Source organism: Felis catus, chromosome B2 (assembly GCF_018350175.1).
Source record: "Felis catus isolate Fca126 chromosome B2, F.catus_Fca126_mat1.0, whole genome shotgun sequence".
In the NCBI taxonomy this organism is placed as follows: domain Eukaryota; kingdom Metazoa; phylum Chordata; class Mammalia; order Carnivora; family Felidae; genus Felis; species Felis catus.
The window spans coordinates 24,014,552-24,591,267 of NC_058372.1; the positions used below are offsets into that span (position 1 = coordinate 24,014,552).

Genomic DNA, 576,716 nt, shown 5'->3' on the forward strand with positions numbered 1-576,716 from the left:
TCTGTCCTTTTACCGCCCCCCCCCCCGCCCCAGGCTATGCTGCCCCTGCACCATTTATTTGCAAGCTCCCTTCCCTTTTCTACCTCTTGGTAAAACCCTTAATTAGTGATATTTGAGGCCAACCTAAATGGCCCAATCTCTGAGCACTCTTTCCAAATCCTCATTTCTTCCTCTCTGGCCTCCAAGACAGTCATTGTTCCCTTCTAGGTACCCTCAGAGCACTCGGTTCATATGTTCTGTTGATGATTTTATGATGTTATGTTTTATTTGCTATATTACAAGTGCCTTGAGGTTGAAGAAGTCACTTTTTCTGACTGTGGTAGATGTCCCTACATGTTTCCTGAGTGGCTTTAGGCTAGAATCTACTTTACTTTGGTCCTGTTGGGCATCCCCATGGCACTGCAGGCCATGGAGAGAAGTGGAATGTACAGGAAATTACTGCAGGGGGCTCATGGGGCCCTAGACTGCTGCTCATTGAGGTGTAAGACCCAGTAGCAGCTCGGGGGACCTAACAGCACCTACGGTGACCAGAATCCTCGCTGCTTCCCCAGAAACAGATAATGTCCTTACCTCCATGACTTCACTCATTGTACAAACAAGCATCTCTCTGCTTTTCTTTTTCTGTCTGCATTTTACACATGGACCGTTGACTCTGTTAACCTTAGAGTCAAACTCTAGGAGAGACGATCTGACTTCGTTGGCTGGTCATTATCCAGTGTAAAGTATCTCTCTCAGGCAGACTTCTCACGCCAGGCTCCCTCCTCCACCACTAGCCTTTTATATATGGCCCGGCACCAATTTCTGGGTATTGTGAATCTTGGCAAAATCTGGAATTTTCCTGTTTTGTGTGTGTGTGTGTGTGTGTGTGTAGAGAAACATTTGATACAATTGCTGCTTAGTTGAATGTCTGATTTATTAATCTTCAAACCATCAACATTTATCTAAATATTCAGACACTAGCTTACACAATGATTAAATGATAAAGAACTTATAAATTTAATAAACTTGGTCTTTCCTAAATTTAAATATTGATTACAAATGTAATTTAGGAGTTCATAAATATTATCAAGTGCTCTGATCATTTTAAATGACTTGAGAAATGAGACAAAACATTCAAGCAATATTTCAAAAATTACAAAGTTAATCAGTACTTGATTTAAAAATGCCTACCAAATGTGCTAATCATATGGATTTAAATTTGCTACTCCATTGTATGTATTTTTATTCCTTTGTTTTATTCTTGTAATCGCCCTTACTATTATTGTTTTATTACTCACCAGGGCTGATAACGATTCAGTGCTTTCGTGTGAATGAGTACAGTGATCCTTCCTTGAGTAACGGAAAAAAAAGAGTATATGATTTTTCTCATTAATAGTAATTACAAGTAATATTTGCAGCAAAGTCATTTTAAGTGAATTATACACATCAAATTGTTGAACATAAATGATAGTTCAAGTTTTAAATCATAATCAGAACATTTTGAATTAAATTCTTTGTTACAAAATAGTTACATCTCGCTGTCATGGAAACCATTTTTTGAGGGACATTTTCAGTGTTTACTAGTGTCAATATTTTGCTCTCTGGAGACATGGTTGCCATATTTTATAGTCTTCCTTATGATATTGTAGACCTTAAGTCATTTTAAAATACATTTTAAGGTTGAAGAGATTTTGTTCTCCATTGATAACATAGATTAGCAAAATTAAATAGACACTAAGAGATACAAAGTTTTATAAATGTATCCAGTTGCCTATTGCTGGAAATGAATTGCAGCATTTCAGTGGGACACATCCTAGATTTCAGACAAGTTAAGGATTTTAGTTCCAATACCATGTATCCAAATTCTATCAATATCCTATTCCTCACTGTACTCCTCAATCTCAATGGTGAAGTTTTGTGTGGTTGTTGTACACATTTTCATCATTATTCTTCAAATTATGTTAGTTATTTTTAAATTTTTTTTACCATTTATTCATTTTTTGATAGAGACAGAGAGTGAGTGGGGGAAGGGCAGACAGAGAGGGAGACAGAATCTGAAGCAAGCTCCAGGCTCTGAACTGACAGCACAGAGCCCAACACAGGGCTCGAACTCACGGACCATGAGATCATGACCTGAGCTGAAGTCAGACGCCTAACCAACTGAGCCACCCAGGTGCCCCAAATTATGTTAGTTATTTAAAACATTGAAAGGGCCATGATATTCTTTCAATTTAAAAATCTTTCTTTTAGATATGATGTTTTGTTTCTAATACAGAAGAAGCTGATTTTTAAATTTTTTTATTTTGAAATTTCAAACATACAGAAAAGTCAAAGAATAATACTAAGAATATCAAATAACTTTTTACCCAGATCCATCGGTTGCCACATTTGCAACCGGTTGCCAAAATCCATATCTTGCCAGATTTGCTTCCCCCACTCCCATTATTTTGCTGAAACATTTGAAAATTGTGGGTGTCATGATGTGCCCTCCCTATACTTCCACATGTACATGCTGAGAATAGGAACATTTGCCCATGTGTCCTCACTGCCATGATCACATCTAAGAAATCCAGTAATTCAATATAGTCTAATGTACAACTCATGTTCAAATATTCCACATTGTCTCCCAATGGTCCTTTGTACATTTCTCCCCCAGAGTTCATCCAAGTTTCATGCCTTGTATTTGGTTACGATGTTTCTTCACTTTCCTTTGATCTACAACATTCTCCTCCTCTTTTGTTGTTGTTTATGATACTGACATCTTTGAGAGGAGTTCAGGCCCGTTCATTTGTAAAATGTACTACAATCTGGATTTATCTGAAGGTATCCTCATAATTAGATTCAAGTACAGCAGTTCTGGCAAAAATACCTCTGAGATGAAGTATGAACTTCCCACTGAGTCACACCAGGAAGCTTATGAAGCTCTCATGTTGGTGATGCAACATTTGACCAAGAAAACAATTTTGAAAATCAGCTTGGATTGTAACTTGACAGATCATGACATTTTCAACTGAGATGAATCTTCTTTCTAGAATTTTCTACATTGGAGAAGTTGGCATCAAAATCAAGAGACTCTGAGGCTCATTCAGTGTCTTCATAACTGGAAGTGAGAGAGAACATTATGGGATGTCTAGCAGAAGGGTGCACCAGGCAAGAGCACAGTAGGTGGAAAGACCCTACAGCAGGACTATGGCCAGCATGCTTCCGGAAGCAGCAAGGAGCCGGGGCTGAAGAGCCATTAGTAAAGAGGGCCAGGGATGAGACCCAAGAGGAGGAAGGAAGCAGATCCTGAAGGCCTGGCAGGCCCTTGGGAGAACTTGAATGTGGGGCTGGGATGGGAAACCATTAAGAAGTTCTCAGGAGAGAGTGAAGCAGTCATACTTACCTGTGTTTCTTGTCATTTAGAAATTTTTATACTTATTGAAAGTGATCCTTCAGACCAGAACAGATTTTTGTTATATATTCCTCTTGTGAATACATAAAATAGGAAAGCCTGAATGACAGAAACTGTTTAAGGCATTTCTAAGGCAATGCCACTACATCACAACTGCCACCTGGCTGACACCAATTTAAAGACCATCCTGACTTCAGGGATATTAAAATGTAAAAAGATATGAGAGGAAACACCTGTGTCCTAGCACCTTGCTTCAGAAATACAATCCCCAGCTCCGCTGAGGCCCTTGTGTGCGTCACCCTGATCACATCTCCCTCCTCCCACCCTGCAGACATCCACACTCCTGCCTTCTGTGGTTTCCATGCCCTCGTTTCTCTACTGTTGTTCCAAACATGTGCCCTCAGACATTTTCAGTCTTGGCTTTGAGCTGTTCTGCGTGTCTTCCTCCACCACTTACTTCTTTGCTCAACGGTATGTGGGGTGCAGCCTCGCTCCTGTGCGGAGTGTGCTCACGGTCACTCTGGTCTGTGTCCCGCTGTGTGTGCGTCCACACTTCCTCCTGTTTGAGGACGTTTGGTACTCCTGGTGCTTGCTGCTGCAAACACTTTCCTGCGAGTATTCCCTGCTCATCTCCTGGAACACAGGTGAGCACTTCTCCGGAGCACAGACCTCTGGAACCGCTGGGTCTGCGTGATTCTTCCCAGTTCTGTTTGCTGGCAATTCAGATGCATCTGCACCCCCTCTCTGACCATCCTGAGGGGACAGGAGGCCTTGCTTGTGGCCTGAATGTCTGTGGTCAGGTGCCCTGGGGAAGGAGGAGGAGAGGAGGAGGAGAGGAGGTGTGGACGGTACTTCCTGCCGGCAGCCCAGGGAGGCAAAGCAGGGACAGCCTAGCAGGGCGGTGCCCTGGCACTGCTCTCCGGGGACCTGGAGACCGGGGCCTCAGGCTGCAGCATGGCGACATCACAGAATCCACTGTATGGTCACTGCTGGACTGTGGGACACTAGAGGATGTTACATTCGGAGGCCCTTTGGCCTCGGTTCCTTCGTGGACCCGCAGGCAGTAAGCAAAACCGTGTGGCTCTGGGGGCGTTGTCCAAAGCCTGGCTGCTGCTGCGTGCTGCTCTGGCTCCTGCTGCAGGGTCCAAGGTCGTCGGATGTCTGTCCCCGGATGTCAGCCCCGGCCACCCTCTGCAGTCACCTCCCTGGCCTGTGTGCTCCCTGGCGGCCTTAGACACTCGCCCAGCCCTCAAGCCCACGGTTGTCCCGTGACCCCTTTGCCCAGGGCTGGCTTTGACCTTCCTGGAGGAGGAGCCTGTGCCTCTGGCTTGTCACCAGCAGGGCCCGGATGGGTGATGTCAGGGCCCCCCCAACCCCCCACCCTCCAGCTAGGGAAGGGCCAGACTGGGAGGGGGGGCGCTGTGAGCAGAAGAGCCCTGGGAGCTGCCCCTGGGCTTCTCCAGCCTCTCCCTTTGTCGTGGCTGGTGGGGCAGCCGGAGGATGGCTTCCGTGGTCGCGTGGGTGAGGGGAGCTCCCCCTCCTGGGATCCCTTTCTCCCCCATCTTCCCTCCTTGGCCTGGACTCCGCGCTGAGACCTGGCTTCCCCCTCAGCTGCTCCTGTCGCCACCCTCTGTGAAGGTGACATGAGGCTCCCATCTGGCCAACCACCTGCTGGCGTCTCTGCCCCCCTTGCAGTCCCATCGTGCAGCCCCTGTGGAGGGTCGTGCCGCCCCTGCAGCCCTTTAGGACCCCCAGGGGCCTGTGCCGCTGCTCCCGAGGCCGTTCTGCCTCCCCCCTTCCCGGGCCTGGGCGGCTGCTCCGTCCTGGGCCTGCAGATGCGGGGGCCTCTGTGCTCACGGCCTAGCTGTGGGGCCTGTGGCCGCTCCTGCTGCTCCTCACAGCGGACCCTCTGCCACAGCTGTGCACTTGGTGAGTGCAGAAGGGGTGGTCGCGCTGGGCGTCCCATGAGCAGAGTCTGTGTGGGGACATGTGGATTCTTTCACCATAGTGCTCTCAGAAAAGGTGGCCCCAGACACCTCAGGGACATGAGATGATTCCTCAAGGTGACCTGATCCTGACTCTTTACATGGAGCTCTGTGACTGCTGGTTTCTCTCTGCCCTCTGCCACAATCCAACTGGGTCAACTGTGTCCCTGGCTGGGATGGCCTGGGTACTGCTATGTTTCCACTGAGGTCTCAGGGAGTATGTGAGATCTTCCTCCGTGAATGAGGATAAAAGGCCCAGCCTGGCAAGTGTCAGGCATAATTCCTGTTTTCCCCAACCATGGGCAGATCTGGTCAGACTCCAAAAGAAGGGGCCTCTTTTCCCCAGGTGACCAGCCAGGGCCTAGTTGGGCCAACAGCAGGACCCAGGGTGGACGGTGGAGCTGGCCATGCCATGCCCACAGCCGCCATTCAGTCCACATGCATATCAGTCTCTTCTCCTCTGCTGGTCTGGAGAAAGTCAAACACCTATGTGTACCTGAATATATCAGTGTCTGTGGAGGAGCTGTCATTGTGGGGAAGTGCATGGTCATGGGGGGCTGAGGGATCCAGCAATATTCATCCACTGCTCATGCTACCTTTTTTTCCCCTAAAGATATCTCTGCCTCTGGGATTTGATCTATGTGGTGGTTTCTCAGACTACAGCTCAAGCTGAGGAGAGAGCACAACTGCTTGTGCCTCTTGGGACCTCTGCCTGGGCTCAACATCCCCCTTTGCCCTTTATCCCTCTACTGCCCCCCCCCCCGTGATCTCTCACCAACACTTGCCCCTCTGTCCTTGTGTCCTTTTCTCCTATCACCAGCTGACTCCTCAGGACAGGATCACTGTCCCCTCCTCCAAACTGCACTATTGCCTCTACAGGTGGAAGGCTCAACCTACTAGGGGAGCAGGTGGGAGACCTGCTTACATTTTAATAGCATTGCTGTGACTCCTGCCTGGGAAATAGAAGTGGGACACCAAAGTGGAAGAGCAATGATCTGGGAGGACCCAGAAAAGGAGGCTGAGAAGGGGTGGCCATCAAAGTAGGGGAGGGTCAGGAGGCTGTGGTTGCCTGGAAGCCAAGGGTAGGAACATTTCAACTCTGGGAAGTGCTGTGGATAACGCAAGTTGCCCATCACATTTGGCTGCATGGAGGTCCTGGTGACTTGATAAGAGCCGTGTAAGGAGAAGGCCTGGTTGGAGTGGGCTGGGAGAACAGAATTGAGGGTGTAAGGCTCATAACAGAATTGAGGGTGTGAGGTGGTGGGTTTGCATAACACGCTGCAGGGGTTTGGAGCTAAGAAATGAAACAGGCTGCTAGTTGGAGAGGAAAGGGAATTAGAGGGGATTTTAGATACTTGAAAAAAATGTCTTTTCAACTTAATAAAATTTTACTTTATTTTAAATACCTCTGTTGGGGTGCCTGGGTGGCTCAGTTGGTTAAGTGTCTGACTCTTGATATCGGCTCAGGTCATTATCTCATGGTTCGTGGTTTCAAGCCCCCTGTAGGGCTCTCTGCTGACAGCATGGAGCCCGCTTGGGATTCTCTCTCCCTCTCTCTCTGCCCTTCCCCCGCTTGTGCTCTCTCTTTCAAGATATTTATTCTAATTATTTATTTATTTAAATAAACATTTAATAAATAAATACCTCCATTGAAATATACTTTGCATACCATAATATTCAACCATTTTAAATGTGCAATTCAATGATTTTTAGTAAATTTCTCCAGTTATTCAACCATAACCATAAGCTAGTCTTAGAGTATTTCCATCCTTCAAATAAAATCCTTGTGCCCATTTACAGTTAATCCAGTTCCTTCTTCCAGTCTCAGGTGAACACTGATCTACTTTTTGTCTCTCTGGATTTGCCTTTCCTAGGGAATTTCATGTAAATGAAATCACAGAGCATATTATCTTTTACATTGGGCTTCTTTCACTTAGCATAATATTCGTTCAGTTGTAGCATATATCATTATTTGTCTCTTTTTATTGCTGAATAGTATTCTATCAGCAGGATATACCACATTTTGTTTTTCCATTCACCACTTCCTGTGCATTTGGATCGTGGAAGATTGTTATTAAGGATGGAGATTGTATTAGTGAGCTCAGGTTGCATAATAAAATACCACAACCTGGGTGGATTAAACAACAAAAACTTATTTTCTCACAGTTCTGAAGGCTGGAAGTCTAAGATCAAGGTGCCAGCAAGGTTGGTATGTGGCGAGACCTTTCTTCCTGGCTCGTAAATGCCACTTTCTCAACTATGTCCTTGTGTGAACTTTTCTCTGTGCACAGAGAGAAAGAGTGATCTCTGGTGTCTCTTTCTCCTCTTATAAGACATCAGTCCTATCAGATTAGGGCTCCACCCTTAATTAGGGCTCCACATTGTGGGGGTTAGGGCTTCAACATATGAACTGGGGGGTGGGTGGGGAGCATGATTTAATCCACAACAGGGATATTACATCATTATTTGTGCACTGAATCAGAGTTCCTCAACCTTGGCACTCTTAACCCCCCTATATCCCAGTAGCATCCCCTGGTCATGACAAAAAAAAAACATGTTCCCAAGGCATTGTCAAGTGTTTCTTGGAGGGTGCAAAGTCACTCTTGGTTAAGAAGCACAGATAGAGTAGGAAGAAAATTGATCATTCAGCAGACAGAAGAGATCATTGCAAGAGCCAAGTTGTTGAGTAGGCAAGAGAAGATGGGAGTCAATAGTGAGTGGCCCTGGATGGGAGCAGAGACAATTCATCCACTAGGGCAGGAGGGAGGACACAGAAGCAGGTTGGGTGGTAGATTTGCTGATGAAAAGATGTGCTAGTTTTCTTCACACACTTGTCTTTCTCAGTGAAATCAGCCAGCTGTGTGGGGGCAGGAGTGTGTAGTGCATGCATGGCTACTGGAGAAGCAATCATGTTTTATTGAGAACACTCCAAGAGAAGAGAAAATTATTTCCTTAGGAGCTAATACTTGCCACATTCTTCCTTCTCTGATTGCACAGCATGTTGTGTAACCCACCTATTATAGTTCAACACATCTTAGAGTTCTTGATGTATGCACACTATGAGTTGTAAATTACTCAAAGATGGGAAGTGTCTTGTATGTATTTCTATCTCCAACAGCAAACATCTCAGTCCATAGTGGTTAATAAATATTGAATTAAAATGAATTTTCATCATAACTATATAATCTTTACTTTCTAGAAAATTTGCCTCATAAAACTAGTAATGCTCCAAGAACTGGCTGGTGGGATTAGCATGTAGACAAGAACATAGATGCACTATTAACTATGATCTGGCAAACACTTCCAGTTTTTCCAAAAATGATCATATCAATAAAACTGTAATATAAACCAGTACTTCTCAAACTTCAATCTCCATATGAATCAGCTGATGGTGTTGTTAAAATGCAAATTCTGACTCAGTAAATCTGGGTTGGGCCTAAGAGTCTGCATTTTTCAAGATTCCAAGGAATGATGATGCTGTTCATCCATGGACCACAATCTGACTAACAAAGTTCCAGGTCCACAAAAGATTGTGTTGCATAAAGAATTGAAGAGCTTAGGCAAAGAGCTAACAAGTTAATTGCTGAAGGTGGGAGGGAGTTCTCAAGGAGGCAGTGGTAAAAGAGAGAGCATACTTCTTCACAAGTGCCACATGACTTCATGAAGCCAGGATGGGGGACTTTAAGAATCAGCATCATGTTATGGGTGTGGAATTCAAAATGGCCTTGGTAGCTTGGAGACATGGAGAGAAACCAATAAAAGTAAATTTCAGAAGAGACAAAGGGCATTGTGCTTGCAAAGGAAAAACCCAACCTGTCAAATCTGTGGTGAGCAATGAAAGGGTAGATTCATGTAGAGCTGAAAAATATCTAAAAATCATGTGGGCTTCAGGTTGATCATGAATCAGCAAAAAAAAAAAAAAAAAAAAAGCTCTGGTTTTGAAATCAAGTATAAAAGTAGACCACACAATTAGCAACCACAAAGCAGGCCCTGTTATATTTAGTGCTGTTCAGAACCTTGCCAGAATTCTGCATCCAGTGTTGAGTTGCATGAATCTAGAAAGATGCAGAGAAGTCAGAGAAGTTCAGGTGAGAGCTTCCTCAAGAATGATTAAAAGATTGAGAAATAGGATTTAATGGTTAGAGGGGAAGGTTGCATGGTGATTTAATAATAGCATTTTTTTTCCCACAAAAGGATGTGTTTTGTGGGGAGTAGTAAGTAGTACTTCCATATTTCTCTTGACTGATTAAGACAAAATGCTTTTAAAGTGCTCCAAGGGTTGGATATAAAATAGTTCCTCATAAATAGGGAGGATTGTCAGGCATTAGAATGTGCTATCAAGGGAAGCACTTGAATATTTTTCCTCCTAGAGGCCTTTTCCTGTTTGTTGAGAGTTTTTAGTAAAGCCCAACATGAAGACAGAGAGATGGCATAGCTAAAATTGTCAGCACTATTCACCAGTAACACTCAGGTCCCCTGAGGACCAAAATGGTTCATAAAGTTGAAGTTGGTTACTTTCATTCTCAGGATATCCTGGGGATTTTGGAAGGTCACAGGGATAAGGGATTAGTGACTGGTGTCACTGCTGAGAGTTGCCAAGCCTGCTGGTAACATTCAATGAGGCAAGGATTATGGGGTGTGTGTGGAAGAGTCCAGGTAGGGTTTCAGCGGCTTCACACCTGGTGTCTCAGAGCCAGCCAACACCACGCCAGTGAAGTGGAGTCATAGCTGGTGAACAGCTAGCCTGGAAGACTGAGGTCACATCAATGTCTCATGGCAAGATTCACATACAGCATATTCATATGGGTGCCCAGCAAGTAACATGCATGGATGAACTGGTCAGGTGGGTGAAAAACAGTGTATGTTAGGGGATGGAGAGCTCATTCTAAAGGAAACAGCAACTGACCAGACCCAAGTGATTGCTGCTGTTTGGGCGAGATGGCCCCACATCATATTTCCTGAGCCTTAAAGAGAAGTCAGATGTCTGGATATTTAATACAGATATCTTAATTTAAAAATGTATTAGCAAGTAATAAAAATTCCAGAAATCCCCACGTGGGCCAACACCAGGCAGACGAAGCAAGCGAACATAGCTGTATCTGGATTTGATCTACAGGTTCTGGTACATGTTCTGGGTCAGACACCCCCAGTATAAACCAAGAATTGGTCTGTGACTCATAAAAGAGAACCCAGGGGAGCTCAAAGCCAGAGGGACAATGCCAACCACAGTATCGTGGTTGTGCCCTGACCACCGAGAGCCAACATTGTAGAAGTTTCTCTGGTAAGACTTTTATTAGTTGGGTGAGGTACTTAAGACAGATGTTTGACTTTGAATTAACCTTATAGGTGCAGCTGCATTGATGTGTCTTACAGTTCACTCCTAAGATTCCAGATAACTGCCCCTTCCCACATAAAAGATGCAAAACAATGTCCAACAATCAGAGAAATCCAAGCTTCTGGACGTTAATGTCAACTTCCCTTCAGGCTTGCCCATTGTCATGGCAACACCTGTTGGGCTGTTTCCTCAAGGCCTGTGGACGTGTTTGGGATGAGAAAGCTCCACCTTGTCAAGAGCAGGCATTCTGAACAAAAGCAGGTAGAAGCTGGGAACCATGCATCATCATAAACTGAGCACCTTGCAGGAAAAACGCTGCCAAGTTCTCACTCATAGAACATATTGACTGGTGCTTGTTGACTACTTCTCTGGGTGTAGAGTGCACTGGGGAGGGAGTGGGGGAGAGAGAGGAAGTTAACCTTGCCTTCTCAGGGCTCTTGCACACAATGGTGACACAATGGTTTTTGTTGTTTTGTTTTGTTTTGTTTTATGAGTGACCACTAAATAATAAAATTTTACCAAGAATCACTTATTGAGACCTGCATGCTAGGTGCTGGGAGTCTAATGTCACAGAAACTCCATGATTTCTGCTTCCAAAGTAATGGCCTTGGGAAGAGCTGGACAAATGGGACAACAATTTCTATTCTGCTCGATTCTTTAACGCAGTTGGAGTTCACTGCAATGGAACATTTGAAGTGCTTTATTTTTGTTTGTTTTCTTTTCCATGTATTTTATGAGATCAAAACGAGACAGAGAAGCTGGTAGGATGTTTCTGAGTGTTCTTTCTGCTACCAGGAAAGAATTTTGTTTTATTTCTGTGTTCAGTAGAAATAATTGTAAATTCTGAACTGCACAGAATGCCCTCACAAATAACAGGTTCAGAAATAATTCTATCACAGTTCTGTAGTTTTCTTTGGCCTGAAAAAGAATGTAATTAGTTAAATGCTAGACTGTTGCTAAAATGAATATACTAGTGGATAATCTTTTGGGGAGAAATTGTTCCACACAATTACAGAATTATTTCTTTATTCATGAAATATATGAGTGTCTAGATATTGACCTGTATATTCTCAGGACACAAAGTCTTTGTTCTCAAAAGTTTTATAATAATAATAATAATAATAATAATAATTATAATTTTGTTAAGGGTTTATCTTGTGCCAGATCCTGTACACACAATTTTGTTTAATTGTCCCAGCAACCCTTTTTGAAATTATCAATGTTATTATTTCCATTTTATGGATGAAATCTGAGGCTGTAAGAATGTGCCTAAGGCCACATAACTAGCAAGTAGCTGGACAGGGATACTCTGCCATCAAGGCTTATAATTTAACCACTGCTCTATCCTGTCTCCTTTAGGTTTAATATGAGAGATGAAATTCACACACAAGTAAAAACAAAGCATTTCTGATCTCTCCAATCAAAAGTAACCTCTTGTTCTCAGAGACAGATTTTTCAGCTATCCTTGAAGCTGGCAGTGTTTATCCTCTGACAGGGAACTTGACTTCTGCAAACAACCCAAAGTCCTTGGCCCCAAGCCTAGTGAATGTGCTGTTTAATGCCACTTCAAGTCTAAAATGTGGTGAGACTCAAGTATTATCACTGACTTGCAAATGTTTCTAAAAGAGGTGTTTAGAAATATTTTATTCAATGATAGAAGAAAGTACTGACTCTCTGGAGGCAACTTTTGTAAAGGGAACTTGAAGATGCTCGCATGGTTCTGGCCAGTGAGGATTTCCCCATTTTACTCCAGCTTCTCTGCATCCCTGGCACTCAAGGAATGAATGACCTCCCCATGTACTGGGCACAGCATTGTGGGGCCATAAGCAGCATATTGATGGATTGATTGCACAAAGCCATGACATCATCTCCTGTGAGTCAGAGGGTGCCTGCTCACCTCCTTTTTTTTTTTTTCATTCTTTGGAGTAAGGGGCTGAGCAATGGCCTGAGGTTCAAAACTTCCAGGTTGGCATGTGGTTCTCACAGAACATTTCCTCCAGTTCCTTCTTTCTTACTTTGGCTTGGAGTCTGGGCTTCTCAGACTGCTCTAGGATCATTGCAAAAGGACAGTGCTAATTGTAGCTTTCCTTCTCTTTGCATCCCACCAGAGAGAAACAGCTACTTCAAGTGGCAAGCCAGATGTTCAGTCTTTTACTTCAAGAACCTTCCCTACAAGTATGCCTTACTTGGGATTTCAAAGCGTCTACTTTCTGTCCCACCTTTTTGTCAAGAACTCTTAATCTGTGATCCACATGGCCTGAGGCAAGTTTCTTAACCTTCTAGGACTCTTTTTCCTCATCTGTAAAATGGTGGTGGTGATGGAGATGGGGCCATAATATCTACCTCATCCAGTTGTTATTTGGAAATGTACAGATTTGGCTGTTTGACTTGGCTTGAATCCACCTGATTTGGGCAAGCAACCTCAGTTTCCTAATCTGTATGATTGAAACAACGTTTCATATGTCATAGTTTTGTTGTAAGGATGAAAGGAAAGAATATATGTACAGAATTAATTCAGATCCTGAAATTCGGGAAATGCTCAATATTGTGTTCTCCTGGAAGTCCATTGATGGCTTTAGAGGGGTGTGATCCATGAATCTTCTCAAATTATATGCAAAAATTTATGTGTGTAATACGTACACATTTTCTGGGGCAGGGTTCTATAACACTCATCTGATTCTCAAAGAATTCAAACCTCTTCCCTCCCCACCACCAAAGTTGAGAACCACCACTCTAGATGCTTAAATATGAAAAACTACCAAATACCCTAGACACAACCTCCAGAATAGGGTTGAAAATTGACCCTATCCATGCTCTAGCTCTTGTGACTCAGCTTAAAACCTTGTTAATGATTTAGTCTATGTCCAGTTCCTAAACCTACACCTTTCCTTCGTGGCCATTTATTATCTGTGTGCCTGTTGCACATTGTGGACATGTGCCTTTCTGACTAGACTGTAAGCTCCTTGAAGGCAGGGACTTAATCATTCTTGTGTCTCCAACAATGCGAAGCTAAGCACAGCTCTAAACCAGGTGGGTGCTCTGGAAATCCACATGAGATGATCGACGGTGAAGTAACCAGAGGTCTGGGTTCATCAGAGCAGGGTGTGGAGAAACCTCCAGGAGCCATCGTTCTGCAGCCCAAATTGAGAGAAGCCTTGAAACATTCAGACCCAGATTCCAGTTTTAGGCTGAACTAATTTCCATCCCCCAATGGGACAAGTTTTTCTCCAGTGTGATTGCTAGTACAGGTTGGGACAGGTTGGTAAAATGTTGAAATAACAACTTGGCTTGTAGCTACATTGGCTAGCTTTGCTGAGGCAATTTTGGTGGAAAGAGAAAAAGGCAGAACAAGTAATGCCTGTTCTGGATTGAAAAAATATAATTGTAGTTGGGCTAAAAGGAAATCTTTTGCTTGGCTTGCCCAAATGATTCAGGGGAAATTGGTGGCTTTTTTGGCTGGTAGATCTGGAATATTGCCATGATATTCTGCTCAACTCAGGAAAATGGTTTTTGGAATTTAAGATTTTAAGTAGAGGGAAAAGAGGTTTTCCAGGGAAAAGAGCTGTTCAAAGTACTAGCAATAGGTTAAAAAAAAAAAAAAAGTGAACCCTACTAACTTGGGTAAAATTCAGAACAAGCATTACCTTTTCTATTTCTATCTCTTCCTACCATCTTTCTTCTGAGTCGTAGCAGTGGAAAGACTTATTCGTTGTTATTTTGTTCCCAGAACTTATATATCACATCAGAAAATGTGAAGTCGTTCATGAAACCCTTGATTTCCCTGTACTTTTCAGATTATAAATTAATTTTCCCATTAAGAAGTCATGTAAACATATATAAAATTCTGAAAACTAAGGGAAAAAAGTCACTTAAAATCTGGCCACCTATAGTCACGTAATCCCTCACTCACTATTAACATTTTAAAAGTGTTTCTTCCTTGTGCATATAACTTAAAACTTGTAATGATAGTTCACATATAACTCTGAATTTTGCAATTTTCAGTTAACCGTTCACGTAAACATGTTTCTTGATGAGAAATGGTCTTTATAACCATCATGGCTAGTGGTTGTATAACATTTTATTGAGTATATGTACCATATTCTCCTACTGATGAATATTTAGATAGTTTCCCTAGTGGGCTGTTATATCAAATGCCACAGTGAACATCTTTAGTGCGTGAAAGTTTTTTACAGTTTGAATGATTTTCCTAGCATGGGTCCCAGAAGTAAAATCAGAGTCCTGGATCAGTGAGTGAAAAGGTTTCAATGCTCTTGATGTGACTTCTCCGCTGCTCTCCAAAAGGTTGTACCAGCTAATCCTGGCTGCAGCAGTAGGTGAAGGTTCCAGGCCTTTCAGCAGAGTTTTTATTTAAATGGTGATATAAACTCCCTGAAATGGCCTCCTGATGAGCTGCTACCCCTAGGGAGCAGATAAGAGGAGGTAGGAATATGTCATGGGTCACCAAAAAATCCGGAATCATGATCTCGTCTTTCTTCAAGAGGATTCCCTTTGCTTGTGGACCAGAACAAAGTTGGGGCATTCTAAAGCACTAAGCCAGAGTAGGAAGGGGAGACTACAGTTCAGGCTGTAATTAGACTCTTGAGGTGAACTGCTACCCATTGTTGCTTCTTGTGTGGTGTGCCAAATGAGGAAAGGAAGCCTCTGTTTGTGTCAGCTCTCAGTTTTTCTGGGGTCACTTTATTAGGCTAGTGGTCCAAGGCAACCAATATTTATTGTTCTGCCAATTATGTCCATAGATATGTAGTACTGCATTCCAGTAGCCAGAAGACTGTCTGGAGAGAGTAGGCATTTAATGTATTTGCTGAGAGCAAGAGTGAATGAATAGTAGAAGGGAAGCTAGCAGGTGCCTTATTTCTTTTGAAGCATGTGGTAGACATTGCTGTTTGCCAACCAAACATGTATTTCCCTCTTCTTCCTTATCAACTGAACTTTGATTTTGTTTGTGGCTACAGAGTAGCAGTGAAATAACTTATTTCCCCAGCCCCTTGCATCTGGGCAAAATGAGTCTATGGGCCATGGGACACAGTTTGGACCAATGGACTCTGCAGATGTAATCTTAGAGTTTCTGAGGAAGCTGCTTTTCTTCTTCCTGTTTTTCTCCTCTTTCTTTTTTGTGAGACTGGAGGTGGAAGGGCTCTCTTACCATCCACAGATGACAAAGGTGAGGATGAAGTCACAAGCCGAAGAGGACAGAGAATAAAACAATGGGGAGAAGCGTCTAGGTGGCTCAGTGGATTGAGCATCCTACTGGAGTTTTCAAGCCCAGGTCAATATCTCACAGTTCGTGAGTTCAAGCCTTGAGTTAAGCTCTGCACTGACAGCACAGAGGCTGCTTGGGATTTTCTCTCTCCCTCTCTCTCTCAGCCCCCACCCCCACTTATTCTCTTTCTCAAAAATAAAAAACATAAAAAGAAAAAGAAATGGGGAAATGAGATGCCATAGTGAGATTGCTGCATCAGCCCAGGGCATTACATTTTTGAGAAGGTTAAATCCTTTTTAGATAAGCCATTGTGTTTGGGTTTTTAGTTACATACAGCTGAATGCCATCCTTACTGATGCAAGGAACTTGAAGCCCATGGAGTTCATCTTGCCCTAGGTCACAATGATAGTGTAGGACAGAAATAAGACCTGAACCCAGGTCAACTTAATTAATCTAACCCTCTTATTTCCCCCAACACCCCTTCTGCTGGTATAAGTTTTAGATTGGAAGCATCCTCAAAAGTACATTGAGATTAAATGCATTTTCAAATATTTTTGGAAGAGATTTGATATTATCTTGATAAATACTGGTTTCTGACTGATTTGGTGGTCAGAGAGTATCTGAAGAGGTATTCTCCACTTCTGAACACAACAGTTTTACTTTTATAATATCTGCTGTAGTCTAAACATGAGCTCTTAGAGGGGTATTTACTTGGTAGAAGAGACAGTAAAAGAGTTCCATTACCTATGTTAACTCTGCCCTCATATATCACAGAAAATTGGAAATCAAATATGATGACTTTGATTTGGGATTTGATATTTCAAAACTTTGACATGGCCTTCCCTATGTTTTTTTTTTTTTATTTTTAGAGAACTCGGAAGAGGCTGAGGCTACAACTGCCAGTGTGTATTTCCTTGATGTTCTCTCACTGTGTTAAAGTAGGGACCCTTTGGCAATATTTCTCAAAGAGTTGCTTTTAAATGACATTTGAAAAGCATCTACACTGTTCACATAGTTTTGTTCCTAGATAAATAGTCCTCTACTTTATGGAAGAGGCCAGATAAAAGAGAGAATGAGGGTCTAGTTCATGTGGTGTCTCATTTGCTGAGATGACCCAGCAGGGAAGCATTTCCATAAATCAATGTTTATAAACCACAGAGAAAACTACTCCTGAGTCTTGCACTTGGTGTATTTGTCAGCAACAGGTAATTTCCCAAAGGTAGGATAAAGCAAACCAAATGTTTTAGTCTATTCTTTGGGAGTCAGACTACATTTTGGAAAACAGTGTAAGAATGTGGTTCAGACAGTCCCATCAATATCCTACTTCTTAATATATTCATCAGTCAGTTTCATTTTTTCATTTGTAGTTTTCATTTGTAGTTGCACTCACTTTCATTGTTAGTCTTCATATGTTAATACATATGTCAGATAACTTCTTCCAACTGACTTGTTTACTCAATCTGTTCTTCTTTTCGTATTCTTCATTGGCCACAAGTCCAAAGACACAGATGTTGTGGGATACTGAATAGCTCTTTACCTTTGTCCTGTTCTTCTGTTGTAACTGAGAAGCTGTGCCAATAACGAGGCCATGTTCAGGAGTGATGCTGGTGTTGCTGCTGCCATCTTGCTCACAGCCATGGCTATGGTCAACATGGAAGGTGGCAAAGTGAACAAATGGAAAACCCATGATGACACACATCACTGATCACACTGCATCTGGAACATGACTTGTCTCTGGATTCCCAGTTATGGGGGCAATAAATGGTCTTCTGGTTAAACCAGTTGAATCAGATGTCTACACATAACAGCCAAGAACACTGATACATTTAGGAGGGGCTGAATAAGCCCTTGAATCAACCCAGGCAACCATCTGTGATGTCACATTCGCTGGCAGCCTGCAAGAACAGCCTGTCCAAACCACATCCATTCCTTACAACTTGAAAAATGACAACTGCTAGTGACCCTGCAGGCTATGGCTACCACATTTAGCAAGTAAACACAGAGGATAACCAGTTAAATTTGAACTTCAGATGTACAACAAATAATTTTTATAGCATAAGCATGTCCCAAAAATTGCATGGGACAAATTAATACTGAAAAATTATTCCTTGCATATCTGAAATCCAAATTTAACTGGGCATCTTATATTTTATCTGGCAATCCAACTGTAGGCTCCTTGGGTGACTTCTGAGGTGGTTGTAGGGGCACATGGGTCCTGGCCATCCTGGGGTCCTGAAACCATATTTGTCTGTGACTCATTTTTATTGTTTTATTTATTTTATTTATTTTTTGAGATGGGGAGGAGCACAGGAAGAGGGAGAGAGAGAATCTTAAGTAGGCTCCATGCTCAGCACGGAGCCCAACAAGGGGCTTGATCCCATGAACTGCGAGATCATAACCTGAGCCCAAATCAAGAGTTTGTTGAGCAACTGAGCCAGTCGGGTGCCCCATGTCTGGGACTCATTTTTAAAGACCATTGTCTGGGTGAGCCATTTCCCAAGTTTATGAAGCATAACAGTGTTTCTCACTGGACATTGGGCCCTTCCTTGGTGGCTCCCGGTGAGTCTTCTGCTCCTTTATCCCTCCTTCTCTGCATCATTTGCCACCTCTTGTTACATGCCCATCCCCAGTTTCCAGGAACCTAGAGCTTCTCCTGATGTTATTCAGCCATCAGAAACTCTCTTGGGCCTGCACTCCAAGTGTGTTCCAGTGTTCCTTCTGCACAACCCACCCTCACCCAGGGGACTCGAGGTTGTGAAAGGCTGACTGACGGACTGGCTCCTCTGAGAACATCTGCTCTTTGGCTTATTTGCAGGAATGCTTCTCAGACTGGTGTTCTGGAAAGCAGTATGGCAAAGTGAAGCCTTTTGGGCAGCAGGTGGATGTTTATTGCCGCAGAAACTCTCTGCCTCTGGCATCTGATCCTGGATTCTGGCATCTCATTCTGCTGATGGTCTTGGCTCAGGAGCTGATCAGGACCCAGGTTCCACCTCTGGAGTCACCAAAGGGGTTTGGTCTCCTCTCCATAGCAACCTCTGCCAGCCCTTAACGGAAATGAAGGAACTTTCCTTTTCTCTGCAGTTGAGATAAAATTGCACTCTTATGAAGAAGAAACTTTTCTTATTAGAAAAGGAAGAAAAATTAAAGCAAAGCAAATAATCTAAAGCCTATATATGGTTGTTTGCAGAGATCACTTTCTAGTCCTCACCTGCCACCAGCACAGAGCAGCTTGCTTGGCACAGTCACAAGGAAGTTGGTCTTGGATCTTATGCATTTCTTCAATTCTCCTGGACTAGATGAGCACCCTGAGATAAAATCAGGTGGTGCTCTCTGAGGTGTGACTCTCCATTTTCTCTCTGTACCTGCTCCCACCTCTCCCAACAGGTCCTACTGCACCACCCAGCCCTCAGGGACACTTTGAGTGGGGGATCCACCCTCCTGAAAAAGGAAGGACTCCCCTCTCTGGGTGTGAAGGACCCCTCTCCCTGGTTACCCTGCCCTCTTGGGCTCTTTGGTGCTTTCTGGGAGTCCCCATGACTCTGTCTCCCTTTCCCTTTGTTTGGCCTGGTCCCTTTAGTGAAGGTTTGCATCCTCCCCAGAGACTCCAGAGCTGCCTAGAAGTCATACAGCCTGGCAAACAGCCTCCATCTTTCCTGGGATATGTCTCATCTCAATGGTTTCCTGTCATAGCCAGAAATAGACTTGCCTTCCTTCCCATGTCTTTCATCATCCTAGCTCTCCTCTGGCCAACCCACTAGGTTCCCCCACTTTTGGTTGGTGAGAAGTTCTGGCCCTCAGTTCATCTGCTGCAAAGATAAAGATCTCAATTACAGATGTCATGATCTTCAAAGAGCAGCACTAAAGTATTATGTTATTTGGTTACCAAACATGGATGGCTCCCCTCCCTGGGGTCATAATGGTAGTAAGAGGGTGGCAGGAAAAACCAGTTTGTCAAAAGAGAAGCTGGGAGATTCTCCAGAGTTCTAATTCCCATTCAACTGCCATATATCCAACATCTGCATAGTGACCTAATTGATGCCTTCTAACAGCTTTTTTAAAGGTGAAACACTCATGTGTCCCCTTTCCTCTGACCCAACACTGTCTTTATTATCGGGCTATTGCCCTTATGTGTGTCTTTGTTATGGGCTGAATTATGTCTCCCCAACCCCCCAAATTCATACGTTGGAGCCCTCACTCTCAGTACTTCAGCATGTGACTGTAATTGGAGATTCGGTCTTTAAAGAGTCATTAAGGCAAAATGAGGTCATATGGGTGGGCCCTAATCCAATGTGACTGGTGTCTTTATAAGAAGAGGAGAACAGGACACAGACACACACACAGAGGGAAGACCGTGTGGGCACAGGGAGAAGGTGGCACTTATAGCCAAGGAGAGAGGCCTCAGGAGAAACACACCCACTGAAACCTTGACCTCAGACTTCCAGCCTCCAGACCTGTGAGTAAATAAATTTCAGTTGTTTAAGCCACTCAGTCCATGGCACTTTGTTTTGGCAACCCGAGTGGGCTCATCTAACCTGTTATCACACATCACGGTCAGATTTCTCTGGGCTCGGATGAGGCTTCTGGTGGTAGATTGTGAGGGAAATGGACAGGGGCCAGGGATAATCCATGGCAGGATTCCAGGTGGGATTACTCTGCCCTTGCCCAAGACCACTCACCCTCCTTTCAAAGCCCCATGTCCCCACAGTCGCTACCAAGTCCCACTCATAGAAAGGATAGGTGGGAAGAAGGGGGAGGTCCATTTGAGAAGACATCCAAAGGCTGGTCTCTGAGTAGTATGTCAGTGGGATCTTGCTTCCCACATTTTATAAAGGCTATGCTTAGGATTAAAAAAAAAACCCACAAAGGGACATCTGGGTGGCTCAGTCGGTTGAGCGTTCAACTTCGGCTGGGGTCACTATCTCACAGTTCATGAGTTCGAGTCCCATGTCGGGCTCTGTGCTGACAGCTCAGAGCCTGGAACCTGCTTCGGATGCTGGGTCTTCCTCTCTCTCTGCTTCTCCCCTGCTCTCTCTCAAAAATAAATAAACATTTAAAAAAATCCATAAAGAGAATAGAAGAAACAAGGTAAAACAGAGGGAAAGAAAAAAACTCTAATTCAAGAGTAGTAATATTGCCTCCTGTTTGCAAAATACACTACAGGTACCAAGCACTTGACACTGATGGTCATTATCAATGCTGTTGGGTGAACAGCACAAGCATTCTTCTCACTCTACAGATGAGGCAAATGAGGGTAAATGTCTTGCCCAAAGGCATTCAAAGGGTAAGACGTGGAGACAGAACCCAGATTCTGCACCCGGAGCTGCACAGCATTCAGTGCACATGCACCTGCTGTCCGTGTCTCCCGTGGCCCATCCGGTGGTGAAAATCTTGCCATTTCCCCACCACTGCCCTGCTGGGGGTGGGCTGAGGGCCGGGGTTCCAACGGTTGTGCCCGCCTAGGGGAACTTACCCATTGTTCCCTGAGTTCTTTAGCTTTCCCTTCTTCTCTGTAGAGAGAAGAATGCGATTTTGCCAGGTCGACAGCAAGAACACCCACTTTTGACAGCGTTCAAGTCCTCCCAGCCAGAAGCCAAACAGAAAGTCAAAGCTGGCTGTGTTTCCACCACCTCCAGGGTGACTCTGTTTAAAATTAAAGCTCAGCATGTTTTCTTTTTTTAATTCACAATTTATTGTAAGGGGAGAAGAAAAGCTCTTGCCCTAGCGATTAAGTTTTCAGAAGGATCACCATTTAGCAGGGCCATAGCAGTGTTGCTGTTGGAAGCCAGGGGTATTTAAAGAATGTGAGCAGGAGTTCTTTCTTCTAAGCCCTTTATTTCATTTGCACAGTGCTCAAGCATTCGTCGTAAGAGGGGCATTTCCTAGCTATTAGGTCAAGTGCAATAAACTGGTAGGCAACAGACTGCCATTGAGGTGAAATAATTTTTGACACCTAATGGTTATTAATATGGAAGGCTGTCTGTCACCATCCACGCTTCTAGCTTCTCAGGGCTTTCTGTTCTTCGGCAGAGAAAATAGCTGGGTTAGGGTTTGGAAGCTGCTTCTGGGAGCAGCATTTAGGTATTATTTGGTTGCTGAAGTTGCTTCTTGGTTAAGTGCTAGTTCCAATATTCCTGGGGCCATGTTTCCTTTAGGGGAACCCCTGTCTTCCTCATGGCCATGCCCCCCACCCTCCATCAACTATGTCTTTGTAAATCAGGACTTTTTGTGATTTGGGGAGAAATCTGGGAAGGCTCGGGCTCTGGTCCAAATAAATCAAATAGGGTAAGTCCTCAGTGCTAGGAGCTCTCTCCCTCTCCATGAATCTAGATCATCTAGGCTGGAATGAGTTAGATTCAAAAAAAGGTGTGGCAGACAGTTTCTAAGGTGGTCCCCTTGATTGCCTCCCTTGGTACTTACGTCTTTGCCTAATCCATTCCCCATGAGTATGTGTGACTTGCCACTAACTAATACGCTATGCCTTAGGTGATGATTTCAAGACTATGTTACATTGTGTAAGACTCTGTTTTCCTGGCTGACTCATCTCACTCTCCTGCTGGCCTCTAAGAAGCCAATTACGTGTTGTGACTGCCTATGGAGGGGCCGGGTGGCAAGGAGCTGCAAAGGCCTTCAGCAATGGACAGCAGCCTCCAGCTGGTAGGTGGTGAGAAATCTGAAGCTTTCAGCCCTCCAACCACAAAAGAAATACATTCTTCTAACCACCCCAGTGAGCTTAGAAACAGATTCTTCCCCCATCAGGCCTCTAGATGAGAATATAGACTGACTATCGTCACCTTGGCTGCTGCCTGTGAGACCCTGAGCAGGGACTCAGTTGTGCCATTACTGTCCCCTAATGCCCAGAAATGGGAGATAATATATGTGTGTTGTTCACAGCTGCCAAGTTTGCAGTAATTTGTTACACAGCAGTGGATGACTAGTACAAAGGACTTGGGGGAAAAGAAGGAGTAAAGAAAGCAACTAAAGAAGACAAGCTATGCAAGCCCTTTTGGAAGCACCATTTGCATTTAAGGAGGAGTCAACTACGTGGGCTTCTTAGCCATCCTTTAAAGAAGATGTGACAGAAATGTTTCAGGGAAAATCTAGGGAAAGCACTGGGTTTGTCACTTCCTGGATGGGAGCTCCTGTGGAGAGAACAATCCCCGCAAAGGCGTGGTAAGTATCATGGCCATGGTCGGGAGTGTGCCGACCTGTTTATACACAGAAGGACACCACTGTTGCTGGAGCAGTGTGGGCTAGGGGGCCAGTGGTAGAAAAGTGGGTCAAAGTCAGGGAGGGTCCTGGAGTGGTGAGACAGACCCATGAAGCCACCAGAAGGACTTTGGCTTTTACTGAGCGGTATGAGGAGCTGTTCAAAGGTTTTGGGGAATGATGGGGCGAATGGCATGATCTGACACATTCTAAACCCACCTGACTCTCATCCCAATTTGTGAGGGTGCAGGAGAAGACAGAGGCCCGGTGGCAGAGATTGGATTCATTTCTGTACCCCTCACAGGACTTAGCATGACATCTGACGTGTTGGGTGTCCTATGTTCTTTGGATTGAACTGAGTGTGTAAACCATCCATTATTGCTGTTAAGATTTTTTTTTAACATTATGAAGAGTTTAAGCCCCAAATATTTGCACGGTGTTTAACTGGCTTATCAGAGCCATCGACATAACTGGTAAAATTAAAGGCAAAACTGTGTTGATGAGTAGGACATTTCTAGGTTTTTTAACCCTCCTCAAATTGCATGAACAAGAAAAAAATGAGCAGATGTTATCTCAGGTGGGCAAAAGGCACCACCGCCCTTGCCTGGTGATGATGAAGGAAATGGGATAAGACCTTTTCTCCGTGTGTGTGTGTGTGTGTGTGTGTATGCGTGTGTGTGTGTGTTGGGGTGTGTTGGTTTCTCCTACAGGGCTCTTGTGAAGATTTGCCTATAGCATCTGCTACTTAAACCACTCAAGTTTAACTTGTGACTTCCACTCTGTTGTTATTTCGAATGCTGTATTTGTTTTCTCTCCAAGAAGAGTCAGTATCCCAGAGGAACCCCTAGGACCAATAACGTGTTGAAATATATGAACAGTTGAGTAGTTGAGGTATGTGTGATGATGAATTCTATATGTGGACTAGGCTAGGCCACAGCACCCAAACATTTGGTCAAATACCAGTCTAGATGTTGCTATATGGCATATATTAGATGTGATTACATCAGTACACATGGAGTGAAACTGATCCCCCTCCATATTGTGGGTGGGCCTCACCCAATCAGTTGAAGGCCTTAAGAGAAAAGGCCTAGGTCCCTAAGAAGGGAATACTGCTCCTGCACTGCTCTCAGATCCAAACCTGCAGTATCACTTGTTGCCAGATTTTCCAGCCTGCAAGCCTGCTTTGCATATTTCTGACTTGCCAGCCCTGAGTCGTGTGAGCCATTTCCTTAAAATAACTGTATATAGACAGATATAGACATAGATAGATAGATGATAGATAGATAGATAGATAGATAGATGATAGATAAATTTCCTATTGACTCCATTTCTCTGGGAACCCTGACTCATACAGTATGAAAATTATGAGACTGGAGGTCTGTCTACTTCTCCTCTCTCCCTGAAGTTTGGTCCAGGTGTTGTTACTTTCTCATTTCAACCTGGAGTGAGGCATGGAACATGTCTCCTACATGAGGGGCATTGTCTGAGGGAGGGTAGATTGAGGCATACAAACAAGTCCCAGTGTTGCCAGCTTGTGAGCAGAACACTCAAAGGCAAGCTTCTCAGGGTGACATCCTAGCCAGCACAGGGGCCTTCAGTGGTTTGGGCCCTCCCACCTGCCCCTCACCTCCCCTGCTCCCAGGAGGTCCAGACCTTTGGTAAACCAGGAGCCTGCTCTTTCCTCAAGTGTGAGCTTCCCCTGGGACCCCTTCTCTCTGTTCTCTACCCCTCATGAATTGTGCCTCAATTCAGAGGGGATCTGATTAAGCCAAGGACACAAAGGTATGGGCACTTTGCAGCCTCAGTGTCTGTCCCAGTGAAGAATATGAAGACACAAAGGATCTCCCTCTGATGGATTTATCTGCAGACATTTTGTGAGCAGCTTTAGATGTCCTGGCTCCAGTATCCAGCAGGGATGAAAAGGCTTGGAGGCATGCTGGCTATATTCAGGGGTAGCTGCACACAGTCACCTCCCCACTTGGGGGTCTTCTCTTTCCTTGACTGCTGGCAGTGCTGGAAGCTGGGGCATCAGGTCTCTAGCCTGGGAACAGGGGTTATTTCTAGTGGGTCCTCAGTGCTAAGCTATACCGGCTGCATGCTGTACCCTAGGGAGCCTGGCCCACATCAGTAGGGATCTTGTCCTCAAACTCTCTCTGTCCTGTGACCATCCCTCATTGAGCCTTTGTGATGGCAAGAAGAGAGCTTGTTGGAGTAGGAATCTTGCTGTTTGCTCTTTTTAGAACATATGTTTCCAGTAGAATTTGTCCCCTGGAAGGGTCCTGGAGCTGGCCCATACTCTTACCCAGAAACATTTCCTCCCTGTTGGGAAATGAACTGGTCAGCTGGCAAGTATCCAGTTAGATTCCTGAAGGGTGAAGTGTCCTGTCACTTTTCTGGGCTCTGCTCATCCCTTCAGAGCCCTCATTGTCCCATCGTCATCACTGGGGAGCTGGGGGACAGCCTTTTTGATCCTTCTCCCTCTCCCCTGGGGACCATCTTGTCTGTGTTCTTGTGCTCTAAGGTTCAGTGTGCCTGAGCCTAGAGAATGGGGTCTGGCTGCATTCCTCCCCAATACCCCAACATTGTGGCTGGTGTGACTTCCATGAATCAGTGAGTCACACTGATGTCCTAGCTGCCAGTGGGGCAGCTGCCATGAAACATAACCACATTTTCCTTCTGGAAGAACAGGAGTGACTGTTCTCTTCATACTGACATAGATCAGCCTACTCGATATGCTAAAAGATGGTGCATCTTCCCCAACAGACATTGCACTATGAAGCCAACTCAGCTCTTCAGTGGTTTCAATGAGTGCTCAGCACAGCACAGAGGCTAGAGGAAGGGCAGCAGCATCCAAACAGCCAGCCAGCTAGCCAGCAGTTTGGGGAGTCTCCTGCCTCTTGAATTATACTAGCATCATTTATATGAGAAGGGGAGAGAGACAGAGACAAAGAGAGACAGACAGAGAGAAAGACAGAGACAGAGACAAAGAGACCAAGAAAGAGAGAGACAGAGAGGCAAGGAGAGACAGAGACAGAGAGAGAGAAGGAGAGACAGAGAGGGAAGGAGGGGAAAGAGGGAGAGAGAGAGAGAAGGAGGGAGAGGCTTACTCTGGAGGATGGAGAGAGATGGATGGAGTAGGGTGAGGGCCGGGGGCTCCTCTGCTCTGGTAGCTGTGGTCCAGGTAGAGCCCTTCTGTTTCTCCTTTTCACCCTCGAACCAGCCAGAAGAATCTCTGTGGCAAGTGGACAGATGATCTAAGGAAGTGATAAGTAGAAAGGAGTCTTTTCTTCCTTCCTGGGTGCTTTTTTCCTCTCAAATCATGGCTCTTTCAAGTGAGCTTTCCAGCGCATCCCTGGGACCCACTGCCAGCTTCTTCTTTGCATCAGAAACTAGGTTGTCTCCATCTTCACTGCAGCTGAGAGCCAAATGTGCTCTCCCTTGTCACAGAGGGCTGAGCAGGCAGCAGGAGCCCAGGCCCGTGTTCCACGTCCTGAGTGCTGTGGCCTCAGTGGCCGGCCTCTCTCTGGCCATCATGGGAATTGTGCCCTGTGTTCTTCTGGTGGGAGAAACCCACAGACCATGGGTCCTCTGTGCCACAGCTTGCAATGCGGCACCAAGGCCTCTCAGCTACTGCAAAGTGCCTGCCATTTTCCAGAAGTCTCTGGCTGCTTCCAGTCTGTGTGTCCAGCTACCTGAACACTTCAGTACATGTTTGCTTGCCTCTCTTTCTTTCTTTCTTTCTTTCCCTCCCCACCTTCCCCTTTATCCTCCTTCTCGTCCACCTCTTCCTTCTTTTTCTTCATCTTCCAAAGCCCAAATTTTCTCTTCTGAGGCTAATTATGGCAGAGTCCTTAATTTGGAAACCATTGTTTTGTCTTCAACAAGAATCCTATAATCAGGATTTTGGGGGGTGTAAAATGAGCTTCCACCTTTATGTGTTAAGAATAAAATGTTCTTGGGGAGTCTGGGTGGATCAGTCGGTTGAGCATCCAACTCTTGATTTCAGCTCAGGTCATCATCTCATGGTTCGTGGGTTCAAGCCCTACATTGGGCTCTGCACTGACAGCATGGAGCTTGCTGGGATTTTTTCTCTCTCTGTCCCTCACCCACTCTCCCTCTCAAAATAAATAAACTTTAAAAAACAAAGAAGAAAATGTTCTCTATCCTTTCCTCCATTTCTCACTTAATAAACACATGCTTGTTACACAAAGAAACCGTGGGTGTGCAAGTGTGGCCAATGCCACAGTAAACAGGCAGAGGGGCAGTAGGGAACAGTCCTCTGTGTCTGCAAGCACAGTAATATAAGGCTACACTTCCCTCGGATCTGGAGGGAAGACATCTGGAAATACACGGGACCACTGCAGTCCACTAAGTCATGAACATGCCTTCCTCCCTGGTTTATCCATGAATAGACAGGCCGAGTAGGGGCAGGGAGCGTGCAACCCCAAAACAATTGCAGAGATAAAGAACACGACTTGATTCCCTTACAATACTATGAGCACGTTGGTGTGAATTGTGTGTCTCCAGGACTTTCTCATTTCCTCCTGACCTGTTCACTGTATCTCCATGAAGAAGGCTGGGGCCTCTGGTTATCAGCTGCAGCTGACTGAGGAGTCCCAGAAAAAAATGCCAAGCAAATTCCAATCATTTCTCTGTGTGCTGGATGCATTGATTCCCAGGGCTGTAAGTCTAGTGGGGCAGTAGGGTGTTGGCACCCCAAGCTGAGTGAAAGGAGGGCAGGCTTGGGATAGAACACGGACTGTTAGAGGCTGTGTTGTAAGAGACAGACAGGGCATGTGCCAAGGGGGCACCTGTCCTTGCACGGTGCATGTGTTCCAGAAATCAGAGGCCTGACCCCCCACTTAGAGGGGGAAGAGTGCCCCCACTCTTCCCCATCCCATGTGCGCATCTATAAAACGGCAATATGCACTGCCTACCTCATAGGAGGGGCTTGGACCCAAGTCTCTGAGCACCCCTGAACTCAGTTCAGAGGAGGAAATTATAAAAGGCTGCATTATTTAATATCATCTTATTTTTATCCTCTCATATTTCCTTATGTCTGCCTTTATGCTGCCTTTATTTCTCTATATTACAGATCTAAAACAAAGCCCACATCTTTTCCTACCTCCCTTCTTGCCCATTGCTCCTGAGCTCATCCTCTGTCCTACTCGCCACAGGTCTCAGCTCTCTGGCTTTCAGAGTCCCCCAACTAAGCCAGTGGTGGGTCCACCCTGGAGTTCATGAGTTCTCCAGGCTGCAGAGCACTGAACCAAAGGGTCCACTCAAGAGGCTGTATCTCAGAAGTGAAATCAAATGACAAGCTAATCACATTGTTCTTGTAGAGGGAGATTCCAAGTGTGAGCCAATGATACAGCAACCATGGAAACCAGAAAGAGAGACATTTCAAAGCAGGGGCCTAGAGATGGAGCCTAAGCAAGTCCTCCCATCAAGAAAATATGAGAGTAGGTCTACCCCTCGAGGATCATGAATGTGCTAATCAGAGAAGATTGCTCCTGGCACACACCTAAGAGGTTATCCCTCTGGGGAATCTAAGCCCTGACCAGGGGGAGATGCAACTGGCCGGTTAGAGACTGCATGTTTGTGTCGCCCTCCCCTCAAATTCATATTTCGAAGCCCTAACCCTCATGATGAAGATACTTAGGAGTGGGGTCTTTAGGAAGCAATGAAGTTTAAATGAGGTCATTAGGATAGGGTCCTAATTTGACAGAGCTGGAGCCCATAGAAGCAGAGGAAAAGGCCAGAGCCCTTTCTGTCTGCACCATGTGAGCACACAGAGAGAAGAAGGCGGCGTCTGCAATCCAGGGAGAGTCTTCACCAGGAACTGAATTGGCTGGCACCTTGATCCTGGACTTTGCAGCCTCCAGAACTGTGAGCAGAAAATCTCTGTTGGTTAAACCACCCAGTCTGTGTGGTGCTTGTCTAAGACAATGCCCAAAGGCCATGAAACCTGACACCATTTCCTATGTCCCAAGGAGATTCCAAGTGCTTTGTCTAGTCTGCTCATTTCATCCTCGCCGTTTTAACCTCACAAATCAGTGAGGTCAGCCATTTTCATCCCACGCACCGATGAAAACCCCAGGCATAAAGAGGTCCGGAGACACGTGCAGATTGTCTCAGCCCTGCAGCTCCTGGGCCTCACACTCCAGCTGTCTGGTGCCGGAGCTTGGACAGCAAAGCGCTGGATGTCAGTGCCTCGTGGGGCTTTAATGGTAGAAGTATTAGTCAAGGGCACAGCACTTTCAGGCTCCCCTGACTGGCGGCCTGAGGCTGCGGCCACCCTCTGGTCCATCCGTGGGGACTTCCCTCTCAGGGCGGGTCAGGGAGCAGAGGAAAGAAAGCCTCCGAGAAGCTGCTAACCTGGGGGGTCGGGGAAGGTACAGAAAGGCTGGGCCTCCTGTTGATTCATTGTTCCCCTCTCTGTGTGCCCTTCCTGGCCTTTGTCCCCACTTCCCCCAGGAAGGCCCTAGGCATTTCTAGGATAGGAGAAGGGTGAAAGCTGAGGAAGCAGGGATTCCTGTGCCCTGGCCCGTGGTTGTTGGGAGGGCCTCTCGCTGAGGACCGCCAGCAGGTGATGAACATTCCCCGTCCATTTCTCAGAAAAGTGACTTTTCACCCCACCCTCCAGTGACCAGGGTGAGGGCGAGCACGCACCATTGGCCAGGGCTCTGTGCATGTGGAAATGACGGCTTCTGTCACAAGGGCTGTGAAGCTGCAGGTCCCCTTGAAAGGGAGAAATCACACGTCCAGAAGGAGCACGTCAACAGCGTGAGAACACCATCTGTGCCACAGGGGCTCCCTACGAGGCTTGAGATGCTTTTGCTGAAGCAAGCATGCGTTCTCAGGTATTGCCTTTCCTGTGCAGCAGAAGGAGAGAAAGCTCCAGAGTGGCCCCGTGGTCTCAGCTCTGATACAGGAATATGTGCACCAGGAAAGGCCAACTGGCGAACGAAGCAGCTTTCAACAGCAGTTTTCTTCTTTGCTCTTTTCCTAACATTTGACTTTTCATGTGGATTTAAGACTTCTCTCAGCAGCAATTTTACATTACATTTCTGAATCATTGCTAGTTAATGACATTTCTATTTTGTCAAGCGCTGAAAGTGTCTTTTCAAAGATCCAGGTAGGTGATATGTTGTGGTGCATGTGTCTATTTATTTTAATTGCTTAGTGAGCTGCAAAGCAGTCGTGGCCACAGGGGTAACAGTGTGGGTGCTGCAGTACGTGAATGATGATGTGTCAGGTACTTTGTCAGGCATTTTATATGCATTATCTCAGGGAGGCCTCCAGACAACCCACAAGTTGGATAGTTTTCCTTTTTTTAAATATTTTTAAAATTTATTTTTAATTTATTTTGAGAGAGAGAGAAAAAAACATGCAAGCAGGGGAGGAACAGAGACAGAGGGAGAGAGAGAATCCCAAGCAGGCTCTGTGCTGTCAGCACAAAGCCTGACATGGGACTCGAACCCATGAACCATGAAATGAGGACCTGAACTGAAATCAAGAGTCAGATGCTTAACCGACTGAGACACCCAGGTGTCCCTGCGTACTTTTATTGTCCCTTGCTCAAGGTAGTTGGTGGGCATTTAAGAGACCACAAAGAGAGATCATACTCAGTACCATATCTGTCGTGGCTGGACGGGAGCATATGCCCTGTTTCCTTCTGTACAACTTTCAAGACTGGGGGCACTGAACTGCCAATTAGACATTGGCCTAATTGTAATTGGTAGTTCTGTGCCTCTCCTCATTCCCTATTTTCCTTCATCCCTCTTTTCTCTCCTTTCTGATGACAACAGAAACACTTATTTATATCTACTAGGCAATCACTCCCTGTGATGGACTGAATTAGGTCCCTCAAAATTCTTATGTTGAAGTCCTAACCAGCCATACTTCAGATGTGGCTGTATTTGGAGACAGAATCTTTTAAAAGGCAATTAAGTTGGGGCACCTGGGTGGCTCAATCAGTTAAGTGTCTGGCTCTTGGTTTCAGCTCAGGTCATGATCTCGCAGTTTGTGAGTTTGAGCCCCACGTTGGACTCTGCACTTACCACATGGAGCCTGCTTGGGATTCTCTCTCTCTCCCTCCCTCTCTGCCCCATCCTGCTTGTGTTCTCTCTCTCTCTCTCAAAATAAATAAATGAACTTAAAAAAAACATTAAGTTAAAATGAGGTCATTAGGTGGGCTCTAATCCAATGAGGCTGGTGTCCTCACAAGAAAAGGAAATGCAAACACTCAGAGAGATGCCTGGGGTGTGTATTCAAGAAGAAAGACCACATAAGGACACCAGCTACCAGCCACAGAGAGAGGCCTCAGGAGAAGCCAATCCTGAGGACAACTTGATCTTGGACTTCCAGCCTCCAAAATGGAGCAAATAAATTCCTGTTGTTCATGGCCCCCAATCTGTGGCCTTTTGTTATGCCAAAATACTCCCAATACAGACTAACATACTCCCAAAGTGTCAGCAGTTGAATACAATGTGGTCCCAGGCATCATCCATGACTCCCAGTCCAGTGAGAGGGATAGGCAAGTTAGCAAATAATTGTAGGACAGTTTGATGAATGCTCTGAGAGGGGAGTGCATGAGGGTACTGTGGGGAGGAGGTGAGGAACAGTTGGTTGGAGAGATGACCTTTGAGCAGAATCAGAAAGAATTCGGGTTTACCAGGCTAACAAGAGAGAAGGAGAATGGCATTCCAGATAGAAGAGCAAAGGCAAAGGAAGGTGGAATTTTAAGAATCATGATGGTTCCTTGGCAATCTCAGATTGAACTCTCATGGTTTTGGCAGACTTGAGTGAACAGGCAGGTCCTTGGCATGTACTAATCTGTAATTTTGCAAAGGCACAAAGGTGAAGATGAGGGTGTGTGTTGCTGGTGTGGGAACAAGTCCCCTTAGCTGTTAAGTGGGCTTCTGTATTGCAATGACTCATTCAACACAAAGCATGATTTCAGGCTTATAAAGACCCATGAGAAACAAGGCTGTAGATTAGGAAATAGAGACAATTACATGTTAGAGTCATATTCAAGACTCAGAGCATTCACAAAAGTCTCTCAGTGACTCTCTTGTGGATTTTAACGGTCCTTGTAGGTCTGAGATTAATATCACCCTGTGTTGGATAAGTATGTTTTCATTTCCTGCCATTGTCCCCTCGTTAACTCAGTCACTCACTGATCACTTATTTTTTATTCAGCATTTCTACTTTGTGCCAGTCACCATGCTAGGTACCCAGTGATGACAAAACGCATGTGCCTCCGGTCTCTTGGAGGCCCCAAACTACTAGGCGGGGATAATGAGCAAGGAAGCCAACCTAGATGATTGCCAAGATTGAGAAATGCTTCTAAGGAAAAGTGTTGGTGGTGGAGGATAGAATAACGGGTAGGGACAGATGGCAGGGGGTGAGTAAAGGGCTCTTTGGGGGAGGTAAAGGATAAGGAAGGCTGCCTTCCCTGCAGGCAGAGGGAAAAGCATGTTTGAGGGCTCTGAGATGGGAGCAAGGTGTGTGCTGGAGGAATGGGGAGCAGAGAGCGGGGGTGTTGAGAGGAAAGGAGGAGCAGCAGAAGGTGAGTGGGAGGAAGTGGGTGGGGCCAGATTGAGCTTATTCCCCATGAAATCGGGAGTCCCAGAGGGCTTTTGAGCAGGGAGTGCCAGGCTCATCCCTCTGGCTCTCACTTGGAAAACGGATGGGAGGGGACACATGTGAATACCCAATCAGAATACAGGTTCCTAGATATGGCTGCAGATTAGAATCCCTCGGGAGTGCAAAATACTACTGATGTCTGAGTCTCCCCCCCATCCCAGACATTCTGATTTAATTGGTCTGGGGTGCAGCCTGGAATTTTAAAAAGTTGATTCAAATGGGCAGCAAAATGTGAGACTTTCTGAACCTTCTAGATAGGATTCAGTAGAGATTTGAGGGCGCTAGGACTGTAGCCATGAGAAACAGCGTCATGAACAAATAAATGAGATGCATTTTAGAGACAGAAACAGCAGCTTAGCAGGCACCCTGGTTATGAGTAGCAGAGGAGCAGGAGGATTTAAAGATTACTCAGAAGTGAGGTCAGAGCCACAGATAGACATTTGGGAGCCATTGATATTTGGGTTGGTATTTAAAGTTGCAGAAATAGAAGCAATCACATTGGAGAGAACATGGATAGAGGAGGAGGGCTCAATTTTAATAAGATGGGGAGGAAGAGGTTAGATTTGGGCGGCTTGGGGCATAAATGAGAGATGTGGTGCCACGGAGGTGTGCGTGAGGAAGGTCTGGCCATTGACAGGAAGAGTAATGCCCCCACCATTTTAGCAGGAGGAATGAACAAGAGGGGGGCAGTTATGGGTGGCTTTGTAAATTAGTTACGGGAAAGTGAAAGCACTTTTAGCTGATAGATTTCATTTTCTCAATTGAGTATAAGCAGATAGGAGCTGAGGGTGAGTGGCCAGGTAAGGGTTGGGGAAAGGAGGAGGGGTGGGAGGTTTGCAGAGTTTACAGAAGTTCTCAGAGTCACAGGAGTAGGGGTGGAGAACACACTCTTTGGAGAGTGTTGAGAGTTTAGGGTGGCACTGTGTGTCCATCTGAGGATGATGGTCATGCATTTGTAGTGATTGTCAAGCTATGCCTTTGTCTCCACTAACAAGGCTTAGAGGCATAGGTGCAAGCACAGAGACATGGTGGGTTTCATCCTAGATTGGAATTTGCACATCTTTGGTGATTGTAACAGCCTTAATAATGGGAGATCCTAGATTGTGGGGTGAAGGATATGCGGGAGGTGTGGGTGTCCTGGAGGATGCACTGCTCCATCTCTCTTCAAGGCAACCTGGTGATGGCACCCTCAACAGGACCCTGTTCCCCCAGGCTGCTTCCAGCCAAGGACCACAGACACCAATGTAATGTCGGGCATACTGGATTTACTTTGTATTTTCAAAACAATGTTTGTATTAGTTTCTTATTGTGAATTTCCTGTGTGAAAAATTACTACAAACATAGTAATTTTAAATATCACACATTTATTATCTCAGTTTCCACGGGTCAGGACTCCAGGCATACTTAGGGTCTCACAAAGCTTTAATCAACTGGGGCTGAGGTCCTTTCCCACGTGCAGGTGTTTGTGGCAGAATTCAGTTCCTTGCAGGTACAAAACCAATGGAAGCTTGTTTCCTCAAGGTTAGTAAATGTACAGAAAGGTTGGGCTTCCCCTTGACTTATTCTTTTCCCTCTCTGTGCCCTTCTTGACCTTTATCTTCTCTTCTTGAGCCCAGGAAGGCTCTTGTCATTTCTCAGGCCACAAGGGGAGGAATCTGTGACTCACCTGAGTTGCAGAACCAGGGATTCTAGATGAAGGAGACCATCTCTACTCCTTCTGTTCTCTTACCTCCAGACCAGCTTTTACAAGGTTCACTTCCTTAGGTCAGGTCCACCCAGGATAATCTCTCTTCTAATTAATTTAAAGCCAACTGACTAGAGACTTTATTACATCCACAACATATTTTCACTTTTGCCAGACAACATAACCTCATCAGTGGTATTCATGTGTCTGGCCAACACTCCAAGGGAGGGGATTGCACAGGGCAGGTGCACCAGGGGAGTGGGAATATTGGGGACCATCATGGAATTCTGGCTACCCCAGCATTCACAGCAGGTGAAACTTAAAAAAAAGTAGTGTTTTTATTTTTCTGAGTGTAAATGTAAATTAAGTTCATAGGGTAGAATTTGGAATCTATAGACATGTACAAAAAGGGAAATTTAAACCAATTCATAGAATATCATTTCTTCCCTAAATACAAACGTGGTTATAATTTTTATTTCTCTTTCTTTTTTAAATGTTTATTTATTTTTGAGAGAGCATGAGTGGGGAAGAGGCAGAGAAAGGGGGACAGGGGATCCCAAGTGAGCTCCATGCTGTCAACAGCAAGTCCAATGTGGGGCTTGAACTCACAAACTGTAAGATCATGACCTGAGCTGAAGTCAAATGTTCAGCCAAGAGAGCCACCCAGGTGCCCCTATTTATTTCTCTTTATATAATGGGACCACAATATGGAATTTTTTGGATTTGACATTAGATTAAGAATTCTTTGAGAATGTGAATATGGCTCATAGTATTCTGTTGCATGAATATGGATTCGATTTATTTACTGTTTTCCTTTTTACACTCTGGTTGCTTCCAATTTTCTGGCTATTATAAATAATCTTGATAAATTTACTCTAGCATATCTAAGTACTTATTGAGAGCTCCCTATTCACTTGAAATTTTGAGGCAGAGATAGTTAAAGTGGTGGGATCAGATGCCAGTAAAGAAAATAATCAGAAATGGAACACATCCACAACCTGTAATGGGTTGTTTGGAAAATAAAATCAGTTTTTATTTGGGCACATTTTTTTCCACAAGCCTTTATTGGGGAAACCAAGATTCCACTGAAGTGCTTTGACATAGGGCTTCGTGAATATGGGGATGACATTTATCTCAGGTTATAAGTTACTGTGTCACTTGCACAATAACTGACCAATACGAAGATAATTTTGTAACAGTCCCTGAAGGAAAAGATCTGAGTGTGGAGAAGGGGTAGAGAAAGAATGGGAGATGAGTTAGGATCTTGTAGGAAGGTGGAGTAGGAAGATGGTGAGTCACAGGGTCCATGACCGCAGAGTTAAAAAAGAGAACTCCCTTTGTCTTCCAAAGGAGATTTGGAAGCTGAGCAGACTGCCCTGGGCTGGCATGAAAGCTACCTGTAGTAATGAGCTCAATAAAGTGATTTAAAACATATTGATCTTTGTGTCTTTGTGGGTTTGGGCTTAACCTTGGTGGTTGTCTTACTTCGGGGCACTTTGTACTTTATGTGGAGTGGGAAGAGCCTCCATCATTCAGGGATGAGTTTGGAGCACCGTGAGGAGGTCTCAGGCTCTGTCTGAGGACGCTTAGTTCTGGAGATGAGGACAGGGCCTTGGGCCTGTGCTCCTGGGATGGAAAGGCAGTGCATTACTTTTACTTTCTAGATTTTCTGGGAGTGTATATGTGTGTGTCGGGGGAGGAGATAGGAAGGGAAAGAGCAGGAATGATTTGTTGAGTCCCTATAGTGGGCCACTGAGAAATGCAAGGGAGGCTGGTCCTTGGCATTGTCATGCCTGACAAATGACATGTGGGTTTTTTATGTTTATTTATTTATTTTGGGAGAGAGAGAGAGAGAGAGGATGGGGAGGGTCAGAGAGAGGAAATGAGAGAGAATCCCAAGCAGGTTCCACGCTGTCAGCACAGAGCCTGATGTGGGGCTCAAACTCATGAACCATGAAATCATGACCTGAGAAATCAAAGGTTGGACACTTAATGGACTGAGCCACCCAGGCTCCCTTAGATGCATTTTGTTCTACTCTGAGGAGCATGCCAGCCTTCTCTTTCCAAGTGCAATGGAAGTCATCTCTTCCATGACAATTGTGCCCAAGCTGTTTGCTATGCTTTGTCTTCTGGGAGTAAATTGTTATTTCCCTTGAAGAGACCTCTGTGTCTCCTTTGCTGAGCAGAACCATAGGCTCCCTCTCTCCTCCCCCAAGAAGCTCTCCAGTGGAGTAGCTGTGAGCTTGGTAGAACCAATTTTCATGTGAACGAATGGTGAGAGCATCAAACTCTAGTCACTTCCTCAAAGGAAGCATTGCTCTCTCTTTTCCTTTCTGTAGTCTCAATGAAGACCCTAAGCCACACGTGAGAAGTGTGTATGTTTTGGGAAGAGTGACTCACTGGTGGTCTGTCCATAGTAAATCTCCAGGAAGTGGCTTTGCTTCTAGGACTTTTAAAATCCTGCTCTTTTCTCAACTTTACAATTATGATAGTCAAAGGACCAAGCATAGGTATATATAAGTAGTTCTCAACTGGGGGTGATTTTGCCCTTCAGGGGCATTTAGCAATGTCTGGAGACATTTTGGCTAATGGTGGGGGGGTGGGGGGGTGGGTGGAGAACACAACCCATCTAGTGGATAAAGGCCAAGGATCTTGCTAAACATCCTACAATGCACAATAATTATTCTGCCCCAAATGTCAAAGGTGTCAAGGTTGAGAAATCTGGGCATAGACCAAAGTATTACTCCTGTTACCAGGAAGCCTGGGTTCTGAGTTTATAAGATAGAAACCAAAGTTTACATGGGAGCTGTCTGCCTGAACTCTATTTAGGGAAAGAACATGACCTACTTTTCAGCATTTCCCCTAAAGCAAGATTAGTCAAAACATTTCAAATATCCCTAATGTGGGAGAAAACAAACAAACAATGTCCAAGTCAATGGGTTAAAAGACTCATTTACATAACAATGAGACACTTGAAGCAAAGGAAAATCTGGGCTAGAATTGCCTCACTTTGAGTGTTCATTGAGAAAGAGAGCGAAGCTGGTAAAACGGACATTCCCCTTCCTTCACATGCCTGCATCATGCCAGCATCCAGCAATGATTTCTGTCGGAGGCAGTGCTTACTGGGCAGAAGACCTAGAGATGGCCTCCCTTTGGGCAATTTATGCTAAATTAGTTTTGTGGATGCTTCAGGTACCAATTCCTCCAGACTTTCTTCATTACAGACAGTGCCTCTGGGACCAGTGGTGAGAAACAGTGTCTTAAATTACCGGGTCATAAATTTAATATCAGAGACCATCTTCCCTTCCTATATCAGATACCTATAGCAAATAGCTTTCAGTGTTTTAAAAAATGCTCACACTTTAATGTGATATCTGGGGTTTGGAGAACCCTTAGGTCAGGGTATGGGCTTTATGAGCCCTGAAACTGTCATGCAAAATTGTGTGTGAGTTCGGTTACCTGGGGAGAGAATCCACTGATTTCATCACATTCCCTAAGGAGCCTTTATTCCGAATATTAAGAACCACTGCTATGGATTCATTCATTCATCAAATATTTATTGAGTGCCTATTCTGTGCCAGCACTGTGTTACATACTGGAAATAAAAAGAACTAGATGGTGGTGAATCATTGATTGAAACTTTGAAGAAAACAGGAAGGAGTCTAAAGAGGAAAGTATAAAATTAATCAAGACACATTGAAGAAAGCAATTGAAAAATTTAAAGAGCCCAAAGATATCTTTTATTTGATATTGATAGACATTTCTATTTATACATATACAATATTGTAACAATACTGTGGAAATGGAAACAAAGCAGAGAAAAAGTTATGGTCATGAATACTTAGATGAAGTAGATTTTTATTAATAAGCAATTCACATCTCTAAGCGGCTGATTCTGAAAATAGAACCCAATTTGTTCCTCCCCCCAAAATGTTGTTTTTAATTTAATTATTAGGTGGATTGATCATCTGTGTTTCCTACAGCTTATAATTTCAGTGTTTTGGAGATGATACTGAAATGAAAGCTTGCTTTCACAAAGGTACAGGTGAACTCTTAAGTCTGTCACACCAATGAATTATCATGAAGGCTTCTGTTTCTATTTTGTTTACTTTTCCTCTTCTTAATGCTACAGTTATAGTCTGTTTCCTAAGCCTACCCAGACCCTGAGATTGGTCACTGAGGGAGTAGAGGTGGGTGGAGGTGGGGGAAGGTCACTTCCAGTCATCAGTGGGACTGTCAAGGACACCTGGACTCTGCCGTATCCTACAGGGTAATTCTGGGCTGGACCCCATCCCATGTCCATTGGACTCATAGCTCCAAGCTAAATGGCAGAGACTTCTACTACTCTCCTTTGTGACTTGTAGTCCATGTTTCTTCATATGGATGTCACCTTATTCGTGGTGCCCCCCCTTGAATAAAAACTTGCTGTCTAAACTGTAGGCACTGTACATTTACCTAAATTTCCTTTCACTTTAAATAAGCAAAGCCATAGGAGCTCCCTGTTTCCTGTGCCTGAAGGGAATTCAGTTCATGCTGCTTGCCTTGGTGATGCTTAGAATCTCTATTTCATGGCATTTAGAAAATACCTGAAGGTTTATATAGTAAATCCCATTGTCTCATTTTATAGACGAGGAAACCTTGGTTCCTAGAACTCAAGCTTGAAACTAGCTGAAACAAACTAGAATCTCCATTCTGAGTTCCTTCTTGGAACTCCCTTCACAGTGCTAAATTTCTGGAAGACATAAACATCAAGATTACTTTTCTTCAGTCCTTTCTAAGCAGAGTTTGATGGCCTCTAAATTTAGTTCCTGTCTTCTGTGGATGATTCAGACCCAGCCCAGCTGAGAACAGCAACTTACCCCTCTCAGTCTCCTGAAAGGAAATAAACATACAAATAGGACAGTTTCTTGACAGGTCACTTGAATGTGGATCTCAGCAGAGACAAATGCTTATCAGACATAAACATACGAGCAAGAGAAAAGTAGGTCTAATGGCTCATTCTGCCCAAGAGGCCCTATTTCCTATAGTGTGAGCAGGATTCTGTTTCTTACCCAGTTAATACATTGCTCAACAATTGTTCTCCCAATGCCAGGGAAGCTATCTTCCCTGCTTCTTGGGTGCTCCCACCTTTGCAAAAAGGTCATGTCACAAAAATCTATTTGGTGGCTGAGGGAAAGACAGCAAGTTATTCCTTAAAAGTCATCTTCCCTTCTCCCATAAATATAAAATTTTCCAAAAATATCCAAGCATCCAATTGAAAAAATGGACAGAGGACCCAAATAGGCATTTTTCTAAAGAAGACATACAGATGGCCAACAAACACATGAAAAAATGCTCACCATCACTCATTATCAGGGAAACAGAAGTCAGAAACACAATGAGATATCACCTTACATCTGTCAGAATGGCTAGAATCCAAAAGACAAGAAATAACAAGTGTTGGTGAGGATGTGGAGAAGAAGGAACCCTTGTGCACTGTTGGTAGGAATGCAAATTGGTGCAGCCACTATGGGAAACAGTATGCAGGCTCCTCAAAAAATTAAAAATAGAAATGCTGGGGTGCCTGGGTGGCTCAGTCAGTTAAGTGTCTGGCTCTTGGTATCAGCTCAGGTTGTGATCTCACGGTATGTGAGGGGAAGCCCCATGTAGGACTCTGCACTGACAACGTAGAGCCTACTTGGGATTCTCTCCTTCCCTCTCTCTCTGCCCTTCCCCAGCTCACACACTCTCTCTCTCAAAATAAATAAACTTAACAAAATAAAAAAAAAATAAAAATAGAAATACCATATCATCCAGTAATTCCAGTACTGGGTATTTACTCAAAGAAAATGATAACACTAATTTGAAAATATATATGCACCCCTATGTTCATTGCAACATTATTTAAAATAGGTGAGATATGGAAGCAACTCAAGTGTCCATCTATAGATAAGTGAATAAAGAAGATGTGAGATACACACACACACACACACACACACACACACACACACACAGTGGAATATTACTCAGCTATAAAAAAGAACAAGATCTTGTCACCTGCAGCAACATGGATGGACCTCATGGGTATTATGCCAAGTGAAATAAGCCAGACAGAGAAAAACAAATACCACGTGGTTTCACTTATATGTGGAATCTACACAATAAGACAAACAAACAAAAAGCATAAATAGACCCATAAATACAGAAGGGACATTGTGGGCAATTGGCAAAATGGGTGAAGGGGAGTAGAAGATTCAGGCTTCCACTTATGGAACAAAAAAGTCATGGGCATAAAAGGCATAGCATACGGAATACCATCAAGAGTATTGTAATAGCATTCTATGGTGATAGATGGGAGCTACACCTGTGGTGAGCTCAGCATAGGGTATAGAGATATTGAATTGCTATGATGTACATCTGAAACTAATGTAACACGATGTGTCAACTATACTTGGAAAAAATGCCCAGAGAGAGAAAAAGAAAAAGTTTTTAACCTGGTCACTGTCGGCGCAGGGGAAAAAAAGATTATATTCTCTAGCTCCCTTTGCTTTGAGTATGGTCATGGGATCAACTTCCAGCCAGTGGGACACAGGGGGCGGTGTTGCGTGCAGTGTGCCTCAGTGGGACAGAGTGTGCTCTCCTGTCCCCTTCTTCTTCCCTGTTGGGTGGAATGTCAATGTTACAAGGGATCCTTTTGGAAATGCAGGTGCTATGCAATGGTAAGATAAAGGCTGACAGGGCAAGAAGATTGTCTTAGTCACTCAAGCTGTCACAACAAAATACCACAGACTGGCAGCTTCAAAAGCAGCCCTTTATTTCCCCCAGTTCCAGAGACTGGGAAGTTTAAGATTAAGGTGCCCACTAGATGGCCACCTCATTGCTCTGTACTCACATGGCAGAGAGAAAGAGCTCGTCTGGTAAGGACACTAATCTCATCTTGGGGCCCCACCCTAAGGACCACATCTAAACCTAATGACCTCCCACAGGCTTCACCTCCCAATACCATCACACTGGGGGTAGGACTTCTACACATGAATTTGAGGGGGGCATGAAATTCAGTCCATAACAAAGATAAATCTCACAAGCAAGGTCCCGTGGCAGCTTAGGCTTTTACATGAGAGTGAAGTGTTTCTAACTTGTTAAGCCACTGTGGGGACCTCTCTCACATCCAGACAAATTTATAATACAATAAATACAGTAATTTAGTTTTGTTCTTACTAATATCACATACTGTTTCCTCTTGTCATTTTTATGGTAAATGGGAGAAATACCCACTCCATGAAAGCTCATGTAGATTCTTACCACACACAGGCATTCAGGCAACAGGTGGAAGAGTTTACATACGACTCCCCACATGTGACAGACCAGAAGGCCACTGTGGTTGGACTGTGACTGGTTCACTGAGTAACTTCACTGAATCACAGATTGTGCAGACACCTGAGGGAGAGCACTGGGCACCATTCTTCCCAATGGACCATGGCAGAACACTCATTTGATGCAGAAGCCTTTCATTTCTGTCACTAGAAGGGGGGAAGGGAGAAGACACAACATGGAGTAAGGCTAAGGGGGCTATCTTTGCTGGGGCTTCCCTAACACAGTACCACAAAATGGGGGGCTTCAACAACAAAAATCTTTTACCCCACAGTTCCAGAGGCTGTAAGTCTGAAATCAAGGTGTCAGCAAGGCCAATGTCCCTTAGAAGCATGGGAGTCCTCTCTCCAAGCTTCCAGTAGTTCCTGGTTCATGGCAGTGTAACTCCTGTCCTCCCTGTGTGGACAATGTGCCCGCATTCTGTTTGTCTCTGTGTCGTATTTCATTTGATAAGGACACCAGTTGTGATAGAGCTACGGCCCACCCAGATGACCTCATCTTAACTCATAATGTCTGCAAGACCCTATTTCTAAATAAGGTCACATCCTGAAATATCCTTTCTCAATGATAAAATAATGCACCCTCATTATAGCTAACTTGGAAATGACACAGAAGTTAAAAGCCCATAGGAAAATCGCCCCTAATTCTAAGACCCAGAAAACCCCTGTTAAATTTGACTTCTATTTCATCCATTATTTTCTTCTTTTTCTATGCATATTTTAGAACCTGGACCATGATCTCTATTTCACTATATGCTTTGATTTTTCACACAACATAATAGAAAATTTTCTATGTTATTATAAATTGTATTTAAACATTCTTTCAACAGCTGAATAATGTTGAAGATGGCCAAATAATAACACAGAGAAGCTGATTTTCTGCATTCCAGACACTGTTTCAACCAACTTATACACATTTTTTTCCATTTGATTCTGACTACAGGATTCCTACAAAGTAGGAATTATTTTCATCATACAAATTGATTAAAAAATATCGAGGCTGAGTTTTAGCAATGTGTCTAAGATCATACAGTGATTAAACAGCCAAAGAGGAATCTCGAGACAAGTTTTTTGGATGCTACTTTCCACGTTTCTAATTACTGCTTAATTTCCTATTCTTGGACATAGGGTTTGCTTCCACATTTTTACTGTTATAAATACCACAATTTACTGTTACAAATACCATCTTTGGACAGAACATTTCCCCCCACCCCAAATAAATTCACAGAACTGGAATTACTAGAATTAAGATTTGAACATTTAAAAAAAAACCCCACATTTTTGTTACATTATTGCCAATTTGCTTTCCAAGTAGGTTGTGCCAACTTGAGTTCCCTTGAGTGCTGTTGGTGCCGTTCTTGTTTCTTTATACCGAGCACTGGACAGTCAGACTTGCTAAGCATATCTGCTATTTATGATCACTGAAAATAGATAGGTTTTTCTTTTATTTGCATTTTTTTGGTTATTAACAGGGTTACACATTTTTTTTTTTTCATGTTTTAAGACATTTGTGTATTCCATGAGTAATCTGGGCCCATTTATCCATTACAGCTTTAGTATTCTGTTGAGCCATGTGCAATTGATGTCTTTTGTAGGTCAAAAAGTTGATGACTATCAGCTCAAATGTTTTTTCTTTTTCAAATTCATTAAGAATATTAATCTTTAGGCATTTTGGCTATAAATATTTTTGTTGATGTTTTGATACAGCTATTTTTATTTCAAAATGAGCATCCAAGAATCTGGAAAGTATTTAGGTAATGAAAATTGCATGCTAATGATTCCATGGACTTTTTTTTTTTTTTTTTGCTTTCTCATGTTATTTGTCCCTTCTGAACTTCCTTCTCTTCCCCCACCCTCTCAGGTTTGAGTCCAGAATGATGTATCTATATGAGGTAGATCATAGCTTCGCCTCCACTTTAGAGGTAGAATAGGAAATGTCACTGAAAGAATTATAGGCACCAGTAAAACAAGTAAAAGTAATGCATCTTCACTATGGTGGATGACCTTTTAAAGTAAAAAAAAAAAAAATTAAAACTGTAGCCTGAAAGCATTTGGAGACATTGCTTTTACTGCAACAGCTTAGAGGCTCTTTAAGGAAAGAGTAATGGGGGCACCTGGGTGGCTCAGTCGGTTAAGCAGCCAAGTTCAGCTCAGGTCATGATTTCACGGTTTGTGGGTTCAAGCCCCGCATCAGGCTCTGTGCTGACAGCTAAGATCCTGGAGCCTGCTTCAGATTGTGTCTCCCTCTCTCTGCCCCTCCTCTGGCCCCTCCTCTGCTTGCATCTTGCCTCTCTCTGTCTCTTAAAAAGTGAATAAAAACGTTAAAAAAATTTTTTTTTAAAAAGGAAAGAGTGATGGTGGTTTAGGTGAAGGGATACACCCTGCATGCCTGACAGCTGAGAATTGGCTGTGTCTCATTCTTAGCCAAATGAAGAGAAAGCCAGACCATCTGGCTCTGCAATGTTTCCGTATCTTCTTCCTGCAGGTAGATGGGGAACCATTTGAAAGAAAACTGTCATGACTGCGTATCACACGCACATTTTTAAACATCTGCAAGGAAAGGGGAACTGTTCAGGTTGCTTGTTAAATCTAAGGTAGTAGTAAGAGAGACAGAAACTCTGCTTCGGCAGCCGTGAGTATTTCAAAGTTTACTGACGAGCATTTGCTTTTCAACATCTCAGGCTTCAAGATCCTCATTTGTAGAAACAGTTTCTGTTTGCTTGAGTTCATACGGTTGTACCCCAATCCTCTTCCTTGAGTCTCTGGTTGAAATGACTCACATCAACTCTCCCTTGGCCTTAAATATTTTTTTACATCAAGTACCGATTCTCTGCCACAAAGCTGGGAAGCAAATCTTGGCTCCTCCTGCGTCCAAGCCTTTGATCAGCCCAATGTATCTTGCTGCCTGCCTAACGTGTAAATAAGATTGCATTTTGTATTTACAGCGTGGCTCCTGGGAGGGCAACTGAAGCTATTACACATGGGGTGTTTGCAACAACAATAAACTGTTCTTCATGGGTGAGGATGACATTCCTGACCCACCCTCCAAGAGCATGAGCTCACAGCTGGTTTCCCCAGGGAGAACGCCACTCCCGTCACCTGGTTGCCATTTGTCGTGCGCTGGCCAGGCTGGGGCTGCAGCTAGGGAAGAGAACAAAGTTTGCCTCTGTGCAAGGCTAACTGACCCATTCACAAATCCCAGCCTTCAAGCCTGCGACGTCAGTCTTCCTGGCACGCGCCACAGACCCACACGACTAACCGTTCCAAGTCATGTAGGAACAAATCCGTCAGCACACAGGGTTCTGCCATCCGGAGCAGGCATTTCTGCAAGCCCCCCAGTGTGCCTGCTGGAGTCTGTGTGCAGAGCTCAGCCAGCGGCCACCGCCTACCCCCCAACTCCCCTGTGCACTTGGCCTGGCCTTGTGAAGATGGCTTACACACACACCCCAGATGTTCCCTGTAACCGAGAGCCCTGGAAACAGCCCCACACACATTTGCTTTCTAAGGGCCTGGCTGGAATGAGACCAAATGGTCTGGGGTTATTGTCTGATTACTGGGCAGTTGAAGACTTGACCCTGTTTCTCCATAACTTCTCTTTGCTGTTGGACCTCACTTCACTAATGGGGCAAGATTCTAACAGCCGTGGTTGTAGTCAGGGTCCCTAGTAATATAAGAATCATACAAATGTGGGGCTCCTGGGTGGCTCAGTCAGTTGGGTGTCTGACTTCAACTCAGGTCATGATCTCACAGCTCGTGAGTTCGAGCCCCGCATCAGGCTCTGTGCTGACAGCTCAGAGCCTGGATCCTGCTTCGGATTCTGTGTCTCCCTCTCTCTCTGCCCCTAACTCACTTGCATTCTGTCTCAGTCTCTCTCAAAAATAAATAAACATTAAAATTTTCTTTTTAAAAGAATCACATTAACACAAGAACTTTAACATTAAAAATTTTTTAAATGTTTATTTATTTTGAGACAGAGAGAGAGCAAGTGGGGGAGAGACAGAGAGAGGGGTGGAGAGAGAGAATCCTAAGTAGGCTCTGTGCTGCCAGTGCAGAGCCCTATGTGGGACTTGGTATCACAGACCATGAGATCATGACCTGAATAGAAATCAAGAGTCAGCTGCTTAACCAACTGAGCCAGCCAGGTGCCCCAAGAACTTTAACATTTTTAAAAAGAGAGCAAAAAGAACACAAAGGGAAGGAAGCTGATGACAGCTTGAAACAAATATTGGAAAATTGGATCATATTTTCAGAATGATAATATTATCTGTTTGCTTTCCATCAAAATTTATATATATTTCTCTTCCCCCAGTCCCTTCTTTGCCATGGGGGTGCAAAGTTCTCCCTTGGAAGGGTGTGAGTAGTGACAATGAGGTGAGTCTATGCAGCTGCGATGTAAATCTTTTCTTAAATCAACTGCATGGATGCATTTGTCTTCCCTGAGGGCCCAGCACTAAACAATACAGGCTGTGTAACGTCTCCCTAACTGCTTTCCACTCCCTCTCTGTCCAAACCTGTCCTGCACACTGCCATTATATGGGTCCTCATGGGGCCTAAATAGCAAGAAGCCATCTCCCTAGTGAAGAGCATGTAAGAGCTTCATGCTCCACAACGTGAAACGCATTAGGAATAAAGACTAGTTGCTTCTCTTTGGCTTTTGAGACCGTCCCCATGCTGCCATAATCCTACTTTCCAAATGTCCTCTCACCCCACACAGGTGCCCTGAGGTTTCCGGCTGTTCATGTTTCCCAGATCTGATAAGACCTGTTTCTCAATGATCTGAACCTCTTCTTCCCAACCTTCCTCACCATCCCTCTGTGAGGGTGACAGTTGAGCAGTCTTCCTGACTGGCTACCTGCAGTATCTGGTAAGTAGGTGCTTTGAAAATGTTTGCACATTGAAGGAGTGACCATTTTTTAGCAGCCAGGCTGGCCCTGTCTTTTAGCATTTCACAGCCATTCACTGTTCAACACAGCAGGTCAGTTCAATGCCAAGCCTGGGCTCCTGTTGTTTTCTCTACCTGGGATGCCCCTCCCTCTCTCCCACCATCCACACCCTGTTTACCCTTCTTAGCCCTCCTCAGCTTATTCTCCCATACAAGGCCACCCCTCGTCCCTAACCTATCAGATCCACTGTGGGATACACTTCCAAATTCTTGGGGTGCTCACTGCACCAGGGATGCAGGCCTTAAGGCCTTAATCACATACTTCCTTGCAGTGAGACCTGAATGTTCCCAGTGTTTGTTCCTGGATTCCCTTGTTGTGCCTGGACTCCCTTATCAAATTTGTATCCACCTACCCCAACTCCTCAGCATCCTGAGCAGAGCTGAGCATAGACCAGCTGCTCGATAAATGTCTGCCTGATTCTTCTCTCCAATTATGCACATCCTATCTATCACTCAAAGTTCCACTCAAGCCCAGCTTCCTCCACGGTGGCTTGGTGGATGATGCCCCACATTGATCTCACAGCTGGCTCATGGGCCGGATCCACACCTTCCGCATGTTGTGTACCTGTGGGATGACACGTTGGAGCACCACTCCCAGTGTGCATGCACATTCCATTACTTGTGAACTTCATGTGTGCCCTGTTGTGTCCTGGCTCTCGGAACCCTGGCACACACCCAGGGGAACACGCACCTCACCTTGGAGACTGCAGCACTTGAGTATGGCTCATCCTGTGTTGCCATTTCCTGCATGCACTTGGACACCAGAGCACACGAGGCCCCAGGTATGCGACTGGGATCCTGCCGCCCTCTCAGGACAATCTTCTGTGAGAGTTACAACTCCTCGTCCTGGAGTTTGATGCACATATTTCTCAGTGTGGAAGGCTGACAGCAGAGCTCTTTGAGACCAGATAACCCACCACCAGGAGACTGAGCATTTTCTTGGGCACAGAAAGACAGTATTTCAAAGAAGGCTCACTGTGTCTGGTACACAGCGGAAACCCAGCACACATGGAAATATAATAAAAACAGCTATGATCCTTGATGGCAAGTATCCTACTCCAGCGTCTTCAAGCATTGTCTTGAACACTTTGCAAAAGAATTTTGAAAATCTACGTGCTCTTTACACATTTTTAACTTGACATCTAAAATTTTTCACATTTTCAATTTTTTTAATGTTCATTTATTTGAGAGGGGGAGGGGCAGAGAGAGAGGGAGACACAGAATCCGAAGCAGGCTCCAGGCTCTGAGCTGTCAGCACAGAGACTGAGGTGGGGCTCAAACCCACGAGCTGTGAGATCATGATCTGAGCCAAAGTCGTACACTTAACTGACTGAGACACCCAGGCACCTCCACACATTTTAAAAATAAGTTTATTTCTTATTAATAAGAGATAGAAAATGTAACTATTTTATATATTGAAATAAAATGAGGATTGACTATAATTTGATAAATATTTTGTGTTATTGGATAAAACAAATTTTCATTACTGAGTAAAGCACGCTATATCTGAAAGATACCAGGTGAAATTTTTGTTTGTGTGTTTGATTTATCATACTTTGGAAAATCCAATTGTCCTGCAAAAATTACATTTTAAAGGATCAACATCACAAGCTTATGCTGCTTTGTATATTCTGAATTATGAGACCCCATGGGCCAACATGGCCTTCTTGCAGAAGTATGTATAAGACAGGGAAGGACAGAAAGCCTTAAGAGCCCTGGACTTGGTTTATCATTAATTTTTTTTATCCCGTTGTTTCAAGAGCCCTCCTGCAGCAAAGAACCAAAACAAGATTTGGTATGGGCAAGGGATATGTCTTTCTTTTGTAAAATGAGAAAAGTATATTCTTTTTTTTTTATTTTTTAAATGTTTATTTATTTTTGAGAGAGAGACAGAGTGTGAGTGGGGGAGGAGCAGAGAGAGAGGGAGACACAGAATCTGAAGCAGGCTCCAGGTTCTGAGCTGTCAGCACAGAGCCCGATGCAAAGTTCAAACTCACAAACCGTGAGATCATGACCCAAGCTGAAGTCGGACGCTTACTGACTGAGCCACCCAGGCACCCCATGAGAAAGGTATATTCTAAGCATAGGTTCATTTCAAGCAGATCAATATTAGCAAAGAATACCTGTGGACACTGATGCCCTTATAACTATCCTTGCCTGAGTATCATTTGGAAAGTGTTCAAATCTTACAGAAAGTGTGTACCCCAGTTGGAAGAACACTGGCCAACTCTACTGGCTTGTCTATGAGAGAGCTGGAGTAGAGTGATAAACAATTCTTGTCCAGGCTGGGGATCTCCTGCCTCCCCACTGCCTCCATGGAGAGGACAGCCCTCATTTTCACTGTCAAACAGGTTAATTTGGCTTGCCAGAGGCAGCCAGGACAAAACTGAGAAAATTGTTAGATGTTAAATTGTCAGGCCTTAGAAACAAAGACAGAAACCAGAAGATAGCTAAGCCAGAGACACACAACAGAACAGGCCAACTCTCAGAGGAGCAAAGGGCCAAGAGGGGTGGGCAGGGATAGCTGAGGCAGGGGTGTAGGAGAGAACAAAAGGCAGGGCAGGGGATCTGGGACACATTTATAGTCAGTCTAGACCAATTCAAGTGCATGGTGGTTCTCATTGGGAAAGCCAGTTCCCCAACTGATAGCTTTTTCTTACAGAAGGAAATTGTTAAACCCCTGTTGTATGAAGTGCTATAAATATAGCCTAATTTCCACATCTTTGTAGCTCTGGCACCTCCTGAGACCTTCCAGACTCATGTTCTAGTCCGCATCTTATTTCTCTTAGACAAACCAGACCCTGGCAGGCTTTTGCACCAGAGCCATCCCCTCTACCTGGAATGCCCTGCCTTTTAGCTCACAAATGATTGCCTCTGAGCCTTCTTTTTCCAGCATATTCATCTCACCTCATCCCTTAGAGCAGAATTTCACAAAGTGGGATCCACTACTGTGTCCGCGTTATCTAGGATTTTGTGGGAAGAAAGAGAGTAGATTCCTAGGCAAATCTGGAGCTCTAGATTTCAGATCTATAATATTGGAAGCCCTGTGACAATACATAGGAACTTGAACTTTTATAAGCTGCCCAGATGCTCTTATGTGTTCTAAAGCTTGGGATCCATCAGGGCTATGATCTGAATGTTAGTGTCCCCCAAATTCATATATTGAAATCCTAATTCCCAAGGTGATAATATTTGGAAGAGAGGTTTTTGGGAAGTGATTGGGTCATAAGGGTGGAGTACTTATGAAAGAGACCCCCAGAGATCCCTTGTCCTTTCTGTCATGGGAAGACACAGGGAGAAGACAGCCATCTATGAGCCAGGAAACAGGCTCTCACCAGACACCAAATCTGCTGCACCTTGATCTTGGACTTTCAGCCTTCAAAACTGAGAAATAAATTTCTGCTGTTTATAAGCCACCCAGTCTATGGTATTCCATTAATGCCACCACAGGGGACTAAGACAAATGGTGTGCAGTCAGGGACTCTCGGTGTCCCTGGGCTTCCCTCACACCTCTACTGCGGCGGTCCTGGATCAGACTGTGATTTCTTTGTGTATTTGCTTGTTTCCATGAGTCTCTGAATACTCAAGAAGAGAAATGCCATTGGTCTTTGTTAACTCCACACTAAGCACAGTGCCTGGTACATAGTGGTACTTAATCATGGGGTTTTTTTTTTCTTTCTTTCTTTTTCTTTCCCCCTCTGGAACAGCTTTTTATTAAACAGCAAAGCAAAAGTGCAACACAATTTTAAATGTTTGCAAATCAGGTCACAAAAGGGACACAAGATGTTTGCAGTATAACTATTATATTCATACAACTAAAGTCATTCATTGAATCTTATACCAATACAAACATAAGATTATTCCAGGATTAAAAGTAGCTCAAATCTAATAACCAAAACAATTTAGTGGATCTCTTGTCCTATTTAATATTTATTAAAAAGTTTATTTATTTTTGAGAGAGAGAGAGCAGGGGAGGGGCAGGGAGAGAGAGGGAGAGAGAGAATCCCAAGCAGGCTCCACCCTGTCAGCACAGAGCCCGACACAGGGCTCCATCTCAGGAACTGTGAGATCACGATCTGAGCCGAGATCAAGAGTTAGGCACTTAACCGACTGAACCACTCAGGCACCCTTTTCTTACATAACATTTTAACATGGCTTCTGATACTAAATTTCTTACCAAATGGAATCTACAAACTAAATTTTTACAAGCTGCCAAAAAGTGACTAATCTTTCAAACCAAGCAGTTAGGTTAACAGCAAATTCTGGGAGAAGTGTTGAGATAAAATACTGAGAAAGTATCAGCTAGTATGCATGCGAAACTCTTGCATTTTATTCATGATTCTGATACCAATACACTGTAGAGGGCTTTTGCAAAAGTTGATCTGCTGGGTGCTACAAATAAGCCTTGAGACTAAACTCTTTGTCACTGTTCTCTTGTAGATGTGGTTGACTTAAGGTTAGTCACATTTCATCTACTTTCATACATATATTCCCTAAAAGATCTTGTCTGTTCCAGAGATCACACAATTCTGGAGTAAAAACATTTGGAGTTGGTTACTACTCTATGCCAAGTACTTTTCCCATCCTATTTCCATTTTTCTCAAAATTTCTTATTTCAAACATATAACTAGAGCTCATCTTTTCAGATACCAAATGGGTTATTTTGTGCAAAAGGAAGTTTTTAACAACAAACCTTTCCAATGTGACAATTCAGTTGCAAAGAAGAATCTTCATATTTATAGGCTCTGTTTTCAGTTGATTAAAAAGAAACTAACAATCCTATCTTATTGCTATGGTAAGCCCTAACTGTGATTATACCTTATTTTGGCTAAGTTTCAACAATTCAAGCTCAGGTTACTCTCACAGATGATTAAATAGTAAAATTACTTTTACAAATGTGAAACCAATTTCTTCCTTAGGGGAGGGGAAATGGGAAGGAAGAAGCCAGTGGAGATGAGGCACAACGTGGTAGACAAGGTACATAAAGCTGGGTATTCAGTGCATGATTTTGGTCACTTTTCACAACACAGTGGTTATTTTCTTGTATCTCTTACTATGCCTACAATAAAAGACAGTGCTAAACCTCTAAATCAAAGCAAATTTGATAAAACATTCACTTTCAAATTTTATACATACATGCATTTCTAATTATAAAGTCTCTACAATACATTTGCATGTTTTCATAGACTAACATATATCACACAAACTCATGGAAGTCTTCTGTTATGTTCTTAATTTTGCCTAGATCTGACATTATCTTCATAAATATTCAATTAGACCACAAACAAAAGTACTATAACTTTTTGAGTCTATCCACATTTTAAAGAAAAAAACAGATCAGCGGCAATTCCATAAAACAGAAGGGATGTCAATCCTTCACATTCTTTTGCTTTTTGTGTCAGTCATTTGAAAAACACTAGAAGCTGACATGAGGTTTTCTATATATTGTCCAAGAGCTTGGTTGTCTGATTTTAGCTTCCTATTTTCTTCCTTAACTGCATCTACTCTTGTGGAGAGATCTTCAAGTGTGTGCCGAAGTTACAACAGTTGACTACTAAGTCGTTGTTTTTTTCCTCCAGTTCCACATGATGTTCAGCATCAACTGTGTTGGCATTCATTATCTCCAGTGACAAACTTGGGCACTGGGTACAAAACCCTGGATAAATGGTCAGCCGTTGGAGGTCCTGGGAGTGGGAGGGATCTAATCGTTGTTTTTCTGTGGTCAGGGTGTCCCTAATAAAGGGTACAACAGAGAGAAGAGAAACATCCTCAGTGTTCCCCTTGGGTATTGGGAGCATAATAGTCTCAAATTCTAAGACAACCACTTGCCAGGGCTAGGGTTAAGATAACTGGCTCTGCAAGATGCAAAGAGGGGACCCAGGTAGAAGTGGTAGCCAAACATCTTGCTGCTAACATAGGTTCAACCTCAGTCTATGGACTTCTGCCAACTGGTCAGGATTATCGAGGAGAATGGTGATGTCTACAATAGTGGCAGTGTGTGGTGAGGGGAGGTAATAAGTGTTCACACAGTCTAGACTGGCCTCCAAGACTTGCCTGTAGGTGTGCACAGTTTATTAAGTTCCTTGTGAGGCAGTGACAATAATGAACCACCAAACACCCATTTCCCCTTTCCTTCTCAGTATCTGAATTTTTGGAAGGCAACAAGGTCCCCAGCTGAAAAATTGCATTTCCCAATCTCCCTTGTGGATAGAAGTGGTTAATGAGATTTAAGCTGAAGTTACTGTGTCTGTCCTCTGCTCTTCCTTCTTGCAGCCAGGAACATGAACAGCAGCTGTAGCAGCCATTCTGCACCTGTGGGTAGATGCCATGAGCAGGAAGCAGTCAGGGTCACTGTTGACATCACAGAACTGGCATTTTAGCCATGGATTGTCAACCTTTGGACTACTTTTATGTGGGAGACAAAACAAACAGGCACACAAATTCCTATATTGTTTAAGCCACTGATCTATAGGTTTTCTGTATAATCCTGACATTCACACTGCTGACATCACTTGGCTTATGAACTGATTGCTCAGTATGGATTTCGTGTTTGCTGTGCTCATGACCTCTTAGAGAGGCAAGACTCACCCTTCACTCTTACTATCTCTGCTCCCAGTTCCACAGGGTCATTGAGACTGCCTGAGACTATTCAATCTTTTAAGTTACCTGAAGACAAGCAACTGGGCTCACTAGCCACCTGCAACATCAACAAGATGGGTCTTCAAACTCTTTGCTCAGCCCACTCTGCCTGGGGAACTCTGGAAGATTCTTTCATGGACTCTTTAATTTGTACCCAGAGGAACCACTCAGCTGGGAACTTGTTACTCCTGAGATTTTCTTCCTCAAAGACAGTTGCTTTTGAGATTTAACTGTATATGTGTAAATCTTCCAGTTTGCAGTTGACACAAGATTTCCTGGGTAGTCAATGCCAAGCTTATAAGGGAAAATCCCATGATGCTCTCAGAGAAGGAAGCATGTACAAGACAATGTATTATTTTAGGGGGAGGCACTTCAAGGTGTGGGACTTCAAGTCTTCCAATATGAAGGAGACTTTGCAGTCAACAGATCCAGAGATCATCACTAAGAAGATCTAGACTAAGCTCTAACCAGCATTCCAGTGCCAATGAAACAACGTACATCTGTAGGTCTTTCCAGAATATTGTGCATAAACCAAATCTAGCTGAGGCAAGACCAAATAATCCACATGCAGTGATCAAAATGGTAGAAACAGAGATCTGCAAAAGTGTGCTAACATGGCCTTTGAGAGTCAAAGAGAACTGGGTTCAAAGCCTCTTTTCCTCATTAGAAATGAGAGTATATCTTGGCAGGGTTGTTGAGGATGGAATAAGCAGCTGTGAGTAAAGGGGACTGGCCATCAAAACACAGAATAGAGGCATGGGGGAGATAAGCTCTGGGGTGATCAGAATGGGCTTTGCCATCCTAGAGGTGATGGTCTGAATCTAGCCTCCTTTACTTATTTCTCTGTGACCTTGGACAAAGCAGCTCACCTTTTTTAAAAAAAAATTTTTTTTAATATTTATTTATTTTTGAGACAGAGCATGAATGGGGGAGGGGCAGAGACAGAGGGAGACACAGAATCAGAAGCAGGCTCCAGGCTCTGAGCCATCAGCCCAGAGCCCGACGCGGGGCTCGAACTCAGGGACCGCGAGATCGTGACCTGAGCTGAAGTCGGACGCTTAACCGACTGAGCCACCCAGGTGCCCAGCAGCTCACCTTTTTAAATCTTAATTCTCTGATCTGAAATAATAGGGATAATAAACTATGTTATTGATTGGGTTCTTGCGAGAATTATCTGACATCAAGCATGTCATATAAGCACTTAGCAAAATGCCAAAAAACAGAACAATATTTCAATAAGTAATACTGCCATAGGCCAGCTTCTTCCTCCTCCCTCTCCCCTCCTTCCTCCTCCTCCTCACTCTCCTCCTCCCCCTCTTCCTTCCCTTCCTCTTCTTCTTTCTTCTACTACTTCCTCTTCTTCTCCACCACTTCTCCTCCTCCTTTCTCTCCCTTGTTCTCTTTCTTCTCCTCTTCCACAATAATAGGAAAGAGCAGATTATTTTCTCTTTTATACCAAAGAATACATTAACATGCTCCTTGGACTAGGAAAAATTGTTTCCTAAATATTTAGTCAATGTTTTCCAAGTTTTATTCATTGGAATGCTAGTTATGACAGAATCATTTACTGCTCACCAAATATCCATGTGCATCTCATATTTCCCAGTCCCTTACAGGGTCTATATGACCCCTGTCATATAGTGGGGCTATATGACCAGTTATGGCCCATGAGTAGTCAGCAGAAGTGATATGTACCATTTGAGCACAGAGCATAGAAGAGTGACCACTTCTTCATGTGCGTTCTTCCCCAGGCATGGCAAATCCTGGCATTACACGTTTGAGATGGACACAAAGTATTGGAACTGCCATTAGTTTGAGTTCCTGAGTGGTTATTTTGACCCACACTGGCTGTGTTTAGCTACTGGATTTTGATATTGATTGTTATGACAGCATAACCTAGCATATCTTGACTAATAGAAATAATTGTAGCAGCTGCTGATATGAATTACACAAAAAAGTACTTCAAGGTCAGATAAGCTTAGAGAGTTGTAGGTTACAGAACAGGTTTATTCTGGACTTTGTGGGTCCTTTAAATGTTAATGTCCCTTGTGAAGCTCCAAGTTTTTCCACAATAATTTGACAAAAGACTATTTATTTATTTATTTAAATGTTTATTTCTTTTTGACAGAGAGAGAGAGAGAGCACACGACTGGTGGAGGGGGCAGAGAGAGAAGGAGACACAGAATCTGAAGCAGGCTCCAGGCTCTGAGCTGTCAGCACAGATTCCAATGTGGGGCTTGAACTCACGAACTGTGAGACCATGACCTAAGCCCAAGTCAGACGCTTAACCGACCGAGCCACCCAGGATCCCCAAGATTATTTTTTTAATTATTTTAAAGGAAGCATGTTATACAGGTCTAGTGTTCCATAAAATACACTTCAGAAAAGTGTGCTTGGTTAATTGACTGTTTCCTACTGAGACCCATCCCTATTTTTCTATTTCCATATGAATCCAAGCAATGTATTCCTGCAGTTCCCTACTTTTTTTATTCCAACATTTCTACATTCCATGGCTTCCCATCACTCTTAATTCTTTTTCTTCCCTCTGAATCCCAAATTGCTGAGCCCTGCTGGAAAATAAAAGGTGGTAACTGACTGAACTTCCATGCTATTGCTATGCCCTGTTAAGCTCCTAGAATCTGTAACCTTTTATTTCATTTTCAGTCAATTCCCTGTAAACCCCCCACCACAGCTTTTCTTGTGTTCACTTTGCTAACACCTCAAACTTACCCTTATGCCCCCTCAGAAGAAGACCTCATTACCTACTTTATGGAAAAGATCAGAGTCATCCAATGTAAACTTTCAATGCATGTTCTCCTCTTCCTATTTTATGTAGATCATTACTGTTCTGTCTTATCTGAAAAGAAAAAAAATTGTTTTCTATTTTAGACATTCCCCAAAACCCAGCCAAGCTATTTTTTTCTATTCCTTGTGTCTGTTAAGCAGCTTTTAAGCCTTCAGCAAATGAACACAGTAACCACCAAGAAGTAACCAAGAGCTTCTTAAAGCCCCCCCTCGTTTCCTCAAATTTAGTTTTTTTTTACCCTGTGTGCTTTCCCCTTGGCCATCTCACATCCTCTTGTGACCTTGATGTAACTCTATGCAGATAAGTTGTGAATCTAGGTTTTCTTCTTTCTTGTTCTTGAAGATGCAGATTTTTGTCTGCCAGCTGGGCACCTCCATATGAATGCCTCAGGTATCTCACCATTCAAATCAAACACATCATCTTTTCTCTCTTGTGTATTCCTCTTCTTCTGCTTTTTCTGGAGTTGGCCTCCCAGGAACTTAGTGCAAAGTATCACAGATATCTTTGCCTCTTCCTTTCTCTTAACTCCATCTGCTGTGCTGATTAAAGACCTCCTCTTTCCTTTTCTGTATCTGTTTCTTTAGTCCTCATTCCTTGGATATGGACCAATGAAATAGTTCCGCAATTGGTATTTCCAACTCCAGTCCCCACTCATAAGCCCCCTCCTAATTGGTGCCAAAGAAAGACTTGATGGAATTCAACACCCATTTGTGATTCAAAAATAAACAAACAAGCAAACCAACAAGGAAACAAACTTCCTGGCAACCTAGAAATATAAAGACAAGTACAGTGGTAAAGATTGTCTCAAACTGGCAGCCAGTACTATACTTATCAATAAACATTGGAACATTCTCATTAAGGCCATGAACAAGACAGAGATGCTTGCTATTATAATTAGGCAGCATTATAAAAAAAAAAGGAGACATAACCATAACAAAGAATGAAGCAAAATTATCTTATGGTATTAATTGATTTTTTGAGCCAATGGATGAAAGAATGAATCCCATGGAAAAATATTTATATATACAAATATATAAATATATATTGTTGAGTGAAAAAGTAGTGGCTAAAAAAGGAATATAAATAACATGATCCTAATTTTGTGGTGAAAATAAATGCATATTGATTGAGTGAATGGGGAAAAATTTCATGACTGAAGAAATTTAGTTTGCAAAAATTTGTCCACTGTAATCTTAATTTTGTTATTTTTTTTCCTAAAATAGATCTTCAGATATATAAATGAAATTTTATTTTGTTTTTGTGTTTGTTTCATGTGTTCTATAAAGAAATAGATTCTTTAGGGGCGCCTGGGTGGCGCAGTCGGTTAAGCGTCCGACTTCAGCCAGGTCACGATCTCGCAGTCCGTGAGTTCGAGCCCCGCGTCGGGCTCTGGGCTGATGGCTCAGAGCCTGGAGCCTGTTTCCGATTCTGTGTCTCCCTCTCTCTCTGCCCCTCGCCCGTTCATGCTCTGTCTCTCTCTGTCCCAAAAATAAATAAACGTTGAAAAAAAAATTAAAAAAAAAAAAAAGAAATAGATTCTTTTGAAATAAGCAAAATGTTACATATATTTACATATATATATTTCTATAATACATATATATGTAACATATGTTATAATATATTATATTATATAATACTATTATATAATTATTATATTATATACTACTATATAAATATTATATAATAACATATATATGATAATATATATGTTACATATATATGTATTATATATGTATAACAACATATATATATGTGTGTGTGTGTGTGTGTATATATATATATATATATATATATATATATATATATAACCAAGCCTCTAATTTTTAGGTTCCAGTATAGATACTAGGTGAAGTTTAATATCCTTGCCATTTCCCTTGTGACTACCTAAAGATTAGCTACTCATCACCCCTTTGCACAAGTTCTAATCCTCCCTCTTAGATATAAAATGCCTTAGTTTGTCCTAAATACAAAAAAACATTACTTTCTGTCCAAGAACTTCCAGGCATAAGACACCCATAGGGAAACTTCTATTTAGAAGCTATTTGTTAATTGGTGTCTCTGTTCTCAGAAATTCAGTGAGTAAATCACAGATCTAGACCAGGAATTTACCATTTCAGTGGATAAAGAAAGGAGGACATTGTTGTCTTGTTTGAAGCAACAGAATTCACACAGAACCTGAGTCACAAAGAGTATTGTTCAGCCCTGCTTCTGTTAGAAGTTAGGAAGAACATTTTGAAGCTTATGACCAGAAACTGCCATACAAGAGCCCAACTTAATTAAAAATAATAAATCCATCTGATTCAGGAAATTTAGCTATGTTTTCCAATGACTTAATCCTCCTCTGCTTGTTACCTTATTTTTTGGATTCTCTTGTCCTCAACTTGACTTGGTCCTAGGTTTTTAAATTTCTGATCTCCTTATTGTGAATTCTGTTACCAGTTCCCAGTGTTGGCCCTCAGACCATGGACCTGTCAAGGTCTCTGGGGTTCATCTCCACCCAGCTCATGAGGTTGGGCATGATATTTCATGCCAGCTGTACATTCAGTTAATTAATCAGGTCAGGCAATAAACAATTGTAGGTGCTAACACGGCAAACCATAGGGTATGCTTTTGAGTATATTCTTGCTTGAGGTTTACTGAGTTTGTTGGAATTGTGAATTTATAATTATCATCAAATTTAGAAAATGTTCAGTCTTTTTATCTTCAAATATTTTTTCTCCCTCTCTTCTTCTGAGATCCAATTATATATGAGATAACTTGTTATTGTTCCACAGGTCTCTGAACTGTTAATTTTATTTAGTCATCTTTTTTCTTGTCTATAGTTTATTTTTGATAGTTTCTATTTCTATTTCTTCAAGTTCACTGATCTCTTCTTCTGCAGTGTCTAATCTGGTGTCAAGCACATCTAGTGATTTTTTTTTCCCCACCCGTTTCTACATGTTGTACTTTTCAGCCTTAGACTTTGATTTGGTTCTTTTTTTTAAATCTTCTATTTTTATATACCTTATGCTCATGGTTCATTTTAAACCCTGAGCATATTTATAATAGCTATATTTAAAAGTCTTTACTCATTCCACAATTGATATCATTTCTGGTTCTGATTCCATTGACTGATTTTTGCTTTCTGGGTTATAGGTCCTTGGGTCTCATTTACCATTTCGTCACATGTCTAGTAGTTTTTTATTGAACGCTGCCCATTGTGTTATGGGGTGTGTATTGCATGGGTTTTGTTGTCTTCTTTTGTTAATTAATTAATTACTTAATTAATCTTTAAATTTACATCCAAGTTAGCATATGGTACAACAATGATTTCAAGGGTAGATTCCTTAATGCCCCTTACCCATTTAGCCCATACCCCCTCCCACGACCCCTCCAGCAACCCTCTGTTTGTTCTCTATGTTTAGGAGTCTCTTATGTTTTGTCTCCCTCCCTGTTTTTATATTATTTTTGCTTCCCTTCCCTTATGTTCATCTGTTCTGTATCTTAAATTCCTCATATGAGTGAATTCATATGATATTTGTCTTTCTCTGACTAATTTTGCTTAGCATTAATACCTTCAAGTTCCACCCATGTAGTTGCAAATGGAAAGATTTCATTCTTTTTGATTGATGAGTAATACTCCATTGTATGTATATACCACATCTTCTTTATCCATTCATCTTTCAATGGACATTTGGGCTCTTTCCATACTTTGGCTATTGTTGATAATGCTGCTATAAATATTGGAGTGCATGTGCCCCTTTCTTGTCTTCTTATAAATAGTATTGAGCTTTGTTCTGTCAGGAAGTTAAGCTGTTTACAAATCAGCTTGATCCTTTCAAGGGTTGTTTTTCACTTTTGTTACAGCAGGTCTAGAGCAGACTTTAAGGCCAAATAAGCCTTCCCATTACCCCTTCTAAGGTCTCTATTGAATCCCTTGGGTATTGGAGAGCCCTCCACTCCGGATTATTGGAACTCCAGTGTTTCACATCCCTCTGTGAGCTCCAGGAATTGTTGAGCTTATAGGTTTCTAGTAATTATTTGCCTGGCCTTGTGGGGTTTCACTCTCTGTAGACTCATGGGGACCTCTATTCATATTTGTCTTTTCTGGTACATGCCAATTACAGCTACCTCAGAATCCCTTAACTCTGATCTCTCTCTCCTCAATCCAGAGGGCTTCCATGCTTTGTTTGGGTTCCTTCTTTCCATCTCTTGGTCTGGAGAATGTATCCAAGCAGAAACTTCTTGTGATTTTAAGACTTGGGTCTATGTCTCTCTTCTTTCAGGGATCATAGTTCTATGCTACCTTTTGTGCAATGTTTTTAGTTGTTATAGTGGGATGGAAGTCTAATATCAGTTACTCCAACATGGCTGGAAACAAAGCTCCCCTGTACTTGTACTTTTAATTTAAGTAAGTGGTATTGTGAGAAATAGATCTCATTCTATATTTTACCATTCTTTCTTTTTTAAATTTAGAACTATGTATGTCAGATAAATTCAGGTTGATATGTTTATATCAATTTGTTTCTTCTAACTGTTGCATGATTGGAACTTTATTTTTTTTAATTCATCTGGCAGTACTATGAGCTGAATAGAGAAGGGACTTGTCCTATTTATTCACATTTCTATAGTTTTTCTAAAGCTCCTCTCATTAACAAAAATACCTTTGTTCCTCCTGTCTGTTGAAATATGCTTGTCACTTTCTTAATAATTAAAACATTCTGAAGTATTTTTCACTATATGGAAGTATATAGATAATATAGAAAAAATGTAGCAGATATATATATGTGCCAATCATCTAGATTTAAATATACTTCTGTGCCTGCATTGTATGCAAGCTTTTTGAATGATGATAAGAAATAAGATGTTTCAAAAACAGCAAAAGTCATGTTTTCCCCCTACTCCCTACCTTAGGAAAACACTGGAAGTTGCTGTGTATTTTTCAATCCATGATTTTATATTTTTATTATATAGGTATTGCTTCATTAAGTATACAGTGGTTTTTTACATGTTTTAAAACTTTACCAAAATGGCATCATGCTGTTCATATCCCTTTGCAACTTACTTTGTGGCTTAGTATTAGGTCTGATATTTTGATTTATTGAAACTGATAGGCGTGATTAAATACGTTAATTGCTCTATGGGATTCTCTCAGTTATTTCATCCATAGTTTCTTATCTGTCCTCCTACCCATGGAAAGTTTCTCTTTATTCTTGTAGATATTTCCTTGCCCTCATGTCTCCTTGTGCTCACTTCATCTAACTGGCAAAAATTTAAAAATCCAGTAAGACTAAGTATCGTTAAGAATACAGGAAAATGTAATATCTTATATAATGTTGATGTGGGTATAATTCTACTTGGGAGATCAATTTAGAGATACTAGCACTGACAATGACTAAAGGTCCATTTTTTTATTTTGGTGAGAAAACTGTCAGAACCACTTTTTTTGGTTCTATGTAATAAACTTTTATGGCAAGTACATACCTTATTATTCTAGCCATCTCAAAAACAGAAAACTGCTGTAAAACTTTATGCTTTTTGGGAAACAGACTCCAAAGGGTGGAAAAAAAGTCTTAAAAATTTTTGAGTGAGTTTATTGTAAGTTTAGTTACACCTGGAATTATTAATAGAAAGTAAAGTTACTGATCTTTCACTGTATCCTACACTAGCGATCTTTTACCACTTTCTACAGTTACTCAAAATGTGTTTTAAGTTAGCTCCCTCTCTTAGCTGAAAATGTCCAGCGTCTTTTCTAACTCCTCTTTGGTCTGATAAGTTCATCTCTTTCTCCCTCTGCTACTTAGTATACCCCTTCTATGTTTATTAAAAAACAACAAATCCCAGTGGTTCTCAACCCTGGCTGCTGATTGGAACCACCTATTTTAAAACACCAATCCCTGGGACTCACTCCCAGAGATTCTGATTAAATTGGATTTAGAACCACTATATTATGCAGTTCAATTTACCAGTATAGACCTTTACACAAAACAATAAATTATGAAAGATACATCTGTATATAATATACTCATATATCTTCTTTATCTTTTACCTTCTTTTGGAGTCCATAATTTGGGGAAATTTTTCACATGAACCACCCCTACTCTAGTTCCTACTGACTAATTATGCGAATTTGGAGAAATTACTTAATCTCTGTGTGGCATTTTCCCCCTCATCTGTAAAACGGAAATAATAATCACAACACACTCTTCAGGGCTATTGCAAGAATCAAATTAAATTATACATGCAAGTAAAATGGAAAGCAATTTACAAATGTTAATTATTATGAGTCTCTCTGCTCAACATTAACATATGCTGTTTGAATCACATCCGCATACAATTCTGTATATGTTGAATTGTAATTTCCTGTTTATTTTTGTATGTATCCTTAAATTTGTAAAACCTAAATCTCAATTCAATTAAGATGTTTTTGGGGGAAGAAGCAAATTTATACTTCTTTAGTATGTTTTATTTTCCCCACTTCCAAACAGAGAGAGGCAAAAGCCATTGAGTTGAATGTATTAACAGAAACATGGTCCATAATTAAAAATTTTTTTCTGTTACAGTACATACTAACTTTGGCTATATTTTATAGACACAGGAAATTGTTTTCTGACATAATAACCTTTATTCCCTCTCCACATATCTCTTTTTCCTTTCTACCACTTTCAGTCAGATACTTGGCTCATTGAGAGTTGGTTAATTGTCCAATGGGAGGATTGTGTCAAGATCAAAAGCAGAAATAACATATGTGTCTTTTTTTTTTTTTTTTTTTTTTTACTTTTCCTTTCTAAAAGTCTAAACTCAGAGCAAGTTAGAGGATTTGGAGCATAGACAAAATGACCCATGAAACCATGGAGAACACAGAATTTTTTCCATCTCCAGGCAAGAAAAAGATTTACCTGAGATAAGGAGTGAGGTGAACAGAGAGAAAGGAAAACTGTGCACAGAGGTGGCAAGATCCTAGAAAAGGAGGCCGAGGGGGCATCAAGGCAGATGGACAGGCTTGAGAAGACTTCAGTGTCCCAAACATGATTCAGAAAGATTGACAGCACCTGGATTTCCAAGAACTGACATAATAGGGAAGTGGATGTTCCCCATGGCAACTCGTGTGGACAGATGACAAAGGATGGGATTTCCTATAACTCCCCAGGCCTTGCGACTGTATAGGATTTTGCAACCATGCACAACTCTGGCTACTGTGGAGGCACAAGGTCATAAAGACCAAGGTTAACATATCTTAATAGCTTAGTAGCTAAACAGGAATTAAATTGCTCAAGAAATTAAAGAAAGTTCTATTTCTTGCACATTTAAAAATATGGGCTGTGGGGCGCCTGGGTGGCGCAGTCGGTTAAGCGTCCGACTTCAGCCTGGTCACGATCTCGCGGTCCGTGAGTTCCAGCCCCGCGTCAGGCTCTGGGCTGATGGCTCAGAGCCTGGAGCCTGTTTCTGATTCTGTGTCTCCCTCTCTCTCTGCCCCTCCCCCGTTCATGCTCTGTCTCTCTCTGTCCCAAAAATAAATAAACGTTGAAAAAAAAACATTAAAAAAAAATATGGGCTGTAATATCCACATATATGCATGTAGTTGTTTATATTTTACATTTACACACACACACACACACACACACACACACACACAACCACACACACAACACAGAATTCAGGTTATCCTGCCAGAAATGACATTTGTAGTTTTCTGTCTTCTCTAGAAGGAGAAGTGCCCAGAAATCACCTTAGAATCTCTGGTAGTAGCCCCACTATTGGAAAGACCCTTTCATATTACTGTGGAGTCACTGCACAAGGAAAATGCTACCTTGAGATATATCAGAAAGGTGACAATTTTGTAGTGAAGAGAGCATATATCACATTCTCAAAGAAATTCAGAGGTCAGAGGTCAACCACATATATACTAAAGAACAAACTTACATTAATGTTAACATTTTCCCATTGCTGATATTTTTCTCCTAACAGGAGAGTTGACATACAGTTTTTGTGATAAATTAAGAATTATAAAACTAGGGTATCTGGGTGGCTCAGTTGGTTAAGTGTCCAACTCTTGATTTTGGCTCAGGTTGTGATCTCATGTTTCTTGAGTTCAGGCCCTGCATGGGGCTTTGTGCTGACAGCGCAGAGCCTGCTTTGGATTGTCTCTCTCTCCCTCTCTCTGCCCCCCCACACCACCCTGCTCATGCTTTTGCTCTCTCTCTAACTCTCTCTCAAAAATAAATAAAAATAAACTTAAAGAAAGGAATGATAAAACTAATGTTATCTCATTAGCAATGACAAATTGACATGACAGCCAGTGGCTAGTGATCTCCACAGCAAGGCAAGGCTCGGTTGTTTTAAACGACAAAATGAAGGCAATCCAGAGTTTCTCACATGTAGCCTGGAGCGTACATCCTTGGAGGTTCTGGGTTTTTTTTGTTTGTTTTTTAATTTTTTTTAATATTTATTTATTTTTGAGACAGAGAGAGACAGAGCATGAACAGGGGAGGGTCAGAGAGAGAGGGAGACACAGAATCTGAAGCAGGCTCCAGGCTCTGAGCTGTCAGCACAGAGCCCGACGCGGGGCTCGAACTCATGGACCGCGAGATCATGACCTCAGCTGAAGTCGGACGCTCAACCGACTGAGCCACCCAGGTGCCCTGGAGGTTCTGGTTTTTAATTCCTACGAGAAGGAAGGTGAAAAAAAGGGGGGGGGGAGGGAATAATTAAGAAAATTCCATGGGGAAAAAAATAGCTGATCAAAATTTGAAACTGTATCTTCCTCACCATTCTATTCTTCCCCTTTGCAATGCATCTGAGATGTCTATTAATAGAGACCTCTGTCTGTGATGCATCAGTAGTCCTGCAATCTTGAGACAAAGCTATTTGGGAAGAAAGGTAGAGCTTGAAGATAGAAGGAAACTGATTTCTTGATAACTCCCTGAAACAGATGTTGATGGTCCATGACTGCCTACCTCTAGACTTCTTGTTACAAGAGGACAGTAACCTTTAAAAAAATTTTTTTTAATGTGTATTTATTAAGAGAGAAGAGTGTGAGTAGGGGACAGGCAGAGAGAGAGGGCAACACAGAATCCGAAGCAGGGTCCAGGCTCTGAGCTGTTAGCACAGAGCCCAACTCGTGGCTCAAATTCACAAACCATAAGATCATGACCTGAGCTGATGTTGGATGTTGAAGCAACTGAGCCACCCAGGTGCCCCAGAAAATAATCTTCTGTCTTAAGTCACTATGGTTGGATTTTCTGCTCCTTGCAGCTGAATGCTTCCTTACCTCAAATCTACATGCACAACTATGATTGGCTGATATCCTAAGGAGCAAGATATGCTTAGGGCAGGGCTCATTTTTAATAATAGTAAATGGAAACCTACATTTCAGTAAGTTGCCTTGGAGATGTTTGGCCAGGACCTTGTTCAATTAGGTTGGATTATCACTACTTTTATTCGCTATGGAGGTATTTAGAGTTCAGGCCAGGACCTATTCTATCACCATCCTGCTGTTTATTTACACCTCAGTTAATACTCCAGAAGAATCTTTAGAAGTCACTATTGTATCTTATGAAAATTAACTTAATTAAAAGGTTGTGATGCATATGCAATGTAATTCTTTACATTAAAGAATGGAATATATCCATGTAATGAGTCATATAAAGTGCAAAAGGAGTTTCTAATCTGCCATCAAACAAACAAGGGAGTTCCCAGCATTCCTACCCCATCAGACATGAGGGTTTTCCCTTTAGCAGGACCTGGCAGGCCACATGCAGATGAGGAGAAAAAACACTGTTAGTCTGAATATGAGGCAGTAATAGAGTTTAACTTACTTATTTTAGGAACTGAAGTAAATATAGAGTTCGGTGAATTAGAAACTCTAAAGGGACATTCTTTGAATGTCCCTTCTTTTATAAGAAGATTTTAGCAACTAGATTTTGCATAAATTCCCTCCTTTCCAAATTATTTTTTACTCATTACTAGGCCTGCAAGAAAGTCTGGGAAATTTTCAAGGAGCCAAAGCAAATAAGTCTCACATCTTATATGTAAAACAAAACAAAACAAAACAAAAAACAAAAACAAAAGTAATCAACATGGATCATGAACTTAAATGTAAAATGTGAAATTGTGAAACTTTTTGAAAAGTTAATAAGAGAAAAACCTGCTGGGTCCAGGATTAGGCAGACTTCCGAGACTTAGAACCAAAAGCACTTTAAATAAGAGGAAGAACAATCAACTAGACTTTATCAAAATTAAAAACTTTCACTCTACAAAAGACCCTCTGATGAGGATTATAGACTAGGAGACTATGTTTGCAAACCACATGTCTGACAAAGGACTAGAATCTAGAATATATAAATAACTCAAAACACAGCAGTAAAACCAAACAATCCACTTAAAAAATGGTCAAAAGATATGATGAGACATCTCACTGAAGATACACAGATGCCAAATCAGCACATGAAATGATGGTCAGCATCACTATCCATTGGAGGAATGCAAATTTAGACCACAATTAGATATCACTACACCTATCAGAATGGCTAAAATAAAAAACAGTGGCAACTCCTAATTCTGGTGATGAAGAGAAACTGGTCTCTCATACATTGTTGGTGGGAATGTAAATATAAAGTATGGTACAGCCACTCTGTAAAATAGCTTGTAGCTTCTTAAAAACAATAACTCAACATGTAATTACCATGTGGCCCAACATTTATACTCTTGGGCACTTGACCCAGAGAAATGAAAACTATATGCACCCCTGTACATGAATGTTTATAGCAGCTTTGTTTGTAATGGCCAAAACCTGGAAACAGCTTAGATGTTCTTCAACAGGTGAATTGTTATACAAATGGAGGTACATCCACCCCATGGAATATGGTACACCAATAAAAAGGAATGCACTATTGATACACGCACCAATCTAGATGAGTCTCCTGACAACTATACTGAAAAAGCTCAATCCCCCAAATGACATACTATATGATTCCATCTTTATAACATTGTTGAAATAAGAAAATCATAGAAATGGAGAACAGATTAGGATTAGGGACTAAGGGAGGATAAGAATGAAAGGCAAGTGGGTGTGGCTATGAAAGGGCAACATAAGGATTCTTGTGCTGATGGAGAGGTTCTGTATCTCTCTGTATCAATATCAATATCCTAGTTGTGATATTGTATTATAGTGTTTTGAGATGTTACCATTAGGGGAATCTGAGTAAAGGATACAGAGGATATCTGTATTATTTCTTAGAACTGTATATGAATCTACAATTATCTTAAATAAAAAGTTTAAAAAGTTGTTGGAAGTGGGGAAGGCACCTGAGTGGCTTAGTCAGTGAGGCACCAGACTTCAGCTCAGGTCATGATCTCATGGTTCATGGGTTCAAACCCCACGTCGGGCTCTGTACTGACATTTTGAAGCCTGCAGCCTACTTCAGATTCTGTGTCTCCCTCTCTCTCTGCCCTTCCTCTGTTCACACTCTATCTCTCTCAAAAATAAATAAACATTAATAATAATAATAATAAATAAAAAGTAGTTGGGGCACGTGGGTGGCTCAGTTGGTTAAGCATCCAACTTTGGCTCACGTCATGATCTCATGGTTTGTGGGTTCAAGTCCTGTGTGGGGCTCTGCACTGATGGTGAGCCTGCTTGGGATTCTCTCTCTCCCTCTCTCTCTGTCCCTCCCCACTCGTGCACTCTCTCTCAAAATAAATAAATAAATTTAAAAAAACAAATTAAAAATTAAAAGGTAAATAAATAAAACTGTGCTTTAAAACCAGAAGGTAAATTATAAACAAACTTGAAAGTTAAGGTTGCCCAGTAAATAGAAATAGCAGCAGTTATGGCTGTCAGACTAAATGTTAAGTCCATGGAAAAAACAAAACAAAACAAAACAAACCTGAACTAAGTTAGGTTTCTTAAATATCTTGGGAGTAAGGCACCTCAGTTTAGGTCACCAGGATCCCCACAGATTAAGTTCAATTAAGTAGAAGTTCATACTAAAGTTACAAGGAAACAAGCCACCATAAAGGAGAACAATAAATTAACACAATAAATGTTAGATTTAGGTGCTGAAGGACATGAGGTATTTTTTACTTTTCTGGTATGGGGTATAAAATGGCTATAAAAGGAGGAATTAAACTCAATAAATGATGAAAATAAAAATAAGGAAAGAATAAAAATGCAAAATTACCATTATAAAAAGATTATAAGGTGAAACAGCTAGAACTTACAAAAATGAAAAAATATAATCATTAATTAAAGTTAAAAGTGAGTGGATCACTGCCTCCATTCTGCATTGTACAGAGGCCTAGCCAGTAAAAATGAAGTTTTTTTTTTTAAAAAAAAAGGAAATAGAAGATATAAAAATTGGAACAGAAGGAGCAAGTCTGTAATTATTTTCAGGTGATACAATTATACAGCAAACTCAACACACAGAAAAATCATTAGAATAAAGAGTGTTTAACAAGGTGGCTAGAATGTAAATCAATATACAAAAATAAAATCATTTCTATAAACCAACAATAAAGTAATTTTGAAAAAGATACACTGACAATACCAACAAAAACAAATTGCTTCAGAAGAAGTGTAACAAAAGGTCTGTAGACTTTTTATAGAGAAAACTTTTAAAACTTATTGGGAAGGAAAACTGAAATAAATGGAGAGATAAATAATGTTCATGAATTAGAGAGACTTAATTTCAGCAGCTTTTTACCCTCTCTTCTCCTCCAGTTGATGTGCTTGCTTTCTGATCCACTGAGAAGAATGTAGCAATCAGAGAACTTCAACTACCACATATGAATATCAAAATTGCAGCAGCAGTTTTATGGAACTATATATAAAAGTTGCTACATATGTTTTGTTGAGTGTATCTTTTGAGGCTTTTTCTGTCAGAAGCAGTGATATATACACTGGATGCAGCTTCCTCTACTTCTTCTGCCTCCCTCCCTCTCATCCAGGCCAGGTGCAGCTGACCAATCTATGGGCAAAGAGAGAGAGTTCCATGATTGCTTAAATTAGGCTCTTGCTTCCCAGACCTTGTTACTCTTGTCCACAGGTGTCAAGAGACAGCCTACTCCCTGCCTCCATCTACAGAGGGCAAGAGGAAGCCATGACACCTGTCCCTCTCTATTCTTCACCAGGCTATTTTCATAATTATGTTAACCTGTGTTTATGTCTGTTTCCGTCAGTGGTCCCAGACTCTTGGTCACCCCTAATCTCCTGTACTTGAGTCCCCACATAGCTCAGTACACCCTTTCATGCCCCATTTCCCATGCCTTCCCAAAATATGAAACCCGGCACTGTGCCCTCTGTAACTCATTTGGCAAAATCTTTTATACTTTAAACCTCTCCTCGGACATGTTTTCACTTTCTTGCTCAGAGGACACCTGGATTTCCCCTGAGCACCTGCTTCTTCTAAAGACCTCTTACATGACTGTTAATTGTTCTCCCAGAGTGCTTTGATCCCTGGGTCTGGAAATGGCCTGAATATCTTCTTTGCCACACATCATTGTCTCAAACCATTCTCTCTCTTCCCACTCAATAAAATACCCCATCTTTGAAAATCATTTTGTCTTTTCTAGCCCCCGGGGTACAGCTATCTCCTGACCTTTGTTTCATCTTATTTCTAACTTACTTTAACTCCTAGTTTTCTGTCACTGTATTCAACATTCCTTTTGTCTTCATTCTTAATGATTTCAATATGCACGTAGTCTGTTCCACACTCTAAACTCTCATTTCTTTGACTCTTCTCAATTTCCATTTTTTTCCACCCTATCTTTCCTTTTTACTACCAAGCACATAACTTAGACCTTGTTATTACCAATAGCTCCAACTCTAGTATTTCTGGCTCTTTGACTTCAGGAATATGGTAGAATTGAACTTTGTTCCTCCACTGAAGTTAGAGATGGCCATATGATTTCTCTTGGCCAGTGAAATGACCAAAAGAAGCTTTATTATGAAGAGCCTTATTTCTCTTCTCCCTGGCATGATACCCAGCTACATTTGCGATGATGACTTCCCTATCTTCTGGGACCATGGGTTCTCATTAGTGATGGACAGAGCCCTCCTGAAGGCTTAAATAAACCTTTAATATTTACATTAAATAAGGAATTTGGGTTTGTTTATTGCTGTAGCATTTTGTGCTTTCTACCCTTTCTCTATTCCTCCAATCTTTCCACATCACCCCCTTTAGTTTCCAGATCCCAACAAACCTATGTGAATGTCAGAGAGCCAAAAGTGGCATATGGTAATTCTCTTTGCAGTTCTTGGGGGTAAATCTAAAACTATTCTAAAGTAAAAAGTTTATTAAAACTAATATAAGAGAATGTCAGCAGCATGGTAGACTAGGAAACTCTAGGCCCTAATTTTCCAACAGAAACATGAAAACAAAACAAAAACTAGACACTGGATAAAATAACTTTATAAAAGATCTGGAAAAAAGAAAACAAATCTGCAGCAACAGAAAAAATAGTTCAATCCTTTAAAAGCCACATTCAAAGCAGTAGAGAATTTCATGGCATGTTTACTTGTTCTTGCCCCCACCTTCTTACCAGTATGATCAGGAATAAGCAGCTAGTCCCTGCTTCTCTCCCTTGAGATGGAAGAGGAGTAAATCTTATCTGCCGTGTTATGACCTGTCTGCAGGCTGCTCAAAGGACTGGTTTCAGTTTTGCCTTATTTGGAGCTTGATGAGGGAAGGTAGCCTAACTTAGATCCACAGCTTGAGAAAGGCCAGAAAAGGCAATGGGAGACATTGTGGCAGCAAAAGCTTCAGGGGGACTGCAGATCCTCAGATCTGTGGCAAGAGATTATAAGTAGAAGAATACAATAGAGCATCTAAGGCCTCAAGAAAAAATGAGAGGTGAGATTCTGGAAAATCAAGACATTTAAACATAGTCATGCATATGGAGGAATATTTAAAAAAAAGAAATCATCCAACCCCCCACTCCTCACACAGCCCACACAAGATGGAGTCACAGAAAAAAAAAACCTGATAAGACCTTAGGCTTTCACTCTGGGCTGATCCCAATGCTCAGATCATGCCCTGATAATTAGCAAAAGGCTTTTGTCCCTACTCCCTCATCTGCAAAGACTGAGAGGAGTGGTTATTTTTACAAATGCCCATTTTCAACAAATATTCACAAGACATACAAAAAAACAAAAATATGACCCACTCAAGGAACAACATAAATCTCCATAAATCATTCCTGAAGAAACCTAGGCACCAGACTTAAAAGACAGACTTTAAAACTGTTGTCTTAAATATGCTAAAGAGATAAAGGAAAGCATGGAGAAAGAACTTGAGGAAACCAGGAACAAAATATATGAACAAAATGAATGTATCAGCCAATATATATTAATAATTTTTAAAAAGAAACAAACAAATTCTGGAGATGAAAAATATAATCAATGAATTTAAAAATTCACTAGAGAGGTTCAACAGAAGATTTGAAGAGACAGAAGAAAGAATCAGCAAACTTAAATACAAGTAATTTGAAATGACCATGTCTGAAGAGCAAAAAAGGAAAAGAATAAGAAAAAGTGAATTCCTAAGGGAATTCTGGAACACCATAGAACAGAGCAACATATTCATTGTGGGAGTCTAAGAAGGAGAAAGTAGAGAAAGGCACAGAGTAATTATTTGAAGAAATAATGGCTGAACACTTACCAAATTTGAGGAAAATCATGGATCTACAAATCCAAGAACCTCAACAAACTTCAAGTAGGATAAACTCAAAAAGACACACACTAAAGCACATTATATTTAAATTTTTGAAAGATAAAGACAAAGAAAATCTTGAAACAACAAAAGAAAAGTGACTCATCACATAGAAGAGATTCTCAATAAGATTATTAGTGAAGTACTATTCAGCAGAAACCTTGCATGCCAGAAGTTAGTGAGATGACATATTTAAAGTGCTGAAAGAGGGTGTCTGGATGGCTCAGTAGGTAGAGTTTGCAATTCTTAATCTTGGGGTCATGACTTCAAGCCCCATAGTGGGTCTAGAGTTCACTTTTAAAAATTAAGAAAAAAAATACCAAGAGAAAAACAAATGTCAACTGAGAATTCTGTATCTGACAAAACTATCCTTTAAAAATCAGGGAGACATTAAGACATTAAGACAGATAAGGAAAAGCTAAAGGAATTAATTACCGCTAGACCTGCCTTACAAGAAATGCTAAAGGAAGTGTTTAACATTGAAGTGAAAGAATAAGAAATGAAATGTAAGACAGCTACACAAAAATATAAAGTTCTCTGGCAAAGGTAAATACATGGAAAGACATAAAAAAACCTGTTATTATAAATTTAGTTTATACCTCTATTTTTGTCTACAACAGGATTTAAAAGATACATGCATCTACATTATTATAAATCTAGGTTAATAGATGCATAATATATAAAGATATAATTTGTGATATCATTAGCATAAAGGAAGGGAGAGTGAAGCTGTAAAGGAGTAGAATTTTTGTATGCAACAAAAGTTAGGTTGGTACCAATTTAAAATAGATCATTGTAACTTTAGTATGTTATACACAGTCCCCATAGGGAATAAAAGGAAAGTATCTGTAGAGTATACACAAAAGAAAAGGAAAAGGAAATAAAAATGACACTACAAAAATCAACTAAACACAAAAGAAAGCAATAATGAAAGAAATAAAGGACAAAAAGCTGTCATATACACAGAAAACAAATAACAAAACTACAGAAATTAATCTTTCCTGATCAGTAATTACTTTAAATGTAAATGAATTAAACTCACCATCAAAAGGCATTAATTAGCAGGATGGTAAAAAAAAAACATAAACAAAAACAAAAGCAAAAGCAAAAAATATACACAACAGACAAAACAGGATCTATCTGTTTCCTACAAGAGAGTCATTTAATTTTTTAAATTTTTTTATTTAACTTTTTATTTTTAGAGAGATAGAGTGGGGGAGAGAGGAGCAGAGGGAGAGAGAGAGACAGAGAGAGAGAATCTTAAGCAGGCTCCATACTAGGCACAGAGCCTGACACTGGGCTCAATTTCACAGCCCTGGGATCATGACCTGAGCTGAAATCAAGAGTCAGCTGTTCAACTGACTGAGCTATCCAGGTGCCTCAAGAGTCATTTTAGATCTAAGGACACATATATAAGTTGAAAGTAAAAAGTTAGAAAAACATATTTGGTGCAAATAGTTACCAAAAGAGAGAAGAGGTGCCTATACTATCAGACAAAATAGACTTTAAATAAAACATTGTTATAAGAGACAAAGAAGGACATTGTATAAAGATAAAAGAGTGAATTCATCAAGAATATACAATAGTTATAAACATATATGCACCAGACATTAGAACTCTAAAATATATGAAGAAAAAATTGACAGAATTACAGTGAGAAATAAACAGCTCTACAATAATAAGAGACTTCAATACTCCTCAACAATAATGGGTAGAACAACCAAAACCAGGCAGAAAATCAGTAAGATAAGAGAGAACTTAAACAACATTATAGACAAATTGGACATCACAGACTTATCAGCCATTCTACCAACAACAGCAGAATATATGCTTTTATTCAAGGGAACATGGAATGTTCTCCAGGATAAGCCATATGTTAGGCCATAAAACAAGCCTTAATAAATTTAGTAAGATATAAATTATATAAAGTATGTTTTCTAATCACAATAGAATAAAATTAGATAGTAGCAGCAGAAGGAAAACTGGAAAATTCAGTATGTAGAAATTAAACAGCACACTCTTAACAACTAATGGGTAAAAGAAGAAATCACAAGGGAAATTAGAATATATCTTGAGACAAGTGAAAATGAAAACACAATGTATTCGAACTTATGGGATGCAGCAAAAGCAGTGCTAAAAGGGAACTTTATGACTACAAATGCATTTAAAAAGAAAGATCTCAAATCGACAACTTAATTTTATATCTTAACAAAATTGGGAAAGAAGAACTAACTAAACCAAAGCTAGCAGAAGGAAGGAAAAAAGTAAAGATTAGAGAGAAATAATATGGAGAATAGAAAAACAATTAAAAAAATCAACAAAACCAAGAGCTGGTTCTGCATAAAAATCCACTAAATTGACAAATCTCTAGCTAGATTGACTAAGGAAAAAAAAGAATGAAATAGCTAAAATCAAAAATGAAAGAAGAGAGACATCTGTGTGGCTCAGTTGGTTGAGGGTCTGACTCTTGATTTTGGCTCAAGTCATGATCCCAGGGTTGTGGGATCAAGCCCAGTGTCAGGCTCCATACTCACAATGGGACCTGCTTGGAATTCTCTCTCTCCCTCTCTCTGACCTTCACCCCTATGCATGCACACTGTCTCAAAAAAAAAAAAAAATAGAAAGAAAGAAAGAAATGAAAGAAGGAATATTACTACTAATTTTACAGAAATAAAAAGGATTATGAGAGTGTACTATGAACAATTGTACACCAACAAATTGGATAATTTAGATGAAATGGATGAATTCCTAGATACACAATCTACCAAGATTAAGTCATGAAGAAACAGAAAATATAGGTAGATTTGGAACTAGTAAGGAGATTGAATCAGTAACCAAAAACTTCCTAATAAAGAAAAGCACAGGGTCAGATGGCTTTCCTGGTAAATTCTGTCAAACATTGAAGAAAAATTAAGAATATTTCTCAAACTCTCCTAAAAATTGGAGGGAATGCTTTCTTTTCTTTTTTTTTTTTTTTTTTTGGCTTTTTTTTCTTAAAACATTGTTTTTTTTTTTTACTTTTTTTTTAATGAAATTTATTGACAAATTGGTTTCCATACAACACCCAGTGCTCATCCCAAAAGGTGCCCTCCTCAATACCCATCACCCACCCTCTCCTCCCTCCCACCCCCCATCAATCCTCAGTTTGTTCTCAGTTTTTAACAGTCTCTTATGCTTTGGCTCTCTCCCACTCTAACCTCTTTTTTTTTTTTTCCCTTCCCCTCCCCCATGGGTTCCTGTTAAGTTTCTCAGGATCCACATAAGAGTGAAACCATATGGTATCTGTCTTTCTCTGTATGGCTTATTGCACTTAGCATCACACTCTCCAGTTCCATCCACGTTGCTACAAAAGGCCATATTTCATTTTTTCTCATTGCCACGTAATATTCCATTGTGTATATAAACCACAATTTCTTTATCCATTCATCAGTTGATGGACATTTAGGCTCTTTCCATAATTTGGCTATTGTTGAGAGTGCTGCTATGAACATTGGGGTACAAGTGGCCCTATGCATCAGTACTCCTGTATCCCTTGGATAAATTCCTAGCAGTGCTATTGCTGGGTCATAGGGTAGGTCTATTTTTAATTTTCTGAGGAACCTCCACACTGCTTTCCAGAGCGGCTGCACCAATTTGCATTCCCACCAACAGTGCAAGAGGGGTCCCGTTTCTCCACATCCTCTCCAGCATCTATAGTCTCCTGATTTGTTCATTTTGGCCACTCTGACTGGCGTGAGGTGATACCTGAGTGTGGTTTTGATTTGTATTTCCCTGTGGAGGGAATGCTTTCTAACTCACTCTATGGGGCTAGCATTGATACCAAACCATATAAAAACACTACAAGAAATGAAAATTACAGACTAATATCCTGATAAATATCAATGCAAAAATCCTAGACAAAATACTAGCAAAACTGAATTCAAGATCATATGAAAATGATTATCCCCATAAGCAAGTGGGATTTACCTCTGGAATGCAAGGATTGTTCAGCATGTGAAAATCAATCAAGGTAATACCCCACATTAACATAATGAAGAAAAAATAAACACACATCATCTCAATTGATAAAGAGAAAGCATTTGACAAAATTCAACACTGTTCTATGATAAAAACACTCAACAAACTAGTGATAAAAGGAAATTACCTAAACATAAAAGTCATATACAAAGTTAGAAATAGAAGGATACTACCTCAATATAAAGACCTTACGTGAAAAACTCACTGTTAACATCATATTCAATGTTGATAAATGAAAGGCTTTTCCTTTAAAATCATGAACAAAACAAGGGTGCCTGCTTTTGCAAATTCTACCCAACATAATACTGGAAGTCTTAGTTAGAGCAATTAGGCAATAATAAAAAATAAAAGGTATCCAAACTGGAAGGGAAAAGTAAAATTATCTGTTTGTAGAAGACATGACCTCATGTGTTATCCAAAGGATACAAACATGCTGATTCGAAGGGGTACATGCACCCCAATGTTTATAGCAGCAGTATCAACAATCGTCAAATTATGGAAAGAGCCCAATGTACATCGAATAATGGATGGATAAAGAAGATATATGTACATACATACATACATATAGTGGAATATTACTCGGTGATCAAAAAGAATGAAATCTTGTCATTTGCAACAACGTGGATGGAACTAGAGTGTATTATGCTAAGCTAAATAAGTCAGTCAGAGAAAGATAAATATCATATGATTTTACTTATATGTGAAATTTAAGAAACAAAACAGATGAACATAGAGTAAGGGAGACAAATCATAAGAAATTCTTAAATGCAGAGAACAGAGGGTTGCTGGAGGGGTATTGGATGGGGAGATGGGGGATGGGCATTAGGAGGCACTTGTTGGGATGAGCACTGGATGTTGTGTGTAAATGATGAATCACTAAAACCTAGTTCTGAAATCATTATTACACTATATTTAACTAACTTGGATTTAAATTAAAAAAAATAAAATAACATAATAAATAAATAAATAAATAAACAAACAAACAAACAAATATCAATTTTTGAAGGAAAAAAAAAACCCTGAAGTGATGCTCAACATCGCTAATCATTAGGGAAATGCAAATCAAAACCACAATGAGCTAGCACCTTACACCTGTCAGATGGCTGAAATAAAAAAGACAAGAGGGATGCCTGTGTGGCCCAGTCCATTCAGAATCCGACTTTGGCTTGGGTCATGATCTCGTGGGTTGTGAGTTTGAGCCTTGCATCAGGCTTTTTGCTGTCAGCATGGAGCCTGCTTCAGATCCTCTGTTCCCCTCTATCTCTGCCCCTGCCTCGCTTGTGCTCTCTCTGTCTCTCTCTCAAAAATAAATAAAGCATTAAAAAAAAAAAGACAAATAACAAGTGTTGGCAAGGATGTGGAGAAAAAGGAAGTCTTACAGACTATTGATGGGAATGTAAATTGGTGCAGCCACTGTGGAAACCAGTATGGAGGTTCCTCAGAAAGTTAAAAAGAGATGACTATATGATCCAGAAATTCCACTACTAGGTATTTACCCAAAGAAAACAAAATACTGGTTAAAAAAGGTATATGTGCCTTTATGTTTATTGCAGCATTATTTACAATAGTCAGGATATGGAAGCAGCCCAAGTGTCAATCCATGGACGAATGGATAAGGAAGATTATATATATACATATAATTAAAATGTTACTCAACCATAGAAAATAAATTTTGACAAAGGTGTCAACACCATTCAATGGGGAGAGAATACTCTTTTCAACATATGGTGTCAGAAAACTGAATATCCCACGAGCAAAAGAATAAAGGTGGACCGTTACCCTACACCATACACAGAAATTTAACACAAAATGGGTCAAAGACTTAAACATGTGGAAGAAAACTATAAAACTATTAGAAGAAAACATAGGGAAAATCTTTATGACATTGGATTTGGCAAAGATTTCTTGGATATGACACCAAAAGCGCAGGCAGCAGGGGCGCCTGCGTGGCTCAGTCGGTTGAGCGTCCGACTTCAGCTCAGGTCACGATCTCAAGGTTCGTGAGTTCGAGCCCCGCGTCAGGCTCTGGGCTGATGGCTCAGAGCCTGGAGCCTGCTTCCGATTCTGTGTCTTCCTCTTTCTCTGCCCCTCCCCTGTTCATGCTCTGTCTCTCTCTGTCTCAAAAATAAATAAATGTTAGAAAAAAAATTTTTTTTAAGTGCAGGCAGCAAAAGAAAATATAGGTAAATTGAAATACATCAAAAATTAGAAATTTTTGTGCATCAGAAGTAAGTAATAACAGAGTAAAAAGGCAATCCACAGAATGGGAGGAAATATTTGCTAATCATATACCTGATAAGAGACTAATATACAGAATATACAGAGAATTTCTAGAACTCAACAAACAAAAGAATCCAATAAAAATGGACAAGGAACTTGAATAGACATTTCTCTATAGAAGATAAACAAATGGCCAGTAGATGCATGAAAAAGAAATGAGGGAGATGCAAATCAAAACCGCAATAAAATACTACTTCACACATTAGTGTGGTTATTATTTAAAAGAAAAAAACACAGAAAATAATGTATTGATGTGGATGTGACAAAATTGGAACCCTTGTGCAAGAGTGGTGGGAATATAAACTGGTTAAGTTGTAGTGGGAGACAGTATAGTCGTTTCTCAAAAAATTAAACATAGAATTACCATATGATTCACTAATTCCACTTCTGGGTATATACCCCAAAGAATTAAAGCAGGGACTCAAACAGATATTTGTACAACCATGTTCACGGCAGTGTTATCTATAATAACCAAAAGGTGGGACCAACCCAGTGTCCATCAACAGATGAATGGATAAACAAAACGTGGTATATAGATACAATGAAATAGTATTCAGCCTTATAAGGAAGGAAATCCTGACACATGTGACAACGTGGATGAACCTTGACGACATTACACTAAATAAAATAAACCAGCCACAGGAGGAAAAATATTGTATGATTTCACACATATGAGGTCCCTAGAGTAGTCAAATTCATAGAGACAGAAAAAAGAATGGAGGTTGCTAGAGGCTGGGAGAGAGGGGGATGTAGGAGTTAGTGTTTAATAGGGATGGAGTTTTAGTTTGGGAAGATGAAAATGTTCCAGAGCTGGATGATGATGATGGTTGCACAACAATGAGAGTTACTTAGTGACACTGAGCCATACACTTAAAAATGGTTAAAATGGTAAATTTTATGTTATGTATATTTTACCATAATAAAAATGTTAATATAAATAGAAATTCTAATATTTTCCCCCAAATCTCAATGAATTGTCTTATGCACTGTATGGGTCCATGTCTTCTACTGTGGACAATGCTAATCTAGAGGATCCCTTATCCACCAAAGACAGTGAGGTCTCAGATTCTGTTTGCTTAGCCATTCTGTTGTGAATATGCAGGACATCTACAGAACCAGATGGACAACTTCCAAGAGAGTCCAGTAGATTAATTAGACCACCTGGAAGATTCCACCCCTTCTGCCATGCAATATGTACACCCTCCCACCCCTCCCCCTGCCATTTTATCTGCGCTGCATACTTACCTTCAATCTCCTTGATACATTACCAGTATGACACCAGTGTATCATAACTTTGTCATCTAAGATGTTGGCTTCATGCCACACCTATAGCCCAATATTCCCGATACTGATCCAAAAATCCTAGACAAAATACCGGTAAAACTGAATTCAAGACCATATGAAAATGATTATTTAGATAATAAAGAGTAAAACTGCCGTTCACAGTGTTGTGAAAAACGTTTCTTTCGGTGTGCCCTGAAATAATCAGCTTTGCTACTGGATCACTTAGTTTCATCTCAACATGTCTTCATTCGTTTTTCTGTACCACAGTCAGGGATATCATTTCTGTACCTGAATGTACCTCATTTTTATAGAGGAAAATGTTCTCCAAGTTGAGTGAGTCCCAGGATACTTATTAGTATATTTTCAGATGAACTTGATCTCAATGTGTACATAACACAAGATAAGCACATTGTAATTATCTCTTGGAGAAACAAAAATACACAATTAGGTTGGCAGGTGTCCAGAATTGGCGAATTCTGAATTGACCAGTGATAGTTAATGTATCTGATGCATCTTGGGATGCTTAATTGGCATATGTAATATCATCATAGTCTCAGAGATGATTATTGGCTTTGTTTTGATGTTCTTTAATTTCACATTTGTTTCAACTTCTCTTCTAGACCACATATTTATTTATCTTTTCTGCATCTGTTCTCAGAATATTTCTGCTTAGCAGAGAAGCAATGTCAGTAAGATTTACTATGTTAAAAAGTTTATCAAACAGCAAACTGTTTTTAGCTGGTCTGTGGACCAGAAATTATTGGTGTCTTTTTTTTTTTTTTAGTTCTTTTAAAGTATATCCTGTAGGGGCTGATTTTGATTAAAAAAAAAAATCCTTTGACTTTTAGTCTGCCATGAACTTATGAACTCACATTACATAAAATCTTTATATTTGCACCAAACTTTGAAATTTCCTGAGCATTTCCATACACATTTTCTCATTTAATTCAACAATAAATACTATGTGGCCATCATTAATTCTGTTTTACGGGAAAAGCAACTAATATCCAAAGCTCCCGAGGAAGGTTTTCTCTTTCTGTAACTCTTGAAAATGTGATCAAACTTTCAAAATGTATGAAATAAATTATACTAGTATTTCTTCATTACGTATTTCAGGCCTCTGCAAGTGTGCAGATATATTCTGCATCATCCTAACGAAATTTATGAGAATATTTAAATTTCATGGTTTTATTTTTTGATGATAAACATGTTTTAGATTATCTGGATAAGTGCCTTAGAAGCAACATGTACATTCATGGTCATGGTGATATTAAGTAATGATTTAAAGTTATAACTCTTTACTTTTAATGTGGTGTTTCTTAAGCTAGGGTGGACTTTCAGGGGATCTAGAATTTTCCAAATTAACCAACCCCAAGCAAAAACTGACAAAGAGAAAATGAGCTAACACCTGAGTATTTGCAGAAAACTTTCTGGTTCTTTCTTTAAATAAAAAAAAAATTTAAGTCTATTTATTGATTTTTGAGAGAGAGACAGACAGACACAGTGAGCAAGGAAGGGTAGAGAAAGAGGGAGAGAGAGGATCCCAAGCAGGCTGTACACTTTCAGCACAGGCCCAGATGCGGGGCTTGAACTCACAAATTTTGAGATCATGACCTGAACTGAAATCAAGAATTGGATGCTTAACCAACTGAGCCATCCAGGTGCCCCTTCTGGTTGTCTTTTAAAAGAAGAATGTTTTGTTGTTGCTTTGGGGCTGTGACTTGTGTTGATCAACATGGTGATATAGAATTGAAAGGAACTTGAAATGATTTATTACTATTTCAAAGAGCAGAAAGTCTTATACAAAGGGAAAAAATATAGAACGAGAAATGGAGCAGAAACAGGTAGAAAAGAATAAGGGGATGGGGAGAAATTGAGGACAGCACAGGAAGTTAGATTTGGGGCTGCTGCTCTGTTTAGCCTGTAAGAGAAAGGAAAAGAAGTTTTTAATAAGTGTGCTCTGTGTTGTGAATAAAAATCCATTTTAGCATTTTTAAGAGACTATTTGGAAAACTTAAATAGCTTTGATATTAGACTGGTGTCCAAATGTAATACGATCCTAAGATGGCCCCTGAAGGAAGCATCTTGGATTTATCTAGCTTATTTTATTAATTAACTTAGGTTCTTCTGTGAGGGCCAGAAAATTGAAAAGATTGGTGAATTAAAGGAGATAAATATTTATCTATATTTGTATAAAGGCAGCCCAGGGTCCATGGTCATCAGGGATTTGGTCCTCTATTTTGTGGTTCTGCTATTCTCAACATGTGGCTTCTATCTCATGAGCCAAGGTGGCTGTCTCAGCTTCATCTGGGGTCTTGCTGACCCTGGAGGAACTACCCCTCCCAGAACTATCTAATTCCTATAAATAGTAAAAAATTTACCTACAGTGTGCTTATCAGATGCAAACCAACCAGTCTAGAGCCCACACCTCCAACATTTTTCTTATCAGGCTCTCATATTTAGGCCACTATCCACCTGTCTTAAGCAGGGTACCAGACAACTAGGGACAGCCTCTATGGCCTAGTGCCACATTGAAATCTTTCAACCTAGACAACCCTAAACCTCTTTAGCCTTCCTCGCCCATTTCTTACCCCAGAAACCAGTTCCCCACTTCTGCCTCCAGAATGACACTGGTGCTTTCCTGTGTGACCCCTATGGCTGGTGTGCCCCTTCCTTTAGGGATCTGTGAGTACAAAACTTTCTTTTCAAGGATTGTTGTTTCCTGATCTATAGGCCTAGATCATAATAAAACCTATATTTTATTTTATTTATCTAAAAAATTGTTTTAGCCTGGGTGGCTCAGTTGGTTGAATGTCCAACTTTGGTTCAGGTCATGATCTCTCGGTTTGTGAGTTTCAGCCCCATATTGGGCTCTGTGCCAACAGTGCAGAGCCTGAAGCCTGCTTCAGATTCTGTGTCCCCTTACTCACTGTCCATCCCCCACTTGTGCTCTGTCTCTCTCTCTCAAAAATAAATAAATCATATTTATGCTTTTTAATGATATATTTATTTTTGAGAGAGAGAGAAAGAGAGAGAGAGAGAGAGAGAGAGAGAAAGCATGAGTGAGGAAGGGGCAGAGAGAGAGGGAGACACAGAATCTGAAGCAGGCTCCAGGCTCTGAACCGTCAGCACAAAGCCTGAAGTGGGGCTTGAACTCACGGACTGCGAAATCATGACCTGAGCTGAAGTCAAACACTTAACTGACTAAACCACCCAGGTGCCCTTAATAAAACCTATATTTTAAAACATAGTTTCATAGCGGGCATCTCTGGGTGATACTAAGCCTTTTTCTTCAATCCAGATAGGTACCTTATGTTCTGGGGACCTATAAATCAGAGATAAAATATCTCCCTCAACACACCCAAAATACAATGTTGAGTAGGAACAAGGAAATCACAATTAAAATTTTAGCGAAAAATTCAATAAAGAAAGAATGAGAAGCACCAGTATCAATCCCTGGAGAGAGAGCAGGAAGATTCTCTTCTCTGTTAGGAGAGTGTGTCCCCTGGTTAGTCCATCTGGTAGCTCCTATTGGAAATAAACCAACCCAGCCAATAAAAGACACTCCATTGCACTACAAAAGAGAGAACACAATTTAATATTGAATAAGCATTAATGTAACACATGCATGGCATGTAGAATGATAGTGTCTACAAAGTCCAGATTGAACTTCACACATTTATACAGAAAAGTAGGAGAGAGAACATTAAATCTTCTCTTCTCTGCTGGGATTGTCTCCTGTAACCCCCCTGAGAGACACTTGGAAGTTTATGTTGGAAGTAAGTAGTTATAGGCCCAAATGGTCAGAAGGTTCATGACCTTTGGCTGCAAAAATCAAAAGTTTGGATCTTTTATTGGGTTTATTATATTTTCAAGGAGACACTCCACCTAGAGTAGAGAAGCATCATCTTCCCCTTCAACCCTGGTTCTGCTCTGTGGGTTATGATCACATGGTCACTATGCTCTGCAGTCTCTGGGTCTGTCCTCTGGTGCGGGGTTGGGGACAGCACTTCCTTGTGTGTTGTCTTGTACAGGAGCATCTGAAGGGGACATTGGAAAAGGTGCCCTTTTATGGGTTGCACATACTTCCAGCTGGGCCAAGTTTGGAGTTTGGATTCCGCTCAAGGATTGACAGTTCAGGCTACTTCAGGCCAGCTTTGTGATTTCTTAGTAGTTTGATGTTCTCAAAAATTTAAGCTTTCCCCCTATTTGGCTTTAATCAGTTTCTTGTGCAAATAATCACAAATGAATATCTTTCTAGACAAAATTTGAACCTGAAGACTGAATCAGCAGTCTCTGTGCTCTGCCCATCTGCTTCTCTTGCAACATGATGGTGGTTTCCTTGAGGCCATCTGATGCTATAGGCTTAAATGGGAAGACAAAAACCTTAATTTGACTTTGTTGCTGCAGAGGCTCCTGTTGTCCAGTGGAGATAACCTAAATTAGGAAGTTGCTTTAAAAAAAGACTTGTGGCCACAGGCTGTCACTTTGAAGTCACTGCTTATAATATCGTAAATTTGGGCTGCAGAAGGAGTTGACATTTTCAGTTCAGATAGTCTCAATGAGTAACTTTCAGTGAAGTTAGATCACAGAACATAGGCAAAAAGAGTCTCACTTTGCAAAGTTACTCTCTTCAACTTGGTCTATAGATAAGTTAGCTATAATCAGAGTCAATTCTCTCTTGTTGGACTTTCTTGAAAGTGTCAGAAGTTGCCAACACACATAAGCATTCTAAATCTCTCCTACTGGTACACACTTGGATGGCATGTGAAGTAACCTCATGGGCAGGGCTGGGACTGGGGTGAGGTGAGTGAAACTCTCACCTCAAGTACAAAGTTTGAAGGGGCACCCACCCCCCTCCCCTGTAATCAAGATAAAGATAAATATTTCAATGAAAAAAAATTTTTTTGAGGGGGGGGGAGAGAGAGAGAAAGCATACAAGCAGGGAAGGGGCAGAGGGAGAGAGAGATTCCTAAGCAGGCTCCATGCCCAGCATGGAGCTCAATACAGGACTTGATCTCATGACCTGAGATCATAACCTGAGCCAAAATCAGAGTCGGACATTTAACCCACTGAGCCACCAAGGTGCCCCTAGATGAGACATATTTAAAAAATAAAAATTAACACAAATAATCTGTGACAAAGTATCAAAATTTTAGATGAAGACAGGATCCATATTGCTGACTCTTCCTTCTGTCTCAGGTTCCAGTGTGGCTTAGCATGGCATTGCTCACAGATAATTTTGCCAAATATTTTGCAATTGAAATAATAGGAATTGCCAGCTTTCCAGCCTGAAACACTGAGTCCTTATTACCATCTGCCACAAAGCTTCCAATAAGTCACCTCTAGAATCCCACTCCTGGTACCTAATTGTATCTTAAGATTAGGTTCTGTTAAAAACGAGAGAAAATCCAGACTAGCAGAACTTTAAGCAAAACAAAAATTTATTTCCCTCTCAGGTAAATATAGGCAGGCCAAGGTTGGTGTTCTAGTTCCATTATCGCGAAAGACCCAGGCTCCCTCTTTCCTAATTCTCCATTATCATCGATATGCGGCTTCCACCTTACAGTTCTTAAAAGCTGCTGTAGCTCTGGCCATTACATCTACATTCCAGCCAACAAAGTGGAAAGTGTGAAAAAGGCAAAGATTATGCTCACATTGTTTCTAAGGAGTGTTTCCTTAAACTACCGCATGACACCTGTGCTCATATTTCACTGGCCAGAATCAACAAGGCTACATCTAGCTGCAAGGGAGGCTGGAAAGTATGGTCTTTGTTCTGGGTTGCCATGTGTCCAGTGGAAGAAAAGGAGCTCAGGCACTGGGGACATCAACAGTCTTGTAAGCTATGAGGACTTTGGCTGAATCTGCAGCATCAGCTTCATTTGTGTAGGAAAGACCTGCCACCATGCGGGCCAGGTAATCACTATCACTCTTAAACACTTTGTCACATTGTGCCCCTGACCATCATTTCCATTAGTTACCTCTGATTTCAGTCTACTAAGATCCAATTTTAATTACATTATTAAGTTTGTGAGGTGAGAAAGATATTTTGAAATGTTAACTGACTTTTCCTTTCCTCCCTATATATCCTCCTACTCAATCAGCTAGCTACCCATTTTTTTTTTCAGAGAAAGGATAAAATAGAATGACAATGCCAAGAATTTTATTCTTGCCTTTTGAACTTCAAAAACCTAAGACTGCTGATAGATTTAGAAGACTACATCACCAGCTGGAGCTAGTGTCTGTCTAGTGATTCCTTCCCTCCAGAGCATGCATACATTTTCCTGGACAGAGGGGGAGAATGAAGAGCAGAGATGAAGCAGGAGAGTTACATGCTGGTATGAGTCCCTGGGAAGGGGCCCAGGGTATTGGGTGGGGCTAGGGGGGTAGAATCACCTAGATAAGTTTAGGATCCAGGAACAGAGGCATTTGTGTCCCAACCCCCAGGGAAGAGCTCAGGAAGTCTAAAAAAATGATTGCCATGTAAGGTCTCTGGGATGAAGAAGTGTCCACATTGTGTGTCCAGTGTATTATTCAAGGTTTGTCAGGGAAACAAAACTAATATGAGATTTATTATAAGGAATTGGCTTGCCTGATTATGGAGGCTAAGAAGTTTGATATCTACCATCTACAAGCTGGAGACCCAGGAAAGCTGGTGGTATAGTTTCAGTCCAAGCCTGAAGGCCTGAGGAGCAAGAGAGCTGAATGAATGCTATAAGTCCCTACCTGACGGCAGGAAAAGACTGAATTCCCAAATTAAGCAGCCAAGCAGAGAGATGGTCCTCCCTACCTCTGCCTTTTCTGTTGCTGTTCAGGCCTTCAACGGATTGGATGAGACTCACCCACATTGGGAAAAGCCATCTGCTTTACTCAGTCCACTGATTCGAATGCTGATTTCTTCCAGAAACACCTTGACAGACACACACTAAAATAACATTTAACCAAATGTCTTGGCACCCCATACCCCAGTCAAGTTGACACATAAAATTAACCATCACATCCGGGTCAAACAGTCTGTTTCTACTGCTGAACATTCTATTTTATGTGCAATAAGGTGCCACTGGAGAGTTCGATCTGGGAAAGAAAGGATATGATGACCATTTAAAAGTGGTAAGCCTGGTGTTTGAGTGCTACTGGGCAAGACTGTCCACAGGGAGGGCTGAAAATCAAGACATGAGGGGTAACTGAGGCAGATGTCACAGACTAGAGAAGTATTAGGTGGAATGTTCATCATCTGGATGGCTCATGCAAATTAGATGGGCCTGGGGACAGCAGGTTTCAGAGGTGGCCATATTGTCTTTATTTGTTTGAGGCTCTAGAAATCTGATTCCAGACCCCTTTGGGGGAAGTTGCTCTAGACCTGAAGCTAGCTCAGATCTAGTGGGAGATGTGTGGTTTGACTCCTGTAGAGTAGTGGTTCTCAAACTTGAGTGTGCATGTGAATCACTTACAGGGATTGTTCCAGTACAGACAACTGGATCTCAAACCCAGAGTGGCTGGTTCGGGGTGGGGGGGCAAGAATATTCATTTCTAACAAGCTCTAAGGTGATGCAGATGCTGCTGGTCCAGGGACCACACTTTGAAAACCATAGCTGTTGGGAAAGAAATGATGGTCAGAAGATGGAGTAGATAGAGAGTGGAGTCTCTTTCAACCAAGGGGCCATCTCAGGTGGCCCTCTGCATCCCCAAATTGGCTCATTACCACCATCACTTGATAGCACATTTTTTTCACACCTACATATAATACTGGTTTCTTATTCCTCAAAGTCTCCCAAATTAAAGGGCTTCCTGGTGGTGACATTAGGAGGAACAGAAGACCAATGGGACATGGCTAGGATGTGACTTACCCCCCAGCTAACATTCACTGACCATCCCTATGGGCTGAGCATAGTTTTGGGAGCCATATATATATTATCTCTTTTATTTCTTACAGGAAGTGAGTGGGGTTTTATCCCCATTTTACAGCTGAGAAAACTGAGACACAAGTAGATTTAAGTAAATTGTCCATGGTCTCACAGGAGTTAGTGGAGGACTGGGCAGACTGGCCTCAGTGTCAAGTAACCACCACAGCCCCACCAGTGCTCATTCAGTTGCTGCCTCTGTACTGCTTTACCTTCTGTGGGGACAGAGGGAAGAATCTTCCAGGGAATTCACTGGGAGAGAGGAAGCTGTCCTCCTGAAAGAGGCAGGTGATGCAATCCAACTCTCAATGTGGGGAGGGCACACCCCACGCCAGGCAGCTCTGGGGTAAGCCCAAAGCTTAGAGTCTCCAGAGCTGCCCACTTGCCTCCTAATGGAAGGTAGAGAGTGTTTTAGATAGTAGACTTTATTATTATTCAGTATGGTGAGGTCAATAGACCCACAGATAACAGCCATTGAAGAGACAGCTGGCTATCATCACTAATCCCAGAATGCAGGGCATGCCATGACATGAGGCAACATGGCGAAGCACCAGGGTCAGTCGTGAGGCAGAGGGTGTGGGAGAAAGTGTGGCGAGAGCCTTTATTTATTTATTTATTAAATTTGTGTTTTCTGTGGGAACAAACAAGTGAGGTAAGGTGAAAAGGTTTAGGGTTGACTAGATTGAAGAATTTCAGGAGGGCTGGGGCACAGAACTATCCCTAGTGGTCAGGTACCTGACCCTGGGTGATTGGCTTAAAGAGTGAGAACCTTTAAGTGGTGGGGGTGTGGGCTCCAACTGGTTGGTTTGTATACAGAAGGCACATGCACAGGTAAGTCTTAGTATCTCTAATTGGCTAGTCTTGGGAGGGGCAGTTGCTCCAGGGTCACCAAGGTCCCATGATGTCTAAGTATCAAATACAGACAGAAACTAGAAAACACAGTTATTACAGAGACTCCACACCAAGACTCCATTAGGAGCTACCTCTCCATTCAAAATCCCCGATCTGATTTTATCACCAGGGTCATTTATTTGGAAAGAGACTTATAATCAGAAAATAATAGAACAAGGAGGGCAGGCCACAGTTAAGAATAAGCAAGGGATTTGCCTTTCTTGGTACAGACCCAAAGTGTCTAGGCTTAAGAACTCTCTTTTAATGAAGGTATTGAAGATGTCATGTCACAAGTGAAGGCAGGGCAGGGTGAGAAGAGGCTTGCAAGACTGTAAAAGGGGCTGTAAGCACAGAGAATGATCTTTCGATATCCCTGAGTCACATTATGTAGACTCATGGGACTTTGTTTGTTTCCCTGTAATTTCCACATTTTCTCAATTGACCTATGTGTCAAAAAGCACCTGGGGAGCTCCCTACAATCGCTGGGTCTTACCCCTACAGCAAACCACTACTCCCCATCAGAATCCCCTGGAGGGGTTGCTAACACAGATTTCTGGGTCCCACACCCAGAATTTCTGATTCAGGAGGTCTGGGATGGGCCTAAGAATTAGGATCTGATTCTAAAAAGTTCCCACATAATGCTGCAGCTGCTGGCCAGGAGTCCACATCTGGAGAGCCGCTGACCTCTGGATTCCCATTTAGTAGGTCTGCACAGGGTCCCAAGTGGTTTTGACACAGCTCTTCTGAAGCCCACACTTTGAGAAACGTGGCCCTGGGATTTTGGTGAATTCTGGTGTGGGCATTCTAAGAGTGCTACTGCAGTGTTGTGAAGAATTGAGAGAAAGTCCTTGACCCTGCCTGGGAGGTGGAGGGGGCTCCCAGCATGGTGGTAGCAGCAAGACATTTTAGAGGAATGGGAATCCATCTTTCACAAAATGTCCTTCCTTGTCTAGCCCACTGGTGCTCACCTGAAAGATTCTCTTACTTGTCGATTTATCAAGGAAGATGGTGTTTTCTGAAAGGGAAGGTACCCAGATGACTTGCCCAGCTCCTTCTCTCCCTCGTCCATGTTGAGTGCTAGTGGACCTTCTCTTATGGTGAGTCAGCCTTCCTCCAGTAGGACCGTGCTGAGTCCAACAGTTGCCTCCCACGTGCACTTTCATCCATGTGTGTTAAGCTACCAACCTGCCCTTTGGTCTGCTGCAGCATTTTCTCATACCCTCAGGCTCTCCACTCCCTTGTAAGGAGAGATGATGATCTTTAATATTTATATATTTTACAAGTTTGATTAGACTCTGGGTTGGAACAAGAATTCCTTTGTCAATGTAAAGATTGCCAAGACATCACATCATAAGACATTATTCTATCAATATCTCCATGGTTGTTTAACACTTCAGCAGGAACCTCTGTCAAGTGAGGGATGGGGAAGCAGACAAGACACTGCTGAAGGCAGCCAAGGAGCCCTGAGAGGGGAGGGGTGAAGGAGGAGATAGGAGGTGCCCAGCTGGGCCTCCTTTGTAGGTTTGTGTAGGGTTGGCCTGGACTTAGCCCTCCAAATCCACCTTGGTAGTTCCATTGCTACAAATGCCTCATGCTGTTAAATGGTAGCCTTCATTCTGCATTTTCTGATATAATTGTTATTTCATGTGATTTTATTGTTTTCGAAAGACACAGTCCATTCAAGATGCCTGTCCCCAACAAAGGAACATCCCACCCTAATGTGTCACTCACCTCCCTTCTCCTCTCTCCACCTCTAGCTTCATCAGGATATGTATTGACTTTTCCTCCCCTGCTCTCCTGCAGCCACCCCTTGGCCACCCTTTGGGCATAGTCATTAAAGGGGAATTTGTCCTCAGGTGGAAGTTCCCCCTCAGCTCCTGGGATGCCTGGCCCTGTAAGGAGGGACACATCCAGGAGAAGGTGAGAGTGGTCCCCCCAACGTGTGGGGCCTAGTTCAGGGGTGCCCGTCATCCAGTCTAAAAATAGTACCTTAACAAAATGTCATTTTATTCTAATATCTTTTGGGGCTTGTCATGATGTTAGTAACACAAAACTTGCCAGATCATCTGGCTTGAAAACAATATCACCATAGATATAAAGAATGTCCCCAAACTTTGAGCTCTTCTGCTGTTAAAACACCCCAGACTAGACCCAGCCTCAGGACTCAGTGTTGTGGAAACATGCATGTAGAGCCAGGACTACAAAGTTTCAACATCCAAGGTGCACGGGTGACCTCTCTGTGGGAAATTTACTCTTTCAAGAAAACTTAGTTCCTCCTGCTTCAAAAGCTGCTTGGAAAAATTCAGGCAATGATGAAAGCCAGCACCAACTTTAAACTTCAGCATGCTCCAGCTTTTTCACATTTGTCACATCAGCAAAGGCTTCCAGGAACACTTTTTAAAAAGAAGGGCATGGAGGGAAACTAACAACTTGTTTTGGTCCTGTGATCTATAAATGCAAATAATGAATTGGAGTTGATTTCTGGTGCAGAAAGAGTTGAATGACACAAACTCTACTAGCTTTCTGTAGCCTGGACAAATGCATAATTTAATCTCAGATAGCTGGACTAGCAAACTGCGGTGGGGGATGTCAGGCCAGAATGCTATTTGTGCAAGGAATCGGAATTTCAAAGGACAGCCTTGCCCGGAGAGATACCACCCAGAACAATGAGGGTTTAATTAAGGTTTAGAACCCTGATTTGTTCACTAAGGGCTGAGCGAGAGCCTCCAAGTAAGATTTTATTTGGTAATAGATTATTGACCAATGGTAGGGGAAGGGTGGTCTATTTGCATATATTACTATTCATGACCTCAGGACTAAAGGAATCAGAATGACAGCAGGCGATATCTCTGTCAGCCTGCTGTTTCTGGAGGGAAAAACAGTTTGGTGGGTGGATAAATAGACATTTTTTGTGCTGCCTTTTCCTCCTGGACCTGATGTTCTATCAAACGCAAGTGTGAGAAATACTCTGAGGAAAAGGGAACACTTTGATGAGATTAATTAACCCGAATACCAGAGATCCATTTGTGGCACCAAGATGTAGAGCCAGTGGGCAGACCTTGCTCAAAGAGAAGCAGGTTGAAGTTCCAGGAGGGCAAAATGGGACCCAGGAAGCTTGTGCGGGCTCCTCAGCATGAGCCAGGCACTCTTGCTTTACTCTCGACCAGGAAGGAAATGATTCTGGGGAATTCCCAACACATTCTAGCCAGGGATGCAACACAAGGGTTCCTAGGTTGTGGTGCTGAGCTGGGCCTCACCTGCTCACCCAGGTGAACAGGGTACCAGGGAGAGCTTTCTAGGGTGAAGCTTTCTGGAGTTAATGGATTCATGAAAGATGTCATCAAATACAGGGGTAAGGGAGAGGTGAAGCTTGGTAAGGTGGGGTGAAAGCTTTTCTTCAGGGACCTCAGCCTCCAGTTTCTGCATTTCTTTCTCATTCCAATGACACTGTCTTCCTAGATGTCCACCTCCCACCTCTACCCAAACGTAACAAAACAACTTTGTGGTGACCAGTGCTTACCCCCTCACTTCTTGCTTCCAAATTTGCTCTCAGGAAAGCCTCCAGTACCAGTAATTAAAACTTTTGGAGGAATATATATATATATATATATATACACACACACATATATACATATATATACATATATATGTATATATACATATATACATATACATATATATATATATTCATATATATATATACATATATATATATGTATATATATATATTCATATATACATATACATATATATATATACATATATACATATATACATATATGTATATATATGTATATATGTGTGTGTGTATATATATATATTCATATTGTTTGTTTGTTTGTTTGTTTGTTTGTTTGTTTGTTTTGAGAGAGAGAGAGACTGAGAGAGCATGAGTGAGGAATGGGCAGGGAGACAGGGAGATGGAGAAGCCCAAGTAGGCTCCCAGGTGTCTCTGAGATCATGGCAAGAGCTGAAACTGAGAGTCGGATGCTTAACAGACTGAGCCACCCAGTTGCCCTGGAGGATTTTGTTTAATGTTTATTTATTTTTGAGAGAGAGAGAGAGAGAGAGAGAGAGAGAGCAAGCGGAGATAGGGCAGACAGAGAGGGAGACACAGAGTCCAAAGCAGGCTTCAGGCTCTGAACCGTCAGCACAGAGCCCGACACAGGGCTCGTATTCACAGACGGAGAGATCATGACCTGAGCCAAAGTCAGATGCTTAACGGACTGAGCCACCCAGGCGCCCTCCTGGGAGGATTTTAATTTAGATATTACCTTACCTTTTTTTACATATGGATGCCCAGTTTTTCCAGCATTATTGTTAAAAAGACTGTCCTTTCTCCATTGACTTACCTTTGCTCCTTTGTCAAAGATTAGTTGATTATATTTGTGGGGGTTTATTTCTCGGCCCTCAATTCTGTTCCACTGCTCAATCTGTTCATTCTTTCACCAATATAGTGCTGTCTTGATTACAGTAGTTTTATAGAAGTTTAAAGTCAGGTAATATTAGTCCTCAGACTTTCTTTCTTTTTTTTTTTTTTTTTTTTTTCCAGTATTGTGTTGGCCACTCTGGGTCTTTCACGTCTCCATATTAACTTTGGAATCATTTTCAACATCCAAAAATAACTAGCTGGAATTTTGATAGTGACTGTACTGACTTTGTAGATCAAATTAAAAAGATCTGACATCTCAACAATTTTGAGTCTTCCTATCCATGAATGTGGATATCTTTCCATTCATTTAGATTTTTTAATTTTTTTTAAAAACTTTTTAACATTCATTTATTTTTGAGAATGAGGGAGACAGAGTGTAAGCAGGGGAGGGGCAGAGAGAGAGAGAGGGAGACATAGAATCTGAAGCAGGTTCCAGGCTCCGAGCTGTTAGCACAGAGCCCGAAATGGGGCTTGAACTCATGGACCACGAAATCATGACCTGAGCTGAAATCAGATGCTTACTCAACTGACCCACTCAGGCACCCCGTATTTAGATCTTTTTAAAATTTCTTTTACCAGAGATTTGTAGTCGTCCTCACATAGATCCTATAAATATTTTATTAGCTTTAAGCCTATTTCATTTTTAGTTGATGCTAATATAAATAGCAATATGTTCTTTTAAAAGAAAAATTTTTAATGTTTATTTATTTTTGAGAGAAAGAGACAGACAGAGCACCAGCAGGAGAGGGCAGAGAGAGGGGAGACAATCCGAAGCAGGCTCTAGGCTCTGAGATGTCAGCACATAGCTCACGGTGGGGCTTGAATCCACAAGCTGTGAGATCATTACCTGAGTTGAAGTTGGACACTTAACTGACTGAGCCACCCAGGCACCCTGCAATATGTTATTTTTATAAGACTATTTTTTTTTAGAACAGTTTTAGGTTCACAGCAAAATTGAGAGGAAGGTACAGAGATTTCCCATGTATACCTCTTACCCTTACAGATACATCACCTCCCCCAATAGCAACATTCCTTATCACAGTGATGTATTTGTTACAATTGATGAACCTACATTGACACACCGTAATTACCCAATGTCCGTAGTTTACATTATAGTTCACTCTTATTGTACATGCTATGGATTTGCACAAAGATATAATGGTATATATCCATCACTATGATATCATACAGAGTATTTCTACTGCTCTAAAAATCTTAAGTGTTCCACCTACTCACCCCTTCTCCCCACCACCCCCAGCTAACCCCTGGCAACCACTTATCTTTTCACTGCCTCCATAGTTTTGCTTTTTCCAGGATGTCATAGAGTTAGAATCATGCAGTACATACCGTTTTAGATTGGCTTCTTTCACTAAATAATATACATTTAAGGGACCTCCATGTCTTTTCATGATTTGATGGATCATAGTGCTGAATATTTCATTGGATGTACCACAATTTATTTATCCATTCACCCACTAAAGAACATGTTGGGTGCTCCCAGGTTTTGGCAACTTTGAAAAAGCTGCTCTAAATATCCTTGTGTAGTTTTTTGTGTGGACGTAAGTTTTCAACTTTTTTTTGGTAAATACCAAGGAGTGTTGTTGCTGGTCATATGGCAACATTATGTTTAATTTTGTAAGAAACTGCCAAACTCTCTTCTAAAATTACTATACTGTATTGCATTTCCACTAATAATGAATCAGAATTCCTGTTACTCCACATCCTCACTAAAATTTGGTGTCAATATTCTGGATTTTGGCCATTCTAATAGGTGTGTAGTGCTATCTCATTGCTGCTTTTAATTTTTATTTCCTTGATGACATATGATGTTTGTGTATGTTTATTTGCCATCTGTGTATCTTCTTTGATGAGGCATCTGTTAAGGTCTTTGGCCAAATTTTTGTTTGTTTACTTATTGTCGAATTTTTTTTATTAAAAATTTTTTTAATGTTTATTTTGAGAGAGACAGACAGACCGACAGAGTGCGAGCTGGGGAGGGGCAGAGAGAGAGGGAGACACAGAATCCTAAGCAGGCTCCAGGCTCTGAGCCATCAACACAGAGCCCAATGCAGGGCTCAAGCTCATGAGCTGTGAGATCGTGACCTGAGCCAAAGTCAGATGCTCAAGTGACTAAGCCACCCAGGATCCCTTACTTATTATTGAATTTTAAGAGTTCTTTGTATAGTTGGAGAATAGTACTTTATCACATGTGTCCTTTGTAAACATTTTCTCAGTCTGTGGCTTTCTTTCTCATTCTCTTGACATTTTCCCTTTAATTTTAATAAAATCTAGCTTATCACTTATTCCTTTCATGGATCATGCCTTCAGTATTGTATCTAAAAAGTCATTGCTGAGGCACCTGGGTAGTTCAGTCTGTTGAGCTCCTGATCTTGATTACAGCTTAGGTCATGATCCCAGGTTTGTAGGATTGAGCCCGATGTCAGGCTCCACACTAGTGTGGAACCTGCTTGAGATTCTCTCTCTCTCTCTCTCTCTCTCTCTCTCTCTCTCTCTCTATCTCCTCTGTGCTTCTCCCCTGCTCAAGCTTTCTCCCTCCCTCTCCCTCTCTCTAAAAAATAATAAATAAATAAATAAATACATACATACATACATACATAAATACATAAATAAATAAAATTCATTGCTATACCCAAGGTCTTCTAGGTTTTCACCCATTTTATCTTCTAGGAGTTTTATAGTTTTGAATTTCACATTTAAGAATGAGATTTTGAGTTAATATTTTGTGAAGTGTGTAGCAGTCTTGGTCTAGATTAATTTTTTTTTTGTATGTGAATATTCAGTTGTTCCAGCACTGTTTGTGGAAAAGACTATTTTCTATTCTACTGCCTTTGAACCTCCATCAAAGATCAGTTGACTCTTTATGTGGGTTTATTTATGAACTTTCTATTCTGTATTGATCTTTTTGTCTATTCTTTCACTAATACCACATTAACCTGATTACAGTAGCTTTACAGTAAATCTTAAAGAACTTTGGTCTCCCTTAAATGTTGTGTTGGCTTTTCTGGGTCTATTACCTCTCCATTTAACTTTAGGGTCAGTTTGTCAATATCCACAAAGTAGTTTGCTAGGATTTTGATTGGGACTGCACTAAATCTATAAACCAAGTTGGGAAGAGCTGATATCTTGACTTCCTATCCATGAACATGGAATATCTCTCCATTTATTTCTACTTTGAAATTGTTCATCAGAGTCTTATAGTTTCCCTCATATAGCTCTTGTACATGTTTCGTTAGATGAATACAAAAGTATTTTATCTTAGGGGGTGCTAATGTGAATGGTATTGTGTTTTAAATTTTAAATTCTACTTGTTCATTGATGGTGTAAAGGAAACCAGTTGGCTTTTGTATATTAACCTTGTATCCTGCAACCTCGCTATAATCTTTTATTAGTGTCACAACTGTTTGTCAGTTCTTTCAGATATTCTATTTAGAGAATCATGTCAATGGTGAAAAAAGTCTGAAGAGAAGTCTGATGTAATTCTTATCTTTGCTCCTCTATAGGTAAAATGTCTGCCCCTCTTGCCCCCACCCTGGCTTCTTTCAAGATTTTCTCTTTGTCTTTGTTTTTCTACAGTGTGAATATGCTATGCCTAGGTAGAGACTTTTTAGGATTTATCTCTGTTGATGTTCTCTGCCCTTTGCATCCATAGTTTGGTTTCTGTAATTAATTTTTAAAAATTCTCCACCTTTATTGCTTCAAATATTTCTTCTGTTCATTCCTCTTTTTCTTCTTTTTTGGTATTCTCATTATGTGTATGTTAACGCACAATTATAATTTGTAATTGTCCCACAGTTATTGGATATTATGTTCTTTCTCTTTTTATTTATTTTTTTTCTCTTTGCATTTCAGTTTTGGAAATTTCTATTGGCATAGCTTAAAGCTAATTCTTTTGTTGGCTGTGTCCAGTGTACAAATGAGCCCATCAAAGGCATTCTTCATTTCTGTGACAGTGTTTTTGATTTCTAGCATTTACTTTTGGGTTTATTTCTTAAAGCTTATTTCTCTTGGTTTATATTAGCCATCTGTTCTTGCATGTTGTGCACTTTTTTTTCCATTAGAGCCTTCAGCATATTATTCAGTTGTTTTAAATTCCTGATCATATCTGAATCTGATGTTTGCTTTGTCTCTTTGATTTAAAAAAAAAAATCTTTGACAAGCTTTTAATTTTATTTTGAGGGCCAGAAATGGATACCTATTGGTAATAGGAACTGAGGCAAAAGGTCTTTACGGTAAAATTTTATGCTTTTCTGACTAGGAGTTATGTTGTGTTTAATATAGCTTACCTGTAGCTTTCTGAGTCTTCAATTTCCCCTAGTGTTCTTGTTTTGCATTTCCTTCTGTTATCTTGGGGCTTTCCCAGAGACTCCTTCTTTTTTTTTTTTTTTTTTTTAATTTTTTTTTCAACGTTTATTTATTTTTGGGACAGAGAGAGACAGAGCATGAACGGGGGAGGGGCAGAGAGAGAGGGAGACACAGAATCAGAAACAGGCTCCAGGCTCCGAGCCATCAGCCCAGAGCCTGACGCGGGGCTCGAACTCACGGACCGCGAGATCGTGACCTGGCTGAAGTCGGACGCTTAACCAACTGCGCCACCCAGGCGCCCCTAGAGACTCCTTCTTAAATAGAGTCTTAGGCTTACAATTCTTCCAGCCATAATTCCCTGTCAATATACAAGAAACTGTTGGTTTGGTGGTAAGGTGTGGTGGATCCTGTGAGTAGGATTCAGTCAGTCTTTTAGTGAACCTGTTCCCCTGGACTGTGACCTTCACAAGCACTTCTCAGCTTTTTATTCTGCCTGAGGTGAGGCAGGAAGGCTATAGGGGGCTAGAATTGGGTATTTCCTTTCCCTCACATTTGTTAAGTCTCTGGTAGAGTAGCTTCCTTTGAGGGAAGGCCTTCATTAATAAGAAGAGATGTTCTTCAGGTGTATTTCAGAATGGTTAGTTTTCCTCTTCACCGAGAACCTGGTGAAGATTTTAGAGGTAAAATTCATGAAAGTGTGGACACCACCACCTTCCCCCTCAACCGCCAAAGGCCCCCAGGATTTTTTGGATCTCAAGCTAGTCCACACTCAGCCTCAAAGAATTATTCAATTACCATTGAAGCTTTCCTGTCCATTAGTTACTTGCCCCAATGGCTTCTGCTTCCAGTAAGCTATAATTCTCTTTAGTCAGGCTATGATCTGTATTTACCTGTTTTTCAAGTTTTGGGTCAACAATTTGCCCTGTGACCTCAGTTTTCTCGTGGGTCTCAGAAGAGTTGTGGATTATCAGTTTGCTCAACTTTTTTTCTTTTTGTGGGGTAAGAGTGATGAGTTCCAAGCTCTTTCCATGTTGGATTAGAAACCCAGAAGTCTAATTAACTTTTATATGAAGTATGAGATTAGGTAAGTGTTCATTTTGTGGCTTATGGATATCCAATATTTAAATTAAAAAAAAATTTTTTTTTTCAACGTTTATTTATTTTTTTGGACAGAGAGAGACAGAGCATGAACGGGGGAGGGGCAGAGAGAGAGGGAGACACAGAATCGGAAACAGGCTCCAGGCTCCGGGCCATCAGCCCAGAGCCTGACACGGGGCTCGAACTCACCGACCGCGAGATCGTGACCTGGCTGAAGTCGGACGCTTAACCGACTGCGCCACCCAGGCTCCCCTAAATTTTTTAATGTTTATTTAATTTTGAAAAAGAGAGAGAGACAGAGCATGAGTGGGGGAGGGTCAAAGAGAGAGGGAGACACAGAATCTGAAGCAGGCTCCAGGCTTGCAGCTGTCAGTACAGAGCCCAATGCAGGGCTCAAACCCACAGACCATGAGATAATGACCTGAGTCTAAGTTGGATGCTTAACCAACTGAGCCACCCAGGCATCCTGGATATCCATTTTTTAAAAATTTTTTAAAATGTTGATTTATTTTTGAAAGAGAGAAAGAGAACCTGGGAAGGGCAGAGAGAGAGGGAGACACAGAATCTAAAGCAGGCTCTAGGTTCTGAACTGTCAGTACAGTGCTGGTTGCGGGGCTCCAACCCATGAACCATGAAATCATAAGCTGAGCCAAAGTTGGACACTTAATGGACTGAGCCACCAAGGTGCTCTGGATATCCAATTTTTAAGTAACATGTGTTGAAATGCTACTGTCTCTCCAAAATTATCATTGCATCTTTTAAAAAAACTCAGATAGTCATTGGAGGATGCCTACATAACCATTTCCCAATAAAACTCTGGGGTACTGAGTCTCTAATGAACTTCTTTGGTAAGCAAAATTTCAAATCAATAAGATAATATATTGATTTGCAAATTTTGGATTCAAGTCAGAAAGTTAAAGTCAATAAGACCCCACATAAGATAAATGAAATTAAACACATGGAGTGATGGCTTTTTGCATGACTAGTGAGCTGACCATCTTTCCAAGGGAAGACAGACTGCATGCTAAATTTACGTGCAAAACAATTCAAAGTGGCTATGATGATTAATTTTATGTGCCTACTTGATTTGGCCATGGCACCCAAATTTTATCAAACATCAGTCTAAATGTTGCCATGGAGGCATTATTTTTTAGATGAGATTAACATTTAAATCAGTAGAGTTTGAGTAAAGCAGATTTACCCTCTACCCTGTGGGTGGGCCTCTCCAATCAATTAAAGGCCTGAAGAGAAAAAGACCAACTTCCCCCGAGGAAGAGGGAATTCTGCCCCCAGATGCCTTCAGCCTCTTCTTTGAGCCTACAGCTTTCTGCCTGATCTGCAAATCTCAGACTTCCCAGCCCTCACAATTGCATGAGCCAGTTCCTTAAAATAAATCTATCTATTATATAGCCTATGGTTCTGTTTCTCTGGAGAATCCTGACTAACATGGAGACAAGGGTGTAGCCTTAAGAAAACATGCCTGGAATGCAGAGACTGAAAGAGAACTGACCATGTTACTGTTCCAGTGTGTGGTCACAGCCTGAGATACTACTGTGTCATCCAAAGCAAAGGGTGGAGACTTCTGGGCACATACCCTGAAGGGAGCCAAATAATGTGTCTCTGGGTCTCTGCTGAAGGGGAAGGAGGCTGGTTCCAGTACCATCTCTCCAGGATATTTCTCTTATGATGACTGATTAGCTGTCAGGGTACCTGGTGTTAATAGAAACATCACTGAAAATCCTCCCACACTCTGCTCTGATTCTTGGTTCACCCAGTGACATTTTAACTTCAGCTTGGTTCCCTAAGAGTACTAGGGGTGAGTGCTATGCCTTGAGAGATATTACTTATAGATTCAGTTAGCAAACTGGTAATTTTATTAATTATTTTGGGTTTGTTAAGCAAAACGCCTTCTTATTTCAGGTTCTCCAGAGAAAAAATTTGGAGGATTATTTGTGTGCAACCCATTTTCAAGGAAGTTCCTGGGAGAGCAGGGAGGAGTAGGGGCAACAAAACCAGGAGGGGGAAGAAGCCAGGAAGGAGGCACTTTCAGGCAAAGTTTACCCAGTGCAGCTTCAGCCCAATCCTGCAGGGAACCCTGGAATGTAGTTTACACCTCACAGTCTCCCAACCCTACAGCAATGGAGCTGAGCCCTTATGCTTGCGTAGCCTTCATTCAATGGTTAAGAGTACCTGGCGGTTCTTGGGTGCTTCTAGCTCTCTGTGTGCTGCAGGGTGGAGCAGATGAGTCTGAGGTCAGTCCTGCCCAGAAGAGCTGCAGATGCTGGATGTTGAAGCAAAAGCACACTAAAGTGGGCAGGGGTGCCCTCCAAGATGGATCCAGTGAGATCAGACAGAGCACTGACATTATACTGTACAAAGTAGTTCTCAAGAGTTGAATTACCAGGTTCCACATGTGACCTTGCAATGACCCCTGTAGGTTCTCACTTGCAGACCTGAGGAGACAGGATCCACTGGAGTAGACCTAACATTTACCTTTCTCTCCTTTTCCATCCTTGCCACATTGTCTCGAGAAGTTATTGTCATTCTGGGCAATACCTACAGAAACAGAATCAACTTTTCACATATATGGAAATGACAGCAACCAGACTTTTGGTCACTGGAACATTAATTTACTTAACACATTATATTTGGGGTCAATGATCTGAGCATTCTGGTCACAGTGGGGAAGAAGACACAGTTCCTGACTTTTTGGAGCTAACAGTCTAGAGCTCTGTAGTCCAATGTTCTGTCACTAGCCACATATGGCTGCTTAAATCTAAACCATTTAAAAATAGGTAAAATGTGGGGTGCCTGTGTGGCTCACTCGGTTAAGTTTCCAACTCTTGGTTTCGGCTCAGGTCACGATCTCATGGTTTGTGATTTGGAGTCCCGTGTCAGGCTCCACACTGGCAATATGAAACCTGCTTGGGATTCTCTCTCTCTCCCTCTCTCGCTCCATCTGTGTCTGCCCTGCCCCCCACCCCCGCCCAAGTTACACACATGGTCTCTCTCCGTCAAAAATAAATAAATAAACATTTTTAAAAAATAAATAAAAATAAAACTCAATGCCTCAGTTATACCAGCCACATTGTAAATGCTCAATAGTCACATAAAGCTGGTACCTACTATATTAGACAGTGCAGACATAGACCAGCATTGACCAATGGCCATGACCATCGGGATGCCCTTTATTCTCACATGTCCTTTAAAGTCGCACAGAAGATGTTCATACCCATAATTATATCCAGCCTGATGATATCCCTGGGAGGTGGTTAGGAAGGGTTTACTATTTCCAGCTAATAGGTTCGCTCAGCGGAGAACAGAACTAAAGTCATGGGCACTAAACTCACAGTGAGTAAGTAGCAGTGGTAGAGGCAGACCTTACCCACAGGTGTGCTGATTCTTGGGCAGAGAACTTCCTGGTTGAAGCAGCATGTTGTGGAAATAACAAATTCTCCATGAAATGGGATTCCCATAGGCACATCAGCCTTGTGGGCTGGCAACACAACATCAGGTACTCCTATAAGGGATTATCTCTAGGGGACATGTGAGACCTAAAAATATTATCTTGTCTCCAACAAAGCGCATTATATCTTTTTATTTCTGTCCTCATATTTTCTGCATCTTCCTTTCACCATAAAGTCCAGAAGCCAATATGTTAATGTCAAATAATAATAACAATAATAACAGCAAACACGTGGAGTATTTACTAGTCCACAGACACTGCTTCAAGCATTTTACATATACAAATTCAGTTCATCTTTGTAACACCCCTGTGATCCAGGTACTATAATTATCCCCAATTTACAGAATCAAAAAATAAAGCCCAGGGAGGGTAGGTGACTTGTTTAACATCCCATAATTGGCAAGCAGGAGACACACTCTTTGAACCCAGGTCAACTGCTCTAGTCCACCAAACCACTGGGAATGCTGCCTCTCAGCCATGAGAGCACATTTATATTTGTACTGATTTCACATTGTTAAATACAAATACAATGTGTATTTTGAGCCCTAAGATACAATCGTTTTCAGAGGTGAAGGGTCCTAATGACTCACTAGACCAATGCATTTTCCAAAGCCTTTTGAAAAATACCCTTTACATAATAGGCTTATACAATTGGTATACTCTCTTTATTTCTCAGTATAAGTGTCCATAAGTACTCCAGGGTGTCTAAATGAATAGAAATCAGTTTTTATGTTTCTAGAGCTTCTGTCATCAACATTGACCCCTCCTAGAGCATCAGCTAGCTAGCTTAAGCAGAAAAGGATCTGATACCAGGACTTAGATGTTAGCTGTCTATGTGGAAGTCTCAACAATTCTTGGTCCTCAAACTCATATTTGTAGCTTCTGCTATGACTGGAAGCTTTGCCACTGGAACAGAAGGCAAAGGATCAGAACGCTGGCCCCTGCAGCACTCAGAAGAACTGAAGGGAGCTGCCAGAACAGGTTGTTGGTAACAGCCTTGCCAAGATCCATATCCCAAATGATCTTTCACACCTGCCTCTCTTTCTACTCCTCTCAGTTTCCAGTTCAAGTCTGGCCCAAGTGCATCAAGTTGACAAATCTGAGTGACAATGCAACATGGGAAATGCAACTTTTACCTCTCTGGCCTTTGCAGGGGCGGGGTGGGTGGGTGGGTGGGGGTTGGCATACCACTGAGAAACTGGAATGGATGCTGAGAGCTGGTCCACGGGATCTTTTATAGTCCTACTGTCGGGCAACTCAGCATCCACATACACCATTCCTCTGTGGTGAACTTCTCACCAGCAAGAGTAGTAACATGCTTCCCTCACATAATGCAACTATTCATGTACAAACATGTTCATCTTTTCCTGAAGAGAAGAGACCCCAACTCGTCTCCTAATAGCCTTTGGTATCTGGCAGTGTTCTCTCCTCCAGTTCAGTTCCAATTTTACTTTAGTTTCTCAAACCCAAACATCAAAATACAACAGTTAACAAGTGATGATATACTCTATGTAAAGTAGCAGAGGAAAGAGTGAGGAGAAAAGGAAAATTGGTTAGTATTCATACTAGTTGGTTAGTTCATACCTAACAGAGAAACAAAACACAAAAGGAGTTATTACAGTATTATTGGCCAGAAGGCCATAGTTTCTATGTATAAATTCCTCTCCTACCCATTCTATTTTTCTTTTTCTTTTTTTTTTTTTTTTTGCCTTCAGAGCTTCAGTTTATTGGGATTCTTTCCCTATACATTGATGGAAATCTTTATGTATGAGGGATCTGAGATCTGGTGGATTTGTATGATTGTTGCAAATGATCTTTAAGATTAACAGTGAGGTTTGTTGTCCCACTTACTGTATTCTGGATCTATTAATCACTGGTTCAAGACATATCCAACCTCCTTTGGGGTAGCAATGAAGACTCACACAGTGTTGTCTCTCACCTGGTGCTGTGACTCTTCCATAGACCATTCTACATTCTTTAGGACTGGCTGCTTCTTGGGGCTGAGCAACATAGTAAAACCAGTTTGCTCCTTGGGCAAAGCCATGGGCTCTCTCCTTTTGGTGTAAAATGAAATTTCTTGGTCAGAAGCAAAGTTGAGTGGAATACCAGATGAAACATAGTTCAGTAAGCCCATTGATGATGTCTTTAGAAGAAGTAAAGAAAGGTTGAAAAAGAAGTTCATATTTTGAAAGCATCTACTCTCATGAGGAAGAAACACTGCCTTCTCCATCATGAAAGGAGTCTAATACTATCAGCTTTCACCAGGTGAATGACTGCTCCTCCCAGGTGTGGGTGACTGGAGAAAGAAACTGAATGGCATCCACAGACTGGGCCATGCTACCTACTTCTGCTGAGGGGTCTTTTGGTGAATATCATGAGGCAAGAGTCTCCATGCTCTGGGACTTTTCTGAAAGTTCCAGCCACAAGTATTTATCCCAAACCTCCTTGTCAGTAATTCTCTTATTTTGAGCTTTCCATGTCCTGACCATCTGGCTAAGCATCCAGACGCTGCCTACAAATTAGTGAAGATACGGATATCCAGCCACCTTTCCTTCCAGGTAAAATGCAAATCAGATGCACCACTCAAAATTCTGCCCTTGAGACAATTTCTCTTCCCCATCGTGCTTCAGGGTCATCTCTAATTGGGGATGTAATGCTGTAGTGGTCCTCCTCTGACCAGAATCCACACATCATGCGGAACTATCTGTAGACTAATGTCAAGTTTTCTTCCTCAGTCATCTGGTCCTGTTATATCACATGAGGCCATACGTGTAGGTTGAAAGACAGCTGATGATACTGCAGGACTGGATGCCATGGGACAAGATGCCACTTGTGAATGCAAATTATACTTTCAGGACTGGCTCAGGTCCACTTTGGATATTTCACAGCTACTGATGATGAAGTACTTTTGGATATGACTAACTGGTGGATTCATAGGTCAAAACAAGTTCATGATGCACAACTCAAGTTTCATGTGCATTCAGTTCTAAAAGGTACTAGCAGCAAGCCAAAAGCTTCTTCTCAAAGGGACAGACATGGATTTATTCCAAACTCAGAGGACCTGTGATATTTCCTCCACCAGGTCTTGCTATAAGCTCTATACAGCAGGGTTCTATTGCAGACATTTTGAGGTACTATATCATAAATCCCAAGTGACACAGCTTTTTGTACTGTAGCATTAACCAGCTGGGAAAACAAACAAACAAACAAACAAACAAAAAAACAAAAAAAACTTCTCTTGCTTTGGGACCCATGCAAAACTGGCAACCTTGTGGTTACCCAGTACATGGGTTGGAGTAGTACAACTATATTTGGAATCAGTTATCTTCATAATAGAAAGATACTCACCAAGCTTTGCACTTCTTAATTCAAGGTTGGGGTGCAAAGCACAACACTTGTATTTCATTTCAGAGAGGATATCCTATCATGCCCAGAATGCTACACCATATATTGGAAACTTGATTAAACCACTGTACTCTAACATATTTATGGAACTTATCTCCCACTTTCCAATGCACATATATTACATCAAGGTATCTAGGTGCCTGCTATTTCCTGCTGTCCTATTAGCACTATATTATCAATGTAGCAGATTAGCGGCAAGATGTTCTACAGATTAAACATGACACAGAGGTATAGAAGGGGTGTCATCTTGAGAAAAGCAGTGAAAGTGTATTGCTATCTCTTCCAGGTGACATAAAAATGGTTTTGGTATTCTCTACTTATGGTAAAAGGAAGAAGTGTTTTCTGGATCCATATTTGCAATATACCAGGTTCTAGCACTTATACTGATTTGCTCCAATAAATAGTCTCTATCTGGAATATCATCTGCAATTAGAGTTCTCATTTGATTGATTTTACAGTGGCCCACTATGGTTCTCTATAGGCTTCCCCTTGGGTGTTTCTGCTGTAATAACCCTCAATCCTCAGGTCAGAGAGACAATGTGGGGATTCCCACAAATATCTATTTCAAAAATACAGTTCAAACACTAGGACAATAACCAGAGGTATCTTCAAGGGTGCATTGAGTCCTCAGTGGGACACACTTGATCTGAAACTTTTTTTAATCAGGCAAACTTCCTAAGGAACCCTCTATCTGGTAAACCACAGGGGCATTTCTGGCCTCCAGAGCTTAGAGCCAGAATCCAATGGCAAGATAGTTAACTTCATAATGGCCAGAGGCCTCTTTTCAAGGTGGACAAAGGGAAGATTAATATTATGCACTTGTGGCATTGTTACAGCCTCTTTCTTCTAGGGTAACACATCTTTCATTTTGTGTCTCTGAACTGCCCCTGGAAATGGGTGGGAGGCCATGAATCCCCAGTAGTGATGTGAGTCCTCAGTACCAGTCAAATGGCCTCTTGCCATCAGATGAAAAAGCTGTTGGCTTATTTCTTTGTTTGGTTAGTTGGGTTTTGTTTGTTTGTCTGGTTAGTTATATGAATCAAGTAGGACCTTGGTGGATTGCCTAAAACTATTTTAGCTTTAGGGGCCTCAGGATCATGGTTCCTCTGCAATGATTTTGTGGTGAAATTTATCAATATGAGTACACTTATTTGAGATTTCATTTCATTTCATTTCATTTCAGAGAGAGAGCCAGAGGGGGAGGGGCAAAGGGGGAGGGGGGAGAGAGAATCTTAAGCAGACTCCATGCTCAAGGCAAAGCCTGTCACAGGGTTCCATCTCATGATCCTGGGATCATGACCCAAGCCAAAGTCAAGATTTGGATGCTCAACTGACTGAGCCACCCAGGCACTCATTATTTGAGATTTTAGATTCTTGAATAGCTAGGGAGGACTCTGCTTGCTATTTAATTGACAGAAATGTAGGTAGAAAATAAGTGAAGATGCCAGAAATTCTTAGATATATTTAAAAGAAGCCTACAAACACAAAGAGATAGGACTATTGTAGTGGATTTATTAACCTGTTCACCTGCCTCATAATTATGTCCCCAGGATGGCCCAGAGAAATACATCAGTGACAGGGATGCCAGTGCCTTTCAAGGTACTATTGTGGTTGTCCGCTGTGGGCTGGAGGGAAAGGGGTAGACTGATGCTTCTGAAACAGGCTCTGAAACAGGGACCCATGCAAAACTGGCAACCTTGTGGTTACCCAGTACATGGGTTGGAGTAGTACAACTATATTTGGAATCAGTTATCTTCATAATAGAAAGATACTCACCAAGCTTTGCACTTCTTAATTCAAGGTTGGGGTGCAAAGCACAAAACTTGTATTTCATTTCAGAGGGGATATCCTATCACGCCCAGAATGCTACACCATATATGTGTATGATTTCAGTGATTTCAGTGGGGAGGATGGGACCCCAAGGAAAATTCCCAGAAGTGGAACTTAAGCACCAAAGACAAAGTACCATGATTCCTGCCAAGTCTGCCGGGCCTGAGGGTACTCAGAGGGACTTGACCTGCCTCTATCTTTGGCAGAAGATGATCTATCATGGGGTACCTCCCTCCTTCCTAAATTTCCAGGGAGTAATACCACCTATAATTTATTTCCATCTCAAAATGAAAATAACCTCAACCTCCAGTCCATCTTTTTCATTGATAAACATTGTACAACACAAGGCGGAAGTTTCCTTAGAGCAGAGCTTAACAAACTTTTATGTGCATTTGAATCACATGGGATCTTACCAAAATGCAGATTCTGACTCAGTAGATCTGGGGTGAAGCCCAAAATGCTGCATTTCTCACCAGCCCCTAGGTGAGGCTTGTGCTGCTGTCCATGGCTCACATGTTGGAGGAGGGCTGAGTAGTGGGCCCTACTTCCCCTTCCCACTCCTGCTGAGCTATTCTGCTGTAACCAGAGTAGCTTCCTCTTTTTACAGGAGTCTTATATAAGATTTTTTTTGAAACAGAAACAGTTCTAATTTAAAACAGATCTAATTTTTTAAAACACCTGTTCTAGATATTCATAACAGAATTTTGATAAAAACAAAAACAAAAACAGATGACCAAGCAACTCCAGTTCCCATTGTTAAGGAAAGGGTAAGGAGTTTAACTTTGGGAATTCTTTGTAGATAGAATTTTCACTTACTCAAGAAATAATTTTTTTGCAAGGCTATTCTGTGTGAAGCACTATAAAGGCTGAGATTGCCTAGGACACACTTTTGCAAAGTGAAATTCTTCATCTTTAGCCCTCCTGACATAGGAGTCATGTCCCTCTGTAACTTCATTTACTTTGGCTACATCACAACCTTCTCTTCCTGGGCCAAGTCAGGATTTGGAAGTAGATACATGTGCCCTCATGTTGCCCCGACCTTCCATTTCAATCTCCTGATATAGGCAGAGGCCATCACTGCCCAAGGTCTGGACAGCCAACAAAACATTTCAGATGGAGTTTGCAAAGACCCCTTTTGAGAAGGGAATGCATTTCTGTAGATAAAATTATGAGAATACGAGTGAAGGCAGGAGAAGACAGCTTTCAAACAGACCTATCACCTATTCATTTGATGTGCTTCTAAATTTTGATAAATGCCAATGACTTTCAATTCCAGAGAGGTAGAATATTTATTGCTTGTTCACCTTCCATTGGTCACAATTCCTAACACATTAATGTTGTGTCTTCTCACCTATTAAAATTCTTTTCAAGTCACACTCAGGGCTCCATTTAAATGTCACCTTCTCTGTGATGTCATTTTTGACAACCCTGTTCTTGTCAGAAATAATTGATCTTTACTCTGCCCTCTTATGCAGCTAAGCAGAAGTTCCCAATAGATTTTGGGTATTAACAACACATATATATTTTTGAAGTAAGTTTTATAAGGATATTAGAGTACAGTCTTGGAGACAACACAAACAGATCTGGTCAATACCTGTCCATCCTATGTGATAAAATATATGTTATTTGATTATGTAAACATTTTTATTGATGCACTGTATATCTTTTATTATAACCCTTAATACAGTCAGTTTTATATGGTACAGTCTTTCTTTTTTTAAGCTTATTTATTTATTTTGAGAAAGAGAGCATGAGCAGGGGACGGGCAGAAAGAAAGGGAGAGAGAGGATCCCAAGCAGGCTTCATGCTGTCAGCACAGAGCTGGATGCAGAGCTTGAACTCATTTACTGTGAGATCATGACCTGAGCCGAAATTAAGAGTCAGACACTTCACCAACTGAGCCACCCAGGCGCCCTGGTACAGTCTTCTTTCTTATAGGTTGTAAGCTTAGAAGGAAGTGAGTATGTCTATTTATTCTTCACATTAAGCTCAATAGATTGCATTGTATGTACAAGCTGCTTAGCAGTTCTGTGAAAACCCCAGCACTCTAAGTGAAATTTTGTGCATATATGTGTGAATACAATTTTATGGGGAAAGGGTGCATAGATTTCTTTAATTTCTCAGAAAAGTCTGAGAACCTATAGAAGTTAATAACCATGGGCTTAAGAAGCTCATGGTGAGTCTGTTTATGAAGCAAACATCTGTTAGTGATACACATATGTTTGTAGTCCTCATGCACGTATTTGTAGGTTTTAAGATTTGGAGTTTTTGGTGTTAGTTGTACTTGAAATGGGACACATGTACATAGCAACTCAATTATTCTATGCTGTGGGATATTGCAACTACTTCCTTCACCGGCTATCTGCCCATGGGCCTTTTCAATCCTTAGCTCTTCCACTGGGAGATGGACTGAGGCAAGGATAAGAGATAGGGCACAAACCAGCCAAAATAGTGACATTATTAGCAGCTCCAGTAAAAGCTTATTTGGAGGGGGAGTTGAAATCACTGATCCAACTGAGGTTTGGGGATTATCAGTGGATATCAATTATCCATGACCTCACAGTCTCCCATGGTTACCAATGACTTAATGTTCCTTGTAAGCTTAAATGATTTCTTTTAATTAAATGAAAAGGCTCAAATTCATAAAGACTGGTGAGCCCGGGGGTTAGAGCTAAGGCTGTATCACTGATTGGTGGGACGTGGCAGAGTATCACTTTTCTGTGCTGTAATGCATGAATAGGATGAAAGTATCATGGGTTATCTTTGGGAGAATGTCCCAGAAAAGCACAACGCTTCTCAAATAGGAGGGCACCAATATTTGTGCAAAAGGGTGGGGAAAACAAGGACGACTGGTGTGTGAGGTTTGAGAATCTCGCAGGGGACTGTCATGTGCTCCCCTCTGCATCCCCACCATCAACTAAGAACACACTGATCTGTGAAGAATGAAATAACATCTGTAAGACACGAGCTTCTTGGCAAGATACGTATTTACCATACGCTGCCCTGCACGCAGGCATTCAGTCATAAATTTCACTTAGTACAGGGTATATGATCTGCATTTTCTAATGTTTGAGCCTCCTCCATTTGTCCTTCTCCTGCTTACACTTGCCTTGACTCTTTCGTATTCATGGTACATAAATTAAGATGGAAAGTAGATAGTCGAAAGGCAAGTTTCACATAATGTCTCTTCCTGGAAAATGGGAGTTATTTTTTTTGGAAGACTCTCTCATTTGCCTCATTTTTGTTGATTGCTGAGTAACAAAATCCAGCTACCTCTTCTCTCCTCATGCTGGGAACAGAGAGAAAAACAACTCTGGGAGCTTTCCCAAAGGGTGCCGGTGTCTCAAAGGGCAAAGCCAGGGACTCAATGCCTTCTGCTGGGCGTGTGCCTGGAGAATTTGCCTCACTGGAAAAGGAGAAGGTTCACCTAACAATAGAACTCTGTGTTTCCTGTTAACTGTCTGGAAAAACAGAAAATATTAGCAACCTTGGCTCCTTGAATGTGATCTCACAATACTACCCACAGCATGGTGTGACAGGATTATTGAGCACCTTTAAGGCTCTTTACATTGTTAGTGTAAGCAGGCTCAGAAAACTATATATTAATCACGGGACACATACACACACACACACACACACACACACACACACACAAAGCTATTTCTTACTGTTGGATCTCATGAGCAGCATAAGGCCCAGAGAAGTTAAATAACCTGCTTACAGTCACACAGCCATCCCAGAGATGGCTGTTCATACTTCTGTGTTTGTTTGTTTTTTTCAGGCCTACAATTTAGCCCTGGGTGTTGCTGCTTTTGGCTTTCTCTCCTCTCAATTTTGTTTTGCTCCCAAAAAAGAATCCGAGGAAAAGAATGCTTACGCTAAGAGAAACAGAAGAACAGAATGATGTGTTTTCTCATTTTGCTCCCAGATCTTCAAACCCAGGAGAGAATTCCGAGTGAGGGAGCAGCAGGGGTGAGAGCCAAGCCGGAAGGCCACATACCAGCCGCTCCTGCTTCTGTCCAGAAGTCCTGGTAACCTGCTAGCCTCCCACCTGGGTGGGGTCCCAGGGCCAGGCACACACTCTCAGTCCTGCCCTGAGCCATGTCAGGAGAGGAAAAAGACTGACTTTCAGAGGCAACCGTGCTCCAGCCGCAGACCCCGAGCAGCTCTTCTGAAGCTAAGCCACCTTCCCCCTCGGAGCCTTCTGCTTCCTGCCTCGTTCCAGCCGGCTTCTGTGAAATCAATCAGGTCAAGGTCAAATGGCCAAAGCGGGAAGCCAAACTCAGGGAAGTAGATTTAGAGAACTGAACAGACACCCTCACTGCACGCTCACAGTGGTGACTCAGCGGAAATTCTGGAACGAAGAGCCAGACCTAAATGTTTGTGGAAAAGAAGGGAATCGATGCTCGTGGAATTGGCAGTGAATGAATCAACGCTGTGGCTAATGAATGAATGAATGAATGAACAAATGAATGAACAAAGGAAGGGAAGGCTGGGCCCTTCTTCACCCTGCTGAGTGGCTCTGAGGAAATAGGAGGAAAGAGCTGTGAGCAATGCACTGGTTGGAGGAAGCTTAAGAGTATGTGCTTGGAGTCTTCAGGGAAACCTGCTGGTGGCATTTCCTCCCTCTGCACCCTGTGTGGTTGGGCAAAACCCATCGATTGGTTACTAACTTTGACTGAGGAGGAAATCCTAAGCAGACTGACTTGGGGAGGGCTCCTGGCCTCCAGCCGGCAGGTGACATACAGAAGCAGGATGGGCAGGAAGACATAGCTGGCAGGTGTCCCATGCTGAAGTCACAGCTACTAAAGATAGGTGGTGACCTTTGGTAACCAGCTTGCTCTCAGGAAGGAGAAGCACTCCAGGAAGAGGCTGCAGGTGTGGCCGCACTGAGGCCATGGGGCAGGAGCCCGTCACTGTCACACCGTCACTGCCCAGCTCTGACAGTTCGCACAGGATGGAAAATTCAGGTGTGCGGTGAGATTCGCGTCTTACATTCGGCCCAAATGAGAACAGGGGACATATTCTGCTGAGAACAGCTGAGAAGAGAAAGAGCCTAGGAAACCTCTCACTGGGCTCCCTCTGGGGTCCTGTGAGGGCACAGGAGAAATATCACTCCGTCCCAGTCCCATCATGGGCCACCGGGTCAGGGAAGGAGGGCAGGGAGCGGGGAGGGGCTCCTGGCAACAACTCCACTTTCTACCCAGCAGAGATTCCCCTCCCCCACTTTTGAAAGTTACTTCTTTTGGGGCACCTGGGTGGCTCAGTTGGTTGAGCGACCGACTTTGGCTCAGGTTGTGATCTCACAGTTTGTGAGTTTGATCCCCACGTCGGGCTCTGTGCTGATGGCTCAGAACCTGGAGCCTGCTTCGGATTCTGTGTCTCCCTCTCTCTCTGCCCCTCCCCCACTCATGCTCTGTCTCTCTCTGTCTCAGAAATAAATAAACATTAAAAAAAAATAAAGTTACCTCTTTTAGTCCCCTCCCCCCTACTTTTTAAAATGTAAATATACTCTTCAGAAAGTTCTACCAAAGTCTAAATTAATTCAGACGACCAGTTTGCTTTCCTTCAACACCCTCAGATCTCCCATTCCACTCCATCGACATTTATCGGGGATCGTTTGTGCGCAAGGCCCTGAGCCAGGTGATAAGGGCAAACAAAGATTTATAGACAATGAATAACAAAGTCACTGCAGGAGTCGGACTTGAGTGGAAGTCCTAATTACAGCTCTCTGCTTTCATTTGGCAAGTCTCCTCTATACAGTGGGTTCGACAATGCCTGCCTCATGAAGTAGACATGAGATGTGAGGACAGTGTTCACCCCCGTGGGGAAAGGCTGAGTATAGAGGTGACCTGGGTGAGGGCTGAAGGCCAGCAGCCTCCTTCTTGTCTACATTAATTATCACCAAGATAGAAGGGGTTTTCTTCCCTCTTCTTGAAGACTGGAGGAAAGGGAACATGAAGCTACCCACGGCGTCTCCCACTGCAAAACTTGTGCAAATCCACAGGGCTATCCCTAAGACCTTGTCACACCAGCACGAAGCACAAATGCTTGACAGGGACATTAAGGTAGAAATAACCCTGAATCGACTCTAATGAATACGTGAAAGGCTGATGCATTTGCAAGCTTCCAATGAGTTCTGTCTTCATACTTAGGCAGCTCACCCCTTGGAGCACAACGCCGCTGCTTGCGAAACACTAGTCTGTGGTAGCTGAGACGTGTGGTTTGTACCACTGACTCTGAGCATTCCCGAAGGGCCAGATCCTTCAGGGAAGAACAGGACAGGACAAGACCCCAGTTCAGGAGACAGCGCCCTGTGCCTGGAGGCTGGGAGAGAGAGGTTCTCAGGAAGGGAAGGAAAAAGGGGAAACCCAGGCCAAGTGAAACTTCCATCATTCTTCCCCAGACTCTGGCTGTCAATACATTCCTACAAGCGGAAGAGTGGAGGAGTGTGGTGGGGGCCAGAGGAAACTTGAAGACATCGTCCTGTGTCTGGTGCATAGTTAAGTGCTCAGTAAATGTGTATTGGAGGAAGAATTGCCTGGAGGTTGGTGTTTGCCAATTTCCTTGCACTCCTTTTTTTTTTTTTTCCTTCTCTTCATCTTTCCTATGAAGGAGGGAAGAGGATGGTGGGCTAGTGTCTAAGCAGGAGAGTCCCTTTCCCTCACTTTAATTGTTAGGAACTGCTTGGGGGAGCAGGGTTCAGAAACCACTTAGGGCTGCTTTAGCAGCAGTACCAAACAGAAGGTGTGCAGGAAGGTAGAAAGGCCAGCTGCATGGATTTATTACTGAAGGCCTGGACCCCCCTTTCTCAGAGGCCAGATGCTGGCACAGCCTGTGTCCTGTGGGTGAGGGGTTGGAGCCCTGGTCCTGAAGAGCCTACAGAATCAAGGACAACAGTAAACAGAACCGATGAGGCCAAGTGTGAATGTGGACTTTTCATTCAGTATTTCTTCCTCAGGACAGTCAGTGGAGGAACCAAGTATTGTTAGCCCTATTTTACATATGAAAAAATAGATTCAGTTAGACAGGGTCAGGCAGCTAGGAATCACAGAGCCCTGACTTCAAACGCTTCCCTTTTCCTTTACCCTAGGCTACTTCCAGAGAATCAGCAGACTTGGTCCGGGGGCGTGTTAGATCAGTAAGTCCCTGGATCACCTATTTCAGGATCACCTGAGGAGGTTGTTAAAAATAGGGCCTCTGGGCTCCCAGCCTTGTTTAAGGATGGGCTGAGGAAGATTCCCTAATAGCCATTCCTCTGGCTGCAGTTGGGGAAATTGCTAAATGCTTCCCCAAGATGCCCTGTGGCTCGGGTCCAAGCTCTGACAGCTGTTGAGATTCATTTCAATTTCCTTTCAAAAAGGCTTTAAAGGAGGGAGAGAGAGCTAGTTGGGAAAGTTGCTTCCAGAGCAGAAAAAGATTCATGAACAGGAAGTGACTCAAACAATGACCAATCAAATCCTGGTCCTTTAAGTATATGTATTGTGTGGCCCACTTCTAAACAGAGGTGTGGTGGTGCCTCTCTGTTGACTTCAAATGCCAACAGATAAATTAGTGGGTCAATGGCCCAAAGCAGATTTTGTGGAGCTTCAATTTCACTTCTGTCCTGATTTCATTTCACTAAATAATTATACAAGGAGATTTCTAACCATGATCGTGGAGTATCTGCATCAATCAGGATTCCTTAGTCCTATAACTAGTGGAAAAGTCTTGTCTCAAATAGGCTTAAGTAAAATGGAAATGTATTCCTTCCCATCACAAGGGGCTCAGAGTAGGTCTTCAGAGCTGGTTAATTCAATGGCTGCACCATGTCAAAGTGGACCACATTCTTTCTGCGCATCCACCCCCAATGTTGGCTTCCTCCCCAGGCTGGTGGCAAGATGGGCCACAGCAGCCCAGGCCTCACAGATCCACAAATAATCTCTGTATAAGAGAGCAAAGTTCCCCAGAAGCCCCCAGCAGAGTCCCCTCAGGTCTCATACTAACCACCTAACGAACCCAGCCTTAAGCAGCCACCAAGAGAAAGGGGATTGGAGAAAGCTGCTTTTGGTTAGACCTCTCAGGATCTCCCCTCTGGACAAGGGCCCAAGTTGTACCTGGGGGCTCCCCTGAAACATGCATGGACAAGGATAGATATCGGGATTCTGCTCTGAAGGAGGACATGTGAGTGAAGGCAACAGATACTGAACAAACAACTAACTGTGACAGCTACAGTTTCTTTCCCAGGAGAGAGCTGGTTTGGAGAAGTGACTTACATGTAGCTAATCCGAAGGCAGTCTATTACCCTAAATAAGAGGACAGTTCCAATAATCTAAATGAAGGCTGAAATTAAGCCTCCTCTGCTCTCTGCTCCTCTTGCTTACTTCTCATCCTGGATGGAACCTTCTGGAAGCAGACATGAGGCAGCAGTTAGGGAGGGAAATAGAACACCAGTGGGAAAGATGCAGAAATCTACTTTTTGTCCCTGTCTCACCAGTTCCTTCCAGAGGATATCCATATCCTATATCCTCCCTACAAGGTAAACTTGGAGGTCCTTAGAAAATAAGATGATCTCCATGGAGCCCAGAGCTTCTTTCTACTGTAGACAACCAAGCAGAATGCCTTGAACATATAGATACTCAACAAATATTTGGTGAATGAATAAATGAGTGGATGAGTGAATGCATGAGATGTTTGACTAGCATAGCGATGCATTCTTTCTCTTTAAACTCCCAGCAAACAATGATGAGTGCTCTGAAAAATGCTGCTGGTGAGGTCAGCGGCAGAGCGGGGACTGTGACCTCACGGATCTGTGATCTGGTCCAATCCTTCAGTGCATTCTGGACGCAGTCCTTAGGGACCACAGCTGAGGTCAGCCCCTGGCATCAGTTCAGCCCTACGCCATGCATATGAGGAAAACAATGGCTGTAAGTGCTCTGCCTCAACAGACACCATCTATGTGTGGGCCCCGTGTGCTTTGTCCAAGCGAAGCTGTCCTCCAGGGGCCTCCAGGCACTGATGCAGGGGGTTTGCTGCCAGTTTCTAAGTCTATCTGCTTAACCTTGGAATTCCATCTTATTCTTTTAGCTCTAGTATATGGAGTAAGATTCCCTTATTCAAATTTAGATAAATTTTCTATTAGAAAATATTTATTTTTGGTTACAGGTATTACAAATATAAGAAAGTAAGTTGAGCCTCAGACAATATTGATATGAGAACTGAGTGAAACTAAATATGAAGCATTATTACATTGGTGGAATTTTCATCATTACATTGTGTTGGCTACATTTTATTGATTTATTTGACCTAAAATGAAACGAATTTATTCTTTCACAATTCTGGAGATATAGGTAGACACACACATTCATGCTGTTGTCCAGAAAACTTTAGGTAATTTTTTTTAAGTTTATTTATTTATTTTGAGACAGAGAGAGAGAGAAAGAGGGAGAGAGAGAGCCCAAGTGGGGTAGGGGCAGAGAGAGGGAGAGAGAGAGAGAGAAAGAGAGAGAGGAAGAGATAATCCCAAGCAGGCTTCTGCATTTTCAGCACAGAGCTGGTCGCAGGGCTTGAACCCATAAACCGTCAGATCATGACCTGAGCCGAAGTTGGATGCTTAACCCAAAGAGCCACCCAGGCACCCCCAATTTTGGATACATTTTTGACTGAGGTGTAACTACTACAGAAGAGTGCACAAATCCTAAACTTGCAGCTCAATGAATTTTCACAAAATGAACATTCCTATGTGATCCAATTCAGATCTTAAAATAGAGTATTATCAATACCCAAGAAGCTGTCACTTGCTCCTCCCAGTCACTACCCATCTCCAAAATGTAATCATGATCTTATATCTACTGCCATAAAAGTAAATTTGCCTGTTTTTGAACTTTATGTGAATAAACTTATCTTGTATGTACTCTTTTGCTTTTGGTTTCTTTTGTTCAAAGTCATGTTTGAGAGATTCTTGCATGTCATGATAATGGTAGCTTTTTCCTCTTCCTTCCTGTGTCGTATTCCATTGTATGATATTAAACAATGTATCCATTCTGTTGTTGGTGCATATTTGGTTCATTTTGGTTTCATTTGGTTCAGTTTGGTTTATTACTAACTCAATGAACGCTTCTATGAGCATTTCTGTACATGTTTTTTGGTGCACATTGGCTTTTTTAAAAGTTTATTTTGAGAGAGACAGAGACCACATGAGTGGGGGAGGGGCAGAGAGAGAGGAAGACAGAGAACCCCAAGCAGGCTCTGTACTGTCAGTGTGGAGCCTGATGGGGCTCAAACCTGTGAATCTGTGACATCATGGCCTGAGAAAAAACCTAGAGTCCAAGGCTAAACAGACGGAGCCACCCAGGCTCCCCTGGTGAACATTTGTAATGCAAACCCAAATAGAGTTGCTGAATCATAAAGTTTGCACGTGTTCAAATTCAGTAGATACTGCCAGAGAAGTTTCCAAAGTGGTTGTACTAGTTTACATTCTTGACAGCAGTGTTCAGATTATTTTACATTTGTACCAACTGTTGATATAGTTTGTCTTTTTAGTGTTACCTATGTTGGTGGATGTATCCTGGGATCTCATTGAAGTTGTAATCTGCATTTTTATGATGAGCAATAAGGTTGACTACCTTTTCATATGTTTATTGGCCATTTGTGTGTCCTTTTTAAAAAAAAATTTTTAATGTTTATTTATTTTTGACAGAGAGAGAGAGAGAGAGAGACAGAGCATGAGTGGGGTGGGTGGGGGGAGCAGAGAGAGAGGAAGACACAGAATCTGAAGCAGGCTCAAGGCTCAGCACTGTCAGCACAGAGCCTGATGGGGAGCTCAAACTCACAGACTGTGAGATCATGACCTGAGCTGAAGTCAGATGCTCAACCGACTGAGCCACCCAGGTGCCCCAATTTGTGTGTCCTTTTTGATGAAGCATCTGTTCAAGACCTTTACCTCTTTTTTAAAAGTAGGCTTATCTGTCTTCTTCTTATTGATTTGTGGGAATTCTTTATATATTCTGGACACAAGTCTTCTGTTGAATATATGTATCACAAATATCTTTTCTCATTCTGTGGCTTGCCTCTTTAATCTTTCCCCTAATAGTGCCTCTTGTTGATCAGAAGTTCTTAATTGTAATGCAGCCCAGATTATCAGTCTTTCCTTTAAGATCAGTGCTTTTTGTGTGTCCTGTTTGAGCAATATTTGTCTATCTCAAGAGTCATCAAGACAGTTTCCTACATTATGTTCTAGAGCTTTATTGTTTTACCTCTCACATTTAATTCCACAATCCACCCTGGGATTGATTTTGCATATGGCATGAAGTCGAATCATTCCTTTTTTTTTTTTTTTAACTCGGCCTTGTTTCTTTCAAAAACCATTCATTTTAATGTTTCAAGTTAAATAATTCATACATGCCAGAGAAGCCTGGTATCCAGGGAACAACCTTTATATTTGCTATGTTGTCCCTAGTTTGAGAGAAGACTTTTTTTTTAACCCCAACTTGAATAAGAAGACATCAAGGTATGCTAAACCTAGTTTTTAAAAAAAAATTTTAACGTTTATTTATTATTGAGAGACAGAGAGACACAGAGTGATACACAGTGTGAGCAGGGGAGGGATAGAGAGGGGGGAGACAAGAATCTGAAGTAGGCTTCAGGCTCTGAGCTGTCAGCACAGAGCCTGACATGGGGCTCCAACTCACGAACTGTGAGTTCATGACCTGAGCCAAAGTCAGTCACCTAACCAAATGAGCCACCCAGGCCCCCTGCTAAGCCTCATTTTATCAACAACTATGAAAGTGTTAGGAAACTGTTAAGTGTACCCATTGTTTCTGGAACTTCCTAGAACTTCATTCTTATGAGCAGGATGTACTGCTCTATTTTGAGGTTTTCTTGTGTGTGTGTGTGTGTGTGTGTGTGTGTGTGTGTGGTTTTGTTTAAGTGAACCTAAGTATTTTCCTTTCACTTGAGGGGCAATGCCTGGATCTATGAACCCCTGTCTTGCTTGACTAAATGTAAAGAACCTACCTGCCAATGCATCTTTTGTGAGGCATTATTACCTGGCTCAAGATGATGCATGCATGGTCTCTGTTTAGATGACCGTCTGGCTGCACTGCCTTTGATTGGGGGTATTTCTCCTCAGGTTGGATTATTTGCTCACTAGGTCATCAAGCTGTCTTCTGCATTAAATAGGAAACTCCTCGTCATACTGTGCTTTAACCCAACATATATCTCAGTTGAAATTGCTTGTGAAATCCTGTGAGGTGCAGAGTTGTTCTAAACATGTTTCATTCTGTCCTTTAATCCTGCCCCACGTGCCTTTGGCTTCCTCCCTTTCATTTTGTCCACCTTCTTTGTTACCTGATGGATTTTGCCATTATATCGCTTGTTGAAAGTCACATCTCCTTTGGTATGCGGTGCCACGTTTTCTCTCTTTCCCCCTCTTTTCGCTTTTTTATGCCCGTTATATATAATCTTCAATAGCTTTATGGGGCTGCCATTTTGTTTTGAAAGTGACCTTGCTCTTTTTAAAGAGCAAGTTTATCTTGTAGCAAAAACTAATCTTTTTAGAATTTCAGGGACTTTGTTGTTTGTTTGATTTCATGACTTCATGACGCTCTCCTCCCCCACCCCACAAAATAAGGGTAAACATTTAACAAGTCATGCTTCTAAAAAAGCAACTTTTAATTAATTTGGTTTTGAGAAAAGTCCAAGACACTTGCCAGTATTACAGCCTAATTCAAGGGAAATATCACTTGGGTGGAAGTGACTGGGTTGGTTCTAGACCCAGCTCTGCTATCAGTTAATTATATGATCTGATCTTACTTTTCTGAACCTCAGTTTCCTCCTCAGGTAAGTGAATGAATTGATTCTGAGGGCACTTTCAGCTCTAATGTTGTAAGTTTCTCTGCAAATGGATGCAGTCAAGATTAAAAAGTCAGGACTATGAATCAGCCACATAGACTGAGTTCATCTTTCTTAAGGTTTTGCATTTTTAAAATTTGTATGTGAAGACATTCTTACATAAGGAATTAGTCTGACTAAATCTCATCATAAACATACCCACAAAAAGTGAAAAATAATGCAAAGTCTGAATAATGGCTTATTTAGACTTAGTAATACTGAACATAGCAATAAAAGTAGAGTACAAAAAGAAAAAGATGCTGGACAGTTTTTTTGGTATGAATTCCAAATCTGATCTATTAATTTATTTTGTATGGGCTCATTTAAATGTTGGTGAACATTTCAATATTAAAAAAATATTTCACTTCAGTTTATTGAAAATACATTTCAAAATTAGATGTCTATTATCCACTATTCTTTCTCTTTGTGATAGGCGGTTTCAAAATATTTTTGTAGAAGCTCTGGTGATGTAAATTTCTGAGAAGTGGTTACTAAATCCATATGCACAAACGGGGGATTTTCTATAGGCCAGGCAGGCATTGTGGAGATGTCAAAGACGTAATATAAAACATGACTATTGTCCTTAGGAAGTGGACAACCTACTTGGACAAAGAAGACTTACATAAGTGAAAATGTAAATCGCAATAATAACATAAAAAATGATTAAAGTCCATGATTCCCAGGCCTCTTTTTTTTTTATAAGCTGATGAACTGATTGTAAAGGTCACTGGAGACCTGTGGCTCCCCCTCTCTGACTCGTGGGGCTGCTCCCAGTGGAGGCTTCCTGGGGGCAGGCAGGCTGGAGGCACAGGTACATGTGAAGGTTTCTTGGCAGCTGAGTGTGGAAACCATTGATCACCTGACCTCATTTCTACCTGTTCAGTGTCAGCAGGAGAGAATACCCACATGAGCAAGATAGCACAGCAGAACAGTACTCTGGGAATACATGTTATTCACACTCAGGCCCATGCCAGCTCACAGTGGGTTCCTCCGCTGGTGCCTGCTGGCCCTAGGGGTGCAGGCAAAGCCATGCCTCCAAGCAAGCAGAGCAACAAGGGCTCACCCCTGCATCGAAACAGCAATGAGTATGGTCAACGCACAGAGAGGAACAACATGGCTGTGAGAAAGGGCCGGTTGAAAAGCAAGCCAAAAGCACAGAGTGAATCAGCTCAATGAAGAGAATGAACAGTTGGAAGCAAAAATTCAATTGCTGACTAAAGAATTGAGCGTACAGAAAGATGTGCTTCTTGAACTCTCACACAACTTTGCAGAAACTGTGCAACCCGGTAGCACTGGAAAGATCACAACTCCTGATAACACAGTACAGTAGACCTCACCTCTACCCAACTTCACAACTTGCGGCTTGAACGTTAAGGCCGTGACTACCTTTCACCACTGGTGTCAATGGCCCAACGCAATCTTGTTCCCTTAATCAAAGATTCATTGAAGGTTGTCTTCTAGGATCAGCACTTAAGAGTTGATTAGCCATGTAATTTGACTATCTAGTTTTAAATGAGATGGATTGCTTTTGTGAGGAAAAAAACACATTTTCAAGGTATATGGTAAAAACAACAATGAAACACACACACACACACACACACACACACACACACACACAACCAAAAAAACCCCAAACCCTTGGACTTTGATGTTCTTAATAAATCCTTACTTCCCAAGGGGAAAAAAATCAAGTTCATTGGGAAGAAAAAAATGGATAAAAAATTAAAAGACTAATCAGCAGTTATTGGGAAGAGGGAGTGCCTTATACTACCAGTTATCCAGGAAAGCTATAAAACCATTGCAATTATAAAAACCCTGCAATAATCTAAGATCAAAAAAGATAATAGAGGGGCGCCTGAGTGACTCAGTCAGTTAAGCATCCAACTTCTGCTCAGCTAATGGTCTCATGGTTCATGAGTTTGAACCCCACATCGGGCTCTACACTCACAGCACACAGAGCCTACTTGGGATCCTCTGTCCCCCTCTCTCTCTGCCCCTTCCCCACTCACTCTCTCTCCCAAAAAGAAATAAATATTTAAAAAAATAATAACAGAAACAGATCCAGGAATATATGTATGTGTGTATTCAATATATGAAAAATTTGGCATTTTAAATTAGTAGAAAAAGATAATGTATATTAATAAGATCTTTGGAAATAATGATAGATGCTTCATCATATACATTAAAATAAATCTCAGATGAACTAGAGGTTAACTGTAAAAACAAATAGAAGAAAATACAGACCAATATTTATGTAATCTTTGGTTTGGGAAAGGTCTTTCAAAAGAGCACATTTAGGGGCACTTGGGTGGCTCAGTTGGTTGAGCACCCAACTCTTGATTCCAGTTCAGGTCATGATCTCATGGTCTTGAGATTGAGTCCCATGTCAGACTCCACATGGAGCCTGCTTGGGATTCTCTCTCACCTTCTCTCTGCCCCTCCCCTGTTCTCTCTCTCTCTCTCTCTCTCTCTGTCTCATCTGTCTTTCTAAAATAATATTTTAAAAAAAAAGCACACTTAAAGGAAACATCACATTATATGTGACTAATAAAAAGCTCATGATATATTTTACATATCAAAAAGCCTGGACTATTTTAACCTAAAATGATAGAAAAAGTAGATCAGTGGTTACCTGGGCCGGACTGTCTGGAAAGGTGGCAATTACAAGGTTCAGCCATCCCCAGTGAGCAAGTACACCTCAAGTCAGCTGTATACACGTCCTCACGTCCCATTGGCTAAATCAAGTCAAATGACCTAAACAGATTGGAGGATTGGAGAATTAGGCTCCAAATCTTTACTAGTGGCAAACACTATGAGGGCAGATTTTGCAATCTGCCACATACTATTTAATAATAAACTTTAGAAACCATGTAAATGTTCAACAATAGGGCCACGGTCAAATACAATATAATTCAACCATATGATGGACAATGTGTGATACTACAGAAAAAATTTGATATGGAAAGGTACTTTATGAGAACGCAAAACAAAATGTGCTGCATAAAACCACTTCAGTGAAAAAAAAAAAAGACATGGGAGAAGAATGGCTGGATAGACAAAATTTTAAATGTTGTCACCCCTATGTCTGAATAGAAGGGATATGAGAGATATGTTTCCTTATACTTTCCAGCTTTCTAAATTTTCTTTTTTTTTTTTTAATTTTTTAATGTTTATTTATTTTTGAGAGTTGGGGGCGAAGGGCGAGAGAGAGAAAGGAAGACACAGAATTTAAAGCAGACTCCAGGCTCTGAGCTGTCAGCACAGAGCCCAAACGCAGGGCTTGAACTCATGAGTGTGAGATTGTGACCTGAGCCTAAATCAGATGCTTAAGTGACTGAGCCACCCAGGTGGTCCTCTAAATTTTCCAATAGAGGACATGAAGTGGTAATTAATGTGGTAATTAAAATATAGGTTGGTCTGGTCTCAAGGTTCTGTTCTGCCTCTCCTTACCTGTGGGACCATCAGTAAGTTACTGGAACTCTTCAAACCTCAGTTTATTTATCTATAAAATGGGGATTACAATAATGCCTCCCTTGCACGTCATCAGGAAGGTTAAATGGGATACTTCATGGCTAGAGCTTCACACATGGCCAGACACCTAATAATTGCTCAATAAATGGTAAATAAGAATGTATTGTTTTTACAATTAAAGTAATTAAATATTATTTTTAAACTGTATTTTGAAAGACACAAATTTATAATAGTATTTGTATTTACTCAGTATTCATTGATTAAGGAAATGCACGACAAGAAGGGTCAATAAGTTTTAGCAATGCTTTCTTTTAGTGTTGTATTTTATCAGTCCCATTAATACCAACCTGACAAATAGCAGTACATGTCATATGCGAGAAATATTTACCAAATCCACCGATGAGTGTGCTCTGCAAAGGGATTTGAAGCCCCAGTGATTTTTGTCTTGTGAGTTGGGAGCCAATTACTTGAGACAACAAAAGAAAAGATGTAACAAAGCAGAGCCTGGTCAATTGCCAATTAAAACGTCCAGGCAGTAAATGGATAATGTTGGTCATCTAATATTTTTTAAACTACATAAGACTTTTTCTCCATTGCAAATGGCACTAGAAATTCTTGTGACCCCCTAAATATGACAAGCCCCAGTTTGGTCCTCCCTGCTGTCCTTCCTTGGTTCTGACTCACCATCCCCAGGGGCTCCTAGGAAGCACAGACTTCAGAAAGTCAGCGCTTCCTGGGTACTGTTTACTATTTTATTTTTCAATCTCCCATGGGACTTTGAGGGTTTGATTAGTGTGGAGTCCACAGCAAACGTCGTACTTTATTTTGTCCCCAGCATTCTTCCCAATGCCCTTTACTCTCCAAATCACATTAAAGCAAAACAAAACACTGTGGTGTACAAGATGCATGTCCCTCTCAACAATCCGTTCAAAGAATGGGCATTGACAGCAGTGTCACCATGGAAGTTTCTGAGAAAGTATGACTGTCCTTAATGGTAGGGACACTAACCTGTGAAATTGGAGCCCCAGCCCTTCCTAACTATCAGGGAACCACCTCTTATAGTCATTCCAGAAGTCTTCTTGCTGCACTAAAACAGTACTTCCCTCTCTTTTCTTTGGATGAATCTAATAAAATTTTATTTTCCCTCTCAGCCTTGTCATTCTGAACAGAAGAGGCCACATTTTTGTTTCCTCTCATAGAAGACTGTCCATCACTTTGGTTAATTTAGATGCTTCTACTTGGACCTTCTGGAGAACCCTGGAAAGCATCAACACACTTAGTGCCAGTAACTATCATGTCAGCTGAGCTGGGTAGGTTTTATTCTCTTCCTGATTTTGGCCACAGTCATGGAGGAAGTGGCTCCAGGAAAGACTCCACAAGACCCTAAGGTCCTCTTCTTAGCAGCAAACCCAACCCTGTGTCAAGATACTCCAAGAAAAAAGACCTAGAGTACTACCTCCCAGTTCACCTGATGTCTGCTTGCTTCATTCCTGCTGGCTCCCTGACCCCATAATTCCCCCCCCCCCCGCCCCCCACGGGAAGCACATGCTTCTTTATTCTTTGTGCCTTGGTCTATTCTTTGAACACTTGGTCTGTGCTATCAGGAATCCTAGGAATGCAAGATGAAGGGTTTCATGGTAGTCTCCCAGTTTCTGCCATGAGATGCATGTATCTGCATAGCCAGTGTGCCTTAAGCTTTGACAGACTTTGGGTATCAGTGAGGTCCTGCTGCATAGATTCCTATACCTCAGCTCTGCAGTCTCTTATCTGTCTTCCACAGATTCTCCCCACCCCAAATGTGCTCAAGGATTGCTTCCAGAGACTCTTGAAATAGTTCTGATCGGCACTCGTGGGTGGCCAGGTGGGAACTCTGTTGGGCCCCTGTAACACAAACAACCATGGTCACTAGCTCCCTGATGGTCCTTGGGGGTGTGACTCCCCTGGAACTGGAATTCAGTGAGCACTGCCACCGCTAGGGCAGAGCCAGGGATCCAGCTCTGCCCCCACCTTGCAGCTGTTGGAACTGTCAGAACTGGAGGCTATGGCCGATGCCACCATGGCCACCAGCGAAACCTGCTGACCACACTAGTGCTGCTGTCAGTTGAACCAGGGCTGGATGGCCAAGCTCCCACCATCCCATAGAGCAGTGGCTTGTGTCTAGCTGTCTGCTCCTACTGGCTTCAGGGTAAATCCTTATTAATTTATACTGACTCTGGATAACCAAGGGAGACAATGGTATATTGAATACTAAAATTCCCCGTGTCCTAAATTATCAAGTGCTTGGTGCTACAACTCTGTATGCTCAAATAAACCTGATGCCACCTTCCTCCAGATACATCAGGGCATCAGGGTGGTTGGTCAGGGTGGACTCCAGGATAAGCAATATGCAGTGACTAGAATGAAACCTCTTCTCTGATCTTTCTGTTTTGGAACTGTATAAGGTTCTAGACTCCCAGGGTCATCATATACAACTTGTATGTTATGCATTGCACAAATCCAAAAAGAGATTAAAAAGTAAATGGTGCCCTCCACTGAGAGTTGTTCAGTGCACAACCTGCACAGCTGTTCACAGTGGTCCTGAGCACTTTCCTAATGATAAACTGTGCTCCCCTGGGCTCTGCTGTCCTCACTACAATATGGCTCAGTGTGCAGACCTACTTTCCAATCCTTGACCCTCAAGAGGGTCGGAGATCCACTTTCTTCCCACCCCTCCTCCACTTTTAGGGTACTAATTTGCTTTTATAAAAATATGTAACAACAAAGAGATGCTGCCAGAACTCCACTTATAAAGCATCTGAACCCCAACCAGCATCCTTGCAAAATAACCTCTTCCACTTGTAAGAACCTCCCATCTTTTCAAATGCTCAAATAATGGTGAAGAGAGGAGTCCAGTAAATCTTGACAATGAGTAAGTGTTCCTCCTACCAGAATCCCTGCCAAGTCGCCTGGAACAGGAAATAGAGTCATCACTAGGGTCACAGCCCCCGTTTTTTCTTGACGTCAGCATCTCTTCTGCTACTCCCTGGATAGAGACCATCTGTCGCAACTCCCCCGTCTGTGTCTCCTTTTGTCGCTGCTATAAGGACCTGCCAGTGCGAATCTGAGAATAGCCTGCATGTCTCTTTCATTCTCCGCAGCTCTCTTGGGCTTTGTGCCTCGGTGGCACAGGTCATCTCTGGTCACCACTTGCACTGTATGCTCGCAATTCAGGTGGCTTCCATTAGAGCATCGTACCTTGATTTGTTTCAATAGAGTCACAGCTGGGCTACCTTCAGACAATGAGATATTCAACAGGGTTAACGATTCAGCATCCATAGCTATTCCCAGCACAGTGCATGGCGCCCGTGGAGAAACAGGACTTGAAAGAATTTACAAGGCTTCTCAGACAAACTAGTTGAAAATGCTGGTGAACAATTACATCTATATATAGAACTGACCCGGATCCACCCCTGGCTGCAGGCTTTGATACCATTCTTTTGGGCATTTTGAAGTCCCAGGCTTCTTTCATCACTTAGTGCTGCTAAATGTTAGAGCTGCTTTCAAAGGACTAACTGGGTACCTCATTACGATCTTGTTTGATTTCAGGGCAGCAACAATTAGATAATAACACAGCCCCAGATTCTTATGGTGGAGTGGGTCAGATTCCAGGCTCAGCTCTTCCCGTAACCTGCTGTGTGATTCCACAAGTCACTTAACCCCTCTGGTCTTTGTTTTCTCATAACTCACATAAAAGGACTAGATTAGCAGACAGGAGAGAAAACTGGCTTTGGAGGCGGGCAGAACGGGTTTTAACCCCAACTCCTACCACTTTCTAGCCAAATTGTTTAATGCTGAGCTTGCTTCCTTTTCAGTAAAACAGGTAAGGTCATACTGGGCAGGACTGGGAGAGGATTTCATAGGAAAAATGAGGTGTCAGACACAAAAGTAGGTATTCTGTCAGTGCTAGTTCTCTTTGCTCCCTGAATATTGTATCCAGCTCTGTTAAAAACTGGATTTGGAAAAAAAAAAAAAAAAGGTGGAGTTAAGTCTCCATAGTTTCAGTGTATGCAAATCATATGGTGTCTCTGAGCCTCAGTTTCCATATCTGTGTAATGGTACTATCACCGCTAGCATTTACAAATCAGAATATGGCGATAACTTCTCCAGTTTACACCTGGGTGCAATCGTCTTTTGTCACTGCACCCCCTCCACTGGACCCTCTTGCATACATTTAAAACTCCCCAAGCAGCAGCTATGGGTAGGATGTGCCTCCTCAAACCGTTCACACTTATGGTTCCATTTCTCAGCCTGCCTTCTCAGCAAGGCATTCTAGAAACACTAGGCCAATTACCACCCCTCCCAGGAGACTCCCAGAAACTAGTTGTCAGGTGAATAAGCTTCTATGGTTGTTCCCTCACCTCAGGCACTGAAGTGATGAGGGTGGCAGCCAGCACGGCTCCAAGATAAACAGATGATCCTCCTGTTGGAGTTCCAGCCAGTGGGGTACTCAGGCTTCTGCGTAATGAGTAACTTGGTATAAAAACAGAACAATCTGCTCGCTGACTTTCAGAGAAGGGTGGGGGGAGGAGGGCATCATTTCCCAGATTTCCTTCCTGGGCCTCTTGGAACCTCATTATTCCCTACCACATGTGCCCATCCTCTAAGATGAGACATACACACCTTGCACTTGTGCTCACTTCTCCCCCCTCTGTCTCCCTGCCCCCCAGGTAAATCTCATGGATTTTCCTCAAGAATTTCCCATGACAGCCAACACCCTCTTTAAGTCCTTTGGCTCAGCAGCCAAGAGCTTGACACCCAACACTTTAGGTACCTGGATACACATTCTTATAAATGGCTCATTTTAGGATAATAAACACAGCAGACAGATGACCAGGAAGGCATTTAATTAGATTGAGTAGACTTTAAAAATGGTTTTTCCCTGCTGGGGAAAAATGGAATATTGGGTGTTTACACTAAAGCAATAACATTTTATAGTTGTAACAACCCTTGATGAAAGTGTGCTATGAGTTTTCTTAGAAGCCAAATAATAATAATAATAATAATAATAATAATAAGGATATACAAAATGAAAATGTTTTCTGGAGGTTTATGAAAGACTATATTAATTATTCCATCTAGTCTTCAGAGAAATTGTTTCTTGCCTCCAATAAAGAATTGCTCACGCTCTCAGCTAATGTGCCTCATTATTTTGGCTTTACTGACAATCAAAGAGAACGTCTGATGTACAGGTGACACAGTGACATGGGACATGGTGGACACCCTCCCACTGGGAGTTCCAGTTTGGCTGCCTCAGCAATGGCTCATCTTCAAAGGCTAAAGGCATTTCCCCCACTGAGAGGCGATACCAAGAGAGGCCACTGCTTCAGGACCAGCTTAGGCACCTCAGTTTAAAGGGCTTTCCCAAACTGGAGCATGGATTGGGGATGGGGTAGACAGTCTGGATTCTGCCTCAGTGGTGGGGATTGGGACTGTCCACTCAAAGAAAAGAAGTGCTGGGTCACCCAGCAGTCACTCAGAAATGGAGGCCTTGTTTGGGTTTACTCTAAGTGAATGGTGGCCAGTGGGTGTCATCCATACTGAAGCACATTGGGGATAAAGAATCTCCAAAGGGGGAAGCAAATTTGGCAGATCTGGGCTTGTGCTTCCTGATCTGTCCTGCCTCAGAGGAACTCTCCACTGGGTTGATTCAGTGCCCCTCATTCTAGCAACAGGTCGGGAGAACTTTAGTCTTCACTCTGCCCTGCCTCCTTCCCTTGGGCTTGTGGGACTCCTGGTAAGCTGGACAAGCTTGGTGCCCAACCCCTCAAGGTACCCTCCTATTGGACACTCTGTGGGCATGTCCAGCTCCCCTCACAGGACACCTTCCTACACCCTTGCAGGCTGCTGTGCTGGCTTGAGCCCTGGGAATGGCAGACTGTGAACGTCATGACAGAGTGAAAGGTGGGCAATGACTCATCCCACAGCTCAGCCCTTGACCCTTTGCTAATGAGGATAAGTGATACTCACCAAGGAAGAGCTTTTATTCTTTTTTTTAAGTGTATTTATTATTTTGAGAGAGAGAGAGAGAGAGAGAGAGCAAGTGGGGGAGGGGCAGGGAGGGGGAGAGAGAATCCCAAGCAGGCTCTGCATTATCCCAATGTGGGGCTGGAACTCACGAACCGTGAGATCATGACCTGAGCGGAAATCAAGAGCCAGATGCTTAACCAACTGAGCCACCCTGGCGCCCCAAGCTTTTATTCTTACATCCTGGCTCTGAGGACATTTGTTTCCCTCCATGGATTCTTGACCTTTTGCAGACCACAGCCCTGGGAACTCAGGCCTGGGAACTATAATATAAAGCTAAGCCAAACTTTAGCCTATTGACCAGTGTTTTCAAATAGGCCCCCACAGAGTTCTGGGGTTCCAAGAAGGAGCCTTAGGGCCATGAAAGGGAAGAGAGACTAACTGGGTGTGGCTTCAGAGCCTGTGTCCCGTCCCCATTGAGTTGTGAGGGCTTCCCTGGTGTTGGTTGTCTACATGGCTGTCGGATTCCACATGAAGTTTTGAGAGTAAAAATGTCCCCTCTGCTAAAGGAAATAACAAAAGCTTGAGAGGCCGTGTAGCCCAAGGATTAAGAACACGAACAACAGTTCGAATTCTGGCTCCCCTACTTATTAGCTGAGTGACTGCTCTGTGCCTCAGTTGATTTATCTCTAAAATGGGGGTGATAACAGTCTTTCCTCACAGGTTGTAGTGAATGTTAGATGAATTACTGCACACAAGCTGAAGGCACCCAGCAAGCACTGCCTGAGGGCTGATTGTTATTCTCGCCATTGTTCCAGGGGGATGGGCTATTGTGCGGTTCTGAGTGGGGCAATCTCATGGTCAAATCTGTGTTTAAAAAAATCTTTCTCTGGGGGTGCCTGGGTGGCTCAGTTGGTTGAGCGACCAACTTCGGCTCAGGTCATGATCTCACAGTCTGTGAGTTCGAGCCCCGTGTCGGGCTCTGTGCTGACAGCTCAGAGCCTGGAGCCTGCTTCCGATTCTGTGTCTCCCTCTCTCTCTGACCCTCCCCCGTTCATGCTCTGTCTCAAAAATAAATAAACGTTTAAAAAAAATTTTTTTTTAAATCTTTCTCTGGGGATGTGTGGGTGGCTCAGACGTTAAGGATCCCCCGGCTCAGCTGGATCAGAGGATCTGTCGGCTATTGGGGAACCTCAGAGGAGAAGGAATTGAGGGGGACACTCATCCCATCTCAGGTACTCAAGCTCTGGATGTTTAGGAAGAGAGGAGGGTTTACGGGACCATCGTGAACATGAGGTGCTGCAATCACTGAGTGTAGGTGACCATCTGGGGTGCTGGGCCCCCAGATATAGAACAGGCCAGGGATTGCACAGGAATTTACAGGTTGTAGTAATTTATGTTGTGAGTGTGAATGAGGTAAGCAAGAGAAAAGGTGGAGGATGACCAGAGATGACCAGGAATGAATCCAGCAGAATGTGGGGGACAGGCAGGGAAGAGCTGCTGGTGAGTTAGAAGCAGGACAGTACCTGTGGGGCCCTCAGCTTGTCCCTGTCATTGTCTGAGCACCTGCACCTGTGGGTCAGTGCTGGTGCCCTCACTGAGTCAGGCAGGCCTGAGGACGAGCACACAGGTGACTTTGACAGACTCTCACCAGGGCATCACCTCAGGCGGCCTAGAGAGGACAGGAGCCTGGTCAGGGCGCACGGAAGCAGGGTCTGGTTCAGCCTCCACAGCAGCTGGTGTGAAACAGAATCACTCACCGAGAGCCATCTGCAGTGTATTCCCCAAACGCAGCCAAAATAAAATCTGCAGGCAAGTTGGGAGGATGTTAAATTAAGTAGGTGGCAGACACTATTTGATGACGCTCCATCTGAGTGACAGCTTAGCATGCAGTAGAGGTGGGGTGAGCAGGGAGAACTCAGGGTGGGGGCTGGGGTTCTGCATCCAAGGGAACAGGAGCACACCCAAATCAGAGCCTGTGGCTGTGAACTCCCATTTTCTGTGAGCCCACGGCCCCGAATCCAGTGCTGGGACTCAGCGGGTGTGGAGCACATGTTCACAGAACTGGACCGAACAGACACTGCAGGCAAAATTCAAGTTCCTCTTGCTTCAATTCCCCTGGACCTGTCATGTGGAAGGGACTTTTTTTGCCTGAGGTGTATGAGTGAACAGTGCCTCAATTCTCTGAATGATTCCCCTAGTTAGTGCCATACTTTGGATTTGCTTTTTAACCTAGAGAAAAGTTCATTGAAGGAAAATCTCTGAAAGAGTGGTGATGGCGTTCATCAAAGGCATTGTCAAGATCCATTTCCCTGAAGAGGGCGAGGAAGAAAGGCCAGATAAATGTTCATTTCTCAAGCTCAAGTGTTTGGGGAGGAGCGGCTGGCTCCGGGGTTCGTGGAAGCATACGTGGGGCCTGAGTGTATTCACAGGCCACGTTGCTATCCATGTTGTCCCTTGGAAGCAGACTCTCAATGGAGAAATAGCCCATAGTTGACTGTTCACGTGGGCCCTCATCCTGGAAAGTGGATTTCTCAATAATACTTCAACGCCACTATTAATGACTCATCTATAGAGGAAAATTGTGTTTTAGAAAGTCTAACAATGCATGTTGGAGGCAAACAATAGTGTAAATCCATGGGTTCATCCATTCATTCCAACATTTCTTTGTTTATTCATTAATCCAAAATGCTATTGAACCCTTTGTATACTACAGGCATCAGAAAGAGAAATAAACGAGGTAAAGCATCTAGAAGAATGAGGAAGCAGCAGGGTAAAACATACATGTACATATATTTGTAGTATAATGTAGTTAAGTACAGGACCAAGGTACAGCTGGGATGGATACTCCCTGAGGACAGGATCTCAGTGTCTTTCCTGTTCACTTGTATGTTGTCAAAGGATCCTTCTATTGAATCATTCTGTTACTAAGATACTCATCTGTTTGATTTTAAGCTATTAGTATTTTGCAATAATTGAAATATAAATTGACCCAATAACCCACTTGAAATAACTTTAGGGCTTTTTATGGCAGGGGAGTGAGGGTGGGGAACATCAGTAAGGAAAAGAGTATTGCTATAATAATTCTGAAAATTTCAGAATGAGTAGAGACTTTTTACTACTTAGACCTGGAAAGAAAAAGGAGGATTACATTAAAAAGCACTCATTAGTAGAGTGCCTGGATGGCTCAATCAGTTAAGCATCCAACTCTTGATTTCGGCTCAGGTCATAATCATGATTCGAGCATGGTTTGATTCATGGGTGTAAGTCCCGTATTAGGCTCTGCACTGACAGCACAGAGCCTACTTGGGATTCTCTTTTCTCTCTCTCCCTCTCAAAAATAAATAAATAAACATTAAAAAAATTCATTAACAATTAAAATATAATAAATTACCAGACTCTATCATCATTCTATCTACACATATGTATTCTTTACAAATGACTCCATAGTGTAACTGTATCTACATAATACAATTAAATAATGTTGAATAGTAACTTCTGATGTTGCTTTTAAAAAGAAATGCCCTCTACTATGTTAGCAAAATCACAGTTGTGTCAAACTAGAATTTTCATCACAATAGTAATGATTTTTGAGTACTTACTGGGCACCAAACACTACTCTTAATACATTCATTTAATTTTTCCAACAACTCTTTGAGGTTGTGCTATTATGATCCCCACTTTACTGTTGAGGACACTGCTCTCAGAAGCTAAATGACTTGTCACAAGTTGCAGCGATCATAAGTGCAGGATCCAAGGAATTGAACACAGTTTAGTGCCTGAGCCAAACTCATTACAGATGTGCTCTACTATTCCCTACAGAATATATTTAAAGTATTCCACTTGTGGAAGAAATACCTTACATGGGTTAGGATAGTATTTTCAAATATTTTAAAGGTTTTAGAAGACATCGCTCTCCGACCACCTGACTTTTTGGTTAAAGTTTTTGTTTTTGTTTCTTGAGATCTACTTCATTCTTACTGGGTGCAGTCCTGGTGGGACTGTTAATCTAGATGCTCTCTGTTCCCCAGACCAAAGGGTGACATTTGAGCTGAGTCAGCCACCTAGGCCTTCTCTGGGCAACTCCCAATGTTGAACAGAATGAGTCACCCAGAGAGGGAACACGGTTGTACCTGAACCATAGGGTCTAAGGAGGTATCCAGTAGTTTTGAATACTCAAATCCTCAGAAAGCCAGCTTTCAGCCATTCAACTCTGTGAGCTAATACAGCTTGCATTTAGAGCTGGTTCACCGAGTTGGTCGCTGCTGTTGGTAATCCAGGAATGTCAATTTATTTCTCCTTAGGAAGAAAGGGAATGAAACTTTTCCATGTGGTTCCAGCAGGACCAACTAGAAGCAATGAACAGTGCATTCTGGAGGTTGCTTTTGATTCAGAATGGAGGCAAGACTAACAATGGAAGAAGTAGCCTTGAGAAGAAACTCCTATCACTTGACATGTTCCAGAAAAATTGCTATAGCAGAAGAGATCGGGTGGGAGCATGGAATAAAAGTCCTTAACATCCTTTTTCAGAAATGAGGGTCTATCATTCTCTATGTGTTTTCCTGATCCTCACTATACCTGAGAATGATCTAAGTGCAACTTACCCTTACCTTCCCCATGTGTTCATAGGAGCACCTTTCATCCATCAACACACAGTGATGATAGACATTTATTGGGGGCCTCATTTTAAGTGCTTTGTATCTTCTAAATACTTTAACAGACATAACAACCTATGAGATCTGTATTATTATTATTCTTATTAGTTTGATGGAGAAAGTAAGGCACAGAGAAATTATGTAAATGCCTAAGGTTACAGACTAGTAAGTAACAAAGCAAGGATTTGTTTTGTTACCCCCGACAATGCCATGCCTCCGACCTTTAAGCTGTGGAGCAGATGTTGTAATGGTAAGAATGTGTTTATTTCCAGGCATAACTTAACAAATACTCATGCCCACTTCATTTACCACAGCATCAGAATCCTTACTTGATTTGGGATGGGCACCACACACGATTAGGTCTGGACAGAAAATTCACCATTAGTACAAACTGCCTAGAGATGGAGAGTGGGCGATGAGATAGGGACAGTGGTGGGCTGGAGCTGATTGTGCACATGTTTTCTTAATTCTGTGTCCAGTGACTTCATGGAGATAATATTTACACCAAGAAAATTGGCAAATGCTATAAATAGTTGTGCAATTGAAAGAGGTTTTTCTCAACAGTATAGATGGAATCACTGTGTTCTGTCTTGATCTGAACTCCAGCCATCCAAGGTGAAAGGTTTCCTTTTACACCTCCTCCATCAGGCATTCTCCCCTTTCCTCTCCTCTGGATAGTCATTCCTCCTGTCAGGCGGCTGGTGGCTCACTGCCCAGTTAAGGCACATGCACAGAGCCCTGCACCCAGCTTATCTCAGCAAACCTTGGAAGAGGCTCTCTCCAGAGATGGATCTTTTTATAGACACAAAGAGCCACGTGGTGAAATGGGGCTTGTCACTGGGCCATGACTCAGGAGCTTTGGGTTCAATTCTGGAGTTCCTGCTAATGTGTTGGGTGACCTTAGGCAAGCCAGCCACCCACTGCAGGTCGGTTTCCTCCTCAGCAAGAGTAGACACATCAACACTCACTAAATATTCCAGAGTGCTTGGAGAAGAAAATGTGTTCCATAAAGCAGTCTACTTGTGTAAAAGTCAACTATCAAGTCCAGTTGGGAGGCTTCACTAGATGGGGTCTGGAGGTTGCTTGTTGGTTTATGCCTGAAACGGGGAGATGTGAGGCTGAGACACATAAGAAGGGATAGAAATCATGAGTGACTTATAAGGAAGAGGGTGCTTTAACAGACTGATGACACAGATGCCTAGAATATGGGCTGACAGAACTAATTCTGACTCCTCAATCATATTATGATTAATTAGTTTCCCTGGACTCCCTGACCAGAGAAAAATGAACTGCCTGCTCCAGAGAGCTAATGCACAGATGCACCCAAGGATTACAATGAGTCTTAATGGGCCTGTTTGTGCTCATATCTGTTCCCACCTTCCCCTTTTCAGCCGTGTGCAGAGAGAACAGCCAATGAGAACAAGCAAGAGATTAGAGGGTGAGAGGAGGCAGGGCAGTTCTCCCTATTCCTCTGCTTCCTGTAGCACCTCTGTCAATGGCTGCATCCTCTCCAGGCTCTAGCCCCTGCTGAACTTCCGGACTCTGAGAACTGGCTTCTCTCATCCCATCCCAGCTCTAGGGGTGGGACAAGCTTCCTCTGTGGCTAGCCCATCCCCAGTTTGGTTCCCAGCTCTTCCAACCTTATATAACCAATTTCCTAAATTAAATATCCTCTGTTTGAAAGACCTAGAGCAGTCCCTATTTCCTGGCAGACCTGAGTGAAGAAGGACAGGTGGTAAAGGAAATATGGCTGATGAGTCCATGCAAACTCATTGCCACTGTGGGAAATAACTCCTTTCAGCTGTCATGCGGTGCCCTGCATGTGGTAGGAACCCAGAAAATGTTCATTAGATGAATCAGATCAAATGGCTTACATTTAAGTTTCTGTCTCCCAGGGCACCTGGGTGGCTCAGTCAGTTGAGCATATAACTCTTGATGTCGGCTAAGGTCACAATGTGGGATCAAGCCCTGGATTGGGCTCCATGCTAAGTGTGGTGCCTGCTTGGGATTCTCTCTCTTTCTCCATCTCCTCCCTGTCCCCCCTCTCTCTCATTTGCTCTCTCTTTAAAAGAAACAAAACAAAACAAAAACAAACAAAAAACAAAAAACACCCCCCCCCAAAACAAAACAGTTTCTGTCTCCCAAGGGATGCAATAAATTCCAGGTTCTGGGCTCTCCACAACTGACTAACTTTGCTTATTCTCTTCTTCACATGATGGAATAAAGAAAAAGATCAAGAGACTCAAGCCTTTGGGTGGGATATCCTCTTACTTTTCAAATTTCAGCCCATGCCAGATTTATCTTGTTCTTACAGGTAGCACACAGGCATTTCAGGGCACAATCAGGAAAAGGTTCAGAGTGTGGGGGTTATCAGAGCCTGAGAGACCTGGAGGAAAAGGCCAAACCACTTGTCCTGGGGCACCTTTGTGAAGCTCTTCTCCTCTTCTTGCTGCTATCCCATCCTGGCTGACTGACAGGCTGTCCATATGGACTACCTCCTTGAGTCTCCTTCCCCTCTGGCTTCCAGCTGGATGTGGTCAATGGAAATATCTGGCAGGAGATTAAGGCGAAGGAAGAACAGTGAGGTGGGGGCAGTGGTGGGCTGGAGCCTGCTCATACCAGCTCACTAGAGCTGATTGTACACATCTCTTTAATTCTGCATCCAGTGACCTCATTGTGGTCACTTGACATAGGCCATGGAAAGAGTATTTACACCAGAAAAATGGGCAAATACTACAAATTAAAAAAAAAAATTTTCCTGGAGCACCAACTTTTAAACGTTGACCAGTGTATCACTGGGTTGGGATATTTATTCTTTTTTAAAAAGTGCTTTTATTTATTTATTTATGAGAGAGAGAGAGAGAGAGAGAGAGAGAGAGAGAGAGAGCACGAGTGGGGAGGGGCAGAAAGGGAGACAGAATCTGAAGCAGGCTTCAGGCTCTGAGCTGTCAGCACAGAGCCTGATTCGGAGCTAGAACTCACAAACCATGAGATCATGACCTGAGCCAAAGTCGGACTCTTTACCGACTGAGCCACCCAGGATCCCCCTGGGGTATTTATTCTGCTGGCTCCTTTCTTGTGGAGTAGCCACAGGCCGACCTTGACCAGAGGCCTCTATTCTTGCCAAAGTAGTCGTATCTACACACCTCTCTTCTTCTGTGACTGCACTATCTCTTGTAATTTCCCAACTTTCCCCCAGCTTTGTAAATGGCCCCCTACTGATCAATTCTCATATTATCTTAATTTGAGTGGGCTGTTTGTTTCCTGCAGAGCTTATGGTTGATATAGTGGGTGGATAGATGACTCATAACTTTGCCTGGGTGTGAGGTGTCATGGCTAGTCATACCCTCAAGTGTAATAGTTCTAAAATTTAAGGCAACGACCTCAAGAGAGCTTGACGAAATCAGAATCCTGGAATGACAGCCAAATTCTCCATTTCAAAAACAACTTTCCTCAATATCTTTGCCTATAATGTCCCCTTCCCCCAGAAATTCGTCTAATCCTAGAACATGGAAAAAGAAAATCCTTTTCAAAAGATGACTCTGGAAGCCCTCACATTTCACTGCAGATCCTGGGGAAGGATCCCCACAACGTGGAGTCAGTGGTCTCTTAATTTGGCAGCTAGATTAGAGTGGAAGTCCCAAATCACTGGCTCCCAATGTTTGCTACACATTACAATCACCTGGGAGATATAGACAATTTGATACTTGGCTCTCCGCCCAATTCAATTAAATCAGATTCTGATAGACACTGCTGTGTGAACTTGAGAAATAATCTCTCTAGCCACTTTCCTCATCAGAAAGCATACCTAACTTACAGGATTGCTGGGAGGGTTGCACGAATAGCAAAGAGCACTTGGCATTAGCATCCTAATTCAGCGTTGTCCCACATACCAGTGCCACCCTAGGACACAAAGTACAAAGCAGGTTAGTGGGAGGTCTAGACCACAGGCTCCTAGAGAGCTGTCCCTGGATCCTAGCATCACTTGCGGACTTACTAAAAACCCAAATCCTACAGCCTCATTCCAGGTTCACTGATTCGGAAACTCTAGGGATAGGGTCCAGCAGTTGATGTTTTCACAAATCTTCCAGAAGATTCTGATTCATGCTAAGTCTGAGACATCATCTACCTGCTGGTGACTTCTGGAATTGCCAGCTGCACTCTTCTCCCCATTTTTGCCCAGCTTTGTCCTTTTGGCTGACTGGACTCTCCCACTCCATAGATACCCCAGGTTTTATATTTTCACAATGTGGTTCAAGACACATGTTGTGTGCTGCTACCAGCACCTTCCACCAAGTCAGCAAGGGTTGTTTGGTTTGTCTTGGTTGGTTTCCAGGGTTCACCACCCATGCAACTAGGGATAGGGAAAACACAGAGATGGACTCTCCTCCTTCAGCAGATACAGAGCCATCATTTGGGGAAGAAATTACTTCCCTGTTTTGCTTTCAAAATAGCTACTGTGTTTATGAATAATGACTCTGTTCATTCTCTTTCCTCATCACATGAGGTCCCTTGGGATAAACATATCTGACCTGAGAGATAGAAACATGGAAAGAGTTTCTCCTTTAAGATCCATCAGTATATAGGTGCCTGTGGGCACCTGGGTGCATGCTTGTACGTCTGGGCTTGGTGGGGTAGAAAGCAGGATTTGAAGACAGAGAAGAGGCAAGACCATTTCTTTGTAATAAGCACATCGTTGCATCTCATGGTTGTGCTGAAAAGCCTGGTTTGGAAGTTTTGGACCAAGAAGGGTTAGAGCAGGAATGTGTTGCTATGGAGATTTCCCAGCCCTGGATTTCCTCCACCTGTTCATTTCTCAAGCACCAGAAGGAAGAGCCTTTCCCTGCCATTACCCAGGGCCCACAAAGAGGATTCCAACCAGAGGAAAGCTCTCCTTTCCTCAGCTGCCAGACAGGGCATGTTGTTGAGCTTTCATGACCCCAACAGGAGAATCACCCTCCTGTTCAGTTAGATGCAAGTATCAGGCAAGTGTGAATGTTGGCTTTGGAGAGAAACTGAATAGAGTTCCAACAGGAATCCAGTGTCCTTGGCTGGCAGGCTCTTGACCTTATAAAATGCCTCTTGCTTTTCCCTAAACTACATTCACTGTCCATCTGTACAAATTTTATTGATGATCTCCACATGCATATGAAAAGGATTCCAGGATTTAAAGGGCCATCCCTCATGTAGTGGATGCACATCGGCTCATACCCTTGTTTACTAACCATGAAATCAACCGCTTGGGCGCTCTTCATTTCACGGCGTCTTCCAGGGGCAAACTTGGCAGTGGTAACTACAGGTGGTGCAAATGAATGAAGTGCTCCACAAAAGGAGCATCTGAGAACATAGAAGTGTCCTTCTGCTGGGCAGCCTGGTCCATCTCTGCCACTGCCAGTTCAGCCATAAGTTCTCTCTCACTGGTGCATTTCAAGCTACAATGTGATAGATGGCAATGGTGTCCAAGCGGCATTTACAGATGGCCCTACAGGAGAACAGCTGATGGAGACTCACTACTTGACAAAAACGTGCCCTATCATTTTTATTTGTAGATAAAAAATATTGCAGTGGCATTTTCCCACAGTAGCACAAGTGGGAAATACGCAAGCCCATTACAAACTTATCATTCAGGTCTTGATACACCAATTCACTCTTCCAATCTTTATCCGTGAAGATTCTTCATGTGGTATCATTTTCTCTAAACGTTTTTACATCTTAAATATATAAATCTTCACACCGACCTCTGTGTCATTCATCATATCATTTGGATGATGATGATGATTATAGGGTAAATTAAGGACCATAATCATAAACCACATCTAGATATTTACGAATCACCGAGGTGAAACTGCTTTATAGCTGTGTATAAAATCCTTGTCAAATTCTATTTAAGCGTGTTTTAAAAAGTAATGTTCTGGTACAAACTGAGATTTTTGTAACAGTGGTTAACTGAAAGCACCAGTGTCAGGAAAGGAACTGTTGCTATGGGGACTGTCCAAGGTAAATTTTGGCTCTTATCAGGGCCTTACTAGTTTGGTTGGAGGCAAGAGGCCAAGAAGGGGATTTTCTCCACTCATTTAGAATATGAAAGGTAGAGATGAAGAGATGGTTGGGTGTGGGGGAAACTGCCTCTGATTGATGAGGCGGGTTGGGGGAATCTCACTGCTGGCTATGGAAGCCTGGTGGGACTAAGCTCTTTCTTTTACTGTATTTGTCAGAAAAACTGGAGCAGAGGGCTAAGGAAGAGGTGCTGTTCCCTACACTGGCAGTGTCTTCTCTGTGCCCAGAAAACAGGAGTCTGGGTTGAGTGGCAAGGGTCCTGAACACCACTGGGTGGAAGGAGCCAGACCAGGCCCACCTAGTTCCTCTGGCAAAGGAAGCTCAAATCAGCAGTGAGGCCTCCAGATACCTGAAGCCCTGGTCTCATACATGAATGTTGAGTTTCACATTGAGATAAGCTACAGAAGTATATTCTCATTTAGATTTATGAACAGGAATAAAATAAAAGCAAGAATTGTAACAGTGAAAGGTTAGTGAGAAAGCTATCTAAGTCTACTTGCCTATATGTTTTATTTAATTCTTGCTTTATATATTAATCTTTTATAACACAATGTTCTTTAGAAAATCTTGAGCTTAGAGAGAAAAAATAATTTCCGTAGATGTTCTTGGAACTCTCACATTTACCCTCTTCCTTAGTTCAGTGCACTAACTGTCCCTGACTCCCATTTTCCCACCCCTCCCCTGGGTCCTGGGAGTTTGCTCCTGGTTCCTAGGTGGCCCCTACCTGGGGAGGTCATATCCCCATCTGTAGGGAGTAGTCAGCCTATACCAATGACTGGCTATCAGGGGAAAGTGTAAAAAGCTGGCTCCCTTGCCCAAGTGGGAGATAAGGCTGGGGTGGGCTTTATGCTCCAGAGCTCTCCACTGTGGATGAGCTCAACCCCCTTCCTTCCCTAGTGTGCTTGCCTTACTTGCTTACAGTTCTTCCTGGAGAACACTCCCAAGATAAATAGCTTCCACTCAATCCCTGCCTCAGGCTCTGCTCCAGGGTACCCTGACCCAAGATAATAACCACAGAGCAAAAGGAATATCTGCATGCTCACTAGGCTCAAAGGAAGGCACATTGCCTAGTCCCATACCCTGTCACAGCAAACACGTGACCTGTTAGCCCTAACTTTATGAACAGAGTCCCACAAAATGACAGCGCTGTGTGGTTTACATTTCAAAAACATGAAATATTGGGTGGCTCAGTCAGTTAAGCATCAGACTTCAGCTCAGGTCATGATCTCCTGGTTCACAGGTTCAGGTCCTGCATCAGGCTCTGTGCTGACAGCTCAGAGCCTGGAGCCTGCTTCAGATTCTGTGTCTCCCTCTCTCTTCCCCTCCCCTGCTGGCTCTCTCTCTCTCTTTCTCAAAAATAAATAAACATTAACAAGAAAAATTAAAAAAAGACAAACCATTGTTGGAGCACCTGGGTGGCTCGGTCGATTGAGTGTCCAACTCTTGATTTCAGCTCAGGTTATGATCCCAGGGTCGTGGGATCCAGCCCTGAGTCAGGCTCTATGCTAAGCATGGAACCTGCTTGGGACTCTCTCTCTAAAACAGACAAACAAAACATGCAAACCGTTATATTTATCACATGATAGCTAAAATCTAAAGGGTCATGACCGCAGAAGAAGAGATAATGCCAACTATTTGTGTGGCTGCCAAACTGCAAACAAGATAGTCAGCTAGTGAGGCATGTTGGGAACACTGTATTACCTCTTGATCAAACTGGCCGCAGTGTTAGACCACCAAACCCCACAGGTAGTGTGGCATATTCCACAAACCCTGAAACAGGCACAGGGCAGTTGGTGAACATCCCAGCCCCACGTTGGCTGCTTTGTGACTGTGGCCAATGACATAATTGCCAGATTTCAGGTTTCTCATTTGGAAACCAGGCACAATAGTGCCTGCCTTACTGGGTTATTTAGGGTTTAATACAATAATGTCTACAACTTGCCCAGCATCGTGCTTAGGACAATATAAGAGCCCAATGAACGTCAGCTGTTCATCTGAAAGAAGTACTACACTCCAGGTTTTTCAAATTCCAAGTGTATATTGACTAACTTCTTAAAAGTAAAAATGTTACAAAGATCACACATGAACTCTGTATTATTTACAAACATTCCTGATATTTTTCTATGTACATTAATATATATTTGAACCTAGTGTACTAGCATAGACATGGCATTTTATGTCCTGCTTTTTTTCCCATTCAGCATTATTTTGCACAGTCATGTCTCTGTTTAGGCATAGTCTATATACGTCATTTTTATATTTCATCCCTGAAAGCAACACATGCAGAATATCACAAGAAGTTCTTACCCATTTTGTTACTATTTGCCTCCCCAAAACCCCAAGGCTCCAGGACTCACCCACCCTGTTAGTAAGTCAGTTGGGGCTGGCTGGAGCCTTTGGCCATTGGTCAGCCTGGCGTGGCCCCTCAAAAGTGTGCATCTGGTTCTCTTTGAGAGACCCCACGGTCCCCTCTGTATGTTTCCCTCTTGCTGAGACAACTTAGTTCCCGATGACTCCTTTTGGGACAGGGTTTTTTGATCTATGCGTTAGTGACATCTGAGCCAGATAATTCTTTGTTGGGCTGGGAGATGGCCTGTACATTGTGGGAAGTTAGCAGCATCCCTAGCCTCTACCGACTAAATGCCAGTAGCACCTGCCCCACAGTTACGGCAATCAAAAATGTTCTAGACATTGCCAAATGTTCCCCAGGGAACAAAAGACCGATGGTTGAGAACCATCGGTCTAGGATCTCGCACCACAACGGACTCCAGGTTTTGACTGTTGCTCATTTGCAGGCCCAGAATGTCACTGGCTTTGCCTCTCGCTCATCTAAAAGCTGCACCATCTCTCTCCCTGGTGGTTTAGCCACCATCATAGAAATGAAACGCCATGATTGATGTCTAAAATACAGCATGATGTCCAGACAAAGCAGGATGATTTCTACTCAGTATAATTACCAATAAGATAAGAAAGGCAATCAAGTATAATGGAAAGTCCCTTTACCTTTCCAAGCCTGGGTTATTCATATATAAAATGGAAGTAGTAACAGAGGAACCTGCCTAACTTGGAGAATGTTGTGATGATTGGTATATTCATTGACTGACTCATTCATTCATTCATTCATTCATTCATCCAACAATTATTGAGACAACCACTGTGTTTGGTACGTGGATGCAGAGATGTATCAGGCAAAATTTCCAACCTCAGTGGAGAGACAAACACAGATCCCTATAAAACACAATAGTTTCATGAATGATGATGAATGAATAAACAAAATACAGTTACATACATACAATGGAATATTATTTGACCTTAAAAAGGAAGGGGCACCCGGGTGGCTCAGTCAGTTGAGCATCCGACTTCGACTCAGGTCACGATCTCTCAGTTCGTGGGTTCGAGCCCCGCATCAGGCTTGCTGCTTTCAGCCTGTCAGAGCAGAGCCCACTTCAGATCCTCTGTCCCCTTCTCTCTGCCTTTCTCCCCTTGCTCTGTCCCAAAAATAAATAAATATTTTTTAAAAAGGAAGTAAATTCTAACACATGCTATAACATGGGTGAAACTTGAGGACATTATACTCGTTGAAATAAGCCAGTCACAAAAAGACAGATACTGTGTGATTCTTCTTATATGCAAGTAGTCACATTGATAGTGACAGAAAGCAGAATGCTGGGGACAGGAGCTGGGGGAGAGGGAAACAGGGAATTATTCTTTAATGGTGTCATGGACTGAATTGTATATCCCCCTAAATTCTTATACTGAAGTCCTTACCCCAGTGGGATTGTATTTGGAGATGGAGCCTTTAGGGGGATAATTAAGGTTAAATGGGGTTATAAAGGTGGCAAGACTGGTGTCCTTGTAAGAAGAGGAAGAGACAGGGGTGCCTGGGTGGCTCAGTTGATTAAGCATCAGACTTCGGCTCAGGTCATGATCTCACAGTTCGTGAGTTCAAGACCCACATCAGGCTCTCTGCTGTTAGTGCAGAGTCTGCTTCAGATCCTCTGTACCCCTCTCTCTCTGTCTCTACCCCACTTGCTCTTTGTTTCTGTCTCTCTCAAAAATAAATAATCAGTTGAAAAAAAATATTTTTTAAAAAAGAGGAAGAGACAAAAAAATAAAGAGGAAAAGAAGCCAGAGTTTGCCCTTCCCCACCTCCCTCTGCTTGCTCTCCCCTTCTGTCTCCCTCTCCCCTCCCAACCCCTCACCACATTAACACAGAAAAGGCCATGTGAGGACACAGTGAGAAGGTAGTCATCTACAGACCAGGAGAGTCCTCACCAGACACCAACTCTGACAACACCTAGATCTTAGACTTCAGCCTCCAGACCTGTGAGGGAATAAATATCTGTTGTTTAATCCCCTAGAACACTAATACACATGGGCATAGTGTCAGTGTGAGTTGACGAAAAAGTTCTGGAAATGGGTGGTAGTGCTGGTTGTCCAGCAGTGACAGCAATATAAAGTCCTTAATACGTCTGAGTCATGCACTGAAAAGTGACCGGAATGGCACCTTTTTTTGTACACGTTTTACCGCAATGAAGAAACCCACACTCTTGGTGGTGCCTGTTGTCATATATGCACAGGATATGCTGAGCTCAGAGAAGGGGCTCTAGCTCAGGGGCATGGCAGAGGCTGGGGTGGAAAGGAAAGAGCCAGGCAAAGGGGGGAAGATTGTTAGGCCAAAGGGCCAGAAAAAGCCAAGATAGGAAGGAGGAGAGAAAGGGTGATACGTGGTTGTGAGCTGCCAGCAGTTGGACGTCCTGGAGCACGAAGTGGTTAGTGAGATGGGGAGGCAGTAAAGGGGGCTAGCGAGAGCACTTGTGGCTACAACCATGAGAGCCTTGAATGCCATGGTAAGAATCCTGGACTTCATCCCGCACGCAGCAAGAACCACTTATCGGCTTATAGACAGGGAAATAATATGGTCACATTTGTGGCTGAGTGAGAGGATGCAGGTAAAAGCCCTTTGTAGGTTGTAAAACTCCTGCAGAAATGTAAAGTTTAATTACTGCCGTTGTTACAATGGCAGCTGTAGGTGACATACGGCATCTGGTGAAACAACAGAATGTAGGATTGCAGAAAGTTCTCTAGGTTGCCATGGATCATAAGCACAAGTGGAGTAAGCTCACATTGCTCACCGAGAGCTGGCTGACCTCAGGTGGAGATCACGGACAAAGGGCCTTAAATGCAGAACGAGAATGTGATAGCAAGAAGCCACTCCTTAGCAGACTCCTGGCATCGAGCCATGAATCCAGGCCCACATATTCTGCCCACTGGCTACTGGGTTATTCCGTAAAGCTGGAGATGTAGTGTGGCTACTGGAGCTCCTTCACAGAGAGAAGCTGGACATTTGTAAGTATTAGCGATGTACTATCGTCCAGCATTTTTTCATAAATAGTGGGTCAAAGACTTCTTATAGTCATTACACAACCGGTTCTACCCTCATGCAGCATAAACCGCCACTGGGACAAGGCTGGGGAAGCAGGAGGTAACTCGACTTTAGGTGACACGTTTGTGCCTTACATTTTGCCTGTAACTCACATTTTTGTAAACTGAATGTTATTTCCCCTTTGGCAGTCAATTAGTTTCTGAGGGATTTTTCACTTTGAAAGGCTTGGAGTCCTCTCTGCAGCCCATGCTTCTCTTGTAGCACCCAGGGGACACACACACACACACACACACACACACACGGAGCCATATGAGGCTGATGGTTTTACAGGAAGCCCGGGGTAAATCCTTGCAGGCTATGAGCAATCATCTTCCAGCATTTCTGCTTGGAAGGTCCAAGTTTTCCTATTCGGTCACACCTGGAATATATTAAGCTTGGAAATAAAATAATAAGAATATCAGGAAGGCAATTCACACTTTTCATCTAAAACTTCAAAGCTAAGGACTCAACAAATATTTATTTGGCACCTGTTAGCATATTACTAGGTGGAGAAATATTTTATTTTTACTCTGCCTGTCTCTAAAAACTCTTTATGGTAACTTTACAAATAAATAGAGGTTGGAGACCAGGTTTCCCAGTAGGAACAGTACTTTTTCTCTTTGAATCCCTAGTGCCTAGCATAACACATGGAGAATAATAGACCCTTCATTAAAAATTCTTACGAAGAAGGGCACCTGGTGGCTCAGTCTGTTACGTGTCTGACTCTTGATTTTTGCTCAGGTCATGATCTCACAGTTTGTGGGATTGAGCCCCAAGTCAGCCTGCTGGGATTCTCTCTCTCTCTCTCTTTCTGCCCCTCCCCTGTTCATGCTCTCTCTCTCTCCCTCATAATAAAAAAATAAGCTTAAAAAAATCTAACAAAGAATGAATGAAAAATATACAATCAATTCAGTTGGAGGAGTCAGGACACAAGCATAATAAAATAATAAATATTATAGTTATATTAATATATTATCATTATATAGATATAATGGGTTCCAAAGGAGTGATAGAATAAGAGGGGGTGTGGACAGAAGAGGGTGGAGTCAACATTGATGAGTCCCTGCTATGTGCCTGGCACTCAAGACATCATCCTCTTTCTCCAGTGAGCCTAAGACCATCGTCACGGGAAGAGAAACAGAAGGCCAAAGAGGTGTGTGCCTTGTACGAGGTCACAGCTAGTCGTAGAAGGATGGAAGGATGATGACTAGTCATAGGAAGATGACTCTGGGATTTAAGTTCAGAGTTGTAAGTCTCAAAGTCCCTATTCTTTGCTCTCTGCTTTCACAGGCTGAAGAAAGAGCATGGTGGGCTGGCGTCTGGGAAGGCTGAGAGACTCAGCAGGTGGTAGGAAGGAGAGGAGGGCACCCAGTGTGAGCCCACTGGAGGAGACTGGTCCCAGGAAGAGTAGTGGAGAATCGCCTGGGGAATGAACCACATTGTTCGACCAGGGCTGTCCCGGGGCATGTCCCAGTACGTGCCCCAACGGGTTGGTCCCAATGGCGTAGGACACTAAATACCAGGTCAAGGCTGAAACTTTACCCTGCAGCTACAAGAGCCCATTAAGATTCAAGCAAAACCATGTTAAGGGGATGACAGAGATATTAAGGAATAAATAGAAAGGGCACAGAAGAGCAGAGGATGAGAGTGAAACAGGAGCCTGTTCCTTCCCAGCCCGGATCTCCAGCCTATCTTGAGCAAGGAGAGGCAGGCCACCTGGCCGGCCCTTGGGACACCTCCAGGGTATGAGCTGGTGACCCTTGTGGCTAAGGCACAGGATATGGAGGATGCAGCCACTACCCACCGCTGCTGTCAGTGGAGACAGGCAGGCTCACCCTCTCCTGGCAGCAGCACGCCCTCAGGATGGCCTCTCACTGCATCCAGGGTGACTCAGCAGTCCCAGAGCCACCGACTTCTCTTCCCCAGGGCCTGTCCTGGACTTTGGATGCTGCCCTGGGGTAACCAGGGCCAGTCCCCAGGGGCTGGCCTTCCCCAGGGTCCTGCCAATCCCAAGAGGGAGGCCCGGGGAAGCCAGACCAGCCAGCTTCCCTGCGGCTCCTCCAACTGGCCTGCGCCAGAGCTGGGAGCCCATCCAGAGGGAGCCCTGCTTTGGGCATCAGCAAGAGGCTTTGCTTTTCAGTAACAGCATTGCAGAGAAGATTCTGGTTTGGCCATATGGATTCCAAACAGACTTCTAGATGGTTTCAGATGAGCAGCGGTTCAGCCTTGGCCCTTAGAGGCTGGCTCTAAGTTTTTAGAACACACTTCAAAGAGCAAACATGTCTCAGGGGATTAAAAAGGGTGTATTGACCTGCTGGCTCTTCATCCAAGAACCTCATTACTTCATCTGTGGAACTCTCTCGAATCTAGAGCATCTAAACAGGACACAGAGGAGCTCTGACCCCGTGCCCCTCCCCCACACCCCCCCCCCCTTCTCACCGAACCAGTTCTGTAACTCCAGGCTCTCCTACCCCCCCCCACCCCTTCGGGGGCTGTCATCCTCACTCTGCCCTCAGGCTTCCCTTTTCTTCTCTCACACCTGGGGCGATTGAGGAGCCCTCCTTACCCTGTACTGCAAGCCTCTCCTCCCGGTCCAGCTGCCCCCGCCCCCCTTCGCCGCCTTATTCTGGAACAGTCCGCTTTCCCCTGCGTTGGCTCACACAGGGCCTTGATGTATGTAGTGCCCCCACTGCCAGCAACCTTTTTCCTGTCCCTGGCCAGATGGCTTTCTAGGACTGGTGGCCCGATCACAGATCACCACTCAGAAGCACCCTAAGGTCGCAGTGGCGCACAGCGAGCCAGGCAGTAGCAGAGCTGGGCGTTCTGAAGCAGGGGCATCTCACGCAGTGATTGGGGCAGGCTCCAAACCCACGGGCAGATGAGGACTGGGCTCCGAGAACACGGAGATCCCCCTCCGGGGGCTTCAAGCCCTTTGGGGATGATCTGAGGGTCCCCGGGTTCCACCCCACACCAGGTAGATCGAAACAGAAGAAAGGAAATAGTGTTTTATTCCTATTCTTGCTAAATGTTTCTTATTCCCTAGATGTGAGACCTGGGAAACTCAGAAAACACACACAATTTAAATAACAGGCTTTTCATAAACTTGAAAAAGGAAAAATGACCTTTATTCTCAGAAAGGAAAATTCAGGAAAAAAAAATGTCCTGTTCCACGTAACATATTTTTTGAGAGTAACAAACTGGTGATTTCATCTCAAAGTCAAAAGTCAGAGGGTGATTGGCCATCTCTATAAACTGGAGTCTTTGAGTGAATATGGATAAGGTAGGAAAAAAGCCAACTATTGGTATTTCTGTATTTAAAAAGACAGTAGTGCTTTTATACTCAAAATACAAAATATGACAAAACCTTAGAGAGTTCCCCATTGCCTCCAAGAGTCAAGATTCCTCAATGTTCAAGGGCCTTAAAAATTTACAGCTGAGCTGCTTTGTTACCTATGAGTGGCCACCTTCCCCCCAAGCCTCTGTGCTCTAGCACATTCTGGGAAAGACTGTGATTTCCCTGTCTCACTGCCTTTGTAGAATCTTTCTTTCCTTTTCTTGGATATCCTCCTCTCACACCCTGTTGTCAGCTAGTGTTATGGGATGACTGTTTGTGTCTACGCCCCCAAAAAAAGCTTGTATGGTGAAGCCCTCATCCCCAATGTTATGGTTTTTGAAGGTGGGGCCTCTGGGAGGTAATTAGGGTTAGATGAGGTCATGAGGGTCCAGTGGCTTTATAAGAAGAAGAGAAATCTTGCTCCCCTCTACCTGCATCATGGAGGAAGGGCCATGGGAGCACACAGCAAGAAGGCAGCTGCACGCCAGGAAGAGAGGCCTTACCAAAGAAGTGAATCAGCTGGCACCTTCATCTGGGACTTCCCAGCCTCCCGAAATAAATGTCTGCTGTTTAAGCCACCCAGTTTGCGGTATTTTATTATAGCAGCCCGAATGGACTGGGACAGCTGGCAAACACCTACTCAGCTTTTAAGACCCAGTTCAATTACTGCTTTTCTCCAAAGCCTTCCTGAGCTCTTCAAGATAAATTAGTCATTCCTCTCCTGTGCCATCAGAGTACTTTGGTCCCAGTACTTCTGTAGCTCTTCTCTGATTTTATCAGACCTATTGATTTGTGTCTCTGTTCCCATCAGGCTCTGAGCTCATGGCAGGGATCAGTTCTTACTCACCTGTATTGGTGTTCCTACACCCAGCCTATGCCTATTGCCATCACTGTGTCCAATGTCTAATTGTGACTTGATAAATTAGTCCTTTGAAGAAACAGTTTCTTTCTATATCTCCAAATGTTTTGATCATTATCATCACAACCATAAGCCTTCACTGTTAGGAAGAATAGCAATTGGAAATATAACCATCATTAAACAGTATTTCTACAATGCCCATGGGCAAGGGGCCATATGCGTTCAATGGAATATAGAATTGGAATGAAATGCACACATAATTCCTGATATCAAGGACTTTGCAGTCAGGTCAGGGTGGCGAGACCTATACTGAATAAAACCATAAGATTTTGAAGTTGGAGGGGCTAAGTTAGAGAAATAAAACAATAAACAAACAAGATTTCAATTGCTTTGTACCTCCTGTGGCCTTGCTGTCTCCCCAGGATGGCTGCTGCAGGTCTGGGGATGGATCTCCATTGGAAACATCTGGAGATCTTAGGGATCTAAGCTGGGCTGATGGTCAATGTTGGGGAGAATTGCTCCTCTGTCCCACTGGGTTGTACTCTGGGAGAGGCCCCCCAGGGTGTCACAAGTTTAATCAAGGTTTTTGTGTCATGTTCTCCAACCTCAGAACCCAGACAGGGATCCAGGGAACCTGGCCAGGGATGGATTCAAATAAGGGAGACATGCTACACTGAGAATCCCTACTTCTCTCTAGTGAGGTCTTGTTCCTGGGTCCAAATAATCACATCATCTCTTATTTCCTCGCACAGCAATTTCCAGAGGATTTCTTCCTTCTCCTTCACATCAGTTCAGGACCTCTGAGAAGCAGATGCCAAGACCAGAGTAGTCATGCAAAAGACTGGAGGAAACTCTTGTGATAGAGAGAAGGGAGCAGGAATAGGCAAGGAGGGCCTTTGTCCTGCAACACAGGTGTGACACCTGAAAGAGGAGAGAGGGAAGGAGGGCTGGACAGGCCTCAGGCCTCAGAGCAATCCTGTGAGTCCCAGCGGGGCCCGTAGGGAGTTGATTCAGGGCTGCCTGGATGCAGTTTTCCTAGAGGGAAGAAATGTCCTGGCTCTAGTACCCCTGTGGGCAGACCGGAGAAGTGTGGCCTGCCATGACTGCCACCGTGGACCCAGGGTGCAGCACCTGGAGGCTATCAGTTAGCTGTGCTCTCTGCAGAAGGTTCTGGAGAGACATTTGAGCAGGGCATCTCCCTGACAGCCACACCCTTGCAAATAGAACTTTGTGGGGTTGCTTACTGAGCTATGTCAGATTCCCAGCAGTGAATATGACTTGACTTCCACCCCAGGAGGAAGCAGGTCCCCCTGCAAGCAGTCCTCTGCCAGCCTTGGCCTGTGGTTTAGCAAGCCTGGCACACTTGTACCCTAGCAATGAGAAGCAGTTAAGGCATTATCCAAACTGCAAACAACATGTAGCAGGTAAAAGTTCGTAGTCATAAGTGTGCAAAAATAAATCAGTGATTTCTTGGCTGATTACAAGGTTTCTCTGCCAATTTGGAGTCCTCTTAGTTAATTCAGGGTGTTCCTGCTCCTGATCCCCCCCGCCCCTGCCGAGGCCACACACATGTTCCAGGTCTCACCTGTCATTGTGGCAACTAGGGGAAAACGGCGTGCCTGGTCCACTGCCCTGCCCTGGCTTCACTGGGGCAGTTCTCAGACCGGGAATCATCAGCCTTTGTCTTAGTGGCCTCTCCTGCTGCTGCCCATGCTCCACTCCCATCCTCACCCTGAAATGTCTGTGGCTCACACCACCCACCTCTCAGCCACTATCAGAGTTGCCAGTCAGCAACCAAAGCCGTTTCTGATCTGTCTTCCCTCCCTCTGCCTCTCGCAAGTTTTCTCCTGTATTGTGTTGGGTCTGTAGCCAGTCTTGGAAAGGGGCCGTGACCTTGGGTGAAGCAGCTCTCTTCAGCTATGTTATTTCCAGAAGACAGCTGTCTGCTGGTGACACTTCAGCAGCTGGGGGATGGATCCTTCATTCCTGAAAGGGAATCTGGGAGGGATATCCTTAGTATGAGGGTACTTGTGTGCAAGTATCGTGAGCGTGTAGGCCATTACGATCTTCCTCACATCCTGAAGATGTGAGAGTAATGAAATATGAAATTAACATTAATTATTAATCAAAATTAACATTATTATTAATTATTAATTAATTGGTTTTGATTTTGATTTTCAGTCCCATTCCTCTCCCTCAAGGGACTTCATGTCAAAGTGACCACTCACTCATTCAAAGACTGTTTGCTCCCTTGGGAGATTTCCTAAGCCTTTCCTGGCTCTCCCTCCCCTTTCCCCATACTTGTTTGCATTTCTACCACAGGCCATCAGGGGAAATCAAAAGCAGTGAAATGCAAACCAGTCCATTGTCAGCTCTGGCCATAGGCTCAAAATCGATGGGAAGTGGCAGCTACAGTATTGGCTACATTGATTTGGAAGTGTTTCCAACAGCTCCTTGCTCCTGTTTCCTTGGATAAAACCTAGAGATGCCTGCATACATAGTTAAAGTATCTTCTCAGGGTGCTCTCCCTGCGTGGCTGCTACCGAATCACCAAGAGGCTCTGCTGATCCATGACAGCTCCTTTGTCACATACTTCCCACTCTGCCCATAAACACCCCCAAAGGAGAATCCATAGATTCAGAAAATGTAAAACCCAACATAAAATCCACAGTGGGATTCCTCACTAATTCTCCACAGAATCCATGTAACAGGGCTAAGTACTTCTCTGTTATGGTAACATATGGATGAGTCAAAGCCAGGATAACCTTCTAGAACCTCTCAGAGCTGCAGACGCTGGGAAACAAGTCCAGGGAGGGCTCAGCCTCTCCTAATATAATGCTTCTCTTGTGCAGACCCACCAGGGGCTGTGCCTCTGACATTTCAACTCTAGAAATATTCCCCTCTCCATTTCCAGTCTCCATCCCAGATATGTGAACTCCTGACATTCCCATCTTTAGTGACTCATTCCCTTGGCTAATACCATGCGTCCTTGTCTCACTTCATCTTTAACATGGCGATTCCCCTGGGAGGGTGTTGTTTTACATCATTCATAGAAATGTGAGAGCTAGAAGGGGTCTTAAAGATAACCTAGTTCTGTGTGCTCATCAAACCTGATGCTGCAGTCATGGCGAGCCTGGGAAAGCCACAGGAAAAACCGGGCACGCCTTACAACAGGGACTTTCCTGTGCTCTGCAGAGTGAAATTTTCCTTAAATTGGGGTGCAATTTAGAACATCATATTTATATCAAAGCAAACAAGGATACAATGTGGTGCAGAATGCCAAACTTTGTGTGAATTTTTAAAAGATTGTGATATGCGGCCAATTCTGGACAACTACTAGTGGACAAATTTATTTGTAATGGCTGTTGTGGGTACTCTGTTGGAAAGTTTGGGAAGACACTGCTTTACAATGTGCTTCAGCAATTCTACTTCTGGGTATTAGAATTTTGACTCCAATTATGATTTGTGGGTTTTTTTTCTACACCACCAAGCAACTAACTCACTTTTGACAGTCTACCTGGAGATAGTATCAGATCTCACAGGTTAAGGTCTCAGTCCTTCAAGACTGACCTCTGCCCCTACTTTAGACACCAATCAAAAGTCCAGGTAGTTAACTGTGCTTCTGACTACCGGCTATAGATTAGAGATTCCCATGATCCCTTTCTTCGGGTTCAATTAATTAACTGGAGCAGCTCACAAAACTCAGAGGAACATTTTACTTACTAGATTACTGGTTTATTACAAAAGGCTTTAACCCAGGAACAGCCGGACGGAAAAGATGCACAGGGCGGGTATGGTTAAAGGTCTCAGAGCTTCCATGCTCTTCCAAAGGTGGCACTTTCCCCAAATCTCCAAGTGATCACTAATCCAGAAGCTCTCTAAACTCTCTCCTTTTGGGGTTTTATAAAAGCTTCATTACATTGGAAATTAATTATTAAATTGTTGGCTATTGGTGACTGAACTCAACCTCCAGCCCCGCTCCCCACTCCTGAAGTGGGGGGGGGGGGGAGGAGTGAGGAGACTGAGAGTTCCAGCCCTCTAATGCAGTTGGTTCCCCTGGCAACCAGCTCTCCACTTTTGGTTACCTAGAGGCCTTCCAAAAGTCACCTCGTTAACATAACAAAAGACACCTTTTTCTCTCTTGTCACTTAGGAAATTCCAATGTCTTTAGGAGCTCTGTGCCTAGAACTAGGATGGATACCAAATATGTATTTCTTATTATAAATCACAATATGACCGTATACACCAAAAAGAATTGAGAGCAGAGACTTAAACAGATATTTGCACATCTATGTTCATAGCAACATTACTCATAATAGCCAAAAGGTGGAAGCAATCCAAGGTCCATTAATGGACAAATAGATAAACAAAATGTGGTATAGATTTACAGTGGAACATTATTCAGCCTCTAAAAGAAAGGAAATTCTGACTCATGCTACGAAATGGATGAATCTTGAAAACATCATTCTAAGTGAAATACGCCAGACACAAAAAGGACAAATACTGTATGATTCTACTCATATGAGATATCTAGAGTAGTGAAATTCATAGAGATGGAAAGTGAGGTGGTGGTTTCCAGGGTCTAGGGGTGGGGGTGGGGTGGTTAGTGTTTTATGGGGCCAGAGTTTCAGTTTCCAAGAAAAGAACCGTCTGGAGATGGATGGTGGTGATGATGGCACACAGTGTAAGTGCATTTCACACTACTGAAGTGTACATTTAGAAATGGTTGAGGTGGTAAACATCATGCTCTATGTACTTTTTACCACAAGGTTAAAGAGGTAAGAGAGCGTGTGAGACAGGAGTGGAGTTTCAAGATCAGGTCGTCCCACCCACAATGTCCATTCACAGGTGACGTAAGCTGAGGTCATAGTGGCTTTCATTTCCTGGGTGCCTCGTTAGTTAGTGCTGGAGCTGAGCCCAGGCTTCCTGAATTCTACGTCAGTGTTCTTTCCACTAAATGCCACTATTTATCATTTTTCTCTACACTGGTGGGAGAGACACAAGTGACAGAGCAGTCAGTTCAAGTGAATGTGGCAGTGTCACCTGTATCCCCCTCCCAATTCCCGCTATACTGCCCTAGTCCAGGTCTCTATCACCTGAACTACTGCCACAGCTCCCTAAGTGACTTCCTGACTCTAGTAGAATGCATTTTGCATACACTGCTCTAACCAGGTCATTCCCCTGTCTCCAAATTGTCAATGGATTCCCACTTTCAAGAGCAGAAATGGCAAAAAAGTTTTTGATTTAAATGCAACTCAGTCAGTTGGGAATGGTCATGTGTCAGTTCAAGTCCTCCCAGAAGCAGACACCAAGTTGAGATTAAAGGTGTAAGAATTTGAGGGAGAAATACCTAAGAAAGATGGGAAGAGGGAGCAGGACTAGGCAGGCAGTCCTTCACACAATGCAGGTCTAACACCTGTGCAGGGAAGGGAGAAAGGGTTGGGTGGGAAGAGCCTCAGACCTCAGAGCAGTGCTCAGAGTCTTGGCCAGACTGATGGGAAGTCAGAGCTTCCACAAGAGGCATCTCCAAGGGCAAGAATGACCCTGTTCCAGTAGCCCTGCCATGCCTAGTCATTGGCCAGGAGCAGCTGGAAGAAGTGTGACCAGGTGTGGACACCATGACAGACCTGAAGGCATGACTGCTGGAAGGTGTCAATCAGCTGTGCTCCCTGCGAGAGTGTCCCTTGAAGGCAGATCCAAAAGGGCACCTCCATGGCTGCCACAAGACATTTAGTATTTTTGTGTTTATATGCTGAGAAGCCCATGGATCCTGAGGCCATACTCAGGCCAGGAAGAAGTGCCATGATCAATTACTGGTATTTTTGTGTGGCAGGCATAGGTATGGGAGTGAGATGGGTGGTGGCAGATGGGCAGTGTATTTGTCACCCCTTCTCTTAACCTAGTAGATAGAAACAGATTCCTTAGTCTGCCAGTCCAGATCATCCATAACCTGCTCCCTGTGCCCGCTGATATGCTATGTACCCCTCAAGGCAAAAACCATCTTCTCCTTAAAACTTTCCTTTTGTCATCTGCCTTTCACTGAAGTCCGATAGCCTCTGAGCTTTTCTTCTGGAACCCACTATATTGTGCCTTGTATCTTAAACGTGTGTGAGCTTTGTCTCTGCTAGACAGTTCCTGAGAGTTGGTGTGATGCCTCATTCACCTGCACTGCGGGGTTTGGGTTGTATTTTTTTTTTGAGAGAGAGAGAGAGAGAGAAAGAGGGTGCAAGTGAGTGAGGGGCAGAGAGAGAGAGAGAGAATCTCAGGAGGGGCAGAGGGAGAGAGAGAGAGAGAGAGACAAGCTGGGCTCACCCGAAGCAGGGCTCATGCTCACCCGGTATGGGACTCATGACCTGAGCCGAAGTCAGATGCTTAATGACTGAGCCACCCAGGTGCCCTGCACTGCTGTTCTGTAATGGCATATTCTATGACCACCTTGATGCCATTGATGTAGAGTCTAGTCAGATTAAATTAACTTTCGCACATCAATGGATTCATCAGATAGGACCATCGATTTCAATGCCAATGTCTGGGCTGATGCATGAGTCTCCTCCATCCAAGAATACAGAGCCCTTCTCCCATGTCTGTGCCACCCAGCAGTGAAGAGAGCTCTGTGTTCCTCTGCCTCTGTTCTGTCATTTTGACTAACGTGTGGGATGGCTACAGCAAAGAACAGACCTTAGGAGAGATGCTTCATCAGTCCACATAACACAAAGACCAGTTAAATAGCATTAGAAATAACTTTTTAAAAAGCACTAGCAACACGTAAACAGATATTCAATATCCCTTCAGCAATAAATAAAACAAGCAATGTCAACATGAGGGACTATGGAGAGAGAGAGGTGCCAAGATTCTGAAGACAAAATTTGCAGGTCCAAGATTTCACCCTGGGCCAGTGTTGGCCCCAAGATGGACCCCAGGTCAGTCAATTTGAAAGCAATGTTCTGTCAATTCCATTTCCTCTTCTACAGATCACATGCTGTCCTGCTGAGGTTTCTTATGGCTCCCCGCCTCCCTCCAACCAGCTTCAGCCATTGCCATGAAATACATCACTCTAAAAACAGAAATGCAATGGACCCTTCCTAACTGTGCAGAAATGGTTATAATGGACTAGCTAGTCATCTTCCTTAAAAAGAGAGAGAGAGAAAGAGAGAGAAGAAAAGAAAGAGAGGAACTAAAAAGAGCCAGAGCCACTTCAGGAAGAAATGAGCTATCTTCATGGAAGCATGAGACAGATTCTAGAAATAACCTCCAGAGTGGAAATTTGATGACTGCCTTATTCAAAATATTTACTGTGACTGAGAATACACTGTCAGGGTATTATAGAGCAGGCAGTTGCACTTTGGGGAAAAATAAAGCTTCATGAATAGGAAAGATATGTTAAAATGATATATTTTTAATAAAAATTAGATGCTTCGGGGCTCCTGGGTGGCTCAGTCAGTTAAGCATCTGACTTCGGCTCAGGTCATGATCTCACAGTTCATGAGTTCAAGATCTATGTCAGGCTCTTTGGTGACAAATTTGGAGCCTGGAGCCTGCTTCAGATTCTGTGTCTCCCTCTCTCTCTCTGCCCCTCCCCTGCTTATGCTCTGTTTCTCTCTCTCTCAAAACTAAATAAACATTAAAAAAAATTTTTTTTAATTAGATGCTCCTGATTTGTTGTTGAGACATAGGTATATGATCTAACTGCTTTTATTTGCTCCTGGGATATACTTGGTATTTTCAAAGGACTCTTAAGGAGATGCCCCTCTCACTGCCTGTCACTGTCCCTCTGCAGGCACTCAAGCACACAAATGCACTTCTAGCACCCCACCTGCTGCAGAGCCCCACATGGGGGCCAGGGATGCCTGAGATACACCCATAGGTTCCTTCGCCCATTTCTCAATGTAATCAACAGAGAGCAGTCTTGGGTTGCCACCTGCAAATGACGATGGCCATCCACGATGCTCTGCAGTGATGTCAACAATGCCCTGTCCCATTGCATAGAGCAGCTAAGTCTTCTGAAAAAGCAAAGCCTGCTCTTGTGGTTTCTGCAAAACAGTAGCCCTAGCAGGTTTGTTCCTCCAGCCTGTCAGCCTCATACTACAGTCCCCTCTCTCTGCCCCACATGACCTTTGTCCCCAGGGGTCAGCAAAGCAATGGTGCACAGGATGTCGGTGAGGCAGGTGTGGCTCTTTAAGGAGCACACTGTGCAGTCTGCTGTCACCTCTGTGAGTTTCTCCTTCCTCAGTACTGCCTGCTGATGGTCCCTGATGCCAGGCCATGCCTTGGGGACCCAGTTAGTCCCTGACCTCAAAGGGAAATGTAGATGGAGGCACAGAGACACAAGAGAAACAGAGAAAGAAACAGACAGACACCGAAAAGGAAAGTCGAGAGACAGAGGGAGAAAGGGATAAAGAAGGTGAAGAGAGGAAGACAGAGTGGGACTAGAGGGTGGGGCAAGGAGACTGGAAATTATTTTTTCCTTTTTGTTCCTCTCTGGGGGCTTGAAAGTTCCTTTACAGTGATTCACTCTCTTTTCTGCAGACAGCAGCTGCTGTGGTTAATCAGCCATGCCTTTTGCCATGTCAGAAGAGAAAGCCACGACTGGGCTCTGCTGCCCTGGTGGGAACCCTCTGGAACAGGTGGGAGGAATGTGCTGCTTGTGGCTCACCCCTAAGGTCCCCAGCACACTTTGTAACCACCTGTGGTTAGAAGGCGGCCAGCCTGGGGACATGCAGTCACAGTGCACACAGCCAGAAGGGTAGGAGGGAAGAAGTCTCCCTGCAGAGGCACTCCCCCCAACCCAACCTGGAGTTCTCATTGTGTGTTACACTGCCTGTCCCTGGAGTCTCCAAGGCCAGAATCCCAGGACTGGAATGCAAAATGGTGATGGAAGGCATCGAGGGAGGCAATGCTCCCACTTACAGTCAGAAATAGAGGGGGGGAGTGGTGCCTGGGTGGCTCAGGGGGTTAAGTGTCTGTCTTCGGCTCAGGTCATGATCTCGTCGCTCATGAGTTTGAGCCCTATGTCGGCCTCTGGGCTGACACCTCAGAGCCTGGAGTTTGCTTCCGATTCTGTGTCTTCCTCTCTCTCTGTTCCTCCCCCACTCGCTCTCGCTCTCTCTCTCTCCCTCTCAAAAATAAATAAACATTTAAAAAATTAAAAAAAAAAGAAATGGAGGGAATGTCCAGTGGTCTTGAATATTCTCTCATCCACTTTTTGTGCAACCTTGTGTGACAGGTCACCCAGCCTCTGTGCCATGTGTGTGAAGGATGGTAATGCCCATGTAACAGGGGAACTGTGAACATAAGCTACTTTGATACTCTCAGTGGAGCACTTGAGTACACTGCTTTATCTGATGGCTTAGCAAAGAGTCTGAAGTTGGCTTGCAGTGTATCTGAGGGAAGAGGGGCAAGGGCCCTTTGTCAGAGGGTCAAGAGCTAAAGCCCCTGACTCCAAAGGTGGTGTCTTCCACATGAAAAAATGCTCAACATCACTCATCATCAGGAAATACAAATCAAAACCACAATGAGATACCACCTCACACCTGTCAGAATGGCTCACATTAACAACTTGAGCAACAACAGATGTTGGCGAGGATGCAGAAAGAGAAGATCACTTTTGCCCTGCTGGTGGGAATGCAAACTGGTGTAGCAACTCTGGAAAACAGTATGGAGGTTCCTCAGAAAATTAAAAATAGAACTACCCTACAACCCAGCAATTGCACTTCTAAGTATTTATCCAAGGAATACAGGTATGCTGTTTCGAAGGGGCACATGCACCCCAATGTTTATAGCAGCACTATCAATAATAGCCAAAGTATGGAAACAGCCCAAATGTCCATCAATGGATGAATGGATAAAGAAGAGGTGGTGTGTGTGTGTGTGCATATATATATATACACACATAATACTCCATTGTATATTGTGTATACACACACACACACACACACACACACACATATAATGGAGTATTACTTGGCCATCAAAAAATGAAATCTTGCCATTTGCAACTACGTGGATAGAACTAGAGGGTATTATGCTAAGCAAAATTAGTCAGAGAAAGACAAATATCATATGACTTCACTCATATGTGGACTTTAAGACACAGAATAGATGAACACAAGGGAAGAGAAGCAAAAATAATATAAAAACAGGGATGGGGACAAAACTCTTAAATATGGAGAACAAACAGAGGGTTTCTGGAGGGGTTGTGAGGGGGGTATGGGCTAAATGGGTAAGGGGCACTAAGGACTCTATCCTTGAAATCATTGTTGCACTATATGCTAACTTGGATGTAAATTTAAAAAAAAAGTGGAAAAAAGAAAGAAAGAAGAAAGAAAGAAAGAAAGAAGAAAGAAAGAAGAAAGAAAGAAAGAAGAAAGAAAGAAAGAAAGAAAGAAAGAAAGAAAGAAAGAAAGAAAGAAAGGTGGTGTCTTCCAGATGCTAAACCAGAAGGACACCTGGAAGCTGACAGATTTCACATCAAAAGGGGAGGACTCTGAAGGGGCCAGTTGTCTGAAAGCCAACTCCTAAAAGGATAGATCCCTGGGAACACCATTACCCCATGTATCTATTCACAACAATCTTGTTTTAAAAAACAGTCTCTCGGGGCGCCTGGGTGGCTCGGTTGGTTAAGCGTCTGACTTCGGCTCAGGTCATGATCTCACGGTCTGTGAGTTCAAGCCCCGCGTCGGGTTCTGTGCTGACAGCTCAGAGCCTGGAGCCTGTTTCAGATTCTGTGTCTCTCTCTCTCTGACCCTCCCCCGTTCATGCTCTGTCTCTCTCTGTCTCAAAAATAAATAAACGTTAAAAAAAATTAAAAAAAAAACAAACAGTCTCTCTGAAGATAATCAGTGAGTGTTAACATCATCCTTTTACACCTTATGACCAGTTTCAGCGCTTTGAATGGGAAACGTCTTTACTCGTTTATTCATCCTTTCAGAGTTTACTCATTTCTTTCTAATCCTTTGAAAAGCCATTTTCTGTTTTTCCAATATTTTAGCATTTTAAGGACCCTTTCCCCCAATATATTGAATTTACTTATTTACCAAAAAAAAAAAAAAAAAAAAAAAAAGCTTGAGCTTTTTATAAAATTTCTAACAATAATAGATTTGGGACGTCTTCAGGAGATTTGGTAATTTCTACCAGGTTTTAGTTGACTAGTTCCTATTTCAAGGAATGTCACTTTGCTGCCACAGCTCCCTGTTGCTGTGGAGTGGGGAGGGGCCTTGAGTCTGGGGGAAGGGGGCAGGGAGTTGTAGAGAATGAATGAGTGCTAGACACTGCCAGGCTGCTGGTCCCAGAGAAATGGGAGGCTAGAGGAGAGATAAAGGGAGAGTCTGAGAAGCAGTGGGAGGGGGTGAGGATGGGGACCTCAGGGAGGGGGAGTGTGGGAGCCGGCCTCCAGTGAGTCCCATGTCCAGGTACCACCCTCTAGAGTCCTCTCCACATTGGGTGGGGGTGAGCTGTGTACAAACAGCATCCTCCAGAGATGACCCTGCAGTTTCCCCCTTGTTCTCTCCTGATCACTAGTTCTAGAAAAACCTGATGCCATGTTGCAGGACACTGAGCTGTCCTGAGACGTGCACATGGTGAGGGAGGAACTGGGGCCACCCACACCCACGAGCCATGAATGCGGGTTTGGATGGATCCCAGCCTATACATAGTTATGCTCTGGGCTAGAAATGCCGGGGCACTCACCTGTAAGAGCCCCCGTAGTTACTCCCCTGACCCAGGTCAGTGTTGTGGCTGGGCCAGTCCTGTGGTTCTTATTACAACTATCACAGGCAGCTCAGTGACAGCTGCCATGGTCAGGGAGCTTTCAAAAAACAAGGTCTATTACTCACAGGTCCTGGAGGGTACATGATCCTCCCGGGGACCACACAGCAGGGTCATGGGTAGAGAGCTAGTGAGCACAGACCTGGGGTTCTGCCTTTATTGGTGTTGAGAGAGGGGTGCCTCTGGTCTCCAGGGTTCACTTTTTATGGGTGAGTTGAAAACATAAGAGCAGGAATTAAAGCACCAGAAGGGAAAAGCAGGGTCACTCAAGCTTCAGTTATCTTAGTTACTCAGGGCCTTCTGAAAAAAGGAAACTTCATGGGTGGGGTAGTGGCTCTTTATCTAGTTGTGTGACTGGCAGTGTGTTTCTTGGAGATGGTTGTCTTTGAAGGGGACTCCCCAGCAAGCAAAAGCTTAGTGTCATGCACTTACGTTACAGTGAAAGAAAGCTAATCATCAGGCGCTTAACACTCCAGTTAGCCCCCTGGGGAGTGCATGGTCCAGTTCCAGTCCTCAAGTGTCCGGATATCTCCACTGCTATCTTGCAGGAGACCCCAGGCCTGAATCACCCAGCCAATCCGCCCTGAATTCCTGCTCCACAAGAACCCATGGAGTAAGACGTGGTTATTGTTATTTTAAGCTATCACATTCGGGATTAATTGGTTATGCAGACAGACAGGAGGAGAGAGAAGCACAGAGCAGGAAGAACTGAGGTAGAAGAAGAATGTCTGGGCCCAGAACCCAGGAGGCCTGACTCTCAGGGCTCTCTTGGGCCCTGCCAGTGTATCTGTAATGAATTGGGGTGAGCTGAGTAGTTGAAAGGGACATGTAGTTTATAAAGTTGGGAAATTTGAAAAATTGGTCATTATGGAAACTATCCTTAGATAAACTGACTTTCAGTGAATTGATTTTGTATGACTAACTAAGAGCTGGAATGCCCGCAGTGTTTTCATCCTTTGTAATCATAGAACCAGGGTGTGAAAAGTATTTCAACTGAGATTTGTTAAGGTAGGGTTGATATGAGTAATAAGTGGCTGATATAGAAGTTTGGGAGACATATCTCTCTCTGTCTCTGTCTCTCCCTCTCTTTCCCCCTCTTCCCCGCTCCTCCCCTTCTTCCTTCCCCTCCCTATCCTTCCTCATCTCCTCCTTCTCCTCCTCCTTCTTCTACTTCTTCTTCACTCTCGCTCATGCTCTCTTGCATTGTATCTGGGTGACTGTAAAACAGATGTAACAAAGACCCTATCTACAGGTGACAACACTTATACTTTTGATTTCCAGTAATCTCTGATTATGTCTGGCAGTAAATTTTTCTCTACAGGATGATGATAAGAGCATAATTTACAGATAGAATGAAAAGAGAATTTGGATTCATAAATAATGTCTCCACTGTTGCCTAAAAGAGGCCAATACCACTTTCACAGAGATGTGGAAGCCTACTTCCCCTTGCAAGTACCCTCTGATTGCCAGTGAGCAAGCCAGGTGTAATTGTTACTGAAGTTTCTGCAAAACCCAGTTTGAAAAGTCGTTTCACCCATCAAGAGGAGGAAAAATGGAATCTAGTGTTGATTACACACCATAAGTTATCCTCAGGGCAATGAGTGGTAAAAACATGACAGCCTTGTATACTTAACATGATGAGTACTGAATAATGTATAGAATTGTTGAATCACTATATTGTACCCCAGAAACTAATATAACATGTATGTCAACTATATTGGAATTAAATAATAATAATAAAGTCAACTGATTGTAAATGTTTAAAAGAAAATGGCCTCCTAGGGGTACCTGGGTAGCTCAGTTAGTTAAGCATCTACTCTTGATTTCAGCTCAGGTCATGATCTCACCTTTGGGGGTTCGAGCCCTACATCAGGCTCTGAGCTGACACTGAAGAGCCTGCTTGGGATTCTCTCTCTCTCCTTCTCTCTCGCCCTCCTTGCCTCTCTCTTTATCTCAGAATAAATTAAACTTTAAAAGAAAAGAAAAGAAAATGACCCCCTAATCCCGAAGACCATCTTCTGAGGATGGTGTTACTGACCCGGTTTTAGAGATTGGGAAATTGATGCTGAGGGCCGCAAAGTAAATTGCCACTAGTCACCAAGCTAGTAAGAGGTAAGACTTGAACCCTGGTCTCCTGGCTCTTGCCAGTCATGATAGCTCACATGAAGTCGGCTTGATGTGAGGGCTACAGTGTCTTGGAGATAATGCTTGAGCCCAACATGAAAGTCCATGATGAACGTGCCATGTGGACAGCCAGGAGCAGAGCCTGCCAGAAGCACAGCTGACCCTTGCGGGCCTGGGAACACCTAGGGAGGAAGCCGGAGAGCTCAGCACTGCTCTACAGGAGAGAAGTCTGTGAGCTTCAGGATTCAGCTCAACGTTTATTTATTTTTGGGACAGAGAGAGACAGAGCATGAACGGGGGAGGGGCAGAGAGAGAGGGAGACACAGAATCCGAAACAGGCTCCAGGCTCCGAGCCATCAGCCCAGAGCCCGACGCGGGGCTCGAACTCCCGGACCGCGAGATCGTGACCTGGCTGAAGTCGGACGCTTAACCGACTGCACCACCCAGGCGCCCCCAAGATTCGGCTCAGATAGCAGCTCTGAGAAGACTTCCCTAGAACCACAGGTGGGCCCAGTGCTTGGTTCCAGGCTCCAGTGGCCATCTTAGCATTTGCTGCCTCATTCTGGAATTCTCCTTCCATCTTTCACTTGAGACCCCAAGCTCCTTGAAGGCAAAGTATGCCTCAGTCACCCTAGACCCCCACTTTGCATCTAGCTCAGGGCTGACATGAGGAAGGAGCTCACCAAATTACCACTGAGCTGAACTGAACCAAAGTGGGTCCAGAGTGAGGGCACGGAGTTGCCAGTAATGAGGGACAACTGATTGCCCAGTTCAGGGAGCGACAGCCCCGAGTGAGAGCAGGGGAGGTGAGGGCCTGGTGGTGGCTCTGTGTGCAGAGTCCTGCGGAAGCAGTGTGCACCTGTGTAGTACCCATTGCCCGGTAGTAAGACTGAGGCCTCCTGGAAGCCCCTCCTGATAATGAAGGGTCATATGGGGGCCTGTGGGAACCCTGGTTCATGAAATCACAGAGGCCCCTGGCTTCTCAGTGTTTCCAAAAAAAAAAAAAATGCTACCAGTGTTTTCTTCTTTTGAATCCCAATAAAATGGTTGTCTGTGCTATACAATGCACACCTGGTGATACATGGTTGCTATATGACCCCTTGCTGCCTGTTAACCAGAGAGCCAGTCAACGTGTCCAGCCACTGCCAGGTGTAAGGACTTATAGGAATCTCTCCTTCCCAAGGCTTAGGATTGCTTCATGGGAGAGGACAAGTAGAGAGAAATAGGCAATACAAGGAGACTACTCAGTTCATCCTTCCCTTCTCTTTCTCTTACCTCTAAATTATCATACCTCCCTACCCATCTTTTCCATTTTCCTTTCCTTTCCTCTCTGCTTCTCTTTTTCCTTTCTGCCTTCCTTCCTTCCCGTCTCATCTCAGGTGCACAGTTGATGTATAGTCATGCTCCTCATTTGGTAGCATACTTCACCAAGCCCTGAGTTTTCATTTTATTTTATTCTTTTTGTAATATGTTTTATATGCCAGCCTCATATCCTCCCCCTACCCCTGACAAAGGACCCATTCTAAGGTGCTTAATATATATTAGTTAAGTAACAATCCCTGAAAAACATATAGGATTATTCAGAATTAATCTATATGTAGGCATTTTTGTAGGTATAATTTTCTTTCATTAAATACACAGATCTTAACTCTACAATTTGACATATTCTCGACAAATGTATCTCTCAGTATAACCACCACCCAAGCAAGATAGAGAATATTCTCATCTCCCCAGTAATTTCCTTTATGCCTCTTTCTAGTCAATCCCCACCCTCTAGAGGCAACCTCTGTAGAGATTTCTATACTGTACATTGGTTTTGCCTGTTCTGGAGGCTGTGTGTACAGTCTTTCATGTCTGGCTTCCTTCATGCACTGTAATGTTTTTAAGAGACATCCATCTAGTTTACTCCTTTGTATTGCTGAGAGGGATTCCGTTTTATGGGGACGTATACTTTATCCATCCATCAATTGTTGCACATTTGGGTTGGTTCCATGTTTTGACTACTATGAATAAAACTGTTATGAACGTTTGTGTACAAGTCTTTGTGTGCACATGCGTTTTCATTTCCCTTGGGTAAATACCCAAGAGTGGAATTGCTCTGTCATTGGGAAAGTATATGTTTAACTTTATGAGAAACTAGGAAACAGCTTTCCCAATTGTTTGTGCCATTCGACATTGCCACCAGTGATTTATGAGCATTCTATTCTAGTGGGTGTGTAAGTATGTCACTATAGTTTTGACTGTCATTTCCCTGAAGACTGATGGTATTGGGTATCTTTTCATGTGCTTATTGGCCATCTGTATGTCTTTTTTCATAAAAAACCTAGATCCTTTGCCCATTCTTAAATTCAGGTTGTTCATATTTTTTTTTGTTGAATTTTAGAAGTTCTGTACATATTTTAGATATAAGTACTGTAAATATTTTCTACTAGTAGTACATAGCTTAACTTTTCACTTTCTTAATGATGTCTTTTGATAAGCATACTTTTTTCATTTGAATGAAATCAAATGTATTAGGATTTTTGTTTTGTTTATGGTTGGTGCTTTTTTTGTGTGCTACTGAAGAAATGTTGCCTGTATTTACTTAAATTCATGAAGATATTCTCCTGTATTTTCTTCTAGAATGTTTATATTTTAAGCTTTTGTGTTTAAATCTATGACCTATCTCTGGTTAATTTTTATGTGTAGTATGAGGTGAGGGTTAAAATTCATTTTTCTTTCTGTACAATTGTTCCAGCACCATTGGTTGTAAAGACCTTCCTTTCCCCCACACTAACTTTCATGAATTGTGTTTATAATTTACATAAATATTATTGGGTTACAGTTGTCATTATATTTCTTACTTTTTCACTTAACATAATGTTTATAAGATCTACCCACATTGCCGTATTCAGTCATTTATTTATCTACCCATTCGTTCATTTAATTATTTAACAAATAGTGCAGTGGTAAATGAAACTTGTGGGGTTTATATTGACCAAAACACATATATGTATATAAATGTGTATATATTTTTACATATTTATATTTATATTTATATATATATATATATATATATATATATAATACATACACATATATACAAATGCATATAGTCAGTGATAGGAGCTGTAAGGAAAATAAAGCAAGATAAACAGAAAGAAATTTAACAGGGGATACTATTTAAATAGGGTGATGTGTCAGGAAATGTGTCCCAAGACTTAACATTTGAGCAGATTGCTGAATGAAGTGACCCATGACTTTATCTGGCCCTAAGTTGAGCAAAATGCTCCTGGAAAAGCTAAAAGGCTAGAGTGATTAGAAAACAGAGAATGAAGGGGTGAAGGATAGGAAATTAGGTCAAGGACCACATCAGATAGGACACAAAAGACCAACATAAGGATATTGGGTTTGATTTTAAGAATGTTAGAAATCCATTGGAGAGTTTGTTCCTTATAGACTTTATTTTTTAGAGTAGTTTAAGATTTGCAGCAAATTAAACAGGAGATCCGGTGTTGCCATAGTCCCCCCGCCTTCACACATGCACAGCGTCTTACCAACATCCTCCACCAAAGTGGTACATTTGTTACAATAAATGAACCTCCCTGATGCATCTTTATCATTTAGAGTCCATAGTTTACATTAGAGTTCATTCCTAGTGTTGTACATTCACTGGGTTTGGACAAAGGTATAATGATGTATATTTGCCATCCCAGTATCATACAGAATAGTTTTATTGCCCTAAAACTCCTCTGTGCTCTGCCTATTCATTCCTCCCTCCTCTCCAACTCCTGACAATCACTGTTCTTTTTACTGTCTCTAGTTTTGCCTTTTCCAGAACGCCATAGAATTTGAATCACACAGTATATAGCCTTTTCTAAATGTACTAAGTTTATTTATCCATTCACCTACTGAAAGACATCTTGATTGCTTCCTAGTGTGGGCAATTATGAATAAAGCTGCTATAAACATACTTATGCAGGCTTTTGTGTGGACATAAGTTTTCAACTCATTTGGGTAAATACCAAGGAGCATGATTGCTGGATCATATGGTAAGAGTATGTTTAGTGTTGTAAGAAACCACCAGACTGTCTTCCAAAATGACTGAACCATTTTGTATTCCCATCAGCAATGAATGAGAGTTCTGGTTGCTCCACATTCACCAGCATTTGGTATTGTCAGCATTTGGATTTTAGCCATTCTAGTAAGAGTGTAGTGGTATCTCGTTTTAATTTGCACTTCCCTGAAGATACATCATTTAGAGCATCTTTTCATATGCTTATTTGCCACCTGTATATCTTCTTTTGTGAGTTATCTGTTAAAACTCTTGGCCCATTTTTTAAAAATCATGTTGTTTGTATTCTTATTGTTGAGGTTTAAGGGTTGTTCGTGTATTTTGGATAACACTCCTTTATCAGATGTGTCTTTTGCAAATATTTTCTCTCAGTCTTTGACATGTCTTCTCATTCTTTTGACATTGTCTTTTAAAGAGCAGATGTTTTTGTTTTGATGAAGTTCAGCTGATCAATTATTTCTCTCATGGATCATGTCTTTGGTGTTGTATCTAAAAGTCATCATCATATCCAAGGTTTTATCCTATCTTATCTTTTGGAGCTATTTAGTTTTTCATTTTACACTTAGATCGTATGATCCATTTTGAGTTAATTTTTGTGGGCTGTAAGTTAATTTTGTAAGGACTGTAATCTGTGTCTAGGTTTACTTTTTTGTATGTGGGTATCCAGTTGTTCCAGTACCATCTGTGGAAAAGACTATCTTTGCTCCATTGTGCTGCCTTTGCTCCTTTGTCCAAGATCAGTTTACTATACTTACATGGGTCTATTACTGGGCTCTTCATTTTGTTCTATTTACCTATTTGTCTATTCTTGCACCAATACCACACAATCTTGATTGCTATAGCTTCATAGTAAGTCTTAAAGTTGGGTAGTGTGCATCCTCAGATTTTATGTTAGAGAGTCTTGAGCAGGAGGGTGATATGATCTAGCTTATGTATGTAAACTATTTGGATATGTGCAGAGAATGGGTGGTGGCTGCAAGAATGGAATCTGGGAAGGAAAGGAAAGTAACAATTCAGGTGAGCAGAGAGAGAGAATGATGGTTTAGTTCCTGATGGTAGTAATGGATATATTTAAGAAGTGGTCAGATCCCAATACACTTGGCAAATATTGCTGATAAAATTTGCTAGTGGATTAAATATTGGGTGGGTAAAGAGAAGATGAGGTGTTAAGGATACCTCTGAATTATGAAAGAAATGGAAGGTCTATAATGAATTATCCATGTTCTCATTAATGTCCTCCCCTTCATTTAAACCCTCAATTCCAGCTCCTTCATCTAATGAATAGCTGCTTCTCTCTCCATCATCAGTTTAAAAAAACAGTTTTATTATTTTTGAGAGACATAGAGAGAAAAAGAGAGAGAGACAGCATGAGCAGGGGAGGGACAGAGAGAGAGGGAGACACAGAATCCAAAGACAAGCTCCAGGCTCTGAGCTAGCTGTCAGCACAGAGCCCTATGCAGGGCTCAAACTCACGAATGGTGAGATCATGACCTGAGCCAAAGTCAGATACTTAACAGACTGAGCCACCCAGATGCCCCTCCATCATCAGTTTTTCCCTCTCTGCTAGATCTAACTTATTACACTACAAATGTATCATTAGTTCTCTATTGAATCTACTTCCTATCTTGACTTTCCTTCTCCTTTCTAATACCTCATTTTTCTTCTTTTATAGCAAATCTCCTCCAAAGTGCTGTCTATACTTACTGTCTCCAATTTCTCTCCTTTCATTCTCCCTGAAGCCCTTTCCATTCATGATTTTGCTCCAACCAAATACGCTTCGAAAATAGATTTTTCTATTTTCTAATTTACTAATAGAATTTACTAATGTAAATTGCTCCTTATCAAGTCACCAATGATTCTCATATTCCTAAATCCAACAACCAACTTTCAGTTCTTCTTTTACCCTACCTTTCATTTAAAATGATTGATTTCACCCTCCTTCAGAAAATATTTTCACCTAATGTTTCTCTCTCCCTGTTTTCCTCCCTGCTCTCTGCCCATCTTGGAGGCTCAATCCTTAGACCACCTTTCTGTCTGTATTCACTCCCACTGTGAACTCCACCAGTCTCCTAGCTAATATCATTTATTCATTGATGACTTCCTTGATCAGTTATCTCCAGTTTGTACCTTTTCCCCAAACTCCAGGCTCATATACTCATTTGGGTCTTTAATATCTCCACTGTCCAAAAGACATCTTAAATTTAACATGTTCATGAACAAACTTCCAATCTTTCCTTCCATATGCATTCCACATAGGTTTCTCCCTAAAGGACAATTACATTCATTCTGCTGTTCAGATAAAAAATCTTAGATCTTTAACTCTTTTTTTCTCTCTCAAACTTCATATCCAATTCATTAGGAAATTTTGTTGGTTCAATCATCACAATATATCCAGAATTGAACCACTTCTTACCACCACTACCTCATACATCAAAACCATCATAATCTGTGGCCCATATTTGCTGTAACTCTCCATGTATTCAGGTCTTCTGTCATGTCCTTTAATATAGCTTAAAATATTTTTTCATGAATTTTTTTTACCCTTTTAACTAGGTTAATTCCTAGATAGTTTCTCACTCTTGCTGCTGTTGTAAAATGTATCTCATTTTCTAGTAAATTTTATAGATGGTTATTTCTGGTACAAGTGTACGTGCAAATTGATCTTGTATTCAACTTTCTTGCCAAAATTTCTAAATATGCTAATAGTTTGTTGAATCTGGTAAATTTTATATAAAGATCATTAGAAAATAGTGATAGTTTTATCTCTTCCCTTTTAAACCTTTAAACCTACATCTCCTTTTGTTCTTGCCCTATTGCATTTTCTAGTAGCCACATTAAAAAGTAAAACAAATAAACAAAAACCTCAGTGAAACTCATTTTAATAATACATTTTATTTAGCCAAAAATATACAAAACAGTAAGATTTCTCTAAGTTATTTACAAATCTTTTCTTCCTATATCTCATTGTTTTCTCCTGGATTTATTTCTTTTCTTTGCTGTTGTACTTCTTTACAGAATATTTTTATTGTCTGTTAAAAATTATGAAGACTTGTATGTTTAAGAATATTTTTGTTTCATCTTTTATTTAAAGAATTATTTAGCTGCATATAAAATACTAAATTTGAAGTTCTTTCCCTTCATATTTAGAAACTCTATTTGCTTCTATCTAAAATCTGACTATATTTAATAGTCTATTTTTTCCTGCTCATTTTTTGATCCAATCTTTTATTTTTAAAGATATTATTCATAGTTGTTTTATACTTTGCTTCAGATAATCCCAGTGTCTGAAAGCTTTGGTGTCTAAATCTATTTTGGGTTGTTCCCTCTGACATTCATTTAGGGAAGCTTGAGACTTTATGATTTTGGTATATCTATACATTTTATTTATTTACTTACTGACTTATTTTTATTTTAGAGAGATAGCACACAAGTGGAGGAGAGGAGCAGGGGCAAGGAAGAAGAGGTAGACAGAGGCAGAGAGACAGAGAGAGAGAGAGTGAGAGAGAGACAGAAATTCAAGCAGACTCCATTCTCAATGTGGAGCCCAACATGGGGCCTGATCCCACAACCCTGGGATCATGACCTGAGCTGAAATCAAGAGTCAAATCTTTAACCGATTGAGCCACCTAGGCACCCCAATATCTATGTACTTTTAAATTGCAAGCTCTTATTTGGCTGAACTTAATCTGTAGGACACCCGAAGGGCTTAAATCTGAGATCTTGCCACCAAAAAATTTGTGTGTGATTCTGATGGGTACCTAATATTGCTACACTTAGAAATATTTTAATTATAAATTTATCTACTAAAGAAGTATAAATTCAACACCAGATTCAAGTAAGGAAAAGCCAGGGGCTGCAAATTCTCAAGGGACTATTACTGTGTTGTTGTTGTTGTTGTTGTTGTTGTTGTTGTTGCAAATTCTCAGGGATTATTACTGTGTTGTTGTTGTTGTTGTTGTTTTTCCTCCTAGTATCATGCTGGAGACAAATGAGTTTCCTGATCTCAGGCAATTCCTTCATCTTATGCAAATAACTTTTTTTTTTCAAAAGCCAATACTTTCATTAAAAATATGGCCACTTTGAGAGATCTAACTTCACAGGAAGAGGTTCAATGTCCTCCAATATTTCCAGTAACCCAGGTCTATTCCCCTACTTTTGGCATGATAAGCTAATAATCAAAGTTCTAGGTTCTTGGGATCATCATTTGCCCTAGAATATTCATTCACTCACTCCAGTCGTTCAACATATATTTACTCAGCACTTACACTGTTCCAGGCTTTGTTTCAAGGCCTGTGCTCCATCAGAAATAAAACAATCAGAAATCCCTGCTTCATGGAGCCTAACATCCTAATGAGGGTAGCCTTCATTTCCACCTTCATTGACTATACTTGTTTCAACTCATTTGTTGCAGGAGGAGAGAATATGAGGTAGACTTACTTGCTTCTGGATCCAATATTGTATTTAAAACACTTAAAAGTTTATGAAGATATTTTCATTGGAGGGAGAAAGGTTTCTAGAATATCTAGTCTGCAATACTTACAAAAGCAGTAAAATATTTTATTTTTCATATCCAGTAATTTCAGTTGGTTCTCATTATCCACTTCATGGTTTGAATAGAATTTCTTAGCTACCTGAAGATATGTATAAGCTTATTTAAATTTTTTTTACTCTGTTTGGTCTATTAATTCTTACTTGTCTGGTGTAATTTGTTCAATTTTTGTTACTTTATAGTATGTGTGTTCTTTAAATGTCTCATTATTTTTTCCTCTGAACTCCTATTTCCATGATTCTGTCAAAGCTAGTAACTGCCCTCCTACCATACAAATTTTAAAAAGCTGGAACCAAAATATATTAAATGAGTGTTTTCAGACATTGGACAACAAGCAGCACAATAGTCTGACCATAGGGAGAAGGGAAATAAATTAAGTGAGCCCTACAATTGTACCAGCTTATGGCCTAGAGGCAGTTTCTAGGCTAGAATGCAGGGAGGGAGAACCCAAAAGCCCAGTAGTCTTGCTGAGTAGGGACAGAGATAAGAGTTTGGAGAGGCAGGGGCAGTTAGGCTTGTCTGGATAGATGACTTTAGAAAAGACAGCTACATGGAGCAAGAGCTTAGAGCATAGAGGAGTCCCTAGGAGTCTTTCACTTAATAGTGATCTGAGTGTATATGAGTGGAAACTCCACAGCACTAAGGAAGGAACCAGTAAGAAGCAATAGGCTGAATAATTTCTGGAGTTCTTATGGGGTTTAGAAGACTTTACAACCCCACCAAGTATGAAAGATCTCAATATGGGATTGAGATCAATGTGGGGGCATTGGATAGAGTTTTTAGGAGGGCCACATCTCAATAATGAGGGTAAGTTATACCTAGAGTAAAATATGCTCTGTACCCTAATAAACCTGAAAGCAAGACTCTAAAGGATCAGTCTGATCTGCAAATAACTCAACTGCAAGCCAGAACACAAATCAACACTCTTTAAAGGAATATAACAAAATCTAGCATTTGCTAACATAAAATTCTTGCTGTTTAACATTTTAAATTTGTTTACACTTTATATCAATTAACCTTGCTTGAAATCATATAGTACTGAATTATAAGTCAATAAGACTAATTTCCCATGCTAGAATCTGATCAATACATAAGAAATTTAGAGAGTTTAGATGCCAAAATACTCAGCATAATACTTGTATATTTTTAGTATCATACATCCCAGGAACTATGAACAATATTCTAAAGCAGTGTTTCTCAACCACTTTTTTCATTATTGACCCCTAAGGACCTTTTCAAAATATTCTTTTTCATAATTTATCCATCCCCATGAAGTTTTAATACCATAACTATACTGATACCTTTTTATATACTGGTGTATGTATATGTATATCTATGTTTTAAGCATTAAAAGAGTAAGATCCTTCTTCCCCTATCCCCATCCTTTGGAAGCAATAATCATCCCTATTGAGAATGCATGTTTCAGACCTTATGTGGTTCATTACTTCAGTCACTTCAAACATTGAAAGTAGGGTCTTGGGACACCTGGATGGCTCAGTTGGTTGAGCACTCAACTCTTGATTTTGGCTCGGGTCATGATCCCAGAGTTGTGAGATTAAGCCCTGTGTTGGGCTCCATGCTGCACGTGGAGCCTGTTTAAGATTCTCTCTCTCTTTCTCTGCCCCTCTCTCCCACTCATGCATGCTCTCTCTTTCTAGGAAGAAAGAAAGAAAGAACGAAAGAAAGAAAGAAAGAAATAAAGAAAGAAAGAAAGAAAGGTTTTATGGCTATTTGTCTGCATTTCTATCTTCTAGCAATAATAAATTAGAAATTTAAATTTTATAAAAACATTTTATTAGCATCCAAATACATGAAGTATTTAGGGATAAATCTGGCAAAGGATGTTAAAAACTGGGACACTGAAAACTATAAAACATTGCTGAAAGAAATTAAAGATATAATTAAAATGGAAAGATACACCATGTTTACCCATAAGACCACTTCAAAGTCATTATATCAGTTCTCCTTAAATGTATATTACTTTAATACAATTCCAATCAAAAGCCCAGCAAATTTTGGGACGCCTGGGTGGTTCAGTCAGTTGAGTGTCCAACTCTTGATTTTGGCTCAGGTCATATCTCACAGTTCATAAGTTCAAGCCCCACATTGGGCTCTGCACTGATGGTGTGAAGCCTACTTGGAATTCTCTCTCTCTTCCTCTTTCTCTCTGTCCTTCCTGTGCATTCCTTCTGTGTGTGTGTGTGTGTGTGTGTGTGTCTCAAAATAAATAAACTTAAAACAAAATCTAGCATTTTTGGAGTAGAAATTAGCAATCTGTTTCTAAAATATATGTGAAAAATAAAAACCTAGAATAGACAGAACAATTTTGAGAAAGAATAAAGTTAAGGGACTTACACTGTCTAATTTTAAGACTATAAGACTACAGCAAAGACTACTACAAAGCTACAATAATCAAGACAGTGTGGCAATTGTGTAAGGATTAAATGTTTGGATCACTGGAACAGAAGAGTCCACAAATAGACTATGCACATTTCAATATTTCAGTATTTCAATAGGAATTTCAATAGGGAGATGGTAGTCTTTTCAACAAATTGTTTTGGAATAACAGGATATCTGTATGAAAACATATGGACCTCAACACTTACCTTACCATGTAAAAAGTAACTTTTACCATGTAAAAGCTAAAACTATAAAATTTCTAGAAAAAAAATCTTTGCAATCTTGAATTAAGCAGAGAATCCTTAGATATGACCCCCTCCAATAAAAGGCACAAACATTAAAGAAAAAAAATGGATTTCATCAAAGTCAAAAGCTTTGAATCTTTGAAAGACACTGTTAAGAAAATAAAAAGCCTATGAGAACATATACATAATAAAGTACTAGATTCAGAGTCCATAAAGAATTCTTGGAACTCAATAGTAAGAAGACAACACAATGAAAAAATAGGAAAAGTATTTGAACAGTTACTTCACCAAACAAAATATACAAAGACACAAAAAAGGTGCTCAAGAGTACACCATTAGTCATTAGAGAGAGGCAAATTAAAACCACAGAGATACTAATACTATTAGAATGTCTAAAGTTTTAAGAAGAACCTGACCACACCAAGTATTGACTAGACTATAGAATGACTAAGACTCTCAAACAAATTCTGTTGCTGAGACTGAAAAATGGTACAGTTACCTTCGAAAGCAGTTTGGTAGTTGTTTTCATAAGGCTAAACCTTTATTTTCCATATGATCTGGTGCTCTGGCTCCTATATATTTACTCAAGAAAAAGGAAAACATTATGTCTAAGTCCTTACAGCAGCTTTGTAATAGCCCCAAATTGTAAACAACTCCAAAGCCTGTGCTGGTGAACAGCTAAGCTAATTTTGTTGTATTCATACAATGTTGGTACCTGCACAATAAAAAGCAACGAACTACGGATACACTCAATGACATGGAGGGATCCCAAAAGCATTACACTTGTGGGTGAACAGGCTCAAAAGACTACATACAGTATGGTTCTACTTATATATAATTGTAGAATTTTAGAAAAGACAAAAAGAAAATGATAAAGAGCAGATCTAACTTTGGGGCTGGGATGATGGGGTGGAGAAGCAAGAGAGGTGCATTCTGTCAAGGGTCACTAATGAGCTTTTTGAGCTAATGAAATTGTTCTATTTCTTGATTGCGTTGGTGGTTACACAAATGTACCCATCTGCCAAAACTTCGTGTAAATTTTACCTTAAGAAAGCTGATTAAAAAAAAAAACAGATCCTTAGTTTTTGGGGCTTTTCCTAAACTTATGGATGAGTGGTAGGGGTAGGGGTTTGGAAGGATCTCTAGGTTTTACAATGGGGGTTCAACAATCCCTTCTTATTTGCCACAGGTAAACCTGTACCTAGCACACTCTGTCTTCCAAGATCTATGACATACAATGCAATGATGCGCCCAGGGATTGCAACCAGTAGGGAAGACAAAAGAATGTTCAGAAGCCTCCTTGTCCTTCTACCTGTTGTTACTCATTCATCCCTTACCCCAACCAGGCTCTGGGACTTCCCTAATTTTTTCCTCTCACCTTTGACTGGCTCTAAGCTGATGCTGCTGTTTTTCTTATCCCCATCTTCCCATGAAAGCATGAACAAGGTTGGATTTTTAAAAAAGGACCAGGGGATGTAATTCCTGCAACCCATTCTCCAATACCAAGTGCTCTCCCACTCTAGGGTTCCCACGGCACCTGAGACCACTCTATTTCTGTCTTCCCAAAGTTTGCTCACAATTTTTGCACTAGACTCTGAACCATGAACTATCTTCTGGTTTATTGCATAGAATTCTAATTCCAGGGAGAAAGCCAGCAGCCTATGCTCATCCATGATCATTGTAGTCAGTGAATTTCAAACTAATTTTTGGCCTTTTTAAATAATACCTGCATTTGAGTTATAAATATATGAAGCAGCCAACAGCAGCCCTGCTGGAAACTGAGATGGGACTGGGTCCCCAAGTGCTGCCCCAATGGCAGAGTTCAGAAAAATCAAGAAAGGAAGAGAAAGCCACTTAGGGCTCAGAAAGTAGGAGAAATACAGGTGCAGGGACAGAGGAATGTGTAATGTGCTCAGAGCAACATGAGCAGGCCAGTTTGGCAGAGCAGGGGATACACATAACTCTGGAAAGCTGAGTGGGGGGTAGTTGATGAGGACTTTAGATGATAATGTAGGAATGCTGGAAGCTCAGAGCAAGAACGAAACTCACTCCTTGTCTCATCCAGCCTCCTTACTCTATAGTTAAGAAAACAAGGACAAGGACAATCAGGGGGTTGTGCAGGATCACAGTGAGTTAGTGGCAGACTAGAATCCTGTTCTCCTGACTCCCAGACCAGTACTCTGTGACGAAAGCAAAGACTTGTTATGGTTGTGCAGACAGGAAGTAGCATTTTCTGAAATTTTCTATATGTAGAGAAAGAACTATGGTGGTCAGATGGTGGGAAAGTGACAACCAAGGTGGGTCTTTGTAACCCACTGTGTAGGGAACACTTCTCAGATAGAGTGGACTCACTCATTGGCTTTCCATTAAGTTCTCAAACAGGCTTGGAGAATGAACAATCAGCTTGGTCACTTCCCCAAGCAGCAGCCAACACTTCAGCCCTGAAATATGCAAACATTGGCTGAACCTCTGGCTCTGTTTCTCGGTGTCAGGGTTTAGTTGATTGTGTGCAAAGCATACACACCTCCCACCCTTTGGCAATCAATAGATCGCTCTGGTGGAAGACTTACTCAAGTAACTTACCTTTTAATTGTTCTGGAACATTTCATCCTGCCCTTTCTCCTCCAACACAATAACCTCTTCTCACAAATCATTCATTGTGGCCTGCAGAAATTATACACCAAATTCCCAGCTTGGCCATTTGTATCAAATAATAGACCTTTAATAGACTTCTATTAATTGAACATTTATAGGATAGGCCAAGAATACCAACTCAATCTTTGCAGGCCCTGCTGTAGAAATGATTCTGGAGACAGAGAAGTCTGTGTCTTGATGCTGAGCCGGATATCTGATGAATGACTGTAGGGGACCATCAGCTCCTCAGGTTCATTAGCAAATGCATCTCCATTATCTACTCATTGATTTGATATTGACGTTTAAAACAAAAACCTCTCCCAAACTCAAAGTTTTAATGTTGAGTTTTTCAAATCTTTAGACTGATTAGAGAAATCAAAATGAAATTTATTTTGAAAGCGGTAAGTGTAATGAGTTCTCTGTGTGCATGCTCTTGGTTTATTAGGTTAAAAAAAGAAAAAAAAACACCACATCTGAACATACTTTGTTAAGATATGCTAACCCATGCCCCCACTTCCCACAACACGCTTTTCCCCAATGTGAAACATGAAAATAGGGGCACCTGCGTGGCGCAGTCGGTTAAGCGTCCGACTTCAGCCAGGTCACGATCTCGCAGTCCGTGAGTTCGAGCCCCGCGTCGGGCTCTGGGCTGATGGCTCAGAGCCTGGAGCCTGTTTCCGATTCTGTGTCTCCCTCTCTCTCTGCCCCTCCCCTGTTCATGCTCTGTCTCTCTCTGTCCCAAAAATAAATGAACGTTGAAACATGAAAATAAATCACCCTGGAAATTTGTAGTGGAAAGAAAACGTACACTCTGGTTGAGATCATCAACACGTACTGATTACTAGTTTTCTAAATGCTTATGAGTCTTTTGCATTTCTTCCACATAATTCAGTATCAGAGTTAATGACGTAGCCTAATTCCCTCCGGGACAGAAGCACTGCAATTCCTAAAAGGTTTTGCTCCCTTCAAGACTGCTTATCTCCTGCAATAATTACCAATAAATCTCTCAGCATGAGAAATAACAGGGCTGAACAAGTCTGTGATGAATGCAGAGGGTAGCTGGTTCCTCTCCATTTATCTTGGTAATCTTTATTGCTATGTAAACACTAAGACACATTATCATGATTCGTGTTTAAGTCAGTTCTCAGCTCAACACCGATTCCAGAGAAATTCTACCTAATCAACTGTTTCATTAGGGGTTGAATGGTAACAGCAAGAAAATGGCAAAAGACTGTGATGCTCTGAACTTGTAAGTGAACGTGTGTCTCAGTGAGAGAGAGGAAGAGAGAGGAAGAGGAATGAATCATTGTGTGATCAGAGATATTGAGCAGTGTGCCTAATCAGCAAACACTCTTCTGAGAATGGTTAGCCACATCACTTTCAGTTATTCTCATCAGAATCCATGCTAACTTGACTTAGCAGACACCAGGTATGAAGAGTAGATTCCAGATCTATTTCACATATTTTCTATTTTAACATCCTAAAACTTACAGGTATTAAATCAACACAATCACTACAAAGCTGGCATTAGGTAGATAATCTAAAAATATCTGAGAACTATCAGGATCATATTCCCAAACAAGTCTATGCCCAGTTGGAAGAAAATCCTCACTGTAAGAAAATAATTCTCAGGCAAGCACCTGGAAAAATCTATGATTGCCACAACATTTCCAGTGAACCACACCCACCTGTGATAATGTTTTAATTCCAGAGAACCAACCAGAGCCGATGAGATCCGCCTGTCTGTTCCAAGCCCAGAGGAAACCAGACACTCCCTAAGGTTTCTTTCCCCTTAGGAGTTCATCAGTTCTCACTGTATGGGGTTATTTTTAAACATTGGTTTAAAATGTACTATAGCCCAGCTGTTCAACATCACAACATAAGGTCAATTTTATATAGTTGTTCTTCCTTGAAGAGCTAAAGTTAAGTGACCCAAAAGACCGATTTTCCTCACTAAAGAAAGTACTTGTTCTTGGAAAGTTGCCATTCTGCAGTCAAATTTATGTTGCCTTGTTTTACGAGTGCAAATTTTGAACTTTGAAAATATTAATGTATTTAATTTTTATAGTTTTGGGGCTTCCATTACAAGGTATAGGCATGTCTCAATTATGTCCATTAGCAATGAACAAAGAGCCTGGGTAAGTCAAATCCGCTGATAATTCCCAAACTGCACAAAGCCTAGATATAGCCAACCAAACTTCTTTCAAGTGTGGATTGAAATCTTAAAAATTGTGAGAAATAGCATCTTTCCTGTGAAATAGTCAAAAGAGGAGTCATTGCAAAGTAGGATGGTAAAGGAGGGAAGGGACCCAACACAGATCAGGAAGCCAGATTCCCATGGGTTCAAATTCAAGCTCTGCCACTTATTGGCTTAGCTGAATGACCTTGCCTCAATCTTCTCCTCCTTTAAATGAGCATGGAACTGACTTCACAGGATTGTTGTGAAAACTAGACAAGCTGACATATGTCAGCCTTCTTAGACAAGAACTGTGTGGTCTTGGCAGTTAGTGTCACTACAAAATAACATAAAGCTCTTCATTGTTGGTAGATCCTCACCCAGTTCCTGTGAAGAAGGAAGGCTCATTTTATAGAGAGGAAACTGAGGCTCAGAAGAGTAAAATAAGTCACCCTTTGTGTTTAGAAAGGAAGAGCCAAGAAGTGTTTGCTGGTTTACTCCATTACACAGTTGCTATTTACAGTAGGCATTATATTTCACTTTTCTTTGAGCTGAGCAAAATTTTTATTTTGAGTGCTTTGAGTTCTCTCCTTTTCTCTCCTTCTTTTCATCCCTTCCTTCTTTTCTCCTTCTCTCTTTTCTTCCCACAAGTATATTTTTAGCATCTCCCATGGGCAAAACTGCCCTCTCAATACTCATGAAATAGTTACATATCATTAAAGTGCTAAAGGAGGCCTTCCGGTGCCCATGTCTCCCACAGAGGGAGAAGGCGCTTCCAGACCAGCCACATGCCCTCCCCGCTTCCTTCGGGTGAGCTCAAAGCTTTCAGCTTCACTTTTCCTCGGGGCTCATTCAGTGCTGCCTAGCAAGGTGACATCTGTGCACATTCACCTGCCTGCAAACGGCTCTAAAATGAAGCTTTGCCCAACACCCCGCCCCCCCCCATCTAAAAGTGGGCTCCTGTGCTCCAAGTCATCGTCCCCTGGTTTGTCTGCCCCCAACGCATCAATCATCCCAGGGACACATGACAAATCCCTGCAGTGTGGTCAGTGGGCCTGAAGACGCTGTGTGTTCCAGACTTCCCCAGACAAGGCTGACTTCCATGATACTGTATTCTTCTCAAGAAAGGCAATTCATCAAATGTAATTTTTTTAAAATGTGAATAACTGGTGACTTTTTTATAGAAAAGAATATGAAAATATTTCCTTACTAGAAAATAGGATCAGGATCAGGATAGCTTCTCTGTCCTAACCAACATGCCACCTCCAGCTCCGGTGATGGCCCAGGAATCTAACCATTTTATATTTGCAAGACCTTGACTTCAGTCTAGCCAAAATGAATTAAGTTCACCTGGTTTACCATGGTGCACATGTGTGTGTGTATGCACATGTTATCATGGGAGTTCTCCTTTCAAGGAGGTGAGCTGCAGACACTGGTCTTTATGATACAAAAAATCTGGGTTCTTGGGGTGTCTGGGTGACTGTTATGTGTTGACTATTGATTTCGGCTCAGGTCATGATCTCACAGTACATGAGCTCTAGCACTGGTCAGGCTTCCCCTTAACAGCATGGAACCTGCTTGGGATTCTCTCCCTCTCCCTCTCTCTGCCTTTCCCCGGCTTGCTCTCTCTTTCTCTCTCTCTCTCTCTCTCTCTCTCTCAAAATGAATAAATAAACTTAAAAAAAAATCTGGGTTCTCATGGGCAGCCAGGCTGCCTGGACATGCTGTATTCACAGATGTGCCTTTGAACCTCGGTTGGATAGGTTTCCGAGCTAATGTGATTAATGTGCTTCTTGTAGGTGATGTTTCCTGCCATCCCATGTCCTCAGATGCAGGTGGATCCTGGCAGAATCGGAGGCCCGTCACACTCTGCCTTACAGCCTCCAATACTGCTGGTAGCGCCACAATAGGGAGGAAGCTGGTCACAGCCACCACCTCCCACACCGACCCCTGTTCCTCAACTACTGTGTAGACACACAGCCTCTGGCTCTTTAAGGAATGCCACCCTTAGATTGTTTGGAGCTGCTGGTCATCCTGATTTTTTACCCTTCAGTCTCCTCTGAACCCAGCAGATGTGTGGCAGGAACTAGGGGCACTGAGGCAAGTGTGCCTAGAGATAAACCCAACACAAGTGACCAGGGAGAGATCAGAACAGCCATAGGAACCCTCAGAGATAGGTTTGTAAAGGACTAGAGATGAAGGGACCTTGAAGCTGGGCTAATCTGACCCTTCTGCTCCTCTGAATAAGAACCCAGGCCTGGGAGCTTGCCGCCTCTCCCTCCTCATCCAGTTGGCCAACAACAGCAAGCTAAACTTGTTTTAGAATATCTTATGCAGGACTAGGTGATTTTTTAAAAATGTAATTGGTGTCAAAGAGAAAACGGATGAAAATACTGTTGCTGAATTGGGAGAGGCTTTACAAAAAATAATCACCAAAAGCTCAAGGAGAAATGTGTATGGAGAGTGGTCTGTCAATTCCACCAGTAGGGTAAAGAGGTCTGTACCCCCAGACTCCATCTAGAAACTTTCCTGGCAACCCCCAATCTGCTAAAACACTGGCTGTCAAAGTTGCTGTATAATGCCATCAGCTGGGAGGTTGGAAAGAATGCAGGTGCCCCATCAACCTCAGAGATTTTGATTTAATGTTATTAGGTGGCCTGGGCCCTGAGGATTTCTCAAAGACCCCCAGGAGATTCTGATGTGCACTGAAGTTTGTGAACCACTGTTAAAGCATGAGCTTTCCTCCGTCCTTCTCTTGTCATGTGCCAGAATGCCCAGACCTTACCTTCATCCACACTCCAGTTATGTTTACCACCCATGGTGCTCCTGGGCACATTCATAGGTGTGGCCATACACCACTGTGGCTTGCTTTCCTGGGCCTGAGCCCTGCTTCTGATTGGATCAATAGATCTGTCACAGGGAAAGTGATCCTTGGAGGGACACATAATGACTCCCTGAAAATGGTCCTTCTCTTTGAAACACAGCCCAAGCAACCTCACATTTCTCCAAAGGGAGGAATAAAAAAGTATGCTCACTTATCAGTGTGTGAGACTGTGCTCTCTCTCTGACCCTCTCCGCCTGGCTGTGCTGCTGCAGGTTGATTGACCACCACCACATTCCCCATAGCCACAGAAAATAAAGGGAGGGACATCATAAAGAATGGTTTTCAAGCAAAAGGGGACATGATCTGGTTTGCTTTCAGGAAAATGGCTTCCACACATTGGCATAGACAATGGAGGATACTAAGGAGACTGGAGTCAGGGAAAGCAGTTTGGAGGCTGATAGCAGGGGGGAAGTAAGAGGAGAGCAGCCTCAGCTAAGACCAGGAGCAGGAAGAGAAGACAGATATGAAAGGCTTGTCCAAAATAGAATCAGTGGGTGGATGACAGGTTTGGTGATGGAAGAATTTAGAGAAATCTGAATGTCTGAGCCAGATAACTGGGAATTTTATGATGCAGGAAAGGTTAAGAACCACTGATCTAGGGAAACCAACATGGGAAAGATCCATTAACTAAGAGAGAGAGTAGCCTTAGAAACTGTAAGGTGTTTTGAAGCTTCTTCCTAATTGCTGTTGACCTGGGAATTTCCTGTATAACTCTGACAACTGTCCTCAAGCTCTGACCCATGCAAGGAAATGGGAAGAAAGAGTGAAATACTTATTTTTAATGGTTTCCAGTTTGATGCTTCCCAGTGGGGTTTATGTCTTCAGCTAAAATGAAGAGTTGCATTGTGGCGACGGGGACAAACATGAAATCAGCCTTGAGTTCTCATTGTAATTCCTTAAAATCTTTACAGTAATGAAATAAATATTAAATAAATATTACTATCCATAAAGAGCCATTGTTAATATTATTAAATTAAATTAAAATCTATTAAAAGTAGCTTTGTAAAAGCTTTATAATTATGGCTGTAATAATCATTTATGTAACTTACCAAATAGCAGAAACTACTACAGAATTCTTCTTTTTTAAATTTTTTAATGTTTATTTATTTTTGAGAGAGAGAGAGAGAGAGAGAGAGAGAGCATGATGGGGGAGAGGTAGAGAGAGAGAGGGAGACACAGAATCTGAAGCATCTCCAGGCTCTGAACTTTCAGCACAGAGCCCAACGCAGGGATTGAACTCATAGACCACGAGATCATGACCTGAACTGAAGTTGGACACTTAACAGACTGAGCCATATAGGGGCCTCAGAAGCCACTACAGAATTCTTGATTCCTTAAAAGACATAGGAAATTAGTAGAATATGCCAATACCCTGTAATGATTTTTATTACAACCCAAGGGGTATTCTTGTCAGACATTCAAATGAGGTAAATGATGTAGGTAAATAATTCTTCTTTAACAAAATAATCTTTCTTCTAAGTGCAAAAATAACACAAGGTCATTGAAAAACTAGTAAAAATGTTAAAAAAAAAGGTAAAGGAATAAAATAAAAGCCAATCATAATCCCAATAACCATAGATAATTATTACTAACATTTTGATGTATTTTTCCTCAATAAACATACTTTTTAACATATGGGATCATTTGCATATAATGTTTTGCATCTTTTTTCACATACTATTATAATTAAGGTCTCTTCTAGTACTATTAAATATTCTTCAAAAACATAATGATAACTTTTTTCCTTTTACATGTTCCTTCAGTGGAAATATTGTGGTAAGCATAAAATATATTGCTCATGTTCTCAAGATATATGATCAGATATATATCTCAAGATATATTTGAGTGCAATGACAGAAATTTCGCCTTCTTTTCTCCTTCTAGTCTCTTTTATGTCGATCTTTCAGTAGAAGCTCTACTAAATGACCTTTGGTTAACTAACACTATGATTAATCAATGCTCCATTTATTCTTCCATGGGCAGGGTGAATTCTTGCAGCTGGTAAATTGCTATAATACATGGATACACTTCTGCTGTCACCATTTGTTGTGTATGCTTACCAAAAGTTGGTTGAATTTGTTCCCAAATGTATTTATGGCACTTGGACATACTATAATGATTACACAATTTTCTTATATACTACACAAACCAGAAAGAGTCTCAGTGTGAAAAGAGTGGTCGTTTCCATTAGTATAAAGGGGAGCGTTTTGGAAATACTCCATAAAGGTAAGACACAAAATATTTTTGTTTAAAAATAGGTGTGGGTGGGGGTGCCTGTGTGGCTCAATCGGTTGGGGTCGAACTTCGGCTCAGGTCATGAACTCACAATTTGTGAGTTCGAGCCCCACATCGGGCTCTTTGCTGACAGCTCAGAGCCTGGAGCCTGCTTCAGATTCTGTGTCACCCTCTCTCTCTGTCCCTCCTGCTCTCTCGCTCTCAAAAACAAATACACATTAAAATTTTTTTAAAATAGTTGTAGGCAAAAATCAATAATTTTTTAAACATTTATTTTATTTTATTATCTTTTTAATGTTTATTTATTTTTGAGAGAGACAGAGATGGAGCATGAACAGGGGAGGGGTAGAAAGAGGGAGACACAGAATCTGAAAAAGGCTCCAGGCTCCAAGCTGTCAGCACAGAGCCTGACGCGGGGCCCAAACCCACAAACCATGAGATCATCACCTGAGCTGAAGTCAGATGCTTAACTGACTGAGAAACCCAGGCATCCCCCAAAATCAATCATTTTGATACATTACCAATTTATAACTCCAGACTGAAATTTGTAATGACATTTATAATAGCTCACAAAAAATGATATATTTAAGTATAAATCCAACAAAACCTGTTCAGCATCTGTAAGTTGAAAACTACATAACACTAAAGAAAGAAAGAAAAGAAACTGTAAATAAAAAGAGAGACATATCATATCCATTGATTGGAAGACTCAACATAGTAAAAATGTCAATTTCTCCCAAATGGACTTATATATTTGGTGCAATCCCAATAAAAATTCCAGTTGTATCATACATAGATGAGCTGATTCTAAACTCGAGATGGGAAAACAAATCAAGATAGCTCAAACAATTTTGAAAAAGGATAAAGTTGGATGAATCACATTACTACAGTAATCAAGACTGTAATTTTGATGAAGGGACAGATTAATAGAATACAACATAGTCTAGAAAGAGACCCACACAGGCATGGCCAACTGATTTCTGACAAAGGTACAAAAGCAATTCAGTGGAGGAAGAATAACCTTTTAACAAATATATTGGAACAATTGGACATCCATATACAAAAATATGAATTTTGACCTGTACACCACATCTCATGCAAAAGTCAACTCAAAATGTATCAGAGATCTAAATGTGCAATGTAAGACTATAAAACTTCTAGAAGAAAACATAGAAGAAAATCTTTGTGACCTGAAGTTAGGTAAAGGAACATGACACCAAAAGTATGATCCATAGAAGAAAATATTGCCAAATTGAACTTTTGCAAAATTAAAAACACTCACTTTGCACAAAACATTGTTAGGAGAATGAAAAGATAATCTACAAACAGGGAGAAAATTCTTCCAAATCACATATCAGCAATACTTTATTCAGAATATATAAAGAACTCTTATGAAAATTCTACAATAAGAAAGTAAATGTGATTAAAAATAGGTAAAAGACATGAACAGACACTTCACCAGAGAGGTTATAAGGTAATAAATGAACACAAGAAAATATGTGTAATGACATTAAACTTAAGTGATAAGATATCACTGTGCCCCATCTAAGAATAGCTAAAGTTAAAAATACTGAAAATATCAAGTACTGATTTAAATCAGAGCAACTAGAACTCTATTATATTACTGGTGGAAATGCACTCAGGAAATTGATTTGGCGGTTTCTGATGAAGTTAGATGAAGTTTGATAAATGTAAAGTTTTTGATAGTTGATAAAATTAGATAAAGTTAGTTTGATAAAGTTTTGATAAACTTTAGACAAAGTTTTAGATAAAGATAAAGTCAATCTTTGATGAAGACATACTTACTATCTGACCCAGCAACCCCACTCCCAGATATCTACCTTAGAGAAATGAAAACTTAAGTTCGCACAAAAACCTAAACACAAGTGTTTGTAACAGCTCTATTCGCAATAGCTGAAACTGGAAACAAGCCACATGCCCTTCAGTAAGTGAATGGATAAACACATTGTGGTACATCCATACACTGGAATTTTACCTGGAAACAAAAACGAATGAACTACTGATCTAAGCAACAGCTTGGATGAATCTCAAAAGCAGTATGCTGAGTGAAAGAACCCAGGCTCAAAAGTTGGTACATTCTATCATGCCATTGTGTAACATTCTTGAAAAGACAAAACTATAGTGATGGAGACCAGATTATCAGTTTCCAGGGGTTATGGGTTAGGGGAAGGAGTCACTATAAAGGAATACCATGCAGGAATTTTCTTGGGTGGTGGACCTGTTCTGTATCCTGATTATAGTGTTGGTTACCTGAATCTCTACATGTTTTAAAACTTATAGCACTGTACACCAAAAACAAAAGGTCAACTTTAGCATATGATAATTTAAAAAATAAATTTTAGGGGAGCCTGGGTGGCTCAGTAGGTTAAGCTTCCGACTTTTGATTTTGGCTCACGTCGTGATCTCATGGTTTGTGGGATCAAACCCAACATCAGGCTCCTCACTGTCAGTGCAGAACCTACTTGGGATTCTCTCCCTCTCTCTCTGCCCCTCCCCTGTGTGTGTCTCTCTCTCTCTTTCAAAATAAATAGATAAGCATTAAAAAAATAAATTTTAAAAATTAAGTGTGATCAGGACAACTAAAGAAAAACAGAGGAAATCTAATTTTCTAAATCTAGAAGGTTTCTGCACTCAGATTGTTTTGAAACTATTTTAAGTTCTAGCTGCACTTGAAAGATGCTGAAATAATCATGGAAGACACATTATGGACAGGATTTATTCAAGAAAGATAATGAGGAACTCCAATCAGGAGACCATTCAGAAAGAAAAGATCTTGGCCTTACATCAAAAGATTACTGAATGCATGCTTACATATTTTAAATTAAAATAGAGCATTATTGATTTTTATGACTCCCTAAAAATTTTTATTAACCACCTAACTCATGATCTCATTGGATAAAAATTGTATTAGAGATATCTTATTATAGTTACTTACTTTTTAAAAGTATCTGATAGTCTATGCAAGTGAAAGACTCTATTTTGAAATAAATTTTCTTAATGGTATTTTGTTACATCTTACTCTTCATCTAGGACAAATAAATTTGCATGTTATGTGTATACAATCTGCCCTTGATATGGGTGAAAACCACACAATGTTTATTCCCAGCTTAGTGACTTTGTTGCTATGCAACAAGGTCAAGATAATGACATTAAGATTAGTTATTGATTTAAGCTCCCAATAGTCAACCTTTGTTCATAGAATGGTTCTTTCTGCACTCTTCAGATAAAATAATCACTGAGTGCTCAAGCATTTACATTAGCACAAAAGTAGTGTACTTTTGATATAGAATCGCTAAGCTGAACTGAAAGGAAAATCTTTAATTATGTCAAAGATGGAGAAGATGAAATCACTTGTAGTCTTCAAAGCTTGTCCACTCCACACAGTCACCCAAGGGTACCAGATCATCTGTGTTGTAGCCATTATAATAGCAAAACGTAGAGGTTAGGGTTGGTGTTTCCATGCAGAAATTTCTTCCTGGAATTTCTTAGGAAATTTAAATGTTTTAGTGAATCCCAAGAAAAATCAATCAAGAAATTGGGGAAACTAGAAAAAATATAATTCTCCTGCAATAATTAAAGCTTAACAATCTACGTAGAGATGTTTCTTGTTCTAAGTAATGTATTGACATCAACAAGAGCTGACGTGGGGAGGCAAAGGTTGAGGTTGACATTTCCAGGAACTGGGACAGGAACACAGATTAGTCATGATCTCATCAATCAGAGCTGCTGTAGCTGTTGCCTTGTGGGTGTGTTCATGGCTTGTCTGCTGCTAGTGGTGAGTCACTCTTATAAATAAAATAAATGTTGATAAGTTTGTGTGCATTGTATACTTTACAAATCCTCTATGTGGTATTCTCAAAATAATAAGTTTTAGAAGCAAAATTAGCTCTTTAACTGGCCATTTCAAATGTAACATTACTGTATAACATTCTATATAACATTACTTTCTGTAGAACATTACTAACTATGCTAGGAGACCAAGTGTTATGTTATTCAAATACTATTCCAATATTTGCTGGCATTTTCCAATGTTTGAATATTCCCTATAGCTGCGCTTATATAGTATCTACTGGCCATTCATGTCCATTAAGCCCTCAAAATGTGCCTCATTCCAAATTGGTATATTCCAGATTTCATAGAATTAGCATGAATAAAAAGAAACAAATTATCTCATTAATAGAATTTATATTGATTATATATTGATATGATAACATTTTGGTTATATTAGTTTAAATAAAGTATATCAGTGAAATTAATCTCACCTGTTTCTTTTTTACTTTTTTAACATGGCTTCAAGAACATTTAAAATACACACATGTCTCATGTTATACTAGACAGCACTGATCTGAGCTCTTTATAGACACAACAAAACCTAACCTTTTAAATTTACAAAGCGATTTTTTAGTTATTCTTAGTTATGAGTAAAGAGTATGAAGAGTATGGAATTAAGCATAACATGATTTCTGGAATTCCAAAATCCTGAAGATTATGGTCAGGAACTTGGAAACACTAGCCTAGGGCACCAGCTTTAGAGTACAGACAACATTCATTGTCTGCCTCAACTCTGATGCTGGACTTCCTTGTATGTAATGAGATGATAATAAACACCACCACAGTGTCACAAATACTGTTAAAAAAAATATGGGGCAGGGGATCCTGGCTCAGTTGGTTGAGCATCTGACTTCAGCTCAGATCATGATCTCACCATTTGTGAGTTCAGGCCCTGCATTGGGCATTGCACGGACAGCACAGAGCCTACTTTGGGTCCTCTGTCTCCCTCTCTGCCCCTCCTCTGCTCCTGCATGCTCTCTCTCTGTCTCTCTCTCTCTCTCTCTCTGTCTGTCTCTCTCAAGAATAAATAAACATTAAAAAATATTAGTTAAAAAAAAAATAAAAAATAATATAGAGCACCATTCCTCCTCTGAAGATTTTTTAGGGTTCCTGGGAGCTCTCCCACTTTCCTGTCCCTGGTTGGCACCTACAGTTTACAGTGTCCTGCCCATTCTCCTACCAGCCAAATGAGCATCCTTATTCCAGTCCTGTAAGATGAACAGCCAACTGTTATGGAGTGCCAATTTAGGTCACAACACTGCTCTGTGAGCTTTGTGTAGCCAATTAATAGATCCTATTATTGCAAACCTTTACAAACAGGCATATTGAGACACAGAGACGTTAATTAACTTATTCTAGGTGATCCAACTTGTGAGCAGCAGAGCCTGGATTCAAACCAGGTAACTAGGTTCTAGAATCTGCAGACTTTTTCTTCCCTTCCTCTGTCACCTCCTGCCTCCCTTCCATCCTTCCCCTCTCTTTCCCTTTTTTGAGGCTTCAAGCTGAGCTAAGTATTCCGTAACTCAGGGCCAGTTGCTCTCTGTGGTCCACACCAGGGCCCTATTTCCCTCATTCTCTGCCCTCCCCATCTCCATCCCATTTCTTTCTCACCCCAGTGGTAGCCACCTTTATGTTCTTAATGCGTTTCTTTTTATTTGATTATGTTCTTGCAGAATGTACATGAGCCCCAGTGTGCCTGCCTGTAAGATAGAGTAATAATAGTACCCACTCTGCAGTTGTGTTTGGAGGAAGAATTGGCCACCTGTGCTATAAATACATCGACCATGCCACCAGCACTGGATGAGTGTTCCTTGACCTCAAGACTGTCATCCCACATGGAATTTTGTTAATCCCAATCTTGCAAATTTGCCCCTCATTGTAGACTTACCTGCATTTCACTGATTAGTAAAGGTTTTAAACATATTATACACTTGGTAGCTTTGTGGAATTCTTCTGTAAATGGCTTTTGCCCATTTTTTCCCATTGCAATTGCGGTCCTTTACTTGCTGACTCAAGACCCTACCTATTCTAGACACATATCCCTCACTTTATATCTTGCAATTATCTTCTCTCCTTCAGTCTCTTGTCTGTGGCCATAGTCAGCATACTCTGTCACTAAATGAAGTGGTCTCTTTAGGCCCTGTTCCCATCAAACACCAGTTTGAGTCCTTTGACCTGAGAAGACCTCCTTTTGGAGAACACTTCATAGTTACTTATAATGCTTATTCATTTGAACTTTTTCCTATGTTCTGACTCTCCTTTGTCAATTCTTTGTTTGATGAAATATTTATTGAGCACCTATCATGTGCAGTCAGAGTTCTAGGCATTGGGATATAAGAGTGAACAAATAGGCACAGTCTCTGCCCTTAGAACACTGGAAGGGATGGAGGAAGACAGACAAAAAAACAAAATAAATAGCAAAATATATGTCCCAAAACTTGGAGACAACGCAGATGTCCTTCAATAGGTGAAGGGATAAGTCAAAGTGGTACCTCCAGACAAAGGAATATTATCACTAAAAAGAAATGAGCTATCAAGCTATGAAAAGACATGAAAGGAACTGAAACACACATCACTGAGTGAAAGAAGTCAGTCTAAAAAGGGTCTATACTGTGTGATTCCAACTCTATGACATTCTGGAAAAGGCAAAACCATGGAGGCAATGAAAAGATCAGTGTTGCCAGGAGGTGGAGGAGGGAAGGAGGAATAGGTGAGAACATGGAGGAGTCTTGGGGCAGTGAAAGTACACTGTGTGATACCACAGTCATGGGTATGCATCATCATGCATTTACCTAAACCCACAGAATGTACAACACCAAGAGTGAACCCTAATGTAAACTATGGGCTTTGGGTGATACTCATGTGTCAGTGCGGATTCATGGATTCTAACAAATGTCCCACTCTGGTGGAAGATGTTGATGGTGGGGGAGGGTGTTCATGTGTGAGGGCAAGGGGTAGGTATATGGGAAATCTCTGCACTTTCCACTCAATTTTGCTGTGAACCCTATCTATGTATATACACACACACGTGTGTGTGTGTGTGTGTGTGTGTGTGTGTGTGTGTGTAAACTGTGTTAGCTGGTGGTAAGTATTATAGAAAAAAATAGAGGAGAAAATGAAAACTGATAAATGCTTTCAGAGTTTGGTCAAAGAGGACCTCTTTGAGGAAACACATTTGAGCAGAGACCTGAAGGGAGTAGGGAGTGAGCCATGAGAATATCAGGATAGAATGGTAACTGCAAAGATCCTGAGGCAAGAATCAGCTTTGTGTGTGTTCCAGGAACAGCTGGCAGGGCAGCATGATGTGTGGGTGAGAGAAAGAGTTGCAGAAAGTCAGTCTGGAGGACTGGGCAGGAGCTAGAACATTCCAGAGCCAGCCTATAGACAACAGCAGGAACTGTTCCATTCTCCTGATTGACATAAGACATTCTTTCTTGAGTTAACACCTGAAGCTCAGTCTTTCCTTTCCAGGTGACTGGCAGTTCAGCTCTGATTCGTTTACATACGATTTTATGGTTTAAAATGAAGAGTTGGTCTTTAAATATTTTATCATTCTTGGAGATCATCTCCCTACCACCCACCAGTTATAGAATGTTGAGCAGTTTGAGTAAGTTGGAAATCACGGAAGTGGTAAATTAACCCCTGTGTATAAAGAAAGTATAATCATTATTGGAATTATGTGCATCGACACAAAGAAGATTTTTATTTTTAATTAGCAGAGATAAGTCATTTGTAGCCAACTGAGAGTTTAATAACTCTTTTCAGTAAGATGTAAGAGTTTAGAGAAATTAGTCCTTTGAAAGCTGGGATTTAAAAAAAAAAGAAAGAAAGAAAAGAAAAAAAGGTTTCCTTAGTGCTAGCCTAGCCATTTCCTGCATAATTTAGTGCAGTATTCTATTGGTTCAAAATGTTTTCCATTAAGAAAGACAAAACTTCCTATCCCAGATTAATCAAAATTCACTTTAAGTGACTTCAATTAGCAACAGGAAAGGAAGTTTCATCAACTTGAAAATTAAACTAAGCAACATTTGGTTTATTATTTGGAAGTGAAAATCAAAGGAAAATTTAATAAAATTTAATAGAATTTCTAAATAAAACAGCATATGCTTTAAATTTTCTATTGCAAAATTCAATAACAAATATCATGTTAAACCATGTATCAGGCAGCATGGTTAGAAGACATCTTTGAGAACATTCCTTGATCCTCATGTGGTGCAGACAGGTTATGAGTTTTCTCTCTTTCTTTGTCCAACGTGGATGTGACTTACTATTTCCCAATGAAAGCTATTTTTCAGTAGCTCATACCACGTCCTCCCTGCCTTGTGGCTTTGTGCATGCTGTTCCCTCCACCAGTGACACCCTTCCATTCTCTCTTCATTTAGTTCTCTCCTAATGGTCTTCAAATCTTAGCTCATTATCACTTCCTTAGGAAGACTTCCCTTGGCCTCTCGGACCAGAATGCCATTACCCCTCTGTAGTGCTTGTCAAAACGGCATTTGTGGGGCAGGGTCCATGTTTTTAGTCCATACCATGTTTTTAGGGTGCCTCAATGAACATTTGTTGAAAGACTGATAGGAGGATTTGTACAATCACTAGGAGGGCAATTGCTATTGAAGTACTTGAACCAGCAGATGCAGAAATCCAAAAATGTCTTAGCTGGGAATGCTGGCTTTATTGTGATTAAACTGGATCCTTAATTTTTTCCTAATGAGCAGATGATTTTGTTTTTCTCAAGTTTTTTGATCCAAGATTCGGTATTATCAGTGCAAGATAAAAACTGCTGATGGCTCCCCCGTTCTAATAACAATCCCCAAAAAGCCAAAGAAAGGGGCTTTAGAGTGGTGTTGGATGTATACATCAACCAGGTCAAATTTGAGATCACCTCTTAGCTTTTACATTTGGTAGCAGTATTTTCCTTATCTCCTTCACCATACATAATCAAGGGAACCTACAAATAAAGCATGGGATCTGCTGAGGAAGACAGGAGAGAAAGAAAATGGGGAAGAAAAAATATGCAGAAAGGAGAATTATAACTATATGTAATTCTTTTCTAGAACATTTTCTGTAGAGTAGTTGATAAATAGCTAATTCCTCATCTGTTTCTTCAGTGTCCTAAGAAGCTCATCTTAGAACTATTTCTCTTTAAATGTTTCCAAATATAATTGTGACAAATAGACTGAAAACTTCCCAGTAATTAAACAATAGTTTGTGTATATGAAAATAAATGAAACACCTAAGCCAACCAGAGAGAATCCAACTTAGTACCACAGTGAAGGCCCACCACAAATTCTGGGGGCCAGAAGGCTTCTATCTGGTCAAACATTTTCCCAACCGTGGTCCATAGACCATCAGCATCAACATCAATGGGGAGTTTTTAAAATCAGAATTTCTGGGACTTGCCCTGGAGACTCTTGTTTTTAACATGTTTCCCAGATGATTCTTAGAAACCCTCTGGTTTGAGAACCACTGATCTAGACTGGCCCTCTTGTTTCATAAATGAGGAAGATTAGGCATGTTCCTGGGATTATCCAGCTGGTGAACAGTAGGAACTGGACTCTCTGGCCAGGGCCTTCCTCTGTGATCACCAAAAGACCCAGAACTTTCTGTGAGGCCTGCTAGCGATAATAATAAGAGAACACTTCCTGCAGAACTGCCATATTGCAACTTCTTGTTCACACCATTCTTAAATCCCTGGGGCCATGAATGTCTTGATCATTGGAACTCACTATAACACCAAAGGCTAGGATTCCAGCTAGAGGTTGACTGGGGAACTTGAAAATATACTCCCCAAGTGCTCCTGCTCAGCCCTTCATGACCTGGATACACAGTGGCAGGGGGAAACATACTTAGAAAGAGCTTGCAATGCCAAGGAGTACAGTCAGGCCATGGACAAATAGGCTTTGGGTAACAGTTTCCCTCTGTTCAAAATAGCATCCACTTCGTCATTTAGTTGAGAATACTTTCTCAGACTTACTGCAAAATTTCACAGCCTGCCTGGAATGTCACTAATGTTTTAAAAGTTCAGACCCTGTAATATCTTTGGGGGTGTGCAATCCTCACAGAGGTCAACAAAAACCACCCGGGACTGAAAGGCTGCCTGATCAATTCAGGCAGCAAAAATCCCATTGCCCTTTAGAAAGCAATTTATTATTTTTTTTTTCCAGAACTGAGAGTTATGTTTACTGAACATGAAGTCCTAAGTAGGAAGTATCACTTTTTCATTCTGGGGGGTCAGGGGGAAGGAAATAGTTATTACTCAGAGTAACTTTCCCATGTTAACCAAGGTTTAACTATAAAGGATGAACTTGAGAAATCTCCCCTCTGGGAACTGAGCTATTCATGACTCTAGAAAGACAGCAGGCACCCTGCAAAGGTCACTGTTGTTCTCCCTCCTGACCTTTATCACCAGTGCAGTGGGTACAGCAAACCAGCGCCTGCATGGGGGCGGAGGAACGCAGCAAGACATGCTGATTTATTTTAGTTGAGATGAGATTACAAGTGGTTGAAAGTCCTCCTGGAAACCAGACAGTCAGCCCATATGTGGGAATCTGAGCAGGGGCTACTCTGTAAGGGCAAAGTCTGAACAGTTCTGTGCAGCCTCCAAGCCAAGCATCGCCCAACTTTCTTTCTGAGAATGAATGATGCCCAGGCCGGATCAAGGTTGCGAGAGCCTGCCCACGTCCTTCCCAGCTAGGCCTGGACCTGGAAGCCGGTGACATGTTGGGGCACTTGAGCCAAGGTTGTGGAATTGGTAGGAAGCCATCGTGGGTATTCTTACCTCAGTCAATGCCTTCCTTTCCCTGGCACCCCATTTTCTCTCCAGTCCTACCCACACAAAATACCCAAGGTACCCACATGTCATCTTTTTGCCCCATGTTTCCAGTTATAGGACTTCAAGTTTTTAATATTTTACTTTAGTGTTAAAAGCATTTATTATGACCCTGAAACAAAAGTTGATGACACATTGGTGACTTTCAATGGTACCGTGACACCCACTTGAACAAGCTTGTCTCCCACCTTATTCCAAAGCACAAGTTCTGAACAAGGCTTAAACAAGAAAAAAAACAAACTCTCCCACTTCGCATTGCCTGCCAGTTTTCAACCCCCTCCCGATGTCATAATGGCCCACATGGTGAATCCACTGGGGCGCATTTCTATGAGGAGATGTGAGAGAAGTCATTCAGTCCTCCTGGATCTCCTCCTATACCTTCTCCTTACAGGTGGTTGCCTGGTGATGCCCTCCAGCCACAAGCTCTGATGGAACCCAAACCTTCTTAGACACTGGGTACCAGTGATATCACATGAGCCCGACAAGTGGTATTAAAAATGAATGGATCAGGTGACGAATGCAATTAAGGCAAAACAATCTTTTTTTAATTTTTTTTTTTGAGAGAAAGAGAGAGAGAGAGAGAGAGCAAGTGGAGGAGGGCAGAGAGAGAGGGAGACACAGAATCAGAAGCAGGCTCCAGGTTCTGAGCTGTCAGCACAGAGCCTAATGCAGGGCTCGAACTCATAAACTATGAGATCATGACCTGAGTCAAAGTTGGGTGCTTAACCAACTGAGCCACCCAGACATCCCAAGGCAAAATATTATAAGACAAAGGAGAATGCAGTGAATCAGCACGCAGCTGTCTGTAAGGAAATGCAGAAGAAAAACAATACAGAAGAAGTATTCACTTTTCAGTTTCCCTACCACTGAGACATAGAGCAGAGAAATCCCCTCACTTCCATTGAGCAATTAACAACTATTCTTCCTGGCAGCTTGCTCCTAACAGTTATAACTCCCAAAGGGTCTTTGGATGCTCCAAAGCTTCAAAAATGCTGTGGTGGGAAGACAGGCAGTGATAGGTGCATCCACTTGGACCTGTAATTGTAATGACCGCTGGGCCAGGCATGGCCTGGGCTTCTGGGGGTAATACAGTGACCAGCTGGGGTCACACATGATTTCTCTCCCTATGTCTTCCACTGACTATTTCAACGAGTATTTATTTGGTCCTATTTAAGGAGGTCCTTTATGATGTGTCGGGGACATCTTCTCTTCCCCAGGCTGTTTTCTGTGCAGTATCCTTCATATATCCTTCAGATATCCTTCTGATATCTGTACAAACATGGTGACCTGCTCTACTTTGCCAAAATCCCAGGACAAGAGAGTAAAGATGCATCGCTCCAGTGCCACGCCAACTAGACCAGGATGTGCTCTGGCAGGACATCACAATTGCCACAGCGGAGCTGAGAGTCACTATTTTTGCGGTTCCTTCTCAACCACTCCAGGGCCCATCCTTTCCCCAGAACCCTGTCTATACTCTTCCAAAGGGGGTTAAGGTAGATCCCATGAAGACCATGAGTGTTGTCCTTTGTGACATTCAAGGTTCTGTGCCAATCACCTCCAGGGCCCAAGCTCCCTGCCCTAGCCAACGTTTCATCTTTGTGAAGTCAACTTGAGGTTGACATCTAGAGTTTAGGAAGAATAGAAAATTGTTGCTTCTTTCATCTTTACCCGAATGGCCTTGAATGTAAGCTTCAAATATAAAAAGAAAGGATTTTCTTGTTCTTTCTATTACATGATATAATAATATACATATAAAAGGGATTTTGTGTCTTCAAGCGTAGCATCATTTAAATACTGTGGTATCATTTAAATACTGTGACTTGGCCTACAATTCAGAGTGAGTGGCACAACCAGGGCTCAAACCTGGATCTTCTTATCTCAAGACCCTTGCTGACAGACTGACTTCTTAGAATATCCATTTTTTTTAATGTTTATTTATTTTTGAGAGAGAGACAGAGCATGAGCAGGGGAGGGGCAGAGAAAGAGGGACATGCTGAATCCGAAGCAGGCTCCAGGCTCTGAGCTGTCAGCACAGATCCCAATGTGAGGCTTGAACCCATGAACTATGAGATCATGACATGAGCTGAAGTTAGATGCTTAACCAGCTGAGCCACCCAGGTACTCCAAGACTGAGTTCTTGAAATAAAATAAATACGAATGTCATGGCCAAACCTCACACTTCAAAGAAAAGGAAAGGGTGCCTTTCCTGGGAGGGCACAATGGGACCAAAGACTGTGTTATCTTTGTGAATTTCTATTGTCGTGTAGGCCCAAGGATTTCAGGATTTCTAGGGCAATGCAGTTTTGAATGTCGGGGGAAGATTGCCTCATTGGTCAAGGGCTCAAATCTGAGATACATTCAAGACCTCAGAAATAATTGCCAAGCCAATGTGGGGGAAACAATCCTCAAAGAGGACTAGTTTCCCTGACAAACACCTTTATTTTCACAGAGAAATTGAAAATGGATGGACTGTATTTTGAAATAAGCCTTATTTCAGGGAATTCTCCATCTATTTATGATAATCCTATCACCAATGAAACACTGCTCGAAAGAAATGCATTTACCCTGGGGCCATTCGGTGAAATCGTCTTATGGAGCCAGCTGTAGCTGTGGAGGGATAGCCCTTCAATAGTGCATTCTTTACGCTAAATGAATTTGGATGGACTTATTAAACTCTTGACAGTTTTTTTTTTTTTAATTGAGGGTGGTGATGGTTAAATGGAGTTTTGAAGTGATCTGAGAATTATGATGCAGAAAAAATATAACAGAACACACAGAGATGTCCTCTTGTTCCTGGAGCGGTTAGAATCTGACCATAAATAGGAATGTTAAGAGGAGACTAATTATTTTTCCCCCGTGGAGGAAGACATGACAGCTATAATCCAAAGAGTGACACCTGAATCAAGACATTCAATCTTTTGTTTAATGTTCGCATCCTGTGGTCAAGTTCAAAAAACTATTTTCTGAGAGGAGATTAGAAGGCACAAAAGCGGTGACAGGAAGTGAGGTTCCTGCCTCAAATGCCACTGGGGGCTGTGCTCTCAGAGCTGTTTAAGCCTTACAGATATTCTCCAGGTGTGAACTAGTGGTCTGTCTCCATTTCACCCTCTCTTTCCACCCCATGTGGTACATTTGCTTCTGAATGCAGCTGCTGATTCTATATCCTAATTTACCAGGCTGAGCACACAATTAGTGACCCCCCCAGTCAGTGCCCAATCAATATCGATGAATGAAAGAATGAATGATGGGAGTCCCCGGAGAGGGGCCGTACCACCCATGCAGGGATCTGAATAGCTGCTCTGCTATTTCTCCGTTCAACTTCTGTTTCTCGACTAGTCTGAACTTACCCCTGTTGCATTGTTTGGGTTCCAGAAAGATATACTTTTTCCGTTTGTTTTTTGTTTGTTTTTGTTTGTTTGTTTTTTATCACATATTCCTTTTCTTCCCTGGGCTCGTGAGCACTTTAGGGGAAGTTGGTCATGGTGAAGTAAGCACAGCTTCCCACCGTCCCACTACTCACACCTCCTGCTAAATCCCACTTGCAGACCAAGTTCAGATTTCCATCTTGGGGATTCCTGATCCCAGGAAAATCACAGGGTGTGCTTAGATCACTCTCCCAAGTATCCCCTGATGCATCTTCTTAGACTCTAGTGGCATCAGAGTCATCTAGAAGGTTTGTGTTAAAACAGTGGTTGCTTGGTCCCATCCCCAGAGTTTCCAGGGTAGGTCTGGGGTGATGCCCTCAAGTGTGCATTTCTAACAAGTTCCCAGGTGATGCTGTGCTGATGCTGCTAATCTGGAGACTCAACTGGAGAACGTCTGTTCTAACTTGACCCCAGGGACCCGTTAGAAGCTTCAGTTGTCTTCAAGTTCACCACACTACATTTACAAACCACTTCCATACTTCAGGACATTTAAATGGCCTAGTCTACAGCAAACCAGATCCCTCTACTCTTGAAGTGTTTCTTGGCCATCAGCTAAGTAGCTTAGGGAGCTGAGGTGGCTCCTTCAGGCTCTGCAGGATCTGATTCATCACCTGACTACGCTGGTTATTTTGTACATTTCAGAGTCTGACACTGGTCCCAGCTCACATTCAATGTGTAGACTTGGGGGTTGAATGTGACTTCCCAAGGAGACTTGTAGCACAGAGTCATTACTGGTGGCATTTGGCACCATGCCCAGGCAGCCTAGTTTCTAGAAAAATCCCTCCTGCTCAGTTAAGGAGCCCATCACCCATGAAACACAAACTTCCAGACAAGCCTAGATGTTAGCTTGGGCCTGCCTCCCATAAGTGCTGCTGCCTTATTGAGAAAAATCTGAGAATGTGGCCAGGATCCCTCAGGACCACTGAGAAGCCATCTGTGATATAGGTGACCCAGGAGATGAGACCATCAGGATGCTCAAATGATCCTTTTCTCTGTACTTTGGCTGAGGGCCCCAACACCACATCTTCCCACAGCCTGAATGATAGGAGTCTGGCTGTGCAGCACCCACCAGCACTGGTGGTCCTCCATGAAAGGGACCAAGGGGAGGGCAGCAAAGAGCAAGGGATTCATCTGGGAAGAAGGGATGGAGTCTTGCAGATCCCTTCACCCCTCATCCCTCTTTACTTGCTGCACAGAGTGCTCCTCACACAAAGCCAAGTGGCGAGGCTTCAGGGGCTCCCCTGAGGTTAGGGTGCAGAGGAACAGCTGTGTGCTAGTGTCCACACTGCCCTGAGGCCCTGAGCAGAGGATGTGATTCACCTGTCATAGAAAGTGGGGCCACTGGGGCACAAAAACAGACACTCAGATCAATGGAATAGAATAGAGAACCCAGAAATGGACCCGCAAAAGTATGGCCAACTAATCTTTGACAAAGCAGGAAAGATCATCCAATGGGATAAATACAGTCTCTTCAGCAAGTGGTGCTGGGAAACTGGATAGTGACATACAGAACAATGAACCTAGACCACTTTCTTACACCATACACAAAAATAAACTCAAAATGGATGAAAGACCTAAACGTAAGACAGGAAGCCATCAAAATCCTTGAGGGGAAAGCAGACAAAAACATCTTTGACCTTGGCCACAGCAACTGCTTACTCAAAATGTCTCCAGACGCAAGGAAAACAGAAGCAAAAATGAACTATTGGGACCTCATCAAGATAAAAATCTTCTGCACAGAGAAGGAAACAATCAGTAAAACTAAAAGGCAACCAATGGAATGGGAGAAGATATTTGCAAGTGACAAATCAGATAAAGGGTTAGTATCCAAAATCTATAAAGAACTTATCAAACTCAACACCCAAAAACCAAATAATCCAGTGAAGAAATGGGCAAAAGACATGAATAGACACTTCTCCAAAGAAGACATCCAGATAGCCAGCTGACACATGAAAAAATGCTCAACATCACTCATCATCAGGGAAATACAAATCAAAACCACAATGAGATACTACCTCACACCTGTCGGAATGGCTAACATTAACAACTCAGGCAACAGCAGATGTTGGTGAGGATGCAAAGAGGATCTCTTTTGCATTGCTGGTGGGAATGCAAGCTGGTGCAGCCACTCTGGAAAACAGTATGGAGTTTCCTCAAAAAATTAAGAATAGAACTACCCTCAATTTGACAATAAATTTCATATTAAAAAAAACAATTTGAGGGGCGCCTGGGTGGCTCAGTCGGTTAAGCGTACGACTTCAGCTCAAGTCATGATCTCGCGGTCCATGAGTTCGAGCCCTGCGTCGGGCTCTGGGCTGATGGCTCAGAGCCTGGAGCCTACTTCCGATTCTGTGTCTCCCTCTCTATCTGCCCCTCCCCTTTCATGCTCTGTCTCTGTCTCAAAAATAAATAAACGTTAAAAAAAATAAAAAAAAAAACAATTTGACCATAAATTTCATATTAAGAAAAAAAGAATAGAACTGCCCTACGACCCAGCAATTGCACTGCTAGGTATTTATCCAAGGGATGCAGGTATGCTGTTTCAAAGGGACATATGCACCCCAATGTTTATAGAAGCACTATCAACAATAGCCAAAGTATGGTAAGAGCCCCAATGTCCATCGATGGATGAATGGATAAAGAAGATGTGGTATATATATACAATGGAGTATTACTCGGCAATCAAAAAGAATGAAATCTTGCCATTTACAACTATGTGGATGGAACTAGAGGGTATTATGCTAAGTGAAATTAGTCAGAGAAAGACAAGTATCATATGACTTCACTCATATGAAGACTTTAAGATACAAGACAGATGAACATAAGGGAAGGGAAGCAAAAATAATATAAAAATAAGGAGAGGGAGAAAACATAAGAGACTTCAATATGGAGAACAAACAGAGGGTTACTGGAGGAGTTGTGGGGGGTATGGGCTAAATGGGTAAGGGGAATTAAGGGATCTACTTCTGAAATCATTGTTGCACTATATGCTAGCTAATTTGCACGTAAATTTAAAAAATAAATTTAAAAAAATGGGGCCGCCGGTCCTCCTTCTTGGGGATCAGATGTGAGCTGATGGGTGGGGCAACCCCCAGAGGGTGGACACCCTCTGGCTGAAGGAGATTCTGTGGCAGCCAGTGAGAGGAAGGGAAGTTACCTGCGTGCTGAAATCTGCAGCAGGATTGGCATGGGGCAGTCCCTGAGAAACTGACCAAAACAACCCCCTCCAGAAAGCAAGGCTTTGAGCATCTGCCAAGCCCAGGGGACTTCAGAGCAGAGTACACAGTGCCAGCCATGGAAGACTCTGTCCCTCCACTCATTAGCAGGACCTGGAGGGGGCAAAGGTGCAGCCTTTTGGGGGACAGGTGAATAAGGCATCAGAAAAGACTTGGGACATGCTCAGACTTTATCCAGGTCCCAGGAAAGAGCCAGCCCAGAGATGGACTTCCAGGACCCAGTGGGGAGAGTCCAGTTTCTTGAGGAATTGGAATCTCCACAGATTCCTCCTCACCAGCTCCTTCCTTATACCCGGGGCACTTCTCTATTTACAGTAAAACTTCGGACTGGGAATAACCTGTTCTGCAAGTGTTCCGCAAGACAAAGCAAACATTTCTAATAAATTTTAGCTTGTTAAATGAACAATGTCTTGCAATACAAGTAGTATGTGATGCTGAATGTCACATGATCACAACTGAGCCAATGGTTCTTGAAATTCGCTTTGACACATGAGTGCTTTGGATTACAAGCATGTTTCCAGAATAACCTATGCTCACAAACCAAGGTTTTACTGTATAATGTTTCCCCCCATAACTAGAAGAATACCTTTTCTTTTCATAATCAAAGCTCATATTTTTGTGCACTTACTATATTCCAGGAACTGTGAATCATTGAAACGTACATTTTCTCATTTAATTCTCAAGTGACCCTATGATATACCATCATCTATTTCACAGACTAGGAATCTGAGGCAGACTTATCCAGTGACTTGCATAGATTACAAATAATGTGGCTGGGTTAGAACCAAGGCTCACATTCCTCTTCAGCAGTGGTTCTCAATGGGAGGCGACAGGTGGCATATCTGGAAATGTTCTTGTTCACATCTGGGGATAGGGGTGGCATGTGCTCTGAGCGGCTAGCAGGTCAAGGCCAAGGATGCTGCTGAACATCCCACAGCGTGCAGGACAGCAAAGAATTATCAGCGCAAGATACCAACAGCGCTGAAGTTGAGAAACCCACCTTCTCTTTTAATTTGTTTGCCAAATAGAAATAGTTTTATTTTCCTGATTATAAAAGTAATATATCATTATAAAAAATCCATCCATTCAGAAAAAGACATGAAAATTACCTGTAATCTCATCACCAGAGACAATTACAGTTAATATGTTTGTTTATATACACTCAGGTTTGTTCCTCTGTGGAAGTGCACATGTTCACATATGCACATTTTTCTTTCATCAGCCTTTCTTTATTTATGTTTTTCCTTTTTCAAAAATAGAGTCATGTTGTAGATGCTGATCCCTATGCCAACATTTTTACTTAATTGTACATTTTAACATATTGTAGACTTTTTTCCTTGTCAATGAATACAGATCAGTGGTAACTGATTCTCAAAGCGAGCATTCTCCCCCATAGCAGGGATGTGTTGGAAATTTGTAGGAAGTTTGTTTGGTGGGGTTCTTGGAATTTAGTGGGTGGTGGTCCAGCAATGCTAAGCATTCTATTATATGCAAGTCAATCCATCACATGAAGAAGTAGCCCTCTAATTTTGAAATATCACCCCACACATTTGTGTGGTTGAAAAGCCTGTTTAGAATAATTTGAGTTAAGATCTAAACTTCATTTTAATTTAGACACAAATAATTTTTGCATGGTTTTAGTACACACTGCGTATTCCAGGAATGTAGAGGGATATTGAGGGAGGATTGCACCTTGCTTTGTCCATTTTGGATAATCAATAGCAAAGCAGCTATAACAATAGCATCAGCAATAGCAAAGCAGTAATGAGATCTGAACTCACAGTGCACACAGCTGAAGTGTCCATATTTGTGCCTGGGACGTTCATAGCGATTCCACACATAAGCGCCAGCTTTGACGTCCATATGTCTCCTAGTGTATGCCTGTCTGTAAGTTTACATATGGATATATTTCATTGTCACTTCCCCTCTTCATTTATTTCTCTTTTATGTTAATGTGAAGGTAATATATTGATCTTTTCAACTTACATGTGTGATTCATTGTGCCATTATATTGATTTCTTAAGATCATGTGTGTAGGTTATATTATCCAGGAATTTTATTTCAGGGTAGTAAATGGAGTATTATAAGCATTTATTATAAAAAGGGGGCATGGGTATGACTGAGTTCAGAACCACTGATTTATATCATTACACTTAATGTAGCCTCATTCCTGGGCATACTTTTATCATGGTTTATTTAACCATCTACCACTGATGGATACTGAGGTGTTTTGCTTTATGTAAGCAATACTCTATATATATCTATAAATATATCTCTGAGCACTAACTGAATTATTTCCTTAGGAAAAAGAAATTCATAGGAGTGGAATTGCTGAGTCAAAGGTTATGTACATTTTCCATTTCAAGGTAGTTTTGCCAAAGGATCCCACTAAGAGAGTATAAGCCACACTTGTGTGAGATTCTGCTAGAAGGAAGCCATGTAAGGCAGCAGGCATGGCATGGTGCTCATTGCTGGCCTATGCTGGGTGACAGTGGCCCAGATCCTGTACCCAGCAATAAGTCATGCTCTGGGAGCTGTGTGTCTATACCCAGCAGTAGGCACTACAACAGGACTGCAGTCCAATGTGGGTGTCCTTCCTGACCCAGCAGCTCCTTTGGGATTAGCAAGCATCTTTTAATAAATTTCTTCCCAGCATAAATTGGCACGATTGGATTCTATTGTTTGCAACAAATATTCCTGACTGATGTAGAAACCTAATATCAAGTGGCTGGTTTATTTCAGTGGTGTTTTTCACTCAGACTTTGTTGTGTTTCAAATTGGAACCTCTAAAAAATTCACATGGTGAATTTCTAACCCCCAGCAGCTCAGAATGTGACTTAATTTGGAAATAGAGTCATTGCAGATATAATTAGTGAAGATGAGGTCTGACTGGACTAGGGTGAGTCCTACTTCAATATGACTGGAACCCTGACGAAAAGGGGAAAATTGGACACAGACACACAGGAAGAGCATCATATAAAGATGGGGGCAGCCCATCTACAGTTGAGAAGCAAACCACCAGAAGCCAGGAGAGAACAGATTCTACTGGAACAGATTCTCCCTCACAGCCCCAGAAGGAACCAGCCCTCTGACACCCAGATTTGGCACTTCCAACCTCTGCAACTATGGGTGACAGTAAATTTCTGTTGTTCAAGCCACTCAGTCTAGGATACATTTTGTTACAGGAGCCCTAGGAAACTAATACAGATTTCTAAGTTTCAATTACTGAATTTGTCGTATCATAACAGCATGGATTCTGTCATTGCTCAGCAAAACTGTGGAATGATGAAGCCTGAGGTAATATCAGGAGTCATCTGATCTACCCTCAACTCTGACATACAAAGAATTAAAACCCAAAAGGCCATGTGAGTTGTCCAAAATCAGACTGCTGTTTGGCAGCAGGACAAGGTACATAGAAGACCTGACTTGTAAGTTGTGTCAAACGTCCTTCCCACTATGATGGGAACTGAAAGGGCAGCAAGGCTCTGGAGGCAGGTTTGGACAGCAGTCACCCTGCAAGTGTCATAGCCACTGTGTATCGCTTCCCATCAGAATCACCCGGGAAAAGTCTCTACAAGTACAAAGCCAAATTGGCCTCTCCCTGAGACCCACTGAATCACATTTCTGGGAGTGGAGTCAGAGAATCCGTGTATTTTAAGAGCTCAGCCAGGTTTGGAGACTCTTGCACACTACCTTCCTCCCTGGCTGCCAGTGAGAGAGGATGGGGACTGGGCTGAGGAGCAAGCAGAGCTGGGGTGACAGCTGCCATCTGCGTGACCTCGGACACCTTACTGAAATTCTCCAAGTCTCAACTTCCTGGCCCATAAATGGCCTCCATAGACTGTACAGAATTGAATGAAAATTCACCCCCAGCACAGAGCAGTGTGTCTGGCCCATAGTAAACACTCAGTAGATTTTGGCTGTTATTGTATTGTTATTCATAAAGCAGTGAGCGTGACATTTGCAAAGCCTCATCGTTAGGCCACACCACTCCTTCCCCTCCCTGATGTCAGAGGCTGGGCCTACTCCTGTTATTTTTGCCTCTAATAAGGTCAGAGACTCATGCTGGTCTCTTTGCTTGGAGATCTTTCTGCACCTGTCAAAATCCTACTCACTCTGCAAGGTCAAGCATCACTTCCTCTTGGCACCTGCCTTAATCCTCTTCCTGTGTCTCCAGCCCCTAGTCCCTGTCTCTGTAGACCTGGTCACAGGTGTTTAGTTGCTGTGTCCAATGTCCATCCCTAGTGTTGAGCACGATGTCTGACACAGAGGAGGCGTTCAGAAAACTTTCTCTCAATTGGATGGAATGTGAATGCTCATTCCAATCCCAGCAAAGCCCTATTGGATTTTTCTGAGCCATGAGTCAGGATTCCAGGTGGCAGGGATTTGTCAACACCTTATAGAGGAAGTCAAAGGTGACCAAAGGAAGTGTTTGTGTCAACCTCAAGTGTGATTATTAGGGAATGGACAAAGGATTCCGGGTCATGGGTTTCTGGAAGATTCCTTCTGAGTCTGCAACAGGCAGCATTGTGCATCTTGCTGTCTCCAGGGACTCACACGGCTGATCCTGACTCTGACAGAGAGAAGCACATCGATTCCCCAGAGGAACGAGAGGCAGTTAAGGAATAAAAACGTCACCTGTGTGTGGGGCTATATTAATCATGGCTGTGCTCTGTGAGAATCCTGTTCCATAGAAAGCTATCTGTGCCTACATTTCTTATCATGGATGTTTCAGGGTATTAGGTCAGGCAAGATGAAAGAGGGAGAGAGAGAGAGAGAAATTGATGAATGGTGTACTGCTGGGTTATTTTTCTCTTAAATATCTTCTCTTTTTTATGTTATAACATCCTGACCTGAAAGGAAATTTCTATCACTCTCTCCTCTTACTGAAATGGGGCTGCACAGGTTTGAGGTAGACAATGTCACTCATGTGGACCATTGTGAACAAAAATAGAGGCAGCTCTCCAGGGTCGAGGTAATAGATGACACATGATTAAAACCCACTAGAAATCTCCAAGCTTCTATTTACTACAACTCGTGTCTTCTCTCCCCACTTTCCCAGGTTTACCAGCATTGCCAATGATCTGGCAAATGCCTAGGAACCTGGTGCCTTGAGATCTTTCTGACATTGTGCAGTAAACTATTGATCACTAGAGAGAAAGAAGTTTTCCATTTCTTTCTACAGATCCTCTTCCTCCCAAAAGCGAGTCTCTAAACTTTGCTTCCTCTTGCCCTTCTTTTCACTCGATATCTGTTGTTAATTCTCTGTTCCTCCTCTGCAGTGACTCCTAAATGTACCCCTTTCTACCTATTCCCTACCCCAGCTGTCCAACTAGAATTTCATTGCTTCATGTCTGGATCACTGCAACCCTCCTTCTTGCTCCCAGACTTCACACATACAACCTGAGCCATGACTCAACACTCAGACACCTATACACTGTGTATCCTGACTTTCGAAGTCCTGCCCATGCTGACCCCTCTGGGCTCTGTCTAATATTCCTCTCTCTGTCCATCTACCAACCATCCATTCATCCATCCATCCATCTCTCTCATTCATATCTATCATCTATCTATCTATCTATCTATCTATAATCTATCTATCATCACCCTCTGTTCTCATACATAGGACTTTACCTGAATCAGGGCCATGTTCCCTCTGCCCCCAGAACACTTCTGTTCATTCCTGAAGCCATGGTTGTTTTATCTAAGTCTTATATAATGCTTTTCAAATAAATAATAGCTCCGTGTCAGCAAGCCTGGGGAATGCTGCATACCTCAGCCCCTCTTGGGGTTCACAATGCACATTTATGCTTTAAAAGCCTTTATAAGTCCTATAGCCAAATATGTGCTATTCTTTCTACCTCAAATATTCCCCCCAGCTCCTGACTTTACTCATCTTTTAGGCTCTGTTTAAATGTCACTTTCTCGGGGAAGCTAGGACATCTCAATCTCAGTGAGGGTCTGTTACAGCTTCTAGAGCATCTTCCATTCCTTCTTCAGTCTAACCATTGTAATGTCTGTATTTCCAGCTGTAATGCAACTCCCACAAAGGCAGGGACCACCACTCTCTTCCTTGATGTCTTATCCCCAACACATAGCACAGTGCCTGACATGCTGGGGGCTTCTGCACATCTGTTGACTAACTAAAGGGAAAAAAACCCAAAACTTTGGGAAACATTGCAGCAAATGAATGTGTCTGATTTGAAAACTTTTCTCCCTTTTTATACAGCAGGCATTGCCCCCATGATACTCACTGAGAAGATGTGTCCCCTTCCTTTTGCCTGAAATGTTTCACTTCCTTGACAGGTAACAAATCCTATCCCTTGAAGCTTGATCTTTGCTGCAAGCCACAGAAAATCCAAGTAAAACTAGTTTGCATAATAAAGGACTCTGAAAGGTCTAGACCTAGGACTAGTTTCCAGCAAGCATTTATGTAGCAAGTCAAATGATGTCACCAGTGACCCGGTTTCTCTGTGGCTCCCCTCAGCCTTCTATTTGCATTCCACAGTGACTCTTGCAGCCAGTGCCCACATCCTGCCCTTGGGTTCCCCCTTTGAAGTACAGGAAAGGTTGCCCCACTGCTTCACATCATACTGAGTGTCTTCTGATATCCTCCAAGCAAGAGATGTGAAGCTTTTCTTTCTAGGAGAGTTCAAAGGCTGGGAATGACTCAATGGTTGGAGGCAGGAGTCACCTGGAGGTGTCTTCACTCATATATCTGTCAGTTGATATTAGCCAGCAGCTAGTAACTACAACTAGAACCACAAACGGCACTATGGGCCAGCACTACCAAATGTGGTCTCTTCCTATGACCTCACAGCATGGTGGCCTGAGACCTTCTACATGGGGGCTCAGGGTTCCAAAGGCAAATATCCCTAGAAAACCAAGATGGGGCTTACCTTTTATGAACTAGCCTCAAAAGTTACATAGCCACCCAAACTCAGGAGGAAGAAACAGAGGGCCCACCAGTTGGAGGAATACCAAGTCATATTGTAAAGAGTGTGAGTTAGGAGGTATCATTGTAACCATCTTTGGGAAATACAATATGGCATACTCCATTACATATTTTGAGTCTCTTAAGGGCAGGGGCTCTTTATAAATACTGCTTGAACCAGCCATTGAATCTAAGAATAGGAATAATTTGCCAATTATATGTTAATTTAATCTGTAACAAGATCAAACAAACCTTTGTTAGGTTTTCTATTTAAAGTGTTAAAAAGATTCTGTCCTGTTAGAATATGCATAAGAGAAATGGTTGCATGCAAGATTAAAATAGAAAGGAAGATTCTAGGGACAACCACTTGAGGACTTGAAATAGTCATTGGAAGTAGATTTGGTCTTAGGAAGACACTGCCTCTAGGAACTGTCCAAACAGTTTCCCAAGTTCTGCATTTTCTGCTCCTCCTCCAGAATCTTCACCTTGAACTCTGTCTTCCAGAGGTACCAAATTTCTTGTAGTTTCGCAAAAAGCTTGCCACCAACTCAGTCTCCTCAGGACCTTTGCACATGCTGCTTCTCCCAACTGACAGTATTTCTAGTCCTAAAGGAGGTCTAGCTTAGATGTCACCTTCTCCAGGAGGCCTTCCCTGACACACTTCTCTTTTCTACCATCACAAAATGTCCCATCTTTTAGGAACTGCCTGGTTACTTGTTTGTCTTCTCCACTAAGCTGTAAACTCTGAAGACAAGAGACAAAATCCATCTTGGTAGCCATTTATATGATTGTGCTTGGCACACAAGAAGTCTTCAAAGCATATGTATCAGGTACTGTCATTGCTCCACCCATACCCTCTTGTCCTTATCATTTTAGTCCAGGATCATCCCAAATCCAACTGCCAGTACTTGCCCTCCTTTGGCTGAGAACTTTCTCCAACCACCAAAGCATGCTTTGCCTACCCTAGTTACAGGGCAGAAGTTTCAGGGAATTCATGCTCCCTGGGAGCAGTCCTTGATCAATGATTAATGGGAGTTGGTATACAAATATCCCAGTTCTCTCAACCCTTGGGTGGGATAACTCTGAGGCACGTGTTCTACACTGGATCCCAAAGTTTCTCAGCTGACCCAACGACTATGCACCCTTTCTTGGCTGCGTTCCTTTCTCTGTCTTACTTCCTCACCTCACAGCTAGTATTTTCTTCAGTTCTCCGGGAAAAGACTTGCTCTCAAATCCTTGACTCTGGATCTGCTTCCCTGAAAACCCACACTAGGACAGAATGCTTGTGGAATGAACGAGGGAGTCTCTGTTTCCCTGTCCCCAACTTACCACACCACAGCTGGTGCATGAAAACTGAGAGCCAGCAGCCATGCATGACCTGAGCCAGGAAGAGCAAACACCTAGCAGGAAATTTTAAACCTCCATTTCTATCTCCACTGACATTTGTAATCAATACACACACCCAGGAACATTATTTTACTTAAAAGTGCAGTGTTGAGAAGTGGCACTGAAAGAGGTGGTTAAATCAGTAAATAACATGGCACCTATGAATGCAATTAGCTCTAGCAGTAGAGACAAATGCTGGCTAGATCAATTTCCAGACAAATACTACTACTTGCTTTTCATTTGCTTGGCACTTGACTGACGTTACACAATTTTTCTCCCATCCTGCTTCAGAAATGGAGACCAAGAGTCAACACTCAACAATGGAGGGTCACCCAACAATGGAGAGGAAGCAGATGTTGGAGGTAGGAATGGAATTTAGGGTTTCTCTCCTTTCTCTCCTCTACAACCCATTATTATAATTTAGAAAGGGATTTGCAGTGGATTACATACTTCTCTGGGGTCAGTGAAGATACCTACTCTCTTATTGCCCCACCATACTTCCCCTACAATTCTCTATTTTTTTCCTTCCAGTCAATTAATAGATGTTTGCTGGGTGTGGGAAGAATAGGGCACAGTTCTATGGGGCATGAACACTGGAGAAGCTTGAAAAGTTTGAGGCAGACTTAATCCTGCAAGGGGACCTCTAAGGTCGAAAAATAGATGATGCAGGATTTGATGTTCTCTTAAGGCCACAACCCAGCTCCATATCTGAGGGGAAAATGTGGGGACAGAGAGGAGAAGTTAGCTCTGGGAGGGGAAAAAAAATGTGTACTTCCTTCCTCTGTTAAAATAAATCATCTTTAAATTGAACATAAATAAATCTAAAGAGAGAAAAGAAATCTTAAGAAATCTGAGAACTCAAAGAACTGAGGAAGAAGGAGCTATTTTGCCACATTTAGGTGGGTGTGCACCTGCACCTCTGGGCATGAAGGATGTGTTTCTGATGTGATTTGAATCTGCCCCCCCCTCCCCAACACTGGCTGACAAGTGTTCCTGCTTCCACTGCCCTCCTCTTAAATCCAATCACCCACCAATCTTATCAATCCAAATCCTACCAAAGAACTCTCCTACCTAAAACCAGTGGCTCTCCGGTGCCTCCAGTTGCCATGTTGAAATGCCCACAGAGCCCAGGAGGGTTCTCTGCAAGCCTAAGGGAATAAATGGCAGGGACTGGGGCAGAGATCCCTTCCTTGGTTTTAGAGGTGTAAGCTATAACCTGGTGCCAACTCATTACAGGCACTTGAATCCAGTGATGTCAGATCAGATTCTTCCAAGGGATGCCAAAAGGTACTGACTTTTTAAAAAAAATATTTATTTGCTTATTTTGAGACAGAGAGAAGGACAGAGAGCAGGGGAGGGGCAGAGAGAGAGAGAGAGAGAGAGAGAATCCCAAGCAGGCTCCCCAATGTCAGCATAGTGCCTGACACAGGGCTCAATCCCATGAAACTTGAGATCATGACTGAGCCACGATCAAAAGTCGGATGCTTAACTGACTGAGCCACCCAATCACCCCGGTACTGACTTCTAAAACTTTATAAGAGTCAAATGAAAGAAGCCCCTAAGATTTAAAAAAAAAAAAAAAAAAAAAAAAAAAGATTATCTCATGGCCACTAGCTTGCAAGCTCCACCCCTCAAAATGAAATGTAAGTCCTTTCACATGGTATCTAATGCCCTCTATGGTCTTATCTATTGTTTCTGTCCCAGTTGTCTGGAACTACTTGTCACTCACTCTCTTTGTCCCCAAAACCCCACATCCCCTAGGGGCAACTCAAGTTAAAATTTTCTTTTTAGCATTTATTCAGTTTTGAGAGAGAGAGAGAGAGAGAGAGAGAGAGACAGAGTGCAAGCAGGGGAGGGGCAGAAAAAGAGGGAAACACAGAATCAGAAGCAGGCTCTGGGCCCTGAGCTGTCAGCACAGAGCCTGATGCAGGGCTCAAACTCACAAACCGTGATCCTGACTTGAGCCGAAGTTGGCCACTTAACCAACTGAGACACGCGGGTGCCCCAGGGTAACTTGAGATAATACATAGGATTGAAAGGGAAGGGTATAGACTTGTCTTGAAGCGGAGTCCACGGAACAAACTCAGTATTTTTGCCCAGATTGCTTATTTGAGATGGCCTTGAAGGACACTGAAAGAGATCATGGTGGGGTGGCACCTGGGTGGCTCAGTTGGTGAAGTGTCCAGCTTCGGCTCAGGTCATGATCTCATGGTTTGTGGGTTTGAGTCCCCCCCGTCAGACTCTGTGCTGATAGCTCAGAGCCTGGAGCCTGCTTGGGATTCTGTGTCTCTGTCTCTCTGCCCCTCCACCACTTGCTCTCTGTCTCTCAAAAATAAATAAACATTAAAAAAATAGTTTGAAAGCGATCATGGGGGGCATCAAGCCCTCCTCATGTTCCTTCCTGATGCACATTCCCCTCTAGGTCACCTTCTGGAAGTTCAAAGACCCTGTTTCTTCTAACAGGATGTTCTTTTATACGCTTATCCACCCGGCAAACTTGAATTCATTTTTCAAAACCTTGAACATCACCTCTTCCTCCCGGAAGAAAGAATTACTCCCTTTTCCTTCTGTACCTTTGCACTATCGCTATCATAGGTCACAACGTACTGTATGTATTGCTTCCTGTGTCTGACTCCCCCATGGATTGGGGACTCTCTGAGTTGGAGCCTGTGTCTTGTGGTATTTGTGTCCTCAGGGCCTGGTTCACAGAGCCCGTCTTCTACTTCTGTATTCCAACATCTAGAATCATCTCTCACACTTCCGTGAACACACCAGACATTCAGTAACTGCTTGTTGAAATGAAACCAATCTGAGAACTGAGAATTCACGTTGCCAGGCTCCTGACTCACAACTTCCTTATAGAAAGCACCTCACCCGCCACCTGCCTAACCCACTTATGTAACCCAGTTTGGCATTTCTGATTCCTCCCTCGGCCTGGGAGGTTTTGCAATGGGCCGCACCTGCTGTGGGGTCGGGGACAGCCACGGGGGAGCAGGTGGACACAGAGCACAATTATGCAGAGCCGCGTCTGGCCAGATTGGAGAAGGGACAGCTTTGTCCGGGTGCCTGGTTGGCAGCACCTGTACTGAAATGGAAGTGAAAGGAAAGGGGATGCAGCGGCTGGCCAGTGCCTGTATCAGAAGCAGGGCTGAAAAGCGGCTAGGGGCAGAGCCCGTGGGGTAGAGAAGTTCAGCTAGCTTCCTAACAGCCAGTGGGAATTTCTGGAGAGGAGGAGTCATGGGAAGGCCTGGTGCAGGGCGGATGAAACAAGCTTCTATTTTTGTCAACGCCCAGGGCAGTGACTGTACTGAAATGCCCTGGCCTTGTGGGCAGGAGGGTGGGCTGGGACACCTCCGTCCTTTCCTGCCCTGGGCAAAAAGCTCAGAAGAGGCACTGTGCCCCGATGTTCTGGCACCAGCTGGCCAAACCCACAAACAGACAGTCCACCACCCCCAAGTGCCTGGCAGGAAAGCAGAGAAGGAAGAAATTCTGACTTTCAGTTTGATCGGTGCTCTGGACTGGACGGAAGCATGTAAATCCATAGGAAGGAGGGGGCTTACCCCAGGAATCTTTCCTGGAGTCACAGGCCCTGGGGACATTACCCCAGGGGCAGTGAGAAATATTTGGAAAAGGTGCTTTTAACTAGAAAAGGAATCCTGTCACTTTTGATATTTTAAAACCCAGAAGAAAATATCGTTTTTGTTTGCATTATTTTTACTTTGCATTATTTTCATGTATTTTTTAAATTTTTTTTTTTAATTTTATTTTTGAGACAGAGACAGAGCAGGGCAGGGTCAGAGAGAGAAGGCGACACAGAATCCAAAGCAGGCTCCAGGCTCTGAGCTGTAAGCACAGGGCTCAAATTCATGAGCTGAGATCATGACCTGAACTGAAGTTGGATGCTTAACCGACTGAGCCACCCAGGCACCCTTATTTTCACATATTTTTATTTGTATTACTTCAGTTAATCCTCATAACGCTTCTTGGGGGTAGGTACCATTTTCAACCAACAGAAACTCGTGTCTGCCCCAGAAAGCAGACGCCCCACTGTGTTAGTAAGGTGGCCCCCCACTCTCACCCCTCTTTTTCTTACATTCATTCACCTTCTCTTTGGCCACCAGGAAGGAGGAGAAGTTTTGGATGTCCTGGAGATAAGAAAAGTAGAGAATGATGCAATTGAGATGCTGTTTCTCCCCAGTAGGTGGTTCAATCCAGTGGGAGAATGGTTAGGAATAAAGGGGCCTGAGCTATTTGGATTTTTCAAGAATGACTCAGACTCAGGACTGAGTGGAGTTGCTTGCTACATTTAGGGTAGAGGAGGCCATTCTCTTTGTGTATCCAGAAATGGCATTTCTCTGGTGCCCCCAGAATGGGGAGGTTTAAATGAATCCCAAAATAGCACTCTTGCATGGTTTCAGCAATCGGTGATGAGCATCTCTGGGAGGCCTAGCAGAACTGAGGTGGGGTGGGAGTGGGGCCAAGTGCAGAAGAGGCAACTGGGGGCACATATGATGAGCAGACTCTGGGCATGTGAGGCACCCTCTAAGGATTCATAGAGACAAGTGCCAGACACTGTGAAGGGGTTAGTTTCTGGCAGCCAGACCGGGGGGAGGGGGGAGGGGGAGGGGACACAGGCAACTATAATTTGTCATTAAAATGAAGTGTGATTTAGGGGTGCCTGGCTGGCTTAGTCTGTGGAGCCTGTGACTCTTGGTCTTGAGGTTGTGGGTTCGAGCCCCACGTTGGGTGTAGAGATTATTAAAAAATAAAATCTCAAAAAAAATAGTGTAACATATTACAGACACCTGAATACCTGGATGACATCACTATTATAAAGAAAAGAAACATATTCACAGAAATTAAGTACTTTTTTTAAAAACTGCACATCAAAGAATGGTATGCAATGGAGAGGAACAGAGTGGTCAGGGTTCAAAATCAGCTCTTGCTAATCCTCTAGGAGACCATCGTAGTATGAGAAACAGGAACCTTTCCTCTTCATCACAGACCCACCTGTTTGCTGGCATATTGGTCAATCATTGGCATGTTTGTTTTTTTGCCTTGGTATTTCCATCTTTTAGTGAAATACATACAGTATTTACTCCCAATAACCCACTAGAATCATTATAGTCTAATACGAAAATATATACAGGGTTGAGTTTGTCTGGTAAAAAATAATTCATTTAGAAGGCAAAGCATTCCATTTTAAAAGGGAGCCAGAGGAAATAGGAGCTATCCACACTGCAGAAAAACAATAATTGTGGTTATGTGAGTTAAGTAACTGTTGAGGTTTGTGGTTTGTTTTATTTTTTAAGAATACCGCTGGGGAAGACTAAGTAATGTTAAGATGGCAATATTCCCCAAATTGGTCTACTTTTTTGCTGCTTTTTTTGCATAAATTGACAAATTAATCCTAAATTCATATAGAAATGCAAAGGACCTGGGGTGCCTGGGTGGCTCAGTCGGTTGAGTGTCCAACTTAGGCTCAGGTCATGATCTCACGGTCTGTGGGTTCGAGCCCCACGTTGGGCTCTGTGCTAACAGCTCAGAGCCTGGAGCCTGCTTTGGATTCTGTGTCTCCCTCTCTCTCTGCCCTTCCCCTGCTTAAGCTCTGTCTCTCTATCTCTCTCAAAAGTAAATAAACATCAAAAACAATTAAAAAAAAAAAAGAAAGAAATGCAAGGGACCCAAAGTAGCCAAAAACAATCTTGAAAAAGATACAAGGTAGAAGACACAGACTTTCCAATTTCAAAACCTATGACAAACCTACACTAATCAAGACAATGTGGTACTGGCATGAAGATAGACATATATTGAAAGTCCACAAATAAACTCATATATTTATAAATCATTGATTTTCAACAAGGGTGCCAAGACAATCTAGTGGGAAAGAATGATCTTTTCAACAAATGGTGTCAGGATAACTGCCTGTCCACATAGGCAGTGAAAGAAAGAAAGAAAGAAAGAAAGAAAGAAAGAAAGAAAGAAAGAAAGAAAGAAAGAAAGAAAGAAGGAGAAAATGAAAAAAAGAGAGAAAGAAATTAGATCCAAACCTTACATCATATACAAAAGTAACTAAAAAATGAATCAGAAACTTAAATGAAAGTGCTAAAGCTATGAAACTCTTAGAAGAAAACAGGAATAAATCTCTGTGACCTTGGGTTAGACATGACACCAGAAGCCCAACAAAAGAAAAAATAGATAAATCAAACTTCGTTGAAAGTAAAAATGTTTGTGTTTCAAAGAACACCACCAAGAAAGTGAAAAAGACAGCCCATACAATAAGAAAAACAATTTGCAAATATGATATATTATATATAAATATCTATATCCAGAATATAATAAAAGGATAAATAACTGAATATTAAAACGGCAAAGGACTTGAATACACACTTCTCTAAAGAAGATGTACTAATAGCCAATAAGCAGATAAAGGAATGTTTATCATCACTAATCATTAAAAAAATGCAAACCAAGCCACAGTGAGATACCACTTCACACCTACTAGGATGGTTAGAATGAAAAAGATGGACAAATAATAAGTGTTGGTGAGGACATGGAGACATTGGAACTCTTTTTTTTTTATTTTTATTTAATTTTTTTTTTTTTAATTTACATCCAAGTTAGTTAGCATATGGTGCAACAATGATTTCAGGAGTAGATTCCTTAATGCCCCCTTACCCATTTAGCCCATCCCCCTCCCACAACCCCTCCAGCAACCCTCAGTTTGTTCTCCATATTTATGAGTCTCTTCTGTTTTGTCCCCCTCCCTGTTTTTATATTATTTTTGCTTCCCTTCCCTTATGTTCATCTGTTTTGTATCTTAAAGTCTTCATATGAGTGAAGTCATATGATATTTGTCTTTCTCTAACTTCGCTTAGCATATTGCCCTCTAGTTCCATCCACATAGTTGCAAATGGCAAGATTTCATTCTTTTTGATTGCCCAGTAATACTCCACTGTGTATCTTCTTTATTTCTTCTATATCCATTCATCCATCGATGGACATTTGGGCTCTTCCTGTACTTTGGCTATTGTTGACAGTGTTGCTATAAACATTGGGGTGCATGTGCCTGTATAAACAGCATAGCTGTATCCCTTGGATAAATACCTAGTAGTACAAATGCTAGGTCATAGGGTAGTTCTACTTTTAATTTTTTGCAGAACCTCCATACTGTTTTCCAGAGGGGCTATACCAGCTTACATTCCTACTAGCAGTGCAAAAAAGATCCTCTTTCTCCACATCCTTGTGGACATCTGTTGTTGCCTGAGTTGTTAATGTTAGCCATTCTGACAGGTGTGAGGTGGTATCTCATTGTGGTTTTGACTTTTATTTACCGGATGATGAATGATGTTGAGCATTTTTTCATGTGTCAGCTGGCCATCTGGATGTCTTCTTTGGAGAAGTGTCTATTCATGTCTTTTGCCCATTTCTTCACTGGATTATTTGTTCTTTGGGTGTTGAGTTTGATAAATTCTTTATAGATTTTGGAAACTAACCCTTTATCTGATTTGTCACTTGCAAATATCTTCTCCCATTCCATTGGTTGCCTTTTAGTTTTACTGATTGTTTCCTTCTCTGTGCGGAAGCTTTTTATCTTGATGAGGTCCCAATAGTTCATTTTTGCTTCTGTTTTCCTTGCGTCTGGAGACGTGTTGAGTAAGCAGTTGCTGTGGCCAAGGTCAAAGAGGCTTTTGCCTGCTTTCTCCTCAAGGATTTTGATGGCTTCCTGTCTTACGTTTAGGTCTTTCATCTATTTTGAGTTTATTTTTGTGTATGGTGTAAGAAAGTGGTCCAGGTTCATTTTTCTTCAGAGACATTGGAACTCTTATACATTGTGGAGGGCATAAGAAATGTGCATTCCTTTTCAGAAATAGTTTGGCAGTTCTGCAATAAGTTAAAAAGGGAGTTAAACAGGAATTCCAGTCCTAGGTATATGAGAATTGAAACTATGTATCCACATAATAACATAATAACTTGTACACAAGTTAAGTTAGAATTAAATGTTCATAGCAGCCTTATTCATAATAGCCCAAACAAGGAAACAACCCACATGTCCATGAACTGTTGAGTGGATAAACAAATCTGGTGTATCTATAAAATGGAATATTGTTTAGCCTTAAAAATTCAAGTATGGATACATGTTACAACATGGATGATCCTTGAAAACACTGTGCTAAGTGAAAGAAGCCAGACACAAAAGGCCACCTATTATAGACTCCATGTCTATGAAGTTTAGAATAAGCAAATCCATAGAGACAGGAAAGTCAATTAGTTGTTGTGAGGAGTTAAGGGTTTGGACAGTAAGAGAAGAGCTGCTGATTGGTATGCATTTCTTTTTGGGGTGATGAGAATGTTCTGGAGTTAGATAATGGTGATTGTTGCACAACCTTGTGATTATATTAAAACCATTGAATTATATACTTTAAAAGAGTGAATGTTAGGGCATGTTAATTATAGCTCAATTAAAAAAAACGCAGGTGTGGGTCAAAAAAAACACAGGTGTGGGTCAAAAAAAAAAATAAACGAGTGAAAAGGGATAAACCTCAAGAAGTATGGTGAGGCAGAATTGCCACCAGCTCATGAAACATGAGGCTAGACTCTACCAAGAAAGGGCTTGCCTGACCCTCAAAGAATACTGGAGGGAGGACCCTCCATTGTCTCTCATGCTCAGACAGCTGTGCCCCTCTCCCTAGAGCTGGTGCAGGAAAGAATTTCCTTCAGTCTTTTTCAAGAATCTCAACCACCTTCTCCAAGGCCTCTACAGCCCAGTTCCCACAGTTGACCTCCTAATGCTGTTACATTTCAGAAATCATGTTGTTTCTGATACAGTAATGGTTTTCCACATATTACCCAAGTCTAAAACCTGAATCCCCTTGAAGAATTCAGACTGCAAAGGAAGCAATCCAAAATTTACAGAACAGCCATTGCAGCATGTTGTACAACTGAAAAACTGGAAACGATCTAACTATCAAACAATAAGGAATTGGTTAGAGAAATTATGGTACATCTTTATAATGGAATATTATGGAACTCCTGAAATAAGGCCTAATAAATAATTTTTAGTGACGTAAAGAAATGCTTATGATCATGGCAAGCAGAAAAATATAATGGATAGAGAATCGTATGGGCATTGTGTTCTCAACTATGGTAAGAATACGCTTACCTTAAGAAATATGCCATGATATTAATAGTGATCATTTTAGGCGGTGGATATTTTCATTCTAAATTTTCTTTTCAAATTTTCCACAGTAAGTATGTCATAGTTTTTGTGTTAGAAAAACATAATTATTTGGGGGTGGGGGAGAATTCCAGGTGGCAAAACGAAGAATTTTAACACAGCCTTGCATGTACCATGTACATCCCATTGGCCAGAATCAGTCCCAGGACCACTGCTGACTTCTGTTTGCCCAGAGAAAATGAAATGGTTTGAGAAACACAATCTCTGCCACAGGGTCGCAAGAGTGTATGGGCATTGGTTGAAGATTGCACAGCTAATGCGAACTAGAGCAAAGATTTGGAATCAGTCTTGGTCCTGTTCATCTTGTAGTTCTGCCCTCTTCCAGGTCCCCTCTGGAATGTTCTCTAGTCCCTGGATGCTAGAATGATCGTTAGGGAGGGTAAGAAAGTCTGATGAAAACATTTATGTTAAACACAGTTTTAAGCCTTTCTAGACCCATCAACAATTCCTGTACAATATTTTCTTCCCTTAATTAACTTCTGTAACTCCCCATTAAACATTCACATGAAGCTGATGTGTGGCATTGTGGAATAGCTATATTGTACACCTGAAACTAATGTAACATTGTATGTTAACTAACTGGAATTAAAATAAAACTTAAAAAACAAAAAGAAAACAAGAAAAAGACAGGCACTGATATCTTTAAAAAAAAAAAAAGCAAAACACTAAAGCAAAGCAGACACCAGTTTCAAGGCAATTCATTACTGTGCTTTTGATATACGCCACCTTTTATAGGTTTGTTTTGCAAAAGCAGAACTTCAAAGGCTCTTCTCTGCTTCCTAGGGCCTTTCTCAGCCACTACTCCGCTGTGGCTGGTGGGGGCGGTGCTTGGCTCTGCCTCAGGTTCTGATGATGAGCTTTCCCCCCATCCCATGAAAAAAAAAAAAAAAAGCTGAGTATAAACATAAGCTTGATTGACTAATCATTATCATTAAACAAAGGGCTTATAATTCAAACATGATTTAAAGAAATACAGATACCTGGAGATATTCACAACCATTTATTTTAAAACATGAGAAGGGATCTAATTAATATCATCTTGACACTTCAAACACATTTTCTTATCTAACCTTCACATGAACCCTGCTGGGATGGGTCTCCCTTGGATCCCAGGTTCTATAGATGGAAGCGGGCACATGGGTTAGTGAATACGTGTACTGTGGTTCATCTTCTTGCTTCGGCATTTCCTTATCTATAGAATGAGAAAGGAGTAAAAACAATAGTAACAAACAAACAAACAGTAAGTAAAATACCTACTTTCAGCATGTGGGGAGAACTGAATGGGATGATGGATTCATAGCGCTGAGACATGATTATGATGACTGTTTCATTTACAGACAAGGAGAGGTAGGTTCAGACAGCCATTTTGTCAAAGCCAGCCAGTCAGAAGTGGTAAGGCTGGGGCTTGAGCCCAGGCTTCTGTAGGTCTGATGCTGAACACTTTCTCTTACCACTTGCTACTTTTTATATTCTAGGAAACACAGGGAGTCCAGCACAAAGATACCTATGCTTGACCAGCTTTTAGTTCACAGGTAAGCATCTTTTCCGCTTAACTTATAAAATGTCTCAATCACATTCTACTCAAACTCTAACACTTTTTTAAACTGTTCTTTATTCCAGCATCTGGAATTGAAAGCTTAACTCATTTACCTTCTTTCTTGCCCAAGATGAATGCCTATCCAGAAATACTGGAGTTTCAGGGGCCATCTGTCTAAAATGCAGTAAGAATTTATCAAAGTCTCCACCCACCTCATGACGAGGGCTGGAGGACAGCAGTGGACAAGGGTGAGAAATCACAAGACCTGAGTTCTAGCCCCACCACCTACTGGTTCTTGCACCTCATGTAATTTCTCCTGCCAGAGTCTCCAGTTCCTTAGCTATGAACCGGAACACCTATAATACACCAACTCACCTCACAAGCTTGTGGGATCAAATGAAGCAGAGCCTGTTGCAAACTGTAAAGTTCTATGTGATTGTTTTTACTATCCCAACCACAATCTATGGCCAGGCAGCTCTTCATATAGGAGACAGATTTCTTCCCCTTGGCAATAATTGTAAGTAATATATTCCAGGATGTTTTGCATTTTCCTGTGCTTAAAATAAAACTGAACCCAAACAAGAATGCAGACATGGTCCCGCGTTCTGTGACGCTTGTAGAGTAGCTCCTATGTGGGAGGCTCTGTGCTTAGTGCACTAGAGATAAGATGTAGTCCTATCCCTGACTACTTCATGGTCTAGTGGAGAAGGCCAGGCATTTATATAAAGTGCTGCATACTTTAAAAGAGGAACAAATACAGTGTTAGAAAAGTTGAAAGGAGCAAGGTCACTTTCAGGTTAGTGAAATCTGGGAGAGCTCCTTGGAGGAGCTTGAGTTCGGTCTTAAATTTGGCTAATATTTGGGCAAGTAAACAGAACAACCTGAGCCGAGACTCAGAGGCAGGAAGATCCAGGCTGTGTATGGAAACAGAGTAGTATTTTGACTTAACTGAGTCAAAGGGTACAAAAATAAAAAATTGGGAAACAGAGCAGATTTGGGGGGTACATGAAAGTCAGACTGATGGCTTAATTTTTCAAATAGGAAATCAAAAATTGATCCAGCACAGGGTTTACAGAGTGAGCTAGAGTGGATGGAGAGAGCAAAGGCAGGCAGAACCCTTCAGAGGTCATCGCAGTGGTCCAGACATAAGGAAATTCTGAATTTAGGGCAGCAGCAGCAGCAGCAGAAACAGGGAGATATCTTACAGGTATAGAACCCAAAAGACTTGTCAGAATATGTAATACAAAAGGACTGGGACTCTAAGAACTGGTAAGCAAATCAGGGTTTCTTTCAAGGTTCCAAAAGCTTCACAAATTCATCTATTTGACAAATATGGGTCAGCTGTGTGCTAGAGAGCAAGACAGACAAGATCCTTTATGAGAGGAAGGCAGATCCTAAACAGGTAATGGGAGTTAGTAATATGACACAGCATCCAGGTGGCAGGACGGGGGTGGGGAAGGTAGGGAGCTACCCAGGTAGGAGGTGACATTGGGGCTGAACTTTAAATGATGAACATCAGACAACCAGGGGAAAGTTGAAGGAAGAGTAATCTTTACAACTTTGAATCCAAATGACTTTTTAGGGAGTTACCTTTTGGCATAAAGACACGAAGTTCCCACTGTGGCCCCGAGAGAAGGGACACTGTCTTATTTACTATCTTGTAGCGTAGATGATCTCACTTGTCTCTTCCATGTGGTAGTCGACTCTCAACCTCTAATGTGACTTTTCTCACAAAGTGGCTATGGACCAATTTTCCATCGCTTCTTCCAAAGAGCTGACCTTTGGACGTCCAAATGGGTTTTTATTGTTTCTCTTAAAGACCAGCTTTATTGATAACATTTAGCACCAAACTGAAGCATCCCAGAAATTCATATACATTGAATAATCAAGACTCACCCATTGATATATGATATAACAAATGTCTCTGCTCCAACTAATAGACCAACAGGCAGTTCGCACAAAAAGACAGGTGAATTTTTCAGTCCAAAGGGTGAGTCAACCCATCTGGTATGACAAATGCTGTTTCTGGCTTGATTCCTTGTCTGAGACCATTTGCCAAAACCTTTTTCATGAATCAATAGTTAAGATAATCTAAGCTGTTCCCAATAGATTCAATAGTTCACTGGTTCCAGGCATAAGACATCAATTTGGTTTGGTTATAAAATTTAATATTCTATAACTCACAGAAAATCTAATTCATGTACCATCTGGTTTTGGAAGGAAGACCTCTGGAAAAATTCAGGGGCTTTCAGGATTAACATTTCTTATCTTCTTCCTGATCTCACTCAAGACCTTTGCATTCACACTAAAAAGTGATAATCTACTTGGCATATTACCCCTTATTTCAAAAATGGTAAGTTCATTCCACCTGGTTTACTTTATATGTCCATGAATGTTCTCATTCTTTTGCCCCGACTAATAGTCTGAAGCCACACTACATGTTTCCTGATCCCTCATTGAGGACTATGAAGGCATATACCCATCAGGTCACAACCAGGTTAATCTTCCTGAACCTCCATTTGATACTTTGTAAACTAAAAGGTTTACAAAACACTTTCACTATATTATCTCGCTTTGTTTTCATGCTGACCCTGAGAACATTCCCATTTTACCCATGAGGCCATTAAAGCCAAGAAGTTGACTGGTCTACCACCTGGGATCCCTGATTTTTGGTGTGCATCCTGTCCAAAATATTTAACATGCCCACCCCAGAATGCAGTTATGTTTCCTGAATCTTGCCATTTGAGCAAGATTCCCTACCTAGTTTTCCAACCTCTTCTCTTCTCCCATGTTAACTATCACTTCCAGTGGAGCTGGTGTTTCTGTTACTCTTAGAGCCTATTATGCTCCAGATGGCCTTAACTGGGCCCCAGGGATCCATCCCTAGAGCCCCGTGGTTGGGCTTTCAGCAACTGAGTACTGCATGTGGGATTTTGTATGTATATGCTTATGTGAGTCTGTCTAGGGAAAGAATCCATAGTTTCCAACAGATCCTCAAAGAAGTCAATGACACCCTCCCCCCAAAAAGTTAAAAATTAATTTTATACACTGCTTTTCTTTCACCAAATCTCCTCTCCACTCTCTTGACCTACCTACGTTTCATAATTTCTCTTCAGAACTTAAAGCCAACTGTAGGCTTTCCAGATCACTCTTTCTAGATGGATTTAATTGTTCCCTCCCTCCAAATATTAATTCAAAAAGGGAGAAGCCGGAGTATTCCTAGGGTGGCCTTTATATATGCAGATAATATGTGATAACTTATCCCGACTGAGAGCACAATGATCTGTAAACCTTAATCATTCCCTTCAGGGTTGATTTGAAACCTTTCATTAGTACAATGCTTCCCATGGGATAAAGAGTGGGAAGAACTACATTGATACGGATATGGTATCTATTATGAAAAGAAAACCATTATCTTACTGTAAGGATTGCATAGTGATATTCCAGATGAAAACATAAAATTGGTAGAAGTTCAACCACTCACTCTCTACACACCAAAGCAAGCCAACCCCACTGCCTATGGTGACTCAAAGGCATACAGAGCTTTTGTTTGTAGAGCTCAGGGTGAGGGGTCTGAGTGGTGGGGTAAATGGAAAGTGGGAGGGGGGTCTGCTAAGGATGATGGGGGATGAGTATCAGCAGTTGGTTCACCAGCTTTGGCCTTGATGTCCTTCTAGCCTGTCAGCCTTAATACTCATTCCCTGGCATTTTCTCATTCCATCTTCCTGAGTCTCATCTGCTCCCCTGCACTAGTCCATCTTCTAGACATGGCATACACTGTGTTCCATCAGGAATCTGCTATATTTGAGGGTTACTACTTCGGTTACATACCCCTCCTTCTGACCCTGGTGAAGCCTAATGTTTTCCATGAGCGGTGCCTCCCATGAAGCCCTATGCCTGAAGATGTAGACTATCTATCTATACCCTGTATATCTGGGAAGGGGAGAATTGCCACTCTCTGCCTTTTCTTGCCAGCTAGTGCTGCCAACACTTTCATTAGAGACAAGGGCACTGTCATGTGCTGCATAATGTCCCCCCAAAAAGGTATGTCTGTATCCTAATCCTTGGAACCTGTGGATATGAACTTCTTTGGGAAAAGGGTTTTTTTCTCAGATGTAATGAAGTTAAGGATCTTGAGAGGAGGAGAGCATCCTGGATTATCCAGGTGGGCCTGAAATCTAATAACAAGGGTCATCATCAGAAGCACACAGAGAGACGGAAAGATGGAAGAGGAGGAGGGAATGTGACAAAGGAGGCAGAGGCTAGAGAGAAGAGCCCCAAGTAAAGGAAGGAATTCTGCAGCCACCAGAGGGAGGAAGAAGCAAGGAGTGGAATCTCCCCTCAAGCATGTGGAGGAAGCACAGCCCTGACGACAACTTAACTGTGGACCTCCAGCCTCCAGAACTGTGAAAGAACACATTTCTGTTGTTTCAAGCCACCCAGTTTGTGCTAATTTTTTGCAACAACCACAGGAGACTAATACAGGTTACCTAACTCCCATCATCTTGCAAAATAACAAACAGCTAACATTTCCTGAGTGCCTACAAAGTGCTAGGTATTGTGCTGAAGACTTTTCATGGATTATGTGTGAAATTCATAGAATTACACTGTAGCACAGGACAGATAAGGAAAGGAAAGCCCTCAGGAGATAAGTGAATGCCTGCTGTTACACAGGTAAGTGCAAAGGGAGGGACTAGCAGATGCAGGCTGCCTGTCTGACTACAAGCCCATTGTGCATCACCACTCAGTGACACTGCCGCTAATGGGTGACATAGAGTCCACTGGGATCCACAGCACACTGGCTCCACAGCATCTCTGCACCCTACCTCCTCAGGTCATGGCCCCCGTCCTCCAGCAAGGCCATCCCCCGACTTGCTCTTCCCCTGACCTCACCAGCTGCAGAATCCCACTTGCTGACCACAACCCTCTTCCTTTTTAGCTGTCTCACACACTCTCTCACACTCCACCCAACCTTTGATCTCTGGGCCAAAGACCTCAAATTGGACAACCTGTATCTTTACGAGCACACGGAGACTTCCCAAGGGGCAAATAGGCATGGGTGGTTTTAGTGAAACTAAATTTTAGAACCTGAATTTCCATGAGAACTTGTGCCATTCAGCCATTGCCACAATGATGCTGCAGAACAAACCACCCCAACACAATGTGACTCAAAACAACAATCGTCCATCCTTAGGGCAGCTGTGGGTCAGGTGGGATGCCCCTATTCAGGCTGCAGGTCTGCAGTTTGTTGGGCTAGGGCTGGCTCCAGGTTGTGTGATCAATGCAATTTTACAGAGCCCTACACTTAATAGGACCTTGCACTTGTGCTTTAATACTCTGGGATGGACCCAAGACATTCATGTTTTGTGAGTGAAGTCTGAAGGTATTCAGTACAATACTTGCTGCATGCTCCAGGGGCTTTAAGCCTCAATTCACACATGGTGCTGCCTTCTCCTATCTCTCTGCCCTCCTGGATAGGTACTCGGCCATCAGCTCTCCATGCATGCCCAGTGACCACTGCTGCCCTCTGTCCCCATGGGGTTCTGAACATGACCACAGGGAGGACCATTCAGGCACACGTTCTGCAGTGTCTTAAGGTGGGACAAGGTGGTGGCTATTCACACTGGCAGTGTCATGGCACATTTGGCAGGCAATGGGCAGGGATTTCTTGTTCACTCCCAATCCAGGTACCAAGTGCACCCCTGCATGGAGATTTCTACCCATTGGGTGTTGCCATCCACCATGGATGGAGGTGGTAAGCCAGGAGAAAGAGGGATTGAATCCTGATGCCCCACATTTTCATTTTGCAGTGGGCCCTACCATTAAGTGATGGGCCCTGGCTGCATCAGCTTAATTCCATACCTTATTTGGGGCCCAGTGGAGGGCAGCAGCTACTCGGAGCATTGTCTTCTCACTGCAACTGCAGAAGCACTAGAACCCAAACCAAACTGCACAAGCACTTTTCAAGCTTTTGCTCACATTTATCCACTGAAGCAAGTCAGTAAACCATGCTGGAGGCCATGAGTGGGAAGCATACTCCAGCCACCAGGAGGCCAGGGTGAAGGTATGGTTGCACGATGTTATAGAAAAGTAGGACTGATCCACCTACCATAGTACTCCTTTCTAAATATGTCTCCTTCAGAATGAATGGCCCTGATCACACCAGCTCTTATTTCCACCTCATTGCTGACAGGTGTCCTTCCCTGCACGTTACCCAGGAAAGGCATGGGGGTGCATGTGGTTCAACCAATGGTGCACTAGTGTAATCCAGGAAAAAGGGTGACTTTTCCCAGCTTCACATTCACAGGAAATATTTTAACATCTTATTTCAGTTTGTGTAAATACTTTGTTATGGGTAACTATGATAGGGTCAGCAATAAAAGACTTTCAAGCACAAGAATCTACAATGGAATAAAATTCTTTAAGGAGAGTGGGATAAAAATATGAAAAGGAATAAAAGGAATGTTGAAAAAACCCTTTGTTAGAGAACAGCTATGCTGGTGGCAGTGTGGCATTTAGATGGGACACATTTAAGTCAGACATGTAACCATTTTATTTGAAAATATAAATATTTATAATATACTAGAAATTACGTTCTTTGCTACTACCTGAATTGAAGGAAAATTTTTAAGTGTTAACTTAGAATGTTAGAGCAGGTACCTGGTTTCTCAACCCCCCACCCTGGGGGCAAGCAATCAAAAGAATTTTAAGTCCACTCATCTAGGGAAAGAAAACCTTACATTTTTATTCAACCTATTACTCCCTTGAGACTGTATTTTCTTCCTTACCCCTGTAAGTAAAATAAGCCAGACACAGAAAGACAAATGCTATACGGCATCACTGACATTTGTGGAATCAAAAAGAAAAAAGCTGAACTCATAAAAACAGAGTAGAATAGTGGTTGGCAAGGGCTGGGACGGTGGGGGAAATGAGAGACGTAGGTCAAAAAGTATGAACTTTTTGTTACAAGATGAATAACTTCTGTGGATCTAATGTACCACAGGGTGACTACAGTTAACAATACTGTACATTATACTTGAAATTTGCTAAGAGAGTAGATCATAAGTGTTCTCACTACCCAAAAAAGGTGACTATGTGAAGTGATGGATGTGTTAATTAACTTGATTGAGGTAATTGTTTCACAACATATACATACAAATCATCACGTTGTACACCTTACAAAAAGAAAAAGAAAACAGTTAACCATTATCAATTGTGGCTTAATTTATCTCTTGTTGATGTGAGGAGGATGCAACTATTTAAATCATCTCAAATTTTTCTTCATTTTGGACCTGTTTGGGACTTTCCGTGGCAAAAACCCTTGTAAACAGCTTTCTGTCAGTCTTGGAACTTTTTTTAACAAGCAAGGTCTCCCGAGTTTTTCTAAGTAAAGGGCATTGGGTTGCCTTCTCAGGATTTTCCATCATCTCTTTGACAACCAAGTGCTTTTGAAATTCTTTTTTTTCTATATGCAGATAAAAAGGGGAAACACAAATTCACTATCTATTTGGATATGTGTTATCAGGAAATACAGTGATTTCTGTGTTAGGATTATTTTTCCTGTCAGAAGGGAGTTATTTCCTTTTCTTTTAATCTGGGCAATTTGTCCTGCGAGATTGTGGTTTAGACTGGTTCTAATATCTGTCCCTAAAAAATCATCAGTAATTTCTGACTCAACTTGGTTCAGCAAGAAAGCTTTCAATAACAGTATGAGATTATCAATCCATAATCCATTATAGCAAACATAATCCCTTAAAACAAACGTAACAGCTTAAAATATGGAAGAGGTTTAGCACAGTCCAAGTTCAAGCTTGCAACCTAGAGAGAAGAGGGCTGCCTTTTAGACACTACTTGAGGAATCATGGCTGGTGTGCTAATGCAAGTTAGTGCACTGACATCATTGTGAGGTGTGTCCCAAGACCTTCATTATAGCCACCTGTGCCTGTGTTACCTCTGCCATCATTAAATGTGCATCTGTCCAACCTCTGAATAACTTGGGGTTTTACATAAAGGGTCATGTTTCTGACTTGGCGAAGTTGCTTAAAATGAGCCCTAATGCAATTAAAATGAGATACTGGGATTGTCACTGTGATGGTTAATTTTATGTATCAACTTGACTGAGCTAAGGGATGCCCAGATAGCTGATAAGGTAGTATTTCTAGGTGTCTCTGGAAGGGTGTTTCTGGAAGCATTTAAATCAAGGACTAAGAGATCCATCCTTACCAATGTGGGTAGGCATGTTCCAATCCACTGGGGGCCCCAATGGAACAAAAAGGCAAAGGAAGGGTAAATTCACTCCTTATTCTTGGGATGGGATGTTCATCTTCTATCCATGGACATTGGAGCTTCTGGGCCTTTGGACATAGGAACTTACACCAACAGGCCCGTGGTTCTCAGGACTTTGCCCCAGGACTGGGAGTTATACCATCAGTTCTCAGTACTTTGGACTTGGACTAATACCATGGGTTTTCCTGGCAGTCCACCTTGCAAACAGCAGACTGTGGGACTTCTCAGCCCCCATAGTCATGTGAGCTGATTCTTACCATAAATCTTCTCTCTTTGTTCTGTTTTTCTGGGGAATCCTGACTAATACAGTCATTATGAGGAATGGTTCCAAAAGGAGCGTTTGATGATGAGAATCTTAGTTATGTCACAAGAAGAGGTTACTTCTGACTGTGGCCTATCCCCACTGTTCTCAGCCCAAAGCCTCTACTTTGGAGAGGAGACAAAGGAAGAGCAGCTGGGATGAGAATCAATCACTGCAGTCCTATGCAAATGAAGCTGTCATTTTTTTTTTTTTTTGGCTGACAAAATATAACCAGCTAACCATTCTACCAAATAGATATGCTTCTCAAAGGTGCTAACCACTCTATTATCTCTATTCCCGCCTCTGATTTAAGAGCCTCAGATGCTAGTTTATAGTTTACATTTCAATGAGATCTCAGATCAATTCCAACATGTCAGAAAATCCAATAAGAAGAGACACTGAAATTTATGTGTTTATTTAAAGCTTGCTGATAAACAATTACATACATCTTACTTATAATCAGCTACTATAGTTTAGAAGTTACTAGCCACAGGAGGTTGTGGGTGATTTTATTTTGAAATAGAAAAATAAATTAAGGTCCCTGCAACTTGTAGTATGTCTGACAGTCCAAGATGAGAAGCCATGAAACAGGGGCAGGCAAGGTTTGCTGTTGTCGTGCATGTGTGTTTTCTTCGCTTCAGCAAATGAAGAGCAGAGCTAAGAAATGGTCAGTCAACCAGTAGCTATTTCCTGATATCTATATTGTATAAAGCTATACTCACGGGCTATGCAGAAGTTCAAGGCAGCACCCTTTCAGGAAGCTGAATACCCATCTGAAAATCAGGTGAACACCACTAGACAGAATGTGCTAATTTTCAAAGGAACATCAGATAGCAGGTGTTGTTGGAGCTCGGGGGACAAAGATATGTGCCTGGACTGGGTAACCAGGGAAGGATCCCCAGAAAGGGTGGCATTTAATATGAGTCTTGAGAATGGGTAACATTGGGGACAGAGGGGATAAGAAGATAGGGCTTGATGGGAGGTAAAGGCCAGAATGTGAGGAATTGGAATACCTCTCTTTCTCTGGATCTGAAGTAATGTTCTAATAGGCACTGACCTAGAGTACTTTATAGCATGACTCCACCCTGGAAGGTACTCTGGGGGGAACTTCAGAAGCCTCCTTCACTCCTTCAGCTTCTGAGACACCCTTGGGTACCACATAGTCTTTGTATACTAAATGGCTCCCTGGTGCCTTCAGTGAGGGAATAGGAAAGTAAGTAAGATACCAACCATCCCTAACATAGGTAGACATCAACTAGGAATTCCACATTCCCCTCTCTCTTCATCAGTTCTCGGGATGAAAACAATGAGAAGCCAAGAGAAGAAACAATTTCACAAAGTGTTTCCTCAAGCACAAGAAACAAACTAAGCAAAACACCAAGAGTTTGGTGCCAGCACTGCAAGGAGAAATGTCATGCACTCCATTGAGCAGCTGTTCTTTACCAGATGCTCAGCTAGGCCCTGAGGACACAGCAGTGAACGAACCAGACAGGGTCCTATTGAGGAAGGCAGATATTAAACAAGGAGAGATATAGAGGAAAAGTTTAGGGAGCTATAAGAGCCTACAACAGTGGAGTCAGGGGACTGTCTGTCTAAGGGAGGGGCTCTAGGTTGAGATTTAAAGGACCAGAGAGTATTAGCCAACTGACAAGAGGGTGCCATGGAGAAGACCCTTGCCCTTCATCCATTCTCCACCCTCGCTGCTGGAAACACTCCTTTAAATGACAGCTTTTTCTCACAATGACTATGGTCTCTAACTAATTTCTTGAAGACTGATACAGTCTATGCAGATAAGGTGAGTCTGCAAATATTTTTCTCTTCACAATGCATAAGCATCTTCCAGATCCCGAGATGTAGGTCAGTTGGCAGGTTCTGAGTGTTTGCAGATGCCATGAAGAGGCTTTTCATATGGTTTGGTTTGCAGTTAACCTTGGACAGTGTTTACTTAAAACTACCAGTGACCTTTAAGCTGTCAAATATAGTGTCTTTGTCCTCAGGCCTCATCCTTTTCCACACTGTGGGTCACTGTTCTGAAATTCTGCCTTCCTTGGTTTCCATGACACTAAATTACTCTTGTTCAAACTCTCTGGCTAGTTCTTTCCTATTTGCTGTTCCTTGCACTGTGTCAGTTGGAATTAGGTTTGGCTGCAAGCAACAGAGACACATAACGACAGTGGCTTAAATAAGATAGAAATTCAACTCTTCTTCATGTCAAAGCCTGGGGATCAGCAGTTCAGGGCTGGTATGGTGGATTCACAAAGTCATTTAGAGACCTGGTCCCATGCTAGTCTCTACTGTTTCATCCTTAGAGTGTGGCATCCATACTCGTGGTCCAAGGAGGCTACTTTAACTCCAGCCTTTCACATCAGACTTCCAGAAAGCAGGATGGAACATGGGACAAAAAAATAAGACAATAGAGACATGCCAAATGTCTATTAGGAAAGGCTTCTGGAAGCAATTACATGACTACTATTCTCAAATCTCTTAGACAAAACGTAGTCATGTGGCAATACCTAGTGACAAGGGAAGCTGGGATATACAGTCTTTATAATAGTAAACAATAAATAATATAATAATAAATAATCCTGCACCCAACTAAAAATGTGGGTTCTGTTCTTCTTCTTGGGAAGAAGGTGAGAATAGATAATAGTGGACAACCCCTGGTCTCTGTGCATACCATAGATGTCCTCACCACGAGAGATTCTGATTTGGTCCTCTCTCTTTATAGCCCCACACTTGCCAGTTCAAAAAAAATTTTTTTTTAATTCTACATATAAGTGATACCACACAGTATTTTTCTCTCTGTGTCTGGTTTATTTCATTATTGAGCAAATGTCCTCAAGGCTTATCTGTGTTGTTGCAAATGGTAGGATTTCTTTCCTTTTTTATGGCTAAATAATATTCTAGTGTGTGTGTGTGTGTGTGTGTGTGTGTGTGTGTCTCACATTTTCTTTATCCATTCATCCATTGATGGACAGTTAAGTTGTTTGTATTATCTTGGCTACTGTGAATAATGCTGCAATGAACATGGAAGGCAAATAGCTTTCCAAGATACCGGTTTTATTTCCTTTAGATACATATCCAGAAGTGGGATTGCTGGATCATAGGGTAGTTCTATCCTTAATTTTTGGAGGAAATTCCATACTATTTTCTAGAGTGGCTATACCAATTTGTATTCTCCCCAACAGTGTACAAGGACTTCCTGTCTTCCACATCCTCATCAACATTTATTTCTTATCTTTTTGATAATAGCCATTCTAACAGATGCAAGCTAATATCTCTTGGTAGCTTTGATTTGCATGTTGTTGATGATTAGTGATAAGGAGCACGTTTTTATATTCCTCTTGCCCATTTGTATGTCACCTTTGGAGAAATGTCTATTCAGATCCTCTACCTATTTTCTCATTGGGTTTTTGGGTTTGGGTTTTTGTCAGTGAGCTATATATAAGTTCCTTTTATATTTTGGATATTACCTCTCGTTAAACATATGGCTTGCAAATATTTTCTTTTATCCCATAGGTTGTCTTTTCATTTTGTTGATAGTTTCCTTTGCTGTTCAGTAGCTTTTTACTTTAATATAGTCCCACTTATTTTTGCTTTTGTTGCCTATGCTTTTGGTATCATGCCCCAAAAAATCATTGCCAAGACCAATGTCAAGGAGTTTTACCTATATTTTTTTTCTAGAGATTTTATGGGTTCAGGTCTTACATTTAAGTATTTAACCCATTTCAAGTGAGTGTTTATAAGTGGTGTAAGATAGGGGTTCAGTGTCATTTTTTTTGCACATAGATATCCAGTTGCCCCAACACCATTTATTGAGGAGACGACCCTTACCCTATTGTGTGTTCTTGGTACCCTTGTCAAAGATTAGTTGACCATATATGTGTGGATTTTATTCTGGGTTCTCTATTCTGTACCATTAGTATATATGCCTGTTTTTATGTCAGCACTATATACTGTTTTGATTACTGTGACTTTGTAATATCGTTTGAAATCAGCTTTGCTGTTCTTTCTCAAAATTGCTTTGATTATTCAGAGTCCTTTGTTGTTCCACGTGAATTTTAGGATTTTTTTTTCTATTTCTGTGAAAATGCCTTTGGAATTTTGATGCCTTTGGAAATGTGTGTTGAATGTATAGATTGCTTTGGGTAACATGGATATTTTAACAATATTAACTCTTCCAAATCAAGAACACAAATTATCTTTTCATTTATTTGTGCTTTCTTCAGCTTTTTTCCCTCAATATCTCATGGGTTTTGATTAAATTTATTTCTAAGTCTCATTGTTTTTGATGCTACTGTAAATGAGATTTTTTTTCTTAATTTTTTTCAGGTAGTTTGTATAGAAATGCAAATTATTTTTGTATCCTAACTTTGTATCCTGCAACTTTAGTTTGAGTTTGTTTACTAGTTCTACCAGGATTGGGGGGGGGGGGTGGAGTCATTAGGATTTTTTATAAGATCATGTCATCTGCAGAGACAATTTTACTTCTCTCTTTCTTATTTGGGTGCCTTTTACAGGCAGACCTTATTTTATTGCACTTCACTTTATTGCATTTCATAGAAAATGCATTTTTTTACAAATTAAAGGTTTGTAGTAACCTTGGATCCAGCAGGTCTATTGGCACCATTTTCCACTTCACCACCATTTTCCACCATTTACTCACTTCATATCTCGATGTCATATTTTGGTAATTCTCACAATATTTTAAATTTTTTCATGATTATTATATTTTTTATGATGATATATGATCAGTGATCTTTGATACTATGACCATAATTGTTTTGGGGTGCCATGTAAGATAGCAAACTTAATCAATAAATGTTGTATGTGTTCTGATGCTCCACCAACCTGCTGTTCCCCCAACTTGCTCCTCCTTCTCAGGTCTTCCTATTCCCTGAAACACAACAATATTGAAATTAGGCCAATTAATGACTCTTCCTCTAAGTGTTTAAGTGAAAGGAAGGGTCACACATCTGTTACTGTAAATCAAAAGCTAGAAGTGATTAAGCTTAGTGAGGAATGAGTGTTGAAAACTAAAAGAGGCCAAAAGCTGGGCCTCTTGTGCTAAGCAGTTAGCCAAGCTGTGAATGCAAAGAAAGAGTTCTTGAAGGAAATTAAAAGTTCTAATCCAGTGAATATGTGAATAATAAAAGAGAGATTGCGGATATAGGGAAAGTTTTAGTGGTCTGGATAAAAGATCAAATAGGCCACAACATCCCTTTAAGCCAAAGCCTAATCCAGACCAAGGTCCTGACTCTCGTCAATTCTGTGAAGGCTGAGAGAGGTGAGGAAGCTGCAGAAGAAAAGTCTGAAGATAGCAGAGTTTGGTTCATGAAGTGTAAGGAAAGAAGCCGTCTCCGTAACACCAAAGTTCAGGGTGAAGCAGCAAGGGCTGATGTAGAAGCTGTAGCAAATTATCCAGAAGATTTAGCTATGATAATTAATAAAGGTGGCTACATCAAACAATAGATTTTGAATGTAGATGAGATAGCCTTCTGTTGGAAGAAGATGCCACTAGGATTTTCATAGCTAGAGAAGAGAAGTCGATGCCTGCCTTCAAAGCTTCAAAGGATGGGCTGATTCTCTCATTAGTGTCTAATGCAGTTTGGTGACTTGAAGCTGAAGCCAATGCTCATTTATTATTCTAAAAATTCTAGGGCCCTTAAGAATTATGCTAAGTCTACTCTACCTGTGCTCTATAAATGGAAGAAAGCTTGGATGAGAGCACATCCATTTACAACATGGTTTACTGAATACTTTAAGGCTACTGTTGAAATCTACAGCACAGGCAAAAGAAAAAAAAATTCTTTCAAAGTATTCCTGCTCATTAATCATGCACGTATGTGGTCATGCAAGAACTCTGATGGAAATGGACAATGAGATTAATGTTTTTTCAATGCCTGCTAACACAACATCCATTCTGCAGCCCAGAGATCAAGAGTAGTTTTGACTTTTAAGTCTTATTACTTAAGTAATACATTTTGTAAGGCTACAGCTCCCATAGATAGTGATTCCTTTGACAGATCTGGAGAAAATAAATTGAAAACCTTCTGGAAAGGATTTTGCCATTCTTGATGCCATTAAGAACATTTGTGATTCAGGGGAAGAAGTCAAAATATCAATGTTAATGGGAGTTTGGAAGAAGTTGATTCCAACCCTCATGGATGATTCTGAGGGGTTCAGGACTTCGGTGGAGGAAGTAACTGCAGATGTAGTGGAAATAGCAAGAGAACTAGAATTAGAACTGGACCCTAAAGATGTGACTGAATTATTGAAATCTCATGATAAAATTTCAGTGAAAGAAAAATTGCTCTTGTGGATGGGCAAAGAAAGAGGTTTCTTGAGATAAAATCTGCTCCTGGTGATGATGCTGTGAAGACTGTTGAAATGACAACAAAGGATTTAGAATATTACACAAACTCAGTTGATAAAGCAGTGACAAGGTTTGATAGGCTTGACTCCGATTCTGAAAGATGTACTGTGGGTAAAAGGCTATCAAACAACATTACATGCTATAGTGAAATCATTCATGAAATGAAGAGTCTTGGATGTAGCAAACTTCATTGTTGTCTTATTTTAAGAAATTGCCACAGCCGCCCCATTTCCAGCAACCACCACACTGATCAGTCATTAGCCATCAGCATAGACCCTCCACCAGCAAAAAGATTATAACTTACTGAAAGCTCAGAGGAAAGTCAGCATTTTTTTTACCAATAAAGTATTTTTAATTAAGGCATGTACATGGATTTTTTAGGCTCATTGATGTTGTACACTTAATAGACTACAATAAAAATAACTTTTATTTGCACTGGAAAAATTGATTTGACTTGCTTTATTGCAATATTCACTTTATTGTGATGGTCTGGAAACAAACCCACAGTACCTCTGAGGTATGCCTGTATTTGTTTTTCTTGCCTAGTTGCTCTGACCAGGATGCCAGTACTATGTTGAATATAAATACAAAAGTAGACATTCTTGTCATGTTCTTCATCATAGAGGAAAAGCTTTCAGCTTTACACAATAGAACAGGATTTTGGCTGTGGGCTTGTCATATATGGAGTTTATTATGTATATTCCTTCTATACCTCATTGTTGAGAATTTTTATGATGAAAAATTGTTGAATTTTTGTCAAATGCTTTTTTTGCATCTATTGAGATGATCACATGATTTTTTAATCCTCCATTCTGTTTATGTGATGTATCTTTTTTATGTATTTATTTATTTATTTATTTATTTATTTATTTATTTATTATTTTTAAGTAGATTCCATGCCAACATGGAGCTCAATGGGACTTAAACTCACAACCCTGAGACTAACACCTGAGCTGATATCAAGAGTCAGATACTCAACCAACTGAGCCATCCAGTACCCCTCTATCACAATTATTAATTTACATATATTGAACCATCCTTGCATCCCTGAATAAGTCCTAATTGATTGTGGTGTATGATACTCTTAACGTGCTGTTGAATTTTGCTGATACTTTGTTGAAGATTTTTGCATGTATGCACATGAAGAATATTGGCTTGTAGTTTTCTTATAGTGGCCTTGTCTGGCTTTAGTATCAGGATAATTCTGCCCTCATAAAATGATTTTGGAAGTATTCCCTTCTCTTCAACTTTTGGGAAGAGTTTGAGAAGGATTAGTGTGGATTCTTTTTTAAAGGCAAAATGTAAATAATTAAATTATTTCCCACATTCCCTCTTTGTTTTCCTGTGTGTATTTCCTACTTTTTTTTATTATTTACTTTTTAATTTACATCCAAGTTAGTCAGCATATAGTGCAATAATGATTTCAGGAGTAGAATCCAGTGATTTATCCCCTACATATGACACCCAGTGCTCACCCAACAAGTGTCTTCCTTAATGTCCCTTGCCTTTTTAGTCCATCAACCCCACCCAACTCCCTCCAGCAACCCTCAGTTTGTTTTCTATAGTTACAAGTCTCTTTTGTTTTGTCCTCCTCCCAGTTTTTAAATTATTTTTGTTTCCCTTATCTTATGCTCATCTGTTTTGTACCATAAATTCCACATATGAGTGAAGTCATATGAATTTGTCTTTCTCTAATTTTGCTTAGTATAATATACTCTAGTTCCAACCATGTTATTGCAAACAGCAAGATTTCATTCTTTTTGATCACTGAGTAATACTCCATTGTATGTGTGTATATATATATATATATATATATATATATATATATATATATATACCACATCTTCTTTATTCATTCATCTGTCGATGGACATTTGGGCTCTTTCCATACTTTGGCTATCATCGATAGCATTGCTATAAACATTGGGGTGCATGTGCCCTTTCAAAACAATACACCTGTATCCTTCAGATAAATACCTAGTAGTGCAATTGCTGGGTTGTAGGGTAATTCTATGTTTAATTTTTTGAGAAACCTCCATACTGTTTTCCAGAGTGGCTGCATCAGTTTGCATTCCCACCAGCAGTGCAAAAGTTTCCTCTTTCTCTGCATCCTCACCAAGATCTGTCGTTGCATCAATTGTTAACTTTAGCCATTCTGACAGGCAGGTGTGAGGTGGTATCTCAGTTTGTTTTTGATTTGTATTTCCCTGATGATGAGTGATGTTGAGCATTGTTTCATGTGTCAGCTGGCCATCTGGATGTCTTCTTTGGAGAAGTGTCTATTCATGTCTTTTGCCTATTTCTTCACTGGATTATTTGTTTTTGGGGTGTTGAGTTTGATAAGTTCTTTGTAGATTTTGGATACTAACCCTTTATCTGATATGTCATTTGCAAATAACTTCTCCCATTCTGTCGGTTGCCTTTTATTTTTCCTGATGGTTTCCTTCACTGTGCAGAAGCTTTTTATTTTGATGAGGTCCCAGTAGTTCATTTTTGCTTTTGTTTCCCTTGCCTCCAGAGACGTGTTGAGTAAGAAGTTGCTGCAGCCAAGGTCAAAGATGTTTTTGCCTGTTTTCTCCTCGAGGATTTTGATGGCCTCCTGTCTTACGTCTAGGTCTTTCATCCACTTTGAGTTTTTTTTGTGTGTGTGTATGGTGTAAGAAAGTGGTCCTGGTTCATTCTTCTGCATGTCGCTATCCAGTTTTCCCAACACCATTTGCTGAAGAGATGGTCTTTATTCCACTGGATATTCTTTCTTGCTTTGTCAAATATTAGTTTCCCATACATCTGTGGGTCCACTTCTGGGTTCTCTATTCTGTTCCATTGATCTGAGTGTCTGTTTCTGTGCCAGAACCATACCATCTTAATGATTACAGCTTTGTAATACAGCTTGAAGTCCAGAATTGTGATGCCTCCTGCTTTGGCTTTCTTTTTCAAGATTGCTTTGGCTATTCAGAGTCTTTTCTGGTTCCATACAAATTCTAGGATTGTTTTTTTCTAGCTGTGTGAGGAATGCTGGTGTTATTTTGATAGGGATTGCATTGAATATGTAGATTGCTTTGGGTAGTATCGACCTGTGTTTCCTACTTTTACACGTTGCCATTATTTCTCCACCCCATTCCCATCATCCAATCTTTGCTGTCATGTATTGTTTCTCTTCATCTCCCTCCACATGCTATCTGTGGACAAACTCCTATTATCTCTTGTCTGGACTCCTGCAACAGTCTTTTGGTTATCTCTTTATCCCCAGGGTCAGCCTATTCTCTAATCTTCCTGACATATGGATGTCTGATTCTCAATGTCTAGAATGGGTCACCTCTATCTTTTATTCCAAAACATTCAAATGTCTCCATGTTACTTACAGAATAAAACCAATACCCCAACCCAGTGCTCAACCCTGTATAAAGTGACCCTACACTCTCTTCTACTCTACAAACACTATTGAGTTTCAAGTATGTCCCAGACTCTATTCTAGGTGTTTGAGGTCCATTATGAAACAAAACAGACACACACACACACACACACACACACACACACACACACCCCAAACACCCACTCTTTGGAGTTTACATTCTGTTTTCCACTGTTTTGAGAATTCTCTTCACATATCCTTCATTCCAGGCAAACGGATTCACCTGCTGTCTGTGCAGGGCTTGTCCTTTGCTCTTTTTTTTTCTCTTTCTGGAATATTCTTTTGCTTATTCCTTTATAACTGTGGTTCTCAACCAGGTGATTTTTTTTCTTGTAGAGGACTTTTGGCAATATCTGCAGATATTTTGTTTGTCACAACAGATTGGGGTCCTACTGGTACATCACTGGTAGAAGCCTGGGATGCTGTTAAACAATCTTACAATGTACAGGAAAGCCTCCATAGTAGAAAATTATCTGGTCCAAAATGTCAATAGTGTTGAGAATGAGAAACACTGCTATAGATAGGGTCAATTTATACCCACCCTTCAATGACGGCTCAAATTTCTCCTTCATGAAATACCCACAATTCCTTCTTCCATTCCTGTTTGCTCAAAGCTATCTGCTGTCCTGCTGAATTCCCACTTCCCCTGTGGGTAGCTGTGTAGCGTCACTCATCATTTGTCATAGGCTATAAAAGTCTACAAGGGTGGATTTACACCTGACTCTTCTGAGTTCTCAGAGGCCAACCTCGTGCTTAGCTCACAGAAGATGGTACCCACATATTTGTTATAGGCATGAATAGGGAATACCCAATGTCTGTCTCTTCTCCCAGACTTCAGTTCCTAGGAATTAAGCAGCCTGAAAGTTGCTGCTTCAGAGGAGAATCTGCCAGGCCCCTCCCAGCCATAGTTGGAAGAGACTCAACTGGCATCAAGCCACAGGAAAGACTGCCTCTACCAGTCTGAAGGAAAGAGGTTAACAGAAAAAGAAACTAAACAAATATGGCAAGAAACATGACTCTGTGTGCAAACAGAGGTTCCCTACAAAAATAATTGAAAGCAGGAAGGACATTTGTTTGGATGGGAACTTGACCAGATTTATAAATGGGTTAGGGTAACTAGTGACCTCAGCTGCCCTTGAAGTCATAGTCTTAACAGTGCAGAAACCAGGAGCCACATGAAGCTACAGCCAGGGGTGGCTCCCAGCCAAGGACTTCTGTGCTGTCCCTGGGCCATTGCCTGATGAAGGCCTGAGCACACACACATTGCTGCTGCAGGATTCAGAATTGTGTGTCAACCATCACTCATTAACTCAACTTTTCCTGTCTAAGTCCTTGAGCTGTCTGAGATGCTGAAGTGTCTTGGCAGGCCTAGAAAACTATTAGATCTCAAGAAACAGGCTCAGTTATCTCAGGCTTCTCCTGAATCCAAATGTTCCAGTTTCAGCTTCCTCCTCACGAGCTGCTTAGAGCAGGGATCTCTGATATACACCATTTTTTATCTGCCTGGCAGCTGAAATGGCAAAAAAGTATGTGAAGTTCCAGCTCTGACTCTCTAAAAGTAGGCACAAGGGAGCTTTAGTGCTTTTGCAAAAGGAGTGATTGAAGTCAGGTAGAGAAGAACAAAATGACTCAAAGCTACAGCCAAAGCCCAGAGACACAGAGCATTTGGTGAGCACTTTACAGCTAGATCTATTCCACATGGGAGTATCTGTCACTCATCCAACTTAATGCAATATGGTCCTTAAAGTTAATAAAATAGCATAACAAACCAACCAAGTTAGTTCTCTTATCCACTACCTAACCCTCTGTTTCTACAAGCTTCATGGTGGGGTTGGATGTTGGGAGAAAGGGAGTGAAGAAGAACTCTGCTGACATTTTTCCCCCTTACCCAAGATTCTGGAAGCTTGAGCAGAGAGCAGGGGGATGAGGTGCTTTCCCAAGAGGGAACATTAGTATGGTGTCCCAGGCTCTGACTCTTGGCTCTAACTTGGTCTCTCAAAAAGAAATACAATACTAGCCACAAACACAAGCCACATATGTAGTTTTAAATTTTCCTGTGGCCACATTAAAGATGCATAACAAGGATTAAATTAATTTTAATAAAATATTTCATTAAATTCAACGTATCCAAAATATTATCATTTAACCTGTAATCAATACAAATAGTACCATCCATAAAATAATACGTGTTCCTTTTTATCTTGCTAAGCATTCAAAATTCATTGTTTATTTTACACTTACCAGATATCTTAGTTTTAACTAGCCACATTTCAAGCACTCATTCACAGGGGGAGCCTAGGATAATTCAAGACTTTCACAGGTCATCAGTTGGTGCCCAGGCACTAATGTATCACGTTATACAACAGGGAGCTAAAATAGCATTTGAAATATAATGAGATGGGGAATTTTTTTACATTTATGAAACTCCCCCCAAGGGGAACACATACCACATGTGGTTGAGAGAAATACTTTGAAAAGTCTGCTGTGGCCAGCATGAGGGTAGGGGATAGAAGTGGGAAACCCCCATGGAGGATGTTAGGGCAACACATAGATTGACAGCTGAACTTGAACCTCTGAGAGAGGTTCACTGACACTTGAAACTGAGAGCAACCTTTAACTATTCTTCTAGGACCAAGGCAGAGGACACAGGGAGATATAACAACAGTGACTCATTTTACTACTGGAGAAATTGTAACAACTTTAATGTCTAATGGGAAGAAACTGTGAATCTATGTGAAAGAATATTTTACTATGATGAAAACATGGGGATGTACCTAATATAAAATTGTTATTAGGGAAAGAAAAGCAGATTCAAGTGTAGTTGCTTATACAAGCTCACCTATAGTTAATAAATGCAAAGAAAAGAAATGCACAAACATATTGCCATTGTTTTTACTAAGAAATAGCAATATAGCAGGGTGCCTGGGTGGCTCAGTCTATTAAGCATCAGACTTCAGCTCAGGTCATGATCTTGAAGTTCATGAGTTCAAGCTCCATGTAAGGCTCTGTGTTGACAGCTCAGAGCCTGGATCCTGCTTGGGGTTCTATGTCTTCCTCTCTCTGCACCTCTCCTGCTTATGCTCTGTCTCTCTCTCAAAAAAAATATACATTAAAAAAAATTTTTTTAAAGAAATAGCATTCTGCACTGCAAACATTCAACAAAAGTAAAAGGCAACTGACAGAATGGGAAAAGATATTTGCAAATGACATATCAGACAAAGGGCTAGTATCCAAAATCTATAAAGAACTCACCAAACTCCACATCGGAAAAACAAATAATCCAGTGAAGAAATGGGCAGAAGACATGAATAGATACTTCTCTAAAGAAGACATCCAGAGGAGGAGCCAAGATGGCGGAACAGCATGGAAGCTTTTCGTGTGTCTCACATGCATGAAATACAGCCAGACCAACACTAAACCATCCTACACACTTAGAAAACTGATTGGAAGATTAACACAACAATCTGCACAACCTGAACCACAGAATTCAGCAGGTACGTGACACAAAGAACTGAACTTGGGGAGCAAGAAGCCACAAAAGGTAGGGAACCCCTTTTGTGGGCAGAGGACGGAGACTGGGGAGTGGGGGTAGCATATAGGAAAAGCACCCCTCCCCAAAAGCAGCTGGAGAGAAAGTGGAAAATTGGAAACAGCTACAGGGACTAAACTAAAAAGGGAGAAAGGAGAAAGGAGAAGGTTTAAATTCCATTAAGACTGTAAACAAGGGGAGCTCAAAATCTGCAACTCTACAGCTCAATACCTGGCAGTGCTCTGGTGGGTAAGGTGAATCCCCAGGAACAGAGTGGGGTCTGGGAGGTTCTCGGGCCACACGGCGAAAAGCGGTTCCACTGCTGGAAGGACATTTGGTAAAGACTGTTGAAGCCACCTGGTCCCAGCAGACCCCAGAAGGCAGCCACATTCACTGGTGCTGGGGCAAGGTCGTTGAGGGTGAAGCCTGGTGCCAGATGTGTGTTGCGATTTTCCATAATCCCTGAAATGCTGATGCTACACTCTCACAATATTTTTTTGGGGTGGCCTGGCACCTGGCCACAGTCTTGGTTGGGGCACCAGCAAGGTCCAACGGGTGTTCCTGGGCACAGCCAACATTCAGCCATTGCTCATTCGGCTGTTGCTCGGTGAGACCCTCATGCAGAAGGGCGGAACGGGTCAAAGCCTCAGTCCTTCAGAAGTAAGGGGCCGGGAAAACAGCCATATCTGAGACAAAACTTGGGAGACAGGTACTGCCTAGGGCCTGGTCACAGGGAGTGGAAAAGTGGGAAGTGGACGAGAGCTGAAGATGGAGGACGGTGCACAATTGCTGATCCAGGAGAACAGACTGGGTAGCTGGGTGGCGCCATTTTTCACCGCTCCCGCGCATGCGCATGTGCAGCTGCAACAATCCACCCCAGTAGGCTAGCAGCGCCATCTAGTGGAGAGCGGAACTGTTACACCAAGCCCCGCCCAACTGGGCCAACATCGCTCTTCAAGAACGCAAACCGGTTTAATTTATGGACTATAAAGATCTACATGAACTGACCTCTAGGGGAAAACGAGGCAATTTCAGTCCTACTTCAATCTGTTAGCAGGTTCATCTATTCAGTTGTTTTTTCTCTTTTCCCTTTTACTCTTTTACAATTCTTTTCTTTTTCTCAAATACAGAAAGAGAAAAAACTCATTTTTATTTTCAGTTTTTATTAAAAATACCTGTCTCTAATGTTTATTACTATATTTTTTACTTTTGTGTTAATTTTTTCAAATTCTACTTTACTTCCACATTTTATTTTAGTCTACTTCATTGTACTCACCTTTTCAAATTTTCAATTTCCTTTTTTTCTTTCTTTTTCCTTTTTTCTTCTTGAATGCAGAAAAAGAAAAACTTCATTTTTACTTTCAATTTCTATTTAAAATATTTTTATTTAATTTTTATTACTATATTTTTCCTTTTATGTAATTTTTTTTCAAATTCTACCTTACTCCCATCATTTTATTTCAGTCTACTACAATGTATTCACTTTTTCAAATATTCAAACGATTTCTTTGTTTTCTTTTCTTTTTTCTTTTTTTATCTTTTGTTCTCTTTTTCATTTATTTTCTTTTTTCTTAAATACAGAAAATGAAAAAATTCATATTTTTTCCATTTTTATTAAAAATATTTTTCTTTAATTTTTTCTACTATATTTATTTTTGTCTATATTTTTTCATATTCTATTTTACCCACATTTTCTCATTTTAGTCTACTTCAGTGTATTCACTTTTTAAAATTCTCAAATGATTTCCTCCCTCCCCCTTTTTTTTTCGTTTCTCTAATCTCTCAACACTTTCAACACCCAGACCAAAACACACCTATGATCTAGCATCATCTATTCGATTTGTGTGTGTGTGTGTTTAATTTTTAATTTTAATATTTTAAAAATTTTAATATTTTTTTAATTTCAATTTTTCTACCTCATTAATTCCTTTCCTCCCTTCAAAATGACAAAATGAAGGAATTCACCCCAAAAGAAAGAGCATGAAGAAACGACAGCCAGGGATTTAACCAACACAGATACAAGCAAAATGGCTGAACCAGAATTTACAATCACGATAATAAGAATACTAGCTGGAGTCAAAAATAGATTAGAATCTTTTTCTGCAGAGATAAAAGAAGTAAAAAATAGCCAGAATGAAATTAAAAATGCTATAACTGATCTGCAATCATGGATGGATGCAATGGCGGCAAGGATGGATGAGGCAGAACAGAGAATCAGTGATATAGAGGACAAACTTATAGAGAATAACGAAGCAGAAAAAAAGAGGGAGATTAAGGCAAAAGAGCATGATTTAAGCATTATAGAAATCAGTGACTCATTAAAAAGGAACAACATCAGAATCATAGGGGTCTCAGAGGAGGAAGAGAGAGAAATAGGGGTAGAAGGGTTATGTGAGCAAATCATAGTGGAAAATTTTCCTAACCTAGGGAAAGACACAGACATCAAAATCCAGGAAGCACAGAGGAACCCCATTAGATTCAACAAAAGCCGATCATCAACAAGGCATATCATAGTCAAATTCACAAAATACTCAGGCAAGGAGAGAATCATGAAAGCAGCAAGGGGAAAAAAGTCCCTAACCTACAAGGGAAAACAGATCAGGTTTGCAGCAGACCTATCCACAGAAACCTGGCAGGCCAGAAAGGAGTGGTGGGATATATTCAGTGTGCTGAATCAGAAAAATATGCAGCCAAAAATTCTTTATCCAGCAAGGCTGTCATTCAAAATAGAAGGAGAGATAAAAAGTTTCCCAGACAAACAAAAATTAAAGGAGTTTGTGACCGCTAAACCAGCCCTGCAAGAAATTTTAAGGGGTACTCTCTGAGGGGAGAAAAGATGAAAGTATATATATATATATATATATATATATATATATATATATATATACCTGAAAGTATATATATATATATATATATATATATATATATATGCCAAAAGCAACAAAATATTAGAAAGGACCAGAGAATACCTGAAACTCCAACTCTACAGGCATCATAATGGCAATAAATTCATATCTTTCAGCACTCACTCTAAACGTCAATGGACTTAATGCTCCAATCAAAAGACATAGGGTAACAGAATGGATAAGAAAACAAGATCCATCTATATGCTGTTTACAAGACAACCACTTTAGACCTAAAGACACCTACAGATTGAAAATAAGGGGATGGAGAACCATCTATCATGCTAATGGTCAACAAAAGGAAGCCAGAGTAGCCATACTTATATCAGACAATCTAGACTTTAAAATAAAGACTGTATCAAGAGATAAAGAAGGGGGGGCGCCTGGGTGGCGCAGTCGGTTAAGCGTCCGACTTCAGCCAGGTCACGATCTCGCAGTCCGTGAGTTCGAGCCCCGTGTCGGGCTCTGGGCTGATGGCTCAGAGCCTGGAGCCTGTTTCCGATTCTGTGTCTCCCTCTCTCTCTGCCCCTCCCCCGTTCATGCTGTGTCTCTCTCTGTCCCAAAAATAAATAAACTTTGAAAAAAAAAATTAAAAGAGATAAAGAAGGGCATTATATCATAATCAAGGCATCTATAGACCAAGAAGACCTAACAATTGTAAACATTTATGCACCAAATGTGGGAGAACCCAAATATACAAATCAATTAATCACAAACATAAACTCATCAATAATAATACCATAATAGTAGGAGACTTCAACACCCCACTCACAGCAATGGACAGATCATCTGATCAAAAAATCAACAAGGAAACAAAGGCTTTGAATGACACATTGGACCAGATGGACTTAACAGATATATTCAGAACATTTCATTCTAAAGCAGCAGAATATACATTCTTCTCCAGTGCACATGGAATGTTCTCCAGAATAGACCATATACTGGGAAAGAAATCAGCCCTAAGTAAGTACAAAAAGATCAAGATCATATCGTGCATATTTTCAGACCACAACACTATGAAAGTTGAAATCAACCACAAGAAAAAATCTGGAAAGATAACAAATACTTGGAGACTGAGGAACATCCTAATAAAGAATGAATGGGATAACGAAGCAGTTAAAGAGGAAATTAAAAAGTATATGGAAGTCAATGAAATTGATAGCACCACAACCCCAAACCTCTGGGATGCAGCAAAGGCAGTCATAAGAGGAAAGTATATAGCAATCTGGGCCTTCCTAAGAAGGAAGAAAGATCTCAGATACAGAACCTAACCTTACATCTTAAGGATCTGGAAAAAGAACAGCAAATTAAACCCAAAACCAGCAGAAGACAGGAAATAATAAAGATTAGAGCAGAAATTAATGCTGTCAAAACCAAAAAAACAACAACAGTAGAACAGATCAATGAAACCAGGAGCTGGTTCTTTGAAAGAATTGATGAAATTGATAAACCACCAGCCAGTCTGATCAAGAAGAAAAAGGAAAGGACCCAAATAAGTAAAATCAAGAATGAAAGAGGAAACATCACAACCAACACAACAGAAATAAAAACAATAATAAGAGAATATTATGAGCAATTATATGCCAATAAAGTGGGCAACCTGGAAAAAAATGAACAAATTCCTAGAAACATATATACTACCAAAACTGAAACAGGAAGAAATAGAAAATTTGAACAGACCCACAATCAGTAAGGTAATCGAATTAGTAATCAAAAATCTGCCAAAAAATAAGAGTCCAGGGCCAGATGGCTTTCCAGGAGAATTCTACCAAACATTTAAGGAAGACTTAACACCTATTCTCTTGAAACTGTTCCAAAAAATAGAAATGGAAAGAAAACTTCCAAACTCTTTCTATGAAACCAGCATTACCTTGATTGCAAACCCAGACAGAGACCCCACTAAAAAGGAGAACTATAGACCAATTTCCCTGATGAACATGGATGCAAAAATCCTCAACAAGATATTAGCCAATTGGATCCAACAATACTTGAAAAAAATTATTCCCCACGAACAAGTGGAATTTATACCTGGGATGCAGGGCTGGTTCAATATCCACAAAACAATTAACAGGATTCATCACATCAATAAAAGAAAGGGAAAGAACCATATTATCCTCTCAATAGATGCAGAGAAAGCATTTGACAAAATACAGAAAAAAAACCCTCAAGAAAGTAGGGATAAAAGGATCATACCTTGAGATCATAAAAGCCATATATGAACGACCCAATGCCAATATCATCCTCAATGGGGAAAAACTGAGAGCTTTCCCCCTAAGGTCAGGAAGAAGACAGGGATGTCCACTCTCGCCCTGTTATTCAACATAGTATTGGAAGTCTTAGCCTCTGCAATCAGACAACACAAAGAAATAAAAGGCATCCAAATTGGCCAGGAGGAGGTCAAACTTTCACTCTTCGAAAATGACATGACGCTCTATGTGAAAAACCCAAAAGATTCCACCAAAAAACTGCTAGAACTGATTCATGAATTCAGCAAAGTTGCAGGATATAAAATCAATGCACAGAAATCAGTTGCATTCCTATACACCAAAAATGAAGCAACAGAAAGAGAAATCAAAGAATCAATTCCATTTACAGTTGCACAAAAAACTATAAAGTACCTAGGAATAAATCTAACCAAAGAGGTGAAAAATCTATATACTGAAAACTATAGAAAGCTTATGAAAGAAATTGAAGAAGACACAAAGAAATGGAAAAAGATTCCATGCTCCTGGATAGGAAGAAGAAATATTGTTAAAATGTTGATACTGCCCAAAGCAATCTACATATTCAACGCAATCCCTATCAAAGTAATACCAGCATTCTTCACAAAGCTAGAACAAATAATCCTAAAATTTTTATGGGACCAGAAAAGACCCTGCATAGCCAAAGCAATCTTGAAAAAGAAAACCAAAGCAGGAGGCACCACAGTCCCAGACTTCAAGCTATACTATAAAGCTGTAATTAGCAAGACAGTATGGTACTGGCACAAGAACACTCAGATCAATAGAACAGAATAGAGAACCCAGAAATGGGCCCACAAACGTATGGCCAACTAGTCTTTGACAAAGCAGGAAAGAATATTCAATGGAATAAAGCAGTTTCTTCAGCAAGTGGTGCTGGGAAAACTGGACAGTGACATGCAGAATGAACCTGGACCACTTTCTTACACCATACACAAAAATAAACTCAAAATGGATGAAAGACCTCAATGTAAGACAGGAAGCCATAAAAATCTTCGAGGAGAAAGCAAGCAAAAACATCTTTGATCTTGGCTGCAGCAACTTCTTACTCAACACGTCTCTGGAGGCAAGGGAAACAAAAGCAAAAATGAACTACTGGGACCTCATCAAAATAAAAAGCTTCTGCACAGTGAAGGAAACCATCAGGAAAAATAAAAGGCAACCGACAGAATGGGAGAAGTTATTTGCAAATGACATATCAGATAAAGGGTTAGTATCCAAAATCTACAAAGAACTTATCAAACTCAACACCCCAAAAACAAATAATCCAGTGAAGAAATAGGCAAAAGACATGAATAGACACTTCTCCAAAGAAGACATCCAGATGGCCAGCTGACACATGAAACAATGCTCAACATCACTCATCATCAGGGAAATACAAATCAAAAACAAACTGAGATACCACCTCACACCTGCCTGTCAGAATGGCTAAAGTTAACAATTGATGCAACGACAGATCTTGGTGAGGATGCAGAGAAAGAGGAAACTTTTGCACTGCTGGTGGGAATGCAAACTGATGCAGCCACTCTGGAAAACAGTATGGAGGTTTCTCAAAAAATTAAACATAGAATTACCCTACAACCCAGCAATTGCACTACTAGGTATTTATCTGAAGGATACAGGTGTATTGTTTTGAAAGGGCACATGCACCCCAATGTTTATAGCAATGCTATCGATGATAGCCAAAGTATGGAAAGAGCCCAAATGTCCATCGACAGATGAATGAATAAAGAAGATGTGGTATATATATACAATGGAGTATTACTCGGCAATCAAAAAGAATGAAATCTTGCCATTTGCAACTATGTGGATGGAACTTGAGGGTATTTTGCTAAGCAAAATTAGTCAGTCAGAGAAAGACAAAAATAATATGACTTCACTCATATGAGGACTTTAAGACACAAAACAGATGAACATAAGGAAAAGGAAACAAAAATAATAAAAAAACTGGGAGGAGGACAAAACAGAAGAGACTCATAAATATGGAGAACAAACTGAGGGTTGCTGGAGGGGTTGTGGGAAGGGGGGGATGGGCTAAATGGGTAAAGGGCATTAAGGAATCTACTCCTGAAATAATTGCTTCACTATATGCTAACTAATTTGGATGTAAATTTTTAAAAATAAAGTTAAAAAAAAAAGAAGACATCCAGATGGCCAATAGGCACATGAAAAGATGTTCAATGTCACTCCTCATCAGGAAAATACAAATCAAAACCACACTCAGATATCACCTCACGCCAGTCAGAGTGGCTAAAATGAACAAATCAGGAGACTATAGATGCTGGAGAGGATGTGGAGGAATGGAAACCCTCTTGCACTGTTGGTGGGAATGCAAACAGGTGCAGCCACTCTGGGAAACAGTGTGGAGGTTCCTCAAAAAATTAAAAATAGATCTACCCTATGACCCAGTAATAGCACTGCTATTTACCCAAGGGATACAGGAGTGCTAATGCATAGGGGCACTTGTACCCCAATGTGTATAGCAGCACTTTCAACAATAGCCAAATTATGGAAAGAGACTAAATTTCCATCAACTGATGAATGGATAAAGAAGTTATGGTTTATATATACAATGGAATACTACTTGGCAATGAGAAAGAAAGAAATGTGGCCTTTTGTAGCAACGTGCATGGAACTGGTGAGTGTTATGCTAAGTGAAATAAGTCATACAGAGAAAGACAGATACCATATGTTTTCACTCCTATGTGAATCTTGAGAAACTTGACAGAAGACCATGGGGGAGGAGAAGGGGAAAAAACTTAGAGAGGGAGGGAAGCAAACCATAAGAGACTCTTAAAGACTGAGAATAAACTGAGGGTTGATGGGGGGTGGGAGGGAGGGGAAAGTGGGAGGGGAAAGAAAGATGGGCATTGAGGAGGGCACCTGTTGAGATGAGCACTGGGTGTTGTATGGAAACCAATTTGACAATAAATTTCATATCAAAAAAAAAAAAGCAGTAGCATTATGGGTTATTTTTCTGGACCTTCCAATACTTTCCTTACAAACACATACTACTTTGAGAATTAGGGCAAAAGGATAAAATAAAAAACAAAATCCAATGATTCACTTTCCAGAATCCTCCCACTTATATAACTACTTAATTACATGTGTGTGTTTCTAGTGTGTATGCCTGTGTAGGCATGCGGGTGTGTGTATGTGCATGTGTGCCCATGAATATGTGTGTGTCTTCCTGAGCCATCACCTGAGACTGATCCCAGAATAATGCTCACTAGATCTGGAGAAAGGCAACCTTCTTCCGCTTGAACATACTTTCTTGGATTCTATTAAACTGGCTGAAATAACCTGTCTGTAGCCATTCCAGACTCATTTCTAATTCCCACATACCTAGTTGATTTTTGACAGACTATATCTCTCACAAACATTCCCAGCAAAGTATAGAATGGTTTTCTCCTTCACTTTATAGTGTAAATAAGAAAATAAATCACCTCTGACCTCCAAGTTCTCAATTCAGAGGCAAAGAACTCAAGATGATTATGCAGCAAAAAAATTAAGCCACATCACTGTCCTGACATCTAATCATACCAGGCTGACTGCACAGTTTTTTAGAGAGTCATTTTTCAATTGCCTGTTTTATATTATAGGGTTAAGAGGGAGAAAGAAAGCTGACAGTAAATTAAAAGTAGAAATTTTAAAGTATTCAGAAAAAAATCCCCCAGTAATGATAAAGTTTAATGATTAAATATTTATGACTGCAACGTATTCAGCAAAGAGATATATGCTAAAAAGATAAGAGTTTGTAACAGAAAATCATATATTGTGAGAAATCTCTTTTTCCAGCAGTATGGCAGACTGGATACCCTGAATAACTCACCCAAATAAAATAACTCATATAGTGGGTAAGAAATCTTTTAAAAATCCTTTTTGAACAGGAAGCATGTGTAAAGTACATGCCAGTCTCCAAAGTCAAGTGAAACCAGGAACTCGGAGTGCCAAAACCTGGAAAGTTTTGGCAAAACCTGGAATCTTTGAGCTCGTGGTTTAAGGACTACACCAGATACAGGGGGCAGAAGGTAAAGTCTAGAGCACACCCCAGATAGAGACTGAAATGGAGATTCTCATAAAAAGCTGAGACTCACAGTGAAAGCCCCCCTGTGCAGAAAGGCACAGCAGGGAAACTGACTCTCAATCCTAGGGTTAGAAGGAGCAAAATTAAAGTAATCCCCTGGGAATTCATAACCACAAATGGGACTTCATGTGGATTTGGGTTTCTCTGACTCTCCCCTGCTCACACTCTGTCTGTCTCCCTCAAAAATAAATAAACATTAAAATTTTTTTTAAAAAGGAGATCTTAAAAGGAAGTCAAAGATGTCAACAAATAAATAATAATTTGACTGACTGCTCACCAATCATAGCCACAATGGAAATTAGAAGATAATAGAATAAATATTTTCAATAAGCTGAAAGAAAATAATTACCAATAAAGAATTCTATAACCAGAAAGACTAACTTTCAAAGAAGAGGGAAAACAAATTATTGCAACAAACAAAAATTAAAGGTTTGTCACAAAAACATTCTCAGTAAATTAAATTCTAAAGGATGTACTTCAGATAGAATAAATGTGATCACAGATAGAAGGTCTAAAATCCAGGGAGGAGTGGTGAGTAAAGATTCTTGTTAACATGTAGGTAAATTCAAACAAACATTGACTGTCACACAATAATTATAAAAAGTTGGAAAATAGGCTAAAAGTAAAATACTGGAAAACTGTAGTATAAGATTTGGTATGGAGGTGATTAGGATTAAAGCATTTCAAGGTCACTATATTATTGAAAAGAAGGGTAAATAATGTACAAATACAAATACTTGAAAGTCAAGTATGGAAAACAATAAATCAAATAAACACAAACAAAAAATCTGAGTGATTATATCAATATAACAAAATATACACTTTCAGGCAAAAGACATTACAGGACATTTCAGGCAAATGACACAGAATGTCATTTGAAAATGACAATTAACCATAATTCTAAATTTGTATGCTGTTAATATGCTGTTAATAACACAACCAGCCTCAAACTATATGAAGTAGAAAATGATAGATCTACAAAGAGAAACTGACAAGTCCACATTTATAGTTGGAAATTTTACTTTTAGTACTTGGTAAATTAAGGAAACAAACAATACAGTCAGAAAAGATATACAATACTGGAACAGCACAATAAATAATGTCCATTGTTCAAATGGACAACACATAATATTCAAATACACATGAACCATGTATGAAAGTTTATCACATGTTGGACTTCAATGCATTTTAAAGAATTGGTATCAGGGGCATCTGAGTAGCTCAGTGGGTTAAACGTCCAACTCTTGATTTTAGCTCAGGTCATGATCTCACTATTTGTGAGCTCAAAACCCACATTAGGGTCTGCCCTGACAGTGCAGAGCCTTCTTGGGATTCTCTCCCTCTGGCCCTTCTCTCTCTCTCTCTCTCTCTCTGTCTCTCTCTCTCTCTCTCTCTCTCCCCCTCTCCCCCAAAATAAATAAATAAACTAAAAAAAGTTAAATAAAAAAGGATTGTATCATACAGCCCAAATTTGATGACCATAATGTACTTAAATTATAAATGAATGATATAAACTAGACACAATTACATGCTAGTTACAAAACTGGAAACAAAAGGATAAAAAATATATACCATGAAAACACTAACCAAAGGGAAGCTGGAGAGGTTACATTGATATTAGAAAAAGCAATACTTAGGGCAAGAAGAATTACTAGATAAAGAGGGACATTTCATAATGATAAAAAGATAAATTCAATGGGACAACACAGAAATCATAAAGTAATATACATCTAACATTTAGCTTCAAAATATAAAAAGCAAAGACAGAGATAAAAAGAAAAATAGATTTTCTTTTCCAATCATAATTGAGACTTGTTTTCATGAGTATACAGTTTAATGGATTTACACATAGAACACACCCACTTGAAAAAAAAGAACATTATACCACAGAAGCTCCCATAAAATCCCCTCCCAGCCAATGCTCCCTCCCTTGACTTTTTTTAATAGACATTATTTCTCAGAGAAGTTTTAGATTCACAGCAAAATTGAAGGGAAGGTACAGAGATTTCCAACAGACCCCCTTGCCCCACACATTCATAACACATTCATTATCAAAATCCTCCTCCCCTCCACAGAGTGATACATTTGTCACAGTCAATAAACCTTAATTAATGCATCATTATCACCTAAAGCCCATAATTAACTTAACTAAGAATTCACTCTTGGTTCACATTCTGCATGTTTGGACAAATGTATAATCGCATGCAGCCACCATTATAGTATCATACAGGAGAGTTTCACTGTCCCCAAAATCCTCTTTGCTGCACCCATTTATCCCTCCCACCCCTCTAACTCCTAGAAACCACTGCTCCATTGTTTTTGTTTGTTTTTACTGTCTCCATTGTTTTGCCTTTCCCAGAAAGTCATATATTTGAGATCATATAGTATACAGCCTTTTCAGATTGGTTTCTTTCACTTAGTAATACACATTTAAGTTTCCTTCATGTTTTCTCATGGCTCAATAGCTCATTTCTTTTTAGCACTGAATAATATTCCGTTGTCTAGATGTACTACAATTTATTCATTCACATACTAAAGGACATCTTTATTGCTTCAAAGTTTTGTAAATTTTAAATAAAGGTGCTATAGGGGCGCCTGGGTGGCTCAGTCGGTTAAACGTCCGACTTCGGCTCAGGTCATGATCTCACGGTGCGTGAGTTTGAGCCCCGCATCGGGCTCTGTGCTGACAGCTCAGAGCCTGGAGCCCATTTCAGATTCTGTGTCTCCCTCTCTCTCTGACCCTCCCCTGTTCATGCTCTGTCTCTCTCTGTCTCAAAAATAAATAAACGTTAAAAAAAATTAAAAAATTAAAAAATAAATAAATAAATAAACGTGCTATAAACATCAATGTGCAGGTATTTGGGTAGAATAATTAGGAATTTTAATACTATCAGTGTCTGATAGACCAAATGAGTAAAAATGTCAGCAAGAATATAGTAAATTTAAACAATACAATTAACCAAGTTGATCAAATTGACTCATGTGGTACACAAAATTCAACAACTATAGACTATGGATTCTTTTCAAGAGCACATGAGGCATTGATCAAGATGGACTGCATGCCAGGCCATAAAGCAAGTCTCAACAAATTTCAAAGGATTAAAACCACACAAAATATGAAATTTAACTAGAAATGAAGTTTTTTTAAAAGTCATTAGAAGATACCCAGAAATGACAAGAGATCATAATACATATATCTTTGTTGGGTACCAGCTATTTTGTTTCTAATAGTTCCATGTTTTGTTAGCATCTCCATAACTTCCTGCAGGTCAGGAGGTGATCCTGCATCAGACCACGGTGGCAGTTCAACCCCAAGTCTCTGCACTCCAAATGAAGCACCAGAGGAAAAAAAAATGTCAGTTAGAAGAGCTCTGTATTAGGTATAAATGGTTAGGGCCTTATCCCACCATCTATTTTAATCACTGGCTGAGAACTACCCTAAGAATAGCATGCACTCAGTTACCACTGCTTTGCTCAGACATTAGCCAGGAGGTTTCTCCAAGAAGACCATGACCTTGGCTTAAAAACCAAAGTAGACCCTGAGGGAGATAACAGCTGGCAGCAATCTGAGGACCATACTCAGAGCAACTGGGCATGTTCTTTGTTGAAGGGTTATCCAAGTCACAATCTCCATGTGTGCCACAGCTTATGGAAAAGAAGAAAGATTGAAAATCAATCATGCAAATGTCCATAAAAGATGCTAGAAGAATATTGGAAAGTAAACACAAATAAAACAAAGGGAAGAAATAATAAAGATAAGAGCAAGAAGCAATGAAATAGAAAGCAGATGAGCAAGGGAGAAAATTCACAAAGTCAAAAGTAAGTTCTTTGGAAAAATTTAATAAAATTGATGGCTCCTAGCAAGACTTATCGAGAAAAAGAGAAAAAGATAAAGAGAATATAAACTGTGAGTATCAAAATTCAATATATACTAAAAATGTAATAAAAGGATATTATGAAAAATTTTATGCCAATACATTTGACCACTTACATGAAATGGACAGATTCCCTGAAAAGCACAACTTACTGAAACAGCCACACACACATACACAAAAGAAAATTTAAGTGGTCCTATATATGCCAAAGTAATTGAATCTATAGTTTAAAACCTACCCACAAAGAAAAGTCTAGTCTCAGATGGTATCACTGGTAAATTCTTCCACATGTTTAAGGAAGAAATCATACCTCTCTTATACACACTCTACAGAGAACAGGGGATGAAGCACCACTTTCCAACTTGTTTCATGAGGCCCTTGGAACATGATCTGTCAAAGATATTACAAGAAAGAAAATTATAGGCTGATTTCTGTCAACTAAGGTGTAAAAATTCAAAACAAAACAACAAATCAAATCCAGCAAGTGTGGTTTATCCCAGGAACATAAGATTGATTTATAGCATTCAAAATCAACCCATACGATTCACCACATTAACAGAATAAAGGATAGATATATAATAAACTTTGTAGATTCAATAAAAGTATTTGATAAAGTTCCATACTCATTCATAATTTTTAAAAAACCCTCAGTGGACTAGAACTAGAAGGGCACTTCCTTAATATGATAAAGGGATGACCCAAAAATCTTCTGCAAACGATATACATGAAGTCAATATATCAAACACTTGCCCCTGACTTTCAGACTGAACCAGACAAGGATGTTCACAATTGTCACTTCTGTCAACTTTGTGCTCGTGGTTAGTCTCTGTAATGTGGCTAGAAAAATAAATTATAGATAGAAAGTTTCCCGAGAAAAATGTAAAACTCTCATTTGAAAATCTTGTTTGTCTACATAAAATATTCAAAATAATCTACACACTCACAATAATGGGTGAATTAGGCACCCATTATTAGACACATGATTAATATACAAAAATCAAATAATTTAGGAAGTACTGTCGTATATTCTAAAAGTTGGCTTAAAGTCTTCCTACCCTTGGCAATGTATTTTCTCTATTCAGGTGATCTTCTTAGCATAAATGGCAGAAAAAATGGCTACAGCAACTTCCATATTCCTTGGAGGAGGGGGAGGAGTGCTCCCAAAAGTGGGAGCAGTCTTTTGGTTAGGGGAACAAATCTTCAGAGGGCTGTTGGGTATTAAAGGTAAGACTCAAGGTATTGGTTAAAATGGGGAGGTCCAGTAAAATGAACTAAAGTTTTCTTTATGGTAATATAAAAGGCTAGTTCCGGTGAGGTGGAGTAAGATCTAATTTTAATTGGTTTTCAGCTCTCTTTGGAAAAGGGGGAAGAAAACATAATAGAAATGACCCTGGCTGGGAAAAGTAGACTCCACATATATGGTGAGACACAGGGCCTGAGGGGAGAGTATTCTGAGTTATTTCCAATTCTGTAGCTTATTTATGCTCCATTCTCATCCAATGGTTTCAGCCAACCTTTACTAACTACTAAATTAGTCAGATTTATTTTAGCATTTTCTTGGGAAATAAAGGAAGGTGTGATCATGCAGGCAGTTCAGCTGGGCCACAGAAAGACAGAAGGCAATAAAGAGGTATAGGGAGGAAACCAGGGAGAAAGCCAATTCAACAGCCAGAAGTGGTCTAGAACAAGCTAATAACTGGGGTTGGCAGTTGATCCACACTCTCTGGGAATACTCAGAAATGTTTAGGAGGAGGGTAGATTTACTAGAGCCAAATATGGGCTATAGATTTAAGTTATTTTGTTTGGATACCAAAAAATGGTGACTCGCTCAGTTATTTGTAAAATTGAGGACCTTCAGGTTATGCTTAATGACAGTATCGATATAATAAATAACAGATGTGTGAAAATATAACACGACATGGCTTGTAAAGCATTTTCACATTTTACTATATTATCTGCCAGGTAATTCATTACTGTTTCACTTTCCAAACCTATCCCTATATTTAGAAGAGACAATATATTTTTTCTTAAATAATACATTTAATGATATTTAAACAGAACCTAACACCATTTTCAAATACAGCTACATGGTGATTTACTTACAATTATTAAATAATTCATTCTGTCTACAATAAAGCAAACATCTCAGGTCATTTGAAATAAGCTTTTTGTTAAATTGAATTTATACCCAATCTTTCAGGAACATCTTTATTAGAGAGCCTTGGGAATACCCTCTAGTGGCATAGGCCAGATGGTCTTTTGAGTTTCCTCCTCTTAGGGTCTATGGTTTGTGGAAATGGAATAGAGTAAAGAGAAGCTCAGAAAGACCTCTGTGCCAAAAGAGAGATACAGCAAACATCCCGCTCACCAGGGCAGACATGGTCACCATGACAGCAATGGAGGTCATGTTTGTGATGAGCAGATGCATCATTAAATGGCATTTGCTTTATCAGTGAATAACTCCGTTTGGTTTTTCTTCCCCTAAACTGAAGCTAATTGCTCAGTTATCTCTCCCTCAATAAAGTGTTAATCTTCTACATTAACTGCAAAAGCACTTCCAAAGTTTTGCCTGATGCAGCCAGCCCACAGCCCACGGCAGCAGTGAAGGAAAGAAGCTAGAAGCTCCATATGTGAACAGGAGGTTGGGGCCATCTAAAAATTTTTCTAGGATGAGGCTAGAGTCAAAGTATAATTTTTTTAAGTTAAAAACATGGCTCTCATATAAGTATTGAATGAACACGCTTCAAAAATTTGCTTTACTGATTTATGAAGGAACTAGCAGAATTGTAAAGCTGGTAGAAAGTGAATCCGAGACATTGAACAAATGAATACAGGCATTGAAGGAAATAATGCTGTAATCAGATTGTTAAGTTAGATATAAAACAGGTTACTAGGGCAATAAAACCATAATGTTTGTCACTATCTTTTCTAAACGAGAAAAATCATGTGCATCTCTACTGGACAAAAATCACTTCCACCTTATAAATCTACAGGTTAACATCTGATTTCACAGAATCTGAGCCCTCAGCGATTGTAAATAGTAAGTGAAACAAAGGTCCCACTCCCCTTGAGTATGACGACAAAGGGACATGGTCATCCTTTTATTTTCTATCCAAGTTTGGGGTTTTTTTTCCTCAACACTTAGAATTCGTAACTGAATAAAATAAACGTTAAGCACATGGTTGTAAGAATGTAGCCTTTTCAACCTATAAATGGCAACAAGTTTCACTGGGATTTATGTTTTTATTGGTGTGTTTATTTCTTTGATCGCGTATTTATTTTTGCAGCAAGCGGAGACTCCGAGGCTGTCCTGCTCTCCCCGGAGGAAACACTCTATTTCATGAAAATATCTGATCTTCTTTCCATTGCCATTTAGGGAGGACAGGGCTTGCCAGGAGTACAAAGTTCAGAACATTCAGACCTCTCCCTAAACTGGACAGCCAAATTAAAAGAACTTGATTATTATGTCCTTTAAAAAAAAAAAAATACAGAAACAAACCTTCAGGAAAAGAGATCAGGCCAACTCAGAAGAAAGAAAGAAAGAAAGAAAGAAAGAAAGAAAGAAAGAAAGAAAGAAAGAAAGAAAGAAAGAAAGAAAGAAAGAAAGAAAGAAAGAAAGAAAGAAAGAAAGAAAGAAAGAAAGAAAGAAAGAAAGAAAGAAAGAAAGAAAAAGAAAGAGGAAAGAAAAGAAAGAAAGAAAGAAAGAAAGAAAGAAAGAAAGAAAGAAAGAAAGAAAGAAAGAAAAAAAGAAAAAGGAAGGAAGGAAGAAAAAGAAAAGAAAAAAACACAAAGCTTATTCTTGAAAGGAATAAGTTCATTGGACTTTCTGTAGGAATTCACCTATCTAAATGTGCTAGGAAAAGCAGTTAAGAAAATGCAAAAGAGATGCTGGGGTAGCCCTGGGGGTGTGAGCATGCTTCAGTCTTTGTTGCTACAAGAGGGAGGGGGCAGTGACGCGGGAAGTTTCAGGATGTGGCACACGAGGGATGGATCCCCTGCTCAGACTCCAACAGGAAGGGACCACAGACGGATGGAAGGAGATCACAAGCAGGAGAGAACACACCAGGGCAGAAGGCAGCACTTAAATGAATCAGAGAGATAAGGAGTCGCAGCACCGTACAGCCAGTCCCATTAACTAATGAAACAGGGAGCCATAACATCTTGTAGAGCTATTTAGAGGGAAGCAGAGGCTACCTAAAATGTTCAGTAACTGCTTGGTGTCCAAGGTTGGTTTGGAATTTTAAATCAGAAGCCACAAATGCTAACATGTCGGTATTGGCAGTCACAATGTCTACGTAAGTGTCCATGAGCCCTGTTGGGGCTGGGGAATGACACTCCTTATTCCACTGAAGGTGGGCAGGGGCGTCCCAGGGCCACTCATTGCTGCCATGTGAGAACAATGGCCTTAAGTTGCCAAGTCTTCAGATGGTTTTAAAGCTAGACTCTCAATTCATATGGGCAACCTCCTAGCTTTGACTTTGACGCCATTTTTTTTTAAATGTCAGTGAAAGTCAAACAAAGCACATCTGTGAGCTACCACTCTGTGACCTCTGAGTTGGTGGCTGCCTTTCTTCTCATATCCAATATTACCAGTGCTCTATAAAAATCCCTCTTTCAAAGCATCTGATCTCCTTCCCTGGATGCCTCATCCCCAGATTATCTCATTCTGACTTGCTTCTTTGGATGGAAAACTCTCTGCCAAACTTTTGATTCAGCCTCTCCTAGGATTTCCCTTTCAAATAATTTTTCCTGGCTTCATCCATTGCAGTGTTTTGTCAAGTGATGTTCTACCTTTGTTTGACCTTAATGTCTAGAGAGTATACTCCAATTTGGGTCTGGCATCCCTAATACCATTTGTATGAACACAGATTCTGAGCTAGAGCATGTGTGTGCCTGTGTGTTTGTATGTGTGTGTGTCTGTGTGTGTGTATGTGGAAAGGGGGGGGTAGTAATAAGAACACTGAATTGAGTTGAGAGAAAGGGATTTGTTCCAACATACAGTTGGGATATGAAGCATGGAACATTGAGAATTAGAACTTGACAAATTAAGACTATTCCCTTAGCTACACTGGTTAATAATTACTAGCAGTGGCTCTCAACCCTGGCTTCACATTACAATTACTTAGGAAGCCTTTATAACATACAAATGATTGGGCACCACCCCCAGAGATTCTGATGCAATTTGTTTGTATTATGTGATGTGGCACCAGTACTTTCTAAAAGTTCTCCAGTGATCTTAATGTGCAGCAGGGTTACAAACCACTGAGTGAGGAAAAGTCCCAGTGCCTAATGGTTCAGAAGGTGGACTTTAAAACCAGCTTTGAAGTGAGCTGCAGTTCCAATTTTATCACCCAATAGCTATGTGACTTTGGCCAATGTGCCTGGGATGTCTAAGGCTCACTTAGTCATGTACAACACAGAAACAAATGCCTACTTTATGAAGCTGTGTTAAATGAGGCACTGTTTGTAAAGTGCTTAGCAAGTGTAGAATAAGCAATGGTTATTACTATTATCAGCAGGTGTGAGGGAGACCTGGTATTCTCTATTGGTGGTCATTGGTTATTTAACAATATTTTAAATAATCTTGTTATTTAAAAGGAACATGTTAAACACCCATATTAAAATCCTACTGGAGATTTTATATATATATATATATATATATATATATATATATATATATATATATATGTATAAATAATTAGCAAAATGTATTCTCATTCATAATAGTGTTTCAATAAATCATTTTGATGGTGACATAGGGATTGCAGATGAAGAAGTCCTTCAAGGATTATAATATGTGGACGCTTAGAATAGGCTCTTCCCACCCATTATAATCATGTGCAGAGAGGTAATACCAAAAGAAATACATATGGCTATTATGGATATGACAAGATATTGAACCATCCTAGTAATCTAGCAAATTCAAATTAAAATAACAATGAAATCCTTTTGTGGTCTATTAGATTGGCAAAGACTTTTTAATAGCAACATCAAGAAATTTTTAATTTTATGCACTGATAGTAGGATACTAAATTGGTGTTCAATTCTTAGAGAAAAATGTAGTAGTATGTATTTTGGTTCAACAGTTTCACTTCTAGAAATTAATCCTCAAGGACAATAATCAGAGATACATGAAATTTAATATGCAATCATGTTTATCACAGTGCTATTTATTATAATAGCAAAATGGCTGAAAAACAGCTTAAATGCCAATTACAATATAAATAAATGGTAGTGCATCCATATAAAGGAATACTAACACTATCATTAAAAATTTATGCTTTCCGGGGCGCCTGGGTGGCGCAGTCGGTTAAGCGTCCGACTTCAGCCAGGTCACGATCTCGCGGTCCGTGAGTTCGAGCCCCGCGTCAGGCTCTGGGCTGATGGCTCAGAGCCTGGAGCCTGTTTCCAATTCTGTGTCTCCCTCTCTCTCTGCCCCTCCCCCCGTTCATGCTCTGTCTCTCTCTGTCCCAAAAATAAATAAAAACGTTGAAAAAAAAATTTAAAAAAAAATTTATGCTTTCAAAGATTACTAAATGACATAGAAAAACACTCGCCAAAAACTGTAAGTAATGAATACATATCCAACAGAAAAATAAGGGAAAAATCCAGAATGTTAATAGTGATTATATTTGGGTGGTGGGATTGTGAGACTTCTCTATTTTTTTTCAAATTTTCTATAATAAACCTGTATTATTTTGATAATAAAAAATATATAAATATATAAAGCCCACAAAATAAAAAGTGTCATAAAACTTTTAAATATTACATTGACAAAAGAAAGGAAGGCAAATTAAGCAACTTCTTTGAAAGCATCCTACTTTAATGATGCTTATTTGTGTTCTCCAGACCAATATCACAAGTAATTTCTGTTCCAGAGATCTGGGGACAATGAGAGAATCTCTTGCCAACAACATTGAATTGGTCAGAAAGTAAATCCTTTCCACAAAATATTTTTCCCAAGAAAAGAAAAACAGGTATGAGAATATGGAGGAAATACAATAAAAAGGATGAATGTTTAAGGTGTCATGGGACATTCAAGTAAGGGTGCCAAGTGGCAGCAGAAAATAAAGGACTGAAGCACAAGGGAAAGATTGAGACCAGAGATGTGGGTCTAGAAGTTGAGGGCATAAAGGTAAAAGCAAAGGCTGTAATGAGTTTACTTAAAAATATGTATATAAAAGGAATAGATGATCAAAGACTGAGGTCTGAGGGAAGTTACCATTTAGGAGATGGGGATGCAAAAGATGGCAGTGGTGGTAGCATATTTTTAACTTCCTCAGACTCCTCCATAAAAGTAATAAGAGAAAGTAGGATGGCAAAACAAAGGCCCATTGCCAATATCTACAATATAAGTTGGTTGACAAGATGTTCCAGAGATTTCTAAATCCAAAAGGTGCGCACAAATGCTGGCAGCTACAAGATCTGCATGGCATTAGCATCTATACCAGAGGAAGTTGAGGGAAGCAATAGGACATCTGATGGCCCCAGGAACTCCAAAATAACCATCAGTGGCCACTTAGAAAAGTTCAGCAAGCCAAAGTGGAGAACAGCAGGTGAAACTGTAAGGGGTTTGCACATCCCAATAACATATGAGTTGGAAGGGTCCTGAGGAAGGTGGGCAAGGGCTGAAATGGACTATGAACTCTCGTCAAAACAAAATAGCCAAAACTCCCTTCCAAGTGTCCCACACTGAGGAGGAACTGTTGAAAACAGACTCCAAATTGAGCAGGGCAACTGACACAAAGGAAGAAGAAAATGCATATGGGACCAGGAAATATAAGGAAGCAAATTGCCATATTTTTTAACACAATGTAAATCAATAAGAAAGGGAGGTCTGTGAATTCAGGAAATCTCTCTTGAACCCAGCTTATTCTAAAAGTTCAGGAAAACTAATTTCACGTTAACATATTCAATAGAAAAGATTGAGATCAAAGAGATAAATAAGCAGAATAACATCCCACAAGAAGCAGAAAGAATCCCACAAAGACAGAAGAAAAATATAATATTTCAAAATCAAGCAAAAAAGTCATCAAAAACAGTAAATTATATGGAAGGATAATACATATATGAACTAGAAATCTCAGAAAGTGATGGAACTTTCAAAGAATTAGAGATATAGAATAATTATTTCAGGGACACCTGGGTGGCTCAGTTGGTTAAGCATCTGACTCCTGACTTCAGCTCAGGTGATGGTCTCATGGTTCATGGGATTGAGCCCTGGACTGGGATCTGTGCTGACAGCATAGAACCTACTTGGAACTCTCTCTCTCCCTCTCTCTCTCTGCCTCCTCCCACCCCCATTCTCTCTCTCTCTCTCTCTCTCTCTCTCTCTCTCTCTCTCAAAATAAATAAATAAACATTTTTTTAAAAAAAGGAAAATCATTTCAGAAGTGAAAACTAAATTAGAAAGAATACAAGAGCACACAAAACAGATATGGAAATAGAACATTAAAAATAACGAAGGTAAAGATAAATTGGATTAGGTGGGAAGTGACAATACAGAAGACAGGCAAAGAAAATGCAATAAATGAATAATAGGAGCCTCAGCAAAAGAAAAGTAAAGCAAGAAAACAACAAATACTAAAAACTATTATTAAACTTTAAAGAAAAAGAAAAATTTTTTTGTTATCTAGGTAAAAATAAGTTACATAAAAGGGAATGAAAATGTGATTACCATCAGACTTTTTGATAGAAATACTTTTTTCTAGAAGAAAATGAAGTAACATATTTAAAGTACCCGAAGGAAGAAAATGTGAGCCATGGACTTTACATCCAGGTAAAGCTTATTTTCAGGTAAAAAGGCAGCAAATTGTCACCAGCATGCAGGAACTAAGAGAATATTGTTCTCAGGAGTCCTTCTTTAGAATTTACTAGAGAAAGAACTTTAATCAACCAAAATGCCTTGGAGAGACATCAGCTTAAATGCTGGCAGTGAGCATTAAATATATACTTAAATATACATTGAGTACTAAATATATATTTAAATGTACAATAAACATATTTAAATGTATAGTTTAAATGTACAATATATTTAGGGGCACCTGACTGGCTCACTCAGTGAAGTGTGTGACTCTTGGTCTCAGAGTTGTGGGTTTAAACCCCACATTGAGTGTAGAGATTACCTAAAATAAATATTTTTTAAAAGCTTTAAATGTGCAATATATTTAAATGAAAGATAAGAGAACTAAAGTATAAAAGATCTCTGTGCTCTGATAGTGCAGATTGTAATACGACTGTGAAAAAGGAGGAAGGCATATGTCAAAAAATGTTTAATTTTGCTTGCTTTCTTGGTAAGCCTTTACCACCTTGGTAAAGTGTTGGGATTGTTATTCTGAAAATGTTTTGGAAAAAGCAAATTAATGACTTTGTGATATCTAATTCTATCATCAGTGTGTCCCTGAGAACCAGGATTCTTGGTTTGGGAATGAATGGATATAAATGTTAAATGGAAGAGGTTAATCATCCTGTACTCCTGAATTTGAAAAGGAAGTAATGTCATAAATTCATGAGGTATTTTTTTAATCTTCAAATACCCTAGTTCTGTCCATTGAAAAGCCCTGAAATGATGACGTAACTGGTAGCAATGAGCATCATCTTGTTTCCACCTTGTGGTCTTGGAGAAATGGCTGCTTCCGAGCATAGTGCAGCAAATGCACAAGATGAGCCTGCAAAATCACGACATATAGCAAGAAAGCTACTGAAGACCCTTAGGGTTGGGTAAAGAATGCAGGAACCGACTTAAAAAGACTCCCACTGACCAAAGATAGAAAAATTTGACCATCAATAAAGATAATTGTTGTCAGTTAAAACACACCAAAAGACACCAAATATCATTTGATACCTGAGTTTATAAATTGTAACCCCCCCCCCAAATTACCCTAACCCTAATCAGTTTCCTCTGGAGGAGGCTATAGAACTGACAATTTTAAAAATCAGTAAATAAAGGGAAGATTTCAAGCTATCATTTTGCCCCTCCAATTTTTTTGAAAATTCTACCACTGGGTAATCAACTAGCAAATGGGGGAAAATTTCTCTTTTTACAAGCATTCCAGCTAATAAATAAAGAAGAAATGATGGATTGAACTATCACTATTTTGCAATATCGAAAGAAGCAAAGAATCTGGGCATTGATTATTGGTGGCTGTTAACAACACAGAGAGACATTAGACACTATATGCCCCTCAATGAAGACCCAAACCAACTATGGGGGCATCCAGGAATTAAAATAGACTTAGGAGACACATTCTGAAATAAAGTAAACAGGCAGACCTAAACTATAGTGTAGAGTGATAGTACACGGGTGACAAAATTATAAAGAAAAGTAAGTGGTAATGTAAAGATCAGAGAGTGGTTACTTATAGTGAGAGTTTTGAGGCTTATCAGGAAAATGTGGCTGCCAAGGTCCCATTCCTTGACCTGGATGGTGGTTACAGTGGTTACTGTCATAGAGAAGAGTGTGTGGCTTAAGAAAGAAGAGGGCTGGCAATGGAGCCGTGGCAAGAGAATCAATACTTAGGGCAAGAGTGCAAGAAGGAAAGGAAACCAGGGGATGGAAAAGGAGTGGACAAAGATCTAGAAGAAAACCAGAGAAAAGTGGTCTAAAACCTAAAGGAAAAGAAGATGAGAGAAGATGAGAGATGTAGAGAGCAAGAGAAATAAGGGTTGTTATCCTGAAAGCCATTGCTATCCTACTTCACCTCACTGTGGCATCTCTCAGGATTGACCATGAACATCTTGAGAAGCTCTCCTTCCCTGACTTGGGCCATGTTCTGGTTTCCATTCTCATCCTGTGCCTGGATCTTCAATGGGGCATTTTCCTGTTCAGATACCATAAATAATAGAATTCTTCCAACATTCTGGCATTATTTCCTTTTTAACCATTCTGTTCCACTTTCTAACACTCCCGTGACTTTACCAGCACATCTAAGGCAGTAAATCTGCGTCTCTAGTTCTCAACTTTCTCTTTTAGCTCCAACTGCTTGTTGAACATTCCCATGAGGACTCCCACCAGCACTCAAAGTCCAGTATCTATGAAACCAAATCAGTCAGCTCCCAACCACAGTCTCCTCCTGCCTCCCCAGAATCTATAAACAAGGTTGCCATTCTTTCTTCCACATGAATTTGAAATCCTTGATCATCCAGGCTTTTCCCTCACCTTCTTTTCTAAAAGTGCCCTATCCCATAAAGTCTGCCCTCAGAATGTCTCATGAACCAACAACCAAAGTCTGTCTATTTCTTCTGCTACTTCTCCAGCGTAGGATCTTTTAATCAATGCCCTCCCCTCGCCCACCCCACCCCTATCCTCTATCCCTGCTGCAGTCTTATTGCAACAACTTTCTGGTCCATTCCATTCTGCCTACCACCAGGCTGCTCTTCCAGAATAGTTAACTTTGATTTGTAAGGGGAAAGAAGGATTTTCTTAACATTTCTAAAATTATACCAAATAAGGAATTCCTCACCACCTACAACAAACTATCATTCAAATAAAGGAAACCTAGTAGTGTGTTATGTGTGGTGGCAGATGTTTTACCACTGGAAAATGTGAAATAAGTACAATACTCCTATGTAGGCAATAGTTCACTGTTACCAGAAAATAAAACCACTTCTTGTTCTGTTACACTCTTGATTTTTCTTTTTAACAGAGATTTGGAAGGAAAAGCCTAAGTATAAACAGCATGCACAGAGAAGACAGCCACAGGGACACTGACAGAGAAAGGGGGTGTCGGGGGCATGTACTGTGTTATAACTGACACTGAAAAACACGGTATATTGTTACAACCCTAGGCATAGATACATCACTCGCTAATACTGGCATGGGGTCAGGATCACACCTGGCTGAAGGAAAGTATGTCAAGGGTCAGAGGGACATATTAGAGCAATCACTTGCCGTAAGCCCTTCTCCTGATCCATTGCATCCAGACCCCAGACCACATCCCACCTCATTAGCACAGTAAGCAGGTAATCATGTGCCTGCTGAATTTGGGTATTCTGAAGTCTCTATCCCATTGCATTTAATATTGAATTCATTTTCTGCAAAGCTGAAAATTATAAGAGCAGGAGTAAGCATGGGCACGTGCCCGTGTGTGCTCCTAAGCATTTGTGTAGAAGTATCTGGAGGACACAAGTACTAAGAATAGGATCTTCCAGTGCTTCTAAAACTTGGCTGCACCTTAGAATCATTTGAGAAAAATGTTTAAAATCCCAGTGCATAGGCTCTTCTCTCCTTCCCAAACCAAGTTCATCAGAATCTCCCAGGTGAGGCAGGCATCAGTATTTTTTAAAACTCCCCAGGTGATTCGCATGGGTAGCCAACATTGTAAATTGCTGTACTCTCCCACAAGTCATCGAACTGTGTCTTTCTCTTGGACACTCACCAGTACTGTAAACTCATGCCCTATGTTTGAAAACCCCTCCTTTGACCATTGTTGAGAACCAGGACTGCAGATTGAGTTGCCTGACATTCACCCTTGTATGGCTTTGTTCCTCTCACTGTTTATTATTAATTTTTATTGATGTTTTTATTTTAGAGAAGGAGAGCACATACATGTGGGGAAGAGGGGCAGAGAGAGGGGTAGTGGGGGGGGGGGAGAATCTTAAGTAGGCTCCATTCTCAGCACAAAACCCGACGCGAGGCTTGATCCCACAACCCTGGGATCAATGATCTGAGCTGATATCAAAAGTCAGATGCTCAACCGACTGAGTCACCCAGGTGCCCCTTCTCACTGCTTATTTTAAGAGACTGACCTTGAAAAGTAATCAGGATTGGCCTAGAGTAAGAGTCATTCCTGCCTCTTGCCCACTTCTGTGGGTCCCATTCATCTGGCTATTGAATGGTGCTATTGTTTGGTGTGATTATCTGTGTGCACTGAGGCTGCAAATTCCCTAAGGGCGGACACCTGATCCTTCCCACCACTCTGCATCATACCTTGCATACAATAGGTGTTCTACGTATGGGCTTCTGATTTTTCTAGGGTCTTCAGCTCCCTTTAAATAGAAACATTTTAAAATATTTTAAAACTTTACATGCTTTCAGCTGCCTCTGACTATATTTTTACACATATTTCTAATGTAATCCTGACATAAATGCCTTCTCCTCTCACCCCTCTTGTGGTTTTTGCCACACCCTGCCTCTCCAGAATGTTCTCTCTGGGTTTGGTTTCCATGGAAATCTATCTCTAGGGGAGAAAAGTGTATTTGCTGTAGAAGAACCATAACCGCCAGTTGCCTCCTGGTGTAGTGTCACCACAGGAGTGGAGAGAGGCTCACAAGGAGTTGGCACCAACACCAGTGGGAAGCCAATCCTCTTCATGCCATTTCCATCTGGGTCCACAGGGTGGAGATTTTTTTTTTAAGCTCAACTCAAGACAGAAGCAAATTGGGGTGCCTGGGTGGCTCAGTCTGTTAAGCAGCAAACCTCTGCTCAGGTCATGATATCGTGATTTGTGGGTTCAAGCCCTGTGTTGGGCTCTGTGCTGATGGCTCGGAGTCTGGAGCTTGCTTCGGAGTCTGTCTGTCTCTCTCTGCCCCTCTCCTGCTCACTCACTCTCTGTCCCTCAAAAAAATGAATAAAGGTTAAAAAAATTTTTTAAAAAGCAAAAGTAAGTTGATAGTTGCTTGTCACACAGAATCAAGAATACTATTTAAAAAACAAAATTCAACTGAATAAACTCTAAAGATCTTACTGACTTTATTCAGTGATTCACAAATGGAGCAGTGTCCTATCCAACAGATAGAAAGGAGCTCCAAGGAGCCGTACAAAATGAAAAACTTTTGTAGGCATAAAGGAGCAAGACAAGAAAATCATTCCAGCAAGCGCGGGTTTATCAGGCAAATTAACTTCACTAGTGCTGACCAGGTAGCTCCTGATTGACTGATTCAAGATTTCATTCTGGGGAGAAAACGAAACTGTAATTAAGTATTGGGTCTGGCTTTGGCGACATATAGCTTAATATAACTTAATTTGGGGCCCGTTGTCTTGTTTTTAACAATACCAGTTTCAGATACTTCTATCCTAGAATGTTTGCTCTTCAGGGAATGACATTGAGAGAAAGTGGAAGGGGACAGTGACAGGAAGGGTCCAGGGCTATCATTTAGAACAAATGAAGGCTGGGATGCAATCCCCAGCCATGCCCACAAGGTGTCACAGTGATTCTGCATAAGGTTATTCTTCATCTTGAGAAAAAAAGGTAACTGTCTAGTAACTAGCTAGTAGTCTTCGAAGAAGCAAGAAGAATCTCAGAAAATCCAGGAATGTTGGTACATTGAAAAGGAAGCCACAGCAGCAGGGACAGAGGTCATGCAAACAGAGCCCCTCCCAGTCCACCTAGAATACACTTACCATTCAGGACCCACAGTTTAAGATATGGCACCAAAGATGTGTTTCAAATTCATTACTAATAGGAACATTGACTGTTAGAGATATTGCAATAGCTGCCTTAATTTTCAAATGCTTTCATCTGGGTTTTTAAATACCCCAACCTTAAAACAACTCTTGAACCTAATAACTTTTTTTTTTTTCCAACCAACCAGTCAGGAACATTTGGAAATAAACTGTTGGACGAGGTGGGGGTAAAAGTATGTGCCCAACTACATTTCAGAATTCTCAGAAATCACCCCAGACTCCAGGTAGAAATGTCATCTCTGAGGCCTCCCGGTTGCTTCAGACAAAATGGCAAACTTTACAATAAACCAATTCAACCACAAAGAGATATTCTCCCTGTCTCCTCTGATTTAATCGTTTAATAAATACTTACAAACTTCTACCTAACTATACATATGCAATGTGCAATTGCTCAGGAATCAAAAATAAATAATATTGGGGACCTCCTTTCCAGGAACTCGGGATCTAGGTGTGTAGATAGTTTTATAACCAAAGATGTTGATAGTTGTGAGACTACTTAGCTATTGAATATTGGGTATTTTGAGCATTAGATAGGATTTATTCTCAAATTAGGGGCAAGAAGAGATGCCCTTGCTTGGGGTAAGTAATCCTAGGAGGAAAACACACTTGCCTTTAAGTGAAGTGAGGATTTGTAGGCTTCACTCAGACACGAGGGTTTATGTTGACTCCCCCCACCTCCCCCCAGTTGTTATTGTTCTTTCAATAGTATTCCGGCAGTCAGACCAGTGAATTCAGACTTAGGGCCAGCAGAAACCCAATCAGTTAAGCCTCACTGTTTGAGCCCCAGGTACTAGTTGACATCTTAACACTGCAGCAAGTCAAGAGGCTAAAATTTAGAAATCAGAACTCAGTTTAGGAGGCATCATAGTAATTGACTGGATAAGCATCAACTAGGTTGAAAATGTGTAACACTCAAACTCTAGGTCCTGATACTAGACTTTAATATGAGTGACTCTGCCTCTTTTTGACCCCTCTTCTTGCTGTCTCCTTCCTCTGCCTCTTCTGCCCTTCTATTCCAGTAGACACTCTGACCGTTTTATTCTATCCTATCTTTAATTACCATCTTGTTATTTGACTGTTGAGATGTTTCCATGGTGATGCTAAAGCACACCTGCATGGAGATTCGAATACAATAAACTCTCAGGCTCTTAGCAGGCCATCTAGGGCCAGTTCATCCATCTCTAGGATGCAATAAGTCCAAAGAGTGGTTGGGTATCCCTCTTCTACTTCTGCATCTGTGTGTTTTATGGGTGAAGAAAGTTGAATCTATTAGAGATGAGAACTTAATGATGTTGGGGGTGAGGGAAGCCCTCATGGTCATGAACCTGTCTATATAACATATTCACAAGGGCTTCGAGTCAAAAACCTTGAGATTGGCATGAAGGGATAGTCCCACAAGTGTCCTTCGGTGATGTGACTGAACTGTCCTCCCCAAACTCATCCTGTAGGAATTCACTATAGGCTGCATAAATGAAAGACTAGACTACTTGGGGGGAACTCTTCTTGACCAATGTTGTGATTAGCTAAGATTATCTAAAAGAGTTGCACTGATTAATTTGGGGTGAAAATCTGCCCTCCACCCAATCACCCCAGTGGTCATAACTGGAGCAAAAAAGGAGGGAAAAGTAGCAAAGACAATACCAGAACTCTTTCACTTAATCAATCCTATTTGTTGCAGGTCTCTTAAACTCCTGGCACCACATAGGTACTGAGGGTAGTAGAACTGTCACCTGGGGCTGGTGGGGATGGAAGGAAGCAGAAAGCCAATGACAGTACAGCAAGAACATTTTGAAGCCTGTAGAGGTAGAGCCTAATCAGAACTGAGAGTCAAAGGAAGGATGAAAAAGGGTTTAGAGAAGGAGTATCTCCACTGAGCTGGTGCCGCTTTTATTCTGGATGGTGCCAGAGTGACTGAGGGAAATTGGAGACTTCTAGGTAATTATAATACAATGCAGTGAGTGCTATTAATAGAGGCAGGAACAAGGTCCTGTGGGAGCACAGAGAAGAGAAGTTTCTTTCTTGTCCTCAGGGAAAAGATAGCAAGAAAGAAACAAACTTTGCAATTGATAGCAATTGCTCCCGGTGGCTGGGTGTAGCCCCAGATGCCCAGGGGACACCGTAGGATTGATCAAGAGGATGCAGAGACCCTTGGGTGGGTCCAAACCAGTTGCTTCAAACACTTAGTGAAATTGCCTTTGGTCATCCAGAAAAGATGTGTTCACAGGCAAGGAACATAAATTTAAAGAGGAAAATGTGTAGGTAAATGTTGTCTAAAAAGTATTTAACTCCTGGGTCTCTGCCACCACCTTTCAATTATCTGCAAAGGAATCTTTTGCTCCTTAATTACAGTTTTTTGTAATCTATGGGGATTTCAGAAATAAGTATATCATGTAGTTGGAAGCAGGGACCCGTCCTTGGGATAAAAGTGAAACTTTAAAGAGGAGGACTAGGAAAGGGAGCTAGGACAAACTCTTGCATCCGGGCTGGGCCATGGCTGCGCCCCTCTGAAGCTGACCACTGTGCACTCAGGCCCAGAAGTCTAGTCCAGATGCCACCAACTCCACACACAGGAAACTAGGAGTCAATTGGCAAAGAGGAGGATGCTGAACAGTTTGCTGTTTCTCTGTAAATAACACTTCAAACACTGTACTAAGAGCCTCAAAGCAGAAGTTAATGAAAATCATTTATCTGAAAATCTGGAAATAACTGTGGGAAGATCGACTAAAGGGAACAGTAACTCAGCAAAATTTACAAAAAAGGAAAGAAGACACTGTCTGAAGCTAACTTTGGAAACATATATGTAAAATCAGTAAAACTCTCCTGACAGTGTCATAAGAATAATGTTTATTATAGATCAACAACGTGGTCACAGTTAGCAGAAGAGCCTGAAACTAATTGTGTAAGATTTACCACACAATCTGGATTCATAGCTTATACTTCTGGTACTTTCTGTAGCTTAACTAAGCTGTACTCAGGGTTGAAAAGGATCACATGCTAGTTTGGGGGGGGGGGTAGCTGAAAAGGGAAATTAAGTATAGAGTTGCAGTTCTTAAAGGAATAGCACTTTCCAGCACTCTCAAAACCTGACTAAGAAATATATTAGGTGGCTCTACTTAACCTTTAATTTTTCTCACTTCACTGTACTAAGCCCTTTCCCTGATATTAGTACTGCTTCCTATCATTGTATGGCCACTTCCTTTTTTTAGATTTTTCACCTATTTGCAGTGATGTGCAGCTTCCCCTGACAGAAATAAAAAGAACTCTATGTGGGGGATGGCTTCCTGATTTTGCTCACCTTGGACCTTAGATTTTTTTATACATATATTTATTTTGAGAGAGAAAGAGAACAGGAGCCAGGGAGGAGCAGGGAGAGAGGGAGAGAGAAAATCCCATGCAGACTCCGCGCTGTCGGCACAGAGCCTGACACGGGACTCGATTTCATGAACCATGAGATCATGACCTGAGCCTAAACCAAGTCAGATCCTCACTGCCTGAGCCACCTAGGCACCCTACTTTAGATTTTTAAATATTATTGTTGGGGTAGGGTCTGTAGGATCTAGATATTCACATATAATAATTATAGCAGTGCTGCTTTAAAAAAAAACTCAAGACTAAGCAGACAACTAAAGCATTAGTTGCGAATGACTACACTCACTGCATGCTAAGAATTATGTTCCAATCATGACATATGATTATAAAGGATACACAGTGCCTTCTGAAATCAATCTCTTTTTTTTTTTTTTTTCAACGTTTATTTATTTTTGGGACAGAGAGAGACAGAGCATGAATGGGGGAGGGGCAGGGAGAGAGGGAGACACAGAATCAGAAACAGGCTCCATCCAGGCTCTGAGCCATCAGCCCAGAGCCCGACGCGGGGCTCGAACTCACGGACCGCGAGATCGTGACCTGGTTGAAGTCGGACGCCTAACCGACCGCGCCACCCAGGCGCCCCTGAAATCAATCTCTTAATTCCTCAAGGAAACTGGAGGTAATTAGACTGAGCCTTCTTCTCCGTACACCACATTGCTCCTAAGTGCTCTAATTTGAAGCATGTTGACAATGATGAGAAATTCTAGGCCACACTGCTTCAGTGAGGTATAGGAGTGGAAGGGGAAAAGTACAAATAATCTTTCAAAGCCTGATAGAAAAACTAAAAATGCATAAGATTAACAAAGTAAATTGTGAACTCAGCACATGATTCTACTCATTCTTGTGCAGTGAAATTGTAACTTTTTTCTTCCATATAGAATATAAAGACCCAAGAAGAACCCCAAGGGGCAACATATTTCTAAGTACCAATTATCTGCACCCTTCTCTTTCTCTAGCTTTGTTTTATTTTTTCATGAAAGGCCATGGAATATCTACCTAAGTCAAAGACCATCGCCTGAAGGAAAATCTAAATTATTTTCAGTGAAGCAAGTCTAAAGTCACAGCAGAGAAATAGCACTGTGCTGAGTTAACAGGGTAAGGAGCCAGGTAGGGTAAGTCACAGAGCAACAGCCAGGAGAAACAAAATCAATGCAGACTGCCAAGGCCAACAGGAGGATTTTGGAGACCTATTCTTAGTTCCACATGCTGTGTGACCTAGGGGTGTGTTTAACAGTCTTAAGAAGTTTTGGGGCAATGACAGATAAACAGAAAGTGGGACAAAACAGAGAGCCTGAAAGTATGTCCACGTGCCACGTGTGTCAGGTTAGCTCCTCTAGAAGCAAGCTCTGAGACAAGAATTTGAGTGCACGATGTTTATTTGGGAGGCATGGAACAGTGAGATAGGGAGAGAGGCAGTCTCTACAGGGGGAGCTAAGCCAGATACAACAGTGGGTTATGGAACTATTTCCCTGGAAAAACTCTGGGAAAAGGTCTAAAACATGTCTCAGGATTATTCCACCTTAAGAGTGAGGGAGGGAACTGAGATAAGTCCTTTCAGACTCTGGTTGTGAACCGCTTCCACAGGATGTTAATTCCCCAGCACTTTCAGGCCTCTGTGGTTTTGTAAAAGTGCAAACATAGGTGATACATTTGGTACATCAAAGAAGTAACTATACATGTGAGTGAGGGGAAAAAAAATGGACTGTTCGATAAATGACGTTGGGACTAATGACTATCCATATGGCACAGATAAAGTTAGTTCCCTATCTCAGGCTATACACAGAAATAAAGTCCAGATGGATTAAAGACCTAGATGTTAAAAAAAGAAAAAAATATGTAAAAAAAATCATGGGCAAATATCTTTATGACATCCAGGAATGGAAAGATTTGTTAAGATGTGAAAATCATGAATTATTAAGTATATATATATACTTTCTTATATATATATATATATATATGTATATATATATATATATATATATATATATATATATATATATATTACTTTCTTAAAACTAAAACATCTGTATCACAAAAGAACCACAGCGGCACCTGGGTGGCTCAGTTAGTTAAGTGCCAGACTTCGGCTCAGGTCATGATCTCATGGTTTGTGGGTTCGAGCCCCACGTCAGGCTCTGTGCTGACAGCTCCGAGCCTGGAGCCTGCTTCAGATTCTGTGTCTCCCTCTCTCTCTGCCCCTCCCCTGCTTGCACTCTGTCTCTCTCTCTCTCAAAAATAAACAAACATTAACAAAATTAAAAAAAACAAAAGAACCACAAACAACACAAAAAAGGAATTTAAAGATTTAAAGAACTTATTGTCAGACAACAAACATGATAAACAATTAATATCTACAATATACAAAGTTATCCTTTCCACTGATAAGGAAAAGGCAGCCCTAGTTGATAAATGAACAAAAGTTATAAACAGGATTCACAGAGAAGGAAACTAGTGTCTAATAATCACATGAAAAAAATTTTCAATCTCGATAAAACTCAGGGAAATGCAAATGAAAACAATAAGATAATGTGTCATACACATCAGAAATTCCTGTCTGGTAATACTACATATTAGCAAGGATGTGGAGAAGCAGGAACTTCCATATATCGCTGGCGGGAGAGAGACAGCAATTTGCAATAGTGAGGGAAGGATGCGTAAGTTCCACAGATGAATAATTCCACCTCTAAGGATGCACCCTAGAAAAACTCTCCCACACACAACCCAGGACACATCCAAAAGGGTGTGTGCTGCTATTTGTAACAAAAAATAGAAAAAGGAAAGAAGAAAGAAAGGGAAGAAGGAGGGCAGAAGGAAGGATCTAAATGTTCCTGAGTAGGAGGAATGTATATATATGAACTATGTTAAGTTGTGTATGAAATACTGTTCAGCAGTTAAAATGACTGAGGTAAGTATATGCATTTGAACACGGTTAAGTCTCAAAAAGCATACTGTTAGTAGGTGGCGGGAGGAAATTTGAAAAGAATACTTAAATTATACCATGATACCACCTATGTAAAGTTTTCAAACAAACAAAAAGTGGTGTAATTGTTTCTGGATACAAAAGAGCCAAACCATGTGATGGAATGTCAGTGACCTCTGGAAAGGGGTTGGTGGGGGGGAGGTTCCAAGGAGGAAGGCATGTTTTCATGCTTCTTAAAACGATCTAAGCAGATATGGCAAAATCTTAGCTTACATTAACATCAGTGGAGGGTATAGAAGTCCTTGTTATGACTTTTGTACTTTGGGGGAGGTTGGAAATATTTCCTAATTTAAAATGTTAAAATATTACTAAATCAGAAGAAGCTGCAGTCACACTAGAGCACCCCACCTCCCAGGATCTTCCCACACTCAGTTAGTCATTACTCTCCAGAACATCACCATCATCTGCAAGAGTCCCCGATCTGCATCTCCCACCCTTCACCACAGAGCATTCTTTTTCCTCAAAAGTCATCAGTTGGAATCAGATTGATTTGCTAAACTCAGGTTTATAATCTTATTTCATTAATAAATAACCAAATGAGGGGCGCTTGGGTGGCTCAGTCAGCTGAGCGTCCAACTTTGGCTGAGGTCATGATCTCACAGTCTGTGAGTTAGGTTCTCATGAGTACTTGGGAGCAGAGCTGGACTGTAGACTGAAGCCTGTCTTTCTGTGAAGCCAGAGTTCCATTTTCTCTATAGGAAAGAGCATTTGCAGAGAAGCTCAAAGTTCCAACCTAAGACCCCAAGTTTTTATCAATTTATGTGTTTTATTTGGGCATTGTATATTGGAGAGGAAATAAAAGAATCCTTGAAAGAAAGATGAAGAAATCACAGAGGGGTGTCCCAGTCTCAGTCGGGAGTATCATGTGTAATCGGTGTCTTTCCAGTAGGCAGCATCCTCTATAAAGCAGATGGCAATCAAACAGGGCTGCTCTTGCCTAGGAGTTAGAGTTGTCCCAACTCTCAAGATGAGGAAAGTCACATTGTGCCCTAATATTCCCTCCTTTCCCTATGTTGCCCCATTTTTGTTCCCCTAACAGCTCAGGACTCCTCCACACTCTGAGACAATCCTCACCCCCAACTGGCCAAACACCACGGTATCAACATCAAGTCCACGTTGATGTTTCCATGACCCTACCTTCATACTCCAAACCTAAAATCTGTCTTTTTTGTGCTGGAACACCTTCCTGGTACCTGAGGCCACCCTCCTGCAGTCGGGGGTCCCCAAGTCATAGGTCCCACTGGATGTTGCTCACAGACCCAGGCTTGGGAGAGAAACCCTCTAGGTTTTATTTACTCTCAGCTCCTCTTCCTACATATGAGCTCTGTGGCTTCTAACAGGTTATTTCACTTTTGCGGGCCTGTTTCCTCATTCAGGGATAGAGATGACAACAATAGTTATTTCATAGAGCTATTGTGAGAAGCAAATAGATAAGACATGAAAAGTGCATATTAGCACATTGCCTGCTGCTGAAGGGCACACTCAGTGTTACCATTGCTAGACTCGAGCTGTGGGGAGTGCCAGGTTTCCCTCCATGATGCCCTCAGACTTCTGCTTAGCACCTTCTCCCAGATTCTCAAATGCCCTGTCCTATCCAACTCGAAGGCCCTTCTACCACCTGGGAGGCCTTCAGGATACTTATCTGTCTCTACACCCTTTAATTCTGTCTTGTTTCTACAGTTGGATTATCTTCCAGGGCCACTTATGTCCCCTCAGTGCCTGCAATACCCCAGAGGGCAAAGACAGAACCAAATCCTGGATTCCAGACACTCCTGGTCATTGTACCCCTGCAGTTAGACAGATATCCAAGCTGGACCTTGCTTTAACATATGATGGAAATGACAGCAGGCTGTTGGTGTTCTGTGAATAATGTCTGCCTCAGGGATTTCAAAGTTAGTGAGATAAGATGCCGCAGAAACCAAGCCCCCAAGTTTTAGAGATGTCATGTCTAACACGGCACTTAACTGCAAAGGCTGGGGAGTGATCAGGGTTGCTCAACCTTGATGCTATCAACATTTGGCAGATGTCTGTTCTTATCACTGTTGTTCAACATTGTTCTAGAGGTCTTAGCTTGCAAGAAGGTCTTGCAATAGGCAAGAAGGTGGGGGTGGAGGGTGTAAGGTTGAAATGGAAGAGGTAAAGCTATTATTATTTGCAAACAAATTTGGATACATATAAAAGCCAAAAAGAAAAAAAAATTACAATTTTTATTTACTATTGATATTACTAAGTGACTATTTTAAAATTTATTATTAAAAAGAAGTAAATGCTGCAGACTATAAGGTCAATATGCAAAAATTAACTTAATTTCTACATACTACTAGTCAAATAGTGGAAAATGACATTTTAATCTGAATAGATTTTTTTTTTCAAAGAAGACATCCACATAGCCAATAGGTACATGAAAAGATGCTCAACATCATTCATCATCGGGGAAATGCAAATCAAAGTGAGATATCAACTCGCATCTGTCAGAATGGCTATCATCAAAACGACAAGTAACAACAAGTGTTAGTGATGATTTGGAGAGAAAGGGACCCTTGTGCATTGTTGGTAAGAATGTAAATTGGTGCAGCCACTGTGGAACACAGCATGGAGTTTCCTCAAAAAGTAAAAATAGAAATGCCACATGACCCAGTATTTCCACTTCTGGGTATCTGTCTGAAGAAAACAAAAACACTAACTTGAAAAGATATCTGCACCTCCATGTTCATCGTGGCATTATTTACAATAGCCAAGATATGGCAGCAATTTACATGTCCATAGATGGATGAATAAAGACAATAATATCTATCAATTCACAGGGGGATCAATAGATAGCAACAGATAGATAGATCATGGAACATTATTCAGTCATAAAAAAGAAAGAAATCTTTCCATTTGAGACAACATGGATGGATCTTGAGAGCATTTTGCTAAGTGAAATAAGTCAGAGAGAAAAAGACAAATACCATATCATCTCACTTATATGTGTGATCTAAAAACAAAAATAAAACAAAAAACAATGAGCCCATAGATACAGAGAACAGACTGGTGGTTTCCAGAGACAGAAGGGTATGGAAGTAGGAGAAATGGCTGAAGAGGGTCAAAAAGTACAAACTTCCAGTTATAAAATAATTAAGTCATGGGGATGTAATGTACAGCATAGTGACTATAGTTAATAATACTGTATTGCATATTTGAAAGTTGCTAAGAAAACAGATCTTCAAAGTTCTTATCACATTTTTTGTAACTATGTATAAGGACATATGTTAAGCACATTTATTGTGGTGATCTTTTCACAATATATACAAATATCAAATTGTTAGGTTGTACACCTGAAACTAGTATAATGTTATATACCCATTATACCTCAATAAAAAATGACATTTTAGAAATACCATATAAATAGCATTAGAAAAAAATTAATATGTAAGTAAATCTAACAAGATTTATAAGATCAAATAAAAACTATAGAGATAAAATTGTAAAAGCCTGAAGAAATAGAATTTCCATGTTCACAGACTAAAAGAAAAATATTGCAAATATGTCATTCTCACCAAATTGAACTATAGATTCAATGAGATCCAAATCAATATCCCAGCAGAATGTTGTTTTGTTTTGTGTGGGGTTTGGTTTGGTTTAGTATGTAAAGATTTAAACTGATTCTAAATATATATGGAAATGTCAGCACCTATAATTGCCAAGACAATCTTAAAAACAGAAGACATGTACCAACATATATCAAGGCCTATTACAATAATTAAAATCACATGCTATTGAGGGAAGGCTAAACAAATAGGCCAATGGGATAGTATAGAGAGTTCAGGAATAGACCCACACATATATTGCAACAGACAAAGAATGGTCTTTTCAATAAATGGTTCTGGGACATTTGGCTATTTTTATGGAAAAAATAAATCCTGACCCCTACTTCACACTATATACAAAAATCTGGTCCAGGAGGATTTCTTAGAAATCTCAATAAATGTGAAAGGTAACATAATAAAACTTCTTAAAAACAAAATAGGAAAGTAACTTCATAACTCTTGAGTAGGCAAAGATTTCTTAAATAGTACATTTTAGGGGCACCTGGGTGGCACAGTTGTTTAAGCATCTGACTCTTAATTTGGGGTCACGTCATGATCCCAGGGTCATGGGATTGAGCCCCACAAGATTTTCTCTCTCTCCCTCTGCTCCTCTCCCCTGATCACTCTCTCTCTCTGTCTCTCTCTCTCAAAATCAACCCTAAAAGGAGAGTATTGATGAATTAGAAAAGTTAAAGTAAGTCATAAAAAAACAGAAAATATTTGCAACCATATATCTGATACAAGATTCACATCTGGAATAAAATGAACTATTACAAATCAATGAGAAAAAGGCAGATAACCCCACAGAAAAATGGGCAAAAACTCAAATAGGCATTCAGTGAAAGAAAATATGTAAATGACCCAAAGATATTGAACATCATTATGTTAGTCATGAAGCATATGCAGGTTAAAATCACAATGAAATATCAAAATTGCTCCAATCTTAAAACTGACCACATCCAGTACTGGTATGTGGAACTGAAATTGTTAGTGAGGGTGTAAGTTGGTGCGTTTATTGTGGAGAACTGGCAGTATCCAGGAAAGCTGAAAAAACAAAAAAAAATTCTCTAATCCCATTCTTACATATCTTCCTAAAGGAAGAGCAAACACATTAGTGCAAACACATTAGTGTGCACAACAGCATTACTTGTACAATGAGAAGGAGAAAGGCATGACATGAAGGAAAGCAGGAGTATGGTGCAGGAAAAAGATAAAGGGAATCCCAAGAGTGATGCAAAGAAAAATTCCAGGGTAACATCGCACAATAGGCCCAGGAGGCAACCAGCACAGGGAGAAGAAAAAGGGAGGTCTCCAGAGCGGGGAGTCTTTGGGAGGAAAAATGGAACCTATGGATTATTTGATGTTAATCACCCTGAGAAAAAATGTACGGGGGAGGCTGTGAGATGATGAGATGTGTGCAAAGAATTAGCAATGAAGACAAAGAACACTGAGCAAATAAGACACAAGTCACTGTTACTTTCAGGGGGAAAAAAAAAGGAAATGATGGTGGCACATGACAATTTTCAGCTGTGAACATTATCTGAACACATATGTTAATATTCTGAATATTGTTTTCACAAAATTGGAGTGACCGTATGGGCATGAGAAAGAGGAATTCAGAGATAATGGCATGGTAAGAAAGATAAACCCTTAGTTGCCACAGAAGGTACTAAAGAGATCAGGTCTAAATCTGGAAGTAATTAAGATGTGCAAGGAGCAGAAGACACAGATGAAGAAATCCAAAGTGATCATCTCTGGAGCAAGGATCTGGGAGGAGACAGGCACTCAGTGAATTTTTATAAACCTTTTAGAACTATTTGATTCTTTCAGACTTCTGTGCTCATATACCTTTGATAAAATAGAAATTGAGTAATTAAACAAAGATAAAGTGAAATAATAAAAAAAAGTCCAAAAGAACATAAACCCAAATATTAAGAGTGTGAATCTTGGGGCGCCTGGGTGGCGCAGTCGGTTAAGCGTCCGACTTCAGCCAGGTCACGATCTCGCGGTCCGTGAGTTCGAGCCCCGCGTCAGGCTCTGGGCTGATGGCTCGGAGCCTGGAGCCCGTTTCCGATTCTGTGTCTCCCTCTCTCTCTGCCCCTCCCCGTTCATATTCTGTCTCTCTCTGTCCCAAAAATAAATAAAAACGTTGAAAAAAAATTAAAAAAAAAAAAAGAGTGTGAATCTTTAAGTCTTGTGCTTCTAGGTTATTTTTTCTTTTTGTTCCTTTCATTTTTTGACAACGGACATTTTTAACCATAAAAAGATACAATGAATTCTCAGGCAGAATATTTGATTTATCTGAGGTCATAATTGTCCTACCTCCATAAACTCCCAAGGGAGCCAATAGAATCAGAGCTCAGGAGGCCAGTTGAGGCCTGGCAGAGGTGATACCACTAGCCAGGAGAGAGCAACCAAGTGCCCTATGGGCTCAGTTCTAATCCTAAATCTGTCAGTGTACAAGTCTGATGGTGGAGCAGGGGGCAAGGGAGCAGACGGTGGCACATTATATCCAGAGAAAGGTTGAACACTCAAGACCCTGGTGGCTGGCTGACATTGTTCCAAAAGATCTATCATTCAAGAGGCCCTGTCTTCTGAACTTCAGATCCCCAAGTAGGATCTGTGTTTTAGGGGGAGTCAGCTAAGCTAGGAACAGGTGAGGCCTCAATCTTAAAAGGGAAACCTAGAGAATTAGGCAAGCAAGCATTCTATACTCAATGAGTTCAGAAAAAGCCAACACGGAGAGCTGAGGGCTTTCCCCAGTCTCCAAACCCTGACTCCCTGACAGTGGGAGACACTTGGGGGCAGCTCAGGGTACCGAATCATTGTGACTGAGCCTCTAAGAGGGAGTAATTTATTTACATCCTGTGTTAGTGTCCTCAGGCTACCATAACAATGTGCCACAAATTGCGTAGTTTAGGCCACAGAAATTTTTTGTCTCACAGTTCTGGAGGCCAGAAGTCCAACAACATGGTATCAGCAGGGTCAAGTTCCTACTGAAGGTGCTGCAGAAGGACCTGTTCCAGGCCTCTCTCCTGGCTCTGGTGGTCCTTGGTGTTGAAAGCATAATTTCAATCTTCACATGGCATTTGGTCTTTTTATACAGACACCAGTCATATTGGTTTTGGGACCCACTCTACTCCAGTATAATCTCATCATAACTAATTACATTTTCAAGGAGTCAGCTTCTAAATAAGGCCACATTCTGAGGTCATGGAACTTAGGACTCCAACATATGAATTTGGGACAGGGAAGACACCATGTGACCCACTACACAGCCCCAGGTTGACATGGATGGTACGGTCTGGATTCAGCCTCAACCAGCAGCAGAGCACGTGAGTGGATCCAATGTCAAGGATCTGAGGCAAGATCAAAGAGCAGAGCCACACCTCTCTTTGATGCACATATGAGGATGGATGAGGGAATGACCTTACCCATTTGATTTCAGATGTGACATGAGAAATATGGCCCAGCAGGATGATAGAAAGAAGTCATCATTACCATCACTATTGTGGTCATATCATGAAAAATCACAGCCAACAAGCGCTGAGCTCTTACAGAAGTGTGCTGTTTTACAGGACTTCACACAGTTAATCCTCAACTCGGACCAATGCGGTAGATGTGACTGTTCTCCCCATTTTACAAATAAGGAAACCAAGGCTCAGAAAGATTAACTCATATTGTTTAAGCTCTCAGCAATTAATGAAATGACCCAGGATTCATTCTTGGTCTGCCCGACTCTAAAGTTTGTGCTTGCCTTTATCACCCCCTGCCTGGGTCTCGGGTCCAAGAAGATGGTGAGGTTCAGTGGGGATCATACTGGCAATTGACTGTCAATGTCTGCCATGGGCTTGGGAGTGGGGAGTTAGGGCACATGTGCTGTGTATGTGCTGTGTTGTATTCCACCCAGTGGAAAGAGCACTAAACAGGGAGTCCAGAGAGCTGGGTTCTAGGCTTGGTTCTGCTCCGTGGGCTGCAGGTGTCCCTCAGCTTTCTGTGTATCAATGGCCTCACCCATAAAACAAAAACAATGAGATGATTTAAAACATCCTTACGTATCCTAAAATTCTATGGTTTCTATAAAGAAAATGATTCATTCACTCTTCCTGTAAATTTACATATATGTGCATATTTGTACATAAAATGTAAAGATTTTATAGAAAAAAGAATACCTATTTCTATCTGAATAAGGATTGCCTAGCAAGATTACGGGGTTTCTTACTCAAAAGATGAGTAAGTTCGTCAGAGAAACCATCTGTCTGGTTTTTAGCAAGGGCCTCTTGGGTAAGTAGCGTTCAGGATAATGTAAATAGTGGATGTTCCTTAGGTAGAAGCTCTGGGGGCCCCCATCAACACCCCACTGGTACATAAGAAGGGGTTCCTCCATTGGTCATCGTTCAGTTTGGGGATGGGTGACCACAGGTGGGAGGTCATTGGCATTCATCTCAACTATTCAACTGTATTCTTCACTTCTCGGGAGTGCTAGAAGGATTAATGACTGTCTGGCAATTTAATGTCTGTAAGGCATTTTTGTAATCCTTGGAGAAAAGGCACCACATACATGTAAGGTCATTGGCAGCCCGAAACAACAACCTCATCTCTCTCTCTCCTTCAGAACTTGCCAAAAAACTCTCTCTCTCTGTACAAATCCTGTCAGCCTGCTGTGAAAGAATTTAAAAGAAAAGCCATGGGAACTTCTCCCACCCTTTCTCCCTGTGATTCACCATAATTCTCAAAACAAATGTGTCTTTATGTCTGAACTATTCAGACCTTGAGAACTCTAGGCAGAATCTGACCGTATCTGTCCATTTGGAAGTGGACTCCTCCACTCCACAGCAGCCACCCTTTGGTCAAAAACTCCCCATGAGCAAAGGGCAGGCTGCTTTTGTCCTCCCCTCTACCACAGGCTCTACTCTATACTAAAGGCTGCTCTGCTAAGATCCTCCTAGGGGGCAGGAGAATTTGTGAGCAGGGAGACAGAGGTGGGGGCAGGGGATCTGCCCCTAAGGCTCTGCATCTGATTCTGAGTGGTTAAAAACACACCCTTAGAAGGAACTAGCCCAGATAAACATCAGGACATATCACGCCCCCTCAGTAATTCAAACAGTGCATATCGGCCAAAGGAATATGATACAGAATGGCCAAAACAACAACCCTAAAAAGGAAGAACAAAGTTCGAGGACTAACTCTACCTGATTTCAAGACTTATTATAAATCTGCAATAAACAAAGTCCTGCAGCTTTAGTGTGAAGGTAGACAAACTGATGAATGGAACAGAAGAGCTCCAAAATGGAGCCACATTTATATGGTCAGTTGATTTTTGACAACAGTACCAAGGCAACTCAATGGGGAAAACATGATCTTTTCAACAAATGATCCTCGAACAACAAGGTATCTGTATGCAAAAGAATCAACCTGAACCCTTACTTGACACCGTATACAAAAATAACTGAAATGGATACAGACCTAAATGTAAGAGTTGAAACTATAACATTTCCAGGAAAAAAAAAAAAAAAAAAAAAAAAAAAAACAGAAAAGAAAATCTTACTGACTTTTATTTTGGAAAGGTTTCTTAAATACAAATTGAAAAAGCACATGCTTTAAAAGAAAAAAATATATAAATAAATTTAACATTTTCAAAATCTAAATTTTGCCTTTCAAAAGGAAATGAATATAAAAATAAAAGGTAAGACATGGATTGTGAGAAAATATATAAAACTTACATGCAACCAAAGACTCATATAGACATTATATAAAGAACCCTTACCACTCAACAATAAGAATTCAATGAAACCAATTATAACAATACCCATGAGACCTGAACACACACTTTACAAGAGAAGATACACTGACAGCCAAATAAGCATAGGCAAAGATGCTTGCCATCAAAAGTCATTGGACAAACGCATATCAGAACCACAATAAGATACTACCACACTCCCCCTACAATGAATAAATGTAAAACACTGACCATACCACCTGCTGGCATACCATGTGGTGTTACCAGAACTGTTGTTGGTTTTTTTTTAATTTATTTTTTTATTTTGTGAGAGAGAGAGCATGTGCATGTACACCCGTGCATGTGCATGAGTCAGGAAGGGGCAAAGAGAGAAGGAGAAAGAAAATCCCAGGCAGGCTTCACACGGTCAGTGCAGAGCCCGATACAGGGCTCAATCTCATGAACCATGATACCATGACCTGAGCTGAAGCCAAGAGTCGGGCGTGTAACCAACTGAGCCACCCAGGCACCCTGCAGCTGGAGATCTTGTACCCTGTTGGAGAGAGTGTAAAATGGTACAGCCACTTTGGAAAACAGCTTTATCTTAAAAGACCAAGTATACATGTACCATACAACCCAGCCATTCAACTCCTAGGTACTTAGGAGAAATGAAACTATATATACATTACAAATGTATGTGCGCAAACATAGCAGCTTTACTTGTAATAATAGCCCAAACCGAAAATAACCCAAATGTTCACTAACAGATGAATGGTACATTCATACAACAAATACCACCCACCAATAAAAGGAATAAACTATTGACACATGCAAAAATATGGCTGAATCTCAAAATGATAATGCTGAGTGAAAAAATCAGACTAGAGGGTACATACTGTATGATTCCATTTATGTAATATTCTAGAAAATGCAAATTCATCTATAGACAGAAAGATCAATGGTTGCTTGGGGAGAGAAGATTCCCAAAGGTCAGAGGGAAACCTATGGGGGGCGGGATGGATACATTCACTACCTTGATTGTGGTGATGGTTTCACTGATGTTTACAGATATCCAAAATCATCCAACTGTATACTTTAAGTATGTGCAATTTATTTTATGTCAACATAATATATATTTACTTAAATGCTGTCTTGACCCAGTAGAGATCCTGACTAGAGGCTGGTGGGTTCCTTAGTGAGCAGCTGATTGAGCCCATGACAACCACCTCCTCCCTTATCAGTCTGTCACACTCCAAGCCACATCTGTGTGCCTTATCAGCCCAGTGCCAGGTACCAGACAACTAGGGGCGGCCCCTGTACCCCAGAGACCACTGAATTATCCAGACTGGCCACTCCTAAGCCTGCTTACCCTGCCTCACCTGTTCCTTCCTGCAGAAGCCACAATAAAGACTTACCCATCCACACTTGGCATGAAGCCTGCTTAAGATTCCCTCTCTCTCTTTTTCCTTCTCTCTCTCTCTCTCACACACTCTCTCTCTCTGACCCTCTCCCCTGCTCTCTCTCTCTAAAATTTAAAAAAAAGACTCTTGCTCATGGTTTCCCCTCCCCCTCTTCTCCTGAGTGACCCCAGTGCTTCCTGTGTGGACCTGCATGGTGTGGTGTGTTCTCCCCAGGGAGCTGTGATGCAACAAAACAGTAAAGCTTTCTGATTTCTTTCTCTTGATCTGCATCTGGTCTCCCCATATTACTCAAGGTTAATATGGTTAACAGTCCAATTTACCTCAATAAAGGTGTTTAAAAACAAAAAGAGGGAGAATATTAAGATATTTAGGGGCACCTGGGTGGCTCAGTCAGTTAAGCATTTGACTCTTGATTTCAGTTCAGGTCAGGATTTTGTGGTTCGTGAGATCAAGCCCCACATTGGGCTCCATGCTGACAGTGTGGAGCCTGCTTGGGATTCTCTCTCTGCCTCTCTCTGGCCCTCTCCCTCTCTCTAGCATGTGCTCACTCTCTCTTCCTCTCTCTCCCTCTCAAATAAATAAATTTTGAAAAAAAATAAAGATATTTAAATCCATCCCCATCATTTTACAGAAGAGAAGTTCAAGAAAAGGAGAAAGCCATCTTCTCCCTCCCTGCCACACACCCCCAGGTGTGGTGGGACAGGTTGGGGTGTGGAGGCAAGCCTCTGAGCCCACTCAACAGCTGTGTAAATGCAAGAATTTTAACTGGAAGTCTCTGAACTTCATTTAATGGCAAAAGGGGTGAGTAGAAAAGTGTAGGCATCTCAAGAGTGGAGAGGCGTCCCTTTGGGAAGAAATAACAGCACAAACCCAGAGCAAATAGAATGGAACTGGCAGGGCAGAGCAGAGATGTCTGGGAAGGGGGAATGAAGAAGTAGCAGCCTGACAGGCTGTGAGCAGACTCCATACGGAGGCCAACCAGAGGCGGCTGATGGGCGTAGGCAGCCGTGGGAGTCGGGGACACCTGACAGGCCCGCCTGACCAAAGGAGCCTTAGCTTTCGGGGGGAGGTTTGGGCAGCCACACCATCTCTGATAATGATGTTCTTGATAAGCAAAAGACAGCAGGTGCATGGAAATGAGCAAGCTACACCCACATACCTACCACCACAGCCAAGACACAGAACGTTCTGTCTGATCCCTGCCACCCACAACAGTGGCTCAAAGCCGTCCTTTCCTTTCTTTTTGTTCCCCAAACCCTCATTTCATGTCATTTCCCAGAGGTAATTCTCCCCTGCATGTTTTACCTGCCAATTCTGCAGCACCTAGTGCCATAGAAGCCCAGATCTGGAGGACTGGAGGCACAGAGACTCCTGGATAATTCTGCCCCACCTGCAACAAACATATCCCTTTTAAGTTCTAACTCAACCTAGAAGCTGAGCTGAACTCTTCTATTTAAACTTCCTAACCTAACTGTGTCTCTACCAGACTGTGAGACAGGCCCTGGAGGGTTCTCGTTCATTTCTCCAAAAATCAATTCTTCAAAAAACTAATTCACCAAATGACCAAATTTGCTAAAGGGCTGATTCACCAAAAGCCAATCTGCTGAGTTATTGATTGAGGCTCACAAATTACCGATTGGGGCCCAACGATCCAGGCCGGGGGTTTCTCCCCTGGGCCAGGAGCCAGAGCTGTGGAGTAACAGATTTTGCTTGATGTCCCTTCATCTGCCTTTCACAGCTGTCCCCAAAGCCTGCAGGCACCGTTGGCTGTGAGTCCAATGATTTGGGGATCCTAGGTTCCCGCTATCGTTCTCTCAGACTCTAGCCCTGGAGATGTGCCCCCTGATTAGGGTTCCCCTTGGCTGGATATCTCATCCCCATGTTGCTACTATCCTCCACTTTCCTCTCCTTTACCTAATCTGAACATTGCAAGAGATAAGCCTGTAGATAACTCAAATATTTTTGAAATATGCTTTTAGTTTCATGGGAAATAGATTCTGCAGATTTTCTCATGGCCTGCTTAGAACGCTGTCCTTTCCTTCAGAACTTAGAAGGGGTTTGTCGCTGGGAGCCACCCTAGCTGGATTTAACAAATGCAAAGCTAAGGCTTCCTGCCATCTGAGCTGTGCGGAGGCGGATTCCATGTGACCTGGTGCAGGTGTCAGCCTGTTGGTGAGGGCAGCTCACACTGCCTGTGCCAGCCTCGCCGAGCTTCTGTGGAGACTTTTAGCACCTGTTTTATAGACTTCTTTCATGGCGGGTCATTCATTATTCAGCATTTCCCCAGACATTTTACAACTTACCTTATACCAATGCTTTATTATTCTATTCAGTTTGCGAACTTCCCAGGGTGCTCTGCTTCCCTCCTGTTCCTCATGGCGGCTGTCTCCCTCCACCCAGTGCCCCTGAAGGCTGTCACCTGCATTGAGGCCATGCAGCTGTCCCTGTTACCACCGCCCTCCCCTCGCTTCAGAGAAAGAAGAGCTGACTCTATATTTAAAAGCTGTTTCATCAAACTATCTCGTATCTGATCTGTCCTCCAAATATCCCATGTATGGCAGGAAGTCAATGACCATGCTGGTGTCCTAGAATCAGGTAAGAGTGCCCATGATGGAGGGCATGTTGTTGGATCAGTCTGTCATTCCTCACTTTCTCCACTAAGGTACCTTTCCGGAGCAGTAAGAAAACTCTTTATATCTTAGGATGAGGGCCTAAAAAAGCTCGTCCATGGTGGCAGTACTTCTGTCTAGGTGAATTTGACCATGGAAAACCTATTTAACTTGCTGCTTTGAGATGTAAGTATCTCCAAAGACCTGCTGTTTTCTGACCTTCTTAGAGTCTCAGAGGGATGTGGAGTGGCAGAGCAAAATTCAAGGACAAACAGAATCAATATTGGTATTGAAAATTAGGCTGAACTTCATTCCCACCACAAGGAGTGAAGTCAATGCCTTTGTGGAACTTCTATGTCAACAGCTGAGACTCGGGGCTGAGCTCCTGAATTTGGGAATAAATTCTCCTCCAGAGATGCCTGGGAAAATCTCAAAATAAGGACTAATATAAGTTCAATTTTCCCCAGACCACACAGGTCTTGGGATAATCAAGGACTTGGATGACAGTCCCACTAGGGTTTGGCCCCAGTAGCTACCCTAACTCCCCTAGTTATCCTCCCCACCCTCTCCCTGTAGACCCGAGATGTTTCTCCTTTTAACTATTTTTGCTTTTCTCTTCTCAGAGGTTTCTTTATAATCCCTTGTGCTGTTCTCTTCCTAAATTTCAAGAAGGATTGCCTTAAATTATTATGGATCTTTTTTAGCCAATTAACATCTGGCTGGCCTTTGAGCAGACACTGCATAGGTTGGGCCCCTTGCTGGTTCAAGTTTTCAGCTTGGACATAAAAAGCCAAAACCAAGAACAGACTCAGAGAGTGGTCATAAGCTAAAACAAACAAACAAACAAACAAAAAAAATAAGTACAACATCAAAGGCTATGCTCTAAAGAGATGGATTGCCATGAAAGACTGAGTTAATAGCAGACAGCTCTAATCTGCAGATGTGATCATTAAGGCCAAGAGCAAGTAACAGGCTCAAGAAGAGGCAGAGAAGGAAAGGGGGGTTTGCACCTGTACAAAAGGCACAGGCCTCTGAACCAAGCATCTGCAGTCCCTCCTGGTCTCTGAGTAACCTAGCCTGTATGTGACTGAAGCCTCCAACATGGTTCCAATAAGTCAGATTTATAAAGCCATCTGCTTAGAAACATCAGGCACTGTTGAGGGACAATACCCACTCTGCACATGAATCCATTCCTCCATAATGCAGACCAGTTTTCTAAACAAGAGAGTTTGTGTTATAGTTCTTACTGACACATGGATGCTGAAGGCCCCAAAGATTGGGACACTGCATTTTTCAGAACTTTAAAAAAAAAATTTTTATCCCAGAACTTTTTTCAGTAAAGCTTTTCCTTGGCAATTTAGTTATTTATCATAAATTATTTATTAAATAATTAAGAACTTATTGGAAAGTACTAGAATACATCATGGGATCTAGGGAAGTGTCAATCAGCAAGCCACAAGTAAAGTGGGGATGTATTTGGGCCTCCGGAATAATCGGAGTCAGAGTCTGGATTTCCCAGGACTCTTTATTTGTTTCTGTGCCTCCTTTCAGTTGCCTCCACCCTTCAATAGCTCTCTCCACGGGGTGAGAAACAAAAGGCCAATTCCCGAGTCCCATATCTTGCTGCTCTTATCTCCACAAAGACTCTGTGTTTCACTGACAATTCAAAGCATTCCGGGGGAGGACTCTCAAAGACTCAGTGAGGCAGTGCCCAACTGAGCAATCACTTCTGGTCAAAGGGATGTGAGGGGTCCACTTAGCTCACCCATAATACCAATTAACTGAGGGGAGGGGGAGGTAGGGTAGAGTACTCCATGAATAATGGCAGCTCTCAGGAGAACCACAGAGATGGAGTAGAGTAGCAGCTACTCATCCCCATAGCAGTCTGAGGTTCTTATGAGGCTTCCCAGGGTCTTAAAACCACAAATCTATCCAAGTATAAATAAACAAAAGCCAGAATGGCAACAATATTCCTTCATTACTTCATCAAACACTTACTGACCACTTGCAATGTGCAGGTGTTTGGAATATGGCACTTAACCCCTATCTTTAAGGACTCACCATCTATTAGAGATGAGCAACAAAGGAATACAACATAGTGAGATAATGTGTTATTATTTAAGTAGAGTAAGAGAACTATAGTAAATTCCCTCATTTACTATTACAATTTGGCCTAAAGCCAGACCTAAATGGAAGAAAGATTAGAGATGATTTGTGATATATTCCTGATGTCATTTCCTTGTGATCCCCAAAGTTTATATTTTCAACTCTCCAAAGGTCTTCCATTTTCACACTAAAACATGAAATTACCAAAAAATAAAAATTCCTCCATAATATATTCTAGCTTGTTTCAATTAAAGAGGTATATTTATTTTCACACATGGTGATATATCACATTGCTGAACACCCAGTAACTGAAGGGAGTTTGCAAACGGCTACAATAAACAACAAATTGATGAAAACATAACTTGGTAGAAAGCCAAGCTGTGAAATGAACCCCAGTCACTCCCAGAACCACCGTATGCCCTGACACCAGAGCAGCCCTGGGAGTATGTTTCTAAACAGGAAATCTAGAAACTCTTGCCCCTTGCTATGTCCAATCCTGGACCCAGAGGATAATTTATTGCCTCTTCATAGACACACAGATCTCCTCAGTCACCCATTTTCAAAAAATGCCAAACTCATCCTAGAAATTGTACTCTGAAAGTGTCTTTTAAAATAGGAGGTGTGTCGTGAAGACTGGAAAGCAGAGGTGAGGCAAAAACCTTTCTAGGTGCCCTGGATTCAGGAACTGTAAATGCTTTTGGTTGGCAGCTTGCTGCTCTCTAACAGGAGGCACACAACTGTCTAACTGGCATCCAACCGGTGGCCACTAAACACAACTATTAAATGTTTCCCAGGTGCCTTACTATGATGGCTAATTTTAGGTAAACTTGTCTGGGCCATGGTGCCCAGATGTTTGGTCAAACATTATTCTGGATGTTTCTGTGAAGGGGTTTTTCAAATGAGATTAACATGTAAATCGTAGATTCTGAGGTAAAACAGATGATTCTCCATAATGTGGGTGGGCCTCATCCAATCAATTGAGGGCCTTAATAGAACAAAGATTAATCTCTCCCAAAGGAATTCTTCCCACAGAACACCTTTGGATTTGGACTGCAACTCTTCCCTAGGCCACCTACTTCTGGTTCTCCCTATAGATATTAGATTTAACCAAGCCTCTATAATCACATGAGCCAATTCCTCAAAATCTCTCTCTCTCTCTCTTAGACACACACACACACACACACACACACACACACACACACACACACACCCTGTTGGTTCTATTTCTCTAGAGAACCCTGACTAATACACTTGGCTTCTCTTCAGCAGTGTTGTCTGGACACTTGGCCCCCAGAACTGACAGTCAGTGCCTACTGCCCTAAATCCCACATGGTTTCTGGAACCTGCCATTTTGTGGAGCAGAAGGAAAGGTGGGAAGCAGTCAGGTGGCAATAGCAAGCCCCTCTCTCAGGCATTCTGTGACTTTTTCTAGCCTCAGTGCCCATCTCAACGCACCTCTGAGAATCGAGGGCTTCCAGACATGCTGAATTTCATATGACAGTGGCAGGAAGGGACCCTACCAAAAAGTTTCAGTCCATCCCAGGCCATTTCTAAGGGGCCAATGAATATATCATCCCCTTGGCCCCTTCCACATTTACGACATTTATTGAGCCCTACTGTTACCCAGATGGTGTTGGAACAAGGGACACAAACAGTAATAAAACACAGCCTGTCCCCCAGGGGACCAGATCTCATATCCTGTTCCTTTTATTTACAGAATTACAACTATCTTTTTAATCCTTTCAGAAACCACTTAAAGGAGAAGCTATAGAAGGAAAAGCCATAGATCACCAACTGGGGACCACATTTTGATATCCCATGGACTTTAGGTGACTATACTCAGGACATAAAGGAATTTAAGTGTTGAAGAACCAGAGGCACTTATTTTTAGATAAATATAGAAGTGTATTTTTTTAAAAAAAAATAAAGTTTATTTTCGAGAGAGAGAGAGAGTAGGTCAGACAGAGAGGGAGACAGAGAATCTGAAGCAGGCTCCACACTGTCAATGTAAAGTCCCATGTTGGGCTAGAACCCACAAGCTGTGAGATCATGACCTGAGCAGAAGTTGGGTTCTCAAATAACTGAGTCACCCAGGTGCCCCTAGCAGTGTATTTGGAGACTGCTATTAAATGCATCTTTGTCTATTCCCTGAATTGCTGACAAAAATTTTAGGTTTTTGAAAGTGAGGATTAATCCCTTATGGTGCAGATTTTTTTAAACATGTATAAGACTTTTTGAACTTAAAAAAATTATTTTTAATTTTAGTCAAAATATAACATTAGGAGGGAATGCAGGCTTCATTTTGGAGAGGTAACTGGTTGAAAACTTTTTGTTCCCAGAGGACACTGTACAAATATGTAGTTGTACTCACTGTTGTCAGTAGGTGGCAGCAGAGAGGCTTCTATCCATTCCCTTAGAAGAGGAAGGAAGTGAGAGGAATCAGACCTTTGTATTGGTGTAGGTGATTGTGGTGCTTTTCCTGTTGGCATCAAAAATGCCAAACCACCATAGTGTCTATTTATATCAGAAACAAGTACCCCCACGGTGTAGAACTGATTTGAATCCAGCATTATCAATTTAATACGTGGGCTGGGGTTGGGGTGGGAAGCAGGGCAATCAATCCCACATGCACTTTGTCTCACTCATGTGGCATTTCCTTGGCATTGTTGAATAGTAGTGACATCCCAGTTGTAGAGCTGTTGGTTTTCTGAAGGTGGCTTTTTCATAGCTCATTGTCCCTGGTGCCCCAGACTGCCTTTGTATGGCCAAGTATATTGTCCCCAATTTCCTGACCTGTGTCCCAAGAAGTCTTACTAAAAGAACAGCAACACAGCATTCTGTTCCCTAGACCTTCAGGTGACTGGATAACCCCCCAGTAGGGATGCTGTAGAGATAAGTCCAGGGTGGAGGAGGCTAAGTCTAGCAGTCCATAATTCATACAAACACTTGGCAATGGTAAGAACCAGTGCCCCTCTAGTGCCTCACCACAGTGTTTCCTGGGGATACACGCCCTTAGGGAAGGCTCAGGCCAAGCAGTAACTACAGTTTATACCACTCGCCTTAGACTAGAGTTGCTGCTTCAGCCGGCCCATTTCTCCCTGTACCCACCCTTCCTCCAATGCCTTTATCACTGCCATAATTTTATGTTTATTTGTGTATTTCATAATATCTGCCTCCTTCCCTTTCCTGAAAGCTACAAAGGGCTGAGACCAGGTCTGGCTGTGCTCAGCATTATATCCCCAGGATTTTGCATACAGTAAGAGCTCAATGGTTCAATGAATGACCACATGAATGTCCATCTTGGCCTCATCACTTTTCATGGGTGAAAGCCATCTGCAGGTGAAAGTCATTTGTTTGTGCCCATTTCTCAGTTCAGTGAGCTGGGGTCCCAGCTTTCTGGGATCTCTGCAGTGGCCATAATCTCCTTGAGCAAACTTCCTTCGATCAAGTTCAGACTTTTTGACCCGTCAAAACAAAAGACTTCCCTTGGGCCTGCTCCACCACACTGTGACTGCAGTGCCCCAGACTGCCACCTGCATTCAGGAGGGGAATCTTTATGTCTGCAATAGACATAAACCTCTCCGTCTTTTATCAAAATCCACCACAGCACTGCCATTCAACTAATACTCCCAAATTCCTGAAGTGGGTACTTTTCCCTGAGGAACTGCATTTACCCTTAGAGCTCCAGGGGACAACAAGATGGAAAACATTTACTAGAACACTGGACAAGTGCAGAGGGGAGGGTACCAGCTCAGAGTTAGGACATGACCTAACATGAGCTTCAACTGGTTCCTTCTTCATTTGTTGCCTTTAGTTTCCTCTACAGTAAACAGAGAAGGTTTGGACAGATAGTATATCTACTACACCTGTAAATCTCCAATTATGCCAAGGACATATGCTCTGAGGACATCCCCATTCCAGATGAGGTTACTTGCTGAGCTCATTTTTAGAAATACCAGTTAGAGACCTACTTTAGTAGATATATCTCAATCTCCAAATCATAAGGGCTTTTGCCTGGATTCTTAAAGTTCTCCTTAAAATGCCATGGCTGAGGAGGCCCCAGGGTGGCTTAGTCAGTTAAATGTCCGACTTTGTCTCAGGTCATGATCTTGCGGTTTGTGGATTCAAGCCCCACGTCTGGCTCTGTGCTGACAGCTCAGAGCTTGGCATCTGCTTCAGATTCTGTGTCTCCCTCTTTCTCTGCCCCTCCTCACTCATGCTCTGTCTCTTGCTCTCTCTCTCCTTCAAAAATAAATAAACTTAAAAAAAATAAAATTAAAAAATAATAATAAATAAATAAAATGCCATGACTGAGTCTCATGGACATATGTTGACCATGAGTTGAATTACTTCTCCAAATGATAACAGTCAAGTGGACCCTTGTCATTTTTTAATTTCCCATTTGCATTTTGAATTTTCTCAAGCACTCCCAAAGGTCTACACAACATGGAACCATGGGTAGTTTTTCTGGGCCCCATTTGAGTAGCAGCTGCTACAAAGCAAGCCAGTTGGCCAGTGAATGGGCCAGCCTGCCTCTGCCTCCATAGGAAGAGGTGGTTTGGTTTCCCTGCTTCCCTTAACATACTCAGCAACCATCACAAAGTGATAAAAAGTTTGCTTCCTTGATCCAAACAGCCTCAAAAGAGGGCCAGGTGCTTACACTGGTGATGGAAGTTGAAAAAAAGAGGGTATAGGTGTGAGAAAATAGTGATTCTTCCAGAAAGTGGAAGTTTTAGTTACTTATGGAATGGTCGTGGCTGTGGTTTCTGAAGGGAATGGACCCACGAAAAGTCCTGCTTGGAAGTGTGACCCTCCTGAAATGAGAGCTCCAGCCAGGGTGAAAGCTGCTCATAGAGAGAGGAGTAAAACTTTGGTGGTTCCATTTTGGAGTTGTATTTTGTTCTATCTTATAGGAGAAACTACAGTATATAACAGAGGTCAACAAGATTTTTTCTATAAAGAACAAGATAGTCTATATTTTAGGCTTTGTGGCCATTTGGTTTATTATGAGTTGAATTCCACCTCTCCCCCACCCCTACCACTACCAAATTCACATGTAGAAGTCCTGAACCTCTGAGAGTGTGACTGTATTTGGTGATAGGGTCTTAAAAGAGGCGATTCAGTTAAAATAAGGTCATTCAGATGGACCTTAATCCAATCTGAGTGGTGTCCTTATAAGAAGAGATTAGGACACAGGCACACATAGACCAAGGGGAAGCCACATGAAGACACAAGCAGAAGAAGACCACTATCTGCAAGCCAAGGAAAGAGGTCTCAGTGGAAACCAGCCCTGCTGACATCTTGATCTTGGACTTCCAGCCTCCAAAACTGTGAGAAAATACATTTCTACTGTTAATCCACCAAGTCTGTGGTCTTTGTTATGGCAGCCCTGCTTGGTCTACTAGACTAATACACAGTCTCACTGCAACTACTCAATTCTGCCATTGCAGAGTGAAAGCCACGACACAAACAAATGGATGTTACCGTGCTCCAATAAAACTGCCTTTACAAAAATGGCAGAAGCCAGATTTGACCCAGGCACCATAGTTTGCCAACCTCTGATCTAGCTTATTTCATGGCATCACTTGTGAGCATCATTAATTATGGGCATGTAAAACTAGAAATGAGAATGAAAGGCCCAGCAAGTGGACTAAAACACAAATCAGAACAAGTTCAAGGCTTTGGGTATCATAACACCTGATACCTCACTCTATTCTGTATAATTTCCTTCTAGGTAAAACAAATTTTTTCTCCTAATTTTACTTGAGGAGACATTGTATGGTTTGCATGGAAAATAATAATTCTAAGCTTTTTCATTTTCTAATTAGTAATGAGAACCGTTTGTGCATAGAAAAGCAGACCCAGTAAAACTAAAAGGCAACCGACAGAATGGGAGAAGATATTTGCAAATGACATATCAGATAAAGGGTTAGTATCCAAAATCTATAAAGAACTTATCAAACTCAACACCCAAAAACCAAATAATCCATTGAAGAAATGGGCAAAAGACATGAATAGACACTTCTCCAAAGAAGACATCCAGATGGCCAACCGACACACGAAAAAATGCTCAACATCACTCATCATCAGGGAAATACAAATCAAAAATAAACTGAGATACCACCTCACACCTGTCAGAATGGCTAACATTAACAACTCAGGCAACAACAAATGTTGGCGAGGATGTGGAGAAAGAGGATTTCTTTTGCGTTGCTGGTGGGAATGCAAGCTGGTGCAGCCAATCTGGAAAACAGTATGGAGGTTCATCAAAAAATTAAGAATAGAACTACCCTATGAGCCAACAATTGCACTACTAGGTATTTATCCAAGGGATATAGGTGTGCTGTTTCAAAGGGACATATGCACCCCAATGTTTATAACAGCACTATCAACAATAGCCAAAGTATGGAAAGAGCCCAAATGTCCATCGATGGATGAATGGATAAAGAAGATGTGGTATATATATTCAATGGAGTATTACTCAGCAATCAAAAAGAATGAAATCTTGCCATTTGCAACTACGTGGATGGAACTGGAGGGTATTATGCTAAGCGAAATTAGTTAGTCAGAGAAAACCAAATATCATATGACTTCACTCAGATGAGGACTTTTAAGAGACAAAACAAATGAACATAAGGGAAGGGAAACAAAAATAATTTAGAAACAGGGAGGGGGATAAAACATAAGAGACTCTTAAATATGGAGAACAAACAGAGGGTTACTGGAGGACTTGTGGGAGGGGGGATGGGCTAAGTGGGTAAGGGGCATTAAGGAATCTATTCCTGAAATCATTGTTGCACTATATGCTAACCAATATGGATGTAAATTAAAAAATAATAATAAAATTTAAAAAAGAAGGAAAGGAAGAAAAGCAGACCAAGTACCATAGCCTACCATCACAAAATCACTGCCTGCTAGGCCTTCTGCTGTGGAATTTCCCTTGGGTAAAGTTCAAGATCCTTGACTCAGCAATCTTTGTCTGTACAATAGGCTGACTGGGGCAAATGCTCTCCTAGATAAATACTCTAACATTTTATGATTGTTTTTACTGAGCTCCTAATCAAAATATAGCACAACAAAAGTCTCCAAGAAAAATATGAAAGAAACACAAACTTGGCTACTCATAACTTAGATAAAACAATCTGTGAATAATTAAAAACAGTACATCATTAAGCACTATGTTCTATACCCTAGTTCCTTACATCTTTGTAGATACAATGAGAATTCAGAGAGAGGATAGATCAAAATATTAGAGACCACATCAGAGAAAATATGAGGGTTTAGTTAGTGAAAGATGGCTGGGGCTTTGGCAGCATATGGAGAAAGACATTTTAGATGTGAGAAATGATGTGAGTACAAGGATGAAGGCTTGTAGAGATAGGAAACAGGTTGAGTGGCAGAAGCTGTACCCAGAAAGACACGGAAGCTAAAACAGTATTTCTCAGTTGCAAGTGGGAGAAGAGGAGTGTGAGTAAAATGAGCTGGGAAGTTTTCTAAACTACAGACGCTATCTCCTCCAACCAGGGCACAACATAAGGAGATGGGTATGATTTGATAGGACTTCCCAGGTGATTCTGATGCCCCATTCTTGTGGGTGAGAGGTCTGTGATTTTCAAAGAGTGGCCCCAATGCACCAGCATCACCTGGTAACTTACTGGAAGCACAAATGTGCATGCCTCACCGCCAACAAACTGAGACAGAAACTCAGGAATCTGTGTTTTAACAAGATGTCTGAGTGCATCTGATGCATGGTAAAATCTGAGAACCTGGGCAGGAAGCCAGTGCTTTTCCACTCTGGCTGAACAGTATGTCACTTGGGGAGCTTTAAACAATTTAATTGCTCTGGGGAGGGATCTCAGCATGTATTTTTATTTATCCCATTTTATTTATTTGTTTTTATATTTTCCTTTTTTAAAATTTTTATTTAAATTCTAGCTAGTTAACATAGTGTAATATTGGTTTCAGGGGTAGAATTTAGTGATTCATCACTTACATACAACACCCAGTACTGGCTCATCATAACAAGTGCCCCTCCTTAATACCCATCACTCATTCAGCCCATCCCCCACTCACCTCCCTCTGTCAACCCTCAGATTGTTCTCTATCATTAAGAGTCTCTTATGGTTTGTTTCCCTCTCTCTTTTTCTCCTTCTTCCCATATGTTCATCTGTTTGTTTCATAAATTCCACAGATGAGTGAAATCATATGATATTTGTCTTTCTCTTACTGACTTATTTCACTTAGCAAAATACACTCTAGCTCCATCCATGTTGTTGCAAATGGCAAGATTTCATTCTTTTTGATGGTTGAGTAGCATTCCATTGCACACAGGCACGTGCGTCCGTGTGTGTGTGTGTGTGTGTGTGTGTGTGTGTGTACATATATATATATATGGACATTTGGGTTTTTTCCATAGTTTGGGTATTGTTGATAATCAGCATGTATTTTTAAAAAGATCCCCATATGATGTGCATACAGGATTGAGAACCTCTGAGCAAAATAGTTGAGCCAAATCTACAGTGTAGGAAATAATCAAGGCAAATATAATGTCCCTAGTTGAGTTAAAAAGAGACTAATTCTCAAACAAATACTTACACATGAATGTACAAAGAAGCACTATTCACAATAACCAAAAGGTAGAAACAACTCAAATGCCTATCATCAAATGAATGGATAAACAAATTGTGGTATATACATAAATGGAATATTATTCAGCCATAAAAGGAAGCAAATATTGATATCTGCTACAATGTGGATAAACCTTGAAAACATATGCTAAGTGAAGGAAGCCACTATGTTCACAGTTACATGAAATACTCAGAATATGTAAATCCATAGAGATCAAAAGCAAATTGGTAGTTGCCTAATGGGGTTTTCTTTCAAAGTAATCAGATGTTTTAGAACTAGATAGTGGTGATGGTTGCACAGCATTGTGAACACACCAAATGCCACTGAACTGTATACTTTAAAATGGCTAGTTTTATATTTTGCAAATTTCACCTCAATAAAAAAATAAGAATTAAAAAATATATAGAAGCCCTTCTTAGTAAGAGTACATGATGAGAACGAGCTTAGATATATGGTTTGACTGCCAACATTGCACTATGGTCCTGAGCTGTTGGTTTTCTCCATATGTTTTTGTTTCCACTCTCCCATATCAAACAGGGAGATTGGCTTTGTCTCTCTTACCTCATATTTAAGTTTGTGGCTTAAAGTTAAAGTCCTCTGTAAAAGTCCAAGAAATTTGCAATGGCCATTTTTTTTTTAATTTTTTTTTCAACTTTTTTATTTATTTTTGGGACACAGAGAGAGAAAGCACGAACGGGGGAGGGGCAGAGAGAGAGAGAGACACAGAATCGGAAGCAGGCTCCAGGCTCTGAGCCATCAGCCCAGAGCCTGACGCGGGGCTCGAACTCACAGACCGCGAGATCGTGACCTGGCTGAAGTCGGACGCTTAATCGACTGTGTCACCCAGGCGCCCCTTGCAATGGCCATTTCAAGTGTTGATGAGTAAGAGGAAGAATTGAAGACAAAGTTTGAGGGTGGCTGGAAACATGCAAAAGATATCTTCCCCTAGGCTAAGTGGAAACAGGAGACTTTGGATCCAAGGATAGCCAGACTATATTCCCTGGTGGTATCTCTGGGAAGATGGCAGATCTCCGAGGCACTGAGAGATGGTCCCACCCCTGCAATAACAACTAAGGACCTTGGACATCATGTAGGCTCAATTAATACAGCTGCCAGCAGAAATCGTGTTATCTTGTGGATCAGGGGATCCACTATCATCTTCTCACTATCACAGAAGCTTGTCACCCTAGAGAGGGAGATAGTGTTAAAACTTTGCACTAGGCAGGTTGGGAGCTTTGAATGGAATTTTAGTTGAATTTAAGTTGATATTTAAAGATTATGAAATGTGAGTCTTCTTAGTACACACCCATGTAGACTGCATTAATAGAAGCACCCTGCACAGAACAAGATAATGGAACTAATAGTTCGTCTTTATTTCTAGCTGTAGGGTCACATCTGGAGTGACAAAGACAAGTAAAAATAACCCTTGTAATGATTATAGTAGTAGCTACCATTTACCATGTGCTAGGCACTCTCTTAAGCACTTATGCCATTATCTTCTATTGCCTTACCTTACATTACATTATCTTAATGCCATCTTACAAATTTAGAAACCAATTTAACCAATATGGTTGGTTACAAATTTAACCAATATGGTTAACAGCTCTAAGGGCTTAAGAGCTCTGTCTGACCACAGAGGCAAAACCTGAGAGCATCCAAGATTCTGATGATATTCAAAAACTGCTAATTGAGGAAATGGCTAGAAAAGCAAGTTTTAGACAAATGAAGCTATCATTCAATACTGGGAGGACTACCTGCCACATGGGTCAAACTCAGACCGATGACTGGAATTGATTAGGAGACAGATTTTGACCCTGAAAAATTTCTTCAAGGAAAATTGAATTCTCCACAATCTTTGCTAGATGAAAGTAACATTACTGGTGATGAGCAGTAGTACTTGGTACTGCCTAGAAAGGCAGTCTGCTGTTTTTGTCACTAGTTTAGTATTGAGTCCTGCAATACTGGCTCTAAATTTCTCATGTTTAAAAGAATTAAGTGCTCACTTAGATTTCTTCTATCACCATGATGATTTAATGTTCTTCAACATGTGCAATGAGCAAAGAACTTATTCAAGGCAAAGGAAATAAGCATTTTAGAAAGAATGACTTATAACAACATTGGACATTAGAGCTATCATTAATTGTTCTGAACAGGCTAACCAGTTCATATGGAAATACAATGTCAAAAGTCAAAAGGCCTGTGATAGGGCTCTGACTCTACCACATCTGACTCCTGATGCTTTTGGACTTCCTACCTGATTATTTATACTGTGTGTGTGCCTCTAGAGATAAACTTATGAGTGAAAAATAAAAAATGAAACTTCCTAAAACAATTTTCACTGTTCTGAAAATTTTATATCAAATCTGGAGTCTCCATAGCTAAAAGCACATAAATAAAAAGTCCTTCTGCCTCATTAATTGTGACCCTTTATGCTAGACTTATGTGTATAGATAACACTGAATACAAGGGGTTTCCTCTTAGGAAAGATTATGCTGTATGTGTAGTCATGAGTCCCAGCTTGGCTTATTTCTACTGAAAAGGAATCCCTAGTACTGGTGAAACAGGTCCATACAGGCTGAGGAGACTGAGAGAAATAACTCATCCTAAAGGAAGAGGAGAGTTCTAAAATCTTATTCCAATAACAATGCCTCATTAATCAAGTATACTGTTTTGTCTATTGCTAGATCTTTCTCTGGGCCTACCCATGGTAGAACTGAGCTAAAGGTGATTTCTGAGTGCTATGATTACTATATGTAAGATTAATACAAATCTTTGTGGGTTTCAGTAGAAAAATTAATATTTTTGGTGTGAGAAAATGAGTGCATATAAACCAAATTAATTGAAGGAGAAGAATGTTATTACGTTAAATAGTATGAGGAATGTTTTTAAAGCTGGAAGAAGACAACATTAATCAAGACTAGATTGGCCCACAGAATGGCCTAAATATTAATCTTTTCAGAGTGTCAGATGTGCTGGTAAATTCTGGAACTTGGAATGACAGAGCTTCTCATCAAAATTAGGCAATATATACCAAAGAAGATGACATAATTGAGTCAAGAGAATAGCTGATTTTGAGGAAGATTCAACATCCAAAAAGTTACACGTAGGCAACATGTCAGTTGGCTCCATCTCTCTGGAGCACAACTTGGCAATACATAATGACTAATATTAGGTCATAATGACTAATATAAGGTCACCACATCCAGGCAGACTCTAAGCCAAGGGTGGGTGATGACTTTGTGAGACCCAAGAAACAACCCAGAGCCAGCAATCATAGAGCCAGCCTATGTCTTATTGGGGGAACTGATGCACAGAGATTCCAGGAGCAGCATACTGGACAAAGTACCCACTGCTGGGATCTACATGCAACAAGTTTTTGTAGTGTAGCAACTAGCCTCACAGTTCTCCATAGCTTTGCCCTTTGTTGGGTGGCCAATGTTCCAAGGAGATCAGAGCCTGGACATCCTGAATTACCAAGGAGATGGCCTGAGTTGGCACCCTGGAACCTCTGACTTGGAATGCTGAACAACATTTCCACATATCTTGCTTGTGGGAAGTGACAGAAGAAAGACAGGAGCTATACACTCTCAAGATAATGATTAATAGGGGCATTCAGGGTATGCTTGTACAAACCAGCCATCTGGCCCTTACCGTGCAGCCAGTCATCCATATCTAGAAATATATTGTAGTGAAATAAAGATGCAAGTCACAAATATGCAGCTGTTTATAAAAAGAAAAGCTAAATCTCAGCCCAAGTGTCAAATAATAGGTTGCTTATTGGTGATAGCACATCAATATAATAAAATATTATTTAGCAATTACAAATAAGCAACAAAGCCTTCTTAAATAAATTACAGTTCAGCCATCCAAATAAAAAATGATTTGTGGGAAGAATAAGAAGTCTTCTACTTTCAGACAAGATGACATAAAGGAGACCAGATTTACTCTCTCATCTGAAACAAGTGGAAAAAACAGACAACATACATGAAACAATGGTTTTCAGACAGTGGATAACAGCACAAGCTAGTCATTTCAGAGAGAAGGAAAACAAATAAAGTGATGCCTACAGTCACCTCCAACTTACTCCCTTGAGAAATATTCCAGGCCATGGCACAGAAAGGAGGAGCTCCGTCAGAGCTCATTGATCTCTCTGAGTTGAGGAGACAGAGGTGGGAGTCCAGGGAGGTCAAGGCAGCTAACATTCACAGGGCTGAATATTAGAAGAGAGAGCTGAACACTGGGACAATTGCAGAAACTCGCAGATGGTCCTGCCAAGGTAACTGATCATAAGAAGATTGCCCAAGGGCAAGGAGACAACTACCCAAAAGAATTAGAAGAAACCATCATCAGTGATCACACTGGGTCAGGATTAGTGCCTGATGTCACTAGTCAGAGTGAAGAACATTATAATTCACAGGAAATAAGTATAGTACTCAGAACAGTTTTGCCTTAATAGTGGGGAAAATCAACACTAGACTAAGCCCTATTCTGGTCATCTCCAACAAAGCCTGGAAACAAGATCCAAAAGAAGCAAACTGTTTATTTGATAACTTAACCACATTCCAGAATAAAGCTCAAGAAAATTTATGGAATATAAAGATATATCTAGCACCCATCAAGATAAAATTCATAAGGTCTAGCATCCCACTAATAATTACTAGGCATGCAAAGAGGCAAGAAAATACAACTCATTATGAAGAGAGAAAGCAATCCATCCAAAGTGACCCAGAAAAAAAATAATACAATAAACTTGTAGACAAAGATATTAAAACAGTAATTATTATTGTATGCCATATGTCATGGGACTAGAGAAAAAACTGAACATGGTAAGACACAAATCAAACTTCTAGAGATAACAATACAGTGTCCAAGATGAAAAATTCACTGGATGGAACTAACAACAATTTAGACACTGCAGAAGAAAAGATAAGTAAAATTGAAGGCAAAATTATATAAACTACCAAAAATAAAACACATAGAGAGGAAAAAGGTTGAAAAAAATGTACAGAGTACCAGTAGGTTGTGGGACAACTTCAAGAGATTAATGTTTATGAAATTTCAGTCTGCTATGGGGAAAAGAGGGACTGACAGGGAAAAAGTTTTTCAAAAAAATACTGAAAATTTTAAAAATGTGTTGAACACTATAAATGTATACATCCAAGCAGCTCAATAAACTTCAAGCATGAGAAAATTATACCATAGGACATCATAATCAGATTGTCTAATACTAGAGATAAGGTCAATATATTAAAAGTGGCTAGAGGGAAAAAAGACACAATACATACAGAAGAACAAAGATGAGGTAATGGCAAATTTCTCACCTGAAACAATGTAGGCTAGAAGACAGTGAAATTATACCTTTGAGGTGGTGAAAGAAAACAATTGTCAATCTACCATTCTTTGCCCAGGAAAAATATTTTTCAAAAATAGTGACCCAAAGTATAAAATAAGTATGCATGAATCCATACTAATTGTATCAGTTTACTATTGCTTTTGTAACAATTACCATACATTTAGTGGTTAAAATGACAAAAAGTTATTATTATATAGTTCTGGATGTCGGGAGTCTAAAATCAGTTTTACTGGCCTAAAATCAAGGTGTTGGTAGGCCTGTGTTCCCTCTGGACGACAGGGGAAAATCTTTGGCTTTTTCAGTTTCTAGAAGCTGCCTATGTCACTCCAGTCTCAGCTTCCTTTGTCTCTTGCTCTGACTCTGACCCTCCTGCCTCTCTCTTAAAGAGACTCTTATGATCACATTGGGCCTACCCAGATAATCTGGGGATAATCTTTCATTTCAAGGTCCCCAAGCCATATTTGCAAAATCGCTTTTGCCATATAAGGTAACATAGTTATAGGCTTTAGGGGTTAGGACATGGACATCTTTGGGAGGCTGCTTTCAGCCTACACACTGATATAAATAAATAATAGCATAAATTTTTAAATTGAGGAGAAGAGACAAATCTTTATAGTAGAATTTTAAGTAATCTAAGTAGATGCTCTTTCTCCAGGATGTGGAGCATAACCTCCTACTTTCTTGAGTAAGGGCTGAACTTAGTGACTTGCTTCAAAGGGTACAGTATGAAAAGGAAAAAAAACAGTAACTTCATAGTCCAGAAACCTGGCAACAAACACTACTTTAACAAAGCGATGAGGGTTAATATCACTAGTGAGAATGTATGATGGTAGAATGCACCCAGTATCATGTCAAGAAGGGTACTTCCTCTGTGTGGTATTCTTCCCAGAAACTCATAACTCCAGTCTAATTGTGAAGAAAAAAAAATCAGACAATCTCAAACTGAGCGACCTTCTATGAAATACCTAACCAGTACTCCTCAAAACTATTAAGGTCATAAAAAAACAAAGACAGACTGAGAAATTGTCTCAGACCAGAGGAGACTAAGGATACATAAGGACTAACTGCTATATGGTATCCTGGATGGGATCCTGGAATAGGAAAAAACTGTCAGTGGAAAACAAGTGAAGTCTGGATAAAATCTAGAGTCTAGTTATTAGTAATGCATCAATGTTAGTCCATTAATTTGACAAGTGTACCCTGATGATGTAAGATATGAACATCAGGGGAAACTGTCAAGTGGCATAAAGGAGCTCTCTCTACTATTTTTATCACTTTTCTGCAAATGTAAAAGTATTCTAAAATTTAAAAATTCAAGTGAAATGAAGACTTTTCAAACATACAGGAGCTGAAAGAATACATCCCCAGCAGACCTGCACTACAAGATGTTTTCAAGGAAGACCTTCAGCCAGAAGGCAAATGATGCCACATGGACACCTGGGGCTCAACAAAGGAGCTAAATGCACCACAAATGGTAACTATATGAGTAAATATAACGACTCTTTTCCTATTATTTATATCTTTTTAAGGGATAATTAACAATACATATTGTGGAATTTATAACACATGTAGAAGTAGAAGATAGGACAATAGCACAAAAGTCAAAGGGGTGAAGAGAAATCGAAGGTTATGGTTGTGAGGTTCTGATGGTTTATGTGAAGTGGTACAATATCATTTGAATGCAGACAGTGATAGAAGGTAAAGAGGCATATGATCAACTCTAAGGCAACCACTAAAATAATGCAACAAAAAGTTATAGCTAATAAAAGCCAATAATCCAATTAAAGGGATAAAATGTAGCAAAAGATGAGATAAAATACAGTCATAACCCAAAAATGAAGAAAAAAAGAGTAAGAAGGTAACAAATGGACAATAACAGATTTTTAAAAGAGGCAAAAAATATCTAGGTGGTAGATTTATACCCACATATTTCAATAATCACATTAAATGGCAGAGGTTGGATTAAAGATAAATAATACCCAACTATATGCTGCCTTCAAGAAACTCACTGTAAGTAAAAAGATACAAGTAAGTTAAAAGGATGGAAAGAAGATATAGCATGCTAATACTAATCAAAAGAAAGCTGGAGTGCCTAGATTTACATCAGAGAAGGTAGATTTCAGAACAATATTATTGGAGATAAAGAGCATTACTTTATAATGATAAAGGGGTCAAGATAATGATTAAGAGAATATAAGAATCTTGAATATTTATGCATGTAATACTGGAGCTTCCAAGTACAGAAGCAACAGCTGACAGAACTACAAATAGAAGTAGAAAAATTGCCAGCAATAGTGAGAGATTTCAGTATCCTTCTCTCCATAAGTGATAGAACAAATAAACATAAAATCAGTAAGGCTATGGAAGAGCTGAACAATACTATCAGCCAAATCGACCTAACTGAATTCATTTGTAGAAAACTTCATGCAACAATGGTAAAATACACATTTTTTTTAAGTGTACGTACCAAACATACCATATCCTGGGCACATAAAACAGGTCTCAACACATTTTAAAGGATTTAAGTCATGCAAAGTACACTCTCTGACCACAATTAAAAATCAACAGTGGAAAGATATTTGAAAAAAAATCCTCAAATATTTGGAAACTAAATGATATACTTCTACTCCCATTTTAAAAGTGTAACAGTAATTGATAACTTGTACCTTCTTTAAATCAGTATATTTCCCCAAAGTACCTGGGAAAGTAGTTGTCATCAATATTCAATATCTTATTAATCACTGAGAAGCAGCTAATCTGGGTAAAAGTACAGAGGCCCACTCGGCCCTCACACTCCATTTGTGTTCACCCCCAAGGAAGTGTGTGCTTTTTGAAGGAAGGAGAGAAGTTTCCTGTCAAGGGTGGCCTCCTGCTGGAGACATCACATTCAGAAAGGTAGTCTGTGTTTCTCATTTTATCTCTTTTCAACAGAGCTCTTACTACCAATTATTAACCTAAAATAAAACTGACTAGTGGTCCTGACCACAAGTAGCTTTATCAGGAATAAGAGCAAAGGTGTTTTTATCACTTTATTCTTCATAGGGCCACGGCCATAAGCAGAAATCGGTGTTCATGTCCAGGGCTAAAAACACTGGTGTCTTGTGTGAGAGCAAAACCAAAAATCCCATTGTTCAGGGGATCTGTCTTTGTGTTATTTATTTAACAAAAACGTACTGAGCATTTCCCATGTGCTGAGTGAGCCCTGTAGTAGGCACTGAGAATTCAAACTGAACAGGCCCACAGCCTCTGACCTCTGGCTGCTTATGAGGTAATGGGTGTAATCAGGTAATTAAGAAAATTTACAACGATGCAATTAGTGTTATGGCAACACAAGTATGCTATAGGATACTACAGGAACACTAGGTACTTAGGACTGAAAGAAATTACAGCAATAATACCATCAGGAACAGAAATTAAGCTTGAGATTTCTATCTTTAGTGCCCAGTACAGTGATGAGCACAAATTATGTAAATGTTTAAATGACTCAACATGATATTACTCACTATAGGCTCTGTTCTTCTGTTTTGCTGGTGGTCGTGGTGGGGTGATACTTCAATTCCTGAACTAAATCAGAACTTGTTTAGCTGAGTCAAAAATTGGCACAGGTGAAGATTTTTAGACCCCAATGAAAACTTTTCAGATCCCACTTTAATTACAATTTAAAGATGGTTTTCCCCTAAAGTAATGTTAAAACAAAACTTCAGGAAGAGTATGCCTTAAAAGGAGGTTAAGGAACTTAAAGTCTTTTTCATCACAAGAGATTTTTTTCTCACTCATACCTGCATTTGAATCAATCACAAAAGGCATCCTTGTTTGCAGTGGTGGGAAGTCAGGGCCTTTCTTTCCCTACCTAATTGCTCACATAATGAAAAGACACAGAAATATCATCATAGTACATAGGGTCGTTCAGCTTTGAATAATTTTTACATAATTACAACTGTGGCTGAATATTACTTAACTAAAAATGTGACAGAATTCCATTGGGAGGATGGAAAAAAGGGAAAAGAAAATGAAGGGAAAGGAGAGAAAAGGGTTCTGCCAGAACAAAATAAATCACTAACCACTAAAATGCAGATATCAAGAAATTTAAAAATAAAGGTATTATTTAGAAATAAATGAGTTAACAGCTAAAGTTGCTAAAAGCAGGACCTTTGGGAAACTAGCCTTAGGTATGATGAGAGATCTATCAGGGGACAGCTAGTTTTCCTTATAATTTTTTTAGTATTTACTATTGACTTTCTAAACTGTGCCTAAGTATTAGTTTAATAAAAAATATAAATATTTTAGGTAAAGGAAATAAAAATTAAAAAAAAAAAAACTACCCAGTCTTGGCTGATCACACCACTTTGTACAATGAAACTTGGTAAGAATTCTTTTTCAATAATGCTTCCCTAACTGAAAAGTTTTCTCAGTGTCACAGCAATCAACAATAGCTCTGCTCCCAGAAATCCTCTGGCCCTTGTCTCTACTGTGAACTATGCAAGGTGGCGGGGAGAGCACCAGTTTTGTCCATCATATATTACAGTTGGTAGGTGTCTGAGAACTACTGAAGTCACTGATAGTTTCTGAGGCTTTAGAAGTATTTTGCTAGGTGTCAACAAAATATCACAGAAAGCCATTATTTGCAGAATCATTACCTAATAGATATCTGCAGAAACACAAAATTTCATGTCAAAAAAGCTAATTAAAAGTGATGTTTGGTCTAGCAGTGAAGCTCACTTTCATTACATCACTTGTTGTACTTCAAGTATGATCTTTTGCATTCTTCTGAAGCACTTACCTTTAATTACCCTCCCTCAACTCTACCTTGAGTTAGCTATGTTTGCCCCTACAACTATATGGACCATACTCCAGGATTCCCAGTTAGCCATTCTCTTTATAGGCTTCCAAACTTTGCTATACATTAGAGTTTTAAATGATCCCAATGCCCAGATTTCACACTACACCAATTAAATAAGGATGTTGGGGGATGGGAGCTACGCATTGGTACTTTTTTTTTTTTTGAAGAACTATTTTTTTTATAAATAAGAAATTTATTGTCAACTTGGTTTCCATACAACACCCAGTGCTCATCCCAAAAGGTTAGGCATTGGTACATTTTAAAGATACCCAGGGGAAGAGGGACCACCATGGTGGAGAAGCAGGGGGATTTGCACTTCCCGTGTCTCTCAGACAAAGAAGGGTTGAAGCCAGCAGACTTTGAACCACAAGAGTCTGGGAGGACAAGAGACTGAGTCTACCAGGGAGATACTGGGACAACCTGATAGACCATAGGTGGGAGATTATGAACTGAGGGAGATAAAATGGGCTGTGTAGGCACAGAGGGGAGGGATCCCCTTCTGAGGAGAGACAAAGGGAAGAGAAGGAGCAGCTGGGGAAGCATAGGACTATATCTGGACAAGAATAAAACCTCGGACTGGGACAGAGAGGGATCCCATCTCTAACTGAGGGGCTTTCTCTGTACTGGGGCTGGCTGCCCTGTTCGTGCACCTGGGGAGGAGGGGAGCCACTCCTGGGTTCGGTGGTAGGTCAGGGGCGGAGTCCACAGTAGGAGAAAGCGGTCCCCTCCCTCCCTGGAGTGCTTCTGCACAGAACAAAACCAGCCGGGACCACATATCAGGCCGCATAGAGAGATGCCTCCCAAGTGCCGGGGCACACAGAGTGGGAGTTTGAATCCCAGCCAAACGCCTGGGCACAGGAATCAGCAGAGTGAGACAGACTGCCTTGTCTGCGTGCCCGACACAGTGAGGATAGCTCGAACAGAGTGACTTGGGACACCTGGTCGTGGAGAAGAGACAGGGGTCGCCATCCGCCCCCCCCCACCCCAACACACACACACCAAGACGGGGTCCACAGTGGAAGAGGGACCAGCCTACGCCAAACCACGCCCCTCTGTGCCTAGTAACTGCGTATCTACTAGAGCAAGATAAACACTGAGGAACCAGACAGTGCCCTCTTCCAGACAAGCACGGCTGCATTACCTGGATTAATTCTAGGACAATTCTTGTTATTTAATGTATTCTTTCTTACTTTTCTCCTTCTTATCTCTTCCTTCCTCTATGCTGGTTACTCTGGTTGTTGGTTTGTTTAAGCAGACATATTTAATCCATTCTCTTGATACATGTTCTACATCTCCTTCTTTCCTTTCCTTTCTCTCTCTCTGGAATAATCAAGCCATATAGTTTGTCTGGGTAGCTTTATCTTCATTTCTTTTTCCCTGCCTCCTTCTCTCTCTCTGGATTAGGGTGTTTAGTCTCCCGGCCTGGTCAATGTTTATTTTTTTCTTTTTCCACCCCTGTCCCTGTCATTTCTGTCTTTGTATGTGCTCTTCCATCAGCACCGCCTGCACCCTGTTCTTTACTTGTAGCTGGTGTTTCTGGTTTTTTGCCTTTGGATTGTTTTTTTGTTCATTTGTGTGTTTGTTTGTTTTGTTTGTGTGTTTGCGTGTTTTTGTTTCCTGTTTGTCTGTTTGTTTTCCTTTCCAAGGCTACTTCAAGGAACAAATCAAAGTACACCTGGTAGAGGGTGCAGAACATCACTACAAGTAGGGAAATAAAATAACCAAAGTCACAACAATAGAGAGCAAGTAACACTCTCCAAAAAACACCTCCTGAAGGGCCAGGCACTGGACAGTGTATGACCCCCCCCCCCCCTTAATATAGCAGTGCTCACAGGTGCAGAGCACATAACAAGCTTTTAACTCATAAGGGACAGAAAACTAGCCAAAATGATGAAACAGAAGAATTCTTCTCAAAAGAAATTACAGGAAGAAGTGAGAGCTAAAGAATTGATCAAAACAGATATAAGCAATATAACTGAACCACAATTTAGAATAATAGTCATAAGATTAATCGCTGGGCTGGAGAAAAGCATAAAAGACAGCAGAGAATCTATTGCTGCAGAGATCAAGGAAGTAAAAAATAGTCCTGATGAATTAAAAAATGCTATAAATGAGGTGCAAAAGAAAATGGAGGCAGCTATAGCATGGATTGAAGAGGCAGAGGGGAGAATGGGTGAATTAGAAGATAAAATTATGGAAAAAGAGGAAGCTGAAAAAAGAAAGATATAAAATCCAGGATCACAGGGGAGAATTAGAGAATTAAGTGATGCAATCAAATGGAACAATAGCCATATCATAGGAATTCCAGAAGAGAGAGAGAAAGGGGCTGAAGGTGTACTTGAACAAATTATAGCTGAGAACTTCCCCAATGTGGGGAAGGAAACAGATTCTGAAATCCAAGAAGCACAGAGAATTCCCTTCAGGTGTAACTTGAATTGATGTGCATGACATATCATAGTGAAACTGGCAAAATACAAGGATAAAGAGAGAATTCTGAAAGCAGCTAGGGATAAATGAGTCTTAACATAAAGGTAGACACATAAGGGTAGTAGCAGACCTATCTACTGAAACTTGGCAGGCCAGAGAGGAATGGCAGGAAATCTTCAATGTGATGAACAGGAAAAATGTGCAGCCAAGAATCCTTTATCTAGCAAGCCTGTCATTCAGAATAGAAGGAGAGATAAAGGTTTTCCCAAACAAACAAAAACTGAAGGCATTAATCACCACTAAACCAGTCCTACAAGAGATCCTAAGGGGGACTCTGTGAGTGAAATGTTGCAAGGACCACAAAGTACCAGAGACATCACTACAACCATGAAACCTACAGATAACACAATGACTCTAAACCCATATTTTTCAATAATAACATTGAATGTAAATGGACTAAATGCTCCAATCAAAAGACATAGGGTATCAGAATAGATAAAAAAAAAAAAAGATCCATCTATTTGCTGTCTATGAGAGACCCATTTTAGACCTGAGGACACCTTCAGATTGAAAGTGAGGGGATAGAGAACTATGTATCATGCTACTGTAAGTCAAAAGAAAGCCAGAACAACCATACTTATATCAGACAAACTAGACTTTAAATTAAAGGTTGTAACAAGAGATGAAGAAGGGCATTATATACTAATTACAGGGTCTATCCATCAGGAAGAGTTAACAATTATAAAGGTCAATGCACCAAATTCGGAGGCACCCAAATATATAAAACAATTAATCACAAACATAAGTAATCTTATTGGTAAGAATGTGGTAATTGCAGGGGACTTTAATACTCCACGTACAACAATGGACAGATCATCTAGACAGAAAATCAGTAAAGAAACAATGGCCCTGAATGATACATTGGACCAGATGGACTTGACAGATACATTTAGAACTCTACATCCTAAAGCAGCAGAATATACTTTCTTCTTGAGTGCCCATGGAACATTCTCCAAGATAGATCACATACTGGGTCAAAAAACAGCCCTCAATAAATATAAAAGAATTGAAATCATACCATGCACACTTTCAGATCACAATGCTATGAAACTTGAAATTAACCACAGGAAAAAGTCTGTAAAACCTCCAAAAGCCTGGAAGTTAAAGAACATCCTAATAAAGAACAAATGGGTCAACCAGATAATTAGAGAAGAAATTTAAAAGAAAAAAGGAAACAAATGAAAACAAAAACACAACAATCCAAACCCTTGGGGATGCAGCAAAGGCAGTCCGAAGAGTAAAATACAATGAAATCCAGGCCTATCTCAAGAAACAAGAAAAATCCCAAATACAAAATCTAAAAGCACACCTAAAGGAACCAGAAGCAGAACAACAAAGACACCCCAAAACCAGCAGAAGAAGAGAAATAATAAAGATCAGAGCAGATATAAGTAATATAGAATCAAAACAAAAAACAGTGAACAGATCAATGAAATTAAGAGTTGGTTTTTTGAAAAAATAAACAAAATTGATAAACCTCTAGCCAGGCTTCTCAAAAAGAAAAGGGAGATGACCCAAATAGATAAAATCATGAATGAAAATGGAATTATTATAACCAATCCCTCAGAAATACAAGCAATCATCAGGGAATACTATGAAAAATTATATGCCAACAAACTGGACAACCTGGAAGAAATGGACAAATTCCTAAACACCCACATACTACCAAAACTCAAATGGGAAGAAATAGAAAATTTGAACAGACCCATAACTAGTGAAGAAATTAATCAGTTATCAAAAATCTCCCAACAAATAAGAGTCCTGGACCAGATGGGTTCCCTGGGGAATTCTACCAGACATTTAAAGCAGAGTTAATACCTGTCCTTCTCAAGCTGTTCCAAAAAATAGAAAAGGAAGGAAAACTTCCAGACTTATTCTATGAAGCCAGCATTACTTTGATTCCCAAACCAGACAGAGATCCAATAAAAAAAGAGAACTACAGGCCAATATTGATGATGAATATGGATGTAAAAATTCTCAACAAGATAGTAGCAAATCAAATTCAACAGCATATAAAAAGAATTATTCACCATGATCAAGTGGGATTCATTCCTGGGCTGCAGGACTGGTTCAATATTTGCAAATCAATCAATGTAATACATCACATTAATAAAAGAAAGGATAAGAACCATATGATCCTGTCAATCTATGAAGAAAGAGCATTTGACAAAATACAGCATCCTTTCTTAATAAAAACCCTTAAGAAAGTTGGGATAGAAGGAACGTAATTAAACATCATAAAAGCCATTTATGAAAAGCCCATAGCTAATATCATCCTCAATGGGGAAAAACTGAGAGCTTTCTCCCTGAGATCAGGAGCATGACAGGGATGTCCACTCTCACCACTATTGTTTATCATAGTGTTGGAAGTCCTAGCATCAGCAATCAGACAACAAAATGAAATCAAAGGCATCAAAATTAGCAAAGAAGAAGTCAAACTTGCACTTTTTGCAGACAACATGATACTCTACGTGGAAAACCCGACAGACTCCACCAAAAGTCTGCTAGAACTGATACATGAATTCAGCAAAGTCGCAGGGTACAAAATCAATGTACAGAAATTGGTTGCATTTTTATACACCAATAATGAAGCAACAGAAAGAGAAATAAAGAAACTGATCCCATTTACAATTGCACAAAGAACCATAAAACACCTAGGAATAAACCTAACCAAAAATGTAAAAGAAAACTAGAGAAAGTTTATGAAGGAAATTGATGAAGACACAAAGAAATGGAAAAACATTCCATGCTCAGGGATTGGAACAATAAATATTGTTAAAATGTCAATGCTATCCAAAGCAATCTATACATTCAATGCAATCCCAATCAAAATTGCACCAGCATTCTTCTTAAAGCTAGAGCAAACAATCCTAAAATTTGTATGGAACCACAAAAGACCCCAAATAGCCAAAGTAACATTGAAGAAAAAGACCAAAGCAGGAGGCATCACAATCCTAGACTTTAGCCTCTACTACAAAGCTGTAATCATCAAGACAGTATGGTATTGGCACAAAAACAGACACATAGACCAATGGAATAGAATAGAGAACCCAGAATTGGATCCACAAATGTGTGGCCAACTAATCTTTGACAAGTAGGAAAGAGTATCCAATGGAAAAAAAAACAGTCTCGGGGCACCTGGGTGGCTCAGTCGGTTAAGCGGCCGACTTCAGCTCAGGTCATGATCTCATGGTCCGTGAGTTCAAGCCCCGTGTCGGGCTCTGTGCTTACAGCTCAGAGCCTGGAGCCTGTTTCAGATTCTGTGTCTCCCTCTCTCTGACCCTCCCCCGTTCATGCTCTGTCTGTCTCTGTCTCAAAAATAAATAAACGTTAAAAAAAATTTTTTTAAAGAAAAAAACAGTCTCTTTAACAAATGGTGCTGGGAGAACTGGACAGCAACATACAGAAGAATGAAATTAGACCACTTTATTGCACCATATACAAAAATAAACTCAAAATGGATAAAAGACCTGAATGTGAGACAGGAAACAATCAAAACCCTAGAGGAGAAAGCAGGCAAAAACCTCTTTGACCTCAGCAACAGCAATTTCCTACTCAACACATCTCCAAAGGCAAGGGAATTAAAAGCAAAAATGAACTATTAGGACCTCATAAAGATAAAAAGCTTCTGCACTGCAAAGGAAACAATCAACAAAACTAAAAGACAACGGATGGAAAAGATATTTGCAAATGACATTGGATAAAGGGCTAGTATCCAAAATCTATAAAGAACTCACCAAACTCCACACCCAAAAAACAAATAATCCAGTAAAGAAATGGGCAGAAGGCATGAATAGACACTTTTCCAAAGAAGACATCCAGATGGCCAACACACACATGAAACGCTGCTCAACGTCACTCATCATCAAGGAAATACAAATCAAAGCCACATTGAGATACCACCTCATGCCAGTCAGAGTGGCTAAAATGAACAAATCAGGAGACTATAGACATTGGCAAGGATGTGGAGAAACACAACCCTCTTGCACTGTTGGTGAGCATGAAAACTGGTGGAGCCTCTCTGGAAAACAATATTGAGGTTCCTCAAAAAATTAAAAATAGAGCTATCCTATGACCCAGCAATAGCACTGCTAGGAATTTACCCAAGGGATACAGGAGTGCTGATACATTGGGGCACATGTACGCCAATGTTTATAGCAGCACTTTTGACAATAGCCAAATTATAGAAAGAGCCTAAATGTCCATCAACTGATTACTAGATAAAGAAGATGTGGTTTATATATACAATGGAATACTACTTGGTAATGAGAAAGAATTAAATCTGGCCATTTGTAGCAACGTGGATGAAACTGGAGGATATTATGCTAAGTGAAATAAGTTAGAGAAAGATACCATATGTTTTCACTCATATGTGGATCTTGAGAAACTTAACAGAAGATCATGGGGGAGGGGAAGGGGAAGAAAAAGTTACAAACAGAGAGGGAGGGAGGCAAACCATAAGAGACTCCTCAATACAGAGAACAAACTGAGGGTTGATGTCGGGTGGGGGAAAGGGGAAAGTGGGTGATGAGCATTGAGGAGGGCACCTGTTGGGATGAGCACTGGGTCTTGTATGGAAGCCAATTTGACAATAAATTATATTAAATAAATAATAAATAAATATATAGATAGATAAATAAATATCCCCAGGTGATTCCAATGCATAGCAAAATTTGAGAATTGGGACTCAATTTTGCAAATATTCAATTGTGCCACTATACACACAAGCTGCTGTTCTCATTTTCCTTTGAGTGCCTGAGTTTAGAGAAACTTCCCTTTATACATAGCTGGTAGCAGACATTCATGACTAAAGTTTTGGCATAGGTTGCATTATGCATGTTCTATTATGCATGAAATTGATCTTCAGGGCCTCATGTTAGATGGGCCCAGAACTGTTTTCTAAGGAAAATCTGGACTGGGGAAAGTGTTCAGTTGGTCCACCACGGGTGTCCTTTATTGAGGCCCAACATAATAGTGAAGATTTACCCAGCATAATGGTGATGATTCATTGTTAAGTTTCAGAACACTGGACACAGAGGGAAGATCTTACAAGCTTTCAGAGAGAAAAACAAGACAAAGCAAACAGGTTCCATTTGAAAAGGTCAGTTATCAGAATATTCTTGCTTTCTTAATAGTAACACTGGTAACCAGAAATAACTGAGATGCACACCATCTGAAAAACTTACTATTTATACACAATGTTTAGAAATCCACTGGAAGATACATCCTACTAAAACAAAGTAAGTAAATCAAGAAAGAGAATGACATATAACACAGGAAACAAGATTCCCAGTACTGGAGAGAGGCACAGGGAATACCTACCTTAAGGGTGAAGGGAGAATTTGGATGTCAAGTGGCACCAACAGAAGGAACAATTCAAGACTAAAACAGGTAAAAGATTAAAGGAGAGACTGCTTTTGGGTAAACTACCTCATGCAAACAAGTATATTGAGAGGAGATTTAGACAAATGGTGAAGACTTTAGAGTTGAGTTAGTAATAAGTACGTGGAAACCTTATCAAGTGAAAAAGGACTTCATAATCTCCAGGAAAAACAGAAACTGTACAGGAAAGAAAAGTAATCACAATTACTTAATAGCAAAAAGAGTTAGAATAATTAAACTCTGAATATTAATCTAATTAGAATTATAACATGACTATATTAGGATAAAGGGACAGGAAAAGTTGGATGGAGGGGAAGGCAGTGGGGGAGGAAGTGAGATAAATCCTCATCTTCAAGAGTGGGAAGTCACCAGGCAAATACCTAAAACTCAAAAATTAAAAAAAAAAAATAAAGTATACTACTTAGAAATATGGAAACAGTCCCGAAGGCAGTCCTGAAATCAGCTAAGAGAGTTCACATGGTGGGGGAGATATGTTAAAGACTGTTCTTTGCCTTGACAAATCTCATAATATTAGTTGGTGCCTGAAATCCTACGCATGTAAAACTTTAACGAAAACTTAAAATTTAAAAAGTTCTGAGGATTTTTGTTTGCCTGCTTTATAATGTTAAGGTAAAGCTCATCTACCACTCCAAAAAAAAAAAAAAAAAAAAAAAAAAAGATCAGTATGATATACATTTCTCGTGAATATTTTGTGAAGTAGATTCCCTTTGTGGAATTCTTGCTACAAGGGTGGCACTAGCAAGCTAGCAACTTTCAATGAGAGCCCACCCACATATGGTTTGCTTTCATATATATCTTTTATGAGGGTTCACCTTGAATACAGTTTTTATATGTATTAAAATTCCAGCACAGACCTTCAATAACTTAGCTAATCAATGATTTTGAGGGTCCACGCTGATTAGCTAACTTTTTAAATTGCCACATATTGACCAATAGCCTATGTTATTAAGTCATACATAATGTAACTACAGCAATGTAAAATATCTTAATCTCACAACATTATCAGCTCTTTTATTAGATTTACTAGATGTTTCCTACCATATGTCGTCATTTAAAAACCCTGTTAGGGAACCTGGGTAGCTCAATTGGTTAAGTGCCAGACTTTTGATCTTGGCTCAGGTCGTGATCTCAGAGTTCATGAGACTGAGCCCTGCATCGGGCTCTGCACTGACAGCATGGAGCCTGCTGGGGATTCTCTCTCTCCCTCTCTCTCTCTGCTCCTCCCCCACTTGCATTCATGCTCTCGGCTCACTCTCAAAATAAATAAACATAAAAAAGAAAAGAGGGGCGGCGCCTGGATGGCTCAGTAGGTTGAGCATCTGACTGGCTCTGGTCACCATCTTCCGCTTGTGAGTTCAAGCCCCATGTCAGGCCTGTGTTGACAGCTCACAGCCTGGAGTCTGCTTCAGATTTTCTGTCCCTCTCTCTCTCTGCCCCTCCCTTGCTCATGCTCTCTCTGTCTCTGTCTCTGTCTCTGTCTCTCTCTCTCTCTCTCAAGAATAAATAAAATATTTTTAAAAATTTAAGAAAAAAAAACCTTTAAAAACAAGCCGTTACCACCTGTTGGGGAATACTCTGGTAACCAAATTTAAGGATGCACTAACAGGGAAGGGAAGGTAGAGGGGAGGGGTAGCAGGAGGCTGAAGGTAAGGAGGAGGGCTGGACCACTTTGCCAAGTCAGCCTGTGCAACTGATGCATGAAAATGATCAATTTCACACGAATTACCAGTCTTTGTTCTCCTTATAATTTACAGCTACTTATCCCCATTCTTGTCACATTTATAAATCATCTCTCCATATTCAACCTTTGTGTTTTCCCCATGTTCTGTTCTATCATAACATGAAAGTCAATCATATTTCAGTTAAAAATTTACCTCATTCAGCCTCATTCTTCAGAATATTAAATTTTTTCTCCCTAAATTAATCTCCCTACTATAATTTGTGCATACACCTTTTTAAGAGAAAAAATATATAATAGCTTACTTTTCATTGCCTGCATTGTGTACCTTTCTCTCTTACTATCTTTCTGCCTCCTGAGCATCTCTCTCTAAATGTATAGGCTCCTTTCTTGCCAATTAAAATCAGCAGGAGTATCAATGATCTGTCCTAGCCTATGCTGCAAAGTTATTTACTGGAAGTACACTGGTAACTAGAATTCATCTAACAAGAATGATCTCACAAACGAAGTCATATATTTATTTACATACACACATACACACACGCACACACACACACACACAAATAAGAAATAAAGCATTCAAATTTTTCTCCCTAATCCAAGCAAAAGAGGGAAAAAAAAGTGAACAAAAGTCCCAGCCAAATCATCAAGCTTTTTTTTTCTGGACTAACTTTGTGCTAATACACAAGGATCCAAGACCTTGGATTTCACCATGAATGTAGCTTTACATGGCTTAAGTTGTATTCCAACAGACTGCAAGATAAATTAAAAAAATAAGAATGAAATAAACAAAAGATACCAAAGTCCCTATTTCCTACCTCTGCTGAATGGTATGCTTAAATCCCATGAAAAGTGTATGCAAACCGTGTACATGTGAATGCATGCATTGTATTTGGAAGATGTATCATAGCCTTTATGATCTTTTTAGGTTCTCATTCTATTACTCCACATAGATTGAAAATCACTGGCTTAATATAAATATAATTACATTGAGCATTAAAACTAATTTAAACGTAACATTAAGTTAAAATAGTCATCATAGAGATGATACTAAAGTGACCACAAAAGACAAAACTGTTCTTAAAAAAATTTTTAATAACAAAAAAATCTGGTAATAATTATTTAACAGGTTGTACATATATTTTATGTACTTTTCTATAATTATGGTATATTTCACCCCCTCAAAAATGCTTTTTTAAAAAAACATACATCCAGACAGAAAGAGAAAACAGTGTTTGTAGTTCCTGAATAATAAGACTAGAAATTGAAAACAAAAGGATTAGACAAATAAAAGCATGATAGATGTGTTCCTATACATAGGAATGAGTTTAAAGGGTGATTTTATTGTTGAGTTTATAAATCAAGAAATGCATGTTTAAGTATATATTTAACAAACAAAAATAAATGTCTATTATTGAAATCACCACACAAGATGAAAAAAAAACCCCACAAAATATAGTGTGCATTCAAAAGAGAAGGAGGAAAGCAGGGGGAGACCAGAAAAAAAGAGAACAAAGGAAATAAGACAGGCTGAGTTTACACACACACACGCCAAAACAACCACATGAAGATTAAAAGAACTCTCCTCTTGAGACAAAAGGGAATTTAAAATTACTATTTACAAACTACATTAAAAACATATGGAACCTGATCAAAACTGTACTCAAAAGGGAACTCTTACACTTAAACACTTTCATTAATTTAAAAGAAAGTAAATAAATAATAACTCAAAAAGGCAAGAAACGCAAAAGAAAACAAAACAAAGAGGATCTTCTAGAAAACCACAAGAAAAAAAAAAGGCCAAAATTGAAGTTAATGAATTAGAAAACAGAGTGTTTGTAGAATTAACAACATATATCCAAATATGTCCTAGTGATTCGTGTTGTAAGAGGAAAATAAACAAAAAGCTAAAATGAGGGGGAAATGTGAAGAAGGATGTAAGTTTCTGTTGTATATTTTTCTTCTTTCTTTTTTTTTAAATTTTTTAAACATTTATTTATTTTTGAGAGACAGAGCATGAGCAGGGGAGGAGCAGAGATAGAGAGAGACACAGAATCTGAAGCAGGCTCCAGACTCTGAGCTGTCAGCACAGAGCCTGATGTGAGGCTCGAACTCACAAATCGCAAGATCATGACCTAGGCCAAAGTTGGAAGCCCAACCAACTGAGCCACAGGTGGCCCCATCTTTCTTTCTTTTTTAAACAACCTTTTAAAAATGTGTAAAACCATTATTAGCTAAAGGGCAGTACAAAAACAGGCCCACTGGATTGGCCCAGGACCTACAGTTTGCCAATCCCTATTTGACCTATGAATTCAAGAATGGTTGAATATTAAGAAATATGTTCGTTTTATGCAAGGCATCAGCAAAAAAGAGAATTCTTTAAGACCATGAATGTATCCAATGAAATCCATCATCCATTCCTGTTGAAAATTCTTCAGAAACTAGAACCAGAATGATAATTCATTAATATGAGAAAGATTTCCTCCCCTAAATCAAAAGCCAACATCATACATAAAATGCTAGAGGATGTCCTCTACAACCATTACCATTTTATAATATTTGAAAATTGTAACAAATACAAAAAGAAAGATGAAACAGAAATAAGAATTATATTAATAGTAGGGAAAAGAAAACATGTCATTATATTATATTTATGGACACATAAATATTATGCCCACATTATATTTGTGGACAATATAGTGATATCCCTAGTTATCTAACAGTTTATTTTAGAGTCTATAGAGTTCCCTTCATTTTTGGAAACTTCTCCCTTTTTTCTGGAAAATGACCCTGTGCTCTACCATTTTGTCCCAGTGGTCATTAAAAGAGTGTTCAGGTTAGTACAATAGGACTCTACCCTCTGGCAACAGCTGACTGATGGAGGCAAACTCTTAGCCTGAGCTGGGCTAAGCAAAGCCCCTTCCCTAGCTATTTGGGCTTGACCTTGCCTTCATCTTTCTCTGAATACCTAAACTGTGTTAGTGAACCCTTGGAGTAGTTGGTAGCCATGCTTTACTGAGAAGCAGGAAAGAATGGTATGCAGAGAGGACAAAGAGGATATACAGAGAGAAGTGCAGACAAGACATGGAAAACAGTATCCTGATCACATTCAGCTCCTGGTTCCAGTGCATACCTGAGACTCTTACATGTTCTTAGACTCTATGAAGCATTTTTTAAACCTTATAATAAATTTCCCTTTTGTTTATGTTAATTCAAGTTCTATTTGTTATTTGCATCAGAAAATGTTTTAATTTGTGCACCTAGAAAGTTTAATTGCTGAAAACCATTTTTTAAATTTTGAAATAATATCAAACTTGCAAAAAGGTTGAGACCATAGTACAAAAAAAAGCTTTTTGTTAAGTTTTTTTTTGTAAGTTTCTTTTGTAAGTTAAAGCCATTTGAGAACAGTTGTTATTATGATAATCCCACCCCTGAATACTCTGGCAAATATTTCTTCTAAGCAAGGACATTTTCTAACATAAAAAAAATATAACTGTGAAAGCCTCCACCACCCCTCTATACAGACACTGACCTTGCTATATCTGCCTAGTGGCTTTAGGATAGAATTTTTCAGCAACAGAAGAGAAAGAACTATTAGATATTTTTTAAATATTAAAAATGTATCTGGATACAAGATAAATGAGACTTTTGTGTTTGAGTTTTTAATGGCATGTGATTTACCATTAGGGAATACAATTTGCAAGTACAACTTTCATAGAGATGGCTACCAGAAAAAAAAAAAATGCTATTGCATGTCAAAAATTTTCTGCTCTGATATTTTTCTTACTGAAATATTGTTTTATAACACAATTTATGATATTTGTAATGTTCTTAGAAATACATAAACAATATTAAAATGGGAGTTATTATGTGTAAATATTGGTGCCTTTCCTAAATATCAGCAAAAATCAGAAAACAATTCTAATTCATGTCTGACTTTTGAACTCCAAACCCATTTTACCAACTGCCTACTTAATATAGCAATCTGGGGGCGCCTGGGTGGCGCAGTCGGTTAAGCGTCCGACTTCAACCAGGTCACGATCTCGCGGTCCGTGAGTTCGAGCCCCGCGTCAGGCTCTGGGCTGATGGCTCAGAGCCTGGAGCCTGTTTCCGATTCTGTGTCTCCCTCTCTCTCTGCCCCTCCCCCGTTCATGCTCTGTCTCTCTCTGTCCCAAAAATAAATAAACGTTGAAAAAAAAAATTTTTTTTTAAATATAGCAATCTGTATTTCTTGCAATCACTTCACACTTAATACATGCAAAACTAAACTTTTGATTTATAATGCAACATATATGTTTTCTATTCTCTCAGAATGCTCCCCACCTCGGCCCAGAAACTCTCAAAGCCATCCTTAATTCTTCCCCTTTCTTAAATTTCCCCAATAGCCCATCAGGAAAATTATACTCCCAAATACACTGCAAATCTGCCCACTTCTCTCCCCCCGCCAACTATTCTACTACCTAGGCTCCACCATCTCCATGAACACCAAAATGGTGGCCACACTGGCTCTCCACCTCTACTCTTTTTTTTAAGTTTTTTATTTATTTATTTTTGAGAAAAAGAGAGAGAGCACAAGCAGGAAAGGGGCAGAGAGGGAGGCATGGAATCCAAGGCAGGCTCCAGGCTCTGAGCTGTCAGTACAGAGCTGGACACAGGGTTTGAACCCATGAACCAGGAGACAGATCATGACCTGAGCCGAAGTGGGCCACTTAACCAACTGAGCCACCCAGGTGCCCCTACTCTTTCTATCTCTCCAATCCATCCTTTACAACAAAGTGATCTTTGTAACACACGAAGTGAATCGGGTTGTTTTCATTTATTAATAATAATAAATGAAGAAACAGGAAGTTGTACCATTTTTAAAAAGTAGGTCAAAAGCTATCCTTTTTTTTTTTTTTCAGAGAAAATATGTTCAATCTTATTTTGGTGCTTTCTAGAATACCTGAAAGATTGAGACTATTCTTGCCACCACACTACCCCTCACTAGACAAACATGCATTGGATTCCAGTCTCCTGCAACTCTAGGGAACTTACATGTGCCAAGGAAAAATTTAGAGACGTAGTTATCTGCATGCAATTCATTCATACGAGGGAAACACCATCCATAGTCTGTGGTCATCAGACAAAGGCAAAGACAAGATTTATAGGAGAGGGGAGAGACAGGACAGAAGGTAACTGCAGTGGACAAGATGAATCATACTTTACACTTTCCAAATAAATTGATAAGTTAGAAAATAACAAATAGTTTAAGTAATCCGTCCTTGAGCAAGTTGACTAGGGTATTTGAAAACAAACAACTGCAGTTGTTTCTGGGCTTTCCAAAACCATAGGCCTTGAACTCTGCAGTGTAAGTGACAGACGGCCAATGCCCTTCCTGAAGACCTTCATCTTGATTATGTCCGGTCTCACCAATTCTCTCCTTACAACTTCTCTGATACAAGGATAATTTTAAAAGTCACTTTAATATTTTGCAAAGAGCTGAATCAAACAAGGGTTTTTTAAGTCTAACAGTTTTGCCCTAGGATTATATTTGTAGTAATGTTTTCTTCTAATTTGACAAAGACTATACCATCACCGCAATACATCCTACTCTCCTTCAGCTGGAGTTTGGTTGAGCATTTACCTCCACCACGATGGTGCCTGACCATCTCAACCTGTGAAAATCTGCTCAACTCTGCTCTGCTCTCCGAGCTTCTCAGAACTTGTTTGTCAGTTTCAAGGGCATTCTCTCTTTCCCGCTTCTCCTTGATTGCACCACAGGGATAACACAAATAACTTCCTGGACCTTAGATAGAAATCCATCTGAGCTCAGTGGAAACCTTAAAACCAGAAACACTGCCAAGATACAGATGAGATCTGAAGCAGGTGGCTCCTTGGCAAAGCCAACATGAGGGACTCCCTACTGCAGCTCAGGCCTGCAGTCCTGGGACCCAAAGTCAGCCATAGCTATAAAGCAGCCCTGGAAAGGAAATGTTTCCTCTCTGGTCCATTCCTATAAGACATGAGGATTTCAGGGCTGCTTACCAGTAGTTAAATCCATGAATATACCATGTTAACTTCCCAAGTCAACTTACCTAGTTATCTGAATCTCACAGTAGACAGGAAGCTGCTGAGGGCAGAGGTACTGTGTTGTTCTCTTTGGTCTCTCTTAGTACAATGCACGAATGGGTGCTCAAGAACTGTGGCTGACTTAATTGTCTTAACTGCAACTTAACACCTCCATTTAGAAGTCTAATATGCATTTTTTTATGACAGTGGCATCACATTATATTTTTATATAATTACTACACTATCCATGACAAAACAGGCTCTTAATTTCCATTGCATTAGACTGCTTCTGTCCTAGGATTTAGTTTTATCTAAACAGTACCACCATATCAAGCCAAATGCCTAGAATTTATCCATAATGCTTATCTTTCCTTCATATCCTACATCCATCCATTCATCCTAAGCCCTTGTAGACTTCTCCCTCCAAAATACATACCAAATCAAACTATTTCTCTTCATCTTCACTACTCCATCTTGGTTCCTGTTTATCTCTTATCTGAACTACTACACTGACCCCCTAACTACTCTTTCCCTCTTCAACCCATTTTCCAACACTGTAGCCAGATTGGTCTTTATGAGACCTCTTCCTACTTAAAATCTTCCAGTGACTTCTCTTTAATTTTAGGATAAATTCCAAACTCTGAACATAAGCTACAAGGTCCTAAGTGATCTGGTCATTTCCTACTCTTCCTCCTTGACTTTGTCCATTCTCCAACCACTTGATGGATTCATGCCACATTAGTCTTTCTTCTATTCCTTGAATTTACCAAGTTTCTTCCTGCCCCAGGGCCTTGGCACTTGTTTCCTCTGCTTGGGACATTCGTCTCTCAGATATTCACATGTGCAGCTTCTTCTTGTCAGGGTTTCAACTCAAACCTGCCCTCCTCTGAAAAGTCTTTTTTGGCAACCTCCCTCCTAGCACTTTTTAAAATCAGTACCCTGTTTGAGGCACCTGGCTGGCTCAGTCAATAGAACATGTAACTCTCTATCTCACCCACATTGAGTGAGATTTAAGTAGAGATTTAAGTGGAGATTACTTAAAAAAATAATAGTACCCTGTTTTATTTCCTATACAATGTTTAATACCTGAAATTGTTTTGTCTTCCTGTTGTCTTTTGCTTCCCTCCATTAGAATATGAGCTCTATTGGGGTGCCTGGGTGACTCAGTCGGTTCATGGGTTCCAGCCCCATGTTCATGGGTTCCAGCCCCATGTCGGGCTCTGTGCTGACAGCTCAGAGCCTGGAGCCTGCTTCGGATTCTGTCTCCCTCTCTCTCTTTGCACCTCCCCCATTTGTTCTCTCTCTCTCAAAAGTAAATAAAAACATTTAAAAAATTAAAAAAAAAAAAAAAGAATATGAGCTCCATGAAAGCAAGACCCTTTCTGGCTGGTTTACCACCATCTCCCTGGATCCTAGGATAGGCCTGGTACATGATAACTCTTTAATAAGCATCTCTTGAAGACATAAAGGAATGAACTCCAATTTTCAATATCTGTAATTTATCAAAAAAAGTTCACATATTTCTGTGGAAATTTTCAATGAAAAGGAACAAAGTTATCCAGGATATCAGAATATATCCAGAATATATGTTTTTAAATGGGCTTGAGATCAGCAATTAGAACTTAATATGAATTCAAAAAAGCACAGTAGCAAGAGACAAGTTGATCCTGGCTTCCGAAAATCAATAAAGGTGAGTATGAAGTTTAAGAATCATTGCCTCGAAAGCCACAATTAAGCAAATTAACCCCAGGTACAATTAAAAAGATTTGTGGCTTTTGGTCTATCTGCCATTACGACATTAGAGTTAAGAAGGAATTTATTGCCATTAAACACACAGCATTAGCAACAGAAAAGGTGAAACAGCCCAGGGATCATCTCGTATCTTATCTTCTATTTCTCTTTAAAAATATATACCCTTTTACTGAATCCTTGTTCCCTTTATATATGTTATATAGTAGAATTCCCTGAAAGATGCATAACTTTAGAACTCTCTACCTTGTATGGAGTTCTTAAAGAAGATCAACAGTACATACCATAATGTATATCCTACAACAGTGTATATTACTGATCTAAAAGCCTATTTGCCATGTAGTATGGGCTTTGGCTCCTAAATGAAAGTTGATAAAAATCTTCTGGCCATAGAGCATCTTTTCCCAGTTTCCATGTATCCACATTCTTTCCACATTCCGAAGGCCTCCCCTGACCACACCCATCCACAGTGGCAGCTCCCACCTCCAACTCTCCTGACTCAGCTGGTTCAAAATTGTTTCTTACCACTTGCTGAGCCAAATATAACAAGCACTTTGGGCAAACAAACATTTATTCAGTCTTGCAATGGTGTCATCAGAAAAAGCTTGGAACAAGCACAGTTATGCAAGAATGTTTATTATCTGTATTGCCTAGGCAAAGGGACAAATAGGGGCTGAAGTTCATCCAGCTCAATTTGCCAATTAGGTGCTTCCTAAACTATGTGTTCATGGGGCTGCATATGTACAAGTGAGTTACTTTCTAATTCAAGTAAAAACGTACCATGTGGGGTGTATGGGTGTCTCAGTCAGTTAAGTGTCCTACTCTTGATTTCAGCTCAGGTCTTCATCTTGGGGTTGTGAGTTTAAGCCCTGCATTGGGCTCTAACCCAGGCATGAAGCCTACTTAAAAAAAAAAAAAAAAAAAAAAGTGCCATGTGGATTAATGCTGACCTTGATCATCTTCTTAAGAACAAAATTCTTCAACTCTCCTAAGACCTGTAGAACAAGGACGTGGTCTCTCCTCTCAGACGAAAGGTTTTTTTTTGTTTGTTTGTTTGTTTGTTTGTTTGTTTTTCATTTAAAAGAGATGGATATCACAGGATATCAGTGGTCAGAGACTGGTCCAAAGGGCTTTTATGGTCCCTTCATTCCCAAATATATTCCCACCATTGCATAACTTCTCTTCAACAAATTTGTCACTCCACAGGGACCCAGGGTTCTACACGAAAGCCTCAACCTCGCTCCAACAGAGTTGTCTGCTACTGCCTCACACATAATAAATTATCAATAAATATCTGCTGAGGAATGATTGAAGAATGAAAGAATGAATGAATGAATCAATCAATCAATCAATCAATTTTCCAGCCTTGCTAAATGCTGCCAATATCTTTATGAAGCAGGTGAGCAAGGCAGATGAATGGCAGATCATTCATTTTATATCAATCATGCTAATAAATGCTTTGTCTCAACTTCCTGTGATTGACAATAACACTCTAAGACATGAATTCCATCTAGCCTGGGTACCTATGAAGTCTCTGTAAAATAGAGAATTTGATTTATGAGGGTTGCCTGCAATTATAATCAGGCTGAAAATGTTGAGAAGTATGAAATATGCACTACATTTCTGGTCCATGAAATTCCACAGAAGCTTGGAATGAAGAGTATTATTCAAAGATAACAGTCACCTTGTAATGATGTATTACATTGGCTGGACTGGACCTGTGAATTTTCTATCAATGAATCCACTTAGCTCAACTTAATTCAAATTGTCCAGCAAATTGAATACGCTGTTGAAGGAGGGGAGAGAAAAGGAATTAATGGTCCTAATCAAATCTTCAAAGACCTAAAATAGCCTCACTGAGGGCCCAAGACATACCTTTGACACTGGAACTGTCAAATGCAGGACTGCCCAACATAGGACTGGATAATGAGAGTGGGGTTGCCCATCAGACAAGTTGGAGGGCCAAAGCATCAGAGACAGAAAATCCAAGTGGTCAAATGCAAAAGAACAAACCCATGAGGCAGTGTGAAACAAAACCAACAGGAACCAATAACTTAAAGCCTTCATTATAATCTTCCTTCAGGTAAAAGTGAATACATCTGGAATGAAAATAAAGATAAGTGTTGTCAGCAGACAAAGAGAAGCTCATAAAACAAGTCGAATAGAAATTTGAGAAAAAAAAAAAAAACAGAATGCCTAAAAGAAAAAAATCTACTAGGTAGCCTCAATAACCATGTAGATGACAGAGAGAAGAATCAGTTAATTTGAAAATAGATTAATAGAAATGATCCAATCTGAAGAATAAACAGAAAAAGGATTAAAACATAAACAGTCACAGAGACCCATGGGACAATATCAATCTCATTGGAGTCCCTAAAGAAGAGGAGGAAGATATTGTGACAGACAAAATATTTGAAGAAATAAGGACTAAAAATAAAGACATATATTTATAAATTTAAAAAGTCTGGCTAGCCCCAAACAAAATAAACTCAAAGAACACCATGCTTATACACATCAAAACCAAACTGCTAAAGAACAAAGATAAAGAAGAACAAAGATAAAGAAAAGTCTTGAAAGCAGCCACAACAAAATGATACATTACATAAAGGGGAACAACAATTCAAATACTACAGTTACTAGAGAATACTAAAGTTCCTCATCAGAAATTATAAAGGCCGTGGAGCAAAATCTTTAAAGTGCTAAAAGAAATGTCAACTAAAAATTCTATAATCAGGGATAATACCCTCCAGGAATTAAAGTAACATAAGGTTATTCTTGATGAAGAAAAACAGAGAATTCATTGCCAATGATATCCACTGTAAGAGAAATTGCTAAAGGAATTAAGGCTGAAGGAAAATGTTCCCAAAGGGAAACCTGGAATGAAAAAAACAAAAACAATAGAAATGATAAACGTCTGATTAAATGATATTTTTCTATTTTAAGTCTCTAAAATATGTATAAGTGTTGAAAGCAAAAATTCAAGATTGTCTGGGAAGGTGTAAATGTGATACATAAGACAACTATAAGATAAAGGGGGCAGTAAAGTGATCTATATGGTTACAAGCCCTGCATTTTATCTCAAGCTACAAAACATCATCTCTAAGTAGACTGAAAACTTAGTCATGTATAGCATAATCCCTATAGCAACTGCTGAAAAATAATACAAGCAGATACAGCCAAAAGCTAGCAGGTAATTTAAAATGGAACATCAAAAAATATGCAAAGGAACGCAGGAAGAGGTAACAGAAGAACAAAAAAAACAGGAGACAAATAGAAAAATAACAAAATGGTAGGCCTAATTCAACCATATTGGTTATTACGTTAACTGTAAATGATTTAAATACACCATTAAAAAAAACAAAGATTGTCAGATTGGATTTAAATTTAAAAACTGACTATATTCTACCTACAAGAAACCTTTATTTTTTTATGTAAAAAATATTTTTTTAATGTTTATTTATTTTTGAGAGAGACAGAGACAGAATGTGAGTGAGCTAGGGGCAGAGAGACAGAGGGAGACACAGAATCCAAAGTAGGCTCCAGGATCCGAGCTGTCAGCACAGAGCCCAACGCAGGGATTGAACTCATGAGCTGTGAAATCATGACCTGAGCTGAAGTCGGATGCTCAACCGACTGAGCCACCCAGGCACCCCAAGATTCCTACTTTAACTATGATGATATACATACATTAAAAGGATGAAAATAAATCACATAAACCCCAATCAAAATAAAGCTGTATTGTCTATATTAGTATCAAATAAATTAGATTTCAGATCAAGGAAAATTATTTATCAGGGATAAAAAGAGACAATACATGATGATAAAAAGTTCTGTTCATCAAGGAAACATAAAATCACCAATTTGTATGCATCTAACAACAGAGGATGAAGTAGAAACTGATAAGACAAAGTGGAGAAAGAGACAAGTTCACAAATATACTTTGTTACATCAACATTCTTCTCTAATCTACAGAACAAGTAGACACTAAATCAGTAAGTGTCATTTAAAGAATATCTACCTGATGGGGTGCCTGGGTGGCTCAGTTGGTTGAATGTCTGACTTCAGTTCAGGTCACAATCTCAAAGTTCATGAGTTCCAGCCCCTCATCAGACTCACTGGTGCCAGCACCAAGGTAGCTTCAAATCCTCTATCCCCCCCTCTCTTCCCCTCCCCGACTCATGTTCTCGCTCTCTCAAAAATGAATAAATGTTAAAAAATAATAATAATAAAGAGAGAGAGAGATCTACCTGACAATGCCTTTTCTAAGACATGTGGAACATTCACCAAGATAGACCATATGCTGGGCCACAAAACAAACTTCTTTAAAACAAATTTAACAGCATTGAATTAGTACAAAGTACACTCTTGGACCATAATTAAATGAAACTCCATGGTACATGTTATTTTTTTTTTTTTTTTAGTTTAGTTTTTTATTCTGAGAGAGAGAGCACACAGGAGGGACAGACAGAGGGAGAGAAAGAATCTCAAGCAGGCTCTGCACTCTCAGTGCCAAGCCCCATTGCAGAGCTCAAATTCATGAACTGTGAGATCATGACCTGAGATAATGTCAAGGGTCAGACGCTTAACCAACTGAGCCACCCACATCACCCATTACATGTTCTTCGCTGGCTCTCAGAGTTGTCTGAGTTGATTAATTTGCTTAATTAACTCACCTTTTATTGGCAGCTTTTGCTTTCCTGTCTTCACTCCTCCTGGGATGTTTCCTGGGATGATTTCCAAATAAACTCCTTTCTGGAGGTCTGTTTCATGAAGCCCAAGCTAACACAGCTGTATGCACAATTAATTCTCATTATTTGTTCAAGTGAGATTTTCTAAAGTCACTGCAAACACTGAATTAGCGAATACTGAACCCTGTTAGCTCCAAGGGAAAATACAGTTAGGATCCTGTGAGCCTCTGGTCACATTTTCATCAACGAATCAATACATAACCTTGCTTTATGTGTATTTCTGTTTAAAGACAACTTATTTAATACACATTGAAATTTCATTAAGATTAAACTCATGCCAGAGTGCCTAGATAGCTCAGTCGATAAAGCATCCCTTGGTTTCAACTCATGTCATGATCTCACGGTTCGTGGGATGGAGCCTTGAGTTGGGCTCTGTGCTGACAGCATGAAGCCTGCTTAGGATTCTCTCTCTCCCTCTCTCTCTCTCTCTCTCTGCCCCTCCCCTCTGTCTCTCTCTCTCTCTCTCTCTCTCTCTCTCTCTCAAAATAAATAAATAAATAAAGTTTTAAAAAAGATTTAACTCATGTAAATAGCACTATAACTCATGTCTAAGTGAAGCTTATTTAGGACACATTTTCTCTGTAAGACACATCACAGCTTTCTTGCACTTAGGTACACTAGACAGCACGTCATCACTATACTTGGAGGCATTTTAAACAGCAAATTTCCACCACCACCACCAATAAAGAAAACCACATGCCCACACACAAATGTGGAAAACATGATACAAAATAGACCATGAAAAGGACACTTGTTTGCAGTATGAGAGCTGGAACAAGACAGCAGATCATCGCCTGGTTTACCCCTCAGCTGGGAACATGCATGTACTGAAACTCAAATGTTTTGATGCTCTCTCTACACGTGTCTATGAAATAGACATATAACTATGAAAGCCCCAGGAGTACTGATTTGGAGGTTTCAAATAAATTTTGTAGCGAGTGAGTGAGTTCTCAAGTATAGAATTTGAGAGTAATGAGGATTGACTGTGTCTTTTTAAAGTTTTCATTCAGTGACTTATGGATAGAAATCTTAATTCACTTTTTTTATACAGAAAGGAGAGGCCATATCACCTTTGCTAGTCAACAAGGATGTCATCTGCTTCCCCAACCATGGATGTCATTCTCTGACCTCTTTCTAAGCCCTGGAATCAATGTAAATTATTTAATGTTGTACTGAATACATAGCTTATGATTCTTTTTGTGACTCTCCTGGCTCATTTTTTATCGTGGCCATTGTTCTTGTTCTTTTTTATGCATTTGGACAGGTTGTAAGTTAAGCTTTGGTGTGAACAAGAAAAATTGGAATTATTCTGGAAACAACAGCCACTTCTTACGTAGTAATATGTATCAGTTCCAATCATTCTCAGAGCAGGATACCTGAGGGAGATTTCTTTGCTAGAGAAAAAGTGTTGAAAGGTAATCCTCAAACAAAAGGTTGGGTTTATGTTTGTGCAATACACACACCCAGACCCACACCCACCCACCCACCCACCCACACACAATGTGGATAAAATAGCCATGGATGGATGAATGAATGAATCATTCAAGTATAAGGAACTCAGGCACAGGTGATACAGTGAGTCAAATGTTTACTTCTGAAATGTCTTTCTTCTCTAAATTATAATAATTGAAATAGAAATGAAAATAGAAATAGAAATAACATGCAAAAACATGTAAGTTTCCAGAATATTATTTTTAATATATTTTAATATATTTATATTTTAATCATGTATAAGACAGTTTAGAAAGATGATACAAAGCCTACATAGAAAAAAAGATTTAGTAAAGAAAACATAATAGCAGCATAGGTTTAACTGGCCTCAAGCAATGTTATAGAACTCAAGCCAAGAAATAGCTTTGATATGGAGTACAGAACATGGACTAATAATCTTTAATGACTAATTGAAGATAATATATTACCATATCCCAGAAATTTATAGATTTAAATACCATAGTTTCCTTAATCCCACTTTTTCTAGTTCTGTTTATTTTGATTTATTTTAGAGAGAGAGAGAGAATGAGGAGGGGAGAGGAGCAAGGGGGGGGCGGAGAATCTTAAGCAGGCTCCATGCTTAGCTCAGAGCACCCATGTGGGGCTTGATCCAGCAACCCTGTAATCATAACCTGAGCTGAAATCAAGAGTCAAGAGTCGGACGCTCAAATGACTGAGCCACCCAGGTGCCCCTAGTTTGTTTTAACACAGGAAACTGGCAACAGTTAACTTCCCTCTCCTTAAACTACCACTAGCTGAAAAAGAAATAGTTCAAAGCACAAAAACATTGATGTTAATTCCTTCTGAAACTTCATAAAAACGTAGCAATTTACTCATAGCTTATTATCAAACATGGAAAAATATGGCCTAGATAGACATTTTCAATAGCCCATCATTCAATACACATTTACAGTCTATTTTGTGTCAAGCAGTGTGTTAGGAGGTGGGGCCTGGGGTTTACTGTAAGTGTGGAATTCTCAGTGTGTGCCTGTGGGTGAGTGAGGAGACAGATCACTAACCAGACATATACAGTGACACAGGTGCTATGAGAAAGAGAAGACGGGGGGATTATAGGAGCTCAGAAGGAAGAAATATACCTGATGGCGGGGGAGGTCAGAGGAGACTTTCTGGATAAGATGAGAATATGAAGACTCAGAGAAACAGAGCATCCCAAGTTCATCTGCAATGGAAGATTCAAGTATAGGGTCGGTAAGAGATAAACTAAACTGGTAGGCAAGGGCCAAATCTTGAGGGCCTTTAGGTTAGACTAAGAAGTTTGAATTTTTTCAGAAGACAATGGGGACCCACCAGAAGATTTTCAATTATGGGGAGAGATTGGGGAGAATTATGAGTGTAGAGTCAGGTTTACAATTTAGGGAAACCAGTTAGGAAGCAGATAGACAATGGGCTGCAGATGTGGGGCTGAAGTCAGCAAAACTGGTAAGTGGCTATTATGGTAACGTAACTAATGATAATCCAAAAACCAGTAGTCACACACCATGAGGGTCTATGTTAAGACAGTGGTAGAGGGGAAAAGGAAAGAAGTGAAGAAATATTTAGAAGTCAGAGTCACTAGGACGTAGCAACTGATAAAAGTGAGGTGTCAGTGAGACAGAGAGATTCCAACATGCTTCCAGGCTCCTAGCATGCACTGTTAATTGGACAATAGTTCCCAAATAGCTCATCATGACTGAATGGGACAGACTTCTTGTATGTCATAACAGTATCTGATGTTTTGAAAATCAGAAATAAAAATAATCATTATGACTGACAGAAGACACACAATTGGTAGATGTTACTCTGCGATTCTAAAAAAGTAAATATTAAAAAAAAAAGTAAATATTTTTAAGATAAAAATTTCCTACCACTGAGCACAACAGTGTGAAGTGGGCATCCTGGCTCCTAAGCGTCATTATAGCAGAAGACAGTAGGCACCTGTGACCTCCAGGGGAGTCTGGGATTCTCCGTACACAGAACAGCATCAAATTCCCTTCCAGGCAGACCCTTCCCCTCTGCAATCAATACTCTAAAATGGGATCCAATCAGATAGGACATTCCCCTTCCAAGGCCTTCAGAAGCACCAGGGGAACCTGATCATATACTAGAGATTAGAACTTTGTGCATTGCTTACTCTTATCTAGACTCATTACACCCTGAGGATATAGAGGAAGTGTATTATTGCACTAAGAACTGATAACCAGACATACCAGTGATATCTTCAGTGGCTCTCCAAAGCTCTTAACACAAAATCCAAACAGCTTAGCGTGTATACAATGGTCCTCACCCTCAGGTGGAGCTTCTAACCAACTCACAGTGGTTCCCTTTAGCTGAGAACTGGTCTTTTTACCCACAAGGCCATCATAACCATGTTTAAATGGCATGGCCTGAACTTCTGGTAACAATTTGATAGACCAAAGGTGGACCCAAGATGTCAGGAATGTCTATCTTCTCAATTATCTCCCCTCACTCATTCACTGGCATATAGTGGTCTTTAGTAAATACAACCAGTGGAGATGCAAACTATTTGAATAACAGTAAAAAAAAAAAAATACACTCCAGAGTTTATGGTTTTATTGCTCTGTAAGACATTAACCAACTTTGTATTGTCTACTCTAGCATTCTTTTTTATAGTAATGATATAAACCAGCCTTTCAAATTCTCTCTTACCATCCTGTTAGTTCCCTAATTAATGAGTTAAGTAAGCCTCTCACCAATGCTCCCTCTATATTTTTAAAATTATACTTTGGCAAGGATAATTTCCCACATCCCACTTTTCTGTTGAAATACAGGAGGCATAATCCAAATATGTTCACCACTAAAGGACTTTTTCAAAATACTAATATTTCGGAGAAGTGTTTCATCTTCTGGAGTCCAGAGAATCTCCCAGTATTTTTGCAATTTCCAACTAGTGTATTTTCACTGCCTAAGAGGGTCACTTAACTCAGTCCATGACAGGACCAATGCCTTTGAGAAACAGCTCAGCCTACCAACCATAACTTTGTACTGTCTGAAGTTTTAGGAGAAGTCCAAATTGTTCTACCTGGCCTTCAGTCTTGCTCCCAGCTGAACTACTACCCATATCTGCCTGATAAGGCACAAATACTAAAGGACCATCAGCGTGGAATAATAAAATTACTTGGGACTTCAACTCTGGGCTTTGAGTTGAAACATTCTAATCACTTCCAAGTCACAGGTCTTTGGGCAAGCCACCTAATTACTCTTTCTTGACCTCAATTTCCACAACAGCAAAATGGGGAAACACCATTTTTCTTGTGTGATTACAGAAAGAATTACAACTACCCTGTCTCACTATATATAGGTAATCCAGGCCTACTTGGATGTTACACCTTGAGCACTATAAATAAAAATTTAAACAGTAAATTTGAAGAGCTAACTGGCTTTATGAAACGATTCATGAATCAGGCATGCTGTTGAGCTGTAGAAAAGGCAGAGAGGGAGCAGAAAGAAGGCAATGATTAGCAAACAATGCATCATTTTAGGCAAGGTCAACCTCCTAATAGGAACAGAAGACGTCATCAGTAAATTTCCTACTGTTGATCAGGAAATTCCCTATTGACAGTTACAAAGTAGGAGGGGCAGTGTATGAAACTGCAATTAGGTTAATTTATTAAGTCTTAGTTTGCTGACTCCGGGCCCTTAACATAAGTGACTCCATTCTGGACCTGTGGTTTTCTTTTTAACCCCATTTAAAATAGTGAGTTTTGTTGTCCTCCTGTGACTGGAGGAGCTGACTGCCAAAGGTCCTTTCAATTCTTAAGAATTCTTTCCCAAAGCCGCACCTGGGTGGCACAGTCAGTTAATCGCCTCTTGATTTCGGCTCAGGTCATGATCTCATGATTAGTGGGTTCAAGCCCTGAATAGGGCTCTCTGCTGACAGTGACTGCCTGCTTGGGATTCTCATTCTCTCTCTCTCTCTCTCCCTCTCTCTCTCTCTCTCTCTCTCTCTCTCTCTCTCTCTCTCTCTCTCTCTCTCTCTGCCCCTCCTTGCTTGTGTGCTCTCTCTCAAAATAAATAAACATTAAAAAAAAAATTCTTTCCCAAAGAAAATACTTTGTTAAACGCTTCGGCAAAACAACTATCCAGTTACTGATGTGAAAAGATGGGTTTAAAATAGCAACTTCTGATGCCCAGGTGCTCTACCAGGTCTGTAAACCTTTCATCTTTTGCAGTAAATAAGGCGTGTTGTTTTTTTTTTTTTAAACGCACCTTCATTATTTTCCTTCCTTAACGCACGGCCCATCCTAGGTAGCTGGGCGGTAGAGGGAAGCGACCACCCCTCCTCGGGCCCTCTAGTAGGTAGCCCAAACTTTGGCAGAGTTCCAGTGTACCCATTACACCTTCGCACCTCCTAACGCACCTCCTGGAGCTCGGACAGCCTGAGTCTCCCGCTCCATTTGTCGGCTTCCCGCCAGCCGTTGCCCCAGCGCCCCAACTCCCCTCTCCCTCCTCCGCCTCCGCCCGCCTCCCGGCATCTCCCCAACCCTCCACAGAACCTTCTGGCGCTGTACCTCCCCCACTCACTTCCAGCCCCGCCCCGCCTCCCCGCGCGTTGGCCCCGCCCCACACGCCGTCTCGCCCGCTTTGACCTATCGGGTCCCCGCCTCTTCCCCGCCCCGGGCCCGCCCCCGCGCATCGTTCCCCAAGCCCCCCGCGCGGGCCCCGCCCCCGTCCCTGATTGGTCCTGGCATTCCGTTCACGCCCATACCCTGCCATGGCTGGCGCAGCGGGTAGAGTCGTCCGGCGCTGGTACCCTAATGTGCTGAGGAGGTAAGTGTTGAGCCAGGGGTCCAGGGTCGCCCTTGCGACGCCGCCGTCCCGGGGGAGTCGCCGCCTGTGGGAGATGCCCTCTCTCTTAACTTGTCCCGAGAGCAACAGGGCTATGCTTTTATGGTTTTTCAGGAACACAGTGCCAGCAAGTATCCTGAAACGCGCGCCCTCTTCCTCAGCTGGGCGCGAAAGAGTCGGGGTGGAAGCCGCGGGGCCTAAGCTGCGACTCTTCTCCCCGCGCGCGTCCGCGCTCAGCGCGCGCCTCGGGCCACACTCCCTGCAGGAGTGCGTAGCACTCAAATCCCCGACCTGTACGCTGCCACCCTGGCTGCTTCTGGGTTACAAACGTAGTTTGCTAAAATGAGGTCGAACATCTAAGCACGCTTGGCTTTTCTGCTGAACGCTGTAGAAACGCAAACCCTTATCAACTATTCTCTTCTTGGAGAACACTTGGAGAATAATGTTAAATGGCGGGGTACACAAACTATGTAAAAACTAAAAAAGGAGGGGGGTGCGCCCGCTATGCAGGCGGTAAAGCACGTGACTCTTGACCACGGGTTGTGGATTTGAGCCCCATCTTGGGGGGAGAGTTTACTTAAAAAAAAAAAATCTTAAATGGCACACACAAAAAGGACGCTATGCGTAAGAAACCAGAAACGCCGGTAATGTGGTGGTGGTTGCCTTAATGTGATAGAGTTAACGATTTTCCTGATTCTGTATATTAAATGGTAGTGTTTTGTAATTTTTTTTAACTTTAGCTTAAAATAAATGTGTACTATATTTTGTGAACACTTGCACATTTATTTAGGCCTTCTAATGGACATTTTGTTTTCCTTTCATTTTGTTTGGAACTTGACGGGTGCCAGATTCACGTAGGATGCAGTTTTTTCCCCATGTTGGAAAGAAACTAATTCAATTATTTAATATAAAAATTGTTGAAGACTTATTGAATTACTAATATTTAAGGGTTTGAACATAGTGTTCATTATATTCTTTGAAAGTTGTGTTATTGCAGAAGAAGTGATACTAGGTTTGGGCTCCATTAATAATTGTATGTTTTAATCTTTGATCCCATTAACTTGAACTTTATATGCCAGAGTCATCATTGTGAACACCCTTTTTGTTTGTTTGTTTTTTTGCTTGTTGCCTTAATACTGTGCACTGAAATTTTCTCCTCCCCTCTGCCTGCTAAAAACTTACCTGTTTGTGCTTGCTGTTTCTGCTCTGCTTCTAGCTGGCTCCTTAAACTTCCTGGGGTGAGTATTTAGTTATACCTGTTCAGCCCAGTTTCACAGACTAGCATCCACATCAGTTAGATTTCCCCTAGGTGGGTCCCTTACTTCACTAAGAAGTGGCTGGCTCTTTGGATGCCAGCAACAGCTCATTTGTCTTTTTGAACATTTCTTGTATTTTAGCTCATTCTCCCCTCCTTTCATCTGAGACACACATTTTGCTGAATAGGAAGAATTGACCTTGTAGTAGTTTATACTTTGTTAATCAGTAAGGGCAGACAGGGTTTCTGGCGCACAGGGTGCAAAAGACCAGGTTCTGTTCACTTGACCTGTTCTGACTCAGTCTCCTGATTACTTTCATTTTGCATGCCTTTCATTTACTTCTTGCCAGTGGCAAAATTTTGTGGCAGTTCAGGTTCTAGCTGTTCTTACCAGTATTTAATTTGAATTGCTACAAATGCATTGCTGTATTGTAGCTTCCTTTTCGTTTACTTGAAGATGACTACAGTTAGTCTCTGTATTGATTTTTAGAAATCACTGTTGGGGAAGAAGAAATTTATTTTGCCCTTCAAGATCTTTCTAGCTGGACCAAGAATCAAATGGACATACGACAGATTCACAGAAAACCAAATTTAGTTTCATACATATGGGGAATACATGACGTGAATTTCCAAAAATAGGCAGCATGAGGCTTGTATGACTTGTATCTTGAAGCTTCCATTCTGAGCTAAGGAGAAGGGGTATGGGTTTGAGGATGCAAAGAGGAAGAAGACCAGTAGCAGGAAGGTGAGAGAATGTTGGCAAAACAAAGGTGGTCCTGTTAGGTAAAGTTTGTTAGATAAAGAGGAATCTCTGTTAGTGGCTTTCTTCCTCCAACCGCTCTTCTTTCCAATGTAAACTCAGGCAGTTGGTGGGGAGGCAGAGAGATTTTCCTACATCTGCTGGCTTTTGCTTGCTTTTTACTCAAAATATTGTTCATGCGAAAGTGGCCCATCTCGGGGCTGCCTGCCCTTGGCCCCTACACCACTAACCATTTGCAGCCAACTTGTATAGGGCAGGTATAGGGAACATGTTTAAGGAGAAATATAGCATTTTGGTATGTAACAGTTGGGAACAATTAGAAATCAGTGTGCCTGTTTGTAGTTCCCTGCAGGTCCCAGCACTTCAGCTGCACGTGAGTAAAACAGCAATGAGAGCCAGTCAGAAGGACTTTGAAAGTGCACTGAGTCAGGTGAAACTCTTGAAGGATCCAGGAAATGAAGTGAAGCTAAAACTCTATGCGCTGTATAAGCAGGTAACTGCCTGAGGTCTCATATCATTTAGAGACGTTTTGAGCAGATGGCTGTCAAATAGATATGCTGTGTGTTTTACTAAAATCTGTTTCTCATGTTTTTGAGGTTGCTGCCTTGCCTCTCAAACCTGTATACATGAGAGTTTTTGTATATTACTGGTCTTTGCAGTACTGTTAAGGCAAAGAGTAACCCCTCAGGATCACTCCAGAGTAAGAGAGACTTAAAAAAGATGACAACCAAAGGTGTTGACCTCATCTGGCTGAGAAAATATCCACGGCGGGGGGTGGGGGGGGGGAGTTTTTTTGAGACTACTGGGGAAATTTGAATATGGATAGAATATTGGGTGATACCTGGGAGTTATTACTAAGGGCATCATGGCTATATAATAAAATGTTGATGTGTTTTAGGAATGCACGCTAAGTATGTAGGAGTGAAGTAGTATGTGTTTGGGAATCACTAAAATGGGCAAAAAAAAAAAAAAAAAGGAAAGAAAAGGATGGACAAAGCAAGTATGACCAAAAAATGCTAGTTATTGAGTTAGGTTGAGTATTGGGAATTCATTAGAATATTGTACTTTAGTGTATGTTTTATTTTTTTTTTTTAATGTTTATTTAGAGAGTGCGTGCATGTGCGCAGGGTGGGGGTGGGGGGCAGACAGAGGGAGACCAAAGATTTGAAGCAGGCTCCACACTGTTGAGTGCAGAGCCTGATGTACAGCTCAAACTCATGACCCTAAGATCATGACCTGAGCCGAAACCAAGAGTCCACTGCCTAACCGGCTGAGCCACCTAGGCGCCCCTGTTTGAAATTTTTTATAACAAAAATTTTAAACTTCAGTTTTTAAGTTGTGATGTCTAAAGACTACCCTGAGAAGTCAGCTCATCTGAGCTCCTGGGTGTGATCTATTTTCCTCTTCCTGTGATTGGTATGAGCCTCCCTTACTTTCATATGGGTGTGTATAGTGAAGAATTTGACTTAGCTCAGAAAGAGGTGTAGCCTTTGCCCTTGATTTCTGGGAGGTAATCCCTCAGCCCTTGAGATACCATGCCTGGTACAGAGTATCTTTGCCTGCCTGGAGAGTCTAACAATGTGATTTAGAGTGGGGGCTTCTGGTTACTTAGTCAACCATACCCATGTGATGGAGCCCCAAATGAAAATTTTGAACACTGAGTTTTGAGTGAGCCTCCCTGGTGAGCAGTACTCCACGTGTGTAGTCAGACACGTGTTGTGGGAGAAGTGTTGCTATCCTAACTCCATGGTGGGTATGGGGAAGGAGGCTTGTGAAGTGTGTTGCCTCCAGCTTCTCAGGTATCCACCCCTTGCAGGGTGACTCTAGTCTCTCTGTCTTGGGAAAGTCTCAGACTCTTTTACTGCCTTTGTTTTTCAAAGCCTCTTCTTTCCTCTTTTGGCTAATTATGGAATTTAAAGTTTTTAAATGTGGCTAATTAAGTGGAAAGCAGTTGCTTGGGATATTTTATTCATCTTAAAACACTCCACCTGTTCTCAAGTAAAATTTAGTTGTTTTTATGCTTCCTACTTGCATGCCCTTCAGTTCAGCTTCCAAAGGGCGAGTGGCTCTGACAGCCCCCCATCCCTGCTACCCTAGGCACAACTCTAGTTAGCAAAAATCCACCACTGAATGAGTGGTATGTTTTTGTACCTCTGAGTGGGGTTTCAGAATATGCTGTAGGTTTGGCTAGTCACGTTTGAAGATAATTTGCTTGAATGTTTTGAGTGTGTGTGAAAAATGTGATCATCAGTATAAAACTAATGGACTACTGGAATTTTTAAAAAAGTACTTTCCCAGAACCCTTACCTTGCATTATTTTCACATGCAGGCATTTATAACCTATTTTAGGGGTTAATACCTCATGGCATATTTTCTCTCTCCAGTATTTTTTCTGTTGTGTATTTTTAGTAATAGCGTCAAAGGGAGGGCAAGGAGAAAATTCAGATGAATTTATATACCTTCCGAAAGTATTTGGGAGTGGAAGGCACATTCATGCTGGTTGTGCATTCTATGGATCTTAAATATTTAACACTCCAGTTTGCATGGACATTTGATAATTGCCTCTCTGCTTTTCACAGGCCACTGAAGGACCTTGTAATACACCCAAACCAGGGGTGTTCGACTTGATCAATAAGGCCAAATGGGATGCATGGAATGCCCTTGGCAGTCTGCCCAAGGTAAATTTACTTGCTACTTTGCAATTATTTTATTTGCTATACTCCTGAAGAAAGTTGGGTACTTCTCATTATTAAGCCATTGCAGATGGAACCTGTGAGATCTTGATGTGTTCTGTTGAGTCAGAACCTCTATTCTTTCTTCATTGGAAGGTGCTGTTTCTTAGCATTATAAGTTTCTCAAAATGCTTACTCATTGACCATGGGCCGAAGTTATTTGTCGTCTTCTCTTCAGGAAACTGCGAGGCAGAACTATGTGGATCTGGTGTCTGGTTTGAGTTCTTCTTCTGACTCCTCCAGCCAAGTGAAGCCTGAAGCAGACAGGAAACAACCAGGATATGAAACCCTGGTGGTAACCTATGAAGACAGCATCACAAAGATCATGATGAACCGGCCAGCCAAAAAGAATGCAGTTACAACTCAGGTAACGCGGCCTGCCGTGAGAGTTTGTTCTCCTTTTCTGTTCTTCCCCTATTTCACTCAAAAGCTATAGTGTTTCAGCATCATTCCTATTTTTGTGATCTCTCGTTTGATTTTGTGTAGTAAGATGAGTAATGGTGGCTGCTACTTCACACAACCAAGTTGGGCATTCATTATTTAGAACTTGTTGGCTTCGGGTAGGTTCTGCATGTCCAAAAAGCACTGCAACTTTCCTAACGATGGAAGCACAAATAAATTAACATAAATGAAGTATATATTGATATAAGTGAATGTGCATAGAGATTCTCTCTAAGGTCAGGATAGACCATCCCCAGACTTTGTTCCTGTCACTTAGACTTGAGAGGGAGTACTATTCTAGTTGCATGGGGCTTTATTTTGTACAAGTAGAGGGAGAAAGGAAATAAGGCCTTCCTCTTAAATATAGCATAACCCGGCTCTGCTTAAAATGAGCTGCTTTATAAGAGCAACTTTGATCTTTGAATCTTTCATTGAACTAGAATGATAATAAAAATAACCATTTCCACCCCTTCCACTTGAAAAAATTATAGGGAATTAATTAGATGCTTCGTGCTGAACTGCAATTAAAATTTGAGAGGACTATCTATAACCTTCTTTATTGGGTTTATCATATGCTTTATAGCAGAAAGAGCACACTAACTTTAAAATAGTCTTAAATAAAAATTCAATGAGGTTGGGTATGTGCCATCCAATTAGTAAAACATTTGATTCTCAAAACTTTATTTCCCTTGCCCTTCACTCAATTCTGTATAATTCTGGTGATGATTATAGCGAATAGCAGGTACTCTTCACAGTGCAGCACTTTCCACACAGAGGTTTCTTTAGTTCCCATACAGAGCCTACTGCTATTATTACCTAACAATAAAATAATTGTTATAATAATTATAATATATAATAATTACAATATATAATATAATATATAATATTATAATATATGATAATAATATAATAATAACATATAATATATAATTATATATATTATATAGTATATATTATATATAATATATAATAATTACAATACTATATTATAATATATATAATATATATGATATATATTATATATAATAATATAATATTATAATATAATATATATTATATTATATATTATATATTAAATATAATATATATATAATTATATAATAATTATAATAATAATTGCTATTATTACCTAACAATAAAATAATTAGGTTAAGTAGTAACTTGCTCAAATAAGCTGGAAAACCTAAATTGAAACCCTAATAGATCCATCTCATAATCCCAGCTCTTGCCAGTTACCCCATCATGCTATGTCATCATAACTGTAATAATATTGGCATTACTTCTTCATTTCCTCCCTCAATGAATATGATTTCACTTTTACTCATAAATTATGTAAAGTCTATCTTTTTTTTCAGTGTCTGCGTGTGCATAAATATCAGCCCTCTTCATCATTCTCTCCCACCCACAGTGATGTCCCATCTGAGGTAGAAATGGCACCAGTGCATTAAAAGCTATAACAACTACACATCTGAGGTTTTCAGAGATGTTGCTGATTTGAAATACTGTCCTGTTGTCTTTGGTTACCATTACAGTGTCCTGAAATCCCAGCCTTTAACACTCATTAACGCTTTTCAGACTGCCTGGGACACTTGGGCTCTTTTTTGAGGTCCTAGCTGAAAAACCGCTTCATGAAACTCTATGGCCACCTCCCCTCCCACCCATGCCAGATGCATCAGTGCTTCCTCTGAGCTTCCAGCTGCATTGTACCCTCCACCCATTGTAGAGCTTCCTGGACCCCTCCCTCCCTCCCCCCCCCCCCCCCCCCCCCCGCCAGCATTCCAAAAGCTCAAGAAATGTGTCTTGCTTACTTTGGGAAAAAGTGGACAAATCCCCCAGTGTCCACCATAGCACATGGTACCATTATACACACGGAGTAGTTGTAAAAAGAATGAGAATCCTTTCAAGTGTATCCAACTGCCTTTTTGATTATGTAAATACAACCAACATAAACAGAAGGCACTTTGCAGAGAGCAGGCTTGCAGACTGACTTTAGTCAATCCACCAGGTGGCAGTTATTATTTTCAAACTTCTTTTCTTTTCCTCGTCTCCCCCTTTCACATAGATGTATAATGAAATCATGCTTGCACTTAAAGCTGCCAGCAAGGATGACTCTGCCATAACTGTTCTAACAGGTAAGACATTCTCTTGGATTTCTTAATAATTAAATTTCTAGGGGCGCCTGGGTGGCGCAGTCGGTTAAGCGTCCGACTTCAGCCAGGTCACGATCTCGTGGTCCGTGAGTTCGAGCCCCGCGTCAGGCTCTGGGCTGATGGCTCGGAGCCTGGAGCCTGTTTCCGATTCTGTGTCTCCCTCTCTCTCTGCCCCTCCCCCGTTCATGCTCTGTCTCTCTCTGTCCCAAAAATAAATAAACGTTGAAAAAAAATTTAAAAAAAAAAAAAAAAAAAAAAAAAAAAAAAAAAATAATTAAATTTCTATTGGGGGGGGGGGGTGGATTTTCTACCAGATAGGAAACTGAGTAAATAGCTCTAAGGTCTTTTCCAGTACTGAGATACTCTAATTCTTTAATATATAAAAAACACAATAGGCACAAGATTGGTATCTTTATCATGTAAAAAGGAGATACAGACTGGTAAGAGAAGTACTAAGATCTCCTAGAAAAATCGGTGAATAGAATGAATAAACAGTTTATATGATAAAGACCAGGTATTAGATACCAAGGAAAAATGCAGCCTCATTAATAATCACAAATACAGATCAAAATGATGAGATACCATTTTGTACTTCCTTAATTAGCAAAATTTTTAGTTATACCCTACTTTGACAAGGTTATGGTAGAATAAATGACTTTAATGTCTTGCTGGCAGCAGTGAAAACGGCTGTAAAAAGTGTAAATAGCAAAGGGAAAGGGCATTTTGGCAATATATAAATTGTTTAGCATGGGAATCCCACTTTGTAGAAGTTTATTTTAAGGAAATTATCCAAGAAAAGGTTAAAGGCTTGAGGCAAGAAAGGTATTTTGCAGCATTTCTTGCAATTGCAAAAATGTTAAAACATTCTAAATATGTTGCCATAATAGAATAATAAAGCAAATTCTAGAATATCCACTGGACTGTTTATTGCATAAGCACTAACAATTATAATTGTAAAGACCAACAATATAGAAAATATTTAAGATATAATTAAAAAAACAGTAAAAATTTTTAAACAGTGAAAATTATATCAGTTCTATGATAATCACTGAAAAATATCAGGGATGCCCATGAACCTGGACTGATGAGAACATAGAAAATAGAAGTTGGATTTGGAAGGGACACCACGTGTGTGTAGGGGGCTAAGGCTCAGGACTCAGGTCAACTTACATTTAAATCCTGGCTTCATTCCTCACCTACCTGTGGCTGACCTTTGCTTCTGGAATGGAGAAGACAGTGTTTTACTGACCCCATTGAAGGGTCGTGATGGTGACATGAGATCATGCAGGTAAGGGCATTGCACACAGCAGGAATGTGGTAGATGGTAGCTGTTACTGTTTGTTGGCATTAGCAGAAACAGAAGTGATTCTGCTTTCTTTTATTTTTTGTTAAAGTTTGTAAAATAAATAATATAGAGATATCACACAGCTCTTTGTAAGAAAAGAGGTCAGGAGAGAGAAATCTCATAGCTGATTAGAGGGTCAGAGGAAGGGAAGAGCTGAAGATCGTCCTGGCAGTTCACGCATCTACCTAGGTGATTTTGGAGAATGGAGGGAACAAAAACAGTCTAGAAGTGACATTGGTTTGATACAGGAGAAGGATGTTTTATGTATATTTTTTATAATAGTTTAACATAAGCACATGGTTTTTGTTTTGTTTTTAATCTAAAGAATATGAAAAGGCAACATAACAAAACTAAATCTCAATTCTTGGAACCCCAGTCCTGCTCCCTAGAAAAATTTGATTTTTCTTCATGCCTTTTAGAAACTGTATGTATATACGTGTGTGTGTGTGTGTGTGTGTGTGTGTGTGTGTGTGTGTGTGTGTCTCTTCATGTTTTTAAAAACAACCAGAAACACAGTATACACACATACTCTATCCACCTACCTACCTTAACACATCCTGAAAAACTGTTCTGTTAGCAACCTACACATCTCAGTGTTTCCTTTCAGGGCCACAGAATATTACATTTTTTGGATTCCATAACTTACTTCATTATTTTTCTGTTGATGAATATGTAGATTGTACTTAGTCTTTGGCTATTAAAGTGCTTCAGTAAATGTCTTTAGATGTATGATTTTCGGCTAACGTGCAATCATATCTACAGGCTCTATTCCAAATTGCTAATTTAATAATGATAGGTGATGTATACACACGCACACACACACACACACACACACACACACACACACACTTTCTGTTCTCTTCGCCAGGTGCTCTTCTAAACACTTGGATTCTTTCTAAAGCTTTTTTTTATTTTAACTTTTTCTAAGCTTTCTTGGAACAAACCCAGTGAAGTTAGGTCCTGTAATTATTCTTCTTTTATAGCTGGGAAAACTCAAAGGTTAAGTTTTGATAAATAGTGCTTTTGCTATAGTTATCTTTTAATATGTTCTTCACATTGGGTTTCTGTTTCCTCTTTGATCCAATCATTACATAATAATGATAGTTCCTTAAATTTCCAGAAAGTTTTTTCTTTTGTTTGTTTCATTGGTTGGTTACCTCCTTTCTTACCCTAGGCTTCAGTGGCACATCCTGCCCCAAGTTGCTGGCTCTGGTCTCCTTTGTAAGTTCATGCTCTGTATGGTCATCAAATGGGAGAGTTCCTGAAGGTTTAGCCATAGGCAGTCTTTTCTTGCTTCTAGCTCTCTCTGGACCCTGCATCCATGCCCACTCTCCAACAAAAATTTACATGCTGGTGATTCCCCCATTGGTATCTTTACTGAGGACGTTCCACGGGGTTCCCAACTGGTGTACCCACCTGGCACTTCTTCAGAGGTGTCACCTCCCACATCTCTCTGGAGCTCTTTTAGTGTTCCAAATCACAGTAGGTGGCTTCACATCTACCCTTTGTGTAGACCAGAATCCTAACATTCATTATTGATCTTGTCCCTGTCTTACCTCCTAATGTCTAGTCCAATCCAATTTTACTTCATCAGTATTTCTGGACTTGTACTTTTTTTTTTTTTTATGTCTCCTCTGACCTAGTCCAAGCTACCGTGGACTCTTGTCTGAACTGAAATCAACCCCATCTAATCTCTCTGATACCCTTTTGTCCACCTCTCTCCCATGCTTTGTCCAATTTTACCACATCCAGTAAAATTCTTTTTCCAAATAAAAATCTTATTCCTCCCCCATTTGAAACTTCTTCAGTGGCACCCAGATAAATCAGTGGAGAAAGACAAATCTTCTGAAAAATGGTGCCAGAGCAACTAGATATCCATATATGGAAGAGTAACTAGATCCATATGTGGAGAAATGAACTTCAACCCCATCTTACACCCTATACAAAAATTTAAAAGTTACTTAAGCATAAAACCCACAAACATAAAGCTTCTAGAAGAAAACTATCTTTGTAACCTTGGGGTAAGCAGAGATTTCTCAGAACACAAAAAGTATTAACCATTAAAGAAACTATTTACAACTTAGACTTCATGAAAATTTAAAATATCTGTTTATCAAAGTCAGTAGTAAGAAAATGAATATACAAGTACCACAAGCTGGAGGGGGAGCATATTTGCATATACAAAGTTATGTATACATAAATCTGATTAGTGATTAATATTCAGAATATAGAAAGAACTCGTAGAAATTAACAACAGCCAGATTTATAAACTAGATAGAGGTGCTGGGGTGGCTAAGTCCATTAAGCGTCCAACACTTGATTTCCACTCAGATCATGATCTCACGGTTTGTGAGATCGAGCCCATTATCAGGCTCTGCACTGAGCGGGGAGTCTACTTAAGATTTCTCTGTCTCACTCTTTCTCTGCCCCTCCCCCACTCACACATGAGCTCTTGCTAAATAAATAAATAAGCTTAAAAGAATAAAAGAATAAAAACTAGATAAAAGACTTGAATACTTCATAAAAGAACATATACAGATTGTCAGTAAACACATGAAAAGGTGCTCAATATCATTAGCCATCAAACAAATGCAAATTAAAATCACAGTGAGATATTTCATGCGCTAGAATGGCTAAAATCCAAAGAACAGACAATATGAAAGACTGGTGATGATGTGGAGCAACTGGAACTCTTACACATCTAATATGAGAACTCTGCAGAAAACTGGCAACTTTTATGGAGTTAAAAACATACCAACTCAGTGGCACACCAATCTACTCCTAGACAATTACTCAAGATAAGTAAAGCATATATCCACAGAACAGTTTATAATCCAATTTACAGTAGTCCAAAACAACTCAAATATCCATTCAGCAGATGAATAAACAAATTGTTGACTAGTCACACAATGGAGTACTACTCAGCAATGTGAAGGAATGAAGAACTGATACGAGAATACAGGTGAATCTTTAAGACAGTTCAGCAAAGAGAACACAGACACAAAATAGTACACATTATGTGATTCATTTATGAAAGTTGTAAAATAGGCAGAAGCGTTCTGTGGTGATTGAAGTCAGAAAGTGATTGCATTGGGGCAGGGTGGGGTGGAGTGAGATGGCTGGAAAGGAGCTTAATGGAACTTTCTAGGATGGTAGAAATGTTCTATATCTGTTTCAAATGGCGATCACAATTATTTACAGTTATCGAAAATCATTTAACCGAGCATTTAAAACTTAAAAAAGCATTTAGCATTAAAAAAAAGCATTGAAACACACAAGCATTTCTTGTGTGTAAATTATACTTTAAAGCAAACACCTTCAATGGCTCTTAGAATAAAAGGCAGAACTTCTTAATGGTTCAGCAAAGCCCTGCATGGTCTTTCCTTCCTGCCCACATCCTACATACACCAACTCCCCCTCTGGATTTTACTGCTCTGGCACAGTGGTGCTTCTTTCAGCTCGTCATGTACACCAGGGTTACCCCCTTCACAGAGCCTTTGTACATGGTGTTTGCTCTGCATGAATTCTGCCTTACCCCTCTTTTTCTAGCTAACCTTGCTCCTTCAGATCTCAGTTCAGCTATTCCTTCTTTAGGACTGTCCTCCTGAAACGGGATTAGAACAAATTCTGTTGAATACTCTCATGTCATCGTCAAGTACTTCTCTGTATCAGAATTAGGTTACCTACATTTGCTTATGCGTTTTGAAATCAATGTCCAGCTTATTCAACAGTCTGTAAATTAGGACAGGAGCCATAGCTGGTTCACCAGTGCATTTCTACTGCTTGCTAATAGAGCCTTACCTAGTAGATGCTCAGTAATTACGGAATGAATGGTGAATCTGCTGATTTTATTTACAGGAAATGGTGACTATTACTCTAGTGGGAATGATCTGACTAATTTCACTGATATTCCCCCTGAGGGAATAGAGGAGAAAGCTAAAAGTGGTGCCATTTTACTGAGGTAAGAGTGACATTTGTTGATCCCAAAGGGCACATTCTTATTCATTAAAGTGGTATTTAGTGGAGCAGAAGATAAATACTTCTTTGTGTCAATGTAATAAACTACAGTTGTAAAAAAAAAAAAAAATTCTCTTGTATTGAAGCAGAGAGATCTAGCAAATTCTCTTTTTGGCCAGAGGATTGCATGGTTTCTATGATTGCGGGTAATGAGATATGTGAAGTAATCTCAGCCTAGAGGACTGGAAGGCTTCTGTCTTCCTAACTCATTTATCCCTCCTGGGTTTCTCATTCCCACTGAGCTATAAAATTGCAGCATACGCTCAGTCAGCCACCCTAATCTCTAAGTCTGTGGCTGACATACAGCCCTGACCTGGCTGCCTAGAATACATGGTTGAACCAAGGTCAAGCTTATGGGACTCATTTTATGAGCTTCCATCAAGTGCCATTCAGATGGATGTCCAGCCTGGCCAGAGAGTTTATTGCAGGCTCATGCTGTCTTTCCTATACTTCAGTAATGCTGCGTTGGAACATTTAAATGTACTTTTGTATTTCCATTTCTGTAGGGATTTTGTAGACTGTTTTATAGATTTTCCTAAGCCTCTGATTGCAGCAGTAAATGGTCCAGCTGTGGGAATCTCCGTCACCATTCTTGGGCTATTTGATACTGTGTATGCATCCAGCAGGGTAAGTTAGTCCCCAGAAACTTACAAAGTCTTGAGGGAAAAATGAGGTCCTCTGAACTTTCCTTTATTGTTGCTAGTAGTAAGTAGATTACATGGTTTATGGTAGAATGGACTAAATTAAAATTTTTCCTAACGAATTACCCTAATGGAATTCGACTTGTTTTATTTGTCCTTCATTATTAACTTAGGTTTTCCTAAACACCAGTATTGCTGTGAACATTTGTCCCCACTCTTTCAGTTCTTTAGTCAGATTACGTAACAGTTACTCAACCTCTAATTTTCCAATTAATCTAAGATAGGAGTGGCATTTTTGCATGTTACACAAGTGGATCACTTAATACTTTTTTTTCCAAATAAATTCTAGAGTTTAGAATTTTAGAATAGAAGTTTTGAATAAGAAGGAACTTTCAAGCACTCTCTGCCCTCACTCCCTTTTTTGCAGGTAAGTAAACTGAAGCTCAGTGAAGTTACTTGCCAAAACAGTTCAGCCTGTTGTTTATCATTGAATTGTACTGATTTTACTTTCTGTTCTTACTACAGTAGTGGTGTATGTCATAGTAGAAAATAAAATTTTGAAAAATCTGGAAAAGCACAAAGAAAGGGTTCAATTAAAAAACACTCCTAGGGGCGCCTGGGTGGCTCAGTCGGTTGGGCGGCCGACTTCGGCTCAGGTCATGATCTTGCGGTCCGTGAGTTCGAGCCCCGCGTCGGGCTCTGTGCTGACAGCTCGGAGCCTGGAGCCTGTTTCAGATTCTGTGTCTCCCTCTCTCTGACCCTCCCCCATTCATGCTCTGTCTCTCTCTGTCTCAAAAAAAAAAATAAATAAATAAACGTTAAAAAAAATAATAATAAAAAATTAAAAATTAAAAAAATTAAAAAAAAAACACTCCTTGTCTTATCTCTCAGAGGTAACCAGTCCCTGGTGCTGGAACTCCAGGTCTTTCATTTTGAACAAAGATGTGATGACCATTTAGCTTAGAACTTTTACCCTAGAACTTGTACTGTAGAACTAATAATCCCTTGTACGGTTACCAGATTCTTATTTTTGCTTTTGCAGTAGTAGGATTTCCTGATCTACACCTCATGGGAAACATTTGGTTTTTATCACTGAAGAGATTTCTAGTTTTGTTTGGAGGTGTTTTCCCTACTGATAGACAAGACCATATTTTAAGATCCTAATCTTTTGGGTTCATTTTTTACCAGATTCAGTTTGATCGGATTGGGCATATTGTCAGACCTAATTGTTACTAATAATTTTTCCATGAAAATAGTAAATGAGATTCTAGGTGCTAGGATGTCTAACCTTTACAGGTGGAAATTTCTGCCCAAAGGCAGAAATCAGTAGCCTTTGGTCACATTGTGTGTTAGAGGACTCATTAATCAGCCAGTCCAGAAGGGGGTGGGTTCAGGAATTCCTGACATGAACTTGGGGGTCTCCTCCTTCAGTACTCAGAGGGAAAATATATCATCCTCTTTGAATATTTTCCTGATTCTCTCTCAGAATTCAAAATGACTGTCCTATCCATCATCCTTTTATAGGTTTCTAGGACTTCCATCTTAAATGATACCAATTATAATTGAAATCAAAGAAAACACATGTATGTAATTAAAAATGCTAAAAGATTTGGCTCAAAGTAAAATATTTAAACAAATAGAGACCACTGCTAAGAGTTCACCCAACTGAATCAAACCAAGGTTCAATTTCAAATCAGAGAAAGACACAGAAGAAAGAACCTGTGGAGAGGAATTCGTTTTATAGGATTTATCATTATTGGCTTCATAAACAAATCGTGGGTTAACATTTACTCATATAATCAAATGATTGTTTATTATGGGCAGTAGTTAACATTGTCTGTTAGCTTCTTTGTCAACAAATAGTGCATTTCCCCATGAAGTAATAAAAAGGTAGAAATCCTAAAAATCATATTTGAGTACACCACATACTGGGTTTTCTGTTGATGCACAGTGTACATACATAACACAACAGCCTTGTGAGACAGGTACTCTTGTCTCCATTTTACAGATGGGGAAACTGTGGCACAAAGAGGTTAAGAAGCTCCCAGCATCACCAAGCAGTCTGATGCCAGAGCCTGACCCTTAGTTACATCTACTGCTCTATTTATGAAAATGGGCTAAATGCTTATAATAATGATTGTAAATAAGTTAAATGGTGCTTTATTGTTGGCTCCACACATACCTGTTCGTGTCCCCTTAGCTATGATTAGCCTTTTCTTTCAATTTCCTGCTTGTAATCCTTAGGCTGTGACTTTGCAGTAGATCTTCTTGAATATGTTTTCTTTTGGAGGGAGGGGGATGATGGGTGACATTAGTATTTTATATTTTTATTTTGGTTTATGTGCTGCATACATTATATATTTATGTCCTCTAACAATATACATTATGAAATAGCACCATATCTGATTAGGGGAAACGAAGTCTAAATGTTCTGTGTACATATTGTCAATTATAAATTAATTTCCTTTCATAAGGACTTCTCATTCATCAAGAAATACACAAAAATATTTCTTAAATAAATTAAAAAAATTAAAGATGGCTCTGTAGTCTAGATAACCAGTATTAGTCATAGATTCTGATATTTAAAGCCAATTTAAAAACCTCTCTGAGGTAAAATCAAGACAGATGACAGACTGAGGAAACAATTTTTAAACTGACACAATAAAGGCTAATCTTCCTAACATTTTTTAAATACATTTATAAAATGATAGATCAACAACTTAATGTAAAAATGGGCAACAGAGGAACACATAATCTGCAGAAAATAAAGTATAAATGCCTCTTTAAAAACATAGGAGAAAGACACTATTAAGAAAATTACTTGCAACCAGAATACATAAAGAACTATAATTTGATAATAAAAAGACAACCAATCTAACTTAAAAATCATGGGCAAAGTATTAGAATGATTACTTCATCAAAAAAGATATAAAATGAGCTAATAAGTACATGAAAAGATGCTAAACATCATTAGTCATTAGGTAAATGGAAATTAAAACCACAAGACACTACTACACACCTACCAGGATGGTTCAAGATAAAACGACTGATAATAACAAGGTTTAGCGAGGATGTGGAGCAATTGGAACTCCACGTGCTGCTAGTGGGACTGTTAAATGGTACACCATGGTGGAAAATCTTTTGGCAGCTTCTTACAAAGTTTTAAACCACCATTTACCCTACAACCCGGCAATTCCACCCCTAGGTATTTACCCAAGAGAACTGAAAACACGTTCATGCAGAGACCTGCATAAAATTATCATTAACAGTCGTAATCATAATAGCCAAAATGCTGGAAATAACACCAATGGCTTCCGCTGGTAAATGGATACACGAATTACAACATCCATACAATGGAATTCTTCAGTAACGAGAAGGAACAAGCTACTAATACATACTACAGCATGGTGACTCTCAGAAATCTTAGGCTAAGGACCAAAGGCTACAGAACATGCAATTCCATTATATTACATTCTAGAGAAGGCAAACAGAGGGACAGAAAACAGATCGGTGGTTGTTTGGGGGTGACAAGAATGGAGGGCACAAAGGAACCCTTTGGGATGATGGAGATAGTCTACACCTTGACATGGTGGTGACTGCAGAACTGTATACATGGGTTAAAACTTACCAGCTACATACCTAGTGGTGAACTTTCTGTGTATATAATTCCACCAAAATCCTAATTGTAAAGCAAGTTACACTCAAGTATTGTGAGGATGTAGACAATAGTGGGGTTTTTTTTTATCACGTACAAAAAATAATTTTATTTTCTTTTTTCTCCAAATAGGCAACATTTCATACTCCTTTTAGTCACCTAGGCCAGAGTCCAGAAGGATGTTCTTCTTACACTTTTCCGAAGATAATGGGCCCAGCCAAGGTAACTTTTGGAAACCTTAAGAATAAATTGTAATAGTGACTTCCGTTCCAAAGGCAACTCTGTACTCTCTCTTTTTATAATATAGACAAGAGAAAAATGAAACATTTGCTGATAATGTTTGAACTCTAAAAGTTTCAAATATAGAGGAGCTGGGCTATGGGAAATGGTCCTTCTGGTATGAGGGAGAATCAGAAACCCTCCATAACTCCCCAAACTAGGATCTATTCTTGCAGCTAGGTGCCTAGCTCATTCTCTGCTGCTGTGTGGTGTTAAAAGACCAGGGCTTTAAAAGCATTAAAAGACCAGGGCTGTGCCCAGCTCAGGACGCCACCTGGTTTCTGTACAGATGAGTGGCATCCTCTGGAAGCCCTAAGATGACACCTTTACTTGGAGAGTCACAGGAGATACTCTTCCACAACCACTTCCAGTCACAGCAGCCTCTTCGTGGGTGGTTTTAGTTGTGTGTTCAGGTTCCCTGAGTGGTTCAGTGGCTGCTCAGGTCTGTCACTGTGTCTCTGGAAACTTGGTTGCGCAGGCTTAGTGTGCATGACTGCAAGGTGATCACAAGACTGGAACATGGAGAGCAGGGGCTAGGGGATGGCTCGGCCCACACTCTTTGAGGTATGAAAGGGCTGGCGTTGGAGTTGAGCCTGTTTTCACTGACTGCTAGGTTTTTGTTGTAAATACGTATTTTTTTAAATCTCATTATTCTGTCACAGACCCTGAGTCACTCTACAGATTTTAACTTTGAAAAGCTGGGCAGAACCAACTCTAAGGCTTAGGGCATTTGACTATGAAAATACTATTTTTCCAGAAGAAAAATTGGAAATACAGAGAAGGATATCTGCTTAGGGATCTCAGTTTGTTAGAAACAATCTTAGTCCTCACTTTCCTTTAGTCAGGTAGAGCTAAGTACTAGTCTCTGTGCAGGTAAAGAAACCTGTCAGAGCTAGACCACTGGGTAAAATCTCCAGGGAAAGGAAATTAGAGAGTTAGGGTGTCTAAAGTTTGGTTGGCATTCACTGTGACCATGATTTTCCTTTTTTTTTTTTAATTCTTTTTTTCTTATATAGTTGTTTATGGTATATTAAATAAAAAATTATAGCTGTGTGGGTTATCAAGTCAGCATCTGCTTCAAGTCATTTCTGCCCTGGGCTCCCTGCTCTTGCCTCTTCAACATAGATACATCCAGAAGCAAAACCACCTGCAAACCTTCTAGAGAGCCTAAGATGGCTTCAGCACATTTTGCAACAGCATTGCCTATTGAGGTCTTCAGTTTCTCCCTGAACAAGAAATCCTGGCAACCTCAAAAGACCACAAGGGAATCTCCCTATGTCTGCTGTTCTGAGGTTAACTGACCTTTGTTTTATTAAGTTAATGTCTCAATACTACTTTTCATTTCAGGCAGCCGAGATGCTTATTTTCGGAAAGAAGATAACCGCTGCAGAGGCATGCGCTCAAGGACTTGTTACTGAAGTGTTTCCTGATAGCACTTTTCAGAAAGAAGTTTGGACCAGGCTGAAAGCATATTCAAAGTTGCCCCCAAATGTTTGTGTTCTTTTTTTTTCTTTTTTAATAGTAGGAACCATGGAAATAATGTATTTGCCTTAAGAGAATAAGGAATTTAAAAAACAAGACCTATCTTGGTTAGCTTTGAGCATATCTAAATTTGAGATTAAAAATAACCATAATAATGTTAGAAGCACTGATTTTTATAAAACTTTTCAAATAGACATTTCATTTCTCTGATATGTAGGAAGGCAGAGGGGCAGTTCTTTCTGGGGATGACTTTGAGGAGGATGATAGGCATTACTTGCTGAGCACTTTTATTCTTGAATCCAGGTGAGAAACCAGATAGGTTGACCTTGAGATTCTTATCATGCAGCACTTTTGTGGGGGTGGGGGGTTGGTTTTTGTTTTTATTTTAAGTTTATTTATTTATTTTGAGAGAGGGAGCACAAGCAGGGAAGGGACAGAGAGAGGGAGAGTGAGAGAATCCCAAGAAAGCTCTGTGACGACAGCACAGAGCCAGACATGGGTCTCAAACCCACCAACCTATGAGATCATGACCAAGAGTTACACACTTAACCAAAGAGCCATCCAGGCACCCTGCACTTTCATTTTTATATGCAGCTAACTGGTGACTGATCGCTCTTACAGTCTTTCTGCCCAAAATGTGGTCCTGGAACCAAAAGCTTTAGTATCTATCTGGGGCTTTTTACAAATGTGGAATCCCAGGCCCTCTCCCACACCCATCAAAGTAATTTGTATGTGCATTATAGTTTGAGAAACACTGTCCTATGTTACCCCTGTATCTGAACGTGTGACAGGATTAAGTGAACAATGGAGAAACAAAAATCAGAACTATGGGGTACCCTGTTACAATGCCTCTTAACCTTATTGTTGCTTTTGTGTTTTCAGGCCATGAGAATTTCAAAACAGGTCATCAGGAATAGGGAGAAAGAAAAGCTACATGCTATTAATGCCGAAGAAATCAGAGTCCTCCAGGAAAGATGGCTGTCAGATGAATGCACAAATGCAGTCATGAACTTCTTAACCCGAAAAGCCAAACTGTGATGCCTATCACCGAAACATTAAACATTTCGAAGGAAGGGATGTGCTATCATTTGTGATTTCCAATACTTGAACTGAATAAACCGTGCTGAATTATCACTTACGATTATCCTACTTCACTAAAGCCCTGGTGAAAAACAAATGACATGTAAAACAAGAATCTACAGAGGTTTTTGGTCATAGCGAGTCTTACATCTTTTGACATGAAACGCTGTTGCCAGGAACACTGAAACATTGTGCCTGTGGTCCTGCTTTCAAAAGCATTGACAGCATTACAAGCTGAAGTCAGGTCTTCGAACACCACGATAGCACTTTGCCGTCCACAGAAGGTGACTGACTTAATTGGCCCAAACACTGACAGCCTCTGGACTACTGACTGGAGGTCTTCGGCAGGTTGCATGTTATTTTTCAACCATCTAGCAAGGGAGCAAATGAAGCAGTAGTACTATTAGAAAATAAGTAAGAATCTTATTTCCATTTTTTCCCCCATAATTTAATAAAAAAGGCATGAAGGGAAAATTGGGGTATTTGATTGGAAATAAAAGCATTCTGGATCTGTAATTACATACTTAACTATTACATAGTCTTCATTCTTGTTTAACGTGTTAGGTTATAAAAGGCATACCTACAAGCTACCTTACCTGTCCTTGCAACTTTCTGCTTTGATTGGCACCATATCTATTAGTTGACAAGGATGAGGGTGTCATTCCAGTGGTTACAAAACCATCATGGAATATTTTGCTCTTCTAAATACCTCTTTCCTTTTCAGTCTTTCCTTCAAGCCTCAGTATCCAGGTAGCCAGCCCACTGAACCTGTAACTTTTGAGGTCTTCATTTTTTTATTCCAGTATTATAATCCAAAATGTTCAGTCTTACTGAAAATATATGAATAGTAATAGCCATTGTTTAGAGCACTTACTGTTTCTTACAAGTGTTAGATGGCCCATAACCACATTTTATCCTCAAAAAGCAGTGCCACAAGTTGAAAATGATGTGGGTACTGTTGCTTCTACCATTTTACAAGTAGGGATGTAGAGTAAGGAGCTTTTCCAGAGTCAAACTCACAGGAAGTGTTGCAGAGAATTACAGTTCCACTGTGTTACCATGAGCCTACTACTGCCTACCCTCCCACTAATTTCATCTAAAATCTCTGGGCAGAAGATGTGAAACAATTCCTTGCAGATGCTGAAATTGAAAGCAGATGGATTGTGTTAGGGCATCAAAATACAAAGAAGCAACTGCACAGGGATGAGTTTCTCTGATGGGAAATGAAACAGTTGCTGGGCCCTCCTGAGCATGGGACTTCCACCCAAAGGCAGGCCCCCATTAAACCTTGCAGTGGTGGCCAACAGTACACCTGGCCAAATAAAATCTGAGATAAAGGAAAACCTTTTTCTAATCAGAGAAAGGATTCCCTGGGGGGTAGAGAGTAAGCATGAGGACAATCCCCGAGCAGAGAGAGAGACATGATCCCCTAACTGTATGAACACAGACAAGTCTCAGGTTCATGAGTGGACAAAACACACAGAAGGCTTTGAAGACTGCACTGGGATTTTTGATCATTACCCACACAAGATCAAGGTAGAGTATATAGTCTCTAAGCAGGTTGATTACTCGCTAAAACAAAAACAGCAACATTCTCCAAACGATTGTAGCAGGACCCACAAAAACAACATTCTCCAGACAATGTCAACAGGACCCAGGATCCATGCAATGTGTAATATTTAGTGTCCATGGTACAACGCAAAATGATTTGACATGCAGAAGACCATGAAAATGCAAACAGGTGAAGAAAAAGCACACGTCAATCCTGAGATGACCTAGATGCCATTGTCCTACAAAGTTTTTAAACTAGTTTTTGTGACTGTTCTACAAGGTAAAGCACACTTGATGAAAACAATGTGGCTTCTCAGCGCAGGAACAAACTACCAAAGGAGATGCAAATACAAACTTTAGAACTGAAAATCTGAAATTTAAGAAAGATGATCTGAAGGGCTTCGCTAGCAGACTCGGTGACAAAGGAGTCAATAAACTTGGAAGGTGGATCTACAGAAATTAAGCAGTGCAAAACACAGAAGAAAATACTGGGAAAAGATGAATAAACAGTGACATCAGCAAGATGGCAAGCTAGGAAGATTTAGGCCTCATTTTCCCATAGAAACATCAAATAACTACAGAAACTGAACACCTAAACAAGTGAATGTCCAACACAAAATCACTTTGAATTTTGAAAGAAATTGTGTGGCATTTTTACTTGCCCCTGCCCCACCACTTCCCTGCATGGTGCGGTTGGAAGGAATTCACCTGATTCTTGGCTCCCTCCCTTGGGATGAAAGGAGCAGAGTGGAACTTGTTTGCAACATTCTGACCTATCTGTGGACTGTTTGAGGAACTGTTTGCTGTCTTGCTGGAGTCAAAGTTCAGAAGGGAAACACTGCCATAATTTGGATGTGAGACAAGAAACCACAAGAGGCAGTGGCAGTCAATGGAACACATGAAAAGTACAAGCTGACTGCAGATGAGAAAGATTACAAAATAGAATAGAATACAATACAATACAATAGAATACAATAGAATACAATAGAATACTTAAGGCCCCAAGAAGAAGGTGGAGATTCTTCAGGATATTAAGACATTTAAAAGCTGAGGGAAATTTTTAAAACATACAGACCTGGACAGGAAGCATGCCCAGAAAAGACCTGAGAAGGCCCAGGCTGCTCTGAAGACTCATGGTCCCACTAATGAGAGAAGGTCTTACCCATCAGCGTATGAGGGGCCTGTTTTTGCAAATGCCCACTTTTCAACAAAAGGTCATAGGCATGCAAAGAAATAGAAAAACATGGAAGCAAAAATTTCAGAAACAAGCAAAAAGGCACCTAGTTATTAGACAAGGATTTTAAAACAAATGTCAGATACCTCAAAAGAGCTAAAGGCTAATATGGACAAAGAACAAAAGGACATCAGGAAAACAGCATGTGAAGATAAAAGTGTATTGACAAAGAGGTGGACTTTTTTTTTAAACTGAACAAATTCTGGGACTGAAAATTACAATAATTGGAAACATTCACTAGGGCAGTTCAGCAGCAGACATGAACAAATAGAAGAAAAATCAGCAAACTTAAAAAGAGGTCATTTGAAGTGATCAAGCTTGAGGAGCAAAAACAAGAATGTTAAGTGAATATAGCCTAAAAGACTTAGGGGACAGACTCCATCAGGCTGACTGCTATACACACAATGGGATCCCCAGGTGGAAGAGGAGGAGAGAGGGCAGAGTGATCATTTGAAAACAAGAATGACTAAATTTGAGGAAAGATGTGGATATACAAATCCAAGAAGCTCAGTGAACTAGAAGTAGGATAAACATAAAGACACCTACACTGAGCCACACTATAGTGACACTGGTCAAAGACAAGGAGTGAATCTTAAAAGCAAGAGAAAAGCAACTCATTATAAATTTATTTTTAATGTTTTTATTTATTTTTGAGACAGAGACAGAGCATGAGCAGGGGAGGGACAGAGGGAGAGGGAGACACAGAATCCGAAGCAGGCTCCAGGCTCTGAGCTGTCAGCACAGAGCCCAACACGGGGCTCGAACTCACAAACCGTGAGATCATGACCTGAGCTGAAGTCAGATGCTCAACCTACTGAGCCACCCAGGCACCCTGAAAAGCAAATCATTTTAGAAAGTGATCACCATTAAGATAATGAGCAGATTTCTCAGCAGAAACCTTGCAGTCCAGAAGGCAGTAGGATACATTTAAAGCACTGAAAGGAAAAGAAAAAAAAAATGTCAACTAATAACTCTACATTTGGCAAAACTGCCCTTCAAAAATGAGGGAGAAATTTAAGACCTTCCAATGCAAAACCTGGGCATTCATTACTTCTAGATCTGCCCTACAAGAAATACTAAACAGCATCCAAGTTGAAATGAAAGGGAGCTAGATAGTAATTCAAAGCCACGTAAAAATATAAAGTTCTCCAGTAAAGGTAAATATATGCACAAATATAAAAATAGTACTCTGATATTTGGGTTTGCAACTCCACTTTTTATTTTCATAGGATTTATTTGCTTGTTTATTCATTTGTTTTTATCTATTTTAGCATGAGCAGGGGAGAGAGGCAGAGAGAGAGAGAGAGAGAGAATCTCAAGTATGCTCCACGCTCAGTGCAGAGCCTGATGTGGGGCTAGATCTCACAACCCTGGAATCATGACCTGAGCCAAAATCAAGAGTCAGATGCTTAACTGACTGAGCCACCCAGGAGCCCATATTTTCTATAGGATTTAAAAGACAAATGCATAAGATGTAATTATAAATCTATGTTCATGGGTATGCAATATGTAAAGATTTAGTTTGTGACATCAGTAACAAGGGCAGAGCTCTAAAGGAGTTTTCTTATGCAATTGAAGTTGAGTTGGTAACAATTTAAGATAGATTGTCACAACTTTAGGATGTTATATATAATCCCCATGGTAACCACAAAGAAAATATCCATAGAAGATACACAAAAAGAAATGAAGAGAATCAAAATGTGTTGGTACAAGAAATCAACCAAACACAAAAGAAAGCAGTTATGGAGAAAATGAGGGAAAATATATAAAACATACAGAAAACATGGCAAAAGTAAGTGCTTCCCTATTAGTAATTACTTCAAATGCAAATGGGTTAAATGCTCCAAAAAACATGGACTGATAGAATAGATAATAAAACCAGTCAGGATTCAATTCAATTATATACTGCCTACAAGAGTCTCACTTTAGATCTAGGGACATGCTTGGGTTAGAAATGAAAGGATGAAAAAAATACTCCATGCAAATAGTAAGCAAAAGAGAACAGGGATGGCTATATGCATTTAAAAAAAAAAAAAAAGACTAGAAAACTCTTACAACAGATAAAGACATAATGTAATAGTAAAGGGGTCAATGAGGCAAGAAGGTATAACAATTATAAACATGCATTAACATTTTATAAACACACCAAATATTAGAGCTCCAATATATAATCTTATGATTCCATTATAAACCAATGGAATAGAATAGAAAACTCAGAATAAACTTTTGCATGACTTTATTTTTAATGACTTTAATTTTAATGGCACCTTTTTGACAAAGGTGCCAACACCATTCAATAGGGAAAAGATGATCTTTTCAATAAATGCTGGGTGTTTTGTTTGGATAAAACAAAATGTAGCATATACATACAATGGAATATTATTCGGCCTTCAGAAGCAAGGAACTTCTGACACACAACATGAACTTTGAGGACATCATGCTCAGTGAAATAAGCCAGACACAAAAGGACAAATATTGTATGGTTTTACTGAGTTGAGGTATCTAGATTAGGCAAATCCATAGAGACAAAAGTAAAAATAGTGTTTGTCAGGAATTGGAGAGATGAGGAAATAGGAGTTAGTGTTTAATGGGTGCAGAGTTTCAGTCTAGGAAGATGAAAATGTTCTGGAAATATGGATGGTGTGATGGCTGCACAGCAGTGTAGAGGTGCTTAAAGCCACTGAACTGTACACTTTAAAAATGGGGGAAATAGAACATTTTACATACATTCTACCATGATAAAAATATTTTTAAAACAATATAATTCACCATATTAATAGAAAAGATAAATATGATCAAGTCGGTGGGTATAGTGAAAGCATTTGACAAAATTCAATATCCATTATGACAAAAACTAAGCAAACCAACAACAGTAGTGAACTTCTTCCAACTGATAAAAGTAACCTGCAAAAACCAATAGCCAACAAAATACTGAATTATTTTTTCCTGACATTAAGAACAATGAAAAGATGCCTGCTTTTACCAGTCCTAGTTTTTAAGAAAAGCAAATAAATGTTTGTAGAAGAAAATATGAATAAATATGTCATTTCTTATGTTCTAACAATCTGGCTATATTTTTCAGAAACCAAACAAACTAGGATGTAAAGTAAAATATATTAGTTCACATCAAGACATTATGGCCTGAAATTGAGGTGTATAAACTGTTGTTTTCTTTCTTTATAGGCCTCCAAAGTATGGTCAAATAATCTTAACTTGAGTAATCAGGAATCATCACTTAAAATAGCTTCTATCCTTAATCTGAACACAAGTTTAGTGCCTTGTATTGTTCAAGAAGAAAATACCATCATTCTAATTCTTTTATAACATATCTTTGCCTTCATTGAAAATGGATTTTTAAATCCAATTGTCAAGTTATGCCACTGAGGACATTGGGGGGAAAAATGTAGACAAGGAAATTCTTTCCAAGTGGGAGCTTCCAGTACAGGTAAAATTCATGAGCTGGAAATCTCTCCCTGTCTGTTACCTTCAAAGCAGAGAGAACTCTGTCTTTATAGAAAATCATATATTCTCCTGTCAGCCTGGCAACAACATTTTTTGAATACCTACTAAGTGCTACATGTAGAAATCACTTATTAGGTATTGTATAGCAATACATGCAGCAATACTGAAGAAACAAATCTGGAAACATCCTCTGTCTGGCATTATCAGGGAAGGAAGTGTACCAACAAAGATAATTTTCCAAGGAAACCAAAGCTTATAACTTTAAGTGCCAGAATCCAAGCAATTCTACATCCCCACTGTTACTACCAGTCTGAGACCTACCATCCCTCTCCACTTCCCCCCTGGTCCCCCTAGGGGCCAGGGAGGTTTCAGATGAGATTGTATCGCCCTTATTTTTAAGACCCTGAAACGGCTCCCATTTCTGTCAGTGTAAACCTGCACACTATACAGATAACGCTAAGGTTCCACTATTTATACTATTGTATCCTAGGCCACTAGTCATGCTAGGGGTGGGCTGGTGCTTCCTGACTCATGCAGCATAAAAGCCCCATAGCTCTGTAGTCAAGTCCCTCACCCAAGAATGCCAGCCCAGCCTACTAACATGAAATGCAATAGCCCATGGGAGACCCACACACCTCCTATCTCTGTGAGTTCTCTCTCTCTCAGAATTTTGTCTCCATGAGTTTTGTCTCTGAGAAAATGGGGCTTATATGCTTTTATACATAGCAATGCTTGTTTTCATGCTCATCATACATCTCAAAGAGCACATTAAGACATTTTTTGGCTAAGGCATGAAGAGTTTGTGATCACACTAAAAGTAGATGCCTACCTGACAACTATGGTTGACATCGGAGGTTCCTCAAGGCTTTTATTCCACAATTGACATTTCTTCCACCCACGATTTGCATTGTTGATGCATTTTCTTCTCCACAGGGGCATGCTACTTGGATTGGGAGTCAGATTAATCTCTTTTGGAAACTGATGTCTTGCTAAGATCCTTTCTAAGCCAGAGAATTCAGAATTCTGACCTAGTAATAGAATAAACATTCATACGATTCAGTGTTCCTTTCCATCTTTGCATAGCAAGAGTAACATGGCATTAGTTTGAGAAAGAATATTTATACCATTTAATAATTGCTATTGAGCTCTGCCATTCCTTCACTGCAAAAGTATTACTTGAGCGACATTCAGACCTTAGTCTGGTCCTAGACGTCTAATAGATGCACAACAAATAAATAAATGAATGAACAAACCAATGTGCTGGTACCACCACAAATATTGAAGTTTGTTTAAGTAATTTGTGCGTGATTCTCAAATTAATGGCAATTTACTGTTCCATTATTTCAATCTTCAGAGAGATTAACCATACCCTGTATTTACATCACATCCACCACTTCACATTGCCCTTGTTTGGCCCCTAACCAAATCTCTCGTCTGCGGTGGGACAAAGAGCTTGTGCCAGAATATAATTCAGTATACTGCTTCCATCATCAAAACAGTCCTGCTACCAAAAGAAAGGAAGAGAGGAAAGGAGGGAGGGAGGAGGCAAGGAGGGAGAGAAGAAGGGAGAGAGGGAGGGAAAGAAAGGAAGTCAGTAGAACTGCATGGTGGATTTGGTGACATACCACCATACATACACTGTAGTGTAAGCTTCTCTCTTTGCCAACTGGTAACAAGTTGAGAATCAAAACCAGTTTGCCGGCTACACTGTGAGTGGCTCTGCAATGCAGCTGGGTGTATTAGAAAATAAGAGTGCCGTGATCAACCTAATGCAAGAAGAGAAACTGAGCCCCAGTGATTCAGGGTGACCCTGCATAGAAATTAGTTCCCAACTCAGCCAGCCTCTGTTGTTTCTCGGACTGAACCACTGATGGTCCGTCCCAGACAGGGTAATTGGCACAGACTCCAAAGAACCAAGAATTGACTCAAGAGGCCATCTCTTGGCAATCTAAATGATGTAATGATTAATAGATCAATCTTTAGAGGCCTGCAAATCATTCCAAGTGAGTAAAAAACAGGAATCTGGGGCTCCTGCCCAGTGTTCTCAGGCCTGGCCCAGACAGCATTCACATACTGCTCCTAGAAGCAGTTTTAGCTCAGGATCCCATGGCGGGCGGGGTCAGGGATGCCGCACTCAGAAGCCCTTACACTCTAATGATAGGAATAGCATGGTTTGCTTTGGTTGTCAGAATTTGGAAGCTAATTTATTTGTTTATATTTTTTTATTGTTTATTTATGTTAAAGAGAGACAGAGAGTGAGCAGGGGAGGGGCAGAGAAAGAAGGAGACACAGAATCCAAAGCAGGCTCTAGACTCTGAGAGCTGTTAGCACAAAGCCTGATGCAGGGCTTGAACCCATGAACTGTGAGATCATGACCTGAGCCGAAGTCAGAGGCTCAACCAACTGAGCCACCCAGGCACTCCTGGAAGCAAAATGTAGTATTTGACTGAAATAATAAACCCAATTCAGGTATTTGATGACATCCAGCTAAAAATAATTTTTGCCTTAAATGAATTGTTTCTTATTGTCTTGTGTACACATACTTTGGTATTCTAAACTGCCTCAAAAGTAAGTAATCAAGGATGAATTAGAAAGGATAACATTTAACAAATATAACAAATTCTCATATTCTCCAGCATAAAATTTATATTTAGCACTGCACACCAAAATAAGATAAAAACTCAGAACTCACTTTGAATATTTAAGTCTTACTGCCAGCCTTATCTGAAATTATAAGCAAGTTCCCTGGTTTTGAAAGAAAGTACAGAAAGTATAGTTATGCCTCCAGAAATTATTGGAAATAAAATGATATTGATTATAAATTTATAGATGAAAATTAGATATATTGGACTGTGAGCTGCTTTGAATGGTTTTTTATTATTTTTTTTGAGAGAGAGAGAGAGAGAGAGAGAGAGGCGGGTGGGGCAGAGGGAGAGGGAGAGAATCTCAAACAGGCTCCATGCCCAACACAGAGCCCAATGCAGGGCTCAATCCCACAGCTGTAAGATCATGACCTGAGCTGAAATCAAGAGTCAGATGCTTAACTGACTGAGCCACCCAGATGCCCCAATTTCTTATTTTAATGTGTGGAATGCAGTACATGTTAGATGGGTGGATGGTTTGAAGAATGGATGGATGAGTTTGTAATCACAATACAAATCAACATAGATAATGTATATAAACCAGTACACAAGCCAATGTGTGTGTGTACCAGACGCAGTAGAAAATAGGTAACTTAAAACTGGAGGCTTTAAAATGACTTGTTGCTTTTACACCTCAGAATTGTCTTTAAGGCACACACAAAAGTCTCCAGCTGGCACATGAATAGGACATACACACACACACACACACACACACACACACACACACGTGCGCCTCTTCTAGAGCTGCCCCGCTCATCTCCTCCCGGAGCCCGCTCCTTCTGTGGAATCCACTCTTCCTGCTTTCCCTGCCCCTCACTGCATCCAACTAAGCAACCTCCCAAAGTATCTGTGGGGAAAAGCCATGAATTAACCAAGAGAGGTAGCTTCTTAAGCATTAAAAACAATATACAAAAGCTTCAAACTTCCTCCCATTTCCTACTTTTTGGTTTGGTACCAGTCATTGAGAAAACTGGTCTGGAGAATGTATTAAACAGAATATGACCAGGAAACCTATGAGATCTGCTTGTAATTTTACCCAAACATGATGACTGAAGAGCAACAGAATGGTCACAGGGGAAACCATGACAAAAAAGAAAATTATTTTCTACTTATTCTCTGCCAAGTTCAACTCATTTAATAAGGCAGTAACATACATTTTAAATTTCGGCAAAGACTTTCAAATTATCTTCAAAAAAGCCTGAATCAATAACATTCTAATAATGATTATGAGGGCATTAATTTCCCACATGTTCACCAGTATTGATCTTTTAAAACTTGACCAGTCTGATGGCCTAAAAAAATATTGCCTTGATTTATCTTTTACTTCCTTGACTACCAGAGTGTGTGAACAGCATTCATGCTTATTGATAATTTGTATTTCATCTTGTGAATTGTCTGTCTATATTTATCTACTCTAGGAGGTTGCTTTTATTTTCCTTGATTATTTTTTTTTTCAACGTTTATTTATTTTTGAGACAGAGAGAGACAGAGCATGAACGGGGGAGGGGCAGAGAGAGAGGGAGACACAGAATCAGAAACAGGCTCCAGGCTCTGAGCCATCAGCCCAGAGCCCGACGCGGGGCTCGAACTCACGGACCGCGAGATCGTGACCTGGCTGAAGTCGGACGCTTAACCGACTGCGCCACCCAGGCGCCCCTTTCCTTGATTATTTTTATGTAATCTTTAGTGTAATCTGGAAATTGGGATCGATTCACAATACTGTGCATTCAGGGACTTGGGACTAACCAGAATATAAATGGACAAATTTGCCATTAAACCTTCCTCCCCAGGACTGTGTCTTAAGCACTGTGGCAGCTGCTATTTTCCTTTCTAAATTCATGGGCACAAGTGGCTACCAGCTACCTTCGTCTTTCACTGAAGCAGGAACAAACACTTCAGGAGGCAGGCCCCACCCAATTCTGCAAATCAGTCCAGTTATAAACAGCTCTGAGAGAATTCCAGGACTGGGGGCTGCTCCAAACTCCAGAAAGGGAGGGGCATTTATAATCCTTGGTGGCAGGGTTGGGGGGGAGGGAAAGGGAATATCCGGTTTCTCTGTGGGGTGGAACAGTAGGAGGAAGGCACACCAGGAAATAGAGCAAAGGAATAAGCTTCGAAGCCTGACCTTCAACTTGGACATTCCCTTACTCATCTTCAAATCAAATCTGAACCTGTAAATTTAGAGATTATTTCCCACTTAATCCACTTTCCATCATCCCAGAGGTAGACTTTGCCTGAAGAACAGTGACAGACCTCACTTGGTTCATAAAAGACCAGTCCAATAAACGAAAGGGAAGAAGGGAGCTCAGAGAGCATGGACCCCCAGAGCATAATCAGCATGCCAAGGACTGACCACACCTGCCACAGAAAGAGTCAGTTCTTAGTCATGGTAAAAGCAGAGGCAGGGGGGTGGCTGGGTGGCTCAGTCAGTTATGAGACCAACTCAATTTCGGTTCAGGTCATCATTTCATAGTTTGTGAGTTTGAGCCCCTCATCAGGCTCTGTGCTGATGTGTAGAGCCAATTTGGGATTCCCTCTTTCCCTCTCTCTCTGTGCTCCTCCCCTGCTTGCTCTCTCTCTCAAAATAAATAAAAATATTTAATAAATAAATAAAAGTAGAGGCAGTTTTACACCAAGACGAAGTGTATGCTTACTAAACAGAGTTCATGCCCATCCTCTGCCCACATACAATTTTGTTTGTCCTCTTCCCTCTTGTAGAAGTAGAGTGTCTCCATCATATGATTTGGCAGCAGTTTGTGAAGGTTAGACAGGGTCTCAAAGGTGTGACACAGAACCTCAGGTTGGGCATAGTTTTTCTGTGTCTTGGGTTTGTCAAGGAGGGGAAGTTTTAGTACAGTGTGGTTGTTCTTGGCTGTCCCCATGATGACCCACTGAGTTACAGAGAAAAACAAATAAGGAATCAGAAGGGTAGAGTGCCCCACAGTTGTTCTTTCTCCCCGCTTTCCTCCATCTCGGAGAAGGTATCACAGAATCTATTTTCTGGTCTCAGATCACTTAGCATTCTGAGAGTCACAATGGCCCAGATCTTAGCCTGGAACCCTGAATGCTCATCCTATCTTCAAACCAGAGGAAATCAGCCTGTCAAAAAGATCTTGCCAACTCTTATGGGGATTTCAGGCAGAAACTCATTTCCTGTCTGAACGTGGACAACAGCTGAGGCAAACAGAGTACTTTCCTAAAGGCAAGAGGGGAAGCCGCTGTGCACACATCCAGTGTTGATTTTCCATCTGGCACTTCATGGAGGCCTGTGTGTACATAATTGAGACTCCGCAGACCTACTAGGCCCCGAGGGAAAGCGATTACCTCCATACAGTCCTCAAGCTGAACTGAGCGAAGAGCTTCATTGTCCACAACTGAGGAAATGTCCAGATTAACACAGGTAGGAGGCCAACCTGCTTCTTATTCTCTTATCCGAACAGAGTCAACCAAATGCTCCATTCTAGCTTTACTGGCAGAAGCCAGTCCTCACTGTGGACCCAGAGCAGAAGTACTAAATGATCTTGACCCACCATAGCTGATAGCATAGCCCTGAGCAAGGTAGAAGGTGTCAAGAACTCCTCCCAGATTTGAGGCCAAAATGCAAACAGTTAGGGTTGTTCTAGCTACTCCTTAACCTCAGCATGCTTTGCCACCTGAGCTAGGGTCACCACTTCGCTGTATCCCATGAACTGGCTGGTAACCGCACTGCAAAGTGATCAGAAATGAGGAGATCCATGTGAGCCAAGCACGCTACGAGCCAGCTGGTAGTGCTTGCCAGCTTCTTACCAAACTTCAAAGCCCTTGGTCAGGACCACAGTAGCATCATGGTTATATCATGTCATACATTAGTGCCCAGAGCAGAAGATACAAAATTTTATTTCTGAACTTTCAAATTAATTTTTAATTTGCAAACTTAAAGAGTAAGGCTTTTAAAAAAACACAAAAGGGTTTACTTTGAATATATTTAAAATATGTTAGAGAATCAGAATCACTTGAATATAATGTGATTTTCATGATTTCATGGGTGTTTTTGGAGACAGAAGGGAGCTTGTGGAAGTGAGGGGGGTAGGATATTTTGATAGGTGGAGACCTCTTTCTTCCAAGCAAACTTGAATATGTTACACTAAATATTATTTATATAAATAGAAAAGAACGAACCATGTTTTAAGCTATTCTACAGGCCAAGGAAGTGATATATTGCATGTAAGTTGATATAGATATAGATATAGATATAGATATAGATATAGATATAGATATAGATATAGATATATTAGTGTTACAATACCATTGACTATATGTCATATATATATGTGTGTATATATATATATATATATGTATATATATATATTAGTGTTACAATACCATTGACTATATTCCCTGTACTATACCTTTCATCCCCACCATATATTCTTAATCATTGCTCTAAATAGCAACTGATGGAATGTTTCCAGTTATTTGGCATATTTACCTTGGCTGAAATCAGAAGTAGGCCACGGGATTATATTTTATTTTTAGATAAACTCTCTGATGGATAAATGTCTTCTGCAATGGATAAGACTGCTTCAAGGAATCCATCTCATTCACTCTATGTGTGGTGCAGTGGAAAGAATACCATTCAGGACCAGGGTCAGCAGTCGGAGGCTGGTGCCCCACTGCTGTTGACTAGCTGTGTGATCTTGATCTCAGCCAGCCAGGTCTCACCCTACAGAACTAATGTCCTCTGATGAAACATCCTTCTAGTTTGTATCTTGTTTTGAATTTGGCTTATTTCCAATTCTGTTCTTCCATGGCCAAAAAATCTACATTTCCAAAACCACATTTGTAATATATGATTATTTTCTCAAAAGAAAGATGAGAGAGAATGTTCCTAAGCCAGTGCTCTCTTTCTTTCTTATTGTGACAATGAGTTGCTATGAAGGGCCAGCCGTGCCTCTCAGGTAGTAGCACTGTATTATTAACTAAATTGATCCCACAGCACAGCACCTGCAGGACGCTGCGTTGTTTTTCTAGTTAGGCTGATCTCTTCTTCATGACTTTTAGGTAAACGGCAATTCCTTTTTTTGTTCCAAAGAGGGCTGTTGTGTCTCCCGAACACCTTCCCCTTCCCCTCTGCCATGGTGGATGTGACAAGATCAGCTGGCTTCCAGAAGGCAAAATATTCAGTAATGTTCAAAGGGAAAAGATCATCTCCAAGTTTCTTAAAGAAAGCGTTCTAAAGAGAGTGTTCCGTTCAAAGCAAATGAGGTGGGAGGGCTCCGGCTACCAGAATGAGGACCTAAGCGACAACTTTCCTGGCACCAGAAAGTAAGTCCTGCTCCGGAAACTTAAACATTCAAAGTACATTTGGGATACAAGGCTAAGAGCATAGGCATTTGAAGGACAGGAAGCCATAAAGCTATGCAAACTGCAGAAATCTAGTCTTGCAGGAAAATCTAAATATAGGTAGACATATATGACTGAGAATTCATTCAACAGTATGGGCTGCAACATATACAGGTGTAGAATTTGCGAAGGTACGTGCTTAGCTTTTGGAAATATATCCCTATGGATCACTATCACATTTGTTCTAAGAATAAATAGGTCCTAAACAAGATTTTTTATGTTTTTGCAACAAAATGGTGGTCTCCCACATAAGGGAGCAAAGTGTTCAAGGTTAATTTTTAAAAGAGAAATGCAACTTCTAACCAAAAAAATATTTTTATACATTATTTCCTAAAAAGGAATTAGACAAATCCAAGAAAGTTAGGACATTTAAGGTACATGCTCACAGAAATGGAGTCCTAAGTTGGGGTGAATATAATTCGCTATGGCTGAAACAGAAAGCAGGAGCTGGGAAAGCAGGAGAAAAGGAGAAGCAAAGGTCTAGTTATCTAAATCATACACTAAATACAAATTGCCCAGAATTGAATTGAAATGTTTCCCACTGAATAGCCTCTTATGTACTTGGGAACAAAAATGCATATTACTAATTAGAAAATATGGCCTCGACTTTCTGAAAATATTTACATAATTACACTGAATAAGATTCCACTGCAGTAAATAACCAGCTGTGACATTGACCATACAGCAGGGAAGAATAAAGGGAAGTGGAGGCAAATACATGAGTAATGTAAAAATACGAAAGGTCTTGAAAGAGGTGAATGGAAATAGAAGGGTTTCCCTGAAGAATCATTAGAAGCTAAGCAGTGTTGTCACTGACATCTCTTTACATAACTCTGGACGACAAAAAGGAATGTATGTTAAAGGGCTTTCCGAAATAGTTTTCTGTTGGTCAAAATTGTCACTTTTGTCATAGTAGGAGAAACTGACTTGACCAGCAAGCCATGCTTACCTGCCAAGTGATTGGCCCAAGGCGTTCCTTCTTTCCACCAATTCAGACCACCTCCATTGCAATGAATGTAGTAGCTTGTTAAATGCCATGAGACATAGAACATCTCCCTTACCTTCCTTCACTGGATTAGCTAAAGAAGTGTTAAAGTAAGGCAAGTCTGATGATGCCACTAAAATCTGAATTCCCGGAGTGGCCTTGGGATGGCCTATAAGGAAAGTGCACTCTGTTGGGCTAAGGAGTGATGTTAGAGCTGCGTCAGAGCTACTATGGAAAACAATCCCCTGTCCAACAAATCCCCTTGCTCTCAAGGCAGGACTAGAGCCAAACCAGACTGAAGGGTTTGGAGAGGGTGTGATTCTCTTAGCTGTTTCCCTTAGATTTCACACTGGCACATCATTTCACACTTTTTCTCTTGTCTCCTCGCCACCTAGACTGGGGCTCCCACATAGATAGTGTCCAGGGACTTTGCTGTCACTATAGTTATAAACCTGTAGTACTAAAAACTATCAATTCAACAAGTGATTGGGGGGGGGGGCATGATTTTTATGCTAATGTCAAAGCATTAAAAAAATCTCCAGAGAAAGGGGGGAAGAGTCAAATTGATAAGAAGGTTTTTAGGAATATGTCCTGTCAAGAAAAAAAAAAAAAAAGAATCTTAGAGGATGTATTTAAGGATGACAAATCTGAGGGAGCTTAAGGGATCGGGAAGCAATTCATGTTCTGAAACAAAAGGAAAACACATAAACAAACATAACCCAAGGAAGACAGGAGATGTGTGAGCTAGAAAAGTGACGTGCATGCCCACGTGCACATATACACACATCATTTTTGTCTTCTATCCCGACAGCAGAAAAAAAAATTTCCCAGCTAAATATATTTGTAGAAAGTATCATCTGGGAGTATCTGGACTTAAATATTTACCCAATTCACTATTTTTAAAATAATTGTAAGTTGGGAAAACAATATATTTAAGGCTCAGGTTACCAATTTATAAAATAGGAATAACTATTCCCATCGTGTTATTAAAAGTATTAAATTGGTTAATCTATATAATCAATATAAAATGTTCAGCCTTATGCCTGCCACATGGGAACCCTATCCTAGCAAGTGTTATTTCTAGCAAATGTTATTTGTGGAGTAATTAAATTGATTCAAATATTTATTGCATGCCTACTATATGCCAGGGACCAGGCCAGATAGAATAAGTCCAGGCCTTGTCTTTAAGGCATTGAAAAGATAGTGACTGAGATATGAATGAAATGAAGAATTAGAATGTAACAGTGAGTAGGGAATTGTAAGCAAATCAGAATAACCCAAATGAAGAATCTTGGAAGAGGTAGCAATTTATTCTTCCTGAGGGGCTAAGGAAGATAATTTGTGAACTAGATTTATATGGGTAGGACTTAACTAGGCAGGTAAAAGGGGGAGGAGAAAAAAAAGGAGGAACTATTAAAGAAAAAGAAAAATGATGTATGTCCTGGCAGAAAGAGAGTGTTTAAGAAAACTGCAAAATGTCTGAGGTGTTGGACATGCAGGCACCAGGAGTGATAAGCAGATACTTAAAGCCTGGCTACAGAATTTGGACCTCATTCTTTGGGATTAGGAAGGCATTAGAGCAGGTCTATGTTTTATATCAGCAGTATGGAAAACAGTCTGGAGGACATAGCCTAAGAGGGAGACTTCCAAGGAGGCCAATGTGAAATTCATTCTCTTATATTTATTGTCCTTCTACTATGTGCTAGGCACAGTTTTAAAGTGATAGGGTAGATCAGTGAACTAGACAGTCAAGGTCTCCACCCTCACAGAGCTTTATACTCCAATGGGAAGAGACAGGCAATAGAAAAGCACACAAGATTAACAAGACTGTGAGGCATACAGTGAAAGAATAAAAATAGGGTCTTATGAAAGAGTAAAGTGGGTGGGAAGGCTTCTTGAAAGCCAAGCCAGGAAAGGCCTTTCTGAGAGGAAAATGGACATGCAGAAGAAGGAGACAGACACCTCTGGGCAGGGGGTGGAGGTGGGAGTTCCAAAAGCTGACAAACCCTTGAAATTCTGTTGGACATCTGGTTTATATGTGCATTTTCTGGGAAGACTCTCAAAGGAGCATGACATCTCTTCCCCCCAAATGTTAAGAACCAGTGCATTTAGATGCTTAATGAAACATTTTGGGGTTCGAATCTATAGTTGGATGTTCAACCCAACAGAATGCAATAGTATCATCAGCAAATGATTGCAAAAATGTCTTTCTCAAATGTCAATGCTTTCTTATAAAGAATATTGCTGATTTCTTTAAACATTCTTTACTTATACACATATATCTTTATATATTATTATATGTTACTTATACATATATATCTTTAAATATTCATTTACTCATACACATATATCAGCCATAAATATGTAAATATTCACTTACATATTTGTTATACATGTATATACACAATACTGCACATATAATAATATATCCATATCATATATATGCATACACGCTCCTTCCTCTCCCACCCCACACATTGATTTCATGGAACTGAAGTAAGAGATATACATTTGGAGGGCCAAACTGGTCTCCTATCATCTAAATTTATCCTAGATAGAAAAAAATATCAGCTTCTGTTCTTCTGTTGTAAGACCAATGACTGATCTGGAACCACCAGAGGTGGGCTTGCTCTCACCGGGGATACCTTCCTTCTTCCATTTTAATTAAATTTACATATTGTAAGCATGGATAGAACTGTACATATATCCGTGCACATACGTACATTTAGCCAGCCCGACCCCCTGGCTTCATTCAAACAGGTGCCAGGGACCTGCGGAGATCTCTTAGCTCGCGGTCAGGGTCAGGGCCAGGGCCCAGGAAGGCCCGAGAAGTCCCTGCGGCCGTGACCTCCGCCCTTGCGGAGCCTCGGGGCGGCCCCTCCACCTGCGATGGCTGAGTGCGCCTGTCCGTCCGCGAGGAGGAGCGGAGGGGCGCAGGGGCCCGGACTCAAGGCACTGCCCTGGCGGCGCGGCTCGCCCCGAGGGGCTGGAGGCCTGGCGACCCCCAGAAGGCTCCGGGTCCAGGCGGCCCCCGACCGGCCCGCGGCCCCGGAATACCGGTGGCCCCGGTGGAACGCGGGGCCGTCGCGAGCGCCCCCGCTCCATGGTAGTTGCCGGGCGACCGGGCCGCTGGGGAGGCCCGCGGAGCCGCAGCCCCAGCCCAGGCTGGCCTCGCTGGGCCCGGCCTGGGCCCCTGCGTCCCGCAGGCCGTCCAGCGCCGAGGGGGGCGCGCTCGCGGCCAGCCGCCGTCCGCTGCCCCCCCTGTCCTCCCGCTGCAGGAAGGCCGAGTCCGAGGGGGCGCCCGTCAAGCTGTTCGCCCCGCACGCGGAGGGACCCGGGCCTCGGGGCAACAGCGCCTTCGGGGACGACGCCGACGACGACACGTGGGCATGCGGCGCCATGGGGTAAGAGGCCGCGGCCCGGGGCGCCCCCGCGAGCCCCACCTGCTGTCACCTGCTCCGTGCCCCGGACCGAGCCACCCCCGGCCCGGGAAGGAAGGGTCAGGAGGGGTAGCTCACTAGCGGGCTTTGCGCCTCCCACCTGAACCTCTCTCCCTGCTTTCCTGTCCTGAGGCTCCTTTCGCCGACGCTTTGTCACAAAGGCCTCCTTGTCTCTTGGCCCCTCCTCCAGGTGCGGTAGCCTTTTCCAGGCACCCCAGGCCCTACTCCGTGGCACACACTTGGGGGGTCCCCAGGCTGTGCCACCTATTCAGCAAATTCCTTCCTCCTCCTTCATTGTTCCATCCCAGGGCCTGGCATAGAGCGGGTGGATCGATACCTGAATTGTACTCTTCTATTTCTTCAGGATCTGCCTCTCCTTCTAGGAGACAATAAATTGTAAATGATTAAGAAATATACTGATTACTGCGGTGGCTTTAATTTGTGATTCCACATAGTCATACATTAACCCAGTGATTGTCTTGTCTATTATCTTCTCAGATACTTCTACCTTATACAGTAGTGGGCTTAGAAACCATGATAGTTGGGCATGGAAAATAGTGTTTTGGTCCTTTGGGCCTTCTAGTGTCCCCAAAACATGCATGGGGGGCTATAAGGTTCATCCGGCTTTCAAATGGAGCACCTGTTTTGCCTAATGAAAAGCCAAAGAGTTCCTGGCCCTGTTTTATGAGTTCCAGATAATTGATGTATTTTTTCTAATTTGTTTTTTTTTTATTTTTTTAATGTTAATTTATTTTTGAAAGAGAGTGACAGAGTAGGAGTGGGGGAGGGGCAGAGAGAGGGAGACCCAGAATCTGAAACAGGCTCTAGGTTCTGAGCTGTCAGCACAGAGCCCAACAGGGCTCACAAACTCACGAACTGTGAGATCACGACCTGAGTCAAAATTGGACACTCAACGGACTGAGCCACCAAAGTGCCCCTCAAATTTGTATTTTTTAAGTGTATTTATTTATTTTGAGAGAGAGTGAGAGAGAGAGTGCAAGTGAGAGAGGGGCAGAGAGGAGGCGAGAGAGAATCTCAAGCCGACTCTGAGCTGTCAGCACTGAGCCTGACACTGGGCTCAATCCCACTAACTGTGGGATCACGACCTGAGCTGAAATCAAGAGTCAGATGCTTAACCAACTGAGCCACGCAATTGCGCCTCTAATTTGTATTTTATCTTTCTATCTGATATGTTTCCTTTCTCACTTAAGACCTTAATTTCCTAATCTTCTGTCAGTTAGATTTTAGAATTTGCTTTGTCTGTGTTTTTTGTTTGTTTGTTTGTTTGTTTGTTTTTTGTTTTTTGTTTTTTTTTTGTCTGGCTTGCACCTTATTTCTGGTTGATTTCCTATTGTTACCTCTTCCCTGTCCTCATAGTTTCTTTGTCCTCCATTCTAAACATTTTTGTAACCTCCTTTAGATGAGGAGCCAAAGCACAAGCTTTGAAAAAAAAAAAAATCACTGTTATACCTTACCCATCTATTGTGCCTGTCCCACAACCTGTGTAGGATTTTAAGGAAACAGAGATGCAAAATGGGAAGAAGAAATGGAGAGAACAATGGCACCACCCCGCGTGCATCCAGCATCTCGAAGGAGGTACAGCCTGTGGCAGTGACCTGAGCATTAGGCAGCTGCTTTGCTAAGACAGAGCTCCTGCTGAGTCTTCCTGCTGAGACCCCTGCTGCTTTGTCATTGTGAGCGGTTTGTGTGGGATGTTCCTCTTGGGAACTTGCACTAATAGCAAAGGGAAAATTGTTATTTCTCTTAATGAAGGAGAAATTCACCAGCTTCCCTCCAAACCTCAAAACGCTTCCTGTTGCAATTGGACTTCGTGAAAGATGCCACATTGATCCATCAGGCCGTGCTCACCTTGTAAAATCTTCTCACACATAACTTTGTGAAAAGTGTTGATAAGGCAGGTGGGATATCAAAGAGCCTAATCGTTCCCAACCTGTAAGGAGTTTGCAATCCCGCTGATGTCGTGCGGAGTTAATAGCTTTCCTTACCAGTTGACAAATTGGGTTATATTAATCTCTTATTTAATAAATTTATTTATTTTTGAGAGAGAGAGAGAGAGAGAGAGAGTGCAAGCATGAGCATGGGAGGGACAGAGAAAGAGGGAGACAGAGGATCCAAAGCAGGCTTCACATTGTCAGCCCAGAGCACATCCCAGGGCTCTAACTCACCAGCCCTGAGATCATGACCTGAGCCAAAATCAAGAGTCCCATGCTTAAGCCACTGAGCCACGCAGGTGCTCCCATATTAATAGTATTGGATGACCTCAGCCACAGTTAACAGCTTCCCTTTAAGGTGTCACTGTAAGGATGTTTCTCTCACATGTTCTCTTGTGCATTAGTGGACCAGGATCACAGAGCTGAAAGAAGCCTGATAATCTGTCAGGGAGGTTTTAAAAATACAAATAACTGAGCCTTACCTTCATCCTATTGAGTCAGAACTTGTGGTAATTTTTTTTTCAAGTATTAGTTTTAAAAAGGTCCCCAGATGATTCTCAGGAGACTAGACCTAATTACATGTTATCTCAGGGAGCAGGGAATTAACCTCCAGAGAAAGATAATCTGCAGGCTACCTTCCCAATGTTCAACTACCTTTCCTGTCAGGAGATAATTTTCTTGTGGGCCAGTTAAATCCTCAGACTGTATTTAAGCTTATTCTCCCTGTTCCTCTTTTAGTTTTGTGATGACACCTAATGTTTTATTTGTGTATTGCTTAGAGTTTAATTTACAAAGGGTTTTCTTATTTTGAGATAGGAAATAACTGAGTTTGCTCCTAAAAAGTTACTAAAAAAATAAAAAAATCCACCTCCTCATTTTGCCTATTCCAAGATAAATTGTTACAATCCTCTCCTACACACACCCCACATTTCCCCCCTCCCCCTGGCATAGCACAATGTCTGGAACATAAAATATTCAGTACATATTAATATCTTCCCCTATTCATTTCTTGACTTGCTTTTGAATACTTCCTGAGTGTTTTTTCAATATCTGGAGTCTAGAATGATTGGTGGGTTGGTCAGTGTTGAGTACGATGTGAGGATTAGAGAATTTTTTTTGGTCGATGGAAAGATTTTATAGGATATCAGATCCCATGTTCGGATACAGAAAATTTGGCCAATGTGCCATGGTGTACCAGGGACACACAGAACTGGATATTTTATTGTATTTTTAAAATCAGTTTTGAAAACCTATGTGTCATTATTTTTAACAAAATAGAGGCGCGCCTGGGTGGCTCAGTCGGTTGAGCGTCCGACTTCAGCTCAGGTCACAATCTCGCGGTCCGTGAGTTCGAGCCCCGCTTCGGGCTCTGGGCTGATGGCTCGGAGCCTGGAGCCTGCTTCTGATTCTGTGTCTCCCTCTCTCTCTGCCCCTCCCCCGTTCATGCTCTGACTCTCTGTCTCAACAATAAATAAACGTAAAAAATTTTAAAACAAACAAACAAAAAAACAAAAAAAAAAACCAAAATAGGAATGAAGCCATAAATCATTATAAAAGCCTTTCTATTTCCTAATGGGTGTCATCAAGTTGTTAACAGTTTGTTAACACTACCTGCTTCTCAAAAATGCTGGTAGTGTCCTTATAGGAGGGACAACGGGTCAAGAAACTTTGTGTTTCTTGTCAGACTTTATCTACAGACATGAAAAATTACGTACTTGAGCTTTTATTAAAGTGTTCTTAACATTGTTTTTATCCTAAAACAAATATTGTTTTAGAACTTGTGTCACTGGAATTTGGATTCAGAAATACCTGATCCTGAAAATAAAAATCTCCCACCTGGAAAGGATAGTGCAACAGGTGGTAAGAAATCCTAGATGTGTGTATTTATAGTTATAAACATTAAAAATTTATATTCATACTTGTAATACAAATAGCCACTTATATTAAAGGGGGTTTGTTTTTAATGCAACCAGTTTTATCTAACTATTAATTGTCATTTTTTCCATACACATTCTTTCAGGTTCAATTAACAAGGTAAGGATAAATGTTTGGTTTTAAATAATTCACAAAACATTATTTTAAAATTACATGTATGCTCATTAAAAAATTTCTTTCTTTAAAAATATCAATTTCATTTCTGTAGAGTTCTTCAAACAAGTCAAAGCCTTTTCTGTTCTATAGGGCTGCAAACTGGTCATTAAATTAATATTTTATTATGTATTTTTCAATATAATAATACCATAAATGGAAATTAACATTGCCAAAAGAGAAGTAGTTTCAGCCCTTGAGATTTATTGAAGCAATTGAAATGGTTCATTTCAACTAAGTAGTTGAAGTAGTGAAGAAATTAATCTTTCATTTACTTTTTTTGATCAGGATATAAAATACTTAACTATCAGTAAATCTTAATGTTATTCAAGGCTTATTAGTTAACACTGTTTAGCTGGTACTTGCAACAGATTATACCAGTTCCTGCTGAAGTCAGTAAAAACAAATGATTCTTGGTTAGAACAAGAATTATACAGTCTTAGAACAAGAGCAGGGAACAGAGATGTCTTGCGTTTAAAAGTCTTCTGCTGCTGTATAGAACCATTTGGAAATTTCAATAGAGCAACTGATGCTAGAACTTAATTTGTCAGAGCATGCTCACAAAAGAACACAGGTGGGATTTTATTCATCATACTCCTCAAGTATTTTTTTTAATGCATTCAGTTACTAAAATGTTGTCCATGGTTTTTCTGTTATCAGAATAGTAAGCAAGGGATGTTTCAGTTATGGAGTTATCCTCTTAACGAAGGAAGTAACATGGAGAACAGGTGAGAGAATATTTATTTTTATAAACCCATAAATTAGTGAAATATATTTAAATACAATGAGTTAACTATTCATCTTAGATACTAGGAAGAAAAACAACCTGAAGAAAAAGTATTGCCTATAAATACGGGGGAATTATGGAAACCCTAAACTAGGAAGTGGCTGGCTTACACTACAGAGATCATCAGTGTATGGGCAATTAAGAATTTCTGTGCCCTTAAATGAGAGTTTATATGGATAGAGTTTGGGCTTCTCATCGAAGGGAAAATAAACTGTAATAGGAAAATAATAGTCCATGGGGCAAGAATGATTTCCATCCCTTATGTATAAGGTACTGGTGTCAGCATTCTTACTTTACAGATGAGAACACTGAGTCAGGGCGACAAGATATGTAACTTGCCCAAAGTCATACAATGAATGGAATGGTAGAAACAGGATGTAAGAAGAGCTTGGTTCATGCTCATTAGCACTACAGTGTATCACTTCTCAGACTTTACTTATTTTTTGGTTCTTAAACTTAAGCATGCATCAGAACCAGCTAGAATGCTTCTTACAAACACAGGGTACTACTATGTGGAAATTACATTTATTGAACCCTGGGTCACTTTTACACACAGTGTGCTGTTTCATGGAGATCCTGAGTTCTGTTCCTCAGTTTTGTGCCCAGTTTTGACAGTGGGTGTGGCTCACTTGATAGCAGTCTCCCAGAGGACTTTACCTCTGTGAGACTCAGGATGAAACTCCCCTAAGCTGAAATTCAAGGTGTGAATCCAAGAAATGCTAAAGAGACCCTAGTGACTAATGCCCTAAGGGAATGTCGGTGCTGAGGGGGATAGAAAGGCTACTTTTACTAGAAGGAACTCAGCTGGGAACAAGGATTTCAAGGTAAGAGGTCAAATGAAATGAATTGAATTATATCACACTAACACAGAGCAAACATAAACTGAGTCAGTAGAGGGCAGTGGGTAGGATTACAAACATCCGGTCCCACCACTCTGGCTCTACCACTTACCACATGTATGACCTTAACCACTCTGCCTCGGCTTCCTTACCCATAAAAGGTAAACAGTAAAAGTGCTTGTCTCCTGGGGACTAAGCAGAACAATGTGTTTGATAGGTATTTGCTATTTATACTGGGAAAGCCTAAGATGTTGCAGAGTTGGAAGCCCAGGATCAATGAAATAGTTTATTACTGAGATTTTTCTCTTCAATATGCCATCAAGAAGAGAATAAAAGTAATATTTTTTATTTAGGGTTTAACATTTTGCAAAGTATGTTCATGTAATTGGCTTCTCAGACCACCTCAAGGTCGGTATTGTCCTTACCATTCTGATCACTGGTGGCAAAGGGATTCAAACCTAGGTCCCCACTCCCAGATTCCATGCTCTTTTCACTAAACAACGTGGATTGTGTCTGTCATCAATTGTAGATTTCAGGAGACTTTCCTGTGGTTTTATAAAGGCAAGTTGGTATAACTAATATTTAGCTAAAGAAATAAATTTTTACTCTTTTCTGTAGAAATAGAAGTATTTTTCAAAATCCTTCAAGAATACTTTGCTGTCTTTAATATAAACTGGCATTAAAAGAAGCAAGAAGATAATGAGACTTTACATGTCAATTAATGCTTCAACTCTTTCAATGTCAGTACTTCTAGTAAGCTTTAAAAAAATGAACTATTTTAAACTCAGTGTTCCATGGCCTGGCTCTTATGCAGTTTTCATTCTAATATAATACCTAGAAGCATTAGTCATAAAATAAAAGAGCACTTCCAGGTGAAAATTACAATGGGATAATTTTTTTTTTTTTTTTACCTGTATGGTTCCTTTCTTTCTTTCTTTCTTTTTTTTTTTTTTTTAAACTATGGGATAGTTTTTGATGAACATTGTTTTGTTTCCTTTTATATGGGCATAATTTTTTTTAGACCACAATGGCTAATGTAGAAGGCTTTATTGAGTAACCTAATTACATTCTTTGAGCTTCCTTTTATCTAATCCTGGGTCATAAACATGTCAATGCAATTTCAGTTTGAGTTGGATAGCCCCCTTCTCAGACATCATCAGTGCAGATACAATCTATTCATAGGTAAATAGATTAATTAGCCACTTTCAACCCAGTGGCCATTCATAGCCACAGCCATTTGTGGGTATAACAATCTAGTTTCCTGTGAATGCACACAGGGATATCCAGTTAATATTCTAATCTATACGTTTAAAAATGTATATTGTTTTATGTACTTGAGCATATTTGGAAGTTAACATCTGTCAGTTACAGATAGATACACATAGGCCATTGGAAACTAAACATTAACCAGTCTTTGATAATTTTACTTTTTGATTATTTTAATAGCATTTTAATTCCAGTCAACAAACCATTCATTAACTAAATCATTTTTTAAAGGGATTTCAGAAAATCATCCGTGGAAACTGGCTTTAATGTAACCAATAATCCCATAAGGCTCTTTACTCTGAACCACTCACTTGTAACAAGTGCTTCAGTTGAGAAGCAAGTTGGTTCTTACCCTGGACTGCAGATACCATCGGTTCTCTGCTGGCCCTATGCTGATGGAGACTTTTTGAAGGACAGAAATGAGCCTTATATTAACTTATGTTCGACTATAGAAAACAATAGTGGTGAAACTTTACCTGCTTTAAATTGGAACTTGAAATATGGAAACAGCAGTGTGGAAGAAAACTTAACAGATGAAAGTGATTTATCAGAAAATGAAAAAGCAAATGATAGTTTGCTCCCCTACTTTAAAAAGATGGACCTGAACTTAAAGCCAGAAACAATAGTAAACGTTGAGGAATCTTTCACAGAGGAACCAAGTGAAGTATTTCCATATCCTGATTTTCTCCCTTCTCCTTTCAATACCCTGGACTTGCACAAATTAGCCCTTTCAAAATCTGAAAATTGGAAAGTGACAGTAGATCCTCCAGAAAGCTCTGTTGAACGTCTGATAACTCGTTTACTAGAAATGGAAAGATTGCAACACATGACTATCCAAAAAGAGAGGCCCAGACTACAAACTACCTTCTGTACTCTGGCAGCTACTGAACGACCCTCTTCCTCCAAAGCTATACCCAAAGTGAGACAGCCCAAACTTTCAGACCCTTTGAGTCTTCAGACGACTTGTGTAGATAAAAGTCGTGAAAAAAGAAAAAGCAATTCTGGATCTTGCAAGCTTGAACAAAATGCTTCAAAATGGAATTGGAGCAATGCCGGCAAATATAAATGGAATTCTAGACCAACATCTCTAAAAAGTTCATCCACCACCAAACAATTGGTTGCAACTTGTGATGACTTTAGGAATCTCAAAGGCTCCATTTTAAATCCATGCCAAGAACTCGCAACCAAGCCTACTCCTTCTCAAACAACTCAATCATTGGTTAAAATGGTCTCAACAAGATGTCTGCCACCGAAGTCTCCAATACCAGTCTCATCTATACCTCTGTCTTTCCCCGAAAATCAGAGAGAAGAAATTAAGGTACCAAGGACCAAAAAGAAACTTTATCAAAAAAACATAGCACTGAACAGACCATTCTATATTCAGAAGCTAAACTGTTTATCACCTTCCTTTACAGCTAAGGGTAAGTGTTCACCTATTGACCAAAAATAACTTTTCTTTCATACATCTCAATGTGAGCAAATCTGTTTCCAAGAAGCTTGGCTAAAACGTGGTTCATCATTCCGAGATACAAGTATTACACACATGCATGAGTAACTTGATGTGATGTGGAGTGGAATTTGTAAAAATCATTGCTGAGATGTGTAAATATAAATTCAAGGGCTTCCATACTGACATATTTGGCAATCTTTTGCATGTTATGTTTCAAAGGAATGTTTCACTTAGTAAACTGTTCTTTTCAAAAGAATATTCTCTTTTGTTGTGATGGTTTCCTAGTGTAATTCCATCATCAATGAATGCTATAATCAACTTATTGCTGGTATATTTTGTGTTCTATTATAGTTTGAAGAGTGTAGTTACCTCTTTTTAGTTCTTCCCACTCTGGTTCCTTTTTCCTTTCCTTTACTGCCTCTACAAATCTCCTTTGTCTATCATTTTGACCAATCTTTTGAGTATTTGCTTGGCCATTAAAAGCTAAAATACTTGCTATTTTGTTAAGTTAATATGTGAGAGCCCCTGGGTCCTCCTGTGAATCTTAAAAAATGTTCCTTTCCCAGGTCCTTGGTCATATACATGAAAGCAAGATCAGTTCCCTTGGAGACTAACTATAGTTGTAGATATGAAACAACCCTCTTCCACTCAGACTAAGTAGTTTTAAAATGTCAAAGGTAAAATGAGAAAAGGTTGCTGTCCACAAGAGCAGCCAAAATCTGTTAGTGGAACTTTTCCTCAAAGTTCTTTGTTGCTGGAAGTCTTAACCCTGGTTAGTTGAAACTCAAACAGCTGAAGTTTCTTATTTAAAAAAGTGTGTGGGGATTGGAGGCAGGGGGAACTATGTGATGGACACAGCTTACTGCACCTAAGAATCAGGGAAACAAAAAAGCTGAGTCCTGGGTTCTATCGCAGGTGCACAGACACAGAATCTTTTGAGAGTGGGGCCAGGGAACCTGCCTGGTAAACTTCCCAGGTGATTTTAATGCAGGTGGTTCTTGGATCCCAGTTTGAAAAACCTGAAGGAAAAACTTGATGCAAAATGCTCAGGGTTGGTTGGTGGGGATCATGTGCTTTGGTTTTCAGTTGATGGTTGGTGAATTCAAATGAGTTTTTCTTAAACATTAAAAAAGTAACACAGGATTAAAACTTTTAGGTTACCCAAAGGAAAATGAGAAATAAAAGGCCTGTTCCCACTCCCAGCCCCCCACCAAGGCAATTGATATTACATTTTTGTGTAGCATCCCCCCGCCCCCTGTCCCCCCCCCCCCATAAGATGAAATAACATGGGATCCAGACGGCGAGGTGAATTTTCAGACGATTCAAATACACGCTGAAGACAGCAACTGCAGCTCAGTTTCCTTTGTGCTATTTGTAGTCAAAGAATAAGGCTCAAGGAGTTTGCCTAGAAGCAGAGGTTAAAGAGAGCATGCTTAGTTTTTAGATTAGTTTCCAAGAATTTTCTGGAACTGCATCAACACAGCAATAGAAAATTAACTGTCCAGGATCCCTTGTCATAGAACAGAATTTTGCCTAAATCCCACACAGTTGGTGTCATTATCCAAAGTACTAGAACATGCCTTTGATAGAATACAAAAATGGACTCCAGCTTTCACTCTGTTCCAGCTTGCAACGAATGATCTTTGTGGTTTCCCCTCTCAATCACCCTTACTCTCATTGTTTAAAAAAATTTTTTTTTAATCTTTATTTTTGAGAGAGAGACAGAGTGTGAGAAGGGGAGCGGCAGAGAGGGAGACACAGAATCTGAAGCAGGCTCCAGGCTCCAAGCTGTCAGCACAGAACCTGATGCAGGGCTCGAACCCACAAACTGTGAGATCATGACCTGAGCTGAAGTCAGATGCTCAACGGACTGAACCGCCCAGGTGCCCCATCCTTACTCTCATTCTTACAGCTCTGAGTATTGAGACTTATTTGCCAACCCTTGTACCCATTCTCATTTCTACCTTCTTTACTTGCTTGCATTTTATCCCTTCACCTTTAGGGTTGTAATGATGTAATTTTTATCTGTGAAAGCTTCAGGAAAGGGACATGCCTGTTCTGTTCACCACTGTATCCCAAACAATCATTGGTTGGCATGTAGATACCCTTCACAGTACATAAGGAAAGGACTTTACCCAGCTTTGAGGACTGTTAGGTGACACAGCAGTTACAGGCACTGGCTCCAAGGCCAGACTGAGTCTGAACCCAGGCTCTGCCACTTAACAGCTATACACCTCAGTCAGGTTCCTTAACCTTGGTTCTTCACTTTCCTAATTGGTAAGGTGGATAGAGTTATCTTTTATCTCATATAATCATGTGAGGATTGAGTAAAGTGCCTGGCAAATTACAAAATAGATCAGGGAAAATAGGAATGACACAGGAGAGCACACTGAATGGAATGAGCTGCCTCAGCACTGAATTCACTGTCACTGGAGTAACAACTCAAGATTATTAATGTCCTACATCTTACAAGGCATGTGCCAGGCATCAGGGACACGGTATGAAGTGATGCAGACACTGTCCCTGGTTGTCAAGATCAGGAGTGGGAGTGGGACATGGGCAATGGGGGGGGGGGATATTTTAGAGGGAGAGGTAGTAAAAGATCACGGTCAGCAGTTCCATGAAATAGATTCCCATGAATAGGATTGCTTTGGGAAGTGGGAGGAGACAGATTCTCAGCTTTAATGTCTTAGAGGTAGGGCAAATTTCTTACTGCAAACATAACCAGGCCACTTTATTTAGGACGTCATTAGACCTGAAAACAAACAAACAAACAAACAACCAAAATAGCTACTGAAACACCAGTTTTCAATTAGTCCCAAATTGCTTTATTTTTTTAAGTTTATTTTGAGAGAGAGAACCGACAGGGGAGGGGCAGAGAGGGGACAGAGGCTCCAAAACAGGCTGTGCTGACAGCAGTGAGCCTAATGCTGGGCTAGAACTCACAAACTGGGAGATCATGACCTGAGCCGAAGTCAGCTGTTTAACTGAGCCACCCAGATGCCCCAGTCCCTAATTGTGTTCAATGTAACTATGTAAAAAACACATTTGCAGCAGTGCAGATTTCAATTATGAGGCAAAGGTACTAATTTTAACACGTCATGATCATTTGTAAAAATAGTTGCCAAAATATTTTGTGTTTAAATGGAGTCCCTAAAATGAGGTTGGAAGAGGCATAATGTACATAGGAAGATGTAGCCATCTTGAGTTCATCTTGTAAAAGGATAGCCAAACATTGCCTATTTTACCCCTACAAGGAAAACTCACCACTGAGGGTGGGGGCACAGTAGTTACCAACAAAGTCAAAAGACTTGACTTCCAACGGCCTTGAAAAATAGCCAACTTCTACTAATTTTTTTTTTTTCAACGTTTATTTATTTTTGGGACAGAGAGAGACAGAGCATGAACGGGGGAGGGGCAAAGAGAGAGGGAGACACAGAATCGGAAACAGGCTCCAGGCTCTGAGCCATCAGCCCAGAGCCCGACGCGGGGCTCGAACTCACGGACCGCGAGATCATGACCTGGCTGAAGTCGGACGCTTAACCGACTGCGCCACCCAGGCGCCCCAACTTCTACTAATTTTGAAGAAACATCTGGCAGTTTGTAACAGACATGTTTAAATTGGAAGTTAATTCTTTCCAGTAAACTTTAGTTGAATTTGGCTTAATGGCTTGCTCATAAATTCCCCATGTTTAGCTCTCTAGTATTGAAGCCTTGTCTTACTTAGCTTTTGGATCTTTCGATTTCCTCAATGAGAGAAAGCACATCTTTCTCTTTAAAGTTTGCAGCAACCTCCTCCCAAGCCCAATACACTCTGATAAAAAACAGGATCTCAAGACTCTCATGTCACTTTAGAGGAATAGCATATGGTCATTAATCGTCTGCTAGCCCAAGCAGAAAACAACTGGGGCCTTTGGGGGGGGGAGGGTATCCAGAACCACTGCCATTTGGCTCATTTCTTCCCAAAACCAGGAATCGACCACTAATGAGAGAAGGGAGCATCAGCTAGGTCAGGTGTATTCACACAGCCACACATTCTGGCTGTCTTCCATTCTCAGTCCTGCTTTGTGTGTTAAAGAGCCACTCAGCCTCACTGCCACTCTTAAGCATTTTACACGTTGTTTTGTTAAGGACATTTCCTTAAACGAAAATGGACAGACTAGAGTCCAGTATTTGTCAGCCTTCCCCATCTGCAATGAACCAACTGAATGAAATCATTACAGAAGAGAAAGTTCTCTCCTTACTATGTTTCTATTATTAGGAAAACCAAATCAGAACTATATGTACCAAGAATAGGAATCCAACACCCTTCGTTTGGTGTGTGTTGTGCACTTAGTCGCTAGGAAGTATTTTGATGTTTGTAAGGAAGATACTAGGCTGTTTCCAAACAGCAGGTTCTGTGAAAGGGCATATTCTGCCAAGTGGTTTGGTAAACTTCTCTCTATACCTTTGCCCTCACTGGGATGCACATCAGATGTCTTCTGAGAACCTGTAAATACCACTCTAACTTAATCCGGCAGTTGCCAATCAGATTTGAGTACGGAATACCTTTCGAGGCAGATCTATGAACACCAGTAAAATAGCATCTAAGAAACTTTAGGTAGGAAATGGTGTTTTAATTTAAAACTAAACACAAAATACCAAACTGGAGCAAAGGAAAAAATCAGGAGACAATCTGGTAACAAGAGGCATATTTTATTAAGGTTTCCCAATAATTGGAAACATTGTTTCTATTTAAAATGCAAGTTACAATTCAAATGATACCATGAGTAATTGGGATACACATTGAGTATTTTCAGAGACCAGCTTCCATATCTTGATCACTAAATGGAAAGATTCTTCAGAAGAACAGTCCCTTACCCTACATACAGAAGGAGAAAAAAACAATTAAAGATGCCATGATGATATCTATCAAATAACTGGAAAACATTTTAAGTCAATTTAGTGTACATTATTGACATGTAAAAAAACACAAATGAATCTGTAGTGAACACTTCCAAAAGGAAGACATTCCATCTAGGAGAATAAAACTTGTGTTGCATAATATATGCTTGAACTAGTATACTACAAGGAAAGAAACACTTTATGAAGCCCAATTTCTAATGATATCATCATAACTCATGAAAGGAAATTACTTATTTGAATGTCTACTTCTTTCCTATCTCCACCATTTAAAAAGGGCATTCCTTAACTGCCTGGCCTAAGTTTGAAGATATGTGATTCCTGTGTCATTTCAGAGATTTTATTTCTACCTAGCCAGCTCCAGTAACCAAATGATGATCAAGTACAGGTAAAGCAAAGCAGGATGGATGCAAATATGAAACAAATGTGAGAACATTACATTTCTCTGCTCTACCACATACCATAAAACATATGTTTTTCATATTGTAGAAATGCCCTGAGTATTTGTTTTAGAGAAAAGAGGTGGTTATTATAATGGGGAAAAAAAAGTTACAGTATTTTACAAATACAAAACTATTTTGAAGTAGTAGAGTGGAATGAGTTATACACTGGGTTTGAATAAACAGGATGCTATTAATAAGGACTTAAGGGTGAAAGTGAATACTGGGAAGGTCTTCAAAGTTTATGACCAGATGCTCCCTTCCTTCAAAACTTGGATATTCCAACCTGAATTCTGAGACCTGTGAGAATAAGGTCCACCTAGAATGGGCTCTCCAATGTATGTGCTCTCTGGATCTCACCTACCCTCTCACTACAGAAAGTAGGACCTTTTTGAGGGTTGTGTCCTAAGACTTAGGAACCCTGAAGTCTGACACATTCACGGTATATTTTGCTGTGAAGTGTAATAAAACAAAAAGTTTTACCAGAGATTAACTTATTTGAAAACTATACAGCTACTGTGAAATATGAATGTAGGTTAAAGGTAATTCAACTAAATAACCATAATCAAACACACAGGTCTTACCAAGCTCTGAATTTCTGCCTCTGCAAAATTACAAATTCTAATCAAATCCTGTGTATGTATATAAAGAATGTTTACAGAGTTCCTTTCAAATAGACAAATCTAGGAATGCTAAATTTGGGAAGATTGACTTCTCTCATTTCCCTTAAGAAGAAAAACTGACAGTGACTCTAAATACTGTGTCTATTTTAAGACCATGATTGGCGCACTTGTGAAAACAAAGGGACTAAAGGAAAGCTGGATTAAAAGGAAAGAGGATTAAGGGAGTTGAATAATAGTGTTCTTCAAATTCCACGACTTGCTATTCTTTTGCATTTGCCAAGGAGATTAGACACCTAAAGCTAAAGACTGCTTTTTTGATGTACCAAGTTTTGGTGGTTTCCAGTTTCCTAATAACCCCTAGGGACCAATTCTGAAGGCCACGTGTTTAATGTGGAATCTCGCCATTGAGGAGTCTTTCCTACCAACCACTCAATGACCACTGTTTTTACTGTAGGGGAGGGAAGAGAGGGGAGAGGCAGGAAGCACAATAAAACAAGCATGTACAGATGAACACAACAGCACTACTACTCTAAGTGCCAAACATTAACGAAACCCAAATGATAAGGCTGAAAACTAAAAAATTAGACAAAAATTAAATGGAGGATTCTTTTTTGTTTGTTTGTTTTAATCTTTTATAGGACAGAAACCTTAGCTCATGTCTTCTGGCTGTCATCATCTTCCACTGAACTGCACCTAAAACACAAAGAACAAGTAACAAGCAACTTTGTTTTTTAAAGAATAGGTAATAGTTTTGAAGGCATAAGATGAACTGTCTCTAGTGGAAGTTAACTTACTTAAATAATAATATAAAACGAAGCCATGAAAAATCACCAGAAGCATCATCAAAATGTTAACTATTTTGAGTGAAAATAACTACAAAAGACTCGAATATGCAGCATATGATCACCAAAATAAAGTAAATCATGGTGGGAAAATCACTACCCATTTTGTTAAGGTAGAAAAGCTGCACCTGTGAAGCCTTTTGTAAAAGGCTTCCTTCTACCTGAAGATGGAAACCAGCTTGTATTTACTTTAGTAAAGTCTAAACCATGAAGAGACGGGGTGTAGATTCAAAGTTGGCTTATTATATCATCTATCACCTTCCTGGCTGTAGTTCATTTCATGTCTTTAAATGGAGCAAAACCCACCAGAAGAATGCTGCTATTCTGATTTTTCCATTCTTGAATGCACCAAAACGTGCATCTTGTTGTAATTAGGTGCCTGGGTGAATAAAAAAATCCCATTTACAATTTAAAAATATTATTTAAACCCCAAAAATCTGATTATTTTCCACATTGCTCAGGAAGACAAGCATTAATTTTACCACCCAAACAGAAAAGATTCATATGCATTTCTGAAAAAGCTCCCCTACCATGTTTAAAAATACGAATTCCTTTGTGTTGCAAAACCAAGCTGATTTACATGATTTTGTCTTAAATTGTGGCTAAATGTTTATCTACACATGCTGTCAGAAATAACCTTGTTAAGAAGGTGAAGCTGGTGTCTCAGCAAATCAGACCCCTTGGAGAAGGCGTTGAATGGCCTGTGCCCCGTTTTCCTTTTTTCTCTTTCCGCACCATCAGAAGGAAAAGTGAGAAAATAGCAGAAACATTAGTTAAATCCTGAATTATACCCCATAACCTACAGGAATTATCTCACTACACTGAAAGCTGACAATATTTGCAGGATTCTTTTGATGAAATAATTAGGATCCTGATTATTAATAAAATGATAAACTTGTGGCTAGGCTTTACATCTTTAACAAATAATTCTTTTAAAGACTTAAAGGAAGAAATGAAAGGTTGCTTTTAACTAGTTATGGTTTACCTGACTTACCAGCACTGAAGACAAAAACTTTTAAAAATGGCTACAAATGCCTTGTTCACAAAAGACTTTATTATCTAGTGATGCATACTGAGAACATACAGAAATCTGCATGGTCCACTTCACATGCAGTAGAACAATCTTCACTTTACAATAAGTGAGTGTCAACTGTTTTATGCAATAGACAACACTTTAAAGTCACATTCTTAAAGAAAAGCTTCATTTACAAAAGAAATAAAAGGTAAAGAAGCAATTACCGCTTTTAAAAAGCAGCTGCTTTGTTCAAGAGTGGAAGGTTTATGCCTGTATTGAAAGACAACATGATCACAAATAATGAAAACAATGAACAAATGAAAAAACACTTTTACCATAAAGCAGTACACTTTCAAAATGACATACAAATAGTTAAAAATTTCATTATGTTGTCTAACTTTTAAATATGAGGACTCTCAGAATTAGGCCTCAACATTTGTAATTAGTAAATGAAAACTACGCATTGTTTCTATGTCACTACGAACTGTATTTAACAAAATGTATATAAAGTCTATAGCAAGTTGATTTAAAAAAATTAAAGTTAATAAGAAACAGTACACTGAAGGCGCTCTATCCATCAAGCGCACTCTTCCAATTTTAAATGTGATGAACAGAACAGAAATTGTAACTATGCCACAGTCGCGATGCCAAAAAAGAAAACGAGATCAGTTAGCACACATGCAGGGAATTCCGCCACAAAGCTAATATCCCTCATTTGTCAACTGTTCCAATAAAATAACGTCTTAAAACGCCAGTGATGTTGATGGTTTAGCTTACCTTCAGTGTACTGAATGTTGTACACAACCTGCTTTAAAAGAGGAGGCCGTCCCTGCAGGCAGGCTCAAGAAGGAACAGACCCCCTTCGGCACTGACTACGCCAAGGGCATGCCGCTGTGGCCTGCACACACACACCTAGGAAAATGTGAATATAAACAGCATTTATGCTGGCCATTTTATCTGAAGACCAATATGAAGCCAAGTTTGCTAAAAATAAATCAACCACCCAACATTACTACTCCTCTTATAACAGATGCTTTTGTCTTTTATGTGAACTGCAACCATATACATTTGCACTGTAATTCTGTGCAGTCTTGGCAATTAAAACAGTTCTACAGTGAAATTTCACATAAGACACAAAACAGATTAACTAACATTTCTAAAAGAAATATCACCCTTGGTGTTAATTCAAATATATCATGCTTCCTCAAATTTGCTGGAGAAATATTTATAAGTTTATATACATTAATAAACTGCTGTGAAATTTCTTCAGTCTTTGTATTTAATTACTCAAACCCTTGGAGCTTCTTCATCTCGTTTAAATTTTTTCCTGGATGAAGGCATGCTGTAGGGCCTGATTGATGCTAATTCGTTTAGCTGGGTCCAACATCAGGATCTGGTCCAACAAGTCCTTTAGCTGGTGTACTTTTTTACGTTGGTCTTCAGGAAGTCGCTGGCACCCAATCAAGTCAGCCAACAGGTCCTTGGTTGGATTAATGGTGCTCATGACAGTAACCTTCTCCTAAAAATAATTTTTAAAATGTGTATGTCTAAATGAGTTACTAAGTATATGTAACTTAGACTGCTTCGTCTATCAAGACTTCTAACATAGATTATCATCTACTCATTGAAAACTTTGACACAGCTTCCTCTAGTCTACATCTTTTTAAGAAGCAACCAAAAAACTTCGATGGGGAAAAAAAAAAATCAACCCCAAGTTAGCAATGACAATTTTTAAAAAACACTGTAATTTGATTTTGTAAAAAGAGAGAAAATGTCAAAAGAAAGAAGTCTGTGAAAACCCTAAAACAGTTTAATAATAATTAACAGTAAACACTTGAGTTTGAACTGTACTTTCCCTATCCTGAAGTGGTAACAAACAGACACGGAAGCAAGTCCATACCAAAAAGTGTTTGTGGTTAAGTGCTCCGATAAAGTTAGGAACAGCCGATATAATGGGGCAAAAATAAAGAAGTCCTTACTTTAACCTGGAGGTTTTAGAAAGGCTCGTGTAGAATGTGTATTTCCCTTGAGGCTTGAAGTTGGACAAATTATTTTTAGGGGATGAGGAAGTACAGGAGGCAGATAAGGTCAGGACAGTCTGTGAACAAAGGCACAGAGGTGTGACACAGCAGGCCCTTTGGCTAACTGCCAAGTGTGGCATGGTGGGGTTTACAGAATACTGCGAGGGGGTGGGAACTGCTGAAGATGGCAGAGTTCATCAGAGAGGAACCCAAAGAAGGGTTTTTAAGCAGGCAGAATAACATGATCAGATTTGTTTTCAAAAAGATCACTCTGGCAAGCAGCACAAAAGCTGGATGGGAGGCCAGAATCCAAAGAACAGAGGAAGAGGGCCATTTAAATATGACCTATAATAAAAATAGACTCATTATACTAAACATTTTTAAATCCCTTCATCTTTTTCATAACCTGATTGTGTTTTATTCAGGAATTGGCCAACAGCAAAAGGAATTATTTTTAGTGTTTTAAATATTCATTGCTCCTAGTACCACCCAGCATTGTTTGTTCACAGTAAGAAAATCATTTAATGTAGCACAGCTAAAAGAGACTTACCCTCTCTGTTACTTTATCAACTTCTATATACATGAAGTTGAGATTTTGATCAAAATGTTGGTCTTTGAATACACCTTTCCGAATCATCTGGCAATAAAGCAAAACAAAACTTGGGTTTTGAACTATTATGAAACAGTCTGGCCTACTAACAATTTAATACGAAACAAGTCACAAATAATATTAATTTAGTCTCTCTAGGTTTGTCTCCTTGTTTAGGAATCTTAGAGTCCTTGCTCTGGAGAGTTTAACCCCTTTGAAAGAGCAAATAGAAATGCTGTGCCTGAAACTACTTAATATCATGAAATTCAGTTTTCCCAGGCAGTGACTTAAACCAATTATAATATCACATTGTGCTTTCATTATTCAAAATTGAGGATCAAACAAAGAAAATAATTTATACTTAGAAAGTAAAAGTATCACACATTTGGACCCTTTTCTCTTGGCAGTTTAAGAAACCCAATGACATTTCACAAATTATGTTCCAATGGTCCAAAGAGGATATAGGTGAGACCTCATTAAGACAAATACCAACATGGTTAATTTTTGTGTAACTTCTTCTAACCAAGCCCAACATAACAGAATTTGGACAGTACCTGAAAAATACAATGGCTTCTGACCCATACGTGGAAAAATCTGTAATCTCTCAGAAATTTAGCAAATAAGCTGAAATCATCAAAGTCTAACATATGGCCCTCAGGTTTATAAATGCCTCAAGTTTCTGCTTCATTTCTGAAATAACTGTTGTAGTTGAAGCATTAAGGGTGAATTTTAGGTTATAAAGATGTCAAGTTCAAGGGAGTTTTCTTGGTAACTTCCTTTCCCAAAGAACTTCCAATCTGAATAAACTGAAGGCCATCAAGTTCCTTTTCCAGTAGTCCCCCATCATTCTCTGACAACTGAGCCCTTCTTCACATCTGAACTAACCTGACCTGCATCTTTTTTCATTCCACCTCTCAAGCATGTTTGGTGCTGTTATCAATATACGGTGTGCTCCCAAGGCTGCTTCTCTGCCCATCATTAAAGGACAATAAACAAACAAGGGAAGAACAAAGATATGAAACAGTCATATATATACACATGTATGGTGCTGAACAAATTTATGCTCATCAATCTCTCTTCCTAAATTCCAATTCTACTCCAAACTCTAGGCCCCTACCCTCCTGCTTAAAAGAATAAGGAAAAGCAAAGAGACCCATTAGAGGGAAGAGGAAAATGGACTTATCTTGACAGCTCTTGGTTGATTAGAACCACTAACTTAAACAGCAGAAATGAAAACGAACTAAAGAATCACAGTAGCCATATACCTGCCTTTCTGAAATTGTTTTATAGACACTACTGAGGACTAAGTGCCAGCAATCCACTGGTCTACAATAAACTACTGCTAAGACCTCAAAAAACAAAAAGCAGCTCACACTAATGTCCTACCTTATTAGGCATCTTTCCTTTAAGATCCATGGCGAGCTTCAACATATGGTTATTGGTTTTGCCAGGAAACAAAATTTTTCCGGTGTAGAGTTCATATAAGGTACAACCCACAGACCACATGTCTATACCATAGTCATAGCTTTTCCCTATAACTGAAAACAAAATGGGAGTGTTAATACATGATGGTAAAAACAATCAACTACAATTTATTTTCATTAATGAGGGATTAATTTAGCTCGGCCTCCATAACTGCAATCTTAATACCTCACTTTGGCATTAGCTTTATGTTTTTTCCCCCACTAATTCTTAGTAGACTCTTAAACTTAAAAACCTTAAAAAATGAGAAAATGCAGAAGGGACTGAAGGGGGGTGTGGAAGAAAGTGTGTATTTCTTTTTTCATTTCACCTTTGGTGGAGGTGCTAACCAGCCTCAACCAAGGCAACAGGAAGAGAAAAAACAAAGGTCCCATATAATCCATAAATTTGATAATCAGACCTTGAGTAATCAAGAGCAGTCTTCTAAAGCCGAGGATTTTCCAGAACTGTTTTGCTACTCTTGCCAGACATGATCAAGACTCCTGTCACAACTACCACCATTCCACCTGAGGAGGATGAACTTGCTACGGTTCCCTTCCTCATGAATGACCTCGAGCAGCTGCTGAAGTGCGATGGAAAACAGTACTTAGACATTAAATATGCTGTTTCCACTGCATATGATGGCCCAGGTCAAAGAACAGCTGAAGAGACTTACTGATTTCAGGAGCACGATAAAATCTACTGACAAGATAAGGTGTTATGTCATTATCCGCAACATGTGAAGCCGACCCAAAATCGCAGAGCTTTAAAATAGTTTTTGATTCATTAACCTGCAAAACATTTTATCATGGAAGTTTAATTCATGCCAGAAAGAATTAAGACAAATAATCAGATAAAAAACAATGGGTTTTGAGAAGTTATTTCCAATACTGAAAACAAAGTTACCCATTTAAAAATTCCTTTTCTAATTATCTTAGAACTCAATTTCCTAATTATAAAAAATTAAGAGCTATCAAGTATTTGATTATAATTAGTTAAAAGAACTTTTTTCAGTGAGGAAATATGGAATAATACCAAGTACAATTTTAACCTATGCTACTTTGAAAAGGGAGGGGTAATAGAAAAATCTCATTGAAGCAAAGCATCTTCTAAAAATCCCCAGAATACCTGAATAAAGTCAAGTTACTAATTTAAAGGAACATGAACACGTTTATTAAGAAGGGATCACATTTAGATTCTAACTTTCAATTGACTGAGGTTAACTTTCAGTTGCCAGAAAATTATGATAGCAATGAAAGCAGAGGACGATTCAGATTAAATCTGGACAAAATCAGAGCAAAAACATTCTTCACCGGAAGCTGCTAGACCATCCCAAATTTAGCAATCACTTCAAGTCTAAAAAATACTAAATCCCTTAAATATAAAAAAGGTATTAGTCAAGAAAATGTTAAATATATTTGGCACAATATTTGATAAATATGAACTCTATATTAGTCATTTGTTTCTTTTTTCCTTTGTAAATACTTCAACATACACAGTAACAGTGACATCTGCTGAGAAAGGCTGGAGCTGCTCCCATGGCTGCTGCCACTCATGAGTCAGAAGCATGTTCAGGATTAACAAGTGAAGATAATTCATATTCCAGAGTCCCTTCCCCCCTTCAAAAGAGACACACACAAATTCCGAGTTGGGACTTGAACTTGGCCTATAGTTCCCACCCCAAAGAAACATAACACTTTAACATAAACACTTTCTACTGGGATATCCAAGTCTGGTCAGTGTTACAGATTGGTCCATTACAGTTGATATCCACAGAATTAAGCTAATAATGGAAATGATTATTTTTAACTGCCATATCCGTAACCATTCTCTTCATCTGGGGTCTCAGGAAGATAGGGATATTCCAATGGAAAAGTACTTGTGAAGCTTTTTAAAAAGTATAAACTGCATTCAGCTACTTAATTAGCGAAGCAGTTTAAAACCCAGAGAAACCTCAGGACAATTTTAAAATTAGAATCTACCAGTTCCACTGACAGGAGTTCCACTCTTGGGCTGGCTAACATGCCTTAAATGATAGCAGGGGAGCCACACTTATGTGCATTTCAGTTTGGCTACATAATTTCTATCCTCTCACAAGGAATGTGGTACTCCTACCACACTGATGGTTGAAATCCTGGGCTAGAAGTTTTGGATTTTCATTCACAAACAGCTCCCTGTGATCTCTGAGGTTTATTTCCTCCTTTCTTGGGAAGGAGAGACAACATTCAGTGTCTGAAGTCCATGTGAAAACCTTATGAGAGTAGCATTAACGCAAAGAAAATGAAGTTTTAAAAATAAGAGCTCCTGAATACTGGCAAAGGTCTTATTCTTTAACTTCTATGGTGGTTAAACAGATTTTCAATGCACAGTTACCTTTAGGTTTTATAGATCTTACACATTCTTTGATATGAATGGTATATTTCACAATTTAAAGAAAATTGAGGTAAAAACTAACTATGAAGTTGACTAGGCAAGTCTACAATTCATTGATTTCACTGTAATTACTCCGCTCTTCTAACCCCAAATTATACTGGATATGCAATACATTGTAAAGTCAGACAAAACATGCTAAGATGGAATGTCTCATTATTTATGTGCTAGTCTGGAAGAAAATATTTTAAGATATTAAAAAAGCAAAAGAAGAATCTGAACTAACAGGTAAGTTACTGACAAGGGATCCTTAAACTTTGATGGGATCGTAATCTTTTAAAAGTGTAGAACATGTTACTAGCAGACAAGTTAGGAATTCCTCAAGTTGTGAACATACCGCAACTCTGAACATCTGAGAACAGGAGTGAAGAAATGGGGCCAGGGAGGGAAGAGGTATGTGTGCATTCATCATTCCCCTATAAGGATATATTACTTTTAAATTTCAAAAACATGTACTCTGTGAAAGCTGCATCTTATACCAGAAGTCCTTAGGAGATAAAGACTGAAAGGGACACCTTTCAGTGTAATCACAACTGAGTTACTGTGTTTGGACCCCCTCCTGGGCACCTACAGACAAACTGTAGATTTAAGAGATAATTCTCCTTAAGTGTCTCTAACCCTGTCAGACCACAGAGAACAAAGAGTTGTGAACATTCCTAATTTCAAACAACACATATGCATCTTTTATTTCTTTTTCTTTTTAGATACCAGAAGAAACCCACCATTACTCCACTAAAGCACTCCTGAGATTTATGTGTACTCTAAATCCATCAATCAAAAGGAAAAAATTGGGGACAATAGCCTATTTCCTTTCTTTACACTTTACTATGAAATTTCACGGACCACCTTCCATAAAAGTAAACCCTGGTTAAGTCCTTTGTAATGGGTAATTAATATACTGAGTTGTTCTTCTAAGACATCGTTTCTAGAATAATACAGTGGTAATCACATCATTGGCAAGAAACTTTACGGATGTACAAGGCAACCTGACTGATGGACTTACCAGGATATTGTCTGGCTTGATATCTGCATGTAGGATATTGCATCTTTTAAGGAGTTTTAATGCCAAGAACAGCTGCTGACTATAGGATCTCACGGCTTTAATATGAAGACCAACATCTTTACCATATTTTTTTAACACCTCTCGTAAATTCATACTTTTAGGAGAGAAAAGCAACAACACAAAATTAGGGGTTACAATGCAAAATGGAAATAAAAAAGGCAAAATCATGTCCAAGCATAAAGTAAAATCAAATCTGCAATCTGTATTATAATGAAAGTACCTGTTCAAGAACCTCCTCAGATGTTTAATAAATTATTCTACATTGAAATGAGAGCACATGAATCTGTGTGTATATAACACAACTTTCCAGTAAAACTCAATTTTCAAAAATAGAAGGGAAGACATACAATGGTAAAATTCCTATTGATTTCAGAATGGTTTACATCTGAAAGCCCAAAACTAAAGCCATACTTTTGACAATCAAAATTGTATTTTCCTACTCCACTATTTCCATTTCTTTTTATCATGGTGTAAAAGTATTGAACTTTCGGAGAACCTCTGTTGCGCTGATGGCTACAGGAGATTAGAGTTTGGCACACGGTATGCAGTCAATTAGTGTTTATACATTAACTATTGTCAAGAAACTAGTTCTTAACCAAAAGTAAAAGATAAACCCAGAGCTAACTGGAAAAATAAAACACACAGAAAATTTGTCATCGCACTTATGTAAGTGTTTAGTAATGTACAGATTTGACAGCTTACCTCAGAGGCTCAAATACGAGACAGAGATGCTGCTTGTGATAAAAGTGTCTGAAGAGTCGCAAACAATGAAATTTGTCATCAGGATCAGCATCATTAAGTTTTTTCAAGAATTCTAGTTCTTTTAAGCCAGTTTTTTGCCTGAAAAGTAAAAGAAAATCAAAACTGAACACAATACAGATTAAAAAAAAAATCAAACAATATTTAACTAGTTCCAGTCTGATGTATTACAGGTGATAAACAGTTTGGAATTTTTTTTAAATACTAATAAATCTACTGAGGACTGACAAGTCTGTATATCATTAATGCAATAATTTATACGGAGCCAAATATTGTTCTCATGCAGTTAATTTCCACAATTAACAGAAACACTAAGAAACAAACCCACATTGCTTGAAGGGAATTCAATCTTGCACATATTTTATCTCAAAAACATCTTGATGTAAATGTTATTTTAACAAAAACAGAACCACCCTGTACAAGTTCTGGTGTAAGAGTCTAATAATGGATGTCTTACCAAGTATTAAATATTTGGTTTTCCTCTAAAATTCTAGTTACAATTTAATGGACTATTACTCGACAGTCAAAAAGAATGAAATCTTGCCATCTGCAACAACATGGATGGAACGAGAGTGCATTATGCTAAGCAAAATTAGCCAGAGAAAGACAAATATCATGATTTCACTCATATGTAGAATTTAAAATACACAACAGATAAAACATAAGGAAAGGGAAGCAAAAATAATGGGGGTGCCTGGGTGGCTCAGTCGGTTAAGCAGCTGAATTCGGCTCAGGTCATGATCTCGCGGTCCGTGAGTTCGAGCCCCGCGTCGGGCTCTGTGCTGACAGCTCAGAGCCTGGAGCCTGTTTCAGATTCTGTGTCTCCCTCTCTCTGACCCTCCCCCGTTCATGCTCTGTCTCTCTGTCTCAAAAATAAATAAATGTTAAAAAAAATGTAAAAATAGGGAGGGGGACAAAACTTAGAAGATCTAAATGTAGAGAACAAACTGAGGGTTGCTGGAAGGGTTGTGGGTGGGGGGAGGGGCTAAATGGGTGATGGGCATTAAGGAGGACAGACACCTGTTGGGATAGCCACTGGGTGTTGTATGTAGGGGATGAAATCACTAGATTTTACTCCTGAAATCATTATTGCACTATATGCTAACTAACTTGGATGTAAATTAAAAAATAAAAATAATGGCAAGTTGACTTTAACATCAACTCAGTGTGTGGTTATGGATTGTACTTATTAGAACATATGGGGGCACCTGGGTGGCGCAGTCGGTTAAGCGTCCGACTTCAGCCAGGTCACGATCTCGCGGTCCGTGAGTTCGAGCCCCGCGTCGGGCTCTGGGCTGATGGCTCAGAGCCTGGAGCCTGTTTCCGATTCTGTGTCTCCCTCTCTCTCTGCCCCTCCCCCGTTCATGCTCTCTCTCTGTCCCAAAAATAAATAAACGTTGAAAAAAAAATTAAAAAAAAAAAGAACATATGGATATGGCAATTACCTCTACTGTATAAAAGAAAAAGGGCATCAGATTCAATACCATCATTCTGTCATTTTAGAACTGCAATACTTTTATAGACTGTTACACTTTTTAAAAATCTTCATGTGTGAATACCTGTGTTTTTAGGTTTCATTACATATGTCTTCTGAACTTACATGAGCTCATTGTTTCTGATGATTTTTACAGCCACTTCTTGGTTTGCTCTTGCATTATCTCTGGCTCGTACAACGTTACTGAATACACCCTGGCCAGTGTAGCCATACACATTGTAACGCTTATCTAGGACTTCACCTATGTTCACGCCTAGAAAAGTAAATTAAGAAATGGGAATTTTGAAAACAATAAATACTTAAGAAAACTCTGAGATACACATAATAAAAAGAAACACAGTGCAGTCACTTAAAAAAATGTGTCAAATCTCTACTGTGTGTTTGGTGTCCTAGGCACCAGGGAGAATCAAAGCCAAGCCTCCATCATTCATCACTCTTTCATAATGTGGTTCAAGCTGCATGCCCACTTCCTATCCACTGCTGAGGATTTCAACACTGAGTAGGGAAGAAATGTGCTCACTGAAGTGTTTCCAACTGTAGTCCTGCAGGACAAATACTGCATGACTGGCATCCCAAGCTCCTTGTATGTCGTTTGTCTTGGTTTTCAGATCAAGACGAGCAAGTGACGTTCCCCCTTCCTCCTGGAGGCTTATCTCATGGCTGAAAACAACTTTGAATAGATTTAAGTTGCACATCAAGTTTTTACCTCACTTCTATTCATGAAGCTCGTGGGCTGCTTACTAGATTACAACATGGGTTCATGCAGCTATCCGATGTGCCATACTTTGTAAGTGCTGGCACTGTGATGGGACTCTCAAGAGTTCTCCAACGTGTGACTGAATCAAGCAACAGAATTCTATAAAATATTTTAGAAGACTAAAATTAATCAGAACCGTGAACTTACGGTAATAGCCTTCTGCATCTGTCCAGTTATCCCTGAGGTTGGGATTCTCTTTGAAATCTTTCCCAATACCAGCAGCCCGAAGACGAGCACTCTGAAATGAAATGAAGGAGGCAACAAGAGAGCCATTTACCTACTAATCAGGCAGACATTTAAAACACTTCCTTTAAAACAAAAATGGGCAAAACAAGCTATAATTCAATAAAAACATCTTATGCCAAATTAAGTAAACTCTTACCATCACCTGGAAACATGAGTAACAAAGTCTCTTGTATCACAATAACGCTCGGGAAAAAAGTTAAAGTATCTTCAAGAAATCTTAGGAATATGACTAGGGCATTATAAATGAAAAAGACTCAAAACCAGGTCTGGTTTTTGATAGCTATTAATAGACAAAGGGGGACAAAAATTACAGATGGGCACTCAGTTAACAATAGGTATCCAACACTCTCTTCTACCAATTCCACATTTCTTATACTGCCTTGTCCACTTGCCACCCCTTGGCTCCTCTTCCCCCATATGCATGAAAGGTCACTGGCTGTACTAACAGTTTGTGTGGGAAATTAAGAATATTACAAACCACTGTCCATGATACCCAGAAGGCCCCTGTCACCCAAGCAAATGATGGGCACTGATACTTTCACTGGCTCAATCATCATTTCATCATTCCTTAACCTAGCATTATTTAGTATTTCTGTTTAAAATACAGACATAGACACATGGGCCCATGATCAAGGTCTTCCAGGTCCTAGAAACAGACTGCTTAATCCTACTCCATTTTTAATTTCCCCTTTTTATGTTTATCCCCCTACTTCCTCTTCTTGCCAAAGCCTCCTTATTTCTCATATTCTCTTGAATTTATAATGAAAAAATCCCATACTTTTGAGTATGTTTTTAAGACTTTTTCAAGAAAAGAAACTGGAAACATGGCTAAAAAGCCAAAATTTCTTAATCCCCTGCCTTAGAATAACACTCAGAACTCTTTAATGACTTTATTAGGACCCAAATCCTAACTTTTCAATCACCAATAATATCAAAGCCCAAAGTGGACTCTGCTCTAATACCAGCTTGGAAATTATTGGTATCATTTTGTCTCAGCTAACTATGCGCCACACACACACACACACACACACACACACACACTTTTAAATCCAAGAAAATGTTGCTTGAGAAAAATAACTACACATTTAAGTCATTTGGTGTTTAACTTTTCTGAACCTCCCAAACTGTTCTGCTATGCTTGTTTTTAAAATATTGACCTAATTTCAGACTTCGAGAAATGTTGCAACATTAGTACAGAGTTTCCAGATAACCTTCACTCAGACTGTCCAAATGTTAGCATATATTTATCTATTATTCTCTCTATATACATATACAACGCTTATATATTTCATTTAAAGTTACGTAAGTAAAATTACTTACATCAAAATAGGCAGCAAACATATCATCAGATTCGGTAAACATATCAGGTGCCAACAGCTTCTTCTGAGATGAACCTAAATGGAAATGAACAGTAATATTTGAAAAATGAAGGGATACAAATTAAAACACAAATCAGTCATCAATGTAAAATCACTAACAATTCAAACTTTCTTTCATCTTGCACGAGTTTTTCATTAATACCTGTCCAAAAGTTACTTTAACACTTAACATATATAAGGCCATCCATTCTTTACTAAAAAGATTCATTTCAGAAAGTTGAAACATCTAATTATCAGTACTTTCTCCAATGTTAGTTAAATTAATATGCTAATAGGTAAATAATGATTATGTGTTAAAATCAAAGTTCCTCTTCAAAAAATTCTATTTCTAGGAGTGCCTGGGTGGCACAGTCACTTAAGCTTCCAAACTTCAGTTCAGGTTATGACCTCGTGGTTTGTGAGTTCTCGCTCTGTATTGGTATCTGTCAGCTGGCTTCAGATCCTTGGTCTCACTCTCTCTCTGCCCCTCCCCTGCTTGTACTTTCCCCTCTCCCAAAAATAAACTTTAAAAAAAATAAATAAATTCTAGGGGCGGCTGGGTAGCTCAGTCAGTTGAGCAACCGACTCTTGATTTCAGCTGAGGTCACGATCTCACAGTTTCAAGTGTTTGAGTCCTGTGTCTTGCTCTGCGCTGCTGGTGTGGAGCCTGCTTGGAATTATCTGTCTCGCCAATGTTACCCTCCCACCCCCACTCATGCACATGTTCTCTCTCTCTCTCAAAAAAACCAAAAAACAAAAAACAAAAAACCCAACAAGAACCCCCACAAAAACAAGCCCTGATAAACAAGAACTCAGACATTACTTGGGAGAGGCAAAACTGTGTAAGCCTTACAGCATAAAATTTGGAAACACAGCACAACCGTACTCTTTAGACCCAGCAACTCCACTTCTACAAAATCATCTCAAAGACAGAGTGGTACACATTAAAAAAATGACAATGCACAATCGCATTATAATGGTCCAATAAATACTCAACAACTGGAGATAACCCAAACATCTACCATTAGAAGACAATGAATAAACTTTTGCACATTCATTACAATGGAATAGTACACAGCTATAAAAAGGAATGAAGATTTTTTTCACATCAAGGAGTGTATATATCTTTGTGTGTACTTGTATACATAGGATACAGATACACATATGAAGGACCATTTTAATAATAAAACAAAATTCCTAAAAATCACAAGCAAAAGAAAAAAAATAAACCTAAATCTATTAAATGAGTGGTATACCCACACAAAGAAGTATTTCAAATGATTTTACACTTTGGAATGTATCCCAAGGATAAAAAGAATATTGATCATACTGATAACTATGTAAATAAAAGCTTCAAAATAACCCAAATAATGTTATTAGGAGTCAAGTTTTTCACTAAAATACAAATATAAAATTAAAGAACTTAATAAAAACCTTATAGAAGTACGAATTTGAATTGGCACTTTTTTAGTATGAACCTCCCCCTTCCAAAAAGGTATGTATGTCCTAGCTTTGTCCACTGAAAAGTCCCATGAATAACGGGGCACCCCTACATGCCCTGTGGCCTCTGAATGGAATTTCCTATTAAATGGCACCAGTGTTCCTTAGATCAACAGCTGTTTCTGTTCTGGGACAAGATACCCATAAGGTGAGCCCGTGAAATCTCACACTGTGGTAAAACTAATTTTGCAAACTACAGTGAAGCAAATTTGGCCCCTTATTTTCATATGGTCCATTTTTATGTTTTCAAAGATTTTGGGGAAAAACATGAGAATACTTTGTGACGTTTGAAAATTATTGAAAATTTAAATTTTGGTGTCCACACAGGTTTTTTTGGGGGGAACACAGCTGCTTCTGCTCTACAACAGAGAGTCCAGTAGTTGGAACAGAGAAAAAAAGTCTAAATTATGAAAACCTAAAATATTCTCTACCTGACCGTTTACAGTTTGCCAACCCCTGTCCTAGAAAGAATAATATTAATAAGTATATATTACCAATCAATCCTGTAGGGTGTGGGTCAAAAAGACATTAGAAACCAACTTAAAAAGGCTCCTCCCCACCTCAGTTGGAAAGAGAATTTAAGTATATGATACGAAATCATGAAAACATGACAAAAACTACCAAAATTTCACTGGTTATCTCTGGAGGTTGCTAATGTACCAAACTCTATCTATGCTAAAAATTCGTCAATAAAAGAAAATAATGAAGAATTTATCCCAACTCTCCTGTACAAACTATGTTTCACGGTAACCAAAGAATGGAAACCTTTTCTTTTATGGAATTACAGGTAGTAATTCAAAAGGAATTATAATTTAAGAATCACCACTTTGGAGTGTGTCCACACCCCCCCACCCCTGCCCCTCATGAAAGAATGGATCTGAGTAATGATCACCAATGGCTACTAAAACTGCTAGGTGAACAGCTGAAGGTAAGCTTCATATTGGACAGCTATGGATCTTCCTATCTGAACACACAATCTCAAGGTCAATAAAAACAGGACAAGCACACACTACACACCACCTGATGTGATGCAAGTGCACACCACTACTTATGAAGTATTCTTGCCAAAGAAGTTAACTTAAATCTATTCAAGTCTCCAACATGTAGTGTTCAAGAAACACTGAAGATAGAGGAAATATGATAAATTGGCACAAGAATGTGGTAAAATCAGAGTGCAAAGAAAAGTTTATAGGACACATGGCCCCAGTATCTTCACAAGTAAATGGAAAAGGGGGAGGAGGAAAGGATGAGAATATTAAAGACTCTGAGACATTGAGAGAGATATAGGCATCTTATGTGGATTCTGATTCAAACCAGCCAACTGTAATTAGATATTAGATATTTAAAAGCGATCAATTTTTTAAGTAATATTTTTTTAAAAAAAGTTCTTATGAGGGCGCCTGGGTGGCTTGGTCGGTTAAGTGTCCGACTTCGGCTCGGGTCATGATCTCACGGTCCGCGAGTTCGAGCCCCACGTCAGGCTCTGTGCTGACAGCTCAGAGCCTGGAGCCTGTTTCGGATTCTGTGTCTCCCTCTCTCTCTGCCCCTCCCCTGTTCATGCTCTGTCTCTGTCTCAAAAATAAATAAACGTTAAAAAAAAAAAAAAGTTCTTATCTAGCAGAGATACAAAATGAAGTATTTATAGACAAAATGAAATCATGGCTGGGATCTGCTTTAGAATACTCTAGCAAGCAAAACAGAAGCTAATGACATTTTTTAAATATATGTATGTATTTATCTTAAGTAAGCTCTGTGCCCAACATGGGGCTTGAACACATGACCTCGAGATCAAGGGTTGCATGCTCTACTGACTAAGCCAGCCAGGCGCCCCAAACAGAAGGTAACAAACAATGTGGGATTCCGTATACTGTTTTAGGTTATGTGAACTAATAAAAAATATTTATAAAGAACATTCACTGGGACACATTTAATATTATATTCCCATAAGATTTAACAGGGGTTAACAGGGGCAACATTTCTAATCCCTTTCACTTTTCCCCATTCCAAAACAATCTCTTTCATTATTTACAGAGCTAAAAATTGAGAGAAAAGCATGATCAAAACAAAAATCTAACTTACCATTATTCTGTTCAACTGTCATTAGATTATGCTTGGCTTTTACTGAAGCCTCAAATGTATCAACATTTTCCCGTTCGTACTCTTTAACATCAGCAGCTACCCTTTCTAGAATGTCATCTGGAGAAGGTGACCGCGTACAGGTACTGCTCTGGGGGCTGCTGGGTTCAGATGGCACAGACATATTGCTATCTTCAGCAAGATATTTATATTTCTGTAACAACAATACAACATATTATTTTCATAAAATCCGATGCATATTTGCTAAAGAGGTATTGCACTGAAAAGAGTGTTAAATAATGTTAAAAATTTTTTAAAGAGTATTGATGCCTTCACTGAATCAGATCCACAATCCCTTACATATAATTCCAAAATCCACACAACTCTGAAAGAGATTTTCTATGTTCGGTGCACATTCATTAGGTGACAAAACCTGACATGAACAGATGTGATGCTATTTGTAGTCTTATTTTTATCTCCCCCAGTGTGAACAGAATATGCCTCACTGCAGAAATACTACTGTGTTTGATAACGGGGTGCTGCTCCTAGAGCCCACTGATGGGGCTAAATAATATATATAGATGCACCATATTACCTTTCTAAAATTCAAATAGTTCTGAGTTCTGAAGCACATCTGGCCCCAAGGGCTGGAGATAAGGGATTGTGGACCTGGGCAAGAACAAAAAAAGATTCAACCAAGTCTTTAGGGATATCAGTTTAATAACAACAATTTCATCAGTGCCCCAGAAAAGGTTCTCTGGAATTCCAGTTTTGCCCTACATCTTCTGATGATTCAAGTTCTTTCCTTTGCTCTGACATAACAGTACATGGTTTATGATTTGCTACGTATGTGTAAGTGAGCTGGTATGACTGTCCTTTGCTTTTGTCTGATGTCCTTATAGCACCTCAACATTTTTTACTTCTTCCAGAATGCATTCTCAACTTCATTGCTCACCTTCCATTAGGGGAAAACTTTACACTTTACAGGGACTGCCATCCACAAAGCATCTAGTAGCCATGGTTTTAAGTCAGGATGGCCGAGGCATAACTGACAATCTTCCAAGGCAGGTAACCAAATCATTAAATGAGCATATAAAGACCTATGTATAATACCCTTTCCCCACCCCACTGTCTTAATCACCTAGCTCTAAACAACTCAAACTTATTTTTGAGATGTTCCATGTAAACAATCACATTTGCATTAGAAATTTACCATTTTTTTTAGACCTTAAAATAGTTCTCCGCCCCCACATAGAGAAATTCTTCCAATTTATTCTATACTCACTTATGAGGGTTTTCTTAAAAACAAACAAAAAAGAAGGGCGCCTGGGTGGCTCAGGTGGTTAAGCGTCTGACTCTTGATTTTGGCTCAGGTCATGATCTCAGTTTTTGAGTTTGAGCCCTATGTTGTGATTCTCTCTCTGCCCCCTGCTCCCCCCCCCCCCCCATGCTCTCTCTCAAAACAAGTATGTAAACTTTAAATTTTTTTTTAAAAAAGCAAATTTCAAATTTTATGTCTTATAAAACGTTTTTGTCAGAATCCTCTCTATAACAAAACAAGGCAACCATTTCAATTTTATTAAGAAATTATCTTTTCAAATCTCACAAAGATAATTTTACACATACACTTCTTAAAGATTTACTCAATTGCTGTTACTATCACTTCTTTATAAATAAAAACTGTTTTTACTAAAAGAGTAATTATTTCAGAAGGGGTGCTCAAAATTTCACTAATATCACACACCTGAACAATTGCCTGCCTCTGTATTCTTCTCTGTTCTATTAGGGCTTCTTCATCTTCTTCCTCTACATCAAAGTCTTCAAGGCTTAAAAAAAAAATGTACACATATATACACATAATTAACTTCAAAAATCCTTAGAGACTCACAAATAGTAACTGCTATATAAATTAAAAGTAAGAGCTGGAAAACGTAAGTGATTAGCTAATTGCACCAAAGTCTTAACCCATTCTACTCTATTCTGTTTCTAAACTCTCTTAGTTGCCTGGTTTGGAAACCTAGCAAGTAATTTAACCTTCTGTGTCTCATTTTTCTCCTCACTTGTTTCATGGCACCAAACTAGGGAACAAATGAAAGATCCCTAAGTTCAAAAAAGTCACTCCCGGCTCTTCCATGACCTTGGTATTACTAAAGTCATTTCACTTACCTAGCCTGTTTTAACCTTTATAGAACAAGAGGGTGAGACACATAAGCAAACTAATACCTTTTCTGGGTCACAGAAAGCTGCAGATCCTTGGAAAGCTATGGATCTTTTCCCTATCAAAAATGCACATGTAAATATCCACATACAGTCTGAAGGGGAATGTGGCTCTACCCCCAGACACTGCCCTGACTGTTCCCAATTTCCTCCCAAAAAACTCCACAATCTTTGCAATCTCTCCTAGTATAGGTGTTTCTATGATCTGCTGAATGTTCACTGCAGACAAGTAAGCAAAATGCATTCTCAAGGTTATCAGGATGTTCACTTAACCTTCATTTAACTTTCATATCACCTAAGCTCTTTCTTGACCTCAGCACTACTGACATTTTAACAATTCTTCATTATGGAAGAGGGCATTGTCCTATGCACTGGCAGATATTGAACAGTATCTCTGGTCTCTAGCCACAAGATGACAATCAAAATACCTTTAGATACTGCCAAAATGTCCCTGGAGAAGCAGATTATCCCCAGCTAAGAACTATTGCTCTAGATTAGTCTCATTTTTTGAGATGTTCCATCTATACAACTAAATTCGCATTAAAAAAAAAATTCTGTTAGACAATGAAATGTTTTTGCATTTTCCACATAGTAACAGGCTTATCTACCACCAAATAGCCTCAACTGCAAAGTAGGTATCATTTTACACAAAGTGAAAAGTTTAAATATTAGTATACACCCGCACACCCACACCACTGCAAAACTGGTAATTAAGATTGGTAGAACTATCTAATATATCTGTTGTCTCTAATAAAAATGAAGGGAAGGCTCACGATAAATTGATAGCCCAATGTTCATTCCCGCAAAAACTGAAGCCTCTAAATTCAGAAAACCATGACCTCTGCCACATAACTTATAAAATATGCACAAAAGATTAACTTTTCAATCCAGGACCTAATGAATGGATTCGCTTGCTATATCCAGGTGGAAAAGTAAAGATTTCCAGGTCAAATAGTACTTGTCTAAATTGAAAAAAGGAAATTATGGGAAATTCCATTCTTACTTATCATCAGATGAAGATTCTTGTTCAACTTTCATTCCTTCAGAAAGACTTCCTTTAAATTTATCTTCTTTTACTTTGCTTCTGCTCCTACGTCTACGACCACCCCGTGATCGAGACCGCCTTCTCAAGCGTGACCTGCTCCTTCGACCTCTGTCCCTATTTGGTTGGGTTAGGGGGAAAATAAATAAATAAATAAATAAATACACACACACACACACACACACACACACACACACACACACGCGCGCACGCGCACTTTAGAGGTCAATTAAAGGTGGGAAAGCTGTGGGTGTGTTGGGCAGGAGTATACAGGAACTTTCTGTACTTTTCAAAAGCTCAATTTTGCTGTGAACCTAAAACTGTTCTAAAAATAAAATCTTTTAAAAAGGGGTTAATTAAAAATTAAAGTGAAATAACACACCAGAAAGATTGGGGTAATCAGCTTAATTGAAAACAACTAAAACACAGTTACTGTTCTTATTGGACTGCAAAAGGACACAAAAAGAACTTTGGGGGCGATGGAAATATTCTTGATTATGGTGATTATGTGACTATGTGTTTGTCAAAACTCACATAACTTTACACCAACAAGGGTGAATTTATTTACTTTATGTAAATATGTTTCAATAAATGAGATTAAAAAAAATATCACCGTTAATAAGGCACAGAAAATACAAACATGACAAAAATTCTAAGTCTAATTAATAGGGCCCTCAGACAGCTTTATAAGTGCCTGAAGGTCTTGCCTCATGTTAAACAAAAACCAGTTCAAGCATTAAAGGTAAAGTTTATGTTAGAAAGATGCTGTAGAATTCCAAACAGAAAAGGCTGCTAAGTCTACAGAGAATTGGCAAACTGCCTGTTAATGTCACATCTGACTACCAGGCTTATGTCATATTTCTTAAGAAATCTTACTAAAAATGACATGAAGGGAACTAAAGAATGTGAAGAGCTATTAGGACAACAGAGATGTCAACAAAATCTTGATGTGCACACTGGACAAAAAGAGTAGTAACAGATCAAATCTAAACGTAAGTCTAACAGGAACAGACAAGATATATAAGAAACAAGTAAATCCATGCCACAAAACTCCAGAAAGCCTCAAGCATTGGAGACACCATATCCTGTAGGTAAAAGCTAAATAAAAATTGGTTGAAAGCCTTTAGGAATAGCTGGCTTCTGTATATTCTGCCTCCTTCCTGACTCAGCAGAAAATGCCAACCATTCCCCTTCACATTCTGGCAAAATACTTAAATTTATAGAGGTGTTGGTTGTTATGAAAACTGACCCAAGGTAGCGGGGAGGCACAGTACTGAAAATGGAAGGATTAGGGGAAGTCTACATTATGAAGAATCAGAACTCTACTGGCAGCCATGTCTACATTCTCCAGCAGATGAGAGGATTCTGGAAAACTGCTAACCCAAAAGAACTATAGTCAAGGATATGCTAAAGAGATCACAATGAAGCCACAAATTCTACATTCTCAGAATGGAAGAAAGCTTCCATTCAGCTTTCTCAGTGGCTAAGTTTTAAATGAGAATAGGATCCAGCTGTTTGAATAAAGTCCTCAAATGATAAAGGTAAATGAGCAGCAAAAGGATTCTGGGAAGAAAGAAAGTATAAGAAAAGAAAAGAAAATCATTAAGAACAAAACTCCACAAAGCAAACTCATTATAATCTATGATGTAGGAGATGCTATTTCTATAAAACAAGTTAAAATGGCAGAAAAAAATTAAACAGCCAACAAATCTTGGAAATAAAATATATATGAGCACAGGAAAAAATATAGAAAGGTAAGAAGGCAGAACAAGAAAATTTACACTAAAAGCAGAACAAAAGGACAAACATAAAAGATGAGTGTGCATAGAGGGGGAATGAGTGGAACAATACAGAAGATCCAATGCAGGGATGAAGAAAACAATGGGCAAAAAAGCAAACAAAATTTCCCAGAATAGGTAGCCATAATCTTCCTGCTTTAAAGCCTATTTAGGGAGCACCTGGGTGGCTCAGTGGTGGGTTAAGCGTCAGACTTCAGCTCAAGTCATGATCTGTTTGGTCAGAGCCCCCAGTCAGGTTCCATACAGCGTAGAACCTTTCTTTGCCCTTGCACGTTCTCTCAAAAAGTAAACTTAAGTAAGTAAACTTAAATAAAGGGCCTATTTAATGACCAGAAAACTACTGGAAACTAAAAGTTAGTGGAATAACAATTTCAAAATTCTTAAGGGAAAAAAGGATTTCAACTTGGAATTCTATTCCTTAACAAATCAGCAGTGAAGGCAAAAGCCTTTTCTTTTTTTAAAGAGACAAAGGTCCCCCAAAATGTCCTTTTCATGTACTTTTTGCAGGAAACTATTGTAAAGGCATTAACAAAGCAAGGAAATAAAATATGAAGATGCTGGATACAGGAAAGAGAATCACAAAATAAGAGAGACTGCCAAGACGACAGAAAAGGGAAAACAATTCCTACAGTAACTGTTTAAGCAGGCCTATTTGTCAGTTTGGAGCTCAAAGGCTAGAAGCATTAGAAGGAAGGTCTTTTCTTGCCCCTTCTCCCGTCTGCTCAGCAATGAGCAATATGCACATGATCATAATGATTATAACTGGAAGCACGGGGAAATATGGTACAATTAGGTAGAAAAGTGTGTGTGGGGGGGGGGGAGGGGGGATTAAAAAACAGTAATTGTCCAGAATAAGAAATCAATAGATAATATGGTAATAACTTCTAAAAATTTTAACATACACAACCTTGGACAAAGCACTTCAAGGAATCTAGTATACAAAAATACTCAGATAATATAAAGATCTATCCACTGGTTGCAATATAAGCCTTTGGTATGCTATCTTTTAAAAACATTAGAAATTGGCAAATGGAAGTCTACTTATGTTTGAGTTAAAATATTTAATGCATATATTTTAAAAATGATTTGTGCTTTATAAACCAACATTTTGTTTAACCAGCTCACTACATGTGCATCACATAAAATGGTTTCTACTACAGTGAATTAAACAAGTGTTTGCCGAGACTGTCTTTCACATCTACTGAGGTTATCATCTTGAAGTCACGATCTAAGGGGACCAAATACAAATTAATAGAAAAACAGAGAAATGAAATTATATGACCAGAAACTCGGCTACTTTTTTATTACCTTATGATTTATCCTGTTCAAAAAAACAAAACAAAACAAAAAAGCAGTAAGCACAGCTCATGTAGTATTTAAGTAGGGGAAAAAATTTTTCCCTTTTAAAAGAGTTTTTAATGAACACTGATTTACTTAAATTTGAAAAAAAGCTATATTAAAGAAAAATCAGTGTATGTGAAATATCACATGTTGGGAAAAAGGAAACTATATGGGATCACAGCTACAATTTTTCAGAGAAAAACAGTCTCTAAGAAAACCTACCAACTGAGCTGAATATGAGGCTTCAGAAGCATACAGTTTAATGAATCAAAAGGACAACATATGTAACATTATTTTACCTTCTCCGAGGAGACCTGCTTCTTCTCCTGGGTGACCTACTCCGTCTGAGTGGGGAACGAGACCGCCTTCTAATGGGAGATCTACTTGCTCTTCTTCGGGATGGGGACCACCTATTGATGGGGCTGGCATCTTTTGATCTTTCACGTCTACTGAGGATATCATCTCGAGGTCGTGTTCTTAAGGGGACCAAATCCAAGTTATAGAAAAACACATCAAATTAATGAATTTGTTTTGCACATAAAGAACATCTTAAGAAAGGGTGCACTAAACATGAAGACAGTAAACAAATATTAACAGGTTTTTTAACAAAACTTAAATTCAGAAAATCACAATGACATTTTGGTGGTGTTGTGGTACGCACACAGTAAAAATGGTATACTTCCTGTCATCTCACAATCTGAAGAATTATGATGGCTATTCACATTATTAAAGTCACTGATTCGAATTCCAGATACACAACTCAAATAAAACTTGCCTAAGTGAGTAATAGTATTCCACTTCCTTAGTTTGAAGACTGTTTCTAAATTTTGACATTTTCCCAATATAGAGTCTTCTTTTTAATATATTACATATAATAGCATCTTACAATCAATGTTAACCTTTAAACAGAGGGAATATAAGTAAGAATTTAGAGAAAAGGACAGCCTATCTAGTCATGGAAATACATATTGGTGTAACTTTCCCGGAAAGACATTTGGCAGTAACTTTCTAAAATGTAAATGTACATTCCCTTAGACTTTGCAATTCCATTTCTATGAATCTATTCTACAAAGAACCTTCACATGTAAACAACGGACATAGTAGCATACAATCATGAAAAACTGACACCAACTAAAATTTTCATCTGAAAAAGGGGGATGATTAGAGGTGACCCTTGAACATGGGTTTGAACTGCACAGGCCCACTTACACGTAGATTTTTTATAGTACTGTAAATATATTTACTCATCCTTATGATTTTACCTCTAACTTAAAGAATACAATATACAATACATACAACATACAAAATATGCCAATTGACTAAGTTTTATTGATAAGGCTTCCAGTTAGCAGTAGGCTACTAGTAATAAATTTTGGGAGAGTCAAGTGTTATATGCACATTTCTGACTATGTGGGGGACTGGCCCCCTAACCTCTGTGTTGTTCCAGGGTCAACTGCATTATGATATATCTATACTGTGAAATATGGTGCTGTAATATAAACACTTAAAAGATCTTTATTGTCACAAAAATGTTTCATGAAAAAAATCACTGTTCACGTGAATAGGAAGACTCCATTTTTGTAAGACAGAACATTCATAGAATTCGATGTGCATAAAAAAAAAGGGCTAGAAGGACATTCTTGTGACTGGTACTGCAGAAGGGATGGAAAGGGAGAGAATTTACAGGCTTCTGCCTTATCTGAATTTCTCTTTGAGTTAGTATCTTTTCTGTAATTAAAACAAAATTTTGTTTCAAATATTCAACTCTAGTCCTTAATAAACTGCTCAGAATTTCCTTTTCAAATGGAAAGAAAATTGAAAGAGACAAGAATCATTTGGAAACACTTTAGAAGACATAATCAGCAACACTAACAACTATCTCAATTTAGAAAGCTAAAGAAAGAAGGGGGCCATTTAATTACAATGTCATTTAGAAAAATCAAGAGTATTTCCTAATATATAGCATTTTGAAAACAGCATTCTTAAAATTTTTCAGAGAACCATTTACACTTCAAGGTCAGCTTGTATGTATACTCACACAGAGTAAATGGCTAGGAATTTATATCTTCACATTGTATAAGCCAACATTCTTTTAAGCTAAACTCTGCTGATAATTTCACCTGCTTATTAAATATAAAGATACTAAAAATGTTTCTGAAGTAGTTTAGACTAAACAACCCCCACCCCCTCTTCCAAAATCTTTCATGTGCCTAAATTACCTATTAGGTCTATGATCCTAGGTAAGTTAGATAATCTTGCAATCTTTTTTCTCATTTACAAATGGAGTATAAGAGTTACTCCACTTTATAAGGAGAGAGAATCATGAGTATTTATGAGAAAAAATATGATGGGCCAAGAGTATTACGCAAAAATGAATTACTTTCATTATTATTAAGAAAATAAAATCACTTCTTACACTATTCTTGAAATTAAAAGGTACTATTATTTAAACATTGAGATTATAAGTATATGAATTAGTAACAAAAAAAAATGTCCACTTTGAATTTAATTTTGGGGGCCAAAAAATTTGGTAGTTCCAATTTATATTGTCAGAACTCAAAATTATGCCAACTCAAGAGAATGGATACATCACAAGCCTTAAATTGATACCTCTTTTTTTAAAGTTAAAATCTTAAGCCTATACTGTCCAATAAAGTCATAATCCTTGCTCTAGAAATTCCCATAAATGGGTACACATAGATTTATCAGCCAAATTATTTGGATTTAAAGGAGTGATTCTGCAAATTAGGTACTAAATTAAGAACCTGAAAAAAACCTGTCAACATTTCAATTCAATATTTTTAATATATAACTCAATTCAACAGTTCAGTATTTCAATTCAATATTTTTAATATATAATTCAATTCAACAGTTCGATATTTTTAAATCCTATAGTCAAGATATTTGCTGACAAAAGTACAAATGTTAATATAGTTAGTGGGCAGGATCTATGTTAAAAGTATATTAACACCACCACTTTTTTTTATTGTTCACAAATTCTAGTTTCTCCTTTTTAAAACCTGATGTATTGGCAGAAAGCATTAATATTTTGAAAACAAAAGTTACCTTGGAGAAGAAAGTCGTCTCCTTTCTGGTTCTCTTCGTTTTCTTTCCAAGGATCGGCTCTTGGCTCTTCTACCAGGAGACAGAGTTCGAGAAGGTGATTTGCTCTGCTTAGACCTCCTATCATTTACTAGTGGAGATCTACTTCTCCTTGATTTATCACGCTGTTTTGGAGACAAACTTCTTCTTTTAGGACTTCGACCAGGTCTTCTACTGGGTGACCTGTTTTCTTTCCCAGAAGAAGCATCTTTAGAGGGAGATTTAATTGGCTTCTTTTCTTTATCTGTTTCAGACCGTTTTGATTTTCTCTCTTTGGATCGTGATCTTCTGTCTTTGGATTTACCTCTTAAATCAACTGGGGATCTGGATTTTTTGCCTCGATCACGACTTCTACTTTCATTTATAATTGGGGATTTTTTCCTATCTTTTGACCTACTTTTATCTTCGGTTTTAACCTTGTCATCAGTAGGAGATCTGGCCTTTCCAATTTTCTCTTGAGATCGCCTTCTAAGGGTAGGGGATTTTGATTTCCTTGCTTGATCTTGAGACTTACTTCTTTTGGATGGACTTTTGGACTTTTTCCTCTCCTTTGATTTGCTCCTAGTTGTCTTTTCTTTAACTATTTCAACACCTCCCTTACTTTTCTTTTTATCAGACCTATGTCTAGTCCGTTCTTTGGATCTGCTTTTACTTCGCTTTTTTGTACTATTTTTATTGTCCATAAGTTCGAGTTTCCCCTTTGTACTTGAAGATCTGGTACTAGACCTATTTCCATTTCTTGCCTTTTCATGAATCTCCCCCTCTTCTTCAGAGCCAGACTCATAACCTTGCAATATGAGCCCCATCCCAGATTGGACCTTTCCTTCCATTAACTCATTATCAAGTTCAGCTTTAATCAAGGCTCTCTGTTTTTCCAAGTCTTCCAGCAAAGCTAAATCATCAAGTTTAGTTCTTTTTGCTGGAGACATACCTTCTTTGTCAGAGGCATCAATGACCTCTTTTCTTTTGTGTTTCTTATGTTTATGCTTATGTTTATGTTTTTTATCCTTATCTTCTTCTGAGGAATGTTTATGTTTCTTATGTTTACTTCTGTGTTTATGCTTCTTTTTTTTGTGACGACTGTGCTTATTTTGAGATTGGTCTTCTGATACTTCACCATTTTCTTCATTTACACTCTTCTCGGAATTATCAGCATCTTCTATCCTATAAATGTATCAAACACATTTCAAAATCCTATCATTTATCAAGATTTTACCACAAAATAATGTTAAATACATCTCAATGTAATACATGAAGTTAGTCACTGAAATATTTTCAGAACAGCTTCAGACATTTCAAAATACATGGCAAAACTGACTTAAATAGTGGTTTAGCTTTATTTCTAATGGTTGCACTAAAATACATAGAAGAAATACACAATGACGGAAGATAAATAATTACACTGAATAGAAAAAGAAAATCCAAAACAGGTACAGTAAAACGTTAATATTGATTTAAACACTCAGTAACTTGTTTTTAAACCAGAATTTTTCACACAGATTTAACACCAAAGGCATCCCCCTCCCAATTTTTTTTTCCATAAAACACTGACATACATTGGGAGACTAATCTCTTTCCCCACTTTAAATTGAGAACTATATTTTCAGTCTGTGGTACCCAATGAGCAACCATGTGGTATTAGACTGAAAGACATCAAAGGGTCTTCTGCAGGTGAACAACAGTCCAATATCAGCAATAGCCTATGGTTCAACCAATATCAGTTCACTGGGCTATTTAATCTCTTTAAATTTCAAATGAAAGATTAGTTTCCCAAAATATGCTCATATTGATAGGTACCATGCAAAAAAACATTTAAATACATCAAGGGGGTAGCTTTTGTGTTTAAATGCCTGGGCTATGCTTAGTTTATGATGCTAAATTATTTTGCTAAATCCCTGCTATTGTTAATCCCAGGTTAAACACAGGCTACAATGGCATTAATTACCTTTCCCCTTTAAAATCACTCCATAGTAAAACATCACGCCCCAGAATATGAGAGAAACATCAAAACACTAAGTCATCTGGATTCAGAACAAAACACTATATTTGTAGGAAGATACGGATTATTTTGTCCAAATCCTTCAAATTATGTACTGCTGTACTTTCAGAAAAATTATCATGCCAAAAAACGAAGGAATTCAATTTTTTAAAAAATCACTACACAATGTAGGCATTAGAAAAGGTAGCAGGAAAACAAAGATGTACAAGACCATATCTCCCACTCTCAAGGAAATAACAGTCCAATGGAAAAGAAAGTCACATGAAACACTGCAAGAAGGCAATGATAAAAACATAAATAAGGGCATTATGGGAACACCGAGGGATCACCTAAACCACTTTGAAAATGGTCAAGGAGATCAAAGAAAAACCCAAGCTGTGTTAAGCAAGGACTTTGAAAGGAGAAGGAATGTTTACTGAGAAGGTACATGGATTATAAAATAAAAGTTGAGTAACATAGTCCTAAATAATAATAAATTAACAACAACGGAAAAGAGTATTTTCGATAGAAAAAAAGGTGACAAAAGGCACAGTTATAAATAGCAAACCAGAAGCAGATCAGTGTTGCCAGGGCATCAAAACTCATGAAGTAACTGGTCTAGTGGTTAAGATCTCCATGGACCAATTCCAGGAGATAAAGAGATACTGCACAAGATTCTGGGAATGAGTGGCTGAGATAGTTAGAGGCTAATTGGGGTCAGAGGCCCAGGAACTGCAAGATTAGGTTACTGGATAGGTGGTCTGTAAGGACACTGCTATTACAGAGGAGCTGGGAGGCAAGTCTGGTCCTCCAGCTAGGTCTCAGTCTTCAGTAAACTTGAAAAGGCTAGAGGAGGGAGGGCACACACCGGAGTAGGCTTGGAAAGCTACTAGTTGACAACAATGAAGGGACGTGGAGAACATGAAGAACATATAACTACCGCATGGCAAGAACTTTAAATTTTTGTCAGATTGCCAATCTCCATTTTGGTACTGTGGAATGTGAGAAAGGAGAAAGTGCTGAAGAGAGCTGCAGAAAAAGCTGTACCTTCCACTTGAGAGGTTTTAGTTTGGTCTGACTTCTCTCTAATGGGGTATGAGAAAAAAGAATAAATATAGCAGCGTTCTCTGGATCATCAAATTTTCTCAAAGACTTGGAAAAAGAAAGTGTAACATCTTTATGTTAAAAACAACATGGTTCTATTATGGGTAGGGGGAAATCACGAACTTAAGTAGAAGATACAAAGAATTTCAACTTTGTTTGTTATACAGACTATACCCTCATACAGGTAACCACATCCCTTCCCTTGAAATCTCCCATCGCACAACCTAGGAAGTGGGAGCATAGGTCTTTTTTCCGGAAACTTGACTTCTAGGGGGCAAATATGAGGAAAACTGAATTAGGCTAATTCATGGTATGGAGACAGGTATGGAGAACCTGTTTAAAGGTTGCGAATGATTTTTAGGTATATAAAATCTCAGTGCCCAAAGTACAAAATTCTAGTCAACAAGCTAAAACTCAAAACTATCTAAAGATCCTCTAATGTGTCTTAGGAAGCCAGTCTCCAAAGCCAGACTGAGTTCAAATCTTGGTCCGAATGCTTACTAGTTGTGCATTAGGCAAATTTTAAGTTCTCTCTGGTCTGCAGGCACCTCATCTACAAAACAGAGAAAATACTCCCTACCTCAAAGTAAGCTGAGGATTGCATGGATTAACAGATGTTATCAAGGCTCATAATAGTGCCTAGAACAAACCTAGGGCCCCCAAAGTAAGAGATTATTATTCTTTAGAGACTGGATAAATCTACTTACTCACTAGGACACTGTGGAGCTGTCAGAGCTGATGCTAAGAATGTTGAGTTTGTATGTAAAAGGCTACCACACAAAGCACTGAAGAAATACTGTCTCAGTCTCCACGACAGAGATTTTAAGTTTCAAGGAAGTTCAATGGTCTTGCCTTCAGTCACACATACATCAAGCTAGTGAGAAGGCTAGTATTACATTCCAAGAGAGTCAAGAGCTCTTCCAATTGACTGAAGATGGATTTTAAAATGTCAGAACCTATCCCTACTCTGTGTGAAACTTGATTATTGCTTCATATTTTACTCAGAGTAAAAACCAAAATTGTTTACAAAGCCCTACACTATCCGCCCAACCTTCCCAACACTTTGATCCTACTTTTGTCCCACACTCACCATGCTTCAGTCATTCAGCCACACCGCTCACCTTGAACAACAGGTACACCCCTACCTCAGGGCCCTGGTACTTGTACTTGCTGTTTCTCCACCTGGAATGCTTTCCCCGGATGCATACATTGCTGGTTCCTTTGCCTAACTCAGGCCTTTGCTCAAAGTACTTTCTCAGTCAAGTTTTCCTCACCAATTCATTTAAATCACAACCCTCACTATACCACACACATACTCCCTTCCTATTTTTTTCTCTAAAGTAACTGCAACCAAGTTTTTGTCTTTGCCTATCGTAACACAAGTCTTATGAGAGCAGATTTTTAATCTGTGTAGTTCACTGCACTAAGACCTAGTAAATTGTCTAACCTATAGTAAGCAGGTATTCAGTAAGTAATTTGTTGTGTCAATGAAATAATTTGTATAGAATAACACATAAAAACTGTATTCATGAGATTACAGTTGGGTTTATAGTTGCTATACTATACTCTTACCTCTTAACAGGAAACAATTTGGTTTTGCTCAGTCAGATCTCCAGTGCCTCACACAGTGCACACACCTATCTGGCGAATGCAATAACTCAAAATAATTTAAAATTTAATCAGCTCCCTACCCAGGAAAAATATACCCTTTGAACACTTTTCTAATGCTTTCTTCTACAAGTTACAAGTCTCCAAGGAGTTTCAAATCAAAATTCTTAAGAGTTTACCCACAAAGGAAGTAATTTCCTTCAAAAGAAAACCTAGTTCCTAAAGCTTCTGAGAATCAGAAGCTACACTGTGATGCCCAATGTCACTTAAGAGTTACTCCCATGAGTGATCCTTGTTTCTAATGTATCTTAGTGACTGTTAACCTCAAGAAATAATGACTACCTTACTGATAAAAATGCTACAAGCACCTTAGGGCCTACTAAGTCAATTCAACCTTAATTCTAGAGTTCTCCTACATTAGGGTTAGCAGACATTTACGCCCTCCTCAGTTGGCTCTCTCAATGCAAATTCCATAGAATATACCAATTGAAGTCTGATTAGGTACATCAGGAAAACCTGAACTCAATGAAGCAAAGGCATATTGCATATAACAAGCTTGTGCTAAGGCAGCTAATTTAGGTTCATTATCAACAACTTTTTTCTAAAACTTTAGGGAAAGGTACCTTGATAAATCTCATAGTCTTTTTGCATAGTTTATATTTATAATAAATACAGGCATATAACTCCCACAAATGTAAATTTACATTTTGCAACTTAACGCTACACATTTAGCAGGTGTATGTTTAAACCAACACGATCTACAATTATTTGTCATACTCATTGAGAACTGAGAAACCCTTCAAATTACATTATTTGGAAACAAAGCTGAATTTGAAGTGAAGACTATAGGGGTGTTTAACAGTTATTTATTCATTTATTTTGTTAAATGCAATGTACAAGTTTCATCCTTCAAACAAGGGTCTCTAGGCATCTGACACAAAGAAAACAGCAATGAAACAACTTTAAAATAAAGTTTAAAATAAAGACTAATTACAAACCACCAGTGTTATTTTAATTTCTTCTTTCAAATTTTTTCATAAGAATGCTCCTAATGACATCTTATTTGGGAGGCATTCAATTAATGTTTTGGAAACAGAGAATGGAGAACAAAGTGAATGCCATTACTTCTTTACAAAGAAAGTAATTTAAGCCTGCTTCTCTGATAAGTTAAACTACTTTAACACAGTATTCACATAGACATAAAAAATAAGAATGATTCAAAAGACCAAGTAGTCTTGAACTCCTCCGCCCCTCCTTTTCCAAATCGGGTGTGAAAAATTAAGCTTCAAAGAATTAGAACTGTCACATAAAAAAAATGGACCTTTTGGGGACAATGGAAGTAAATAAAAATGATTTCAAACCCTAAAGGATATTTTAAAAAGGAACCACAATGTATAGTGGGTGACCAGATAGTAGAACAGTTAGGAGCAGGTCTCTAGAATCAGACTTCCTGAGTTTAAATCTTGGGTCTATCATTTAGTGTGACCCTGGTTGGCTAAGTACACTTAATTTCTCTGTGCTTTAGTTTCATCATCTGTAAAATATAGGAAACAACTGTGTCCACTTCCAAAGGGTCATTATAACAATAAGATAGCCGTTCAGTGCTTTGAATAGTACCTAGTACTTGGTAAGTGCAAATAAGTGAATGCAGATAAAAACTTAAATGTTTAAAACCACCAAAGAGGCAGAGCTAAAGAGATGGACAAACGTAAAAGTCATTAAAAAGACTCCAGGGAACTTAAAAGCTGTTTTTCATATTTATTTCTTCTCAAACATTCCATTTTGAATAGAGTCCATACAACTGTAAACTACTCCGTGTCCTCTAAAGAACTGTGTAGATATTACATCCCAGCATTCACTATGAGCAGCACACACAGTGCTTGCTTTCATACTAAATTTATTTTCTTTGTCAAACATTTTAAAATAAGTGGGACACTTACAGAACAAATACTCCAGTTATACCAAGAGTTCTGTGCGAAGGGGATGTGGAATCAAGGTTTATTTCAGTGGCATTCATATTGCAGGGGCCTAAATAAATATTAAGACGAGTATTTGAATATGCATAGAAAATATGGCTCAAGCACTCGTCAAAATGAATCTAAATGGTCCCTCAAATCAAACAAATGGACATAATACTAAAGAACGTTAAAGAGATTGCTAGAAAAAACAGCTGTATAACATTTTTACTATGACATAAATACTGTAACTGTGCCACACTGTGAACTCAATGAGAAACAAAGAGGCAAAGTCTAGGTAAAACTTACAACCCAATTGCTCTAAGTCAAAATTGTAAAGATAATAAAGCTTTCAAAAGCCCTTAATGAAAAACTCAGTGTAATTCTGAGTAAAGCAAATGACTGAGGAGTCCAAAACTGGATGCACAGCAATGACGTGTTGGGCTGCCTGGTAGTAAAAATTTCTCCTCTCAGTCTCTAGTTGCTGGGAGACTAGATCTACCTCTCTCCTAAGATGGGTTAAAAAAAAAAAAAAAAAAAAAAAGGCAAGCTAATGCTGATGCACAAAACGGTCGCTATATGAACACTCTTTTAAAATCCATTTTCTTTTAGGTTCTTGTTTGAGTTTTCCAAACACGAAGAGGGGAACAAAATGCTGCTTTTAAGCAAAGATCAGACTTTGCAGCACATACAAGTTATATTTTCACTCGGCCGCATCGATTCTTACATTACCTTAATTACAGACATAAAGCACTTGGGTTTGGAAGGAGCTACTATTTCTTCCACTCATACTCCCAAGAAGCCCCATAAACTCAGGCCAAAAACGTCAGGCCTCAAAACCAAGGACTTGGTCTTACTTTGCCTCAAGTTTGCAAGTTGGCAAATAAGCTGCCACTAGGCAGAGGAGGAAAAATATATCGAGTGATGCTGGATTAAGAGCACCGGGGTGAGGAAACGAAGCACCCCGCTATTATATAGGTCTGGGATACTCAAAGAGGTGGTCCTAGCATCCCCTCCTGTCTACTTTCAGGTCCTAAAACTGACACCAGCAGCAGGACAACGGCAGGTTACTGCATGCAGAAGAAAAGTATTATCGCTTGCCTCCCTGCCGCCACTGCTCCTCGGGTGCCAACACCGATGCCGCTCAGTGCTGCAGCCAAGGAGCTCCGCTCGGTCCCTGCGGGAGGAATACGAAGGCGCGACCGCACGGTCGCGGCAGCCGCCTTGCGCACGGGACCTGTAGAGGCCGCTCGCGCGTACGCCTCCCAGGGCAACGACGCGCGGCAGGCCGCGGCCGCCTCCGACCCAACAGCCGTGGCCTCCGGGAAAGCGAAGCTCGAAGGCCGCCCGCCCGCCCCCCCAAGCCTCCCGCCCAACAACGTATCGCGCGGGGAAAGGCAAAGTTTGGCTCTCGCCGTTAGGCCTGAACTTTCCCGCCAGCCCGTGCAGGTCTCCGCCGTTTCCCACTCGGCAGTCTCCTGGGTTCCGGCCTTCCGCACAGCTCACAGAGACTACTCACTCGGGCTGTTCCCGCAGCGACAGAGTCTCGGCGGCGGCCATCTTGAACTTCCTGACTCCTCGGCGGCGGTGGCGGCGGCTTCCCGGACGGTGGAAGCTAGTGGAAGTGGTGGAAGAGGGAGCAGAGGCGTCGCGCATGTGCTAACCGCGTAGGGAACCGTGGAGCTCTGAGTCCGCTCTAAGAATCCGGATATAAAAGTGCATCCGGGGACAGAGCGCACGAGCGCCATGACGCAAGTTCCGGGACGGGGGTTGGGCGTGTGGAAGTATAGGCGGCACCTGCCAAGGGTTTAGTGACCAGTGACTGGGGCTTGCCCGGTAGTTAGTATTAGCACCGAACGTTTGGCTCTGGAAACTTGCTAGAGAAGGGACCAGAGTGAGTGGGATATCGGTATTTTGTGTGCGGTTCCGAGAACTGGTTTCACGGTGGGGCCCACAAGTTGAGTTAATTTTCCAACTAGGGCAAACAATATGATTTGGCTGCGGGGCTGCGTTGGAGGCATAATACCTCGTTACTGGTTAGATAACCCAATCTCAAGTGGCATTGAAGGAGAGTTGGTGAAAGACATTTTGAGAATACTGGGAAGTTAGGGCTGTTTTAGAGTGTAAATGTCTTTTAATATGGAATTATTAATTGTTAGATTTATTTGAAACGTTTGAATTTCTTTCAGCTTTTACTGTTCGAGAGTAACGATTCAGGAGCCTTTAGGTTTGCTGGTTCAGTAACATTTTTGGTCCAAATCACTTAATGCGATTTTGTTTTTCTGTAATAATGAATTCTACAGTAATGGGATTAAATGAAATGTTTTATGAGAAAATATGTACTGGCTCTTGGAGAGCTTTTAACACCATGTAGGTTTTTACGTTCTCTCAAAAATATCTTTATACTATGATACCTGATATCAGGTGACCATCACTTTCATTCTTACTGAGTTTGGTTTAACCGTAGAAATTGGAGCTCATACACCTGGCTTGTTATATATCTTGGTTTTCGGAGGGGAAGATTTACAAACATTCGTACAAAATGAGTCTTTCGTTGGTTGACTCCTTAACCTGTTTAAAATGTTCAGCGTTTTACCTTTGTGGACTCTCTTAATATGGAACACTAATCCTTGCATAATTACTGATTTTTGTGGATTCCCTTTCCTCCCCAACTCCATTGTAGCATTTCTTTATGTGGTCCTTAATTACATCGTTTTCTTTGTGAAGGATTTTTCTTGTTCTTAACAATGAGATTCAGGTTTAATAACTTGGAAGACTTTTTTTCAGAGGAAAAAGGTTCCAGAAATATGTTAAGGATGGTTTCTATCTTAAACCATATATTTATCTATCTGTGGGATTTCAGAGCTCTAATTGCTTCCTGCCTCTAGATTCAAATCCCTGTATACCTTTTCAAATAGTATGAATTCAGCCTTATATTTATGGTTTATTCTCTGTCCCACTCCACGTGAAGGCAAGGCCACGTGTCCTTGTAGCCAGATTGGCTCAAATGTATTAAAATAACAAAAAAAAAATTTAAAAATAAAATTTTAAGTTAAAAGAGATGAACATAGTGTATGTATGTGTAAACCTATTAGATTTCTTCTTGGAAATAAGTGCAAACCTGTAAGATCTCATCTTGGATATAAAGTAGAATACACTTTAAGGCAAAAGAAGCCTAGCACACTGGCACTTGGAGGTCAGGGAACTTGCTTATGATGACTCAGTTCCTAAGTGCCAAGCCAGGGTATGAAATGAAATCTAACACGCAAGTCTGTGCTCTTTCCCTCTTACTCTGCTGCTTCCCACAGAAATGTCATTTGTTTAGCATCTATCGATTGAGTACCCACCAACACAGCTCTTTGATATTCAAATGTGTTTTGAGTTAAAGGTAATGGCGAAAAAAATAAGGGGGAGGTCCCTTTAAAAAATAAAAAAATAAAGGTAATGGAAAGAACACTGTATTACCATCCAGATACACCTTATTTTCTCTGGGTCCAGAGGCTGTAGTCTCTTCCTTGTTGCTGAGTAGCAGAGAGCTCACAGGTCAATTCCAATTTCCTCAATCATATTATTATCTCCCTGGTCCCCTCTGCTTTATGATTCTAAAAAATTTCTTAATTGAATTATAGTTGACATGCAATGTTACATTAGTTTCTAATGTAAAACATAGTAATTTGACAATATGCGTTACCTGTGCTAGCCATGCTATATGAGTTGTGGGTAAAAATGGGCAGAACAGACGCCAAATTATTCAGGTTTGAAGCCACATTATGACTGGCTCAAGTTTAGATTTGGACAAACCCTTCACGTTTTTTTGTTTGTTTTATTTTTTAAAGCATAGAAAAAGAAGGAACTCTTCACAAAATGATACTGGCAAATTTCCATTAAGATTTTCTTACCAATTCGCTTGCACGGTTACTACCAGTTCAGACCGCACTAGGAGGGATTTGTCAAGGATTCCCCCAAAGTTGTGTTGCAGTTTTGGAAGAATAGGATTTAGGGAAGGCAGAGTTAAAATTAAAGCAAACATCAGTTATTAGTTTAATAATTCCACAAACGTTTAGTAAGAGAAACTTAAACCCAACTTTTCACTCTTGCTGCTTTTCCTCCCAGAATTCGAGAACCTCTGCACCTTAGAGCCGCAGGCATTCCTACACCTAGCAGGCGCGGAAGGGACAGCATAGCCGCAGAACCCGCCCGCCGGAAGTCCCTGACGCGACGGCGCCTCCGCGAGCACGCGCTTCCCTGTCTGTGGGCGCTCCGCCCGCGCGCCCAGGGTAGCGCGTGCGTGCGTGCGTGCATGTGTGCGTGCGTCAGGGGCAAGGGGTGGGCGTGCCTGAGGCGGCCGCGGCCCGCCTTACCAGGCAGAGCCCGCCCTGGAGCGGCTGATGCAGGATAAGAGCTGATTATTTCTAGTCGGTACCTTCGCGCCGCGCCTGGCCGACCCGCCCAGTTACTGTGTCTCCTCCTTCCGGCCTTGAGCCTGCGCTCTTTGGTCCCTGTCAGGCGCGCCGCTCTTGCCGGTTCTACCGACAAGGCGGTTTCCCGGAGTCGCCCGGCCGGTCCGACTGGTACTGAGTAGGTCCTACCTAGAAGCCGCGGCCTGGGGGCCTGGGGGCCCCGGGGACCTGGCGTCGCGGGCTCCCGCGTCCCTGAGACACCTTGACCCCCGTGAAGATCGAATTCAAAAATGCAGAGGTCGACTTTGTTTTGCCAACAGAGAGCGTAAAACCCACTACGCTTGGCGCCCTACTGCCAAAAAAGTTTACTGACCCAGAGACAAGGTTTTGAGAACAAGCCTGCGGTTTTGACTTTTTTTTTTTAACCACCTTTCCTTCCTTTTAAGTATTAACTACTTTCGTGCAAGATACACACTCCAGAGGTAGTTTGGAAATGCTTTTGAATTACGTTCTTTCTGTGGAAAGAGATAATTAGGTTTGGACCATCTAAGCTACACGGGCATCAATCCCGATAAGCTCTTAATAGGCCCATTTTAACGTAGGCTACAAAGAAAATAGAGTATCATAAGATCCTTTGAAGAAAACTGGTCCATGGAAAGTCCCCAGATATCAATTATAAGACTGTAGATCACCTTTTAAATAAGTTTTACCTAGTTTAGATCCAGACTTGAAATCTATAGCTGGGAAGACACTGGAGGCTGAGTTTTTCTTTTACAAACAAAACTTTTTGTTCCATGTAATTTAGGGTTTTCTTTTTGTTGTTGTTTTAAAAGCAGTTCTGACGCATTCACGAAAATCTGGAAAATACAAATACAAAAGAAAACAAAACCGCCCAAGTTCTATTGCCCAAACTGGACCAACATTAATGTATTGGCTTATTTTGACCTATTTCCATATGAAATATTACATTTTTTGTACTCCTGAGTAGAATGTGATAGTTGGCTTTTTCATGTAACATACCCATATAGTCTACATAATTCTAGTTTCAGTAAGCATTTTTACATGATGTCCTTTTTTTTCACTGTTACTATGTCATTTTAGTTTTGCACTATTGTATATGCCTATGATGAAGCCGAATTTACCATAGTATTTAGCACACGACCATTCAAGGCAATGGGCTTCACCACTCTGCCACTTCCAGCAACTTATTTAACCTTTCTGAGCCTCATTTTACACATCAGTAACATGAGGATAACAGTTCTCATCACAAAGTGTTATTATGAGAATTAATTGAAATAATGCACGAAAGTGCCTGGATCATATATATTGGTAAATACTACCATTTCTACATGTAAATTTTTTTGAATTTTTGATTTTTAAAATTTCTCTTGTTCTATTTTTTTTTTTAATTAGTGACATGCATGGTTTATTTCCAGATTTTGTATATAGTTAAATACTATCACCACATTGGGTCTAAGAGGTTTTATACGCAGCTTTTTATATATTTTACTACATAAGTTATTCATCAAAACATAAGTTAGAAATACTTCTTTGCAATAAAAAACTATATTTGGCTATAATTTACCCATATATAATTATTATTCACATTTTATAGTAGGTCCTATTCTTTCTCACTTTTTATACATACACACGTTATTTTTAGGAATTACATTATAAACAAGGGGTTCAGTGCAAAGAGAGTGCAGTAAGTAGGGAAAAAGCTGAAAAAAAAAGGTAGTAGAATTTAGATTTCATTTCAGATTTACAGAGTAAGTTCAGGGTTGAGGAACAATCTGATTTAATTAATTTTAGGAGGTTCACTTGGCTGCTGTATGAGGCTACACAGCAGAGCACCAGAGAACAAAAGGTGGAATCCAGTTAGGAGTGTAATTCAGTATTCCTGGTGAGTGATGATGGTGTTTCAACCAGGGTGGAAATGGAAAAAGTGGCTGGATTCTGGATACAATTTGAAAGGACAAGCTATAGAATTCATTGATTCATTGGATGTGGGGTGCAAGGGACAGTGAGTTAACAGTTTGTGGCTCAAGCAATTGGATGGCAGTTGCTGCTTACAGAGATAGAGACTGAAGGAAGAGCAAATTTTAAGTGGGGGAAATGAAGGTTCTGTTTTAGTCATATCATGCTTCAGACTGTCTTAGATGTCTAATTGAAAGTGGGGTCTTAATGACTTCAATTATTATTCAGTTTTGTTTGTTTTTCCTTTCATTTCTGTTATTTGGTGCATTAATGTTTATAAACATTTTCTGTTTGGGTTGACACTTTTATCATTCCAAATGTCCCTCTTTTGAAAAATTTTTATTTTGTCTTGTATTAGTACAGCAATTCAGCTTTCCACTGGTTGTTGCTTACATGATATACCATTGTTGTGTGTCTCCTATAAACAACACATAGTTGGATCTTATTTTTTTTAGTCTTGTCTAAAGATCTCAGCCTTTTGATTAGAATGTTTCATTCATTTGCATTCAATGTATTGGTACAGTTGGATTTATGTCTGCCATTTTACTTTGTTTCCTATGTGTCTAATGTGGTTTTCGTTCCTCTGTCTCTTTTTCACTACTTTATTTTGCATCAGGTGAATATTTCCTAATGGAGCAGTTTACTTTCTTTAGTAATTTTCTTTCACTTTTTTCCTACTTTTTAAAAAATTGATACATAATTAACACACAGTGTTACATTTGTTTCAAGTGTACAATATAATGAATCAGCAACTCTGTACATTACTCTGGCTCATCACAATCAGTGTACTCTTAATCCCCTTGATCTATCTCACCCATCCACCCACCTCCCTTCTGGCAATCACTAATTTGTTCTCTAAGAGTCTGTTTTTGTTGTTGTTGTTTCGTTTCTTAAATTTTCATCTGTGAATGAAATCATATGGTATTCGTGTTTGTATGTCTGACTTATTTCACTTAGCATTGTACCCTTTAGGTCCATTCATGTGGTTGCAAATGACAACATCTTATCCTTTTATATGGCTGAATAATATTTCATTGTATATATGTACCACATCATCTTTATCCATTCATCTATGGATGGACACTAGGATTGCTTCCAAATCTTGGCTATTGTAATAATGGTGCAATAAACATAGGGTTGCATATATCTTTTTCAATTAGTGTTTTAAGTTTCTTTGGGTAAATATTCAGTAGTGGAATTACTGGATCATTCTATTTGTAATTTTTAATCTTTAATTTTTAATTCTATTTGTAATTTTTAATCTCCATAATGTTTTCTACAGTGGCTGGACTGACTTATATTATTCACTAGCAGTGTACAAGGATTACTTTTTTTCCACATCTTTGCAACACTTGTTATTTCTTGTCTTTTTGATTCTAGCCATTCTAACAGGTGTAAAATGATATCTCATGTGGTTTTGATTTGCATTTTCCTGTTGATTTGTGATGTTGAGTATCTTTTCATGTGCTTATTGGCCATCTGTATGTCTTTTTTGGAAAAATGTGTATTCAGGTGCTCTGCCCATTTTTAATCAGGTTATTCTTGTTTTTGTTTGTTTTTGTTTTTTGGTGTTAGGTTGTATGGTTTCTTTATATACTTTGGATATTAACTCCTTATCAGACATATAATTTGCAAATATATTCTCCCATTCATTAGGTTGCCTTGTCATTTTGTTAATGGTTTCCTTTGCTGTGCAAAAGCTGTTTCTTTTGTGTCTCAGTAGTCTAATTTTGCTTTACTTCGTGTTGCCTGAAGAGACATACCTAGAAAAATTGTGTGATGGCTGATGTCAAAGAAATTACTGCCTATGTTTTCTTCTGGGAATTATATGGTTTTAGGTCTCACATTTAGGTCTTTAATTTATTTTGAGTCTATTTTTGTGCATCATGTAATATAGAGTTCCAGTTTCATTCTTTTGCATATAGCTGACCAGTTTTCCCAACACTATTTGTTAAACAGACTGTCTTTTCCCCACTGTGTTTTCTTACCTCTTTTGTCATAGATTAATTTACCATATAAGTGTGGGTTTTTTTCTGGGCTATTTTGTTCTATTGATCTATGTGTCTACTTTTGATTACTGCAGCTTTGTAGTATAACTTGAAATCTGGAGTTATGATGCCCTCAGCCTTGTTCTTTCTCAAGGTTGCTCTGGCTATTTGAGATTGTGTGTCCACACAGTTTTAGTATTATTTGTTCTAGTTCTGTGAAAAATGCTGTTGGTTTTTTGACAGGGATTGCATTATATCTGTAGATTGCTTTGGGTATATGGACATTTTAACAGTATTCATTCTTCTAATCCATGAGCATGGAATACCTTTCTATTTGTGTTGTCTTTAATTTCTTTCATCAATGTTTCATAGTTTTCAGAGTACAAGTCTTTCACCTCCTTGGTTAACTTTATTCCTAGGTATTTTTTCCCCACTTTTTTTGAGTTTGTTGTTTTTTGTTTCTTGTTTTTTTTTTTTTTTTAGTGGTTCCCTTCCACATTGACAATAGATTATTTTTAAAATTTTATGCCTTGTAGGAAAGATTGAACATTAGTCCTTTTGTATGTCAAGTGTATCTCAATAAAACTGGGAGAACAAAAAGGATTTAACAGCAGTCTTTTAAAATGCCTTTTCATACATTCTTTTCTGTTTTTTTTTCCTATTTGTAGATCTGCATTGTTAAATTAATGAATTAAAATTTAAATTCTAGTACATTTCATGTAATCCTGACATTTATCAGAGGAAAGCATAATGCCCAATCCTTCTTATTTCCTAGGGGAAGGCTTGGAAGCTCAAACAGCAACTGTTAGAAATACTTTATTTAGACCCATAGGTGTGAGCTTTACCAGATTTCCATTTTCTTAGGTCTTTAAAAATTTTTCTGACCAGTATTTTCTAATTTCCAGTATACAAGTGTTACACACACTTTGTTAAATTTATCCTTACATGTTTCACATTTACTGGTGCCATAGTATTTGTTAAATATTATTTGTAATTGTTTACTGCTTCATGTAGAATATAAATGATATTTGCGTGTTGACTGTATATTTTGCAACTTTGTTAAACTCATTATTTCTAGTAGTGTTACTTTAGAACTCTTAGGATTTTCTATATATAATCATCTTGTTTTCCAAATAAAAACTTTTACTTCTTCCGTTCCAAGTCATACGATTTTTAAAGTAATAGATGTTATTGCTTATGAAAGTTTTAAAAATACAGGAAAATTAAGCAGACAGTACAAAGTGTTCCTATATTCTTTCCCCACCTGTACAATTTCTGCTATTAACATCTTGCATCTATGTGGTACACCTGTTACAATTAATGAATCAATATTAATACATTATTATTAACTGAAGTACATAGTTTACATTAAGGTCAACTCTTTGTAGTTACAGTTCTATGCATTTTGACCCATGTTTAATGTATCCACTATTGTTTAAGGTATCCACTATTGTAATATCATACAGAGTAGTTTGCCCTAAAAATCTCTTGTGTTCCTCCCATTGATCCCTTCTTTTCTTCCACTGAACCCTTGGCAACCATTGATCTCCATAGTTTTATATTTTCTAGAATATCATATACTTAGAATCATAAAATATATAGTCTTTGCAGATTTGCTTTTATTCAGCAATAAAAGTTTTAAGTTTTCTTACATGTCTTTTTGTATGTGTGTGGGAGGCTTGATAGTTCATTCTTTTTATTGCTAAATAATATTTCTTTGGGTGTACCACAATTTATCCATTCATCTATTGAGTTTTCCATTTTTAGCAGTTCTGAATAAAGGTGCTATAAAATATCAATGCGCAGGTTTTTGTATGGTCACAACTTTTCAACTCAATTGGGTAAACATGTAGAAAACAATTACTGGATCATGCAGTGTCTTAATATACTCAGCAGCTACAGCAAAATATTACAGACTGAGTGACTTAAAAAGCAGATTTCTTTATACATGTATATATGTGTGTGTGTGTGTGTGTGTATATATATATATATATATATATATATATATATATATATATAATTTATTGTCAAATTGGCTTCCACACATACACCCAGTGCTCATCCCAAAGGTGCCTCCTCAATGCCCATCACTCACTTTCCCCTCTCCCCCACCCCCCCCTCAACCTTCAGTTTGTTCTCAGTATTTAAGTCTCTTATGGTTTGCCTCCTTCCCTTTCTGTAACTTCTTTTTTTCCCCCTTCCCCTCCCCCCTGGTCTTCTGTTGAGTTTCTCAGGATCCACATAAAAGTGAAAACATATGGTATCTGTCTTTCTCTGTATGACTTATTTCACTTAGCATAACACTCTCCAGTCCCATCCACGTTACTACAAAAGGCCATATTTCATTCTTTCTCATTGCCAAGTAGTATTCCATTGTGTATATAAACCACAACTTCTCGGGGTGCCTGGGTGGCGCAGTCGGTTAAGCGTCCGACTTCAGCCAGGTCACGATCTTGCGGTCCGTGAGTTCGAGCCCCGCGTCGGGCTCTGGGCTGATGGCTCAGAGCCTGGAGCCTGTTTCCGATTCTGTGTCTCCCTCTCTCTCTGCCCCTCGCCCGTTCATGCTCTGTCTCTCTCTGTCCCAAAAATAAATAAACGTTGAAAAAAAAATTTAAACCACAACTTCTTTATCCATTCATCAGTTGATAGACATTTAGGTTTTCTCCACAATTTGGCTATTGTTGAAAGTGCTGCTATAAACATTGGGGTACAAGTGCCCCATGCATCAGCACTCCTGTATCCCTTGGGTAAGTTCCCAGCAGTGCTATTACTGGGTCATGGGGTAGATCTATTTTTAATTTTTTGAGGAACCTTCACGCTGTTTTCCAGAGTGGCTGCACCAGTTTGCATTCCCACCAACATTGCAAGAGCGTTCCCATTTCTCCACATCCTCTCCAGCATCTATAGTCTCCTGATTTGTTCATTTTAGCCACTCTGACTGGCATGAGGTGGTATCTCAGTGTGGTTTTGATTTGTATTTCCCTGATGAGGAGTGATGTTGAGCATCTTTTCATGTGCCTGTTGGCCATCTGGATGTCTTCTTGAGAGAAGTGTCTGGTCATGTCTTCTGCCCATTTCTTCACTGCATTATTTGCTTTTCGGGTGTGGGGTTTGGTGAGTTCTTTATAGATTTTGGATACTAGCCCTTTATCTGATACGTCATTTGCAAATATCTTTTCCCATTCCATTCGTTACCTTTTAGTTTTGTTGATTGTTTCCTTTGCTATGCAGAAGCTTTTTATCTTCATGAGGTCCCAATAGTTCATTTTTGCTTTTAATTCCCTTGCCTTTGGAGATGTGTCGAGTAAGAAATTGCTGCAGCTGAGGTCAGAGAGGTTTTTTCCTGCTTTCTCCTCTAGGGTTTTGATGATTTCGTGTCTCACATTCATGTCCTTCATCCTTTTGAGTTTGTTTTTGTGAATGATGTGAGAAAGTGGTCTAGTTTCAATCTTCTGCATGTTGCTGTCCAATTCTCCCAGCACCATTTGTTAAAGAGACTGTCTTTTTTTCCATTGGATATTCTTTCCTGCTTTGTCAAAGATTAGTTGGCCATACATTTTGTGGGTCCAATTCTGGAGTCTCTATTCTACTCCATTGGCCTATGTGTCTGTTTTTGTACCAATACCATGCTGTCTTGATGATAACAGCTTTGTAGTAGAGGCTAAAGTCTGGGATTGTGATGCCTCCCACTTTGATCTTCTTCAAAATTACTTTGGCTATTCAGGGTCTCTTGTGGTTCTATACAAATTTTAGGATTGCTTGTTCTAGCTTTGGGAAGAATGCTGGTGCAATTTTGATTGGGATTGCATTGAATGTGTAGATTGCTTTGGGTAGTATTGACATGTTAACAATATTTATTCTTCCAATTCATGAGCATGGAATGTTTTTCCATTTCTTTTTATCTTCTTCAATTTCCTTCATAAGCTTTCTATGGTTTTCTGCATACAGATCTTTTACATCTTTGGTTAGGTTTATTTCTAAGTATTTTATGGTTCTTGGTGCAATTGTGAATGGGATCAGTTTCTTTATTGGTCTTTCTGTTGCTTTATTATTGGTGTAAAAAAATGCAACTGATTTCTGTACATTAATTTTGTATACTGCGACTTTGCTGAATTCATGTATTAGTTCTAACAGACTTTTCATGGAGTCTGTCAGGTTTTCCATGTATAGTATCATGTCATCTGCAAAAAACAGCAGAAATTTTTTGTCTTCTCAGATTTTGGGGAGGCCATAAGTCCAAGATCAAGGTGTGGGAAAATTTCATTTTTGGTGAGGCCTTTCCTTCTGGTTTGATTTGCTTTTCTGATGTGTCCTCACTTGTTTCCGAGAGACAGACATCTCTGGTGTCTCTTCCTTTGCTTATAAAGACAATCCTATCAGAATAAGGCCATACCTTTCTGACCTCAATTAAACTTTACCCCTTAAGGCCTTATTTCCAAATGCAGTCATACTGGGGATAAGGCTTCAACATAAGAATTTTTGGAGGACACATTTCAGTCTATAACATACCACAAGATTTTGTTGGGGTGGGGGGTAGGAGGTGGGGAAAATGGGTGAAGGTGGTCAATGTGTACAGACTTTCAGTTACAAGAGGAATAAGTTTGGGAGACATAATGTACAGCATGGTGAGTAAAGTTAACAATACTGTATTGTACATTTGAAGTTGCTAATAGAGTAGATTTTAAAACTTCTCACTACGCACACACAAAATTATAACTATGTGAGGTAATGGCTGCATTGACTAACTTTATTGTGGCAGTCATTTTTGAATATACATCAAATCATTACGTTGTACTCCTTTAACTTACATATTAATGCTATATGTCATTTATATATCAATAAAGCTGGGGGGAAAATAACAACTATGTTTAGCTTTGTAAGAAACTGCCAAATTTTCAAAGAGCCTGTTCCATTTTGCATTTCCACTAGCAATGAATGAGAGTGCCTGTTGCTCCATATCATCACCAGATTTAGGTATTGTTAGTTTTTGGATATTAGCCATTTTAATAGATGTGTAGTAGTATCTCATTGTTGTTTCAATTTGCAATTATGACATGATAGTTAGCATCTTTTTGTGTGATTAATTGCCACCTGTGTGTCTTCTTTCATGAGGTGCCTGTTCAGATCTTTTGATCAGTTTTTGATATGATTTTTTTTTTAGCTTGTTGATGTGATGGATTATATTAACTTATTTCATTAAATTTGAACCAGCTTTGTAGTCCTGGCATAAATTCTACGTGGTCATGGTTTGCAATTCTTTCTGTACATTATTAGGTTAGATTTCCTAATATTTTGTTTTGGAATTTTATATCTATGTTCATAAGTAATATTGGTCTGTAATTTTACCTTCTTTGTAATGTGTATAACCACTTTTGGTATAAAAGTATTGTATAACTGAATGAGTTAGGGATTATTTCCCTCTGATACTGTTTTCTAGAAGAGATGATGAAGAATTGGTATCATTTCTTCCTTAAATATCTGGTAGAATTCAACAGTGAATCCTTTTGAAACTAGAGCTTTATTTTTGGAAGGTTATTAATTACCAATTCAATTTTTTAAAAATGTTAATTTATTTTTGAGAGAGAAAGAGAGAGAGAGAGCAGAGGAGGGGCAGCGAGAGAGGGAGACACAGAATCTGAAGCAAGCTCCAGGCTCTAAGCTGTCAGCACAGAGCCCGATGTGGGGCTCAAATTCATGAACTGTGAGATCATGACCTGAGCCTAAGTCAGATGCTTAACCAACTGAGCCATCCAGGTGCACCTGATTCAATTTCTTTATTCGACAAGAAATTTATTCAATTTCTTTATTCATATATTCATCCTTGTGTGAAATGTAGTTTGTGTCTTTTAAGAAATTGGCCCATTTCATCTAAGTTATCATATTTGTGGGCATGGAGTTATTCACAATATTCCTTTATTATTTGTTTAATGTCCATGGGATCAATGGAAATGGCCCTTTTTTCATTTCTGATGTTGGTGTTTATGGCTTCCCCTTTTTTTCTTAGTCTGACCAGAGGTATATCAATTTATTGATTTATTGATCTTCTCAAAAAACCAGACTTTGATTTCTTTGATATTTCTCTCTTGATGTCCTGTTTTTAATTTCATTAATTCTACTCCAATTTTTATTGTTCATTGTAATTTGGCTGCCTTATATTTCTCTTTTCTCTCTAGTTTCATAATGTGGAACTAGATTATTAACTTTAGATTCTTTTTTTCTAATTTATGCATTCAATGCTGTACATTTACCTTTAAGCACTGCTTTTGCTGTATCCCACAATATTCATAAATTGTATTTTCATTTTCATTTAAAGTATTTTAAAATTTCTCTTGAGACTTATTTGACCCATAAATAGTTTAATCTCCAAATGTGTTCAGATTTCCTACCTATCTTTCTGTTAATGATTTCTAGTTTTATTTTATTGTGGTCTAAGAGCATATTTTCTGTGATTTCTACTTTCTTACATTTTTCAAGGTGTGTTTTGTGGTTCAAAATGTGGTCTCTCTTGGTGAATGGTGTATATGACCTTGAGAAAAATATGTATTTTTTGTTGTTGTTGAATAAATATTATATAAATACTAGAGTATAAACTGTAGTTTCTCAGTTTGATCCTGTTGATTAATGATGCTGTTTAATTCAACTATATCCTTACTGATGTTCTGCCTGCTGGATTTGCCAATTACTGATAGAAGTTTGTTGAAGTCTCCAACTGAAATAGTGGGTTCATCTATTTCTCTTTGCAATTCTATCAGTTTTTGCCTTATGTATCATAACGCTCTGTTGTTAGGTGCATACACATTAAGGATTATTATGCTGTGTTGGAGAATTTTATTTATCATGATGTAATGACACTCTACCTTTTATAAGTTTCCTTGTTCTTAAGTCAGCTTTGTCTGAAATTAATATATATGTTCCAGCTTTCTTTTGATTAACGTTAACATCCCTTTCCTTTTAGTCTGGGTCATTATATTTCATGTGGGTTTCTTTAGACAACGTCTAGTTGGATCTTGTTTTTGATTCCCTCTGTGTTTTAATGGAAGTATTTGGACCATGCATATTTAAATGATTGATATGATTGGATTGATATATATAATGTTTTTAATTATATTCTATTTATTGTACTTTCTGTTTTTTCCCCCTGTTTTCTGCTTTGTCTGCTTTTAGTTAAGTAATTTATGATTCTGTTTTCTATTCAAAATCTTCAATTATACTTAAAAATTTTGAATGGTTTCTTTACATTTGCAATATACATTTACAACTAATCTAAGTCCACTTTTAAGGAACACTATAGGACATGGATTAAAATGGAGTCTTCCCAATTTCTTGCTCTTGTCTCCATTGCTGTCATTCATTTCACTTAGTTTTCATATCCTATAATCACCCAATACATTTTTGCCATTGTTACTTTTAACAGACATTTATTTTATGTTAAGAATAATAAAAGTGAAAGGTTTTGTTTTACTTTCATTTATTCTTCCTCTCCAGGACTCTGCCTGGCAACTTCCAGCTGCTTCAGACTCTCAGAACACCAACTGCTGATAATTTAATTTAGCAGGACCACTACATTGTATGGGAGATCCCCTCCTTTTCTGCAATATGCAGGCCAAAAGCTGTGGCAGCTTTAGGGCTTCCTTCATTTGGTTTTCTTTTCTTAATGCCTATAGTTCTGTGCTTCCTCTTGTCCAATATATGAAAACAGTTGGTTTTTTATTTTGTCAAGTTTTTTGTTAAGGCAGGAGGATAAATCTAGTTCTCATTCAATATATAAGGAACTAAAAGTTCTGTAATGAATTTTAAACATAGTTAATAGCATAAGCTTGGATTCTAAAAATTTATTGCATAGATCCTGAAATGTATCCATTTTTTTGTATGAATTCTGTGTAGTTGCAGACTATGTCTTTGTTTTACTTTCTTATGTATATCACAAGTAAATTATCAACTTCATATGCCAGATAGTTGAATGCAATATTAAACATCATTTATTAACTTTAACATCATTGTCTTTTTAGGAATCTAACATTTATTAATCACTGATTCCTTAGCATCTATGTTAGTTAGTCAAGTCTTCTTAAAGTTTACTGTATGTAAAAATAATCTGGAAAATCTTATTAAAATATAGATTCTTATTTAGTAGGTATGGGCTGAGGCTTGACTTTCTGCAATGCTAAAAAGCATCTATGGGATCCATAGACCCCAGTTAGAGAAGCAAGGAGTTCATTTTCCCAGTATTATAGAGGAAACATATGTTTAGAGTATGTCAAAACAAGGGTACCAGTTTATAGGGTGAACAGAAGATTTTCTTATTTGATATTTTTAAAAGATCATTGTAATAGGGTGCCTGGGTGGCTCAGTTGGTTAAGCATCCGACTTCGGCTCAGGTCATGATCTTGCAGTCCGTGAGTTTGAGCCCCATGTCGGGCTCTGTACTGACAGCTCAGAGCCTGGAGCCTGTTTCAGATTCTGTGTCTCCATCTTTCTCTCTCCTCCCCCACTCATGCTCTGTCTCTCTTTTCTCAAAAATAAATAAACATTAAAAAAAATTAAAAAGATAATTTTAATAATGGGTGAGACTATCTTTTCAACATTCTGTATTCTTGGAGTCTTTCTCAAAGATTAGTTGACTGTTATGCATGTTTTATTTCTGGGATATGGATGTCTTTCTGAATGGCTTTTATTTATTTTTCTTGCCTAATTGCTTTGGCTAAGACTTCCAGTACTATGTGGAATACAGGTGGTAAGAGTGGGAACCCCTGTTTTGTTCCTTATCTTAGAGGAAAAGGTTTCAGCTTTCACCATCAACAGATGAATGGATAAGGAAAACCTGGTGTGTGTGTGGGGGGGGGTTGCATATTATTTAGCCATAAAAAGAAGGAAGTCTTGTCATTTGTGATGACATGGATGAGCCTAGAAGATATTATGCTAAGTGAAAATAAACCAAACACAGAAAGACAAATACTATACGAGATCACTTACATGTGGAATCTAAAAGAGTCACATTCATAGAACCAGGGAGTACAGTAGTGTTTGCCAGGGGCTAAGGTCCAAGGATGCAAACTTTCAGTTAAGGGATGAATAAGTTCTGGGGACCTAGTGTGTAGTGTGGTGATTATTGTTAATTAACTGTATTGTATACTCAACATTTGTTTGCTAAGACAGTAGATCTTAATTTTTTTTTTACCATCAAAAAAAAGCTAACTGTGTAAGGTGATGGATGTGTTAATTAACATGATTATAATAATTATCTCACAGTGTCTGCATATATTAACTCGTTATGTTGTATATTTTTTTAAAAGTCACATGTATAACTGAAATATATAACATTTTATTTACCAATCATACCTCAATAAATCTGAGGAAAAAAAGAAATATAAGAAAACCTCAGAAATTTGTTCTACTGCCTTACATTCATTCTATGTATTAATATTATTTTATTTTGAATATATGGTAGGGGAATGACCATTAGCCTTTAGGATTTTAGGGCTGCTAATGTTCCTAATCCGTATTATCCCAGATTTGATCCTTTCTCTGTATAGTCATACTAAATCAGGCATTTATACTCATAAAACAATTCTTCTAATCTTTCCTGTTTTTAGTTTCTTCCTGAACCTATGACAGTGGATCTCAAACATTTTGTTCTTTGGAACCCTTTATATCCTTAAAAATTAATGGGAAACTTTTAATTATGTGGGTTATACCTATCGATATTTGCTGTAATAGATATTAAAATAGAGAAATTTAAAAATGCTTATTGATCAAGTAATTTAAAATATCAATAATAAGCCCATTGTACATTAATATAATTTGTAGTTTTTAATGAAAATGACTATTTCTCACTGTGCACTTTAGCATTCTGAAAATACATGGTTGACTGATGTATTTAGGAAATGTTTTCTGAATAAAAGCATACGAATTTTTAAAAATTAGAAATATAAAGTTTATGTGGTTTTTACTAACAATATTTATATACTTACTAACTTCACATTTAGTAAAATTTGCCTTGGAAACATGTTTATCTCTAATTAAGTGATATCTTAGTAAATCAACTATCACAGAATTTGTTTGATAAAAATTAGCCCTCAGTTATCCCTTGGCATAGGAAAGATTGGAAAGAATCTAGGACTCCTTGGCACAGTACTGGCTGTAATTGTGGATGAAGAGGCAGTGACTTAGTTTCATGTTTAGAGGTCATACACAGGCTAGACATGGGCCCCAGGAAATGCTAGATGTACTCATCAGGAGAAGAAGTGAGCTGTCGAGTGTGATCTCAGGGAAGCAAGAAAGAGGAGTGCAGTATGAAGGTGTGTTTAGTGGAGTCCTCATGACCAGACGAAAGATGAAGACTCCAATAACGGATTCAGAATTCTAGAATACTGTTTTTTATCTAATGCAGTCTGTCATTAGTATTACATTTTCTGAACCATGAATAACAGTAATCTCCTATTCTTACCAGAAAATTATTATATATTTTATTTACTTCACACATTTTTGGAGTGCCTACTGTGTCTTAAGTATTGTTTAGGCATTGGGAAAACGATGGTGAACTTAAGATACATAAGATCCTTGCTCTCATGTAGCTTATATTCTAGTTGGTAGGAAACATACAATAGTAAGTGCTGTGAAAAGATGAAGCAGAATGATGTGGTAGGAGAGAGCTATTTGAGAGGATGCCTCTCAGACGCTTCTCTGAGGAAATGACATTTGAACTGAGCCTTGAATAATACAAAGTGAGGAACCATTAGGGAGAAGAATGTTCCAAACATGAGCAAGTATAAAACACCTGAGAAGGGGGTACATTTGATGTGTTCAAAAGACAGGAAGAAGACTTGTGTTCCCACTAAATACAGTTGATTCCATTTTGTGAGATCACTAAAACATTCCAGTTTTGTGCATTTAATTCTTGTACAGGATCTCTATAAGAAATTGGTCAAATGGACTAACCTGCTATTCATGTGTTCATTTAACAGCTCTAATTACTGAATACAAATTTATGTGGCATAATACTCTCCTGACTTTCCTCCTGTATGGGTCTCTGGGGCTCCTACTCCTTAAGTTACCTTTCTAGCTTAGCCTTGAGTCTCACATATTCTCTGTGATCTCTAAGTGATCTCATCCATTGCCATTGTTTGTCATTTATGTACTAGCTAATTGACACATTTACTTGGATACATGACAGAAATCTGAACATGAACATGCTTCAAACTGAATTATCATTCCCCCTTCCCAATTTAGACTCCTTTTGTCTCAGTATATGAGATATCTCTGTTCTTGAGTTGCTCAAACCAGTTAATATCTAGTCCATCATCATGTTCTATTAATTTTACCTTTATTTAAGAAATGTTTATTTATTTACTTTGAGAAAGACAAAGAGAGAGAGTGAGCATGAGCAGGGGAGGGACAGAGAGAGAGGAAGAGAGAGAATCCCAAGCAGGCTCCACACTGTCAGCTCAGAGCCTGATTCGGGGCTCTATCTCACGAACCATGAGATCATGACCTGAGCTGAAATCAAGAGTTGGACGCTTAACTAACTGAGCCACGCAGGCACCACTAACTTTAAAATGTATATTAAATTCAGTGATTTCTTTTCTATTCCCTTGTTACTACCTTAACCCAGGCCTCTGTCTTGTTGGAATGCCTGCAGTTGCCTCTTTTATGATTTCTCTACTTCCGCCTTTGCTTTGCTTCAAACCATTCTCTACCCAGAAACTGAAGTAAGCTTTTAAAAGTATGAATTAGATCATGTCACTTTACTGCTTAAACCCATGTAATGGCACCCTGGAATTTTGAAATCAAACTTCATAACATGGCATGCAAAACCCTGATGATTTAGGCTCTTGTTTAGTCTCCTCTTTCAGCCATGCTGGCCTTATTTTCATCCTGAAACATGCCATACTTTTTCTTATCTGAAGGCCTGAGGTTTTTGCTGTTTATTCTGCCTGGATTTCTCTTTTCTCTCTCTTTACCTTGATTACTACAACCTATTCTTCAGATGTTGTACACAAAGGGGCCTTTCTTTGAATGATAGCCTTCCTCCTGGTCTGAATATCAATATAATATCAATATAATATCAATATAACAGGAACTATCTTTCTTTTGACTCTTGAAACTTCCTGTTATTTTCCCTAATCAAACTGTCAGCATATTTATTTTATTAAAAAATTTTTTTAATGTTTATTTTGAGAGAGATAGAGAGAGAGAGAGAGAGAGAGAGAGCACAAGATGGGGAGGGACAGAGAGAGAGAGAGGGAGATGCAGAATCTATGGCAGGCTCCAGTCTCTGAGCTGTCAGTACAGAGCCTGATGCAGGGCCTGAACTCGTGAACCATGAGATCATGACCTGAGTGGAAGTTGGACACTCAGCTGACGGAGTCAACCAGAAGCCCCATCAAGCTGTCAGTATATTTATTTGTATGTTTATTTGCTTGGTGTCTGTTTTTTCTTTCTAGGTTATAAGTTACATGACAGCAGACCATGTATCTTTTGTTTGTCTTTCATTGTGTACCTAGCTCCTAACACAATACTTGTACATCGTACTCAAGAAGTATAGTATTTGATGAATGGATACAAGAAGATAAGAGCCTGTACTAGAATGATACCATTGACAACGGGAAGGAAAGTGTGAGTAATAAAGCTCTTGATGAACTCATAGTGGGTAGTTATGATACAGCTACCAGATGGATTCAAGAAATATTTTTGGTGAGTACACTAAGCAGTTGTTGTTGTTGTTGTTGTTGGTGGTGGTGGTGGTGGTGGTGGTGGTGTGTGTGTGTGGTAGCTACCTAACACAGAGGAATGATATTTATGGTGTCTGCCCAATATGTAGGAATGATCTATACATCACACATCTCAGTGATGTGTGTAACCTTTCCCAGTACTTGTGATGACTAAAGTCAGGTGAGTTTCAATTCTAAGGATTGAAACATTCCATTCCAATGGAAAGCCTGGAGAAGTTCCATTGTAGGAGATAATCCATGACTTTGGAAGTCCACTCATCTATGAATTAGTGAAACAATTACAAAAATCCCTCACTGTTTTGAAGTCATATGATTATGGGCTTTCATGTTTAGTGTCATCATTAAGAGTTTGAGGAAGTAGCTAGGGAGATAACTGTTTACCTACATTAAGACTTCAAGCAATGCTGTTCTTCACAGATTTTGTTGAGGATTGATCAGCCCTGCCTATTGCAGTGTTCAAAGCTCTTGGTTTCTTCTGAGATAGATTGTGGTCACAACCAACAGAGACTAAACAAAGAGCAGTAAATGAAAAAAAAAACTTGTTCAACTACTCACTTTGACTATTTGAGCTTTAAAAAGATGTAGAAGTACTTGAAACAAGTGACTGAACTGAAAATTTTTGATTATGATCTTTATTTTGTAAATATTAGGATTTTATTATTGTGCATAAACTTGGTACATGATGCAATTCTATAATTTTAAATAAGCATGATATATGCCAATCCATGTACCCCAAAGATTAAATTGGAAGGTATTTAGTCATTTAACTAAGTAATTTATTATAGGATTCCTGTGAAATCAAGGTCCTACATATCAGAGACTCAGTGGATGAAGTTTCAGTTCAATTCTACAAACATTCATTGAGTACCTTTTATGTACTAGTTGCTTTGTTCTAGAAGCTGAATGATATCACTTAAACTAGGTATATGTGAACTAGTTATGACAAAGTGAGACTAGTTATTGGCAAGGATTTGTGTATCTCTGTACATCTCCCATAAGAGGGCAGCAAAGGACCAGCATAATTTTGTTATCATGCAATCTTGCACCAGAGATTGGTTCACTTAGAAAACCTAAATAACGGAAATCTTGCAAGAGAAAGGGAAAACAGAGGGCATAGTTACAGTTTTGCTTAGTTTTCAGGTTATCTTTTGTCTGGTATAATATGGTTTTTGTACCACATAGCAGATTATCTCACAAGGATTGTGGTATCAGTGATAGTTTAATGATTGAATGTTGGCCATGGGGTCAGTTGTTGGGGTTTGAACGCCTGCAGCATGACTTACCAGCTGCATAACCTGGAAAGACTACTTAACCTTTCTAAACCTCAGTTTCTTCATCTACTAAAAAAGGAGGGGGCAGTGTTAAAGACTGGCAGTGCCTACTTTACATGGTTTTAATAAACACAAATTTCTGTATCCTGGAAATGCTAAGAGCAATTAAAAGTTGGAACTAGAAAAAAACTAGCCCAATAGCCTACCAGACTTGGATGTATACTATTTGCTTAAAATCCTGGTTAGGGTCTGATGAAAGAAAGTATAGGCCATTGCTGAGTTAGCTACTTCTATATATATGTATAGAAGAATATATATATATATATACATATATATATATACACACATATATATACACATATATATATACACATATATATATATATGTATATATATATATTTTTTTTTTTTTGAGGGAGAGGTGAAAATGAGCAAGGGGCAGACAGAGAGAGGGAGAGAGAGAGAAGTAGGGCTCACCAGCAGTGGGGCTCGAGTTCACCCCATGCAGGACTCGAACTCACAAACCATGAGATCATGACCTGAGCTGAAGTCAGATGCTTAACCAACTGAGCCACTCAGGCACCCCTACTTCTATATTTTTAAATTAACATATATTTGTATACCAATGATTATTTATTCATATAATTTCTGAAGCCAATTAAATACATTTAATCTTTTACAAACTACCAGTTATAAAAGAAATCATGACAATGAAAGGTACAGAGGAAACATAGTAATATTGTTATAACTTTGGTGACAGATAGTGACTATACTTATGGTGGTGAACACTGCATAATGCATGTGATTGTTGAAATGCTATGTTGTACACCTGAAATAAATACAATATTGTATGTCAACCATACCTCAATTAAAAATAAAATAATAAGTTAAAAAAACTTGGACTATCTCAAATAGCATATCTTTATTTGGTTACTCCAATTGTTTTCTAAGCAAAAAAATAAGTGAGCTTGTTTCATCCTGATTTAATTCTCACAAATTTATTGTGATAACTTTGTTTCTTCTTATTTATGACATTTTTCATGTTGTTCTTTTTTAAAACATTCTTGGGGCGCCTGGGTAGTGCAGTCGGTTAAGCGTCCGACTTCAGCCAGGTCACGATCTCGCGGTCCCGGAGTTCGAGCCCCGCGTCGGGCTCTGGGCTGATGGCTCAGAGCCTGGAGCCTGTTTCCGATTCTGTGTCTCCCTCTCTCTCTGCCCCTCCCCCGTTCATGCTCTGTCTCTCTCTGTCCCAAAAATAAATAAACGTTGAAAAAAAAAATTAAAAAAAAAACCAAAAAAAAAAAACCATTCTTGATTATTTTTTCCCCTTTGCCTGTGAAACTTCATTAAGTATGGTTCTCTTTTGATCTCTTGTACTTAAATTTTTACTAGCCATATTTGACACATATCTTTTTATCAATGGTGGGAATTATTGAGTATCTTAACTTCTGACTCTCAAATAAGACAGTTAGATTGACTTTTCTTTTTTTGTAAGTGGGTTCCATGCCTAGCACAGAGTCCAATGCAGGGCTGAAGCTCACAACCATGGGATCAAGACCTGAGCAGAGATCAAGAGTCAGAGGCTCAACTGACAGAGCTACTCAGGTGCCCCTGATTTCTTTTTTTAGATCTCCCTTTGTGACATGCTTATTATATTTTGATAAATAATTTAAAATTTTAGTCTGAGATTATTGTTACTTTTTGTTTGTTTGTTTGTGTGTGTCTTTTTAAGATGCACCTCAAGTGGTGCACAGAAATAGATCACTAATATCTGGTTCTTGACATTTTCACTGTTGGTCCATGCAAAGCCTGCATTTGTTTTTTACTTTGTTTAACACTGATTAAGCATCCATGAAGTTGCTATCCAATTCAACCCCAGAATCTTGATATTGTGTCTGTCTCTTCTCATTCCTTGCCTACCTGAATTTGGGACCTCGGTCATTCCTTTATTTTCTGCCCATTTCCCCTTTGCTTTACATGGCTTTATTTTATCTCTATGCTTCTTAAAATTTTATTTTAAATACTTACTTCTAATTTTACTTTAAAAAAGAATTATGGGCCACCTGCATCATAGTTTTAACCCATAGATATTGTATATCTTTTATTAGATTATTTGTAGGTACTTGGTATTCTCTGATACTATTGAAAATGATATCTTCCTTTTTCAAAAATATTTTCCAGGTATTTGTTATTAGTGTAAAGAAATACAGTTGACTTTTGTACAACAACCTTATATCCACTCACTTTATTAAACTCTCGTTATTTCTAGTAAATCATCTGCAGATTTTTTTCTACAGAAATGATCATATCATCTGCCAATAGATAGTTTTATGTACTTCTTTGCAAACATTTTAGCGTCAGTTTATTTTTATTATTTTATGTCCTATTAAGGGCTTCAACTTAGTGTTATTTTTTGATTTGTTAAAGGAATGCTTTTAAGGGCTTTTACTGCAGATTATTTAGAGATATTCTCTGTGGAAATTCATTGTATCTTTTCCTTCTAAGGTCTTTTGTTATGAATTTAATGTTAAATTTTATCGAATGCTTTTCTGCATCGATTGGAATAATCATGATTTTTCTCTTTTCATCTATTACGATGAATCGAATTTGTAGATTTTTCTAATATTCAACCATTTTTGTATTCATTGGATAAATCCAACTTAGTCATTTTTTTTAATTCCTCTTAGCAGAATTAATCTGTTAAGTAGATAGCTTTCAAAGTGAAGTTTGACAGTGATGAAAAGTAGTGATACTGTTGTAGAAACTAGGCTTCATTTTATAAAAAGAATATAACTTGTAAAAGTAAGAAAACTGGAATTTTAACCACTGCCTTCATGTCTATTACTTGTTCTTTTCTAGCCAAATAAAGTTATGTCACAGATCAGAAACAGTGTTCACATTTTTATGGGAAGATTTTTTTGATAACAGCTTTATAGGGATATAACTCATATATTCTATCTATAATCCACTCATTTAAACTGTACAATTCAGTGGATTTTAGCCTATTCAGAGTTGTGTAACCACCATCACAACCAATTTTAGCACATTTTTTATCACTCCAAAAAGAAATTTTGGACTCCTTAGCCCTCTATTTGTCCCCCATTTCTCATCCCTACCATGCAGTCAGTAATCTACTTTCTGCCTATATATTTGTCTTTTCTAGGCATTTCATATAAATGGAATCATTAAATATATGATCCTTTGTGACTGGCTTCTTTCAATTAGCATGATATTTTCTTTTTTTTTAAATTTTTTTCTTTTTCTTTTTTTACTTTTTTTTATATGTGATTTATTGTCAAATTGGTTTCCATACAACACCCAGTGCTCATCCCAACAGGTGCCACCCTCAGTGCTCATCACCCACTTTCCCCTCTTCCCTATCCCCAATCAATGCTCAGTTCCCAGTATTTAAGAGTCTCTTATGGTTTGCTGCCTTCTCTCTCTGTAACTTTTTTCCCCACTTCCTCTCCCCCCCTGGTCTTCTGTTAAGTTTCTAAGGATCCACATAAGAGTGAAAACATATGGCATCTGTCTTTCTCTTCCTGACTTATTTCACTTAGCATAACACTCTCCAATTCCATCCACGTTGCTACAAATGGCCAGATTTCATTCTTTCTCATTGTCAAGTAGTATTCCATTATATATATAAACCACATCTTCTTTATCCATTCGTCAGTTGATGGACATTTAGGCTCTTTCCATAATTTGGCTATTGTTGAAAGTGCTGCTGTAAACATTGGCATGATATTTTCTTTCTTTTTTTTTCAGTAATATTTTTTCTTTTTTGTGCTTTGGTTTAACTTTATTTTTTATTTTTTTAAAATTTACATCCAAATTAGTATATAGTGAAGCAATGATTTTAGTAGATTCCTTAATGCCCCTTACCCATTTAGCCCATCCCCCTGCCCACAACCCCTCCAGCAGTCCTCAGTTTGTTCTCCATAGTTATGAGTCTCTTCTGTTTTGTCCCCCTCCCTGTTTTCATATTATTTTTGTTTCCCTTCCCTTATGTTCATCTGTTTTGTCTCTTAAAGTCCTCATATGAGTGAAGTCATATGATTTTTGTCTTTCTCTGACTAATTTCACTTAGCATAATGCCCTCCAGTTCCATCCACATAGTTGCAAATGGTAAGATTTCATTCTTTTTGATTGCTGAATAATACCCCATTGTATATATATACCACATCTTCTTTATCCATTCATCCATCGATGGACATTTGGGCTCTTTCCATACTTGGGCTATTGTTGATAGTGCTGCTATAAACATGGGGGTGCATGTGTCCCTTCGAAACAGCACACCTGTATCCCTTGGATAAATACCTAGTAGTGCAATTGCTGGGTAGTTATATTTTTCGTTTTTTGAGAAACCTCCATACTGTTTTCCAGAGTGGCTGCACCAGCTTGCATTCCCACCAACAATGCAAAAGAGATCCTCTTTCTCCACATCATCGCCGACATCTGTTGTCGCCTGAGTTGTTAATGTTAGCCATACTGACAGGTGTGAGGTGGTATCTCATTGTGGTTTTGATTTGTATTTCCCTGATGATGAGTGATGAGCATTTTCTCATGTGTCGGTTGGCCATCTGGATGTCTTCTTTGGAGAAGTGTCTATTCCTGTCTTTTGCCCATTTCTTCATTGGATTATTTGTTTTTTGGCTGTTGAGTTTGATAAGTTCTTTGTAGATTTTGGATACTAACCCCTTATCTGATATGTCATTTGCAAATATCTTCTCCCATTCTGTCGGTTGCCTTTTAGTTTTGCTGATTGTTTCCTTCACTGTGCAGAAACTTTTCATTTTGATGAGGTCCCAGTAGTTCATTTTTGCTTTTGTTTCCCTTGCCTCTGGAGATGTGTTGAGTAAGAAATTGCTGTGGGCAAGATCAAAGAGGTTTTTGCCTGCTGTCTCCTCAAGGATTTTGATGGCTTCTTGTCTTACATTGAGGTCTTTCATCCATTTTGAGTTTATTTTTGTGTATGGTGTAAGAAAGTGGTCCAGGTTCATTCTTCTGCATGTCGCTGTCCAGTTTTTCCAGCACCACTTGCTGAAGACACTGTCTTTATTCCATTGGATATTCTTTCCTGCTTTGTCAAAGATTAGTTGGCTATACGTTTGTGGGTCCATTTCTGGGTTCTCTATTCTATTCCATTGATCTGAGTGTCTGTTCTTGTGCCAGTACCATACTGTCTTGATGATTACAGCTTTGTAGTATAGCTTGAAGTCTGGGATTGTGATGCCTCCTGCTTTGGCTTACCTTTTCAAAATTGCTTTGGCTATTTGGCTTTTCTGGTTCCATACAAACTTTAGGATTATTTGTTCTAGCTCTGTGAAGAATGCTGGTATTACTTTGATAGGGATTGAGTTGAATATGTAGATTGCTTCGGGTAGTATCAACATTTTAACAATATTTGTTCTTCCTATCCAGGAACATGGAATCTTTTTCCATTTCTTTGCATCTGCTTCAATTTCTTTCATAAGCTTTCTATAGTTTCCAGTGTATAGATTTTTCTCCTCTTTGGTTAGATTTATTCCTAGGTATTTTATGGTTTCTGGTGCAACTGTAAATGGGATCAATTCTTTGATTACTCTTTCTGTCGCTTCATTGTTGGTGTATAGGAATGCAACCGATTTCTGTGCATTGATTTTATATTCTGCAACTTTGCTGAATTCATGAATCAATTCTGGAAGTTTTTTGGTGGAATATTTCGGGTTTTCCATATAGAGTGTCATGTCATCTTCGAAGAGTGAAAGTTTGACCTCCTCCTGGCCAATTTGGATGCCTTTTATTTCTTTGTGTTGTCTGATTGCAGAGGCTAAGACTTCCAATACTATGTTGAATAACAGGGCGAGAGTGGGTATCCCTGTCTTGTTCCTGACCTTAGGGGGAAAGCTCTCAGTTTTTCCCCATTCAGCATGATATTAGCGTTGGGTAATAAAAGATGGCTTTTATCATCTTGAGGTATGATCCTTCTATCCCTACTTTCTTGAGGGTTTTTATCAAGAAAGGATGCTGTATTTTGTCAAATGCTTTCTCTGCATCTATTGAGAGGATCATATGGTTCTTGTCCTTTCTTTTATTGATGTGATGAATCACCTTAATTGTTTTGTGGATATTGAGCCAGCCCTGCATCCCAGGTATAAATCCCACATGGTTGTGGTTAATAATTTTTCTAATGTATTGTTAGATCTGGTTGGCTAATATCTTTTTTTATATGAAATTTATTGACAAATTGGTTTCCATACAACATCCAGTGCTCATCCCAAAAGGTGCCCTCCTCAATACCCATCACCCACCCTCTCCTCCCTCCCACCCCCCATCAACCCTCAGTTTGTTCTCAGTTTTTAACAGTCTCTTATGCTTTGGCTCTCTCGCACTCTAACCTCTTTTTTTTTTTCCTTCCCCTCCCCCATGGGTTCCTATTAAGTTTCTCAGGATCCACATAAGAGTGAAACCATATGGTATCTGTCTTTCTCTGTATGGCTTATTTCACTTAGCATCACACTCTCCAGTTCCATCCACGTTGCTACAAAAGGCCATATTTCATTTTTTCTCATTGCCACGTAGAATTCCATTGTGTGTATAAACCACAATTTCTTTATCCATTCATCAGTTGATGGACATTTAGGCTCTTTCCATAATTTGGCTATTGTTGAGAGTGCTGCTATGAACATTGGGGTACAAGTGGCCCTATGCTTCAGTACTCCTGTATCCCTTGGATAAATTCCTAGCAGTGCTATTGCTGGGTCATAGGGTAGGTCTATTTTTAATTTTCTGAGGAACCTCCACACTGCTTTCCAGAGCGGCTGCACCAATTTGCATTCCCACCAACAGTGCAAGAGGGTTCCCGTTTCTCCACATCCTCTCCAGCATCTATAGTCTCCTGATTTGTTCATTTTGGCCACTCTGACTGGCGTGAGGTGATACCTGAGTGTGGTTTTGATTTGTATTTCCCTGATAAGGAGCGACGTTGAGCATCTTTTCATGTGCCTGTTGGCCATCCGGATGTCTTCTTTAGAGAAGTGTCTATTCATGTTTTCTGCCCATTTCTTCACTGGGTTATTTGTTTTTCGGGTGTGGAGTTTGGTGAGCTCTTTATAGATTTTGGATACTAGCCCTTTGTCCGATATGTCATTTGCGAATATCTTTTCCCATTCCATTGGTTGCCTTTTAGTTTTGTTGGTTGTTTCCTTTGTTGTGCAGAAGCTTTTTATCTTCATAAGGTCCCAGTAATTGACTTTTGCTTTTAATTCCCTTGCCTTTGGGGATGTGTCGAGTAAGAGATTGCTACGGCTGAGGTCAGAGAGGTCTTTTCCTGCTTTCTCCTCTAAGGTTTTGATGGTTTCCTGTCTCACATTTAGGTCCTTTATCCATTTTGAGTTTATTTTTGTGAATGGTGTGAGAAAGTGGTCTAGTTTCAACCCTCTGCATGTTGCTGTCCAGTTCTCCCAGCACCATTTGTTAAAGAGGCTGTCTTTTTTCCATTGGATGTTCTTTCCTGCTTTGTCAAAGATGAGTTGGCCATACGTTTGTGGGTCTAGTTCTGGAGTTTCTATTCTATTCCATTGGTCTATGTGTCTGTTTTTGTGCCATGGTTGGCTAATATCTTGTTGAGGATTTTTGTATCCATGTTCATCAGGGAAATTGGTCTATAGTTCTCCTTTTTAGTGGGGTCTCTTTCTGGTTTGGAATCAGGGTGATGCTGGCTTCATAGAAAGTTTGGAAGTTTTCCTTCCATTTCTGTTTTTTGGAACAGTTTCAAGAGAATAGGTGTTAACTCTTCCTTAAATGTTTGGTAGAATTCCCCTGGAAATCCATCTGGCCCTGGACTCTTATTTTTTGGCAGATTTTTGATTACTAATTTGATTTCCTTACTGGTTATGGGTCTGTTCAAATTTTCTATTTCTTCCTGTTTCAGTTTTGGTAGTGTATATGTTTCTAGGAATTTGTCCATTTCTTCCAGATTGCCCACTTTATTGTCATATAATTGCTCATAATATTCTCTTATTATTGTTTGTATTTCTGCTGTGTTGGTTGTGATCTCTCCTCTCTCATTCTTGATTTTATTTTTTGGGTCCTTTCCTTTTTCTTCTTGATCAAACTGGCTAGTGGTTTATCATTTTTTTAAAATTCTTTCAAAGAACCAGCTTCTGATTTCATTGATCTGTTCTGTTTTTTTGGTTTTGATAGCATTAATTTCTGCTTTAATCTTTATTATTTCCTGTCTTCTGCTGGTTTTGGATTTTATTTGCTGTTCTTTTTCCAGCTCCTTAAGGCGTAAGGTTAGGTTGTGTATCTGAGATCTTTCTTCCTTCTTTAGGAAGGCCTGGATTGCTATATACTTTCTTCTTATGACCGCCTTTGCTGCATCCCAGAGGTTTTGGGTTGTGGTGCTATCAATTTCATTGAGTTCCATATACTTTTTAATTTCCTCTTTAACTGCTTGGTTATCCCATTCATTCTTTATTAGGATGTTCCTCAGTCTCCAAGTATTTGTTATCTTTCCAGATTTTTTCTTGTGGTTGATTTCAACTTTCATAGTGTTGTGGTCTGAAAATATGCATGGTATGCTCTCCATCTTTTCATACTTACTTAGGGCTGATTTGTGTCCCAGTATATGGTCTATTCTGGAGAATGTTCCATGTGCACTGGAGAAGAATGTATATTCTGTTGCTTTAGGATGAAATGTTCTGAATATATCTGTTAAGTCCATCTGGTCCAATGTGTCATTCAAAGTCTTTGTTTCCTTGTTGATTTTTTGATTAGATGATCTGTCCATTGTTGTGAGCGGGGTGTTGAAGTCCCCTACTATTATGGTATTATTATTGATGAGTTTCTTTATGTTTGTGATTAATTGATTTATATATTTGGGTTCACCTACATTTGGCGCTTAAATGTCTACAATTGTTAGGTCTTCTTGGTCTATAGACCCCTTGATTATGATATAATGCCCTTCTTTATCTCTTGATACAGTGTTTATTTTAAAGTCTATGTTGTCTGATGTAAGTATGGCTACTCTGACTTTCTTTTGTTGACCATTAGCATGATAGGTGTCTTTAGGTCTAAAGTGGGTCTCTTGTAAACAGCATATAGATGGGTCTTGTTTTCTCATCCATTCTGTTACCCTATGTCTTTTGATTGGAGCATTGAGTCCATTGACGTTTAGAGTAAGTACTGAAAGATATGAATTTATTGCCATTATGATGCTTGTAGAGTTGGAGTTTCTGGTGGTGTTCTCTGGTCCCTTCTAATCTTTGTTGCTTTTGATATATATATATATATATACATATATATATATATATATTTTTTTTTTCTTTTGTTCCCTTAGAGTGTCCCCCTTAATATTTCTTGCAGGGCTGGTTTAGTGGTCACAAACTCCTTTAATTTTTGTTTGTCTGGGAAACTTTTTATCTCTCCTTCTATTTTGAATGACAGCCTTGCTGGATAAAGAATTCTTGGCTGTATATTTTTCTGATTCAGCACACTGAATATATCCTGCCACTCCTTTCTGGCCTGCCAGGTTTCTGTGGGTAGGTCTGCTGCAAACCTGATCTGTCTTCCCTTGTAGGTTAGGGACTTTTTTTCCCTTGCTGCTTTCATGATTCTCTCCTTGCCTGAGTATTTTGTGAATTTGACTATGTTATGCCTTGTTGATGGTCGGCTTTTGCTGAGTCTAATGGGAGTCCTCTGTGCTTCCTGGATTTTGATGTCTGTGTCTTTCCCTAGGTTAGGAAAGTTTTCCACTATGATTTGCTCACATAACCCTTCTACCCCTATTTCTCTCTCTTCCTCCTCTGGCACCCCTATGATTCTGATATTGTTCCTTCTTAATGAGTCACTGATTTCTCTAATTCTTAAATGATGCTCTTTTGCCTTGATCTCCCTCTTTTTCTCTGCTTCATTATTCTCTATAAGTTTGTCCTTTATATCACTGATTCTCTGTTCTGCCTCATCCATCCTTGCTGCCAGTGCATCCATCCGTGATTGCAGCTCAGTTATAGTATTTTTAATTTCATTCCAGGTAGTTTTGACTTCTTTTATCTCTGCAGAAAGGAATTCTAATCTATTTTTGACTCCAGCTAGTATTCTTATTATCGTGATTCTAAATTCTGGTTCAGACATCTTGCTTGTATCTGTGTTGGTTAAATCCCTGGCTGTCGTTTCTTTGTGCTCTTTCTTTTGGGGTGAATTCCTTCATTTTGTCATTTTGAAGGGAGAAAAGGAATTAATGAAGTAGAAAAATGGAAATTAAAAAAATTAAAATTAAAAAAAATATTAAAATTAAAAATTAAAAACACACCCACACAAAAATCGAATAGATGATGCTAGATCTTAGGTGTGTTTTGGTCTGGGTGTAGAAAGTGGTTTGACAGATTATAGAAACAAACAGAAAAAGAAGGGGGGTAGAGAAAAAAAAGGAAATCGTTTTAGAATTTGAAAAAATTAAGATACTAAAGTAGACTAAAATACACAAAAATAGAGACTATAGTAAAGTTATAGAAAAATATTTTTAATAAAAATTAAAAGGAAATATGAATTTTTTTGTTTTCTGTATTTAAGAAAAAAGAAAAGAAATGAAAAAGAAAAAAGATAAAAAAAAGGAAAAGAAAAAAGATCGTTTGAAAATTTGAAAAAGTGAATACACTGTATTAGACTGAAATAAAATGATGGGAGTAAGATAGAATTTGAAAAAAATTTACAGGGGCACCTGGGTGGCGCAGTCGGTTAAGTGTCCGACTTGAGCCAGGTCACGATCTCGCGGTCCGGGAATTCGAGCCCCGCGTCGCGTCGGGCTCTGGGCTGATGGCTCAGAGCCTGGAGCCTGTTTCCGATTCTGTGTCTCCCTCTCTGTCTGCCCCTCCCCCATTCATGCTCTGTCTCTCTCTGTCCCAAAAATAAATAAACGTTGAAAAAAAAAAGAAAAAAATTTACGTAAAATCAAAAAATATAGTGATAAAAATTAAATAAAAATATTTTAAAAAAAATTGAAAGTAAAAATGAAGTTTTTCTCTTTCTGCATTCAAGAAAAAGAAAAGAAATGAAAAAGAGAAAGAAAAAGAAAAAGAAAGGAAAAGAAAGGAAATTGTTTGGAAATTTGAAAAGGTGAGTACACTGAAGTAGACTAAAATAAAATGATGGAAGTAAAGTAGAATTTGAAAAAAATTTACACAAAAGTAAAAAATATAGTAATAAAAATTAAAGACAGATATTTTTAATAAAAATTGAAAATAAAAATTAGTTTTTCCTCTTTCTGTATTCAAGAAAAGAGAATTGTAAAAGAGAAAAAGGAGAAAGAGAGAAAAAATAGATGAACCTGCTAACAGATTGAAGTAGGACTGAAATTGCTTTGTTTTCCCCTAGAGGTCAGTCCATGTAGCTCTTTACAGTCCCTAGCTTAAGCCGGTGGTGAGGTTTGTGTTCTTGAAGAGCGAAGTTGGCCCAGTTGGGCAGGGCTCGGTGTAACAGCTCCACTCTCCCCTAGATGGCGCTGCTAGCCTACTGGGGTGGATCGTTGAGGTGCTCATAGGTGCGCATGCGCATGCGCGGGAGCAGTGAAAAATGGCACCACCCAGTCACCCAGTCTGTTCTCCCTGATCAGCAGTCGCGCACCAGTCCTCTGTCTTCAGCTCTTGTCCACTCCCTGCTTTTCCACTCTCCATGACCAGGCCCCAGGCAGTACCTCTCTCCCAAGTTTTTTCTCAGATGTGGCTGTTTTCCCCGGCCCCTTACTTCCAAAGGACTGGGGTTTTGACCTGCTCCACCCCTCTGCGGGAGGGTCTCACTGAGCAATGGCCGAATGTAGCTGCACCCAGGAACGCCCGCTGGATCCTGCTGTTGCCGGCGCCCCCCCCCAAAAAATCGCAAGACAATGTAGTCTCAGCATTTCAGGGACCATGGAAAATCGCAACATACATCTGACACCAGGCTTCACCCTCAACAACCTTGCTCCAGCACTGGTGAATGTGTCTGCCTTCCGGGGTCTGCTGGGACTAGGTGGCTTCAACAGTCTCTACCAAATGTCCTTCCAGAAGTGGAACCGCTTTTCCCCATGTGGCCTGAGAACCTCCTGGACCCCACTCTGTTCCTGGGGATTCACCTTTCCCACCACAGCACCGCCAGGTATCAAGCTGCGGAGTTGCAGCCTTTGTGCTCCCTTTGTTTACAGTCTTAATGGAATTTAAACCCTGTCCTTTCTCCGTTCTCCCTTTTTAGTTTAGTCCCTGTGGCTGTTTCCAATTTTCTACTTTCTCTCCAGCTGCTTTTGGGGAGGGGTGTTTTTCCCGTATGCTCCCCCCCTCCCCAGTCTCCATCCTCTCTCTGCCTGCAAAAGCGGTTTCCTGCCTTTCGGGGCTTCTTGCTCCTCAAGTTCAGCTCTTCGTGTCCCGTTCCTGCTGAATTCTGTGGTTCAGGTTGTGCAGATTGTTGTGTTAATCTTCCAGTCGGTTTTCTAGGTGTGTAGGATGGTTTAGTGTTGGTCTGGCTGTATTTCACGGATGCAAGACACACAAAGAGCTTCCATGCTGTTCCGCCATCTTGTGGCATGATATTTTCAAGGTCCATCTATGTTGTAGCACGTGTTCTATCTAAAACTTGTGTGACTTGTTATGCATTTCTGCCCAGAGCCGCACATACACAGTCATGGGGGGCTTAGTTGGCTTGTACTCTGTATTGGCCTTGGTATCAGAACTGGCCCTTCTGTTCCTGATGCCAAAAGGAATTTTAACTTGCTTCACCTCCTTGCACCAGACCAGGCTGGCTCCCTGGAATAGATTCGGGAGGGAAGAAAAATATACAGATGTCCAGGCTCCTGATATTCTCAGATATGATAAGAAAAACAGAGAGGGCGCCTGTGTGGCTCAGTTGGCTAAACGTCTGACATTGGCTCAGGTCATGATCTCAGTTTGTGAGTTTGAGCCCTGCGTTGAGCTCTGTGCTGACAGCTCAGAGTTTGGAACCTGCATCGGATTCTGTGTCTCCCTCCCTCTCTGCCCCTCCCCCGCTTGCATTCTGTCACTGTCTCTCTCTCTCAAAAATAAGGAAACGTTAAACAAAAATTAAAAAAAAGAAAACAGAGAAAAAAAAAACCCAGCTTACTCAGGACTGCACTTAGGCAAACTTAATGACAAGCCATAGATGAATCACACAGCTAGTACATATATTGCCCCGGTGGGAATAGTTAGTTGGAAGTCTCACCCCAGGGGAAGACACTCCACTGTAGGGCCCTCAATTAGGACTCCAACTGGGCTGTTCACTGTGGGGCTTTCCCTGCCAGAAGGTTTGATGTTGTGAGTACCTGATTTGATGTATTAACCCTTCTTTGTTCTTCTCTATACTTCTCTGCCTCCTTATGTTTACTCTAATTGTTTAATTCCGTATATTCCTTTCCCTTATAATTAATAAAGGTTTCCTCTATGAAATAGCATCTATCGTGAATTACTATTTTTCAGAACAGTACTTCTTTCCTTTTATTGCAAAATAATATTTCATTATATAGACATCCTACATTTTGTTCATCAGCTAATGAATATTTAAGTTGTTTATACTTTTACACTTTATGGCTATTATGAATAATGCTGCCACGAACATCGATGTGAAAGTTTTTTTGTGGACTTACGTTTTCATGTCTCTTGGGTACCTCGGGGTGGAATTTCTAGATCATATAGCAATTCTGTGTTTAATATTTTGAGGAACTGACAGACTGTTTTCCAAAGTGGCTGTGTTATTTTAGATTCCCGCCAGCAGTGTATGAGGGTTCCACTTTTTTCATATCCTTTAAAATTGGTAAAATACACATAACATAAAATTTACCATTTCAGCCATTTTTAGTGTGCAATTCGGTGTCATTTTGTACATTTATGATGTTGTACAACCATCACCACTACTCATTTCTAGAACTTTTTTTTTACCCCACACAGAAACTACATATCCACAATAATTCCACATTTCACCTTCCCCCTAGCTCTTGGTAACCTCTATTCTACTTTCTATCTTTGTGAATTTGCCTATTTTAGTTATTTCATGTGAGTGAAATCCTTAGCATATGCCTTCAGGGTTCCTCCTTCCGTTCTTGCCCAGCTTATGTCAGGCGCCTCCTGGATCCTGCTTTAGTACCGTGGCCAGCCTGCCTTCTGAGTGGTCAGTGCCCATGTGGTGGTTTTGGAGAGCATCCCTGAATTGATCATAATTTACCATGTTTTTGATGAAATTTCATCTGTATATTGGAAGTACTTTTCTGTTAAACATTTATGTTTAAAGATCTCTTCTGACTTCCTTGAAATTTTTTGATATCTCGAGGAATCCATGTGTTTTCATGGGAAATTGGTCTCTGAAATATCACCACCGTTAGTGTAATAATATAGAACTTTTTGGAGCAGTGGTTTGGACATATAAGATCCAACTTATACCAGAACAGAAATTTTTCCTTCTTTGGAGAGCAGAAACCATGGCATTTGGGTGGGATTCATTATTTTTATGTCACTTTAAATTCAAACATTCAATGCATTTCTCTTTAAATATAATTTTTTTCTGTAATAGTATATTACACATCACCATCTTCCAGTATGGCTTTATCTTATACTTCTTTATTTTCTTTCCTCACTTATCTTTTCCTAATATACCCATATGTATTTTTTCTGATATGTCTTTCATGTTTTCGCAGTCTCAACTAGAATTTCATATCACATTATATGGTTAATTTTGTGTAATCTAACCTTGTACATTTCCCCTCATTCTAGTTACTTACCAGCCTTCATCTGTTTTACATAAGCAGCTTTATTCTAAGTCTTAACAAAGAAAGAAAGAAAGAAAGAAAGAAAGAAAGAAAGAAAGAAAGCTGCACATTTTTATTTACCCAGATCTTCAGAATGTTTTCTTGTTTGTTTGTTTGCTTTTAGAGTATTTATGAAATGACTGTGAACTTTTTATTGCAAATTTCCAAGTTTTCTCTTTTTAGCCCAGGAGAATAATTTTTCTTTAATTCTTACACAGTGATATCTGTTGCCACCACAGCTTAAAATAACCATAAGGTCTAGGCCAGCCACTCCTGCTCCTACAATGATGTTCTTTCCCTCTGTTAATTAATTTAGGTGAGAGTGATGAGGGAGCTTGGGGTAAGCTGAGGGCAAAGTATAGGCTAACAGCATGCACCCCCCACCCCACCCCAGGTGGGATATGTGTGCTATTTCTCAGATACTCCTGGCTGCCCAAGGACAGAGGAAAGGAAAAAAAAAAAAAAGCAAATGATTGACTGATAGAAATCACAGTCATGCAGGATAGGAGTCTCCTTCAGTTTATGGATAACTGAATAAACTGCAAGAAAAAGGCAATTTTATCATAGCCTAATCTCCAGAAACCTATAGACTCTGTTCCCTGGAGCCCTAACATCACACTCATCAAGATGTAAGGAGGTTTAGTGCTTGCCATGGTGATGTGGGAAATAAAGCCAAATTAAAAATTAAATTCCCTTATTGCCTACAGCCCACTGACAAGTCCTTGAAACAGACAGAGTGACCTCCCTCTAGAAGCTCTGCTGCCTCGATGATGACACTTTGCTAGAGGCAAAGGGGAATCTTGGGTTAACATTATCTGACCCCCCAGGATCCTTTAAATCTATTCAAACATATAAAAATTCCTTTGGAAACCTCCTTTATCTCAACTTCCCCAAGATATATGCTGGCAATCATACTCCAAACGTATGGCCCCCTGATACACATCTGAAGGGGTCTCATGACTGAGATTTTATTAATTGGTAATAAATGGCATTTTCCTAACAACATCTAGCCCCTCAAGGTCCTGGAAACCTTGCTTCCAAAATACCTTAGAGACTTACTCTTTCCCAACCCCCTCCCAATATGAATGTATATAATCAGTCACCTGTTACAACCCCAGTGCAGCTCTTTCTGTCCCTGGGTCCTGTCCCTGTGCTTTAATAAAATTAACCTCTTTGCACCAAAGACCTCTTCAAGAATTTTTTCTTGGCCATCAGCTCCAAACCTCACCATCACCCCAAAACCCCATCAAGAGGAAGGCAAGTGCCTGCCTATTGATTTTACCATAAAATATGTTTATATTGCGGGGCGCCTGGGTGGCCCAGTTGGTTGAGTGTCTGACTTCGGCTCAGGTCATGATCTCACGGTCTGTGAGTTCGAGCCCCTTATCGGGCTCTGTGCTGATGGCTCAGAGCCTGGAGCCTGCTTCCGATTCTGTGTCTCCCTCTCTCTCTGCCCCTTCCCTGCTCATGCTCTGTCTCTCTCTGTCTCAAAAATAAATAAAAACATTAAGAAAAAATTTTTAAAAAATATGTTTATATTGCATGATTTCATCTTATCTTTATATCTCCGTTTCTACCATTCTAGTCTAAGCCATTAAAATGTCTTACCTAGTCTCTCCACTTCAATTCCTTTTCCCTCAAAGCAGCAGAATGATGTTTTAGAACATTCACGAGACAAAAATCCACCAGTGTTTTCTCACCATACATCAAATAAAATCCACCTGTGGTCTGACCTATGGTCTATAAGACTCTACATGACTTGGCCCTCCCTAAATTCTCTTTTGTACTCTTTAACCTTCAGGCACACCCTCTTTTCTTTTATTATAATTCTTCAAGCTTATTCCTGTCTCACAATCATTATGTGTGCTGTTCCTCTACTTACAGCTCTCATTTCTACATCTGTGCATGGTCAGTCTTCCAGACTTTTGAGTCTCAGCTCAAAGGCCACATCTTCTAAAACTTGTTAATATCATGCCATGTTCTATCCCTAACCCAGGAGTCCTTTTGATGGGGCACCTGGGTGGCTCAGTCAGTTAAGCGTTTGACTTCAGCTTAGGTCATGATCTCATGGTTGGCAGGTTAGAACCCTGCATCAAGGCTCTGTGCTGACAGCTGGGAGCCTGGACCCTGCTTTGGATTCTGTGTTTCTCTCTCTCAAAAATAAATAAACATGAAAAAAAGAAGAAGAAGAAGCCCTCTTCATCACACTGCCTTGCTTGAATTTCTTCTCACTACTTAAGACTATATACAATTGCCCCTTTATTAATAATTGTTCACTGACTTAGATGTAAGCTTTATAAAATTAGAAATATTGTCTACTCTTGTTGGCAACAGTTTATCTAGCACTTGACTGTGTTTACTGTACAATAAGTGTATGATAAATGATGAGGTTTTGGACTGGTGGTGGGGGTTCAGAGCTGACGGCCAAGAAAGAATTCTTGAAGACATCTTTGGTGCAAAAAGGTGATTTTATTGAAGCACAGGGATAGGACCTGTGAGCAGAAAGAGCTGCCCCGGGACCATGAGGAGAAACTGCTTATGTACTTCGGAGTTGGGGGAGGTAGTCTAGGGGAAGTTTCCAAAGAGAGTTTCATATGCCAAAGAAGACTCACAGGTTACTGGAGGCCTAGCTATTGTCAAGCTTCCCCTCTAGCAAAGCATTAAGACAGGAGGGAGTTCCTGGAGAAACTCCTGGTTTTACTCTGCCAGCCTCAAGTATTTGTCAATGGGCTGCATGTTATAAGGAAATTTAATTTTATCTGCCATTTCCTTCTGCCTTTGTTTCCCACATGAATGAATATTTGTTGAATGAATTAATTTAAGCGCTGTTAGTTTATACTCCAGCCTCTTTGGCAAGTGAGTATTTTATTGCCTTTATATGAATTTGTACAGATTTTAGTTGTTTTTAATTAAGTTTAGATCAAGAGGGACCCATGTCTCCCAAAAGAGTACCCCCATTTCAACCAGGATATGAGGAATATGCTGCTTTATTTTGGGATTAAGATGCTGCACCACAATTATCTAAGGAAAGTGGCTGAACCTAGCTACTGAAGAATAGTTCTTAGAATATTTTAGACACGTATTTTATTTCTGTAGTTGCTGACAAGTGTTTTGTTTTACAGAATAAAAGGCATCTTGCCTGGAGTAAAAGCAAAGGGCCTTGTCTTTGTAGCGCTTTTCGTTCTGTTTTGGAAAGCATTTCTTTTCAGCTACTCTGTGTCATGGTAATGTTGAATTCTCTGTTGAAAGTCTAGGGCCCTTGGTTTCCTTGATGTTCCTAGGCTTTGGGTTTTGTTTAAGATCTGTGTTTTTGGAAGGAACATTTCCATGGTTACACCCGTTCCTTCTACCATTCTTGAAAGAAAAAAATGATGACAAGTAGAGTAATCTGATTCCTGGATTACTGCACAGATGTCTTTTGTATCTGCCTGCATATGAAACTCTTGGGCAAGTTCCATTTCCGTGCATTTATTCCCTTGAATGCGTTTATAAAATGAAGCATGTTTTAAGATTAGGAATAAATGACTTGGATTGGCAAATTAAACAGGGTATAGCCTATGTTATGTTAATGGTCTGAACTCAATGGCAGATGAATTTGGAGGTACAGTAGATGAAGGGACAGACTATGTCAGAGGCAAGATGAAATAGCAGGTTTGGGCAGTAATCACATGCATATGTGAAGCATCAATGCCACATTTGGAAAGACTGTTGTGTTCAAATATAGTGTGCAGTTTTTAAAATGTAAAGCTTCATGTCAAAGTATTTTAATAAACATATGCACTTCAACTGCTATGGAGCAGTAAAACTCCCTTTTCCTGGAACAATTTGTATGCTTATTGCCACTCCACTCAAGCCTAGTCTAATAGCTGTACAATCTAGCACTTTTCAAAGCATTTGCAAAGCATTTTCACAGACATGTTGATGCTGTGTGTGCATATATATATATATATATATATATATATATATTTTTTTTTTTTTAATGTTTATCTATTTTTGAGAGAGAGAGAGCGAGAGAGAGAGAGAGAGAGAGAGAGAGAGAGAGAGAGAGAGCGCGCATGAGTAGGGGAAGGACAGAGAGAGAGGGAGACAGAATCCAAAGCAGGCTCCAGACTCTGAGTTGTCAGCACAGAGTCAGAGGCGGGGCTTGAACCTGTGAACCTGGAGATCATGACCTGAGCAGAATTTGGATGCTTAACTGACTGAGCCACCCAGGAGCTCCACTGAATGATACATTTTTAAGTAAGATGAGGGTGGAAGACAAGGACCTCCTCCTCCAAATTAAAGCAAATTTAAATTGTGAAAAAGTTGTGCATCTTTTTTTTTTTTTACAGTTAAAGTAGTGACTAATTTGCACTACATTTTTCAATGAGTATATGAAATATTTAATTTGAATATTAACTATTGGTATGCAGAGAGCTTGGCTGGAGGTTTATTTTCAAGTATTTAAAATGACTTCTATAACCTCCGTTTTGCTTGAGCTTTAGAGCCTGTCTCTTTTCCTCCTCTTATACTTTGGTATCTCCTCTCTTCTTCCATCTGAAATTCAATTATAAATTGTCACTAGTATGTAATTATTATTAATTTATAAATGATTGTAGTTTAAAAATAACACTAAAAGGGGGAAAACTCTATAATCTTAACCTTTAGAGACATTTTTTTATGAGTATATTAGCATATAGGTTATAATTCTTTTTTATTTGACCAAAAGGAGATTGATGAAGGAGCGTGGGGCAAGCTGAGGGCAAAATACAGGCTGGCACCCCCCCCCCCCCCGGGCACTCTCAGCTACCCAAGAACAAAGACAAGGGTTTTAAGTGCTTGCCATGGTAATATGGGAAACTAAGGCAAATGAAAAATTAAATTCCCTTTCTCCCTATAGCCCATTGATAAGTCCTTGAAACTGGCAGAGTGACCTCCCTTTAGGAACTTACCTGTCTAGATGATAACACTTTGCTAGGGGCAAAAGAGGATCTTAGCTTAACATTATCCTAACCTTGAGGATCCTGTAAATCTACTTCTTTTATCTCAGCTGCCCCAAGATATATGTTGGCAATCATACTCCAAGTTTATGGCCCCCCGATATATATCTGAAGGGTCTCATGGCTGGTTTTATTAAACTATGTGAACATTTAAGCTGAATAAACACCAAAGGGTTGTCTGGGTGGTTCAGTCTGTTAGGTGGCCAACTTCTGCTCAGGTCGTGATCTCATGGTTCATGAGTTTGAGCCCCACATTGGGCTCTGGGCTGACAGCTCAGAGCTGGAATCTGCTTTGGATTCTGTGTCTCCCTTTCTCTCTGCCCTCCTCTCTCTCTCTCTCTCTCTCTCTCTCTCTCTCTCTCAAAAATAAGTTAAAATATTAAAGAAAAAAAAGTTTAAAAAATGTAGATTTGAATAAGCACCAAAAACTACCTTGAAAAGTATACCAGTTTATACTCCCAAAACAATGTAAGAGACTGATTGATTTGATTATTATATTCTTACTAACTCAGAAAATTATCAATTTTTTTTCAATCTTGGCCAGTCTGCTAGGTACTTATGGGGTTCAAGGCATACCACCTTGGTTTATTGAATAGATTAAGCTGAAGGAGTCTAAGAAAATGGCAGCAGCAGGAAGGTGACTCTGGCTTTCCCCTGCCCCTTTCTCTGGAAGCAATCATAAAACCCTTATGTGAGAAGTGCCCTTTCTATACCTGGAGGAAAGAAGCATCTTCATCTCTGAAGATAAGGGGATGTTGAGAAACAATGGGCCTGGCTAAATGTCCCCCAGTTTGCTATACTTATAATCTTTACCCTATCACATCTTTCCATGACTTTCCACTCTTCATCAAACCTAGCATAAAAACACATGGGTTTAACCATTTCTTTGGGTCTTCGTTTCCTTTTGAGGCTCCCATGTCACATAGAATTCAGATTAAATAAATGTGCATGTTTTTTTTTCTCCTGTTAATCAGTCTTTGCTGATTTAATTTTCAGACACAGCAAGGGATGATGAAAGGTCAAAGAAAAGTTTATTTTCCTCCATGAACAGTATAATCATGTGTCTTATTGTTGTCTTACTTTGCATTTCTATTAGTAGCTTATATATATTTTTTCATGTGATTATTAACTGATGTTATTCTGCTTATTCGAGCTTACTGGTTACATACTTTGTCCTTTTTAAAACATGAACTGTTTTTTCTTATTAATTTGTAATTATTGCTTTTGTCAAATATTGCAGATCTTCTCCCCTGAATTTATTGAATGCTTATTATGTGCTATGCCCAGTGCTAAATACTTTACGTACATGATCCCATTTAAGCCTTATAAGAGTCTTGTAGAATATTGGTATTATTCTCACTTTTCATATGAGGAAGTCTGGAGTTCAGAGAGATTAAGGAATTTACCCAAATTCACACAGTTTTAGAGCTGGCCTTCAAACAGGTCTCACTGACAACCAAAGGCACACCACAAGCTGTGATAGGACGTTATCTTCCAGATTGTCTTTTATCTTTTAACTTCAAGGAGGGTTTGTGTTTGTTGTGCTATAAAGAAGCTTCAAATTGTTTAAGTAGTCAGATTCCCTTGTGACTCCTGGATTTCCTGATGTGTTTATGAAAATTTCCTTGCTCCAACATTATAAAAATATTTATTTTTTGTAATACTTTTATATATTTTAGAAGTCTTTGGTATGGGTACCCAATAGGCCTCGATAAATCATAGGGGGTATGAGCTGGACTATCATCAATAGTGCCCCATATGAAAAAGCCAGAAAAAAGAGGAGCCAGTGTTTGTGTAGTGGTCTGTCTTGTCCTATGGAAAACCCCAGCTTCAGGTTCTCATCTCTCTGCCAGACTTTATAGTATTAAGCTGGAACTCTATAGATAAGGTACTGGGAAAATATCTGATGTGCCAGGAGGAAAAAGGATAAATCTCTAAGGGAGAATTTGGGCTCTTGACTTGATTAAAGCAGAAAAGAACAGGGGAAGGAAGGCAAAGCTAAGCATCAAGTGTAGCGTTTCCTACACACATTGTCCAGAGTGAAGACCAGGTGGGAAAGCTGGCAGAAGGGAAGGAGGTGAGGTGCAGTCCCAGGAGAGAATGATGACTAGTATGAAGTTTAATCAAAGTCGAATTCAAGGACAAACCACTAATAAAATAAGTCAATTGGGGGCAGCAAGGCTCCACCTTCCTCCCAGTTAAACACCAAAACTTATGGCCTTATTTCTGCATGGATTTAAAGGGACCAGAAGATAGAATGGACCTGAAAGAGGTCAGCCTACCCACCTTTGGGCAGGATTCACGTCTCTCTTCCTCCTCCTCCTCCTCCTCCCTCATGGAAGCTCTCCATAGAAGTAAAAATCCCCTCAATATTCTTCACAAAGCAAACTTGCTGCCACTCCAGTTATGTGCCTCACACTTGCACCAGCTTAAATAGCATTAATTCCTTAAAAATATAGAAACTCATTGTTATAGCGATTTGTTCTCAAGGACAAAGGCCATAGCAGGCTAACATTATCCCAACTTTTTGCCACGGCCCTTTCATCAAAATAATGGTAATATTTCAAATTGATTATAGTGTGCTCCATGAGATATTCACAATGCAGATTATCAAAAGTGGAGAGGCCTAGATTTTAAACTAGTTGACTGCCAGGATTAACTTGATGGACTTTGACCCAACTTTTAAAAGAAAAAGACCTCTGGAAATTTCAAAGAAAAAGGCATCACTTATTTGCATCATAATGGCACTTTTTAATTTAGAACACTGAAATCAGCCACACACACACAGGACCCAGACAATCATTGGGAAGAAAAAGAGATAGGCTGGATTTATATTTATAAATGCCCATGGTAGCAGTAAATGGATAAAGTCCACATGGGTAAAGGAAGAGTTCTAAGTATGCTACATTTGTGAAGTTTTCATCTGAATAAGGAATCAAAGTACATTTTTGTAATACTGAATCAACTATTTATGGAACTGAAGTGCTAGCTTTTGCTTCCATGGCTCAGTCAACAGAAGTTAAGGCAAGAAATGATTAATTACTGTGAGAAATAAGCTCACTGCCCCAATCAAAGAGGGACATGGAGACTTGGAGCACAGTGAAGGGATGCTTTAATCAATGTTCTTGCAAGAACAGGTGTCTGATGGACAGGCACGTGTGGGCAGTTACAGCAGGCAATGTATCTCCTAGCATGAAGTCCCTCCCCTGATTCCTCATTGGCTAAGTATTACAGAGGTTATGGCCTTACTGGGAAGTCACTTATGCCCATATAAGGCCAAAAAGTAGTCTGATTGGAACAAATGTACTTTCCTTGAAGTGATGCAGAGACTTCAGTTCTTTGGTCAATGCTCATTGCAAAGCCTATGAAAAATAAGCCTGCTAAATGGTGAGGGGAAGAAGAACCAGGAAGTGAAGCAGCTAAGGGTTTGGGACTCCATGGGGGTGGGGCAGTGTTCATACATATTTCCAATAGGTTGCAAACCTATGGTTAACTAAACAACAGCTTTTATTTGGTATCTGAAAATGAATCATCTCACTTCTCACAATTATATTCAACAAAAGAAGAGGGAAAATATATCAGATATGGCAATATTGCTTTGTTAAAGTAACATCTCCTGGCTTGCTCTGTAGTTTCATGGCATGATTTTGAAAGTCTGTGAAAATAGGCCAGGAAAGTAAGATTCTGTGAAGAGTTGCGGAAGAGAGTGATGATACAGGAAGGGTGGATATGGATCTAGAGCTCACACTGTTCCATTCCTAAATCTCCTCCAATGGCCAGTCTTCAAGTAAACGCATTGCAGTTCTTTAGATATGAATCTATGCCTTCCATTAACATTCCCTCTCCTTTCTAGCTTTCCAATATGTGCAATAATGACCCAAACAAGAAAGAATTTATGAGGAATCATACTCAATTGACTGAAATTGAGTGTTGTGCACTTTTGGAATCCTGTTACTTCTTGAGGCTAACCTACATAGTGGTAACATTTTACAAGAGATGAGTTGCAAATACTGAATCAAAACTTTTCAGGGATTGGCAGCAGTAAAATGGCAATGTGTTAAATGCTCTCTTAGGAGACTAACGAGGAACTTTTGTATAAGTATGATGCAATCATGGTAAAGTAATGGATTAAATGACCTCCTTTAAAAAAAAATCTTTGTATATGTTAACAGATTACATTAAATTCAGATTTATATGTTTTTTCTCCCTGAACAATTAACCATTGTCTTAACACCTTTATGGAATATTACTTCTCCCATAGTATAAGATACAACTTTTGTCACATTCACATGCCCTGTATATCTGAGTCTACATCTAGACTGCCTTTTGGTATAAAGAAGTACAGATAACTGTTGTATAACAATCTTTATACCTACCCACCTTGTTAAATTCTCTTATTATTTCTCGTATCCTGTCTGTAGATTCTTTGTGATTTTCTGTTAAAATGGTAATATCCTCTAATTAAAGTCATCTTCAATCCTTTCTAATCCTTTTGATTTGATTTATTTTTATTTTATGTGCTGTGGTCTTTCAATGTTATTTTTTGATTTCTAAAAACACAAAAACACAAAAGTCCTTTTATATGCTGGAAACCTAATGATGAAGTAGCTGAACACTAAACTCAAAATTTGAAATTTAGGGTTGTCAAATTACTCCATTAGTTAAAGCCACCACATCATGTAAGTAAAAGTTAGAACATAGAGTTAGGAAAAATCAAGACTGTGAATTGAAATGAGTGCACCTGAAATGACTCAGGGAACTCCATGGAGTATTCTGAACTCTAACACCACCAACCTCCCTTACTTGTCACAGAAGCCCTTTCTTCCATCTAATCCTCCTGACACCAAATTTGTGGTCTCTTTTTCAACACCAGACAATTCTCCATTCTCTGGACACCAACTGGCTGTCCAACAATTCAGTTCACTTCTGACATTACCGACCTGGAATAAGCTTCGGATTCTACAAGTTGAAGAAGATTGGGCAATCAGTCCCACAAGATTGCCCCACTTCAGAAGCCAGCCATATATGGAGTGTCTAGGCAACCCACATCTCTGTCCCACTGACCACAAACCCACTCCCTCAGGTTCAACGATTCACTGGAATGACTCACAGCAACTCAGGAAAAGGTTTTACTGTTACTAGTTTATTATGAAGGAATAGTCAATTGGAAGAGATGCATTGTAGATATTGTAGCTCCATATTATCGATTGAGTTTTGTCCCTTCCATCCCCCCCCATTTATATGTTAAAATCCTAACCCCACTTCATTGTGGCCTTATTTTGAGATAAGGACTTTATGGAGGTAGTCGAGTTAAAATGAGGTCATTAGGATGAGTAGTAATCCAATATAACTGGTGTTCATACAGATAGGGAAAATTTGGACACACAGACATGTATAAATGTGAAGAGACATAGGGAGAAAATGGTTATCTACAAACCAAGGAAAGAGGTCTGGAACAAATCTTTCCCTCACAGACCTCTGGAGGAACCAACCCTGATGACACCTTAATTTTTTACTCCTAGCCTCCAGAACTGTGAGACAATAAATTTCTGTTTTTTAATCTACCTGGTCTATGGTCCTTTGTTATGGAAGCTGTAGGAAACTAGTATATTTCTTTATCTGAGGAAGTTACTTTGCAAGATAAAATAAATTTTCCTCAGTACTGTCACAAACACTTGTCATCAACATGCTAGAAACTTGAGCATAATTAAGAATCTATGTGTGTCTTGTGCTGTGTACATGGGTAGCAACTACCCCATGAGCACATACTTGTTGAAAGCCCTAAAGGATGTCACAAGTGAGCTCTTTAAAGTCTGAAATTATGTCCTTGGACTAGTAAATAGGACAGATATTTATTCAGAAATTATATGTAGGCATTTGGGCTTCAAAAAGATGTGTTTATAAACTGAGTTGGGCATATTTATAATTCTATAATGTTAATAATGTCAACATGGTACTTTTTTGGGTCACATTTTTGCTTTCATGAATATAAAATCTTTAATTCTTTCTTTCTTTGAAAGGCACAATAGCACCATTTTAGTTAAGGAGAACAAATCTTGCTTCTTCTGAATTAATTAGTGAAGGAAAGTGTGGTTTCTTTTTTTATAAAAACACAAGAGATAAATTTATTGGCTAATGGAATGCATCATTCAGCTTCTTGAAGTCTCACGGTTAGATTATTGGTACATTAGGAATAATTACAAGTATATAACACATTCTAATTATTATTAACTAGAGTTCAATAATTTTCTGATGAAGTTATTAAATAATGTAGGTTTCTAAGCCATATGCAATGAGGGGCGCCTGGGTGGCGCAGTCGGTTAAGCGTCCGACTTCAGCCAGGTCACGATCTCGCGGTCCGGGAGTTCGAGCCCCGCGTCAGGCTCTGGGCTGATGGCTCAGAGCCTGGAGCCTGTTTCCGATTCTGTGTCTCCCTCTCTCTCTGCCCCTCCCCCGTTCATGCTCTGTCTCTCTCTGTCCCAAAAATAAATAAAAACGTTGAAAAAAAAAATTAAGCCATATGCAATGAAAACATTTTTGTTTCATGACTAACATCTACATACACCAATGTTATCCAGTGAGTGAAATACAAGTCAGCTGCATAAAAAGTTCTTCTTTTGTATTCCTGTTTCCTCTTTTCCAGTGCTTCTATCCTGTTATTTTGTTCTCATATAGTATGTTTCTTTTACTCTCGGGAAAGAACCTCTATGCAGGAGACTTAACCCAACAAAGCATAGCAACAGCAGGGCTGGTACAAAATAAAGAGGAAGTTTGAAGAAAGAGAAGTTCCTGGATTGAATAAGTGTTTAATGCTTTACTCATAGATGACCTTGGATTGTACAGAATGATTCTACCCTGCTCACCTATATGCTTTGTCCACTTCTGGCCAATGTCATTGTATAAGCTGAATTATGCATCTATACTCACTTTAGCTTCACTTTAGAACCAAAAGATGAATAACTTATGCCCTTTAAATTTACTTTAGTCACATTTCATAAAATTATGGGTGTGTTTTTTAAATGAATAAAATTACATTTCTATATCTGGAATGAGCCATTTGCCTCAGCAAGACATTGGCCAACATATTAATACTCAACAAATGCCAGCTGAAGGCTATTTTTTCTAACAATCTGAAGTCTTTTGAAACATTTAATACTTTTTTTTTAAAAAAGAAATTGCCTTCAGAAACTTAAGTGTATTTTTAAAAATATTGTCAATGGTGATAAATCTTCATCTGCCAACATTGGATTTGATTTTTGCAGATAGTCAAAAAGTCAGAGTTAATTCTTTTTATAACACAAGTGATTAAGCTGGATAATGCCAAATTTATTATTTTAAGAAAGAGGTATGACTATAACATAAGTGACAGGTTTTTATATATGATGAATAAATTTACTTGTAATCTGCTCCAACAGAGGAATTAGAAAATGATATGTTACATAGAAAGATTGGCATTATTCTAAGGATTATTGAATCATTATAAGGTGTTCTATGGTTATATGTGTTCATAATTTTTTCAAAAAGTTTCTTAACCTTGCTGACTGCTCTCATAGATAATATGTAGTAGATAATATTTTATTGTCAGTAGTAGAATTTTCTTAGGAACATTGTCTTTTTCCCAGTAATGCTGAATCTAAGCTACATTGTGTAAATTTAAGTAACACATAGTGAACATTAGAATGGTGGAGTGCTAAAGACATAAATAAAAACATACATTTAAGATTCTTATATTTTAAATAAAAGGCATCCAAATCAGCAATAAAGTAAACCTTTCACTATATTTGTAGATGACATGATACTATATATGGAAAACTCCAAAGATTCCATAAAAAAAATGCTAGAACTGAAAGACAAACTTGATAAATCACAGAATACAAGCCAACATACAGAAATCTTTTGATTTCTATACACCAATAATGAAGCAGCAGAAACAGAAATTAAGGAATCAATCCCATTTACAATTGCATCAAAAACCATAAGATTTCTAGAAATGAATTGAACTAAAGAGGCTAAAGACATATACTCTGAAAACTATGGAGCAGTTATGAAAAGAATTGAAGATGACACAAAGAAATGGAAAGATATTCCATGCTCATGGATTAGAAGAACAAATATTGTTAACATGTCTATACTACCAAAGCAATGTACACATTGCAAGCAATCCTTATCAATTTTTTTTCACAGAACTAGAACAAACAATCCTAAATTTTGTACAGAATCACAGAAAACCCCAAATAACCCCCAAAATGCTGGAGGCATCGTAATTCTAGAGTTCAAGTTATATTACAAAGCTGTATCTATCAAAACACTAAGTATACTGGCACAAAAATAGGCAGAGAGATCAATAGAACAGAATAGAAAACCCAGAAGTGGACCTGCAACTACATGGTCAATTAATCTTCAACAAAGCAGGAAAGAATATAATGGGAAAAAAGACATCCTCTTCAACAGATGGTGTTGGGAAAAGTCAACAGCTACATGCAAAAGAATGAAACTGGACCACTTTCTTACAACATACACAAAAATATATCAAACTGATTTAAAGACCTAAATGTCAGACAGAAAACCATCTAAATCCTAGAGGAGAACACAGACAGAGTTCAATATCAACCTCTTTGATATTGGCCATAGCAACTTCTTTCTAGATAGGTCTCCTGAGGCGAGAGAAACAAAAGCAAAAATAAGCTATTGGTATTACATCAAAATTAAAAGCTTCTGCACCTCAAAGGAAACAACAAAACTAAAAGGCAACATATAAAATGGAAGAAGATATTTGCAAGTGACATATCTGATAAAGAGTTAGTGTCCAAAATCTATAAAGAACTTATAGATGTCAACATCCCAAAAATGAATAATCCAATTAAAAAATGGGCAGAAGACATAGACATTTCTCCAAAGAAGACATACAAGTGGCCAACAGAAAAGACACTTAACATTACTGTTCATCAAAGAAATGCAAACAAAACTACAATGAGATATTACCTCACAGCTGTCAGGACAGCTAAAATCAATAACACAAGAAACAAAAGATGTTGGCAAAGAAATGGAGGAAGAGGAACCATTTGGACTACTAGTGGGAATGCAAACCAGTGCAGCCACTCTGGAAAATAGTATGGAGGTTCCACAAAATGTTAAAAGTAGAACTACCCTACGATCCAACAATTGCACTACTAGGTATTTACCCAAAGAATACAAAAATACTAATTCAAAGGGATAGTTGCACCCTGATCTTAAAAGCAGCATTACATACAATAGCCAAATTATGGAAAGAGCCCAGGAGTCCATCCATTGATGAATGGATAAAGAAGAGGTTCTATATATATATATATATATATATACACACACACACACACAATGGAATATTACTCAGCCATAAAAAAGTATGAAATTTTGCCATTTGCGATTACATGGATGGAGCTAGGGGCTATTATGGTAAGTGAAATAAGTCAGCCTGAGAAAGACAAATACCATATGATTTCACTCATATGTGGAATTTAAGAAAGAAAACAAATGAGCAAATGGAAAAAAATGTATAAGAGGTAAACCAAGAAACATACTCTTAAGTATAGAGAACAAACTTATGGTTACTAGAAGGGAGAGGTGTGGGGGGGATTAGTTAAATAGGTATTGGGGATTAAGGAGTATACTTGTGTTGAGCACCAGGCATTGTATAGAAGTGTTAAATCACTTTATTGTACACCTGAAACTAATGATATATTGTATGTTAACTAACTGAAATTTAAATAAAAACTTTAAAATAACCTATACTAGATACACAAAAGATAAAGAGAAATTAATCTAAGCATATCACTAAGGCAAACCATCAATTCACAAAGGAAGAGTGCAAAAGAAGAATAAAGGAACAAAGGAACTACAAAACAGTCACAAAAAAATGAACAAAGTGACTATAAATACATACCTATCAATGATTACTTTAAATGTAAATGGACTATGGGGCACCTGGGTGTCTCAGTAGGTTGAGTGTCTGACTTCAGTTGAGGTCATGATATCACAGTTTGTGAGTTCGAGCCTCTTGTCAGGCTCTGTGCTGACAGCTCAGAGCCTGGAGCCTGCTTCAGATTCTGTGTCTACTTCTGTCTCTGCCCCTCCCTAACTTGTGCTCTGTCTCTTAAAAATAAATAAATGTAAAAAAAAATGTAAATGGACTAAATTGTTCGATCAAAAGAAGTAGAGTGGCTGAATGAATTAACAAATAAGACCCATGTAAGCTGCTTACAAGATACTCACTTCAGATGTAAGAGCACACATACTGAATATTGAAGTATTGGAAAACGATATTCCATGCAAATAGAACCCAAAGAAAACTAGGGTATCTATTCTTAAATCAGAGAAATCGATTTTAAATCAAAAACTATAGTAAGGGACAAAGAAGGGCATTACACAATAATAAATGGGGCCAATCCAGTAAGAGGATATAACATCTATAAGTATTTATGCAACCAACAGAGCACCTAAATATATAAAGGAAATACTAACAGATCTAAATGTAGAAATAGACAGCAATATAATAACAGTAGATTTTAATACCTCATTTACATGAATGTTTAGATAGAAAATCAATAAGAAAACATAAGTCTTAGATGACATATTAGACCAGATGGACTTAACATAAATAGAACATTCAATCCAAAGGCAAAAGAATACACATCTTGTGAAATGCAAATGGAACATTTATTCTCCAGGATAAATCATATGTTAGGCCACAAACAAGCCTTAATAAATTTAAGAAGATGGATATCATATCAAGCTTCTGTTCTGCCCACAATGAAATGAAATTAGAAATCAATTACAAGAAGAAAACTGAAAAATTCACAAATATTTGGAAGTTAAACAAAATGCTACTGGACAACCAATGAGTCAAAGAAGAAATCTAAGTATAAATAAAAAAAATACCGTGTGATTAATGAAAATGGAAATATGATATATCAAAATGTATGGGATGTAGCAAAAGCAATTCTAAGCGAGAAGTTTGTAATGGTAAATGTCTACTTTATGTGAGAAAAATCTCAAATAAACAACCTAACTTTATACCTCAAAGAACTATAAAAAGAAAACAAGAGAAAGCCCAAAGTTAGTAGAGGGAAATGATTGATACCACAGAAAACAAAAGATTATAAGAGATTACTATGAATATGTATACACCAACAAATTGGAAAAACTAGAGAAAAAGTGTATAAATTCCTAGAAATATACAACTTACCAAGACTGAATCAGGAAGAAATAGAAATCCTGAATAGACCAATTACTAGTAAGGAGATTGAATCAGTTATCAAAATCCTCCCAAAAAGAAAAAATTCAAGAGCAGATGGTTTTACTGTTGAATTTTATGAACGTTTAAAGAATTAATACCAATTCTTCTCAAACTCTTTCAAAAGATAGAAGAGGGAACATTTCTAAAGTCATTCACTAGGACAGCATTATCCTGATATAAAAGCCAGACAAGGATGCCACAAGAAAAGAACATTATAGACCAATATCTCTAATAAACTTAGATACAAAAAATCCTCAACAAAATATTAGGAAACTGAATTCAACAGTATCCTAAAAGAATCATACATCATGATCAAGTAGGATTTATTTCAAGGATGCAAGGATGGTTTGATATTGGTACATCAATCAATGTGATATACCACATTAGCAAAATGAAAGATAAAAATCATATGATCATTTCATAGATGCAAAGTATACATTGTACAAAATTTAACCTTCATTTATGATAACTGTCAACAAAGTGGATACAGAGGGAACGTATCTTGACATGATAAAAGCCATATACGGAAAGCTTTCAGTTAACAGTGTTCTCAATAGTAAAAAGCTGAAAACTTTTCCTATAAGATTAAGAACAAGATACAGGGGCGCCTGGGTGGCTGTCAGTTAAGCGTCCAACTTCAGCTCAGGTCATGATCTCACAATCTGTGAGTTCGAGCCCCACATCAGGCTTTGGGCTGATAGTTTGGAGCCTGAAGCCTGCTTCAGATTCTGTGTCTCCCTCTCTCTCTGCCTCTCCCCTGCTCATGCTCTGTCTCTCTCTGTCTCAAAAATAAAAACATTTAAAACAATTAAAAAAAAGAACAAGATACATATGCCCATTCTTACCACTTTTATTCAACATAGTATTGGAAGTCTTAACCACAGAAATTAGGCAAGAAAAATAAATAAAAGAACCCAAATTGGAAAGGAAAAATTAAATTGTCCCTATTTGCAGATGACATGATATTATATATAGAAAACCCTAAACCTGGGGTGCCTGGGTGGCTCAGTCAGTTGAGGGGCTGACTTCAGCTCAGGTCATGATCTCACAGTTCATGGGTTTGGGCCCGCATCAGGCTCTGGGCTGACAGCTTGGAGCCTGGAGTCTGTTCTGGATTCTGTGTCTCTCTCTCTGTACCCCTCTTCCCACCCCCTTGTTCATGCTGTCTCTCTCTCTCAAAAATAAATAAACGTTAAAAAAAAATAAAAAAAGGAAACCCTGAACTTGACCAGAAAACTGTTAGAACAAATTTAAAAAATCAGCAAAGTATCAGAGTACACACTTAGCATACAAAAATCTGTTGCATTTCTATACATCAGTGACAAACCAGCAGAAATAGAAATTAAGAAAATGATCCTATTACAATTACATCAAAAAGAATAAAATATTTAGAAACAAATTTAACCAAGGGGCTTAAAGACTTGTACATTGAAAAATATAAGCCATTGATGAAAGTAATTGAAGATGACACAAATAAGTGGAAAGAATACAGCATTGTGTTCACGGATTGGAAGAATTCATATTGTTAAAATGTCCCAAGCAATCTGTAGATTAAATACAATGGCTATCAAAATTCCAATTTGTTTTTTACAGAAATAGAGCAAATAGTTCTAAAGTTTGTATGGAAACACAAAAGACCCCAAATAGCCAAAGCACTCTGGAGAAAGAAAAACAAAGCTTGAGGCATTATCCTCCCTGATTTCAAAGGATATTACAAAGCTATAGTAATAAAAACAGTATGATACTGGCATAAAAACAGACATATAGGTCAATGAAATAGAATAGAGAACCCAGAAATAAACACACATATATATGATCAATTATTTATAACAAAGGAGCCAAGACTATACAATGGGGGGAGGATAATCTTTTCAATAAATGATGTTGGGAAAACTGGACAGCCACGTGCAAAAGAATGAAACTAGACCACTATCTTTCACTGTACAAAAATTAGCTCAAAATGGATAAAGACTTCATTGTAAGACCTGAAACCATAAAACTCTTTGAAGAAAACATAGGTAGTAAACTCCTTGATATTGGTCTTGTCAATGATATTTTGGAATTGACACCGATAGCAAAGGCAACAAAAACAAAAATAAACAAGTAGGACTACATCAAATTAAAAAGCCTCTGCACAGCAAAGGAAACCACGAAAACTGCTAAGAGAGTAGACTTAAAAGTTCTCATCACAGGAAAAAATTGTAACTATATTTGGTGATGGATGAAAACTGGACTTACTGTGGTGATAATTTTGTAATATATACAAATATCAAACATGTACATCCAAAACTAACATAATATACCATTTATACCTCAATAAATAAATTGAAAACAAAAAGCTCAAACTGAGAAATGTAATAATGTTATTCATTAACTCACTTAGAATCAGAACTCATTACATGTCAAAAATAATACTTTTTTATTGTATTTTTTAAAACAAAAAAATGAGAATTTTATCTTGACATATTATTGCAAATAACTTTAATGTCTGTTTTAATAAAAGAGATCTGTCTTCTTACATGTGCTTCTTCATTAAATTTAGTGCCCTATGCTTTTAGGTTGAAATATATGAAAAAATATGGCTTCCCACAGATATATAGTTGAAAAAAGAAGGAGGGTATTCTTTTCTGATACTACACCACAACTTGACAAATGATAGTTTCTTAAAAGTTAATTGCAATGTGGAACTTGAACCATTAGTGAACTTGCCATACTTTGTTATTGTAAAATGTCTTTTCCCCCCGGAATTTAAGGTAGATATTTTACCTTAAAATGATGCTCGTTGCTTTGCAGGCGAGTTGGTTTTTCCTCTCTGGAAGGTGCTCTGATTTTTCTTTATCCATGGGTTTTAAATTTTAAAGTTATGTGCCTAATTGCACGTCTTTTTCATTTGTTGTGCTAACACTCCTTGGAATCATTAAACCTGGAGATTTAATTATTTCAGTTGTAGGAAATTGTATTTTTTATCATGTGTTTAAAAATTTCTTTCTTTCAAGCATAGCATTCATATCATAGGAGTCCCACAATAAGAAGGGAGGAGAAAAAAGGGAAGAGGCTTTATTTGAGCAATATAGCTGAAAATTTCCCTAATCTGGAGAAGGAAACAAACATACAAATCCAGGAGACACAGAGAACTCCCAACAAAATCAATAAAACACACCAACACCAAGACATATTATAGTAAAATTTACAATATACATAGAAAGGAAAACATCCTGAGAGCAGCAAGGAAAAAGAAATCTCTAACTTACAAGGGAAGACAAATCAGGTTAGCAGCAGAATTATCAACAGAAATTTGGTAGGCCAGATGAGAGTGGCATGAGATAGTCAACATGCTCAATGGGAAAAATATGCAGCCAAGAATACTTTATCCAGAAAAGCTGTCATTAAGAACAGAAGGAGAGATAAAGAGTTTCTCAAAGAAAAACTGAAGATATTCGTGAGCACTAAACCAGCCCTGCAAGAAATATTAAAGGGGACTCTTTGAGTGGGAAAGTAAGACCAAAAGCAACAAAGACTAGAAAGGAACAGAGGAAATCTCCAGAAAAAATGACTTTGCAGGTAATACAATGACACTAAATTCATATCTTTCAATAATCATTCTGAATGTAAATGAACTAAATGCTCCAATCAAAAGACAGAGTTATAGAATGGATAAAAACACAAGACCCATCTATATGCTGCCTACAAGAGACTCACTTTGGACCTAAAGACACTTACTAGACCTAAAAACACCTACAGACTAAAAGTGGAAGGATGGAGAACCATTTATCATGCTAATAGATGTCAAAAGAAGGCTGGACTAGCCATACTTATATAAGACAAAGTAGATTTAAAACCAAAGACTGTAACAAGAGATGAAGAAGGGACTATATCATAATAAAGGGGTTTATCCAACAAAAAGATATAACAATTCTAAATATTTATTCCCCCAACTTGAAAGCAATGGGTGCTTTCATATATAAATCAATTAATTACAAACATAAAGAAGCTCATTGATAACAATACAATTATAGTAGGGGACTTTAACACCACTCTTACAACAATGGACTGATCATCTAAGCAGAAAACAAGGAAACAATGGCTTTGAATGCCACACTGGACCAGATCAACCGTACAGGTATATCCGTTTCATCCTAAAACAGCAGAATACACATTCTTTTTGAGTGCACATGAAACATTGTCCAGAATAGATCACATACTAGGTCACAAATCAGTCCTCAACAATTACAAAAAGATTGAGATTATACCATGCATATTTTCCAATCATAATGCTATAAAACTTGAAGTCAACCACAAGAAAAAATTTGGAAAGACCACAAAATACATAGAGATTAAGGAACATCCTACTAAAGAGTGAATGTGTTACCAGGAAATTAAAGAAGAAATAAATAAATACATGGAAACAGATGAAAATGAAAACACAGAAGTCCAAAACTTTTGGGATACAGCAAAGCAGTTATAAGAGGGAAGTATACAGCAATACAGGGTTACCTCAAGAAGCAAGAAAAGTCTCAAATACACAACCTAACCTTATACCTAAAAGATGTAGAAAAGGAACAGTAAATAGCCATCAGAAGAGGGGAAATAATTAAGATTAGAGAAGAAATAAATTATAAAGAAACAAACAAACAAAAAAGCAGTAGAATATATCAGTGAAACTAGAAACTGGTTTTTGAAAGAATTAATAAAAATTGATAACCCCCTATCCAGACTTATCAAAAAGAAAAGAGAATGGACCCAAATAAATAAAATCACAAATGAAAAAGGAACGATCACAACCAACACTACAGAAATACAAACAATTATAAGAGAATATTATGAACAAACTGTATGGCAACAAATTGGGAAATCTGGAAATAATAGTTAAATTTCTAGAAATATATAAACTAGCAAAGCTGAAACAGGAAAAAATAGATAATTTGAACAGACTCATAACCAGCAAATAAATTGAGTCATTAATCAAAAATCTTCTAAGAAACAAAAGTCCAGGGCCAGATGGCTTCCCAGGGGAATTATTCCAAACATTTAAAGAAAAGTTAATACCTATTCTTTTCAAACTGATCCAAAAAATAGAAAAGGAAGGAAAACACCCAAACACATTGTGCAAGGCCAGCATTAACTTGATTTCAAAATCAAAGACCCCAGTATAAAGGAAAAATATGGGCCAATATTTCTGATGATCATGAAGCAAAAATTCTTAACAAGATACTAGTCAATTGAGTCCAACAGTATATTAAAATATTTTTTTCACCATGATCAAGTGGGATTTATTCCTGGGGTGCAAGTGTGGTTCAATATTCACAAGTCAATCAAAATGATACACCACATCAATAAAAGAAAGGATATGAATGATATGATCTTGTCAATAGATGCAGAAAATGTATTTGACAAAATACAGCATTGCTTCTTAATTAAAACCATCAACAAAGTAGAGATAGAGGGAATATACCTCAACAACATAAAAGCCATATACAAAATACCCACAGCTAATATATCCTCAATGGGAAAAACCAAGAGCTTTTCCTCTACAGTCAGGAATAAGACAGGGATGTCCACTCTCAGCATTGTTATTTAATATAGTACTGGAAGTCCTAGCCTCAGAATTCAGACCAAAAAAGGGGGGGCACCTGGGTGGCTCAATCAATTAAGTGTCCAACTCTGAATTTTGGCTCAGCTCATGATCTCACAGTTTGTGAGATCTAGCTCTGCATTGGATTCTGCTCCAACAGCACGAGCTTGCTTGGGATTCTCTGTCTCCCTTTCTTTCCATCACCACCCTGCTCTTGCTATCTCTCTCAAAATAAATAAATAAATAAACATTAAAAAAAAAAGAAATAAAGGGCATCCAAATTGGCAAGGAAGAAGTCAAACTTTCACTATTTGCAGACAACATGATACTCAAAGTACAAAACCCAAAAGATTCCACCAAAAATTGCTAGAAGTGATGCATGAATTCAGTAAAGTCACAGGATACAAAATCAATGAACAGAAATCTGTTACATTTCTATATACCAATAATGAAGCAGCAGAAAGAGAAATCAAGGAATTGATCCCATTTACAATTGAACCAAATATCATGAGATAACTGGGAATAAGCCTAATCTAAGAGGTAAAAGATCTGTACTCTGAAAATTATAGAACATTTATGAAAGAAATTGAAAAGGACACAAAGAAATGGAGAAATATTCCATGTTCATGGATAGGAAGAACAAATATAGTTAAAATGTCTATATTATTCAAATCAATGTACACATTTAATGCAATTTCTATCAAAATACCACCCACATTTTTTCAGAGCCAGAACACACAATCCTAAAATAAAATCACAAAAGTCCTTAAATAGCCAAAGCAATCTTGAAAAAGAAAAGCAAGCTGAGGACATCACAATTCTGGACTTCAAACTATATTACAAAACTGTAGTAATCAAAGCAGTATGTTACTGGCACAAAAGTAGACACACAGTCAATGGAACAGAATAGAAAACCCAGAAATGGACCCACAACTAATATGGTCAACTATTCTTTGACAGAGCAAGAAAGACTATGTAATGGAAAAAAGACAAATCTCTTCAACAAATGGTGTTGGGAAAACTGGACAGTGACAACAAAAGAATGAAACTGGACCACTTTCTTACACCACACACAAAAAGAAATTCAAAATTGATGAAAGACCTAAATGTGAGACAAGAAACCATCAAAATCCTAGAGGAGAATACAGGCAGCAACCTCTTAGACTTTGGCCTTAGCAACTTCTTTCTAGATATGTTTTCTGAGGCAAGGAAAGCAAAACCAAAAATGAGCTATTGGGACTTCATCAAGATAAAAACCTTCTGTACAACAAAGGAAACAATCAATAGGGCACCTAGGCACCTAGGTGGCTCAGTTGGTTAAGCGTTCAACTTTGGCTCAGGTCATGATCTCGCAATTTGTGAGCTTGAGCCCTGCATTGGGCTCTGTGCTGACAGCTCAGAGCCTGGAGCCTGCTTTGGATTCTGTGTATCCCTTTCTCTCTCTGCCATTCCCCTGCTCTCTCTGTCTCTTTCTCTCTCTCTCAAAAGTAAATAAACATTAAATTTTTTTTAAGAAAGTAAACAATCAATAAAACTAAAAGGCAATCTATGGGATGGGAGAAGATATTTGCAAACGACATATCAAAGGGTTAGTATCCCAAATCTATAAATAACTTATCAAACTCATTACCAAAAAACCAAATAATCCAGTGAAGAAATGGGCAGAAAACATGAATAGACATTTTTCCAAAGGAAACATCCAGATGGCTAACAGACACATGAAAAGACACGCAACATCGCGCATCATCAGGGAAATACAAATCAAAACCACTATGAGATAAACCACCACGCACCTGTAGGAATGGCTAAAATTAACAACAGGTGACAACAGATGTTGGTGAGGATGCAGAGAAAGGGGAACTCTCTTGCACCATTGGTGGGAACGCAAATTGGTGCAGCCACTCTGAAAAGAAGTTTGAAGCTTCCTGAAAAAGTGAAAAATAGAACTATCCTATGGGTCAGCAATTGCACTCCTAAGTATTTACTCAAAGGATACAAAAATACAGAGTCAAAGGGATACATGCACCCCAAATGTTTATAGAAGCATTACCAACAATAGCCAAATTATGGAAAAAGCTCAAATGTCCATTGGCTGATGAATGGACAAAGAAGATGTGAGATATATATATATATATATATATATATATATATATATATATATATATATATATATATCCATATCCACAATGGAATATTATTAAGCCATCAAAAAAGAATGATATCTTGCCATTTGCAATGATGTTTGTGGAGCTTAAGTGTGTTATGCTAAGCAAAATAAGAGAAAGAGAAATACCATATGACTTTACTCATATGTGGAATATAAGAAACAAAACAGACAAATATAGGGGAAGGAAGAAAGAAAAAGAGAGAGGGTGGCAAACCATAAGAGACTATTAACTATAGATTACAAACTGAGGGTTGCTGGAGGGGAGGTGGATGTGGAGATGGGCTAAATGGGTGATCGTATTAAAGAGGGGACTTGATGGGACAAACACTGGGTATTGTATGTAAGTGATGAATCGCTAAATTCTACTCCTGAATTCAATATCTCCTTTCTTTATCTCCTTTATTTGTACATTTGTTTTTCTTCCTTGGGTATTTACCCAACATTTTCTTCCAATTTTCCTGCTTCAAATGATATTTTCTTAACTTATAAAAGCTGTTTTTAGCTTCTGACTGTAGTTTTACTTAGCACTCCATTGGTGATGTCTATAATCTTCACCAGTTTCTTGATATTACAGTTTTGTATTTTCAACATTCGCCAATTTCCTCTAGGATAATTTCCTCTACTTATTTGCCAATAGTATCTCTTTCATGTTTTAGCTTTTTAATCTTCTAGTCAGAATTTGTCTTTATTATTATTATTCTTTTTTTCTTTCAAGTTTTTATTTAAATTCCAGTTAGTTAACATATAGTGTAATATTAGTTGCAGGAGTAGAATTTAGTGTTTCCCCACTTACATACAACACCCCCTGCTCATCACAACAAGTGGCCTCCTTAATCCCCATCACCCATTTAACCCACCCCCCACCCACCTCCCCTCCAGCAACTCTCAGTTTGCTCTCTATACTTAAAAGTTTGTTTTATGGTTTGCCTCTCTCTTTTTGTTTTTTTCCCCCATGTTCTTCCATTTTGTTTCTTCAATTCCACATCTGAGTGAAATCATATGATATTTGTCTTTCTCTGACTGACATATTATTTAGCATAATATACTCTAGCTCTCCCTCTACATCTCTTTTTCGTGTTGAAGACATCCTTCAAATGCCTGGTGATTTCCTTTGTATGTTTTCACATGTAAGGATGAGTTAATAAGTAGATGAATTGGAGCCAGAACCAGGCTACTCAAAACTGTTCTTGCTCAAATTCATGAAAATGATGCCTACTTGCTGTAAAACTACAAAGTGCATTCTGAAGTATCTGAGGCCACGGCATAGAAACTTTCTGTCTTCTAGGAATCTTCAACATCTTTACGGAAAGAGTATTGGCATAATCCCAATTGCTAATCCTGAAAACATCATTGCAGTTAGCCCCAACAGCCTTACTTCCACTTTAGTTTTAGTTTTGAACCCTGGGAGCTCTGTGGGGGTTTCACAATGACAAAAACTCTTTCTCAGACTTTACACAATTTCTGTGTTCTTTCTTCTAGTTCTGTGGAAGCCACATTGGACTGTGACACTAGTGAGAAGTAAACCTTTACTGTGCTAAGCTACTGAGATCTGGGGGTTGTTAGGACAACATATCTTAATTTATTCTAACTAGTAAACTGACCAATTCCTCACCAGTGAAGCTAACTAGCCAAGAAGTCCTTCCAATAAATTTTGTAGTACCTTACTTTTAAATATAAATGTTTAATCAAGACTGAACATACATTTGAGGAAAATGTTCACATGAAAAATGATCTTACACAAAGAAACAGAGGAACTCTGTAATAATGCAAAGAATAGAAGAAAACTTTTGTTTTAAATTATAATTAATATTGGCAAATGTAAGAGAAGATCTTATACCCATAAGGCAAAAAGATGGTGCTATAAAATGAAGCAATCAAACAATAAGAAATAACTTTTGGAAATTAATAATGTAGCAAAAACTAAGATAAATAGATATACAAATATCCATAGCAACCTTATTTGTTTATTTATTTGCTCTAAACTAAAAAAATATTCAAATATCCTTCAAAGGATGAATAGTTAAAAAAATTGTCATGAATCTCTACCATGGGAATAGTACTCAACAATAGGAAGGAATAACCCATTAATACATATAACAGTTTGGATGAAATTATGCTGAATGAAGAAAAGCCAATTTCAAAAGGATTCATGTTGTATGATTCCATTTATGTAACCTTTATGAAATAACAGGGTTATGTCCCCTGTGGAGTGCCCAATCTGTCAGTAGCAAAGATCAACATTGAGCCCATGATGTGACACTATTATTTGGGACAACCAACCAGCTACCTTGTGGTAGTTTAAGTGTATTGGATCATTTCTATCATTTCAGGAACAATTTTTTTTTTCTCTCACTGGATACAGATTTTGCGTTCCCTTCCCATAATGCTTCTGCCATAATGATTATTCCTGGACTTACAGAGTGTGTTATTTGTGATCATGGTATTCTTGGCATTACTTCTGACAAGGAACTCATTTAAAAGCAAATGAAGTGCAGTGATTTTCTCCTAAAAGTATGACGTTGTTAATACTGTTATTTAGAACTCACTATCTTACTATGTTTCCCATCATCCTGCTGCTTGGCCTAATAGAATAGACTCTGAAAATTCAGTTATGATACCAGCTGGGTGAAATCTGGCATAATGCCTGAGATGAAGGGCATGCTCTGAACCAACGATTAATTTATAATGCAGTTTCTCCACAGCAGATATGCAGTTTCAGGAATCAAGAGGTATAAACGGGTACTTTTTAAATTGACACACCTAATGATATAGTAGCAAAGTTTTAGCTTCCCATCTCCACAGTACTGAGCTCTGCTGGTCTTGGAGATCTCGGTTCCCAGGGCAGGGAATGCTTCTACCAGGAGGACAACAATGGTTTCATTAAACATGAAGCTAAGACTGCCATCTGGTCACATTGTCAGGCAAATAAAGTGGTTACTGTACTGGATGTGATAATTGATCTTAATTATCAATAGTAAATTAGTTTGCTACTGTGCAATGGGAGCAAGGAGGAAAACCTAGGACTCAGGAGATTCTCTTGGTAATCTCTTAGCACTCAAGTACTCAAGTTCTATAGCAGAAGTAATAGAAAACTATAGCAACCAGAAGAGGCAGAGCCTTTATGGTGCAAAGAGTTCAAGACTAAGATTTAGATCACCTTACCAGACCTAAATAAATAAATAAATACATAAATACATAAATAAATAACTGGCTGCGACGCTTGCTGGTGGAAAGTGGAAAAGGGAAGGATGGTAAGAGAAGGGAATTATAAATAACACTTATGGACATATTACCAGTTAGAAAAATAAAATCACTATGGTAGTTAAATATATTTCTTGTCTTGCTGCTATATTTGGACATTTGTGTATATACTCATATATTTTTTTCCTTCTCCTCTCCCATTCCCATGCCACCTAAGAGTATTAATATATAAATCATGATTACTTCTATATCTCAGTTTTAGGGTATAGCATAGCAAAAGGGGATTGTGAATCAGAGGATAAAGAAACATTTACTCAAAGAGGGACAAGTGGAACTCTGGATTTCTTCTTCTGGGTTTGGTGGTATGATGAATAGTTAAATTATATAATGGGAAAGTATAATGTTGCTAATATCTTCATTTGGAAGTTAAATGTTGACAACGAGGGTCTTTGGATGCTGAGCTGACAAGGGTGTAGACTCTGCATGCACAGTTTGTAGTTAACTCAGCACTACTATCACTCATCTTTAAGGCTGAGCTACATTTTCCAGAATTCCCCTTTCCTATATAGTTTTTGGTTAGAGTATGCTGGTGAGAGAAACTTGCCAAATATGTGAGTAAAGAAGAGATTCACAGTGGCTTTCTGGTACTCTTGAGAACTACCCTTTTCATTACTGAATTCTGACATGATTGGTGGACACTTCCCAGAGATTTTTGAGAATTTCAGTAAGGTTTTGAGAACCATTTGCCTCATGCTTAAGCTAAGATGTTTAGCACGAGTTCCTCTGAGTTTTGGTGATGGCTCCCATGACCTCTTCTCCTTCAGCTCTTCCAACAGTCAAGAAAATGCCTGATTCTTATTAAATATTTTATATACAGGAGTGCCTGGGTGGCTCAGTCAGTTAAGCCACTGACTCTTAGTTTTGGCTCAGCTCGTGATGTCATGGTCATGAGATTGAGCCCCTCTTTGAGCTCCGTGCTGATCACGGAGCCTGTTTGAGATTCTCTTTCTCCTTCTCCCAATGCCCCTACCTTGCTCTCTGTCTCTAAACATGCATACATACATACCTACATAAATTTGTTATATACAGAATATATAAAATGACTTCTTTTTTCTAGATGGTACCCCAACTGGTATAAGATTCTAAAAGCTTTCAGACAGAAAAGAACAGATTGCATGCAAAGAATAAGAAGTCAGTATGGCATTGAACATATCAACAGCAACACTGTAAGTTAGAATAAAATTGAATGAAGCATTCATTATTCTGAGGGAAATTGATTTCCAAGCCAAAATTCTATATCCAGCTAAACTATTAATCAATAGTGAGGGTAAAATAAAGACATTTTTAGACATACAAAGTTTCCAAATTTTTCCTTTTGTCAACTTTTCTCAAGATGCTACTGAAGGATAAACAACATTAAAATTAAGAAAATGAGGGTGAAAACCTAAGAAACAGATATGGGATCTGAGAAACAAGGAAGTCAACATAGGAGAGAGGTGATGAAAGTTTAGAGGATAATAGCATAGTGAATTCCTAGTGGGATGGGTGTGCAATAGGCCTGCAGAGCAGATAGGTCAGATTGGGCAGGAGGATAGAAAGCTAGAGGAAAAATGTGGCCAAGGGGAAAATAAATGAAATCGATAGGTTTCTGGATGATTTTGGCCACATGGAGAGAAATTTTTCAGCTTTACCAGAGCATTTAGAAGAATTAGTAATAGTGCATAGAAAATGGAGCAAATGAACAAATAGGACAATTATCAACTTTTGGAAGAACAAAATGTGGTGCAAGAAAGGAAATATATGTATAAACTTACAATGACTTGACTTAAAATTTTCAACTTTATCATGGTGTGAAAGTGCTGCAGATTCAGTAAAAACCATACTTTGAAATCTGAATTTGGATCTTTTCCTGGGCTATGGAATGTGTTATGGTGCTTTTTTGTGATACTGGGTAGCAGCAGTGAGTCAGCCACAGCTCCCAGTCAGCCACACGATCACAAGGGTTGACAACCAATATAATTACAACCACTCTGTACCCACACAACCACTGAAAGTTTTTCACTTTCATTACAGTATTCAATAAATTACATGAGATATTCAATACTTATTATAAAACAGACTTTGTGTTAGAGGACTTTGTCTAACTGTAGGCTAAGGTAGTGTTCTGAATACATTTAAAGTAAACTAGGCTAAGCTATGATGTTCAGTAAGTTAGGTGTGTTATATACATTTTTGACTTATGATATTCTCACCTTAAAATGGGTTTATTGGGATGTAATCCCATTGTAAGTTAAAGAATGTATATATACTATACTATAAATGCCACCTGTAAACAGTATTTATACAATCACAATATAAATATTAATTTCAATTTATCAAGAATTATGATACAACTGTACTGGGAAAAGGGTTCATGGTGGGTGAGTGGTATTTTTTGTGTGTGTGGATATTCTTTATTAAGTTGAATATGTTTGCTTTTATTTCACAAACAGAAAATCTATTAGGGCTTATAAGTGAATTTAGCAGTGTTGTAGGATACAATATCAAAAATACAAAAGAAATTGCATTTCTATGCATTATCATAGAACAATCTGAAAATTAAATTAGGAAGACAATTTCAATTACAGTAGTATCAAAGAGAATAAAACCTTCTGAATAAATTTAACTGGGAAAATGCAAAACATATTCTGAAAGCTACAAAGCATTTGAAAGAAATCAGTGAAGACCTACTTAAAGGGAAAGACATCTGTGGTGCCTGGGTGGTTCAGTTGGTTTAATGCCCCACTCTTGATTTAGGCTCTGGTCATGATCTTGCAGTCATAAGTTCCAGCCCTGCACTGTCAGCCCAGAGCCTGTTTCAGATCCTCTGTCTCTCTCTCTCTGCCCCTCCCCCCACTCTTTCAAAAATAAAGAAATATTTTAAAGAAAGGAAATAAAGATATCTGTGTTCTTGAATTGGAGTACTTAATATTGTTAAGATAGCAATATTATTCAAATGTATATACAGATTCAGCAGAATCCTTATTAAAATCCAAACTACTTTTTTACATAAATTAAAAGCTGATTTTTTTAAATATATAATTTATTGTCAAGTTAACTAACATACAGAGTATACTGTGTGCTCTTGGCTTTGGGAGTAGATTCCCACGATTCATCACTTACATACAACACCCAGTGCTCATTCCAACAAGTGCCCTCCTCAATGCTCAATACCCCTTTTGCCTCCCAACCCATCAACCCTGTTCTCTGTATTTAAGAGTCTCTTATTGTTTGGCTCACTCTGACTGATGTGAGGTGGTATCTCAGTGTGGTTTTGATTTGTATTCCCTGATGATGAGAGATGTTGAGCATCTTTTCATGTGTCTGTTAGCCATCCAGATGTTTTCTTTGGAAAAGTGTCTATTCATGTCTTCTGCCCATTTCTTCACGGGATTATTTGTTTTTCATGTGTTGAGCTTGGTAGGTTCTTTATAGATTTTGGATACTAAACCTTTATCTGATATGTCATTTGCCAATATCTTCTCCCATTCCATCGGTTGCCTTTTAGTTTTGTTGATTGTTTCCTTTGCTGTGCAGAAGATTTTTATCTTGATTAGGTCCCAACAGTTCATTTTTGCTTTTATTTCTCTTGCCTTTGGAGATGTGTTGAGCAAGAAGTTACTGTGCCTGAGGTTAAAGAGGTTGTTGTTTGTTTTCTCCTCTAGGATTTTGATGGTTTCTTGACTCACATTTAGGTATTTCCTCTATTTTGAGTTTATTTTTGTATATGGTGTAAAAAAGTGGTCCAGGTTCATTCTTCTGTATGTGGCTCTCCAGTTCTTCCAGTATCGTTTGCTAAAGAGACTTTTTTTTCCATTCAATACTTTTTCCTGCTTTGTCAAAGATTAGTTGTCAATACATTTGTGGGTCCATTTCTGGGTTCTCTATTCTGTTCCATTTGTCTATGTGTCTGTTTTTGTGCTAATACCATACTGTATTGATGACTACAGCTTTGTAGTACAGGCTAAAGTCTAGGAATGTGATGCCTCCCACTTTATTTTTCTTTTTCAACATAACCTTGGCTATTTATCTTTTGTGGTTCCACATAAATTTTAGGATTGTTTATACTAACTCTGAGAAAAATGCTGGTGCTATTTTGATTGGGATTGCACTGAATGTGTAGATTGCTTTGGGTAGTATCGACATTTTGATAATCCATGAGCATGGAATGTTTTTCCATTTCTTTGTGTCTTCAGTTTCTTTCATGAGTTTTCTATAGCTTTTAGCATACAGATCTTTTACTTATTTGGTAAGATTTATTCCTAGGTATTTTATGGTTCTTGGTGCAATTGTAAATGGAATTAACTTCTCGATTTCTCTTTCTGTTGCTTCATTATTGGTGTACAGAAATGCAACCAATTTTTGTACATTGATTTTATATTCTGTGAATTTGCTGAATTAATGTATCAGTTCTAGCAGTTTTTTTGTGGAGAATTTCAGGTTTTCCATGTAGAGTATTATGTTATCTGCCAAAAGTGAAACTTTGACTTATTTGCCAATTTGGATGCCTTTTATTTCATTTTGTTTTCTGATTGCTGAGGTTAAGACTTCCAACACTGTTAAACAACAGTGGTGAGAGTGGACATCCCTGTCATGTTCCAATCTCAGGGGAAAAGCTCTCTGTTTTTCCCATTGAGGATGACATTAACTGTGAGCTTTCCATATATGACTTTTATGATGTTATGTTCCTTCTATCCCGACTTTCTTGAGGGTTTTGTTAAGAAAGGATGCTGTATTTTGTCAAATGCTTTTTCTGCATCTATGACAAGATCATATGGTTCTTATCCTTTCTTCTATTAATGTGATGTATCACATTGATTGATTTATGGATATTGAACCAGTCCTGTGGCCCAGCAATGAATCCCACTTGATCATGGTGAATAATTGTTTTAATATACTGTTGAATTCTATTTGCTAGTATCTTATTGAGAATTTTTGCATCCATGTTCATTAGGGATATTGGCCTGTGATTCTCCTTTTTGTGGGGTCTCCAACTGGTTTGGGAATCAAGATAATGCTGGCTTTATAGAATGAGTCCAGAAGGTTTCCTTCCATTTCTATTTTTTGGAACAGCTTGAGAAGAATAGGTATTAACTGTGTTTTAAATACCTGGTAGAATTCCCCAGGAAAGCCATCTGGCTTTGGACTCTTATTTGTTGGGAGATTTTTGATAACTGATTCAATTTCTTTGCTGGTTATGGGTCAGTTAAAATTTTCTATTTCTTCCCACTTGAATTTTGGTAGTGTTTGGGTGTCTAGAAATTTGTGCATTTCTTCCAGATTGTGCAGTTTGTTGGAATGTAATTTTTAATAGTATTCTCTAATAATTGTTTGTATTTCTGTGATGTTGGTTGTGATCTCTCTTCTTTCATTCATGATTTTATCTATTTGGGTTATCTCTATTTTCTTTTTGAGAGGTCTGCGAGGGGTTTATCAGTTTTGTTTATTCTTTCAAAAAACCAGCTCTTAGATTTATTGATCTGTTCTACTGTTTTTTTTTTTAATTCTATATTGTTTATTTCTGCTCTAATCTTTATTATTTTTCTTCTGCTGGTTTGGGATTTCTTTGCTGCTCTGCTTCTAGTTTCTTTAGGTGTGAGGTTATGTTCTGTATTTGGGATTTTCCTTGCTTCTTCAGTAGGCCTGAATTGCAATGTATTTTCCTCTTAGGACTGCCTTTGCTGCATCCCAAAGGGTTTGGGCTGTCATGTTTTCAATTTCATTTGCTTTCATATGTTTTTAAATTTTTTCTTTAACTTCCTGATTGACCCATTCATTCCTTAGTAGGGTGTTCTTTAACCTACATGCATTCAGAGGCTTTCCAAATTTTCTCTTGTGGTTGATTTCAAGTTACATAGCATTGTGATATAAAAATATGCATGGTATCATCTCAATCCTTTTATATTTGTTGAGGGCTGTTCTGTGACATGACATGTGATCTATTTTGGAGAATGTTCATGTCCACTTGAGAAGAATGTGTATGCTGCTGCTTTTGGATGAAAAGTTCTGAATATATCTGTCAAGTCCTTTTGGTCCAGTGTATCATTCAAGGCCATTGTTTCTTTATGGATTTTCTGCCTAGATGATCTGTCCATTGTTGTAAGTGGAATACTAAAGTCACCTACAGTTATCATATTATTATCAATAAGTCTGCTTATATTTGTGATGAATTGATTTATATATTTGGGTGTTTTCAATTTGGGGGCATAAGCATTTACAATTGTTAGCTCTTCTTGATGGACAGACCCCTTATTTATGATATAATGCCTTCATCTCTTGTTAAAGTCTTTAGTTTAAAGTCTAGTTTGTCAGATGTAAGTATGATTACTTCAGCTTTCTTTTGACTTCCAGTAGCATGATAGATGGTGTCTATCCCCTCCATCCCCTCCCTTCAATCTGCAGGTGTCTTCAGGTCTAATATGTGTCTCCTGTAGACATCATATAGATAAATCGTTTTTTTAAATCCATTATTATACTCTATATATTTTTATTGGGGCATTTATTCCATTTACATTCAGAGTGATTATTGAAAGATATGGATTTAGTGTCATTGTGTTATCTGTGGGTTTTGTGTTTGTGGTGATGTCTCTGGTTCTTTGTAGTCTTCGTTGCTTTCCACTCTTAGAGTCCCCCTCAGGATCTCCTGCAGGGCTGGTTTAGTGGTCATGAATTTCTTTAGTTTTTGTTTGTCTGGGAAACCCTTTATATGTCCTTCTATTCTGAATGACAGCCTTGCTGGATAAAGGATTCTTGGCCGCATATTTTTCCTATTCAGTACATTGAATATACCCTGCTACTCCCTTCTGGTCTGCCAAATTTCTGTGGAGAGGTCTGCTACTACTCTTATGTGTCTATCCTTGTAGATTAAGGCCCATTTGACCCTAGCTGCTTTCAGAATTCTCTTTGTATTTTGCCAGTTTCACCATGATATGCCTTGGTATTGACCTGTTCTTGTGGATTCTGAAGGGAGTTCTCTGTGCTTCCTGGATTTAGATGTCTGCTTCCTTCCCAAGACTAGGGAAGTTCTCAGCTATAATACTTTCAAATAAACCTTCTGCCCTTTTGTCTCTCTTTGTCTTCTGAAACTCCTATGATATGAATATTGTTGTTTCATTGAATCACTTAGGTCTCCCTTTTTTTAATATGAAATTTATTGTCATATTGGTTTCCATAAAACACCCAGTGCTCATCCCTACAGGTGCCCCCCTCAATGCCCAACACCCACTTTCCCCTCCCTCCCACCACCCCCCCCATCAACCCCCAGGTTATTCTCAGTTTTTAAGAGTCTTTTATGTTTTGGCTCCCTCCCTCTCTAACTTTTTTTTTCCTTCCCCTCCCCCATGCTCTTCTGTTAAGTTTCTCAGGATCCCCATAAGAGTGAAAATATATGGTATCTGTCTTTGTCTGTATGACTTATTTCACTTAGCATAACACTCTCCAGTCCCATCCACGTTGCTACAAAAGGCCATATTTCATTCTTTCTCATTGCCAAGTAGTATTCCATTGTGTATATAAACCACAACTTCTTTATCCATTCATCAGTTGATGGACATTTAGGTTTTCTCCACAATTTGGCTATTGTTGAAAGTGCTGCTATAAACATTGGGGTACAAGTGCCCCTATGCATCAGCACTCTGGTATCCCTTGGGTAAGTTCCCAGCAGTGCAATTACTGGGTCATAGGGTAGATCTATTTTTAATTTTTTGAGGAAGCTCCACACTGTTTTCCAGAGTGGCTGCAGCAGTTTGCATTCCCACCAACAGTGCAAGAGGGTTCCTGTTTCTCCACATCCTCGCCAGCATCTATAGTCTCCTGATTTGTTCATTTTCACCACTCTGACTGGCGTGAGGTAGTATCTGAGTGTGGTTTTGATTTGTATTTCCCTGATGAGGAGCGATGTTGAGCATCTTTTCATGTGCCTGTTGGCCATCTGGATGTCTTCTTTAGAGAAGTGTCTGGTCATGTTTTCTGCCCATTTCTTCACTGGATTATTTGCTTTTTGGGTGTGGAGTTTGGTGAGTTCTTTATAGATTTTGGATACTAGCCCTTTATCCGATATGTCATTTGCAAACATCTTTTCCCATTCCGTCGGTTGCCTTTTAGTTTTGTTGTTTCCTTTACAGTGCAGAAGCTTTTTATCTTCATGAGGTCCCAATAGTTCATTTTTGATTTTAATTCCCTTGCCTTTGGAGATGTGTCAAGTAAGAAATTTCTGCGGCTGAGGTCAGAGAGGTTTTTTTCCTGCCTTTTCCTCTAGGGTTTTGATGGTTTCCTGTCTCACATTCAAGTCCTTCATCCATTTTGATTTTATTTTTGTGAATGGTGTAGGAAAGTGGTCTAATTTCATTCTTCTGCATGTTGCTGCCCAATTCTCCCCACACCATTTGTTAAAGAGACTGTCTTTTTTCCATTGGATATTCTTTCCTGCTTTATCAAAGATTAGTTGACCATACTTTTGTGGGTCTAATTCTGGAGTCTCTATTCTATTCCATTGGTCTATGTGTCTGTTTTTGTGCCAATACCATGCTGTCTTGATGATTACAGCTTTGTAGTAGAGGCTAAAGTCTGAGATTGTGATGCCTCCCGCTTTGGTCTTCTTCTTAAAAATTACTTTGGCTATTCGGGGTCTTTTGTGGTTCCATACAAGTTTTAGGATTGCTTGTTCTAGCTTCGAGAAGAATGCTGGTGCAATTTTGATTGGGATTGCATTGAATGTGTAGATAGTTTTGGGTAGTATTGACATTTTGACAATATTTATTCTTCCAATCCATGAGCATGGGATGTTTTTATATTTCTTTATATCTTTTCAATTTCCTTCATAAGCTTTCTATAGTTTTCAGCATACAGATCTTTTACATCTTTGGTTAGGTTTATTCCTAGGTATTTTATGCTTCTTGGTGCAATTGTGAATGGGATCAGTTGCTTCATTTGTCTTTCTGTTGCTTCATTATTAGCGTATAAGAATGCAACTGAATTCTGTATATTGATTTTGTATCCTGTGACTTTGCTGAATTCATCTGTCAGATCTAGCAGTCTTGTGATAGAGTCTATCGGATTTTCCATGTATAATATCATGTCATCTGCAAAAAGTGAAAGCTTGATTTCATCTTTGCCAATTTTGATGCCTTTGATGTCCTCTTGTAGTTGATTGCTGATGCTAGAACTTCCAACACTATGTTAAACAACAGCGGTGAGAGTGGACATCCCTGTTGTGTTCCTGATCTCAGTGGGAAAGTTCTCAGTTTTTCCCCATTGAGGATGATATTACCTGTGAGCCTTTCATAAATGATTTTTATGATGTTTAAGTATGTTCCCTGTATCCCGACTTTCTTGAGGGTTGATTTTTAAGAAAGGATGCTGAATTTTGTCAAAGGCCTTTTCTGCATCGATTGACAGGATCATATGGCTCTTATCTTTTCTTTTATTAATGTGATGTATCACTTGATTGATTTGTGAATGTTGAACCATCCCTGCAGCCCAGAAATGAATCCCACTTGATCATGGTGAATAATTCTTTTTATATGCTGTTGAATTCGATTTGCTAGTATCTTATTGAGAATTTTTACATCCATATTCATTCATATTGGCCTGGAGTTCTCTTTTTGTGCTGGGTCTCTGTCTGGTTTAGGAATCAAAGTAATGCTGGGTTCATAGAATGAGTCTGGAAGTTTCCTTCCCTTTCAATTTTTTGGAACAGCTTGAGAAGGATAGGTATTAACTCTGCTTTAAATTTCTGGTAGAATTCCCCAGGGAAGCCATCTGGTCCTGGATTCTTATTTGTTGGGAGCGTTTTGGTAACTGATTCAATTTTTTTGCTGGTTATGGGTCTGTTCAAGGTTTCTATTTCTTCCTGTTTGAGTTTTGGAAGTGTGTGGGTACTTAGGACTTTGTCCATTTCTTCCAGGTTGTCCATTCTGTTGGCATATAATTTTTTATCATATTCCCCTGATAATTGCTTGTATTTCTGAGGGATTGGTTGTAATAATTCCATTTTCATTCATGATTTTATCTATTTGGATCATCTCCCTTTTCTTTTTGAGAAGCCTGGCTAGAGGTTTATCAATTTCGTTTATTTTTTCAAAAAACCAACTCTTGGTTTCATTTATCTGCTCTATAGTTTTTTTTATATTCTATATTGTTTATTTCTGCTCTGATCTTTATTATTTCTTTTCTTCTTCTGGGTTTGGGGTGTCTTTGCTGTTCTGCTTCTATTTCTTTTAGGTGTGCTGTTAGATTTTGTATTTGGGATTTTTCTTGTATCTTTAGATAGGCCTGGATTACACTGTATTTTCCTCTCAGGACTGCCTTCGCTGCATCTGAAAGCATTTGGTTTGTTGTATTTACATTTTCATTTGTTTCCATATATTTTTTAATTTCTTCTTTAATTGCCTGGTTGACCCATTCATTATTTAGTAGGGTTTTCTTTAAACTCCATGCTTTTGGAGGTTTTCCAGACTTTTCCTGTGGTTGATTTCAAGCTTCATAGCATTGTGGTCTGAAAGTGTGCATGGTATGATCTCAATTCTTGTATACTTAAGAAGGGCTGTTTTGTGACCCAGGATGTGATCTATCTTGGAGAATGTTCCGTGTGCACTTGAGAAGAAAGTATATTCTGTTGCTTTGGGATGCAGAGTTCTAAATATATCTGTCAAGTCCATCTGGTCCAATGTATCACTAAGGGCCCTTGTTTCTATAAAGAAACTACATTGTGGAGTATTAAAGTCTCCTGCAATTACCACATTCTTATCAATAAGGTTGCTTATGTTTGTTATTAATTGTTTTATATATTTGGCGGCTCCAATATTCAGCACATAGACATTTATAATTATTAGCTCTTCCTGATAGATAGACCCTGTAATTATTATATAATGCTCTTCTTCATCTCTTCTTACAACCTTTAATTTAAAGTCTAGTGTGTCTGATATAAGTATGGCTACTCCAGCTTTCTTTTGACTTCCAGTAGCATGATAGATAGTTCTCCATCCCCTCACTTTCAATCTGAAGGTGTCCTCAGGTCTAAAATGAGTCTCTTGTGGGCAGAAAATAGGTGGGTCTTGTTTTTTTATCCATTCTGATACCCTATGTCTTTTGGTTGGAGCATTTAGTCCATTTACATTCAGTGTTATTATAGAAAGATACGAGTTTAGAGTCATTGTGATGTCTGTAGGTTTCATGCTTGTAGTGATGTCTCTGGTACTTTGTGGTCCTTGCAACATTTCACTCACAGAATCCCCCTTAGGATCTCTTGTAGGGCTGGTTTAGTGGTGATGAATTCCTTCAGTTTTTGTTTGTTTGGGAAGACCTTTATCTCTTCTTCTATTCTGATTGACAGATTTGCTGGATAAAGGATTCTTGGCTGCATATTTTTTCCGTTCATCACATTGAAGATTTCCTGCCATTCCTTTCTGGCCTGCAAGTTTCAGTAGATAGGTCTGCCACTAGTCTTATGGGTCTCCTTTGTAAGTAAGAGCATGTTTATCCCTAGCTGCTTTCAGAATTTTCTCTTTATCCTTGTATTTTGCCAGTTTCACTATGATAGGTCATGCAGAAGATCGATTCAATTTACATCTGAAGGGTGTTCTCTGCCTCTTGGATTTCAATGCCTTTTTCCTTCTGCAGGTCAGGGAAGTTGTCAGCTATGATTTGTTCCAGTACACCTTCAGCCCCTGTCTCTCTCTCTTCCTCTTCTAGAATTCCTATTATATGGATATTATTCCATTTGTTTGCATCACTTAGTTCTCTAATTCTCCCCTTATACTCCTGGATTTTTTTATCTCTCTTTTTCTCAGCTTCCTCTTTTCCATAATTTTATTTTCTAATTCACCTATTCTCTCCTCTGACTCTTCAATCCATGCTATGGCCACCTCCATTTTCTTTTGCACCTCATTTATAGCATTTTTTTTTAGCTCCTCATGACTATTTCTTAGTCCTTTGATCTCTGTAGCAATAGATTCTCTGCTGTCTTGAAGCCCAGGACATTCTTTCTTACTTTCTTGAGGCCCAGCGATTAATTTTATGACTATTATTCTAAATTCTTGTTCTGTTATATTGCTTAAATCATTTTTGATCAATTCGTTAGCTGTCGCTACTTCCTGGAGTTTCTTTTGAGGAGAATTCTTCCGTTTCATCATTTTGGGTAGTCCCTGCAATGGCTCCCAACTGCAGGGCACTTCCCCTGTGCTGTCCAGAGTAACTTGTGTTGGTGGTTGGGGCCGCAGTCAGACTGGTGGGTACCTTATCTTCCCCTCTCCCAGAGGCAGGACTCACTGGTGTGGTGTGGCCCCTATCTTGGCTACTGGCACACTGCCAGGCTTGTGGTGTTGGTTCAATGGGACCTGGCCAAGGGCATATTAGATTAGTTGGGGTGGGTCCGCAAGGTGCACAGGGGTGGGAGGTACAGGCTTAGCTTGTTTGCCATCGGTGGTCCCCTTTGAGAGTGGCCCTGAAGCACTGGGAGGGAGGCAGAGCTGTCCGAAGGATGGGTCCACAGAAGCACAGCATTGGGTGTTTGCACCGTGTAAGCAAGTTTGGTGACGGGAACTAGTTCCCTTTGGGATTTCTGCTGGGTGATGGGAGAGGGAAATGGTGCTTGCCAGTGCCTTTGTTCCTCATTGAGCTGAGCTCTGTCTTCTGGGGCTTAACAACTCTCCCTCCCGGTATCCTCTCACCCTCCCCACTCTCCGAGAGCAGAGATGTTGACTTTTAACATTCCAGATGTTAAGTCCCACTGGCTGTCAGAACTCACACAGTCCTGCTCCTCCACTTTTTGCAAGCCAGACTTTGGAGGCTCTGCCTTGCCTGGTGGGCTGCCTCTCTACCACCCCAGCTCCCTTCTGGCAGTCATGTAGCATGCCCTGCCTCTCCCTCCTCCTACCCTCTTCCGTGGGCCTCTTGTCTACACTTGGCTCTGGAGAGTCCGATCTGCTAGTCATCTGGCAGTTTTCTGGGTTATTTAGGCAAATGTGGATGGAATCTAAGCAATCAGTAGGACAAGGTGATCCCAGTGTCCTCCTATGCTGCCATCTTCCCCTAAGACCCTCAAATCACGTAGGTCACTAATTCTCCCCTTTGGTCTAGTATTTTCTAATCTCTCTTTTTCTTGGCTTCATGATTTTCCATAATTTTATTTTTTATTTCACTTATTCTCCCCTCTGCTTGTCCATCCTTGCTATCATTGAATCTAGTTTATTTTGCATCTTATTTGCAGCATTTCTTAATTTGTTGTGACTATTTCTTAGGTCCTTGATCTCTGAAGCAATAGATTCTCTGGTGTCTTCTATGTGTTTTTTTTTTTAAATCCCACTATTAGTCTTGTGACTATTATTCTAAATTCTTGTCCTGATATATTTTTTATATCTGTTTTAAGCAATTCTCTGGCTGTCCTTTCTTCCTCAAATTTCTTTTGAGAATTCTTCCATTTCATCATATTGTCTAATTTTCTGTCTTTTACATATTTTACTAGCTTACTATGTGTGCTGCACCTGCAAGTACCACTATATTAAAAAGAGGTCATACACTCTCCAGGATCTGGCATGTCAGGCAGTGTTTTTTGAGTGAATTGCATGCTCTTTGTTGATGTGTCTCTGGTTGCTTTATCTTTATACTTGTAGTGGTGGTTTGGACCTTCCACCAGGTGTGCTCTGATTTGTTCACTGAAGTAAACTGGGAAAAATTTAAAAAGGGTGTTGTGGTAGAAGAATCCTTATCATGTACAAAGAGAAAAATAGCAGGGGCAGAGAAAAAAATGAGCAGGTAGAGAAGCAAAGAAACTCTAAGGCTTAATCTAGAGAGAGAGAGAGGAAAAAGAAGGAGATACAGAAGAGGTGTAAAAAGAATAGAGTGGAAATGCCTGATTAAACAAATGAACAGCCAGAACAGAGAAAGAAAGATGAAAAAAAAAATATATATATATATATATATAATAAGTAGGGGCTAAAAATCAAGTCAGAACATGCAAAACAGCCAGACAGTTGTCTGTTAGTGCATTGGAACTGGTGGCTGTGCTGTTCTGGAGGAGGGACAGTCTGGTTAGGTCAGTGTCAATCTCACTCTGGTAGATAAACAGTTACCAGAGGTGGGTGTGGGTCCTGCCTCCACTAGAGGCCCATCGTCCTGTTCCCTGAAGTCCCAATGTGTTGGTGTTGGGTAGAGAAATGGCGACACTCCATTCATTGTCTTCTCCCTGGACTGCGTGTCCCAAACCACACTCTTCAGGCAGTCCTCTCAGAGCCATGTGGGTGTGAATTGGCCAGTTTGTCCCTCTCCACAGTCTCCCATGCCTCCTAGGCATTTGGCTTGGATTCAAAACCCCATGTCTTAAAGGATTCCTCTCTGCAGCCCTGGTTCTGGGGGTAGTGACACTCCACCTAGTTGATAAAGGGCCTCTGACTTGTGCCTGAAGGGTCTTTCGTTTTTGGAGTGGCTATATACCCTCTTCCCACAGCACTCAAAGGAGGGGACTTCTTTCTCCCAGTATGCCTCTGAGCTCCTACTGAGCTTGTGGCTGGCTCCATGTGCACCAGGTGCATACACAGCGTGGCTGGCCCCAGTCCAGAGAAAGTCCTGCAACCCTGGATTGTCATTCCTAAACTGTTTTCGAGGTACAAACTGGCTCTCTTTTCTTTTCTTCTGTTCCCCAGTCCAGAAAAACAAGAGAGGTTTTTCTCTTGTCCAAATACAATCCCACACTTCCACAGTCTCTCTTTCTCTTCCTTTTATCTCTCTACAGAAGGGGATGACTCCTATCCATGCCTATGTTCCTATGCCACCCATTTTATCTGTCCCTATTTGCAATCACGTATCTATGGCCCACCTAGCTGCCTCCATGGTCCCCTGGAGATGTTTCTGTCCCTCTGTAGCCTGGATTCCTGGAATCCCAAGTGTTCTGTCCTCAATACTGTTGAGTTTGAGGGGTGAGGGAAATTCAGGCTCCTGTATTTCTCCCCTATCTTGACTCCTTCACAAAGGTATTTTTTTTTAATGTTTATTTATTTTGAGAGACAAAGAGTGTGAGCAGGGGGAAGGCAGAGAGAGAGAGGGAGAGAGAGAGAATCCCAAGGAATCTCCATGGTGTCAGAGCAGAGCCCCACACAAAACTCAATCCCATGAACTGTGAGATCATGACTTGAGCCGAAATCAAGAGTCAGATGTTTAACCGACTGAGACACCCAGGCATCTGAGGTGGGTGAATGTTTTATAAGAGTACTAAATCCTTATACTCAATCAGAAGAAATTAGTATATAATATTTAAAATAGTCAAGGAATATGTAGAAACTAAAGAATGTTATTTACAAATATGGAGAGAAATAAGAGGAAATAGCTAAAAGAGTTGAAAGATTTGTGTCTAGGAAGGAGAAATGAAGTTGGAACAAGAGTAAAGCAAGAGACTGCTTTCCATCCCCCCCGCCCCATGCCTAGAATATAATTTGATTAAAAAATAGTTACATTTATTCCTCTAATTAAAAAAAGGTAATTAAATAGAGAAAATTGTAAGGGAAGTTAGCACTCTAATAGAAAAAATTAGGCTAGGATATTAGCAGGCAATTCACAAAACAAAAAGAATCAGTTGACATGAAAAAAAAATTACTCTCACTAAAAATTCAACAAAATGAAAATACACACAATAATATGTTTTCTGATGTAGTCTCGATAGTTTATTATTGCTTTTGTTTCTCTTGCCTCAGAAAGACATATCTAGAACAACTTATGTAACTCAACATAAAAAAAAAATCCAATTTAAAAATGGGCAGAAGACTTGAACAGACATTTTTCCAAAGAAGACATCGAGATGGCCAACAGACTCATGAAAAGATATTCGACATCACTCATCATCAGGGAACTGCAAATGAAAACCAAAGTGAGATATCACCTCACACCTGTCACAATGGCTAAAATAAAAAACTTAAGAAACAACAAGTGTTGATGAGGATGTGGAGAAAAAGATGCATTGATGCACTTATGCGCTGTTGGTTAGAATGCAAACTGGTGCAGCCACTGTGGAAAACAGTATGGAGGTTCCTCAAACATTTTAAAACAGAATTACCGTATGATCCAGTAATTCCACTACTGGGTATTTACTCAAAGAATATGAAAACAACAGGGGCTCCTGGGTGGCTCAGTGGGTTGGGCAGCTGACTTCAGCTCAGGTCATGATCTCACAGCTCCTGAGTTTGAGCCCCACATTGGGCTCTGTGCTGACAACTCAGAGCCTGAAGCCTGCTTTGGATTCTGTGTCTCCCTCTCTCACTGCCCCTCCCCTGCTTGCACTCTGTCTTTCTCTGTCTCAAAGGTAAGTAAACATTAAATAAAAAAGAATATAAAAATGCCAATTCAAAAGGATATATGCAACCCTATGTTTGTTGAAGCATTATTTACAATAGTTAAATTATGAAAGCAGCCCAAGTGCCCATTGACAGATGAATGAATAAAGAAGATAAGGTATATATCTATACAATGGAATACTATTTAGTCATAAAAAGAATGAGATCTTGCCATTTTCAATGACATGGGTGGAGCTAGAGAGTATAATGCTAAGTGAAATAAAGCAGTGAGAAAAAGACAAATACCAAATGATTTCATTCATATGTGGAATTTAAAAAACAAAACAGATGAACAAAAGAAAAAAAGGGACAAACTAAAAAACAGACTCTTTACTATAGAGAACCAACAGATGGTTACTAGAAGGGAGGTGAGTGGAAGGATGGGTGAATCAGGGAAAGTGGATTAAGAGTACACTTACATTTAAAATTTTTTTATTTTAATTTTTGTTAGCTAAGATATAGTATTATATTAGTTTCAAGTATATAATGCAATGATTTCACAATTCCTTGCATCGTCTGCTGCTTATCACAAGTGCAAGAGTACACTTATCATGATGAGCACTGACTACTATGTAGAATTATTGAATCACTGTATTGTTCACCTGAAACCAATTTAACACTGTATGTTAACTATACTGGTATTAAATAAATAATGCTATATGTATTCCTATTAGATTATAAAAACAACCTTTCTTCTCTGCACGTTGTCTTCCTTTTTTAGAAAATTGGATATGTAACAACACTTGCCTTGATCAATTTATTTCAAGGATGAAACAAGGTCATGCACAGGAACTCTTAAATTGTTATATGACTATAAAGGAATAAAAGTTAAGAAAGCTGCCTCCATGTTATAACTCTCAGATAATGCTAAAAAAGATAATACCAGTTTTCCCATTTGACATTTTTTTAAGTAGGCTTCACACCCAGCACAGAGCCAAACATGGGGCTTGAACTCATGACCCTGAGATCAAGACCTGAGCTGAGGTCAAGAGCTGGAGGTTTAACCAACTGAGCCACTTGGCACACTTAACAGACATTCTTTTATTTAAATAAGTAGATAATTCAAAGTGTAAAAATATTCTCCATGTGATTCAGTAGGAGTATAAGTGGAAGGAAATATTCATGTTTCCTGATTTGCTGTCCATTAATCTACATAATTACACTAGTGGAAAAGGGATTTGGAAGAATGAATATGTAAATACAGATTAGACTCTTATTAGATGTTTGAAAAGGCCGCTGGGTTATGTTTAGGATCACCATACATCCGGTTTGTCTGAAACAGTCTCAGTTTGTGCCTGTTCCTGGGTCTAATTAGGAATAACACCTACTTTTATTCCCAAAGTGTTCCTATTTAGATGAAAATTATATGGTTACCCTGGGACTCATAGTTCCTTTGAGTGCAGGTATTAATTTATGCTAAAAATACAAGTAAAATGCTTTTGGGATGCCTTGGCAGCTTAGTTATTTAAGCGCCCAACTCTTGGTTTTGGCTCAGGTCATGATCTGACAGTTCTTGAGTATGAGCCCCGCCTCCGACTCTGCACTGACAATGCAGCCTGTTTGGGATTCTCTCTCTGCACCTTCCCTGTTTTTTCTCTCTCTCTCAAAATAAAAAAAATAAACTTTAAAATATTTATTAAAAAATACAAGTAAAATGCTTTTGATACCATGGGGGAGAGACTACGTTTGTTATATCATATATTTTTATGTTGTAAGAGATTGAATGCAATTAGAATGAAGTTTCTTTTTTCTCTCAAAACTGAACTTACACCTGCTCTAACAGGCGTACAAGTTCTTTTTTAGAAAAAAATTTTTTAGTGTTTATTTATTTTTGAGACAATGCGAGAGACAGAGTGCAAGCAGCGGTGGGGCAGACAGAGGGAGACACAGAATCTGCAGCAGGTTCCAGGCTCTGAGCTGTCAGCCCAGAGCCAGACACGGGACTTGAACTCATGAACCGTGAGATCATGACCTGAGCCGAAGTTGGACACTTAACCGACTGAGCGACTCAGGCACCCCTAGGTGTACAAGTTCTTTATTGTGAGCCTATATTCTGCAGCATATTGACTTGTGATAAACAGTTCTATCCTGAAAATTATTAAAGTCAAATGTAAAGAAACTTTGACTATAAAAGAATATCAGTATAGTTCCTGTGGAACTTGTTATTTTTAACAGAACGTTTTCTGGATGGTGCCATTTGATTTATGGTTGAGCACACCACTCTCTGTAACTGATCTTCACAATGTGATCCTGAGTATCCATAACATTTTAAACTTGTTTTTGCATTGTTAAGGGAAACAAACTGTATTTATTAGGGTATCGACATTCCCCACCAATCAAAATTTTTTGGCTTGACTTGAAAAACGAGTGTACTTGAATAACTTAGTGCATTGGAAAGCTTGAAAGAGTGCCATCAGTAAGCTGAAACTATGAGAAATTCCTGAAAAAGGGAAAACAGACAGAGTCACATTTATAGAGAAACAAGTCTACAGGACATTTTAGCCAAAATGGAGGCAAAAGAGAACTTCTTTAAAAGTCTAGGGCATGTCCTCGGGAGATAAAATTACAAGGAGGGGCCCCAGGGACAATTAGGATGATTCATTAGGGAATTGCGCTTGAAGCAGCTTGGCCAGCTTTAGCTCAGAATGAATAACACACAACAGCGACATTTGCTGTCAGTATAAAGCAGACACTGTGGGTTCTGGGGATGGAGAGGCACGGAAGATCCATGGTAATTAACTGCTTAAATGTAAAATAACAACACAATTTCCCTAATAACATTGGAATAATATTTCCTTCTCCTCCATACTCATTGTCAGAAGCTAAATCCACAAACAGGTAAGGATCCTCAAAAACATAGCCAGAAAAATCACTACATTTGAGGAAATATATCACGAGAGAAGAAAGAAATGTTATAAAAAGAACTAACATGTGGGGCATCTGGGTGGCTCAGTCGGCTAAGCCTCTGACTCTTGATTTCAGCTCAGGTCATGATGTCACGGTTTGTGAGTTTGAGCCCATGCTAACAGCACAGAGTCTGCTTGGGATTCTCGGTCTCCCTCTCTCTGCCTCTCCCCCTCTCACATGCACGTTCATGCTCTCTCTCTCAAAAAATAAATAAATAAACAAAAAAATACATATAAAAAGAATTGACACCTAATTACCAGAGAAAACAGGAAAAGCCCTAAAAACAAGTATATTATCTTCAAAAGTATTTCTAAGGCCATTTGTGTTCATACCAAAGAAATAACAAAAATTCTTGGAAATTAAAAGCAATTTACTTTCCTCCACCACAACCTTTCACTGCTGCCTCTGGTGCTGCTTCAGGGCTCATTTGCTGCATATCATAAACTTATTGTAATGGAGCAGCTGGCATGCTGGCTGGCATACACCTTGGCCAACAGAAAGGCCCCAGGCAGGAGTTAAAAGGCAGAGTGACCTTTTCAAAGTGACATCTGAATGTATTAACCCTTTTTGTGTAAAAACTATTTAAATGACTTCCTGAAACTCTGAAGATAAGCACAAAATTGTTAACAGGGCTTTAAAGTGTTGCATAAACCAGCTTCTCTCTTCCTCTTAGCTTGCTCCATGCTTCCTCTCATTTTCTCTGTCCCTCTTGGAACTTCTTGTGTTGTGTCTTCTACTTGAAACAATTTTCACCCCTCTCTTCAGTGAAAGGAGTTTCTCTTTCTTCAGACGTCAGATCAGTCATACTTAAGAAAAAAACGGTTCCCTGACTTCCATGGTTGGGTTGTATCTTCCTGCTATTTACTCCCGTGTACCTATTTTTGGAACATTTATTAAACATGCCAGGACCTCTAAGTGATGTACAGTCTGATGGAATTTCTTTTGGTTTAAAGACTTAGGAATTGTTCCCCATCCTCCAACCCTGCACACACCCAATGTGTAGGATAGCTACAGTGAAGGTTAGAAAACAGAGGCAGTCCCTGGTCCATAACATCTATGGACCTGCTGGGTCCCTAGCTTTGGCAATGGAACTGGTTACTTCATGTGAACCTGTATCTTCTCTCTTGGAGGAACTACCCATGGTCTTCCACAGCCCATACTCTGGATGTTTTAACTCTGAGAATGTTCAGATTATTTTATTGTATAGGATTTTGGAATGTTATTTCTTACTTCATTCACCAAATATCTGGATGTCATAGGGAATGCTAGGATATAACAGTAAACAAAACCAGACACAATATTTGGCCTCCAGAGTTTATAGTCAGACCAATAAATAACTCATACTGTAGCATGTATCAGTACTTTATTACTCATTGTGATCAGATAATATTCCACTGTATAGATAATACATTGATAGTCATTTCAGTTGTTTCCACTTTGTAGCCATGAACATTTGTGTATAAATTTTTGTACAGCACACATTTCCAATTCTCTTACAAATATACCTAGGAGAAGAATTGCTGGGTGATATGGTAACTCTATTTTTAACTTTTTGAGGAATCGCCAAAAACTACTGAGCCATTTTACATTCCCACCAGCAATGTGTGAGGATTCTAATGCTTTTACGTGTTACCAACACTGGTCATTGTATATCTTTTTGATTCTAACTATCCTAGTGGTTCTGGAGTGGTGTCTTGTGGTTTTGATTTGTATTTCCCTAATGATTAGTGATGTTGAGCATGTTTTCATGTGTTTATTGGCAATTTGTATATCTTCTTTGAAGAGGATACTCAAGATATTCACATCCTTTGACATTTTAAAATTGAATTGATGTTTTATTATTGAGTTGTATGAATTCTTTATATATTCTAGATATAAGTGTCTTATTGGATATATGTTGCAAACATTTTCTTCCATTCTGTAGGTTGTCTTTTCACTTTCTTGATGATATCTGCAGTATAATTTTTTTTTTAATTTCAATGAAGTGCAATTTATCCCACTTTGTACTTTTTGTGTCATAGCTAAGAAACTATTGCCTAATGCACAGTCTCAAAGGATTACTCATGTGTTTTTATTCTAACAGTTTTATAGTTTTGGCTTTTACCCTTCAGTCTATGATCTATGTTGAGTTATTTTTTGAGAATGGTGTGAAACAGGGGTCCAACTGCATTCTTTGGATGTTGCCCCACCTGGCACCATTTTGAAAAGACTATTCTTCCCAGTGGAATTGCCTTGGCCCCTTTGTCAAAAAGCAATTGACCATAAATGTATGGGTTTATTTCTGAACTCTGAATTTTATTCCACCAATATATATGTCCCTATGTTGATACCATAATTTTTTTATATGAAATTTATTGTCAAATTGGTTTCCATACAACAGCCAGTGTTCATCCCAACAGGTCCCCTCCTCAATGCCCATCACCCACTTTCTCCTCTGACCCCCCATCAACCCTAAGTTTATTCTCATTTTTTAAGAGTCTCTTATGGTTTGGCTCCCTCCCTCTCTAACTTTTTTTTCCTTCCCTCCCCACCCCCCAATGGTCTTCTGTTAAGTTTCTCAGGATCCACATAGGAGTGAAAACATATGGTATCTGTCTTTGTCTGTATGACTTATTTCACTTAGCATAACACTCTCCAGTTCAATCTATGTTGCTACAAAAGGCCATATTTCATTTCATTTTTTCTCATTGCCAAGTAGTATTCCATTGTGTATATACCATCATTTTTATTTATACTTAATTTCATTTAATATATTTCTAGTGAGATTGTCATATGTTTGAAATTGTTGACTTTTTTTGAAAATAAAATGCAGGTCATTTAAAAACATAACTGCAACCTGAATTTTGCATACTGTTATTGATGATTTTTTCTATTCACATGAATTTTAAAGATGAAATAAATTCATTTGGCAACTAATTCATTCCACAGGGACATTACACAATTTCAAAACCATATATAATAAATGTTTGACAAATGAGATCCTTCCTAGTAAAGTGATATTGCAAAATAATTTCTCCTCAATTATAAACTTGGATGGGAAACCCTTGTTTATTTAAACAAGGAGGCCGTTAGATTGAGATGACTTTGGGGTGCCTGGGTGGCTCAGTCAGTTAAGTGTCCAACTCTTGATTTTGGCTCAGGTCATGATCTGACAGTTGGTGAGATCAAGCCTTGCATCAGGCTCTACGGTGACAGTGCAGAGCCTGCTTGCTCTTTCTCTCCGTCTCTCTGTCTCTCACCTGCATGTGCTCTCTTTCTCTCTCTCTCTCAAAATAAGTAAACTTAAAAACATTTTTTTTAATATTGAGATGGCTTTAATGCTGTAGTAGCCTACATAAGCAAGCCCAAACCCAAGGCTCAAGGCTAAGAAATTGGATCCTAATGACAGCCAATCAAAACGGTCAAGTGGGCTTTCTGAGATAATGCAACTACTTAAGCTACAGGCAATTTCCTTGTTTTGCTTCTGTCACTTCTCTGAAAAAGTTTTCCCTTAGCTCCTGTTGGTGGAGTACTTCTAACCCCTTGCAGTTTGGTGCTGCCTGATTTGAATCAATTTTTGCTCAATAAGCTCTTAAAAATTGTAATACCCCTCTGTTTATCTTTTAATACCCTCATTGGTCTAACAGCAATATGAAATGACTATGCTGAGTGTATTAGTTGCCTAGGGCTACCATAACAAGTACCACAAACTAGGTGGCTAAAAACAACTGAAATTTATTGTTTCACAGTTCTAGAAGCTAGAAGTCTAAAATCAGTGTTGGCAAGGCCATATTCCCTCTGAAAACTGTAAGAGAAGAATACTTTCTTGACTCTTCCAACTTTGGTAGTTCTACATGTTCTTTGGCTTGTGGTAGTGTAACTCCCACTGACACACGGTATTTTTCCTGGGTCTCTCTACATACTCTTCCTTCTGTGCATGCCTATCTCTGTAGCCAAATTTCCCCTTTTTATAAGGACATCAGTCAGTTTGGATTACGTCCTGCCCAAATGACCTCATTTTAACTTAACTACTTCTGTAAAGACTCTATTTCCAAATAAGGTCACATTCTGGGTACTAAGTGTTATGGCTTCCAGTGCATCTTTCAGAGACACGAGTCAACCCATAACATTGGGCTTCTGAGACTGGTGTTTTACTGTTTTCATTTTTAAACTTTGAGTTATTTTATTTATTATTATTTTTTGTTTGTTTCTGCTGATCTCAGAAATTATGGACAGTTATTGATTATTATTTCCCTGGTATAGACATGTTCTTAAAAGTGATTATGGTTATATGGCATCAAGTAAAGTCATCACTATTGCTGTGTACATCAGTAATCTCTATTCTAATTTGTATTTTATCCCATATTCACTTATTCATTCATTTGTTTATTTGTTAAAAAGTAGTTACTATCTAACTATTATATGCCAGATATTGCTCTGGGAATTGGATTCTTTTAGCCTTATTTTCATCTGACTTAGGGAAAATTGTTGATAGAATATATACTAACTTTGGAACATTAGAACACTGTTCAAAAAATTTTGTCACGCAGCTTGCTAAATTGTATTCCTAATATAATGAAATATTTTTATTTTAGCCATATGAACTTTCTGAAGTCTCTAGAAGTATGGAAATATGCTGTTAGATGGGTCCTTTCCAATGCAGAGACCATATTTTCTCAAATGATTTTTATTCAACATTTATCATTTATATGGATTCTTTAACTCCTCAAAAAGTCAAAGAAAGAAAATACAGAACAACTGTGCAGAAGATGATGTATGAGTCCATATGAAAAACTCATACAGGAATATGAAATGTTTTACATTTTATAATCAACACTAAGATTGAACAATAAACAAAAACTAAATTTAATAACAATTCTTAGGGCTTAATGAATGGAGTAGGCACTCCAGAACTTCTGTTCAAAAATATTTTAAACAGTGTTTCAGCTCCTAGACCACAGCTGGGTGCTCAAGCTCCAGTTTAGTTTTCTTTCTGCAAGCCACAAAAAGGTCATTACTTTTGAAAGGTAGCAAATTAACCACCAAGAGCCAGAGAAAGAGTCAGCAAGGAATTGCAACACCAAGAAATGAAATAAAGAGAGTCAATAGAAAGCTATTACTTGTAGGAAAGGCTTCCTTATTCTTCAGTTAATATTGATTTCTATTTGTAAAAGCTAAGGGGAAAGTTTCAAATATTGAATTTCTTTTGAAAAGTTGAAAATATATTTGTTAGCAGTGGTGAGTGATCATTTCCTTTGTAAGACATCTGTGAGTGGCCTCTGATGTATCACATATGTGTGCAACATCACCGTGCTCACTCTGATGATTCCTTCCAGCACCTTCTTCCACCTCATTTGTCTGTGTGTTTCCAGAATATGACTTCCTGGCCGATAGAGTCAAATCTACTGCCATAGCATGTCACTGCCTTGCCCTTTTCTTCTATCTTCCCTCTCTATTTTAATAAAATGATACTTTGGAGACAATGAAAGAAAACAGAAAATAAAGGATCAATATGATAAATACCACACTTACATCATTTAGAACTAACAACTGCTAACATTTAGTCATTTTATTTACAGTCTTTTTTATAATTATTTAAGAAATAAAGTTTACATTAATAATCTGTTAATTATTACCATGGGTCTCAATTAGTCCTCTCTCCAAAGACAATCTATTAAGAGTTTAGTGAATGCCCTTCTATTGATGTTTTAATGCATACATATATCCACATATAGTATTGCTTTCTGTGCAGTTTTTTAAATATACAAAACACCTTCATATACATAACATTCAACTTCTGCTTTTTTTCATCTCCTGTTTATATTTACTGTGACCACTGAAGTTTAGACCTGCTTTTGCTATCTCATTTTGTTCTTGTGATTTACATTACTTTCTTTGTTTTCTTTTTTTTCTGATTTCTTGGTTTTTATTAGATAGATTTAATTTTCTTTGCTCAATTTTTCTACCTCCATTGGTTTAAAACTTATACATTCTATTCCTAAGAGTTATTTTATTTTATTTTTTTGGGGGGGGGGAGAGAGACAGAGCGAGAGAAAGCACAAGAGAAGCAGGGGAGGGGCAGAGAGAGAATCCTAAGCAGGCTTCACACCTAGTGTGGAGCCCAACTCAGGGCTCAGTCTCAGGACTATGAGATCATGATCAGAGGCAAAATCAAGAGTTGGACACTCAACCTATTGAGCCAGCAAGGCACCCCACCTACGAGTTATTTTTAAAGAAGTCATGCTTATGCTTAAAGTTACATTTTTCTAACTTCTAGAGTTAGCAAAACAGGATGATCCCCAAAACACTTTTGTTTTACTCCATTCTCCATGGAATTCCCCCCAAACCCTTCTCCATGTTGATATCTTTTGGAATATTAATTCTAATTTTAAAACTGTATTTATTTAGACAATACATTTTACTGAGTTTTAAACTCACCACTGATTGTTAAATTATACCTTTTAGAGAAAGCAAGTAGGTGGTAAACTTCCTGAGTCCTTAGATGCTTAAAAATACCTTGATTTTGCCTTTACATTTGGCCAATGTTTTCCCTGAATATAGAATTTTGGATTCTATTGTTTTTCCTTCAGTTCTTGAAGATGGTGCTCCATTATCGTCTTGCTTCCAGTGGTACTGAGGAAATGTCAAGTGTTGATTTGATTCTGGTGCTTTTCAGGTAATCTGTTTTTCCACTACTTTTGGAACTTTTATCCTTGGTATTCTAAAATTTCGATACTACATGCCTGAGTATTTGTTTTTCTTCTTACTTACCCTCTCATATTCAGCGGGTCCTTTCTTTTTATTTTATTTGTTTATTTATTTTATTGCAGTGGGTCCTTTCAATCAGAGGATTTATGCCTCTTTGCTCCTGGGCAATTCTCAGCCATCATTCTTTTACATGTTGCTGGCTTCCACTCAACCTATTTGGTTCTTTTGGAAAAACTATGAGACGATATACCTTCTATGTCTCTTGACTTTTAAATTTTCAATGCATGAACTCTGGAATAATTCCTTCCTGGGCCTTCTTGCCCTCTAATTCACCCTTCATCTATGTCCATTTTGCTTTTCAAACCATCCATTAAACTATTTTTAAATTTGAGCAATTATAATTTTCACATTCAAAACCTCTACTCTGTTGTTTTTCATAATGAACTATACTTGCACCACGGATATGACATTCCTTATCTCTCCCATATGGGGCCATCTAAGTCTTGTAGGTCCTGAAGCTTCTACAATTTGGAATACGTTCTCCAAGGAACATAATACAAAATTGTTTATGAAAACAGACAGTTACTTAGAAAGCAAAAATAAATCATAACAGATTTCAGAAGTCTTGAAGCTTCAGGTTTCTTTCTTCAGAGATCCTTTAAAGATTACCAGAAATACTTAACTAAGAATGGGCTTCTCCTTCTTACCTAGAATTCTCTATAACATCTGTGAATTCCCAGCCTTCACATGAGGCCCTTTAGGTCAAGCTTAAGATCATCCACACACACACACACACATATAGTCTTTTCTGTCATTTCTAGTGTTTGATGTGAAGGAGAGAGCTGGAACATAAGCTCAACCTTACCTTGAAACCAGATTTCTGGGTTTTGCCAAGGTGTATGGAAATAATTGTCACCTCTTGCTTTCGTTCATTACTTTATTTTCATTTCTTGTTGAAGGTTAATAGTTTATGATTCTGCTAGGTTATATTTTTATTGTAATGGATATTAAACTCCTTTTGAAGTTTTAGAATAGAGGGGCGCCTGGGTGGCTCAGTCGGCTAAGCGTCCGACTTCGGCTCAGGTCATGATCTCACGGTCCATGGGTTCGAGCCCCGCGTCAGGCTCTGTGCTGACAGCTCAGAGCCTGGAGCCCATTTCAGATTCTGTGTCTCTCTCTCTCTCTGCCCCTCCCCTGTTCATGCTCTGTCTCTCTCTGTCTCAAAAATAAATAAACGTTAAAAAAAAAGAAATTTGAGAATAGATATATTGCAAGGGAGTAAAGAGTTTTTCTTGACCCCACTTGGGTCCCTGGCTGGGTCTGAGAATTAAGCTGACAAAGACAGATTAACAGGAGAAAAGCATACAAAGTTATTTCATATAAGCTTTATTTGACATGGGAGTCTTCAGGAGGAAATAAAGACCCAAAGAAACAGAACTGTGTGTTTTTATGCTAGGTTTCATGAAGAATGGACAATTATGAAGGAGTATGATAGGTTAAGGAATATGAGGTATTTGTAATATTGGGGAAAACTTAGCAAGGTTTGTTTGTTAGGATTCTTCTTGGTGTTGTCTTTGGACATAAAAATGTTCCTCTGGGTATAGGAAGGTAACCTCTCACATGAGCATTTTATGATCTTTTTCATGGAAAAAGGTGAGGAGGGTGAGATTGGGGTGACCTTCCTGCTTAAAATTCAATATGCTAAGGTACCATATTTTGGGGTAGTGTACCCTCAACCTATCAATATATGTACATACACATAGATACAGTGTGAGAAAAAACATTGATCCTGTTTCTAATTAAATTTCTTATCAAGGAACACATTAAAATTCAGAAACATTTTAAGATATCATTTATGTTAGGCAACTCATCCACCTTTGGGAAATAAAAATATAATCTAATATGCTAGAAGTTAAAAAAATACAACTTTTCTGTTGTTTCTAATCCCCTGAGTTTACTAATGCTGTTCTTTGAAAAATTTGCATCCTCTAGAGGGGTAAAATATAAGTAAATTAAAATATGTTGTTCAACTGAACAAAAAACAGAAACAGACTCATAAATACAGAGAACAAACTAGTGGTTGCCAGAGGGGAGGTGGTGGGGGAAAGGACAAAATAGTCAAAGAGGATTAAGAGGTTAAAATTTGCAGTTATAAACAAATCACAGAGATGAAAAGTACAGTATAGGGAATGTTAGTCAATAGCAATTTAATAATGTTCTATGGTGACAGATGGTAACTATACTTAAGTCTGAGCATTGTGGAATGTATAGAATTGCTCAAACACTATGTTGTGCACCTGAAACTAATAAAACATGGTACATTAACTACACCTCAGTAATAAAAATTTTTTAAAAATAATCACACAAATGCTTAGTCAAAAAGTTCAAAATTGTTCAAAGAATCTTGTTAAGATTTAAATTAATAAAAATAACTTGATTCCCAAAATGGCCATTTTTTTCTTTTCAAAGATGATAAATTTTGACTTCTCTTTAAAGTTAAATGGCTAAAATTGACACACTTAGCCCATGCAAAGCTCATGCCTTTGTGCAAATGAGAGAAAGCTGTCCCTTCCTTGGGAAGATATAACCCTGACTTGGAGGGTTCTCCTTCCTGGCAGACACAACCTTGCCCTGGAGTACTAGTTTGATGAGAACGGCTCAGCTGACTTTGGAGCTGGCTTGTTCCCTTGCCCAGAATCCTTGCTTGAGGCATAACCACCACATTTGTATGTGGCACCACTGAATACATATATTAATCACTTGCAAAATAATCCCTTAAAAGATTTTTTTAATTTATTTATTTTGAGAAAGAGGGTGTGCATGCATGCACAAATGGGAGAGAGGCAGAGAGAGACAGGGAGAGAGAGAATCCCAAGCAGACTCCATACTGTCAGTGTGGAGCCCAACATGGGGCTCGAGCCCACAATCCTGGAGATCATGACCTGTGCTGAAATCAAGAATCAGAGACTTAACTGACTGAGCCACTCAGGTGTTCTGCAAAATAATCCCTTTTTATAAAATAACTTCCTACTTTTTAGAATTTTAGTACACCTTCTCTATGAGCACAATAAAAGTTTTTTTGTTTTTTTTTCTCTTAGTAAGTATATACTCTACAGACTTGGTACTCAACTTGTAGTGTGCATGGCAGTAGCATCCACATCACCTCAGAGCTTATTAGAAACACAGATCAGACCTATTGATCAGAATCAGAAAAGATCATCCCCAGGTGATTATATGCACATGAAATTTGACATGTGCTGCTCTCTGTTACTTTTAGACATAAAGAGTGGACACAGGGGAGAAGATAGCAAAATCGAATATGAGAAGTTCAAAATTCCAGAAGGATAGGGATTCTTAATTATTAATAGCACCTGTTGTGGAATATTCCCATTCAGCAGATGAAGGTTTTGGGTTTACAGCTATTAATTCATGTTTAACTCACCATTGCAGATTCAAAAAATCAGGATAGAAAAGCGAAAACTAAGCCACATAGTCTAGAAAGAGATTTTACTTAAGGCATGGCAGAAGTGGCCACTGTATATGCACAGTGCTGTGTCAGTAATTTCACTCCTTTATCTTTGATCGCTACTTCTTCACAGACAGGTGCTGACAACAGACAGCTCATTACCTGCATGTCCCCATGGGCTGCCAGGGTGCTTTTACCTCCCTCTGCCTCCTTAAATGCTTGGCAGTGACTGAAGCCAAAGGGAGAATAGGGCTAGCTATTTAGGTCTATTTGTGTTCTAGTTTCTTGTGTTATCCACACTAACTGTGCCTTGTTCATTCTGACGAGCGTTATCCATTTTCTGCTAGTTTAGTACTGTTTTGCACTTTCTCAGAACAGCTGCTATGACTCTTGTAGACAATTAAACCTGCCTGTTGGTTAGTCTTCGAAGTGCCATCAGCACGGTGCACTGCTCATTGCTGTAGGAGTTCCTGGGGGAGATCTCTTAGTTGCTCATACTTGTGTCTGCTTTCCTGCATTCAGGGTTTATTAGTTTTGTGATTTTTTTAAAAGGAGACATTGTGAAGCAATTTATTTACTTTTCCAGAGAAGGCTGAGTCATGCTTAGCCAACAGTTCCTTGGAATTAACATAGTATTGCCAATAATGTGTTACTTAGGTGACCACAATTATTCTATTAGTCTCTTTTAGAAGCTTAATTCTGAAACCCTGTGTAAATATAACACCTAGCAAGGTTTGACATTTATATCAAAATGTTTTCTAGCAATGTTCTCCCAGTCTGTTCTTGTAAAGTTATGGAAACAAAAGAAAATAGTATTGACACCAAATATCAACAAGTAGGCAAAAAGAACAGAACTCTAGTTGCTACGAGGTTCCACTGATAAGTAGAAGCCCAGAGTCCCATATCTTGAATTCTGAACACTGTCTACCCTTGGAGCGGGGTGGGGACCATCGGAAATGACGCAGAGAAACTAATCTCACTTTCTGGGTTGATTTGCAGTGTCTCACCACCCCCACATTATGGAGCCATCCTCCCTCCCCTCCCTGTTGGCACATCACCCTGAACGGTGTCTTAAAATGGCTAGAAGCATCTGTTGTCCAGGAATGGCTTTGGAATGGCTTATAATACCCCTATAATCTTCCAGCAGACTGAAGCTGAATTTATTGGCAGTCTGCACTCAGAACAAATTTGCAGTCTAGCTTTCCTACCTGAGAGTACAGGCACTAAGTTCTGTCTTGGCTTTTTATGTTAATGGTCTTTCTTTTATCTGTCTGATATGGCCCTGATCTATTTTAATACATTATATTTTCTCAGAGGTTAAGTTTTGTCTGTTAAAAAATAACTAGACAATGTTCTTCTTGTTTGAGATAGTAAGTAGTCCTCTGAGACTACTTTACTAGTCAATTTTACATGTACATTACTTGAGTGGAGCCTCATTCATTGCCAGAGCTCGTTTTCCCCTCAATTAACTCAAAATGTCCAAAATGGAATTCATCATCTTTGCTTCTAGCGGGTGCCCCCTCCAGATTTCCATTTCTAGGAGTGGTGGCTCTCTGCTTTCTGCCAGGCTACAGGATCTTTGAATCTTCCAACTTTCTGAATTCACCAAGAAGTATCATTTTGTTTTTCAAATTTCTTCTTTTTTTTTTAAATTTTTTTTTCAACGTTTATTTAATTTTGGGACAGAGAGAGACAGAGCATGAACGGGCGAGACACAGAATCGGAAGCAGGCTCCAGGCTCTGAGCCATCAGCCCAGAGCCCGACGTGGGGCTCGAACTCACGACCGCGAGATTGTGACCTGGCTGAAGTCCGATGCTTAACCGACTGCGCCACCCAGGCGCCCCATTGTTTTTCAAATTTCTTCTCGGATTTTTCCACTCCCGGCTACCTATATGGCTGCCATTCAGTCCAGATCTTCATCCCTTCACACATGTATTTATTCTTATTATACCTCCTAATTATATCCATGGGCTTAACAGTTCTCTCCTCAGTCAGCAGACGCTAATTGTCCACAGGGTGCTAAGCCTTTTTCCTTCAAATCCATCCTACATACCTTAGCAGAAGAATCTTCCTCATGTGTGCTTTCATCATTGAAGCAGAGATTGTCAGTTGTTCCCAGTATGAATTCTTCTCTTCAAACTTAGAAACGGAATTTTTAGTTGAGCACATGGTCACCCAGTTAAAGATTTCCTCCCATCCATTTTTTTTCCTGTGCCCCCTTCTGGAACTCTACAATTGAAGACTGACCTCTACACTGGGCTATTCGTTTCTTTTATCTTGTATTTCCTATCTCTGTCTTTTTGCTCTATTTTCTGGGAAGTTTGTTCAAATTTATCTTGTAACCCTAATACTCAGTTTAAAATTTTTCTATCATATTTTGGGTTTCTAGGAGCTCTTTTATGTTCTGTGTTTAATTTTTATAACATGCTATTTTTGGGAGGTGTGCTCAATATCCTCTTGTTTATAAGAAGATATAAATGACAGCATATTCAGATTTTCTCCTCCTTGCATTATCTTTTTTCCTGTGTGTGTGTGTGTGTGTGTGTGTGTGTGTGTGCATGATGCACACACACACACACACGTGCATCTTTAATTTTAGATTCATGTTAGATTTATTCAGACATTTGGTGCTTCTTGGCTATAAGTTCATATTTAAGAATGGAGCCTGCAATGCTGAGTGAGAGTTCTGTGTGCGTGGGGCGTGGAGAGGTTTGTCAACTATGGTCTTCACTGCAGTGTGGCCTGACAGGATAATTTCACTGGAGAAATTCCAAAGTCAGTATTTTTAGATCCTTTGCCTTGAGCTGATCATCTTTCCCAGAGAAGAATCTTCCAGCTCCCACCTGGGGATGATACGCCTGATTATAAATGCTCTGGGAAGACAGTGGGGGGATAGATGTCAGTTACATAAACTTTCAGTCAATCCTCTTGTTTTTTATACAGTGTCTCCACCCTACTGTGCTTGTGTGATACTCTGTTTTACTCTTTCCAGAGAATTACCCTCCAGTCTTCTGCCGAAGTGGGAGAGGGTATCTGAGTTGGGTTGAAAGACTTGGCAAATAGAGATATGGGATGCCCCGTTAAACTTAAATTTCAGATACACAGCAGGTAAATTTTCATGTAAATATGTCTAATGTAATACCTGGGATATATTTATACTAAAGATCACTCAATCTTTATCTGGAATTCAAATCTGACTGGGCATCCTATATTATCTGGTAATCCTTCACCTGGGCTTCAACAGCTTCTTAAATAGACTTTGAATCAAATTTGTTGTTGCAGCCCCATTTCCACCACTATTAGCAGAGGTACCTGGTGTCTGACCTTTGGGCAATGTGAATCGAGCTGTTCCCTGACTTTCCCTGGAACTGACTTGGGAAATGGCTTTCTTTGATCTGCTATCAGCTACCACTTGCCTATCTGCTCTCCAGCTTCCAAAATTGTGTGACTGTTCATTTGTCTCCTGTATACCAGTAAATTTTATAGGCTTAAACCTTTTTGTTTTTGTTTTGTCCTATTTGGTTTGCTTTAGTTCTGGTTTTGGTTTCTTTGGTTCAGGATAATATTTTTATTTGGTTTTAAAATCAGCTTGAGATATTATTTACATTTTTAGCTGTATAATGTATCATATTTAATAAACATATATGGTGGGGTAGCTACCACCATAGTATATAAAAAATTTCTGCCACCGTGATAAGCTATCTTCTGCTGCTCTGCACTCAGTCTCCTCCTCCAAGCTCTGGGTTTTGGCAACCACTGATCTGTCATTTGAGTTGTGATATTTTATAACATTTCGTAATATGGTATTACGCAGTATTTAGTCTTTTGGATCTGGCCTGCTGTCATTTAGCATAATGCCCTTGAAATTTATCATGCTTCATGAAGCATTGTTGCATGTATCAGTAGTTTGCTCTGTTTTGTTGCTGAGTAGTACTGTATTGCACAGGTATATACAATTTTTTAAAATCCATTCACCAGTTCAAGAACATTTGAGTTGTTGATGAATGGATTGAAGAAAAAAAGAAAAGAAAAGAAAGGAAAAAAAGAACATTTGAGATGTTTACAGTTTTTGACTATTTGAATAAAGTTGCTATGAACTTTGGTATACAAGTCATTCGGTGGTCACATGTCTTCCTTTCTCTTGAGTAAACACTTAGGAGTGAGATTTCGGAGTCACATGGTAAGTGTATTTTTAACCATATAAGAAACTGATAAACTATTTTCCAGAGATTAATCATTTTACATTCTTACCAGCAGTATGTGCAGGTTCTGGTAGTTTGATATCCTTGCCAATACTTGGCTCTGTCAGTCTAATTAATTTACCTATTTTATGAGTGTTGTGCTAATTGTGGATTTAATTTGCATCCCTGTAATGACTTTAAGTATCTTATTTGCCATCCCTATGTTATCTTTGGTAAAGAGTTTCCTCAAATCTTTTGCACAATTTTTAAAAATTGGTTTATTTGTCTTTTTATTGAGCTTGTTAGAGTTCTTTATATATTCTGGATGCAGTCCCTTTTCAGATAAATTATTTGCAAATACAGTTGATCCCCATTATTTGTGAATTTCATATTTGTGAAATTGCACACTCAATGAAATTTTTTTGTAACCTCAAAATCAACACCTGCACTGTTCATGGTCATTCAAAGGCATACCCAAAGTTGTGATACATTTGAGTTGCTCAATGTGCACATTCCCAGCTGTGGTTTAACCTCTGCCTTCTTGTTTCAGTTCATACTGTAAACAAGTGTCCTTTATAAGGTCTATTAAGTGCCATGTTTTTATTTAAAAAAAAATTTTTTTTCAACGTTTATTTATTTTTGGGACAGAGAGAGACAGAGCATGAACGGGGGAGGGGCAGAGAGAGAGGGAGACACAGAATCGGAAACAGGCTCCAGGCTCTGAGCCATCAGCCCAGAGCCTGACGCGGGGCTTGAACTCCCCGACCGCGAGATCGTGACCTGGCTGAAGTCGGACGCTTAACCGACTGCGCCACCCAGGCGCCCCTGGTGCCATGTTTTTAAAAGTTTTGTGCTTTTGTTGGTGATTTCACTATTTTAAAAAGGCCCCCAAGCAATAGCATGGAAGCGATATCTGGTGTTCCTATGTGCAAGAAGGCTGTGATGTGGCTTATGGAGAAAATTTGTGTGTTAGATGAGCTTTATTTAAGAGTGAGTTATAGCACTTTTAGTCCTGTGTTCAAATGTTGAATCAACAATATGGTACGTCCAGAAAAAGGAAGAGATTTGCCATTCTGTACAAGAGGCTACTCTGGACAGCACTATAGTAACAACTATGGTGCATGATGCAGCTATGGAAAAGATGGAAGAGTGGCTAAATCTGTGGATTTATGAGATGATGACTGATTTAAAAAAAATCATGGAAGGCATTGTTGTGAGGAAAGCCAAAGAAATTTATGGCTAGGAAAATGTCAAACTCTTCTAAGCTAATATAGGTTGACTTGCATATTTCAAAAGATGATGGGTTGTGAGAACATTAAACTTGTGGGAGGCTCTGGAAGAATTTCAAAAACACCTGCAAGCATTATACAGGAGAGGTGTTATGTGGAAGGGCAGGTTTTCAGTGCTGATGAAGCAGGCTTCTTTTGCAGGGACATTGGCAAATGAACCTGTATAAGATAAATGGGGTTTTGATTGACAGAACTGTGACTGGAGGCTTCCAGGAACCTAACTCTGTGTTTCCCTAGGAGCAGTGTTCTGTATTCCCTAGTTTGGTATCTGCGCTAAGTTCACAGAAACTGATTACCGTGAGTAATGAGAACTGACCACTTCCCACTATTCCTGTCGTGTGGGCTCCGCTATTTGTAGTTGGCTGGGTGCCCTCTTTTTTCTCTCCATCTGGACACAGAGATTCATCCTTAAATCTCTTTGCCAGTTTCCCCAGGAAGTGTCTCTGGACCCCAGCCCAGGGTCACTGAGATACTCCTCTTTTAAGCTTGTTAACATACTGTACATACACTTCTATCTCAGCAATGGAGTCTTTCATACATGTGTCTCCCCAACCAGTCTCTACACTGCTTGAGGGCAAGGTTCTCCCTTCCTTCCTTCCTTCCTTCCTTCCTTCCTTCCTTCCTTCCTTCCTTCCTTCCTTCCTTCTTTCCTTCCTTCCTTCCTTCCTTCCTTCCTTCCTTCCTTCCTTCCACCATCCCTCCTTCCTTCCTATTCCTTCATCCATCCATCCATCCATCCATCCATCCATCTATCCATCCACACTCCCCTCCACATAAATGTATGTTTGTATATTTGTATATGTGTATACATATAAATATATATTTTTTGGGTGGCAAAGCCCAACACTCAAAGGTATTTCTTAGGTTGCACTTAAATTTTATATTTATTTATTTAAAATATTTAATTTTGGGACAGAGAGAGAGAGCATGCAAGTACGGGAGGAGCGGGGTGGGGCGCAGAGGATCAAAAGCAGGCTCTGCACTGAGCCCAATGTGGGGCTCGAACTCATGAGCAATGAGATCATGACCTGAGCCAAAGTCAGACACTCAACCAACTGAGCCACCCAGACGCCCCTTATTTTTTAAACTAGCATACAGTATACACCATAGTTGATTGATTCTGTGTTTCTGTGTTCTGGTACTTAGGACAGGGCCTGGGCTATAGATAGAAGCAGTAAATATTTGCTAAAGAAAAAGCATAAATGTTAACAATATTCATTCTACCAAATTGAAGTTTTTTGAGCCATAAATTTTTAATAAATAGATAAAATAGTTTGAAATTAACATATTAAATTAACAGCTTGTTCCCTTCAATATTCTAAACAATTGCTCTGCCTGCTCTCTTTTTAATTTGAGCTATCTATAATAAAATTTTGCTGAGCAAAATAAACTTTAGCTTAGTCCAAAAGGAATAATTAGAAACTTGGAACAAGTGGTTTGCATTAATGAGCTTTTACTGTGCTCAGTATAATTCTAGAATTTTAGAACCAGAGAGATCTTATTCATACATGTGTTAATTAGCTCTTCCAGGGTGCCTGGGTTAAGCGTCTGACTTCGACTCAGTTCATGGTCTCATAATTCATGAGTTTGAGTCCCACATCAGGTGAGCTCATGCCCCACTTTGGGTAAAACATGAGCCCCTGGTGAGCTCCACTTCTCTCTCTCTCTCACTGCCCCTCACTCACTTGTGCGCTCTCTCTCTCTCTCTCTCTTAAAAAGTCTCTTCCGGGTTAGCTACAGAGACAGGAGGGGAAAGAACATTGACAGCCCTCCATATGGGGCTGGGGGGCCTGGAAGGAAGGTCATTTGTGGTCAGCTCTGCTCCGGCCATCTGACAGCAGCTGTGTGAGTCCACAACCAGCTGTCTTTTGGAGATTGGACATTTGCTCCTTCTGGAGCAGGGGCTGCTGTTACAAAGACTGGGCTACTCCAGACAATGCTTGGTCATGGTTTGTCCTGACTCATTACTTCTGCTGTTATTTTCTTTGCTTGCCGTATGCTTCTGCCTAGAAATGCAAGCGCTGATGGTGTCTGCAGATCTTTGTAGGGGAAGAAACACTTTTTCCTCTACCTTCTTAGGCTTGGTGACTGGCCCTGCAACCGACAAAAGATGAGGTTTAACCAGAGAAAAGGCATACAAGTCTTAGTTGATGTTGATTATTATGGGTACACATAGTCTCACAAAAAAGGCAATGAAAGCCCATAGAAGCAATTAGGCCTGAGATCTTGCATACCATTTTAACAAAGAGCAGTAAATCTGTGGAGGGGTCACAAGAGAAGTAGAAGAGTTTGGGCTTCTGAGAGTGGCAAACTGTAAGAAGGTAAATGTGTGTGTGGGGGGACTAATAAAAGATAAGGATGATATCAGTAAGGTTTGTTTATGCAGATTCAAGTTGACAGTCACCTCCTTTTCCTGGTGTGGGGGAGGGAAGAGAGACACCATCAGAAAAATAAATTTATTCCCTGCTTTTAGGGAGGGTAGGGAGCTTGTCTTGCATCTCCTTTTTCTCAATTGCCTTCAGCTCAAAACCATCCTTTGTCAAAGTTGTATATTTTGGAATAGCATACTCTTATCCCCCTATCCCAAATTCAAAGCCCCACGAAGAAAGGATTCAAACCTGTGCCAGCTAGTTACTCTCCTTTCTGCTGGGAAGAAATCTCATCTCAAGCTACCTCCTAAGACCATTCCATAAATTAGCTGCCCTTGGGACCAACCCCTCTTCGTTGAATCAGGGTGATGAGAAGGCCTGTGTGTGGGGGATATGCTCAAGTCATACCACTGGGAGCTCTGCTCTGAGTCAACAGAGGCAGACTCTGAAGCCTGGAAAGTTAGGTGCATTATCCCATGGAGGGTCTTTTCAAAGTTCACTGTGATCTAGGTCTCTGAAGGACATCATCTCCTTGATTTTTGAGAAGACTTGCTTATTTGGCTAATTTCTTTGGATCTGCTCTAAGTGTTTGTGTTAAGCCTGCAAGCATTAACAGGCACCTGTCATTTTATTTCCTCCAGTTTATCAGTATATAACATTGTATAAATATAAGGTATACACATAATAGTCAATATATATATGTATTGCTAAATGATTGCCACACTGCATTTAGTTAACATCCATCACCACATGTAGTTAGAAATGTTTTTTTCTTGTGATGAGAACTTCTAAGATCTGCTCTTAGAAACTTTCAAATATACAGTATAGTATTGTTAACTATAGTCACTATGCTGTGCATTATATCCCCAGAAATTATTTATAACAGGAAGTTTGTACTTTTTGACCAATGTCACCCATTTCTCCCACTCCTCACCATCCCCTCCACTCTTAGCCACCAATCTGCTCTCTCTTTCTAGGAGTTTGGTTTTTTATATTCCACAAATAAGTGAGATCATACACTATTTGATTTCTATATGACTTATTTGTCTGACATACAGTAAAACCTTGGAGTGTAAGCAACTTGTTCTGTGACTGTTGCACAAGATGAACAAACATTTCTAATAAATTTTAACTTGATAAACGAGCAATGTCTTGCAATACGAATAGTACATGACGCCAAAGATCACATGATCACAACTGAGCCAATGGTTTCTCTCTCTCTCTCTTTCACTACAGGATTGTGGGTGATTGTCCCCCATGCTCTGATGTTTGGTTTCAGGCCATGGTGTTTGGTAGAAATCAGTGATTTTTCAGAACACTGGAAGGTGCCCACAACTGGCACTAGTGTATTTTTTGTCATTTCAGAGCATCTATGGACAGCCCCTTGTTTTTCCATTCAAGAGTAAGCTTAGGAATGCTTTGCTTTATTCTTCGTCAGGCTGCCTGCGGATATAGAACCTTTCCTCTGCTGCCTTATTGCCAGTTACATTAAACACAGTATATGACAAGAATTTATTAATGCTGTACTGTAGTCAACTTCCATGTGAGCATATACAATGGCCCCATGCAGAAAAGATTCCATTGAACCAATAGATAGCAGTGATTCCAATAGCGATAGTCACACAATAACCCTCTTCTCTCTTTTCTCCCTCACACCAGCCGCAAAGGTTTTCAAAGGTAAGTGCAGGTTAACTTGTTTATTTTTCTTTACAGTTTGTATTTACTTTATTATTTTGTATTATGCTATAGGATTGTAATCATTTTTAAATGAATATTTTTGGGTTCTGGTACAGATCGTCTGAGTTTCCATTATTTCTTGTGGGGAAATTCACTTTGATATATAAATGCTTCAGATTATAAGCATGTTTTCAGAATGAATTATGCTCACAAACCAAGGTTTTACTGATTTCACTTAGAATAATGTCCTCAAGTTTCATCCATGTTGTTGCACATGGCAGGATTTCCTTCTTTTTTATGGCTGAATAATATAAATATAAATATAAATGAATAAATACATAAATATAATATTTATATACATTTTTTCTCATTCATTCTTTTTTAAAAAATGTTTATTTTTGAGAGATAGAGGGAGCAGGGGAGCAGCCGAGAAAAAGAGGGAGGGGCAGAGAGAGAGGGGGACAGAAGATCCTAAGCAGGCTCTGTGCCAATAGCAGAGAGCCCAATGCACTGTTCAAACTCGAACTGTGACATCATGACCTGAGCTGAAGTCAGATGCCCCACTTGCTCCCATTCTTTTTTTTTTTTTTATGTTTATTTATTTTGAGAGAGAGAGCAAGTGGGGAAGGGGCAGAGAGAGAATCCCAAGCAGACTCTGCACTGTCAAAGCAGAGCCCAACATGGGGCTCACACCCACCAATTGTGATACCATGACCTGAGCTGAAATCAAGAGTAGGACGCTTAGCTGATTGAGCCACCCAGTTGTCCCCTCATTTATTCTCTGATGACCAGTTAGGTTGCTCTCATGTCTTGCTATGTAAATAATGCTGCAATGAACATGGAAGTGCATATATATTTTTGACACAGTGATTTCATTTCCTTTGCATAGATACCCCAAAGTGGAATTGCTGGATCGTATGGTAGTTCTATTTTTAATTCTATGAGGAACCTCCATACTATTTTCCATAGTGACTGCACCAATTTACATTCCCACCAACAGTGCACATGGGTTCCCTTTTCTCCACATCCTCGCCAGCATTTGTTGTCTCTTGTCTTTTTTGTAATAGCCATCCTAACAGGTGTGAGGTGATATCTCATTGCAGTTTTGATTTGCATTTACTGATGATGAGTGATGTTGAGCATCTTTTACTTGTTGGCCATTTGAATATCTTTTTTTTTTTTTTTTTTTGGAAAATGTCTATTCATTTCCTTTGCTCATTTTTAGTTGGATGGTTATATTGCTATTGCATTGTATATGTTCTTTATATATTTTGGATATTAACCTCTTACTAGATATGTGATTTGCAAATATTCTCTTTCATTCTGGAGGTTACCTTTTCATTGTATTGATCAGGCACATATTATTTATGGATTGTCTAAACATACTGCCAGTGGATCTTTTATAAGAATTACTTCTGGTTAAAAATGAAGGATCTCTAATATGACTGGAACACTGAGTAAGTGGGCCTACAGCATATTGCTTCTCTTCATTTGTTTCCATTAATCTAAACAAAGGAGTTACTGCCTTAAAAATAAATATGTAACACTGCAAGGGAAACTGGTATGAAACTTACCAGAAGTTGCTGTTACTTAGAAGATACTAGCATAGTTTTAGAAGTTTGAAACAAAGCAGTATGGGAACTAGTATTTAGTTAATTGGTATTTATTGAGAACCAATTGCGGGCCAAGTGTTGTACTAAGCCCTGGGAATACAACATTGAACACGACAGACGTATTCCCTGCTCTCATGGAACTTAAATAGTATATATTCTGTTTTTCACTTTTATTTTTAGAACAATGAAGAGTAGTGCAAGGGGTTGAGTGAAGGTCAAAAGTAAGTCCTGAAGTCCTGCAATACAGTTGTCTAATTAAAGCATTTATGAAAGAATTTAAGCAACCAAATTAGCAATTTGAACATTGAAAACATCAATTTAACTCCAACCTGAAGCAAGCCGTGAGCCAGAATAATGCCACAATGATATTATTAATCATCAGAGGGCTTGTCGCCCATTGAGCTTTATTCCTTTTCCTCTTTCTCCACTCTCAGTTCCCCTGACTAAAAGGAAAAAAAAAACCCTCAAGAAGTAATTAGTTGTAGACATGTTAATTATTGGATTGGTTATTTCCATAAACCCAGTGATGTTTGATGAGACTCAGGCCCTAAGGCCCTGAGCAGTCACCAGTTTCCATCACAAAAGACTCATTACTGGCTCCTCAGGTGTCCATCTGAGTTAATCAGCCCCAGGCCAGTGTGGAAGACCCTGTCCTACTTCCAGTGCTGATTTACTTTTTTCTGCAGTAGATTCATCATTACTCACAAAGCAGTTCCCTTAAAGAGTTACATTAGAACCCCAAAGCTCAGGCCCTTGAATGGGACACTTCCCTGTTGTTGCTCTCAGCAGCAGGGCACACTACTGGCTGTAGAGGCTCAGCAGCAGACTTCTTGGAAGCATGTCAAATATCACTTGTCATCTACTGCTCATCCCCTAGAAATGATAAAGGCCTACATTCCTCTGGGGGGACCCTGTTACTCAGAGCATCAAACCCCGCATGAAGACCAACAGATGATGACTTCATTCCCCAAGACAAAGGATACTGAGCCCAAAGTCAAACCTCAGTGTGTGCCTGAACATTTTCTACTCACTTTTCACATCACTTTATTTAAAATGGAACATGGATTTACACCTTTGAGCTAAAGAAGGACCCAACTGTGCTTCCGTGTTTGACCTAGTTTGTATAGTCTTCTTCCTCAACCAAAGCCTCTCTCTGCCCTTGACCCCTGGATCATTTATGTACATAATTAGTAGAACCCTTTAATTTAGTATATTAGTCCTACCCTAGCTGCTCCCAATTTGGACAATACTGTGATTCCCAACAGCAAAGGTAAGCACCCCAGGATATTGAGCCACAGGGCAGTTTCACTGGGAGAAAGATGTGTCTGATCCTTTTGCCTCTGGAAATGAGCCAGCAGTCAGATTCATCTGGAAGTCACTCTTAAGTTCAATTGCCTTATGGATAGTTCAACATTATGGATAGTTCAAGCAGATTGAATTGTCTGGGCAGCTTCATGCCTGCTTGGGTAGGTGGGTTGTTAGAGGAAGTCTCAGTACAACACATTTATCATGAATGAGATTAAAATATTTGTCACACTAGTAAATTTGTAACATTGGAATAGATTTTCCTGAAGTCATATTCACTATTATTGTGAAAATCTATCTTTATATTAAAAAAAATATCATGTCAATTACTATGAAAATCTGGTGAGTTACTCTACATGTTTAAACCACTGGGCAACTAAAACCCTCCCTTATCCAGTAGTTATTTCATGTCAACCATGTGAAGTAAGGCTTATAGGTTTTTGATGAATCTGTGACACATATGGAAACAAAAATTTACAAATAGTTTCTGGCTTTCCTTGTTGTAATTTTGGGCATTGAAATTATATGAGTTGGTTATAAAAATATTAGTCATCCAGAAGATCAAGAATATGCTATTTCAATTTTTAAAGACTATTAGTTAAAATAAAACATTTAAAAATATTTTTGAGAAATCTGAGCTCATTGAAAATATGTTCCTAGCTTCCTGGGAGTTTGAGAACCCTGCCATAGTTTGTTTTTGTGGAAATGATTAAGAGTTCCATTTGTCCCTCACAGGATTTGGAGATTCCCACAAAATGCCAGATTGACCTACTAATCTTGATTGGATGGTTATGCTAACAAATCTGTTCTAATAACTGTTATGCCCAGAATTCGTGATCCCCAAAGACCACTAGGGAGCCGAGTCCGATGCAAAAGCAAAGAGCCTTTATTCGAGCTAGCTCGAGCTCAATCCCCTACCTGCACGAGGCAGCGGTGAGATACCAGGGAGAGAGAGTGAGTTTCAAAAGGACAAAGGTTTTATTGGGGCCTGGGGGCAGTTGGTGAGGTAATGGCTATGGCCTCAGCCGATCGGCTGGGAAAGGGTCCTGGGGAAGGGTCCGAGTCCTGTTAGGCAGGTGAGGGGGGGTTTACTCAAGGGGAGGAGGTGTGGTCAAGGTGAAGGACACAGAACAAGATGGAGTCGGCCGGCGTAGGCCCGCCCTTTCAATAACCAGTTATAAATCTATCTGACAGAGCTTTCTTCTTGCAGTGTATATTTAACATTTAAAGATTAGGTAAATCTTTACACGGCTTTTGGATAGTTAGTAATCCTGTTCTCCTTACCTGTTGAATATCATCATCATCATCATCAACATCATCATCATCATCATCATCATCAACATCATCATCATCATCGTTAGAAACAGAAAAATACTATTCTGAAAAAAATATAAAATCTACTGAAAAATTAACACTAAGTAAAGAAAGAATTCTAGCAAGGTTTTAAAAACGGCAATCAAATCCTAAAATTTATGTAAGATACAAAGAGCCAAGAAAAGCCAAGACATTCTTTAAAAAGAATAACTAAACAAAAGAAACTACAGATATAAGACTTAGAACAAATTTACAGGAATTAAGACAGTATTATTGAAACAGGAATAGAAATTAGACCAATAGAAAAGTCATGTGGACATGTAATCTATGACAAAGGAAGTGCTGTGGATTATTGATAAAAATACATTAAAAATTTACTCATGCTAGGTCATTTGGATAGCCATATGTAAAAAACCAAATCTTCCAAACTATCTTCTACCATCTGTAATAATAATTACAGAAGCTACGTTAAATATGAATGTTGAAAAGAATTCTTTTATCAGGAAAAATAGCCAATAGAATAAAGACAGTCTCTTCAGCAAATGGTGCTGGGAAAACTGGATAGCGACATGCAGAAGAATGAACCTGGACCACTTTCTTACACCATACACAAAAATAAACTCAAAATGTATGAAAGACCTAAATGTAAGACAGGAAGCCATCAAAATCCCGGAGGAGAAAGCAAGCAAAAACCTCTTTGACTTTGTCTGAAGCAACTTCTTACTCAAAACATCTCCAGAGGCAAGGGAAAAAAAAGCAAAATGAACTATTAGGACCTCATCAAGATAAAAAGCTTCTGCATTGTGAAGGAAACAACAAAACTTAAAGGCAAACAATGGAATGGGAGAAGATATTTGCAAATGACATATAAGATAAAGAACTAGTATTCAAAATCTATAAAGAACTTATCAAATTTAACACCCAGAAAACAAATAATCCATTGAAGAAATGGGCAAAAGATATGCATAGACACTTTTCTAAAGAAGACACCCAGATGCCTAACAGACACATGAAAAAATGCTCAACATCATTTATCATTACAGAAATACAAATCAAAACTATGGTGGGATAATACCTCACACCAGTCAGAATGGCTAAAATTAACAATTCAGGCAAGGACAGATACTTTCTTTTTTTTTCAACGGTTTTTTTTTTATTTTTTTTTATTTTTTTTATTTTTGGGACAGAGAGAGACAGAGCATGAACGGGGGAGGGGCAGAAAGAGAGGGAGACACAGAATCAGAAACAGGCTCCAGGCTCTGAGCCATCAGCCCAGAGCCTGATGCGGGGCTCGAACTCACGGACCGCGAGATCATGACCTGGCTGAAGTTGGACGCTTAACCAACTGCGCCACCCAGGCGCCCCGTGGACAGATACTTTCAAATATGTGAAGAAAGAGGATTTCTTTTGCATTGCTGGTGGGAATGCAAACTGGTGCAGCCACTGTGGAAAACAGTATGGAGGTTCCTCAGAAAATTAAAAATAGAATTACCCTACAATCCAGCAATTGCACTACTAGGAATTTATCCAAAGGATACAGGTGTGCTGTTTCAAAGGGGCACATGCACCCCAGTGTTTGTAGCCGCGCTATGGGCAATAGCCAAAGTATGGTAAGAGCCCAAATCTCCATTGACAGATGAATAGATAGAGATGTGGTATATATATACAATGGAGTATTACTCAGCAATCAAAAAAATGAAATTTGCCATTTGCAACAACGTGGATGGAACTAGAGTATATTATGCTGAGTGAAATTAGTCAGAGAAAGACAAATATCATATGACTTCACTCATATGTTGAATTTAAGACAAAGCAAATAAACAGAAGGGAAGGAAAGCAAAAATATAAAAACAAGGAGGGGGACAAAACATAAGAAACTCAAATATAGAGAACAAACTGAGGGTTGCTGGAGACGTTGTGGGTAGAGGGATGGGCTAAATGAGCAAGGGAATTAAGGAGGAAACTTGTTGGGATAAGCACTGGGTGTTATATGTAGGGGATGAATCATTGGATTCTACCCCTGAAATCATTATTGCACAATATGCTAACTTGTATGTAAATTTGAAAAAAATTTAAAAAAAGAATGCTTTTGTAAGATAATTTATTTCTATAACCTTGAATTAAGGAAAGATTTCTCAAACAGATTACAAAAAGCACTAGCTCTAAAGGAAGAGATTGGTAAATTGGCAACATTCAAATTAAGGATTTCTGTTTATTAAAAGACATATTAAGAGAGTGAAGAGTAAAATACAGAGTGGGAACAGATGTATGCTACACATAAAACTGACAAAGGACTCACATCCAGAATATATAAAGAATTCCAACATATCAGTAAGAGAAAAGAATTCTAATAGAAAAATGGATAAAGACCTGAACAGGTAATTTATGAAAGAAGATACTCAAATGGTGTTCAGCTTCATTAATAATCATGTAAAAGCAAATTAAAATCACAATGAGATAGTACCACATACCCTCCAGAATAGCTTAAATTCAAGACTGGCAATACCAAATGTTGATGAGGAAGGAGAGCAATGGGACATTTATGGCTGGAAGGAGTATATTGTATTCAGCATTATACGCTATATGTAAAAATTAGCATATCCTGGGACCCAGATATTTCACTCCTAGGGTAACAGAAATGCATGTACCTTAAGAGATATGTACAAGAATGTGCATAGCATTATTATGTATAATAGGAAAAAAATTAAACAAATCTGAATGAGACTTATGGTTTCCAACATAGAAGTTGTCACTCCCAACCTCACAAGAAGAAGAAAGCTAAAAAAGTAAACAGCTTCTTTGTGAGATATAATTGACATATAACATTGTGTAGGTTTAAGGTGTATAATGTATTGTTTATAAATTTATTTATTGCAATACTATTACCACTATAGCATTAGCTGACACATCTATCACACCATATAGTTATCATTTCTTTTTTGGGGTGAGAACATTTACAATCTTGTCTTTTAGCAACTTTGAAGTATATAATTTAGTATAGTATACACTAGTATATAATAGTATACTAGTAAGATTAGGCTAGTACTATACTAGTATAGTATAATAGTATAAAATTCTTGACTACAGTCAGCATATTGTGCACTAGATCTCCAGACTTATTCATCTTCCAGTTGCAAGTTTGTACCCTTAAATGATATCTCCCCAATTCTCCCACCCCTGAGCACCTAGTAACCACATTTCTACTCTGTTTTTATGAGCTCAGCTTTTTAGATTCCACATATAAGTGATATCATAAAGTATTTGTCTTTCTCTGTTTGACTTATCTCACTTAGCCTAATGTCCTCAAGGTCCATCCATGTTGCTGCAAATGGCAGGACTTCCTTATTTCTCACCGTTGAATAATATTTCACTGTATACATATGCCACATCTTCTTTATCCATTCATCTCTTGATGAATATTTAGGTTATTTCCATATCTTGGCAATTGTGAATAATGGTGCAATAAACATAGGAAGGCAGATATCTTTTTCATATTCTGTTTTCATTTCCTTTGTGCATATTGCCAGAAATGAGATTGCTGTATCATATGGCAGGTTTATTTTTAATTTTATGAGGAAATTCCAAACTGTTTTACACAGTGGCTGCACCATTTTACATTCCCACCAAGTGGACAAAGTTTCCCTTTTCTCACATCCTCACCAATACTTGTTATCTCTCATCTTTTTGATGATAGTTATCCTAACAAGTGTGAGGTGATACATCATTGTGCTTTTGATTTGCATTTCCTTGATGAAAAGTGATACTGAGAATTTTTCATGACTTGTTGGCAAGTTGGATGTCTTCTTTGGAAAAATTCAGTTCCTCTGTCCATTTTTTAAACTGGATTTATGTTTTATTGTTATTGAGTTGTATGAATTCTTTATATATTTTGGAAATGTTTTTTTTTAAGTTTTTATTTTAATTCCACTTAGTTAACATAGAGTGTTATATTAGTTTCAAGTGTACAATATACTGATTCAAGAATTCCATTCATTACCTAGTGCTCATCACGACAAGTGCACTCCTTATTCTCCATCACCAATTTAACCTATCTCTCCACCGCTACCCCTCTGGTAACCATCAGGTTGTTCTGTATAATTAAGAGTATGTTTCTTGGTTTGTCTCTTGCTCTCTTTTCTTCCCTTTGCTCTTTTGTGTTGTTTCTTAAATTCCACATGCAAGTGAAATCAGATGGTAGCCAGTCAGAGAATGACTGGCTTATTTTGCTTGCGTTATACTCTTTAGCTCCATCCATGTTATTGCAAATGGCAAGATTTCATCCTTTTTTATGGCTGAATAATATTCCAATGTGTGTATATATACCACCTCTTCTTTATCCAGTCATCTATGGATGCACACTTGGGCTGCTTCCATATCTTGGCTATTGTAAATAGTGATGCTGTAAACATAAAGGTGCATGTATCTTTTTTAATTAGTGTTTTTGTATTCTTTGGGTAAATGCCCAGTAGTGTAATTGCTGGATCATAAAGTACTTCTATTTTTAACTTTTTGAGAAACCCCCATACTGTGTTCCATAGTGGCTGCACCAGTTTGCATTTCCACAAACTGTGCATGAGTGTTCCTTTTCTCCACATCTTTGCCAACACCTGTTGTTTCTTGTGTTGTTGATTTTAGCCATTCTGACAGGTGTGAGGTGATATCTCATTGTAGTTATTTTTTTTAACCTTTACTTACTTTTGAGAGAGAGAGACAGAGCATGAGCAGGGGAGGGGGAGAGAGAGAGGGAGATACAGAATCTGAAGCAGGCTCCATACTCTGAGCTGTCAGCACAGAGTCCAATGCGGGACTCAAACCCATGAACTGTGAGATCATGATCTGAACTGATGTTGGATGCTTAACTACCTGAGCCACCCAGGCACCCCTCATTGTAGTAGATTTTCATTTCCCTCATGGCAAGTGATGGTGAATATCTGTTCATGTGTCTGTTGTCCATCTATATGTCTTCTTTGAGAGAAATGTCTGTTTGTGGTCTTCTGCCCATTTTTAAATTGGATTACTTGCTTTTTGCATGTTGCATTTTATATGTTCTTTACATATTGTGGATACTAACCCTGTGTTGGATATTTCATTTGCAAATGTCTTCTCCCATTCCATATGTTGCTTTTGGTTTTGTTGATTGCCTCCTTCACTTGCAGAAGCTTTTTATTTTGATATAGCAGGGTGGTTTAATATTTGCAAATCAATCTATGTGATATATAACATCAATAAGAAAAAGGATAAGAACCATTTGATCGTTTCAATAGATGCAGAAAAAACACTTGACAAAGAACAAACATCCAGTCATGATAAAAATCCTCAACAAAGTGGGTTTAGAAGGAACATACCTCAAGATAATAAAGGCCATATATAAAAAACCCACAGCTGGCATCATCTTCATTGGGGAAAAGCTGGGAGCTTTTCCCCTAAGGTTGAGAATAAGACAAGCGTGTCCACTCTCACCACTCCTATTCAACATAGTACTGGAAGTCCTAGCCACAACAATCAGACAACAAAAAGAAATAAAAAGCATCCAAATTAGTAAGGAAGAAATAAAACTTTCACTATTTGCAGGTGACATGATACTCTATATAGAAAACCCTAAAGAGTCCACCAAAAATACTACTAGATCAATCAATTCAGTAAAATCACAGGATATAAAATCAATGTACAATAATCTGTTGCATTTCTATACATCAATAATGAAGCAGCAGAAAGAGAAATTAAGAATCCCATTTACAATTGCACCAAAACAGAAAGATACCTAGGAATAAACCTAACCAAAGAGGTAAAAGACCTTTACTCTGAAAACTACAAAACACTGATAAAAGAAATTGAAGATGACACAAAGAAATGGAAAGATATTCCATGCTCAATGATTGGAAGAACAAATCTTGTTAACATGTCTATACTACCCAAAGCAATGTACACATCTAATGCAATCCCTGTCAAAATACCAACAGCATTGTTCACATAACTAGAGCACACAATTCTAAAATTTGTATGGAACCACTAAAGACTGCCAATAGCCAAAGCAATCTTGAAAAAAAAAAAAAGAAAAAAAAAGCAAAGCTGGAGGCATACAATTCTGGACTTCAAGTTATATTGCAAAGCTGCAATGATCAAAAACAGTATGACATTGGTGTAAAATAGACGCATAGATCAATGGAACAGAATAGAAAGCCATAGGAATAAATACACCCATATTTGTCAATTATATGGTCAATTAATCTTTGACAAAGTAGAAAAGAATGTCCAATGGGAAAATGACATCTCTTCAACAAATAATGTTGGGAAAACTGGACAGGAACATACAAAAGGAAGAGACTAGACCACTTTTTTACACAAAAATAAATTAAAAATGGATTATAAAGACCTAAATGTTAGACTTGAAACCATAAAAATCTTAGAGGAGAACATAAGCAGTAACCTCTTTGACATCAGCTGTAGTAACTTTTTTCTAGATATGTCTCCTGAGGCAAGGAAAACAAAGCAAAAATAAACTATTGGGACTACATCAAAACATTTTGGATATTCTTATCTGATATTTGGCTTGCAAATATTTCCTCTCATTCTGTAAGTTGCCTTTTCCATTTTGTTGATTGTTCTGCTATTTGGAAGTTTTATTGTTTGATCTTGTCCCATTTGTTTATTTTAGCTTTTGTTGCCTTGTGCTTTTGGTGTCATATTAAAAAATCATTGCCAAAATCAATGTCAAGGACCTTCTTCCTTAAATTTTATTCTAGAAGTTTCATGGTATCAGATCTTATGTTTAAGTTTTTAACCCATTTTAACTTAATTTTTGTGAGTGACTTAAAATAGGGGTCCAGTTTCACTTTTCCTGCATATGGTTATTCAGTTTTCCCAAAACCATTCATTGAAGAGACTATCCTTTCCCCATTGGTTGTTCTTGGCTGCCTGATCAAATAATAGTTGACCATATACACAGGGGTTTATTCCTGTGCCTTCAATTCTGTTCCATTGGTCACTGTGTCTATTTTATGTTGGTGCCATACTGTTTTAATTACTGAAGCTTTATAGTGTAGTTTGAAAGCAGGAAGTGTGGTGTCTTTGGCTTTGTTCTTCTTTCGTAGGATTTCTTTGGCTATTGGAGTCTTTTGTAGTTCCATAAAATTTTAGAATTGTTTTTTATATTTCTGAGAAAAATTTGGAAGTTTACTAAGGATTGAAGTTGACCTATAGATGCCTTTGGGTAATATGGACATTCTAACCATACTAATTCTTCCAATCCATAAATGGAGGATATCTTTTCATTTACTTGCGTCTTCTTAAATTTATTTCATCTGTCTTGTAGTTTTCTTTTTACAGATCTTTCACTTCCTTTTTTATGTTTATTCCTAAGTACTTTATTGTTTTTGATGTTATCGTGAGTGAATAGGATAGCTTTCTTTCTTTCTTTTTCAAATATTTCATTGTTAGAAAAAAAATTAAACTAATTTCTGTATATTGATTTTATATCCTGCAACTTTACTGAATTTGTTGATTAATTCCAACAGCATCTTTAGGATTTTCTCTATATAAGATTATATCATATATAAATAGTGACAATTTTATTTCCTTCTTATTTGGATGTCTTTTATTTCTCTATTTTGCCTGATTGCTCTACTTAGGACTTCTAGAACTATGTTGAATAAGAATGGTCAGAGTGGACATCTGTTGCTTCTCAACCTCCTCACGTGCTTCCCAGGTGTAATGTGAAACTGGTCCCTGTATGTCGATGGCAGGGAGAGACTAAAGAAAGAGATAGACCATTCTAAATTGATAGGTGGCAGGTTTAATAAGCAAGGGAACTTACATATTGGACTTGTCTTGGCTAACCTCAGGATGAGTAAGCCTTCACATTTGCCCACTAAATCTCAAAAGTTTATATAGAGGCCTTAACTAGGTTTAGTCACATATACCAGTGTCAGTACCACATCACAATCCTAAAGCTGTGTTCTTGTAGCTTCTGGAAGGTGGGAAGGCAAGTGGAATGCACATTTCAAGAACAAAAGAGCCTTCTATTGCTTGGGTCCAGTTCATGGGTTAACCAGCAGTCATGTTCTCTTGGTGACCCCCCCCCCCCCAACACTCAACCCCTTGTGACTGCCTCTTAAAATCTTACATGGCCCACTCTTTCACAGTGTTCCCCAAGCCATCCTAAAGGGGTTTCATTAGTATGGAGGTGGCTCCTTTGGTTGCTATCTGGCTGCATTGGAGGCAGATGCCACAGCAACAGTACCAGCACATGCAAGAGAAAATACATACAAGACAATGATTCTCCAAATTAGTGACAACTTTTTCCACCAGGAGCCTCATGATCTGAGCTACTGATTTATTGAGTCCTTAGGCTGGGGTCAGATCACTCAGAGCATTCTCTTGTATCTTCACATGACTTCCTAAAGATGACACATTAACAGACTCCTCAGTTATGAACATCTGACATTCTGTTTGGGTAATGGCATAGGTGCCTTCTTGCAAGGTAGTAATAATGTCCAAGGTCATCCTATTTCAGAGGACAGCTTTTCTCACTAGAGACATTTCAGTGTTCAGTAAGGACAGGTTTTGCTGGCTATCACTGAAGACTTGCTGGGTAAATTTTTAAGGGTTTCCATGTGTGCTAACAGAGGGACCAAAGACAGCAGCCAAATGATCCTACCAGTGGAAAACAGAACATGCCCAGTCCCCTCTTTTTTCTTCAGTCTCTGTGGGGAGTGTTTTGGTTATTTTTTTGGATGTTTACATTTCAAAGACATGATAAGACTTACAACCTCAAGGGACAGAGAAAGAATGCAAATTTTCTCCTAGTTTTTTGGGTAATTGCTATTTAAAATTTTCCTTGTATTAGGGGTTGGATGGCATGGGGCGATCCATCCATTTCCTCACCAATCACCATGACATCCTCTTTTTCACTTTCATCACTTTCCAAGGGATTCCACCTTTTAGTGTTCTAATCAGGCTTTGTCACAAGTGCTTAGACCTTAACCCAAGGCAGCTTGTGCCTTCCTGGCTTTTCAAAAGAACATGCTAAGGTGTCCAACTGATTATCCTGTCTTCCCACCTTATCTGCCAGCCTTGAAGCCAGCAGACGAGTGGACAACCACACGTCCTTATCTAATCTCATCTCCTCTTCTGGCCTTCTAACTCAAGCTTCAGTCTGAGTTGGGCATTGGTGTCCAGCTGAACTGTGCAAAGTAGAGGCCAGCGCACTGCAGCAACCATTTGTTTCTCTTTTCTGCCACAGTGCAGCTGTGTAAAAATTCCTCAAAGAAGTGCATTAAAGCAACCAGCATTTTGGGGGTATCCCCATACTCAGGTAGCAGTCCATAACCATCTGACATATGGGCCACCCCTCTCTATATAGAGGTTGGTGGCCAATTCAGGATTTTCCCTGCAGAGGCCTCATTCTCAAGGCCTATTTCTTTGATCTCCTGCTAGTTCACCAGTTATTGGTTCACACCCTCAGAAGCTTCTCAGGTGTAATCTGAAAATGGCTCCCAAACACAGAGGGCAGAGAGACCAAAGAAAGAGGCAGACTACCCTAGATTGGTAGGTGGCAGGTTTAATAAATGAGGAAACTTAAATAAGAGGCTTGTCATGGATGGCCTCAGTATGAGGCAATCTCTGCACCTGCTCACCAAGTCTTAAAAGTTTGGTACAGGGCACCTGGGTGGCTCAGTCAGTTAAGCATCTGACTTAGACTCGGGTCATGATCTCACGGTTTGTAGGTGCGAGCCCCATGTTAGGTTCTGAGGTGAGCCTACTTCAGATTCTGTGTTTCCCTCTTTCACTGACCCTCCCCTGCTGGCACACTGTCTCTCTCTCTCTCTCAAAAATAAATAAACATTAAAAAATTTTTTTAAAAGTTTAGTACAATTCACCAGTGAAGCTATCCAGTCCTAAGCTTTTCTGCATGGGGAGGTTTTGGATTACTTATTATATCTCTTTACTTGTTATTGGTCTGTTCAAATTTTCTATTTATTGCTGATTCAGTCTTGGTTTATGTTTTTAGTAATTTACCTATTTCCTCTCAGTTATCTGATTTGTTGGCATATAATTGTTTATAGCTGTCTCTTAAATTCTATGTATTTTCTGCATGTCTTATGCCACCACAATGCTGACATCACTCTCAACAACTTTTCTTCGGTTCATCAGAGAATGAGGTCACAGGGCAAACTGCTGCCCTTAACATTGGAGAGACAGGTGATTATGGAGAATCATAGCTTACCAGGATCAGAAGGCCAGGAGCAGAGGCTAACTACTAGAGCCAGTACCAGAGTAAGGAAGCTTAAATTTTAATTGGCAAATTGCTGGAGACTCAGTATGCATAATAAACCTGAGAATTAAAAATTAAGAGGGGCCCAATCTTACTCAAGGGGCTTCACACTTTTGCAAGTCTACTCCCAGGAGCCCTACCCCTACTAGATGTTCAGGGTGAAAATCAGAGAAAACTCCCTCCTGTCTTCCGCAGGGAAGGAGAGAAATCACCATTTTGAAATATGCTCAGAGCATTCTGTTCTTCTTAACAAAGGCCTGCCCTCAAGGAATACTATTTTATTAAAGCCTGACCACCTTGGGATTTAGCAGAGTTTAACAGACCTGAGATGTGGGGAAAATACCCAGCTCCCACCCCCCACAGCTCCCCTGTATTACCTAAGGGCAGGGGAGTGTCAGTTGCTTGAGAAACTCTTTGTGAAGGTCATAGCCTAGGGCACAGGTTCATTAAAAACTGAGGTCTAATAGAGTAGGTCTAAGAACATTCCCCCTCCCTCCACACCTCCTCACCATAGCAGCAAGGCTCCTGTACAATAACAGATTACACTGAAAGAACTACAAGACTCAGATCTTACTGAAGAAGTCTCTAGGACTTCTCTGAGACAACAAGGGAGCAACAAACCAAAGACACAGGGGAAAATTTAGCTTCTAACACTTACAGCTGCCGCACAGAGTAAACACAGATAAACTCCTACGCATACAAACAAAACTTCACAGTAAAAGCATATTTATTTCAGTCTATTTACCTAGTACATGATGGTCATATTTCAACATAAAAAGACAAAGCATGCTAAAAAGGAAAAAAGACAGCTTGAAGAGACAGAATAAGCATCAGAACTGGACTCAGATATGACAGAAATCTTGGAATTATCAGACCAGGGATTTAAAACAGCTATGATTAATATGCTAAGTGCTCTAATGGAAAAAATGGACAACATGCAAGAACAGATAGGTAATGTAAGCAGAATGATGGAAATTCTAAGAAAGAATTAAAAGGAAATGCTAGATTGAAAACCACTGTTAACAGAAGTGAAGAATGCCTTTGATGGGCTTATTAGTGGCCTGAATACACCAAGAAAAGAATCAACCAGTATGAAGATGTGTCAACAGAAACATTCCAAATTGAAAAGCAGAGTGAAAAAAAAAAGAATGAAAGAAACAGAAGAAAATATCCAAGAACTGTGGGATGATTTTAAAAAGTATAACATATAATGAGAATACCAAAAAAAAAAAAAAAAGAAGAAAGAAAGAAAAAAAAAGAGTAACAGAAATATTTGAAATAATAATGGTTGAATATTTTACAAAATTAATGATAAACATCAAACCACAGATCCAGGAAGCTCAACAAAAATACCAAAGGAAAATACCATAAAAAGAAAAAGATACTTAGGCATATTATATTCAACTGCAGAAAAAAGCAGGAAAGATAAAATCTTTAAAGAAGCCAGAGGGGTAAAAAACAACTTATCTATAGAGGGACAAGTTTAAAAATTACTTTAGACTTATCTTTAGAAACTATATAAGAAACCAAAAACAGCAAGACAGTAAATACCTATGAACCTGGAATTTTGTATCTAGCAAAATTATCCTTCAGAAGTGAAGGAGAAATAGACTTTCTAGACAACAACAACAAAAAATGTGTCACTGCTAGATCTACCTGTCAAGAAATATGAAAGGAGGTTTTTAGAGAGAAAGAAAATTATATTCATCAGCAACTTGGATCTACATAAAGAAAGGAACAGTGTTAGAGAAGGAGTAAATGAAGTTTTTTGGTTCTCTCTACTGAGGCACTGTTGCCCAGCACCCAGACCCACATCCATGCTGAATAACACAGCACAAGGGATTGCTGTTTTTAAAAAGAGATAGGGGGTGCCTGAGTGGCTCGGTTGGTTAAGCATCTGACTCTTAATTTTGGCTCAGGTCAAGATCTTGCGGTTCCTGAATTTGAGCTCCACGTTGGGCTTTGTGCTGACAGCATGGAGCCTGCTTGGGATTCTTTCTCCCCCTCTCTTGTTGCCCCTCCCCCCTCAAAATGAATAAATAAACTTAAGATAGATAGATAGATAGATAGATAGATAGATAGATAGATAGATAGGTGCACCTGGGTGCCTCAGGTGGTTAAGTGTGTGACTTTGGCTCAGGTCATGACCTTGCAGTTTGTGAGTTTGAGCCCTGGTTGGGCTTTATGCTGACAGTTTGGAGTGTGCTGTCCAAAGCAGGATTTTGTGTTTCCCTCTCTCTCTACCTCTCTCCCGCTCACACTCTGTCCTTTCTCTCTCAAAAATAAACATTAAAAAAAATTAAAAAAAAGAAAAGAGAGGTAGGCTTGCTTTTTCAATCCACAGCTGCCAGCTCTACATTTAAGGATATTGAAATGGACACAGCAAGGCTCATGGACAGGAAGATTTTCCTCCAAAGACTTCCAACAAACTGCAATTAGAAATGCATATATGATGCAAGGGATCTCCCTGTCAGCTCTATATTAATGTACTGACTCTGTACTGTGCAGTATTAATGTAGCTGTATATTAATGTTAATAATGTACCTATTGTATATTATGCTACAGAACATTTTCTTATAGCATTGTGATGCCAGTTAAATTGTGGTACTGTTTTGACACCAATTTTTCAGAGTTTTTTTAAGAAGAGAAATGGAATTGTTTAAGTGCAGACATAATGAGCTTTTTAGAAAACAAGAATGGTTAGCTTTGCAAACTGGAAATGAAGAGAATCCTACAGGTTTTAATTTCTAATAAGGTAAATATTGATTGCTATCACCCACAAAAACCAAAAACCACTGGGGTCCCTTCCTCCCCCTCCCCCTGTGCTTTTTAAAGAGTACAGGGTTCTTGAAACCAAAAAGTGAGAAAACCACTGTGGACTATCCCCAGCTGTGATTGGTCCATTCTGGCTATGACCTCATAAGAAACAATTGTTAGGGAATTCCAAGCAGCTGTAGAAGTCCCTGGAGGACCTAGGTCTTTTGTCCTTTTAACCTACAATGCTCATTTTGGTGACCAGAGGGATCTGGACCACAGTTAGCATTATCTCTCTATTTGTCCATTTTATTTTTCTCTACTCATTTTTTTCTTTTCCTAAGTTTGTCTTATTCTTTAATTTTTTTATTTTCATTTTTTCTTTACTTTCTTTTTCTTTTTAATTCTAATTTTTCTTTATTTTTGGGTTTTTCAGGGATTTTTTATTATTTAATTTTTGTGTTTCTCATTTTTCTCTTTATTTTTCCATCTCGTTTTCCCATTTCTTTCTTTATTGTCATTTTAATTTTTTATATAGTTGGTTAGTATTTTGGGATTGCTATGTAGTTAGTATGTAAGTATTTTTAGTATCGTTTAGTATTCTCAGTGTAGTTAGCAGGTCACCATGCTGCAGGGTATTCTGGCCACCTCTGCTGACAAGGAAACCCGTATTGACATTTACCAGCTCCTCTAGACCATCAGCCAGGGGAGCTTCAGGTGAGGTTGATCTGGAACATCCTGACTGGGACAGGTGTCCATGAAGTTCATTAATAAGATCAGCAGAGCTTCTCCAGCCTCCAAAGACTTTGCCTTGAAGTCCAGAGCATAATGACCTTGAATCATCCCAATATTGTGAATCTATTTGAGGTGATTGAGACCCAGGAAACACTAACCTGGCCATGGAATATGCTAGTGAAGGAGAGATGGTTGATTGCCCACCACACCACAGCCTCATGAAAGAGAAAGGCTCGTAGCCAATTCTTCCAGATGGTGTCCACTGTGCAGTGCTGCCACCTGGAGGGCATTTTCACAGGAATCTAAAGCCAAAGAGCCTGCTTTTGGATGCTGACCTTAATGTCAAGGTTTTGGACTTTGGCTTTGGCAACAAGTTCACCTGTGGTATCAAGCAAGATACCTTCTGTGGCACTTCCTCTTATGCTTCCCCAAAGCTCTTTTGATGGCCCCACAGTGGGTGTGTGGAGAGGTGTCATCTTCGATACAATGGTCACAGAACTTCAGAGTGCTGCGGCAATGGATACTGAGATAAATACTCCATGTTCCCTTTTACATTATCTCTGGAGTGTGAAAAACCTGCTTAAGAAATTCTATCTTCAACCCCAGTGACAGTGGTGTTTTAGAGGAAATCATGAGGGAACTATGGATAAACATTGGTAATGAGTAGTGATTGAGCCATTCTCTGACTACAAGGATGCCCAGAAGACTGATTTGATGCTGTCATGGACTACAAATAGGCAGAAATCCAGGACTCACTGATGGGCCAGAAGTATGAGGAAACAAAGGCTACCTATCAGCTCCTGGGCTACAAGACACCCCAGCCCGAGAACTATACCATTTCCATGAAGCCCCTGCTTCAGATGATCCCACTAACAGCTGGGTCCCTCCCTGTCCCATGAGATAGAGCCTAGAGTTTCTGTCACCTCAAAGCAGTGGAGTTTCAGGAACCTGCCATTCCCACTTTTACTTCATTCTCTAACACAGAAGTAAGTGCCATGAGGACCAGGAGTGAGTGTGAAAGGCCAACAGAACAGCCCAAGCACCTGCCAGTCCCCTACCTGGACTGGAGACCACCACCTGCTGCACAGCCCCCCAGGGTGGCCCTGTAGCCTTGCCCTCTTCCCACAACACCAGTGGTAGAGCCCCAGAAAGAACCTACTGCCTCCATGGTGTACCTCAAAAAAATTCTCTCCACACTGAGCAGCTTGGTCAGGACCAGAAGAATTTGCCTGAAGGTGTGATCCCAGCCTCCCCCTCTGGTAACAGCCAGGGCCAGCAGGGGCCACTGGGAATTTCCTCACCTTCACAGACAGACACTTGTGTTTCAGATCAGCAGGAAGGACCCAGTATGCAGCTCAAAACAGAGTGGAGCCTATCAAACATCACATGGTGGAGAGGAGATGATAAAAAATGTCAGGTCAGGCTAAGCCCCCTGCACTTTATATGGAACACAAAGATCCTGAGCTCCAGGGAGCCCAGACATGGTGCAGGACATGATCAGGTTCTGGACACAAACAGCTGCGGGCAGGAGCAGTGCAACAGGTACATGCTCCAGTGTGGGGGGTCAGGATGAGGGTGATCTGAGCTAAGGATTTAAGGACAGGTTCACCAGATGCAGTAGTCTTACCTATTATATTTTCAGGTATAGGCATGGAATGAGAATACAATGACCACAAACAAATATAAGGATTTATAGTCTATTGAGGCAGACATACATTCATCAAATAATCACATAAATACATATAAATTTACATGGGAAGGTACCTAAATGTCCTATAAGAAAATGGTGAAGTGGGGTGCCTGGGTGGCTTGGTCGGTTAAGCGTCCAACTTCGGTTCAGGTCATGATCTCACGGTCCGTGAGTTCGAGTCCTGTGTCGGGCTCTGTGCTGACAGCTCAGAACCTGGAGCCTGTTTCAGATTCTGTGTCTCCCTCTCTCTCTGCCCCTCCCCCGTTCATGCTCTCTCTCTGTCTCAAAAATAAATAAACGTTAAAAAAGAAAATGGTGAAGTAAGTTATAACCAGTTTTTTGAATTTAATATTATGTAGTCATTGAGACTTATAATTAAAGAATTGTGAAATGATTGCAATAACATTTGCTTAAAAAGTGCTTAAAAAGTGGGATATAATCCCTGTTTTTATAAAACCAATGGATGTTTCCCAATGCATAGGAAAGTAGATTATCTAGCACATTGAACAATGGTTATTCCTGGTGATGAGATTGTGAAGCATGGAGCATGTTCTCATTAAAGAGCACTGTTACTGCCAGGAAGTGAGTAGATTTGTTTTTCCATTATTGAATTTATTAGATACTTTACATGCTTTAAATGAAGAACTAAACTTTTAATGTGTTCTTCCTGTTTTAGTTGTTTTGGTTTGGTTTTGATGGCGAGGGGGAGAAGTTAGCTAAATGTCACTAAGGACTCCTGCTGAGTGGGGCAAGAATGGTTTTGGTGGAAGGGGCCCTTGGAGGTGTGAGGTCCAGGCACCAAGTCTTTCTCAGTGCTGCCCCCGCAGGGCTCACCTTCCATGGTCTGCCGTGGGTCTTACTTTGTCTCTATATATAGAGCTCTATATATAGAGCTTTGTCTCTATTGCAAGATAAAAACTTGCTTCCAGAGGGAAAGCTCCAGAAATGCTTCTGAGGATGATGATAGGAGTTTGATTTCCAAGTAAGTATTCCTGGGCATTTGATTAAATTCCTTTGTTATTAATCAGTATTTGAGTTGTCCTGGATTAGTTCCATCATTCACAGGGATAGCTCCCATCTTCTACCAGCCCCACCAAACACGATTGTTTTGTTTGAGAATGTTCCCCTTGGAAGCCAGCGGTGTGTTACTACTTTTATCAGCTTTGGAAAACAAAAATACTATTTCCAAATTTTTCATTTTTTTTTCTTTTGGAGTTTTTTAAACAGTTTAAACAGGCATTTTCAAGATGAAAATAAAAAGTATTTATTATGGAGGAACTGATAGTAGGGGCAGAATAGGGCATATAATTTGTTATAAGGTGTGAAAATTCTACTTGTTCCTCTGATCTGTAATATCCCCCCCACCCACAAGAAAGTTTTTCTTTATGGTCTATAGCTGATTTTAATCACCCATTGGGTCATTTAAAGTGACATAATTCTGATGGACAGGATAATATTGCATACAGCCTGTCTTTCACGCCACCTAGGATCACCCTGCTTTGCACAATAGATACCAAGCGTTGCATTATGAAGACAGGGTTATTTTCCCATTATGATTTGAGATGCTGGAAAGACCTCCTGCTGCTTCACTTATATACCAAGTTACACAAGAAGTGAGTTAGGTTTTTAAGTCATCATGAGTCTCTGTTGAAATACGAACATCTAGGATGGAGAGCAGCGGTCATCCAGAGTTTTGCTGGGATTTCCTGCCAGTCACCTGGAGGACATAGCAGAATGACCAGGCTGGGGAAGGGCTCGTTACTGCTGGGCCTTAGGGAGGAGCAGGCAAGAAGCTCCTCACCGAGGACTTTGCACGGCTGACCCTGGTTCTGCAGTGACGGCAGCTCCTATTGTACCGGGCTGTGAAATTATTCAGAAAAAAGTGGGGATGATGCACATACATTTTACCTGCTTGAAACTAATAGGCAACTTCCTTCTGGGATTTGCTCTCTATGACAATAATTTATAATCTGTTCTACTTTCTCTTCCCTTACCTGCCAATCACTGCTCTTTTTAGTGGTAACTGCGGGGAAGAGACTAGGATTTTCTACCAAGGTGTGTGTTACAGCTCCCTCCACTGTTGTATGAACACGCGGGCCCTCTCACCTCTCAGACATCATCCCTTCCCGTTCTTAGTTCTTGGGCTGCTACTCGCACGTTTTGTGAACATACTGGTGAAGGAGCAGTTGAGACATTTTGGTGGAGCGAATTTCCATTGACCGGCATATGAGGAGGGCACGCTCAGGGACCCCAAACATAGGTATATGATACACTGCGTGCAAACAGTGCTAGAGGAAACCTAGCTGTTTCTCTAACAAGTCAGCATGACGAATGATGGAATTTACCTTTCCTCTGTCTCTCTGGGCTTGGCTCGGTGCTCCCAGGGTGCTGTCTTGCTTCTCAGAGGACGGGCGCTAAGGTTGCCGCGTGCAGTTGATGGGAAGTCAGACTGACTTTCCACCGAGAATGGACCACAGATTTTCTGTGTCACTTCCCTGCCTCCTCAGACTGTCATGTGGAGACACATGCCATTCTGCTGCAGGAAGGCGTTTGTTAGCAAGCCCCGGGAAATACCTGGTTCCTTGTACCTCCCATGCACCTCGCAGGTGCAGATCCCCAGAAATCTGAGCATTGTTCATCTATGACTTTCACCTTCCATAATATTCCATTTCAGTTTGGTTAGTCATTTAGGTTGAAAAAAAGAGTGTTTCTGTGTTGCTTGGCTTACTCCATAGATACAAGGTATATCAATTATCCTGAATGTCTCAATCCCTTATAAATTGGAGATCTGGTGGATGTTTGAAAATCTGGTGTTTTTTGGTTTTTTGTTTTGTTTTGTTTTGTGTTTTTGCTCAGTAGAAATGGAGGGGAATTGCTGATGTAGCGTGTACCAGAGCACAGGAAACAAATCTATTTTCAGTTTGAATATCGCAGTTAAAAAAATTGCCAGAATGGTACATTATTTTCTCCTCCCTGATGCTAAGTGCACATAACAAGTGTGCTGAGTACTGCCCTCTCCGCCATCCAGCGGCGTCAGGGACTGGCATGATCCCACCTGCTTTGTCTGCCTCCCTGAGTAGGGGCCGATTTCATCTGTGTCCAGCCTCCTCCAAGCATTAGGAGTACAAAGGATCACTCACTTGCTGAAAACCAGGGGCCACAAGCATTTCTGGTGGTTAATTGTAGGGTGTGTTATCTTCTACAGCTAAAGCAAGTTTCTTAGAAAACAAGTATCGTTGGAACTATTTTGTGTACACTTTTAGACTACTCATGAAAAAACATGTCCACTTATTTAAGAAGGTGCTGTGATTAATGTGTTGTGATGAAAATGTTTTAATTTTTATTAAAATTTTTATTTTTAATGTTTTATTTACTTTTGAGAGAGGGAGACAGAGTATGAGCAGGGAAGGGGTTAGAGAGAGAGGGGGAGACACAAAATCTGAAGCAGGCTCCAGGCTGTTAGCACAGAGCCTGACCTGGGGCTTAAACCCACCAACCGCGACCTGAGCTAAAATAGGATGCTTAACTGACTGAGCCACCTAGGCACCCCAAAAATGTTTAAATGATTAATTATTAAACACCGTAGGCAAGGGTGAAAGACAAACACCAAATATTTCCAACATTTTCTGTATATATCATGGATAAATCAGTAAGAAAACAATCAAAGTGTGCCTGGGTGACTCGGTTGAACGCCTGATTCTTGATTTCCGATCAAGTCACGATCTCACAGTTCACGGGTTTGAGCCCTGTGTTGGGGCTCTGTGCTGACAATGCAGAGCCTGCTTGGGATTCTCTCTCTCCTTCTGTCTCCACCCCTCCCCTGCTCTCTCTCTCAAAATAAACAAACAAACAAACAAACTTATCAACCACAATCAATAAATAACCTACTACTAAAATGTCAAGAATAGGGAGTTAAGGAAAAGAAATATAAAAATCTAATAAAAATACGAAGATTTTAGACATCATTAATAATCAAATAAATGAATATAAAAGCATACTTTTTTTTAATTCTCAAATTAGTTAGCGTACAGTGTAGTCTTGGCTTCGGGAGTAGAATCCAGTGACTCATCACTTACATATGACACCCAGTGCTCATCTGAACAAGTACCCTCCTTAATACCCATCACCCATTTTCCCCACCCCCATCAACCCTCAGTTTGTTCTTTGTATTTAATAGTCTCTTATGTTTGTCTCCCTCTCTCTTTTTATCTTATTTTTCCTTCCCTTCCCCTATGATCATCTGTTAAGTTTCTCAAATTCCACAGAAGAATGAAATCATGTGATATTTGTCTTTGTCTGACTGACTTATTTCACTTAACATAATGCCCTCCAGTTCCATCCACACTGTTGCAAAGGGCAAGATTTCATTCTTTTTCATCCCTGAGTTGTACTCCATTGTATATATATACACCACATCTTCATCAGTTGATGGACATTTGGTCTCTTTCCATAATTTGGCTATTGTCGATAGTGCTTAAAAGTATAAATGCTTAAGCATCAGAATGGCAGAAATGAAAAAACTCACAATACTCAATGTCAGAGAAGACCTGCAAATGTGTCTTCCAACTTACTACTTGTAGGAGCATTCACAGGTACTGTGTTTTTATTCCTGTCTGCCAATACATTACACAATTTAGAAGATGCACACACATCTTTTGACATGGAGGCTACCTTCATCCAGGATTGTTCAGTACAGCAATTTTTATTTCATATGACCATCAGTGGAGAGCTTACCCTGTCCTCCTGTTCTGCCTTCAGGACTCATGCTTGGTCCCAGTGCAAGCCCACGTTGCTGTGCTGGTCACTGAAAGGACATCTCTTTTGCTCTGGGCAGAATGATCACAGATTCTAGAGCAGGGGCCTGACGTGGTGTCAGAAGGAACATTTTTCATTTCCCTCAATCATTAGCATTTGGCACAGGACCATCCTGATGAGTCTTCAGAGGAAGCCTTGCCCACATGGCTGCTGTCCCCAGGGCTCCAATGGCTGCTTTGAGATCCTCCTGGAGGTCCTTAATAAGGACAGGTCAGGTTTCTCCCACCCTAACTGGTACCAGCAAGGACTAAAGATTGGCCGGGCCTGGGGCTGCTAAGCTAATAGCAAGGTTCCTCCTTTTTCTCACTCCTTTTCTGCCACTTTTGTTAAGGCCATGTGTTCCGGGGGCGATGGCCCTGTTGCTCTTCTCTCTAAACAAACTTGGGCCCAGAGCATATCAGCCACACGGGAGACCTCGAGTGAGCCACACGGCACAGTGTTTGCTCTGAGCATCACTGCATCTCCACCTGCAAGTGCCATCGGATGCTCAGAGTTGGGGAGCATGCAGTTGGGGTGTGGACTGTTCTTTCCCAAGAGGCAGCATTTTGAATTAGAGACCTATTTACATATACTTTGCATTAATTTACATACCAACCACTGATAACTAGCTCTAAATATTCTATGGATTCAACTAGTTAGTGCACCTGACCACTGTGGTAGCCAGACCTGGTATTCAGGGCATTACATACACGAAATACTGACAAGACTGTGAAAACAGAGTCATGAGAATGATAAATCAGCCCAGGCCCCTCACAGATGCACCTGCTCCTTAGCCTGCTTCCTTATGCTGGGGTGATAGCACATTTAACACTCTCGAGGGAGATCGTGGCTTTCTAGTGCTCAGCTGAGTTAACCCCCACCCTGGAAAAACAAGGAAGGAAAAAAATCTAATGTGTTTTTTTCACTATCTTTCACTTAAATTTATTTGCAATATTTCATTTAAATTGTCACTAATGGTGCCAGTTATCATTCAACAGTTTTTCTGTTATTCGATATGAAATCTCCATAGTTTGTGAAGCTGGTTGGTAAAGAGACGAACACAGAAAAGGTCACATGGACGGTGCAGATCGTCTGTAAGGTTTGCAGTGTGCAGTCTGCGTCCCTGCATGCAGTTCAGCTCTGAGTGACCTTTTCTCCTTCCTTACCTTTCATCCTGGTGTCAGCCTACAGTCTGCCTCACTTGAGAATAGAAAGTTGGGGGGATGGGCAGGGGACAGCTACACCTGCACCGCCCCTTGCCATGTGTTGGTTCCCACTTCATGGGTTCCCCTAGGCATTGACATTATCCTTTATTGAAATAACACACTGACTACTTGTTTGTTGAGGTGACTTTTAATAGTATTGTTGAAAATTTTACCCCCTTCAGAAATCAGACAGGTAATAGGAGGGATCTGTTCTTAAACAGTGACAGAGTCCTTAAATTCATGCTACTCTTTGCAGATCACCTTAAAAATACCAAACTTAATAGATCTTGAAATAAGTCAATGTATACTTTTTTTTTTTCAACGTTTATTTAGTTTTGGGACAGAGAGAGACAGAGCATGAATGGGGGAGGGGCAGAGAGAGAGGGAGACACAGAATCGGAAACAGGCTCCAGGCTCTGAGCCATCAGCCCAGAGCCCGACGCGGGGCTCGAACTCGGACCGCGAGATCGTGACCTGGCTAGTAAATGTATACTTTTAATTTTTGTTTCTGTTAAATCAGACATCCATTTATACTAGTATTCCAAGATAGGCCACCATTAATCAGTGCCCATTCTCTCCTTCCCAAATTGTAGGAGAATAAGTTGGCAATAGTCTACCTATTAGCTTTTTCTATAAGGATATAGAAAATTTTTTTTTTTAGAAAAACTTCTGCAGACTGTCTCTCTCACCATCTCCCACCCCAATTCAGTATGGGCAGAGTTATTTAAGAATGACATTCAGGGAAGGGCACCTGGGTGGCTCAGTCAGGTAAGTGACCGACTCTTGGTTTCGGCTCAGGTCATGATTTCATGATTTTGTGATTTTGTGAGCCCCAAATTGGGCTCTGCACTGGCAGTGTGGAGCCTGCTTGGAATTCTCTCTTTCCCTCTGTTTGCCCCTCCCCAACTTGAGCTGTCTCTGTCTTTGAAAATAAATAAAAAATAAAACTTTAAGGAAAGAAGAATGACATTATAAGGAATAAAGGTGTGGTCTCAAAGAGCAGTATTGCCACCTTATGAGTTTTAAGCATGAATGATATAGAGGAAACTTTTTCTTTTCTTTAACATCAAGGAACATGTATTATCTTCTTCACTGGCAATGTCATACCATGAAAGATTAACAGCTTGAGACAGGAGATCCAGGTTCTGGTTGTGCTCTATCCCAAAAGCTCCCATATGACAATGGGAAACTTCTGCCTGTCTCCTAAGCTGATCATTCTGCTCCATCACACCTCTGAAATATACTCAGTTTACATCTTTTTATTAGTGTTAATTTGTAGTTTTTAACCGTAACTGGTGGGGGTGTATTTATGATGCCCTGATGTCTTGTATTTTATCCCCATGGGCCCTGTGGGCCCCATATATATGACATATGAGTTAGGATTCCTTCTGTAGTAAGAACAACTTCTGAATCATTCTCCTGGTGAACATCCACTGCAACTCCATGGCCTAGAACTTTGCTCTGTGGATCTGTCAACAATGGGAAGGCTGACTTACTGCAGATGGACTGTTTTATGCTAAACAGCTCTTCTTTTCCCACTGCTGTTCCCAGACATTATCTTACAAACCTTTACCAGTCAATCTTTGCCATGGAGGGCAGCCATAGGGAAATCCACCCCTGTTGGTCTTGAACAGAGGAAGTGCCCCAGCTGAGAAGGTAGCAAAGAGGGAAAGTCTCTAGTCCTGCCATCAGGGCTGTGAAGTCAGAATATAACTTTCCAAATGATCCTGTTCTGTGGTGGATACAGTCAGGGATATTAAGTGCTGCATTTTAGTTACCCTGTGGCCTTAACTGCTTATGTAGCTTGCACTCCGTTGAACATTGTTTCTACCAAACAACTCAGAAACAAGTTGATAGAAGGTAATTCTTTTGTAATTTGGGGAGATTGCTGGTGTAATATTTTAGAAGTACTTTGCACACAGATGTTTTTAAATGAGTCAATTTCTCTCAACATTACAGTAATGTTTTAAAATGTGAGTAAAATTAGAATGAACTCATCAGTATCTCTAAATTTGCCATGCTTATTGCCCTGCCCTGGTTGAAGTTCCATTGTGTTCTGTGCCATATTTTTGTGTGTGTGTGCCAAATTTTATTCACCCATTAAGATTTCACTTTCTTCCTTCTATGATTTCCTCTTCTTTGAATGTCTGAGACCTCCCTGGTTAGGCAGTGCTTTGCTCTGCTTTTTTTTTTTTTTTTTAATATCCTGAAACAGGTTTTAAGTCCCATGAAGGCAAGAGATGTATCTTATGCTGTTTCTGCATTGGCAGAATCATTTGGTTTAGGATTATGAGTCTAGATAAGAAGTTGTGTTTCTCAAGCTGGGTTATAGGCACATAGTGATAAATGGGTCACATAGTAATAAATGGGTCAATTCCCCAGAAGATATATAATCTTAAATGTATATGCACCAATAACAAAGCATCAAAATATGTAATGCAGAAAGTGTTAGAACTGCATGGGGAAATAAATTAATCTACTACCATGGTTGGAGTCTTCAACATTCCTTGATCAGTAATTGGCATTCAGAAGAAAGAATATTGTAAGGACATAACTTGTTAGTTGTACTGAATAGCAGCATCAGTCAACTGGATCTTATTGAAATTACAGAATAGTTTATCTAGCAACAGCAGAGCACCCATTCTTCTTAAACTCACACAGAAGATTCAGCAAGATTCTGGACCATAAAACACATCTTAATTTAAAAGAATAGAAATCAGGGCACCTGGATGGCTCAGTTGGTTAGGTGTCAGACTCTTGATTTTAGCTCAGGTCATGATCTCACAGTTCGTGAGTCTGAGCCCTGCATTCGGTTCCACACTGTCAGCGTGGAGCCTGCTTGGGATTCTCTCTCTCCCTCTCTGACCCTCCACCACCTCAAAATAAATAAACCTAAAAAAAAAATAGAAATCACACAATGTTTTCTCTGGACACAATGGAGTTAAAGTAGAAAGAAAAACAGAAAGATTGCTGGAAAAATCTCAAAATATGGAGATTGAACAACACATGAGTCAAAGAAGTCTCAAGAGAAGTTAAACATATTTTTAACTAAATAAAAATGAAATACAATGTCTTAGAATTTGTGGATGCAGTAAAAATGGTGTTTAGAGGACAACTCATAGCACCCAATGCATATATTAGAATAGAAGATGTACAATCAATAATCTGAGCTCCCGCCTTAGGAAACCAGAAAAAGAGAAAATTAAATCCAAAACAAGCATAAGAAAAATAGTACAAATTAGAGCAGAAATCAATAAAATTAGAAGCCAAATCAATAGAGGAAATCAACCAAACCAAATCTAGTTCTTTGAAAACAAACTGAGAAACATCTAGCTAGGCTAACTAAGAAAAAAAAAGACATAAATACTCAATGTCAAAAATAAAAGAGGACCCAATTACTGATTCCACGGACATTAAAAGGATAATAAAGTTGACACAGTATTAAAGCAGAAAAAATTAGAGGTTTAATATCACATTATTTCAAGGCTTACTATAAATCTACAATAATAAAGACTGTGATATTAATAAAGGAAAAGATCAACTGGGCACAATAGACAGCCAAGAAAGAAGCACACCTAAGTATAGTCAACTGATCTTTCACAAAGGAGCAGAGGCAATATAAAGGAGCAAACAGTTTTTTCAACAAATAATGTTTGAACAACAGGACATTCACATGCAAATAAATGAATCTAGACACAGACTTTACATCCTTCCTAAAAACTGATTCAAAATGTATTATAGACCTAAATAAAATGCAAAACTATAAAACTCTTACATAACAGAGAAGAAAACCTAGATGATCTCAGATATGGTGATGACTTTTTAGAAACATCAAAGGCATGATCTATGAAAGAAATAATTTGGTAACCTGAACTTTATTAAAATTAAAACCTTCTGTTCTACAAAAGACAATGTCAAGAGAATGAAAAGACAAGCCACAGACTGGGAGGTTATTTGCAAATGACACATCTAATAAGTACTGTTATCCAAAATATATACTCTTAAAATTCAACAATAAGGAAAAAAAGACCATTTTTTTTAAAAACAGCCCAATTTTTAAAAATAGGCGAGGGGCCTTAACAGACACCTCACGAAAGAAGTTTAAAGATGGCAAGTAAGCATGTGAAAAAATGTTCCACATTATATGTCATCAGAGAAATGTAAATTAAAAATGAGATACTGCTACACACTTATTGGAATGGCCAAAATCCATAACACTAACAACACCAAATGCTGGTGAGGATGTGGAGCAACAGAAACTCTTAATCATTGCTGATGAGAATGCAATGTATTGCCAGTTTGCAAGGCAGTCTGGTGGTTTCTAACAAAACTAAAGATACTACTATCATTTGATCTAACAATCCTTGGTGTTTACTGAAGGGAGTTGAAAACATGCCAGAACAACAACCTGTACATGGACATTTATAGCAGCTTCATTCATGATTGCAGAACTTGGGAGCAACAAAGATGTCCTTCAATAGGTAAATAAATAAATAAAAATGGAGACAATGGGAATATTATTTGGTGTTAAAAAGAAATAAGCTATCAAACCATGAAAAGACATGGAGGAAATTTAAATGCATATTACCAGGTGATACAGTAAGCCAATCTGAAAATGCTACATATTGTATGATTCCAAGTATATGACATTCTGTAAAAGCTAAAGCTATGGAGACAATAAAAACATCAGTGATTGCCAGGGTTGGATACTTGTGGCAAGGGATGACTAAGCACTGCAGAGAGGATTTTTGGGGCAATGAATATACTGTATGATATAATGATGGATACATGCCATCATACATTTGTCCAAACCTATAGAATATACAATACCAAGTGTGAATCCTAGTGCAAACTATGAATTTTGAGTGATCATGATGTATTAAGGTAGGCTCATTGATTATAACAAATGTAACACTCTGGTGGGGTATGTTGCTAATAAGTGAGGCTATACAATGTGTTGGGTTAGGGGCATATGGGAAATCTCTGTACCTTCCTTGCAATTTTTCTGTGAACCTAAAACTACTCTAAAAAAGCAAAGCCTTGACAATAAAAAAATGATAATAAAGGGATATTAAAAACTCTGTGCCCACACAGTTGATAATCCAGGTGAAATGGATGAATTCTTTGAAAGACACAATCTACCAAAACTCACACCAGAAATTAATCTGACTAGGCCATACCTGTTAAAAACATTGAATCAAAATTGATAACTTTCCAAAAAACACCAGTCCAGATGGGTGCACTGGTGAGTTCTACCAGATGTTTAAGGAAGAAATGATATCAATTATCTATAATCTTTTTCAGAAATTAGAAATTAGAAACAAAAGAAATACTTCCCAACTAATTCTGGGAGGCCAGCATTACAATAATACTTAAACCAGGTAAACACATTACAAGAAAGGAAAACTACAGACCAATATCTCCATGAACATAGACACAAAAACCTTCAACAACTTGTTAGTAAATAAGATCCAAACAAGTATTAACATTACACATCACAACCCAGTGCAATTCGTTCAAGGCATGAAAGTCTGATTTACCATTTGAAAATCTAATCCCAAATTTGATAGACACTATCTACAAAAATGCTGCAGCTAACATCTTATGTAATGGTGAGAAACTGGAGGCTTTCTTGTTAAGATCAGGAACAAGACAAAGATATCCTGTCACACGATTTATATTCAACACTGTATTGGAAATCCTAGTTAATGCAATAAGGCAAGAAAAAGGAAAAAAGAGTATATAGATTGGGAAGGAAAAATAAAACTTTGTTTGCAGATTATTATCTATATAGAAAATCCCAAAATATCAACACAGCTCCAGAATAAGCAACTATAGCAAGGCTACAAGTTCAATACACAAAAGTAAATTGTTTTTCTACAGGCCAGTCATGATCAACTGCAATTTGAAGTTAAAAACACAATGCCATTTACATTAGCACCTAAAAAAAGTGAAATGTTTAGAAAAAATATGTACAAGATCTGTATGAACAAAACTACAAAATTCTAGAGAAAGAAGTCAGAGAGCTAAATAAATATAGACACACTCCATGCTCATGCTGGCAAGACAACATTGTCAAGATGTGAGTTCTTCTAGGCTTGATCTACAGATTTAACACAATCCCAATAAAAATCCCAGCAAGTTATTGTGTGGATATTGCCAAACTAATTATAAAGTTTATACAGAGAAGTAAAAAAAGAAACAAAACATCAGAATACCCAACAAAATATTGAAAAAGGAAGAACAAAGAGGAATGGCGCTATCCAATTTTAAGACTTACTATAGCGCTACAATAATCAAGACAATGTGGTGTTGATGTAAGAATAGAGAAATCAATAGGCAAAATAAAGAGCCCAGAAATAAAGCCACAAAAGATAGTCAACTGATCTTTCACAAAGAATCAAAGGCAATTCAATGGAAACAGGATAAAATTTTTAATAAATTGTGCTGGAAGAACTGGCCATATACATGCAAAAAGCAATAAATCTGGACACATATCTTACACTCGTCACAAAAATTAATTCAAAATGGATCATAGACCTACATGTAATATGCAAAAATATAAAACTATTAAAAAGATAACATAGGAAAGAATCTAAATGACCTTGGGTTTGGTGATGGCTTAGATACAACACCAAAAACACGATCCATGAAAAAAATTGATGACAGTCGTCTTTAAAATTAAAAACTTTTTTTCAGCAAAATACACCATTAGAGAATGGAAATTACAAACCAAGGACTGGGAGAAAATAGTTGTGAACACATATCTGATAAAGGACTATTGTCCAAAATATATAAAAATCTCTGAAAACTATAATAAGAAAATAAACAACATAATTATAAAATGGTCAATAGATCTAAACAGATACCTCAGCAAAGAAGATATATGGATGGAAGATAAACTTATGAAAATATGCTGCATATCACATCATTAGAGAATTGCAAATTAAAATAACAGTGAGATGGTGCTATGTATACATTAGATTTTAGCCAAAATCCAAAGCATTGTCAACACCAAATGTTGGTGGGGATGAGCATCAGGAAGTCCTATTCATCACTGGTAGGAATGCAAAAATGGTACAGTAACTTAGAATTTGGAAATTTCTTTCAAAGCTAAATATACATCTTACAACCAAGTAGTGGTGCTCTTTGATCTTAACCCAAATGAGTAAACAATTTGCATTCACATAGAACCATGTACATGAATATTTATAGCAGTTTTATTTATAATTTCTAAAATTTGGAAGAAATCAAGATGTCCTTCAAAGGTGAGTGGATAGATTGTGCTACATCCAAACAATAGAATATCAGTCAGCATTAGAAAGCAATGAACTTTCAAGCCATGAAGAGACAGGGAGGAAACTTAAATGCATATTAGTAAGTGAAAGGAGCTAATCTGAAAAGGCTGTATACTGTATGATTCCAACTATATGACATTCTCTAAAAGGCAAAAATAGAAACAGTGAAAAGGTAAGTGGTCATCAGGGATTCAGAAGAGGATACCAGTGGTGGAGTGGTATAGCACAGAGGATATTTTAGGAAGTTAAACTCTTCTATATGATACTATAATGATGGATACATGTCATTGTACATTTTTAAAACCCATAGAATGAGGAACACACACAGTGAATCCTAATGTACATGTAGTGCTATTATTTTAAAAGTCCAAATCATGACCATCAAGAATAGAATGGATAAATTGTTTTATACTCATATCATTGAATACTATGTGACAGTTAAAATGAACAAATTATAGCTACAGTCAATGACATAGATGAATACCACAGGCATAAATGGGAGTTGCATAAATGGGAGCAGATGCAAAAGCAGAAATACTATATAATTCCAAATATATAAAATTCCCCTAACAAACAAAAGCCATATGTATATACCTATTTATTACATGTAGAGTTTTATATTTGTGTTTCACATACATGTACATATATATGTATAGGTAAATGTGTGTATGTTTATAATACACCTCCAAAAACAAGCAGAACTAGATGAATGATGGGAATTGCAAGAGGTGATATTTTCAAGCTAGAGTGTTTTTGCCTCAAAGCATGTTATAATTTATACATAGATTAGGAAAACACAATTCTTGTGGAATCAGAAGATACATTCTGTGGTTGGCAGAGGAGAAATTGTGTTAGAGGAGAAGTTCTGGAATGGAGAAGAGCCACAAAGAAGCAAATTCCCAAATATGTAAGTTTCCTTCAAATGAAATGTGGTGGATCTTTGAACTACACTTGTACAGGGCAACCCCAGGGGGCCTAGTATAAATACAACAGTTAGAAGCTGTGCTCACTGTAGGGAACATAGGGATTTGAGTTTGAATTCTGCCAATTTAACTCTACTGGAAAACTATCATCATACTTCAGAGGAATAAAACTGAATCCAGAATCTCTAGAACTTTAATTCATAGTATATATTACATAAAAAAAATCATGGGAAGACACAAGAAAATGTAATCCATACACAAGACAAAAAGTAGGCAGTAGAAACTAACCCCAGGATGTTCAATATGTGGTATTATCTGACAAGGATTTGAAAGCAGCTATTATACATATGTTCATGGAGGTAAAGGAAAATATGCTCATAATCAATAAAAAAATGTGGTAATTCCACATAGAAATGGACATTATATAAAAAAAGAACCAAATAGACTAAACAGCTGAAATGAAAAAAATTAGTTTTCCAGCTTATCTGAAGATTGGAAACAGAAGGAAAAAATCTTGAAGATAGAGTAATAGAAATTATCTAATCTGAATAAAAGAATGAAAAAAACTTGAAGAAAATGAACAGATTCTTAGAGACATGAGGGATGACAGAATCACAAAGGGGAGGAGGAGAGACAGAATAAGTAAATGAAGCCAAAAAGTAAACCAATAGTTAAAAACTAATAGCTGAAAACTTCCAAAATATGGTATGAAACCTAAATTTTTAGATACAAGAAGGTCAACACCTTCCCAAAAAAATAGGTATGAATTAAAACGTATCTAGTCACATCATAATCAAACTGCTAAAATCCAAAGATAATAAGGTAATCTTGGAAGCAGATATGTAAAAAACAACACATTACACAAAGGCAAAGTATATGAATGATGGATGACAGACTGTCAAAAACAATAGAGACACATCATCTTTAAAAAAAATTTAATTCCTGAGGGGTCTGGGTGGCTCATTCGGTTGAGTGTCTGACTTCAGCTCAGATCATGATCTCATAGCTTGTAATTTCAAGCCCTGCTTTAGGCTCTTTGCTGACAGCTCAGAGCCTGGAGTCTGCTTTGGATTCTGTGGTCTCCCTCTCTCTCTGCCCCTCCCCCCGCTCACACTCTGTCTTTTTCTCAAAAATAAATAAACATTAAAAAAAAAATAAAAGAAAAAATTAATTCCAGTATAGTTAACATACTATATATTAGTTTTAGGTGTACAGTATTCAACAATTCTATACATTACTCAGTGCTTATCATAAGTGTCCTCTTAATCCCCTTCAGCTATTTCACCCATCCTTCCACCCACTTCCCCTCTGGTAATTATCAGTTTGTGAGCTACAATTTAGAGTGTGTTTTTTGGTTTGTCTCTTCTTAATTTGTTTTGTTTTTTAAATTCCATATATAAGTGAAATCATATCTTTTTCTTTGACTTATTTCAATTAGCATTATACCCTCTAGATCCATCCATATTGTTGCAAACGCCAAGATCTCATTCTTTTTTTTTTTTATGACTGAGTAATATTCTGTTATATATATTTATATATATACCACATCTTCTTTATCCATTCATGGCCACTTGGGCTGCTTCCATAATTTGGCTATTGTAAATAATGCTGCATAAACATAAGGGTGTGTATATACTTTCAAATTAGTATTTTTGTATTCTTTGGGTAAATATCCAAGAGTGGAATTATTGTATCATATGATAGTTGTATTTTTAATTTTTGGGGGACTCTCCATGCTGTTTTTTCACAGTAGCTGCATCAGTTTGCACCTCCACCAACAGTGAGCAAGGATTCCTTTTCCTCCATATCCTCACCAACACTTGTTTCTTGTGTTTTTTATTTTATCCATTCTGACAGGTGTGAGGTGATATCTCATTGTACTTTTGATTTGCATTTCCGTGATGATGAGTGATGTTGAGCATCTTTTCCTGTGACTGTTGGCCATCTGAATGTTTTATTAGGAAAAATGTCTGTTTGTGTCTTCTGCCCATTTTTAATTTGGATTATTTGGGATCCTTTGGTGTTGAGTTTTATAAATTCCTTATATATTTTAGATACAAACCTTTTATCACATATGTCATTTGCAAATATCTTCTCCCATTCAGTAGGTTGTATTTTGTTTTTGTTGGTTGTTTTCTTTGCTGTGAATAAGCTTTTTATTTTGATGTAGTCCAACTGTTTATTTTTACTTTGGCTTCCCTTGCTTCAGGAGACATATCTAGAAAAATATTGCTACAGCTAATGTCAGAGGAATCACTGCCTGTGTTCTTTTCTAGGATTTTTATAGTTTCAGGATTGCATTTAGGTCTTTAATCCATTTGAGTTTATATTTGTGTATAGTGTAAGACAGTGGTCCAGTTTCTTTCTTTTGCATTAGTTGCCCAGTTTTCCCAACACCATTTGCTCAACAGATTGTCTTTTTCCCATTGCATATTCTTGCCTCCTTTTTCAAAGGTTAGTTGACCATATAATCCTGGGTTTATTTATGGCCTCTCTATTTTGTTCTATGGACATATCTGACTATTTTTTGTTCTAGTACCATGCTGTTTTGATTACCACAGCTTTGTAGTATATCTTGAAATCTGGGATTATGATTCCTCCAGTTTTGCTTTGTTTTTGTTTTTGTTTTCAGTATTGCTTTGGCTATTTGGGGCCTTCTGTGGTTCTATGCAAATTTTAAGATTGTTCTAGTTCTGTGAAAAATGCTGTTGGTAATTTTAAAGGGATTGCATTAAAAACTGTACATTGCTTTGGGTAGTATGGGTATTTTAACAATATTTTTTCTTCCAATCCACGAGCATGAAATGTCTTTCCATTTCTTTGTGTCCTCTTCAATTTCTTTCATCAATGCTTTATAGTTTTCAGGAGTACAGATCTTTTACCTCCTTGGATAAGTTTATTCCTAGCTATCTTATTATTTTTGGTGCAGTTGTAAATGGGATTGTTTTTTTAATTTCTTTCTGCTACTTCATTATTAGTGTATAGAAATGCAACAGACTTCTGTATATTGATTTTATATACTGCAACTTACTGATTTATCATTCTAGTAGTTGTTTTGATATATATAGTTTTTTAGTATATATATATTTTTGGTATATATAGTATCATGTTATTTGCAAATGGTGACAGTTTTACTTCTTCCTTACTGATTTGGATGTCTTTTATTCCTTTTTCTTGTCTGATTGCTGTGGATGAAACATCCAGTACTATGTTGAATAAAAGTGGTAAGAGTGAACATCATTGTCTTGTTCCTGATCTTAGGGGAAAACCTCTCAGGTTTTCATTATTGAGTATGATGTTAGCTGTGGGTTTTTCATATATGGCCTTTATTATGTTGAAGTATGTTCCCTGAAAACCTACTTTGTTAAGGGTTTTTATCATGAATGGACATTGTACTTTGTCAATTTTTTTTTGCATCTATTGAAATGATAGTATGGTTTTTATCTTTTCTCTTGTTGATGTGATGTATCATGTTAATCAGTTTGTGAATATTGAACCACACTTGCATCCCAGGAATAAATCCAACTTGATCATGGTGAATGATTTTTTAATGTATTGTTTGATTTAGTTTGTTAATATTTTGTTGAGGATGTTTGCATTTATGTTTATCAGAGATATTGGCCTGTAGTTGTATTTTTGTGTTGTCTTTATCTGGCTTTGGTATCAGGGTAGTGTTGGCCTTATAAAATGAAGTTGGAAGCTTTCTTTCCTCCTCCTTTTCTTGGAATGGTTTGAAAAGAATAGGTATTAACTTTTCTTTAAATACTTGGTAAAATTCACCTATGAGGCCATCTGGTCCTGGACTTTTGCTTGTGGGGAGCTTTTTGATTATTGATTCAATTTCATTGCTAGTAATTGGTCAGTCCAGATTTTCTATCTTTTTCTTATTCAGTTTTGGGAGGTTTTATGTTTCTAGGAATTTATTTCTTCTAGGTTGTCCAATTTGTTGGTGAATAATTTTTCAAAATTTTCTCTTATAATCCTTTGTATTTCTGTGGTATCAGTTGTTATTTCTCCTCTTTCATTTCTTGTTTTGCTTATTTGAATGTTCTCTCTCTATGTCTCTCTCTTTTTTGATGAGTCTGGCTAGAGGTTTACCAATTTTGTTGATCTTCTCAAAGAACCAGATCCTGGTTTCATTGACCTATTCTATTGTTTTTGTTTTTTAGTTTTTATTTCATTTATTTCTGCTCTAATCTTATTTCCTTCCTTCTACTGGCTTTGATTTTTGTTTGTTCTTCTTTTTCTAGCTCCTTTAGGTGTAAGGTTAGGTTGTCTATTTGAGATTCTTCTTGCTTCTTGAGGTAGGCCTGTATAGCTATAAATTTCCCTCTTAGAATCACATTTGCTGAATCCCAAAGGTTTTGGATCATTGTGTATTGTATTTTCATTTTCATTTGTCTCTATGTATTTTTTTATATCTTTTTAAATTTCTTGGTTGACCCATTCATTGTGTAGTGGCGTGTTATTTAATCTCCATGTATTTATGTTCTTTCCAGACTTTTTCTTATGGTTGATTTATAGTTCCCATAGTGCTGTGATCAGAAAAGATTCATGCTATGACTTCAATTTTTTTGAATTTATTGTAGACTCGTTTTGTGGCCTAATATGTGATCTGTTCTGGAGAATGTTCCATGTGCACTTGAAAAGAATGTGTATCCTGCTGTTTTAGAATGGAATGTTCTGAATATATCTGTTACATCCATCTGGTGTAATATGTCATTCAAAGCCACTGTTTCCTTGTTTTCCTGTTTAGATGATCAATCCATGATGTAAGTGGGGGTGTTAATGCCCTCTACCATTATTGTATTACTATTGATTACTTCCTTTGTTTTTTATTAGCTGCCTTATGTATTTGAATGCTCCCATGTTAAGTGTTTAAATATATACAATTGTTATATCTTCTTGTTGGATTGTTTTCTCTTTTTAAATTTTGCTTATTTTGAGAGAGAGAGAGAGAGAGAGAGAGAGAGAGAGAGAGAGAGAGAGAACGAGAACGAGTCAGGGAGGGGCAGAGAGATGGAGAGAGAAAGAGAATCCCAAGCAGACTCCATGCTTTGCACATTGTCCAATATGGGCTTGATTTCACTACTGTGAGATCATGACCTGAGCCAAAATCAAGAGGTAGATGCTTAAGTATCTGAGCCACCCAGGTTCCTCTGTATTCTTTGTCTCTTGTTATAATATTGGTTTTAAAGCCTATTTTTTTCTGATATAAATATTGCTGGGTCCTGCTTTTTTATCCATTCCATCACCTTATGTCTTTTTTTTTTGACAGAGACAGTATGAGTTAGGAACAGAGGTAGAGGGTATGAGAGAAAATCTTAAGCAGGCTCCATGCTCAGTGTGGAGTCCAATACAAGGCTTGATCCCACAACACTGGGATCATGACCTGAGTTGAAATCAAGAGTCAGATGCTCAACCAACTGAGCCACCTAGGTGTACCACCCTATGTCTTTTGATTGAAACATTTAGTTTACTTACATTCAAAGTAATTATTGACAGGTATGAACTTACTGCCATTTTGTTACTTGTTTTATGGTTGTTTTTATAGTTCTTTTTTGTTCGTTTCTTCTCTTGCTCCCTTTCCTTGTGGCTTGATGGTCTTCTTTAATAATATGCTTTGATTCATTTCTCTCTCTGTATTTTGTGTATATCTATTACAGATTTTTTATATGTGGCTACCATTAGGTTTGTATATAACATTTTATGCATATAGCAGTCTATATTATGTTGATAGTTGCTTAATTGTCAATCTATTCTTTATTCCTCTTCCCCCAGGTTTTAGGTATACTTTATATCCTTTTATTTTGTGAATCCCTTGACTGGTTTTAATAGTTACATTTAATTTTACTGCTTTTGTGCATCTTATTTTTTTTCTTCTAATTACGGTCTTTCCTTTATACTCCAAGAGTCACCTTTAACATTTCTTGTAAGGATGGTTTAGTGGTCATGAATTCCTTTAACTTTTTCTTGTCTGGGAAACTCTGTATCTCTCTTTATATTCTGAATTATAGCCTTGCTGGGTAAATATTCTTGGCCACAGGTTTTTTTCTTTCTGCACTATGAATATATCATACCACTCCCTTCTGGCCTTCAAAATTTCTACTCAAAATTAGCTGGTAGTCTTATGGGGTTTCCTTTATATGAAACCATTTTATATTTTTCTTGCTGCTTTTAAGGTTCTCTCTTTATAACTACTTTTTGCCATTTTAATTACTATGTTTCTTGGTGTGGATCTTCTTTGGTTGATGGGGAAATGTATCTGTGCCTCCTGAATCTAGATTTCTGTTTCCTTCCTCAGATTTGGGAAGTTTTGAGTTATTATTTCTTCAAATTTTCTGCCTCTTTTCTCTCTTTTGTCCTTCTGGGAGCCCTATAATATAAATGTTATTATGCTTGATTGTGTCCTTGGGTTCCCTAAGTCTATTTTCACTTTTCATTAGTATTTTTTCTTTCTCATTTTAAGCTCAATTGCTTTCCATTACTCTGTCCTCCAGGTCACTGATCCATTCTTCTGTTTCCTCTATTCTACTATTTATTCAATCTAGTGTATTTTTAATTTCACCTTTGAGTTCTTCTCTGGTTATTTTTTGTTTTCTATTTCTATCATTAAGGTTCTTGCTGAAGTTCTCCACTCTTTTATCAAGTCCAGTATCTTGAAGGCTATTTCTTTAAATTCTCCATCAGGAATATTATTTATTTCTGCTTTGTTTATCTCTCTTGCTCTGACTTGTCCTTGTTCTTTCATTTGGGACATTCTCTTCTGCCCACAACAAGCAAAGGAAATTTCATCTAACTCTCTGTGTCTTTTCTCTGTGTTTGGAAAAGCAGCTATTCTCCTGTTCTTGAAAGTAGTGGCCTTATGAAGAAGAAGTCTTGTAGTGTCCTGCATTGCAATGTCCCCTATTCACCATAACCTGGTGCTTAAAGAGTGTTTCCAATATGTGTTGTGTGTGCCTTACTGTTGTGGTGGTTTTCCCTTCAGTCCAGTTGTCTACAATTGCTCTCTTTGCCTACTGTGGGCAGGTTTTGGTCCCTTTTTTTGTTAGTGGGCCAATATGGGCCTGCCTTGGGCTTCATTTGAGTCAGACCAGAGATGCAGTAGCACCAAGCTGCAGGGCACTTCCTCTGTTGTTCCCTGAGAAGCTTTTATTGGTGGGTGGAGCCTGCAATTAGACCAGCTGTCTGCCTCCAGCCCACTGCTCCCAGCCCCGTCTCCTGTAGTGGGACTAGTGTGTGTGGTTATCATCCCCTCTCCCTGGGGCAGGGGTCACTTTGGAGTGGTACTTGTCCCTTTTGGGGTTGCTTGCATGCTGCCAATCTCATAGCATACTTTAGATTGACTTCAGCTACAGGCATATTCAGGGTTCAGGTCCTCAGGAGAACATGGGTGTGGAATGCATGAGGTTAGCAAGGTTTAAGCAGATCTGCTGTAGGAGGGGACCTGGAACAGAGGCCTGGCTGAAGGGGGCAGGTCTGTAGAACACAGTGGCAAGGTGTGCTGTTAGCAAGTTAGGTAGTGAGTATTGGTGCTGTGCTGGTTCCTGCAACTGTGTGTCTAGTCTGGGGCTGGGGGGAGCAAAATGGTGCCTGCCAGCTCTTTTGTTCTTGAAGTCTTTCACTGATCCTGCCCCTCCAGCACACTCTGTGATTAGTAAACAAATCTGCCCAGGCATTTTCCAAATTTCTGTTTCTATTCTGTATCTCCACTGGGCTGTTTGTTGTGCTGTCTCTTTAAAGGTGGAGACTCAGTTTCCTGTTGCTCTCCTGGCTCTCCCAGAGCCAAGCCTACTGATTTTTAAAAATTCTTTTAATGTTTATTTATTTTTGAGAGAGACAGAGACAAGAATGCGAGTGGGTTAGGGGCAGAGGGAGAGGGAGACACAGAACCCGAAGCAGGCTCCAGGCTCTGAGCTGTCAGCACAGAGCCCAACGCGGGGCTCCAACTCACAAGCTGCAAGATCATGACCTGAGCCAAAGTCGGATGCTTAACCGACTGAGCCACCCAGGCGCCTCAGCAAGCCCACTGATTTGTAAAGTTCTAGGTATTAAGCACTGCTGATTTAAGACCTCATGAAGTGTGGCCCCTCTGATTTTCAAAGCCAAATGTTATGGGGATTTGTTTTCCCCGTGCAGGCTGTCTGATGTGAGTCTGTTTCTCCCTCCTCTCTGTCTTTCCGGGATCCCTCTTTCCTATGGACAGTCCCACTGGTCCATTTTGGGCCTAACAACATCTCTGCCCTTCCTACTCTTCAGTGTGGCCTTTTCTCGACATTTAGCAGTAGAGAGTCTTTTCTGCCAGACTTTGTGTTGTTTCCTGGGTTATTTACAGTGATGTGGGTGTTATCTAGTTGTATCCATGGAATGAAGTGACTTTAGGGTCCTCCTACTCTTCTATCTTCCCCATAATCTTTCCAAATCAACATCTTTGAAGTGCAGAAAGAAAAACCTAATGTCAGTATAAGATCTATATTTGCAGAACTCTTTTTCAGAAAGGAAGCAGAAGCCAAAATGAGATACCACACACATATTAGAATGGCTAAAATAAAATCATTTTTGTAAATATAAAGTACTGGTTAGGATTTGGAGCAATAAGAACTGGAAATGCAAAATAGTATAGTATCTTTGGAAAAGAGTTTAGTGGTTTTTTATAAAGCTAAACATACACTTATGTGACCCAAATATCCTACTTTTAGGTATTTCAATTTTCAAGCAAATTGAAAGGTAATATTTAAACAAAAACCTTATGTAAATATTTATATCTACTTTAGTCATATTTGCTAAAAACTGGAAATAAACTAAGTGCCCTTAAATAACTGAATAGATAAACTTGTACATCCATACAATAAAATCATACTTGGCAGTAAAAAGGAGCAAACTATTGATTCACACAAGAACATGGATGTATCTTAAATACATTGCTCTAAGTGAAGAAAGATCCAAAAAACTATGTATTATATAATTGCATTTATAGGACATTCTAGACAAGGTAAAATTATGGGGATGGAAAATGATCAATGGTAGTCAAGGGATGAGGTATGACAGAAGGGGTCGACTATGAAGGGGCCACCTGGGAGAATTTTGGGAGTGATGAAATAGTTCTGTATGTGTAGGGAAAACCTCAGTATTCCTTCTGTGTTTCTCTCTTTTCACACTGATACCACACAACACTTCTGGCACCAATGTTTGGGGATTTCCCCTCACAACAAGCAATTTTCTGTGACACCATCTGGGTGTCCAACAATTTGGCTCAGTCCTGACACTATCAGCCTAGACATAGCATCAGATCCCACAGGTTAGGAGTCAGTCCTACAAAACTGCCCATTCTCCTAACTTCAGATGTCATTGCAAGTCCAGGTTGTTAACTATGCTCTGGACCTTGGAGCTTATATTGGAGGTCCCATGAGCCCCTCTTAGGGTTTGATTAATTCACTAGAGTGGTTCACAGAACTCAGGAAAACAGTTTTACTTACTGTTTACCAGTTTAGTATAAAGGGATATAATAAAGGATACAGATGAGCACTCATATAGAAGAGATGCAGTGTACAAGGTATGTACATGGGAATGGCTAGGTACACCACTCTGCCAGCATCTCCATGTGTTCAGTATGGAGGCTCTCTGAACACTGCACACTGGGGATTTTTATGGAGGCTTTATCACATAGGCATGATTGATCATTAACTATTTTCAGCCCCTCACCTCTCTCTGGAAAATAGGGGTAGGGCTGAAAATCCAAAGTTTCTCATGCTGGCTTGGTCTTTCTGGTAACCAGCCTTCATCAAGGAGCCCATCATGAGTCACTTCATTAGAACAAAAGATACTGTTATCACCCAGGAAATTCCAAGTGATTTAGTAGCTTTATTCCAGGAACAGGGGTCAAAGACCAGCTGTTAGAAAATCTGCACCTAGTGTTCTTATTACTTAGGAAATTACAAAGGTTTTAGGAGCTCCATGCCAGGAAGCAGGAGCAGAGGTCAATCTATACATTTTTAATTATCTCCCAGTATATTACTGTGGAAGTACCTATATAACTATACAGTTGTCAAAATCCACCACAAAGAGTAAATTATACCCTATGCAAAGTTTAAAAAATCAAGATATCCCTTCCCATGGAAACCACAATAAAGATTCTTGCCCACAGTGCCCCCCAATCCTTCTGCTTTTTGAATGACTTTGGTGTTTTCCTATGTGAGCTCCATGGCATTGTATGCCTCTGCCTCTTGGGATTTGTGAGTAACAAATTATCTTTTCAGTGGAAATCATCTCCTGATCTGTTGGCCTTATGATACCTCAACCTTTCTATTAACACACTATATTTTAAAACAATTGACATAGTGAACAGAGTAGTTTAGCCTTAAACTGGAATGATATGCCATTAGACTGCTGTTTGCTAACTGGCTTGGTTCTATCAGTAGCAGGGACAGACAGGAGAGGTACCACTGCTTGTTGGTGTATGCTTATGCTGTGGTAAGACTACTGTTGTTGCAAGTGCTAGGTGTTACCATTAATTTCCATCCTAAATTCGGAATTTTAAAATGCAGTTCTTAAGTTCTTACTTGAGTTATTTGCTTAGATTCTGGAATATGCTCCGGGGGCACCTACATAAGTTTTCAAAAAGCTGCACTGAAGGGAGTAAGGTGTGACTTCCTTCAAAGTGCTGGAGGATGGGCCTGACTGATCAACCAGGCAGCACTGACAAGTGGTGGGGCAAGTGGAGTTGCTAATTTTTCCTACATCTTAGCCTAACTCATTGAGGAGAGGTAGAATGTGCTTTGGAGGTGCTGGGGTATTGGGAGCCACTCACAGAGTTAGTGTGAGGAACCATGGCACTCCACAAAATGTGCTGTTCCAGACTTGACCTCTTGTGTTGTTGCTTAAAGGATCTTAAACCCTCAGAGACCAGGGGCATCATGCTTGATAAAAAAGGAGAGAGAAAAAAGAGCATGTTGTTCCTGTCCTGATTAAGGCCCTTGAGGAGGTCATACAATTGACTGAAGAAGGTAAAGAGCCCAGAAAATGTACATGGGCTTTATTGAATATTTTTGCTTACCGGCATGCTAAGGGCCTTAAACTCAAAAATCCAGAGCCTCAAAAATACTGGTAAGCCACTGCTACTCTCCTAGAAGTGGATCAACCCCCTCAGAGGTCAATTGAAACACTCTAGAGAGGGAGACCACTCCCTATGGACAGGGCCATTTAGAGTTACTATGAGTTTATGCAGTAAGCCGCAAAGACTGAGACAGACAGGGAGCTTAAAAAAAAAAGTCAAAAGCAGAAAAAAACCTCTTTGACCTCAGCTGCATCAATTTCTTACTTGACACATCTCCAGAGGCAAGGGAATTAAAAGCAAAAATGAACTATTGGGACCTCATCAAGATAAAATCTTCTGGGGACGAGCCAAGATGGCAGAACAGCATGGAAGTTTTTTGTGTCTCGCCTCCATAAATACATCCAGACCAACACTAAACCATCCTAAACACCTAGAAAACTGCAGGATTAACATAACAATCTGCACAACCTGAACCACAGAATCCAGCAGGTATGTGGTGCAGAGAGGTGAAATTGGGGAGCTAGAAGCCGCGAAAAGTAGGGAACTGCTTTTGCGGGCAGAGAGAGGATGGAGACTGGGGAGGGGGGGAGAATATGGAAAGGCACCCCTCCCCAAAAACAGCTGGAGAGAAAGTAGAAAATTGGAAACAGCCGCAGGGACTAAACTAAAAAGGGAGAAAGGAAAAATGAGAAAGAAGAGGGTTTAAATTCCATTAAGACTGTAAACAAGGGGAGTGCAAAGGCTGCAACTCCACAGCTCGATACCTGGCAGTGCTCTGGTGGGAAGGATGAATCCCCAGGAAAAGAGTGGGGTCCGGAAGGTTCTTGGGCCACACGGGGAAAAGCAGTTCCACTGCTGGAAGGACATTTGGTCAAGACTGTTGAAGCCACCTGGTCTCAGCAGACCCCAGAAGGCAGCCACATTCACTGGTGCTGGGGCAAGGTCATTGAGGGTGAAGCCTGGTGCCAGATGTGTGTTGTGATTTTCCATAATCCCTGAAACGCTGCTGCTACACTATCTCGTGAGCTTTTTCTGGGGCGGGCTGACACCTGGCTGCAGTCTTAGGGCACCGGCAACAGGGTTCAGTGGGTGTTCCTGGGTGCAGCTGATATTTGGCCATTGCTCATTCAGCCATTGCTCGGTGAGACCCTCGTGCAGAGGGGCAGAATGGGTCAAATCCACAGTCCTTCAGAAGTAAGAGGCCAGGGAAAACAGCCACATCTAAGACAAAACTTGGGAGAGAGGTATGGCCTAGAGCCTGGTCACGGTGAGGGAAAAAACAGGGAGTGATGAGAGCTGAAGACAGAGGATGGGTGCACTATTGCTGATCTGGGAGAACAGACTGGGTAGCTGGGTGGTGCCATTTTTATTGCTCCCGCACATGTGAATATGCACCTAGGAGCGCCACAACAATCTACCCCAGTAGACTAGCAGTGCCATCTAGTGGAGAGCAGAACTGTAACACTGAGCCCTGCCCAACTGGGCCAACTCTGCTCTTCAAGAACACAAGTCTCACTGCTGGCTTAATTTATGGACTATGAAGAGCTACATAGACTGACTTCTAGGGGAAAACGAAGCAATTTCAGTCCTACTTCACTCTGTTAGGTTCATCTATTCAATTTTCTTTCTTTGTTTTTCCTTTTTTCTTTTTCTCTGATACAATTCTTTTCTTTTTCTTGAATACAAAAAAGAAAAAATTCATTTTTATTTTCAATTTTTATTAAAAATATTTTTCTTTAGTTTTTATTACTATATTTTTTACTTTTGTGTGAATTTTTTCAAATTCTACTTTACTTCCATCATTTTGTCTTAATCTACTTCATGGCATTCATCTTTCCAAATTTTCAAACAATTTCCTTTTTTTTTCTTTTTATTTTTTCTCTTTTTTGTTTCTTTTCTTTTTCTTGAATGTAGAAAAACTTCATTTTACTTTCAATTTCTATTAAAATGTTTTCATTTAATTTTTATTACTATATTTTTTCCTTTTATGTAATTTTTTAAAAATTCTATTTTACTTCCATCATTTTATTTTAGTCTATTACAGTGTATTCATTTGTTCAAATTTCAAACAATTTTTTTCTTTTTTCCTTTTTTATCTTTTTTCTCTTTTTCATTTCTTTTCTTTTTTCTTAAAGAAAAAGAAAAAAATCATATTTATTTTTAATTTTTATTAAAATATTTTTCTTTATTTTTTTACTATATTCTTTACTTTTGTGTATATTTTTTCAAATTATATTTCACCCCCACCATCTCTTTTTAGTCTACTTCAGTGTATTCATTTTTGCAACTTCTCAAACGATTTCCTTTTTTTTTCCTCTTCCCCCCTTTTTTTCTCTAATCTGTCAAACCACTTTCAACATCCAGACCAAAACACACCTAAGATCTAGCATCATCTAGTCAATTTGTGTGTGTGTGTGTGTGTGTGTGTAATTTTTAATCTTAATATTTTTAAAATTTTAATA

The 576,716-nt window shown here is 39.7% G+C and overlaps 4 protein-coding genes, 2 long non-coding RNA genes and 1 pseudogene across 35 annotated transcripts; 4 read left to right on the top strand and 3 right to left on the bottom strand.

Annotated features, from left to right (window-relative positions):
- Positions 1-52,122: 52,122 nt before the first annotated feature.
- Positions 52,123-53,051, bottom strand: LOC123385738 (annotated as a pseudogene).
- Positions 53,052-144,965: 91,914 nt separating this feature from the next.
- Positions 144,966-221,567, top strand: LOC109499593. The gene is made up of 4 exons (XR_002156936.2): positions 144,966-145,212; positions 210,499-210,569; positions 220,921-220,977; positions 221,066-221,567. It is a non-coding gene; the product is annotated as an uncharacterized LOC109499593 (long non-coding RNA).
- On the bottom strand, positions 220,431-371,138 carry CB2H6orf201 (chromosome B2 C6orf201 homolog). Of its 5 annotated transcripts, none has more exons than XR_006597604.1 (8): positions 370,815-371,137; positions 366,313-366,511; positions 359,385-359,607; positions 354,923-355,021; positions 344,283-344,742; positions 234,421-234,466; positions 222,573-222,761; positions 220,431-220,637 (listed from the first exon to the last, which is right to left on the bottom strand). XR_006597604.1 is itself a non-coding variant. In XM_045057184.1 (5 exons), exons 1-4 carry the CDS (start codon positions 371,005-371,007, stop codon positions 354,947-354,949), a joined length of 690 nt encoding a protein of 229 aa, XP_044913119.1. In that variant the 5' UTR covers positions 371,008-371,137; the 3' UTR covers positions 344,107-344,742; positions 354,923-354,946. The 5 variants fall into 5 exon arrangements, 2 of the variants coding, with proteins under 2 accessions (XP_044913119.1, XP_044913118.1); XR_006597605.1 differs by lacking the exon at positions 222,573-222,761 and adding an exon at positions 229,206-231,939; XR_002742209.2 differs by lacking the exon at positions 222,573-222,761.
- On the top strand, positions 304,028-318,683 carry LOC123385315. Its single transcript, XR_006597606.1, has 3 exons — positions 304,028-307,623; positions 308,966-309,044; positions 318,493-318,683. It is a non-coding gene; the product is annotated as an uncharacterized LOC123385315 (long non-coding RNA).
- Positions 339,247-359,290, top strand: ECI2 (enoyl-CoA delta isomerase 2). 4 transcript variants are annotated; one of them, XM_019830318.3, is made up of 11 exons: positions 339,301-339,381; positions 340,616-340,637; positions 341,757-341,907; positions 343,994-344,092; positions 344,325-344,513; positions 346,650-346,719; positions 351,941-352,043; positions 352,606-352,726; positions 356,528-356,617; positions 358,022-358,165; positions 359,039-359,290. In XM_019830318.3, the coding sequence occupies exons 3-11, from the start codon at positions 341,803-341,805 to the stop codon at positions 359,192-359,194; spliced, it is 1,077 nt and encodes a 358-aa protein (XP_019685877.2). In that variant the 5' UTR covers positions 339,301-339,381; positions 340,616-340,637; positions 341,757-341,802; the 3' UTR covers positions 359,195-359,290. The 4 variants fall into 4 exon arrangements, with proteins under 4 accessions (XP_003985892.3, XP_019685877.2, XP_044913116.1 ...); XM_045057181.1 differs by lacking the exon at positions 339,301-339,381 and adding an exon at positions 339,440-339,692; XM_003985843.5 differs by lacking the exon at positions 340,616-340,637 and having other exon boundaries at positions 339,247-339,381.
- An 85-nt stretch (positions 371,139-371,223) lies between the features above and the next one.
- Positions 371,224-401,976, top strand: FAM217A (family with sequence similarity 217 member A). 6 transcript variants are annotated; one of them, XM_045057175.1, is made up of 9 exons: positions 371,224-371,525; positions 373,166-373,429; positions 377,253-377,896; positions 379,441-379,528; positions 381,660-381,744; positions 381,905-381,918; positions 382,633-382,700; positions 385,096-386,285; positions 401,342-401,976. In XM_045057175.1, the coding sequence occupies exons 3-9, from the start codon at positions 377,382-377,384 to the stop codon at positions 401,371-401,373; spliced, it is 1,992 nt and encodes a 663-aa protein (XP_044913110.1). In that variant the 5' UTR covers positions 371,224-371,525; positions 373,166-373,429; positions 377,253-377,381; the 3' UTR covers positions 401,374-401,976. The 6 variants fall into 6 exon arrangements, with proteins under 6 accessions (XP_044913110.1, XP_044913113.1, XP_044913114.1 ...); XM_045057178.1 differs by having other exon boundaries at positions 381,660-381,741; XM_045057179.1 differs by having other exon boundaries at positions 373,197-373,429; positions 377,771-377,896.
- Positions 390,991-427,754, bottom strand: PRPF4B (pre-mRNA processing factor 4B). 18 transcript variants are annotated; one of them, XR_006597599.1, is made up of 18 exons: positions 427,557-427,753; positions 419,357-420,556; positions 416,590-416,766; positions 413,112-413,267; positions 411,636-411,717; positions 409,895-410,105; positions 406,278-406,351; positions 404,859-404,949; positions 404,060-404,207; positions 402,403-402,540; positions 401,641-401,794; positions 398,884-398,998; positions 398,133-398,284; positions 396,708-396,794; positions 393,759-395,655; positions 393,428-393,500; positions 392,927-392,972; positions 390,991-391,175 (listed from the first exon to the last, which is right to left on the bottom strand). XR_006597599.1 is itself a non-coding variant. In XM_045057172.1 (15 exons), exons 1-15 carry the CDS (start codon positions 427,691-427,693, stop codon positions 395,452-395,454), a joined length of 3,126 nt encoding a protein of 1,041 aa, XP_044913107.1. In that variant the 5' UTR covers positions 427,694-427,753; the 3' UTR covers positions 390,991-395,451. The 18 variants fall into 18 exon arrangements, 3 of the variants coding, with proteins under 3 accessions (XP_044913107.1, XP_044913108.1, XP_044913109.1); XR_006597590.1 differs by having other exon boundaries at positions 390,991-393,846; positions 394,361-394,406; positions 394,914-395,655; XR_006597601.1 differs by lacking the exon at positions 393,428-393,500 and having other exon boundaries at positions 390,991-392,972; positions 393,759-393,846; positions 394,361-395,655.
- Between the last annotated feature and the right edge of the window lie 148,962 nt (positions 427,755-576,716).

Coding starts and splice junctions, on each gene's coding strand:
- ECI2 (XM_045057181.1), top strand. CDS start 339,455: ATGCCCTCTCTCTTAACTTGTCCCGAGAGCAACAGGGCTATGCTTTTA. Junction 340,638..341,756: donor GGCTCCTTAAACTTCCTGGG/GTGAGTATTTAG, acceptor GCCTGTTTGTAG/TTCCCTGCAGGTCCCAGCAC. Junction 344,514..346,649: donor AGAATGCAGTTACAACTCAG/GTAACGCGGCCT, acceptor CCTTTCACATAG/ATGTATAATGAAATCATGCT.
- CB2H6orf201 (XM_045057183.1), bottom strand. CDS start 371,007: ATGGGGACAGCCAAGAACAACCACACTGTACTAAAACTTCCCCTCCTT. Junction 366,512..370,814: donor GGAAGAGGACAAACAAAATT/GTATGTGGGCAG, acceptor TTCTATTACTAG/GTCAGAATTCTGAATTCTCT. Junction 359,608..366,312: donor ATGTCAACCATAGTTGTCAG/GTAGGCATCTAC, acceptor CTCCCTTGCTAG/ATGGTTGAAAAATAACATGC.
- FAM217A (XM_045057180.1), top strand. CDS start 377,382: ATGGCTGAGTGCGCCTGTCCGTCCGCGAGGAGGAGCGGAGGGGCGCAG. Junction 377,897..379,440: donor TGGGCATGCGGCGCCATGGG/GTAAGAGGCCGC, acceptor CAACCTGTGTAG/GATTTTAAGGAAACAGAGAT. Junction 382,547..382,632: donor ATGCTCACAAAAGAACACAG/GTGGGATTTTAT, acceptor TTCTGTTATCAG/AATAGTAAGCAAGGGATGTT.
- PRPF4B (XM_045057172.1), bottom strand. CDS start 427,693: ATGCGCGACGCCTCTGCTCCCTCTTCCACCACTTCCACTAGCTTCCAC. Junction 404,950..406,277: donor TGTTTGCTGCCTATTTTGAT/GTAAGTAATTTT, acceptor ATTTCATTTCAG/AGTGCTCGTCTTCGGGCTGC. Junction 404,208..404,858: donor AGATGCAGAAGGCTATTACC/GTAAGTTCACGG, acceptor TTACTTTTCTAG/GCGTGAACATAGGTGAAGTC.